This window comes from Leptidea sinapis, chromosome 4, assembly GCF_905404315.1.
Source record: "Leptidea sinapis chromosome 4, ilLepSina1.1, whole genome shotgun sequence".
Lineage (NCBI taxonomy): Eukaryota > Metazoa > Arthropoda > Insecta > Lepidoptera > Pieridae > Leptidea > Leptidea sinapis.
Window position 1 is genome coordinate 13,413,749 of NC_066268.1, and position 534,919 is coordinate 13,948,667.

At 34.3% G+C, this 534,919-nt stretch overlaps 3 protein-coding genes, 1 long non-coding RNA gene and 4 other non-coding genes across 13 annotated transcripts; 4 read left to right on the top strand and 4 right to left on the bottom strand.

Annotated features, from left to right (window-relative positions):
* Positions 1–14,479: 14,479 nt before the first annotated feature.
* On the bottom strand, positions 14,480–484,409 carry LOC126979890 (pseudouridylate synthase RPUSD2). Of its 6 annotated transcripts, XM_050829465.1 has the most exons (14): positions 198,447–198,692; positions 108,265–108,557; positions 50,057–50,143; positions 41,453–41,540; positions 39,995–40,217; positions 39,153–39,240; positions 31,099–31,207; positions 26,662–26,773; positions 23,077–23,273; positions 20,470–20,667; positions 19,523–19,621; positions 18,696–18,805; positions 17,792–17,974; positions 14,480–17,505 (listed from the first exon to the last, which is right to left on the bottom strand). In XM_050829465.1, exons 2-14 carry the CDS (start codon positions 108,445–108,447, stop codon positions 17,431–17,433), a joined length of 1,752 nt encoding a protein of 583 aa, XP_050685422.1. In that variant the 5' UTR covers positions 108,448–108,557; positions 198,447–198,692; the 3' UTR covers positions 14,480–17,430. The 6 variants fall into 6 exon arrangements, with proteins under 6 accessions (XP_050685422.1, XP_050685420.1, XP_050685421.1 ...); XM_050829463.1 differs by lacking the exons at positions 108,265–108,557; positions 198,447–198,692 and adding an exon at positions 484,183–484,409; XM_050829464.1 differs by lacking the exons at positions 39,153–39,240; positions 108,265–108,557; positions 198,447–198,692 and adding exons at positions 32,408–32,495; positions 484,183–484,405.
* Positions 143,474–143,547, top strand: Trnac-gca (transfer RNA cysteine (anticodon GCA)). Its single transcript has one exon. It is a non-coding gene; the product is annotated as a tRNA-Cys (tRNA).
* On the bottom strand, positions 153,513–153,585 carry Trnas-uga (transfer RNA serine (anticodon UGA)). The gene has a single exon. It is a non-coding gene; the product is annotated as a tRNA-Ser (tRNA).
* Trnat-ggu (transfer RNA threonine (anticodon GGU)) lies at positions 358,234–358,306 on the top strand. Its single transcript has one exon. It is a non-coding gene; the product is annotated as a tRNA-Thr (tRNA).
* Trnaq-uug (transfer RNA glutamine (anticodon UUG)) lies at positions 364,042–364,113 on the top strand. The gene has a single exon. It is a non-coding gene; the product is annotated as a tRNA-Gln (tRNA).
* Positions 404,497–406,790, top strand: LOC126979956 (uncharacterized). Its single transcript, XR_007732929.1, has 4 exons — positions 404,497–404,651; positions 405,071–405,273; positions 405,541–405,624; positions 406,566–406,790. It is a non-coding gene; the product is annotated as an uncharacterized LOC126979956 (long non-coding RNA).
* LOC126979936 (15-hydroxyprostaglandin dehydrogenase [NAD(+)]-like) lies at positions 417,666–418,585 on the bottom strand. The gene has a single exon (XM_050829532.1). It carries the CDS (start codon positions 418,546–418,548, stop codon positions 417,769–417,771), a length of 780 nt encoding a protein of 259 aa, XP_050685489.1. The 5' UTR covers positions 418,549–418,585; the 3' UTR covers positions 417,666–417,768.
* LOC126979937 (15-hydroxyprostaglandin dehydrogenase [NAD(+)]-like) lies at positions 430,813–431,882 on the bottom strand. Its single transcript, XM_050829533.1, has one exon. The coding sequence runs from the start codon at positions 431,849–431,851 to the stop codon at positions 431,090–431,092; it is 762 nt and encodes a 253-aa protein (XP_050685490.1). The 5' UTR covers positions 431,852–431,882; the 3' UTR covers positions 430,813–431,089.
* Positions 484,410–534,919: the final 50,510 nt, after the last annotated feature.

Genomic DNA, 534,919 nt, shown 5'->3' on the forward strand with positions numbered 1-534,919 from the left:
TTTTCATCAGCACTTCTCAAAAGAAAATTCATCATATTATTATAAGCCATAAAACGCTAAGCTATAAAACAGGCAGTCGGAAAATATAAATTTCATATGCAGTCAAATTATTAGGTGAAGTAACCTAACTCATATTTACAATAATTTACGTTTAGAATTGGTATTAAGTGTGTTGACCGCACAGGGCCGGACTTGGCGCAACAATTTTTATTTAAAATGTATGTTCAAATATTAATAGCTTTTAAATAGCTGTTAAATAACAAAATTGTTTTCTTCTAATGGAAAAGTTAAAATTATGTTTATTTTTATGTATTGGATAGCATATTTAAAAAAAATTAATGTAATATTGTCGGTATTCGATTATTATGATTTATAACTTGCTTTTTTATTTATAATAAGTAAAACGCTCTTAAGAATTTCAATGTTGCTATATCCATTTATAATTCACCGTGTTGTTGTAGGTAGGTATTACCACCATTAAATATGATATACAATAAATCTTAAAATATTATTCTGTATGGCTTAAAATCTCTTATTGAACGTCAAAAATTACCACCGTTCAAAATAGTGTCTCGCCTCAGACCTGAGAAGAACGGGCGCAAGAAACTCAGCGGGCTTTTTTTTCTTATTAAAAATAGACTACAATACCTATTGTACAGTAAAAAATTATAATTAAAGAGCCTGAGGGTGTTCGCTTCATTCTCAGTCTGTGGTATCATTAAGAACATCCACCACACAAAGGTTTTTTAACAATTCTTTTAAATTTCGTAACTCATTTGTTTTGTAAATATTCTGGGATCATTCAACGCATATACATCGCCCAATAAAAGACTTACTAACTCGACTTAACCATGTAGTAGGCATAACAAGTTTATGTTTTTTCCTCGTGTCAACATTGACTGTCGCAGTTTCTAGCAAATTCCATAAAAGTTCATGGACTTCCATTTACCATGCTTTTTAGTATGTCTGACTTATTCCACTGCTACTAAGCTTTACATTGTGTATAAACATTTTTGTTTTTTCTACAAGCGTAGTATTTTGTACAATTTGTGACGGATTTTTCATTAATTATTAGCATTAATTGTAACCTATGTGGTTATTTAGTTGCACACTTGACCAGTTTTAATTATATGATAAATAAATGAATAAGTAGTAGAAAATTTCGGAAAGTTATAACCCCAATTCTTTTTTGACCGAGTATAATGGAAGAAATGAAAACTGCTTTTTAATGGGTTTAGGCATTCCCGAGAAACAAGCAAACACTACAACATATGCACCAAAAAATGAACGAAATAGCATGGCAAATGATGACGCAGTATAAAAATTCACTTTTCATGTATATGTTGCAGGGATAATATGATAAAAAAAGAGATTTGGTCAATTCCCTAAGTGATTTGATCAAATCACGGAAGATGTTAAAATAACAACAGGATTTTATCATTTCTCTAAACAAATCTAGTGATTTGGTAAAATACCAGAATTGGTTCCGTGAAATGACAAAAAATCTGTTCTTTGGTATATTTTAAGAGGTTTATTTCGTAACACTTAGACATAATTTTACCTATATATACATTATATTAAAGCAACGGTAGTATCAAAAATCACAATGAACATAATTTCGAACATTATAGTTACATATGTGGCTCGTAGGTACGACAAATTACAAAGAACAATCATGATTGTAATGTTCTTAAGAAATTATGTTGAAGTTGGTTGTCCTCATATTGTACAACGTTGATTTAATTATAAAAATTATGTCTAAGTCTTACCAGATATTTTTTTAAAAATATACCAAAGAAAAGATGTTTTGTCATTTCCCGGAATCAATTCTGGTATTTGATCAAATCACTAGATTTGTTTAGAGAAATGAAAAAATCCTGTTGTTATTTTAACATCTTTCGTGATTTGATCAAATCACTTAGGGAATTGACCAAATCTCTGTTTTTATCTTCGACATATATATTTCAGATTGAAACATATTAATTTTTTGAATATATAAATTCATACAATCACTGAGAAATTATTATTTAAATTATTAAAAGAAAACTCTAATTATAACTTCGAGCCTTTTATATTAGATAATTTATACGTCTAGATAGAGTCTCTTGCTGTTAGACAACCAATAAAAACAGGCCAGGAATATTAGTTTAGTGTGAGTGACAAGCTACGTCTAACACTCGCGATTTGTATGACACTATGTGTTTGCAGGCGTGCATTGCTCAAAATAGACTTAACTCTACACTCAATTTTTTCCGACGTTTTCACAGCTGTCATAATCTATCTAGATTTATAATTCTAATCTATGATCTATCCAATTCACTTGAAAGAAGAAATAAAAGTATTTGATAAAATACGATATAAATTGGCCTTATTTTACAAACATCTCCATTGCGTGTCTGTACAGAAATGGAGTATTAGAACTAAAATTCAACGATTGCTTATATGAGTTTTATTGCTATAAAATTATAGCTTTAACGAAATTTCTAAATTAACATTTGTTTCGCGTTCAAAATATAGTTTTATATTGAGACTTCCAAAAATTACTTCAGTTAGCTGATAATGATGATGCTGATGAGTACAAAGCGATGCTTTTATTGGCATAAATTATGTAATTTGGAAAATTAAAACAAAATTCTAGTAACACTGTACAATAACGTTAATACTAGATTATACAAATAAAGGGCCAAACTAATAAATGTTCAATATTTGTGTGAAAGAAATTTACTACAATAAAATATCACGGAGATGATATATTAAACCTAGAATTAATTAAGAATTAGTGTTACCAAATACCGCCGCACCCAGATAAGACGCGACATTTTGCCTACTACATCTAGTGTATGGTATCTCCTTCAATATATAAACATAAATAATAATAATACTACTTTATTTCATTTTCTTTTACACTCACTGCAAATAACTTAAATTACTAAATGTACAATATTTATTACATAATACCAATTATTTACATCTTTTTCTCGCTAATTGTAACAATACATTGAATATTGAAAATTTGGTTTTGCAGTGATATTAAAAGACCTCTGACCCCGAAACTAGTTAAAACTGTATCTTCGGGGTCAGTGATTCCTCGACAAATGACAATGTGAATGTATGTGTGTGTGTGTGTGTGTGTGTGTGTGTAATTCTTAGTGAGTAGGTTACAGTAGACTTTCCGTTTCTGAATAGAATAACTACATAAGGTGATAAACTATGCAAATCTATTGAAATATAGCTCTGGATAACCAGTCATTCTTACACCAAGCTATGACTTATGGCTTGAAGCCATAGATTAGTACTAAGCACTAGTTTCCGCGAACAGAATATTGACTACGCTTGACTGAAGTGGAGCCTACTGCAATCCGTCCACCTCACAGTGTGGCAGCCACGCAGTTTGGGTGCGAACGGAACGGCTTCAATACGAGAATCCCAGTGTGAACTAAATTTAAAAAAAATTGTAGTCAAGTAAGTAAAATTATTCGTTGTAGAAATGAATAAGTACCTATTAATATCGTAACACAATGTAAATAAAAGTTGTCCGTTATAATGCTGCGCAATCTAAAATCATCTTTTGATCGCAAAAATACTGTAGCGTTATACTATAGCGTTCTTTTTTTATGACAATAAGGGACGAGACGAACAGGACGTTTAGGTGATGGTAATTGATACGCCTTACCCATTTCAATGCAGTGCCACTCAGGATTCTTGAAAAACCCAAAAATTCTGAGCGGCACTACAATTGCACTCCTCACCTTGAGACATAAGATGTTAAGACTCATTATTTTCACAAGCTTCGGCGCCCTTCAGACCGAAACACAGTGATGTTTACACATTACTGTTTCACAGCAGAAATAGGCGCCGTTGTGGTAGCCTCCCACTGGTTCTATCTATGGGTCTTTATACTGTCTGGTTAGACGACAAATTACAGCTGTGCAGTTTAAACTCAACCAAACGAAGTTTGACATTTTCATAGGATAGCTTCTCTATACATTAGTAAAAATAACTCTTTGCCTTGAGCTGACCCTTCTTAGCTAAGTTTTCCACAATTCAACCAGCTTGGTTCTGATTGCTTGAATATATTAATACGACTTCTAAAATGGTTCTTTGTAATTACTGTATTTGCATACAGCAAAAAGAAAATAAATAAAATCCCCGATAGAAAATATTCCTACGAGTTAAAGTTGTTTCTAAATCACTTTTTAATTAAAGAAAACGTAAGTAAAAACGACGAAGAAAGAATTTATAAAAACATTTTCCTTATCTTAAGTCGCGAAGAAATTTTACGAGTGCTTGTTGATACTTCTCTACCTGAACTCTTGTACTGAATTAATCCCCTTTTCGTTTCGCCGACTTTCGTGAAAGAGGCTTGATACATCTAAACGCAACGGGAAAAAGAATATCACCCAAGATCTATTTTTATACATATATCGTAATACATATTACACTTATTATGTATAAGTGTTATGGGCTGATACAAAACATAAGTGGTAGTTACACTGAGTACACCAGGGTCGATAATTTTTGAAACCAAAAAAATAATAGTAGGATTCAACTATAATTTTTTTTTCACTTCGTATTATTTTCAAAGCCTTCAGCTCTGGTCTAGAGAGGCAATGGAACAGGGAATTAGGTTTAACTCTTTCGAGCATTGGCTAATAATAATTAGCACTTCTTGGTGCAATATGCATTTTTGTTAAATCATAAAATACTCAACATAAAACTCAAAATGGAGCTGCTCATCAATAAAAATATTTATCAATGATTGTGAAACTGAAGTGGAAGTGGGCATGGCTCGTAGCTCGAAGGATAGACGGCCGTCGGGGCAGTAAAGTCTTTGACTGGCGATCACGTCTGGAAGACGCAGTGTAAGTAGATTGCTACATGTTGCAGCAATGATCTGGTCATGTTTGTCGGATTAAAGTAGAGGGCAGCGCAGGATATACAACCACCAGTGGGAGGCTCCTTTGCACAGTATGCCGGCTGGATTATGGGTACCACAACGGCGCCTATTTCTCCCGTGAAGCATTTTTTGTGATATGTCTGAAGGGCGCGTAGCTAGTGAAATTACTGGGCAAATAAGACTTAACATCTTATGTATCAAAGTGACGAGCGCGATTGTAAAAATTTGATTTTTTCAAGAATCCTGAACGGCACTGCATTGTAATCGGCAGGGCATATCACTTACCATCAGTTGATCGTCCTGCCCGTCTCGTCCCTTATTGTTGAATTAAAACGAAAAGTTGTGGAGATACACCTGATATACTTCAGCCAGTCATGTGTTTTTTTATGGAACAGAAGAAAACAGATGCGTACGTAACTAATGTTAATTCAATGCTCTCCATACTATCTACAGCCATCGCAGTAACGGAATCCATGCATTCGGAACACTCATTTTGTATAGACTGCGTTAGGAAGATCATCCCATAGCATGATTTTCCAGAGCTTTCGCTCCTTATAAATACTACTGAGAAAAATGCCACACTTCCAGTGAAGTTGATACTAGTTGTCTTTCCCGCGTAATATGATGTTACAATTTGACGGCAGGTATAAGGTTAGACAGCTATCCGGATAACTCCTCGTTATAGATGCAGTAGAAGATACACAATGAAGTGGCGTTTCTACGAAATGTGAATGATTCACAGAGTACTTGATCCACGACAGCAGAATTCTGTTCGCATACCATTCCATAGTTTCAGATGATACTGGGGTGCACTAGATCAGAGCCGAGAGCAATACCTCCGTACTATATTTGTGATGTCAATCAAGCTGGATCATTTAACTCGTTTATGCACATGGTATGATACGAACAATGGTAGTTAGTCCCCAGAATTCCACACTAGTATTTATTTGTTTTGAACCCTCCAAAGTTCAAGTGCCGTTTATTGTAACTTTTATTACAAATAAAGCGACCCTTCTGTAAATCTTTGTGAAATATGTAAACAAACCTTTTAAACACGGTGAGATATTGCAGTTATTTTAAACGATTCTTGCAGAAATAATAATGTAAATACGATTAGAAGCAAAATTTACCTACAAAAAAAAACATTGCGTGCGTACAAAGTGTGACATGTATATGTCAGAAGTGAAACCTGCATGGTGCATGAACCTCCAAACTAATTATTCATATGAATTCCTGGTACGTGTTGCTAGGATGACACATGATTTCAACCGCTATGAAAGACATTCCCACCACCACTAATATATTTATATATATATATATATATATATATATATTCTATATATATATGTCGGGGAATTAGAATATAAAAGTAATATGGCTTGTATGATTATATTCTACTCTGTGTATTGGGCTGAATTGATGGCGAACGTCATCTGTCAAAGTGTATTTGAAGTTGTCATTGTGTACGTCAATGTCTGTGACATGATTGAAGTTAGTTATTATAGTCCATCAGTAGAGCGCTCATTGAGAAGTCGCATTCGTCTTCAAGCTAGCGCCCGCGCCGGTTGTGCACACTGATCGACTTAAATAGCATGGTGGATACAAACACGGTGACGCCCGATTTTAAATCCAAATTAATATCTGAGAGCAGCGGTGGGATCGCCTTCGCTAACATCCTACTTGTTTTCTGGGACGTCTGCTACCCGATACCAGGGATAATTCAGGACCGGGATCACATTTACAACCATGCTGCATGATTTTGAAGTTTGATTAATATCATTTTTGAGGATATCGTGTTTTGTAGTATTCGTTCCATGTTAAATTATCCTCATTATTAAAGCTACAATCGTAATATTTTTTATATTTATTATTGATTGATTTAATATTGATTATTGATCATATAGTCTTACCGAGTTTAAAGTTCTAGTGAAATTATAACGTTCATAAGAGAGGTGTGTATCCAGTATTTGAGTTTGAGGAATTTGATTTTGATATTATTTTCCTACATCCTCATTACCTACGAGTTAGTTTGTGTAATCTCATTATTTGTGATATAATTGAGCAGACGAGAAGGTTTTCACGTGAGGCCTTGAGCAGTATTCTCATGACACAGCGATGCTTATGTCGTGGTGGACAGTGGACAGTGTCTGTGCAGTGGGAATGTGTGTTGGAGACGTAGTTTGTATTTTTTTATGTTAACCTATTGAAAATTTTATTCAAATTTGATAACGGGACAGGGATGAGACATTAAGTGATCATTGTCCAGTATGGTTCCTTATTTCAATTTGTGATTTTGTGAGTGATTAGTTTGGGTCTGTTGATTATAGACCCATAAAATTTCTTAAAAGAAAATGGAATGGAATAATCATGACGCCAGCATTTTTTTTTAAATTACTTATGTGAAACTGACTGGGGTTTAGGATGTCATTGCATTTTTTTATATGAATTTAATGATTTTTTTGTTATTTTCATGTGTAATGGATCCTGGATCCCAGTGTCACTGGCTAGTGGTGGTACTAACTGGCACCTGCATTTGTTGCTTTACCCGGCGTTACGTGCAACAGTTAGGGAAAAGTGTGCTGCGTCGCCGTGAGCTGATTTTTCCATGGCAAGTGATTTTAAATTTAAGTTCACAGTTTGTTATTTTTAAATGATATCCCTCACTTCTGGGATAGTACAAGTTGAACAAGACATATTAAAATGTCGGTCGATGCGTCGCTTGGACGGTTGGCTCAGATGGGGTGCGGCTCGGGCGGGGCCCGAGAGGCGCTAGTTTAAGTGCCGCATCGAATCATGAATTTTGGTAAAGAATTTGTAAAGTTTAGTAAATTGAAAAAAGAAGATTAAAATGTAAAAATAGACATGCCTATATTGTGCAGTAAAGATTCGTTATTTCAATCTCAGAGGTAATTAAATTATTAACACTTTCGTGAGACAGAGATAACCTTCTTTATCAGCACGGTTTTACTCACGTTTTATCGGTGTGAGTACCGACTAGTTTCAGACCATTCGGAGGTCCTTCATCAGAGTGAGTATAGTGGGCTCGCGATAACGTTCCGTCTCTTACTGCTGATTTGTGCTAGCTAACTACAATAAAGGAAGGTTGATAATTGATCATACGGTCAGGATAAGTTCGTGCTCAGATGAGAAACATTCCGTAGTTGACGTATGCTCTTCCAAGGTAGGGTTCCTAAAAATACGTAATTGATACTTTCACAGATTTCTGCTATTTAACAGCTGCTAAGGACTTAACTACGCGATCCGCTAGCTAAGCATTGCGAAATTTCGCTTACATATTCGGTACACACAAGCACATTATCTATAATCAAGGAACTTCTTTCACGGGTCAAGAGTTCCAAGGTACGGAGTGGTCCATTGAATTCCATGAAATAGCTAGTGGAGCCTGTCGGGGTACCGGACCGCACGATTCGATTGCTAACTCATGGTAGAGCTAGAGCATTTAATAGAAATGAGACGAGAAGCAAAACATAGGATGGACGAGCTAGTAAAAAGAGATAAAGTACGATACGATGCCGATAAGGCCTTAATTCATCCGTTGCTGTAGGCAACTTAGTTTTAGTACAAAGTTATCCCCGCATCAATATTAAATATGGTTTTCTTTATTGATAATTTTGTAGCATTGGAGATTGAAAGCTTCTACGCTTTGTCATATTAGGATTGAAAGCTTCTACGCTTTGTCATATTAGGATTGAAAGCTTCTACGCTTTGTCATATTAGGATTGAAAGCCTGTCGCTTTGTCCAAGTTTCTTCTTAGAGCTCCACGCTTGTGGTGGGTGGGGTGTAGGATTGAAAGCCTGTCGCTTTGTCCAAGTTTACTTCTAAGAGCGCTACACCTATGGAGGTGTGTAGGATTGAAAGCCTGCCGCTTTGTCCAGGTTTACTCCTTAGAGCTCCACGCTTGTGGTGGGGTGTAGGATTGAAAGCCTGTCGCTTTGTCTAAGTTTACTTCTAAGAGCGCTACACCTATGGTGGGGTGTAGAATTGAAAGCCTGTCGCTTTGTCCAAGTTTACTTCTAAGAGCGCTACACCTATGGTGGGGTGTAGGAATGAAAGCCTGTCGCTTTGTCCAAGTTTACTTCTAAGAGCACCACGCTTGTGGTGGGGTGTAGGTTTGAAAGCCTGTCGCTTTGTCCAAGTTTACTTCTAAGAGCGCCACGCTTGTGGTAGGGTGTGGATTGAAAGCCTTATCGCTTTGTCCTGATGTCCTGCTGAAAGCCATCATGCTTTGCAGTAAGGTTGGGCTCATCTGTCTTGACTGAAGGTTGATGCTGAAAGCTGCAACGCTTTGCAGCGTGTTTTAAGTGCTGCCTCTGAGCAATGCTGAAAGCCCCAACGCTTTGCTATACGCCAGAGCTGTGACGTGCTGAAAGCTTTTACGCTTTGCTTTTTGGGAGGTTGAATAGACATTGTCGATAATATCTTGTGTGCTCGTGATCATGGTCAAGGGTCTATCATGGTTCTCCTTGACTTTTCACGCGCCTTCGAAGCTATTAATATTTCCTTGCTTCTTTCAAAAATGAGCGCTTACGGTGTGAAACCTGACACAGTGAAATGGTTCTCAAGCTACCTCAGTGGCCGTAACCAGCGTGTTCAGCTTCGAGATGATAGTGGATACCCATTGCTGTCAGAGCCAGTACAATTAAGTAGAGGAATCCCACAGGGCTCAATTTTGGGACCTTTGCTTTTCATTCTATATACTGCCGACGTATCGAACATCATAAAGCATTGTAATTTTCACATGTATGCAGATGACATACAACTATACATCTCATTTCGACCAGAAAATACTACCGACGCAGTAAATAAATTGAATAGCGATCTGAAGCGCATTCATATGTGGTCTAAGGCTAATACTTTAGTATTAAACCCATGTAAAACAAAATACAATTTTGGGGTCTAAACTTCAAATAGATAAAATTGTTTCATCGCAGCCTAATGTAAATGTTATAGGTATACAATTAGAACGGGTAACCGAAGCACGTAATCTAGGAGTGTTAATGGACGATGGCTTAAATTTTGAGAAACATGTGCTCGAATTGAGTCGGAGAGCTTTTTACCGGCTCAAAATATTATATCGTATTCGAGACTTCTTAAGTATAGATCATCGCATTACACTATGTGACTCGATAATCCTATCTTTGTTTAATTACGGTGATACAGTATATGGTTCGCGGTTGCTTGCGCGTACTGAACGAATCGTTCAAAGGGTCCAAAACGCCTGTGCTCGATTCTGCTTTATCTTACCGCCTCGAACTCATATCACTCCACACCTAAACAACGCCGGTATACTTAAGATGACGTTACGTAGGGAGCTTCATTTGGCCACTCTTTTATTCGGTATAATACGCAAAGGTCGCCCGGAATATCTGTACGAAAAACTGAAATGGCGCCATGCCTTAGAAACAAGGTATCCTATCAGAACAGGAAGTATTCCAATTACTATTCCTCCTCACCGCACTTCTGCCTTTCGTGGTAGTTTCCGTTACGCTGCCACTAAGTGTTGGAACAATATACCACCACCAGTTAGGAATAGTTGCTCCATATTTTTTTTTTTTTTTTATTATAAATCCTTCATACATTACTTAGTTCACTTAATTCTACTTAATATTATTATACTATAATAACAATACAAGTAATGGAACATACACGATATTTTTCTGGACAAACAACACCAAATACATCAAAATAATTTTCAAATATTCACAATGCTTTTGAAAATAATCGCACCACTAATCCCGTAGGATAAGTAGTGTTTCTAATAGTTAATTAAAATATTTTATATTATTTTAGTTGTCACTAGCATTAAACTAGGCCGGGCCTGTATTTTAATACTAGTTACTTCCAGATACATTGTTTTTTACAGATAACTTCAATACATAAAAGCGTATATAAGAATTTAACTTATGGTAACTATATATAGTTTTAAATTAAAATACAAAAACTATTTAGTAAACTATCAAAAAGATTTACAAATAGGTGGCAAAATAGTCCCCACTTATCTTAGGTAAACTGAATATATATATATATAATATAATATATAATATATATATTTTCTGAACTGGCTTTATTTTATTTTATTTTAATTTTATATTGTAATCGCAGCGTTTGTATTTTTTGTTGTGTACTATATTTTTTTATCAAGTTTTGCATATTTTGTATCTTTTATATTGGTAATTTTTGTCTTTCTTTATTCTTTAATGTTGGTTTTTCTACGTATAAGGTATTTGGGTAGGTTTTCAGTTTAAAGTAAGTATGTGTTATGCTGTAAGTAATTAAAAATTTTAAAACGTTTCTAAACCACAGCGCGAGTTTGTCTCGTAATGGGCTACGCTGAAAACCAGCGCTGTAGCATTTGCTACAGCATACGCTGAGCGGTGTCCATTTTCGCATCATTATCGATTCTATTGTAAAATATATAATTATGTTCATAAATATTATTTAACTTTAAGCGATATTGTTATGTTTTACTTTAAGGTGTATAATAAAACTTTGTAAATTAAATTGTGTGATGATGATGTGGAATAAAATATGTCTATGTCTATGTCTATGTCTATGTCTGTTTGTTAACGCTTTACTTGTGTGCTATGCGCTGTGGCGTCTAGGCTGGACTTGACGTTGATAAATCAACGCGAGAGCGCGTTGGATTGCAGAATGGCCGTGTCGGAGAATTAGAATATAAAAGTAATATGGCCTGTATGATTATATTCTACTCTGTGTATTGGGCTGAATTGATGGCAAACGTCATCTGTCAAAGTGTATTTGAAGTTGTCATTGTGTACGTCAATGTCTGTGACATGATTGAAGTTAGTTTAAGTTATTATAGTCCATCAGTAGAGCGCTCATTGAGAAGTCATTCGTCTTCAAACTAGAGCCCGCGCCGGTCACGGTTGTGCGCACTGATCGACTTAAATAACATGGTGGATACCAACACGGTGACGCCCGATTTTAAATCCAAATTAATCTCCGAGATATATATATATATATATATATATATATATGTGCTCCTGGTGTCTATGTAGTAATACGTCGTGCGCTTGTAGTCAGAATATATTAAGGTATACACGCGCCATACTTAAGACATTCTCTACTTTAAATATGATCGCCTGGTACCAAAACAAAACATTGTATTATGCTTCCTATCTCATTATATCCCATGTTAAATATTATTAACTGATGTGACTGCTCTTTTTACTGTCGTTTCATCGACTTTCAAATCACAACGATGATAAAGAAATTTTCACTTCAATGCATACTGCAAAGAGACTTCAATGAGACAGAAATATTCTGTCTCATTCTTTGCCGGCTTCACAACGATTCTAAAGAAGTTTCACTTTAAAACAGTATTTGAATCTGCGAGTCTTCTAAAGATTTTATGACAGCATTTTGCGTTGCTTCTTAAGAAAAAAATTTGCCTCGAAAAGAATTGTCTAAATCGCGGAAACATGGTAGTCGGTTGGAGCCAGGTAAGGCGACTATGACGGGGGCTTAGTAAATGTAGGTCCTGTAGAATTTGACGGTTTCTCGTGTGAGGATTCGCCTTATCATGGAGTGATAATAGTGAAGATCCGTCGACGAACCTGCGGGTTTCCTTGACCAATAAACAGTATCCCTTGTTTATAAGGCATTATGGCGGTGTTTGACCTGGAGTTCAGCCATTGCGATATTTGTTGGCGGTTATTGTGTAGAGTCTATTTTTTATAAAACATCACAATTTACCCCCAAGCCCTTCATTTCTGTGACGGCCAAGACACACGTATTTGAAGATATTTATTTTACCGATTTGATGTAGGCCGCTAGTTCCTTGGTAATTTCATGCGGACCATCTTCTACCATAGCATTCAATTCATTATTATTTTTGTACCTTATTGGTTGGCTTCCTCGGGGTTCATTCTTCAAGTCGGAACTATTGCCCTGACGGTAGAGATCAATTAAAATTGATACTGCCTTACTTACACTCTTGAAATCGTAGTAAAAAAGTACAATGACCACTCTTTAGCGGTGATAAATAGAAATTTTATTGAAAACAACGCATTCAACCGACATCACAGTTTATATAGAAATATAAAATAGGATAGTTTGCAACTTCGTAAAATTTCTAATTTTCAATGCAGTAAAATCTTTACTTTTAAAGGCTTACGTTTTACGTTAAGTCTAGAACGTTCAATCTGTTATATGAATAAAATTTCTATTAAAAAATTTTGAAACAAGGTTTTTTAATCGCCTCAGGCAATTTTGCCTATACTCTAAAGCATCTAAAGCAAGCACATGTGAATAGAGAATAAAATATTATTGTTTGTTTCAGTACTCTACTTTAGCTGTTTTCTTAAAATCGATAAACTGTTATTTCGCTTTTGAACAAACTCAAGAACTGACAAGCTAAGAGCTACTCAAAATCCTACCTATTGACAAACAAGCCCTTTGAAATGGAAAATTATTTCTGCCATTTACAATGCAACAAAATGAATAAAAAAAACTAATAAATAGAATCATGATTCATTTCATTTAATAATGTTTATAGTCAGTCATTTCCAAATCTAAAACAGTTCTGCCGTCTGCATTGAATTTGCTTGCAGGTAATTTCATTAAGAAGCTTTTAAACGACCGAACGAATACAATTTCAATTCACGAAATCATGAATATAACTTAAATGACGAGCTGGTAAAAAAGGCGATGGTACATGCGGATCGTTGAACTTCTTTTTATGTTCGCCATTCAGATATTAATGCGGCCTGATGAGAACTGAATCAGCATCTCTTCATGGGCAAATCTGTTGGGCATATTAACTCTACCGATATAACGCTGCTAAATTGATCTGACAGACTGAAATAGATCGATGTAGTGGTGCCCGGTGGACATAAAGGAATTTTGTAATAAGAATATGTTTTGGATTTGCGAAATGTTTCTTGAATAATAAAAACAACTAGTGTTGTCAGCTATAGATAAGCTATACGTATTTTCATGGGAATCCCATCCCAGTCATCATATCATTCTAAGATCCGTGCTAGAATTCAGCTTGGACTTTACGCCTGTCGCCCCGACTGAAAGACAGAATATCCCATGTAACTGTTATTCATGTAATACTGGCAGTACTGCTCCCATTGAAGTATTGTACTTCAAGCAACTAGACTCTCAATCACGCTCAAAAATTGTCTGCAGAAAAACTCTGCTATCGCGCCTATTAAGCAGAGTTTTCTTTTAGTTGTGATTCGACCGCGCTTTGGACACAATGCCACGCAATAACAAAGTGATCAGTGAAAAACTGTCCAAATAACAGCATATCCAAACATAAAAAGGATGGAGTGTATTAAATTAATAAAAAAAGTTATTTGAAAGAATGTTTTGTTGTTATCTATATAATTTAATGTATACGTTTATACACCGGCGCTCGGACATTTTTTGACGACTTTTATTGTACATAAATGACTGCTCGGGACTATTCTGCACAAACAGTCAGTTCTAATTCTCTTCGAGACCTTATGGCATTTCCATTTCCATTTAAATGTTCTATAATGTCATATAATTCAGTATATCAGGGGTTACATTAAAATTAAACAAACGAATCAATGATAAACTTTATTCTAATTAAATTGTATGTGGAAACATTAATTCTTACAACATGTAACTAGGGAAGGAAACACTAATATACTCTTAATTACCAAATACCTAAACAACAAAACATATGTCTTTCATGGGTTCAAACTAAGAATGGCAAGCGACTGTTGGAAGGGTATATTTCTCATTTAGTTAGTCGAGTACATCGAATATATTACATTCCTCAACGGACCGTCTGATATGAAATTCAATTTAAACAGGACTTGATTTCTGGCTTAATACATCTTTATGCGATAAGTTGTCAATCAATCCGTAAAACTTCATAAATGATCTAACAGCAATGATAGTAACAAATCTCACATTGGTAAAGAGATTTCATTTAGAAATAGCATTTAATTTGAATTAATTTCTAGTACACTAGTCATCGCCACTTAAGAAGCCTTAGTTATGTGGCAACAAGTATTGGGGTTCTTATTTCTTCTCAGGAAGACTTTATTTATACTACAAAAGGTAAAATCTATACCAAAATTACTATAATGTATTAAACACCCTATACAAGAATAGGTTTGTCATTAACAGTTGTTCTTTGCATAAATTTGTAACCATTGTTTTTTTTGTTTTAACAACAAAACGTGCATTTATTAACAAATTAGAAGGAATTCAGATGTTTTGGTCTTTGGTTCTTGAGATTTAGGAAATTTTATTTTAGTAAAAACTAAGCAAAAATTAAATTCAATGTATGTTCAGAGCTCAAAGGATATGAAACTGTCTCAACAAGAGAAATGATTCTAAATTAAGACATACACAATATTTGGCCAATAAATGGCACTTACTTATAAAACAACGATATTAATTAGCTTATAGCAAAGTATCCGTGTGTAGAAAGCGAACTTTAATAAATAGATTACGGAGAAACTGTTAGAAAATTTGTAAGTTTCAAATCATGACAGTCCAAAAATATGTTTCCATAATACAAGAACATGATATGACTAATTTAATAAGTATCTTCCCTTCATCACTGAAACCTCGACGCCAAAATATATCACTACTCATTATTAATACAAAAAATCTTTGAAAACTGTTAATTTTATCAATATTTAATTTATTCCAGAAGGCACATGAATATTTCTTACGAATAAATAAACGGCTACTTAAAACTCAAAATGTAAATACCAAACGATTTGCCGGGAACACAAAATTAATAACCAGAAATAAACAATTACTTAAGACTCTATGAAAATACAACAATATGCATTTAGAAGCCTACTTGACTACTAACATTTAATAGGCCAGCATTATGTGATATGCCATTGTAAACCTTATACGTCAAACTTCAAGTTATGTTTTGACATGTGCATTCAAAAGATTCCTCGCAGACAACATTGTTATTGTTATACCAGATTTTATTTGATTCAATCCCAAATGTTATTTATTGTTGAGGCTATATATGACGGTTCACTTTGGGTGATGTCATATGAAAAAGTGAAAGAATTCTTAATTTCTTCCTTCAGATATAACATTCCTACAAACCGATAACGTTCACAGACTCCAGTCTTGTAACCGTCAGTAAATGTATTAATATTGTAAACACAATTCTTTGATTTAATATTAAGTTTCATATCTGAATATAATGCTGTAGGATGGCACATCAACAGCGTATATACAGTAGCAAAAACAGCACGAGTAAGCACAGGTAAGGCACAACCAACAAAAAAGTTATTTTATCATATTATCACTCAACCTAATGCTTACTCTATACTCAACACATAAATAAAACAGTACAAAGTAACTACACGACCTACAACTACGCTAGAAGTACGAAAAATATATATTTTCATAGAATTAATTTATTGAAAGCTCGTGAAAATATTTTTATCAAAGTTACAGTAAGAATTGTCTTTTATATAATAATACTTGCTAACGATGTTTACGACATCACTGATGACCAATCAAATTGCAATGATAAAACTAAATAATTTTACTTAAGTACTACAACACTCAAACTTAATAATATAAATGAATTATAGAAACTTATCCATGTCTTTAACACTGCTGCTTTCACTTATATTGTTCCAAGTACTTGGCGTAAACATAATTATATCTTTGGAGATAACTCCTCTATTACTTTGGTTGATTCATTTCATTATATGAAGAGGACAGCAAAAACAAAACACAAGGGCTGATCAAAATAAGAAACTAAAACATAATATGGCCTTAGAATGAACGATATCATAAACAATGATAAGTAACACAAAGATGAAAATTGAATATATAGTACAAAATACTTTATAACATATTTATTATTTACATTTAGTGAGACTACACCAACAATGGAAGTCAAACATGATGTCAACGTTATAATATACAAAAGTTACGATTTACATTCTAATTTTAATTTTAAATAGTGGTCATCTTTCTAAATTGATATAAGAAAAGTGGTCCAGATTTTCAGAAACAAAAACAAATCACCTGTCAATATAATACAGATTGACATAGTTGAAGTTATACCGCTACAATATCTTAACTTATACACAGTCATGTAGTACGCAAATAACGGCAAAATCTACGTAAGCTTGGCGATACATTCAAGGCCTAAAACCGAAAAATTAAAACAAAAATATACCAACACATCGAATTCGTGCAAAGATTACATGAAATGAAAATATATTCCTATCGCTAACTTAGTTAGTATTATATAACAGCCACGATCATTAAAACAGTGATTTCAGCTCTGTTTATCACTTGGGGCTTCTCGCATATCAAATAAAATAGCTACATTAACATCTTAAATAGAATTTTATTTGAAGGTGTTTCAATGGTGGACATATCATCATCTTTAGTTGGATCACAATCTATTTCTCGCAATATAGTTTTGGCTATTTCTATCCAATTACTTAAAGAAATGGGATACGTGAAGTACAGATGCGAGACGGCTCCCCAAAGGTGACATTTGCTGTAACTATGAGTTCTCCGGTTCATCCCACTCGACGCTCGCCCACTGTGGAAGTTCGGTTTCGTATTCCCATCCTGGTCCCTGTGTGAATAATATTATTTTGTAATAAACTTTTCGTATTACTATTTCTAGATATAACTTCAGGAATTGTAGTAACTAACTTAATGAAACTCTTGTTGAGAATTTTGATGACTAGAATTTCATTTCGTAAATGGTTTTCTTCGGAAGGGGACGTTTTATATAAAAAAGATTACATCATTTCTTTAATTGCAAAGATGTTTTTAAAGTCTGTAAAATAGTCTCCAGCAGTTCTGAAACTTGTTGCATCCATAATGCAGTTTACAGATAAATTAAAATGCTTAAATACCTTGTATTTCCAAGCGTGCAAGTACATTATGAGATCCCGGGGCCTGGGGTCACGGTAACGAACACGACACTCGTAGCAGTGCGGGTCTGGAGTCAATGGGTCCGCCTGAACTGCTGAGTCTGTCGCAGGCAGCACAGCTGGGGCAGTGCAGCCGGTCTGAGTAGCCACTGTCACTTTCTCAGACTATTGCATAATGAAAAAATAAGATAAAGTAACGGTTATCTTTATATCTATATATATAAAAATGAATTGCTGTTTGTTAGTCTCGCTAAAACTAGAGAACGGCTGGACCGATTTGGCCAATTCAGGTCTTGAATTTTTGTGGAAGTCCAGGGAAGGTTTAAAAGGTGAATAAATAGGAAAATGCTGGTAAATTAAATAAAAACAACAAATTTGTTTTTCCTTTGACGTGTCCATACATAATTTCTATGAGAGAATTTATTGACGCACGGTTTGACAGTTCTGCTGTGAAACAATTTCATTACGACAGCAGGGTGCATATTTTACGAAGTAATTTTTGATGTTATGATATATTATTGACAAATTCATATAAAAACATTATTTTATTTATTATATACAGAACAACGTCTGTCGGGTCAGCTAGTAGCAAATATAATTAGGACCACACGGTTTGAAGTAATATATTTTACTGTTTTATGTATGGTCTTCCAACGATTTTTGTTGTTTTAATGTTCCTAATACAATACAGTCTGTTTGCATATGCAAGTAAAAATACCCGCTTTAAAACATATGTAATAAAAATTTAATATTCATCAACCAAAAAAATTACGATTTTTTACCAAAAATGTCCAAAGTAATAAGTAGTTGCTTACTAGTAAAAGTGGTAAATTTAAAGTTATACTAGAATATTTAAGTTTCACACACGTTAATATAATTATCACACCTTAGCATCGTTGGAGTCTTCGTTCATACCATGCGAGTCGGTGAGAGAGTTTGTAAGGCAGGGTTCCTCCACTGGGGCCTCGGTCGCACTTGATGGACTTGCTAGTGTTGCTATATTCACGAGATAATAAAAATCTATGTTAGATTGTGCATATCATAGTGAATAAGACACAATAAAATTACTTAAAATAAAAGATATTCTACTTTCAAATATTTTTTTATTGCAATTCGCATTAAAATCTTAAGGTGGATAGGTGAAGGTATATTGTACTTAACTTTTTTTATTTGGGGCAAAAAAAGTATTCGTAATGACATTGTTGTGTAACAATAAGGCTTAAAATTAATGTATAAAAAACTACAATATCCATAAAAGAAAAATACAAATAGCTATAGAGTAACGTTTATTATGTATGGTAAAAATAATGTTCGGCTACGTAGATACGCAATGTTATATCTTTAAAATTCTGTTATACGTGGATGCTCATAGTGGAGATGCTAGAAGAATGATCTCGTCATTGTAATTTGTATTAGGAATAAGGTTATAACAAAAAATATTAATTATTATACCATTCCTCGGGCTTGATAATGGCAGTTATTTTGTAATAACCTACTTACCACGCTCGTGTCACTATTATTTATTTAAAATCACTAATGCGCACTGAGTTAGATAGACTTTATTGCAAAATAATTTCAATAGCAAAAAGAAAATCGTTTTTTTTTGGCTGCGATTTACCTAACTTCAATGGAAAGAGTTCTTGACAGAGCGACAAGGAAGTGATAGTTTAAGGGTTTCTAACTTTAAACCTGAGCTTTAAACCTGTAACTTACGAGTCATAACGGTTGATGGAGTAAGTCCCGGAGCTGGTGACTCCAATCTTGGCGAAGATTCTCTGGACGCTGGCCCGTTGTCACATTCATCTTCGCACACTATAATTCAATCGTTAATCTTTTAATATTTACTCTCAACTATGTGTACTTTTAATATTGGAAAGAAGACGTCATTTAATTATTTAGGACATTACATATTTCGTCGTCCTCCAAAGTTACAAATTTATAGAAATATCGCGTTCAGAGAGTTTTATTAATTTATTCCGAACGGAAAATATATTGCCAATTGCTCAATATAAAATACTTTTTATTCAATATTTGTGATAAATATAATTTTCATAATTTTTGAATATTTTGTCTAAAAGCAAATGATATGCGATGTATGTGAATCTTACGAAGAAAATCATAACAAACATATACATTCAGATTTGGCTGGATGAAGGTTGGTTAGTGCTTTTGTCGGATAACACAGTATTACCTGGGTTATCTATAATAATCAATGACTTAATATATTAAAAAGGAGCAGATAATGTTTTAAGCGCTTATTTCACGAATCATAATTAATGCTTTAATTGAGACAATTTTGAAGTATTGTTAATTATAAAATATGTGGCAGTGACAAACACGAGATTATTGTTTTAATCACGCCATTTTTACGTCTTTTCAATGTGTGAGCGTGACGCAAAGAGAACCCATTTCGGTTGTTCTGAATGTATAAATTATATTTATAAATACATTTGTACTTATAATACTTGCATAGGTAGATTTTTTTAAACAAAATGTGCAGTTTCATAGTTGACGAATATATAGTTATATATATAACTATATATTCGTCAATCAATTATATATAAATGTATTTATAAATATAATGTATATATTCAGAACAACCGAATTGGGTGGATATATATACGGGTATATAAGTTCATCATTTAGTTAATCTATCACACCTTTATCGTCAACAGGAGGTTTGGAGAACAGAAGATCATCGTCAGCCGCATCAACTCCAAGCCAGTTCTCAGCATTATGAATAGCTATCAGATCCCTCACTAGTTCTTCGTCAGTTTTGCCCCCCGTATCTCCACCCTTGCCTCGTAGGGGGCCAAACACGGGATGATTGTATAACGGATCATTTACTACGGGGTAACCTGAAAAAATCATTCATTCATTAATTCATTAAACCTGAAAAAATCAATAACATTACAAGATATTTGGCCATTCTTACAATTAGAATTCTTTCTATTTCTTATCATTCGTATCGTTGACTATGATTTTGTCAATCAAAATGTGAAACAGTTATTACTAAAATTGTACGAATAGGTACTTGAATATTTAAATGAGTGCCAAGTGGGTATCTTGTATTATATATTGTGTTGGTGGTACAATAGGTAGAACCGTATCAACGGAGAAATCCTCGCCTTCCACCATTTTGAATTCATTTGTACGTTTATTCGACGGTTTGTAAGATCTTCAACGATCTAGTTTTCCCCTGGTTGCGTATGTAGGCTAGTTTGTCCTCCTTTTCCATAAAAAATGTTCTTCCCACTGTCCCCAAATTTTCAGGATATATGAGTAGGATATATAAACAAAAGAATGATCATTCAAATCGTCACGTCTTAGTCTATTTGAGTTCTTAATCCATTTTGAATTTCAAATTGTACATTATGTCTCCTTAGCTGATGGAAGAGACCACGTGATTTTATAACGGCCTTATTAATGTAATGTGATTGGCTGAGTTTAACTCCTATTTCGAATTAAATCTAGCCAGTTGGATTTTATTTCATAATTCCAAAATTATAATAATATTCCGTGCACCAGGTTATTACAAAGAACTTCATAAACAAAAACTACGAGCACCCTCTAAAATGAGCATAAAACTTCATTTTCGCAATCGAGAAAAACAGGTATTCTTTTTTAAAAATATCTGCCGTGGCGAGTGGCCTATTGTATACTAAGGCAGCTGCGGTAAAATTAAAAAAAGAAATTTTAACAAGCACTGGAAATGAAAATTGGCAACGCGATGTTGGAGCATTCTTGCTAACGATCCCGACTTCATAATTGCATGCAGAAGAGTTTATGAATGTGAGTTTTCACTGTATTGTGGCTCGTTTGCCAGAACTTCCACACGGGCTTAATTCTGAATAATACTGATCTGATAAAAGGGATTACTTTACTTTTTCCGACGATACACTCTAAAGTGGATTAAACATGAGTTGTGCACACAATGTATGTTGCTTGCGTATTGCGAGGGCGAAGATTTGCATTATTCATCGTGTTGCAAAAATATAACACCTCTGTATGTGTTCATGTGGAGTATCTATGTTTTTTTTTATAATATTTATCATGAAGAAACTCTAAAACTTGAGGCTATTTATTTAATAAGGTTGACCGCATATTTAAAGTACCTAATCTTTGCACAGACTTTTTATATCGCTTTTCAAGAAACACAAAATATAACACTACAAGTTTTCTATCGACTCAGTTAAGATAAATAATGATATAAGTAGTTAAAAAGACACTACATTTTGAAAATGTAGTTTAGATTGCGGTAAATCCTTATTAACGCCTTTATTCAGCGATATAGTTAATAAATAACTTTCAAAACGACAATATTACATCTATATACAGCGTAACGTTCGTCATTTTGAAACACAGTGCATTGACTTTTTATTATTTTATTTTCCTACATATTACTTTAGTACTGTAATCTTAAAACAATATAACATGATTTATGCAAGGCTGGTGACACATGCTAGATCTTACCATGGGTACGAGTATAAGAGTTTTGATGCTACGCTGCATTTTATTTAAATTATTTTTAAGAAGTAGTATTTATATATATTAAAGTGATGTTAACCTTAATTTTATTGAATGCCGCAAGTTTACTTTATTACCAAAATTTGGATCTTCCATGAAGGAAAGGGATAAACTTTCTGTATACTTTGACTTATACTCTTCTGCATATATAAATCGAGAAGATATAAACTTCTGTCATTAGAAATATGTTCAAGACAAACAAATTTGATAATTATAACATGTTTAATAAGGGCGTGCGTAAATTACACATAAGATACTTGACAAAGATACGGAAAATAAAAGTGCGACAGATTGTTATATAGTTGACCCGACAGACGTTATTCTGTACAATTAATTTGTCAATAATATTTCATAGCATCAAGAATTATTTCGTAAGATATGCTGTTCTTATAACGAAATTGTTTCACAGCAGAACTGTCAAAAATTCTCTCAAAATTCAAAATTCTCTCATAGAAAATATGTCCATACAAAACAAATACTGGAATAAAAAGCTATTGTATCTCTCAAGTTGGACTAAACTGCAGTCCATGAAGTCATCCTCACTAAAATCCGTTCATTAATTTAAGGGTTGACTGGAAACAAATATTAGGACACTGGATTTATATAATATATTGTAATAAATAAAGATATAAAAATTATTGTAATTCCGGTACCTAAAACAACTCTTATGCTCAATAGCTTCGAAAAATTTGGAAACAGGATGCGAATTTGACCTAAAAACTCTTGTTAGTAAAACTCACCCAGGTACTGCAGATGTACTCTTATCTGGTGCATTCTTCCAGTCTTCGGCCGGCACAGAACCACGCTAGTTTTACTTTTCTCGTTGTATCCTAGACGTTTGAATGTCGTCGAACAGTCCTTGCCCTTGGGTGATACTTTGCAAACTCCAATCTTGTAGCTGACAACTTCGATTGGTTCGAGACATTCTATTTCATCGCTGTAACATTATTTACGTTTTGCAAAATTTAGACAGTCAACAAACTAGAAAATTATACATTTTGGCCCACGAACTACCGATCAACTAGGCTGAGATCTATAGAGCTTATTTAGACTTTGCTTAGATTTTACTTAGTACAACCTAGCTGAGTGTAAGTTGACATAATGATAGATTTCGTTATTATTGTCATTTGACAGCTGAAATTATGCTAAGCGTAAGCTAAGACAGCCCAATGCAAAAGGCAAGTTCTCGTTTTATTACACTCAGCAAAGTTTTACGTAAGTAAGGTCTGAGCAAAATCTAAGTACGCTCAATAGAGCTCAGCTTTAGTGAGGAAAATCTGAGCTCAATACTGTAGCTTTACGTTATTCATATATATTTTCATGACAGACAGCAGTTTATTTAAAGTCCATTTTATGAACACTACTGCCATATCGCTCCCAAATTTTGTCTAAATTGGGAATTATTTGACACCAATTGTTAAAGACAATAAAATAACTACTAGCACTCTCTTTAATCTATTCGTGTTTTTGTTTGACATTATTCTGTACTGTGTAACATCAGCAATAACAAACATGTTAAGTACCGTTTAAGAATATGGTTGAACCATTTGACTATTTTTAGATGACGTCATAACTTTAACTGTTAAACGTAACCATCCAATCTCCTCCGGTTTAAGCTAGCTAATGTTAAATAGCGACCTGTCGTATGTTTCAAATAAATATTCGATATTGACTTGATATTTCACTTTTTAAATTCAACTATGCCAAGGAAAACAATGATGCAACACATTCCACAGTCTATGCTATGTCAGCGTTACTGATAACTTAAAAATTTGACGTAAACCGTAACTTTAATAGCTAATATGCTGCAACCCAGCCTAAGTAATAATTCTCATGTCACACTAACATTCCATAAAAACATGAACAAAACTAATGAACGCTGTAAAATATTTTTTGCAAAGAGTATTTATTGATTTTGATTGTTTCATATGCTCTGGAGTTTTATTAACCTGAATTTTTGTTTGAAATGTTTTCGATGCTTTATTGATGTTGAAATACTGTTACAGGGACTACATAATCGAAAATTTAATACTCTCACAAAATAAAAATAATTGAATTACAATTATTGTTGTTAGCAGCAGTAAGATGTTATCATGAAGAATTTAAAATTAGATAATTTAATGAAATGCAATGATCTGTTATAGTTTTTGACTAAATATAATTTTTTTGACTTATATAACACACATTGTTATCATTCAAGTATTTTATTTGCTTTGTGAATCAATATTTCTATTAACTTATATGTGTCGCAGGTATATTGTCAAAGCCGTGTTATTACAATTTCACTAGTGATATTATAATTAAACGGTAGATGGTCAATTGACTTCTTACAATTTAACGGCCTGGTTTTAGTGATATTGTAATGTCACGGGTACACTATAGTGATATTGTAAGGCAATGATATTTTGACAATTTTTTTTGTCGTTACTTTATGAGGCCGTCTTTGATTGGTCTGTTTCTTGTGTTTATTGTATAATAATTATTTTTAATTATGTATTAGTATTATTAACTAATTGTTATCTAAGCGAATCAGCCTTTGTTCACTAGTGGGTCTAATAGACAAATTTAGACTGTTGACCTCATCGCACGAGTCGAGCGTAGCGTGCCGCGGCAGCGGCCGGCGGGTGCCAGAAACGAATCGGCCCTTGTTCACTAATATATTAACAATAATTTCAGATGATAAATTACATACACGCTCCAATGTTTACTATTATTGGTTTGCAAATTGCGTATGAAAAAAATTTACCAATCAGAACGCTCGATTTTTTATAATATCACTATAGTTTACCCGTGACATTACAATTTCACTAAAACCAGGCCGTTAAATTGTAAGAATGAAGTAGATTGACTATCTACCGGTAAATTATAATATCACTAGTGAAATTGTAATATCACGGCTTTGACAATATACCTGCGACAAATATAAATCATAAGGCAAAATTTAACATAAAATGCCATTTATTTACTATGTTTGTTGCAGATTATGAATTGTGAAATAATCACTTCACCAACATAAAAATTATCCTTTATAATAAAGATATTAAATATGCTAACCCATTTAAGTACTGGGGTGTTAAATGTCAAACCCTTTTTAAGAGAATGTTAATGTCGAATAGCAATTAACATTTTGAAGCGGCGTCGTTATGCGTACAATACGTACTCGTAATTAACTAATGGGCGGGCATTAAATCTCGCTTGACACGAAGATGCCCGACTGACAAGATTTAAGCCCTCTAATATTGTATTATGTAGAATAATACGTCATTGCATGTCTGGACTGTCATAATATGGCACGATTTGGGTCTTGGTCAATACTCATTTGTTCACTCAATTGTTTTTATACTGATTATCTCACGGTTAATACGGGTCATACAATATGAGTCACTGCCACTAAAGTTATGTATTAAACGTAACATAGCATAATGTTTCAAGTGACATCAAAAAGAATTCTAAAGGAAACAATTTTAAGAGGATAAATGCCTTTTATGTCTTTTAGCATGTGATCGTTGTATGTATGTCCCAACAGTGGGACAGGATGCCGGCTAGATTATGGGTATCACAACGGCGCCTATTTCTGCCGTGAAGCAGTAATGTGTAAGCATTATTGTGTTTTGGTCTGAAAGGCGCCGCAGCTAGTGAAATTACTGCACATACGCGACTTAACATCTTGTCTCAAGGAGACGAGCGCAATTGTAGGGCCGATCAGAATTTTTGGGATTTTGAAGAATCCTGAGCGACACTATATTGTAATGGTCAGGGCATTTCAATTAGCATCAGCTGGACGTCCTGCTCGTCTCGTCGTAGTAAAGTAGGAAAGTAGATACATCGTGTGTACAATTTTAAAAATAAAAAAATTAACAGGAAAAAGAAATATGTGGCAAATGTAAGACTGATAATTAAATCAAGATTCTCCAAAGAGGTGTGGCTGTCGTTTCTTACTTACGCCAGGTGTCGTAACATTTTATCATTCCAGGTGACATTTCGTTGAGAGACCTTCCAGAGAAGCTTCCTTTCCCCTTCTATGGAAGGTGTCTCAACGAAATGTCAAATGAACTTTCCTAGATAGCTTTGAATAAGTTGTCACAACTATAAACTACAATTACTTGAGTGTAAATTCGTGAAATAAAGAACTAGATTTTTAATTATGACAAAAATTTTACCATCGATATTTGAATATCTAAGTAATTTTACTTCATCTTAAACACAATGGCACGCAACGACTATTTTCTAAAAATCATTCCACATAAAAGAAAGACAACCAAGAAAACACCTTAAAATTATTGAAAGGAATCGTGTTAGACCGTGCCATGAGCCCTGATACTTACTCTGGAAACTCTCCGTCGACTCTACAAACATATTCTTTCTGCACTTGTCGGTTTCTGATCTGATGCTCCATTTGCCTCGCCTTCTTTGGACTTCTCCCGAACAATAAGAGACCTATAAAATATAATACTTTGAGAAACCATTTCGAAAGTATACAATATCGTCTACTACTTTTTGGGTTTCGTTGTAACTAATTAAAAAACACCAAAACAATGGTGTTAATTGTTTTAATAACGGACAAATAAAAATATGTTGCGTTTTCAGATTCTTAAAAGTTATTTTATATTTTTTCTAATAATTGCTTACAAAATGCTCGCAAAATACCTTTGTATATTTACGGTGTGTGTGGATGATGCAGCTACTGAAGTCAATAACTTTTGTTTTGTATTCATTAACATTTACTTTTTTGACTTACTACTCGTGTAAGGTATTGATTATTGGACGTTTGTTGCATAACTTTACATATTAAATTGTTATTGAAATGATTTTTAAAACGATGAAAATGTAAATCTTGATTTAAAAGAGTGGCAATCAGTTTCATGCTACTTCTTCTCATTAGCTCAACCCTTTACATTTCTTAGCGGTAGATTAAGTAAGAAAATTTTTATTTTGATAATGTCATTTCCGTGATCTAAATGAATAAAGTCATTTTGATTTGATTTGATTTATCTTAATTTCATTAGGTAACATGCCGAGATTTAAGTCAACGCTAACCGAGTAAAAACTAAAAGCACAGCTAGTAGTTAATAATACTTTGTAATGACTATGTTTAGTACAAGAATTGTCCAGAGAAGTGGGAGAAAAAATAACCATCGTGAATCTTACGTTGCGTTTTTAAAACGATTTTTTTTTTAATTATTAACACTTGTAGACGATCTATAGATACAACTTAGAAAAGAACTTATTTTAATTAATGAAGTGAATTTAAAGTAAAAGGGGACGAAAAGTAAGCATTTTGAATAGCTGTTAAAGCTTCGTAAACAAAAAGTTTAAACTAATTTAGCATAAAAAAACAAAGTACAAAGTACACATGTCAGAAGTGAAACCTCAATTGTGCATGAACCTCTAAACTGCATATGAAGTCCTGGTACATGTTGCTAGGATGACACATGATTTCAACCGCTATGAAAGACATTACTAACACCGCTACCATATTTATGTCCTCCTGGTGTCTATGCAGTTATAAGTCGTGCGTATGATATAAGAATATATTAAGGTATACCTAGTCGCGTCATTCATAAAAATAAAATAGTATCCATATTTCTGTCTTATTCTTTGCCGGCTTCATCCTACACATTTTTGAATTTGTGTCTCTTACCCGTCGTTTTTTCCGTTGCATTCGGTTTGAAATCACAACAATTCTAAAGAAGTTTCACTTCAAAAAATAACGAAAAAATTTGCATCTTCATTTTGCGACCCTTGTCCCTCGACGAACCTCGAAACAAATTAATTTACTAAAAAGCATTAGCTCAATTCGAGAGTTTAATTAGCTACAGTAGCTGCCGCTATTGAAAATATTATTATTACTTAAATACAATTTCAACGAGATATAAACTCAGATATTTCTGACGCTTCACAAGAGTTTATTTGTCTAATTAAATCAGCCGACATCTGTCATCGTTCGCCTTATAATTCCCTGCAGAGGACTGTTCAAACAAATAAAATATTAACGAAACTCACTTTGAAATTGCCAGGCACGTATCACAATTTACAAAAGGGCCATTAAAGCCTTAAAATTTATGTGTTTCCTTGCGACTCGGCTAAAATATTTACATCTTGAATACACAGTAGGTGCAAAGATTTGAATATTTTTAATTTTGAATTACAGTTTAATACATTTAAATAACAAACGAAGGTATTAGTGCCTTAATTCAAACTAGAAACTCAAAATGTATTCTTTATTATGTGTTTTACTGGGGCTCCTAGAAATAGTTCGCAATTACTGAAGGGCACGCATAGATTATACCTAATAGTTTTCCATAATTTCATATAAATGTTATATCAGATTTTTTTTTAAATCATATTAGAACAATCAGACGAAATCATATAAAAATAACAAAACCAAGGTCATTTTAGTATAAAAAGTACAGAGCTCAGTTTTACTTAATCTTTTTACTTAATTTTTATCGTTAATCGGTCGGTATTTAATATACGGCCGTTTTCAATAACCTATGTATCTTTAGTTTAACTTACGGATACATTGCTGTCATCGTTCAATGACAAGATCTTATAAAGGTATGTTCAATATAGTTATAGTCCAATGCTATCAGTCAATAGGTTATTGAAATGTAAGTAAGCGTAAAAGGATATATTTGTCTACCTCTAGTTAAGTTAAATTAAGGATAGATAGGTTATTGAAAACGGCCGTAAATGTTTCAACAACTAACGTTCCGATATTTGCTACTAAACGGACGAATTATTTATTGACATACACGATCATACAATTTCCTTTTTTTATGAGAAAAAGTGAAGAAAAGAGCAGGATGTTCAGCTGATGGTTATTGATACACTCTGTCCACCACAATAAGATACCACAGAGTCTAGAACCCAAAATTCTGTGCAGCATCGCCAATGCACTCATAACTTTAAGATGATAAGTCACAGTAGCTTCAACAAAAATAAAAAATCAGTATGTACTCGAGACCATATGGCAGAAGTAATAACATTATCAAGGCGAGGTTAATAATACGAAACAATTTGTTCAACTGCGGTTATGTCTACAATATGTGATCATAGAAACACGCTATCAAAGATAATTATAAGATTAACTAATTAGATTATTTTTAAGTTTAAATTACTTTAATTATATAAAAGTGACAGAGCCGTGGGAGGAGCCTGCCTAGTGCTAACCGCTGCGTGAGTGAGAGAAAAGGAAGCCACAAAGCCAGACAGACTGGCGCCGTAACGCGTTACGTTACGAAACGGTGGACATTCCCATTCCATATGAAGTTATCACTTCACAAACGAATTTAAAATTCTCTACTTTTTATATAAATAAAGAAATTGAATGTTTCCGTCACCAAGTCTATCCAATTATATATCAAAAACATGATAAAAACCAGAATGTTTTATTAAAATGTTTAATTAATTGTTTTTAAATATGTGGCTACAAATTTTAGACTTCTAGTTCGGCCCTGTTAGTACTTTTATAGATTTATAGGACACCGTTAACAGTTAAATCAAACATACTCAAAAGGCTTTTAAAGGATCATAACTAAAGCCTCCGCGTCAATATTAATGGATGAAGAGATTTCTGTTCGGAAGAGTATAAGCATTTTCTCGGAGAACTGTGTTCATGAATATAAAGTATACAACTCTATTATAGAGGAGACCAAAGTTTCTCGTAGAAACTAAGTTAGGAAATATTATTTCCCTACGTCAGCTTGTTTGGTGCATTATGGAATTGGAAAAGAGCTATACATATTATAGATATGCTTGTAAAAGAAGATCCCAGAAAATGTTCAAAACAAAATTATAACGTTATTCAAAAGAATTGTTAAAAAACTTTTGTGTGCTAAAGGTTACTATAACATAAATGACTTTCTTAATGATACCACAGATTGGGAATGGAGTGACCGCCCTCAAGCTATTAAATAATAAGTTTAAATGTACAATATTACTTTGTAAACATATTTATTCGATGAAAAAAAAAGCCCGCTGAGTTTGTTGCGCCCATTCTTCTCAGGTCTGAGGCATTCATTTTGGAATGGGGGGTAGTTTTTTGACTTTCAATTAGTGATGTAACATCCTATTTTGAATAAAAATATTTGAATTTGAATTTGAATACAAACATTAAGAAAAATGTAGACGCTAGGAGATTCATAAAAAAGATGAAGCGCAAAATTAATGTAACATTTTAGCTTTATAGTAACTATCAAGCAATGGGTGCGGGTTCGATCCCCACTATTATTACTACTATTACTATTACTATTCTATTTTATGTGCTAAAAAGTATAATTAATAAAATCCGCCGACTGTTCATAAAAATAAGGGTCACGAGATGAAGACTGTGTCGTTATTATCAATCTCCACATTACTAAATGTAAAAAAACTCAATCGGCGAAGCTTTATTAATTATGTAAGGATGACTACATACCATCACCAGTGGGAGGCTACTTTGCACCGAATGCCGGCTAGATTATGGGTACCACAACGGCGCCTATTTCTGCCGTGAAGCAGTAATGTGTAAGCATTACTGTGTTACGGTCTGAAAGGCGCCGTAGCTAGTGAAATTACTGGGCAAATGAGACTTAACATATGTCTCAAGGTGACGAGCGCAGTTGTAGAGCCGCTCAGAATTTTTGGGTTTTTCAAGAATTCTTAGCGGCACTACAAGGCAGGGCATATCAATTACCACCGCGTCCCTTATTTACACACATGCACATCACTATTTACGCAACGATAATCCATTACAATGAAACTGCTATAATAATCCTCACCTGACGTGAGCCTGTCAAGCCTGTGAATGGTCCTCAGGTTCTTCAAGTTGTACTCCTTGGCGAGAATAAACACGACAGTATTATGCCTGTACCGACCGCACGGATGTACCTGCACAAACAAACATGGGATAACTCTCAAGACACACTTCAATTAATTCAATACGCACTTGAAGGTTTCTTTATTGATATAGAAAATAAAAGATTAAGAGGAACTAGAAGCGATAAATTGATACAGAACAGCTAAAGAGGAAATTAGCTATTAAATTATTATAACTTTCGACCGTCATTATTAAATTATTTATTAATACGGATTTACTCGGCACAACTCGTCGGTACCGACTAGTTTCGGACCAATCGGAGGTGAGTGTGGTAGGTTCGCGATAACGTCCCACCTCTTACTACTACTTACTAGAGTAACAGATGGGACGTTATCACGAACCCACCACAGTATTAATAAATAATTTAAGGAAATTAGCTTTTAATGAATTGAATATAAAATTTTACTATAACATATCTTTAATCCCGCGGCGTGTTAACAGACTACAACGTATATGTAGCTTTTAAGGCTTTCTACCAAGAAGTAGAAAATACAAATCTAGTTCCACTCAGTGTTAATCTTATTTTTTCCTCAAAATTTATTCAAAACGTGCAGTTATTCACAAACAAGCGTGATCGCATACTACGTGGCAAAGCATAATATAATATGAAACTTCCCTTCCCATGTCAACGCATAATGATGTGCAACTTTCGTGGCTCTTGACATGCAAATTGTGCTGTTAAGAATCCATTCACATCGGATTGCTCGAAGAAATTCTCTTTTCGAAGGCAATTTTATACTCAGAGCTGATAAAGTCTCATAAAAGAAATCACTCAATCACAATTATTGCGAAGGAGAGAATCACCGCAGGCTTCTTCTGATTGTTGGTAAACTTGTTGAGATAAATCCTTTTGTAAACGCTTCTTATAAGAGGCAAAATTTATATTTAATACTACTTGTATTTAATGTCAAACATTTCGTGCAATTCAAAAACGTAAGTTACAGCGTACTTTATCTCGTAAATAAATCGATGCGAACATCTGAATGCTGTTTGTAGATACGCTGTTCGCTCAACGCTGAAACTTTTACGCTGTAGTCAGAAATTCCATTTGCACAGAGCCCGTGTAGAGATTTTTGCTGTGTTTGGAAAAAAATACTGATGGAAAATATAAATGTTCCAAGAAATGAGGAAGAGATCATGCAGTCACAATCGGGGTCGTTGTTGAAAACGATTGGCATTCATGCTTGCCTAGTCTTTTGTTGCTGACTCACCGGCAGCGAGCATGGCTTGTCTAGCACGAGGAGGTCCTCATCAGCATAAATGATGCGCAAGGGGCTAGCGAGCACTGGAGTTTCGTGCCTGACCCACCATAAAACAATTTAAAATTTTGTATTAAATTACTTATACATGGGCTTCAGCACCCTGCCATATCAATAATATTTTATTAGCATTGAATGTAACATCTGTATAAAAACGAAAAGATTGTATGATTAATTAAATTAATTAATATATTTCTATCCTGTGCATACTGATGCAAAGTAGTGACTTTTTCAATTAGAAGATATTATGTTTTAAGCATTTCTATAACTACCATGAATATAAACATAAGCATAACATATATTATATGAACTTAATTTTTCATAAGACAAAAATCGCTAAGCATCAATACAGTTATAGATTTATTTCTACAGATAAATATACATGCTACAGTGAAAAAACTATTTGTGATCATTAAGATTTAAGGCTCTGCCTAGTAAAGTTAGTTTTCAAAACATTTTATGTACCTACGCACTCAATAAGATATACTTCTTTTGCGTAACAAAACAAAAATTCTTAATTGTTTTTTATTCCTCGTCCTATGTTAAGTTTGAAGGAAGAACAATATAAAGATGGTATTAATAATAATCAGTAAAATTGTGTTAATTCAGTCCGAAGTATGACAAAAATGGTCTAGTTGACAAACTAACGTCAGGGTGTCTAATTTGCGTGACGGTGTGCGCGCGCATCGTAAAAATTCTCTCTGATTATAATTTTTCCGTACCTAATGCGCCAAGTGAAGCATGTCTCCAAAAATCTATCTTATATAACTACAAGTCAGTGCTTAGGTATTTCTAATAAAAGCAAGCAGAAAATTATATATTATATACACAGAATGTACATTGGGCCATTACCTAGGTGGTTTTAAAACCACAGTATGAAAGCGAGAAATTATTTCGCTTTGAAATATCTTTTAATGGCTGTCCTGTGGACTGGCCTTGCAATGTCTAGCAGTGTGACTTTATGACTCATTCCACTTGGTTTAATGTCTTTAGTGTCACCAGAGGTGAGTTCAAGACACAACTTTCGTTCATTCAGCACATGTATGTTTAGATAGGCGACCTCAAATAACCTTGAGTTTTAACAAATACAAGTCGTAGTTAGTTGATTCTTTGTCCGTTGAAATTGGCCACAAAAATATTTATATTTTATGATAAATATTTTTTGCAAAATCTACTTTTTAATTCATTGAAACAATTTAGCTACCTGTATATAGTTTAAATATTTAAAACACTTAACATTTTTGCATTAAAGATATTATTCTTATTTTTTAATTTAATAAACAAAGTTTTTGATTATCTGAATAGGACACCAGCGTTAGTCCTACTAACACGGCGGCTTTCACAGCGGCTGGGTTGCATTAGATAGATAAATATAGAATGTATAATGGGAAAGGAAAATAATATTATGACATAAACGGAATGTTCCCTGAAGGTTAATCAAAGTATTGGTGAATAAAATTACAAATAGATTTCATAGCTTATGGCGGACCCACATACAACGTACGATGGCGAAAGAAAACTAACTAACTAAAGTGATTTTGTATATCGATGTTGTATAATTTAACTAATTTTAAATAGTACTATATTTAATAGTACTGTATATCTTCTGCCATTTTATAGCAAATATAAATCCAAAGTAATGGAGATAAAATGAATCAGAGGTGTCGTGTGCAATCGAATAAGCCGCTAGAAGCCATACTAGTCTGGTGCAAATTGAGTCACTGCGTCACGATATCGATAGGGCTGCCACCTTAAACTTTTTTATAGACATTAATCGATCGAACACTTTAGTTACTATAAACAACAATTAAATTAAATTTATTTTAAGGTTATTTTTGTAAAACAATTATTATCTCCGTAACTGCAAACTAACTATTTGTAGTTACGTTGTCTCGCACTACTGCATCTGTTTTCTGTTTAGTTTTATGTAAGAAGATAATTTATTCATATAATTTATCTATCTAATATTTATTAGTTTCTTAAACATATATAATATCTTATATAATATATTATTCAAACAAAAGCACTATTTCAACAATACACAGCATATACATATTGAACTTTTCACTAAATCCATTAAATTTCCCTTATAGGCTATACACAGCACTAATATTGCACAATACGTCAGCTGTGTAGCTACAGATATACTGCTATAGCATTTCGGTGACGCAAACTCACGAGATTTCACCCATCCAACAAGACGCGTCTAACTAGTCATGAGCATGTCGGTGACGCAAACCCATAAGTTTTTCCCCTACGAAAAGGTGCCAAACGCGGCTAAAGAAGTTTTCATTTCAAAAATAAATTGCCATTTGACAAATTATGTCGTAATTTCCAAATAAAGGGATGAAACATAACGCAGCGGAATAAATTTCCATCTTCAAGACATCTTGTATATCTTAAACATACTCAAGAATAAGGGTGCCTCTTTGGCATTTATTAAGCTTAACATTTTAGTATTTTTATTACAGCAGTTGTAGTGTAAGTCTTGAATAATGGAAGGATACATACCCTTCTTAATACGCCTGTAATTTAAGTAGACAACCCTATCTTAAGTGGATAGTTTATTTTTCACTTTATTAAATACTCACAGAGAGATTTTCCGTCTCCGTTTGTGACTTGGCAGACCCTGCTCGTAAAAGGGGTCGACAATACACTCGAACAACTCTAGATTTTAAACTCTTTTAATTATTTATACATATTTAATTAGTGTCACAAATTATCATTTTAACTTCACGATGGAATTTATATTTATTTATTATTTAAATGAAATACGTTTTAAAGGACCAAAACGTGTATGCTTAACTTCACAATAAAAAAACTATGACAACTATCTCCACAACTGTCATCCGCAGTCCCCCTGAAAATGTGATCCTGTAAAGGCCACGAATCGTCGGGTTTATTTAAAATTTTACGGGAAATATTAAATAACAGCATGACGTAGAGCTGTGATAGAAAACGCATTTTAATCCTTTTAAAATTTTAGCTGTCGTAATAAAAATATTGATTTTCTAAATGCCGCTAAACTTGCCGTGAAAATTCAGACGGTTTAAGTAGCGACACGAGTAATGTCGACATTAGAGAAAGGGAATATATATATATTATGTACATATAGAAATAGAACACTCACGACGTTTATCCAAAACACTGACAGCATACATGGTTATACCTTCTAGCTTCATGGTAGGTATTATTTTCATTAAAGGCATAAAAGGCATTTCTTTATCAAAATTAATTCCTTAGTAATTATTTTTGTCATCATATTATGTCATTTCTAACACTATCGCCAGTTCGGAAACAAATGGCGCTCTGAGAGAGAAGAATCGGCGCAAGAAACTCTCCCAGCATTCTTTTTTGGGCTCTTTTGAATAAAATATACAATATTGTACTGTCATTGTTATTGCAATGAAATAATCATAATCTAGTACCAGGCACCCAGGCTGCCTGATCACTTAGATATTCAGCTGTGGAGTAGTAGGATTTACAACAGAGCCATTTTTTTAAAAAACATTTATTATACAATTTTAGTATATTATGTATCTTATGAAGCCTACTACAATTAGTTTCAAATAATCCCTTATTTCTTGTGTTATAAAAATCAGATTCTCTATTTAGAGCAAAAAGATTCCCTTTAAATTAAGTTACGCTTTACTTTATTGCCACCACATGTGAAATACTTATCTCTAAAAAGTTCTGACGGCTATTTGAGATCTTCACCATCATTTTCACTTCATCAAATGATACTTTCTGTATAGAAATGTTGTTGGAAAAACTAAAAACGCTATATATATATATGCCTAGATATAAAAACTGTGGAGTTCCCTTAATTATCTTATTTTTTTACAATGGGAACAATCTGGGAGTATACCCTGCCAAAAGAAAAAAATGGTTAATTAACGGCGGAGATTTGTGTTCTTTAAGACGTTTTTACAGATACCATCAATGCATTATATTGTACTATTTAAACACATTTTTTTAATTAGTATCAATGATTCATCGGGAGTATCATCATTATTTTCCTTAGATAAACAAGATTGGTTTTATTTTAATTGACTTTTCTTTGCTTTACTTTTTTTTATATAAAATACATAAATTTTTTCTCCTTTTATTTGGAAAACGTGTTTTAAATATAATTTTATTTATGCTTGATGGGATTATATTTATATATATAAAAAAAAAAACAATTTTTAATATTATTTCTAATTAATAGTAATAAGTAGGACATCCTCTCATTTTTCGACCATTATTGTATGTTCGGTGGTTTAAACACGCTATGTACAATAACTAGGCATTTAATACAATGGCCGACCAATGAAGTTAACCGTAACGTAAGGCCAGACCACAACCGGTTCCCTGTGAACAATATAACACAAATTCATCGCCCTCCGTATAGAGATGGTTGATCAATCAAAATAATCGCCATGGTAACTCATTTGATTCTTAATCACAATAATATTAACATCTTTCTACTACAACGAAACTTTAGGCGTAAGACACATTGTGCGTTTATATAAACGCAATGGCGTTTTAATACCGCTTTTCAATCTTTGCCATCTTTGAAACTGATTTATTACCTACGTAAGAACGTAAGTCGCTATTTAGTTATAATTAAAAAAATAATTGAATGTGAGTTGAAATTTTGAATACTTTTGTAAAAAAAAAATGGTTTTTAATGAGCCTGTCATAATTTAAGCCCGCTGACAAACAAAGGAACATGAAGGACTCTTCGAGTATGAAAAACTATCGTTAAATTCAATGGAAAAAATTGGAGATGATATTTTGATAAATAATCATATGGAATCAAATGCTTCTCTAGTTTATGAATACTATCAACATATGAGGATAAAAAAAATATTTGCATGCGGACTCCGAGATTTAAAGTTAGAAGTTCTAGAACGGAACGCATACGAAATCGATTTGAAAGTACTTCCGAAAAATGCTTAACACTGTTCGCTTAATTCATTCCGGTATTATTATGTGCATGACTGCTAAGGATATCATGATACAGTTAACAACCGCATCGTATGTTCGTTACCTAACATCACCAATAGCTGTAGAAATGCGAAATAAATAACAAAAAATACAAAGTATTCTTTGCTTTTTATATCATTACTTGTTCTTTGATTACATTAATATATTAAAGGACCCTTGGGGCAGATAAGCGCGACGAACGGAACCCACAATACGTCGCTCAATTTATTTATCTTATTATTCTCGCCTCAGGGATAAGGGATGATGTGTTTTATTTTACTAATCCATCTCTGTAAAGGTATTGTATTGTCATCAGCTTCAGCGATTGCTTTCGCAACATTTTTTGCAAAAATAAAGACATCAAAGTTTAAAATAGATACTAATCAACTACTTTGTATCAGATTTAAGGCTTCTGTATTGAATACGCTCATTTATACAAACAAAAAGTTAATAAGCATTAGGTACTTGATGTCGTCTTATATAACTTATTAATAATTGATCCCATTGCTAATAAGATCCAATTACTATTACATTACATTATCCTCTAAATGCATATGAATTCCTGGTACGTGTTGCTAGGATGACACATGATTTCAACCGCTATGAAAGACATTCCTACCACCACAAATATTTATAATAATATGTTCTCCTGGTGTCTATGTAGTAATACGTCGTGCGCTTGGAGTCAGAATATATTAAGGTATACACGCGCCATACTTAAGACAATCTCTTCTTTAAATATGATCGCCTGGTACCAAAACATTGTATTATGCTTCCTATCTCATTATTATTACTATTACAATTTTACTCTTGATTTTTTCTCTTGATTGATTCATTTTAAGAAAATTATTAATTTCAGTTTTTATACGTCTATTTTCAGATCGTTAATTCTATATAATTGTTTGAGTTTCATTAAGCATAAAAAGTTGATACTAATTACCGACTATCTTTGGGCCATCAACGAACAAAAATCTTTCCTAAATTAAAAAGTGATAAAAAATAAATCTATAATATTCCTTTGCTCCTTTACCTCAAATTAATTCACAAAGTCTCAAAAGGTTTTTTTCATAAATGAAATAAGTCTTGTACCTAAGTGCTTGTACTTAGAGTTGTTAGAGGTGCTCCATCATTGTCGACCGGAATATTTCTTGCAAAAGGGACCTCTTTGCGACGACGCTAAAGGGCTTTGAAGGCTTTCAATGGCAGAAAAGCGGATTTTAACCGCGTCTTATGTGCTTTAAACGAGACCCGTGAAACGTGAACGATAAACCGTTCAAAATGAAACACGGAGACGACTCTAACAACAAAACACTAATAATAATTTTTCATTAACTTATAAATAAACACTTACCTTAAGCTCCAAGCTTTGCATGAATGGTGTCTACAAGCGAATGTATCTAATGTTCTACAAAACAAAATATATATTCATGCAGAAATAGCGCACATTGACTAGCACTATAGTCTATTTAATAGCAAAATGCCTAGATTAAGTATCGCCCTTAAGATATGTGTCCAAAACGTAATTAAAACATAAGTTGATACCTTAGATTGTATAGTCTTGATTGGCACGTGATTTAAAAATGTTGTTTATGAGGCTTTACTTATTCTTGACATTGACAAAGCATCTAGCGTACAAACCTTTACAATAGAAAAACATGAACATGCGGACGTAGGAGAAGAATCAATGATAAGCATACACAGAATGGCTGTCTCAATTGCCACTTACGGGGATAGAGGCTGGTTTGTTGACAACCACTATGTCCTCGTCGATATGGACGAGGGTGATCGGTTGGCTGGTCACCGGTACTTCGTGCCTGTAACGATACACACGTCAGCCTTTCTGGACAATGAGCAAACTGACCCGCTGGTCCACATACCAATCGCTAAGTAGTCACAGAGATATCTAAATCTAATCGTTAAATGATTCTAAGCTAATCATATTCATATTTATCTACTAACATTAAAAGATTTAAGTAATGTGTAGAATAATACATCCAAAGAGATCGTGCGGACAAATCGATTTGAATTCAAGTAGGAAATTGTTGCTCAGAGTCCTCTTAAACAGGAAAGGATAATTAGAAAAGACATGATAGACTTAAGGTGACACTTAGAGCGTAATTTGTGTTTAGTATATCGAAAAGGCCGTAATAAATTTAGCTTCAGTGTCTCTCTCAAAAAGCTCAGTGCACTCACATGCTAAACCGGTGCTCAAAATTCTGGTACCAAATGAGTATAATCATACAATTATATTTACAGATACGGTTGAATTTAAGCAAACTGATAATGGTATTAATAGAGATACTTTCAACAGGCAGTTAGTAATTGAAACATTTGTAAGTTCCAATATCACCGGCATGTATAGTATACAAGATTCCATGACAATAATTAAAAATAGAGAAGGCGTTTTAATTGATGTTAAATAGGAGTTGGATCTTAAAGTTCACAAACATTGCAACCTAGACAATCATATATGTGTCGATGTATTTTGTAAATTTTTGTTTGTCTACTAGGTATCGTTATCTACACAATAATGTACTAATTACAGAGAAGTTAATACAGATAATGTACCTATGGACGACGTTAGCAAGCAGATCGTTGTGTTTGAGTCTATAGTCAGGGTCAACTCTTTCATAGTTGACTGTGAGGGTGCCAGCTCTGATGCACCTTTCGTACTCAGCAGCAGGGTGAGCTCTGAATTCCCTTGCGAAGACGTCAAGGATCTTCTCGCCAACCCATCTCCCTTTCGTGAAAGTGGTGAATGTGAAGTAGTAGGGGTACACTTTCCTGAGTCCTGCAATATTTTGATTTTAGACTCAAATTTTGGGTTATTTGTACAATACACGTTATCACAGTTGGTAAATAATAAATCATTATTATTTTCTTTACTCGTGTCATTATGAAAATGTTCACGATCATCTATTCTATCTTGTAATATGCAATACCTATAACTGTAAAATACTTAGCAAAGTACTTAATCATAAAGAAATTTATAAAATCGATTGCTCGTTAACCTAAAAAGTTCCAAGGTAACATTTAACTAGGCCTGAAAACTACAGCAATGCAGCAAGATTTGACTTCACAAGATTGATTGGGCTTTTTCTTGCGAGGGCTGAAATTACATTAAAATTGTTAGCGCCATTACATGACGTGGCGATTTACCGCAATAAGTATAATTCTCTCTAATAAAAAAGGTGGAACAGGCTATCGAGAAGAATAAAGAATTGTTGCTTCAGTATACACTTAAAGTTTTATTTTAAGAATAAAAGTTTTAAAGGAATATTAATAAGGAAGGGAAGTAAATGGTCATAAATACAAATAAGTCATTAAAATAAATAAATATGATAGGCTTGAATAAGCAACTGTTTGTTTTTTATTATAAAAAATAGGTAAATTAAATTAAGCATATTACGTATAGTTTTATCACAAGCTTGTACGGATTTTACAAAAAAAAAATCTGTATAATAGAAGACAGAAAGTACAACCAGAGACGGACATTTTGGACAATATATTCTAATATAGAATAATCTCCTAGCAACATAAACAAAAAGGAAGAATTTGATTATCTGGAAATTGGGAAAATGTTATATATTTGAAAGATATTATTTATTTAAATGCATATACCGATAGTGAAATTTTTATAAATTGTGGGTTTGAATGAATCTTAAAGACTACATAGTAAACTGATCCTTATGCCGTAAGGCTTACTTTTAATAATTATTGCTTCTAATGATCTATAGAATAAACGGATTTATCTGAAAAATATAGAAACACGAGTTTTATTGAATTTTAACTGAGATTTCAATAACTAGCTTTCCGATTCAATGAGCCAATTGGAACTTTCAGCTATTCAAAACATTTTAAAAGCGTGCCTTGTCTCATAGACGAGAAGAAATGATGTACGGTTATAAAAATATATGCATAATATAAATACAGGAAAGAAATAAGGAACGCATTAAGACTTGTTCGTATTGGAGTCCGGGGATAAATCTACACCTATAACATGATATAATTTGTTAAAACACTCACCATTTTCGATGTAATAAGATGTTTCGTTGTATCTGTCATCGGTGAAACCTGGCCTCTTCGCTTTTAATGCCTTAGTCTCCAATTTTGCCTATAACAAACATAAGAACATATTTTTTTGAACACTTGTTTTAAAAAAGTTCTATTACAAATCTGTGTTTTTCTATTGTTTAGCGTTACACAGTTAGACATTGCTTATATTTAAACACAAGTCGAAGCTTGTCTAAGGTGTGCCTAACGGATAGATTATAGTCAAGCTAGATTTAGAATATATTATGATGACAGATGGATGGCAGCTGACAAATATTGCGTTTCGTTCCTTTTGTTCCTGAACACTTCAGTTTAGGTCGTGCTCAACGACGTTTTAGTTAAACACAAGCTAAACGCTGTTTTGTAATAGAAAAAGATAGACTCCATTTTAGACGTGGTTATTGTTAGGTCACTGACCTTGTATTGTTAGACATTAATTCAAATGGTGTTGTTCGTTTTAGTCTTCTTACTATACCAGTGTTGTCAAGGAGCTGGTTTGTCTCGACATTCACGTGATGATGATGTATGTTGATGAGCTTCAGCATGTTTTTGGATAACTGTCGATGTTATGGTCCCGATGGAGTTCGCTGTTTCGAATGTACCAAGGTGCGTTCACAATTTCCCTTTACACTTTATTCTGGAAGCGTTGTAAATAAAAAGCAATAAATAAGTATGCCGTAAGTATGAATTAATCATATGAGCCGGAAAACGTCCGTGGCCACAATCACCACGCTTGGCAGGCGGGTTAGTGATCGCAGTAGATGGTGATGCTCTCTCGAAAAGATGCTGCTGCCCGTCCTTCGTTCTTTGTATCCCTTACTCTCCTCTTACGACACCCACAGGTGGAGATGGTTCCCCCACCACAACAAAGATCTTGCACCTTTCACATCCGGCCATGTTGCCAGCCATTAAGGTTATATATAGGTTTAGGAACACGTAAAGGAATTAAACATGGGCAGTTGACACCGCTTAGAATAGAGCAGGTCAGAACACAGCACTTCAGATCGGTAACACTGCGGTGCACCAGACTAGAGATGAGGGCAATGCTCTATGTACGACCGAAGCTATGCCTATCCGATGAGCTCTCAAATAATAAATAAGCTTAATTATGCAGCAAGAAGAACATACTACGCAACCGTGAGTGGAATTGAAAATTCAGCAAAATTTTATTGAAATTCCAAAATTGAATATATTTGATGATAAGGTTATGTACATGATTAACTATCTAAGATAGAAGTCACGTGAGTATAATATAAATTATCATTTTTATGTAAAATGAGCCTGGGGCTCGCCTGGTGGTACCGTCCTGGGTGTGGTTTCGCACTTTTCTAGCAATAATTCTTAATAATGTTCAGTTGTTCTTTTCGATTCCTTGTGGCGTGTATTAGTAGGTGATGTAATGGTATATGTATTAAAAATGTATTAAATCATTAATCCATTGTAATAACAGAATAACATTAAAGTCAAAACACAAATCGAAATCGGTCCCTCCGATGTTTCAATTTCCATAATCCCGACTCGAAAACCTGGCAAGTATTCTCGAGTTATGTAAAAAGTGTATAATATTCAATCGAACAAGCTTCGGCTCCATTGTTCGCGAGAAACGCTTATAAAAAACTTGGTTCAAACTCGGAGGCGCGCGGACGAGATGAGAAAAGTTTTTAAAACACAACAATCTGGTATATTATGAGAGTTTTATTTATTCTAATGCATGTTCAGAGTTCAGAGATTTATGGTTTCACAACAGGGTTGAACAACAGTTTGGATTCTTCTTCATAATTATCATTAGGGACTTTTGGTGATACAGTATTGGATGTGAGCCTCTTCCTTTTACTTCCATATCCGGTGATCTTGTGTCTGCCTCATCCAATATCCTCATCTGTCGAATCGAATTCATTTGTCATGAGATGCTGTTGAACAGCAACTTGAATTCTTCTTCATCATTATGATAAGCGCTTTTCGGTGATCCGTTGCACTGCTCGCTCGATCTTGGTTTCCAATTTATTTTTTAAATTTCCTCATTCAAGGTCTTTTCTTTGTCCAGCACTTCTTGTAGATTGTCGCAATATGACCACATTCTCTTTTTCTTCGCTACGATCTCCATAACATCTTTTATCTATTCTTCATATGTTTTTCGAGCGGACTTGTTTACTCGGCTTTCTCTAAATCGGATTTCGCTTACAATTTAATGGATTTTTACTTGCGTGGAGCATTATATTCTGTCCTTCGGACATGAGCTATCTGCCTTGTCACGAAGACTGTTTACGACTTGTCATTCAATATCGGTTACAGCATGAACAGATTCGCTTTCCTTTTTTTATCTTGCTGTACCTTCAATAGAGATGTTCGTCTCTACGCTACTATTGTAACTCTATGGTTGTTATTGACTAAATAATGGAGGAAATTTCATGCTAGTACAACAAAGAAAAACATGTGCTTACCGTATTTTTTAATATTTATATTATTTATCTCATATTTCAAACCTATTAATACGAAATTTATAAAACAATTATTTGAAGCTATTGTTTATTTAATGATGAGATTTTAGCGGTAAATGAAATTTCATTGTTTCGATAAAGGTCGGCTTTGTGTGTTGGATTTCGTGAATGCTTTCATGTTTAATTATGTTTGCTTTTATTTAAAATTGTTCTAGATCAACGTGTGGTTACTAAAAGTGTCATTAGAAGCCAGTTTTGTATATCTGTCATATATTATATGTTAACCGATCCCTATAAAATTATTTATCATTGTATATTCATAGCTGCCAGGGCGACGTCTGCCGGGTTCGCTACTCTTTTCCTACCTATTTTTTTTATAGAAAAGGAGGACAAAAGAGCGAACGGGTCACCTAGTGTTACGTGATCACCGCCGCCCACAATCTCTTACAACAATGGCCAGTCTTCAGCTCTTATGGAACGTTGATTTCCAGCTCAGCTTGGGAAGCCTTGTCCATGGTAGAATTAAAGCGTGTTATAAGAGGTTTCATAAAACGATTCTCGCTGAAATATTCACTATTTTTTCACAAAAGCTTTTTGACTTTTTATGAAAATAAGGGACAAGTCGATCAGGACGTTCAGCTGATGGTAATTGATACGCCCTGCCCGTTACAATGCAGGGCCGCTCAAGATTATTGAAAAACACAACAATTCTGAGCAACACTACAACTGCGCTCGTCACCTTGAGACCTTAAGATCTCAAGTAATTTCACGGCGCACTTCAGACCGAAAGACAGTAAAGCTTACATATTACTGCTTAACGGCAGAAATAGGCGCCGTGACTGCTTGATCAGACGTACCTACTAAATGAAGCTTCAAACATGATGAACATGTTGCATTATACCGACCACTTGTAACTATGAATTGTCGCAATCATTTTACTGGTGGACTACTCTTCAATTTTGTAAAATTTTTCATCACTGAAATGGATATTTCTGTACTTTTCACTCGAGTATCAGTACAATAAGAATTTTAATCAAGCCATTCAATTTACAGAACCAGATAAACATTCATAGGTACAACAATATATCATATTTTTTTAAGTGGAAACACTAATTATGTGGGTATTTAATGATAGATGTCACTAAGATGGCGGGTTATCCCCATTTCAACACGCGGCGATTACACAACCTTATAATTGAATTTCAATCACTTGTAATTACCTTATTTACTTATAATTAAATCTTAATTGCGCCCGCATCCAAACGTTTAGCATTTCTACTCACAGAATAACTTAGAACACTAAATTGGAACACCAGACGGATTTCAGCCATAATGTAAGTGTTATAAGAGTCATTATACTGTGACTAAAGTTAGTAGCGTGATCGAAGCTATTTAAAACCTTTAATGTGAATGTTGGTTACAAATATAAAATCTTCATTACATTGGTTAACATAAACAGAGAAACATCGCGTTATCTGCATCCCACACGGCCTAAATACTCGCATAATGAACACCGCCGCCCCACTTGTTAAACTACCTTCAAGTAATGGACTTAAGGCGAAGAGTAAGCAGAAAACACGCAAACATGGTGTTTTTAGACAAGTTTTGTGGTGAAAATATAGCATTTCGAGCAATGAACATTACTTAATCATGTTACACATATCCTTAAGTCTTGTTTGTAGGTTGCTAATGCTTGCTGTTGGTTATAGTTAACACTCTCGAGCCTTTTTGAACTACCACTTTGGCATGGCAGGACGCATTTTTTTAGGAATACTCTCAGAAAAGTTATTCTTATAGCTTGCACTTTTTTGTGTAGGTTCATTTATTCAGATTAGTAGTGAATAACGAGGATTGTAAACAAATAAACTGTTTTCCACGCAAGAATTTTGAAAATATTGGCTTTGTTACATAGATGGCAAGCCAGCAGCCGTGAACTCATATCGCTCAAGGTCGCAAGCATTTCGTGTCGCCTTAAGGTTGCGCTAGTCGGTCATTCTTTCATACAAACGTATAATTGCAATTAGTACGTTTAAAATTAAAAGTTATATTCATTTTTCACAATAAATAATGTCTCGAAAGTTATAGGTATAATTTTACCACATCTTTGGGGCAATATTTTGAGTTTTCTTAAGTGTTAATTCCGCCAATATTTGTCTTCATACAATTCGACACGTGTTTCGCCTCTACACGAGGCATCCTTAGGACATGTTGACTCGCCAAACTCTGACACGAGAAATGTTTGGGTGTAAATAAACAACTTATGGAGTTTGAAAATGGCAAAACTGTAACCATACAGAGATAGATTAGTTGCTTAAAAAATCAATTCACTTTATTTTAAACATTTGCATTCGGCAGTAGTAGTAGTAAAATTTTACGCGCTAGTTTTCGTTATAAATCATTATTTATTATAGCGGAGTGTTTTTTTTTATATGAAAATAAGGGACGAGACGAGCAGGACGCTCAGCTGTTGGTAATTGATACGCCCTTCCCAATACAATCCAATGTCGCTCAGGATTATTGAAAAACTCAAAAATTCTTAGTGGCACTACAACTGCGCTCGTCACCTTGAGACATAAGTTGTCAAGTCTCATTTGCAAAGTAATTTCACTAGCTACGGCGCCCTTCAGATCGAAACACAACAATGCTTACACATTACTGCTTCACGGCAGAAATAGACGCCGTTGTGGTACTAACTAAGTATAATCTAGCCAGCATCCTGTGCAAAGGAGCCTCCCTCAGTAAAATATTAGTTGCTTAAAAAATAAATTCAATTTATATTAAACAAGTGCATTCAGTAGATTTTTTAGACTGTTTATAAAATTTTACGCGCTAGTTTTCGTTTTAAATCTTTATTTATTAAACCGGAGTGTGTGCTTTCTTCTTACTGCTCTTCACAGCGTGTATCCCGTTTCACCCATGATGCTCGATGAGATGAGTGCGAATCGTCGACTAGTGTACGATTGATGTTAGTTTAAATTGGAGCCGCCCAGTATTTATTTCTATTTTTATTTTTGTATTTATTTATTCATAATTAAATATTAATTATAATTAAATGCATTGTTCTTCATGCCTAATATAAATTTACCGTCTCAGTCTCAAAAACAGAAACAAAGAGGCACCTTTAAATTAATGGCTCACTAGGAAACCCTGTGCAGAGCCAACCAGTGAGTATTGTATAGAAGAGCTGATTATTTTAATAAACCATAAATCAATTGTATTATTAAACATGTAGAGAACACAATATACAAATAGCAAATAACTATTTCAAAATTATGTAATTTTTTTATCAAATTTATTAATTGATCATTTATAAGTCTGGAAACTTATCATTGTTTTTTATGAACCCATTTAAGTGATCTCCCGCACTTTTGTGATTAAATAGAGGCGCGGGTTCGATTCCCGTATCATCTCTAAATTTTAGTGAATAAAGAATAAGAAATAATTGAGTAAGTGAAACATTTTTTGTTCACGTTTTTTGATGTAAGGTAATGAGGTAAGTACATCACAATGACAGGCTAGTTGGGTGTTTACGCAAATATTGTGAATTCGCTTACATACTCTGTATAGAGCGTCGTTTTAGTACTTTTTAACCGACTTCAAAAAAGGAGGAGGTTCTCGATCCGTCGGTATGTTTTTTTATGTTTGTTACCTCAAAACTTTTGACTGGGTGCACCGATTTTGATAATTCCTTTTTTATTTGAAACCTGGTGCTTCCCGTTCGGTCCCATTTTTTTTATATAATATTATTGCTTTCTTATTATTTTGATTTTCAAAGAATTCGAGTTTAAAATTCGCATCACATCAAATTTCACATAACCATAACTCAGAAATATTTTTAGTTCCTGATGACTATAATTACCAAAAACTATCTTTAGTATTTTTCACGGGCAAACTTAACAATACCTTTTAAAAAAAATATCTCGAGTCTGACTTTGTATGTTGTAAAAACAATAATACCATATAAATTGTTATACAGAATTTAGCGTTATACACCGTGATAGATAGTCAAATACGCAATATTACCCTATTTCACAAATTTCACGGAAATCTAGCAGAGTGGAAAGGTCGATCTCAGTAGTTTTGCATATTATGGACTTTTGTCATTGTTTGGTTACAAGTTGCCATAGCAACATGCAAAGGGTAAGCGATTGGGCTTATCTATCTTTCTACTCTACATAATCCATGTTTATAAAATCGTTTGAATCAGTTGAACTAATTAATTGTACGTGTTGTGTTTGACTTTTTTTTATGGAATAGGAGGACAAACGAGCGTACGGGTCACCTGATGTTAAGTGATCACCAAAGGAATCACAAGAGCGTTGCCGGCCTTTAACGAAGGTGTACGCGCTTATTTTGAAGGTACCCATGTCGTATCGTCCCGGAAACACCGCACAAGGAAGCTCATTCCTCAGCTTAGTAATACGAGGAAGAAAGCTCCTTGAAAACCGCACCGTGGAGGACCGCCACACATACAGATGGTGGGGATGATATACTAATTTGTCGCGTGTCGTGCGAAGGTGGAATTCGGCGGCAGGAATCAGGTTAAACAGCGCTTCGAAACACTCCCCGTGATAAATGCGGTAGAGGACACACAATGGAGCGACGTCTCTACACAATGCCAAGTGATCCAGAGCATTCGAGCTGCTCTGCATCGCACGCGGTCAAATGGATCGAGCAGATACTGGGGTACGCCAGACCCGAGATGACAGATGAGATACAATACTCCATGTGTGGCCGGACCTGCGCTTTGTAGAGTGCTAGAATGTGGGCCGGCTTTAAGTATTGCCGTGCTCTATTAATAACGCCCAGCTTCTTCGAAGACAATTTGGCTTTGCCCTCCTTGACTGGGGCTGTACTGCATCCATACTTATTTCTACCGTGAAAAAATGTACTTGTCATTGTTTTCTAGTATTGACAAACTTTTGTACAAATTATCTTGCCCCAAATTAGGCATATAGCCTGTCTAATGGGTTGCAAGACAATTAATACAATATACTTACTTAAACATACATAAATACATTTAAACATCCATGACTCGGAAACAAACATCCCTTATTCATCATATAAATGCTTGCACCTACCGGGATTCGAACCCGGGACCTCTATCTTAGTAGATAGGATCGCTAACCACTCGGCTATACAGGTCGTCAAGGTTAGTATATAGAGTTGTTGCCGATAGGTGAGGAATAGAAGACATTTCATCATAATTTTGAGGATGATTGGAGCAAATTGGATGGATCGTTTGCGACGTGTTACCCTTAACATCAGGTGAACAACCAGCTCACATAGTTACTTAATCCCATAAACGATGGTATTGAAATTTTATATCTTATATGTTCTTACCAAAACAGTTTTTATTCGGGTGAAGTTAGGGTGGCTAATAAAAAATATTATTTATGCATCAATATTAATAAGAAATCATAACGTTATTCTTCTTAGCAATTCTTATTTAAGCACTGTCATATCAATTCTAGAAATTAAATAATTTTTGGTTGATTTGGTCAATTCTATAAATTTAATGGTTAAATTTATGTTGCTTACATGTCTTCATCATTGTAGGCTTACACTAGTCTTAAATTATAGAAAGTGCTTTCAGCGATTATGTAAAATACGCTTCTTAAACAAAATTAATTGTGAATTGTAAGGAATTTCCACAGATTAAATTACAATCGTGTTATATGTGCTCTCACACACATAGCTAAGATGGAAATTTAAAAATTCCTTGTTACGAAAATAAGCAAAAATCTACAAAGCTTATTGTGATACCTAGAACTCCAGTCACGAGCGAGATATTAATATAAATGACGTGTTAAAACAATAAGTCAATACAAATAAAATTTGAAAAACAAATTTTTATGAACGATGCGGGAGTCGAACCTACGACTTCTGGCGTTGACACAACCTGAGAGTTGAACAAAGCATACAAGATTTTATGACGATACGCCACTCGAACAGTTAGCTCAGTTGGTTAGAGCACTGGCACGGAACGTTCGAGCCCCGCATCGTTCAAAACATTTCGTTTTTCAAATTTTATTTGTGTTTTAATCCTAGAAGTGAGGGTTATCACTTTAAAAACATAACATATTGTTCACAAGTCAACAGGTTAATTTGTCTATATTCTTCGTTATGTGAATCTCACCTTCTTCAAGTCTTTGTTAGTATCCGTGTCATCGGCCTTCCTCTTCTCGCACGAGAGAATGCAGTTCTTGCCATTGTCCTTTTCGCCCTGGAACAAGAGAAATTACATTGAATTTCTTTCTAATATTACATTATTGACACCACTAAACTTAATATACCCAATAGATTTTTTATGTTACTTAGTAATTAACATCAATTTTATTCATGATTCACAGGTGTTGGTACCGACTAGTTTCAGACCATTTGAATTTCATCAGGGTGAATATAGTTAAAATCGTGCGCAATATGAGAGAAAATTCGTAGTGCTAGACGGGACGTAGCCGCGGACTCAATACACTCACCTTGATGAAGGACCTTTCTAATGGTATAGGATGGATTGTGATTTAAATTAACAATGTCTCACGAAAATTTTAAGTTTTTAACGTATTGTGTGCCATACTTATCATATAATTTAATTCATCATTTCACATGTAGTCCATAGGTATATTTGATTCCGATAAAACATATATGGATTCTGTTTTGTACTTACTATACTATAATTATTACAGTAGTTACTTATACTTAGAAAACTGAGCACCAAAGCAAGAGTTTCTAACTACAATTCATTTTATTAATACACATAAAATAGCTGCCAATCAAAGTTTCTATATGCATCTATTTCATAACATTTTACGTATTTATAATACTCCTGCATGTTATGATTAAGTACAGTATTCCACCACTGAAAGAGAGATTAAAAAGTAAATTCAATGTTATTGGGCTTTTCGTGGAATGTTCCGGATATTACCGCTGGGAGCCTAGCGCTATCTGCGGAACAAATTTCGCAGAAAATGTGCAAATATAATAAAATATAGAAAAAGCCGACACTACACATCTCAAACTCGAATAGGATTACTTTTAGATATTTTTCCTATTTATGATTATGTTATTTACTTATATATTGGCATATTATTTTTGCTTGCTCTATCTTACATGAAATTCGAGAATGCGGATCGATTATGGTAAGCGTAGGTTACAGGTGCGATATCAGCCTTTCATAAAAAGTCATTAGTCGTTAAGAATCGCGAAATTTATTCCTTTAGAAAACTCTTTGACGTCAACTAAATCTAAGAGAGAGGAAAAGACACAAGAATCCCTTCCGGTATTAATTTTTGCACTTAGCTATTGTGACACCATCATATAGAACGCTGTAAATAAGTTATTGTCTAGTCTCAGGCCAGTTAGATGCTTAAAAGTATAAAAAGGCATTTATTTACTTAAAATTGATTCCTCAAGAATTCTTTTTGATGTCATTTCTATAATACTAGATACTACTACCGCTTCGGAAACAAATGGCACTCTGAGAGAAACTCGCAAGAAACTCGTTATATTTACAGTGATTTAAATGTATCAGATGATAAATGTAGACGATATAGAATCAATAAATGAAATATAATAATTTGTTGGAACATAAAATTTCTTGTCGAATATTGAAATGTACAGATTACGGACTATTTGCCTCAGTGACGTAGTACTTCCACTCGTTTAAACGATTTCATTCTGGCTCTCTAATGATAAATATTCCTAGTAGGGTCTATTTTCATTACTAAACAGATTGTTAAATGTACTGTAATAATGTGATCTAGGTTAACATGTTGTCCTAGATTGATGAGGTTCGTTATCACTATTACAAGTTTGTGCGTTCTCCGATAAAAATACTCCTTTTGTCATATCCCCTCGATTTGAGATCTCTAGGCTGACTGCCACAGCTTGTATCGGCACACTTGGCGTTGAAATATCACGTTCATCTCCATAGTTACTTGGAAGAGAAGGCCATGTTGGCCTCTAAAAAGCTTGGTGTACTAAGTAAGCCGAAACAGTACTTCACTTCAAGCCACCTATTTAAGTCGCTAATTTAGCCATATCTCTGAGTATGCGTTCCCCAGTCCCAGCTTCTTCCATTTGACCGCATACAGGAGCGGCGCGAAGCATCGACAATTTAGTCATTTCCGATCGTCTTGATTCTTTGGCGTTGCGAAGAGTTGTATGTTCTCCTTGCATCCTCTACCGTATATATCACAAGACGTGGTCAGTGGGGTGTTTCAAGATGATACCAGTAGCCATAATCCACCACTGCATTTTACGTCGAAAAGCGAAATTTCACCCGCATCATGTTGACGTCTGGCATTCTAAAACCGCTGTTTTTGCGAGGAACTTATGCTTCGCACAGACCCTTCGTAGAATGAATTTCAATTTCAAGATTAGATCAAACTCCCACCTTTAAGCCGGCAACACATTACTTGACCCCTGTTGTTGGATATTCCCCCTCTTTTATAAAAAAAATCTTCATGTATGAACTATTAGTATTATGTAGGACTACATTTCAATAAGAAATCTCATATCTTGTATAATTTATTGAATCAAAGATATAAATTCCAGATATTTCATTAGGTTACCTCACCAGAGATAGGCGGGATTAATATAGAATTTCATTTATTCCAACTGGGGTGGGGTGAAATAGCCTTGGAACATTCCATCTTGGTTTTTCATTCCAGCATGGTCTGCAGGGGCCGTGAAAATATTTGATTTTATGGATTATCTTTTTCGTTAATATTATTTCCCAGCATTTAAAAAAGGGTCTTATAAATGTGGGATGTTTGAATATTATTACAAATATCGGATATTAAGAGATGATACTTATTTTCAAGTCAAGTAGAATTAGTAAGTTTAGCTCGGCCAGTTCTTTTTCGAGAGGAAACATAAAAATATGCATAGTCAAAAATCTGCATCTTAGCTTATTGGGTGTTACATCTGAGCTTAGAACCAGACCGGTGGTAGAGACTAGATGATTAATTAAATGCTGAAGTTATTAAAATAAGTTGTGTTTATTTCAATTCCATTCAATTCCACTTTATAGTAATTATATTGTATTTCTTCATATTAGTTCTTATGTTGCACACTTTAAATTTAAAAATTATGTATAATGTAATATTGGCATGGTGACGTTGCCTGTAAGTGCAATAACACTTAGATTTAGATTAATTTCTTATAATATTCAATGCAATTAGTTACTGATTATTGTGTTGGCGATGGTAATAAATTAATTATTAAGATATTTTTTAAAGAGTTAATTTAAGAAACCATATCGATAAGTTAACTATGTTTTGTTTTCAAATTTAATTTGTGTAATTGATCCCAGAAGTGACTTTAAAAACATGGCAATCAAATCTAAACAGATTTGAAAAAGCGACATCTCAAGACAATTTCCTAAATATTGGGGTTGAGCAGATTATCAACTGTAAAGTAAATTCTGTAAATAAAGCCACAACCTGAGGCTGAACAAGAGATATCAAGATTTATGAACGTGACGTCACTGAAACGGTTAGCTCAGTGGAAGAGCGCTCGCACGAAACGCGTGAGGTCGCGGTTCATAAATTTTGTTTGCAAATTTAATTTGTGTAAGTTAACTAAGTGTTATCCCTTAACTAAGGTCAGTTTGTAATGTCAACATAACACTTTTTAAATGCATATAGTATTATAATAACAGTAAGATGGCAGGATTAACAGTAAAAAGATACATACTTTAACTCGTTAATTTTTCCTCGTTATATTATGAGGACATTTTCATGGGGTCAGAAGACAAAGCAAACATACAGGTCACTGTAGGTAAATAACCACCGCCGCGCATACACTAAAAACACTAGAGAAGTGATAGGGGTATTGTCAGATTATTAGATTGGTGAACACCATTTTGGAAGGTTAACTAATTCCTAAAAAAAATTACACTTAATTGAAAAATATTATAAGCCATTATGCAAAGCATACCAGGTTATTAACGCTTTTGCGAATTTTTTATCCAGTAATATGGGATTACTATACTGTTAAGTCACGTCTATACGGCTTCAACCTATTACGAACCCTTAACCCTATCCTGTACTGATATTTTTATTATAATACTTGAATCGTCCCATGATTATGCACAAAAATTTCGAATAATTTTACTATATGAGGACAATTATAGTATATTTTAGTTTTTAAATTATAGAGCTTTTCTTAAATATTTTTTATTAATGTATGTTTTTAAAATTATTTTTTTTTTACTTTCTTGCGTATTAATTCCGCTAAGTGTCTTCTTTCACCCATTCGACATGTGTATTGCCAATACACGATATATCTTCAGGAGATGTTAACTCGCCGAGTTCTGAAACGAGACTAGGGAAACGAGATTTTTTTTTTCAAATCAATATCACTTTATTCATTTAGCTCAAGGTAATTACAGGTATAAACAATAATAATCATTTATTCCACTCTAATTATATATGGTACAGAATGTTTTGTGCCCTACCCTCTACGTGATGATACCCTGAGTTTCAGAGGTTGTCCTTCTGAAAGCTTATGACATAACTATTAGCAAACTGACTAAAAAAGGTGTGTGTGTGTGAAGTTTTATTTTTGGTGACAGGTGAAAGAAAAAATATTGTTGAAAGACAACACTTAGCAGAAATTAATACTCAAGGAATTCTCATAACATTCAATAAAATATCTGTGATTAGCAAATCCGTCAACGCTAATTCAAACGGAAAGCAAAACTTTTCCATTACGCTTTCTCTTGTAATTCATTCATTCATCTTTCATTTTACTTTTTCATTCCATTAACAATAATCGTTCTGTTGTTGATTGTAGCAATGTATTTCTATGAAACACCCAGGGGAATCTCATTATAAATTATTGTAACTACCTCGAAATATTAGAAACATTTTATTATTATGAATAATATTATTAACAAATAGATGATATGATGCTATGAAAAGTCACATATCGTGTTAATTTTAATATAATTATTACAAAAATATGTCTCAACTCGCTCTTCGCTTCCAAAATTGGTTTGGAATGAAAGCGAAGTAGATGGTAGCAAAACACGTCATTAACTCAAAAAGGCGAAACAAATTAAAAATCTTTTTGACTCCAACAAACGTTCGAGTTTCCCCTCCGTAAATTGAAAACACTAGAATTAAAACCATTTTGACGCCAGCATGCCTTAATTACGGCGAAACTATTCCCTGCCTTTTTATACTCGCGGGGAATATATAAAGCATTATGTTATACAAGCGAACGGTTTCACTCGACATATTCAATTCAATTTGCTCATTAAATTTTGCAGGTTGCTCTTATAATTATTTCTACAGAATGACCCTCAATAGGGCTGTCGGCATTCCATATTTTTACTTTGATCCGGGCTTTAGAATTTCGTCCAAAATATTATTTATAAAGATAAGTAGAAGGATGACAACGTTTTTAGGAAAATTAGGATTGATCTTATCCTAGTCAAACAAAAAATAGTGTATTCGTGTGGAAATGTCATTGTTTTTCTTATATATTTCGAGTTAATCCCAGGCTTTTATGTCAACAATGTAATCAGATTTTTAACACACAATTTCGAACAATTGTTTTCGCTTAGGGATTTACAATTCTCTAATATAAAATGGGAGTTTATTATATATAAGTATACATTGTCACAAGATTAAGTTTTTTTTTATGGAATAGGAGGACAAACGAGCGTACGGGTCTGTTGTTAAGTGATCACCGCCGCCCACAATCTCTTGCAACACCAGAGGAATCACAGGAGCGTTGCCGGCGTTTAAGGAAGGTGTACGAGCTTTTTTTGAAGGTACCCATGTCGTATCGTCCCGGAAACACCGCACAAGGAAGCTCATTCCACAGCTTTGTAGTACGTGGAAGAAAGCTCCTTGAAAACCGCACTGTGGAGGATCGCCACACATCCAGATGGTGAGAATGATATCCTAACTTGTGGCGTGTCGTGCGAAGGTGGAATTCGGCGGCAGGAATCAGGTTAAACAGCTCTTCGGAACACTCCCCGTGATAAATGCGAAGACACACAATGAAGCGACGTCTCTACGCAACGCCAAGTGATCCAGCCGTTCACAGAGCACTGGGTCCCCGACAATTCGAGCTGCTCTGCGTTGCACGCGGTCAATTGAATCGAGCTGATACTGGGGTGCGCCAGACAAGAGATGACAGCAATACTCCATGTGTGGCCGAAGTGGCTTGAAGTATTGCCGTGCTGTATTAATATTTTGTCTGGGTTTAATTTTTTTCTGTCGCCCCCTTTACGCAGGTGTTAATATTTTCGTGCACATATTACAAACAGATTTTCGTATACTATATAAAGTGATGTAACAGTTAGAATTCCAGTTTATTTGATTCAGAGTCGGGGTCCGAGTATGTATATATCTCTTACAGGTACATTATACATAATATGTACAGGCATGTACATAAATAATAGTAATACGTTACATTTATTAAGTTTTGCTTTATTTTATGTAATAGTAATAATATATTTCTGGGAGGCTTCTTTCATAGTTTGCTGGCTAGACGAGTTACGAACTTCACCAACACGATACATTGTCCATTCTTAACATCCTATGACTTAAAATGATAAGCGTACCTCCGATGACACTCAAAATTTTGAGATTTTCAATAATCCTAAGTGACACCTCATTTTAATTAGCAGGGCGTATCTCTTACTATCAGGTTATCGTTTTGCTCGCCTAATCGCCATTTTAAATTGCTTTTTTATGAGTTTTATCACTAAGCAACACAATTACTAAAGTTATAATTAAGTTAGGTACAATTGTTTTTCATCAGAACTTGACACAATGAGATTCTCACTTATTTGTGTAAAATCCCAAACTAAAAAGAATTAACCTACTTAAGCGTTGTATTATTACAATGCTCAAGTAGGTTAATTCTTGACGCTTTTGCTTTATTGGGGGAAAATAGCATTACCACGCCGCTAATTCACGTCTACATCACTCCAATATTTTCTAATTAACTGCCTTAATGGAACGAGCGTTGTATTTCCTATATTAGAGTTAATAACAAAGATATGCTGTTAACATGCTTTAGTTATGCTGATAAAATAAATATTTTGTATTTTAGTAACGTAGGTACAAGATTATGGATCTATTTACCGTAATGGGCTCTTAAAAAATTGTTTGTCGTATACGGCGAGGTCAGCCAATAAGCTCATATTTTTTTTTAAATTATGTTAACATAAAGTATAAAATAAAACAATTCAAATTATATTTTCCGCCTCTACACCCACCCTATCCACTACCCATAGCAGGCGTAGGCTCCGCGCGTAGTACTTATCGATCGTAGCATTACGTAGCTGTCTCGTAGCGTCTCATAATGAGTTACGTTATTTTTAGTAGCGGATCTAACACGGCGAGCGTTGCGTTCGTCTCGCCTCCGCTATAATATAGTCATACAAATGTGGTTTATTTTAAGCTCGTTGAAAACTTTTTGATGATAAATATAATAATGGAATTGAGAGCGTGTTTTACATTATTAGACAAAGCTCTAAATATAGACGCATAATATTATAGAGACGGAGTTGTTCAAGAAGAACTTATGAAAATGCGACAATTATGCGACACAATTTTTAAGTGAAAACTTTTTTAGTTGCGCTTAGCACGTAATGAAACTGAATTGTCATGGTCAACTATGTAGCGATGGTTCGGCTGAAGTCGGCTCATCGAAAAGAGCGTGTTCATAGAACAAAATAAACTAGAGTAATTTTCACACAATTATAATTATATACATTTTTTCCGTAAAACTACCTGACACCAAGAATAATGCTCAATTAGACAAGATATAGCCTAAACAGCCATACGTATGTCACCAAAGTGAAGGGAGTGATATGTATATCAGTCTAAATTAAAATTCATACATTTTCTATTTATGTAATATTTTATCACCTATAGTTATAAGGCTATATATATATAAGGCTATGCGTAGGTACGACATGGCCATTACATTGCAGTGCCACTCGGGATTCTTTTAAAAACCTGAAAATTCTCAGCGGCACCACAATTGCGTTCGTCACCTTGCGACATGAGATGTTGAGTCTCATTTGCCCAGTAATTTCACTAGCTACGGCGCCCTCCAGATTGAATAACAATATTACTGCTTCATGACAGAAAAAGTCGCCGTTGTGGTAACCATAATCTAGCTGGCATCCTGTGCAAAGAAGCCTTCCACTGGTAAATGGCTTTAGTCTCCTCATACGAAACCCTTGGGCTTGGGACTTTTTTGCCCCGGGGAAGCACCGGGCAAAGCTAAATGTTTTGTGTGGGTTTAAATGTTTAAATATCACATTATAAGCATGAATGGCCAAAGTAAGATGTAACATTGTACACATTGATAGATACGCAACAGATTGAATAAACAAGAACCGTATCCCTCTAATATTCCGACGTGTAGATTGATTTGACGGCGCCCTCGTTTTTCTTATTTGATTTATCGTTCGCGCGCCGCTGTCCGAGCATGACCGAGTGTTCGCGGAGGAGGTCATTAAAGTGTAATGTGCCGGGAGGAACGGGGAAATTGTTTTTAATATTAGGGTTACAACTATGTTGTCATGTTACTGAAGTGTAAACTACTTAAGGCGCGCTGAACACTTTGTTTTAAGGCTATTCATTGATTTCGGGTAAAGGAAGTCTCAAGTCACTTTAGGAAGGGCAATCACTAAGAGTAAACTTATACTAAGTTATTGAATTAAATACTTCTTTAGCATGAGCACTTTTTGGTCCAACAAAATCATGGATCTCGCGTCAACGTCACCGCACGCTTCCAATGAGCTATATGTATGTTGTGTATATGTGTGTACTTTTTGTGTAAACAAAAATCATGGAACTCGCATTATCGTCACCGTACGTTCCCCATGATCTATATGTATACTGTGTATATATGTCTACTTTGTGGGTAAACAAAAAGAGTAAAACGCGTCATCGTCATCACAATACAAGTAAAAGAACAGTAGTGTAACTCAGAGGTGTCCTTGAAATTTGTACCTATGTCTTGGCGAAGCGATTTCAGATTTATTTTTTTATAATTACGCTTGAATCGTTCTACGCGTGTGTTTATTTAATATTATAGCTCTACGTTATATGTATTGTAAATGTAATTCTTTATAAAAACAGAATAAAATTATTATATTACGCACATAGGGAGAAAAGTAGGTCATTCTCTTCCGCGGAATATTGTCACGATGACAATCGCGGGTGGCAATATCCTACTTATCCCACGTGGTGCGTATACAATTTTTTTCCCACCTGAATAAAAAGCTCGCTTTTAGTAACTGGTACGAGGGACAAAAGCCGTCTTGCCGGGAGAGAACCGGCACTCGTATCAGAGAATTAAAGCGAGCTTTTCATCAAGGTGGGGAAAAAAATGGTTTTTATATGAGAAATCTTATTTCGTATTATTTCACTTTTATTAAATTTTCACTTGTGTTGTGTCTTAAAATATCCATCATAACTACAGTAAGTTTTATTTTGAATTTTTAACGTGAAAATGTGACGCGACCTTCACGAGATTTTCACCTGATGGTTAGTGATACACCCTGCCCACTACAACGCAGTGAGCTCAGGATCCTTAATTGAACCCATCATACGTGGTGCGCCATCACAATTACGATCATCCTTGTGGCATAAGATATTAAGTTTAAGCCTTCAACTTCACTAGCTATTATGCTTGCATATTGCTCCTTCATGACACAAAAAAGCGCCGCTGTAGTCCCCACATGGATTCATATCCGGTGTAAAGAAGCCACCCACTGGTATATCTCTACCTCTAGATAGAGCCTCGAGCTGTTAGGCAACGGATGACAACAGGCCAGGTTCATTACTTTAGTGTGCATGCGTGACAAGCTATGTCTTACTCTCGCGATACGTATGTCACTTTGTTTTAGTGTGCGTGCATTGCTGAATATAGAGAATAACAGTTAGCCGCTATTTATATCGACGATAAACTGTGACATATATATATGTCACAGTTTATACTCTATAAGATTGTGGGCATAATTTTCTCCCTTAGAAATGAAAAGATCTGAGTCTGAGTGCAAACGTGAGTACACCTGTACCTTCGTTCATACTCTTATACAACAACAACGTAATTGTTGCAACCACTTATGTTTGTTTAACAAACATTCATTTTCATATTAAAATAATACTCAAGGGAGTGAAAGAGGGGTTGAAAAAGAATTGTTATTATTACTTCATAAACGCAAGAGAGTCAAATGTTGAAAGCTCTTGAAACGAGGCGGAAATCTCAGGCAAAAAGCGACAGTATACTTCACACAGGTAGGACTGTACTCTGAAAACTCGTTTAGCTAATTCCTAATTAAGAATAAAGCTTTAATGTCGTCAGACTCCGAGGTTCGCGCATTGAGACACTCATTATTACTTAACGAAATTAGTTTCAAAGACACGAATACTAGTTCAGTGAAATTATTATACTTTAAAAGTCAAATGTACGTTTGTTCGACGCTTTGTAAGGTCAGCTAAGCTGTCTGTTTTCTCAAAATATGTCGAAGGAAGGATTCTTGTTAACGGTAGTAAGCCACTCCGCCAGACTTACCCATAAACCAAAGACAAAAGTCAATTAAACTTCATTAAATTAGGCTTGAACTAAGCGCTATTGGATCATCACTATAAATATTTACTTTAAATAACTGAATCTGATGATAGTATATCATATGATATTTTCGGAAAAAGTAGATAGAGCTCGTGAGAAGAACATACAAGAAACTCAACGGCCTTAATTTTCCATCAATAGAGTATTTTATAATTGCTGTTATATACAAAACAAATTAGTTTATAAGGTTCGAATATATGAATCGTGTTCCAAGTTAAAAGCGTTTTGAACATCGAATATTTCATCAAAAGTAATAAAGAACAAATTGAAAAAATATAAATTAAAAATAAGTATAAATATAACCAATATCAGATCATGAATTCATACAAAAAATATAACATCTATTTTGTTTAAATGTGTCACGAGGACACCTGCTGCCGAATTCCAACTTCGCACAACACGCCACAACACTTGGATGTCATTCTAACCTTCCGGGGATGTGTGGTGTTCTCCGCAGTGCGCGGTTTTCAAGGAAGTTGTCACATACAATCAAATTGTGAAATGAGCTTCCTTGCGCAGTGTTTTCGGGACAATACGACATGGGTACCTTCAAAAAAGTGGGTACATTTTTCTAATAGGCCGGCAACACTCCTGCTATTCCTCTGGTGTTGCAAGAGAATGTGGGCAGCGGGCGTCGATTTTCAAAAGGTGATCTGTACACTCAAAAGTAAAAAGTCAATGTGTCAATTTTCAGTGTCACCTTTCCAGTTTTCTCTTCCACGAAAAAACTCAACTATTCTTTAAAGATATAGGAAAATTTAAATTTGGTGACAAGTGACGCTCACACGACTTGGTATTAGCTTGAACTATTAAATGATATAATATACCTATACGTTAGATTTATTTACAACCTTTGTTACAATATTTTCATAAATGTCGTTTTACCACCAGGGTTATAAAAGACGACGCAAGATATAAGAAGAAATCGATTCATTTTAAAATCTTTTGAAATTAAATAGAAGAAATTAAGTAAAAATATACCTGAACTAGGTTAGAAAATAAAAAAAACAATGAGAGTTCATTGTATAGAAATTAAAAGTTTATTGATTTTTTTTATTGTAATCAACTCATATAACTTTTTAAACATTCATATTATAAGATAGGCACATTTTAAAGATAGGTATTTAAATATAGTATAGTTTTATCTTATCACATTATTAACATTAAATTAAAAGCAGAAATCATAGCATCAGGGTTTCCTAGTGAGCCATTCAGAGGAATTTATTTACAAGCGCCTTTTTGTTTAACTAAGGTATAAGTAAACAATATATTTATTTATTTAATGGATCACCAACATAAGAAATAGTAGTTACAGTTTTAATAATTACATTGCATTAAATTATAAAATTTAACTTTTCCTACAATTAAAGGTAATCACAGCATGCTTTGTGTTACAAAAATTATTAGTAAGGAGAAATCAAAAGAAAAAAAAAATATTAATTAAAATAAGAAAATTACGAGCTATTTATATTAATTACAAATCTGTGAATGCAGTATTCCAATCAATTTATTATATAAGACTATCTAGGTATTACATTCTGAGACTGTAGATAGGTCACACTTAATAAGCTTTAATTTAAAGTTGTTAAGACTATCAAAATTAATGTCGATATTTGGACTTTTCTTTGTATAGTCATTATAGCGACGAGAAATGCGTACCACAGGTGAATCACGTCCTGGATTGGTTTTACAGAAACTTGGCTCAAACAAGTCACATAGATGTCGTGGTATTCTGGCAGGAAATTTAAATTTAAATTTAAGTAACAGAGCTAGACAATCAATGCCGCCGTTTATTAACCTATGGAGAAATAACATGTCGAGATGAGATCGTCGCGAGGATAGCTGCTGTAATTGAAAGTGCTTCAGTTTGTCTGCATATGTCCTGACTGTATTTGGAGTCTTGAATCGGTACGATAGACTACCAATTAACTTTTTCTGTACCCTTTCCAGTCTATCTATATGCACCTTATAAGTCGGGTTCCAAGCTGTACTACAATACTCAAGCTTGCTCCTATATTATATAATAGAATAAATTAAATGATAATAAATAAAAAAACGACATATTTTTTAAATCAAAAATAATTATTAAAACTCCGCACAATGAAATATACGGCAGTGTACATTGCAAGCAAGCAAGTTCAAAATTCCGTATGGATTAACATTACAAATTCTCTCAAGCTATATCGACAGCTGTTACAAAGTGCAGTATAAACATTTGCCAGGCAACATTTTAAAAAAACAAGGCCACAGTTAAAATAAACCTTCATTTAATATCAGAACATAATGTGCGTAACCTGAGTAGATTTATAATGCAGGAGCCAGGCTCGCATGATAATCCGCATTAACAGTCGGAATTTAATAAGTACAGTCCGTATAGGCTCACGGTTCATTTAAAATAGCCATTTCGCATTTTATAGTCAGTCGAAATATGAGTTTAATATATATATTACGATAGTTAAGTTATGAAAAAGCGTTTTTCAGTTTTGATTGAATTATAACGTAGGCCCTAATGAATACGTAAGAGGAAAATTTACAGCAATAAATATTTGAATTGTTGAATCTGAAAATATATAATGTGTGCTATTATATATTCTTTGATAATGTTATGTATGTTCATAAGCACATAGAGGAATTTTCTAGAAACTCTGTTAATCATATTGTTGACGTCAGTAACAAACAAACATGTTATGCTTAGTACTCGGTTAAGTCGAGTTAGTAAGTCTTTTATCGGGCGATGCGATAACATGAACCCAGAAAATGTACAAAACACATGTGTTACGAAATTCAAAATAATTGTTTAAACACGTCTATATGTGTGTGTGTTTTATGTGTTAAAGGTTACTGTAACATAAATGACTTAATTAATGTTTAATGTTATTCCACATATAACATCCAACCTTTTTTCTTATCACCCTCAATTTACTTTGTTTAAATAGTTTTATAATATAAATTTGTATTTGCTTCAAATACATCAAAAACATACTATTTAAAGCACTTTTTTCCCTTTCATTAGAAAAAACATAATATTTATTTTAATATTACGGGCTCTTGAAAAATTAAACGCTATACGACCCATAAATCAATGCATTCAATTATAAAACCTCAAGTTCTTTCAATTCTCGACAAATAAATTATTTTAATTAATAAAAAATGCTAATTGGTTTATAATATGCATTTAAGTGGTCCTTCTACTTGTCAAGTAATAAATATGCAGTTCACTTTAAAATTTTATTTTTTAAGAATAAATAGTTTTTATTGAATCTCTTGGCAGTTACTGAATTAATTTTGTACCACAAAATTGGAACATGTAAATCAAGCAAAACTTAAGATAAATAATTTTGAAAAAGTTCACAGTCTCGTATTAATAACTGAATCTAATTTTTTTATATATATTTATTTAACTATTATAGTGTAATAACAAGTGTATTCCCGAAACAAATTTATCATATAAATAGATTTTCTCTATTCGTTTTGGGACCATTAATTTTAATTTGTTTCTTTGTACTTCAGATGGATTTAGTGAGCTATATAGAAATTATTTAAAGCACTCAAATGATATAAAATACGGGTTGCCGGCAGAAGTGAAAACTTGAACATTAACGTTGTGCATTTTTGAATATTTTGGAATAGTTAGGGAAGATTTTCGCACGAATTGCTTTATTTATCTGTATAAAAGTATGTACATTTAAGTGGTTAAATACAATATTCATCAAAATCATGCCCAAACGAGTCGGTTACAAACAAATGAACACACAGGTGAAGCTAATAAGAAGAGTGTAAAAATAGAGTAATACAACATTTATAAAAAGCTCCAATGAAAGTTTCTCTACTTCAAGATGAAAAATATGTTTCATAAAACATAAATGTAAATATATTACTTCGATATCTGTGCATGTTGGAATATAGTTCTAGTTTTATTGAGGGCAATACGTTACGTATTTCGGAAAATACTTCACATCTATGAGAGAAATATAAACATTTAATGAAACAAAAGTATTTTTTTTAAATGAAAATAAGGGTTGACACGAGCAGGACGTTCAGCTAATGGCAATTGATACGCCATGCCCATTACAATGCAATGGCGCTCAGGATTCTTGAAATACCCAAAAATTCTGAGCGGCACTACAATTGCGCTCGTCACCTTGAGACATAAGGTGTTAGGTGTCATTAGCCCAGTAATTTCATTAGCTACGGCGCACTTCGGACTGAAACACTGTAATGCTTACACATTACTGCTTCACGGCAGAAATAGGCGTCGTTGTGGTACCCATGATCTAGCCGGCATCCTGTGCAAAGGAGCCTCCCACTGGTAAATATTTGAATATGAAAGGCCAATATATTAATGCCAAATTGCTTGAAAATATTATTTAAAGTATATTTAACTCAAATGAACGCCTTTAGACTGACTAGGACACATTTTCAATATTTACGAATAGGTTGATAGGTATTATCTTGGCTGCGAGTATTAATATAGAAAGTTGGTTTATTTGAATGCAGTATGGCTAAATAATCTACATCGTTAACAATTTTTTTTATCATTAGCAGACTTAAAAGAACATAAAAGTTTTAAAATTTTAAATTCAATTAAACACAAATTAAACGATTAGTGTTGCGTTATACGGATTCAACAAAATAAATAGAACGGAATTTAATATTCATATTGAACAGAAAAAACAGAAATGATGGTCGGTTAACTGCCGCATACAGTATGGAATCAAATATTCATCGGAATAACCATTCCATCAACATCGATTTCCTTTGCTGAAACAATAACATATATTCCTAAATACATACCTGTTTATTGTTCTACAAGAACAGATTAAAACAATTCGATATCACATAAAATCGCGTGACTTCATAATCTTCAGCTGAGGTTATCGACACCGTTTGATAAAATACAACGATTGACAGTAATTAGGGTGAAAGTGATGAGCTGAGAGCGATTTTATAGAACTACTTAATATTCAAAGATTGTTAAATAGATTTTTTTACATTCCTAGATATTTCAAATCTTTTCGACTATTTTTGTGTTGGTAGTCGGTAACTATGTCGGACCGAGAGAAAAAACAACTGTTACAAATGTTCTGGTGCTGCAGGATTATGTAGGCGTGATCGGTGCGCTGTTTTGTCCTCTTCTTAAATATCAACTTATTTTTTGCAAATTTTGTAAATAAATGTAAATATAAGCAATGGTTTTTGATTCATAAGCCAAGTTTTACAATGATATTAAAAAGTATCTATTTCATTAAATTCTAAATTTAAAAATAAAAGCAAACAAAATTACAATTTATATTGTTCAGACTGCTGTGAATATGAAAAATCTTAATTAAAAGCTCTTTAAAATTATACAGTTAATGCCACAAGGCTAATAATAGTCGCTCAATATTACGTTCGCTCAGGCTCATAACTTAAGCCACAGGTCAGTCGTGATGGGCGCTCGTTTTGTTCTAGAGCTAATTCTGACATCGGATAAGAACAATTTGGCAGCTCGAGACTTAGGTTCGAGATTTGAGTGTATTAAGTCGTTGATTTCGGAAAATATTCGTTCCACTAACATTGATTCTAATTGAATATATTTGTAGTGAATCTTGCAAAATGCGTTAATCAATTTATTTTGTGGGTATTCAAGTAATGTCGGCTCGAGTAGATCAACTGTTGCAAAATCAGTCAGAGGAAAATTTTCCATAGTAATTTAAACACAACTATAATTACATAACCTATATGTTACGGCAAACGGTTTGGTATATCTAACTTTGATAGAATTAACTGTATAATTTATACAGTCGTATTTACTGCGGGATTCGTTACTTCAGTTATAAGACATTTTAATATTTTGGCAGAAACAATATGGTCGTTAATTTTTATGTAACGTTAAGCTAACGAACAATATTAATATCGTCAAGAATTCGTAAGCAGTACATACTTGGATTGTTTCCATCACAATTCAAGTTAAGGCTCCAGACAAATTGAACGTACAAAATAACATTTGGTCTGAGGTAACCTTTGCTAATATTTATAGCAAGGCGTTGTTTTCCGAGAGGCCACCAACGCGAACACTGAAACGTTTTTACGACCAATAAACAATTTATTGCCGCGAGATACAATCGGAATCTTTCGGCAATTTTCGATTTCTCTATTCCATTACAAAAGGATTCCTGTGTCGTGAAATGAAATGGTTCAAGTTTAGCCAATCTATTGAACTGGGAACGCTGGGGCTAATAATAAAACCAATGGTGAAGTTCGGCTTCGATTCCCGGTTCAATCACGCAATTATAAAAAAATGGCATGTACTTTTCTAGATCTCCCTTACTCTCAATCTTTCTCATTCGCTTGCTCCCTACTCTCGCTCCGTGGCTATCTTGCTTCGTGCTACGTTCGCCCTTTCTCACTCTCTCTCTCGATCGGTCTCAATCGCTCTCTCCCTCTTCTTCGACAAAAACGCTGCACATCTTCGTGACGCTATTATTATTATTGCGTTTCGTTCGTAAAAATTTTACCCTCATGCGCCTAAAGAAGTTTCACTTCGAAAACTATGAATGCAGTTTAAATTGTTTTAAATAAAACACTTTTAAAGGATTAAAACGCGTGTAATTGTAACGATTTTACATTAGATGTTTGCGTAAAAGTTACATTTTTATTTTAGTTAACCCGACGTTTTAAGACCTTTCCAGATCTCGTTTTCAGGGGGACTGCACATGTAGTGAGTCAACGATAGTATTTGTCATAGTTGTCATTATGAAGTTAAGCGCCATTTATTTCCTCGAAGTTGGTATTTGCTGTACACAGATGGTTTTTGGCAAAATTTACTGACAGTATCCTCTTCTTTTTTGGTATGTGTAGTTATGGGTTTTAATTTAGAGATTATTGGATCCCAGGTGTTAGATAATTTTTTAAATTGTTTTAATTAAAATAAAGTTTTCTTTCAGTAAAATGGTACATCTTCAATATTTAAAGTACTTCCGCTCCATGTGGCATACCCGTGTGAGGTGTCACGTATTTTTCTCGATGTAATTTTGCTATGTGATGTAGGTATATCTGATCAGCTGTGAGGTAGCTGTCTCATACATTAACTCATCATTCGACACTCGCCTTGATTTAAACGACCACCTGATTTATAGCAGTCTGGCTTTGTTTGTATGCCATTTCTAATTCTATTACAAGTTAACAATAGTCTGATAGTCCCGTGTCGCAGGAATCTGACCTATCTGCTTGGGACGGAGCCAGGCATTCTAATTCGTAGTACGGTTATCGATACACGTGTCTTGCGTGTGTGTTTTTATTTTAGTGGCTATTGTCTCGTGATTGTACGCACCAATAGACGTATAGAGGCAAGATACTGTAATGATCATAGATATTCTATGGCTGACCCGTTACTTGAAAACCGCACTGTGGAAGAACGCCACACTTCCAATTGGTGAGGATGATTTCCTAATTTATGGCGTTTCGAGCGAATGCATACGGAAGTATCTTTGATTATATTACTTATATTTTATTTGTATGTATATTTCACAGGTATGTATATCACTAATACATACGCTAAATAGACGCCGATAATAGCCCGTGAATACATAAATCAAATCAAAATCACTTTATTCATGTAGGTCACGGAAATGACACTTATGAATGTCAAAAATATTTTTTCTTATTGAATCTACCGCTACTTCCTAAAGGGTTGAGCTAATGAGAAGAAGTAGCAAGAAGCTCATTGCCACTCTTTTATATCATGATTTACATTTTCTTTGATTTACAAATCATTTCAATTACAATATAATATAATAATATGTAAAGTGATGCAACAAACATACTCAAACGTCAAATTGTCAATGCCATACCTATACATATGCACCTACACATACAAATATTATATTTAAATCTGAACTTTTAATGCACTATAACTATTAATGGCAGTTAACGTAATATTATTAAAAATCAACGGAAAGCGTCTCAAGAATACGTGTATAATAATTCTACTTTTATTTCTGTTTGTGTTCTTCTTATAAAATAATTAAATAAATATTCCATGTTAAAACAAAATAAAATAGTAAGAAGATAGTAGCCGATGACATATTTAATAACCGATATAATCCTCGTAACATTCACTGTATCGTAAGATATTCATATTAATGATAATAAAAAGTACATTTGCATGAATACGGTACGAGTTTTCACTTCGAAGGTAACCCGATATAGAATCCCCGTGGGAACGTTCGTATGGATAATATTTTAAACAACAAAATAGACAATATAAATAAATACGACATGCAGCAGGTGCAACATACAAACTATCAGCAATAAAATGCAATGACCGGACACTTTATTTCACTTGTATCCGTTTAGATGGTTCCGTTCTATAAACGGAACTACTGTCAAAACGTTACAATGCTAATATAGAGTTTTGGAATTACATGAATCAGCGAAATAAATAATAACAAACATTTATTGCCAATCATTTTTTTTTAAAACATGCTTAATTTAGGTTTTTCAAATCTAACAAACATTGAAATTAAGTAAGAGACGATCAGGACGTTCAGCTGATGGCGGCACTACAAGATTGCGCTCGTCATCTTGAGGCATAGATGTCAAGTCTCATTTGCCCAGTAATTTCACTAGCTACGTTTACGCTGGTTTCAGGAGGTTCTGCCACTCAATCTTATGCCGCTGTAAGCATCCGCTTACTTAGACAAAAATTGGAAAGGATTTATTTTTATTTTTAAAAATTATTTTAAAATTTTAAATATAGAGATATACACATTTCAATTACCCACAGCCTAAGATAATACTCGTTACTAACTTTTTATACGGTAACAATTACATAATATGAATATTTTTGTGTCAAGAAACGAAAAAACTGACCAGTCTTTCACCTCATGGTACACTTACCATATATATATCACCATATTTCAATCCTTAAAAACTCAATATCCTTAACAGCACTGCGAATGCAAGTGTTAACTTAAAACATAGACGTATCAGTAGAAATTTAACTAGCTATGGCGGCTTATAGATCAAATCAGTGAGAAAAAATATCCCATTTAAAAAAGGTGGATCATGTATAACTAAATATAATACTATTGCACATAACTAAATGCTTGATGTTTTAAAGAAGCTTAACCAAACAGGCGCAATTGACCACGACGAAAAAACCAAAAACGCATTTCGGCTAAGCGACCGCGGCGGGAGACTTTCGACAAAACGTACAAGACGATTCCGCTAACGAAGACCGAAAAAAGGGTAACAATGCTAAACTGTGACGCCGGGAATGAAAACAAGGATTCGAAATTCCACCGTACAAAGGACCCGGGAATCGTTCCTGGAAACGGCCGCGACTTGCTTGGTCGCGAGTATCGTCGCTAATTCTACCGGTACTGGTTTCTGACAAATTACTTCCCGTTTAAAAGTGTTTGTTAGAATGCTTTATGGGCGTTATGTGGAATAAATAACTAACTACAAGAACGGATTATTTATTGATTGTTATATACGCTCACTTAGTTACACTATTTAGCAGATACAAAAATAATTAGACAAGTTTACTTTGAGATAGAGTCAATCAATTATAAGTTACTGTATTACCCGTGGGATGGAGCGGGAAAAACATTGTTATTAACTATCGACAGAGCTCAGAGAGCTATTCTTAAGGTGTCTACTTTTTTTTAATAATATTTATTTAAAATACAATATAGTTAAAGCTTACAATATAATAACACACACTTAAACTTTAGGAAGCTTATCTGAGTGTGAAGCCGCTTAAAATTAAATTACATAATATTTAAAAAGAAAAGAACAATTATTTTCAATTAATACAGTTATTACAAGATGTTATTTTAAACAAAGTAGTACAGAAATCAATAAAATGCAAAATAAAAAATAATTATCAAGTAAATGTTAGTAATTACAAATTAGTTGTCTACTTAGCTTACCGCAGATAAAATTATATTAATGAAGGATTTTGTAAAATGTACTTTTTTAACGATGACTTATATTTATTTTTATTTATATATAATTTTTGAATCTCTAAGGGAGTCTCGTTTAAGTATATAGGCTTACTTACTGCCCTTTCCCTTTTTCTACCAACATACTCTATAAATCATGCTACTAACTAACACTTCGACAGTTTTATAATGAGCATAGTACTGAAACAGCACGAAGAACTTCCCTACAGCACTGAACTTAGTAATACGAGACACAAAGACATTGTTTGTCCTCAAAAAACAAACACAAACTTTGTTTTTACAACAAAGTTTAATATATTCCTAGAACTGTTTCTTTACAATAAACTAAACGCAATAGCAAACATCTTTCCTCTAAATTATATTAATTGTAAGAAGGCTCTTAATGAAGCACTTCAAAATATGTCCTATGAAGATACAGAAAAATTACTAATAGTGTTAAAATAAACATTATCTATATTTTATTTGTATTAGTTTATGTCAATATATTGAAGACATTGATTACTTATACATATTTAAACTGTATATTAGTTTATAACTATTTTTTATGAAATTTAAAGGTACGAGACGAGCAGGACGTTCAGCTGATGGTAATTGATACGACCTGCCCATTACAATGCAGTGCCGCTCAGGATTCTTGAAAAACCCAAAAAAAATCTGAGCGACACTACAACTGCGCTCGTCACCTTGAGACATAAGATGTTAAGTCTCGTAGTTATTAGTAAGTAATGTTTACACATTACTGCTTCACGGCAGAAATTAGCGCCGTTGTGGTACCCATAATCTAGCTGGCATCGGGTGCAAAAGAGCCTCCCACTGGTAAGTTTATTTCATCATGTTTTCTTTTTTGTGATTATTTAGTTTCTATATAAGCTCTTTACGCCTCAAACACAGTTTTACCTAGCTGAGGCACAGTGTTAACTAGCTTTTAAGTAAGACTTTTGTATCATTTTTCTTATTTTGTAATTTAATAATATTTTAATAAATAAATTGAATTGAATATAGACATTAAAATGCTGTTCGCATCACAATAATATTAGTTTTTTATTGAGGTTACGATGACCTGCTATGAATTAGATAGGGCTTGAAATTACCTGATTCAAATTTACGAGTGTACAAACAAATACAATTCACTTTTAAAAGTAACAATTTGTTTATGTAGACAAAATAAAGAGATACAAGAGAGCTGCAGTTTACATATTAAAATAAAATTGATCGTCTAATTAAATGATTAACTATGTGTCCATATAATATGTTCCAGCCATTTTAATGCCAATGTATTAAATAAATATATTGGCAATAAAATATATTATATATGTATACAGGGGCGTGCATTGGTTTTCTAGTAAGATAGGCACTGAGCATCTAACTAGTCACAGTTGAGCGTTGGAATATGAAAACATTGTTTACCATAAGTATTTAGTATCTAACGTTAGAAAAATTTTTATGAGTGGGAGTTAACTAAAAGTTTGGTTATAAAATAACGGAACCAAATTATACTAAATTAACTTTAACACTAGTGCTTTATTTATTTTGGTATATAACGAGGTAGGCACTGCCTGATTGCCTATATCATATGCACGCCCCTGAATGTATATAAATATGTTCATTCAAGACCAAAGCTACACAAGTCATAACCAAAATGAGAATGTATTGATAGTAAAGTTGAAGTGCCTTTTATTAGGGTTTAGTAGTAACAGGGATAAACGATATCTTCCTGCTAAACCTTATTTATCTGACAATTCACTACAAAGCTCCATGTTCATAATAATAAAAGATGGATATCACTTTCTCGGAGTCATGTGTTATGTATTTTTATGTGAGTATTAACAGTTGAACATGGGGCTTACTACCCTTAAACGATTAAAAAAACGTTACAATTTATTCGATTTAATGCAATAAATGACGTGAACTGATGATACTTACGAATACCATCACAAGACGCTACTTACCGCAAGGCACAAGATATTTATTATGTGTCATTTATGTAACAAGAGAGAAAAAATTTTCCGTTTTCGTTGCGAGTGCCGGGTTTGAAATTAGAGATAGCGAAGGACTCTATAATTGAATCATGCGCGTAGCGATTGTTTCTAAGTTAGAATCGTGAGGCTAACTATGGATTCAAAGGCATAATAAAAACAAATTACTTTGCTCTCATGTGACATATCACATTTTCACTTAACTAGCGAAAAAATAAAAAATATTTAAATATAAGTATTGTAATTTTATATTTTTAGTTTTATAATTATATTAAGTATTTAAATTGTTAAAAATTTCTAAAAACAAAGATGATGAAGAATTTCGAACAGAAACGACTTCTTTTCACTGGTTTTATGCAACAAAGGCAGTTGAAAAAGGCACCACGATGGAAACAATATATACATGTTCCTGTGCAAAAGAGCCTTAAACCGGTATAAACAATACACATGATATTATATTAGAAATCGCAGAAAAAAAATATAGCTGTCGAATTTTTATTTTTTAAAAGTTATAATAATATAAACTAAATTTAAAGCTTATTATGTTCTTTAAAACCCGATAATATAACTCATGATAATATTAGTCGATAGATAACTAGTTTATTACGTATCTAATAAAGAAACCTAAAAATAACTTAGTTATATATGTGATGGCCGCTCCTTAAATAATACACGACACAATATTATAATAGCAAAAGAGAATATAAAGTGTTTATAACACTAAAAAATTAATTTAAGTATCATATAATATACACTAACAATACAATTTATTTACGGAAATCGCATGCAAACATTTAAAAATTAAAATTAATAAAAAACTCAACAGACACTTTTTATGCTATCAGTACCTGCACGATAACAAAGTATTAAGTTATTATATCGTGGCAGCTGTGAACATATCGATAACACATAGCGTCTATTTTGAAAAACTCGCGCACATTAAACAAATAAACCTGGCCTGTTATCATGAGTTGCCTAACAGCAAAAGGTCTCCCTCTATCAACCGGTATAAATAACTAAGGTTCTTCAGACACAACATGGTATATAGTAAATTAATATGTTTCACCATCAACAAAATATCAAGCCAAGGCGAGGACAACATCAGAAATGATTATATTGTATAATGGTCCTGTTACACCGTCGTAAATATAAACACTCATAAACATTTAACTACAGCCTCGTAATTCGCAGATCCAAATTGCCGGTTAAGCTGTCAAAATAGAGTAAAATCTCGCTGCGAACCGCACTGAATCCGCCTTGAATCTGCTTTATTTAACGCGCCGTTTTTAAGACCGGTAACTATTATGGTGTTGCAAAGACCATGGCAGTGATCAATTCAATTGAAATTATTTCGTTACTCGCTAGACTCGCTTGTAATTGTATTCTATAAAACATATTGTTTACAGTAGTTGTTAAATCCTATTTTTTTCTCCTCTTTTGTGTGTCTATCTAACAGTACAAAATGTAAGTTGCATTTATATACATATATGTATGTGTGTATACTTAGACTGGCCATAAACACTGTTACATTTAAAAATAAACAAAATATTACATTTGAATTTGGAATCTGTCATTTTTATATGAGTGTTAAATGAGTTTTCTCATTTTGGCGCCAATACATTGTACAATATTTTGCGATTTTAAAATGGAGTACATTACATTGCATTACACAAAGTATGGAGCCAAATGCTATTTTTAAAACTCTCCATTCGCTTGGTATTAGTAAAAAGTTTGTGTACCGGGCTATTAATAGGTAGGTTGAATTTAAATGATACCTCCTCTGTTTGTGACAGAAAAAGATCTGGCCGTCCATATAGTATTCGTAAGAAAAAGGTGGTCAATGCATTTCCTCTAAGTTTTTCATAGTAAGATGTGGATAGCGTATCTGACTACAATTTTATTAGACTTAATTGTTATTTCTTTATGTATCTACTTTGTAAGTTGTAGTTGTTTGCTTTTTCTAATAAAAAAAAAAAAAAAAAAAAATGCAGTAAGGGAAAGAATTCGAAGAAATCCTTTCCGAAAGCAAAAGTTCAGTTCGGGAGATGAAGATAGCACCTAGAACCATGTCGCATATTTTAAAAGATGACTTCGGACTTGCCGCCTATAAGAGACGTATTGGTCATTTCTTAACTGATAATTTAAATAAAAAAGAATAGGTTTGTAAAATCGAAACAACTACTGAAGCGGTACGCAAAGTATGGTTTTATATTTTAAATTGTTTTATATTTATGTATTAAACTAACACACTGTACCTAATAATGTTATTTATATATACACTGTAACATGTGTAATAAATTTTATTTTTTGTCTTTCTTTCAGTATTTATGGCAAGACTAGGTATATGTCCTATAATCTGATAATTTATTGACTTATGTCAAGTAATAAATAAAATCACCCTACCTTTAGGTTACCTGGAAGAGATCGCTGAAAAGCGAATAACTTTATGTATTTTTAGTTCAAAAAAGCATTATCATTCATTCATTCATTCAAAATGCGGCTTAGTTAATAAATTGAGGTTCTAGAAACTAAAAGCAGCATGTTAGTCCGATGAAGGATGCAATAAAAAAAACCATCTTGAGAACAATACAATATTATAAGCAACATATTATTTTATTAATTGGTTTATTGTCCGTCTGGGAATACACAGAAACGTTGGCGGTACAATACGCTATAAAACACCCGTTATTAATATTATACTAATTATATTAAAAAACAATGAAGAAATATATACGAACGACCTCACTTATTGATAAAGTCTCCTAATATAAGAGACATAATGAGTTGACTGAGACCCTGACCTCTAGAGTACTCAATTTTCAATTTCTATTTCACAAAATAAGATTAATAATACAAGTCTTACTTAAAAGCTAGTTAACACTGTACCTGAACTAGGTAAACCTATGTCTCAGGCGTAAAGAGCTTATATTAATACTAAATAATCACAAAATAGAGAAACTTAATAATGTAAAAAGGTATAAATTAATGTACAGGTTAAGTATATAAGTAAACAATGTCTTCAAAGTAATGACTATTAACTAATACAAATAAAATATATATAATGATTATTTTAACACTATTAGTAATTTTTCTGTATCTTCATAGGACATATTTTGAAGTGCTTCATTAAGAGCCTTCTTACAATGAATATAATTTAGAGGATAGATGTTTTCTAGTACTGTAACGGGTTCGCATCCCGGTACGTACAAAACACTTGCATAAATAAGATTTTCTAGTATTAGAGTTTAATATACATCATAAAAAAAGCGGCCAAGTGCGAGTCGGACTCGCCCATGAAGGGTTCCGTAGCAGCAAGTAATATATTATATAATATAAAAGTTCTTGTAGTTCATTGTAACTTTGATCGATGTTTTAATAATAGTGTATTTTTTTAATTTAAATTATTGATATATAAGTTATAGATAAGTAAACATTAAAATTATGTACTTACATAAATGATGGGATTTAGATCTTACTATATGCTTGATTAATGATGGCTAAATGAATGTAAGGTAAATTGTACTTTACGATTTATGACGTATTAAAATAAAACTAGATCTCGTTCAAACCAATTTTCGGTGGAAGTTTGCATGGTAAATCTAAATATTATATATATATATATATATATATATAATAAATTATAACCTTAATATCATTGTTGAAGACACATATTGTGGGGAACCCCACAAAGTTGTTTCCTATGTTTTGTGAAAATATAAATGTGGTTCACAGAATACCTTACCAAGTTTCAACAGTATAGTTCTTATAGTTTCGGAAAAAAGTGGCTGTGACATACGGACGGACAGACAGACAGACAGACTTGACGAATCCATAAGGGTTCCGTTTTTTGCCATTTAGCTACGGAACCCTAAAAATGAACGTGTGTTTAAATTCCTAGTCTGTCCTTGATAATGATGGTTCCTTTAATTTTACATATATATTACCTATGCTTAAACTTAACAACATTATTATTTATAAGTTACAAAAAAAAGGACGACATTGTCTCTTGGAAATATATGATGTGATTTGTTGACGTACACGGGTGGTACCGGAAGTACTGGCTACTTATAATGCAACACCAACACGTTTACGTTTCACTCTTACAGACTACTTAATTAATATTGATTGTGTCCCAAAACAATTAAAAGATAGAAAATGAAATATAAATATATCGGTCAATAACGTCGGGAATTTCTTATCCGAGTACGTATATGATTTTGTACTCGTCTTAGCTCGTGTGTAATCGGTGTGCGGTGCGAGTGCGGGCGCCGGGCGAGCGCCGAGTAGGCAGTCAGGGAAGAACTATCAAGCGAGGCGGTTGTGTCGCAGGCGCATGCCGGGAACACCGTTCTTGCTGCTTATAATTCCGTGTGTTTGTAAGACGTGTGTTTTACTTACTGTCGTGTTAAACGATCACAATAATGGACAACCACAAAGATCATGATGTGACCGGCCTTGCTCCGTCAAATATAATAATTAATATGCATTTATACTTTGTTATTAACGTTGCAACCATAGCTAAAAGGGCCGTTAAGTGTTTACGTGTTACACGTTTAGGCTATATTTAGTAGATATACAGGTTAAAAAGATCACCTTAGCCATCCAAATCTAAGCACGATGGTACGAATATTTAATATATTGCGTATTAGAATCACACGCATGGCTGTCTTAAGTGAAATCATGCTTTGGATATCAGTTGTCACTGTTAGGTTTAATAAAGTAGACATTATGATATGGCTACCTTACGTAAATTAAATTCGAACTAAATTTAATTAATTTAAAGTTGAAATTTTATGAACGATGCGGGACTCGAACCCACGACCTCAACTTGATTTGTGTATTAATTCTAGAAGTGATGGTTATCACTTTAAAAACATAACAAAATGGCTAGCTTAGATAAGATACGCTCAACTAGCTGCCAACGCAAGAAAATATAAAAAGAAGAATAACTTATCCGATGGCCTGTCTGCGTCCACCGATTCCATTAAAAGTTACAATACGCTTAATTCATTACTCCTAAGCGCCCGACAGACAAGCCGAACGTAGAATTCGAATTATAAATTAAACCATACAATAGTAGATCAAGTGAAGGTCGTGATCTACAATAAAACCGGTTAAGGCACGTGTGGGTCAGACTATCAGCCGGGCTCTATACCACAAGTTCATCTGTTCATAGTTAACATGTTTTTGTTACATTCTTTTTTTTATGACAATAAAGGAAAAGACGAGTAGGACGTTCAGCTGATCATAGTTGATACGCCCTGCCCATTTTTTTTTTATGGAATAGGAGGGCAAACGAGCGTACGGGTCACCTCTTGTTAAGTGATCACCGCCGTCCACAATCTCTTGCAACACCAGAGGAATCACAGGAGCGTTGCCGGCCTTTAAGGAAGGTGTACTCGTTTTTTTTAAGGTACCCATGCCCATGACGTACATCGCCGCTCAGGATTCTTGTAAAATAAAAATGAGACTGAGTGGCACTACAATTGCGCTCGTCCTTGAGACATAAGATGTTAAGTCTCGTTTGCTCATTAATTTCCGTTGTGGTACCCATAATCTAGCCGGCATCCTGTGCAAAAGAATAGGTTTGTAAAATCGAAACAACTACTGAAGCGGTAAGCAAAGTACGGTTTTATATTTTAAATTGTCTTATATTTATGTATTAAACTAAGACACTGTAATAATGTGGTCTATAACTTTCGTGTAAAAGTTTATGTTAGCAATCAAAGAATAACTGTAAACCATCTAGGTTTTTGTATTTATTTAGCATTTTATTTAATACTGCACAAACGATCGAATTAATTTAATTTGTTACCCGCCGTGAAACGTTCTGTAGAAACTTTTCGACGTTTTTGATCATATTTTTGTCTTATACAGTAAAAATGCACGTTTTCATATTAATAGTTTATTCCATTCTCTATTTCTTAAGAAACATAACGATGCAAACACGGGAATTTACTAAAGTGGTACCTCTTATTTGTTACATATAAATATACAAATGATTTGAGTTTTCTTTAGTGTTATTTCCGCCAATATTTGTCTTTAAACAATTCGACACGTGTTTCGCCTCTATACGAGGCATCCTCAGGACGTGTTGTCTCGCCAAATCTAGCACGAGACTCTTCTCTCTTTGAATATGTCGAATTGTTTAAAGACAAATATTGGCGGAATTAACACTTAAGAAAACTCAAATCATTTGTAAAATTATGGATTTCCGCAAAGTAACGCCTACTTCAATAAATACATTCGAATATGACTTTCGTGCAGATATTAGATAGCCATTGAAAAAAAAACTTCAACGTTCAAGGTTTTAGCCCTTATCTTGATTATTATATGGAGAAACGTTTGAATAAATTATAAAATCAGTTTGTGACCTGTTCCGAAACGTTCATTAGAAACTTTTCGACCTTTGCAATCAGTGATTTGTTTTGTCCTTAGATAGTTTCTAATAATATGTCTAGATAGAGCCTCTTGCTACTAGAACTAGTTCAAAATAGAGGTCCATTTTTTTCATGTTTGCACTTAGAAGTGATCCAAAGTTTTGTCATACATTGAAAATGCATGTATACCCTTGTAGTCATCCAAAAATAAACAAAATGTTTTCAACTTCTGACGTTATCGTTCAAATCCTACACTCGTTGCACAAAAGGACACTGCTGGAAAAATCATTAAATTTCAATAGCAATAGAGCCTTGTAGAAAAATACCCTACGATTACTGAAGTATAGCCTCAATATTTTAAATTAACTCATCGATATAACTACTTTTAACTTCGTCTAAAAGTCTCTCATTTAATTGAACTGAACGTTAGATCGTAGAGTGTATCACTTGACATTCAACAGCAGACTCGACAAAAAGGTAATGGACGGAAATAAGCGACGATTAATAATTGGTTGGAGACAAATTAATCGAATCGAAGCAAGTGGATGACGGTATCGTCGATATTCTAATCGATAAATTGTATGGTAATTCTTTAGTATATTAAATTGATCGCGTCTAATTTATTTTATGGTCATCTTATATAACCGTTACAATGAAGCTTGCAAGAAATTAAATAAAATAAATAATAGAACTGCATCAAGACGCCGGAACTTGTCGCTGTTATTTATACTGGTAGTGTTTGTATGTTCATTTGGATAATATTAAATTAATGGGTGCGAAACCTTTAAATAAATTTCAAAAATGATACCTCGAACAAATGCTGTGGCATAATTTACGAATGGATGTGGTAGTTTTTAACGCTGAATAAATGATCTAAAATCTTATTTTGAATAAAAAAAATGAATTTGAATTTAGCAGAATTCAACACATTCACACACTAATTCTAGGAATAGTGGCGTAACTACAGCAAAGAATAATAATATGTAACAAGTTTTCACAATAGCCACGTATTGTGCTTTTACAGTAACAATTTCATCAACATTCAGGTATCGCGTACATCAAAGCCAAATAATTCCAAACTCCGGCCAACTTCGTCGTCCGCGCCGCGCACAATAAAAACCCCAATGTGATTGAAAATTGCAACGCCCTTTTGTTTTGTCACGAAAGAAACGTTCACTCAAATGTTTAACTCTTGTCAGAACGATATTTTGACGAGTTTGAAGAATTATTGTCGGCTGTGTTAGTGGTACTAGTTACAGAGGAAAAGTCCATTTATAATAATGAGAAAGTTACCATTTTTCTTGTACCAGATTCTAGAGATAAAATAAGTTTCAGATAGTTTTTTTGCACATCTTATATAAGAATGAATGCAAGTTTTAATGTTATAGTAATGGAAACACTAAAAGCCAATCGTACAACAATTTATTGTAGAGCCACGAAGTCTTACAACTAAGCAAAAAAAAAATAGAAAGGACACGGACACTTGTACTGCTAAGTTCTAACCATATAATTATACCCAGGCAGTATTATCTCGTTACAATGTTTATTTTATAAACGTAGGTATATGTTCAGTAGTCAGCTTCGACGCACGACTGGAGTTTACTCCTCAAGAAAAATTGTCATTGGACAGGTACTAAACAAAATTGAACATGCCAATGGAGTCGGTTACAAACAGTCATACAGCAGAAGCTAATAAAAGCGTATTAATTTAAAAAAACAAATAAATCCTAAAGCCCATATACAACTCCTGTTAAAAGCGGAACTCAAAATTCCAATTTCAAAAGGTCCATCAAGGAAGTCACATTTTGGCACACCCTAATAGGTATATTATACTACATGCGTAAGCTATCATGCAGTATACTATGTATGCTGGGTACACAAGTATATATACACACACACACAACTGAAAAGTGAAAGGTGCGTGAGAAATGATGCGCACCAAAAACGTTGCTATCCCATTAGATGAGTAGGTTTTACTCTTCATATTTTTCTCATACCGAGCGCCTTATATTCAAATCGATTCTTAAGGAGTAAACTCCAAAAACACTTAAATGGGCGGCAACTCAATATCGTGAAATTTCAACGAAGAATTGATGGCAATATAAATGGTATTGAATATTTGTCGAACTGAAATCATATTATCCAATCGATATATATATATCAAATAGTCTGTAATATCTGATCCTAAAAAAAAGACAATATATATGCATGTGTGTGTCAAATTCAATGAAAAATTTACACTAAGGTTTCGTAACTCAACTGGGGCTTATATCAATATACTCTTTATAATAATAGACGGAATACAACATGGACTATATATAATATTACACACAAAAATACGAGTTTATAATTTAAACTCTCAGTTGACTTTATTTTTAACTTAGCAAATGAAAAGGGCCCAAATAATCTTTCATATCATTTTCAGATATGTGTAATATAGAACGTAAATTTAATTTGATATTTTTTTATGCGAAAAATTATCAATCTGAAATTATCTATAATAATTATTATATATTTATAATAAATTGGAACTTTATTTCTTGGGAATGAAGCGGCCGCCCTTAGGTTATTTAATTAATAAAGTTTCTCGTTTTACTCAGCTCAGAGGCATATATTTTCAAATGGGCTTTAACACTTAACGAGTCATGTAAAATCCTGCTTTGAATAAAATTATTTAAATGAAAATAAGTCGATGCCCGGCCCAAAATTCCTATATCACATTATTAATGATTTCTATATACCAATTCTTACATACAAATTACATTAGAATCAGTATGATAAAGTAAACTACCACGTTGTAACTTCTTTAAATATAGCTTGTACAAATTGTCCCCATAAAAATAAGTCTAATAAACACGTCTCAGGGCAACATTCAAAGCCTGTTTTTAAAAATCAATAAAAAATTATTAACAGAATCCAGTTGGCGACAAAAATAAATGTTGAAAGTGTCGTTCGGGAGCCGTTTGAGACGTTTTAAGGACATGTCAGCGATGCTCAATTACTTGTTTTAAACGCAACAACGTAAAGCGGTTGTGGTCTTGTTGCTATATTTATATGACCAGTCTGTGGTATACATCAAACTCAATTTTATCAAAAGTAAATTTTCTTTCTTATCACACGTGGGGTACGTCTAGATTCGTACGTATCTTGATTCCATGCATTAATAAAAGCAGCGTCAAAAGTACTTAAGATAGAATCTTTTGAATTCTAGTTAAATGGTATGTGTTATTAATACTTTTTGGCTATCCTAGTGAACCCAAATACATATTATATCAAAAAGATTATTCCACAAATCTCTTTTTTATTAGAAAATACTAGAATACTATTATTAAATTACTGCCGTTAACAAAATATACATTGCGCGCCTTTGTATTACGTACACGATTACAGTAATTCTTACTATGGGGGTTGCGAGTGTTGTTTATGAGTATTAGTAAATAGTATCAACCCCTATCAATTAGTTTGAATGGTTAGCTAATGCCATAAAACTGTATTAGTCCATACATCATTCCATCTTTCATTCTTAAGGTCAAGGTAGGCTACAGCTCAGGCCGGTTTGAAATCACTCATAAAATGTTGACACTGTTAAGGTCAGATAGGTACCATTTAACATGTAGCAAACAATCTATATCTGGCCCCGTTACTGATTGCCATCAAATTAGGGTAATATTAGGCATGAAGAATAAGAAAAAGCAATTCGCTAGTACTTTACTGAATAAATTGTAAAATTCCAACCCCTGATTTAATTCACATACAGCAGAGTTTGTCAACAGTTGGTACGCTTGAAAACATTCGAGCTTTAGTTGCACTCGACATATTGTGAGCAGACTTACAGAGAAACGGACGGAGTTTATCGCAAACGAGAGTTTTTACGTACAATATAAGAGTTCCTAATATTTCACTACGGTACGCTTTACTTGAAGATTTAATATTATTGTATTATTACAAATAATATCTTTATACATACAACCACGATGGGTACAAGATCGGCGTTGGTAGATAATTAAATGACTGCCGGTAATTATTTATTATATCAATGCTAATACCTTAAACACATGGTCGGATTTGGTACGGCCGCGCCGTCCGGAGGGCGCCTCGCACCAATTGACCCGGCGTGCTCGGTACGGTCCGGACGGTAATAATAATAATTATGTCAGATGGTCAATGAGACATATCATCAAGTATGGTCCGCTACGAGACTGCGTCGAATGATTCGGCCGTATCAATATCCAACATGTGTTTAGGCTAAAAGGATCTTAATAAACTATCGTCCGAGAAGTTCTATGAGTGCGTAAGCCTTATTGTGATTGATTATATGAACGTAGGGATAAGACTTTCACTTGAGAGTAATATTTACGTTCAGTCTGTATCCCAGAAAATTCAGTAACAGTACTTATCATTTCACTATCCCGTCTGCCACTACATTTCCTATTCAGCTGCAAAGTTTTCATTCCGTGCAGTCTATCATGTTCTAAGGCTGACAATGTAAGCAGATTGTGCCATCAAGTTGTAGATAGACCGCACCGTTCACAATGTGTTGCGATTTGCGAACGTATTAAATTGTTGTTCAACCCTGCATTGTAATTCTTTATTCTAACAAATGTATGTCTGATTGAAGCGAATCTAGGTCGAACGGGAATGTTAGTATTCCAGATTCGTTTAGTTACTATACAAGCTGATTTTTTTTTAAGTAAAACCAATTTTATTCAGATTTATATACAATAATACACTAATTTTATCTTGATAAGTAGTCTAGGACTTTACATTGCACATATTTTAGATATAATAATTGACAATGATTTAAGTTTTCTTTAGTGTTAATTCCGCCAATATTTGTTTTTTAAAACAATTCGGCACGTGTTTCGCCTCTACACGGGCATCCTTAGGACGTGTTGTCTCGCCAAAATCTGGCACGAGACTGAATCAAATGAGCCGGAAGCCGCTGTTTTATACCCTCGTCCCATGAAATGACGCCCTGTGATTGGTCGGCTGTTGTGACGTATTACCCCCGGAAGAGACACGTAACAAAGGTGATGGGACTAAATTCGTTTGTTCATACAACAATATAATAATTGAACCAGCAAGTATAACTGTCATAGTACTGTCATAATCATAATTTTAACGGCATTATAAGTTTTTAAACTTATAATGCCTACTACTCGGCTATGTCGAGTTAGTAAGTTAGTAAGTCTTTTTACAACAAGATTCCAGAAAATGTTCAAAACAAATGTATTACGAAATTCAAAAGAATTGTTAAAAAACATTTATGTGGTTAAGGTTACTATAACTTAAATGACTTTCTTAATCATACCACAGATTGGGAATGGAGCGACCAGGCCTCAGGCGAGGAGCCCTCAGGCTATTAAATAATAAGTTTAATTGTACAATATTATTTTGTAATCTTATACATTCTTCTCAAGTCTGAGGCATACATTTTGGAATGGGTGGTAGTTTTTAACTTTCAATAAGTGACATCACATCCTATTTTGAATAAAAATATTTGAATTTGGAATTTGAATTATTTAGGTTTATTACGCTGAAATTTTACACGTCTTGTATGTACGTATTCCACAATAACAGAAATAAAACTCAAGTTGTATATTTTTTTTGATACACGGTAGTATTACAAAATAATAAATTCAAAAGAGCATAATATCATGTTTAGTCTCTAATTTCAAATGTAACTGGTTAATTAAATTCCCGTTTACTCTGACTTTATTAGGTTGCATTATCTGACATCTTAGAAAGATATTATCAGAACAAGTTTAGTGAGTGTTGAGAATCATGCATAAAGACATTTCCGACCGTTTACCTCGATTCTTTATTCAAGACGATCTTATAGCCAAGTGTTTAGTAACTCTTCTAAGAAACCCGAACCTAGGACCCTTAGTCCTGGGTTCGGGTTTAAATTACATTTCAATACTAAGCAAAAATGGCTGGTAAAGTTATTTACATATTGCAGTAAGAAGAAATGAAGACTTTGATATATTTATTCTAAAAAAAAAAAATTGAAGTAGGCGTTACTTTGCGGAAATCCATAATTATCCAAATGTTTTGAGTTTTCTTTAGTGTTAATTCCGCCAATATTTGTCATTAAACAATTCGACACATGTTTCACCTCTAAACTCTACTCTTCAGTCTCATGCCATTGTGTTTGGCGAGTCCACATGTGTCCTGAGAATGCCTCGTGTAGAAGTAAACATGGTTTATCTTTTGTATTTCAGCTACAGATGCCCAAATAGAAAAAAAATTTGAGCTATATTTATGTAAAGCGTATTAAAAATCTGAGTAAACCTGTGCCGCCCCTTTAACTAGTTCGTAATCAACTAAGCTCTATAGTATATACTGTATCCTGTGAGACAGAATTATACTGACACGTTTTATCAGCAAATCCCGCGCTAAACCGCCTGTGATAAATCAATCCTTGTCTCAAATATCACGATAAATCTCTTAATGATGCTTAGATTCCACTGAACTAATTGACAATATTATTAATGTGACAGTCTGCTAGCTCAAGAAGTATTTTATTATTATATTTTCAATCATACTCAAGATATACAAAGAAAAGATGCTTAATCGCAGGGACTGTTAAAAGAATTGTAAATACCAGTGCCGAGTTTCATCGCGTCAGAATACGAAATTTCAACAACACGTCAGTGGGAGGCTAGATTATGTTCTACCGTGAAGCATTATTGTCCATTACTGTTTCACGGCAGAAATAGGCGCCGTTGTGGAACCCATAATCTAGCCGGCTTCCTGTGCAAAAGAGCCTCCCACTGGTAAAGGTATTGGTAAGAGAGCATAGATATAAAAAAAAATTGTTAAAAACTAACAAAAGTGGCATTGGACCATCCACCTATAAAAAGAAGAATTTACCTATAGCATACCTTAATGGTTATCAGACCACCTTTGAATCCTTGGTCTACTCACAAAATAAAATCGCAATATTAAAAGATTCTTGCAACGCTAGCTAATAATAAGATTTTAACTCTCTAAACTCATAAATGCTATCAGCGTCTTTAATCGAGTGTAAGATTCTAAGTTGCTCGTAATTTATACCCGCCAAGGACTAGAGATAACACTTCAATATATCTGCAATTGCGAGGGACAGCTGCCAGGACCCTTGGTGTAATCTGTCAGTACCTTCCTTATGTTCATTGCAGCTGCTGAATAAGAATTACTTAAAGCCGTAAGTATCGAGTGCCGTTGGTCTTATAAATACTTTGTAAGACCATAAAGCTTTGGATATGTTTGGAAAAAGTCATTTACGTTGTGAGTCTGAGTGAAAATTATAAAACTAACGTATCTGTGCTACTTACTATACATAAAAATCTGTTTCACCGACTGAGTGCCTTCAAAAATTTAGTCATAAAAGTCATTTCTTTTTACAAAAATGATTCGTTAAGAATTCTTTTTAATGTCAGTTAAATCACCGCCAGAAGAAACGGCACAAGATATTCTAAATACATATTACCATTATATAAGTTATAATTTTCAAAATGAAATTTAAAATTAGATGGCTTTATTTAAATAGAGAAATAAAATCGCAATATCAAAAGTTTTGAAATGCGTATATAAAAGGAAATATTTATAAAAAGAACAAATAATACTATGTATCATCAATATAAACCAAGACTTAAAATATGTATGTCAGTATAGTTACAGATATATAAAACCTATATGGGCTTTAATTTTCAAAATATATTAAATTCCACAACTTTGATGGTTTTTTTATATTTCGCCACGTTATCAATAACGCCAATACAAAATGCAAGGCAGGGGTAATAATACATTATATTAAATAAATAAGAATTATTTGAATCAACAATGATAAAAACTCAATCAATAATATTGACACACACACTTTTTACACAAATTATCTTGCCCCAAATTAAGCATATATAGCCTGTGTTATGGGTTGCAAGACAACGATATATTTAATACAATATACTTACTTAAACATACATAAATACATTTAAACATCCATGACTTGGAAACAAACATCCATATTCATCATATAAATGCTTGCACCTACCGGGATTCGAACCCGGGACCTCTAGCTTAGTAGGTAGGATCATTAACCACTCGGCTATACAGGTCGTCAATGAATGGAGTTTTTAAATGAACCATAATAAAACTATATGTCCCTTTTAACTAAATATTAATAATAATAAACGAATTACAAATAAATCAACATTATATAAAGACAGCTTATATATTCTAGCAAATATCAATAAGGTACTAGTAAGTCGCCTGCTCAATACTTTACACAGGCTACTGTCCATAACTTGTATTAATATTTAGTTGTTACTGGGCACATCGCCAACACCTCCAGCCGGCTAGTTTAAACATGTACGGCCTTACAAATAAAATTGGCATATAGTTAAAACTAATCATAAACCAAGAAAATGCAAAATGTTTACAAATAGACATTTTGCTTACAATTGGTTAATTCGGACGTATAACGTTTCCCGCGTTTATTTGCAAGGCTGCTTGACATTCGGAAAACTTCATAATTATCATTGTATTGAAAGTGTTGTCAACAATATTGTAAAAATTTTGCATATTCTTTGTATATGCTTAGTTATAACTTTATACCAAGTTTTTTGTATCTGGTGTTGTGTCGCTTTTCAGTTGCAGCCTTGGAGGTCACCATTAAGTTTTTTTATGGCGCATTCCAAAAGATAAGCTATCTTAGCTTATCTAATAAAAACAAACAAAAAAATATTTATTCATTAGGGTCAAAAAATTACATTTATGAGTGATAGATAGGTATATGTTGTACCATTTACCACCACTTCGGAAACCGTTGAGCTTTTACGAAAAGAAGTGGCAAGAAACTCAATACCATTCTTTTAAATCAATATCTTCAAACTGATACGTCAAAAATCCTCAAAAATTTCGACTTGTGTACGTTAAATATGAAAAAACAAACAGCAATAGAAACGCTTGCAGAAGATGCATCAATTCAGATACACTGTAAATAAGTAAAGGTTCTTTGCAAGCATTTTTATCAACTAAGGAAAAATACTTATAACTTAAGTGAAAGAGTAACATAAAAATAAAAATCCACGATGACTGGATTATCCAGGCACCTGAAGCGGAACCCGTTTAGAAGCATGATTCATGGACCAGCCATCGCTTGCTTCATTCGCATAAATTATAGAGAAGGTAACAACCCGCCCCAAGAAGCCGTCACGAGCATGTGTTTTTTCTAATATTTCTTGCTAACACTTTAATTATATAAAAATTTGCATTCCTACGGTAGCACGCGTTTTGTACTAATCATAAAAAGAATGCTGGGAGAGTTTCTTGCGCTGCTTCTTCTCTCTCAGAGCGCCATTTGTTTCCGAAGCGGTAGGAGTATCTAGTATATTAGATATGACATCAAAAAGAATTCTAAAGGAATCAATTTTGAGAAAATAAATGCCTTTTTATGCCTTCATACACCGATTACTTTAGCAGTTTTTGATTAGGTATCAGCAGACCTAGAAAGCGTTGAAATTTGAAATAAAAGTTAAAGCGAACAACCCTACGCAAAATCGATTTGTTGATTAGTAATTCTCACGTTGTATCGTCGAGAATCGTAATCGAATAAGGCCCAAATTTGTAATTCGCCGCACGCACTCGATCAAATCAATCGTTTGCTTTCGTCGATTCAGTGCACACAGCGTGAACTGAATGGCGTTACGAACCAAATCTATAATTGCTGAAAGCTTTAATGCCATTTAGAATATCAATACTTTGCAACACTTATTATTTTATCGCTTTATAAATGATAATAAGGACAACGAAAGACAGTGAATTATAAAAAAAAATGGCGTAGTTGCTTTATACATAGTTTTAACTTTTAATTTTTTATTTACGTTACGGCTAAAGTCAGAAGATAAATCAAACTTAGGTTTACCTGGATGTACTCGGTACCTCCCAAGCTGTGTGGGTAAGGTCAGAATATTAAATTAAAATAAATTTATATTCAGAGACTACCCGCAAATCTATGTCCATTTAGTATAGCGTCAATGCAGACCCAAACTGTGTTATTTGGGTAAAAAGGTTAAGGCGAGAGCGAAGCTAAGGGGAGTTCCCTAAAATGCCTGATCCCTGGGGAGTCCCTCTATCAGCGCAAATCCGAATTGTGTATATTTCTAAAACAAGATAGATAATAACGTACCCAATATTACAAAGCCAATTTAGAGTTAATCTAGGTGTGCTTAATTAAACAGTGATTTAAAATTAATTTTGCTTTAATATTAGGGCTTACTTTACTCAAACAGCTTGGGCAAATACAAAAATCACACGTAATCGTAACGTAACGCAACGCCTTCATCTCTAGCATTACCCGTAACATGCGTATGTAAGCATAAAAGTCAAATAAATTTTATTCATATAGGCTTGAACTCAGCCCATTTTAATTGACATTGCAGATATTTCATTTAAATTTCTGAAAACTCAACGCCCACTCTTTTAAATCTATGAGAATTTAACAAATACATAATAATTCGTTTGTAAGATACTGCATCCAACATACGTGTTCAAAGTTAAAAAGCGTTTTTAATATCAAATATTTGATAAAAATTATTAAAAAATAACCAGAATAAATAAAAATTATTATATATTGGATACATAAATATTTATAGCTTGAATTCATTGTTTGTGTGAGGATGCTTTGTGAAAAACACAATCGATGGCAAGATAATAAATATTATTTATATAATTATCTACGGTAAAAACTGTATTGATTGCAACTAAAAAAAATTTAATTGTGTAAGATACCCGATTTTATTTGCTTATTGATCAGTGTTGTGTTTCAAGCGACGCGGATTCAATCTCGAAGTATTGTGTTGTTGAAGTTATACTTCTTTTGGCGCGATGGAGAAAAACGATGAGAGTGAATTTTTACGAAGCGCGCGCACACCGACACCTGAATTCTACATCGTGAAGTTAGTTCTAGGTGGCATGTAAATCGATAACTATGTTCAAGTTGTATATTCTAGTATTTTTATATTTAGAACACGTGCTTCGTAACAGTACAATTAAACAGTGTGAATAAATAAATATTACTTTGGTGTTTTTATTAAATCAATTTCATACGACGGTGATAGTATTTACTAATAATTTATTAGTATATCTATATATATAGATTTGAGGTTAATTGTCGGTATGTATAATTTATTTACATCGTTAATTAAAAATATTACATCATTATCTAAAAAATATTTTTTTTTTCGTTTTGTTTTATTTCTGGTATATTAACAAATTTTATGAATAAATAAAAAAAAAATCTATATTTGTTTATATTAACCTTAAATGCTGAGTGTTTATACTATCTTTGATCTTAACCATTTGTTATAATTTAATTTATTTTTCGATACGCCAAATAAATATAACTTTAACACGTGTACATAAGTGTCTAGAGGACAATCTTATGGGATCGCGACACCGACATGCTCATGACTGGAGCACGCGAAAAAAAAATATACTCACACACTTTTTGGGTGGGTGAAATTGGTGGAGGTGGAGTTCGAGTCACCGAAATGCTTATAGCAGTATATCTGTAGCCATACAGCTGACGTATTTTGCAACATTAGTGATGGGTATATCTTATAAGTAAAATTAAACGGATTTAGTGAAATTTTTAATGTGTATATACTGTGCATTGTTGAAATAGTTTTTTTTTATTAATATATTATTAAAAACAAGTTTAAAAAATAATTTTAAATTAATAATTTGTTTTTTTAACATTATGAAATTTCAAATTTTAATACTAAAAGTTTTTCACTTCGATCGACAGTCTCTACTAGACCTACCATATTTTTTTTGTAATATTATCTTGGTAAAGGCATCATTGTAGAAATGCATAACGGATTAACTGTGAAGTAAACATAAATGAACCAAGAGTATATAAAATATGACGTCATTAAGTTATCCGTTTAGGAAATGCTTACAATTAGCTGTAACTGACTCGGTTAGCATGAGACTCAAAGTAAAACAACCATGAGAACGAATCAATTAGCGATGGACACGCAACGCTCAACTTAATACCTATACACCGCATCCATGTTTCTGTGTCTGTGAGCCTATTTTATTGTAATTAACGTTGTACGTATTGTATATTTTACGATGGCGTGCCCAAGAAAGGTTTTTCACGGGCTTTTGCCTGCGTGGAATTCATCACCATCTATGTCCAGTCATAATTTCATGTAAGATGATGGAACATATACTGTTTGTTACACGTATCTAGTTAAAGTAAATAATTGACAGACTTTGCTAAAAATGCTGTTTTTTAGATGCCAGACAATGATATGTTTAATAGAATATACATAATAGTTATAGATAAATATATAAAACATCCATGAGTCCAAAACGAACATTTTAACGAAATTATGAAGGGTGTAATTTGTATTGCAAAACAGAGGGCCTTAGACAACTGAGTAGGGAAATCGCATTTTAATCGCACACACGAGCGCAAATCCGTAATACGAGAAGGGGCGTTACCGGGAACTCTAACCGGAAACCTCTTAATGGTTTCAAACAAATCACTGATCAAACATCAGTACAGCCGATTTTTTTTTTTAAGTTATATATATGTACTTCTTTAGGCGCGTTGTGAAAATATGGTGAGAGTGAAATTTTAAAATGCGCGTGCATCACTGTAACACAAAAGAAACAAGGTGAAGTTGGTATCTAAAATTTACTAACGTCTGCGACATTCTTTATTTTTTTTTGGTTTCTTCGTCCATTATAAGGATAGGTAAAGGGTTCGAGCCCGTACAGCCGTATTCGTTATTTAATAATTAATTGTCAAAGCCATTGTTGCAAGATTTTTACAATATTATTCTTTCTACAAACGTAGAATAGCACAAGGAATAAATAATTTTAAGGAGTTTTGCTTTGTTAAGCCAAAGAAGTATAACTTCTTGCGTGCATGCATATATACACACACACTTTTTTAATTGAAACTGATTGAGAAACCCGTCTAAATCGAATATATTAATTATTAAAAGTGTATTTTATTATGTGCCTTATTAATCAATGCTTATCAAAAAATTTTTGTTTTCTTTGCAACATTTATATTATAATGAAAAATATTACCCGTCCCACCGTCTACTCAGTTGTGAACTAGTATTACGCCTGCACTTGTACTGATAAATTAGCAACAAGAACTGTTTATTAATAAAAGAGGAACAACTGGTTATAAGGCGGCTCCCCGACGACTCCTCATATACATAAAGTAGAGAAACTTACGACAAGCAAGATAAAAGTGCAAGTTTCAAGACAGATTGATGCTAGATAGAGTTAAACCATCCTGTTTATATGAAATGTATTAAAAGGACGACAAGCTTCGACTTCTTAGCGATGATTTGCATAAAAATCCTGTTTTTTATGGGACAGGAGTACTAGTAGCTAGGATATTACCTCACTCATGCTTTCATGCAACACCAGAGGAATCAATTAAGTATTCTTCGAAATAATTTAATTAAATAATTGTAATAATCTAATAATAGCTCAAAATAAATCTCAAGAAATATTTACTTTAATTGCAGGCCTTGGAGAAAAATATCAAAAGAAAATTGATTTAAAACATAAATTTGCAGACTTATTACGAGATGCTAATTCAAATATGAGACACGAACGTATAATTAATTGTTCGGTGTAATGGGGGATACACACTATGCGTCTAGAAGCGACTGCTACGCGGTTATATTATTCGATGGACTCACATCGACGCCCACTCGACAGATCAAAAAATTCGACAGACGTCTCAATCCTACTGGAACATAGCGTCTTGTTATTGAGATGAAGATGCTTATTATATGTCATAATGTCACATTTATATTTGCCCTGCACCGTAAATTAGAACTGGTATTATAGGTTTCATGGTTTATTTTGAGAACCCTGACTCAATGATCAGTGTGACGCTATGTCATTGAGCGTGGTACACTTCAACTTCCAAAACCGGGAAGTGCCGTTTGGCACTAGATCTTTTATATACACCAAAATCAGAAGTGCCGAACGGCACACTACGTCATGGCCAAGTTCTGACACTCATTTTGTTAAAAAGATAGTTTATTTTGCATGGTCTCAAAGCTTGTTTCACTAGCTCTCTCATATCATCCTAATTATAAGCAATCTATTAATACACGTAAAATAATACGCATTGACAGAACGCTGCGCACGCGCCAATGTCGCGAAGATCTATGGCATACTGCGGCTCGATTACGGAAGGTTAATATAATTGTTAGTATAGTTTTACCGCTCGAAGTGGCATACAGATTCATAATAGAAAGGCTTCAGCAACATAAATGCGTTCACTTTCGTTTGGCGTTTAGTTCATGTATATTTTGTCATACATCCGCAAAGTAACGCACCGTGTGAAGGCACCATTAAGGTCCATTGTTGAGGCAGGTCAATACTACACCTAGATACAATGCCTTCATAAATAATTCACGCCGTACTATTGGGCTCAGCGCGAACTTGTCGCTTTGACATCACACGTGTTATGTAATCAAGTTATACATAACAAGTTATACTTGAATTAGATTGTAAGCTTCATATTAGCTGAGAGTGAACAGAAGCGATATCGAGTTAGAGATTACTACAATGATGTGATCTGTGGCACGTGGCGAAGCCGAGGTGATCCGTAGACCTAGGTAGAAAAATAAAACAAATTATAATAATGGCGAATATAATTTCGGTGATTATATTTAATAGCTAATCAAAAATACAAATCAAGGACACATCAGAAATATATTTTCACACAATAATTGTAATGAACGAATATTATGTATTAGTATATAGTATCAGCCCTGTCATCTCATGGGAAGCGATGGTATAATTGGAAAAGTTGAAGCATAAAGATAAAGCAGAAATGAATAACACTGCAATAATAAAGGAAGAGGACTATTAACAACGGCCCGCGTCACCGAAATATGCAAATCTCATCTAATATATAAAATTCTCATGTCGCGGTGTTTGTAGTTAAACTCCTTCGAAACGTCTTGACCGATTCTCATGAAATTTTGAGTGCATATTGGGTAGGTCTGAGGGTGGTCCACGCCAATTTTTTTTTTCAATTTTTTTGATATTTTTTTTTTTAATTTGTATGATTATGAGTCAATATTAAAAAATATATACAACTTCAAATATTCACCCATCTACGATCAACAGTTACTTTTGTATCGCGATTTTAATATCGGCAATACAACGTTTGCTGGGTCAGCTAGTTATGCATATAATTTCTTACAAGACATTATGAACTTTCTAAAGACATACAATAAACTAGCGTATACACAAATATAGCGTGCGGAAGATAAGAATATGTCTAAGGCCCGGTTTCCATCAAAGTGGAGAGGAGAGGAGATTCGTTATTTCCGTATCTCCTCTCCGCTTAGCTTCGGTGGAAATAGATCAAGCGGAGTGGAGAGATGTCTCATTCGTCTATAGAATTTTGTGCCGCGTCGAGCGATCAAGCTGCCTTCTCTCCGCGCCTCGCACACCCGAAAGCGTTGCCATAAACACAGCTCACATCTCCTCTCCGTTTCGGTGGAAATAACCTAAGAGCTTCGCGGCTAATCTCCTCTCGTCTCCTCTCTGCTTTGGTGGAAACCGGGCCTAACAGAGACACATCAGGGGCTGTCAGGTAACTATGGTTCAAAAATAGTGCGAACCTTAAATATCAGCATCATTCTTCTGGATATTCTTCTGTTCGATCTTCATCCCCCTACCAATGTATTCTCGGTATTTGATATCATATTATGTACCTCATTATCATCTCATAACATGCAAAACGCATACTTTAAAAATGTATGGCGATAAGCCTAAAAATATATAAAGTAAATTATTTGGGAGTTCAAAAGTAATGACGGAATTTCTGTTGAACTGAAATTAATATATTTCGATGTTTAAAAATTCAAAAGCATGTAAATATCACAGAGTATGGTTATAAACATAATATGGATTGAAATTTAGATTAAGGATTGGTCTCCGCTGCGCTCCAACTAGATAACATTATCATGTAGTTCTTTATTAAATATGACATCGACGAGAGACATGTCCCATGTTGGCATAACTCGATAATTTACCGGTTCTGTGCTCGAATCTAGATGGCCGCGTATATTTTTAACATACCGACTTAACTAATAGTGTTCAACTATTTGAAAACGTTCAAACAGTGCCTGTATACTATTACTCTCGAAGAGAGATAAATTATCATTTAGACTCGTCTATCTCTAAATTATTTACAGAAAAAATATTGAAAGCAAAATTTATGAACGGTGCGGGACTCGAACCTGCAAACTCTCGCGTTCCGTGCGAGCGCTCTTCCAACTTTATTTCTGTAATTAATCCCAGAAGTCAGGGTTATCACTTTAAAAACATAACAAATTGTCTAAATTATTTTGTTTGTCGACTGTTACCAGATTACTACAAAGATTTAGTTAGCACACACTACGAGTTTCGAACCAACTGATATCGGGCTTGATTTAAGTGAAAAAAATCTTTAATATAGTAATTAAGTAATTGTTGAAAAAAAAATTTTAATGTAAATTACCAGTGGGAGGCTCGTTTGCCCAGGATGCCGGCTAGATCATGGGTACAACAACGGCGTCTATTTCTGCCGTGAAGCAGTAATGTGTAAGCATTATTGTGTTTCGGTCTCAAGAGCGCCGTAGCTAGTGAAATTACTGGGCAAATGAGACTTAACATCGTATGTCTCAAGGTGACGAGCGCAATAATTGTAGTGCCGCTCAGAATTTTTGTGTTTTTCAAGAATCCTGAGCAGCACTGCATTGCAATGGGCAGGGCGTTTCAATTACCATCAACTGAACGTCCTGCTCGTCTCGTCCCATATTTACATAAAAAAAAATTGAAGCGGCATGTAGAAATCATGGATGCGGCATGTAGAAATCATGATTATTTATATGGAACTCTGGACGAATTATTTAAACAAATTCAACATCTCTTCCATAAATAGCGTAGAACTGTAGACTATCCCATGAGATTAGATAATTAAATTCCATCAAATAGGTCAAAGTTCTCAGCGCGTCTAGAAGAAACACACAAATATAAAGTTATGAATAAAAACAAGGTATGTATTGAAAAATGCCAAATTATTTTGTAAGAGTTTATGATGTAATATATATAAAACTATGTATGTTCCTTTAAAGAAACGAATGGTACGTAAGGTTACTGTTATATCGGTTACTTAAGCCTTCGACTGGCTCTTAAAACATAATTAGTAATTATTGTTAATTAAGTTTTAGTCTTGGCTAAAACCTTAATTATGGAATAAGCGTATATATGTATGTATGGCTATATTATTTATTATGTGTCATATCTTTATTTTACATAAACAGTTGTAAGTTATTTATAAAAATAAATTATATGTTTACATTATATGTAAAATATATCAAAAAGCATCGGCACAAATTTGTACACAAGTCTGGTTTACATCAATCTGATATTGAGGACGAAAACACCCGAACCTTTATTATTAAATATCTGCCGCGACCAGAAGCTCCCAATTTATAAATAACATAATAATATGCTAATATATCGCTTTTACTACAAACGTAACATCTTTCGATAATTCCAACATTCTTCTATCACATAAATATCAAAAACTCTTAATATCAGATTCATGTCTTACTTGGATTATTGCAAATAGAAAAATAGCTAGCAATAAAAAAAGTAGGAATGATAATCTCTATGGAAACACGAAAAATTTTAAGCAGTAGGGTATAAATAATTGAAAATCATTTGAACATGGAACACCCAGCATTTAGGCAAAACGAGGTGGATTCTTAGGCCGGGCCGCCCATGACATTAATTGGTGAGTTAGCGAACGTTGCCCGAACCCTCCTCAACAATTAACCGGAGATTTATCGCTTTAATACCAACATTTAATGCCAGAATTGATCAGTAACATGTTAATATAAGACGAATTATTTCAATTCGATACGGGCGGTAAAACTCCAAGAGCGATTAGGGTTCGTGATGTTAAAGTTCCGTGGATAATCGAGTTATATCTTAGAACTGAATTCTACCTCAGATATATATGCAACTAGGGTAAAATTATGATGTTATATTGAATAAGGTATTCCACAAGATGAAATAAACCAACAGACAAACGAAGTGACACAATAGAGATTGCAGGAAAAGACTGGATACATAAAAGCAAAATAGAATACTTTGGAAAAAAATGTAGGAGGCCTTTACCCTAACGAGATCCACAACTCAAGGAAATATAAGCATACACAACTATTAATTTATAATTACTAATATTGCTAACCAAACAATTAGAATTGTAACATACCTACTAATAATTCGTTTTATGTAAAAAGCTTAAGCTTAAGCTTAGGCTTAACACTGTTCATATTCTTATCGAATAAGGCGTAATTTTACAGAAATCCATAATTCTTATAAATATTATCTAAAAATCTTTATTACTAATTCCGTTAATTCCTAGACTTCGGGAATAAAAACGTCCTCCGTCGAAGAATCGTTTCTCGACTGAACAACCGAGTTAATTGGTAATATGAAACTTTTCTGAAACAAACAAATCAAATAATTGGATTGAATTCATTCTGTAAGTAAACTAACAAAACATGGAGGAATGAACATAAAATATATTTATTCATAATATTTTCGCAATTCAGTTTCAAATAAAAAAGCTTTGTGTGTAGGTAATAAATCAAATAAGAAACGTTTACAGGTAGTATAGAATTAGTAGAATTATGACTCCAAATTTTTTATGTAATAATGATATGATGAATTTCTTTTAAGATGTGACCTTATCGCGAAAATATGCAGCGTAGTTTACACCTATTTTGTTAAAATCTCTGACGACATGGTACCCTGTATACCTGAAATTTTTTTATATGTTATATATTTTTTTTATGGAATAGGAGAAAAAACGAGCGTACGGGTCACCTGTTGTTAAGTGATCACCGCCGCTAACAATCTCTTGCAACACCAGAGGAGCGTTGCCGGCCTTATATAATATTAAGAGGCTGTAAAAGCCGAACTGAATGAAAATCATAAAACGCAACCGTACAGACATCAGCACTATTTCAAGTTAAACTGGCAATGCCACTGTTTACTACAATACAAGAAGAAAATATATTTTTACTATATTTTCAAAATTGGCTAGAATCAAATCCACAATTTATTGATTATCTAATCTATAATGTATCTTCTTTGTTGTTTATCGTGTGATCAATGAACCTATCTACCTACCTATTTAAAAAAAATCATCATTGAAGTCTAGATGACGAGAGATTACTTGTCAAGTCAAGCCCCTAGTAATTTAATTAGCATAAGTTAAAAACTCTGTTGTTTCTACCGATGAAAGACCAAATCATATGATTCTGCAACATGTGTGGTTCACGTAATATAAAGTTATCAATTATATATTCAAGATTAAAGGGAAATTTCACGAACTGTTCGTCAGACTTGAACAGTGTACTCAAATCCAATTCCCTAATGTTATCTAGCACATAAGTCTACAATTCTCCAAATAATGTTCAAGATTTCCTTTCTATATTTCTCCATTATTCGTACATTAATAATGAAATGGACGGAACTTTTGTTATTTTTCTCATAGCAATTTTATTAAGTAATAATATTAAATTATTGTTCTTTTAATGTTCGAAATGTCACAATACGGTAGCAAAAGTATAAAATATAGCCATTATGCAGGTCGGAACCCCAAAAATTCGCATTACTGGGCGGAGATGATAATTTCGCTTAATTAACGGTTCAGCTTTTTGCTAAATTGGATGAGTTATTAATGAAAGGTGATTTAATACTTCATCGTTCTGAATTAATGTCGGGCATGGCTACAAAACAAACGATAAATATTTATATAAGCGTACAATTATTCTTCACTTTATTATGTTAAAGGTTGTTATATGACTCTGATGTATGTATATGTAGACAGGCCAGATAAGGATGCGTTAATGTTTTTAGTAGGAACTTTACAATCTTATCGTAATCAATAACCTAATTGTAATTTTATAAAGCTGCATATTTACATGCTTTTTATATTAAATTAGCTGACCCGACAGACGTTGTTCTGTACATAATAAATAAAATACTGTTTTTTTATTAATCTGTCAATAATATTTTATACCACCAAGAATTATTTTGTTAAAAAATGCTCCCTGTCAATGACATTCTATATTATTATGTATAAAACTTCATTGCTCCCTGTTGTTTAATAAAATTGTTTCACAGCAGAACTGTCAAATCGTGCGTCAATAAATTCTCTCAAAGAAAATATGTCCATACAAAACAAATATTGGAAATAAAAATAATTTTAGGTCCCAAATCGAAATAAAAACTATCCTATCTCTCAAGTTGGACTAAACGGCACTCCATAAAGTAATCCTAATTTAAATCCGTTCATTAGTTTAGGAGTCTATCGCGGACAAACAACGTGTCACGTAATTTATATATATTAAGATTACATAATATGATTGCAAAGTATTTGGACTGTTTAACCATAATTGTAAAACTGTGCATATATTTTCGTTTCAGAAAATAAGAAATAATGGACAAACTTCACAATGAAAAACGTCTTAATTTTACTTATTTAAACACGGATTAATAAACATTAACCAGTCTTTTTTTAGTTACGTTTTAGTTAAGAGAACCTTTTTTTTTAAATAAAGGACGAGACGAGCAGGACAATGCGCGATGCCCATTACAATGCAGTGCCGCTCAGAAATCTTGAAAAACCCTTAAATTCTGAGCGGCACTACAATTGCGCTCGTCTCCTTGAGACATAAGATGTTAAGTCTCATTCGCCCAGTAATTTCACTCTCTATGGCGCCCTTCAGACCGAAACACAGTAATGTTTACACATTACTGATTCACGACAGAAATAGGCGCCGTTGTGGTTCCTATAATCTAGCCGGCTTCCTTTGCAAAGGAGCCTCTCAGTGGTAACTTTCAGTAAAATAAAATTAGCTTCTATATTAATTACTCTACAATATAACTCCTAAATTAGTCCCGAATAAGCTCATGTCTGAATTAAGTTTAACAAATTAGGTAACTATTAAACTAAACGTATCTTAACGACGGACCGTCTGCTTGGGAGAGTACAATATAGAGTTTCATTAATGTTAACTAACTTTGATAATAGTAACAAAGGTATTGTTCTGAATCGATCATTGTTTTATAAGCAACACCTGTTGAACAGATATTATAATCAATACATAATAATAATAATAGCCTTTAATAACAATCTTTAGATAGTTTTAGATTTACATTCAGATTGCAGTAGACATCGGCGCAGATTGTTTTGCTTTCGTATAGGCCTCCTCCAGTGTTTTCGGTCATGACATGATCTGCTCCACGTCATACCAGCGGCATATTTTAAACCGTCGCTCCATCTACGACTCGGTCTCCCTCTCTGTCTTTTTCCTTGTGTAGGATACTATTCTGTTACTATTTTGGCCTATTTTTCTTGTTTGCCTCATATTAGATGTCCTGCCCATTACTATTTGAGTTTACTAAAAGTTTGTGATACGTCTGCAATGTATTTCCTTTTTCTTATTTCTTTTAAGTTAATTCTATCACTTTCGCTTTATCTTTTTTTCACTTTTTTTTAAATTCTTAGTATACTTCTCTCTATGTTATGTTGTCATGTTTTTAGTTTGTTGAGATTATCGTTGGTTAGTGCTCATGTTTGACAACCATACGTCATGGCTGGGAATATGCAGGTGTTGTAAACAATACTTTTGATTTTTAGTAATAATGACGGGTTTTCCATAATCAATACATATAGAAACTATAAATCGAAGTGTATGTAATCGTACGTATTTTACTTTTCACCAACAGTTATCAATCTCTTCAAACATTTTTTTACTAGATTTTCAGAGAAAGAGAACATATGAAAAATAGCTGGAAACATTCACAATTTTACGTATTTTATTTTTTTGAAACCTTTTTAACCACATAGAAACCAAATACTATCTGTATATAGGCAAAGAGATTTTATATAAGCTTATACATTCTATATGCGAAAAGAATTTTCCCCGACCTATTTGAATCATAAGAGAAGAGAAAATTGAAGGATTAGAACGGAATTCGCTCAAACTAAGAAACCTACCAACTTAAATAATTTATACGTCTAGATAGTCTCTTGCTGTTAGACAACCGATGAAAACAGGCCAGGCTTAACATTTTGGTGTGCGTGACAAGGTATGTCTTACACTCGCGATTTGTGTTAGTCTGTGCATTGCTCAAAATAGAGGTTAACTCTAAACCCTAATTTTTTTACGTTTTCACAGCTGTCATGGTCTGTCTAGACGGATAAATGATCTAAGCTAACTATTTAAAAATCCCAATTCATTTTGGATGCTTATGATAACAAGGGTTCGGCTTAAATTATATTTCAGTTTGACTTTTGTTAGTAGATTAAAAAGTATATCATTTAATTTTCTTTCAATTCAATTAATTAATTTAATTTTAAATCAATATTTGAAAACTAGAAAATTCCAAATTATAACGATGGCGCAGGAGTAAGATTATGATTTTTTTCATAAATAGGAGCAACAAGCGAACTGGTAAGCTAATGGCAAGTGATCACCTCCAACCATTGTCTCTTACCAACAAAACATCAAGGAAATGAAATCACAGGAGATTGCCAGCAATTTTTAGTGAATAAAAGAATATTTATGGTTTTATAAAAAAAAAGATTATAAAAACGACTCAGTTTTGCTTTATTAAGATGTTAAATAAAAGAAAAGTATATAATATTGCTATCAGAATGACGTCACGCCTCAATAATCTTCACTGCGTCACTAATATGTTTGATACATTACGCCTTAAAATTGATTGCTGAGGCGTTAGTGACGTCATAATAGGCTGCCATGACACCTACGCCTGTTTTCGCGCGTAATTCAAAGTAGACTCATAAAAATAAATTAATTTACGTTACTGCATTATTTTACTGTTGAAATGCTTTTTTTATTGGATACTAAGTGGCGTGGAGTAACGTAATAAATGAGTAATGCAAGATTTGTCATCATGCCTATTAAAATCTGAGTCTTCGAATATTTATTTGTAAATGTTTTTTAAATTCTCATTTACCTAAGGTTGTTACATCTATACTTTATTAACATTTTATATGTCGGTATATATACTAAATATTGTACCAATTTAATCCAATTGAATGTCTTTTATCCAGCATACTGATTTTTTTAGGGATTTTCTGGTTATGCTGGCAAAATCTATTAATAATTAAGATAGCCATAGTTATACCAGTAGGGATTTACTACTACATTACATTACTACTAGAGTCTTTCTTATAAAATTCATTTAAATAAAGAAAAGGTAATAAGAAAAAGAAAAACGTGAATCAAGAATCATAATTAATAAATAAGTAGCTATATCAAGCACCAATTAAATAGACTTAGACATGAAAAAGAATGTCTCGAACTTGCGAACAAAAACTAATATGTTCTCAGAAGACAAACACAGATAATCCGATAACTAGATGGCATGTATATTAAACGTATAACTAGATATACGACGAGCAACGACAATTGATGCGCGGCCCAATGTACAAGCAGAGGCGACTTAACTATAAAGTTATCAAGATTGTTAATATACTATTTTATTTCAATGCCGGAGTCACACTCAAGGCTTTGAGATGGAGTAACCGATTAATATTTTAACTGTTTTGTTTTGTATCCATTCCTTGTTATGCATATATTTCAAATACCGCTAGCATCTGCACTACTACGATAAAGATAAACGAGTTGACAAATATCATGATTACAGTTAAGTCTCCCTTATAGAAACAAATTGGGATGGAATTCGCTGAAACTAAGATACAGAGAGACACAATGAAATTTTTAACACATCAAATTTACCATTGAATGTTATAGTCACAAGGATAAGGTATAAATCGTATATCAAAGTGATTTTTGTAAATTTGAATGAATTTGTGTGAAATGATTCTTATCTTCCATAATTTTAAAATGCCTTCAACTGAGTTTATTTATAATTTTGGGGAGTGAATAAAGGTCGCCAGGAGCTATTCGCTAGGTCACGGTTCTAAAAGGGATGAAACGAATTCCACTTTTGTTGGTTAATCTATGAGGCAGATTATCTTTAAACTTACCTCCATCAAACATTTCAGGGCATTCAGGACGACATAAATTGATTTAGTATTATGAAACTGATTTTTCAAATAGCAACAAATATAAAAATGCCTGTCGTGCATGAAAATGAATATTACGGAAAAAACAATTTTTGTCCAAGATATTGCAAAGGCTTTCCAAAAAATACAATGGGAGTGGCTGCATAATAGATAATTTTTAACACTTAGTTAAAAACACTACCATGTAAGATCCTGCTGATTTTACATGTGTCAAAAGATAAAAATTTGACGATGAAAACGTTTGTAACTTAACTGAAATATTTTAGCCAAACGTAGTAGAATACAGCCCAGAAGATGCAACGCTAGTCGCTAGTTACTTATACCCCAACAATAAAAACCAATTGTTCACGAGCTTACGTGGAGCTTTTTATTAAGCGCGGGTAAAATCACCGCACGTAAATGGTTCACGTATTCGCACTAAGTAATCCGCGATCTAAAATTATGCTTCGAAGCAGTAAAATGACAACTTTACAAAATTGATCACTCTCTACAAAAGCGTATTAAGATCGGCTGGTCTATTTCAGATGACTAGACATAACAACACAAATGTGATGGATGCATTCACTTTAACTTATTTATTGGATTGTGATTTGTGTGTTTTGGCAAATACCGTCAGCAAAATAACAATATGTGAATTTACATCGTGGTTGAAGTGTCATTCGCTTGTAATTTGAATAAGTCCGTAATAACTTATATTATGTAGAGGTTTTTGTAGTCGTTTGTTTATATCGTTATACTCTTGATTTGTTGACATTTGGGTGTTTTTAAACGGTCTTATTCCTTTTTTTTTCGATTTTAGAAAAACTAGTTATAAAACAATTATTCGCATAAAATTGTAAAAACATTTCTAACATTGAGCCTTCAAATAAATTGTATGTTTGTTTGGAATTTATTATAACTTAAATAATACAAAACTAGTTTAAAAATAATTTCACCTACAAAAACAATTTTCGTTCCATATCGTAACATGAGGGATCTCTAATTTAACTCAAAAAAGAAAATTAGAGAATTAGTTACTGCAATCGAATACTAATTTAAATATAGTATTTTCTTTGATTAACGCGAGTGTTACACATTTAAATAAAACACTTTAAAAAGGATTAAAAGGCGTGTAATTGTAACTGTGTTGTTAGATTAGATTTTTGCGTAAAAGTTAAATTTTTAGTTTAGTTAACCCGACGTTTCAATACCTTTCCAGATCTCGTTTTCAGGGGGACTGAATATAAAATGAGTGAAGGATAGTATTTGTCATAGTTGTCATTATGAAGTTTAGCGCCATTTATTTCCTCGAAGGTGGTATTTGCTGTACACAGATGGTTTTCGGCAAAATTTACTGACAGTGTCCTCTTCTTTTTTGGTATGAGTAGTTATGGGTTTTACTTTAGAGATTATTGGATAACTAATGTACGATAAATTTACACGCGTTTTAATCCTTTAAAAGTGTTTTATTTAAATGATTTAAATATATTTTGTTAAATGAAGCAAAGCAATTACGAGACACCATCTAAGATGATGAACTGTAGAATGCCAGAACATTCTAACTTATAGTTTACTTCTAGAGATAAAATGATCGTAGATAAGACAGATGCAGCTTCTAACTAAGATATTCGTACAATAATTCACGGATGTACACATAACTGAACAATTACTACACAATGCTATCTTGTACATCTTCTTGTGTTGTGTTCAATCAAATGATCAAAGTCAACAGTAGTAGCTCTCGACTCTATTGTGATACGATAACTATATACAATCTAACACTGATCAGTGAGTAAAGGTAATTAAATGCAATTAACATAATAGTTACTATGTACTTCACACAAACCAACTTGTTCTTCTCATTTAGATTAAATGAACAACTTGTTTTATTTATTTATTTTTAATGATACAGTACACACATATTACAATTACATAATATGGAATTACAAGAAATTAAATTACTGATGTGAGCACCAATAACAGATGTACACAACATTCATAGTTGCTGCTGTGAAAATTAACTACTTACTACTTACAAACTTATTAACTAATAACATAATATAAACTAAGATAAAATAACAATTTAAAGTTGATTATGTACTTTAAGTTATATAAGACTACAATTATTAAGATTAAAAAAGGAATAAAAGATAAAAAATAAATGCCTGTTGGTTTTTGTTAACTGCGATGTTTTCGTAGGTTACGTTTAAATTCCTGTGGACTATTGGAAAATATATCTAATTTCTCTATTTTATAACAATCTATACGTTTTTCTAACTCTATCAATACCAATAAAGATATATTTATGTATCAAATATAAGAAATTTAAAATGTAATGCATAAAATCGTAGTATGAATTTTAATATCTAGTTAGTGACTCTTTTTTGTGTAGTTAGTAGTAGTAGTTTTCCTAGTGAAACATCAAAAAAACTAGTTCAAATTCTTGCCATGAGCAGGATGAAATGCCTCTGAATCTCTTTTACGATTGCGGCCCACTAATGCATAAACGTAACCCCACTCTTGGAAAACAAACCTTACTCACAATAAAGAGATATTTGCAACATTCACGTCAAGAACGGTTTGTACATGTAACAGACCATGATGAGTGGCGAAAACAATAGTTGATAAATGGAATCTTGGCTGCGATGTTACGGGGACCGATAGAGGCTGGAGTAAAAGCCACCCTTTCAAAGTAATAATAATAATACCATAGTATTTTCATTTATTAACGCGATTGTTAAACATTAAAAAGAAACAATTTTTAAAAGGATTACAACGCGTGAACTTTTGGCGCTAAGCTTCATAATGACAAATACTATCATTTCAACCGCAGTCTCCCTGAAAACGAGCTCTGGAAAGGTCACGAAACATCCGGTTAACTAAAATAATAATAAAAATGAAACTTGTACGTAAAATCTAATCTAAAAAACACAGTTACAATCACACGCGTTATAATCCATTAAAAAGTATTATATTTTAATAATAATACCATTGAATGAGCTCGTCCCTCAGCCCATGGGAAATATAGAAATATTAACAAACAACCAACAAATCAATCGAGAAAATGACCCACAAAGGAAACCCATTTCAATATAATATGAAAGTTGAACTAATAAATTTAACACTGATGCAATAAATCCTTTACAAATCTAACATTATTTACTGAGTCCCAAAATTGTGCGTATTGTAGCCGTTCCGTCATGCGGAAAATTTCATTGAATGTTTGCCAACTGTATGTGAAAAGTGAATGAAGACCGGAATACGCAGTTATGCTTAGATCAATTTGATCTATTTTCAGTAGTGCAGAGGCCAAAAATCTCCTTACCTTGTCAGACCAGATATCTTTCGTTTAGCATGTATTTATTTTTACTCGCTATGAAACATATAACTACATTTATTAAATTTATAGTATTTTACGTATACATGTCTACAGTGTTATTTTTATATGTAATGTGTTTTTTTTTTCTTTTTAAATTTCAATGTTTTTTTTTAATGGAATAGGAGGACAAACTAGCGTACGGGTTACCTGGTGTTAAGTGATCACCACCGCCCACAATCTCTTGCAACACCAGAGGAATCACAGGAGCGTTGCCGGCCTTTAAGGAAGGAGTACGCGTTTAACACGTACGAGTACGTACGCGTACGTAACGCGTACAACATGAGTACGAGAGTTTACTGGCACTCCGACAGTTAACCAGGTAGATGCTGAAAATCAGCGCTGCAGTCAGTTTTGGTTTACAGCACAAGCTGAGCATCGGCCTTTTCTTTTGCCACACAGCATATTTAGTTAAGTTAGGATTACAAATATATTATTTATATTGTATTTTTATGTGTGTGGTATGGAATAATTTTCTTATTTTATATTGTTGGCTTGTAAATCAACGTGCAACATATATCTGAGGGATTTACGGTGTCTGCTCTCATACATAATAGTCACTGAACTAATAGAACTACAGATTATTTCTTAATTTAATTTGAATAAATTTCTAGTTATACAATTAATTATATTGATACTTTTAGAGTCTCTCCAAAATTGCTGTCTATACACTAATATATCGTAAGTATATGCTTATAACTATGTCAGTATCAATAACGACTGAGTCAAATCAACCAATTAGCTGACCAACCTCAACCTGAATGAACTTTCTCAGAGTTGAAAACTTGATTGGCATCTAGAAATTAAACTATTCTCAGCAAAAAGAGCACTGTCTGCAAAGTTAAAGCGAAGCAATTGAATAATTGAGTTAATCTTGAAGTCTTCAATCTTCTATTTCAATAGTGATTTAGTTTTTTAATTATAATTTGTACTTAATTAAATCGATGACTTACAGAGTAATTTGTCACAGGTATGAGGGTAAAGAGTAAAGAAAAAGTACAGAGGAGCAGTATTATTTATATTTTTAAAAACAGCTCTAGTATTCATGAGATAACTGTATTGGTAAATGTATAATGGCTGTTATTGGAAATAAAAATAAAAGATTTCTTTCGAGTATTTGTTATAGATTGCTAGTACAATATTTCGAATAGTGATCTAATATTGTCACTGAATGGTTGTAGATAACGTTTAATTTATATACATGTCGAAGTCAAGAACGTAGCCAAGAAGCGAGTACGAAGATGATTCGGTATTCGTCTTAGCTCGGGTAAAATCGGCGTGCGGTGCGAGTGCGGGCACGGGCGAGCGCCGAACAGTCAGACACGGAAGAACTAACGAGCGAGGTGGTTGTGTCGCACGTGCATGCCGAAAACACCGCGTTCTTATTACGTAATTTATTATAACTGTGAAGTATAGTAGAAGCTTTGTGGAGCTAAACGTTTCTTACTGATTAATAAGACGGAAGTTTTTTACTTGCGGTCGTGTTAAAGGCCCACAACAGCTATGGACATTTCCGAAGATGTTGGCTATGTGACCGAACTTGCACCGTCATGCATATAACGCATCTCTGTCTTTAATCATAAAGTCACCATCTTCTTCCCGAAATTGTTTAAAAAAATTTAAAAAGTTTTATAAAAACTGGATTTGCACTAAATAGTAGACGTTAGACTACCTAAACACAATAACTTATGAATGTAACGATAACAATAAAAAATTCCAAAAATAATTGTTTCCAAAGCGACGGTAGAGCTTAAAAAAAGAATTCAAAATATTGGAATCAAATTTGAGATGTAAATAACTTTAATAAAATACTTTGGGCTTTTGTTATTCTGGCGTAGTTTCCATTGTCAGTATGCAGTCGTTGTTTAAACAGTCGCAATAATATTGAATGGCCTACCTTTCTGCCAGACTGGGCGTGAGGCAAAGGTGGCGGTGCAATCAGCCTCAATGGCGGCTGCGCTTGGGGCAGCGTAGCAAGCAGGGGGGGCACGAATGGCACCACGCCCCCCATGGGCAGCGCCACCGCGAACTTCTGCATGCCCATGGTCCAGGGCACGAACCAGCCGCCCCCCGCCTGCATGCCCCCGCCGGCCCCGTACCACGCCAGCTCGACAGCTGTTACCTCATCCACGCTAGTCACTCGCGAGCACACGACGTGGACATTTAATTAATCACAGGATTCATATGTACCTGAAACAATGGGGAAACATTCGTTATTATTTCTGGACTCCAAGCCTTTACAACCAAATATGTATTACTATTGCTACTTCCCTTAGGAAAAGCCACGAAAATATTCAATTATTCTGAGATCGTCCTTTCAGTACATACCCTCATTACTATATCATTTTAAATTAACTAAAATATGAAACAGGAACCAATAGGATAACTTAACGTTACAAGTTAAATAACTAGTTAGATAAATTATAAACTAAAGTCCAGTAAAAAGAAATATTATGAAATTTTGGCTAGTATGAAACATTATGAATGTGTGAATACGACAAATAAACAAAATGAATGCGTGAGTAAATATTTCAAGATATATATGTAAAATATTTCAACAGCAAATGAATTCGGGTCAAAAGACCCTAACGACGAGTCATTACCCTGGATGACTGTTATTAGCAAAATGAAAATGACATGCCGTATTCAATGTTACCACCACAACGATAAGATAACTGGAACAGACACACGCGGTCCGTAGGCACACTTCAATTAAAAAAGGTACCGTAAATATGAATGGTAAAAGTGATGCTACTTTTATGTCTTATTTAAAATTTTCATTTTCACTATACACGTGCTACAATAATTGGCAATCGTGTAAAGTAGTTACTACAATATTACTGAATTATTAATAATACAAGTTTGAAATTATTTAATTATTATTATTGACGCACTTTGGCTTCAGCTTGTAAAGTATAAAATAAAATATTTTGCACTCGCTATGATTTGACATGGGACATGAGCCCACGCAAGTAAGCAAGTCAGTAAACCCCACAGTTACCACATACCCATCATTAGGTGACTAGCTAAACTTCTTACCCTCTTTGTTCCATTTACTAAATATACCTATATAACCTATAATATTTTACAGGTGTAAAATACTAGAAGAGGACAACGGCATAAATGAATGGCGCCCCAAAGTCGCATCTAGTTTCTTTATTCTATGGCATCTATAAACTTTCCCTGTAGGAAATGGTAGCTGAGTCGTCCAGTGTGGACATTTGTCTGCTTTGAATGGGAATAATGTAGTAGGGCAGAATTCATAGTGTTTTCGAGCTATTTGTCAGAAACATTGCTCCGGCATTCAGGACTTGGCACATGCTCGCTTTAATAACAACCGGAAGTTATTATGGCTCCGAAGAGAACAGAAACTAATGATTTAAACGTCTTGGTAATTCAAATTACGAATGCGCTAATCAAATAAGAAGTAATTAGTGACAAGACTATGAAAATAATACATGAAGAAATGCAAATAATAAAGAGAAGTTATTTCATTAATACCTTTATTATTTATTCGATTAAGGAGGATTACATATTACTTTAAATGAAGTAAGTCTGCCGACAAAATAAAAATAAATCATAAACATATGAGATTAATAGATTCACACAAACAAACCGAAGCCGAAGGTTTCTAGAATACGACAAAACACATCCAAAACATAACGAAAGTAGTACTCCGTGGGGCGGTTTACACGAGTCTCGACTGTGATCAATTAATATGGGTTTCAATTTTGAAATGTTTCCATCTATAGAAAGGAAAAATATAAAAAAAAATATCAGTATGCCAGTTGCCATAGTTTAAAAGCAATTATAACCTATAAAGGTTTAAAAATGGTCACGTGATCTATTTTGAAATTTTTAATAACTTTAGGGCAACAGTTTTAACCGACGTCAACAATAAAGTTTACAGGGAACTTAATTGCAATTATAATTAAAACGTAGCTTGAAACGTGCGGCATATTTCAGTCGGCGCATAATCGCATTAACATCACGGTGCATTGCAGTAATACTGCCAATGGTTTCTGAATATACTGAATAGCTGAAGTTTGTGGCAGCAATAATGTTTATGTTCTGAATTTAAAAAGAATACTATAGTTCTTTTTACTTGAAGTACACAAATATTTTTAAATTTATTCAAACAAAATAATGCTTCTAACTATATTTACAATACTATTATAATATTAAATTAATGTCTTCATTGCTAACTTTATAACAGCGTACTAAACGGTGATCTCATGCCGTTGCCATATGGCAACGTAAGCAGACAGGAAGTTAAAACTATCATTACCGGGAAGTGTACCAAGAATACTGGCAGCATTTCCGGTTAGGTGAGTCGCGTAGATAGTACTTTGTACATTCTCCGCGCCTTTGGACACCACGGGCCAAGTGTTTCACACCAAACGGCACAGCTTGACTCACTGAGACCGACATATTTGCGACGTTTGTTGTCTTCGGCAGTCGATGCAGCAGCCTCAGCACCCACTGAAGTAACTTCGACATGAGAAGGAGCCAGAGGGTCGACGACGGAAGATATCGAGTTATCAGGAGAGATGTATGACAGAATGTGAGGAACAAATTTTATTCAATATTAGAAATCAATAAATTTATTATCATCTCAGTATTCCAATTCGTCTCTATTATTATCCAATTTTCAACCACGTTGCTGAATTCATAAGATTATTTTAATATATACAATTTTAATTTACTCCAAACAAATAAAATATGAGTATGATTACATTGACAAAATTATGTCCGACACCATCCGTAGGTAGTGTCTCACGAGAGTATTCTTAAATTACTCAAATCTTTTCTTTAATTACACGCTCGCTTTGCAAAATTAATCAAAAAATATAAACACAACGTAAACTAGTTATTTAATATGTCAAACGAAATCCCAAACGAGTCGCCAATCACTAAACATGTGGAACATCGTTAGCTTCGACACATCAAAGAGATTCCATGTAAAACAAGCTGCCACGGCAAAATGAAAGAATACACTCGGCAATTTGTTTTCTTGGCGTCCTGTAACCGAACTAGACGACCGTGAACAATCCCGATTTAGAATCTAAGTCACTAGTCCATTAAAACTAGATCACATTACTGGAGCTTTTGTACGTCATTATCGGTTTTGGATCGACGAGTGAAAAGTTTTGTCCAATGTCATGAGATGACAAAGCAATATGATTTTCACATTATGGCTGTCTTTTGCAGAGGCATTCATTCCAGAATTTTTCTTGTTCATTTGGAAATAAGACGTTAGAGTTTGCCATGTTACGAAATTATAAATTTGTATTAAAATAATGCTATTTTTCATTAATTTTACTTTTAGATTTCTCTAGTATGCCATCCTGCAAGATATAACACGAGGAATTTTTAAATAGATACTCTTGTATAAGATCTTTTTTTTATTTCCATTTCAACCTGTTTAATTTAAATTTTGGCTTTAAACGGATTATTTTATTAAATTGCATTTAGCATTACGTCCGGCCGTGGAGTAAAGGTGAAATGATCTCTAATAACAACTTCAGCTATCAAGTCAAATTGGCCGAGTGGTTCAAACCCCACAGTGACAAAGGTTTTTTGTGTGATTCACTTATAATATTATGTAGTAATTTGTTTTTTGTTTCTTTCGATTATAATGCTGAGATTAATATGTTATTTTGTAAACAAAAATTTCCCTTGCATCCTGGTTTTATAAGACCATACTGTTCCTTTTTTTATTCAATCGTTGTTATACCAGCAATTATAATACAGAATCAAAGACAGAAGCTTAGATGGATGGATGGATTGACGAACAGCGACATCTTTATATCTTTGTTCCCGTTATGTACAGTATCCTCAAATAGTATTTTGTGCGAGAGTTGCATAAGAATTGTCAAAAAACGTGAGTGGCGCGGGTTGTGATATGAGCCGCGGGCGAACATCGCAATGAATGACGTCACGAGCGTTTTTTGGAGTAGTCTACGTGTCGCATACAATATTTTTTCCACGACTAGGTAATTTAATTTATTAATAAAAAAATACCACAAGTTTTTGACTTGCCACTTAAATGGGCGAGAAATGTTTTGTATACACAGGTACTTACAGCCTAGCGAAACTCTCTAAGAAAAAAACGATTCGCTCGATTGTATGAAACTTGAAGTCATTGATAGATTGACAGAAGACGGCTATAATCTTGTAAATCACCGAAATCCATTACGTTTTAAGCAACTGTTCGCTTTCAAACTTAGCCGAATTATACTTCTTCGCCAATCGGAATACTGGAATTACTACCATTTCAAACTTATATCAAATGACTGCACGTTTCATACTAAACTAAATTTCAATTTTTACTTAGGCAGTCCCGCAGTTACATCGTCTCTGGTTACATACTTATCACTGGTGAGTGATTTTATTTTTACTTCAATGAATGGCAAAGGTACACCCATACAGCCAACGCGGGAAATGTGAAAATTACAGAATATAACAAGCAGCATCATTGCAATTTATATTAATCCCTTTTTTTGTGTGTAGTATAATAATTAAAACATGGAAATATTATGTATGTAATTTAGGAGGTACTTTACCTAATATTTCTATGTACCTACCATACCTAACCTAGATTACGTTGTCTGTGGCACCATAAAACTGTGCTTTTATCGCGACAATATAATACTCAATGCTTTTTTAGTCCATAGAGCACAGACTTTTTCACAGACACAATAAAGTATGTACTAATTATATTAGTGATCGTGTCTGTTTAAATGACAGATAAAAGTACAGAGTAGAAAAAATATATAATACAAAAATTGGATCGTAATAAAATACCTATTTCTTAAATATAATAGTTATTCTGTAGAAGATCCTTCAGAGCACCTTGAGGGCCAATACCGACGAAATCTTAGCAAATAATTCCATTGTGTCAACATAATTGCGTCTGCTTCTTTTTGCGGGGGTTTATTTCGCGAAACATCTCGCTTCCATGAATACACCACGCTTCAACAATGGCGCACAATCTGGGGTATTCTTTGTCATTTTATTGAGCCAGATAATGCGACTTATGTGTCCACTTTATGAGACTAAGATTGGCATTAAATTTTTTAGTACGCGATAAGTTAAGCTGGCTTATGTTTTATCAATAACGTATGGAGGTCTTGCGAATCTATTAGTACTGCGATGTTGTTGCCTGCTTCTACTGAACCGATATTTTTTGGTATTTTAAGATAGAAATAACAAAAACAAATACTTGAAATGGAATTCCAGCGAAATTGAAAGCATTAAAGAATTTTATTATTTATTGTTAGCTAGCTGACCCGGCAGACTTAGAGCAGTAGCCACAATCGATAAATAAAAGATCTAAATTTTTGTATAAAATAAGCTTAAAAGTGTTATTAACAGTGTTTTAAGGAAGTTTATTTTTAACCTACTGAGAAAGTTAGAAAGACATAAAAATTCTAATTAGTTCTTCATTTTAAATTATTATTTTTATTTGAACGACACATCATAGGAAAATCAAAATTTACGTTTTTATTTAATTCCGAGTATTTTCATATTTTTTCCAACCTTCCACAAATAATTCAAGACCAAAATTAGCCAAATCAGTCTCTCTCACTCAGCGAGACTAACGAACAGCAATTCATTCTATTTTTATATATATAGATTTTGAACATTTTAGTTGTTGTTTCAATGTTTCTAGCAAAGCTTTTCTCATTATAATTTTTACCTAGGCAATGACGAATAAACAAGTTGGTGTTTGACTCGATTGCATTATTATTTTATTTTAAAGTAAGATAAAAATCTGCACTAAGAAAAATCAAACAAAATAATATAAAGTAACAGACATTCTAACTCTTGGAGTGAGGGTCTTCTGTCCCTGTCTCGCAATACGAACATTTGTATACTATACTAACCGTTCCGACTAGTTTCGCTGGGCGAGTTTTAAAAGGAAATAAATTAAACAATAAAAAAATAAGTAGCCATAAGCCTTCTAGGATAAATTTCGCATCGAATGGTGGCAGTTTCATGTCGATTTTATTTGTTATTAAGTTTAGTTTAAAAAAGTCAATATATTGATTTAAGTATAATACCAAATTATTTACCTAACTGGGTATTTGACTAAATTTTTCATTATTTTATTATAAAATAAGATAAAAATAATAGTATACAACGAAAATTAAATTAAAAAATACAATATTACAGGCGTCCAAACTCTTGCTGTGTTACTTATAAACGCGAAGTAAAGTTATTCCAAATTAACATTTTGTCATTATCATACCTGTGTCACAACAGAATTACATGACAGGGTTAAGTAATTTTAAGCTTGGAGTAACTTTACACTGCCTTTATTAGTAAGACATTTGGAATAAGGATTTTCTATCCCTATCTCGTAAAATTAAATTTGTATAGATCTACAATAGCATACCTAAGATATGACGTCACATTATGATATAAATATGAATACTTATCTGAACCTTAAAACTTTTTTGTTATTTGATCGATAGAACAAGTTTTTTTTTAATTATATTTGTTATTTAATCTACATACACAAGTTCAACTCACAAATACTATTATAAATTCAGCAGCAAAAAAAAAAAAAACTCAGCAGCTTTTAGCAAGAAAATCAAAAATAGAATTATATTATTATAGTGACGCAATATCATAAGCAATAAAGAGATTCACTCATCGCATGAAAAGCAAACAATTTCATTAGTTTTCTTTAAAATATGTGATTTTATTAAGCTTATATTTTTAAATGTGCTTTCATAAACAGACATCCGGTTGTCCAGTCGGCAACATCAATGGTCCGTAGTCAAGCGATTTATATTTGAACCAATAGAAAAATTCCTTATTTTATTTATGTTGGCTGTTCTACTTTTAAAACACTATATATTGGCGGTGCGTGTTTGTATGTATGTAACGGAATGTTTGAATACTTTTTCACTTCATAAAGTTGGGTTAATTTGAATGTATTTGTACACGTGTGAAGGACTGACAAAAATATAATATTTTAATAACTTTGATTATCATAAAATATCAACACCCATGCAATTAAGAAGTAATCGAGTATTATTCAAGATGTAATCGTAAAAATAAATAAAATAAATTATATGATTAAAAAATAAATTATCTTTGCTGTATGTACACCTCGAAGCGCTGTTAAACAAAGTTATTGGGAACTTCATTGAGGTTGAACGACAATACCAAGATAATGAGTATATCAGATGGTGTCTGGAAAAATTCGGGATATAAATTGCTCTTCTATAAATACATTACAACTTCCTTGCAGTAGATTGTTTAAAGAAGTCAAAAGGGTCAAGTGTGGAATCGGGCAAGAAGCATTCCGTACAAAATATAATTATAAATTTTAAAATTATTTATTAAAAAAACTATAGAGGGCGGTTAACATTAAATTTGGGAGTCGCTATATTGTTTTTTATTTTTCAAAATTTCAGGTGTCTATCAACTGCGATTAAGGAGATACACTCCTACTGAGAGTCTGATGAAATCTTATGGTGCGTACAGATTGGTGAAACGTAACATGAAATGAAAGAATTCGCCGTACGCATAACACGCGCACGCTACGGACATTTCAAGGCGAGCGCGGAGTGACCCGTGTTTTGTGAGTTTTTAAAAGGAACACAAAAAGACGCGTTCTCGACTAAATGGCGGAAACAGACGTACGTGAGAGGTTTTCAGTGAATGCGCGGTGTGGGCGCGCTATACGTCGACGCTTGCAGCGAACATGCAATGTAAGTTAGAATGACACATTTCATATTACGTTTCACCAGTCTGTACGCAACTTTAAAGAGTCTGTAATAAAAATGTTTCTACTCTCTCAGATCGCCATTTCTTTCCGAAGCTCTGGTAGTGATTTAACTGACATTCAAAGTATTCTCTTTGCAGCACGCAATACCTCAACTAGGCATATTTATATTCCAAACGTAAGTTATTGAAAACAATTAACAGATTTATCTCTGAGAGCCTATCAGCTACGTCAAGGGCAATAAATTACTGAGACTTATTATAATGTGCATATTTCAATAGAGTACCTATGCGTGAAAACGTTGGCTATGTAAAACCTGAATTTATCGAAGAGAATATGGTAGATCGCATAATCATAGTAATCGGCTAATAAATTGAAGCTATAAAATGTAAATATGACTGCCGTTGGAAAATCAATAATTATAACTATTATCAATACTAAGTGTATATTATTATCAATAAATTAAAGTTTTTAAAACTGACTTTGAATATGTTAAGACACATATATACCAACGAAGCGTTTTTAAAGCTCTTTTACCAGAAACCAATAAATAAAAATGACAATTATTGCTCAATTTTTTCATATTTAAATTGTGTTTATCTTATTTATAATGATTATATATAGGGACGATTTAGAAACATACCCAACTGTAATTTGTTACCATAGGTTGAGCTACAGACACACAAAAACACATAGATAATAAAAAAATAACCTCTTCATTGAAGTCAATTGAAAAAAAAATAACCAATGATGAATGATGGATTATTTAACGGCATGAATTGAAGTGAATAGCCGTCAGTTCATATTTACCAAAGAATATCGAAATCCAATAGGGAATGTCACATATTTCGTAGACCGTGACAGTGACAGGTGAATGTTCTGTAATAAAGTTGGAGACAGTGTGAAATATTTGCGTCAGGATATCACAAAAGGATATAATAAAACTAGTCATTCTGACATTTTCCAAGTCTAGTGTATCTGACTATCGAATTTATAGAAAGTTCTATAAAACTAAATATTTAAAAGAAAATCCAGCTGATAGTTTTATTAAATATATATTTGTGCTGCAGATAAATGCTATTTATTACTCTGTCTCCGGAGAAACGCAAGTAACAATTGTAAGAAAAAATTTAACATATTAACAGTTGCCTATTAATATATCCTTGAAAATGTAATTTACGTGGGTACATCATTGAATTCTTTTATAAATTGAGATACTCATAACGTTAACACTTGGAACAATTAAACTTGTTATGCCTACTACTAGCCTAAGTAAGTAACTTAGTTTCTTGTTCAAAATAATTCCAAGAAACAAAACTTTTGTGTATAAAAAATCATCAAATATTTATATTTGAAGATTTTTAAATGATACCAAAATAGAAAGTAAATAGACAAATATTATCAAAGGGGTGATATATTAGTTAGAAAGCTACTTTTAACAAAAAATTTAATTATTATCATTACTCACAACACTAGAACTATAAGTAAAAAGGGTTTCTTCTTCTTTGTGTGAGTATAAGTAACAAGACAAGCCAGTTCTTATGCTATGAGATTCACTCTGCTCTTTTACCGCTCAGGATACTTGAAAACCCCAAAATTCTGCGCGGCATCGTAATTTCGCTCGTCTTCCTCGCAAAGAATCCTCCCACTTGTAAAAAGTTAAATTAGGAGCAATTAATGAATATTTATTATACTACAGAACACAAATACAACACAAAACAACAAAAAAAAAATTAAAAGTGACACACACTCTTAAAGGCCCGAAGCAGTTTGAATAGATATTTCCATATCCATACCTATCAGATACATAATAGCCAATAAAAGGTTTAAATATATTTCTTACAAGAATATAAGCAAAACTCAATCTATTTTATAGAGATATAAACTCATCAATAAACATTAGTAATTGTGAGATAAATTTAAAATTAACAGTCAATAACAATGTTACTGCTGATTACATTCGAGTTGAAGGAGTACTAACTCGATTTACGAGTATGATGGTATTTGAAGATGTTTTATCTAGATTGCATTATATAAAGATAGAAATTATTATAGCTTCATAAGATTTGGAAATAAACGTCATTGTTCGAAAAGCAAGGATTTTTCACAAATGGAACAAAGGCTGCTTTAAATGCGGGATGAAGAAATGAGTTATAGTTGGGCGTCTATTGAATTTTTTAAATTGATGTGGAATTTGATCCATAATAGATTAAGTTTCTATTATGCTATAAACAGGTCTACATATCGATATTGACATGTGTTCTGTATTACTGTCAAGCTGTAGAATAAGAATATTAGAATTAAGTGGTTACCTATTCATTATGTATTTAAAGCTGTTAGCCCATATGAGAAAAGTGTATATGTATTGTATTTTCTATAATACACAGATAGAAGATATGTCCACAGATATGGTGGAAGTATACTGTAAGCTTGAACGTCTCTAAGTCATATCAGTTCGGGAATATTGCAGCCAACAGTTGATTTAACAACAATTGATCAACATGATAAGGATGAAGTGTTGCATTTTAACCGTCCAAATCAACCTGTAAAACCTCTACTCTGTACACAGTCAAGTCGAAGAAACAGATACTGGAAAAATCTCACCCAAAACTGAGAACAGTACACCATTTGCGCCTTGCGTAGCTTGAAGGAAGGCGCTTAGACAAGATTAGAGAAGATAGTGGACAGCTGTGTAATTAGACCTTTACAAAAAGTGTTTTTTATGAACTCATTTGAGAAAAAAAATGTAGATTAAAAGAAACTGAACGAGACACACAGACATGTAGAACGAAAGCTTTATAATAAAAAGAAACGACGAACCTTTAAAGCCAATAAACTTATCTCCAGGTAATTTAAGTGACTTTACTATACGAGTAAATTCGACAAAGCCTACAGGCTACTTAAATTAAACCATTAAAGATCGAAGACACACTAATACACCTCGGGCGACAGCAAAACAATCCATAAATTACATCTTTTATTGTTTATCAGATTCATTTACGATGTATGAATAACTTATTCAATATTTTTACTAGCAATTGCTTTAAAAAGCAAATGTACCAAACACTGAGTATTGAAAATCACTGATAAAAATGCAAGTAAGAAAAAGACTTACTATCCAAATGTTTGAGTTTTCTTTAGTGTTAATTCCGCCAATATTTGTCTTTTAAACAATTCGACACGTGTTCGTGTCGCTTCTACACGAGGCATCCTCAGGACATGTTGACTCGCCAAAATCTGGCACGAGACATTCTCTAAGTCTCGTCACGCGTCGAATTGTTTAAAAGACAAATATTGGCGGGATTAACACTAAAGAAAAACTCAAAACAATTGGATAATTATGGATATCCGCAAAGTAACGCCTACTTCAATAAATTTTCAAAAGACTTACTATAAATTATCATTTTAATGAAATAACGTAAATGAAACGTCACTTTCCTATAATTATTATTAAATCCAAGAATATCTCATTTAAATGTCTAATTGACGATCGATTCAAGAAGGTATAATAGCCACCTCATTAAATCGTATTTAACCATTTAAATGGGAGGTCAACACCCCGTCGATACATATCACAAGCAAAAAACCATTTCAATGATACCAAAATCTTTCGACAACTAATTTGATACCTTTTAAATTGTATCCTGGACCAAACCCGACCAAACATGTTATCGTACTATAGGTACTAATATATGGTAAATACATTCTATATTTCCGTGAAGCTGTTACCGTGCAGGCAGGTTGTACATTTAAATGGCTATGGAATACTTCGGAATCCAATCCGGTTGGTATTGTCCGAGTCATATTCAGGTCATTGTTTGTAGAACGCCGACAGCCAAGGATCTATTGTTGGTCCCATTATATAGACAGACGTTATGTAACCGTAGCGTAATGGATACTTGATTGCATAAGATGATTGTCGATTTGTAATGAATCAATTATGGTTAACAAGTCGAGATGTACCCAGGGACGGTTGGAATAATTACGGGGTTTGATTTTAATGAGGTTTCCTCAAGTATGTACAGATAAAATGCGGATTTGAGGTGTATTTGTAAAAAAAAAATTGCTAAAATATAGAAACTTATACTGCATTCCTAGAGCTATTGACTATTTAACTATTGACGACCTATATAGCCGAATGAGTACGTAAGTGACCCTGATTACTAAGGTCCCGGGTTCGAATCCCGGTAGGTACAATCATTTATATGATGAATATGGATGTTTGTTTCCGAGTCAGGGATGTTTATATATATTTATGTTTAAGTAAGTATATTGTATTGATTATATCGTTGTCTTGTCCCTACCCATAGTACAGGCTATGCCTAGTTTGGGGCAAGATAATTTGTGTAAAAGTGTGTTAATATTATATTATATCTAATATATAAAATTATCATGTCGCGGTGTTTGTAGTTAAACTTCTTCGAAACGGCTTGACCGATTCTCATGAAATTTTGAGTGCATATTGGGTAGGTCTGAGAATCGGACAACATCTATATTTCATCTCCCTAAATGTTAAGGGTGACCACCACGCTTTTTTTAAATTTGTTTTATTATGAGTCAGCATTAAAAAATACATACAACTTCAAATTTTCACCCATCTACGATCAACAGTTACTTTTGTATCGCGATTTTAATATCGGCAATACAACGTTTGCTGGGTCAGCTAGTTATTATAATAAAATGATAGCTCTAATACTATAAGCACCTTTTTATTAATTTTTTTTTGTGGTTTAGGAGGATAAACGACTGTAAGCGTCACTGTGATGGTAAGGGATCACTCCAATCACACTCTTTTGTAACACCAGAGAAATCACATTGGAAGCCTTTGAGGAAGTGTACGCATTTTTTAAAGTATCGTATGGTCCTGGAAATACCACGCAAAGAAGTTTATTTCATATTTGAGTACAAGACAACTACTCGAAAATCATACTGGTGAACGGCACTCCTTCAGGACTTTGAGGATTATATTTGAGATTAGTGTCGAGTGGTGTAAGGTATGATTGCATTGCACGGATCAGGTCTTAATTTCTACATAAAAATCCCTGTGATGAATGTGATAGAAGACACATAGTTAAGCGGCAGCGATGATGTCATTCAGATGGATTCCCGACGATTTAAGCAGCTCACAGATAATTCTATTCTACTCTTGGCATTTCATCTAATGCAACAACTTAACATTTCCTTTACCAGTGGGAGGCTCCTTTGCAGGTAAGATTATGGGTACCACAACGGCGCCTATTTCTCCGTGAAGCAGTAATGTGTAAGCATTGCTGCGTTTCGGTCTGAAGGGCGCCGTAGCTAGTGAAATTACTGGGCAAATGAGACTTAACATTTTATGTCACAAGGTTACGAGCGCAGTTGTAGTGCCGCTCAGAATTTTTGGGGTTTTTCAAGAATCCTCAGCGGCACTGCACTGTAATGGGCAGGGCCTCTCAATTACCATCAGCTAAACGTCCTTCTCGTCTTGTCCCTTATTTTCATAAGAAAGAAACACATTTTACATTAGTACAATATCAGGAGCAATTGAAATGATCAATCGAAATGCATTTCCCCCTATTACATTAGCCATTCTGACATAGAGTCACCGCAAATCGCGCCCAATCTTCCACTGTTAAAGTTATCAACAGTGTATTGAAGTTGCGAACCCGCAATGCCTATCCAACCGGAATTAACGACTTCCTAATCGACGATCCCAATAAATAACAATGAATGTTTATTGTTCGATTTTTGTGGAATAGTCAAACTTTTTATTGAATATAGTCCACACCCTTCTGTATATCTATAACCATAGATATGTTCTACATTATTGTTGTAGGTACATAATTGTACTCATGCAGTGCTCTTAGAGGCTGTGTGACTTTTTATCTTTTTGGCATTTGCATATTTTTTAAAATTCAAAAAGAGAAAAGCTAATTTACAAAAAGAGTATAGTATATGAGTTTTATCTCTTCGCCATATTTTTTTTATTTACTTCGTACGCTTGTATATAAGCTGATACATTTGTGTGTATCAGTTTACATTACTAGGGTTAAAACCAGTGGGAGGCTCCTTTGCACAGGATGCCGGCTAGATTATGGGTACCACAACGGTGCCTATTTCTGCCGTGAAGCAGTAATGTGTAAGCACTACTGTGTTATAGTTTGAAGTTCGCCGTAGGTGGCGAAATTACTGGGCAAATGATACTTGACAACTAATGTCTCAAGGTGACGAGCGCAGTTGTAGTGCCACTCCGAATTTTTGGGTTTTTCAATAATACTGAGCGGCAAAGCATTGTTATGGGCAGGGCGTATCAATTACCATCAGCTGCACGTCGTGCTCGTCTCATCCCTTATTTTCATAAAAAAAATCGAATTGATTTATCCTCGCACCATACTAATAAATATATTATTAAAAAGAGAAAAATATGCTTTAAATATATCTCTCTACTAAATAAAGCTGTAAAATCGCTAATTCACATTTTACAACAACTTGAAAAGAAACAATACGATGTAACCCCATGTAAATTAAGACGATAATTATGTTAGATGTCAAGTGTGGCCCGGACGAATTCAAGTGTCACTTAAGAGCTTGAGACTTAAGGCTTCAGCTTAAGCTGGCAACATCATAGAACGATGACGACCTGTTGAATCTTATGCAATCGTGTGTAGTGACATAAAGTTATAAAATATTTAAATACGTTTTGATATGGAATATCAAATTTGCAACCAAAATTTATAAGCGATGCGGGACTCGAACACGAGAGGTCACGGGATGCTTGTTACTTCAAGGACTGACGTTTAGGCTATGCGTTGGTGAACCAGTCAGTCGTCAGTTAGGACACGATTTTCAATCGTTTTGCTCTCAATAGGTCTTCCAAACTAATGAAAGTTTATTTACAAAAAACATTTGAAAAACAAGCTATTCATAAATTTTGCAAAATTGAATAAACAACCTATTCTTCTCTGCAAACCCTTTCACCTTTCACCCAATACATGAAGCTTCTTTGTGAAGAAGCTATCCTCCCTTTAAGAACCAACCTAAAGCGCCACCATGCCATGGTAACAAATGAAACTCACAAAGTGTGCTTACAAATTTCCTTTATGTGGAGGTAATTCTTGACCCCAATTTGGGCCATGCTTTGGAAAAAAAAACATTGTCAACGTAAGAACCAAAAAGAAAGTAATTAGAAAATCACAATAAATAATAGACTCAATGCTTTGAAATAAATTTCAGGTATTTGATGACCATTCTAGTTGGTAAAGAAAATCGGTTTTGTTAATAGTCTACCGCATCGAAACGTTCAGCAATGTCAAACTAATTGCACCAATTCCAACGTATAAGCGCTCCACACAATAAGTAAAAAATGCCAAATGCTAAAAGAGTCGAATACAAAATTTTGTTCGTAAATTGGATGCATGTTCGAGAAGAGTCCACTTCATTTTTGTTTGATTACTTTTTGATCGTCATTCTGTTTTATTTTTATATAGATTAATATACTTCTTAACCAGGGGAGACCGTTACCGATTCCTACCATGGTGACACTGAAGGCCTTAATTATATAACTTTTATTTTATTTTTTATTATTTTCCCTACAATTATTATTTAATATTTCCGAGTAGCGACACATAAGTTATCCCGTGTGATAGATAGTTCTTTGTACGAACTACTGTTCGAAAGTAAAATGCCGAAAACTAAATGAAACCCAAAGGTTGTAAAAGTTGTAACTTTTGCATATAAAGCATTTAGTACTCAAACAAAACAAATGAAGAATTGGAAATAAATGGATATTTCATACATTTTTTCAGTCCGATGAACCACGTTAGGGATTGATTTTCATGCTACGTTCTGCGCGTAAGTATGAAATAATAACTCAATTTCGGCCCGGTGGTAACACCAACTTTATACTTTTCGTGTAGTGTAAAATAATCCTTTATCAAGTTGAAGGTTCACTCTTTATCAGGTTCAAGGTTGAAAACTGTATAGTTATACAAATTGAATTAACGAATTAGTAAGGTTTACTTATATTAAGCAGGTAACTTTAGTAACAGTTTTGTAGGATAAGTTGCCCAATTAAGCATTGTCTAAACATCAACCTTATAACACACTAGCTGACCCGGCAAACGTTGTTTCGCCATATAAAGTATAATTCACGCGATAGATTTATAAGTAATAAAATAATGCCTATATTATAGCCTGTACATCATTTTGTTCTATTGTCAATAATTTTTGTACAAAATAGCAATTTTATTACGGATCCCTAATTTTGAAAAAAAAACATAGCCTATAGCCTTCCTCGATAAATGGACTACCCAACACTGAAAGAATCATTCAAAGCGGACCAGTAGTACCAGAGATTAGCGCGTTCAGACAAACAAACAAACACTGCAGCTTTATAATATGATATTAAATATTAGTATAGATTAGAGCCCTAATACCTATATTATATTTGTAATGTAAACAAAACTCAGGTGAGCGGGTGCGCACATCAACCACCATAAAGAAGAGAAAACCTAAGAAGTTAACATAACCTTCTAGAATTACCCGTAACATATATGAAATAATATCGAACTATTTGCCATAATAGTATATTGAATTCTAAATAACAAACGAGAAATTGATATATTATGTCCAAAACGAACAAAATAAAGATTATCTTCAATTTAAATTTCATGGAGTACTTATCATTGTATTGTGGACACGCGTTCGACATTGAACCGAAATTTTTCAATTTGGTTATACTCCATCTAAATTCTAAACCTTAATACATCACTGCTTCGAACACTATAAATTACAAAGAGAGAGTCTTGAGCGAGCAGGGCCGAAATAAATTTGAACGTTTGACGTTTCGTTTCGGACAACGGTGTCGGAATGACACGAGCACGCAAGCCTGGCCAGACGTACGTATTGTATCCTACATTTTAAATGGGATACAGGAATATATTGCTTTTAAAATACAGTTGATACTTCGCTGCAGACGCCAATTCTGTTTTTGAATTTGTAACGGAATATTTGTGGGAAAATTGTAGGTAGTTTGAATTCAATTTTACAAAATTTAATGTATTTATATTATTTATATTTTTTTTGAGTTTGTCATATAGTTCGCCTAAAAGACGATACGTGGACTATATAAAAAACAAATTGGGAAAGAAAAGTGGTTAAAAGAAAGGTTGGCGAACCAAAGAAGGTGGCCTGACAATTTAACTGATATACTGTTGACTATAGGATGACCGAGAGTGACCAGACAAACATGCTGACGGAGCACAAGGAGGGTTCTTGCCCACGAAGCCTTACAAACTTATCATACCACTTAAAGAAAATACTTATATAAATCTAAAGTGATGTGAAGTTTAAAAGGATTTTATTATCACAACAAATCGTTCAAAGTAAGCAAAATTGATATTCATTGATTCAACTATAGTGCTTAATATATGGGTATAAGAATAATTTGTTAACTTTCAAGTTGGAAAACTTCAATTAATTTTGATTCGATTGATCGAAATTGAAACACTCTTTAAGTCAATCATTCAATCAGCCAATGCATATTTATTGTTATTGAAACACATATTTCATCCCCTACAAATAATTATTAGGCATAATAAGTCAATAGCCTTTGTACAAGTGAAATTTCATGTTTAAAACCCACAATTTAGCTCACATTCGCGTCTCCTTTGAAGTTCGAATAGGGCATATTATAGGATTTATGGAACCGTATCTGGACAATAAGTGCTTATAGTCAGAATAGTAAAAGTAGCAAATGGGAGAAAGAAAATATTACCTTTGAAATGATGCAAAGTTGAATTACATTTTTGAATATGGACTTGCTTCACAGAGTAATTGATGTAGACAGCGTTCTAAGTGAACTTTTAAAAACCCCAGTAATAAAAATCTTTTACAAAATAAAATTGCGCGTCCAACAGAATGATAATCATCTTGAGCAACTAAATAATTATTATTCGTTTCCTTTCGTAAAATTTAATTTTAAATAAATCTTTTATTTTTAAGATTTCATTTAAGATACCATGGTTACAGATTTGTTACTAACGAACGGCCATATCAGTTCATGTTAAAAAAGAACAAGGAACAAAACATTGTATGCATTAGAGTCGGTTTGTGAGCGTTTTTGAAAATATATTTTTATCAGTTTTATTTCTTTAAATTATTTTAAATAAATTATAAATTAACAACTAAATTACAGAAGCTTTCCTTTATTAGCGTTACTAGTTCATGTACAGTTCAAAAGTTTCCTGCTGTATAGTTAAAAAATGAAAAATGTGAAATTGTTAGACGTCTTAAAGGCCGGCAACACTCCTGTGATTCCTCTGTTGTTGCAAGAGAATGTGGGTCGGTGATCACTTTACACCACAGGTGACCCGGACGCTCGTTTGTATTGTGCTTTTCCATAAAATAAAACGTTTAGTGCAACCAAAATTTTTACCCTGAACCTAAATTTTTAATCATCAAATAATAATATAAAAATATAACAGCCCCAAATATTAAATGTTGGTGGCTGACAAAAATGCCTTTTTGAGTCCTGACTCATACGAGAACAAAATTTATCCGGTCACGGTACTGAATGTAACGTAAAATCAACCCACCGCTGCAGACATTCAATAGGCAATACAACGCTACAAACATTTAAATTTTCGCATGACGAAACCACGACGCTCAAAAAACAGGATATCTGAGAACTGGTTGCTCTCGCCAATACTTTTATTTTCAATTGGTTCGTTACATGCGGCAAATAAATATTTGGAGCTCTTTACGACTGGCAAAAATATATTACAGCATGCGGACGACTTTTTGTTTTGAGGCTTAATGATGCCGCTTATCGCGTTTGGAACCTTTTTGTGGTTGCTTAGCCCAATGGGCCCTACAAATATATTAAAAAAAGGCATAAAAGGCATTTACTTTCTCAAAATTGAATCATTTAGAATTCTTTTTGATGTCATTTCTAATATATTAGATACTACTACCGCTTTTGAAACAAATGACGCTCTGAGAGATAAGAAGCGGCGCAAGAAACTCTCCCAGCATTTTTTTGCGCTCTTTTAAATCAAATATATAATATTGAGTTGTCATTGCTATTGCTATAAAATAAACATAATCTAGTCCCAGGCTGTCGGATCACTTACATATTCAGCTGTGGAGTAGTAGGATTTGCGACAGAGCCATTTTTTATTAAACATTTAAATTTATTTATAGATAATGCCTGAACAGTGGCTGGGACTTTATTATAAAAGTGTATACATTTACACTTAAAGCTATTATGTATGTTATGAAGCCTACTAGAATTAGTTACAAGCAATCCCTTATTTCTAGTGTTATAACAATGAAAATCACTATTCAGAGCAAAAAGGTGACGAATTTTGTGATCTATATTCATTGTCAGTATGAATATTTAAATTCGCAAAGGCTCTTATTTCTCTGGTGTAAGTAATCTTTCACTTCATATGAGAAACGATCGCGATAACGAAGCTAAGTGTTTAAATGAATTCTCGCGCGATAAAGGGGGTCGAGGGAAGTGGGAGGGGTGGGTACATTAATAAAAACAATCGGAAGAATGGAATGATAATAATTATGGTCTTGTATTATGAAAATTGATGCCTATTTAACATTTTAGAGAACCCAATGAGAAAAAACATAATCCATACATATTTTAATTTATCAAGCCCTAATTCAAATTCATCTTTTCTCAAAGTATGATTTAATTTGAACATCTTGTTTGTTTGTCACAGCAAGAGCTATTGCAGTTTGTAGAAAATTCGCTGATGTACATACATTATAATATTACCAAGAAGATATAGAGAAGTTTGTTTAAAAAACATAAAATTCTCATACTCAATCCGAGCTTAAATCTGATTATATTTATATCTGCTATTTCAATCTGGTTCCAATATTTGATGGTAATCATTTTCATTATGTTTCCTAAAGTATAACTTTGTCAGTGAGAATAACATTATTACTCGTAAAGTTATTATCTTTTATAATTTATTTATTATTTGCCAGTAAACAAAATATTATCTGTAAAAATTTATCACTTTTTATCTGATATTATTTATTTCGTTTCAACCGTAGAGGTGCAAAAAGATATTTTTCATGCATAAGTCAAAAATATTTTGATGAGAAAATAAAATATTTACGCCAATTAGGGCGCTGAACTCGTGTTCAATTTATTTCTTTATTTATTATCGGTCGGTGAATTTTTGCAGGATCCCAGCAACGGCTCATGAATTTTAATGATAGTTGTGATTCAATTCAATCAAATATGTGGATGCACTTTGATAGCTGTTTATTTTCTTATTTGCCTTTAGATTTTCATCATCACCAAATTTTTTCGTTCATTAACTATCTAGATCACAAACCCTTGTTAATAATGTTAAGTGTGTGTGAGACGGTTTATTACGACGGATTCCAAGTCCTCAAAATTATGTCATAAGAGATTTATTTATTAAAAAGGCTTACCAACTAGATATACAATTAATATTATGACTGCTAATAATTAAAAATTTCTTATATTTAATACTTATATATCTAACTTATTGGTATGCACAACGTAGCCTTAATGTATTAAGTTTATTTCATTTATATATCTTCTAATATATAAAATTTTCGTGTCACGGTGTGCGGGACCGAAACGGCTTGACCGATTCTCATGAAATTTTGAGAGCAAGGTCTGAGAATTGGACAACATCTATTTTTCATCCCCCTAAATCTTAAGGGTGGTCCACACGAAATCAATTTTTTTATTTTTATGACATTTTTTTTAAATTTGTTTGATTATGAGTCAGCATTAAAAAATACATACAACTTAAAATTTTCACCCATCTACGATCAACAGTTACTTTTGTATCGCGATTTTAATATCGGCAATACAGCGTTTGCTGGGTCAGCTAGTTTATTTATATATTTGTACTATTGAACGTTTACTACTACTAAAATTGTAAGTTTATAGATCCAAATTATAAGAGTACAATAGTGTATTTTTTTAAATTGCCTTATTATTTGATTATCGACAGTATAAAAAGGAATAATTGAATCTCGTTAATAATAATCATTCGTTTCAGCACACTTAACTGTGCGGAATGAGTATTTGCCTAATGGCCAACGAGGGAACAATATTTATAATCCGATTTTTTCCGCTATATATCTTATATCTTTAAACGAGCAATTCTTATATATATCTATATATATAATCTGAATCTCCGAAACGGCTCCAACGATTTTTATAAAATTTTGTATACAGGGGATTTCGGGGGCGATAACACGATCTAGCTAGGTTTCAACTTCAAAAAAATGTGCTTTTATCTGTGTTTTAATGAGAAACAGCTGCAATAACATTAGAATACAAAGGTAAATTTCGCCAATATACACAAGACTAATAGCTCAGATGGGAAATTGGGTGATAAGGAAAGCAGAAGACCCCGGTTCGAATCCAGAAGTCCTATTAGTTTTTTTTTGTTCAAGTTTTGTACATTCTTAAAAATCCGAGCAAGGCTCGGTCGTCCGGATATTTATAGCATTAATTGGCATTCTTCAAACGATTAATTGTCATTTTGGCGTCAGCGTGTGCATCATAGGAATGTGAATGGTGATCACCAACTAACAAGTGTATTTTTTTGTGAAAATAAGGGACAAGACGAGCAGGACATTCAGTTGATGGTAATTGGTACGCCCTGCCCATTACAATGCAGGGCCGCTCAGGATTTTTGAAAACCAAAAACTATAATTGCTCTCGTCACCTTCAGACGTAAGATGTTAAGTCTCGTTTGCCCATTAATTTCACTAGCTACGGCGCCCTTCAGATCGAAACACATAACTGCTTGCGGCAGAAATAGGCGCCGTTGTGGTACCCATAACCTAGCCGGCATCCTGTACAAAGGAGCCTCCCACTGGTAAATTGCAGTATGTTGCAAATAGAACCACAGATAGAAATAGAAACAGAGTTTAATAAAGCACTTCCGACAGATTTAATAAGCAACGACTTCACTTCTTCTTACCACATATAAATATAATTATATAGCTCTAAGTCAACACACAAGAAGTAAATTCTAAGAATACATTTAAAAATACCCAAGTCAAAGATACCAACTACGCCTTCCTGTTTAAATACGAGTATGAAAAACAATGAAAAAATAAAACATGTTCAGAAAAAAAATACGAAAATAACACCGTTTGACATTCAAGTAAAAGTTGTGATAATTAAATGTCGGTGCAAATTATAATATTAAGGTTAAGGTGAACCGGTACCGATCGTTATGTTTATCAAATTTCTATTAAAATTATTAATTAATTGAAAACAGGTTTATCAATGAATAAAGCAAAAACAAATTAATGACGAATGCAAATTAGGGTAAACAGACATTAAATCGGAGGTTATTAATTAATATTTGATACATTATTATATTGATGAATACCATATTTGGGACATCCCATGAAAGGACACCCTAGAAATGATAAAGGCACAGAAAAAACACGCAGAGGTGGCAGAATTCACTGATGCACAATCTGTCTAGCTACGATTGTTTCTTAAAAGTGCCGTGACAACCGTGCACAAGGTACTGGACTCTACATCCACAAGCCGTAGAAAAGCAAGCAGTTCTTGAAAACAATACTGCTCAATAGAAATATGATTTTCAAAATTTTTATCATCGTTGATAAGCATCAAACGGTATAAAAAGGTATTTATTTTCTCAAAATTGATTCCTTTAGAATTCTTATTGATATCATTTCTTATACTACTAGATACTACTACCGCTTCGGAAACAAATGGCACTCTGAGAGAGAAGAAGCGGCGCAAGAAACTCTCCCAGCATCCTTTTTTTTGCGCTCTTTTAAATAAAAATATACAATATTGTACAGTCATTTCTATCGCTATAAAATAATCACAATCTAGTCCCAGGCTGTTCGATCATTTAGATATTCAGCAGTGGAGTAATAGGATTTACGACAGAGCCATTTTTTTTATAAAACATTTAAATTTATTTATAGATAATGCCTGAACAGTGGCTGGGACTTTAATGTAGAAGTGTATACATTTACCCTTAAAGCTATTATGTATCTTATGAAGCCTACTAGAATTAGTTACAAGCAATCCCTTATTTCTAGTGTTATAATAATGAAAATCACTATTAAGAGCAAAAAGGTGACGATTTTTGTGAACATATATTAAATAAAATGAATAAAGTTATCATTGGATACTATTATTTATATGATATATTTATATTTCAATAAATTTGGGTATTTGACGGTATTATTTGAGTGTATTAGCATCAGCCATTAATACCTACAGGTTAAACAATAAATTTTCGATAGAACACTAGGTTTAAATACCAACAAACAAATAAAATATTTCCTCTTTCGTTTCGAAAGTCCGTCAAACATCAGCTATCGGTCTAATTGTGTTTACGGATGGCCGTTGAATAGCAAAGTGCTATTTGCTTAAGCCCAATGGACATATTATACAACAATACTATCTGCATACAATCGATCATCGATATGTGAAGTCCATCGGTATGATAGTTGTAATGCAATCGTTTGCGTAAGCGCACGTTGCAAGGCGGGTGATAGATTTGAATTAAAAGTAGTAGTCTTTCAACAACGAAGGTTCACAAACGAAGGCAGAAACGTGCAGTTCTCACAACGGCATTGAACGGTGGGTTGTGGCCGAGTCGAAGTTAATAATTAAATTTTATATTAAACGACTATGAGATGTAATATAGTTCTGCCTCATGTATCTATCTCTCTCTTAATACAAAAAGTATGAAATAAACGTGATAAATAAAACGAGAAACAATAATCGAAAATTTGGCCATCGTTTTTGACGTGTGTCATGAACATGTCACAAATTCAAAACTCCATACCTAACCATTTCGTCAAACACATTCGCTTTCAGTACTTGATCTCTATAGACAGATAACTATAGTTTTACCTGATATTAAACATAAAAGCTATGTTTTATGTTATTTTTCTTGCCATCTATCAATTGTCCAACATGGTATTATACATTACAATTTTAAACAAATAGTAATATTATATAAAAAAAATACAATTAATTTAATCTCTATAATAATATTCACGTTAATATCTCGTATTTATTTTTATACTATTAATAGATATCATAATGCATGCAATTTAAAACAAAAGTTGTTAGTCGTATCGGAGTTATTTTGGGAATAGAAGGAGCAAACTACTTTTCATCTCAAATCTCGGATATTTTTCTCGAGATAGGATCAATACACAAAATATAAAATATCTGTTGATTGTAATTAAAATGTCAATGTTCAAACGTCACAAACACATTCAACACTACTCTGTGAACTACAAAGGCCACAAAGTAAAATTAACGATCTCTCTCCTCTGTTTTTCATCAATAAATAGTGGCTCGCCGATAAAAGTCCTAACTCGTATTTTCCCAGAGTTTATTGCCGTTTAGAAATATGGCTGTCCCAGTGTCCAGTAAATAGTTATCAAATGTGGAAAGCAAGTAATAAAATTACCGCGGCCAAGAAATAAATATCCGAGGCTTAGCTGATTCTCGACTGAATCGTATACGATGTATTATATTATATAGTAGGTTCGTAATGAAGCAGTAGGTATTCCCAGAGTTTATCATACAATGCCAATAAGTTCTGCTTCTGTCTTTTTAATAAACGTTAATCCAAGTTTAAAATTACTTCTTCCTGTCATGTAACTCTGTAGTAAAAAAGGTATGATAAAGACAGAAAGTATCCAAATGTTTTGAGCCTTCTGTAGTGTTAATTCCGCCAATACTCGTCTTTAAACAATTCGACACGTATTTCGCCTCTACACGAGGTATACTCAGGAGATCCTGGAGGAGGCAGTCTGACTGGCAGTCTAGTGCCAGAGTTTAGCGAGTCAACATCTCCTGAGGATAGAACACTATAAAGAAGGCTCAAAACATTTGGATAATTGTGGATTTCCGCAAAGTAACGCCTACTTCAATAAAAATACAGAACATTTTAAATTTGGAATAACTTTACTTCGCGTTTATAAATAACACATTGTGTGTTCGTGTTGTCATTAAATACGATTTACTGGTGACCAATAAATCCAATTGCCAACAGGTAATATGATAAAAACTGAAAACTTATACTCGCAGATCAACTTATGAGCTACAAATTTTAATTATATATAATTATTATATAGTCTAATATAAATTTATTCAAACAGACATACTAAGCACTTTTGATTCGACATTTCGTGGAGTTCGGAAAAATTTGATCTCACGAGAAGAACTTTACTGGCCGATTTTATTAAATAATCAATCGTATCTTCGTCTTTATCCGAGATTAAGCCATAAATTATGAGATCAAACGCAAAAATTTTACAAAAATTACTCAACAAAACTTTTTCGTACAATAATTTTATTGGTACTCGATCCAACGATCTTCTTTGAGAACCGATCTTCAACAGAGGAATAAAATTAAAGTCATTCAGATGTCTCTTTTAGTCTTTCTGGTAGCTTTTTCTAAAAAATCTAGGTTTCGGTTAAAACTCAAAATCAAATCAAACATCCTTTCAATCTATAAAATCTAAGCAATGGAGTCCACATATAATTTAGTATATAGTTTATCATATAACTATTAAAAAGTATCAAACACTAACAACGTAAATGAAAGAATTTAAGATTTTTTTTAAAAAAACAGTCAACTTATATGGCAGATACTACGCGCTTGGTGCGTACGAATAATAACGTCACAGTTCATCACAAACAAACAAACGAGTAGAGAAGATTATTTGAAAATTTACATATTATGTCTCATTTATCTAATAAATATTTGAAATTCCGGAAAAATTATTACACTTAGCAAAAAAATTAGATTTCTCTATCAAAAATTTCTATAAAAAAAAATACTCAACACACAATACTATTGGCTTTCCTAGTATCCATTCAATGTACCCAAGCAATTTGGAGAAGGTAAGGCAGACTGGAATTCCTAATTGGAATGTAGGAATCTTGAGTGTATGTGGCGAGTCTAAATAACAATAAATTACTGGGCCCTTATCCAATAGTTATTTCATGTAACGTCGTAACATTTTCTGCTTAACAGATACATAAATAAGGAGCAATTCAATGCTAAATAGAGTTATTTCATTAGAAGCAACTCGGTAATGAGATCATCAGTAAGTATACGGTCACGAAACTTAGCCTATTTATCATCTCTTAACCAGGATGTGAACAATGTTGTTTTTCATATGTCTTAAGACTCAAGTGAGGTAAATTATATATTAACGGCCTTACAAGTAAACTTGGTATAAAGTTATGCCTGAGAATAAACAAATAGTATCCAAAATGTTTACCAATAGACATTTTGTTTATGATTGGTTTATTCAGACATATATCGTTTTCCGCGTTTATTTGAATGCTGCAAGAGACATTCGGAAACCTGAATTAGAATCATGTATTGAAAGTGTTAGCTGTAATGGTGTTTTTTTTACAATTATTTAACAAAGATGGCGGATTCCAAAATGAATGCTGTACAAGTTAAAGAAGTTTTGTAGTAACGTAATTTAATTTAATGTAAATATTTTATGTGCAAACATTATTATGTTTCGGTCTGAAGGGCACCGTAAATAAACAGTAAAAATAACATTCTACTCGTACTCCACCGGTTTTTGAACTCACACTTCTTTTGCCGCTTTAGGGCAAGACTATCAGAGTGAAGTTTTACGATGCGCGCGAATACCGTCACGCAAATTCGATACTCTGACTTTAGCTGGTCAACTACACCATTTGTACCATACTTCAGCTATAACCATGCCTCTTGTAATACATATGTCTACTGAACCACAACCAATGGACGAGAATTAAGGTTTTTTATAAGAGATTTACTCATCATGACAACTAAATCTAATATTATTAGACCTTGTCCATATAACGAAAAACGGAAAACGAGAGGTCTTCCGTCTCTTGCATTGCTCGCCGTATCGCGCTTGCTATATCTCTTTCGCCCTATATGTATTTTCAATGATTTTGTTTTATGTGGACCCGGCCACAGAGGAATCATGGGAGTCTCAGAGTGACGACCTTACAGAGCGATGGTTGATAATGATCTCATGATACTTTCTGAGATCATATTGCTACTATTATTGGCAGAAGATGTACTTTAGCAAATATGTATACTATAATATGGCACAACACAAACAAATATTGTAATTGTGTACTTAGCAAATTATATACTAAAACCGTTCAGGATAACCACGCTATCCATTAGTGAAAAAATCATGAATGTCGGTGCAGTAGTTTTTGTGTTTATCGCGAACAGCCAGACAGACCGGCGCCTATTTCTGCCGTGAAGCAGTATTGTGTAAACATTACTGTGTTTCGGTCTGAAGGGTGCCGTAGCTACCGAAATTACTGGGCAAATGAGACTTAACATGTTACGTCTCAAGGTGACGGGCGCAATTGTAGTGCCGCTCAGAATTTTTGGTTTTTTCAAGAATCCTGAGCGGCACTGCATTGTAATGGGTAGGGCGAATAAATTTCGATCACCTGAACGTCATGTTCGTCTGGTCCCTTATTTTCATAAAAAAATCAAACAGACGGCGAGGAGGACTTTGTTTTACACAGTGTAGTGATACAAAAAACAGATTAAGAATGATTCGCAATAGATTAAAAAGGGCATTTAACGTGAGAACGCCAGACACAGAACAGCTGTACTGGTTGTTTGTTGAACGCCCTGACATTACAGAACCGGCCCCTTCACACACACTTACATAACGCGAGATGGACAGAAAACCTTGTAACGGAATTTGCACAACCATAAGGCTCTTTAGGTCGCCCTGGACTGGCCGATATACTATTATTATTATTATATTTATTACATACTTCGACCGTGATATTTTTGACCACGGCAAAATTATACAATTTCGTGGGTATTAATTTTTTGTGTATTAATAAAATATTAAAACAATAGCCAGGGCTCCCTAAACCCTAGGGACAAACATAAAATTGTATTAATTGGTTATTAAAACCTTGTTTATAAGCATACTAACCAAATCGAAAAAGGTGATAATAAGGTTCCCTGGTAATTGTATATATACCTGTGTAGTAATTCAGAAGTTTCAATAACATAAAAATTATCAGCTCTATAATAGTTATCGTTACTATCGATTATCGATATTCGTGGTCAAACGATGTTGGTTAAAACCAAAAAGCTATAAACTCATTCCATAATTTATTTTCAGAAAGAAATTAAAATTATTCAAATGTTGTGAGCCTTCTTTAGTGTAAATTAGAGTTAGATTACGATCAATTCGAGAATAAAAGGCTCTCGTGCCAGAATTTCGCGAGTAAACATCTCCTAAGGATGCCTCGTGTAGATGCAAACACGTATCGTATTTTTTTTTTGAATTTAAAACCCCAACTGGCCGCTTAGAAGGCAGTTAGTTACGTTAAGTACTTGATCTGAAAATAAAAAAAAACAGTTCGTGCTGACGCGACGAAGTTAATAATACGAAAGAAAAGAATATTTTGTTTATAAAGTAATAAAAAATATTTTCATTTAATTATAATTGTGTAATTACTATGATTGCGAAACTGGCTGGGGGCTAGGGCACATAGTTCGACGGACAGATGCGAAGGGGCATTAAAGTTCTCGAATGGCGACCACGTACTGGAAGACGCCAGGTTGGTAGGCATAAGATGGACCGACGATCTGGTCAAGATCGCCGGAATACGTTGGATGACGGCAGCGCAGGACCGATCGTCGTGGAAATCTTCGGGGGAGGCCTTTATCCAGCCGTGGACCTCTTCCGGCTGATAATGACGATTTTTTTTTTTATGGAATAGGAGGACAAACGAGCGTACGGGTCACCTGTTGTTAAGTGATCACCGCCGCCCATACTCTATTGCAACACCAGAGGAATCACAGGAGCGTTGCCGGCCTTTAAGGAAGGTGTACGCGCTTTTTTTTGAAGGTACCCATGTCGTATCGTCCCGGAAACACCGCACAAGGAAGTTCATTCCACAGCTTTGTAGTACGTGGAAGAAAGCTCATTGAATACCGCACTGTGGAGGACCGCCACACATCCAGACATATATATATGATAATGACGATAATGAATTACTCTGGTATTTTTTATACGATGCGACTCGAGCTGACTAAGAAGAACGAGCGTTACATAGCCAAACATACCAATTCAATCTCATTTAAGAACGAACACAAACAAAATGGAATTCACAGCACGTCTCAACAAATTTTAGCTTAAAAAAAAACTTTCATGATCGCCTTATTAGATACCTACACCAAAAGTAATCTGTGTAGTTTGCCAAAAACAAAGACGTCAACAGGCGATTTTACTAATTACTGGACGTCTATTTTAACGCGACCACATCCATTGAATAAACTCATATTTCCAAATTCCAATTCAAATATTTTTATTCAAAATAGGATGTGACATCACTTATTGGAAGTCAAAAACTACCATTCCAAACGAATGCTTCAGACCTGAGATGAATGGTCGCAACAAACTCAGCGGGCTTTTTTTTCATCAAAAACTATGTCTACCAAGTAATATTGTACGATTAAACTTATTATTTAATAGCCTGATGGCGGTCGCTCCATAACCAATTTGTGGTATCATTAAGAAAGTCATTTATGTTATAGTAACCTTTACCACACAAACGTATTTTAACAATTCTTTTGAATAACGTTATAATTTTTTTTGTTATAAAAGCCTATACATTGCTCTAGAAAAGATTGACTTACTAACTCGACTTTGCCAAGTAGTAGGCATTATAAGTTTATGTCTGTTTCTGGTGTTATAATCGATAATAGTGTGAATGCTTGTGACAGATGAAAACTGATAGCCACAACAATAACTCATGTAACAGTAAAACTAACTTGTTGATTATTGATTATAACTCGCATTTACACACACGTACTTACACACAAAATGTGTGTGTGTGTACTTCTGTGTGCACGCCCGAAGCCCTTCTTTGACCTAACGAAGCAAAAATCATTAAAACGATTTATTCCTCGTGCTATTCTACGTATTTTGAAAAAACAATTTTGTAAAAATCTTGCAAAGATGGCTTTGACAATTAATAATTAAATAATGAATACGGCTGTATGGATATGGAACCCTTTGCCTGTCCTAATAATGGACTAAAAAATAAAAAAAATTAACGAATGACGCAAAAACGTCAGAAAATTTTAGGAACCAACTGCAACATGTTACTTTTGCGTTACAGTGATGCGCGCGCATCATAAAATTTCACTCTCATCATTTTTTCATAACGCGCCTATCGAAGTAACTTTTTTTTTTTATTGAAGTTCAATAAAAAAAAAAAAAGTTGCTTTCGGTTACATTGCAAGTTGAGGAGTCTATTTAAACAGAGAGATTAATAATAATTTATTTAGATAAACATACTAATAGGTATTTCACAAGAGAAGGAAATAAATATATGATGCTATAGATAAAGAAGAACTTGTCAACATAGGTCGTGAGGCAAAATTGCTCTGGAACGGAGATCTTGGGCCGAAAAGAGACCTAGACGTATCTGTGGTCTACCACAGATACGATGGAATTGGAAGGAAATACGATGCTAACATGGTTTGCGCTACTTTGAGCCATTTAGATGGGTCAATCTCCTGAAGGCCTACATCAAACCGGTTGAAAATGGCTGATGGGGAGAGGGAGAAGAAACAATTTACCGTTTATTCTCTTGAGAAACACAGATCAGTAAAGTAATCTTCGTGTGGAGTAATCTAAAGTGGTCTTCGCCGGATAGAGTATGAAAAAGAGATAAACCAGTAGTAGTGTAGTCTACTGACAATAATTAAGTACGTTTAACATAAAAACAAAAGAGACATAGTGTGGCTAACTTGATAACACGTTTTGAATACAACAACCAACAATTGAGGCACGTGGCCAATGGGTCAGTCTCAAGAAAAAAATAAAATCCCAGCGCAAGCAGACAAAAGTGTTGCTCATTGTTGGAAATTACCAACAGATCGCGACAAGTGCCATAAAGAGAGAAGAGAATAAAAAAAATAATAAGAAAAACATATAAAAAGTATATCAAGAAGTAACAACAAAAATCCCAAAGTTTATTCAATACAGAACAGCTCTTATAAAATAACAGATCGACTTGAACCTTTGACTCACCCTTACCCAACTCAGGCTTGTAACGTGAATATAGCAAATAAATTTGTCGCCATCGGAAAGCAATTACATATCACTTAGGACTAGGAGTTAGGAGGGTAGATGTTCATATTGTAGCCAATAAAATTGCAGCGACGCTTCATTCCAGTGTTCTTACAAATGCCAATAATTACAGTGGAGATAGCAACATTTATAGCTCGATATCGATGTATTTCAGATCTAGGTAAGTGCTAATAAAACTAGATAGCAGCATTAGCAGTTCATTTGTGATATAAACATCGAGTTCATGCAAGACTATGACGTGTTTAAATGGAATCCGGCTTAAGGTCGTATATTTTTTACCTTTGCACAGGAAGCCGGCTAGATTATGGGTGTCACAACGGCACCAATTTCTGCCGTAAAGCAGTAATGCGTAAACGTTACTGTATTTCAATCTGAAGGGCGCTAGTAGCTAGTGAAATTACTGGGTAAATGAGACTTAACATCTTATGTCTCAAGGTGACGAGCGCAACTGTAGTGTCGCTCAGAATTTTTGGGTTTTTCAAGAATCCTGAGCGGCACTGTATTGTAATGGGTAGGGCCTATAAATTACTATCATCTGAACGTCCTGCTCGTCTCGTCCCGTATTTTCATAAAAAAATTTAAAAACTGACACTTCAGCCAAACTCCGACACGAAGGGTCCTTGTACCATCTTACAAGATTTTTTTCAATATTCATGAAGGACAAATGGGAAATCACCATCTTGTAGACAAATCAACACAACGCTCAGATTTGATTCGAACAGTAACAGTTGATACATGACTTAAGACAGGAGAAAAGTGTGCTTACATTTTCTATAAGCACACTTTTGTCGTGCCGCTAATTGCAAATGATACGTCCTTATATGTGTATAGAACGTCATTGACGAATACTAATATACACCCTGTCAAAGATGTATAGCTTTTGTGGGATAGGTGATACAGCCCGCTGACAGACATGTGGAGGGACAGACAGACGGACAGCGGAGTCTAAGTAATAGGGCTTCCGTACACTTATTTACTTATTAATTGTGTATTGTAAGCAAATAATTAATAAGTGTTTTTGATTTGTTCAATACATTTATCTTCACTTGTTTGGTGATTTCCTAATTTCTTACATCATGGAATGGTTGTTTTATAACTTATACTTATTTTATATTACTATTTCACACATAATTAGTATGCGGTATTCACCTTAAAATGTAATGCATTTAGTAATAAGACCCTTCTAAATTAACATAATTATAAATTTAATATTGTAATTACCACTGGTGAATCTAAATAAACAAATTAAATATACACTTTGGGTACAGTAAGTACTCATTGTGTCTCGACAATTGTCTGTCCGTCATCTTCATAAATGTAGCGGTCAGTAGTATTTCGCCAGCTATCCTTCACAACGTAACAACTCAACGCTCGGCCGCAACAGCTTTGCGGTCTGAAACCTGGCACTGACAAGTTTATTGAGTCTCAGGAGCCAAGCCCCACCGCCAAACTGAGTTACATTAACGATTGTCGTCATTTAAACACAAATTATTGCATTAAACAAACGACAATAATTATTATTTCATTCTCGGACGAGTAAAAAAAGAAGGACTCCGCGCCGTGATATAGCAAGTGAAGCACCGTTATGCTAGTGTGTGTGTGTGGTTACGGGGGATGCTAGTTACACAATGTTTTCTCTCTTAAATAATTATATATCCACAAATACTTATATATTATCGTTTTTACAGTTTTTCACAACGCACGACGGCATTTTTAAAATATTTTATTGAGACACAAACTGATCTGGCGCAGACGATGACAGTTCTCATAATGGCCGCCTGTCGGCCTGTAGTAGTGTAAGTGTGTGCGTGGAGCTATGTATTTACACGTTAATCGGCTTGTTTTGGTGCAACACTGTTATGGTAGGTGACACGGAGTCCTAATTTTTTTTTCAATCCGTGATTTCATGATGCAAGTATGACACTCTAAGGGATATATTTCACCGGGAAAACTTGATGGCGGAACCAGTCGCACCGTGGTGTCCGTAAGCTGCCAAACTAAACACCAGAATCATGACGCCACCAAATTGGTCGCGCGACCAAAGAGACAACAGGTGAGTCCCTAGAGAGCTGTATACATTATGTTGGTGGTCAACTGGTTGCGCCACAGTGGTGTCCCGGTGAAACTTAGCCCTAAATATCATAAAACAAGCTTTAAAAATGTTCAAAATTGCTTCTACTTCTACCATAACACATAAAACTTCTATACACATAAGTATTAACTCATCCTGGCTGACCGAATCATCAAAGCCGAAATCTTGCACAAAGCTTCGTTAGCGAAAAGTGAACATTCAGAAGGGATTCAGGAAAATTCAGCCCCAGGGGATAAAATAAGGGTTAAACCATTTCATATTCTTGCTTGTGGTTATGTAATAAATGTATAAGAAAGATTATAGGAATTACTTTATTAAAAATAACATTATTATTATAATTAAACAATAAAAATTATATTTATTATTATTATTTAAATTGGGAATTATGGGAGGGGTATAAATCGACAGTTTGAAATTTTAAAGGGCCCAGTAAATCGCAATCCAGTTTGGGTGGTAATACAAACATTGTCTTATTAATAAACGCAATATAAAGTTACTCTAGGCTGAAAATTACTTCTCCCTGTCATTCTGTAATTCTGTAGTGACAAAGGTTAGAATAGAATCTTTTTTTAATCTTTTTTATAAAGACAAAAGTTTTGACTTTGGAATAACTTTACTTCGCGGTTATTTATAACACAGATTAATTTGAAGTAACTGCAATATCAACACAGCAACTACTCATCTAATGTATAATATGTTCTTTGTCTGTCTGTTTTTACCGGCTAATAGTATAACTGGTTTTGTCTTCTTGTGTATATGCAAATTTATATCATTATTATTATAAACGACAGTTTTATCCCTGAACATATTTTAAAAAATATATGCTGAAATGAATGAAATGCTTTTCATCATTTGATCGACATTAAATTTAAGGCGAAGGGTACGCAGAAAACACGCAAACAAGGCATTTTTAGACAAGTTTATTAGTGAAATTACACCATTTGGAGCTATGAACACTATTTTATCATATAACACATACCCTTAAGGCTTATTTGTAGGTTTTGTAATGTTTTCTGTTGGTAATAAGTGAACACTCCAGAGCTATTTTGAACTACCACTTTTCATTGCAGTTAAACAAATTTTTTCTCGGCATGACGCATTTGTTTAGTACTATTCTCGGAAAAGGTATTTATATAGCCTGTACTTTTTGTTATGTAGGTACATTTATTCAGATAAGTAATCAATAATGAGAATTGTAAGCATATAAACTGTTTGCGCCTGTTAAAATATTAAGATTTCCACGCAAGAATTTTGAAAATGTTGGCTTTGTTACATAGATCGCGGGCCGGCAGCCGTGCACTCATATCGCTCAAGGTCGCTAGCATTTAGTGTCGCCTTAATGGTCAGAATTATTCTACATTGACGCGGACCAACTCTCAGAGGTTTCTCGTATATAATAACAATACTTCACTGAAACAATAACCGACAGTATATTAATAACTATAATGAAACATTTCAAACTACTTTCAGCGAATAAAATCGCACCCTAAATTAGTTTTATAACCGCGTACTCATCTGTCGAGCGACCGTTAAAATGCACTTTCAATAAACCAAATTTATAACGCAATTATCGAGATAGTAAAGCAGATTTTAACAGGATACACTTCATCAAAGGCGAGTTATTACTTATAACATTAAACCCACCAGATACATCCCAGTTTGAAATAAAATAACTAGCACTTAACAACAATAAATATCCAATCAAACAATACATCTAAAGAAACAATTTATTTGCGATTAAAAGTACTCAAATATCGTGTAAAAATTTCCAAGACCTCACATTTGTGGGTCGCACTATAAACCACCCGTTTGATTGTGTCCCCCTTTCGGAAATGGGTAAAAACGTTGTAATGGCTTGGCCTCGCCACCTATCACGAATAAAAGGCGACAGTTTTGACATTCATGGTTTAACTGTATAAACTAGCACCGTAAAAAACTTTAATGTTATAAAAATAAACTAATATTAATTCTAGGATCTATATTTTACAATATGTTATGTTTTTTTAAAGTGATAACCCTCACTTCTAGTATTAGTAAACACACATTAGGAAACCTGAGAGTTGAACAAAGCAAACAGAATTTTATAACGAGGCGGTACTCGAACGGTTAGCTCAGTTGGTTAGCGCACCGGCACGCAACGCCGGAGGTCGTGGGTTCGAATCCCGCATCGTTCATAAAATTTTGTTTTTCAAATTTTATTTTTATATTTTACATTACAACGCATACTTTAACACAAACTGTAATCAATTTCAGCACTGACAAATTAACGATAACAGCAAACACCCAAAACTAGTATTTTCTTTAATTAACGCGAGCGTTACACATTTAAATAAAACACTTTTAAAAAGATTCAAACGCGTGTAATAGTAACGGTTTTACATTTTTGCGTAAAAGTTACATTTTCATTTTAGTTAACCCGACGTTTCAAGACCTGTCAAGATCTCGTTTTCAGGGGGATGCAAAAATCTAATGTAAAACCGTTACACGCGTTTTAATTGTTTAAATGTGTTATATTTAAACCCAAAACTAATAAACATTGCCTGTGAATAAAATTGCATTACATTCCATATCAATGATAAAAAATATTAATACTGTTATTTTTAGAATCATATCATATAGCTTTAGAATCATTAGGTACGAAGCAAAATTACAGTTTAGCTAATTTCATTAAAATACCACATTGAAATTGCTTCTGATGTCGCGCACACTAAAACAATTAGCACTAAATTATATATATATAAACTAAATACGACGCAACTATACATAAATTACAGTCCACATGGTAATTGCCTCGATTATTTCGCTCCCAGCGATGTTACATAAAACTGTTAATGAACGTGACCGAACGCTGTTCGTTCTCTTGTTAACAGTACAAATTTGATGCAATCTTGAAGAAATATTGGATAATTTATTAAAACGTATGAGTCATTATAATTACTAGATCGGAAATAGCAATAGAGTCACGACTCACGACACATTTTTGTAGGTTACGAGGTCACAGAAACATGCGGGTCACCTGAATATAAATAATGTACGATATGCACTGATTAAATATGGAACCTACCACGTCCCACCATTGATTTCAAAGAAATTTGGTATAGAAATGCGCCACATACAAAACAAGAACTACTATCTCCTAGCCACCAAAGCTTCTTTAAGTATAAAAACTAAGCTATAAAAATAAATCAAAATTTGAATACGCTTGTAATAAGTTATCAACAATACTTTATTCGGTTTAATATAACTGAAATTTATATTTTACTTGAATGATTATAAAATATAAAAGATAAAAAAGCAGAAAACGCTTCTCTTATTAAATTGTATCTATTTTTATATTATATTCCCATATTATTTATATTTACAAAAGAAACAACTATAATAAAGCCCAGTGGTTAGTGACCCTGCCAACTGGTTCAAATCCCGGTGGGTGCAAAAATTTATATATTGAAAGTCATGGAGCTTTTATATGTATTTAAGCATGTTTGAGTATGTACATCATATCAAATATATCTTTGCCTAGCACAGGCTATGTCATGTTTGGGGCAAGATAATTTGTGTAAAAGTTTGTCAGTATAATATATATATATATATATACAAAGTAACATTCATTTAACATCAAAGAAATACAGTTCATAATTCACTTCAATCCAATCCTTAATCCTCATTATCAAACGAAAGCCTCTTGAAAAGTATTTATGTTACGCAATCATTAGTGAACTATTTTGTAAGGGCGACATCACAACAGTACGCTGTGACGACGCGGTCCTAAAACATAAACGCACTGTAGAGCGGTGCGTTAAAGCGAAGGGAAAATTTCATTGCCAAATGGTCATAGTTAGAATACCCTAATTTATATTTAATTACTAAATGCTTTAGTAGGTATACCCCTAACTAAACATCCAGATGACTACGACGCTGCTGATAATATTTGCACGGTATGAAAAACAGGGTTTCGAAGTAGCAAACATATGCACGTGAACAGAGTGAACAAAATTTTTAGCGAGGGATGTCCGCGTATTGTAAAGTTTTCGCTTTAAGTATTGATGATTTTCTTATTAAATTGACTAGTTAATTTTATAACTTATAATTATTAATGATGTCATTATGAAGTTTAGCGCTATTTGTTGCCTCGGAGGTGGTATGTGCTATAGACAGTTGGTTTTTGGCAAAATTTACTAACAGCGAGGACGCTACACATACAGGAGTATGTGTAGTTTTAGTTTTTAATTTAGAGATTATTGGATCACAGGTGTTAGATAATTTTAGTCCGCGTGTGTATTGCAATTTTATTGAAATAATAATAATAATTAAACTCTTACGCAAATTCGATTGTTAAAACACAGTTACAATTGCACGGGTTTTACTCATTTCAAGTTAAAGATTATAACGCACATTTATCATGAATCGCATCATTCAATCTCACCTTACGCAATAATGTTTTGATTACTCGAACTAAAGTTCAACTGACGGCGCGACATTTATGTAATGGGTGAAGGCATGTCACTCATGGTCGCTCAGTGGGCAATGGAGAGGGCTATGTTCGAAGTTTCCCTGCGAGACCGAAACAAAAATGAGGAGATCCGTAGGAGAATCAAAGTTACCGACATAGTCCAAATGATTGCGAAACTGAAGTAGCAGTGGGCACGGCACATAGTTCGACGGACAGATTGCTGTTGGGGCAGTAAAGTCCTCGAATGGCGACCACGTACCGGAAGACGCAGTGTTGGTAGGCCCCCCACAAGACGGAGAGACCAATCTGGTCAAGAGTATACGTTAGATGAGGGCAGCGCAGGACCGATCGTCGGGGATTTTAGGGGAGGCCTTTGTCCAACAGTGGACGTCTTCCGCCTGATGATGATGAAGTTACATGACGTTACATACGTTATCACCTACATCGAGTGATCCCCATGTTTTTCCATTAACAGTAAAGCAAAAGTAAAACCAATACAACGTAAGCTATGAAAAGTTATACGGTAAACAATTATTAATATACTTAAGAACTCACACCTTATTTAATAAAATATTAACAAATAATTGATAATTTAATAATCGACGTCGCTAATGCTTTTGACAAAACAAAACGTCGACTAAGGTTGTATAAAAATAGTAAAATTCATCCCGATTGCAAAATTAGAATGGATTAAATTATACTCATAATTTGATTTTGTAATAGAAGTCTTAGCAAGGTAATAAAAACGGTTTTTAGCATTTTTTCTGGATCAAAAAGCCTCGAGTGTGTTGCCAAAGTGTTCAACGATCCTGTTTGATATTAATGAAGAGTTATCCTTACAAAAATACACAAAAACAAACCTGTTTATAATAATATAATAGAATATAATAAAAATTTTGTCACGTTATAGCACGGTGGTAACCAGAGAATTGGCATTGACCCAAAACTGACGATATCATGTACAGCATTAACGTGTACAGTGAATTATATTCGAAGGTTATATCACTTAGCGTAATACCAGAGCTTCTTAAAGATTACTTCACACGGACGAAAGAAGCGCCGCTGTAATGCATTGTTTCATAATGTTATAACAACATAAGTGAATCACATCAAATACGCTGTTAAAATGGAGTTTTCAACTTTTTAGGTAACCTATCAAGTGTAAAAAAATGATAGACCAAGGAATGGAACCTTCCAGAAAAGTTTAAATGTCATAAATCAAATATACCGTAACCACGGACGAGTAAAAAAATAAGGACTCCGTGTCACCTTACATAACAGTGAGGCACCCGAAACAAGCCGGTAATCGTGTAAATACATAGCCCTACGCATATACTTACACTAATACAAGCCGATCGGCCGCAATTATGAGATTTGCCATCGTCTGTGACAGATCAGTCTGCGTCACAATAAAATATTTTAAAAATGCCGTCGTGCGTTGTGAAAAAGTGTAAAAACAATAATACAAAAGTGTTTGCGGATATATGATTATTTAAGGGAGAAAAAATTGTGTAACTGGTATACCCCGTAACCGTACACACACTAGCATAAAGGTGCTTCACTTGCTAATATCACGGCGCGGAGTCCTTCTTTTTTTACTAGTCCGTGACCGTAACGTACATACAACCACTCCTGTCTTCCAAAGGGATGGGTAGGGATTATTGACCCATACTTGCTACGGTTCTGTCAGCCAGTACAATAACAAAATATTTTTTATCACCGTGGATCGAGTTTTGAGGACCATAACGAAGATACACGGGCATAAGCTCGTTCGTACGGCGCGCTTGATTATAAAGCGTGGCGGTACAAACGATTTATGTGAAGATACCACAGAATTGTTTACAAGACTGTTGCATGTATTTGATTAATGGAACATAAAATAAATATCTTATTGTTAAAATGATATCATTCATTACAAACCTACCTATTAATTTTACATCCGTCAATGTGGTTTATAAATATAAAGATTCATTGTTTTATTTATACACAATTTTATATATGCCACTGTTGTTTCATTTTCTCTGTCAAATTATGTAGCGTCAGCAAAACGTGACAAAATACTTATTGGATAAGCTTGGCAGAATATGCAAAACAGTATAAGGCGTATTTACACAAGTATTATAGTATACTAGCTGACCCGACAGACGTTGTTCTGTAGATAATAAAAAAATACAATTGAATAGGAATTTGCCAGTAATATTTCAATACATCAAAAAATTTTTCGTAAAAAATGCTCCCTGTTGTTATAATGAAATTGTTTCACAGTGGAACTGTCAAACCGTGCGTCACTAAATTCTCCCATAGAAAATATGTCCATAAAAAACAAATATTGAAAATAAAATTAATTATGGGTCCCAAATCGAAATAAAAACTGTCCTATCTCTCAAGTTGGACCAATCTGCACTCCATGAAGTAATCCCCATTAAAAGCCGTTCATTAGTTTAGGAGTCCATCGCGGACAAACAACGTGTCACGTAATTTATATATATTAAGATTAGAAGTGACGTTTATATATTATCAACAATACGTAATATTAGAAGCGTTATTTAAAATTTAAGTAATTTATGACATACATTCCATAATTTGAAGGTGAAAATCATTAATCATGTTCACCAGCCAATTGAGCAAAAAGTTCACGCAATATTGAATAATGGAAGTAACCATTTATAATGGTAATTATAGCTAAGAACATAGAGAAGTCGTACACGTGGTGTTAAACTGACACATTTTAATAATGGTGACACTTTTGGATAAGGTTTTTTTTTAATGAAAAAAAGGGACAAGACGAGCAGGACGTTAAGCTGGTGGTAATTGATACGCCCTGCCCATTACAATGCAGTGCCGCTCAGGATTCTTGAAACCCCCAAAAATTCTGAGCGGCACTACAACTGCGCTCGTCACCTTGAGACAAAATGTTAAGTCTGATTTGCCCAGTAATTTCACTAGCTACGGCGCCCTTCAGACCGAAACACAGTAATGCTTACACATTACTGCTTCACGGCAGAAATAGGCACCGTTGTGGTATCCATAATCTAGCCGGCATCCTGTGCAAAGGAGCCTCCCACTGGTGTTATATTGTCATAGAGTGGCAAACTATGGCTGTAGATGGGAAATGGAAAGAAAGTTAAAATAGGTTACGTGGCAAATTGGATGTATCTACTCCAAGATACATGGCGTCCGCTAAAGGCGGCCTACAGTAGAAAAAAGCCACTAACAAAAAATTCAAGTATTAATACAATATTATTAAAGCGGACAGAGGTTGTAACTCGACCAAACGGACACGTCGATTATAATTGCATATTGGATTTTAAAATAACTTAAATATTCATTGGCTACATGATCGACTCTGTGTTCACAATTTTAAAAAATTCAGAATAAAGGTAAATAATAATTTTTTTTTTCCCACCTTGATGTCAAGCTCACTTTAGTCCCTGGTACGAGGGAGAAAAGTGGCCGATTCTTTCCCGGCAAGACGAATTTTGTCCCTCGTAATTGTGGGAATAATTATCGTATATCTACGCACTAACGTGAGATAAGTAGGACATTGCCACCCGCAATTGCCAATATTCCGCGGGTGAAAATGACCTTCTTTTCTCCCTAGGTGCGTAATATACTATTAATCGGGAAATAAAAATAATTCCAACATACAAAGTGTACTCAAGAGTCCTAAAGAAAACACTTTTGTATCATTCCTTGACTTATTTACTTTTATTTACTGGTGCTAGCGAGTATTCAAAAAGCCCAACGGATCAAGTAGCACCTTAAATAAAAATCATAGGCTCTTTTCGATCATAATTGTACGCTACATGCATATACGAAAATAGAATTTCTACATTTGTTTAAAAGCAGTGAATACAATATAAAAATCGAACTCAATCTTCTAAGCTCGCCACTGTATATTTAAACTCCTCTTTGTAATCTTAGTCTCTTCTTGAGAGTGAGAAATACTCTTATTGTAAATTTTAGACTATCAGGCTCGTCAATGTATTCAAATATGAGATTATTGTATTAAGAAACTACCCTTTGTCTATTCTAATATTATAAAGGCATAAAAGCATAAAAGGCATTTATTTTTACAAAAGTGATTCCTTTAGAATTCTTTTTGATGTCATGTGTCATTCACAAATGTCACTCTGAGAGAGAAAAAGCTGAGCAAGAAACTTTCCCAACATTCTTTTATTGCACTCCTTTTAATATAAGAAACCTTTTAATCAAAGAGGAAAGATTTCATTGTTTGTTGGTTTTTGCATTCAAAGGCTCCCAAACTACTGAACCGATTTGAAAAATTTTTTCACTGTGGTGAAGTTACAGTACCACCGGGTGACACAGGGTATATTATATTTTCAAAAAAATTAGGGATACTTACTAAAAATCCAATAATGTTACCCAAGATGTAAAAAAAATACCTAAAATTTTCTTACATTGCGTGCGCTGCGAAAAGTATAGATGATAGAATAAAATAATGTACTACGCTTAGCAGAAGGCATAATTATTAATAAAAATTGTCACGACAGCATATGTTATGTTTATTTATTTTAAAAATTAAATTGAAATGTCGCTTCTACGTGATACGAACACGGACAAAGTCGCATGGTATCAGCTAGTAGAAAATAGTTTCGTTAACATCACCAATTATTCGTATTGTATTCAACAATTTGACCAAAGCCCGTATAACAATAACAATCCTCGAATACCGAATAATATCGCACTGAGAGTTACGAGCACAATAGATAGCACAAGTATAATTAATGCGAACAATTACGAGCCACTAAACTTCTCCATATGTGTACTGATGCTACAATATCCTATTACCATTCGAAAATGGCGGAGCAATTAATAACATATTGTTAGTGGCCATTGGTCACTACAGGCTTTTTTTTATGGAATAGGAGGACAAACGAGCGTACGGGTCACCTGGTGTTAAGTGATCACCGCCGCCCACATTCTCTTGTAACACCAGAGGAATCACAAGAGCGTTGCCGGCCTTTAAAGAAGGTGTTCGCGCTTTTTTTGAAGGTACCCATGTCGTATCGTCCCGGAAACACAGCACAAGGAAGCTCATTCCACAGCGTTGTAGTACGAGGAAGAAAGCTTCTTGAAAACCGCACTGTGGATGACCGCCACACATCCAGATGGTGATGATGGCTCAATGTGACATGAACAGTGGGTCACATTTTGTACTACAAGTGAGTTTTGAAGTGAAAACTTCTTTAAAAATCTTATGTGTTCCATTATTAAACACTTAAAAAAAATATTCATATATATAGTTAGACACTTGTTGGATGGGTGAAATCTCGTGAGTTCGCGTTACCGAAATACTTATAGCAGTATATCTGTAGCTATACAGCTGACGCAGGTATTGTACAACATTAGTAGGTACTGTACTATATTATAAGTGAAATTGAATGGATTTAGTGAAAAGTTCAATGTGTATATAATGTGCATTGTTAAAATTGTTTATTTGATTGATAATTATTAATATTTTTTTTGCTGAGTGGCACTGCATTGCAATGGGCAAGGCGTTTCAGTAACCATCAACTGAACGTCCTGCTAGTCTCGTCCTTTATTTTCATAAACGTAAATAAATAATATATCATTGAAAAAAAATTTTAAAATAAATTGAAATTTATAAATTTTTTAAACATGAAATTTCATGAATGTGATGGATAATGGGACAGCGAATGCCAAGAGTGAATCAGCCGTCCATGGATACCCGCGATTACTGAGATGTGTTGTCAGCATTGAAGGTATTATGTTCTAAGCTTGACGGTCCCTAAGTCCTTTCAGTTCGGTAATATTTAAGCCGATTCATAATTCCACAAAGTAGCTGCGTGAGGCATTCAACTTAATACGCGTGAAATTTCTAATTTGACGTAATGTGTGGTGGCGAAGCTCGGCTGCTGGTACTACCCTGAGCAACTCCACCAAATTCATCGTGATATAGAAGGTGCAAGGACACCTAACATATCTGCGCAACACCAAAAGGATGAAATGATCGAAGAAGTAACAATACAAGTTTTTAACGGCTGCTCCCACTTTCTCACCTAGTATGATAAATTTATATTTAACGAATATAATCTTCGTGCTAGTAAATCAAAATTTAAATCAACTTACCATTGGAACACGTCTACTTACTAAAAATGTCTATGAAATTTTTATAGTAAATTTTCCAAAACATCTGTGCCCGAAACATTTATTTAACAATCCACCATGACTAAATTTGATTGTACAAGGCAAAATGTAAACAAAAGAAAATCGAATTAGTACGTAGCTTTGTAACTCAACTGTCAATACTGAATACTGACTAAAGATGTGACTCTTTTTATTTACACAAATTATTAACTATATAATAATATTTGGTTTTCGTAAACGTGACTTGCGTTCTCTATACGTTCAAAACTCTGAAGAAATAATGCCAACGATAGAATTACGGCCGTTTTCAATAACGTATCTCTAGTTACGTATACATTGCTATCACCGTTTAATGACAAGATCTTATCCATCCATAGTTATGTCCAATCTATAGTTATATTATTAGTAATAGTCTTATGTTATCTGTCAATATGTTATTGAAATGTAAGTAAAGTCTTTCTCTAGTAAGTTAAACTAAGGATAGACAGGTTATTGAAAACGGTCGTAAGAAAATACGTAGCGCATGAGGCGTGGCCAATTAATTTGTCAATGTGTGCGTTAGTAAATGGTTTAATATTCAAATACTAAGAAGCTAATGCTGAAAATCAGCGTTGTGTTGGTATTATACCAACGTAGCATGACGCTGAGTCAGCTCCTTTTAATAACAATAACTGCTACACAGTACTTTTAAATTAAGATAATCCCTATAATATTATACATAATACTTGTTTTTTTTTGTCATTTATATTATTTTTATTTTATTAGTTCTTATTTTTCTTTTTACCTCTGTAAGTTCTTTTTTACTTTTATTATTCTGTGTGGTTTGTGTTTGTTATTAATAAAGTTTTCATTCATTCATTCATAATGCCAAGGGTGGCTGTCAGTTTACGACTTGTCAATCAAAATCAGTTACAGTATCAAGCATTGCTAGATTTGTTTTCCTTTCCTTTGCGACGTTCTATCTATGAATATTTTCATTTGCGACGTTCTTCCCTCTCGCGCGCTTTCATTTGTGCTAGTATATTCAAAGTCTATAGACTATGATGCTGAAGGCCATAACTTGCAAAGATCGTATTACGTAAGAACTAAATGAGATAATGGCGATCTAAAAAAGTATAAGTCAGAAATACAAAATAATAATCAACTGGCTGCAGTGATTATAAGCGGATATAATTATCAACATGCTACCACTTATAATTATAATTACCACAAAAACTTCTATTACTACTAATGCCATTTACCGAAGGAAAAACGGCTAATTTAAAACATATACAGTGCATATTATATCGTATTCAACCGAAATAAAACTCAGTATAGCGTGACGACATAATACACATTTAGATGTATTAACAATACTTGTGGAACGTTTTAAATGCCCTTTGATTGATGGTGCAAATTGATCTGCTAAAGTTTTATGTGTAGCCTTGACTGATGTACGGATTGCGAGTTCTTTTGGCCTTGTCTACAATATACAAGATATTTATTTGCAGGACTAAGTTTTAACATTTGTCTTAAAATCTAATAAAGTACACAAATAAAATTTGAAATAAAATTTTATGAACGATGCGGGACTCGAACCCACGACCTCTGGCGTTCAGTGCCGGTGCTCTGCCAACTGAGCTAACCGTTCGAGTGACGTATCGTGATAAAATCTTGTATGCTTTGTTCAACTCTCAGGTTGTGGCTTCATCTACAGGATCTACTTTACAGTTGATAACCTGCTCAGCCTCAATATTTACATGTTAGGAAATAGACTTGAGATGTCGCTCTTGTAAGTGTAAACAATTTGTTACGTTTTTAAAGTGATAACCCTCACTTCTAGGATTAATATACAAATAAAATTTGAAAACAAAGTTTTATGAACGATGCGGGACTCGAACCCACGACCTCTGGCGTTCCGTGCCAGTGCTCTGCCAACTGAGCTAACCGTTCGAGAGACGTATCGTCATAAAATCTTGTTTTCAAATTTTATTTGTGTACTTTATTAGATTTTAAGAAGTATTCTTGTATGCTTTGTTCAACTCTCAGTTTCAATCTTCTCAAAGTATCTTTATTTATTTAAATTATTTTAGCTTCATCGGTGTTGGTACTGACTAGTTTCGGACCAATCGAAGGACTCTGCCACCCAATTGGAAACCCGTGTTGTTAAGCGCATCTCGAAATAAACCCATAACGCTAATCATTTTTTTTTATGAAAATAAGGGACGAGACGAGCAGGACGTTCAGCTGATGGTAATTGATACGCCCTGCCCATTACAATGCAGTGCCGCTCAGGATTCTTGATAACTCCCAAAAATTCTGAGCGGCATTACAACTGCGCTCACCACCTTGAAGCACAAGATGTTAAGCCTCATTTGCCCAGTAATTGCACTAGCTACTTCAGCCCGATTTATTAAATAACTCGTATTCTTAATTAAGTTTCTATTTAAGAACCAACTAACACATACGAGTATAAATAAAACAAGGACAGTAGCATATAGTGCTAATAAAAATACTTGTTTCAACTAAGTGTCAAGATTAAAAACTTATTTCTACCGTTCAAGCCCGGTCCAGACCATATTAAGTGGTATGCACTTCATTCCAACTCGACTGCATTCAAAGTCAATACACTTATTATTGCCACTGTCAACGAATAATTATGAAAAAATACATTTCAATATATTTTACTGTTCTGTACTCACAGTTCCCACGCTATGGGATTTCAGACGACTAGCAATATGCATTCTTTAAAAATATACCTTACGTGTATGTATTTTAGCGTTGAAAATAAATAATTGTAATAATTTACCTTCATGTCTTAGTAGCGTAAGAAAAAGCACACAAGGTTTGTAAACTAAGTTGCTTGTAAGGGCTCTTCATACCCAATCGTGCGATTTTTCTATCGAGGTTTTTTTATTAATAGTAGAATTTATCACAAATCAAAATGTTTCGTATTATCATAAAAAACGTAAGAATAAAACTCGTACTAAGACTATTATTTGAAGACCTCGATAGAGGAACAATGCAGGTACTGCTATTGTTTTCATTCTTATAATAATGAAAACTATTAAAGTACTTGATCTTTTTATTACAACCTTCTGTTTATATGTTGTTCTAATGGACATCAGCAATACCAGAGGTCAAAAGATGGACTGCTGGCTTTCGAGATGGAAGTATGCTGTAGAGTTATCCAAATGTATTAAGTTTTCTTAAGTGTTAATTCCGCCTATATTTGTCTTGAAACAATTCTACACGTGTTTTGCCTATACACGAGGCATCCTCAGGACATGTTGACTCGCCAAACTCTGGCACGAGACTCAAGTCTGAGTTAACACTTAAAAAAACTGAATACATTTGGATAATTATGTATTTCCGCAAAGAAAAGCCTACTTCAATAAAAATGCTCTAGAAACGAAGAACTTGAACATTTTGTTTTTTTCCTAAATTCTGTAAGTAATACACTAAGCCCAACCGTCTATGCGATCCGCAAGGTTTGTGTGAAGCTACCTTAACAAACAGGTGCATTTTAATTAATCGCTGGGGCTATAACAAGGTTGTTCATATTATAGAGTAATTGGTGCTGGTTTTATAGCGAATAAATCATATGGAACATTTTGAAACCTTTAGTAATGCGTGAAGAGGTTTTTTCATTACGGTCATATTGTTAAATTGCTGCTTTTACGGAATAATAAGGACGTTGTATTGTTTGAAAAACGGACGCTTCGTAATTACAAGCTACTGCAAGATGGCAACGAAACGATTTATAGATAGCGGCCCCGCCCTAGCTTTGGATGGAAACTTTATTGTTAAATCTTAACAATTTAATCTATCTATATCTTCATAAATCTATTACAGCACACTTTTTGTCTACATTGATTACAGAAATCAAGTAGCAAAACAGTTTAGTTCAACCCTTTATCGTTTTATTTATTTATTTATTTATAGCTTTATTTCCTTACATCTATACATTAAGATATTTACTTATAAATTGTATTCACTATTTTAAATAAAAAATACCAATTTTGTTAGTATAATTAGTTATTATTTTCGACATAAGGATCGCCTTTAGCGGTAAAAGCCTCCTCCATTGATTTCCACTTGTTCCTGTCTCTTGCAGTTCTTGTCCACATCTTTCCTGCTGTTTCTACTATGTCATCGCTCCATCTCTTGTTAGGCCTGCCTCGATTTCGTTTCCTATTTATATTAATTGTTATTGGGTACCAGTTCATTACTACTTTGGACCGACTTTCGTCTTTTGTTCTTTGTATACGTCCAGCCCATTTCCATTTTAAACTTAGAACAGATAAGGCTACATCTTTTGTTTTGGTTTTATTTCTTATTGTGACATTTTTAATTTTGTCTCTTATTCTTAGCCCCATATAACTTCTCTCAATTCCTCTCTGACAAACCCTTTATCGTTATGCAAATTTAATTTATTAATTAATTAATTTTAATCATTACGTCGTTTTATGTATAACACATACCTACTCTAGTTACTTCGTTTTTAATAGACTAATAATGATAGTCTTACATCTTATATACACGTAATACTCTCCAATACCTTTATTGATATTAAATTTAAGAATTTGAGTAGTAATGTCTCGATTTTAATTTAATCAACGATGTTACTTGGATATTGTATAAAATTGGCTCTCTGTATTGAAACAACTATAAGTTTATAAAATATTGAATCAAATCCTTGTCAATATCATTCTCAATCCTATATTAACAACATGAATGATTCTTTTGCTTTGTAATTGTGGAAGCAAGGGTCAATATAGTATTTCGATAATTAAATCGATTACTGATACCACAGATTGGGAATGGAGCGACTGCTCTCAGGCTATTAAATAATAAGTTTAATTGTACGATATTACCTTTTAGCCATATTTTTTTTGAAAAAAAAAAGAAGCAAGAAACTCAGCGGAGTTGCTCGGGCCCGTTCTTCTGAAGCATAGTTTTTCGAATGGGTTTTTTCTTGACTTATGATAAGTGATATCATATCCAATTTTGAATAAAAATATATGAATTTGAATTGGACTGTACTTATCTGAATTGAAAAGTTATTCCAATTCATAAAATAATTTTTTTTATTACAGCTCGTTCTGATATTTTTGGTTTAAAAAAATATACCCCGATGACCGAGTTTTAACTTCAGGCTAATGTGTAAAATCAGCACTTCAAAGCCCATACGTTTTGTTAGGCAATTCGTAGGAACTGTCAAAACTACAAGAACCTAAAACAGTCAATTAACATTACAAAACGCGACGTGGAAAAATGTTCAACGCGAGGATCGAACGCTGGCACACAACCAAAAATACTCAAACAAACGGCTCCTATTTCAACCCCCGACATTAAGATCACAATCGACATCGTACACGTCGCACAAAGGGCGCAGATAGAACCAAAGGCAGCAGAATAAGATGGACTATGAATGCTTTACTTAAGCCGTGATGCATGCGAGAGATACGAGGTACACGGCCGGGTTAAAACAAAGGACATTTGAAATTATAATTCGACATTATACTATTAATACGGCGTCATCACTTTTTATGATCTCGCATAATTAATTCATGAATGCCATTTGCATAGTGATTCGCAAAAACATTGCAGACTCTTCGAAATTAAGATTAATTTATTACAACTTCATATTCAATTTTATGATGATATTCGATTTTTTATATATTATATAATGAGCTTCGGTGGTGTAATAGATAGAATCTCTGTCTCCTAATCCTCACCGGCCACGTCTCAGTTTTCGTTATTCGGCTTTCGAATTAATAATAATATTATGTACGTTATTTCAACACAATCGTACATATTCATACAATAAGGTCGCAGATTCTCTTGAAATTGCTCTGGTGTTACCAAAGAAGTATAAGCCTTGGTGATCACAAACAACCATCGGTTGACCCCTATGAATATTGAACACTAATTTAACGCTTCCGGAGTATAGCAGGTTATATATCTACAAGGTAATAGTGCATAGTTCTGATTGTTTCTGCGCAGGCCAACTAAGTATTAGAAGTATAAGAGCCTAAGCAATTTTATTATGATATGATTTCTTGATGATGACTTCTCCCCATATCAAAGCCCTAAAGGTTTGTTTCAATACTTATGTTAGTGTCATTCCTTCATTGTCTTCCGCTTCCATAATCCGAGTGGCTTTTCACTGAGTTTCATAAAATCAGCGTACCTTATCCACGTCTCGCCGTAAGCATGATGGCAAAAAAACTTACTTTTGTAAATGGAATCTATCTAATTCTTTATAATTCTTAAAATAGAAATAGTATAACATTTCAGCTACATATAAATCAATAGTATATTTAAATAGCATAAAAATGAAAAATTTAACCTTTGAAATTTATAACTTTAACAATAATCCTCAATGATATGGGTTTAAGTCATGGTAACAGAAATATTAAAACAAAATACTTGATTTTATTTTTTAAAGATACATCTTAAGTTTTCTACGGCTTCAGAACAATGCCAGAAGACCGATGCCATGATATCGGGAGCCATTTCAGAGAACAATGTGAAATTAATCCCATCGCAAATAAAACAATATTTGAACGACAATATGCAGCCGAGGATTTATCGAAATGACGTTGGAATATCACGCAGTTATATCAGAGATATGGCAAATTTGAAAACAGAAATTTAATGTCAATTGGAAATGGCATTAATTTAAAACCGCAAACGTAAAGGTTTTTCACTGATTTGTAAATATAAATCACAATACTCTGTGCGACAGTTTAAAGTCGTCAGACACAAGGCAATATAAATGTATTCATTTAAATAATAATACAATGAGATATTATGTATATATATCATGTATGTTACAGCTGGTCCTTCTTTCTAATCTTAATTTCTAATCGTTAGACTCACGCTTCAAATATCCACCTTTACCAAAGATTTTTGAAGTGAAAACCTCTTTATCGGCGTTGAGCACATTTCTTGGGATGGGTATAAAATGTTAAGCTCGTGTTAGGACACGTGACCTGATCGAAAATTCGTAAAACAATAGTTTAAATTATGGATTTTTGTGTACGACAGCGCAATAAATGAATATCGTATTTTTTTTTCTTCTCTGGTTTTTTCTGCCATCTTGGCGATCTGTGCCTAGCACAATAAGCCAATTTATTGTCTCTTTGGTGGTTAATTTTTGTCATGTACCTACTTCAATTTTTATAGTCAGCTCCATCGAACTATTCTACATGTTTTGCTGACTATCCTATGGTGAATCTATCAGCAAGGTTAGGAATACTGTGTCTTTTCAGTCTGTTGTATATGACACTACCAGTGCCCTCCAATTGGGAAGCCAAATTATTTATATGGGATGATAGTCGCAGCTGGTACTTAAGGCTGTTGCTGGTGATTTCCTCTTTCACAGTGTTCAGTTTTAGATCAACATGCATCAGCATGTTGCTAATGTACTGGGGAGTACTTTTATACTGATAAATAAAGCAATTCGTGCGAAATTATTCCTTAACCACTGCAAAATATTCAAAAATGCAAAACGTCGATGTTCAAGTTTTCACTTCTGGCGGCACTCCCGGAGTGGAACCCGTATCTTTTTAATGCTAGCATTGATTATATACATATTTGCTCCAAAAGGGGATTTCTTTGAAATCCATCCTCTATACACGACCAAACCACCTGGTTTGGTCTTAACTAAGATAAATATAGTGACCTCACTATATTTATCTTAGTTAAGTCACTATTCTCTTCACCTTCTAGAACCTCTTGTTGATTATAAAACAATAATAACACGGTTATTGTAAAACTGACATAAGTATATATACGAGCGTTTTAAATATATAACTTAATACATTATTATCTAGTGTATAAAATTCTCGTGTCATGGTGTTAAACTTTCAACTCCTCCGAAACGGCTTGACCGATTCTCATGAAATTTTGAGTGCATATTGGGTGAGAGGGTCTGAGAATCGGACAACATCTATTTTTCATCCCCCTAAATGTTAAGGCTGGTCCACATGATTTTTTTTTTAATTTTTTTTACATATTTTTTTAAATTTGTTTGATTATGAGTCAGCATTAAAAATACATACAACTTCAAATTTTCACCCATCTACGATCAACAGTTACTTTTGTATCGCGATTTTAATATCGGCAATACAACGTTTGCTGGATCAGCTAGTTTAACTATATAATTTATACGGTGATTGCTTAATTTTTCCCAATAATATAACGCAATGCCTCAAAGCATTATTATGTAAAAAACCACACGCCGAAGCGAAAAGCTGTTTCATTCAAAACACTTAATCACAAGCGCTCATTGAAATCCATTACATTGAAGTATATTCACACGTCTCCGTTTATCATTATCCTCACTTTATAAAAACTTAAACGGTTATCAACTTTTAAAGCATCAATTTTTATCGTTTTAACAGACTTTAAGTATGATTGCGGGCCATTTTGAGTTGGATTGAACGTGTGTGTGTTCTGAAGGTCTTAGAGACCCCGCAAACTGCAGACTTTTGATCGGCCGATAGTTTGGTTGGTTTCTTAATCAGTATGAAGATGTATGAGTGTGCGCACATTATAACGATTCGGTATTGGCCGAGAAAAAAGTTTGATGGGCTACACGATTGCCTTCAAACTGAACCGTCAGAAAACTATCGGCCGACTGTTAAATCAGTACAGCGCTCTTCTAGGCGCGCACACCACCGATTGTTTAGTCGGCCAGACTCATCAATAGCCGATTTAAAACTAATAGCGAGTCGTCTCTAAAACTGTCGGCCGATAGTTGTCTAGTGTGCGCACTCATCACAGACCCAACTTTTTAGTCGGGACAGTGTGAGCACTTAACAGCCGAACTCAACCAAACTATCGGCCGATCGAAAGTCTGCAGTTTGCGGGGTCTCTTAGAGCTATATTTACAACAACGAACAAACTAGTTGACTAATTTTTTTTATATTATATAGACTTTTTTTTAAAATAAACATTATAATGATTCATCGGATAAATGGCATATTGTTTGCCTTCAGAGACTGACAATAACGTTACCAAAAACAGGTTCTATTTATGTAAGTGATATGATAATTAAATACACGATATTATATATAATAAACCAGTATTTATGTATCTCAAAATTAGTTGGTTTTTCAATGACAATTGTATAGTTTTAGATAGGACGGTATGCTTTTGTGTATGTAACGCCCTAAGCTAAAATTTAAATAAATGCTTAAACCATTTATTAAGATATTATCTCTGTTTCGTTCATACGTAATTAATTTGATTCAAAATATATACAATGAATCAAATCAATCAGAATCAATTTATTAACGTCAGTCAAGGACACTTATGAATGCCAAAAGTTTTTTCTTTTTACATTTAACACGCCTCCGTTAGCTTTGATGAGAAGAAGTGGCAAGAAACTCATTGCTACTCTTATAAATGAACATTTGCAGCTTGATTGTTTTACAAATCATTTCAAATACAACATATTATGTAAAGTGATGCAATAATATTACTCAAACGTAAAATACTCAATACCTTACAAGAGTAAGACAAAAGAAGTAAATTTAAATTAATAAGTAAAAACATAAGAGTTAGTGATTACAAACAGAAGATACATCAATCCACACACCGTAAATAATTTAACGTATTATGCGAGTATTTATTAGGTAATATAAAAATAATAATAACTTTAATTTTAAAAAGATGAAACAGAGTTTCTCGTAACAGGATTATCTAGTATCACATGCAGTATGTATAGGAATAGAATAATTGTGTACAGTTTATACAATAATTGATAGAAATAAAAAAGTAACAGACATGAACTAAAAAAATAACAGATATAAAATTTAAAAAGCATTAATATGCTATCAATTTAGAAGCCATGATTACAATACAAATAAATCAAAATGACCATGTGTTACTGGCCTAACTATTGGTAATAGGCGAATGTAAAAATTATGTTACTCGAAACCTTGAAACTAATCAAAATTAAAGCATATTTCAAGTGATTTTTAATTGCGTATATCGCAAGTAAATCTAATGGATAATTCATGGGGGTCATAGATAGTTGGTTGTTAGTCTGAAAGGCAAATTATTTCGTAATCTTTACAATTTATAATGTGATGATAAAGATACATAAGCCCAAACGGCCTTACAAATAAACTTGGTATAAAGTTATACCTGAGAATAAATAAAGAATATACAAATTGTTGACAATACTGTCAATACAATGATAATTCTGAAGTTTTCCAAATGTCAAGCAGCCTAGCAAATAAACGCGAGAAACGTTATACGTCCGAATAAACCAATCATAAACATAATATCTATTTGTAAACATTTTGCATATTCTTGGTTTATTCTCAGGTATAACTTTATACCAAGTTTATCTTTTTACAACGAAAGCATTTTTAGCACAACTAATACCTGTTCGCTTAAAATTCACTTATATAATTTTTTATAACTAGTTTTTTGGATAGCGTTTTCTTCATAATGTATTATTAATTACAAACATTAATATTCGGGACTAAGTACGCATAAAATTAATATAACACATCTGGAGAACTTCGATCATATAAACAAAATATTATGGCATCTATAAGCTCGTAAACATATCAGTTTAAACTGAAGTTTATTAAGACGTCCCATACTCATAAAATTACGAGAGTGTTGATTTTATAAATACTAGAGTGAATTATCCCATTTAAATACATTTCATTGACACGAATTACATTTGAAAACAAAATTTATGAACGATGCGGGACTCGAACACGCGATCTCTCGCGTTCCGTGCGAACGCTCTTCCACTGAGCTTACCGTTCGAGTGACGTACAGTCCATAAGCCTTTCAACTCTCTGGTTGTAGCTTGATCTACAGGATCTACTTAACAGTTGATAATGTTGATTTAAAAGAGTGACAATGATTTTCATGCCAGTTCTCATTAAAGCTCAAGCTTTTCGAAAGTGGTAGAATAAAAAGAAAATAGAACTTTGGACATTCATAAGTGTCATTTCCTTGACCTACATGGATAAAGTGATTTTGATTTGATTTGAAATATATCGTTGTCTTGCAACGCACAGTACAAACTATGCCTAGTTTGGGGCAAGTAAACTTGTGTTAAAGTGTGTCACATTATTATTTTATATAAATATTGTATTATACGAGTCATAACGTTTAATGACACAATTTAATAAAAACACAACTGTATTATCTAATTTTAAAATTACACATTATAAGTAACAAAAGGTTTAAGTGTCTTAGCTCAATCGAGAAATATTTTTCTGCTTGTACTAATGAACTATATAGAAGACTAGCTGACCCAGCAAACGTTGTATTGCCATCATAGTTAACAGCTGTAGTTAATCTACTAAGTATAAGCTAGAATAAAGTTCGTTTTTTACCTCCTGAGAAACAAAAATTCTAATAAGGTATTCATTTTTAACTATTCTTTCAATTTGATTTCTGAACGGCGGGGGCACATCAAAGGAAAATCAAAATCGTTGTTTTTGTTTAATTCTGAGCATTTTCAAATTTATTATTATTCCTTGTCTGAACTTCCACAATTAATTTAAGACCAAAATTAGCCAAATCGGTCTAGCCGTTCTCGAGTTTTAGTGAGACTAACGAACAGCAATTCATTTTTATATGTATAGATGATAGGCATCTCCACGGCTTCTAGCATGACAATTCACAGCTGAGTGACTACACAAAGATAATATCGTCGAGCGAGCGACGAATCGGACGGGTGTGGCGCCAGCCTAACCGCTCCATTATATATCGAAGTGTCGAGTGTGGTGCTTTATAATTTAATAACATTATTGAAAGATATTGGACATAAATTTTCAGTGTAATTACTAACTAGCATAAAAAATAGCACAACTGCCAGAAAATTTATTGAATAAGGTGTTATTTTGGAAAAATTCAATACTATTTCAATGTTGTGAATAAATAATAATATAGTATAAGTAGTTGTTGATGATACTCCACATCTGAATATCTAAACGATCGGACAGCTTGGGACTTGATTATGATTAAAAAGAGCGCAAAGCTACCTTGGGTTACAAACCCCATAATGATTATGTTTAGGTTCGAGAATATGTATTCTAAATTGTAATTATTTTTATTGGGATCTAGCTACATTAATATTTTGAGGGTATGTACATAAAAAGTACTATAAATAATAAACAAATGAGACAGCAGGAGGAAACTTTAGGGGTCAATTTTCCATGCAAATGTTTTTGATTTTTTCTTTTTGATTTTTAGCCCTGGATCAAAATTGTTTACACATAAGAGAAGAGAGCGTTTAAGAGTTTTTATGGAAACGCCACCATGTCAGTTCGTCTCCAAGATTTCGTAATGGACATCTTTGAGGAAAGGCGCCCGTCTTTGTCCAGCAGTGGACGTTTTCCGACTTTTGCGACTTTTTTCTCCTTGATTTTCAACCAAATGTTTACAAATTTACCACTGACACACTGACTTTAAAAAAAAAATTATTCACAATTTTTAGTCACAGCTGCAGTTAATTCCTTATTCTTGCACTTATGATAGTCTCTTCCGCGTGAACGCGACGGTATGTTGTTTTAGAATACTTAAATCTGAAAAATGCCTCAAAGGCTTCCCAGACAATTGAAATTATTTCCGTAATGAAGAAATAAAAATACCTAATTAATGCGTTAACAAAAGAATATAATTAGTATGAATTAATTTATATCTAGTAACATTTTCGCGATGTGTTCAAGGCTTTCCACCTAATTACATAAATTGTTAAGAGTTGGTGTTATACCGATGCAATAAAAAATAATATATTAAATATAAAAAATAACTATATTAAAGTGGTTATAATTTTGGGCTTTGTAGTTTATAATTATGAATATATTAACGCGTTTACATTACGTGATTATTAATTTGAATTTTTCATATTTTTATATTTATACAAATGAATATTTAGTATAATAATACAAACAAGATATTACAATTGTTTTATTCATTCATTTTAAAAGTGTGAAAATATGAAATTTAAACTTGTATTAAACAAACGAAATAATAATATTTAATTTTCCGATATTGTGCTATTTAAAATGTGTCAAACTCATTACAATATTGTAGTAATATTAAAAATTTCTATGTTTATAGAACTTGACGAGTGACGAGAGTAACACTAAACGGATCCAGTTGAATCATGAGTTGTAATAATAATACTAATATTAATGAGATATAAATTTAAGAAAAGATAATAAGTAAGCCTATTCATTTTTAATTAATTAATTAGTAACGAATCAGCTGTCACAGTCATTGATTTATTTTATGAGCTAATTAATGATTTGTAACATCAAAGTAAGGCATTAAAGAATAGGATCATAGCATCATCGAGGATAAAGCCATTATTCACTATCCAAATTTTTTGATTTATCTTAAGTGTCGATTCCGCTTATATTCGTCTTCAATCAACTCCTTGAGTCTCGTGCCAGAAATTGGCCAGTCAACATCTCCTGAGAATGCCTCGTGTAGAGGCGAAATACGTGTCGAATTGATTGAAGACGAATATAAGCGTAATTTACACAGTTATCTTGATAACTCAAAAAAATTTGATAATTATGGATTTTCGCAAAATAAAGCCTAATTCAATAAATTTTCTGTTATTTACTCCCAGATAACCTTAATATATAAAATGTGTATTTAATTTTTAATATCTTTCTAGCGCTATAGAGAATTAATCCTATTCGGATGTGTGTCATTTCAAGATCAACTGTGTATCCTTATAGCTTGATATATCGTTACATGATTTAAAACTTGCATGACTGGAATTAATTACTAAACACGCCGTCAATATCGTGGCATGTTCCTCGATGGGTCATTAACTTGAACTGAGAAACCGGTATTTGATTTATTTGCACAATTATATACTCTTCAATAGGGCATGGGAGTAAATATCGTACAGAGGACAGGCTGCGTGGAGAAAGAGGAGCGGAGAAAGGTCTAGAAAAAGTATTTAATAACTTTAAATGGCAGAGTTTTCGGTTGTCAGTTAGTACAGTGGCACTTAAAACAAAAACAACATGGCGCGTAACCGAAAATTGTGACGATTTGTTATAAAATGTCTCTCATACATAAAGAAGATTCACTTTGAAAAAAAAACCAGATACAAATTGAAGGAACTAAATCAATAGCTGTGTAGCGGACTGCTCCCAAGCTTGGTATTTACATCCAAATCAAATGAAGCTAGGGAAAGTGAAATAAAAATTTTATGCCTCTTCTCTTCTCTCCGCTACAATGCTGGGATCGCTTCAGAAAACGTGGCGACCTACCAAAATCAATAAGACTTAAATTGCCGGAATCAAATCAATAGCTTGCACTTCACAACTCGACATCTAGGTATATCCATTTCACGTGAGCCAAGCGGAACGAAGAATGTATTTTATGCAATTAAGGTCATAAATTGCACAGATACCCTCTTCTCCTCTCTTCTCCGCTTCAATGGACAGTAGCCTTACGCGGTGCACAGCTAAACAAACATGACATGAATGTGTGCGTTCAATGTGGACGTACGCTGCGTGAATAGTTGAACCAGTTTGCACCGGCTCACCGTGATGTGAATCTCTGAGGAATACAGCACGTGTTCCAGGTCGCATTGCCGATTAAATTTATTCGTTGATGCTTATGATTTCGAAAATAATTAGCTCTTAAAATAATTATTTTGAGTTGAAAGTGTTTTTTTTATAACAATAAGGGACAAGACGAGCTTCTTCAGGGCAGAAATAGGCGCCATTGTGGTTCCCATAATCTAAGCCGGTATCCTGCGCAAAGGAGCCTTCCACTGGTAGTAAGTTTGAGCCTGATATAGACAGAATTTGAGTGTTGCATGCGAAATGAATATGAAACATATTGTTAATTAATCAATGAGCGATACTATAGCTATTGTCTTGAATAGTTAGAATAGATATATAAATTCTTAGAAAGAATTTGTCCATGTGGCTAGTAAAATGTAGCAAAGTAGGCGATCGTGAGGCGTACACATTTTTAAAGACCGTTAAAAAAGATAAATGTACCAAATTTTCACTCGTCAAGTAAATCATAATGGTTGAACACCCAGACAAGAACAAACTATTCGAGAAAGAATATAACGTTTGAGGGTGCGCAGATATATATATAAATTGCCTAAAGATATAAAAGAAACTAAGTCATTAAAATGTTTTAAAAAATTGCTACATATGAAAGGATTATTCTTAAACACACATAAAATTCTATTGTTTTAGTAAATAAAAAAAAGATATATATGGAGGTACTTGTAGACACATGAGCAGTAGATGCACTTTTGTTTTTATAATTAGCAAATATGTTTTTTTCTCTTTCTAGAATAGAACTATCTCAGTAGGTGGTTGTAATTATTTTTGAGTTAAGTAAAGATTGTGAACCTAAACAGAAACACGACTTTAACAATTATTTTACTCTGTCGGCTTATTTACTCTTTCATCATAAAGGATTACGGCAAGCAGGACAGGCCGGGCAACAAGTGGTAAGGCCTTCACAATTTATCATAGTCATTAGGTTGATAATTACATAAGACTGCCACTAAATTGGATTCCGGCCTAACGATTGATAGTAAATCGATTTTGTAATTAATAGTATTCGTTTGTGACCATTTAGGGATTAATTGAAATAACTCTGTATCTGGCCGTAAATTAATGTAATGGATCTTTCATGAATTCCTCGTATTATCGAAGATAGAAAACAATTTCTACGCTTAACGACGAGGCTTTGCCTTATGACTTATTTACCTCTTCTAGAATCTCACATTTTTTTAAATAAGAGACGAGACAAGCAGCTGATGGTAATTGATACGTACTGCCCATAACAATGCATTGCCTCTCAGGATTATTGAAAAAACCAAAGATTCTGAGCGGCACTACAACGACGCTCGTCACCTTAAGACATAAGTTACCAAGTCTCATTTGCCCAGTAATTTCACTAACTACGATGCCCTTCAGACCGAAACACAGTAATGTTTATAATCCTTAATGACGGTACATGAAAATTTACATAAATTAACAAAAATCTTATTTTTCAAATAAAAAATTGGAATAATTTCATCAAATTAATGTATTGTCATCATTCCTCGATAAATCTACGAAGTTCGAACGAAATCTGGCCGTTTAAAGTGGGTCAAAACGAGTCGGTTACAAACAAACACACATACAGGTGAAGCTAATAAAAAGCGTGTAATAAGTGTAGAAGATTCACTTGTTTATTAACTAACATAAGATTAATGCAGTATGTAGCTTTAACTATACAAGCAACATAAATAACGACGATGGACTGTAGTTAGCTGATGTAAAAATATACACAGTATATCAATATTAATAATTAGTATAATCCTGTTGGAGTTTGCCACAGCTATTAATATTAACGCAGGTGCAACACTGGTACTCACCTAGCCGTGGAAGGCTTCTGTGCAAAGGATGCATCTTATATCTCAAAGTGGCGAGTATAAATGGGTATTTGACTCAATTTGTTATTATTTTACTCTGAAGTAAGAGAACAATAACGATGTACACTAAAAATAAAATTGTATTCAAACAAAAAAATACAATGTAACAGGCATTAAAACTCTCAGGCTGGGTTGCGTCATAGCTGGTATAGTTAAGGTATAAGTCAAATTTAATGTTAACAGAAACGCTGACTTTAACATAGGACTGCGGAATGTGTTGCACCATCGTATTTCTTGGCATAGTTTATAATATTATTTATTTGAAACTTTTGACGGGTCGCTATTTAGCTATTTAACAATAACAATATCTTTAACCTGCGAATCTTCGCAGGTAAAAGATATGGTTAAGAAAGGTTAAGATGATGTCATCTAAACATTGTCAAATGGTGCAAGTATTTTTTTGCTTACTTTAACAACCGATCTTAGAGTAAGGGTCTTTTGAGCCTATCTAGTATAACAAAAATTTGTATAGTGCTAAAAACTAAGCAAAACTAACTTATTATGGATATCACTGTCTAATTAGAAATATTCAAATTTTTTTTTTTGAAAACTTTTTTGTTATCTGATCGATTGAATTAAGAAATCAAAATTTTGGTTTGAGTATAATCCTACTAATATTATAAATGGGAAAGTTTGTATGTCTGGATGTATGTTTGAACTTCTTTAACGCAAAACCTACTGAATAGATTTTGATGAAACTTTACAAATAATATAGCTTACACACCAGAATAACAAATAGGCTATAATTTATAAAACTATAGTGTGAATTATACAAAATATAAAAGAAGTGTGATTGTTACTAATGAATACAACTAGCGCCATCTCTTATCAACTAGCAAGGAAAAGATCAATACAATTTATATGGCAAAACAACGTTTGCCGGGTCAGCTAGTACCCAATAATTGTAATGCACAGAATTTAAGGTTCAATCATAGATCTGCTCAGCTCATGACCATTACATGCTCATTACATGGTCATGAGCTGAATGTTAAAGTTTACGTTTCATGTATATTAAAAATATGTGGTGTGGTGAATGGTGTATTTATCCTATCTTATGTTTCACGTTATTATATCAGTGTTTATCATAATATATTAGTTTGTTAAGCGGCATTGAAAATCGGAGTTTCCTAGCGGTTAATTACTCTGATACAAGCTAGTAACTGAGATTGGATAGTATTATCCTTTAAATAATTGAAGCAGTTATTAAACTTTGCCTTTGTGGAATAAATATTATAGTTCAAACGTAAAATATTTGTTTGTATTAATCTAAATTTATATAGTTAAGTGTTCTAAGACATTTTTTATAGAATAAGGCAAACGAGCGTACGGGTCACCTGGTGTTAAGTGATCACCGCCGCCCACATTCTCTTGCAACACCAGAGGAATCACAGGAGCGTTGCCGGCCTTTAAAGGCCTTCCTTAAGGAAGGTGTACGCGATTTTTTTGAAGGTACCCATGTCGTATCGTCCTGGAAACACCGCACAAGGAAGCTCATTCCACAGCTTTGTAGTACGTGGAAGAAAGCTCCTTGAAAAACGCACTGTGGAGGACCGCCACACATCCAGATGGTGAGGATGATATCCTAACTTGTGGCGTGTCGTGCGAAGGTAGAATTCGGCGGCAGGAATCAGATTAAACAGCAATAACAATATTAATAATATTAACAATAATAATATTCTTATTACATTGTATCGTAATAAGAACTAAATGTATTAATTATTGTTATTTTTTTCATAACTCACCTTCTTATTTTCATGTCATTTCATATAAAACAATTTAGAGTAGGTATATTGAAAATATCAAACAAAAAATGTTTATTTCGTTACCATAACGATGTAATTTATACATTGCAATCTCAACATTCACCCGAGAGCGCGAAATAAAATATTCCAGTAAGGGATATAAATGATTCACTTACAGCAAACCCACAATGGTGCTCAAAGAGTGAAAAGAAATAATGAAAGCCTCGTAAAATGCAGGTCTTTATAAAGTGTACTGCCCTCGTGCTTCCTTAGAGAGCACTCACTGCAACTTACCTGAAATGAAAAAAAAAATATAATTAAGTTCAATCGTTGAGAAGCTGTATAAGGCGCCGACTTATGAAGTTGTCGTCTCGCATATAGATTGAATGTACATTCATCTTGGTAACAATTTTTAAATTGCTTTAATTCCTATACAGTTCGTTTTTATATAAACAAGCTTTTTATTTATTATTAACTTTAAACGTTCTACGTCGTTGGCTTTTTTCAATCTTCAAGTTATTAGCCAACCGCGCTTTCTAAGTCCTCGCAAATGTATATAGGTGTCATCATGATGTTTAGTTTCAAGTGTATATTTTGGGATGTAATCAGCGTGCGCTGCGAGTGCGGGCGAGAGCGGGCGCCGGGCGAGCACCGAGCAGTAAGTCAGGGAAGAACTGTCGAGCGAGGCGGTGGTGTCGCACGCGTATGCCGGGAACACCATGTTCGTATTACGTAGTCGTAATTGCTGTTTTAATTGTGAATTGTTCCTACTTTTACGATAGTAACGTTTCTTGCTGATTATAATACCGTGGGTTTGTAAGTCTTGGTTTTACTCGCTGTCGAGTTAAATGCTCACAACAATGGACAACCACAAAGATCCTGATCTTGTGACCGGCCATACGGAGTATTGTATATGAATTAAAAATCAAAAATCACATGAGCACGTGGCGAGGACCGAACCGAGACCTTCGCAATGAGAATTAACGGCCATGGTCACCGACGCATCTATAACAAGCTCGTACATATAAGGTTCTATATTTGTATTTTATTTGAGTACCACGAGTATTACACATTCAGATTAAAAAAACTGGTATCTTGACTGTGATCAAACTCAGCAAACTAGGATTTTAAGATGGCCGGCAACGCTCCTATGATACCTCTGGTGTCAAAAGAGAATGTGGGCGGCGGTAATCACTTAACATCAGATGATCCGACCCGAACGCTCTTTTGTCCTGCTTTTCCATAAAAAAATCACTTATTGAACGAAACCTTACCACGCATTCGAAAAGATATGCCGATAGGAATGGATGCAAGCAAATCAGCGGGCTTCAAAATTGCGATCAAACATATTCAGAGGCAACAATTTCTATAATTTTTTCTCTTAATGATTCTTTAGATTATATATAACGGGAATAGCCCTCTCTTGTTACATAAAAATGGTATAAAATATCGGCTGCATTGCCTCAGATTATACTAAACGCCAAAATACTTTAAAACAACGAAACTAAACTTAAAGCAACGTATTTGATTACTATCTCTAATAATACAGTATCACGACGAACTAAAACTAAACTTTTAAAATAGTACAAACAATTTTGACATCCAAAAACAACAATGCGAGTGAAAAGATGAAAAATATTTTTCTTTGCTTTGTTGCGCTTTTTTCGAAGAGAAATTACAAATGAGAAATTTGATACGGTTTGTTGCAGCCATTTCTGACATACTCCAAGATATATTTTGAAATATACTAGAATTGCTCGTTACAATATTATAAAATACTTTTTAAAAGGATTTAAATTTTCAGATAACTCATAACATTAAGATAAGATTTAAGTGTAAATATGACTCAATTTAAGCAAATTTTTTTACGAAAATCAATGTTATTTAGAATACCGAAAACCGGCGCCCTTCAGATCAAAACACAATAATGCTTACACATAACTGCTTCACGGCAGAAAAAGGCGCCGTTGTGGTACCCATTATCTAGCCGGCATCCTGTGCAAAGGCACTGGATGCCGGTAATCGCTGGCAATTTATAGATAATATATAGCGAAACTACTTAATTTTAAGTGACATAAAAAAATATTTTCCTGAAAACATCCTCTCATCGCATTCCCTTACTAAATATAATATGTATGCAATCAGCTTATTAACACACAATGCACAGATAAAATTCTCACTCTTCGAGTAATAAAAAGTGTATTACATTCATTTATAATAGCGAAGAACTGGTAGCCAATGGCCTTATACGTATGGCCATACATTATCGGCACAAGATCGATGGAACTTCAGTCAAGCGGGCTCTCCCAACAAACCAACAGCAATAAGTGTTCACACAACATTACCTCAATGATAGAAAGATTTATAACGATATAATGGTTTCCCGATATCGACGTATATATGCACTCGCGATCATGAATTTTATTATACTAAAAAATATTGGACTATTTCAATGTGGTTTTTTTTCGTTGCAAAATTTAAATAAATTTTACCAAAAAAACAACCGACTTCAAAAATACTATTATTAATTAAATGCGTATTTTTATACAATCTAATAAGAAAACTGAACCAAGTTGCCACTTTTTTTAATCACCCAGTCGAAAGTTCTGAGGTAACAAACATAAGAAATACCGACGTATTGAGAACCTCCTAAAAATAGTTTATAATATGGTTGTTGCCTGTAAGTGCAATAACTAAAGAATTTAATAGAGCTTACGGTAACAAATTTGTTGGTTTAGGGTCCAAGATATAATAATATAAGAAAAGTAGTTTTCGTGAATATTTTGTTGAGAGTTGAGCAAGACGTTCAAGTGATAGTAAATGTTACTCCCTACTGATCACAGTCCAGTGCCCAAAACCCAGGTTTCTGAGCGCTAAAACGTGCTTGTTGAAAAAGTTCCTCAATAACTCAGTATTTGCAAATTTGTAAGTAAAAGCAAACCACTGTTGCACTCTCATTAACAGTCCCTCAAGTGACGACATATTATTTAAAGGTGATGAACACTTGTCAATTCATTCAAGGCTTCTTGAAACACACTCCCGTGTCTTATAAATGTTTACAGATGGAGCGTATCATTACAAATAATATATATTTAATATTATGTTTTCAATTGTTTCTACAGCATAAGATCGTACTAAATTGTATTCAGCATAAAAATTAAACGAATAGTGTGACAAATTTCTATTATACCAAAATTCATTCTTTATATTATTATATTTGTATTCTACAAAATGAAGCCAATTAAATTATTTCTATTAAATTAATTTTATCAATTGATTTAATCACTTTAAACGTTTTTTTGGCATACAACGATATATTTCAAACAATACACATGTTTAAACATACAAAAATATATTTAAACATCCATGGTTCAGAAACCAACATCCATATAAACTCTGAGCTGAGTGGCTAGGATCGCTAATCATAGGGTAATATGGGTTCATCAGTAAAGCTAAGAATTAAGACATAAAAGTACTGGTAAAATCCGAATAAAAAATCCGAGCCTTTTTAAATACAATCTACAGTTGTCACAGGTATAGCCATATATACTCTATCATATATCCAAATCATTTCATCAAAAACGCTGTTGGTACTCTGTCTAAACCTTCGTAAATCGCGACGCCGTTCACAAGTTTACAGATTCGCTTACACAACATTGAATCTTGAACCACATCGTAGAAACTGGTTTCTTCAAGGTCTCTCCGACGGCTGACAACACTTCCAACACAAATATACCACTGCCACTGAACAGCTTTCCGAATTTTTGTTCGTATTTATCTTATTATTTCATCAAGAAAATACGGTGAAAACGTAGTTTGTGAGTATTGTTGAGACTAGCTGACACGCTCGGCTACGTAACGCTCTGTGAATAATCTATGATCTAAATCTATGACGAATATTAAATAATGTTATTCAAGTAACAAATTGACGGAATATCTTAGAACTCAATGTCAAAGCTAAGTTTCTTCTTTAACTGTAAAACAAAATAATCCAGGAAACCACTCACATACAAAATTTAAATTGCTTTGGTCGGTAGCAGAAATAAATGGAGTTCAGAGACAAACATACCTCCGTAATTATATAGAAGATAGATAATAATAATTAATACAGCATATCATGTAAACAATATAAAGAATATAATAAATTATTAAACGAATTCAAATAATAACCACAAAGCAAATCAGGTTAGGCAAGTATTTTGTATACAAAACAAAAACTAAGTTGACGAATGGAGATGGCTCGGTTCCAATGAAATAAATTTAGATCTAACAATAAATCAATCGAATCAACTAAATAAGTGATACATAAACCATTCAAATGAGATTCAGATAAAACTTAATTAATTTGGATAATATCCGTTACTGACTTCATTTTGTTTATCGAATCGATGCAAGTTTTTATACCTAACATAATTTATTACAAGGAAGATTATATTTACAAGCAAATCGAGAGCTACACATATTACCAAAATGTAACGAGTAAAAAGTTTAATGCAATATAATAATTTTCAACACTTATTCCTACTAAAAGTTTATAGCTCAATAACGTAGAAAACAAAACTGAACAGTTTGTGGCAACGTAAAACAACCGCGGAATCATAAAAGTATTGAGGCGTACTAAATAAAACGCGATCTAGAATAAGTATTTCAATATGCGATCGATGGTCGAATGGAGAATGCTTATAAGATTTTCATTGGATTAAGATCTGCAGTGCTGTTTAAAATCCAACATCCAAAAAGTCTAACAGGAATATTCCTATATTGTAAAATTCCATTTCGAGTGTCTTAAAGGCAGTCCTCCAACGGTTCCTGTATTTCAAGAGTATTCTCATTCCATAAAGTTGAATGCCAATATGAATATGTCTATTTAGCAAAGGATCGCGGATTCAAACCCGATTGAAAAATGCATTTAATGTTCATGGGACACACTTAAAGTTTTGCACTTCAACTGCCGTCAACGAAAATAATGTGACTACTGTTAAGCGACTAATTGAAGAATACCCATGGATTATCTATGAGACAATTCGAGGACTACTGGTGATTGGTATGAGCCAAATTGAGAAAATTTTACACGAAGAATTGAAAGTTCGGAAACTTTGTTGTCGTTGGATCCCTCATGAACTGACAGCGGAGCAGAAGCGGGCTTGCGTGGAATGGTGCTCACAGATGAAAGGAGAAGAAAAGCAATAAACATAATATTTTGGTTATAACATGTTGTTTTTTTAAGTTACGCAAAATTTTTAGTGTGACCTACGTACAAGAGGGCGCATATATAAAGGCCGGCAACGCTCTCGTAATTCCCCTGGAGTAGCAAGAGAGTGTCGATGGCGGTGGTGATCAATAGGGATAAATTTGTAACTTGACAACATTACCACCCCATATTTATATAATATTTAAATAATGAGTAATATGATATCTGTAACGTTATTTGTCTTCATAAATATAAAAAAATACGGAAAAAACATTTCGAATAGTTCGAAAAAGCAAAGATGCGTGGAAGTAATCATTTTAAAAAACAACATAAAAAACACTCGTATTGAAGTTTTACTGCAAAATTTTATTACTGCACATTCCCACAGATAGTCTGGCATAAAATGAGTACTAAAAATATGTTACCAAAATAAGTTCACCGCCGGATGATATCATTCATTTTTATATAAAGGGTTAGCCTTTATATAAAAATCATTCAGTACAAGAAAAAAAAAGACTCTTATTTAGCAGAACAAAAATCCGATCAATATTAATACAACGGAGATAGAACAAACACCCCTCACTGCTTAATTGTTAGCCAAAAACTAACATAAATGTAACGCAGATATTATATATTACTGAAATGGCGAACTGTTATCACCTATAACAAAGAATTATCGTAAATACAGAATTCATTTCGCAAACCGACAACGAAAATACATAAAAATTCTCGCACTCAACAAAAAAAGAGAACTAGTACTAGGCGGCCAAAATAAAAATGCACCAGGTGCTACGTACATGTATTTTCGAGGACTTGTATTAAATTTGGTCGGCTAATAATATGGTTGAGTGGAAGATTACGATACATTCATTTGGGACTTTTACGACCCACGAAGACGTATCGTATAACGAATGTAACCCGATTTTAGAGGCTCGCCTTGCCGAAATTCAAAGGAAGGCTTTAAATTTTCTGAGGATACATAAAGATTTGTTTTGGTGCGAACATAAACCAAAATGAACGAATTTGTTCCATAAAACATGTCCTTTATTTTGGAACACGAATTTGCTTTTACAATATCGAGGCACAAACAAATAACTGATTCATTTATGCATATCGCAAGTTTCGTAAAATAAAAATTGGACTGGTTAAAAAGGGTTGGTGAGAAATGCTTTAATAGACTCAATATAGAGGAAGGAAGTCGTTCTAACTAAAGAGACCATCAGAAAAATACTTAAACAGGAATATGAAAAATGGGAGGCAAAAGTGGAACGAGCGAGTGGAACGAGAAGTGGAACTATACCTACTTAAAATCGGGATCTTAAATAAAACATAACATATAGTTAAACTAAAAGTAACGAAAGATAATGAGAACGTCTATTACCAGATTCGCCATTCATAAATATTATTTCTGATCAGCCATTCAATGCTACTTTTATTAAATAGCAAACGGGCCAACGCAAACAATACGGGGTTATGACGTAGAAATCTAAATTCTCCACCGCATTGCAAAGCTGAATGCAGAATAATGATAAGGCTGGACAGCTTGGGCCGCTGCCTATCAACAATTACATAATTCATATTATAGTAAATTATTTCGAATGTGCTTTAAATAATTTGGATAATGATTGGTTCGCAAATAACAATCAAAGTATGAAATTAAATTTGGGAATTAACGCAAATGAAAATGATAAAACATTCGTGATTCGACTGAGGCGTACTGATAATAATATAATTGTGATTGAATGTTTGTTTGACCTGTTTTTAACACTATACGAACAATTTTTACAATTATATTGCTAAAAAGACGCTGAGCCAGTAAAGATTTGTTCAAAATCGAGCGATAGCGATCAAATCTCTATATTATAATCATCCTCATCTTTCACTACGTATATCTTTGCGTATGACTTCAACCCAAAATATTAGAGATACTGTTTAGATGAAGACTTGAAAGAAGAATAAATAAACACAGTTTATTTTTTAAATATACTTACTATTTCACCTGAGATTTCCTCTATCATTCCCCGTTTTGGATAAAAATACTAGTGCTTTTGTGATTTCATTTAAATTTTAATTATGTCTACTGTAAACAAATAAATTAAGTTACAATTAAATCTGAATTGTCACTACAAGTGTGCCGGCTTATTTAATTCATTTTATATTCATCCATAACGTTCATTTACAAATCTGTTTACGTGCCCGCATCCATTAATTGCAATGCTGAAATGTATTTAAATTTGTATGCAAAGTGTACATAAAATTTTAATGCTCCGATATTACTCTAATAATAAAACGATAATATATAAACGTTGACAGCAATTCTATTTTCCTGTAATGTTTATGCGTGTTTTAATGAAACATACGGGGAAGTAATTAGTTCATAATTTAACACAGCTCCACAAATATCTTCATATTATGACGACGATTTGCTACAACACAATCGGCGTAATATTTGCCTGCCGTAACATTATTGCTTATAATTTAAATCAGAGTTGAATTTCGTAGTTCAATTTTATTACAAACTATATAAATACCGTTAGTTTTAATAGCTGTTATTCTGACACTGTTATAATGTATTTACTTGGTAAATAATTTATTATCCTATTTAGTACTACTTTTCATATTATATTTTTCTAACTAATTTTTATATTTTAGGTTATAACATAAACACATACCTTATTTCTTTTATTCTAGCAACGATGTGTTTCTTATACGACAAGGACTACACCGAAACATTTAGTACACCAGTAGTTATGCCAATACTAAATGATTACCAATACAATTTTAATCAACGACTTTTTATTATTTGACTCGTGTATCAGCTAGACACATATAAACAAGTCATTTTCAAGGTTATCGTTGATGTATTTTTGTTAAGTAATTCTTATAAGAAATATCTTTTTGAGTACTTACTGTATTCCTAAATTCGTACTTTTTATTGAATTAGCAACACCAAAGGAGTCACAGGAGCGTTGCCGGTCATGACGGAACATGTATGTACACGCTCTTTTTTGGATGGTACCCATGTCGTATCGTCCCGGAAACACCGCACTGGGAAGCTTTTTATCTAAAATCTAAATGTTTTCAATCAACTTAAGTGTTTATTCCGCTATGATTTGTTTGTTTTCTCGTTCCAGTATTCAGTGAGTCAATATCCTGATGATGTCTCGTGTAGTTAAAGTTTCGAATTTGTTAAAGTAGAGTTTTACGTTGCCTATTAGCCCGGTATTTTGAAAGGGTGTTCAGCGTCGGCGAATACTTAGGTGGAGCACACATAATATTATGACCTAACTCTAAGCCGTTCGATTGGGCTTTCTGCATGTAGACTAACAAATCTAAGCTGAATCAGCACCTAAGATAATTCATTATACTTATGCGTTTGTTTTTTATATTTTGTGACATTAGATGAATGGATAATCAACCTTACGGGTCACAACGCGTTGAGTGATCAACACTCTCTGACCAAAACCAGACAATTGTGTAGATGCTTATTTTTAAACTTTAAATTAACTAGATGACATGATTTTCCGTGGATATAAAATAAATTGTTGTTACAATCATAAAATAATTATATCATTATAGTGGCGTAAAATTGCTCTGAATCTTAACTTTGCTTTCAATTACAGGAGCTGAATAATCGTCTTATTAATTTATAAACAAAGATCTAGTACTATGCCACTTTCAACTTTAAAAAAAAAATCAAACATCTAACTCGTATAAAAAAACATCCATATACATCATATTGTTCGTTGTACAATGGAATACAATAAAACGATTAGGCAACTGGCTTTTGAACGTCAAACTACTCAAGAATAGCCCATAAAACATAACCGTAAAGGCATTACATTTCATATGAAGTGAAAGTTTTCAAGGTTGCCTCCGGTAGAAATGGCAGAACAGGAACGAGAACGTTCTCGCTTGCGTAACAACGTCACATAATCGATTATATTGACATTGATCATATCCAGGTTAAGTTCAAATTTGTCTCCACGTGAGAATATTTACGGCACTGCGTCACATATTGTATTAACATTTTAACGTCAGACATATTTGTATCATTCTCTATTAAGCCGCATATGAAATACACGCGTAACTCATAAAATTCGAAATGTGTAACCTTGTACAAATTTCGCAATCTAGACAAAACACTCTGTGGTAAAATTTGAGATATTATCAATAACAACGTTAATTTGGTTATCTAAATTTGTTGAACCCTTTATTACATCAAGTAATTTCACAATACACGACGTCAAATAAAAATATTTTAATATAATTTAGACGCGTGTTGGAGCCAATTCCATCTCATCTATTGTTTTGTGGAACGTCGGTCCATCGCACTGGTGATCTGCCAAATGTCTAGGGTTCTATTCTTAGCTGGAGTGTAACTATGCAGCCATAGTATCGTCAAGTCTACCACGCTTAACAAGAGCCTTTATCTAATCCAGCCTTTTGCCGAAACAGTCTTAACAGTAGCTCACCACCATTGCTTTATTCATCTTAGTAAAGCTTAAGTAAATATCAATTGTACTTCAAGCGAATAACAGCAAAATAATTTATATACTAGCAGAATAATAGTATTTATTGGATGACAAATTTTAATAAATACTGCTATTCAAATTGGAAAAATAACCCTTGTTGTGACGTTGTTAGTAGTGTTGAAAATATTATGCTAAACGTTTCAAGGTTGGCCTAAAAGTCTGGATGGAGGAAATGGAAAAAGCTTTAAAACACAAGGCGATGGGACAACGCCGGTGAAAGCAACATTTTACTACGATTCAAACAAATCGAGTGGGATATAAAACTGTTTATTACTTCATAAATAAAACAGCACAAATGATACCAATGAAGAAGATTTAGAAGCAACTGTTAAAAAGTAATGAACGATGTACACGACGTTAAATGATTACGACACGAATAATAATCATAATGTTAATATATTAGGACATAAACGAGACATTATATAGATATCACAAATATTTTGGATATCTTGCGTTCTAAAAGTATTCATGAATAAATATCACGCGACTACTCGACAAAACTCACGCGCATCTATTTGCGTGGATCATAAAACGTCGGTTTGATTTGATACGATACTTGTACTTCAAAATGCTAAATCGAGGTCGATGTACAGTGGCATTTACAAAGCGGGCTATTATAATCCCAATTAAGATGCACTTCAAGATTATTCAAATGTATTACATAACAATAACACAAGACGGGATTAAACTAATGCAACTTACAAATCAGATAAGAAAGATGAAATCAAACATAAATCTAAAAATAAATTAGATAGCGGTAAACGATTCGCAAGAAGTTAAAATTATGGTCATATTGTATATATTAAAAGGGGTTACAGGCAAAATTGGTAAGCGGCTATTTGGTCATAATAAATAAGATTAAGCCAAGCTATCCTATAATTTTCGTACATAAATCAAAATGTTTAACAATATCCCTATATGCATGTAGATTTTAGAGGTAGCTACCTAATTTGTAGTAATTTTCTAAAATGAAAATGTATGTAGTATGGAGATAAAATGGTATCTATATTTGGATGATCATAAGATTTGCCTCCGTGCTTCGGCTATTTTTTAACGGCTGACCTTTTGTATGAATTAAATGCATATAACTTTACTGTACGGGCATAATTTTCTTGAAATCAACTGAGCGTTACAATGACCATCGCGCTTATTACCTGTGACGGTCATCTTGACCTTAACAACATCCTGGTTACTAGTGTTAAATTGTACATTACTTAACTTCGAATACAAAATAGCAGCGTAGATCGTACTGATATCACATTCATTAGCATTTCAGTGCTTATTAAAGCGGTGAATAGCAGCACAACAGTAGCAAAAAGCGTTGTATTTCGTTATTGACACGTTAGTAATAGCTAGTTTGCGTGTCAGGAGTACAAAGGAAATTCGTCAATATGGGTATAGTAGTGAGGCTCTTATTAAATATTATAAAACATCACATGGAAGACTAGAATATGCTGCGTCATTTAGTTTATTGGTGTTCAATATTTCGCAATAAAAAATTAATGATTCTAATGGAGTTGTTACATTAAAATAATTAAGCTTTTTATCTTCACCAACAATTTTTTAGTTTCATTCAGTGTTACTTACCTACATAGTATGCAAAAACACCAAGAGAATTTAAATTATGAGATATGTGAATATGATATAGAAAACAATAAGGATATAATAATGCAATAATTTTGAATTGCTTTTGAAGAACAAAGCGCGAGCGTAGAAATAGTATAATATTTGGCATAATTACATTTTTATGGAGAAGATGTGCAGAAAGCTAAAACGTATTCACTAGTCTAACGTAAAATGTATTTAATTTATAAAACTAATAGTCCACAGTTGCCGTCGTAATCACAAAACATTTTAAAGAGATACCTGTTCTGTGGTCCTAACTGCCTGGTGTCCTACTACCGGAGGCAACAAATAAGATATTGTGGTCAGAGATTTCTTGAATGATTTTCAATACCCAACAGTCATATTAAAAAAGTAAAATAAAAAACAGTCGTTGCGATAGAAATCAACGTAAAAAGGAATCGAAAAGTGCACAGCAATCACTAATATTGGAAAGTGCACATGCAAAACAGTGTACATATGTATTGCGTGATAAGGGAAAAAAGTGTGCATCATTTTCCGACACCAGTGACCCAAATAGCGTCCCCATTTGCAGCGATAAAGAGCCGTAGGTACATCGGAATATCGTGGATAAACTTCTGGAAATATTAGGAGTATTTTTGCGTATTAAAAATGGAGGTGGTAACGTATTTTTTGTGATTAAAATTAGGATACATATTTATCTAATAAGTTTTTAAATACAAGTATAGCTTACGGTGTACAAATTAGCGAAATATGTGTCATTTATATTGATTACTAGCTGACCCAGCAAATGTTGTATTGCCGTATAAAATAATAAGAAAAAAATCAATAATTAAAATTTTGGGGGTATAAAAAATAGATGACGAACGATTCTCAGTCCTACGAAATATTAAATCGTACATAAAATGTATCGTGCTACAATAATTATTATATTCAATTGCCATCTTGCAACCCTATTTCTGTGGATGAAACAGAATAATATAAAAATAGGTGTTGATTGTAGACGGATGGAAATTTGAAGTTGCATGTATTTTTTAATGCTGAATCATTTTTCAATTTGCGCCCAACTGGTGCATACGCACGCCATATCACAAAAATTTAATTGAATTGAATGGTTGCGTTCAGAAATTTAATTTGTGACAAAACTTAAGATTAATCAATCTACACAAAAATAATCTGATAGATAATAAACAACTGTAGTTAATCTAACTATAGTTAACTAAAATTAAGTTATATTATTCTTTCAATTTGATTTCTGAACGAGGGAGACATATGAAAGGAAAAACAAAATTGTTGTTTTTATTTAATTCCTAGCATTTTCAAATTTATTCACCTTCTAAACCTTCCCTGGACTTCCAGAAATAATTCAAGACCAAAATTAGTCAAATCGGTCCAGTCGTTCTCGAGTTTTAGCGAGACTAACGAACAGCAATTCATTTATATATATTTATATAGATATATAGACTAGGTATATAAAGTTATCTTTAAAGTAGAAGTACTGTCAATCATAGAAAACAAAACAAAATAAATAAATATATCAAGGGCACGACTAATAAACACAATCTTCTCACTAGATAAGTTCAAATACTTGCTATTCATAGGTTTCCATTGAAGCGCTTTCATCTTCCCATTTCCCACATTTTATTGCCGAGAAAAAATAGCCCATGTCCCGTTTAGCGGCAAGATTTACACGATATGCCAGACATATGTTACCCCAGAGAGTCTGCTTTCGGGAAACGGTTCATACGCAGATACAAAGATAATGAATACGTCTATTCATCTTCGTAATCATAAAACGAAACCATATGCTAATGTTTGTTTACTCTACAGCTGTAACTGGCGAAAATGAGGCAGAATTAGCTTGTACATCGATGCATACTAATAAATAAATCATACAAAGTTGGATCCAGTTTGAAATTTTCTTTAGACGGAGCTGTTTGTTTTAATTGTATTATATTTGTGTTTGAACTCGTTGCAAGTATAGATGATAGTATTTTAAATATTTCAAGGAGTAATCTTTCGTCACGAATGTTTAAAATGATTCAGTTCCAAAACATATCAATTTGTAAACGTCGATATTAATAACAGTATTGATATAGTATTTAGACAGATTAATTAGTATATATAGTAAATAGAGATACAATTATTGTTTTCTTAAGAAGATTATGTTATCAAGCTTCAAGCTTTTTAAATTAAACTATAATACCCGGACGACCCAGCCTTGCTCGGATTTTTAAGATTTGAACCGGGGTCTTCTGCTTTCCGGATCACCCAATGTCCCATCTGAGCTATTATAGTCTTGTATATGCCTAGCGATCTAGGTAAATTTCGCCACTATACTAGATAGACTAGCTAGAACTGTTTATCATCCTCGTAATCACCTTTATACTAAATTTTATGAAAATCGTTGGAGCCGTTTCCGAGATTCAGAATATATACAAATATATATATAAGAATAGCTCGCTTAAAGATATAAGATAGACGACCTGTCATTTTCCACATCATCAATGTTAGACTTAAACGAGACGGATAATCATCTGACAACTAGTAGACAAATAAAGAATATTTCACAACTTCGACACAGTAACGCGATGGCGCTCACTATTCTTTAATAGAAATATAAAAATAACGTCTCGCAACGGGGGCACGTACGGCCCTGCTGTTTGGATTTCTATCATCGGCGGCGCTAACAGCAAAACTTGAGGTGCTGCCCTTGATAAAGTGCAATTTATGGGCGATTGAATTTCATAAGTGTTTCAGATCGGAAGATATTGTACTGTTCAGAAATAGATCAATTTAAACGTTCTAACATAAATATATGCACCACATGAAAACAAATATTTATACTTCAAGATAGACTGTGACAGCTGTGAAAACGTCGAAAAAAAATGACGTTGACAGTTGATCAATGCACGAACACTAACATAAAGTGACATACAAAACCGAGTGTGAGACGTAGCTTGTCACGCACGCTAACGTAATAAACCTGGCCTGTTTTCATCGGCTGTCTAGCAGCAAGAGGCTCTATCTAAATTATCTAAGAAATTTATTTCTATATTTTATGTAGGAGGAAGAAATATGTTTTCAACTAAATTTACTAAGAACAGAGCGCTATTCTCCATACGACTTTAAACTATTCTTAAGACAAACTGATCACAAATTGTTTCAACTTAGAATCAGATAAAATACTATATAAATGTATGAGTTTCTTATTTCTAATTATATTTTAATCAACAATCATTTTGAATATTGGATGAAAAATGACAAATATACCAAAAGTGGAATGACCGGCGAAGTGGTGAACCATATTCAAGCTTTAGTTAATAAATTTGAAATATTCAAATCTGAAGTATTATTAATAAGCTAACTAGTGTGTCTGTTTGCATTAATTATTAATAAATAAGGTATGAATACTATTACTATACTACGAATTAAAATACGGAACCAGAGTAAAACCTAACTCAATCCCAAAAATTCAAAGGACAATATTTTCCGCTCCACCAAAATATGTGGAAATAAAATAATTTCCGGCCTTATGAGCTAAAGAGAGATTGCATGGACAAATCACACATAAGGGATGTCTGCGTAAATCAAATATATCTTACATGAGTGCTTTTACATAAATAAACCTTCATAACCTAATTGAATATTATTTTTTCTAGATAATCCATAACCTTACATTTTTCTCTAGTTAGGCATTACTCAACTTATTTGATATATATTATGTAGATATGTATACCTACGTGATATTTATTTATGAATACTTATTATTCGATAAATTTAATAACATTTGCTTACGTTTTTGTGGTATTACGGTGGATAAAATAATATTAACAAATTTTTCCTTTGATAGCAAAAACCAGATGCAATAAATTTAAACTCATTAGCTGCAGTATTAGAATAAATTAAAGTTTTAATTGAAATATTTTGCCTTATCTTTAAATAGCAAATAAAGACTTACTCAAACGACTTACTAAATTATTAAGCCTTACCTCACTCTTTTAAATCAATATTTACGGGTTAATCATTTTACACATTATTTTCAATACAATCTATGCGAATAGGGGTAGGCAGAGACCACTTCTTTCCACTTGCTACAATCCTTACGTACTTGTATCGCTTCGTCCACTTTCATTATTCCCTTCATACATGCTCTTCGGTTTAGGGTACTCTTGACCTGGCCTTTTTTCAAGACGTCCCTGATTTGGTCTCGAAAGATTTTCCCCTTCCAACACTTTCATTCACACTTTTTTCGTCAATCGTTCTTCAATCATTCTCTCGACGTGGCCAAACCAACTTAGCCTACCTTTCTCAATTTTTGTCACTACACCTTCTTTCAGACCACAACGTTCCCTTATCTCACTATTTCTTATCCTGTCACTCAGTTGAACTCCTATGAAACTTCTTAACGCTCTCATCTCAACTGCATTTATTCTTTCATGTTTCTTCTGCCATACCCAACTTTCACTTCCGTACATGAGTGTCGGAACCAACACTCGCTCATGCACAGCCATGCGAGCTTTGTTAGACACCTTCCGACTGTTCATAAAATTACACACACTATATTTGACTTTCATTAAAATTTTAAAATTCTATTCTGAATTAAAATATTAGCATTCGTTAAAGAATGAAGAAAGAAGAAAGTTTCCGAAGGGTTTTGTTTGTATTGTGACTCATATTTCATACTAACATCATCCTGAAATTTTCTCACTAAAAATTCTACAAAGTTCATCAACATATACAACTTTTTCACTATTAGGTAGCAGTTCTTCCCGTCTTCCTGAGGGACGTCTTGAGGACGGCTAGTAAAACGTGTATCTCTTAGGTTATTAAGTTCAACATCAGGTCTATATAATGGATTCGTCATAAGTTGTGTTTCCTAGTGGAGGCTTTCAAAAACTCATTTGTTATCTTAGCGAAATGTGCGAAGTTTGCGAAAAACCGCCAGAGCCAATCACGTTTTAACATACCAATCTATAGTAACTTTACCAGTGGGTGGCTCCTTTGCACAGGATGCCAGCTAGATTATAGATAGGTACCACAACGGCGCCTATTTCTGCCGTGAAGCAGTAAAGTGCAAGCATTACTGTGTTTCGGACTGAAGGGCCCCGTAGCTAGTGAAATTACTGGGCAAATGAGACTTAACATTTGGGGTTTTTCAAGAGTCCTGAGTGGCACTGCATTGTAATGGGCAGGGCGTATCAATTACCATCAGCTGAATGTCGCGCTCGTCTCGTTCCTTATTTTCATTTAAAAAACTGTCCTTTGGTTTTCAAGCTTAACTGTAGTGTTAAGGCTCGATTTATTTAAAACGGCCCCACGCTACACGCAGTCGTTTCTGGTCACCCGGTGAATCATACCGATCAGTAGAGTACAAAGCTATCGTATCTATAGATAAACATTCAAAATCTATAACAATTGGCTCATACCAATATCGTAATATATAGTAAAAATTTGCTGATAAGCTTTTTTTCCTCTAATTGAAGCCTCTGGTAACTGTGTTGTTGATTTTAAGCAGTAAGCATAAATCATAAAAATTCACGGCAGAAATATTTTTACGAGTCAAATTCATTGCACTGCCGCCACAATTTTTTCGAAACGATGCCACAAGTAAAAAACCAATAACAATCACAAAAACTAAAATGTATCCTACACTCAGAATATTCCATTTTCAAATTTTAGTTTTTTTTTTAAATATAAACAACTGCCCAGAAATATTAACACTTCAGAAAATTTTAAACGATGTTTCTAATATACGATATATGACCCGGTTTTATAGCTTGATAGTAACGCAAATTAATTGGCGTTACTTTGCAACGTTGCCAGGAACACTGCCACGTAAAAGTTTTATTGCAACAATTTGACAACATGACCTTGTAGATGTTCTCGAGTGGCAAGCATGTTAAGTTTGTTAGTGCAAATTTGGTAGACATAGTTTCTCTATTAGTATGATTAATAATACTATCACACTTTTATACATATTAATTATCTTGCCCAAAACTAGGCGACTAAATTGAAGACAACGATTTATTACAATACATATAAACATCCATGAATCGGAAACGAACATATTCACCATTTGTTTGCATCTACCAGGGTTCGAACCCGAGACCACCATATATTATAACATACCTATAATTAAACAATTTGTTATGTTTTTAAAGTGATAACCCTCACTTCTAGGATTAATAACATGAGAGTTGAACAAAGCAAACAGAATTTTATAACGAGGCGGTAATCGAACGGTTAGCTCAGTGGTTTAGAGCACCGGCACGGAACGCCGGAGGTCGTGGGTTCGAATCCCGCATCGTTCATAAAATTTTGTTTTTCAAATTTTATTTGTATACCTATAATTAATATTTAATCATGAAAGTCTTTCAGCAGCATAACAGAATTAACCAAATTCTAGAACAAAATCAAATCAAAACAAAGTTCAAGAAAATAGAGGAGTGATCTAGAAAGAATAGAATAGAAATATATTTATTAACCATAGGGAGTGATAATAACACGCATATCCAACAACACTTGGAAACCGTTATCAAGCGAGATCAGATCGTAAAGGAGACACGGGGAAAAGAACTGATAAAAAACTTCCAGCCCATCTTTTAAATCATATAATAACAAACAAGTCAAGAACCATGTATTATTATGTTGTATTATATAATCTGATAAACGATAGTAAGCCTTTATTGTTGAAGAAGTTCTAACAAGTAACATGATTATCATAGTTAATGTTAAATTTAAAAATGAACCAATATTTAACAGAGATTATGGCGTAGCCTGAGTTTAAACGGCCGCTAATAAGATCACAGATGAAGTTGCACTATCTAGGCCAGCATTAATCTGTCCGTTTCTGATTGAAATCCAGATTATAGCAATGTTAGGAATAACGTTGCTATTATCTGGATTTCAATCATTGAAAACTTAACATGTTATTTTCAAGCACAAAACTTAATACTTACGTTACTTTTAGGTATCTACTGACGAGAATTTGCTGAAAAAAGGTACGTACCTAGGTAATAGTTTTGGTCAGTAATGTAACTTAAACAATTATTCAAAAACGTTGTTGACTAAATTATATATTTTGTTCATTTTTATACTTTATTTTGTTATAAATTTAGATTTACTAAAATTAACAATTGAGACGGTGCAATACAAATATTTGATCAAATAGAGTTTCAAAACGAAAATTCTAATACTTTTAGGACAACATTGAACTTGACTCATGATTGTCAAACATACACGCGTATTTCTACTCGGTATTAACATAAATTGTGTTGAACATCTATCCCAACATAAGTAATTTGAAGACATATTATTTACATCAAACCGTGGTACATAGCAAGGGAGGTGTAAATAACAGAATAATGTCAAATCTGAACACAAAGATAATAATATGACAATCAAGTATTTCACATTGAACAATAAGGGTATCATTACACTGGACAATAATATAATATAAAATATCTTGGAGGTTTTTAAGCCGTATCGTTTCGTTCGTATGAATGATGTATTTAAAGTACTAATATCTACTCGTCAGATATATGTATAGATGCCATGTAAAACCATAAGGAATACGTCATGGATCGAGGGCTATTCACGCTGTTTATAACCTAGGTCCTAAAGAATCATTGAGAGCAAAATTTAAAGAAATTAACATGTTAACACCAGGAACAGACATAAAATTATAATGCCTACTACTCGCCTAAGTCAAGTCAGTAAGTCGTTTGTCGGGCGATGTATATGCTTTTACAACAAGATCCCAGAAAATGTTCAAAACAAGAGTATTACGTTATTCAAAAGAATTGTGTAAAAAACGTTTGTGTGGTAAAGGTTACTATAACATAAATGACTTTCTTAATGATACCACCGATTGGGAATGGAGCGACCGCCCTCAGGCTATCAAATAATAAGTTTAATTGTACAATATTACTTTGTAAACATATTTTTTTAGGGTGGTAGTTTTTGACTTTCAATAAGTGATGTCACATCCTATTTTGAATAAAAATATTTAAATTTGAATAACTATTGCAGTAGTTTTATTTGTTAATGAAAAGGGCCGGTTTTTAGCAAGTTAATATTGTTGAAATTAAAAAAAAATTACATAACTACGTAGATTGTTAATATAACATAGGAGGAAACAAGTTAAGTCCATGTAACACTGCTAATATTATTTTGGTTTATGACAGCGACTATGTGGTGTAGTGTACGGTTACCCTTACGTCTCCCCATACAGGGTGTCACACCCTTAATTAAATGTAGAGCGTATCACTGTATATACGCCGCCCGTATTACGTGTTTATTATACGAACACAGCCTAATCAGAGTCAAAATATGGCACGATTACTGTGTATGAAATTAATATGATATTTAAATGTATATTTCTCATGGCCTTGATGCAGACGAAGTGATGAATTTGTGACGCTTAAAAATTGATAAACAATTTTAAATTATTATTAATCTATGAAAACAATAAAGAATATTTACAATAGTTTGAGGACTTTTGAGATTCCCGATATTCATAAATTGTTACCAGTAATTTCTTATCTAAAGTTTACACTTATTGGTTTTTACTCAAATAAAATACAACCATAGTAACTAGTAACACCATCCATATAAATGGAATATAAATAAGTCAAAGGAAATTACTAAAAATATTGTGTGTATCTGTGGCAATATAATATGTAGTATACCATCTCTCAGCAAAATATAATATTTACGACTTAAAATGATATTACACGAGGCCATTAAAAAGAAGGCGAAAGTTAAAAACTTTTAAGAAATCATAAATAATAATACTCTCAAGTTAAAAATCTCAAAATCAGTATGAATAAATCAAGTAAACCTGAAGATAGATGTTAAACAAAATACACATTTATTCAATTCACATCTATTTTTGTAATAAAAGAAAAATCCTAGCTTCAAAGTAATTTGTTCAGTCTAACCACGCATCTGCAAAGCCAGCCGTATTATATTTAACACGTCCAATCAATAATAAAAACTAATTATGGGCGTCGATAAAATAGATAGAAACCCGTATTTCTGTCCGTGCGCGCTTTAAATAATTCAAAACGGAAGCCTCTGTCAGCTAGATACCGCGTCGCAGAAGATATTTTATTGCAAATACCCTTTAAATAGCAAAAAATACTTCATCTACGTACACACTGATCATAGATTACATCGCGTTTAAAAGAAAACATACAGATCTTAATACTTGTAGCTTTTATACTTGGTTTTAATTAAAAGTATGATATGTTAACGCAAATTTGTGTGATACATTTCTAAATGATTATTGATGAAACTAGACAATGATTGACAATGTTTTGTTGTGTTGTAAAGTACTTACACATTATTGCTTTTGTTTTAAATACAAATGTAAATATTTCAGTAAGCGTATTTATGTCATTTGTTCTCCTCCCAAAAAAGAGTAGGTCGATTTTTTTTATTCATCTATAGGTACTACAATTAATTATTACGGTGGGGGGTAATGTTAGATGATCGCCACCACGCCATCCTCATTCTCTTGCAACACCAGAGATATCACAGCATCGTTGCTGGTCTTTTAGGACGGTGTCGCTCTTTTTGAAGGTACTCACGTCGGATCGTCCTGGAAACGCCGCACAAGGAAGCTTATTCCACAGTTTGGTAGGACGTGGATAGAGTTCCGTGAAAACCGCACTGTAGAGAACCATCCACATGGTGGTATTGATATCCTGATTTGTGGCGTGTCGTGTGAAGGTGGAATTTGGTTCAGGTATCAGGTGAAACAGCTGCTCTTCGGAACACACAATGTGCGACCTTTTATTTTGTTATATGCTATGTGAAAATTTATAATATATTTTCATCGCCTCACTGTTTACTTCTGGTAATTTTGTATTAAATACCCCAAAGTCTCCAGTGTGTACGCAGACTGCTACGCGCGGTATACGGGCCCAACATAAGGTTTGGTATTTCCTCAGCAAGCGAATAATGAGCCATAGAAAAACATTCTTAGCATAAAGACGCTGGTATTTCGGTGTGCTATTTTATACCATTTACTTCATGATTAACATCCCTTTTATGGAAAAACAGAGTGTAAAGCTTTGTCTAAATAATTTTATGTATATATAATATTACTTATGCTTATCGCAAGTTCATAGCGATGCGGGTTGCTGTACAGAAGGATGCCTGCATAACCAAGTGCGATGAAAAAGAAAGTCACCTAGCTGCTGCGACGTGGGGACGATTCTACAAGGACTTCTATAGGATCTATTGGACACAGCGATAACATAAAGCATACTGCTATGAAAATTATGCATGTGCCGGCTTGGTAAAATGGTAATAAGTTTTTGAGTCGAACATGTCGGTTGATATTGCGATCCTATGATGCCTTAATCTATAGTCACTCAATTACAGATTTTGTTCACCGATAAAGATTAACTGACAGCGGAGACTTATGAATTTCGTTAGTTAAAAATCTAAAAGTACAACATCCTAAAAAGCCAAGTCAGAAAATAGGTCCAACAAGAATGTGCAAGACCTAGAATATTCCGGAGAAAGATAACTCTGGTTGACCGATCACTGATAAAGAACATCGTCTATGTTGACATAACATAAGAATAAATATATTCACTTCAACGTTAAGTAGATGTTACGGGTCTATCTTAGCGGAATTAAGTCATTAACTTAACTTAAATTTGTTTGAATTAGGTTTTGGTCTGTTGTTTTACTAAACGTACAATTAATTAAAACTGTGTTTAACCCAACAGTAACAGTAATAATGTTGCGAATATAGCATATCCTCGAAAAGCGTAAAATTTTATATCTCCTTTTTCCCTTTATATATCCAACCGTCATTTGTCTAACTCAATTAAATAAAACTTACTATCATAAAATTTATTCGAAATGCTCAAGATAATAGAATTGTCGTTAACCTAGATCGTCTTTTCAATTTCCACTAAATTGAAGTTAATTCAAACCTCAATTTGTGGTGAGATATCAATATTCATTAAACTAATTTCTCTTATCAGTCACATTAAAGTGAAATATATTGTAACAGCTGAATTATGTCTTCAGATCACTTGAAAATATATTGGAATCACTCCCATAACTATACAATGATATATAACCATGGATGTTTGTATATTTGTTATCGTATTGTGTAAGCAAAGTTAACCAGTCTCCTAGAAAATTAGAATATATTTATATTTTTTCGGGAAAATTAGTTTTCGTTATCATCTTTGATGCAGCTCCTCACCAAAAATAAATAAAATTTGGTATCCTGCTAATCGAACACGCAGAATGCCGGGTGCAGCGAGTCAGTTATAAATGTATATGACTAAAAAGAAAAAGTCATCAAGTCTCGGCGCTATAACATATCCACAGCAATATATATATTACTAGCTGCCCCGACAGACGTTGTTCTGTAGATAGTAAAAAAACAACTGTTTTATATTTCAAAACATCAAAAATTATTTCGTAAATATGCTCCTTGTTGTTAGAATGAAATTGTTTCACAGCGGAACTGTCAAACCGTGCGTCACTAAATTCTCTCATAGAAAATATGTCCATACAAAACAAATATTGAAAATAAAAATAATTATGGGTCCCAAATTTAAATAAAAACTATCCTATCTCTTAAGTTGGACTAAACTGCACTCCATGAAGTAATCCCCATTGAAATCCGTTCATTAGTTTAGGAGTCCATTGAGGACAAACATTGTGACACGAGATTTATATATATTAAGAAGAAGATTACTAGCTGACCCAGCAAACGTTGTAGTGCCAATTAAGGTAATAAAAAAAAAATTGGGGTATAAAAAATAGATGACGACCGATTCTCAGACATACCAAATATATCGTACATAAAATTTATCGTACTAGAATTATTGTATTCTATTGTCATCTTGCAACCCTTTTCTGTGTCTGTGGGTGGAACAGAATAATATAAGAATCGCGATAAAAAAAACGAGTTGATCGTAGACGGGTAAAAATTTGAAGTTGTATGTATTTTTCAATACTAAATCATAATAAAATAAAAATAATAATAAAATGAAAAAAATATATTTAGGCTACATAATACACTTATCATTTACGGGTATGAAAAAGATAAGATAGAAGGATGCACTCTCTGTCTAAGGTATCGATGGATATAGAAGATTTATTAATCAACATAAAAATAATCTGATATATAGTTAATCTACCTACTATAGATAACTAAAATTAAGTTTATTTGTACTTCCACAAATAATTCAAGACCAAAATTAGCAAAATCGGTCCAGCCGTTCTCGTTTTTTGGCCAGACTAACGAACAGCAATTCATTTTTATATATATAAATATATATTATGAAACCCTTTAAAGATGAGTATTATATTATTACAGATTCTTACTATATTTACATGAAATTTTCTCATTCAAACTTTTGAAGCTGTGATACTTATTTAACTGACGCAAAAATATTTGCAAAAGAATAAATTTTAAGAAAATACTAAAATATATTTTTTTAAATTTTATGATTTCATTTATTTTAGCACTTTGTATCTTTAACCGATTAATTCTACGAAGATAACAAATTTAAGGTAATTTTATACGAAATGGATGTCCATTTGTGCTATATATTTCAGCAAGTTCTTATTTTCAGTTTTGATGTCACTGGAATTTGCTCCTCAGGAATTATTAAAAGCTGGTTTATTTACAGCATAATCCAAAAGCACACTTTTGACAGTCTCAGTCCAATTATAAAAAAAATTGTGGATGAGAATTTTTTTAACATAATATTTAATTCTGAGTTATGTGTACGTAAATAAACGCTAAGCAATGACAAGTAAATTATTATAACTTAATTATTAATGTGTTCTGAATCCTTTGTTCCCTACCAAATTTAATAATTTCTAACCGATGCTACTTTATTGACTAAAGTATTACACTTTAAAGTATCAAGCTATGTTTTAAATGTTGAAGCTGAATTGATTTTTCATTTACGACTTAATAGATAAAATTTTAACTATCTTGACCTTATTAGCCCTCTTTAAAACAAAACCTAATAAGTATATTGAGAAAACAATTTTACCAAGGTCGTCATTAACCATATAATATTCTATGAATAAAAACACTTTGAACATACTTTCAATACTATATTTAAAATATTGAAAAGATAAATATCAAGCTCTCTACTAAAATTTGACGTTGATGACACGAAATATATAATTATTTTCACTATAGTTCTACTTTACTAAACAATACTTTTAAAAAGATAGTTAAACATTTGACACTATAGGATAAACTATTTATATAGATTATATGTAGCTGTACAAAACTTGCATCAATTTTGAAATTTATAGACTTGGAATCATCTTCATCAATATGGAAGTTGTCAAATAAAAACACAATTTCAATTCAATACTTACGGATTTATGAGGTTACAAAATACAAATAAGAGAATACACATGACGATAGCCTCCTTCACTATATTAATTGGTAGCGGTCTCGGACGAGTAAAAAAAGAAGGACTCCGCGCCGTGATATTAGCAAGTGAAGCACCGTTATGCTAGTGTGTGTGCGGTTACGGGGGATGCTAGTTACACAATTTTTTCTCCCTTAATTAAATAATCATACGAGTATATGGTCACAAATACTTATATACTATCGTTTTTACACTTTATCACAACGCACGACGGCATTTTTTAAATATTTTATGGAGACGCAAACTGATCTGTCACAGACGATGACAATTCTCATAATGGCCGCCTATCGGCCTGTAGTAGTGTAAGTGTGTGCGTGGGGCTATGTATTTACACGTTAATCGGCTTGTTTTGGTGTTTACTAGTCCGTGGTAGTGGTAACATAAATAATATCGTTATATCACTTATCATCTACGTTATGAAATATTGATAATATATGACTTTTTTGCTATTATAGTTGTAACATAAAAATGGATAATACTTTCTCAATGATCATAATTTCATAACGGTCATTCTCTAATATACTTAAAATCAATTACAGAATAGACATCACAAAATTTATACGTATATCTATCAACTAACCTATCTAGCTAGACTAGTTGAACTCAATTCCCGAATCAGACGAGCAATACGTGAATTTCGAAGTTTGGCAAAGTCTCACCAAACAAAAGGGAAGAATGTATCGTAAATAAAATAGGCACAGTAACTGTCGGCGGCCAAGTTTCTGTCACGGGACATGTGGACGTCGCCAGAAATAGAGCAGTGCTGTCTTGTGCTGGACAATAAGACAATCATTGGAAGATCTATTCTGAGATATCAGCTGGAGTTATTCCATGTTACAGTCCAAATTAGACCGGACACCGGGAAATCTGCTAGAGACTACAAACCGTGTGAAGCAACGGTTACAAGAAAACATCTAGAAAACATTTATATACTGCGATTAATACTGGTTAACTCTTTATTATGATGAGCTGATAATTAAAACTAGGCATTCTGAATTCAAAACTTGTTAATAATACCTCATTTTTGATACGTGTTCACACTTGACAACAAAATAATTCATAAAATCGTCATTTTTGTTAAAAGATTAACAAAAATGACGATTTTATGAATTAAGTCTCAATGTTGGGCAATGAATTAAAGAGTATTTCAAACCCAGGTTGCAGTTTAAAGTTTTTAGAAAATCCAGCAACCAGTCATAGTACGGCAATGAGAGATACGGTAATGATTTTTTTTTGTATCTCTATGGATAAAATTTGGGAAAATGTAGTGATATGCTAGTTTTACTGCCCACTATATAAAGTACGTATAAATTAAATTAATAAAGTTAGAAATAATGCACAGGTTAATCAATAAAGTCATGGATACAATACTTTCTTGACTGATAACACGTATATACCACGATTACCAGAGAAGTATGGCGCATATTTTATTAAAAATCAAACGTAGATAAGCCATGGATTAGGCTTACACATTAAACTATGAGTTTTACTTGAGTATCAACTTTAAAATGTATAAGAAAAAGGTATTTCAAAGACCAAAAATGTTACTTGATTGTTGCAAGAAACAATTAGACAGACACTCTTCCTTACCTGTAGTTCGTATACCTCTGACATTATTGGATACCAAAAAGAGTGGAAAATAAATTGTAAATGTGTATTTGGTTTGATCATTGGGATTGTTTCAACAATTATCAATATTTAATTGAGGTAAGCATTTGGATACTGCATCAGAACACTTCATCATCTGCGGAATCAGATTGTGCAGAATAATCTGATGATAATTGTGAGGAAAAACCAATTAGTGATAAAAAACCACAAACTAAATCAATTCATGGGAGCCAAACTGTGAGACCTACGAAATTGATAATTACTTCCATATGGGTTATTCATCTACATATATAAAAATGAATTGCTGTTCGTTAGTCTCGCTAAAACTCGAGAACGGCTGGACCGATTTGGCTAATTTTGGTCTTGAATTATTTGTGGAAGTCCAGGGAAGATTTAAAAGGTGAATAAATATGAAAGTGTTCGGAATTAAATAAAAACATCAATTTTATTTTTTATCCTTCGATGTGTCCCCCGTCGTCCGATATTTGTTTTGTACGGACATAGTTTCTATGAGAGAATTTATTGACGCACGGTTTGACAGTTCTGCTGTAAAACAATTTCATTACAACAGCAGGGAGCATATTTTACGAAATAATTCTTGGTGTTATGAAATATTATTGACAAATTCATAAGAAACAGTATTTTATTTATTATATACAGAACAACGTCTGTCGGGTCAACTAGTTTTAAATAAATATAAACATAGAAGAAAAGCGAGTTTGATTGAACATAATCATAGCCTGATTAAAACGTGTACGACTAGAAAATCAAGTAAAAAATCAGGTTGCAATCCTGTCATGGATGGCTTCCTTTCAAAACCTGCAAGTTACTAAACTCATTACATACCCCTCGCTGATACAATATGACGAATGTAACATATGCTGCGTTGGCATAAGGGTCAATTTCAAATGAAACTCTGATGTAATAAAAATAAGGACTGAATAGTAACTTGTTATGGTACTCAATAATTGAATAACAATCGATACACGTACATTTCACTGAATTGTAAACTACCTCTGCCCAAATTAAATTAATGTTAATTTCACACCAACGAGTTTTATATCTAATACTTTAATTATATTATAAATAAAACACGCATCAAGAACAATATTATGATAACACCGTTGTGAATACGGAGAACTTTTGAATAATAATTAATCAATTTACTTATGATAATATTATTAAAGTACTTTTTCTCTGTACCCTTTTTTCTCTATAATAAAGACGATTTCATGCATATTTAAATATTATAATCATAAACAATTGACGCAAATGCTCATTGTTTGTTTTCCTTAACTCTATTATAATACGCAAAAAGAATTTTCCATGGTAGTATTTTCCGGTAAATTCTTCCGTATCAATTAATTGAAAAGGAAAAAGCGAACATACATACAAATCACCTGATGGTCATCGCTGCCTTTCTTGTAAAATTAGTACCTACGTGGCGGACGGGGATCGAACCGGGAGCATCACGGTGAGAGTCAACGGTTCTATCTATTGCTCTGCTGAGGTTTAATTTAATTGTTTTTTTTTTTTTAAATAAAAAATACATAATAAATTTTTAGCTCCCAAATAAAATTACAAAATATAATGTTTCAATATAAACAAACCAATTTATTGCCATTTTGTAGACGAACGCCCTTTGAATACATTTAATCAAATGATTGAATGAACGACAACAAGGAAAAGCTGCCTTCCAAACATTTCCTAGAGATCCAACAATTTAATACAAAAATATGGGCGAATGTTAGCAAAAGAAATATTGTCTTTATTCAGTTAAGGTTATCTTTTGCAGGCATATTTCCCGGACAAATAATTAATTACGTGTAATATCTAAATAGTAATTGTAATAAAAAAAAACAAATCTTAGTAAATTTTGAATATCGAAATAAATAATTATATTATAAAATAAACTCTGATCCTAAAAACTCATCAAAATACTTACATTGTTCTCGATCTGGTAAAGATATCCTTACACAAAAACAAAAATAGTTTTAAAGAAAACACAGAAATCCTTCTCAAGAGCACGTAAGCAACACGTCAATAATGTCACGTAGATATACAAAAACACAACAAAAAATAAACGTTATAACATGAGCGAGAAAACGGAAAACGCGCTCGTAATTTTTCGCGGGAAATAACTAACCATGAGACACAACCAGCCCACACAAGCGCCAAGTAACTACTGAAAGTGGAAGCACCGATTCACCTGCAATGCGTGCGCTGATCGGCAGCGCTTGAAAGAGACCACTTTACATAATATAGTATATGCGTGAGAGGGATGGGTAGCGACACACGTGCTCACCCCCTGGAGGGTAAAACTGTCCAGGAAAGGGGCGCGTTATTATAAAGCCTCAAATGAAAGGCATCTGAATAATGAAGCCACGGACAATACGCCGGTTTATCGCCGTCATTTGTTTAAAATGCGTCTTCTCTCACTTTAAAATACATTAAAAAATTATATTTAAATAATGCAAAAGTTTAGATATGCTTTTAAGGTGAAATTTATTATTAAATATTCAATATCGTACAGCATAAAAGTTTAAACTGGTAAGAATTTTTATTTAAAGATTTTCCGAAATACTAGAGTAATTAACTTTTGACATCATATCACTTGTTTTTGAAATAATTACCAATTAACCATTTGCATAGTGTCAAATATATTAGACGCCTTACTTTATTTCTATAGGAGTCGAGCAAACGGGCGTGGGAGTAGACTATGAAAGCTATAGACATCTTTATCCTTACCATACTCGTAAGCATGAGTTACTATGTAAGAACATCTTCAAAGCGTCAAAAAGAGTTCAACAGTATTCTATTTCTGAGCTTGCTATACCCGTCAATGGATTACAAATTAGTTGCAGCAATAGCTACAAAAGCATTAATATTAAAATGGAAGTAGTTACATCTCGGTTTTGATATAAATTAAGAGCTTTGTACTTAGGGAATAACGGATAAAAAGGGGTTTTCGCCATAAATTGTTGTATAAAAATTAGTGCTGGAGCTAACGCGTAAAATAATTTTACTATCTAGAACAACAATATAATAGGTCAACGTGTATGCTAAATAAAAATATAAAATCAAATGTTCCAAAAATTGTCTGATTCATCAACAGCACATTTCTGTTAAAAAAGTATATTTAAGATCGAGGAGGCATTTCAAACCGTAGCACAGTGCTACAAAATTAAAAGACTTCAGACAGACAGACTATAAAATAAGTTGCTTTATGCTGACATATTTGAGTGCTTAACTGTCATATTTTGACGTTGACATACATAGACTTGCCCTTATAATTAATAATATTGCCAGAGGAACACATCACTATATATTACAAAATACTAAATCGATTTTCATATTGTTATCATCAATGGATAGCATGGTTCTCAAGGAAGGTTTTAGTATATAATTTGTTTAAATTTTCTATATATATGTCGGGAAAAAGATAAGCCGTCTGGGAGCTTTCGAAGAAAACACTCCCTTTAAGATATAACAAAAAATAGTATGGTGGAATTGTGTACTTTATATAGAGCAGAAAATTGGGTTGATAGTAATTGACACGCCCGGCCCATTACAATGCAGTACCGCTCAGGATTATTGAAAATCCCAAAAATTCTGAGCGGCACTACAATTGTGCTTGGCAAACGTTTGAGACATAAGATGTTAAGTCTCATTTGCCCAGTAATTGCACTAGCTACGGCGCCCTTCAGACCGAAACACAATAATGCATACACATTACTGCTTCACGGCAGAAATATGCGCCGTTGTGGTACCCATAATCTAGCAAATATTTTAATACCATGCCACCATATTTAAATCGTTAAGTATGTCAACCTATCGAATAAGAAAACTTGTCGTATACTTTAGTAATGGCTGGAACTAGTAAAATTCACACACCGATGCAAAATTCTTTGTAAACAGGTGACCGAGGTTATAATCATTAAGTACAGACATTATATCTTTACACAAACAGTCTATTCAGTAGCAGCAGATGCTACAAAAACAAGTCGAAGTACACTCCGATGACGTAAGGAAACACGAACAATGCAAACAAGTTTATGAAGAGGTAAAAATCTGTTATTAGCTGATTTTATTTATGTGAATAGAACTGACGTGACGAGAAAGAAGTTCAACTGATAGTGAGTGATGATACGGCCTGCCCATTTTTGAAGTTATACTTCTTTAGGCGAGTTATGAAAAAATTATGAGAGTGAAATTTTAAGATGAGCGCGCATCATTGTAACACAAAAGTAACAGGGTGAAGTTGGTTCCTAAAATTTTCTAACGTTTGCGACATTCGTTATTTTTTTTTTAGTTAATTCGTCCATTATTAGGATAGGCAAAGGGTTCACGCCCGTACAGCCGTATTCATTATTTAATAATTAATTGTCAAAGCCATCGTTGCAAGATTTTTACAATATTGTTCTTTCTACAATCGTAGAATAGCAAGAGGAATTAATTATTTTAAAAGAATTTTTGCTTTGTTAGGTCAAGGAAGTATAACTTCTTGCGTGCATACATAAGTACACACACACACACTTTTTTATTTTAAGTCTTTCTCCCAGGATTTTAAGTCTCTTGAGCTAAGTAATTTTACTATCTATGGCCCCTTCAAACTGGATCACAATAATCCTTGCACATTACTGTTTGAAGACAAATAAAGCTATTGTACCCACTCACTAAATGATTGAAGTTATGACATTACTTTAATATCTATTTAATTTTAATTTTCGTGAAAACACAGAGATAGACCGAAATTAATTCCAATGTAAGTTTTATTAGAGCAAATAACAGTATTCAAATGTAACTCAATTCAGTATTCTAGCTTGAACGCAGTGTATACACGAGAATAGATAAAATTTAATTACAATTAAAACTTTGACGACCCATATAGCCCACTGGTTGGTGACCCTGCCTACCGAGCTAGAGGCCCCGGGTTCGAATCCCAGTAGGTGCAAAGTTTTATATGATGAATATGGATGGTTGTTTCCGAGTCATAAATGTTTATTTGCATATTTTATGTATGTGTTAGTATTTCGTATTAAATATATCGTTGTCTTGCAACCCATAGCACAGGCTATGCCTCAAATTGTAACATTATATTAAAACTATTCATAGAAATAAATACTTCAAACGCTCCTTATTTGGCATTGCAGAATCTAAACTAGTAACAATTTTATATGATACTACGTTTACGTAGATTGCACGTGCGGAGAGGCAGTTGTAGGACCATCAGCCAGATAGCCAACAAAAAACAACAGGCATGACTGATTTTGAAAAGCTATCGATGTTTCCAAAATATATCAAATTTCTGCAGAACATATTTCGCACGTGATCAGCGATTCTTCAAATCAATCACCAGGTATATTATTATACCTAAATGATTATTCATATTTATTATACATACATCTAAATGATTTGAGTTTTCTTTAGTGTTAATTCCGCCAATATTTGTCTTTAAACAATTCGACACATGTTTCGCCTCTACACGAGGCATCCTCAGCACGTGTTGTCTGGCACGAGACTCGTATAATATGGATTTCCGCAAAGTAACGCCTGCTTCAATTTTTTTTTATTATACATACAGTTAAGAGTTGTTCTTCCAAACTCATACATTTTAACTTTCAACAAACAAATAATAATGAAACTTTTTAGGAGTATAACATTGCACGAGCGAGAATTTCAGCGTAACATTGATACAAGGATAGTATAATTCCTGCTTGGGTAACATTTTTTGAAACACCGCTTCACTTCCGTTTTTATTACAACCGCGCTTTTTTACGGCTGCATTCATGTTTCATAATCTTCAAATTGACTGAAATTGTTTGGGGTACACAAAGCGAATGCTGTACCTTTTATTCTTGTAGATGCTTAAAAAATGCAATAAAAAGAACAACACTAACCGCCTTACAAATAAAATTGGCATAAAGTTATAACTAAGCATAAACCAAGAATATGTAAAATGTTTACAAATAGACATTTTGCTTACGAATGGTTTGTTCGGACGTATATTTGCAAGGCAGCTTGTCATTCGGAAAACTTCAGAATTATCATTGTATTGACAGTATTCTCAACGATAATTTAAACATTTTGCATTTTCTTTGAATTAGTTATAACTTTATACCAAGTTGATTTGTAAGGCCGTAAGTATTTAATCAAATCAAAATATTTTATTGCAAGTCACATTTTACAGTAGGTACATTAATGGGTAGAAAATATGTGACGCCCTGCAAGGGCACAGCAATGTTATACATAAAATAAATAAGTCTTATACATTTTATTCATTTAATTCTAAGTTTATTAGAAAAATATTTTTGAAGTGTAAAATTCTTTAGTGGCGTTAAGCACTCTTCTTGGGATGGGTATAAAATGTTAAACTCGCGTCAGGACACGTGATATGATCGAAAATTCGTAAGACAGTCATTGAAATTATGGATGAAAGTTCATTTTTTTGAGAGATTAACTTTTTAATGTAATTGTAATAGTTCTGAAATGTTAAATTTTTTATGTAATATAAATTATCATTTTTGTGTACGATAGCGCAATATATCAATCAATCAATATTGTATTTAACCACATAAATACTAGTAACCTAGATATTCAAAAATATTCAACATTCCAAGATATTCAAAAATTCACATCGTCAATCAACAAATCAGCTGTCAAATAGATTGATTCATTTAAATTATAATTCAAATAAATTTAAATAAATAAATATATAAATAATTTTATGAGCTAATAAATTATTTGTAACTTTTTTTAAAGTAACCGGTTTTTCTTTATAGTAAATTTTCTCTGGCTGAAAGCCTAGTGTAGATAGTATCATTGTACTTCTCCAGTAAACTACATAGTTAAATCTAGAGAAGTGTTGTTACTATACATTCAGATCAGGGTATTATAGCAAAGACCATCCACGATAAAATCAAAGGTTGTCAATTTTAAAAGCATTGGATGTGCAAAGCTATTAAAAGATTGTTAAAATCGATACCAACGTAAATAAGAGCTAGTCACTAAGGAGGATAACACCATTATCTTAAAACCTTTTTGACATATTGAATCTATATAAATCCCTGTCTAACTTATCCCTAATAGCACCTCTTTAAAATGACAAGGATTACATTCAGTTAGATTTTGCATGTATGATTAGTTGTATTAGACACTGTAGTAAGCCATTAAAAAAATCTCATTTTATAAAATTATTTTTATTCTTAACCCTTAACTGGTATCGTATGTATGTGTATAGTATGTTTGCTTCTAGCAAGTTAGTTTTAACTTCATATGTTCTTGAACAGATGGGACAAAAATAATAAATAATAGGTTTGTTTTAAGTAATGAAATAGTTTTTATTAATATAAATCTTCTGACGTCAGTACTAGAAGATTTTGATAATATTTTTTGGAAATTAATGAAAATTAGAGTTTAAAAAGTTAAAATCAAAAATAACATTATATTACTTTATCTTTGAAACGCAAACTACAAAAGAAATAATCTCTAAACAAAATTTCACAAAAATCAACATGATATAAATCATTTCTAATCTTGAGGCTCGAATCATCGACGATCATGCCATCACCTATTGATCAGACTTGTTGCATAGATATGTTCGGTGTGTGGTTAGACGGGGAGTGCTCAAAGTTGTACAGGCTAATATCAGCAGCGGCATTTTCACCACAGAAGATTACTTCAAAATGGTAAAATATCACCATATCACGTTGATGTCTAGCGTGCCAAAATGACGAGGCTCGCGTTTCAATACAAACTTTTCACCACGTCTTATCTGCCGTCTGCTGTAATCCCCAGGTATCTTCGAGTCTGCAGTATATTCCCATCTCAAATACTGGCAACTCTTTTAACCTCTGGTATTTCTGATGTAAATGTTCAGCTGTTTTTCTTACTTTCCATAAGACGAGCCTGTTTGCCCCCTATAATATGAAAAGTTATACACAAAGTATGGTATGCGAGCTGAAGGCCTCTATTTCAAATATAGACACGTACCACACTGGTATTTATATCTTGTACATGTAAGGCTTTGTCTACATACAAAGAACAAACAATGTTCGGCTAACCGTACTCACATCATTTCTCTTTCGTTTAATACATGTGAACGCAGCATAACAAGATAAAAATAGAACCAAAACAGAGCTGGCACTATGAGAAATTTTAGAAATGGTCTAATCGAAGAATGAACTGTAATGGAGGTACAATATTAGTAGACTCTGTTTTTCAGTTGCAATATTTATAAATGAAATCAATCAATCATATTTGACACATGACTGAGAATTTGTTCAAAGGTAACAATTATAAAAAAACATTTTCATAAAAAAAATGTTTTAGATTTTGCAAGGATGTGTTAATAAAATTGTCATTTTATTATATGAATGCGGATTTGTTATTAGATATGCTTGGTTAACCCGTCCACTTAATAGTCCATTGACAACCATTGCGTGGCTGAAAATAGATTGAAACTTTTTAACGGCCAAGTACTTCTTAATGTATTACGCGAAGCCAACTGAAGGGGAAAGGAAGAAAAATGCGAACACCGAAAACCACTGACGTAGATTTATTACGTAACAACGTCCGAGCATCACTTCGAACTGTTTTAAACTGATACTAATTACTATCCAAGAGCAATTTAAAGACTTATTTATTTGACGGACCATTTGGCTCTCCTGACTTCGGAATTCTTTCTACCGATGAACCAAAGCGGGGATAATTAAAATTCTTGGTGAAGTAATTTATTTGTTTGTCCAACGACACTCCAATAATGCTTTTAAACTGTGACTCGGGAGTGACTCAACATTACACAAATTAGTTGTTTAATGTGGTACAATCTGAGTGTTTGGATATGTAGTGTCCTAATTCGTGATTCGTGTAAACTTAAATTTATATGGGTCGTTCAGTTGAGAACATCAATAAAGACGTGTTTACTTCGACAGGTACTTTAAGAGTTATAAATCTAAATGCAAGTCACATTTATCTTGTTGCTGATGTATACAAGGGACAGCGAAGCAGATCGCCTATCGCCTAATCGTCACTATGTATATTTGTTATAATTTACTGAATTTACCATATGTTCGTTGACAAAAGTTGAGCTCGTGAGAAGAACAAATAAGAAACTCAACGGCCACTCTTTTCAATCAAATAGGGTATTTTACAAGGGCTGCAATATAAATAACAAATTAGTTTGTAAGGTACTACTGTATCCAATATATTAATCGTGTATAAATAATATAAATTATTTTATGACAAGTAATAAAGAATTGAATGTATAAATAGAAATTATCGTATATTGGATACATCAACCTTTAGAGCAAATTGTTTGTCGATATAGATTGTGGATAATCGGTAGAATAACGACCATGACCACTCTGTGAGAAGAAAGTATAATATGGGGTAAGAGCCACTAGATGTTTGGCGGTAATAAGCTTTTATAGTGTAGTAACAAGGAGTTCTTATTCGCATATAAGAACTCATTGTTATACGGCTAGCCCTAAAGATAAAAAATATAACATAAAAAGATTGAAATGAGGCGAAGGAGACTATAAGAAGTAGCCTTATATTTAATGAAAATTAAAAAATAAATATAAAAGCAAATGGATAAAATAAAGTAATATATAAAAGAAAAGATATTTTAGTATAATACCACGTAGAAGGGGCTCACAGGTTACAGTTTAAAGACTTATTTAATGTGGTATCATAATTTTGAATAATTTTAGGAGCTTTAACCGAGATATTTAGCGTGACTCAAAGATTTCTTTTAACTCCTTAATATTTCAACGTGATTTTTAACTTGACCGAAGTTAAAAATAAAGTAGTTGGTAATGATTGGCAGTTAATAATTACCCTACTTTCTGTCTTTTACTCAGTCGTCATTACTGGGTTTCATACTTGAACACAACTGGATTACGGCACACAAACTTAGCAGCATCTTGACGGGTATAATGTACTCGCAATGCTATTCGCTTCCTACACATACTTAAAGAAAATTTTATGGTTGCAATATGAATTTCAACAATCTTCAATTCAATACTTTTTATTGTTAGGTTGGAGGTCACTGAGGGCAATTAGATTGACTTAAATATTTTCACCAAAAACTATCTCGAAACAGTTTACGATACAATACACGTATACAGCAATATTTGATTGATTGTTGGGAGCATATCATCAGGAAGATGGCGTCCTCATCGCCATTCTAAACAAAGCGCCGCTTGATCGAAATCTGCACGCCATTGTTTACCAACCGTCCTTGAATTGCTTTTTGCCACTCATACAGTCTACTAATAAAACCATATTTATTTTGCTGCTATAAGTACCGATTTTTATGTTTATTACACTTTGTTTATCTAAGTTTTTGAAATCAAATAGTTTTACTACTTTTCCAAATTTCCTACTGTTACATAAATTTTAATACTATTTGTTTGGGTAAATTTCTGAATCTATCTTGCTTCGTAAGTGTGCTCGTAACATTATGATAAGGTCTTTTGTAACTTTTTGCCAAAACTATATACATATTTTATATACAACAGAACTCAAATTATTACATATGTAGTTTCATATCAATTTCAAACATTAATAAATATTACCATAAAGAAATGGCGTTTCAAACAAAAAAATATTTTACGCTTATAAATTACATGCAAAATTGATAAACTAAATTCAACAAAGCATAAATCTAAATTGTAATCATGGAACAGCTGCGTTATAATCCTTTCGGATACTCGAGATCTACACGTCAAAGCAAATGAGAGCATAGTTACGATGAGAGGTTCAAGTATTTCGACATAAATACGAATTTTACCCGCGCGTAACGCAAACTCTCATATGGAATAAAATTAATTAATCCCACCAGCCCTTTGTGTCTGCATAGCCTGTGTATTGTTGTGATTTATTTATGTAATGCTTTTATTAGCTTTTGACCTCGTCTGCGAAGTCTAGATTTCCCAGAAGAACTCTCGTCGCTTCTATGACGACTTCCTAATTAATCGCAAAGAATGAATTATTTCCTAAATATAAGAAATGAAATACAGAAGTAACTGGCAGACCGTAGGGGCCAAACTGCCCAATAATGTTCTGCCTTCTTAGATTGCTAAGGCACTTTTTGACTACTTACTAAGCCCACCAGAGTATCTACCGGCTCATTCTTATAGTATAGTATTAAGTAGTATATTATACTATAGAATAATATATAATAAAGTATATCTTCGTCTTCACCTGCGTAGAATAATAAGGATATAAATATACGAACTATGCCGTAATTTATTTTTGTATCATAAATAGTTTTCTCGTGATCCGATGTTTTGGTTACTTTTGGTTAAATTATTGCAATATTTGTATGGATTTCTCGATGATACTATTACTTAATCGCTATCTTGTAGCAAGCAAAATGCATGCATGGAAAGAATGCCCGTTTTTAATACCAGTTTTCATGGTGGTCTGTTCACCGATGTAAATTTTAATATGCTGTAATGCCATCTAAGAAGAGAGAAAAGGAAAAACCTACTTACATGTAAAAATTTCAAATCCATCGAATTATTACTAAGATTTGCGGCTACCATATTAAATGATGAATTTTTAAAAATAAAAAAAAGTTACATTCTAATCTTCAAGATAAGTCTTGGAAATACTTCATTTAAATTTTTAAATGAAGAATTTCAAATCAAATCACAACAAATGAAGTAACAATCCCTTTAAGGCCAAGCAGTATTTCCGTACAGTAAATAGTAGGAACATTTCTTTATGGTACGTGACAAAAGAAGATCTATTAATGGAATCCATTCTTTTATTAGTTAAAACAAATTTAAACTTTGAATTAAATACAAAACGGCAATTATCTACCGCTTATTTGGCATTGAGAACAATTGTTTGTTCCCCGATCGGAAATTGAACATTTTTAATTTCCTACCGCTTGCCATCTAATTGGATTCACATCGCAGCTAAGAAAATTACATGTACAATCTATATTGTACATGGCCACCATATTTAAATTTACAATATATTCCAAAATTGAATCGTAAATCGTGCTACAAGATTTAATAAATACTATTTTTAAATATTTACTTAATACTTTGAAAACGTTGTAACAAGGAGTTCTCACTCTTCTCGGATGATATACCAGTTGCTCTAATTAAATATGAATAAATTACTCTAACTTACACTTTTCTTATAGGAAGCTAAACAGATCAGCAATAAATCGTTCCATCCGGCCTCAAATAAATCGCAATAAGGATTGCCAACAATGCATTAAACATCGAAAGGGATTTCGAGTTAATTCGTGCAACAGTGCCAGATAAAAGGAACAAGTAGTTTGTGACTGCGATTGCGTCTGCTGTATAGAATTGTAATTGCTCATTGTGAAGATAAGGTGTACCGATGCATAATAGTATATTACGCACCTACGGAGAAAAGTAGGTTATTCTCATAACGTCCTACTTATCTCACGTGGTTGGGAAACGATTTTTTTTCCCACCTGGATGAGTCTTCTTGCCGGAGAGAATCGGCCACTTTTGTCCCTCGTACCAGGGACCAAAAGACAGCTTTTCATCAGGGCGGGAAAAAAAGCATTTTGCATGCAGTCATAATCTGATGTAGACTGAGAGCCAGAGAGTTATAACTCAGACGACCTTTAAGAAAAGCCGTGGGATAAAAAAAGAGATAGTAGTTATGGATTTCCTGACTGTCTTTGGGAGTAGTTAGTAGTTTGTTTCATGTAGGTTCCAGACTCCAATGGCAGATTGGATTTTCTTTACCCGGACAAAGTTTTAAGGCATATTCACTACACAAGTCGTGAAAATTTTCAACACAAATTCCTCAGACAAAGATGTAAAATGGTAACGGAAACTGAAGTTTCAGTTGAATGTACGTACTAAATCTTTGATATTGAAGGATTTCATTATTTGGGCAACAGTTAATTAGTTATTATAATCGACCAGCGATCACGATAAAATGCAAAATAGTCGGCTGAGATTATTTGTGGGATTTTTAATTCCCTCAGAGGATTTTTTTGCTGTGCCAAAGGATTTTTGGAAATTTTTGTTTTATGCATCGTAGCAGAAACATTTCCCCAAGGGGTATTGTTTTGCCCGTAGTATTCATGAGAGGATACAGTACTTCTTATAGCTAAGGACAAACGGGGCACAAACGTCTCGGCAAACCGCTTAACTTTTTGTAATATTAGGGACTCCTTTGCAACTTAAACGCAGTCCACCACCGTCTTGAGAAGGCGCTTTTGGCTTTCTTATTCCTGACTTTATTGTGCAGAATTGAGCATAATTTTATACATACGGGGGCATTTTTAGAAACTTCAATATTTAACTTTATAGCTATCTTATTTAACCATTATTATAATTATTTAAAAAAAATAAGTATGTTTTAGAATTCAGTAGCTTGTTCCAAAGAGCCTATGTTCGATCGTTTTATTTTAAATCTAAGATCATTTTACTTAAGAGTGATATCAAATATTATGCGCAATATTTTATTGAGATTATCATAATCCTGGCTATATTATCATAAATACTGGACTAATGATAAAAATATCACTTTATTTGTTGAAGGCGCGCCGAATTATCTTTATTGTGTCCACGATAGAGCTTGTATAGTTTTATTAGTGTTAGATAGGAAACTATTAAGGTTTACGACACAAACATTTTACTGTTCCGAAAATAACATAATAATGTAGACGAAATTTAAAAACAATTGAATAACTACAAGAATCATAGACAAATTTAAATAAGAATACTATTATTGTAACCATTGTTCTCGGGCTGGCAGAGAACGAAGTCTTTATTATTATAATAAATTTGATTTTGAAATACATAATTTGTTACGTTCGATACGTCTGAGTGAAAAAACCAGGATCACTCAAGTGTCTGTCCGTCTGTCAAGGTACATCTAATCCAAAGCCAATTAGAACTGTCCCTTACTATTTAATCCATAATTTTATTTGTTTTATTTGGTTTTTATAAATTCATTTAGTTGTTAAATATTTTGAATCAGCCAGGCATACCGCAATCGTCAAATTTTTATATATTCTATCTCACAGTAACGGAACACTGTGAAATACAAGGAATTAATTTGAACACATTTACTATTTGTATAACGCATCGTTCAAAGAATGTGTTTACCATCAGTGAACTCATATAAAACACATTCTTTGAACAATGCGTTGCGTACCAAACAAAATTGAAGCGATGATTTTAAATTGCTTTATCTTTGAAAAGAAAATAGAGAATTTACTATATAGTCTTAATGAGACCCGTCCAAAGCATAAAGACACCCAAAAAGGGTCAAAACAGCTTGTTAGGAAGCACGTAAGTGCTGCCACAAATAGATGTTTATTTGCATGAATAAGGCAGCCAATCAGCTCGTATTTGTGTTGGATAATCTAAAGGATTATTAGCTCCGTATGATTCTGGTGACTAATATGATTAGATTGTTCGTGCTTCTTTTTTAAAAATCAGTATGAACGGACGTTACTTGAAGTTGCTGGATGATTCTGTCAGCATAACTCTGCTATTGTTGTTAAAATTAAAGTTGCATTTTTGTATATCGTCTATATTTGAAATAGATCAAGAAAAAAAGTTTTTCGCATATAGTATGTATAAGCTTGTTATAAAATCCTTTTTGCTATACTATTTGTATCTGGTTTTGATGATATAAAAAAGTTGTATTTCAGAAAAAGAAACAAATTAGTATAATGTTGTTATCTGCTATTTTTCATTCACTCAAAATCAGTGGATTTATTGAAAAAATTCGATACATTTTACGTTCCATAATTTCGTGGTACATAAAAGAAGGTTTCTCAAAAACAAAAGATAATATTTAAGTTTGTGACGTGTGGTGAAATTCAGGGAGATATTGATAAAATGTAAAAAATAGCAATTTATGATTGCTTCTTCTGCTATTTGGCAACGCACAACGCACGCAACGAAACTGTAACGCAACGTAAATTGCGTTACTATTAAAGGGACAGCAAACTAAAGCGGAAGATCTCTCAGTCAGATACTAAAAGCTTTATCATCCCAGGAATTGACCGGTCACCGCCTTTATTGTCCAAGCTGTGGATTAACATACCAAACTTTCTACCCAGCGGAAAAATTAGTTTACCGCTACATCGCGCGGTTATTTATTTTAGTTTCATCAGTGTGTTTAAATCTTAAATATTGATTTTTTATGTATTGATTTAAATTTGTTCCAAAAGTCCAGCCAGACAGCTCAGGACAGACAGACACTTAAGCTAAAATTTTTATAATTTGTATTGATATAAGTTTCTTGTAAACATTAGTATAATATTATGCATGCTGTGTAAAAGCTGTTATCGTGATAATACAAGCAGAAACTTCAATTTTACTAACAATGTCACGCTAAGTAGGTATAAAGTTGTCGGTCCCCAGAACCGGTGCCTATTTCTGCCGTGAAGCAGTAATGTGTAAGTATAACTATGTATCGGTCTGAAAGGCGCTGAAGCTAGAGAAATAATTAGGCAAATGAGACTTGACATCTTATGTCACGAGGTGACAAGCGTAGTTGTAATGCCGCCCACAATTTTTGGGTTTTGTAATAATCCTGAGCGGCATTTACCATCACCTGAACGTCATGTCATCCCTTATATTCATAAAAGAACACTACTTTTATCAAAGTTTCATCATAATACTATGATCGGTGGTATCGGACTTTATGGGGAACAACATTGATTTTTTTTATAAAGAAGAACATTGGTGTACAGATTTGCCTCCGCGTTCTAGTTTATAAAATTTATTTACTGTAGAATTTTCCCAATTGAAGTGTAAGGATGGATTCAATTAAAAGTTGCGAGAAGGGTTCGAGTTGTTTTGTTTGATTTTACTCAGTGTATAGCTGGTTTGTGCATGACTTTATTAAATTCCCACTACATTGTGATCAATAAAACTTTTAACTATTTTCGCTCGTGAAAATGTCCGCATAACATTTGTTTCGCGGTGAAGGTAAAAAACCTTTCTTGTTTCGAGAGTTTTATAATTATTGATAATATTGACACACTTTTTACACAAATTATCTTGCCCCAAGTTAAGCATATATAGCCTGTGTTATGGGTTACAAGACAACGATATATTTAATACAATATACTTACTTAAACATACATAAATTCATATAAACATACATAAATACAATTAAACATCCATGACTCGGAAACAACCATCCATATTCATCATATAAATGCTTGCACATCATATAATTGATGAGTTGCAAAACACTGAAATTTTATGTTTTCCAAATTCGTGTGACTATCGTAACCGCATGTTACGTTAATGTTTAATTTCCATCTCATAATTGAAGAATCCTCATAACTGTGTAAAACTTGTTCGGTGAATACAACATGATCACAGCATTATTTTAGTTTTCTCTCCCGCTATCTCCAGTTTATTTATAATTTACATATCAATAGATTCGGTCAAGCCTAATGCCACAGTAATTATATGTACCAGTATGTATATGTACGCTGCCATTTTTAAAAAGATCGCGGAAACAAATAACAACGAGACACTCGACTTGTCTTGACCGCGAAAACCGCTTAGGGGCCTCGTCGATGCGCATGTTTGTGTGAGTGTGTCATATCGAACGTTTGTAGGTAGTTTCCGTACTGGTACATATATGTACTGTGCCAATGCCATCGTATTCAAATAAAGCGCGAAGTCATACAAGAACGTTACTAGGAAAAAGTATCACGACTTGTAAACGTAGGTATGATACATTGTGGGTCACATTTTTTTTATAAATAAAATACGGCACATGGTATCACGTTGTTAATGGTGCTTTCTATAGGTAAAATAATATTTTCTTTAATCGGTCGGATGGTTTTAGTGTTTACCACTATCAAACAAATATACTATGCTACTTATAATCTGTACCTGTTTTATGGAAGACAAATGAACATAGGGTCACCCGATGGTGATCATTCCGGGCAATGCTCACTTGTAATACCAGGCTGAGGCCTTATAAAGCTCTATTTAACGACATTCGTTTCAAAGTCAAGAGTAACAGAGATTGCGCAAAATACTTCCATGCACACATTTCAGGAAATTCGATTTCTACAAGCAATGGATGCTCCTTCACGTTCATTATAGAATGCAGTCTTTTTTATGACAATAAGGGACGAACCGAGCAGGACGTTGATCTGATGCTAATTGATACGCCCTGCCCATTACAATGTAGTACCACTCAGGATTCCTGGAAATCTCAAAAATTCTGATTAGCACTACAATGATTTGCGCTCGTCTCCTTCAGACATAAGATTTTAAGTCTTGTTTGCCCAGTAATTTCGTTAGGTACTGTGCCTTTCACCGACACAATAATGCTTACACATTACTGCTTCACGGCAGAAATAGGCGCCGTTATGGTAGCCATAATCTAACCCGAATCCTGTGCAAAGGCGCTTCCCACTAGTGTATTAGAAATGATGATCATTAAACTTCACGAAATCACTTCGACACGAGACATCTTCAGGAGCTTTTGACAAGTGACTACAGAATAGGGGTGGATACTTACGTAGTCATACTAATGGACAAACAAAGTCATATTGAATTTTAACTTATATTAAAATGCCGAGATACATTTGAAGTCCACGCTGACGAACTACCGGACACAGCTAGTATAGTAGACCCCCGTCAACTTCCGGCACGTTAAATCATGAACGATCGTACAATACCTAATGCCAATGTTCCAAACGCAATTTTGCATGTCAGTGTCGTGTAGTAATTGACGTCGCTTCAAATAACACGCCTTCAGAGAATAGCATAGCAAATAATCGTAGAAATGTCTACTGTACGGAAATTATTGAAACTTATCATAATATAACACTAACGCATACTATGAATACACTATACTTCAAGAAGCCTTATTTTATAAAACAGAGAGTAGTGCTAACTATAAAAAAGGGGTACTATTACGTGTATAGCAAATATGTCATTAGTCACGACTGAGATTATAATTATATATAAATAAACTAGCTGCTTCTAGCGACAAGGATGCAATAAAGCAGTTAAAATACTATGCTTGTGTCTAGCGTACTAATAAAATTTGAATTGAATCCATTCAGTAATTTTCCGTTTTGCCCAAACATACATGAATACAGACTTGGCTTCGCTATTGATTGTAGAAAACAGAAATTTAGTGATTTTTATACGCTTTATATTAGCTTCACCTGTATGTTTGTATGTTTGTAACCGACTTCTTTGGGCGCGATTTTGACCCACTTTAAACGGCTAGATTTGGTTCAAACTTTGTTTATCGAGGACCGATGACATTACACGAATTTGACTAAAAAATGAAAAATAAATAATAGTTAAAAAAAACTAAAAACCACGCTTTATATAAAACTCAACTAAAAAACAGAAAAAAAAATTAAATTGAAACTAGTGTAAAAAAATATATTTTATTGTAAAAAAAGCGTGGGGTGTAGAAGAATTATCATTTTGATAATATCTTAAAAAGCACCCCACTCTTTTTTTACAATAAAAAATATGTGTTATAAAGCGTGCTTTTTAGTTTTTTTTAACTATTATGTATTTAACAAATCATATTGTCACACATACAGAATAGATCAAAGTGACAAATTATCGAATCAAAGTGCAATTATCCACGATTTACAGCGCCCGAAAAAATCTACTAATTAGATCTCCTTCAGACCAATTTACATCAATTTTTTTTTAGTTTTATCATTTTCTCATTTTGGAAGCAACAGGGTGGGGCGGGACACATTTTACCACTTTGGAAGTGTCGAAAGTTTTGAGGTAACAAACATAAAAAAAACATACCGACGAATTGAGAACCTCCTCCTATTTTGAAGTCGGTTAAAAAATTATAAACCTCAATATCATTTGAAGACCTATCCAAAGATCCACACGTATTGGTTTGAAGAAAAAAAAATTTGAGTTTCAGTTCTACGTTCTACCCCCAAGATTTATTGTATTTTTTTTCTTTTTTTTGTGTGAAAATGTTAATGCGTTTTACAAAATACATCTACTTATAGTTTTCGAAAAAAGTGGCTGTTACATACGTGGAGAGACAGACAGAAATGAAGAATCTAGTACGGGACGGCAACCGGTAGCAACATAGTAAATTAAAAACAATATGATTCATCTTTATTGCCTGACAACCGCACCAAAACAACACCTTATCCATTGAAATCAATTTGTAATTCTGAAAAAGTATTTAAGGTATATAAAGAAAGTTTACAATTAATTTATAATATTTGTTAATTCTATCCTAAAGCAGCATATTAGGTATGAGACCACAACCATGGTACCTGTATTAATATTAATACTACGTTATATAATAAAATGCCTTCTATTACTGTATTTATTTCTGATAAATATTAAATTCTGCTTGAAAGATTAATTAATTTGGTGGACAATGTGTACCTTTCATCATATAAACCTATACCTTCATTTACGATTGCTCTGCTGACCCAAAATGGATTACAAAGGGTCTTATCAGCCCCAAGTTCTTATGCTGAACAGCAATACGTCCAGCGACGCATGAGTAATGCGGAAAAGGTCAAAAATTAACATATTTTGTTGGAAAGAGATTTTCATTGAGTTTTTTGCGCATATCAAATAGGCTAAGAGAGGCCTTTGTCATTAAATATTTCCATGGACAATAATGCAGAAAAGGCGTTTTATAAAAGATGTGGCCACGATTTCAATGCAAACCCTCCACGTGATCGAGTGAATAGGCACAGCTTCCAGTCGTAATACTTACAAGTGAGAGGAATGAAATAAACCTAAATGATACAGAGAGTTTGTATAATGGTGCGCCTAAACCGATTTGTATGAGGTTTTCAATGATAAAAAATTATGAGTGAAAACCTTATTGCCTTGCGGTTTTCATGATGGATTCATTTTCTTGTTCTTTACAAGCTCTTACGTCCAACAGGGGGATAAACGAGCCGTCTACATTTTCCTGCAGCACCAAAGGAATCACAGGAGCATTGCCGACCTTTTAAAAATGTGTACTCTGCTTTGCACGCGGTAAAATGATTCGAAGTTATAGGTGGAATGAACATAGATGAGAGAATACTCTATACGTAGCCGGAAGTGAGCTCTATTTGTAGAACACTAAAATGTGGATCGGCTAAAAGTTTTGCCTTGCTCTACTAATATCACACTAAGTCTCATCGAAGCCAATTTGGCTATGCATTCAGACGACCGCTGCATTGGCAATCGCATGAGATTCCGATACCCAGTATTCCGATGCTAGGTAAGGCATTAAGGGAAGTCTTATCGAAGAGCGGTGATAGGACAAATGGGGTTTTATTTATGGTTCACAAGCAATCTTGAGTCTTCTGGGGGTTAAATTAAACCAGGTTCATTTTGCTGCGACCTTCTCAAAAAAGGATCCGATAGAAGACAAAAGTTTCTACCGACACTGCTTTATGATTTCCCGAAAGAGACCTGCATGGTGTACGCAATTCCAGTACTGTCATCTGCATAATACATGTTGGAGGTGTCCACCATGTATTATGCAGATTCACGCGTTTCGGCGGACAGCAATAGCGGTCGACAACAGTTCGTTATCTGTATCTCAATGCTGCAACCAGTGAGGAAGCTGCATACACTCCCGGGAAGCCCAAATCATTGCAGCTTCAAGAAGAGCGCCTTGTGCAATACACAAATAAAAACAATCCCAGTACCAAGGGTTAGATGCAAAAAATAATCTGCTGACTTGAAGTGCACATCACTGTGTATTTTCTGCGACGTGGGCGTCGCATACACTACACATACCCCTACACTCTTAACCAAGCAATGGTCGGACATCCCAAGAGGGGGGCCGATGGACCGGCTGTAACTACCGGCTGTATATTCAGCAGATGATCTAATGAGGAAGGCATGTGATTATCTACGACTCAGCTTCGTAGGCCACTTAACCAATCGGACTGCATTATGCACTATGCCCGTTGAAGTCATCCAATTTAAGCTGAAGGCATCAGTGCAAGCAAGACGTCAATTGCAGCTCTGAGGTGACCCATGTCTAGCGTTACTACTATGGGACTTGTAGATAGACGGGTAGTTGTTTACGTTGTCCTCAAAGTCTACAAGCGATACGGTAGACGGTTCCCTACCCCCAAATATGCCGAGACGGCGACAGGTATTCTCTCTAGCGAAGACACATAACCGGGCATGATACAAGTATTAGTATAATTTTGTACCCACAAGCTATTTATGGTTGTAGCAAAAGAGGGTTCTCCAGTAAAACGCGAACGTAATGACAGGTAACGGTAATACAAAGTAAATAAATGCAACGACTTTTGACACTGTCAATACATAACAAAATGTAGGTAGGGTTTTGTATTCAAAATAATATTAACTTGTTATGCTGCGTTCACATTGTAGAGGCGATAAGGCCAAAGTTTACGTTGTCTGGACAATAATTCTGAAAAAAAATAATCATTTGTCGAACAGCATTAGGAACTTCGTTCCTAACACGAAATATTTTTTTTATATCTAGTCTGGCCATATTAAGCCTGTCACAAATAAAAATGCATTAATTTATATAGCTCATTTCAGCAACAAAAATGATTTATATTGGAAACGACCACATATTTTGGATTTTATGCAGGCTTATAAACTGTCTAGCCACGAATGTATAAATTTCTTCCTTCTCTAATCTATGCTATGTAGAATTTCTGAACATTTCATCAAAATGTGTCCAGACGTTTTTGGGAGTTTCAGGGAACATATACAGAAATACTCGTCGTAATGAATTGATAAACACAAGGGCAATAATAAATCAAGAATATTATAAATTGTAGTACGGCGTACAGAAATTCCCCAATGGATGAAGCTAAGTATGAAACGGGGTTAAAATACAGTATATTACATTATGTAGTACATCTCATTGAATAATAAAGCAGACGCCAAAACCATTATGCCTGAATGGTTCCCCCATAAATATGTCGTAAAGTATATTTTATATAATAACAAAGCTAATACTAAGCGCTTTTTAGTGAAGTTACCACGAAAACTCGAATTAGTAATTTTAATTACTTAAATCTATTTATTTAATAGTTTTAGGCCGATGAAATGGATTCAACAACGTATGGTTGCTATTCCCATGTTCTCTTAGATGTATACCAACACAGTTGCTTAAATTTAAACAAAAAAGTAATTTTGTAAATACAAAAATCATAATAAAAATACGTTGATAATATAATAATAAGTAAATAAAAATCCTACCATCAAAGTCTTTCAAAAATTCATACTATTGCATCTTAATATTACTCAAAATACAAGGACATAATTAAGAGTAGTTAATATTTTAATTTGCCAACAATCATTATGCAGCTAGAATGAGGAAAGTAAAATTAATAACTAAATATTAAAAAAAAAAACTCTTAAGAAAAAGAGATGTGAAGCACGTCTATTTTTGTATTTTTGTTTTCACGAAGCAAAAAAGCTATGTTTAAAAATTAGCCTAGATAATACGATCATTTAAAGTAACATAAAAAAACATACAACAATCAATATACAAAATATAACTTATAAAATAAATTCCGATTGATTAAATTCGAGTTTCATTATTGTAAGTTTGACCAATCGAGTTACTATCGTAGTGGCTGCAAATGCTGAATGGCATCATGACGTCATACCGCCATGATTTATAACATTTTAAAAAGACCTACATCCATGGACGGCGTCCAAAACGTAGTTTTTTCACGCGTGTTACACACGGGTAACATGTGGGATTGGCGTGACTGGCAAACTTTGTACGCCGAATACAACAAACTGAAAATATAATAATCGCTTACGACAGATTCTATTAGTATATTTGTATACAAAGTCGTATAATAAGAAAAGCTAAACAATTGTTAATGTGTTCAGTACATTTGTTACAATGAATTTAAAGGAAAGATTATTGCAAGGCTAGAGAAGTACTTTTTATTTTAGAAAGAACGAAGAAAGAAAGAAAGAAATCATTTATTCTGCAACTTAAACCTAGTATACAAGTAAACTTAATTATTAATTTACATCAACATGCAGAATTGGAGTTCACCTCAGCATAATACTGATCATACCCACAGGTGATATGATCAGCGCTGGTCTTCCGGAGAACCCCAGGTGGTCTAGCGGATAGTCAAACTACTTAAATGTTATGCATATTATACGAAGGGTTACCATTCTAAAAGAATAATATCACAATAAAAAAGTAATAACAACAAAACAAAAATTACATAAAATTTCATGACCTGACCTAATTCAATAATTAGTAATATAATTAAGAACACTAAAAGCAAAAAAAAAAAAAAATAATAATAACAAGTGAGTCTAATTGCGTGATTGAATGAGTGCTAATTCTGCTGATATTAATCTATCTAAAATTCAAAACATCTCTCTAAAATTTTAACACGTTCTTTCATATTATTTAATATTCATAGTGAATTCATCTTTTAAAAAGATCTTTTGACATTATACCTTTGGAAATGTGTAATTTGTCACTTGTTGTGAGGATTCTACTATTGCTTCTGTGGAGGACACACCACAAATTAGCTAGTATCACGTTAAAGTAGACTACCAAAGGTTCGAGTATGTGTTTCCTAAGCTTATCGGTAATGAGTTGTGAGGATTTAAAAGCGCTTAGTTAAAGCCCGATTAAACAAAGTTTATTTGAATTTGCCTTTGTTGAAATGTTACTGGACATCAGATTGACTACAGTATTATTCATGAAGGCGTTTACAGTGCAATAGTCGGTGGTCAATTATCATCAGATCTACCTCATAAAAATTAAACATACACGAAACAACAAAACTAGTAAATAATTTAAACATTTTACTAAAAAACTACAAAACATGAAAATTACAAATATCTGCTCAAGTATTTCACACGTCGGAATTAAATTGAAAAAACAATTGAACATAATATAAACATTAATCAATCAACGAAATCTAAATCAAGTAAATAAATAACCTTTCAAAGAACTTCTGTATCTGGAGAAATATTTCGTTTTAATTTCTGTACTTAGTCTTGCCTTATTGTTCCGAGATATTTTTATTAACAAAAGTTTATCATGCAAAGACGGTATATTGACTGGTCATTAAGTTTTAACACGTCACCATTAGCATAGATATTTAATGATGCTGTATTTATTTATTTACCACTGTTCGAAATACCGTGCCGTTTCCGTTAGTACTAATTTTTTGATTAAAAGAAGAGAGAACTGTGAAGATTATAACGTTTTATTCTTAAGGGATGTCTATTTTTGGTCTTCCTAGTTATGCTTATTTAAATGTTATGTTAAGTGTTATTTCCACTAAGAAATGAGAGTGCCGAGAAAGATTTGAGCCCACGCTGACAGAGTTACTAACGGGCACAGTTTGTATTTTCAATGCGAATTGTAAAATTTTTAAATTTTGGTAAATATGTGAAGGACAAATTGATATTATTATAAAATATTCGGACGAACGAGCCTTGCTCGGATTTTTAAAAATGTACAAAACTAGAACAAAAACAAAACTAATAGGACATCTGGATTCGAACCGGGGCGTTCTGCTTTCCGGATCACCCAATGTCCCATCTGAGCTACTTATAGTCTTGTATATTAATGGGGCCTTTGTATTTTAATGTGATTGTAGCTGCTCCTCATTAAAATACGTATAAAACTACATTTTTTTAAATGGAAAATAGATCGATTTATCGCCCCTGAAATCCCCTATATGTATACTAAATTTTATGAAAATCGTTGGAGCCGTTTCCAAGATTCAAATTATATATAGGTTTATTTTTATTTATTTTTTTTACTTTTATGTAGTTTACATTCTTTTAAAGTTAATTTATAGGTACTTAAAATTTTTGTACTTATTGCAAAATGATTGATTTAAATAGGTTTTCTGAAATTACGTTGACATTAACTAATGTACTCATAACATTAATATTTATAATATATTAGGTTTTTTAAACAATTTATTGTGTGTGTTCCAGCTTACATCATATGAGTCGCAATACGACGAGTCGAAGAATGGTACACAAATCGTACACGATGTCAAGAAAAATGTTCGTTTACACATTCTTAAATATTATACTAATAATTATTATTGCAGGATAGGAAATAAATAATTTAAAAATATTTCGAGTAGTGTGAACATGCGGCAATTGTGTTTCATTTACATCTATTCCAATTCCTCTATGCAACAGGCTCATACGATACTGATGAGTGCACCGCCAGTATCCCTACTATAATATTATAAATGTGTAAGCAAGTTTGTTTGTTACGCTTTTACGCCTTAACCACTGAACCGATTTTGATGAAATTTAGTACAGAGATAAACTAGAGATTGGAAAAGGGAAAATATTTCTTGGGAAAGGAACTTCGTCATAATCGAAGAAACCATGAAACTTTGTATATTTTAAGCACTTGGGAAGAAATAAATAAATTTATGTTCTAGCTTTTTTGAAATTTCGACCTGTGTGGGGATGAAAAAGAAGGATAAAAGTTATATGGTTGATAGTTCATAAAAATGTATAAACCACAGTAGTTTGTATGTATATTATTTGCAATGAAAGTACCACGCGGACGAAGTCGCAAGTAAAAGCTAGTTATATTATAATTGTAATATTAATGTCACTTCACTATGGCGTGCATTTTCCAAAAAAAAAAAATCTATTTTCCTCTTGTATTTTATGTGGATATGCTCTTCTTTAACGCATAATATTATCCAAAAACTCGTAAAATAAAATTTCGAAGTGAAACCGAGATTTCATCTATTTTCGTTAGGCCTTTGTAACTATTGAAAAAGCATCGCACATTCAGAATCAGTGGCGCAAAAAAATTTCAGCAAAGCAGAATTTCCTTGCGCGGAATATTTGATTTCAATGGAAAAAGCAAAAACTTGTGCTGTATTCGAATGAAGATTTGTCTGGTGACGCGATGACGTAGCTGTAACTCCGACAATGCTGAAGTCGTGACTTTTGTGTCGAGAACAGCTGTCGGTTTTGAAGGGCTTTAGTGTTAAATATTCGTATTTTAGCTCAAACCTAAATCGCTACGAACGCTTTATTCAAATGAATATTTTCAGAAGCCTTAATACTATGTCAGTGACGTGTTGGTAAACCGTTATATTTCGCTCGGCAATTTTAGGAGTGCTGTAGGCTTTTTTTAACGAGATGTATTCAAGATTGCATAACAGTTATAGTAATCCTATCTTCTAGCTAAAAGATGACCCTTAAAAAATGTTATTATACATTTTGCCATTCACCAAATAGTTGGCCTTCAAAAAAGAGTAGTGAACATATAAATAAAACACTTTTTAAAGTATTAAAACGCGTGTAATTGTAACTGTGTTACCGACCGAGCAAGAAAATCTAAGGTTGCTCTTGTCAAAGCAGAATGGTATTACAAGTTCTTATTTTCAGTTCAATTTAAAATCATTTTAATTACAATATATGCAAAGTGATGAACCAAAAATACTCAAATGTCAAATAATAAATGCCTTACGGAATTCCGTAAGGAAAAATGTTTATTTTATTGGGGTTGACAACAGCTTAATACAAAATAATCAGTTATAATTAAATACAAAAACATAGCCAATTATAGTCTACCACGGTTTACCTAATGGAAGGAACAGCAGTGTTTACAATAATAAAGAAAAAAAAATGAATAAAACACGATCAGAGAAATTAAAAAAAGTATTTAAAAGTGCCTGCGTTAGTTGCATAATAGATTATGTGTATAAGTATGAAAAATGAATATAAATAAGAGAAAAACACACATTTAATACTCATACATACATTTATTAGTTTAATAAATCATAATCTATTAATAAATAAATAAAGATATTTGTTACAAATGAGATTTCTCTACAATACTTTTTATGGTGTGGTTTTAAAGGTCAACTTAGAAACGTAGAATGGATCTATATCTTTGAAGGATTTATTATATACATTTGTGCAACGAGTGAGAACACTGTTCTGGCCATAATAAGTACGACGAGTAGGACTTGAAAAGTAGAAATGTAACGACGGAGCGCATAGGCATATTCCTGCCAGAAGAGAGGGACAGTTGAGACGACCGCTCAGCACATTATGTCCGAGACAGTACGCCTTTCCTGCAATGTCAGCAGATTGTATATACGACAATTGTCTTTGTAGTTGATGATGCAGCGACTGTACTCAATAAATTTTATTTTGTATTAATTTACATTTACTTTTTTGACTTTCTCGTATGTGTCATTGAGAATTTGGCGTTTAAGTATTTTTGTTGCATCACTTTACATACATAGAAATTGAAATGATTTGTGAAACGATGACGGTGTAATGCAACTGTATTTCGGATCACCGTTGGCAGTCAAAAAAGGTAAACTTAGGAGTGTTAAAATAAGACACAGAATACACAAATATCATCTTTAACAACACACATTTAAATATTATATATATTGAGACACACTGCCTAATTCAGACATTTGTTGGTAAATAAAATTGCCAAATTCTGTCTTCGATCAAAGTTCCCATTTAGAATGTATTGACATGCCCTTATCACAGGCAAATATAGGGACACATCTCACAAATTCCATTGATTTGAAAAGGGTCTGAGTTTGAGATCCTGTATCCACGCTTAATATCTTAAAAGGGACGACCTTTGAAGGTTTTGTTTAGGTAACGTCCAACTTTCATCGAAAGATCACTCTTAATCCGATCGGATGGGACTTTATTATACAGTTGCTGAAGCCTACTCGAGATATATATTGTTCATTTACTTTTATGGTGTCAGTAGGACTTGATGTTTTCATATCAACGTAGAAGTATCACTTTCAGCTACCCTCAATTTGCTTTTGCATGAGAAGTTTGAGAAATAGAGGGCTTAAATGTAGATTTGGATGAAACTCTTAAGCTCTGTCCACACTGTGCCTTTTTTATCAACAAGGGCATGCGTCATAGCTCAGCCAGCAGCGCACGTGAGGCATGCTCTTAACGCATGCGCTATGACAGTTGAAAACGAAGCAAGCGTTACGTTTTACCGCGTCGGGTGAATTGCCAGAAAGAGTTCAACAACAACGACGCAACTAAATATCTATATTGGTGTTGCGTTTGTTGACGAATTCAATTATTGAAAGCGCAGAAAGAAAGTTGAATAGAAAAAAGAAAACAAAAGTTGAAGATGAAAAGGAATAAGTGTGAACATAACTTGAGCAACACCGGTGGAATCCAGTTGTACCTACTTTAATCCAATAGAATGGTTATCTTTTTTAAGTATTTATTTACTTATGCCCGCAATTTTCGTGCTCAATCAGGAAGTCTTCAAAATTACGAGATAGCCCCCTATATCTTTTTCTACATCATGACGTGTGTGTACATTTCATAATAGTCAGCCGAGTTATTAAGGGTTGTCAGAATAATTAATTAACTCATATTCACTTTTTAACCGACTTCAAAAAAGGGGGAGAACTCTAATTCTAATAACAAATAAAACTGCTTCTCATGATTGTTAGCAAAATATTTCAAACCGATCCATAAATGTAAGTGATATGCAGCCACAAACATCCGAAAATAATAAAATCAAATTGTAAGCCTCCTCCTTTTTTAAAAAGAGAACAAGCATCATATCAATAATCACACTTATTGAATGAAACGCGCGAATTGACAATAATGAAATACTCGAGGGTTCTTCTCAAGTTAAAACTATCATCATAGACAGACTGCCCGTCCGTCCATTTAACAGACGGCTGAAACTCATAAACTGAAACAGTTAGACCAGCTAAAATTATGAAAGAGTCTGTGTCACTATATATTTTGCTATAACCACAAATAAACATAAGACAAGGTACTTCATATACAATATTGTGTACATATGTCAGGCCTCTTGCTTCTTTTGCGCAACTAAAAAAGTACACACTGCTATGGTAAGGCACTCTTCGTCTGTGCGGTTGATTCGTACTTGACCGTTTTTTTGTTATAATTACTAACACTGAAATGTACAACTTAAACGCCTTAAAGATCATGATAGCAAATTGTACATAGCGGTGTTTAGTTACTGTTCGCAGGCTCATATCGATGTATTTGAAGTCTCTTTTAAGTTGCATTGGAGTTGTCACGTTCACGTTTCAATTACCTAACAAAGTGTAACTTTTTTTTAATGAAAATTAAGGACGAGACGAGCAGGACGCTCAGCTGATGGCAATTAAAACGCCCACAATGCAGTGCCGCTCAGAATTCTTGAAAACAACCGAAAATTCTGAGCGACACTACAATTGCGCTCGTCACCATGAAACATAAGATGTTAAGTCTCATTTGCCCAGTAATTTCACTAGCTACGGCGCCTTTCAGATCGATGTTTACACATTACTGCTTCACGGCAGAAATACCGGCGCCGTTGTGGTGCCCATAATCTAGCCGGCATCCTGCGCAAGTCCCACTGGCTATATTTATGTGAAAAAGGTGACAAAACATCGGCATCTAGGTATATCAAGATGTTAAGTTTCTTGGACAGCCGTTGAGCCTCCAAAGACGGTTGGCATATTAGCAACACCATGTTCCATATCCCACAATGATCTTAAATACCATAAAGCTCGTAAATAGATGACGCAAATTAAGATCGTTGTCTTTAAATACGATTTATTATTATTTATGTTCAGTTTTAGAGAGTGTGGGGTTCTCTATAAGACGTAATCATTTGGAGTTTCTAAAACAACTATAAGACTGACAGTGAAAATTTCATTTCCCATGGAAAAAGTTCATGTTTCAATTGATAACTAGACTTAACAAATAGTATAGTATTAGGGCCAATTCAGATTAATTTTAAGGAGACTCTTTTTGAATAGTATTATTTGAATATTTAAAGTAACGGACACTAGAGTAATTAATACATGTTTTTTTGCAATACCAAAATATATCTTTTCAAGATAATTATTGTTCTTATATCAATAATTATGGCAAGTGTAATATAGGTCAATCATCATACTATAATCGAATTCAGGCGAACAAGTCTGAAACAAATTAAATTATCAAATTTTGAAACAACAGAGCAATACCCAAACACGCAAAACGTAAAGTTATTTAAAGCAACAATTATTAAGACGTCTGTTGGTTCCATTAAATTTAATAGCATCGTTTAGCAATGCTCGGCTGCCTCATATAATTTCAAAGGAAACAGCTACTTGAAATATTTTTGATCTGAATGTACGGAGTGTTGGTTAAGAGGACAAGAGCCTGTTGCGTTTGAAAAGCGATAAAGATTCTTAATATGTTCGGGAACGTCATTTGTTTGACTACTGTATACAGTGTATATAACTACCACATGTTAAAACTGGGGGGTTTCAATTGGGCGATGATTCTGAATCTAATGGCACTGAAAATTTCAAAGAAAAATGATTAAATTCAAAGATAATTTTTATTTTTTTTTGAATATAAATGCAATTATATTTACTTCAATAAAAGCTATCTAATTACCTTTATTAATAGTTCCTAAAATTATACAAAAAGTACAATAATGTTTTTCTCCGCAACTAACGTAATTTCTGTACATTGTATTTAGATGCTGGCTAAAAAGTCTACAAAAAGCTTTGATTTTTTTTTCCAGCTATTATTCAGTAATCTGGTTACACCCTGTATATAAAAGGGTTACTGCTTGATGAATACGTTTAAGGCGCATGTTATTATGAGAGAACTTTTAGTATTTCGGAAAACTAAAATAATGTATTAATCACGACAAAATAAGCGTGACCACGGTTGACTAATGGTTGTAGTCCCAAATAATTAATGTTCAAATTTCAGTTATAATTGAATGAGTTAATCCATAATGTTAACAACACGACGAACAAACATAAACTTGTTATGTCTACTACTCGGTTGGGTCGAGTTAGTAAGTCTTTTGTTGGTATATGCTTCTACAATATGATCCAAGAAAATGTACAAAACAAATGTGTTACGAATTTAAAAGAATTGTTAAAAAACGTTTGTGTGGGAAAGGTTATTATAGCATAAACGATTTTCTTAATGACACTACGGACTGGGAATAAAGCGAACACCCTCAGGCTCTTTAATTATAAATGTTTATTGTACGATATCACATTGTAATCCATATTTTATATATAAAAAAAAGCCCGCTGAGTTTCTTGCGCCCATTCTTCTCAGGTCTGAGGCAGTCTCTTTTGAATGGGTGGTAGTTTTTGACGTTCAATTAGTGATATGAAATCCTATTTTGAATAAAAATATTTGAATTTGAATTGAAAGGCATTTTAATTACAATAATATATTTCAATTTATCGCGTAGCTCTAAAATGAGGTCTCTTGTGAGTCCTCGTGAGACTTTTCCACTGTCAGTACGTCTTTCAAGATCCCTTCCCTCAGAATCGCATTTCCATCCCTCAGCATCCAGTTTAAATTAATATTAATTCCCAAAGACGAAGCGACTTTCAAAATGAAATATACGATAAACAAGTAACGCAACGTAAGAAAAATTGTTTAAAACTATCAAACGGGAAAAATAATATGATTTATCTCCACTGATATCGGTGATTTTAAGTTTAAATAAAAACATTTTTTGTTTAACATAAATTAAAAGTAGGAGAATAATTGAAAACGGAAAGGATGCCGGCTATATTATGGGTACCACAACGGCGCCTATTTCTGCCGTGAATCAGTAATGTGTGAGCATTACTGTATTTCGGTCTGAAAGGCGCCTTAGCTAGTGAAATTACTTGGCAAATGAGACTTATATATAACATCTTATGTCTCAAGGTGACGAGCGCAGTTGTAGTGCCCCTCAGAATTTTTGGGTATTTCAAGAAACCTGAGCGGCACTGCATTGTAATGGGCAGGGCGTTTAAACTACTATCAGCTGCTAGACTTGCCCCTTATGGTCATAAAAAAATAAGCAATTCAGTATTTTCTTTAAAAACAACATGATATGATTATTAAGGAATTAGGGAACGTATTTTGACTGTGTCACGTTAATGTCATACATTTTTCAATACTGCTAATAAGTTAAATAAATAAAATAAATTCGAACCGTGGAAATAGTAAATTTAAAAGTTGTTCTTCTGTGGAACTTTGAAATAAGTTAAAACCTAAGTAAACAAAACAAATAAAACCGTTAATGGGTAAGTTTGACATTGCTCTTTTCACAATGCAAATTCAAACTCAAATATTTTTATTCAAAATAGGATGTGACATCAGTTATTGAAAGTCAAAAACTACCACTAATTCCAAAATGAATGCCTCAGACCTGAGAAGAACGGGCGCAACAAACTAAGCCACTTTTTTTTCATCGAATAAAATATGTGTACAAAGTTTTTATTGTACAATTAAACTAATTATTAAATAGCCTGAGGGCGGTCACTCCTTTACCAATGTTTGGTATCATTAAGAAAGTCATTTATGTTATAGTAACCTTTACCACACAAACTTATTTTAACAATTAACACAAAATAACTCGACTTAGCCGAGTAGTAGGCATTATAACTTTATGTCTGTTCCTGGTGTTAACATTATGGTTATGACAGTTTCTAGCAAATTCACTTATATGCCAATGAGTAATATTGAGTATAATAAATGTAATAATCACTTTTACTTGCTGAAATAATAGTATTCCTTTATTTTGTGATAATTTTATATACAAAGAACTAAGCTGGAAATAACAGTAAAATAAAATAATTCGTACAATGAATATAAGGTGTTATTGTTTTAAACTCTAAAAGGCTTCAAATTCGAATCTTTCTATGCAATTTCGAAACTTTTAGTATGTAACAACAGTTCTCAACTTTTTATAAAGTTAGCCTCTTTTGTTGAAAACAAGCTATTCAGAGCAAAGTAACAAACAAGTTAAGTGAGTTAATGTATTAAATTATTTTAGTTAGCGAACATATTGTTAAGAACGTAGTTTTTGGTACTCTACTTAGTACAATTCAGTTAGGACTTCCAAGTGTAAGTGAATTATCCATGGTTGAAATTAAATATTTTTCTGTAAGTGGATTCTTGGATAAAGTTTTGAAATATCTTGACACTGTCTTTCAGTGAAGAAGGTTGATTTATCCAGTATTATTTTGTTTGTCTGTTTATCCAAAACTTTAAGACGGCTTTTAGTCGTTTCGTTATAAGATTGGCATTTTTTTTCGAGCAGGACGTTCAGCTGATTGTAATTGATACGCCCTTCCCATTACAGTGCAGTGCCGCGCAGGATTCTTGAAAAACCCAAAAATTCTGAGCAACACCGCATTTGCGCTCGTCAACTTGAGACATTAGAGGTTAAGTCTCATTTGCCCAGTAATTTCACTAGCTACGGCGCCCTTCAAACCGAAACACAGTAATGTTTACACATTACTGCTTTAAGGCAGAAATGTTCGTCGTTGTGATACCCATAATCTAGCCGGCTTCCTGTGCAAAGGAGCCTCCCACTGGTATGGCATGTCAAACGAGTTCCAATCTTAAAAACCTTGGTTAAAAAAAGTACTTTTAAGTAAATTCTATAAATTATGTGTATGTTGACGTAAATTAAGGTTACGATGCAGTTATGAGCCGGACACGGTAGAACATTTGTGTAACGGTAGTTAAGGACTAGGAGTTTAAAAGGAACCTAAACTTATTGCAACAAAACAAGGAATTATAACATTTTCAACCAATTTAAAAAAGGAGGATAACTCAATTTTTATCCATCCTTTATCCTGTTTGTTATTATATTATAACATCTTTGATATTAAAAGCGATTCATGGGTAACGCTTAGCTTTAAAATTTATTTTTATTTCAAAATAATGGAATAATGGACACACAGGATTGTGCCGATGTGCGTATTTTCTTCTAATATTAATCTCATTTGTAAGTCAAAGAAAATACGTTAATATAATAGTTACGCAGACATACGTTAAGGGTAAACATTAAACACGCAAAAAAGGTGTTTTTAGACAAATTTGATGGTTAAAATATAGCATTTGGAGCTATGAACACTTTTTAATCCTGTTATAATCCCCTTAAGTCTTATTTGTAGGTTTCTAATGCTTGCTGTTGGTTATAGTTAACACTCGAGAGTCTTTTTGAACTACCACTTTTCTTTGCAGTTAAACAAGTTTTTTCGCATGGAATGACGCATTTATTTAGTACTTCTCTCAGAAAAGTTATTCTTATAGCTTGTACTTTTTTGTGTACATAAATTTATTCAGATTTGTCATAACTAGCGAGGATTGTAGGCATATAAACTGTTAAAATGTTATGTTTAACACGCAAGAATTTCGAAAATATTGGCTTTGTTGTATAGATGGCTGGCCGACAGCCGTGTACTTATATCGCTCAAGGTCGCTGGCATTTAGTGTCACCTTAAGCTGGTAATTGTTCGGTAATTTTGCCATAGTGAGGACATTTATTGTCTCTCTCGTTTTAATTCAAATAACTCGGATAAGTAAACACATCTAAAACAAGTGCCCTGTTCGTAGTATGCACCTGTACAAAACAATAGTCGGTTTAAGGCCACCGCATATTAGGCCAGCGATAAAACAAACATGTATGTATTATCTACTCGTAAGTGGTTGTTTGCAGAATAGAACTAGTAAATACAGAGTTTCAGAGAATCGCACAAACACCGCTTTCATATCTATGTTCGTGGTGTGGCACAGTGAGTGTTTACCGACATGTAAGTACTGGCATGACAGGAGTAAGTAGGTATGTTTAGCGCTTCAAAAATAACTCAAGATATTTAGGTATAGATATAGGTTATGGTCACACTTTTGCCTACGTGTCATTTTTAGTAAGACACTGATTTCTCCGCCCCACTATTGTTATCTACAATATTCCTTCCGTGCCTTCGTAATGTAAATTTGTCTGAGATTATTATGAAACGAACTGAATTCTTAAAACGAATAATTTGGTTGTTAATTTACTATAAATTATCTATAATACTAGCTGTCCCAGCAAACGTTGTATTATCGATATTAAAATCGCGATACAAAAGTAACTGTTTAGCGTAGATGGGTGAAAATTTTAAGTTGTATGTATTTTTTAATGCTGACTCATAATCAACCAAATTAAAAAAAATTTAAAAAGAAATTCGCGTGGACCCACCACCCTTAACATGTAGGGGGATGAAAAATAGATGTTGTCCGATTCTCGGACCTACCCAATATGCACTCAAAATTTCATGAGAATCGGTCAGACCGTTTCGGAGGAGTTCAAAGTTTAACACCATGACACGAGAATTTTATATATTAGATTATAACTATGAAAACCACTAGCGCCAGTAGTTATATCGAATCAAAGCAACCGCATTGGCTTCAGTATCATGTAAGCTTGTATAAATAGTTCAAATTCATAGGCACTTCTATTCCGTGGCTTAGAGGATTCGTACAATCTCAAGTGTTTCAACTATTTACATAATCTGTTTGTATCAATGAAAATGTATGTTCAATACTTTATTTAATTCAAAGTGATTTAATATAGGCACAGTAATAAGATTGTATCGAATAAAAACTTATTATCTTTCAAATAGCGTTAGTTTTTGTATTCCTTCTGCTCGCACTCGTTAGTTATTTTACACTGCTATTGTATAAAAAATTGTTAAAATGAATAAATGCTTCAAATTAATGTATTCTTATCAACAGAACGTTGAGAATTAGTGACTTTTATTAGAAATAGGTAACACATTTTACCAGTGGGAGGCTCCTATGCACAGGATGCCGGCTAGATTATGGGTACCACAACAGCGACTATTTCTGCTGTGAAGCATTATTGTGTTTCAGTCTGAAGGGCGCAGTAGCTAAATTAGTGGGCAAATGAGACTTAACATCTTATGTCTCAAGGTGCCGCTCCGAAATATTGGGATTTTCAAGAATCCTGAGCGGGACTGCATTTTAATGGACAGGGCGTATCATTTACCATCAGCTAAACGTCCTGCTCGTCTCGTCCCTTATTATCATAAAAAAAACACACATCAGCCTAATTCATTAAGAAATCAACTGCAGTTTTTGCCTCAATTGTACAAAATGCTTGAATATATGGTAACCAATTATAAATTGTGATGACTAGAAACTATCAAAACATATTTTCTAAGCCAGAGAAGGAAAAACAAACGCACGTGTCTACTGGTGACAAGTAATGCAAGCGGCCCACACTTTCAATCAACAAACCACGAACCATGAAATAATAAAAGCAGTGATGCCCCTTGAGTACTGAGAGACATGGTTGATAATAATATATTCTATGATTATATTATATACAAAACACCAGTGGGTAATCCTAAAACAATATCAATTATTACAAAAATAATTTCAAATTTTACAAACATTAAAACGAAACTAACATTATTTCTACCGATATTTTTGTCAGCCCACATGTAACACAGTACATATTTGCAATTTTAGAATAAATTGATTACAAGCGACCTCAAAACGTATTTTATTTAAATAAGTAATGCGCTAGAAATATCAATTTATACTGATAATGTTACTGAAACTACGGTTCATTTCAATATCCAATATAATGACATATATGTAGAACAGTCTCGTCTGATCGTTAAAAAAATCACATGAAGTAAATTCTGTTAAGGTCGTGAATCACTACGCCGAGTTCGCCTCTAGGTAGCACCGCAACTGAGGAAATTACATCAGATCAAACTCACAGCCTTACAGCCTTCTGAAGCTGAAATGGACGCAATATTTTTTTATTTATAGACTTTTAACTAATCCGATCAGAGTCTAATGAAGAAAAATTTTTGAAGCTTTCCGTATGGATCAGTTGTTCATGTTCGACTCTCTGATATTCAATATGCTTTTGCATAGAAACCTTGGTAATATACAAATTAAATATGATAACATAAATATATAACATAAAAATAAAACTATATCAAACCGTACTTACCCACAATTAAATCCGCAAACAGGGATCGAATGGATTGGGCTGACTTCCATGGGTGACTTCGTATTTTGAGTGTGATTGCTGGTATAATCGCATTATCACAAGAGTCGGCTCAGGCATATATGGTTTGAGAAATGTGGGAGACATGCACAGAGAACCGTTGTACTTTTTAATGTCCAATGAAAACACAGGTGGCCGATCAGCTTTCTGTCTGTCTTCAGTGATAAAGCTCTGACAGTGATAGATGGTCAGCGGTGTCATCTTCTGTAGTCAAGACAAAGGTCCAAGGTAAGGGCAAACAGAGTGTCCAGAAGATTAACTTCTCCCTTACTAACCAGGGTGTAATTGGCCATTCAAAGCGACGGTAGAATTGGATGGCTGAACTTCCACGCCCGAATTCTAAATAACATACCGTGGGTACTGGAGAACATAAAATTTTGTTAAAGTATACTATTCAAAGAAAAAAGAGAAATGGATCTGATTTAAAGGTTACGTTTGCTAAGAATATTACTATTACACAGGAATACCTACGTTCAAATAAAGCTATTTGAAACTGATATTAATATCAAACTACCTACACTTGGAACAATATTGAACCTTTAATACAAATTCAGAGAAACTAAGTGCAGACTGAGCGATATTAATTTCCTATTCCAAACGAGAGACTCGCTGCCAGTCCGCGAAAATCGAAATTTCCAGTTTTAAGGATATTGCAATTAGTCAGTTTTAGCTTGAGGACTTTGAGAGGGGAATTTTCGAAGTGTTTATTAGTTAATTAGAAATCTATATTTAAAAAGTCTTCTTTCAGGGGAAAATCTTTTTATAGTCATAAGATAAGTTTACCAATTTTAAGAATCAAGAATGTTTTTACTTTTCTTTATCCATACTAACTCGTGCTATCAAGTGTAACAAAAGGTGTATTTTTTCACTTTATTCGTTATTTTTTTTATAATCACCTCCATTGAACTTATCTACATGACTATCGATGACTTGATGAGAATCTCTAGGCAAGTTCAGTACTTTCTAGTTGGGAATTTAAATTATTTATGTGGCTACAACTGTGACTAACAAGGAGTTGTAACTTTATGCTGTAGTTGGTAATATCCTTTCCAAGTTTTCACTAAGGAATTAAATTTGGAAACGTTGCAGTATCTGTACATTACTGGACTTTGTTACACCCCATAGTTGAAGTAGGTCTTTTTTAAGGAGAAGAAGGACAAACGAATACATATATGGGTCACATAGTGTATCATATATGTTAACCGCAGCCTATAGTTGTAAGACCAGATGAATTGCAAGAGTGTTTCCGTCCAAATAAAGTTTGGGTTACACGTACATACGAATTCGGATACGAATGTCTCATTCATATTGGTACGTGACGGGCAAGGATCGAACCCGATTTGAGATGCGTCCGATTATCTTGAACATTACTCGCACGCATGTGTCACATGAATGTGTTAAAGTTTGCCCCATATGTTTTTTCGGCAAATATAATATTTAACAACTAATACCAGTGGGACGCTCCGTTGCACAGGATGCCGGCTAGATTATGGGTACCACAACGGCGCCTATTTCTGCCGTGAAGCAGTAATGTTTAAGCATTACTGTGTTTCGGTCTGAAGGGCACCGTAAAATTACTGGGAAAATGACATATTTTAACGTCTTATGTCTCCAGGTGACGAGCGCAATTGTAGTGCCGCTCAAAATTTTTGGATTTTTCAAGAATCCTGAGTGGCACTGCATTGTTAGGAGTAGGGCTTATCAATTACCATCAGCGGAACGTCCTGCTCGTCTTGTACTTTACTGTCATAAAAAAATAATAGATTAAAATATAATTGACTTTTAGATAGTTTATTCGGGTAATATTATTACATAAAGTTGATAGGATGAAGAAAGTTATTCAAACATCTAGCAAATGCATAATTTGATTCAAAGTAATGTTTGCCTCGACTCCTCGTCTTAACTTATCATTGTAATTTGGGGAATTCGGAACTTTTCGCTGAAATTTCCAGACTTGAAGATTAAAGCCCACGAGTTGTTGGAATTCTAAATAATATCTTGTTCATATGGTGCCTCTGGATTCGACATCCATTATATTATATTATATAACGATATAGTTGTGCCCGCAGTTTTGTCTCCGTATAAATTTTGCAATATACTTATTCACAAGAGAAGTTAAAATTGGCATTTCAAAAGCTTTATGTACTCAGTAGGGCCGACAGTAGTTCACTTCAAGCAGCAACTATTTAAGGCGCTAATTCGGCCTCCCATGGAATAATGTTCCAACCCCGGAGCGGGCGCTGAGGCAGTGTGGGTTCTCTCTATAGCACGGGGAGTGCTCAGAGCAGTTTTTATTTTTATTTGCAGAGGGTGGGTATTTCGCTAGTCCTGATTGGTAGTCCTAGTAACACCGCGTCCAGAATTGAGCTAATGTGTTCGCTACTCATACTTATAGCTTGTCTTCAAGCCATGCCGTACTTACGAACCGCAGTATCTTCTTGACCCGAGTATTACAAACAGCATCTGGGAGTAGGGTATAATCGCCAAGGATGGTGTTAAGCTTATGCATTAGTGGGCCGCAATTGCAGAGGAGATGAAGACGCAGAGATCTGAACGGGACAATACCAGCATCCAAATTCCACCACCGGCCACATCGTCAAAATGCAAACCTCCTCGAGCATCTTCTGGCATTCTACAACAAGGCGATTTGCGAGGGACGTTATGCGTCGCGCAGCCACTTTGTAGGATCCTTTTAACGGCTGCAGTTTTCCCGATACGACTTAGGACCTTCTAACTTAGAGAATACTACCAACTTAAAGGCCAGCAACACGTCTCTAGACCCTTAGTGTTGCGGATGCCTATGGGCAGTAGCTGTAACATTTCTCATCACGTGAGGTTTTTGCTTATACATTAATTTCATAATCTAATAATTCATTTCTAATTTTTAAGCGCCGTTAAACAGTTTATTTATTGTGAAATTTGTAAAATTTTTGTTGTTATATCAAATATAAACAACAAAAATGTATAGAAATGCGTGAATAACGTCTAAAAGGCATTTTTATTGCATACAGATATATTGAAGAATCCATAAAACATTAACATTTTAAGAACTCCGCGCAAAGACACAGCTACATAAGTTTTAATTTAAATATGAGAGAGAATATTTAATCTTATTTGATTGACGCCTGTTTAATTACTCTCCATTAAAAAATCACAATTCATTCCAGGCATTAAGACTAATTTGGAATGCCCAAGAAACGTCAGGTTAAATTGAATTTTAGAAACCGCCTCACCGTTACCAGCCTTTTTATGAAGTAATTAAATGTTTTCTTTGATGTGGGAACTGTTGGCTTACCTGGAACAAAATATAATATGATTAATTCGAATATCGCGTTATTGTGGTCCGTAATTATAGCTCGTATTAGCACATTAATTATAGGTTGGCATATATTTGCTGAGGCTATTCTGGGAAAAGGGTTAGATGTAGTACCTTAAGTAATCATATCAGATAATTTTTACCTGAAATATACGTGTATATACATAAAAGCCTACTTTCAAAGGGTAGGTATGGCTCTGACACACTTGCCGTCTTCCACTCGCAACACATCTTTAACAAAACTCACCTATTCTAAATACTATTATTCTATTGAAATTTTTATATATACAATTTACACCAAGGCCGCTTTTCTCAACACTTTTGTCTACATCAACTTCACCACAATTTTGTGTGGTCAATTGGTTTTAATACATTCTCTCTACATTACTTCGTATCTAATATTAAGATATAAACACCAAACTGATCGTGAAATTTCACCTCTTACCACTTTTGCCCACATTGGCCTTTTAAATTTATGTGGTCAATTTAATTTCATATATCCTTAACAATTTGTTATTTTTTAGGCGATATTTCTTACTTTTGGGATTAATTAAATTAAATTTGTAACCAAAATTTATGAACGATACGGGACTCGCCCGCGACCTCTCAGGTTCCGTCCGAGCGCTCTTCCAACTGAGCCAACTGTTCGAGTTGAACAACTATATAAATTTTGGTTACAAATTTAATTTCAGACATCCTATCTAGATCTCTACACATCTCATCTTAAGAAAATATACGACGTCATCGTAGAATGTACGCCTAGATCTCTTTTTCAGCACTTTCATTCACATTTCCCATAAAAAATTGGGTAAAAATTGGGTAACAATTTACTTTTGTCAATCCTCTGTACACGACTACACTATTATTTATCAATTTGAGATAAACAATCCGAACTTCTCATCGTATATTTTTAAATACGGCATTTTCTATAGCTTTAAAGCACTACATATGTTCGTATTTGATGTGAAATCTTGATACATCCACGCCATCATCAGCAGAAAATAATTTTGACTGAAAATAGTTAGTTGATGTTAGATGGACTACGACGATGACGTCATCCTAGGGTCCTTTTTACTGGTAGAGAACTATTACAACTTCAGAACAATAGACTACATAGATAATACATATAAGCGAATAGCCATTGCAAAGTTCGTAAAATATTATATAGTAAAGAAATAAACGAAAACAGTAATGATATTTTTCAGCATCTATATCGAGTCGGTATAACAGCTAAATCAAAGACGCCGTCCGGAAGCTCGATAAGATTCCGACTTAAAATTGACGATAAATCACTGCGTAATTATTATTGCGCAAGCAGCTGAACATCTCCGACTTTGTACCTGTTTAGACAGCCAATTATATTCCTGAGAATGAAAAAGTTTTACAATGTAGCATGAGAATCTGACGACCTTTTTTAACAAATTTAAAATTATGTAATTGTTCACACGAGCGAGCGAAAATTTCTGTTGAAATATAAGACGAAATCAATATTGCGATGTTCCACAATCAAATCAATCTATTTCTATGTTTTCTTTTTCTATGTTCTGATTATAAATACCGAAAGCTCTGGTGATTCTTTGATAGGTTCCGTTTAAGACAATTTGAACAATTCAAGTAGCTTCTCTAGCCCCAGCATCTTCTCCGTAAGATATGCGCTTCATTTCTTGCTCTGCTTGTTATATTAACTTCACCTATATAGCAAAAGTATAATGGCTATATGAAGTACGCTTTCTTGTGATTTTAAAAAAATCAAAAGAATTGAAATCACAAACTAACGATCTCTCCCATGAGTAATATATATTAGTTTCATTTTAACACAGAAAAAAAATCGTAGTAAAAAGTGACAAAGTATTTGAGTCTCTTTCTTGAATTATTAATATAATTTACGAATGTACGCATATAAAACCACTCCATCTAAAGTTCCTAAGTCAAATAGAGCAATTTGGTGTATTTGCTCCTGGGTTACCGCTCCAGACTTATTAAGTCGTTTACAAAATTATGTGCTATTTTAAGCATTCAATGTCTATTAAATGGAAACGATTACAAGCAATTGATCAATGTGCCAATGAAACAGAATAGTACAGGATAATATACTTAGATTGTTGTTCCTTTTTGCACTGTGCAATTATTTGGGCATGATGATATTTGGGTATGGCAAAATGTTAAAATGATATAAGACATGACTGTAAATTTTGGTAAATAATTAATAATAGTATAAAAAAGAAGACAGTAATCAGAAAAATAGAAGAAAAAACTTGGTATGATACTTCGATTAGTTGAAAATAGACATTGTCGATGATAACAGGAATAGGGATAACGATCTAGCTAATACCTAAAATAGAGAAAAAAAAGGCTGAGTGCGATTAAATTTTCATTTCAAACATTCGACGTCAAACCCGATCATAGCACCAAATTTGAAATCAAATAATATTAAGAAAACAGCCAAGAATACATCAACCAAAAATAACAATATCAACTAAAAATAAATAGTAGCAACAAATTTTATCTGCCAGGCATTATAATAGGATAAAGTAAATAAATATTATATGTTTATTTATTTTCTTTTGTTATACTCGCTCTGATAGCTTTCATTACTTGAAAATAATAGTGGAGATAATCCATATCTAGAATTTAATATCAAAGAGATGGAGCCAACACAATCAGGCAGAAACGAGCCCATAAATCTGCAGGTCAACAACGTTTACGTGCTGTAAATCATAAGCAACGCAGAGATTGCTAGTTATTGAACTATACATCACAATGTTTACTCTGAGCTATATTAGCCACAAAAAGTTACTACTATTTATATTTTGTAGCAAATACGATAGTTTCGAGTTAGTGTTAGCCACTGGGAAGATTCTCAGCACAGGAAGCCAGCAAGATATCTAGCAGCTTTGCCGGGAATCAATAGTTTATACGATGCCTATTTGTGTTTTGTTTGGATTTTACCTAAGAATATCTTAACATATCTCAAGCTGAGCGTAATCGAGGGGTCACTCAGAATTTTAGAATTTTCGAGAATCCTGATCGGCACTGCATTGAAATGTCAGGCTTGACTCGTCACTTCTTTTTATAAAAAGGATGGTTTTTACCAGTTGGAAATTCCATTACTTAGTGTCAGCTGAATGGTTACCATATCTGCATGGGCGCTGTAGAACTTACTGGCCATAAATCCCAATGTGATTGGTGGCACTATAATATTATTATATAGCTCTACCTGGTATGTTAAGAGGATTTTCCATTTTTGGATTATACAAAGTCAAAAGTAGCGAAGTAAGCCCAATCGTTAATAGAACGCAGTTTTTCACTGTATCGTCTACATCTACTTTGGTTTTGTCTTTAAAGAACGCCATAACTGCAACTTCAAAAAGCCTATAAATGACTATTCCTTCTATTCCTAGGCCTCCTGTTGCAAATCCACGGAAGGAAATCAATAAAGTTCCATATTTTGCGGGGAATATCCCAAAGCATTTAGTTACGGTTGGGATGTTATCCATATTTCTTCAGAATAATTGATTGGTAATTTAGTAATTTTTAATTTTAGAAAAACACGTTTTCGATAATACTCCGCTTATTGCCTCACCCAGTATCTGAAATTCAAAATGTCAAAATTTGCATTAAAGTATAGGCAGTTGTGATCACTTACGATCCTGGAGACCCGTTTGCTGTTCTTGTTATTCCACAAGAAAATGTAAAAACAACGGATAGTAAAAGTTGTAATACGAGTTAAAATTTATTTCATTTTAAACAACCACACTCCTTGTCGACTTCGTTTAAAAGGAAGAAAAAGCGAAACAACTTGTGAAAGAATCGCCGCATACAAAGCAAGGATACCCAAAAGCGTTTTCCATAAAACATAGTCGTAATCAGTTTTAAAATGCAACACTAAACAATGAATAACGAACGCATTGTGTCGAGGCCACAGAGTGATAAAACGAGCCTTAACTCGTAATAAATCTGAATACATCCAACTTTCAAGAACACCATTATTTTTAATATTGTTTCGACTTTTAAAACCTTTTGTTCTTCGGATTCTAGGCGGAGGATTCACTTTGAGTTTGCTAAAGGAATTATTGACGACTTAGATACGTAAGTAAAACAGAATGGTGGACTTTAGCTCAATTGATGTAGACGAGAATGGATTCGGTTTGATCACGATATATCTTTATATGTATGTATATATATATATCATGAAAATGGTCTTAGTTTGATATTATATATAATATATTTTTTATTATTTATAAATATTTGGCTCTATCACGCCTTAACTACCACCATTCGATGCGAAATTTATCCTAGATAGTTTACAATTCTTAACAGTTTTATTTCAAAGCCTTTGAGTTCATTTTCTTATAATAATATTGCAATGAAAACTATTGAATAAAAAAAATAGCAAAAAAGCGACCAACTTCAAAAACACTATTCCAAAACAATTAATGTATGATTATTGATGATGTATATGCACTAAAAGGTATAAAATTAATTTCGTATTTTTATACAATCTAATTAATTAATCTTATTCTAGTTACGGTTATTGTTATTTTTGGAATCGCGGCCCCGCTCTCGCCTCCTCACGCCGCGTGTGCGACTCAAACACATCTCACCTATAACTATGTATGTACATAGTTACAAACCTACATTGGCTGACACCAGTGTTTTTTAAATTCGGTTGGTATTTTGTTAATTTTTGATTTTTAGTGAATTTGAAGGACACTTTGTAACAATTTGTTTAAATATATGTAGATATACTAAATTTTACAATACAGCAATGAACGTAAGCGTTTTGCAATTTGATTACAGACAGTTGGAAATTCTGCCACAGATCGTTCCCTTACTGTAATCTCATTATCACAAACTAATCAAAACTCTCACCAAACTACCTTTGAAGTATATCCTTTACAATAAAAAAGAATCATCGAAATCGGCCAGTCGAAAGTTTTGAGGTAACAAACATGAAAACAACATACCGACGAATTGAGAACCTCCTCCTTTTTTGAAGTCGGTTAAAAATTATGTATCATTTCATATAATTGGTTCCGTAAGATCGTACAAGATATAAAACATAGCTTAGAGCGTACTCTCAACTGAAAGGCTGACAGCTCGATTCATGACTTCTGGTGTTGAGAATATCCATCCTCATCACATCCCATTACGTGAGCCCCTTGTCCGTTAGCCTCCTCTTATGCAAGAAGTGCAAGACATCTTGTTGAAGACATCTCAAGTTCATCATCACCTTATCCATTACAATAAAGTCAGGCTCAGGAAACTTGATAAGCCCAAAATTTTGAGCGTCAATGGGATTCAGCTACTCTCAGTACCTCAGTCATTTCACCAGCTAAGGCAACGTTCAACGCATGCTGTATTCGCTTACTACTGACAGTAGACATTTTGGGGTTGGCAATCGTTGAACTTATTACTCTGTAAATTTTTTTGTCATCGAACTATTTCGGTTTATGAGATACGGCCTGCTGACAGGCAAACTGAAGTTCGGCGAGCGAAATTTTAGTACTAAGGTCACTGTTGCTTAATGGTTAGTTCGGGTACGGAACTCTATAGATTGATAAGTTTTATTCATATCGTATGAAAACTCACGATGGTGACAACAAATCATATATTTTGATTTGTTGAAACCATAGGAGAGATTATAGGCGGCAGCTCGCGGTGGTGTATTCATAAGTTCAACAGAAATTGGTACGTTTTAATACAAAGGCCATAAAGTTGCAAGGTATAATAATGGCAATAAAACTAAGATTATGTTATAATAATTAACGCGAAGTAAAGTTATTCCAAGTTTAAAACGTTTTGTCTTTATCTTACCTTTGTCACTACAGAATTATATGACAGGGAGAAGTAATTTTAAACTTGGAGTAACTTTACACTGGCTTTATTAATAAGACAGAGAGTGTGTAAATTTTGCTATACTTATGAGGGCTCGAATTTCGATATATTTTATTAAAAATATAATCCTTTTTATATGTTTTTAGATCGAATCGTCACATATATAACTAATAGCTGTGCTAACAGTGAGAATAAACGTCATAATCCTAAACGAAACAATTTTTGGCGACCACGTTGGCTCGCGTGATATTCAGAAAAAATATGAAGGTCCTAAGCTAACAGATGATGATGGCTATCCGTCTTCATTTGAACAGGCCTTCGAGGGTGGAATTCATAACCCGGATAACGTTTATTTTATAGGCAGATCGATCCAGGACTGTTAGCCATACTGTAAACGAAAAATAATCGTGCTAAACAATATGGATTTCAATATGAGCCGTCGCAACGATTTTGTTAGTAAAGTTGTATTTACACATGAAAATTACTATTCTCAGCGTACAAATGAGAAAATAAGGACAGAGTACCATTGTTTATTTGGAATATTTATTCGACTTTAAGATTTTTTTTAAAAGAATAACTATTTATGAACGAGGAGAACAAACTAGCGTAAGATCTTATTGGTAAAGTGATTAGTGTCGTCCATACTGTATTTCAACAACAGAGAAAACACAAGAGTATTGTTGGCTTTGAATGTATGCGCGTTTCTAGAAGGTGACCAAATCGATCTCGTAATACCACGAAACGAAACTCATTTCACAGTATGGTGGTATACAGTGGAAGATAGAAGAACCTTTATGAAACGCTGAACATCAAGACGGAAAGGATCATACCGGAGTTTGTGGCATGTGGTGCGTACATTTCTATAATGTTTATAAACTTTGTAGAGTTTAATGATAAAATATGGTGACTCAGCGGAAATCGATTCAAAAATATAGGATTAAAAACAATTCTTAAAATTTGCAAATGAACTCAGAACTTAGAACACACACACCCGCACATTGGAGAGGCGGCCATCTTGTTTCTAGAGAGGCGTGAGGGGAGGCCATTCAATTCAATCGTCAATCGGCACTGAGAGCGCAACCACGTTCGGCGGACGCTTTATTTTAAAATCAATCTTAATGTAAGATCAAATACTCTGATAAGGGTGAAGTCCCTTTAAATATTTATTTATTACTCACCAGAAAACACGTTGGAACATTACCAAATATTAAAGCCTCTAAATTTTTTCCAACTAAATAAGAATAATTTATTTCACATAAAAACCCTTCTGCACGAGGCTTAAAGTAGGCCGGGCAAACCTTATTGTACATAAAAATTGTGATATTATATATTATGTTATATAATATATATAATTATGATATTATTATGACTAAGATGTGTATAGGAATATTCTAAAACTAAACAAATATAGAACACTTTTATTTTAACAGACTTCAAATATCAAAGTTACATTGAAAATTGAACTGAGAGTTTCATAAAATCCTTTTATTGTAAAGGATAAATAAAATCACAAGCAGAGGAAGTAAGGAGTATTAAATTAAGGCCTGTATGTTATTGCGAAAATCGTTTGTCGTACACCAAAGAAACTAACTCTTTAATACTATACACGACCTCAACGTAGTGAAAGAGATTTCATCCAATTTTCCATCTCACGAACTTTATACACTTTGTAAAAATTGCGCCAAGCTTTGCTGTAAACGTTTGTGTAAAAACAATAAAAATATAAGTACTTTTCATTAAAATTACATTTTCCATAAAAAAAATAACATTTAAATTACAAATTCAAATTCAATTTATTTATTGCATGCAAATGACGCCAGGAAAAAAGATTTTTTTTTCTGGATATATAATCTGTGGCATGGCAATCTGCCTGGGAACAATAACCCACAATGTGGACGAATTTCTAGTCTGTTTCACTCTGTGTAAATCATATTTAAGTGGTTAAATGATAATGTAATAATCTTTTGTGACTTTACACAAATTATCTAGCACCAAACCAGGCATAATGTGTAGTATTATGTGAGCAAGACAACAATTTATTTCATACAATAAATGTTTATTATTTAAATAAATGTATGTACATAAATGAAAACTCATCCATATTCGTCATATAAATGTTAGCATGTACCGAAGTGCGAACCCAGGACATCTGGTATCTGAGCTAGGGGAGTAAGAGGCTCCTTTGCACCGGATGTCGGCTAGATTTTGGGTACCAACGGCGCCTATTTCTGCCGTGAAGCAGTATGTGTAAGCATTACTGTGGTTCGGTTTGAAGGGCGCCGTAGCTAGTGAAATTACTAGGCAAATGAGACTTGACTTTTTCAATAATCATTTCAATAATCTTGAGTGGCACTACATTGTAATGGGTAGGGCGTATTAATTACCATCAGCTGAACGTCCTGCTCGCCTCGTCCCTTATTTTCATAAAAAAAGCTAGGCCGCACGGAACCGAACGTCGTATAACGTTTTATCGTAACGTGACGATTTCTTTAGTAAATTCTTACCCCAACGGTGAACTGCCAAAATTATGTTTCACCTTATCAGGTATTTATTCTTATGTTATGTGACGAGCGTATAGACGAAAAAAGTGTGCAAGAGAGAAGAACTATTTTAACGTAGACACTGAAAGACAGAAAAGGTAAGCGAATCTAATGTTACTGTAACTAATTTTATTTGACAAGTTATAAGCAGTCAACCATGCTTGGCATTAGATACTTAGTATTTTGAATATTTAATGACTAGCTATCGCACTCATTAAAAAATTGGTCACTCATTATCGAGCTGCCGGGTCGTGTATACGCTAGTATATTCAAAAACAATAATACACACACTTGTACGAACGTGGTATCTTAGTAGTAAAGTTTCCAAAAATAACCCTCCGGGCACGAAACTCTAATATAATACTTCTACAAGGATAAAAGAAAGTGTAATTAAACTGAAACAAGAACGTTCTAGAAAGACAACCTTGAGGGAAAAGATGCCAGATACCAGTGGGAGGCTCCTTTGCACAGGATGCCGGCTAGATTATGGGTACCACAACGGCGCCTATTTGCCGTGAAGCAGTTATGTGTAAGCATTACTGTGTTTCGGTCTGAAGGGCGCCGTAGCTAGTGAAATTACTGGGCAAATGAGACTTAACATCTTAAAATGTCTCAAGGTGACGAGCACAGTTGTAGTGCTGCTCAGAATTTTTGGGGGTTTTCAGGAATCCTGAGCGGCTGACTGCAATGTAATGAGCAGGGCGCATCAATTACCATCAGCTGACTGTACTGCTCGTCTCGTCCTTTATTTTCATAAGAAAAATGCCCAAGAGGAAGACCACCAATACGCCTACAGGATTACAAGTAAGTAATACATTAACATAGAAAAAGTCTTAAGCTAAGTTTACATATAATAACATTGATATAATAATTATAATAAAAGGTCTAATAATAATAATATAGCCTTTATTTTTTTTTTATTATAGATCTTAACTAACATAGATAACTAACAATACTCTGAAACAAACATAAAACATTAAATCAAAATAACTTATTCTAGTATTTGTATTTTTTTTTGTGGATCTGTTTGCTTCGATCGAATCGATAAAGGCCTTCTCTAACCGTTTCCATTCATGTCTTTCTTGAGCCACTCTGTTCCACGTTGCTCCTTCCTTGGGGTCTACCTCTTGTCCTTTTCCCCTCCCTGGGATACCATAAAAGGATATAATAAAAGGTCTAATAGATGAATAATAAAATAAAAAGGGTTACGAGACAAAAAAAATCTATGTGGCCAAGATATGGCCACAGATCGCATCAGCAAAGGCACCACTGTGGTAGAAAACACTTAACACACAAAAGAAAAAATTAAATTTGTTAATATTGTTGAATAAAATGAAATGTTGGGACGGATAAATTAGTTGACCAGATGATTAATAAATACGCGTCATACAAAAGTATCTGTGAAAATATTGTAAAATGACTTTAAAAAGTACATTGGCCTGTGAAATATAAAATTACGAGGAAATAAATCTGTCTGAAAACGCTTTACGTCGTTACGTTGAAAGGAATATTATTCTTTAACGCTCGAATACGCTTTTGATGTGTGACGTGCCGTATTTTAGACCATCACTGTAAGGTTTTATTTCCAACTTCAATGTTAAAAGGCCTGATAAAAATACGTTTCTCTTTAGATAATAAGAGGAGATAATACAACAGTATGACCTTATATAGTGTTAAAGTAAGCCTGAGACTAAATATATTTTGGTGTTCGCTCATTTTGGTGTTCATGCGCATGTCCACTGATCGCCCGTGGTATTGTCCAAACTTATATCTCCACCACGATAGTTTCAAATTCAAGATGTGACATCACTTATTGAAAGTCAAAAAAAACTACCACCCATTCCGAAATGAATGCCTCAGGCCTGAGAAGACTGAGCGCAACAACCTAAGCGGTCTTTTTTTTTTCATTAAAAAATCTGTTTACAAAGTAATATTGTAAAATTAAACATATTATTTAATAGCCTGAGAGCGGTCGCTCCATTTACAATCTGTGGTATCATTAAGAAAGTAATTGTTGTTATAGGAACCTTTACCACACAAACGTATTTTAACAATTCTTTTGAATAACGTAATATTTTGTTTTAAACATTTTCTGGGATATTGTTGGAAAAGCACATACATCGCAAAAGACTTACTAACTCGACTTAGCCGAGTAGTAGGCATTATAAGCTCATGTCTGTTCCTGGTGTTAACTTTGTGGTTATGACAGTTTCTAGCAAATTCACTTATGTGCCTATGAACATACATTACATTATCAAGAATATATTGAGAAGCAACAGTCAAGATGTTAAATTGAGCTGCATACCATTGCTCAATATTTGAAAGAGCTACCACGCCGCTTGTTGGATAAGAAGCACCTCTAACACCTATGTGAGGGAGGCATGAGAGTTTGCACCAAATTGCTTCGACACGTATTGCAAGAGAATGTGGGCGGCGGTGATCAATAACACCAGGTCAACATCAGACCCGTACGCCCGTTCAAATAATAAATAAATAAATAAAATGAGCTATAACCTGACCGTAACAGTATTTCTTACCCGCGTTTGTGAAATATTTTGCATTCGAAGTTCAAAACTGAAGTGACACGGACTTTTTCAAAAGGATCTTCCTTGTGCGGTGTTTCCGGGATGATACGACCGGCAACAATTAAAGGCCGGCAACGCTCCTGTGATTCCTTTGGTGTTGCAAGAGGTTGTGGGCGGCGGTGATCACTTAACACCAGGTGACCCGAACGCTCGTTTGCTATTCCATAAAAAAAATCTGATCCCATAAAAATTTTGCAAGGTTTTGAGGATCAAAAATGCTCTAAAATTTATATATTTCTTATATCTTCCATTTTTAATATTTCTAAAGCATGGATGCAATGCAGCTTAAGTAATAAAATCAAAAGGCGAAAGATGTATCGCACCATTCATCATATAACGTGGATTCATAAGCTTATTCAGCCATGAAAGTGGAAAATGTTTACATATGCTCAATATGAAAATAGTTTGGAATAGAAACTGTTCAATATTAACTTTGGATTTTGTGTTGCTAGAGGTTTTGAATTACTTGCGAGTCCAAATGGCAATATTATTTTTTATGGAAAAGCAGGACAAACGAGCGTACGGGTTACCTCACAACTGGTGTTAAGTGATCACCGCGGCACACTTTCTTTTGCAACACCAAAGGAATTGCAGAAGCGTTGCCGGCCTTTAAGGAAAGTGTACGGGCTTTTTTTGAAGGTACCCATGTGATATCGTCCCGGAAACAATATTAGAAGTAACAATAGGTTCTGTGTGATGAAATAATACAAACTTTTTTCATATAAATTATTGTCAATCAAGTATCCTCATCGGAACTGTATTATATAATGCTCAGGGCGTATCACTAACCAGAGTTACCGTATCGTCAATTGTTCATTAAAAAAATCATCAGAGTATATCTAGTATCGTCATTGTGTGTGTATTTTCTAAACATTACTTAAGAAACCGCATTATAATATTCAAGTTCTGATGCCGTATGCAACCATTTGTGAATCAAGCAATATGTATGCATATCATAATATTTAGATAATTCTCTTGAATAAACCCAAAAACCTCGAAGGAGTGTCGTTGTTAGGCACATGTCATATAAACTAATTTGCTTACATGCGCGGTACTGCGTTCAATTTGGCGCTCTCCACTGAATATCAAGTAGGCACTTACCTTGTTTGTAAGTGTCCATGTTTACTAATTATTTGAAATGCAGCTCATCTGATACCAGACTATCTTATCGTTAAATAGTGAAAGTAAGTAAAAAATTATAAGTAGAACATCTTCGCGATTAATAGGCGGGGAAGTGGGAATTCAAATGGGTAGACACGGTGCGGTGGATGCAGAGGACGTCGCACTTATAAATAAAAAAAACCTTTAATTCCCATACTAAATTACATAATTAAGTTAAACTAAATTTAAAAATGAAATAACTTGTAATCATTGTTAGTAAACTTAACTTACGCCTAATATTATATGAACTTAAAAAGGGCAAAGTTTTATGTTAGTAAGTTTTTTATCTATTTCTTAATAATTAATGTTTTAATTAGTAGTATGGGCCCCTCTCTGGGTGAAGGCCTCCTACATTTTCTTCCATACTATTCGGTCTTTGCCCAATATTAGCCAGTCTTTTACAGCGTATTCGATCACATCATCAGCCCACCTCTTACACGGTCTTTCAACTTTTCTAATGCCCATCGGCCCTTTCCATTTCGTTGTGTGTATCGTTCATCTCGTCTGTGAGTCGTGATATATGACCAGCCCATTGCCATTTTAGTTTCAATGCGTGGGTCAGTGCATCTTTTATTTTTGTTCTTTGTCTGATTAGAACATTTCTTATCTTTTGAATTTTTCTTATTTTCAATATGCTTCTTTCTTTTGCTCTCTGTATCGTTCTAATTTTTTGTTTTACTATATTCGTGAAGGTCCATGTTTGACATCCATATAGACGACAAGGTAATAAGTATGTGTCAACTACAGTTTTCTTCAGCTTCAGTTTGAAATCCCTTTAGAATTTCTTTTAAAGATCAATTTTTTTTCCAGGTTAGATTACTTCTTATTTCGACTTCTTCTTTGTTGGATTTTTTTTTCAAATGATATGTTTGCTCACTCGCACGGACGTCGCATATATTATATCATAAATTTTTTTTAAATAAATATTTTATTTTAAAATTTATTTATTAATATGCCTATAAAGTAAAAATCAATTATTTTCAAATACGTAGATCAAATATAAAATTATTTATCTTTAAATTTAACAGATTAGTAACTTTTTAATAAAAACTATTAAAAAGTCACAAAAGCTTACACTATTCTTAGAGATTTGATGTTAGCGAAGCTGGGACCAAAACAAATCGATCGAACATTTGTCGTAAAAGGAAACGTTTTCGTAATACATGATTTTGACTTTGTAATGAACGGTTCTATGATGTTAAAGTATTGTTTATGTATTATGTAATATCCCCTACACTTACCCAGCACGTTTACACTAGATACAATGTATTATATGACAGTTTAGTTCAATCATAAAACGCAACATAAATCACACTACATGAACAGCGAATCATACGTAATGTTCTTAGAGATTTACAAGCCTTAAGGACTCGCCTTCACTTAAAGCGGATGCTTTACTATACTATAAATATTATATTTAACAATAGCAGTTCACCCCAACTTCACCCTAGCACAATCTAACTGATAAAAAAACGATACATTAAGCATACCTTACATTATATTATGTGTTAGTAATAGTTTTCTCAATGCACAACCAGTAACGACTTGAAAGGCAACTTTTAATATATTTGTTTACAATAATGTCATTTTCATAGGATGTCTCATTTCAATATTTTTAGTTATCTATTTTTAAATACAACAAAATATAACTACAAAGTGCGTATCGTTTCGTTATTTTATTAAGTTCCCGTGGTCGGATTTCTCATGCTCGCTAGTATGATATCGCTCTTGGCGGTGTCGTGGGGCATGTTATTAAGATATTTGAAAGGGAATCGATGGCTGGTCCATGCCATGGGTATGAACTCGTGAACGAACGCCGCTTTTGTTGCTATTCCTGTCATCTGGGAGTTTTAGTTTTTATTTTTTTTATAAAACTTTAAAATAATTTATAATCTATTTAACCTTATACTTCTTGACATTGTTTCTTTTGTCGGATTTTTACTAAATTATTTTTAAATACTTATTTTTTTAATTGCAAAAGTTATTATATTTCAAATGTTTAATAATAATAACAACATAATATGCATCGAATAACTCTTCGAAACACCCACCAAAGCTATAGTACCGCTTTCACTTAAGTGTGTACAATCCTACTTAACAATAAACTTACATTGTACGATTGACATCGTTACAGATCCGCATGTGTTAGTGAAAAATATAAGTAATTTACGATCGAGTCTGCTGCGGACATTTAATACAACCATTTTATGACTTCTCAGTGGTAGATAACAAATATATTTACAATAGGATTATTGTATTACTCGGTATATATCAGTTGGTAGATTGACATGCCAATTTTAAGAATACGATAAACGATTTTCATGACATACAGTACTAACTATACTGTGCGCGATTAACTGAAAAAGGACCGTTGACTCTCACCACAGATTCGATCGATTCACGCCAGCCACATACATATGTGTTTTCGAATTTGTATGTACCAGTGGGAGGCCTCTTTGCACACGATGCCGGTTAGATTATGGGTACCACAATGGCGCCTATTTCTGCCATGAAGTAGTTATGTGTAAACATTATTGTCTCAAGGTGACGAGCGCAATTGTAATACCGCTACATAAGATGTTAAATCTCAATTGCCCAGTAATATTACTAGCAATGGCGCCCTTCAGACCGAAACACAGTAATGTTAGTAACTCCTTCACGGCAGAAATAGGCGCCATTGTGGTACCCATAATCTAGCCGTCATCCTGTGCAAAGGAGCCTCCCACTGGTACACAACAAACTGGTACATACAAATTCGAAAACACATATGAATGTGGCGTATTGGTAGGCGGCGCACTCTTTCTTTCGTTCAATATCTTTCCTTCGTTTCAAGAAGGACATGTCAGTGAATGATAAACATAAAATTGAACATAGCCATAGCGCATTATTGTTTGAACAACGTAATCTCTGTAACTCCAAGTCGGATTTGAATACTTTTTGTATATGAGGGTCAGATTCGCGAGGGATATCGGCTATTTATCAGTAGGCTACACCTCTGACCTAGCCTCCAAAATTGATTTCTGGAAAATCGCGAGAAGAGACGCACGTTATTTTATCCGCGTACTCTGACGTAATGGTATCGATATGTATATATCTTAATATATATATAAATTACGTGACACGTTGTTTGTCCGCGATGGACTCCTAAACTAATGAACGGATTTTACTAGGGATTACTTCATGGAGTGCAGTTTGGTCCAACTTGAGAGATAGGATAGTTTTTATTTCGATTTGGGACCCATAATTATTTTTATTTTCAATATTTGTTTTGTATAGACATATTTTCTATGAGAGAATTTAGTGATGCACGGTTTGTCAGTTCCACTGTAAAACAATTTCATTATAACAACAGGGAGCATTATTTACGAAATAATTATTGATGTTTTGAAATATTATTGGCAAATTCCTATAAAACAGTATTTTTTTTATAATCTACAGAACAACGTCTGTCGGGTCAGCTAGTATATATATATACGATATCCAATGTTAGTCAAAGTCAAATAAATCTTATTCATTATGCTAAAACTAAGCGCTTTTGAATTATTGCTATCTAGATATTTCTTTTAAATTAGTGAATCTACCATATTTTCGGAAAAAGTAGAGCTCGCGAGAAGAACATACAAGATACTCGCCAGCTACTCTTTTATCAATTAGAGTATTTCACAATTGCCGTTACATGACAAGTTTGTGTGCATCCAATATGTGAATCAAGTTTAAAGTCAAAAATATCAAAAATTTTCATAAACAGTAATAAATAATTAACTGTATAAATAAATATTACCCTAAGTTTATTCGATGCTCTAGAATAAGAATCAAATATGCGGTATTATTATTACTAAGCATATTCGATGCATCAGTCTGTAGATGTTCTACAAAGATCCAAAGTAATTTTAAGAAAAGTACCATACCATTTGCGTAATACCTACTTACACACAAAAAAATTCTATATGCGAATAAAATAGCCGGACACACGGCACAACGAATAAATAGAAAGTAATAAAAGTTGTAAGAACTAATACGAGATGGAGCGATGACATTGTAGAAAGCAGGAAAGATGTGGACAAGAATTGCAAAAGACAGGAACAAGTGGAATTCAATGGAGGAGGCTTTTATCGCTAAAGACGGTCATTATGTCGAAATTAATAACTAATTATACTAACAAAATTGGTATTTTTTATTTAAAACAGTGAAATACTAACACATACTAACAAATACAATTTATAAGTTAATATCTTAATGTATAGATGTAAGAAAATAAAGCTATAAATAAATAAATAAATAAAATAAATAAATAAAAGTTGTATTGCTAATGAGAAATGCCACCCCGCACTCGATTATTATTTACTCCTTGTCATTTTGTGGCAAACACAACATGAACAGAGTCGCAAAATATAAATTTAAAGCAGAAATTCAAAGCTAGTTGATACAGAAACTACGCGTAGCAGTTCCTATGTTGATGCCGCCACTGTTTAAATACGCGGTGAAGTTGTAAACTAAAATATCTGCGCAATAATTTGTTGTTTATTCCAAACTGCTCTGTCCTACATGGAGTTATGAGCGTCATTTTGTCGTTATTAACTCCGTGATTCAAAATTTTGCATCGAGTTATATTTCTGTGAGAATATATCACTTCTTTTATTAATTACTAATGGAAGGTGAAAACCTTCGAAAACCATAAACATATGCAATAGTAGTAAGATGGAAGAACAGACCGGTTAATTGTAGGTAATCTAACCGCTCGAATTGCCGGGGACCCAGTACTCTGTGGACTACTATATCGCTTGGTATTGCGTAGAGACGTTCATTGTGTGTTTTCTACCGCATTTATTATGGAGAGTATTCCGAAGAGCTGTTTGACCTTATTTCTGTCGCCCAATTCCACCTTCGACACGACACGACACAAATTAGGATATCATCCCCACTATCTGGATGTCTCTGTGCTTGACATTGCGGCTTTGAACTTCCTTCCACGTATACCTAAACTTCGTGTGTGCGGTGTTTCTGGGACGAATCTATCTTTGCTTTATATAATATATATATACAAGGTGTCCCAAAGTCATGGGACATGAAGGGAAAGTACCATAAATATCGAAGATAGGGTATTTTACTGAAAGAAGACTTTTTGTTATTTTTAAAAGTTAGTAATTCCGCATTCAAAAATTTTCTTAATTACTTGCCTCGTCTGGGACTCGAAACGACTAAAATGTAAAAAAATACCCCTAAAAATACTTCAGCATACATCAGACATAAGATGGTTCGTGAAGCCCAATTTAAAAATTAATCCTACACATGACATTTGATGTATTTATTAGAGCTCTGGGTTGTCTACAATTGCAATCACCACTTTATAACCGATAACTAGATAATACAAATATATAAAAGTTTTCGTTTAAAGAAGTCTGACACCTGACATTTTGACAGTCTGATAGTGTAACAGCCACATGATCACCGAAGGAAGTCAGATAAGCTTAATCTATTCACCGTTGTCTTAGTTGATAGCCATTGATCAGCATTAGGTAATTTGTTTTGCTTTGAGATTTGCGGTCCTAACACGTATCGTAGGGAGGTCTGATAGGTATTTGTCTCTGGGGGAAATCGGCAAATAATACGGAACAAATAATTTAACTTACGAATCCATTTATGGCCGACGTACAAATTCAAACTTACATACCAATTTGCACATTAAGTTTAGGTTTTGATTGGATAGAAACAATATTGGTCGCGTTGGGTAATCTTAAAGATAATTTGAATCGACTGTTTGGAAAAAAGGTCGCAGGGTTCGTCTCCTTGTAACACCAATCAGCACAATGCAGTAAAATTCCAGGGACTAACCTTGATATCTTCTGCAGACCTCGCCAGGACGTCCTTCACATTATTATACCACAGACACAGCCTCTTTTCAAATCAGTATGAATTATGAAGAGCTCAAAATTTGAAATAAAAAGATCTTAATAATATGAAGTAGAGGCGCGCGCGCATCGAATGAAAATGAAAAAAATTAAAATGAAAATGAATTTATTTCGGAAGAAAAACTGACACATTCACACAAAAAAGTTAAAGAGAACAAAATATATGCTTAATCTAATACTTAACTTACTTAACTTAATACAAAAGAGACAAAAGCAAAACTTGATGTGGCAGTGGTCTTCCAAAACTGGAGTCCACTCAGTTATAGTTGTGTCCATACACTATGAGCACAACACTGATTTTCAGTGACCCCAGTGTGTGAAGTTTGGAGCTGAACTGACATATTTTTAAAAGTAAAATATAATTAGTATGAGAAAAAAGAAAAATATGATTAACAAAAAAAAATGTAACTAAAAATAAATAATGACAATAACAAAAATAATAAAAAACGTATGTGTAAATATATAAGGAAGAAAAAATAATAATAAATACGAGAAGCTATTTTATATAATACAATGAAATTTAAACAGTGTTCACCAAGGCAGGAGATGTAGGGAGGTATTGGTCATTAACAAGTATTTTTTTCTAAAATTCGACACTGTATATAAACCCCACGCACGCACGCATGCACGGTTTGATATGCGAGGGTCTACATATACTCTTCACGCGATCCAGGTTACCCTTTCATGAAGCTAACTAAGCTAAGCCTACGCAACGAAGCTAATTGGCACAACCAATTATACTTATGATAAGTTTTAGCGCATCATCATTGTAATTTACATCACCGGGCCGTTCACTCTGAGATTATGAACAATCAAAACAAAATGTATGTATCGATCTATCTAAATTATCATTATACTGAAACCATCTCACGGTACCCGAGGTATTCCTATCCCAGTATGACGCGTGCCTCACATCCAACGAAGACAATTTATTCTGCCCGCGGCTCGGCGTTCAATTTTCATAGACACGTACCATTCATAGGTCACCCTTTCATTTCGGTCATTTACTAGGCCAATGAATTTTTTAGTGGAAAGTTCAACGCTGGATAGTTAGCACATGTCTGTGAAAAAATTGATTTGGAATCTAATACTTTGGTGAATATGAGGTTTACAAGTATTTAATTATGAAATTTTATAAGATTATTTTCAAATGTATGTTCATGTATGTTTTTTGCGGATTAAAATACGTTTATTAATGTGTTCTAAAATGCATACTATGGGTGAAAAAAATGTTTTTAAATGTACATTCTGTATTCTTGATTGTTACACTTACAAAGTTAATCAAACATAAAGAAAGTAAGATAGTGACAAATTTTCATTCATAAGTAGGTAAGTACAATCATTCATTTGAAGCTCTTAGTATGCAGCGATGCCAATGTTCTCGTAAAGGTGTGTCTGACAATGATATTTAATAATTACTGCATGAAATATAAGATATATAATCTTACACCATTTCATTCCAACATAATTAATAATATATATAATAATCTTTTGACTCTGTGTGTGTTTTGTGTGTGTGTGTGTGTGTGTGTGTGTAGGTGTGCGTGAGAGTGAGTGTGCATGTGGGTTTGAGTTCGGACCATTAATTAGCCTTAGACTGCGTGTGTTTGTCATGTCAGTCTGATCAGAAGACTTTCCACTTTATCATAAGTAAGATAAGTAAGCAAAACATTTAAAGCTTTTTTTTTAAATAACGGATACTGTTTATTAAATTGTTTAACTGTTTTGAATATAATTTATGTATGTAATTCTCAAAAATCGTTAAATCGTTGTAATTACACCCTATTAATATTAATAATATAAAAAAAATGAAATAATATATATATTAATTTATTATCCAATTGGTAAATCGGCTGCAAATACGCAAAATTAAACATACGTCGTTATTCCGGAGCATCGAAATTTTCCTCGTTTAGTGTTCAACAACGTTTATGATACATTAACCGACATAACGAGCGTAGCAAACTCCTGACGGGGTCATTCCATCCATAGTTGCGGTTCCATATACAACAAAGTGTTACGATGTAAATAAGAATGGCGGCCATTTTTTACTAGCCCTCAACTTAACCCAAAAACGAGTAAAGGCCGTTCAACACAAATTTGTATGTTCGAAAACGAATTCGAGGATGTTATACTTCTGGTCGAAAAAGAACTGAACACTTTATTATCAGATGACTCGGAAGCATATATATAAAATATTAGTGGGTTCCATTCAGACAGGGGTTTTTATTTTTAATCCATTTACCGAATGAGTTTAACAAATTGGTTTTTGAAACATAAAAAATAGAAACAAAATATTAAAATTTATCGAAAACTTGGGAAATTGATTTACTTTGGTGAGAATCTTTTTAAAAAATTTTATGCATGTAATGTTATGTTTTATTAAATTTAAATGTTCATAAATGTGTAGGTAGGTATCTCATAGAAAATTTTCCGGTTATAGTTAGTGACTAACAATTGTCCGTCCTACCTTTTATTATCTATTACATCTAGTAACTCGTTAATGATGAATCTTTGTAATCTTGTGGAGTGAGTTGTGAGTAACTGAGTAGCGAGTAGTGACTCAACCGTGGCTCGCGTCGACTGTTGACGTCGACCGTCCTGCGTCCGTATGATTTTGATGCGATCGTGTTTTACAACTACCCACTAGTATTATAAAATATTTGTATTAGAAATTAGAAATGTATATAAGTTATACCTACCTACTTAACCTATTTTAATTACTATATAATATTTACTGTACGCTTTAAGATGCAATTTTGTAACCCACAATAAAACTCAAGAAAGAACAATAAATGTCTTAAAGCACATCTACGTTAATATTCTTAATTATTATTTTAAATATTGATTCAATAACTAATAGTACATCTAAACCGGATGGCCCTAGCTTCTTCTCCAATCATTATTAGTTCCTGATTATTTTCTATTACGTTATTGAATTGTTTAAAATTGTTTTTTAAAGCTTTTAGGCCACTGTATTGTCAGTGATTGTGACAACGAGATTTTATATATGAATATTATCTATATGCTACTTTTCAATACGTTAAAATTCTTTTCTAAAGCTTAAATTTAAACTGATCTGTCTGGAATAACCTTTATATGAATATTCTTTGGGTCCTCGTATAGCGTTAGGTGAAGTAATGAACTCATTTGTCGCGTGAAATGGCGTCATCAAATCTGTACAACCAAATGATTCCGTCGTTATAACAAGGAAAGGGTGGTTATATTGTTCGAATATGTTTATTATATCTTTAATGTAGTGAACCACGAATAGATTTGTTTTCGTTTCGGCAAAAAAAAAATCCGCTCCAAAACTTTTAATACTCGAAACAAATTGAGCACAACAGGAAAAGTATATTCTAAACGCCCAATTTATACTTTTTTTCTGTTTAAAAACCTATTGTCTAAAACATATAACCATATGTGAAAGATAATTGGACGTAATTCCAGAAAAACGTTCCAAAACACAATCATGTAGAAATTGAGTTAAGAACACAAAACTGGACACGTGATTCATATTAACGGACTGACAAAAAGTGGCAGCCCTACTGTCACTCTTTTATTGACATCATGACATAGTAGCCCAACCCACATGTATGGAATACACTAATATTTAATAAACTTTAAATACGATTTCCTTAAAATATGATGTTTGTGGCTTGGAACGTTTTTCAGGAACAAGGTCCAATTATAAGCATTTAATAACATCAATATTTGTTTGCCGTTACCAATTTTTATTCGGATACCGGGAGAATCACAAACAAAATCAAATGGGTTTTATGTAGGACTAGAAAAACTGTTATTGCATCATGAGTGCTCAATACCTATATTTTTTTTGTGGAAATGGAGGATAAACCTCATGGTATGAGATCACAGTGGCCAATACACTCTTGAGGAGTCACAGTGCGAGGCCGACCTTACAAAGCGCCGAATAAACACATAAATACAATTCAAGAAATACGGCAATTCTATATTACATAAAAATTTTAAAACTTCAGAACCATTACAACTTTTACATTACAAAGTTTATCTCTCAGAAAAACCAACTGTCATCCATGATTACAACGACTGTCTTACGAATTTTCGATCACGTCACTTGTCCTAACGCGAGTTTAACATTTTACCCATCCCAAGAAAAGTGCTCAACGCCGCTAAGGGAGTTTTCACTTCAAAAATTTCTATATGGAGAGTTTATAAATTGCAAGAGTTTATTATAATTAAAAAAATTCTCAGCTTTTAATTAATACTTATAAAACACTGAAAATTTGCTATTTTGAAACCTCTGATTCGGGTTTTATACAAAAATTACTCCATTCACGTAGATGAGGCTAATAGCATTCAACTGTAAAATAATTTCACTTCTTTGTTTTTAATGTGCGATGAAATAAAAGTACGAACGCAATTAAATACAGATTTGAAGTATTGTTTGCAAACAGAAATGCTCATTACCTTACTGCAAGAGTGAACCCTTGAATCTCGGAGTAGCAAAAATGCAACCTTTTGTTACAATTTCAACTAATTTTCTCTTGTTCTGTCTGTGAAAAGTTAAGTCGTTATATTAATTATTTATGCAATGTTTTGGCCGAATATAAATACGGATGTATTAAGGGAAATTATGTGTAATTAATGAGATTTGGCTTTATACAAATTATTAAGTGTCTTAGATAAGCATGACAAATATTAGATGTAGCTGCTGCCCGGTATTTGGTCTATGAAATTCTATATACTCTAATCTAATATTCTATTATAACGCTGAAGAGATTTTGTGTTTGTTAATTTGGACTAGCAAATATCTGGAACTACCAGTCAGATTTAGTTAGTTTTATAAGTTGATTATCATTCAGCTATAAGTCTTGATGTTCATATGAGAGAGTACGAGCAAGAGGATGTGTGATGGAAAGTCGTGAACTGTCCATGGATATCTCAGCATTAAAGATCATTTATTCTTTGCCGGCCTTTAAGGTGAGGTAATCTCGGAAGGTAAGTCGTATTGGTTCGGGTAAACTACTGCTGGTCAAAAAAATTCTCGTAAAATTCGCGGTTGTCGTCAACGTGATGCGAGTGGGTTTTCGCATATTGCCGATGTATCTAGTGGTGGAATTCGGCTGCTAGTATGAACCCGAACATCATCTCGGAGTACTCCCCGTGATATATATAGTAGAAGATGCACAGATACCCCAGATCGGAGACGACTTGATCGGCTGTGATTCGAGCCATTATTTGTTGTATGCTGCCAAAATGTAAGAAGCTGGCACTGGAGAGCCTTTTTTTTATGGAATAGGAGGACAAACGAGCGTACGGGTAACCTGGTGTTAAGTGATCACCGCCGCCCACATTCTCTTGCAACACCAGAGGAATCACAAGAGCGTTGCCGGCCTTTAAGGAAGGTGTACGCGCTTTTTTTGAAGGTACCCATGTCGTATCGTCCCCGAAACACCGCACAAGGAAGCTCATTCCACAGCTTTGTAGTACGAGGGAGAAAGCTTCTTGAAAACCGCACTGTGGAGGACCGCCACACATCCAGATGGTGGGGATGATATCCTAACTTGTGGCGTGTCGTGCGATGGTGAAATTCGGCGGCAGGAATCAGGTTAAACAGCTCTTCGGAACACTCCCCGTGATAAATGCGGTAGAAGACACACAATGAAGCGACGTCTCTACGCAACGCCAAGTGATCCAGCCGTTCACAGAGCACTGAGTCCCCGACAATTCGAGCTGCTCTACGTTGCACGCGGTCAAATGGATCGAGCAGATACTGGGGTGCACCAGACCAGAGATGACAGCAATACTCCATGTGTGGCCGGACCTGCGCCTTGTAGAGCGCTAGAATGTGGGCCGGCTTGAAGTATTGCCGTGCTCTATTGATGACGCCCAGCTTCTTCGAAGCCAATTTGGCTTTGCCCTCCAGATGGCCACGGAATTGGCAATCGCTCGAGATTTCGAGACCCAGTATTCCGATACTAGGAGCGGCTTTAAGAGAAGTGTTCTCGAAGAGCGGTGATACGACAAATGGGGTTTTTTTAGTGGTAAACGCGCAAACTTGAGTCTTCTGGGGGTTAAATTGGACAAGGTTCAATTTACCCCATTCCGCGACCTTCACGAGAGAGGACTCGATAGAAGACACAAGTTTCTCCCGGCACTGGTCGACGATTTCCCGAGAGAGACCTGCATGGCCCGTGTATACGGCATCACCAGTGCTGTCATCTGCATAGCAATGCATGTTGGAGGTGTCCAACATATCATTGATATGCAGAAGAAACAGCGTAGGAGATAGCACACAGCCTTGGGGCACTCCAGCATTCACGGGCTTCGGGTTCGAGCAATATCCGTCGACAACGACCTGTATGCTACGCCCAGTGAGGAAGCTGGAGGTCCACTTGCACAAGCTCTCGGGAAGCCCAAATGATGGAAGTTTTGAGAGGAGCGCCTTGTGCCATACACGATCAAAGGCCTTCGCTATATCCAGGCTAACTGCCAGGCCTTCCCCTTGTTTTCAATAGCCGCCGCCCATCTATGTGTTAGGTATACCAGAAGATCACCTGCCGACCGTCCATGGCGAAACCCGTACTGTCGGTCGTTGATCAACTGGTGACCCTCTAGGTATACTAAAAGCTGGTGGCTAATTATGCTCTCCATGATTTTGGAGAGCAGGGAGGTGATAGCAATAGGCCTGTAGTTCGCCGGATCCGAACTGTCTCCTTTTTTTTGGATCGGATGGACAAGGGCTGACTTCCATGAGTCAGGGACTACGCCTTTGGAATAAGAGTGCCGGAATAAACGCGTTAGCACCGGCGTCAACTCAGGGGCACACGTTCTAAGCACGATTGGAGAAATGCCATCCGGCCCGCTCGACTTCCTGACGTCCAACGAAAACAGAGCTCGCCTAACAGTTTTCTGTCTGAACTGTACTTCAGGCACAGAGCTCTGACACCGCGGGATGGTCGGCGGTGTTTTTCCGTTGTCGTCAAGAGTCAAGTTGGAGGCGAAAAGAGCGCACAGGAGCTCGGCTTTCTCTTTTGCCGTATGGGCCAGGGTGTCATTCCTCATGTGCAACGGCGGCATGGACGGCTGGTTGAAGTTACCAAGAGCAGCTTTCGACAACGACCAGAACTTGCGTGTTCCGGTCGGGTAACTGGAAAGCTGCTCGCCGATTTTGACGACGTGCTTAGACTTCGCACGGGCGATTTGCCGCTTAAAAAATCTGGAGGCACGGTTATATTTCCTCTTAAGAACTTTGCAGTTCGGATCCTTTGTGCCCAGCGCCGCAACCCAAGTTCGATACGCCTGTTTTTTGCAGTCAGATGCTGCTTTAACTGACGCATCGAACCAGGGCTGTGATCTGCCACCGATCGGTACTACAGAGCTTGGTATAAAAATATCCATGCCCTGCAGTATCACATCGCCTACTGCAATGGCGCAGGCACTAGGATCATCCGAAGAGAAACAAACCTTGCCCCAAGGGTAGGATGCAAAAAAGGAACGCATCCTATCCCAATCTGCTGACTTGTAGTGCCAAACGCGGCGGGTCGCTGGTGGTCTGCGACGTTGGCGTCGGATAGGCACTACACTCCTGACCAGGTAATGGTCGGACGTTCCAAGAGGGGCGTCGACAACGACCTGGTAACCATCGGGATGTGTAGTCAGCAGAAGATCTAATAAGGACGGCATGTGGCTATCCACATCCGGGAGCCGCGTTGGCGACTCAACCAATTGGGACAGACCATACGCCAATGCAAAATTATGCAAAGATCGCCCTGCGTAGTCTGTGGTACGTGATCCAAGAAATTCGGCATTGTGCCTGTTGAAATCACCCAAGACGACGATTTCAGCGGAGGGGATCTGTGCAAGCACGACGTCAAACGAGACGCCTCCTTTCAGAGTTAAGAATAGTACTTCATGATTTGCAGCGTATCATTGATGTGAAGAAGAAACAATATAGGCCACAATGCGAGACTATGCCTGGTGAGTAGGAGAACCAGAAAATATGGATAAGGACCGCTGCCAATTCAGAAACAGAGATGATGAATGCCCAATACAATGAGTACCTTAACGACACTACGCCGATAATTTGCTTCCGGCATGTGTGAATCGCACTACGGACTAAACGGTGGTGTATCATCATGATCATCCATAGTCGAGTTCAGAGATCAGCTTTCTCTTTCGCGTAATGTCCCATCGAATCATAATTTCTGTGCAATAGCAGAGTGGCAGGGTGAATTTCCATCCACCGCCTTGGCGAGTGAGCAGAACGCATAAGTTCTTGAGGGACGGTGCGGAAAACTCTAGCCAACTCTACTTAAGTGCTTTAACTTCATCTTAGCAAGAATTTTTTTAAGGGCCTGGAGCCTTGATTGTAGTTTTTTTAAGTTCGCTGATCGCATTCCCCAACTCTGATAGCACTGTTTTCGGAAATTTTGCAGGAGCGGTTAAACCATGGTTGAGATCTGCCACTGATAGGCACTGAAGAATGATAAGTGCTCTAGATCGTCCAGTGAAAAAAAAAACAATTGGCAGGATGCAAAAAAATAACGCATCTCATTCCAGTCTGCCGAGCTATATTACCACACGCAGCGGCAACCCAAAAAGTGGGGCCGTGTTAAGCACGAGATCGGAACAATTCTCCGGATCAGGCAGTGATCCGACGACCCTAAAGGAGGGTCCAGAAATACCTAGCAGCCGTCCTGATGTGAGGTCAGTAAAAATCCAACTGTGAAAGTGTATAGTGGTAGTAAGGTGACGATTTAAATTCTCGAAATAATTCTACGAAAACTGGCCTTTATAAAATTTTTGATTTAAAAATTCAGTTTATTTATTTTCTTGTCTAAATGGAGTTTAAACTTGTTGAAGTCAAACAACCTTGTTATTTTCAAGCTTTGAGACGTACACCGTTGAGTTGTGCTTTAAGTTGTTGCACCTTCTAACTTATATGAACTTCGAATGCTTAATGTTATATTGAGTAACTTTTTATATTTACCACTAAGTTGTATGTGACCTAGTTACTTTGGTTAGCCATATACGCTTACTATTAAATATCTACCAAGTCAACAAAGTGTGAACATGAAAGATAGAAATATTAACACTATCACTATGCGTATAGTTGGTTTGATTCAAAATATAATTAAAATTGAAAACGAGTTAAAATTTTATAAAAATAAAACTTTATTTAACACAAATTCATATGTTGTAATGATTCGATAAAAAATCCAAACTGACAATTGCACAATGTACAACTTCCGTAAAACTAAAAATTATGCATTATTACTATTAGTACGATTGTTTATTTATTGTTTGTTTTTGAAAATTACTCGAAAATGCTCAAGCGAAAGAAGTACTTTAAACAATAAACGTTCTATTAAATTCTAGACAGCGATATTTGTAATAACCTGTAGACTGTATAGTTTCTACAAAGAGGAAATGTATAAAAAAAATAGCTAAAATACGAACTAAACTATATTTTCATCAATATCCAATACGGAAAATGGATTCACCAGCTGAGGGAATTTTAAGTTTATGTAGAATAGTAAGTAAACATAATATCTCAGCTGGCAAGTTTCAGCTAGGTTACTTGCAACTTGTACCGCCGGGGTTCTACGAACGTAAGACTTGTCGTCCAATTTCCATTAACTACTTCAATTGAGGAATGAGCTTCCTTATGTATACTTCTTAACATACAATTTCGAAGACTACTAAAACTGAATTTAAACCTCAGGTAAAATAGTAAATGCATATATTTTATAACGAATGAGATTAGAATTATTTTTCACAGGGGAGAGATCGTCCTCCACTACGCTAACGTCAAGCTGCGAAATGTGACCATTAATAAAAATCGGTAATTCCAAAATATTTAATGTTAAATAATCCAAATTGTATAAATTCTAGAAAAGAGCACCCTAATGTAAGTAAAATGTTTCTATAATTGTCGGAGGGCCAATCCTTAATACTTACTAGATTTACTAGATTATGATTATTTTATAGCAATAGCAATGACAGTCCAATATTGTATATTTATTTCATTAAAAAGAGCGCTAAAAAGAATGCTGGGAGAGTTTGTTGCGCCGCTTCTTCTCTCTCAGAGCGCCATTTGTGGCTTTTTGAATCATATCTATGTCTCATCTTATGTCTCAAGGTGACGAGCGCAATTGTAGTGCCACTCAGAATTTTTGGGCATTTCAAGAATCCTGAGCGGCACTGCATTGTAATGGGCAGGGCGAATCAATTACTATTAGCTGAACGTCCTGCTCGTCTCGTCTCGTATTTTCATAAAAAAAAAACCTTGTTACTGAAGCAAGTAGTAGTATCTAGTATATTAGAAATGACATCAAAAAGAATTCTAAAGCAATCAATTTTGAGAAAATAAAATGCCTGTTATGCCTTTTACTTCCCGCTCTTTTATTTGTCGACATCCCATAATTCATTAGGGGTAGCTCCAATATTTATGAGCTGTTCGATTGGAATATTGCCATCAGCTTTCAACGTTTAGTAGGCTGCAAGCTAATTTACATATAATAATAATATTAGCCATGAGACCAGGATTACATTCATCTCATGGTAAGTGATACGGTCTGTGCGGTGCCGTACACAGTTCTCGTAAATCCAAAGTTCTGTCCAGAACCGCTTTTGCGTTCGGCACTTTCGCACATAAGAGTTTAAGTCACTAGATTCTTTATTTAAATAACTATTGTGCCCATAAAAAATAAACATAATTATTGCACTACTACGACAGAAAAAGTTGCTGCGGTAATATGTGCAAAATACAACCTTATAAATAGCGAGAGAATCATAAAAATGCATTATGTATTTCAATGTTTAAGTCAAAGAAAAATTAATACACATATTTCCCATGGTGAAGTTGTCACCATTTTATTATTACCACAAATTTATACCTAAAGAGCTCTCGCAGAACCTGTATACATAGCTTACGTTTACGTAAAGATAAAAATATCGCTTTATCAATATAAACAATTTTCACAAAATATTTTTCTAGACAGCTTAGAAAGACCGCAAGCTCGATTGCGAGAGCCACACTCATCGTCTGCAATTTTAATCAAATAATTACTCAGTGCGTAAGTTTGGTCACTAAATCAACCTTTCCGCTAAAAATTTAACTAAAAATATAGGTTACCCCTAACTTCCTTCGATGCTATTGCCCTTTATGGATCTTGACCTTCCTAAGAATTCTTTTTCATATAGCTCTGTTTCATGTCTCCTTCTCCAACATGACCATTTACCAGTCTTTCCAACGCATCCTGGGTCTGGCTCTAACATTATCATCTTATCCCACACATACATTCAACCCGCTCATTAGCTTTTGAGACTTTACGTTTCTAATTAAACTATACCAACAACATACTTGTCTATATAAAACTATACCAACAAGTAATATTATATTACAGTAGTTTGAAAAAAGTCCACAATGTCAGTCCCCTCGCTTTAGCTGTTGTCAATTAAGAAACACGACGTCAATTAAAGCAGAAACTCCGAAGGACCTCAAGCTTTTAAAAACAATCAATCAATGTCATCCACAAATAGGAAAAACTTTCAGAAGCGATTTAACAGTAAAGTGATTATTATAAAGACAGGCTATTAAAAGATTAAAAATAAAAAGAGTTTTATTGAAAGATCTCTAGATTACTTAAAAATTATTTATGCTAGTGTTTCGCATAGAGTTGCACACAGAGAGATGTAAGAGACCTTAATATAAAAATTACTGTAATACAAGCGCTATAAATTAACACCATAACCAGTGTCCTTGTACTTTGATATCACAACGCACTCCAATCTACTGAAAACACGAAAATAGTAAACCTTCATTGAATCAAAGTTAAAAAAAAACATGGCTACACGAAATCTACGCAAGATTATAGGTATTATTGTTAATGAACGGACGCTACTTCAAGTCGAATTTATATTAACAAAAACCATAAATCATTACTATTATAATTATTATTATGTCTTGGAAATATAGTCATGTATTATAAAAATTGCAACTTACCAAAAATATAGGTTAAAACTTCAAAAAAACAATAATTGTGCGCACTTAACTATCACCGCACCCTTATGTATGCCAAAATCCCATTGTCTATGTTTTATTTGTACAGAATTTAACGGACTTCTATTCTATTAAGAATTCATAGTAAAAAAGCAATTCCTGATAACTTAATAAGGCGCGAAATCGGATGAGGTCGTGTAGTTTCGTCGATGTTCTTGTTCTTGATATGTAACGGTGGTGTCATATTACGTTCCTCGAATTGTTACACATGGAGCTGCGGTACGGTAAGAGATAATCAAACAATATTTCTGAAACAAGGACCTAATTACCATAGGTGTAAAAATTGCACAGCCCTTTATGCTACAGTAGTAGTAGTAGCTTTGCATGGAGACAGAATAAACGCCAGAGCATCTGCTTACGGAGTGCATTGTTAAAGTTAAAGCTGCTCTGTGCGCGCAAATATGAGTTAATAACAAACGGTTTGTATCAATTATTACTTGAATTGCTTGGACACCAGAAGCGGATCAATAGAAGTCGCCATCGTATGTTGTTAGATCTAGAAATAATCACGAAACTGGAACGGATAATTTAAATGTAAATGATGTGAATACTTTTTCCTTTGTAAGAGGATATTTATAGCAGCTTGGGAAGATAAGCTTCAATATTTATTTACTCGAGAATATCTGAACATATTTAAAAATAAATTTCAGAACGCAAGCAAAAGCTCTAAGTATTATAATATTTTAGAAAATCCTTACTAAAATACATTTTCTTAGCAAAATTTTGATTTTTGTTAATTGGGAACCTTGTACATGAGGAGACAAAGGAGGTTTTTCACAAAATATTAAATTTCGAATCATTATTGACGTATAGAAATCACACGATCTAATGAAGTGGAAAAATGAACTCTCAAATAACTGAAATGAAAACACAAAACAGTTTTGTAAAAATATTTGCATATTAAAACATTTTCGGAAACCAACAGTTCATTACATCATTTAACATTTTAAAAGACTTGCGCCAATATGAATAATAATTACTAAGTAGTGATATAAATAGCATTGAGTATTTGATGTTTCGAGTGTTTTTAAACTATCACTTTCATAAATTTGTAACTAAAATAATTTTTAAAACGATGAAGATGTAAATGTTGATTTTTTTAAGAGGAGAACAAACGACTGTGTCGGTTGATCGAATCGATCAGTGATCACATTTGGGATCGTCATTATAAATATTTAATTTAAATTACTGAATCTACCATATATGTTGGGGAAAAGTAGAGTATTTGAGAAGACCATACAAGAAACTCAACGGCCACTCCTTTTAGTAGAAGTAGTGCCGTGCTCTATTTATGACGCCCAGCTTCTTCGCAGCCAATTTGGTTTTCGAGCACCCAGTATTCCGATACTAAGCGAGGCATTAAGGGAAGTGTTATCGAAGACAGGTGATACGACAAATAGTGTTTTTAAAGAGAAAACTTCTTTAGCAGCGTTTAGCACTTTTCTTGGAATGAGTATAAAATGTTAAACTCGCGTCAGGGCACGTGACCTGATCGAAAATTCGTAAGACAGTCGTTGAAATTATGGATGAAAGTTCATTTTCTGAGAGATAAACTTTTTAATGTAAAATAATTGAAATAGTTCTGAAGTGTAATTTTTTTTATGTAATATAAATTGTCGTTTTTGTATACGATACGCAATAAACAATATATTAGGTCTTAACCTATGAAATTGCCGTTTTGTATGAAAAAATTTAAACGAATTTTTTTCATGTATTTTTTATTTGTATAAATCGAAGTAAGCCCATGCAATCAATGTATCTTTGCCAACGCAGTGGCTGTTTATTGATGCCCTTCTTAAAGAAATCATCTGGACGGGAGGCAATAAATACTTCAAAGGCATTTTGTACTGCCACTCGGGTATTGAATTTTTTTCCCGCCAAGAAGTTATCCGAATTCTGGAAAAAGTAGTAGTCTGTAGGGGCAAGGTCTGGGCAGGGCGGATGACGGAGAGCTTCCAACCCCAGTTCTTGCAACTTGGAGACCATCTGCTGTGCAGTATGAGGTGTTGCGTTGCGCGTTGTCGTGCAGGAGCAGCGGAGACAAGCGATTGACCAATGCTGGTTAGAGATGTGCCACCATTGTGTTCAGTTCTTCACAGTATATATCTGCAGTAATGCTCACCCCGTTTGGTAAGAAGCTGTGATGAATCACACCGGCGCTAGGCCACCAAACAGTGAACATCACTTTTCTAGGGGTAAGTTTTCGTTTAGGACATTGTTTAGGTGCTGAACCAGGATCCAACCAACTTGCTGAGCGCTTGCGGTCCATCCATCCAGAATCCATATTTCATCGCAGGTAACAATGCGGTTCAAAATACCTTCATTTGTGTGTCTGTTGAGCAGTGCAAGGTATGTCTCGACGCGTACTTCGCGCTGGCGATCATCGAGTTCGTGGGGCACCCATTTGTCAAGCTTTTTTACCTTGCCAATTTGAAGCAAATGGACAAATATTGTTTTGACGCTAACGTCGAAAGCTGCTGCTAATTCAGCCGTAGATTGTGTATCATCAGCTTGCACAATCGCTTTTAATTCGTCATTGTCGACCAAAGTCTTCGGACGACCGCGAGTTCATTTTTCAGGTCGAAATTTCCAGAACGGAAGCGAGCAAACCAATAACAGGTGGTGTGTTGATTTGTAGTGTTAGCTCCGTAAACGTCGGTGATGTTGCGTGCCGCTTGTGCCGCGTTGCTGCCACGACGGTACTCATATTCCATAATTACTCGAATTTTTAACGTATACATGATGACGAAAAATATTGAAATGCGATGAAAATGTATGATTATCAATAAACAAATGACTACTTTTGGAAACAGAATTCCATGTTTTTAAAATTAAATTAATTTGAAATTAGAATTCTTAGCCAAACAAAAATTTGTTTGATTTGAAATGGCCAGTACTGCAGAACGGCAATTTCATAGGTAAAGACCTATTATTAATCTAGTACTTTTATATTGTAAAATAAAGTAATTCGAGCGAAATTATTCCCTAACCATTCCAAAATATTCAAAATGGCACAACGTTAATGTCCAACTTTTCACTTCTGTCGGCATTCCCGGAATGTAACTCGTTAGTTTTTTTAGTGGTTAACGCGCAAACTTGAGTCGTCTGGCGGTTACATTGACATGGTTAATTTTACTCCATTCCCAAGAGAGGACTCGATAGAAGACACAAGCTTCTTCCAGCACTGGTCGATGATTTAAAAGAGTAGCAATGAGTTTCTTGCCACTTCTTTCCATTGAAGCTAAGCCTTTTTTTTGCAAGTGCTGGTAAATGGTAAAAAGCATACCTTTTGATATTCATAAGTGCCATTTTATGGACCTAAATGAACAGTGATTTCGCTTCGATTTGATAGTAAGTAGAAATTTTTAGAGAAAATAAATCCTATTTAACAAATTCTATTCCTTTACGAGTAAACAGCTGTTTTATGAATGTATCCGTAAATAAACTAAATTATATTCATATGCTCTGCTTCACAATATTTTTCATCAAAGCCAGCTAGGCTCGGAAAAGTTATATGCTGAAGAGTTCCTAGGGCTGTCGAGCTCTGTCGTCAGTTTAGGTCAACATCCTCACTGAGGAAAAAAAGACATATTCCACTAACATTTAAACTGAAGCCGGGCTTTACTTGTGCATACGAGATTTGAAAATCAGTTTACCATATAATATGTGGACGTAGTGTTATCCTAAAAAGCTGAAGTTGTTTCATGTTTCAAATTGTTAAATATAGTACACAAGGAACAAAATTTGTTTAAACTAATCATGGATTAAAACAGATTGAATTTTATAATATTTACATAATATATATTTTTACAGAATCAACTTTATTTTTAAGACTTCTATGCATAAAAAAAACAAATACAAAATACTACAATGCAACTAAATGCAGAACAATAACAATATTTATATTTATACGAATTATATTTTAATACTAGCTGACCCGGCAAACTTTGTTTTGCCATATAAATTATTTTTTGAGTTAGACCGTTTCTTGGACATTGAAACATAACTTAATTTTTCTAAAATAAACGTAACCTAGGTTACTCCTTATTATATCAGCTACCTGCCAATAAAAGTCCCGTCAAAATCGGTCCAGCCATTTCAGAGCTTAGCCGGAACAAACAGACAGACAAGAATTCTGAAAAATGTTATTTTGGTGTATGTACCTGTATATACATTCATATACATGTAGTAAAAAACGTTTAGTTCAATATTACAAACAGACACTCCAATTTTATTTACATGTATAGATTAAATTAGCTATGCTTTAAACGAGACACAATGTCAATCACGTTAAAACCATAGACATACAATATACTAGAGTATAGACAAACAAATTGTGTGAGACAGAAGAAAAGGTAAGCAAATCTCGTGTTACTGTAACCGATTTTGATTGGCAAGTCGTAACCAGTCAGCCACGCTTGGAATTAGCTCTTAAATATTTTAAATATTAAACCACTAGCTAACGCAGACATTGACAAAGAAAAATTGGTCACTAATTATCTTCTATAGAATTCTTGATATAAAAGTTCGTACGTTTCAGTATGCAATGAAACAATAAAGCTTATATTTTATAAATTTTCACATTCTATAAAACATATTTAAAAAAAATCAAAATATGAGGATGAATATAAAAAAGAGAGTTAGTTAAAAAAGAGAGAGTGTAAAGGCATAAAGGCATAAAAGGCATTTATTTTGTCAAAATTGATTCCTTTAGAATTCTTTTTGATGTCATTTCTAATAACTACTAGTTACTACTACCGCTTCAGAAACAAATGGCGCTCTGAGAGAGTAGAAGCGGCGCAAGAAACTCTCCCAGCATTCTTTTCAATAAAAATATACAATATTGTACAGTCATTTGTATCGTTATAAAATAATCACAATCTATTCCCAGGCTGTCCGATAATTTAGATATTTAGCAGTGGATAATAGGATTTACGACAGAGCCTTTTTTTTATTAAACATTTAAATTTATTTATAGATAATGCCTGAACATTTACCCTTAAAGCTATTATGTATCTTATGAAGCTTTCTAGAATAAGATACAAGCAGTCCCTTATTTCTAGTGTTATAATAATGAAAATCACTATATATATATATATATAGGTTGCCAGCCCTAGTTGTATCGATACTTGAACATAAATAAAATCGATATTTAGCGTCGGTTTCGCCTTTATACCGCCATAAAATTCCGATATAACACCTATCCGTAGTATTGAAATATAAAGGGCCCGCTCTAACACTGTATTACGAAAAATTCTATTACGTTTCTGCTTCTACAGTTCTTTACGAGCTCCCTTATTTAACTTCAGGGCCCTTTCCTTAAAGTTCTTTGAACATAATAACTACCTACGCCAGTAAACATTCCCTGTTTCCTAGCGTTTAAATTAGATTTTCATCCTATCTTCCTGTACTCGTCAAGATTGATTTCGACACAGTACTTATTTATAGCTTTTGTTATCTGTAAAGAGATTAAATTTGGAATTAAAGCTAAGTTTAAGGAATATTGATGTTAGTAGATTTAATAATAATAATAATAACGGAATTGTCGCGAATATCCGCCGGCGGAACGCTATTATTTATATTCATTCTCATAATTTGATTTTTTCAATATACAAGACATATATACCTAGTCTTGCCATAAATACTGAAACAAAGAAAAGAAAAAATTTCTATTGCAAATAACAATTATTACATTTACAGTGTCATAGTTTAATACATAAACATAAAATATAAAAAGCTTATTCGAAGTCGTATCCTTTCGATGCAATACAGTCCTAAAAACGTTATCCAGTTATCAATAGAAGCACGCACTCTTTCCATGGGAAAATTCTTCACTGCCAATCGTACGGAATGTTTTAGAGACTCAAATTAACAAGGTGTTTAGCAAGCCGTGCTCTCTACAACTGACCATAAATCATAATCCGGGGGATTAAGATCGGTACTAGATGACGGCCAGTCTTCAGCTCTGATAAAGTCCGAAACGTTCGCTTCCGACAAACACTGCGTAGACCGAGCTTCATGACCCGAGGCCAAGTCTTGCTGAAAGGACCATTCTTGGTTATTGAACATGTTGTTGTTAAGGGGCTCCACTACCTTCTCAAGAATGGTATCGTGATACACTTGTGCCGATGTTTTGATACCTTTTTCACAAAATTATGGTTCAGTCACTCCTTCATAGCTAATACCCCACCAAATCATCACTGAAGTCGGATAGTGCCCACGTTCACAGAGTGTCAACTAATTGGGAAGGTTTCTTCAAACTTTGAGTATAAATTCATTTTGTTTGTTAAAATGTTGCTCGATTATAAGAAAAACTCATCCGTAAACCAAATTTTTCTGTGACCTCCCTTTGCGTACCGTTTCAGTATTTGTTTTGATTTAACCACCCTATTCTTTTTTAAATTATCAATTAAGAAATGATCAGTGCGTCTCTTATAGGCGGCAAGTCCTAAGTCATCTTTTAAAATATGCGACATAGTTCTAGGTGCTATCTTTGCTTTCGGACAGGATTTTTTCGAATTCTTTGCCTTACTTCTTTGACAACCTTTTTCGTACGAACACTACGTGTACGCCCAGATCTTTGTCTGTCACAAACAGAGGAGGTTTCATTGTGCCTATTAATAAGCCCGGTACATACACATTTTACTAATACCAAGCGCATGGAGAGTTTTAAAAATTACATTTCTCCATATTTTTACATACTTTGGCCCAGTAGTTTTCATTTTATGAACATTTTTTATGAAAATTTTTGGTTTACCTTGATAATAAAACTGTTTTATGTATACAGCTTTTTTAGTAGTTTTTATTCAGGTTGATTATATATTATAATTATTAACTGACACTAAGAAGTAAAGAATAAAAGAAAACAACGTTAAAAAACCCAACTACAAAAACTGAAAATTATCAAATAACTAAAAATTTAATTTAATACACTTTTATCTTTAATATTAATAAAATACTATTTTTGTAAGTGCTACCGACTTAAAACCTATCAATAGGTAGCACAAATAAAAAATAGCATTTTATTAATATTAAAGGTAAAGGTGTATTAAATAAAATTTTTAGTTATTTGATACCGTTCAGTTTTTGAAGTCGGTTTTTTTAAACGTAGTTTTTTTAAATTTTGTGTTAGTATATATAAGGCTCTAAAATTGCTGCTAATAAATAAGTTAGCATAATTAATTCTTATTGTTTTAATATGAACAACTTCTGGGTAAAGGCCTCATCGATATTGTGCCATCTTTCTCTGTCCCTGCCTTCTCTCAGCAATTCCATTCCCGCTATCGTTAATATACCATCGACTCGATTCGAATATTACTCCTCTGACAAAACCTATCTTCGATTTCACAGGAACACTTACTGAAGAGCAATCTATTCAAAACAAAATATATGAAAATAAATTTCTTCTAGCATAATAAAAATTCTAACGTTAAATAAAATCGCAAGCCATTTTTATTCCAGTGTTCTATTCAATTTGTCAAGATGTGGGAAACAAATAGCTATTTAATATATTGTCCTTAGAGGAGTAAAGACACACCTCATCTATATATATAATAAAATCTTGACATAATACTGACTGTACAGTGTACATTCAATATTTTTTAAAGATACATGTATATTTACTAGAGAATGGCACAAAATAATAATAATACCCAATATATACAGGCATAGTGTATTTGCTACTTTATAGCACCCACGCGGAAGAAGTCGTGGGCAACAGCTAGTTCATAATAAAATCCTTAGCGAAGATATAGAGCTATATTAGTTAAAACGTAATTAATCCTTACATAATCCTAACAAACGATCGCTACAATTTTTTATTCATAATACGCTTCTATTGAGTATATATAATAATAATTAATAAATACTAATAAAATAAAAATAAAATAACTGAAGGCGCATGTTCCAATCCCGCATCGTTTATAGATTTAGGCAAAAATCAAAAAGTGTATATATATTATTACTAAATTTCCCGAAATTTATGAAGTTATACTTCTTTTAATTACGTTAGGGCCAAATTATCAGACAGATTCGACACGCTGACGGTATCTGTCTATAGCAAATACCACCTCCAATAAATGGCGCTAAACTTCATAATGACAAACTATGACAAATACTATCTTTGACTTATTTCATCCGCAGTCCCCCTGATAACTAGATCTGTAAAGGTCTGGAAACATCGGGTTAACTAAAATTAAAATAAAAAGGTAACTTTTACGCAAAAATCTCATGTAAAAACACAGTTAAATTACACGCGTTTTAACCCTTTAAAAGTGTTTTATTTAACCCTCACGTTAGTTGGTCAACTAGACCATTTGTATTATTAAATAAATTATGTAGCATAATATTATTTTCATTGGTTATATTTAATACCTTCTTTATTACAATATTGTCCTTTCTACAAACGTAAAACATCACGAGGCATAATTCTTTATTTAAGAATTTTCGTTTTGTAACGTCAAATAAGTCCGTGAATCTTCTTGCGTGCGTACATAAAGACACACACACTTTTGTTTAAGCAGGCAATCGATTTTCTGTAATAAAAAATAACAGCAATTCTTAATATCACTAAACTTTTGGAGCTGACAGTCAGCCTAATATAATATCAACAACTAATGAAGAACTCCAAAGTGTGTCTGAACAATATAGTGGAGCCACTGAAGCGGCGCGGGTCTAAAGTTATTAATTTTGTAGCACGACAGAGCATGTATGCCAAACAAACTTCATGTTGACGTAAACTTATTTAACTTATTGAAGACTTGAAGCATGAAACGTTGATAACAGCTAATATGACTGTTTTGTGTTACTTTTAATAAAAATATTATTCATATATTTAAATATTACTAAAAATACGATAACACCTTAGTTAATTTTGAAAAACCTTTTCAGAAATTATGGAAACTATTTAAAGGTAGCCAATTCAAGACAAGCGTAAATTATTAGTTGTTTTGTACCGTAACTATTATAGCCAGAAATTCCACCTTCGCACGACACGCCACAAGTTAGGATATCATCCCCACCATCTGGATGTGTGGCGGTCCTCCACAGTGCGGTTTTCAAGGAGCTTTCTTCCTCGTATTACTAAGCTGTGGAATGAGCTTGCTTGTGCGGTATTTCCGGGACGATACGACATGGCTACCTTCAAAATAAGTGCGTACATCTTCCTTAAAGGCCGGCAACACTCTTGTGATTCCTCTGGTGTTGCAAGAGAATGTGGGCGGCGGTGATCACTTAACACCAGGTGACCCGTACGCTCGTTTGTCCTATTCCATAAAAAAAAAATGTCAAAAGCCAATAATTGGCTTCTAAAAAGCTCGATACAACGAATCAAATTATTTAAATAAAACACTTTTTAAAGGGTTAAAACGCGTGTAACTTTGTTTTACATTAGATTTTTAAAAACTAAGTTACAAATTACACGCGTTTAATCTTATAAAAAGTGTTTTATTTAAATCAGTGGCAATCGCGTTAAAGAAAATATCGTCAAATTATTATTAAGGACAAAAACATAAATATTTGTTTTTGTAACGTTACATAATTACCGAACCGAAAGTCAATATAAGCATTCATTTGCATATTCACAGAACGCGGAGTGTGTCATCGGTGAAGGCGTATAGAATACATGAAGTTTCTTAGAAACACAAACAAGAAACTCTTGACAATCTTCGCCCCAAGTTAATCAAACTACGAGGAGCGGGAGAGTGCGGCGAAGATGTGACAAACAAACACTTTTACACACAACTGAGTTAAATAAAACAATTAAATCAACAAAGGAGACATTTTTTTTTGGGCTCACTGGATATGGTGATGTTTATTAATCGTATTATGCTTGTAAAATTGTAACTAAATTATTATTGTCAACAGGCCATATTTTGTTTGTGATGAACATTTTTGGTCGGTGCATCATTCTCTCCTGTCTGTTTATTTTGATATCAGATAGCCCCCACTAAATTAAGGGCTTTTAGATTTATTCAATACTAGCTGACACGTCAGACTTCGTACTGTCTCAATCGATAAATAAAAGACCAAAACTTTTGTATAACATAAATTTAAAACAAACAAAAGGAATCCTTTTTTATTAAAACAAATAAAAAACATACTCGGTATGAATAAAATTATTTTATTATTTTCGATTTTTCCTGAAATACTGGCTATTTATAAGGTTTCAATTTGATATGGACAGACACACACTGTTATGATCTAATTAGTTATGCATTATAAATTATTATTGTAATTTGATTTTTGAACGACGGGGGACACATCAAAGAAAAATCAAAATCGTTGTTTTTATTTACTTCCGAACATTTCCATATTTATTCACAAATAATTCAAGACCAAAATTAGCCAAATCGGTCCAGCCGTTCTCGAGTTTTAGCGAGATTAACGAACAGCAATTCATTTATATATATATATATATATATATATATATATATATATATATATATATATATAGAAGATATTACATAATATCTTATTAATTACATATCTTTATGATTTTTAGGTTATTTTGACGTTCACATTTTCGTCGTATTTCTCAGTATTGCAATTTAACTTAAATTTAGTAACTCAATTTTTTAGACGTTTTCACAGCTGTCATAGTCTATCTAGTCGTATAAATGATCTAAGATTGTAACGTAGCTATATATTTTTACGTAAATAAATAAGAGTCTGTGTATTATTATTATGATTCTCTGATGGATTTTATGCAATAAATTTTAGAAAAGTGTTTTAAAATGACATTATCAAGTAAAATGAGCCGACGAAATGTGCAGTACAATGCATCAAGGATTACGGCATTCATTACCGGCGAGGCGGTTCTAGTTAAATCTCAATTTAACTTCGTCTCCCTAGCGACTGTTAATATTGTAGCACACTTGTAAACGGTTAGCAGGAACGCTTTTTAGTGGTTGAATCGTTTTATTTTTATGTTATTTACGTGAGCTATGTGGTTGATGTATTAGTATCCAGAGGGTCGTGTCTGTTGCGAAACGTTGACGAATTACAACACTATTTCAAGAATTAACGGGATGTTGGCTTACAGCTTCATTTTATTATTCAATTCGATTCGATTCGATTAGTACGTTTATTCGTATGGACGGGCAAGTATTCTAGACTACTTCGATGGGCCAATGTTTGAGAAGTGACTAGCATGAATAAATAATAACTATGACCATTCTATGTGATGTAATATACCATTGTTTCGGCCGTTTTGTTTTCCTTACACAGCCCTCCGCCAACGTTTAAAAGAACGTCGACTTGAAGTTGGCGCGCACGCGTACGTCATTTGACATGACGTTTGTGTGCAAATTTCACACTTTTAAAATCTTTGAAGAACGTTTAAGACGCAATCACGTGTGCTGTGATAGAATTTGAGTAATTTTGTTGTATTAATGTGGGTTTGGTGCTATTTTTACTCGTACTGCAGTGCTACAGTCCCAAATGCAACATATTTTGTACAATTCACCTACCTGGAGTCGTAACCGGGGCCGCGGAATCTAAAGAAGCCTGTAGAGAATCAACTTCAAGCATCTTCATTGGTGAAGGGTCGATTTCGGGTGTGCAATGCAGACGAGCAGAAATAATTCTGAATTAAAATGCAGTAATAAACGAAGCCCAAGCGCTGGGAGGTTGCGCGTCTGGAACCGAATATTGTCAGGGACGGAACCTAATTATTCAGAGGAGTAAAGTTTTAATGTAGTTTTAGTTTCAACTGTATTGTATGGAAATTTTTTATGTACTAAAGGGAGAAAGAAACAACAGGCGCCCATGGAGATCCAGAGCTTTGCCGGCCCACACGAGAGACAACTCTAAGTTTGGTCGCTAAGTCATATAAGGACTAATGCAGCATATGCACAAAGTTGGCTGTGCGAAGCAAAATAGTTGCTTTGAAATCTGTTATCCACACTAATATTATAATTTCCCGTTAAATAGATGACTTAATGATTCTACCTGATACTTCAACGAGAAAATATTGAATTAAATTATTAATTTATTTGTTGCTGAACTCAATCTACAAACGTTCTTGTTAACGTCAATAGCATTAACCGTCACTAATTAATCCTACTGCTGTGAGACTTATTTTCAAAAATCCATAATAGTTTAATAAATGAAGCCTCTTCCGATTACTATTCTAGTAGGAATATGCACTCATTACTTCAACTCCATAAAATCACCCAACGCCTCGTTCGCAAGAATACGCGCAGCGAATGTACACTTGTTTTTACCTTTAACTTTACAACCACTCATAAAATGTTTCATTACGCTAGATACTAGATACCTACCGTAAGCAATATTTGCATGTTCCAAACCTTACCTACGACTAGTTAGATGCACAGTGCCTACCTTGCTAGAAAACCCATGCAAGCCCCTGGCTACACAGTAGTAACTTCCCATCGCAACTTCTCTCCGCGAGGTTTTTAAGATCATAGACACTCGCTTTTAAGAGAGGTGTGGTCTTGTAATAACCATCAGATAACGTAAACCGTTTGTCCTTTCCTAAATTACTTAACTTTTATAACCGTGTACTTTCGTAAAAAATAAGAAATCAACTTAAGTGAAGATTACTTAAATTACTGTACAGAAGGAACAGAATCGCTCACATGAAATACCAGATATTACATTTAAGCTAAATTAAGATGAGATGTTCTGCTCAAATACAATTTCGCGGGTACGCAAACAATATATTCATAACTCCTTTTGTTGATCTTTTATGGAACCCCATTAAATTTTTTATTGTTTTTATCTTTTCATTTTATCAGGTAATGCGTAAGTATTTAAATGGCGTCATCATATTTTGAATAACTGAAAATATTTTTGTGGATTTATATCTACTTACATTGGGTCCATTATATTATACACTAAGTTGAAGTTGATCGCGAAATTGTAAGTGTATGTTAATTGGTGTACCAAATACATTTTTGAATTTTGTTAAGGTTATAAAGATTTTTTATTAATGAAGATAAGGGACGAGGTGTTTCACTAGCTACGGCGCACTTCAGACCGAAGCACAGTAAAGCTTCCATATTATTAATATTAAGGCAGAAATAGGCGCCATTGTGGTACCCATAATCTAGCCGGCATCCGGTGCAAAGAAGCCACCCACTGCTGAAGTATGTATGTATGTAAGAATATATATTGAATTAGGCGCAATTTTGCTCGAATCTATAATTATCTTAATATTCCAAGTGTTAATTCCACTAAATTCACCACCTTTCCTCTCGCCAGCCTGCACGGCCTAGACTTAGGGGCTATACGCGTCCTCACCGAAGAATCAGTGCTTTCTGAAGCCCCGACCGAACGCCCGGATTATTCGGTAACTTAGAACACTTCTGAAACCATTCAACACTTGTTCCCCTTCAACACGAGGCATCCGCAAGAGCTGTTGACGCATTAAACTCTAACGAGAACAAGACCAGTTATGTCAACTAAGAGCTCCTTATAGGTCGGCAACGGTTTTATGGATTACTATTGTCGTTGATAGAAGTCGCGAAGGGAGTATAGGCGTAGATTTCTTAATTAACGTAATCTTTCAACTTCAAACCTCAAGCACAGCAAGTTTCAGCACGATTATGACAAACATGATCACAAATAATCCCAAAATAGCCAAGCCATTCTTTGCCATCATAACAAACATATTTTACGTCCAAAAAACAATAAGCAATCTAAAACATCTCTCCTTTGTCGTCACAGCCGGTATTTTCTGAAATATTCCTGTATTCTCGTAAGCCGACAATCACTATTTAGCCGGCTACAGCTTTTGTGTAAGGGACTCATTGTAAGGCTCTTATCTTCTCGATATTACGTCATTTCTTTATGCATTGGACATTTTTTGTGTTCTTTATTTGCAATACTTCTCATAAGGAATGATGATGAATTATGTTTTTAATATTTGTCTGTGAGACACGAATAATACCATAACTTAGTATTAGGCCGGTCTCAAAATAGTGTAAAATGATATAAATGTTTATTTAATGTCTTGCAACTGTATCTCAAATAAGGTCTCAGTTTCTTACGGCCGTTCATTTCAGGTCTGAGGCATACATTTTGGAATGGGCGACAGATTTTGAGGTACAATAAGTGATTAAATATCCTATTTTGAATAAAAAACATTTGTATTTGAATCTGCCGGCCGCAATATGACAGGTAATTTTTAATTAAACTGTTCCCGCGACCTACGATTATATCGCAGACACAGGCTAGTAGTACCCAATAAAATATGTTTCGGTCGTGCTCCGTACAATTCGATTACGTCACAAGTCCTAATCAAAATGAGCGTTTTGGATACAATATCAGATGTAACATCTTAGTACTTGAGTATATTTTTGAATGAATAATATTAGTGTAGCCATCCCTCTCGGCTTTATATTACACCAAGCATGGCAGTGAGCCAAGTGGGTGAATTTTTTCATATAACATCGACCTACAATCGATTTTGTTTAATTTAATATTTTTGTAAGCCGTGCCAAACGGAGATAAAACAGGTGATATATTATTCTTTGTGAAAGTGCTGTCAGGGGAAAGCTGCCAGATCTTCGGTCAAAAAGTTTAGTAGGAGGATGAGTTGAATATTAATTATGACTGATACTCATACATCTTTATTCAAATGATGTGTATTAATAGATTTTATATACTTGTAATTCATGGAAAAACGGTGAAAAATTATACTGCGAATTTATTATACTGAGATCATATTGTAATAAATAAAAATATATTATTTTTGGCAATAGATGTGTGTGAGTGTATATAATGTGAAATAACAGCGTATTTTTTACGAAATATAAATGATTAATACTTGAAGCACAAAAATAACTTCTAAAGTTTTTGTGTGACTGTTTATTCCAGCTACTTAAGCTTTATTTATGAGAGAAACTGACGAGACGGGCAAAAGGTTTAACTGGTGGTAAGTACGGCCTGCCTCAGGATTCTTGATTGGACTCAACATTTTTGAGCAGCTTCGTAATTGTGTTGGTCACTTCGAGACATGAGATGTTGTCTTATTAGCAGTAATTTTACCAGGTGATGCTACCAAATTTTGGGACGATGTATATGCTCTTACAACACAATACCAGAAAATGTTAAAATAATGTTTTTACGATATTCCAAACAATTGTCAAAAGACGTTTTTGTGGATAAGGTTACACTAAAAACTTTTAAATTTTAAATTTGATTGAAAAAAAAGAAAAGACCACTGAGTCTCTTGCGCCCGTTCTTATCTGGTCTGAGGCATAAATTTACACATGGGTGGTTGTTTTAACGTTCAGTCAGTAATTTCATATCCATACTAAAATTATGTTAGCGGCGCTGCATTGTAATGGGCAGGTCGTATCAATTACCATCAGCTGAACGTCCTGCTCGCCTCGTCCCTTATTTTCATAAAAAAAATGTTGAGTAAAAATATTTGAATTTTATTTGAATATGGCGCTCTACAAATAAAAAAAAGGCTTGCACATTACTTCTCCGCGACAGCAAAAGGCGCCGCTATGGTGCTCACCTAGCTGGCATCGTGTCCAAAGAAGTCTTCCACTGGCCTATTTTGACTAGGATTTCCTCTGACGGTTAGATTTATTATGAAGAGCAACTTGTGCTACTTTTATGTTAGTAAAATGAATGTTTAAAATCTTAGATATTTTATACGTCTAGGTGAGTCTCTTGCTGTTAGACAACCAGTAAAAACAGGCCAGGAATATTATTTTAGTATGCGTGGCAAGCTACGTCTTACACTTGCGATTTGTATGACACGTTGTGCGTGAATTGCTCAAAATAGAGGTGAGTTCTAAGGTGTAATTTTTTTTCGACGTTTTCACAGGTGTCATAGTCTATCTAGACGTATATGATCTTTTGTCAGTTTGCCATGTTAAATATAAATTAACACAGAGGATATGGGCGGCGCCCACCACTAGATGTTCAAATAAAATACTTTTTAATGGATTGAAACTGCACTTTACATTAGGTATTGTCGTAGAAGTTACATTTTTAACCGACTTCGAAAAGGAGGAGGTACCGATTACTCTCTTATTTATGATCCGATTTTCATGATTCCTCTTTAGGTTGATGCAGAATGTATATATATGATGCATAAAAATTTGACATAGTTTGGCTCAGTAATTTAATTTTATGAAAATTTTTAATGAATATTTTTGTTTACGTGGATGATGTAATTATAGTTGATGTACTGCTTTTTAGGAGTTTTCATTTAGTTTGATTATATATATTTATTATAAACCCGTGTCCAATTAAGTGGGTCTTAGTCTACCTGTCATTCATAGCTAACAAACGTTTTTCACGATATTTCAGTGTCTCACAACAACGTGAAATAAGGAATCTATATTGTTTAAGGCACGCGGAACCTTTCGTAGTATACTACTTAAAAGCCAAGCCAAATGTAATCGCACTTAGGTACTTACACTCGCCACGCGTGACTTTGAGCGGTATAGCTTCGCCTAGAACCAAACAACCCAAGCGGGCAAGCACCGGCTTAAACCCTACCAATAAGTAGCACATACAAATAATAATATTTTATTAATGTTTTGGAATATTCATTACTAACGTGGTTTAGCAGACAGGAAAGTCTTGTAATTATCATTACTTACGTGGTTTAGCGGGCAGAAAAGTTTTGTGAAAATCCATTACAATTATGAAATATTGTATAAAAATCCATCACTTAGGTATGTTATATGCGTTGATTTTTCTGTTTAATTATTAAATAGTAGTTGACCCGACAGACGTTGTTCTGTATATAATAAATAAAATATTTTTTTTATGAATTTGTCAGCAATATATCATTACATCAAGAATTATTTCGTAATATATGCTCCTTGTTGTTGTAATGAAATTGTTTTACAGCAGAACTGTCAAACCGTGCGTCAATAAATTCTCTCATAGAAATTATGTATAGACACATCAAAGGAAAAACAAATTTGTTGTTTTTATTTAATTTAGCAGCATTTTCCTATTTATTCACCTTTTAAACCTTCTCTGGACTTCCACAAATAATTCAAAACAAATATTAGCCAAATCGGTCCTGCCGTTCTCGAGTTTTAGCGAGACTAACGAACAGCAATTCATTTTTATATATATACTAGTGGACCCGACAGACGTTGTCCTGTACACACGTCTTAAATTTGAAAAATCGGTCCAGCCGTTAGGAGGAGTTCACTAACATACACATCAGCAGGAGAATTATATAACATGGACGGAATTGAGAATCTAAACCATTCTCGAATCCACCTGAAGACACACACCAATCTCAAATTCACTGGAACACACAAAAATATCATCAAAATCGGTCCAGCCGTTTAGGAGGTAGTTCAATTGTGAATCTAAACCATCCTCGAATCCACCTGAAGACACACAGAAAGTTTCATCAAAATCGGTCCAGCCGTCTAAGAGGAGTTCAGTGACATACACACGCACACAAGAAATATATATATTAAGATATAGATAATGACGAGTTATGACACTGGCTATGTGTCAGTCTTTTAAAAGGCTGTCAAAAACACTCTAATAGTAGTATAAGCCATTATGTATCCATCATTCGGGATATAGTGCGATTCCACTTTTCGAGTGTCTTTAGGCCCACTACTTGGAGTCGTGCCTAGTTAATAAAGTCAAAGTCAAAGTCAAAAAATCTTTATTCACTGTAAAACCTTATAAGTTATTTAGTGCAAGTCAGTACAAAAGTTACAATAGCATTCAAATGAGTATAACAATATTCATTAACAAAATTTAGAACATTAATTCCAACTATCTTTATCATTCTAATAATCTTTCACATTATAATAGGCCTTAGATGTTAATTTATTTTTTACGATATATTTAAATTTTTAATAGGTAATATTTTAATTTCATTTGGGAGTTTATTATAAAATATAACACAATCCACTTTAAAGGATTTTGCAATTTTACAGAGCCTAGTAGATGGAATTGCGAGTTTATGTTTGTTTCGAGTATTGACACTGTGTACATCACAATTCTTTTTAAATTGGCTAATATGTTTATGAGCGTATAGGAGGTTCTCGTATATGAACTAGAAGTTTACTGTCATAATATTTATTTCACCAAACTTTTCTCAAGTAGGAGAGGGCACCCTCGTAGGAATCGTTAACTTTATACTATTACGTCTGCATATAGAAATGTGACAACAGTAAGTACAAATATGAATCAGGTGCAATATATATTTTATACCTTCCGTACAAAAATTCAGATATTCGAAATCATAAGCACACAGTTAATGTGTTTCTCTTCGAGTGAACTCCGAAACGGAAGCGCGGTGACGTATCTCGTAATAATCTAAATATACCGACATAGCTCACCATTGTCATCTATTATTGACTGATTTCCGAGAATGCTCGTTCTGATGTTGTTTATTTCTCGGTCTCGATTTAATCTTGTCTTGATTTTAATATATGGTATTTTCTTAAATACTTCATCGAAGCGAGGTTATTTTTTTTTATGACAGTAAGGAGGAGACGAACAGGACGTTTAGCTGATGGTAATTGTTACGCCCTGCCCATTGCAATGCAGTGCCAAAACCCAAAAATTCGGAGCGGCACTACAATTGCGCTAGTCACCTTGAGACGTAAGATGTGAAGCCTCATTTGCCCAGTAATTTCATCAGCTACGGCGCCAATCAGACAGAAACACAATAATGTTTACACATTACTGCTTCACGGCACAAATAGGCGCCGTTGTGGTACCCATAATCTAGCCGGCATCCTGTGCAAAGGAGCCTCCCTCACTAGTAAGTGACATGGTCACGTACAAAAGAATTTTATACATATATTATTGAATACAAGATTATGTAGTATCTTTATTATAATCGGATATTTTTAACAAAATCAATTAAAATTAACGGTTAATTAATAAAAATACACTAACGATAAGCATTTTAAACATGAATCATTCATACATACATAATTATTTCTATCAACATCTAGTGTCTAAATACTATGTACATCATCTAATTAAGAACACATTAGACGATTCTTTATTACTTAACTGAGTGTTTATATTTCACTGTTTGACACATGAGATACGGTTTATTTCCATTTCTGAATGCACTGTTGGCGCTTTGCCAAATTATCGATAGTTTTTGGCGGTGCGCCAGTACGTATGTCAGAAAATCTTTTTGTTCTACCTGTTACCATACACGGCCGAGGCTTTAAAAACCAACCACGTGTCACATCCGCTCGACATTCGGTAAGCCATATGTACGATGCTCACAATCCCTTGGTATTTTTGAATGTGGCATATTTATTTTGAATATAACTATACACTCGAACGGCTATCCCTCTTGAAGTGATAACTACTAATGGGAGGGTAAACCGCTTCGTAACGTAACGCGTTACGGCACCACTCTGTTTGTCTTCCCTTTCTCTCACGCGTACGGCAGCGAAAGGCAGGCTCCTCCTCTCTCACTCTAACCAATTCTTACTTTTATAGGATTAAATAATGATACTAATAATGTACACATACAAAACTCTAATATACACATTCAAGAATAAAATATATTTTATAATCAATAAAAGATTTTATTTATAAATAACCTTTCCTTACATTGTCAAGTTAATAATATACATAAAATTTAAGTAATAATACAAAGTCAAGGTCAAAAACTTTATTCAATTAGGCTTAAACTAAGCGCTTTTGAATGGTCACTACAAATATTTATTTTAAATTACTGAGTTTACCATATGTGAGCTAATTAAGCTAAGCATTTCTAAAGTTAAACCATTTTAATAAATAGTTACAGTATAAATAGTTCAGTTTAAGTTATCTCTTCTCTCAGGCGACCCGAAACGCACACTTTTATGTATTTTGTATAAGCGGGGTCAAACGGACAAGAGGCTTACGTGTTGGAACTTGGTAAGGCAACGTCACGTGGACGTCCGCAACACTATTGGTCAAGAGATGCGTTGCCGGCCTTTAAGTTGGGAGTATGCTCTGTGCTTGAACGTTGCTAAGTCATATCGGTAAGTTTATTACATCCTAATTTACACCATCGGACTGCTATTAAGCAATTTGTAATGTTCTTAAAGTGATAATACTCACTTCTGGGATTAATTACACAAATAAAACTGAAAAGAAATTTTAATGAACGATGCGGGGCTCGAACCCGCGACCTCGCGCGTTCCGGGCGGGCGCTCTTTCCACTGACCCAACCATTCGAGTGACGTATCGTTTATAAAATCTTGTACGCTTTGTTCAATTCTCAGGTAGTGGCTTCAGTTTTATTTGTATAATTAATCCCAGAAGTGTGTTACCACTTTAAAAGCATGAAAAATTGTTTAGATTTGCAAGAGCGACATCTCAAGTAAATTTTCTTATATGCAAATATTGGGTTGAGCATTTATCAACTGAAAAGTTGTTGAAGATGTAACCACATCCTGCGAGTTGAACAAAGCATACAAGATTTTATAAATGATAAGTCACTCAAACGGTTGGCTCAGTTGGAAAGAGCGCTCGTACGGAACACGAGAGGTTGCGGGTTCGAGTCCCGCATCGTTCATAAAATTTTGATTTCAGTATTATATGTGTGACTGCAATTTAATTTTATTGCAGTTATATAACTGTTAGTGCAATATTTGCCTCTAGCAGCACTACCACCAAACTCTTGAAGGGATTGTGTGCTGCTGATGATATTACAAATAAAAAAGCTATTCCATCTTAAGTCTAAGGGTGACGGGCTCAGTACAATGGAGGTCATAACGCTCAGTGTTAGGTCATTTTGTGATGGCAAATAATTCAGCTTGGCATAAACAGGATCATGTATTAGCATGTGCATAGGAAGACATATGATATTATTAAAATTGCAAATCAGTTATGACTAAATAATAGGCCAACGTACCTGAGATTCCGTGGGACAATTGTCTGCAGCTCGAGGCCCCCGCTAAACCTCTAGGAACTCCTGGTGCTAAGGTGTGTGTTACTTCTACTCGGCGAGTTTAGAAAAAGGATTTATGCGTTGCGTTATAACGAGAACTTAATGCAAGCCGAATACTATTACGGTCGTTGATCACTGATGAAGTATCAATTTACTATTATAATATTCGAACATTGCTTTCAAACTGTTGCTCGGTGACAATTTTGGTTATATGCCACGCAAGAGACAACTGTAATTAGTTTAGCCTCTCAGATGACAATGAGTCTGTTGTCTATAGTATCTCTCTATGTATTTTCTTTCTTGAGGAAACCATCTGCACTATAATTTGCCATAACAAAATTACAAGAAAAGAAAATAGACAATTTTTTTTTTTATGGAATAGGAGGACAAACGAGCGTACGGGTCACCTGTTGCTGAGTAATCACCGCGGCCCACAATCTCTTGCAACACCAGAGGAATCACAGGAGCGTTGCCGGCCTTTAAGGAAGGTGTACGCGAAGATACCCATGTCGTATCGTCCCTGAAACACCGCACAAGGAAGCTCATTCCACAGCTTTGTAGTACGTGGAAGAAAGCTCCTTGAAAACCGCACTGTGGAGGACCGCCACACATCCAGATGGTGAGGATGATATCCTAACTTGTGGCGTGTCGTGCGAAGGTGGAATTCGGCGGCAGGAATCAGGTTAAACAGCTCTTCGGAACACTCCCCGTGATAAATGCGGTAGAAGACACACAATGAAGCGACGTCTCTACGCAAAGCCAAGTGATCCAGCCGTTCACAGAGCACTGGGTCCCCGACAATTCGAGCTGCTCTGCGTTGCACGCGGTCAAATGGATCGAGCTGATACTGGGGTGCGCCAGATCAGAGATGACAGCAATACTCCATGTGTGGCCGGACCTGAGCTTTGTAGAGCGCTAGTATGTGGGCCGGCTTGAAGTATTGCCGTGTTCTATTAATGACGCCCAGTTTTTTTGAAGTCAATTTGGCTTTGCCTTCCAGATGACCACGAAATTGGCAATCGCTCGAGATTTCGAGACCCAGTATTCCGATACTAGGCGAGGCTTTGAGGGAAGTGTTGTCGAAGAGCGGTGATACGACAAATGGGGTTTTTTTAGTGGTAAACGCGCAAACTTGAGTCTTCTGGGGGTTAAATTGGACAAGGTTCAATTTTCCCCATTCCGCGACCTTCTCAAGAGAGGACTCGATAGACGACACAAGTTTCTCCCGGCACTGGTCGACGATTTCCCGAGAGAGACCTGCATGGCCCGTGTACACGGCATCACCAGTGCTGTCGTCTGCATAGCAATGAATGTTGGAGGTGTCCAACATATCATTGATATGCAGAAGAAACAGCGTGGGAGACAGCACGCAGCCTTGGGGCACTCCAGCATTCACGGGCTTCGGGTTCGAGCAATATCCGTCGACAACAACCTGTATGCTGCGCCCAGTGAGGAAGCTGGAGGTCCACTTGCACAAGCTCTCGGGAAGCCCAAATGATGGAAGTTTGGAGAGGAGCGCCTTGTTCCATACACGATCAAAGGCCTTCGCTATATCCAGGCTAACGGCCAGGCCTTTCCCCTTGCTTTCAATAGCCGCAGCCCATCTATGTGTTAGGTTAGCGAAACCCGTACTGTCGGTCGTTGATCAACTGGTGACCCTCTAGGTAAACCAAGAGCTGACGGCTAATTATGCTCTCCATGATTTTGGAGTAGGCCTGTAGTTTGCCGGATCCGAACTGTCTCCTTTTTTTTGGATCGGATGGACAAGGGCTGACTTCCATGAGTCAGGGACTACGCCTTTAGAATAAGAGTGCCGGAATAAACGCGTTAGCACCGCCAACTCAGGGGCACACGTTCTAAGCATGATTGGAGAAATGCCATCCGGCCCGCTCGACTTCCTGACGTCCAACGAAAACAGAGCTCGCCTTACAGTTTTCTGTCTGAACTGTACTTCAGGCATAGAACTCTGACACCGCGGGGTGGTCGGCGGTGTTTTCCGTTGTCATCAAGAGTCGAGTTGGAGGCGAAAAGAGTGCACAAGAGATCTTTCCTGCTGTTTCTACTATGTCATCGCTCCATCTCTTATTAGGCCTGCCTCGATTTTGTTTCCTATTTATAGGATACCAATTCGTTACTACTTTGGACATTCCGTCCATTACTGCACTTTAAACATATCTCGTTTGGTATAAGTAAAATAGTTGTTATTTTTCAGTTAAGCAGAACCTATTCACAAAAAAGAAATCTTAAAAAGATACTAGACAAACTAACAAGGTGCAACTTGAAAGAGCTCTTTATATTGTTTATAATATATCACTAGAAGAACAACCAAAGTATACAGAAAACCTCTAATTTAATGGGCAAGCCTGAAAAAGGTCAACTTAAGAGTTAGGCTAATTGGGGTAAGCTTTACATAGTAGGCTTACATTTCATATTTCAGTTGTCTGTTTCATATTTTAGTGGTCGGCAGAAGCCATTTTCCTGAGCCAACTAATTGAACAATGCAAACATGGAAACCCGAGATAATGAAAACCGTGAAGAAGAATATTATCGGACGCAGAGAGACAATAATATATATCTAATGCTTTTATTGAAGTAGGCGTTACTTTGCGGAAATGCATAATTATACAAATGATTTAAGTTATCTTTAGTGTTAATTCCGCCAATTTTTTTTGTTTTTAAACAATTCGACACGTATTTCGCCTCTACACGAGGCATCCTCAGGACGTGTTGTCTCACCAAAATCTGGCACGATACTGAGTCTCGTTTTCGACGAACGATTTTGGCGAACATTGTTTAAAAACAAAAATTGGCGGAATTAACACTAAAGAATACTTAAATCATTTGTATATATCTAATGCGTCAAATACATATAGCTTTTTTTTTCTTTCAAGACATATTCTTCAACATTCTTACGGCTGTTTCCAATATTCAGTCTATCTCTTACTTGAGATAAAAATCGTAACTATCATTGACTTCTGTCCCAATAAACTTATCGACGGTAACTCACCTTATCCGTACACGCAGTCTGTCAATGGGACGACGTTTAGCTTACCAGCGATAGAAGTTTGTATGGAAATTGCAATTCACGCGTCCCAATATAAGGCGATAAGAATGACTTATCGTGTATATTGGGACAGCTTCAGATTATTGACAGCTAATTACGGACTCTACTACTACTACTTTATCTCTATCTGTAGATAGTATATTGGGAACGGCCTTTAGACGTTATACTCTTATAATAATTTCATTTTTATATTTAGACAGTATTTTTATTTTATTTCATTTTGAGAATTTGATTTGACTATGTAATTATGTCTGGTATCGAGGTGAAGTCACTGACAGTTTTTAACTAAACTAGTATGAACTGTTCAGCTGTATTTGTAAATAAAATATTAATAATCATACAATAAATATATATGTAAATAATATAATTTAGAAACATATTTTAAACCTGTAATACTATTATTTATTGTAATATTTGTGAAATAAAGTGATAATTATTATTGAAAAAGGCTTTGATCAAAAGTGCTCTCTTTACAGAAGGGAGTCCAGATACAGAAAGAAAAACATTACATCCCACAGGGCTCCCCGAGTCCCTTAGATGCATAGGATTATGGATTTCATTATAGTCTCAGACAATATTAGCTGTAGCATGGGCAAAGGTTGCGATATATTCGAAAAAAGTCTCATTATCTCTATCCTGTTTGCCCACAAAATGCCCACAAAATGCCCTTTCAGTAGATATGTAGATACGTACATGTTAAATTAATGTTTTACATTTCAGTTTACACAAAAAAACTATTGGCCACCATTTCACACCATTCAGTGGTTATATTATTTATGTGCTTTTTTATGGACGAAAATTGAAAATTATCGAAAAGCATTATTAAAAAACAAAAGTAGGCAATCAGTCGTTTATCTGGTACAGTCTATCTTACGAATAAGGCCTCAACACAATAATTAATTGCTATTTTCATGATTTCATCGTCAAACTTAAAACTTATTTATTCACGTAAGTATTTAAAAAATGACCACCTTAGGAGAAGTGGGTCCTCAAAGGCCGGCAACGCTCCTGTGATTCCTCTGGTGTTGCAAGAGATTGTGGGCGGCGGTGATCACTTAACACCAGGTGACCCGTACGCGCGTTTGTCCTCCTATTCCATAAATAAAAGTAGAGCGTAAATGAGCAAAAGCGGTAACAATTGTATTACCACTGTGTTAAATGAATGTTTAATAATTACAGTATTTTTCATGTAGTTTTATACAATATATGCAAGTGGCGTAATAAAATAATCAAAGGTTGTCAAGTTACTTAAGTTCCTAAGTGACAAAATAAAAAAAAAGCAGACCTATTGAGTACAGAGGATGCACCAATACAAAAATACTGTAAATAAATAAAGGTATTTATTATACGAGAATTCACAGCTTTTTAAGTATTTAAAGAAATACTGCTTTAAATTTAAATAAAAATAAAAGCAGGCTTTTCTTTGACAGGGTCATCTAGCGCACATAAGTAACGGCCGTACAAGATCCACCATAGTTTAAAGAAGGTAACGACTCACCCCACGATGCCGCCACTAGAAATATAAGCGAGCAAGACGAAGCCTGCGACGAGAACTAAACTAAAAAGAAAAAAATTACGTCTGTACAAAGAACACATGTCAGAAGTGAAACCTGTATTGTGCTTGAACATCTAAACTGCATATGAAATCCTGGTAAATGTTGCTAAGTTGACACATGATTTCAACCGCTATGAAAGACATTACTATCATCGCTACCATATTTATGTTCTCTTGGTGTCTATGTAGTTATACATCGTGCGCAATATATTAAGGTATACTCTTTTCATACATAAGACAATCTCTTTTTCAACCATGATTGCCTGGCACTAAAACACTGTACAATGAATTTATGTCTCTCTCTCTTTTTACTGTCACACCTTTTCGTTTCATCGACCTTCAAATCACAGCAATGCTAAAGAAGTTTACACTTCAAAAAAGTCTAATTGTCAAAACAAAGAGTCTACAACAGCTGATAAATTGGATTAGTTTGTGTTTTATAAAACCCAATAAATATAGAAGTAATATAATAACATGTCAGTGGCGACTACATAAATCACAACAACGCAAATGAAAGAGACAAAAATAAGTTATTTTAATGTAACATTTATTCTTCAAGGCAATTCATTGAAACTGTCGTAACAATTATTATACAAGATATTGTCTAGGTATTGGATTCTGTCCAATTCCTTTGTGTACAAACATACAGAAAATGATATGAAAATATGAATGGCTATTCAATGGCAGGTGTAACGGGCTTACAGTTATGCTTCTTCTCTCGATTATAACCCTGGCCTAAGTTATAATTTTGTAATACTAGAATCATTAAGAGAAAATTTAAAAAAATAAACTTTTTAACTGTTGCCACTCCATGCATTTTACCGACAACTTTTTCTACAAACTGTGATAATCGTAATAATATAATCATGTTATTAAGGCCAGGAACAAATACAAACTTTTTATGCCTACTACTCGGTTAAGTTTAATTATTAAGTCTTTGGTGGGAAATGTTATATCTGCTTTTATAGCATGATTCCAGATATGAGCAAAATAAATTGGTTTACGAAATTCAACAGAATTGTTTAAAGACATTTATGTGGTTAATGGTTAAAATACCATAAATGACTTTCTTAATGATACCAAAGATTGGGCATGGAGCGACGACCCAAGCTTTTTAAATAATAAGTATTATTTCAAGGAAATTTTATAAAAAAGGAAGAAGCCTGCTGAGTTTCTTGCGGCTATTATTCTCAGGTCTAAGTCATAAAATTTTGAATGTGTGGTTGTTATTGAAGTTCAAAAAGTGATTTTAAATCCTATTAAGAATAATAATAATTGAATTTTAATATTAAGAAGAATCTTAAAATATATAAATCCAGTGTCCTGATGTTTGACCCCAGTGAATTCCTAAACTAATGAACGGGTTTTAATGGGGATTACTTCATAGAGTGCATTTTTGTGCAACTTGAGAGATAGGATAGTTTTTATTTCGATTATCGAAAAAAAAAAACTTTTCTTTAACATTCATAAGTGTCATTTCCGTGACCTACATGAATAAAGTAAGTATCCGGAGGCCTACAAGTAGTAGGGATTCGCCGGTTCTGGCTCACAGTAGTAGGGATTCGCCGGTTCTGGCTCCTCGATTCTGGCTCACTTGCTCGTGATGCCTACTAAAAAAAAAAAAAAAGAAGTTTGGTGTCAAACTGGGGGTTTTGATGTATTTCCGAGCGATTGCGCTGATCCGTTTTTCGATATCTCTTATAGTTTCAAAGTTAGCTTTTTAAATTAAACAGATCCATAATCATTAATAATCACTGGTCATTTAGCTAATGATTGGTGAGCGACTCAATGTCTAAATTTCCATGAACGTGATACAGGTAATTTACTAATTACCTCTATCACATTCGTTACTACGATTAAAAAGACAGTTTCTGTATTTATTATTTATTTTTAAAACATGATTTAAATAAAGTATATAATAAAACATCATTGCAGATTGTATCATTTTCAAAATATTTGATGAAATCATTCAAACTCTTCTTATTAAACTTAAAGTATAGATACATTATGCAGTACTCGCCACACACTGCGGTATATTCATTCTGTACTCTTGCAGTATTGTAGTTATACATTCTGCAATTCCTTTGTAAAAACATCAGCTGGAATCCCTGAGGTGGACGACCATATGAATCGAAGTATTGTCCAATACCCTTCTCATCAATGTGTATTGCAACCCAGTGAGTGCCTGGCTTATTATCACTATCTAAATTGCTGACAATATAACAGGGCGTTACAACATATATCGGCAATCGGTTTGCCGCGTAAACATTATTTTTAATACTGGGATCGATTTTGTTCAAATAATTCTGTATCTCGATTGTATTCATATTAGTTGAGAACAGGGTCTTGTCAGTTGCGATGATTGAATAGTTATGTGGATCATAATAACATAAGCACTCAATAAATAAGGCTTTAATGTATCTTATTCATGTATTTAAAACTTATATGGTTACAATAAAACAAAATATCATTACAAGCGATTCAAATATAAATCTATGAACATTTGATGAAATTATATTTTCATCAATTTTATTATAATATAAAAGCTGATTGAAAACGAACTTTGTACCTACATACTTACGTAGTCATTAGTACAATCTGGAAATGTTGACTCCATTAAACTATCAATAATTGAACTTATCATTTAAGTGCCATTATGTTTCACCATAATAAAACAAAATATCATTTTATATACATATTTTTATTATATAAATTTATAAGGTAATCTAGTATTTAATCAACATAAAAAATACACAAGGATACAAACGATTCAAACATTAATTATTATATTCTAACTGCTGTAATCTACAGAAATATTACGATTTTTATCAATTTCAATAACATTATCGAATTCCGCATAAACAATACAGTTAATTGTTTGTGTAAGAGCTGATTCAAAACGAACTTCTAATCTTACACTACCATGTTTTATAAGATTCCAATGACTTGAAGAATTTGCTGATAAATCGGGTGTTAAGTCGAAGGCTAGCAAGCAAAACCCTTTGGCATATTGCTCTCTTGATACTCCATTGCCTTCATTTAGGAAATGTATACCTGTTCCTGAGAATAACGTATGATAGACCGTAGTAAAAATATTATTGTCAAACGATGGCTGTAAGGCTTTTGAAGGTATCTGTTGTCCATCTATGTATAAACAAAATGTATTAATATCATAATTTTCGAAATTGAATGGGTTTTTTGTGAGACTACCATTAAAGGATGCATTATTCACAAAACCGACTATACACCTTTTGGGTATTTGACCAAGGAATATGTTATCAAGGGTTTTCCCCTGAATGCCTGATGGTATAGTTAAAACTTTGACTTCTGCTCGCGTGATTGGATATTTTGCTGTAGTAGATGATAAAACTTTTTGATGTGCAAGTAGCACAGTTGGGTTGATTCGTGCTCTTCGAATAATAAGAGTTGCATCTGTAATAGACACTTTAAATTTATGGTCAGTTGATGAAGCCATGAGATTGAAATTTTCTCTAGAACGAACTAACTTTACGCACATGTCAACGCCATTAATCAAAAATTTTTCTTGATTGAATAAATCTCCATGTAAATGTCCTATCATTTCTATTTCTTTGCTTTCACTAGCCAATTCTTGTCTTTTAATAAATCCTTTATTTTGTTCATCAGTTGCATCCATTTTTCCAGCTGAATCTTCATACCATAGACCACAAGTGAGATGAGATTCTTTTGCAGCAGGTGCATAATTCAATAGAGTTTCAATATAAGCTCGATATGCATATGTATTATTCGGTGGCGATACAAGTTTTTGATTTAAATATACATCAAGTTGACTGAAAAGTGTATGTAACCAATTATTAACTGGGGCCACAACTGTCGGTACTGCCAGTTTTGTATAATCTTGATTCAAAACTTTAGCTTTTATATGGAGTAAAGTATGGGATAAATCCACATAGTCATCACCTGCCCCAGGTACTTGAAATTCTATTGGTCCATCATCAGCAAGTGATGAAATGGGCTTATAATGAATCCATAGTCCACTTTCAATGCTAGTTTGAGTTGATGGTAATGCAAATAAATCCAATTCGGACTTAATGCATTCACAAGACTGACTATGTAAAAATGACATATTTAATCAGTAAATATATCTTTGATTTGTTTTTGATTCAATTTTAATTTCTTAATAGCTTTCGCTTTCGCAGTCAATGATGGAATGATCGCAGAACGACGTTTTCGTTTTGTTATATACCCAGATCCAAACATGTTGATATTATCTATTTTAGCATCGGCTTTTCGTTTCAAATTTGAGCTGACTTCTTTTAGACGAGTTTTTATTGAATCTTCCATGGGGCGTGCATTAACCATATCTGATAATATACCTACACCGGTACTTAATGCTTCTTTACCAATAGTTCGAACACCACTAGACAGTAGTGGTAAAATAGATCTAAACAGCCCCCCAAGAAAACTTCCGATTCCATGACCTCTTTGATACGGTGCTCCTTTATAAATAACTCCGATACCCGATCCGGCCTGGTGAGTATAATAGTGTTCATATGGACATGAAATATTATCACGTTTGCCGTACATTATAATTTTTGAAAGTGGAGTTTAATGCACACTGTTCCAAATTGGAATGGTATCTTTTGACCGGTGCTTGTTCTTATATCTATTTCGATTGTATCAAATTCTCTACGCATCACAGGTAGGTAATGGGGAGGAGAGAAAACGTGCATTTTGTACGCTCCATATATGTATTTTGAGGGATCCAATGGTATTATTCGTAAAAGGGGTGTCATAACATCTCCAACGATTTGAGGCTCCACTATGTCACAATAAACAAATAATTGAGACGGTAAACCCAAATGCAAATTAGCTGGACACTTTCCAAAATTTTTTTCAACGAGGTTCCTGTTTGGTTCGAACCCTAGTTGAAGACATAATTTAGGTGATAGAGTTACAGATTTTATGGATTCATCAGTTATTGTAGCAACTACAATCCTTGAAACCTCATCGCACTTAAATTTAATTTTTTCTCGAGTGTTATTCAGTGCCATCAAAATATGATTTATGTTATCGTAATTTGTGGCTGGAATATGTGTCTTGTAATAAACATATGACGGTTTACTTTCATTGGGTACTTGCATCAACTTTGTTATATAAATAATGTTTTCATGTTCTTGAACGGTGAACATAGTGCATGGGTACTGAAATTCTACTACTCCAACCCTCCATTCACCTTCTAGTATTGTTGGTTTTGGCAGTTTCGTAGAAAATAATGTTGTTGTATTATCAGGAAAATAATCCATAGAACTATTGCTTAGTAAAGTTAAATAAAAACTATCTTTATTCATATTTTTTTCAAAGTAGAAGCTAATATCCAGCTATTAAATTTATTTGGATAACCTCTCCACTTCACCAACAATTCTTTTCTGTTACCGGTATATCGAGAGCGTATTATTTTATCTATTTTGTATTTAGTAGTGGGGTCGAATATGATTTTTTGTAACTCTTTTTCATAAAAAGTACCAACTATCTCTTCGCCTTCTAAATCCTTTAAAGTAAATACTACAAACGGAGATCGGTGTATTATAGTAGATACGATGAATATTTCGTCACTCCAATTTGATTCATATCCTTTTTGGAAAATATGTTTATGTTTTGTTATTCTAACATAATCTCCAACGTGAATTCTTGGATTCACCATACTAATTGATGTTTTTATCTTACTTTCTCTATCATATAAATTTCGCCATACACTCATTATATTTGTATTATTAACATCACATGGACACATTTTTATACTAGAATGAAAACTATGATTATATGAATGCACTAGATCTTGTAAAACATCAATGTATTTATGAGTATTTTTGTGTGTAAAATAGCGCCACATTTTCATTTTAAGAGTTCTCTGAAATCTTTCGACAATACTTGCTTTAATATCTGGATTATTGGTTGTATAATAATTTATGTTTTTTAATTTAAAATATTTTTGTACATATTTGGAAACAAATTCAGTTCCTTTGTCAGACTGTATATGTGTAGGTGTAGTATTAGCTTCAGCAAAAATACTTTCAAAGCATTCCTTAACTGTTTCAGAGTTTTTCTTTTTCATTGCTCGAACATACGCATATTTACTAAAGACATCAATAACACAAAGTATGTATTTGAAACCATCATTATATTCAGAATAAGATCTCATATCACTTAAATCGGCCTGCCATAACTCATTAATATTAGACAAAATATATCTGTTACGAGGAAATTTTCTTTGAACAGGTTTATGTAATGTATATGTTTCTTGTGATTGTAACCACTTTAAGACACTATTTCTGTCCATTTTACCCTTCATTGCTTTTGACAATTTATCAATAGTGCTGTAGCCAGCAGGATGTGATGCATCATAATAAATTTTATTTATTTCTAATATGGGGTCCATTTTTCCCAGTCCGATCTTTTTTTTAGTTTCCCTGTGTACTTATTACTTGTTGGTGTAGAAAATTCTTCGTCAGGTACTGATTTAGCTTCAACCTCTTTTAATTGCAAATGGTTTATAAAATCCAATCGCTTTGGGTTCCCGATATAAGTGAGTGGTACTTTTATTTCCTTTAAAGTTGTTGCGAATTTTTCCCAACCTATAGGTTCACTTTTCTGAAGAGCTCTCAAGGAATCACTCACCAAGTCCACAATATTACTCCCAGGTATTTTTTCATTATCTATAATCACGGTACCAGATTCATCCCAGCTTATTTTATTTTTATTCAAGGAAATCAAATTTAGTAAAAGTTCACCTTTTTTAGCATATGTTTTCGGTATTAGTTTCAGTATTTCAGAGCTCGTGTATATTTCTCCAATATTTTTGTTAACCTCCACTGATGTTTGAGAAGGAACTACATTTATTTTATTCACATCATGATTTATATAATCAGTATCGATTTCATTATGACTTTGATTAAAACCAATATATGAATCATTATCATTTATAAGTGGTATGTGGTATGGTTGTCGATCCTCTTTGACGAAGTTTAGATATCTTTGAAGGGTTTGCAAATATAAAATACATTTCTTTCGATCTTCTATGTCACTGCTTAAGATATTTTGCATATCAGTATCTAATCGAGATCTTGGCGTATCATTTTCTTTGGGTTGTTTTAACTTCTCCAATAATGATGGTTCAATAAGTAACATTTTTTTAGCATTATCCATTTTCTTAAATAAATGAATTAATCAACCCACTTAGAATAGAACCCAATATTATCGGTAGAAATGAACCTCCTTTTTGTACAATTATATTTTTTCTAATTTTATTCGTACCTTTTCTTACCAATTTTCGAAGAATATTTTTATATTTCTTTAATTTAGATTTTTCTTTCTCGGCCAATTCAACGTTACCCCGCAGTACGTTATGAATACATTCACAAATGTAATTTATTTCTGTTTTGTTACATGATTTTAATAAAGCTTTTTGATATTTTGGCTTCAGTTTATGTAGAGCAATTAACAAATCTTTATGCGTCTTTAAACGTCTATGCATCATTTATAAATGATCGAAATTTCTTGATTCTTACCATATTTAAACCCTTTTGTGGGTACATAAACAGTGCAATATCCATCGGATGGAAATATCTTTGTCTTAACGCGACACAATTCATTTGTTTCTTGTTTCAAATCAATCATTAAATAACCATGAGCTTCATTGGTAGCATCTCTGTAAGAATCTTCCAAATATTTCGGATTTTCAGGGAATACTTGACGAGATAAGTATCGAATTTGGGTTTTATCTCGAGGATTTTTGAAATATATTATATAACTTGAGTTGAGTGATATATCTCTTTGTCCTTTACCTTGATGAAACAAATTTTGAGATAAATAAAACACACTTAAGTTTCTATGATGACTTCCTTTCGTGAATATATCAACAATACGACCATCTGATTCCCTCATCAGGTCATCAATTATTACAAGTTGAGGATTTTTTCCGTCAAACATAGATAAATCAGGTAAACCTTGAAGATAATTAATGTGGTTGAGATTATATAAAGGCTGCATTTCATCAAAGCACCAGGTGATTTGGGTAAAATTTGTATCACAGATATCATTCAAAAATTTTATAAAATTATTTACGAAAACTGATTTTCCACATCCACTTGGACCAGCAACTATTGCAGTGAATGGATGATTGAAATGATGCATTATCTACTACGTCTATGTGTGTTAAGGTTTAGTATAGTAATGAAACAATCTGTTATTAAACAACCATTTATTTAAACAGAAAAATCGATAATTGAAACAATATACAGTACATCATGTTTTACTCCGCAACTTATACATCTAAATACAATAATCTCTCATTTGGTTTTTTAAAACTATAATAATTTATTCTTAAAATTTAATATAATATTTATTCTATTTTATGATGACCCCAAGCTAATGTATCAATATTATTCGGTAAAATGTACCGTTTGGTATCATTAAATGACAGACTAGATTTATTTATTCTTTGAGTAAAAATATTATGCTTTATTGACTTAAATCTAAGCATTGAACAATATTCGTTCTTATTTTCAAATAAGCAAGTCTTATAATTTTCCATTTTCATATTCTTAGTAACACTTTTATTAACCCCCTTAGCTTTAGCTGTGAATTTTCCCTCAACATCTAATGCATACATTTTAGATCTAAGTCCTACAAATTCATTAAATATATTACCATTGTTTTCATCTTTAAAGTAGCCTAACTTCTTTTTATTGAGTTTTGGATAGCCAAATATATTTTTTTCTGTATAGTCAGAGGTATCGAAACGCAAATGTAAATCAGGTTTTATATCTCTGTAAAAATCATCTGTAAAAATTTGATATATTAAACTATCAGTATCTGTGTACAATAATTTTAATTTGTTTTGAAACTTTTTAAACATATAGTTATAGTGAAAGTCGTACATTAGAGTTTTAGAAATATCCAATATACAAAATCCCAAATAAATAGGTTTATTATGGAACAATTTCGTCTTTCGTAATTGAACTGCAACCAAATTTTCATTAAAAATAGATAAACTATGGAATTCTGGCTTAGCAATTAAATCTTGTGCGCCTAGAATTTTACCCTGATTTTCCCAATGACTCAATAATTTTACATTTACTCTTTTTTCGATATTTTCCATTGTTTTTCCAAACACTGAGTTATTCATTAATTTATAAAAATCTTTTTCGAAATCAGATGTGGCTAGTTTACGCATGTTTGTATTTAAATCTATATAATATTGTAACCATGCGCATTGTTTGAATTTTAAAATTCTATGAATTTTTTGTAATTTTAAACCCATTGTCAGACATTGCTTTAAATTTCTGTAGTGAATCACATATTTAATTTTATTACGAAGGTTTGGAACTAATTTTATGTCTTTTGTATTACCAATACATATATTCTCGGGACATAAGGGTAGGTCAGAATGTAAATCATGCAGTTCAATAGGATATTTTAGATCTACTTCCAAAATAAAACCATATTCATAATCATCAGGGACATCAAAATTAGTTGTGACATCTACCCACTCAAAACCTCCTGTAGGAAGGAATTGAGACATGGCCCATCCGTAAAGGTTATTAGCATCAAGATAAGTTAAAAATGAGTTTGGTGTGTCTTTATCATATTCTCGCATATATTTGTTATTAGCTTTGGCATAACGATTGCTACATTGAGATACACCTCCTCGAATGCCCGATCTAATAAAAGCTATTTGTTCAAAGTCTTGAAGTAATTCTAATTTAATTTTTGTGCATTTTAACATAGCATCCCAACTTAACCCAGGTGCTGTATAATAATGAGCTGGATCTAGACCATATGTTTGCAAACATAAGGCTCGGAAATTTTCAAACACATCTGTTAAAAGTAAAACATCGGTTTTAAGATATAAATCAGAATAATCTGACATATTTTGACAATGAAAGTGTTGCCAAACATCCTTGGCATGTTCATAATCTTCATCGGAAATATGTGTGTCGGTTAATGTATTGTAAAATTTATCGCGACTAGGGAGTGCTGAAAGTTTTAAGGAATCATGTGATGACATAAATTCATATGGATAAATTCCTTTTTTTCTAAGACGTAAAAAATCATTATTATTTGGAAAATTATATTTTAATGTTTGAAATTGTTCCTCCATCAAATTTTGAACAAGTTTGTCTAAACTACAAGGCAAAAATTTAAACGAATCAACGAATCTCAATTGAATTTTATGATTATTAAATTTTATCGTTTTTGTGAAAGAAATGTACTTTTCTTTCGTTTGTGGAATAATATCAATTTCCCCTTCAATAGAATTTAATGCATGAACAATAAAATGAGAGTCATATTGACTAAGATTGTGTAAAAAAACTGGGATGTGATAGGGGATTCTAAACTTTGTCTTACATACTTCGTGTGCAACTCCTCTAAAATGTCCTGTATGCGAGTCAAAGTATAATGCACATTCACCATTTAAATTAAATTGACATATAAAGCAGTCTTTACATTGCGAAATAATTTCATTATCATTGGAAGTCAAAGGCTTTGGACTTATGACAAAAGAATTCTTTGTGCAAATCACTTCTAAATCTTTATACAACTGATTCATAAAGACATGAGTACAATGAGGACCACTATATGTTTCATATTTTGATAAACTATCATCATATGAACATTTAATATAGTACCCAAAACTATAAACTTCGTGTTTGTGAACATTAGTTGTATAAGGTTTTGATGGATCGTTAAAGCATGTCTGAATTGGATTAAGGAAAGCTTCAAAATCCGCGTATATAACAAATGGTATTTGTAACATCTTATTAAATTTATCAAATTTTAAGACATTGTTTGAAATTGGTTGTCCAAACCAATCTTTTAAAGTTTTTTCTGTACTAGGCAATTCCACTTTAATATGACAACAATCATTCAATTGATGGGCTGATAACTTATCATTTGTTGAGAAGTGTAAAAGACAACCGTCACAGATGTAGATTGCATGTTCATGGTTTGAAATTTGACCACTTACTAAACGCGATAGGTTTTTAATGTAGCAAAAATGATTAATTGTTCCGTGCGAAATAAATAATAAATTGATATGAACAATTTTCCGTGATTTTGTTAAATACAATGGACCAACTAATTCATGTACTTTCTTTTTACAATTGTATTCAAGACCAAAAACATTTACACTTAAATTATTTAACCTTTCTACTTTTTGTATATCTGTCATTTTAACAGGAAACGTAACTCCGTCAAAATTTAATTTATTTGAATATTTACTGTAAGATGAAACTCTCTGAGAGTTCTTAGTAACTGGATATAATGCAGAAAGCAAAGCCCATTTAAAGCATAAATCATCCGAGTTTTGTACATTTATAACACTTTTTTTTAATTTGATTTCTTTAGGTAATTCAATGTATGATTTTCCACGTAATGGATTGAATTTGTTTATATTCATGTCTAATGCATTTATTTTCTTAAGACTCCAACCACTATCTTTTTTCTCAAATGTGCTAATTTTAGTCATCAACATATCACATAAGGACGAAAAGAAAAAATTTAAATCCTCACCCTGCATTATAGTATAACTACATGTTTGAAATTCAAATTCATTAGAAATATTTTTTGTTTCTTGAACAAAATTAGCGTGCAGAATAAAATTAACTTTAAAAATTGTAAGCAATCGAACAGATTCCTCAAATAGTGAAATAATTTCATTTTTAATAGAATTCAAAAACATTTCTGGTGTTTCGAATGTTTGTAATTGGTTGGATTTACTCTTTATTTTATATGAGATTATTCTATTACCAAAAGCCGATTCGTGTACTGTGACATTTTTTAAAGTACTATGTAATTGCATTACGTTATTCTTATGGAGGTTACTTCTAAGATGATTTGCATAATATCTTTTCCGTATTAAGATTTGACATAAAGAACAGTTCACCATTTCATCGTTCACACTGGTGAGCCCCGATGATGTGGATGGTTCCCCTTGTCTTCCTCTCTTTGTACTTGTATCATTGTCTTCACTGTCTTGTAATACTGCACTTCTTCTCTTAAAACCTCCTCCACTTTGTAGAACAGGTTGACTACAACATAAGTGAATGATATTAGCCACATTTCATCAATAATATAATACTAAATAATTTACAAAGAAAATAACTCACTTGATCATTTTTTCAACCTCATTACATACAAAGCAGAGTTCCATATCGTTATGTTTAATTTTCCAAATGATGAGAATATAATAATATTATTTGTATAAGAGAATAAATAAACTAATAACTAAACTGAACTAATATTTATGTATTTCTTCATAGCTACCTACTTATTGTTAAAATTATATTTCTTATAATTATCTGTTTCTAAAATTTTCTTCGTAACATTGTATAAAATCTTTTTAATGTCCTTATAACTTTCATTATTGTCGATTGTATAATATTTTAATCTATAATCAGCGTATTTCCATTGTTCTTGTGTAGGCGTGTTTTTTATTTTATTGAGATCATAGATTTCTATTTTAACCAAATGTGATGCATTTCTTCCGTCATCTGCATTAGTTGTAATGTAAATACTTCCATTATCCTGTGCTCTGGATATTGATGATGATATTTTCTTTTGTTTTGTTTTTTTCACTTCGAATAATGCATCTATATTTTCATTTGAGCTGGCCCTCTTCAAGGATTTAAGTTGAGGAACTTTTAATGAATCCTGACTATCTTCAGACAAGGGATAGTAAAATGTTTTATATGTATTTTCTTCCATTGTTGGGTTGAATGCATTCTACAACAACAATAAGACTGCTTTAGAATAGTATTATACATACATATCTTAATATAACAAATGATATAACTTTTTAATTTCAAAGTGAATAATAGATAAAACTTACCTCCATTGCAGCAAATCACTCAACAATTACACAAGACACAAAATATATAATAATTTGACTGAATACGCCACTTCAATGATTATTTTTCTGAACAGTTCTAGCATTTTATACTAAAATATCGTAAAAGTAAATTTGTTTATGATTAGTACTGGTTTTTAAATATTGTGATGAAACATAATGGCACTTAAATGATAAGTTCAATTATTGATAGTTTAATGGAGTCAACATTTCCAGATTGTACTAATGACTACGTAAGTATGTAGGTACAAAGTTCGTTTTCAATCAGCTTTTATATTATAATAAAATTGATGAAAATATAATTTCATCAAATGTTCATAGATTTATATTTGAATCGCTTGTAATGATATTTTGTTTTATTGTAACCATATAAGTTTTAAATACATGAATAAGATACATTAAAGCCTTATTTATTGAGTGCTTATGTTATTATGATCCACATAACTATTCAATCATCGCAACTGACAAGACCCTGTTCTCAACTAATATGAATACAATCGAGATACAGAATTATTTGAACAAAATCGATCCCAGTATTAAAAATAATGTTTACGCGGCAAACCGATTGCCGATATATGTTGTAACGCCCTGTTATATTGTCAGCAATTTAGATAGTGATAATAAGCCAGGCACTCACTGGGTTGCAATACACATTGATGAGCAGGGTATTGGACAATACTTCGATTCATATGGTCGTCCACCTCAGGGATTCCAGCTGATGTTTTTACAAAGGAATTGCAGAATGTATAACTACAATACTGCAAGAGTACAGAATGAATATACCGCAGTGTGTGGCGAGTACTGCATAATGTATCTATACTTTAAGTTTAATAAGAAGAGTTTGAATGATTTCATCAAATATTTTGAAAATGATACAATCTGCAATGATGTTTTATTATATACTTTATTTAAATCATGTTTTAAAAATAAATAATAAATACAGAAACTGTCTTTTTAATCGTAGTAACGAATGTGATAGAGGTAATTAGTAAATTACCTGTATCACGTTCATGGAAATTTAGACATTGAGTCGCTCACCAATCATTAGCTAAATGACCAGTGATTATTAATGATTATGGATCTGTTTAATTTAAAAAGCTAACTTTGAAACTATAAGAGATATCGAAAAACGGATCAGCGCAATCGCTCGGAAATACATCAAAACCCCCAGTTTGACACCAAACTTCTTTTTTTTTTTTTTTAGTAGGCATCACGAGCAAGTGAGCCAGAATCGAGGAGCCAGAACCGGCGAATCCCTACTACTGTGAGCCAGAACCGGCGAATCCCTACTACTCCTACACCCCCCCCCCCAAATACAAATGGCAGCACAGACTAAAAAAAGACTACTCCAGGACAGTACCAGGCTATGCAGCTCTGGAGAATCCGTCCCTGGGTGTCCACAATTAGGGCCTGTACCTAACAGTGGTTGCCCAGGCTGCTCCGCGTATTCTGGAGGGGGCAAATCTGCGCTGACTGGGGGCAAACAGAGCAGGAGGCTCAAACCACCCTCCACACTCGCTGTGGACTTTTGCAACATCAGGGGGCTTCGCTCAAATTTAAATCCCGTCCACTTTCATCTGGAGGCGGCGAAGCAAGCCTTGCTCTTTTTAACCGAGACACAGATATCCTCCCTGGCTGATTCATCTTACCTTTCCTACCCAGGGTATAATTTGGAACACTCCTTTATACCACGGGCTGGCGTGTGCGTTTACGTCAGGGAGGATGTCTGTTCTCGACGCCTGAGTTTTCTCGAAGGACAGGACCTATCCATCATCTGGCTGCGTATAGACTGCGATGACCATCCGCGAATCTACGCATGCCTGTATAGGTCCCATAGCGGTAACGCAGAGACTGACCGTCTCCTCGAACACATCCAAACGGCTACAGATTCCGTGTTGGAGCAGATTCCCACTGCAGAGATCGTGTTTCTTGGCGATTGTTCACGACTTCGCCTTAGCAATGGTCTGACGCAACTGGTTATTGCGTCAACGTGAATCCCAGATGTTCAAGATCATACACCTTCACTGTTGGACCTTCTGTTGACCTCACATCCGGATGGCTACCTAGTTTCCGTTGACCCTCCTCTGGGATCGTCGGACCACTGCCTGATCCGGAGCACTGTGCCCATCACGCGCCTAACACGGCCCCGCTTCTTAGGCTGTCGCCGCGTGTGGCACTGTAGGTCAGCAGAGTGGGACGAGATGCGCTGCTTTTTTGCATCCTACCCGTGGAGGCAGATCTGTTTTTCGCTAGGAGATCCAGATGCCGCTGCTGATGCTGTTGCTGATGTGGTACTGCAAGTTATGGAACTCTTCATTATCCTCCTCTGTGCCTATCGGTGGCAGGTCCCAGCCATGGTTTGACCGCTCCTGCAAAATGGCCTCCCGCCGAAGCAGGAGTGCTATCAGGCTTGGGTCAATGCGGTGGTACCTAAGGATTTGAATTCCAGCGAACTTAAAAAAACACTTCAATCATGCCTCCAGGTCCTTCAAAAGAGTTATTGCTGACGCGAAGTCGAAGCACATTGGCAGAATTGGCGAGAGACTTCCACGCCTTCCCTCGGGAACTCGTGCGTTCTGGTCGCTCGCCAAGGCGGTCCAAGGAAACTTCTGCCAGCCAGCCATTCCGCCACTGCACAGGGATGATGACTCACTGGCCCATGACGCGAAAGAGAATGCTGATGTCTTGGGCTCCCTTTTCGCGTCCAACTCGACTCTGGATGACCGAGGTGCACGACCACTGCATATTTCGCGGTGAGGTAAAAATCCGGCATGGTGCTGTGCTTAAGGCGCTTCTCACCATGGATATTCACAAATCGAGCGGGCCCGATGGCATTCCCCCAATAGTGCTGCGGACATGTGCTTCGGAACTGGCGCCGGTCCTTACCCGTCTTTTCCGGCTCTCCTACTCATCAGGCGTAGTCCCGAAATTATGGAAGGCGGCTTTAGTGCACCCGATCCCTAAGAAAGGTGTACGCTCAGATCCGTCCAACTACCGCCCCATTGCCATTACCTCCATATTCTCCAAAGTTATGGAGTCGATCATCAACCGCCAGCTTTTGGGATACCTAGAGGGGCACCAGCTGATCAGCGACTGCCAGTAGGGTTTCCGTCAGGGTCGCTCAGCTGGTGATCTTCTTGCATACCTCACACATAAATGGGCGCAAGCGGTTGAGTCGAAGGGAGAGGCGTTGGCGGTGAGTTTGGACGTAGCGAAGGCCTTCGATCGGGTGTGGCATAAAGCGCTTATAGCGAAACTGCCATCCTATGGGCTTCCCGAGAAGTTGTGCAAATGGGTCACTAGCTTTTTGGCTGATCGGAGCATCAAGGTTGTTATCAACGGTGCATGCTCCGACCTAAAACCCATAAACGCTGGTGTCCCGCAAGGCTGCGTGCTATCCCCTACGCTGTTTCTTCTGCATATCAATGATATGCTGCAAATCAGCAATATTCATTGCTATGCAGACGACAGCACAGGGTATGCTTCCTACACCGGCCGTGCCAACATGTCCTGGGAAAGCGTCGACGAGAACCGGAACAAACTTGTGTCTGAAATCAAGACAATGCTTTGCAAAGTCTCGGAATGGGGCCGACAAAATTTAGTCCAATTCAACCCCAAGAAGACACAAGTTTGTGCGTTCACCACTAAAAAGTCTCCCTTTGCCGTATCCCCTCGATTCGAGATCACTCCTCTAACTGCCAAATCCTGTATTGGCTTACTTGGCGTCGATATATCGAGCGACGTTCAGTTCCGTGGTCACTTGGAAGAGAAGGCCAAACTGGCCTCTAAAAAGCTTGGTGTACTCTGTAAGGAGAGACAGTACTTCACTAAAAGCCACCGCCTGCAACTTTATAAGGCGCAAATTCGGCCTCACATGGAGTACTGTTCTCACCTCTGGGCGGGTGCTCCCCAGTACCAGCTTCTTCCATTTGACCGCATACAACGAAGAGCGGCTCGAATCATCGACGATCAAGTCATCTCCGATCGGCTTGATTCTCTAGCATTGCGTAGAGATGTGGGTTCTCTCTGCATCTTCTAACGCATTTATCACGGGGAGTGCTCAGAGGAGCTGTTCGGATTGATTCCACCACCGGACATTACGTGCAATGTACCATCTGCATCACGTAGACGTCTGGCATTCCACAACCGCGCGTTTTGTTCGAAATTTCTTGCCTCACACAGCCACTTTGTGGAATCAACTACCGGCAGCGGTCTTCTCGAACAGATACGACTTAGGGACCTTCAAGAAAAAATCATTCTCCCACCTTAAAGGCCGGCAACGCATTTCTTGACACACCTGTTGTTGCGGATGTCCATGGGCGGTTACCTCACCTCTCCCCATCCCGTGAGCCTCTTACCCATTTGCCCCCTCTCATATAAAAAAAAATCTATAAGAGAATAATATTCACGCACGGTTTGAGGTTCTGATGTGAAACTATATACTATAACGTAAATAACTTTCTTATTAATACCACAGAATTGGAATGGAGCGACCGTCCACAGGCTATAAATTATAAATTTTATTGTACGATTTTACATTGTAACTATATTTTTATAAAAAAAATAAGCCCGCTGAGTTTGTTGCGCCCGTTCTTCTCAGGTCTGAGGCAAACCTTTTGGAATGGGTTTTTGACTTTCAATAAGTAATATTATATCCTATTTTGAATAAAAATATTTGAAATTGAATTTAGCACAATTTTACTATAACAACAGGGAGCATATTTTACGAAATAATTCCTATTGTTATGAAATATTATTGGCAAATTCATAAACAAACAGTATTTTATATATTAGGTACCGAACAAGGTCTGTTGGGTCAGCTAGTTTTTAATAATTTCATCAGCGTGTCAACTTTTCGTTGCTGTGTTTCAAGACTTAGTAGTTTCATGTAAATATAATTTTGCTACCAGTCGGAAGCTCATTTGCACAGGATGCCGGCTAGATTATGGGTACCACAACGGCGCCTATTTCTGCCGTGAAGCAGTAATGTGTAAACACTACTGTTTTTTGACCTGAAAGGCGCCGTAGCTAGTGAAATTACTGGCCTACTTATCAATTGCCATCAGCTGAACGGCCTGCTGGTCTGGTCCCTTATTTTCATAAAAAAAAAACTACCCTCTACTACAGTGGCGAGTCTTTGTTCATAGTTTCAATGTACTAACTCATACATAAAACAGAACCCAGGTCTCCATTATTCAAAGGTGTTTAATTTATAAGCGGCAAGGTTAACGAGGCGTATTCCTCGTTCGGCTTGCAGATAATCCGAGCTTTGCCAAAACAATTTAATAAATAATAATAACGTGCGGGCTACGGTTCGTTTACGTTAATCGTAACAGAAATGAGATGTTTTAATATTACGGATCGGTGTGGTATCCATAGATATTTTCTTGGTTACACAGTTGTTAACAAAACTTACTTATAGTATCCATGTCTAAACATTAACAATTGTTTCATTAAAACTGCTAACAATTAATTTAATTAAATAAATTAGGACCACCTTCGCACGACACGCCACAAGTTAGGATATCATCCTCACCATCTGGATGTGTGGCGGTCCTCCACAGTGTGGTTTTCAAGGAGCTTTCTTCCTCGTACTACTAAGCTGTGGAATAAACTTCCTTGTGCGGTGTTTCCGGGACGATACGACGCCTTTAAAAAAAAGCACGTACACCTTCCTAGGCCGGCAACGCTCCTGTGATTCCTCTGGTGTTGCAAGAGATTGTGGGCGGCGGTGATCACTTAACAACAGGTGACACGTACGCTCGTTTGTCATCCTATTCCAAAAAAAAATATTATAAAATAAAAACACTTACGAACCACTTGAATAGAATATATACTCAATTACTTTACTATAATCAAAACTATGTACAAGTAACACTAAATGATTTATAACAATAGGGCAGTCGGGTGACCAGCAGCCAGTTCGTCCGATACTTTCGACTGCTCCAACAAGAAGTGCCCAACAGACGAGAGCAATTCGTAACAGTTACCCTACTACCAATCTTAATAATACGAAACTAAAAACAATATCAAACTTTGGAGTAAAAATGAAGCAATACGTAATGGCGGGTCAGATTGGCCAGCTCTGGTTGCTCAAAAAATAATGGGCATTAACAGTACTAGGTTGGACATTTTTTTTTTTATATAATATTATGTTGGGATAAATATTTATAACTGCCTAATAATTTATTACTCAGCACCGCAACGTCAAGCGTCAAACGGGGGCTACTGAAAATCAGTGCTGTGACCAATAGTCACGGGTTACCTGAGTAGCATCCCGTTTGACACACACTGCCACACAGCTGCTATAATATAATATCTGGGGAAAGTTATTTATTTAAGCTTTGTAAAATATGTTCTAGGTTAGTTTTAGTTATAATTTTTCATTTTTTGTTCCTATTTTTGTAGCTATGTAATGTTTTATGCGTGTGTCAAATAAAAGATATTATTATTATTAAACTACCAAATTCATAATAAAGTGACATCACTAAGATTTTGGATGTGATTAAATAATATTACAATTACTAAAAATATACTAATTATAATAACCAAAACAATATAATATTAACAGGTGGTTGAGGCAGTGTAAGATACGAACTCAATCAAGGTGTAAGAATACAAGAGACAAACAAATAAAATGCCAAGGAAACATACTTCACTTCATTAAAAAAACGTCCACTGCTGGACAAAGGCCTCATCCAAAGATCTCCACGACGATCGGTCCTGCGCTGCCTTCATCCGCTGTCAGCCGCTTCAGCTATGTGCCCTGCCTTCTGCCACTTTAAGCTTCGCATTTATACGAACTATGTCGGTAACTTTGGTTCTCCTAAGCATCTCCTTATTTGTGATTCAATTGCACAGAGAAACTCTTGAGCATAGCCCTCTATTGCCCCTGACAGACGATGAGCTTTCTCATAAGGTTCATAGTTAGCAACCACGTCCGCGTTCCGTATGTCATCACTGGCACACAAAGAAAAAACCAAAGTAATGTCAAAATAAAAAATAAATAGTACAGCATAAGATGTTTCACGGACATTCATCAGATTGTAAATACAATACTTTTTCAACACACTTGCTCGTAAAGTGCACTTTATCACATCGTTTTTAGAGCCATAAACCGGACTAGCACACACATAATAATAATATTACACACAAGTACATACTATAATTAACCCTACAAATTTAAGTAAGTATCTATAACTGCAATTATATGAGAATAAACAAAGCATTTTCAATTTAACCGGGTAATATAGTTGTTTTTGTAACAAAAGATTTATTATTATCAAATTATATATAATTCATAATTATTTGTTATAAAATATATGCATTTTATCACTAAAATTATATTTTGAAGTACTGTATGGCGGTATGTAATCAATCACCATACATTTGGCGCAAACAAAAACAAACAAATAAAATTGTACACCATTTCCCAAATTCGTACTCACTATATATTTCCAATGTGTGGTAGAATTTGACGTTCAATAAGTGATTAAAGATCCTACGCTGAATAAAAAAAATTAAATCTGAAAAATTTTTACATATGTTTTAGCGTTACGTCTATCTTAAGTAGGGTTACCGTTTAGTAATCTAAAAAGTCCTGATAAAAAGCCTGACATTTCGATAAAAGCTAGACTTTTAAGTTTATCCCGTTTCTCGTAAAGATTAACGACTTATTTGATATTTGTTAATGTGTAGTTTCATTGCTATATTCTATCGGACTAGAGTCTTAAAGTTTCGGATATGTCCGGAATAATCCGGACGGATTGTAACCCTAATCCTAATCAGTGCGGCCACGTTTCGACTTCCGCCTTCATCCTGCTTTCGCTAGAAACTCGTACGTAAAACGAGACGTAATAACGGGAAAGTAATGCATGCAGTCATAAAGTTTCGTAATTCTATAAGCTTTGAAATAATCTGAGAGCATGAGCAAGGCATGTGCAAGTTCCGTGGATAGTTTAAGTCTTAAGAATAGCACCAATCGTCTCCAATTTAAAACACAATGGTATACTGTGTCAAAGGGACATCCGACCTCGAGATGCGATGTGATACAATGCACGTGTATACTCTCGATAAGCAGTTTATTTTTATTGCAACTAAAAGCGACGGTGCTTTTAGTTTCAACATTCTTTTTTGGGTTCCTTAATCGAAAGATAGTTAGAAATAGTTGTCAGAATGTGTATCTACCAGGCTCCTTTGCACAGGATGCCGGCTAGATTATGGGTACCACAACAGCGCCAATTCTGCTGTGAAGCAGTAATGATTACTGTGTTTCGGTCTAAAGAGCGCCGTAGCTAGTCAAATTACTGGGCAAATGAGACTTAACATTTTATGTCTCAAGGTGACGAGCACAGTAGTGCCGCTCAGAATTTTTGGTATTTTCCAAGAATCCTGAGCGGCAATGCATCCATCAGCTGAACGTCCTGCCCGTCTCGTTCCTTATTTTCATAAAAAAAATATTTGAATATTGAAAACGGCCGTAAGAATATACTACCGTATTAGACAACCTGTCAGCCCGATAACGCGTGACATTAATTGTTAATGTGTGCTAGTGCTAACTACTGGTAGTTTATTCAAAACACTATGGAGCTAATGTCAAGTGTGGCTGACTGTTTAAGAATTTAATTTTTAAGTTTAATATTATATATTAATGAACGGGGCATACTATAAAAGTACGAGAAAATGATGTAAAACTATAATGAACCAACATACCAGATGTGGAGACAGAAAAAGAAGCCGAGGTTTAGGACAGTTAGGAGATGGGTGGACGAGATTAAAGCCGTTTTGTCGGTCGTTGATCAACTGGTGACCCTCTAGGTATACCAAGAGCTGACGGCTAATTATGCTCTCCATGATTTAGGAGAGCAGGGAGGTAATAGCAATAGGCCTGTAGTTTGCCGGATCCGAACTGTCTCCTTTTTTTTTTGGATCGGATGGACAAGGGCTGACCATGAGTCAGGGATTACGCCTTTAGAATATGAGTGCCGGAATAAACGCGTTAGCACCGGCGTCAACTCAGGGGCACACGTTCTAAGCACGATTGGAGAAATGCTATCCGGCCCGGTCGACTTCCTGACGTCCAACGAAAACAGAGCTCGCCTAACAGTTTTCTGTCTGAACTGTACTTCAGGCATAGAGCTCTGACACCGCGGGATGGTCGGCGGTGTTTTTCCGTTGTCGTCAAGAGTCGAGTTGGAGGCGAAAAGAGTGCACAAGAGATCGGCTTTCTCTTTTGCCGTATGGGCCAGGGTGTCATTCCTCATGTGCAACGGCGGCATGGACGGCTGGCTGAAGTTACCAAGAGCAGCTTTCGACAACGACCAGAACTTGCGTGTTCCGGTCGGGTAACTGGAAAGCTGCTCGCCGATTTTGACGACGTGTTTTGATTTTGCACGGGCGATTTGCCGCTTAAAAAATCTGGAAGCACGGTTATATTTCCTCTTCAGAACTATGCAGTTCGGATCTTTTGTGCCCAGCGCTGCAACCCAAGCTCGATACGCCTGTTTTTTGGAGTCAGATGCTGCTTTAACTGACGCATCGAACCAGGGCTGTGATCTGCCACCGATGGGTACTACAGAGTTTGGTATAAAAATATCCATACCCTGTAGTATCACATCGGCTACTGCAACGGCGCAGTCACTAGGATCATCCGAAGGGAAACAAACCCTGCTCCAAGGGTAGGATGCAAAAAAGGAACGCATCCTATCCCAATCTGCTGACTTGTAGTGCCAAACGCGGCGGGTCGCTGGTGGTCTGCGACGTTGGCGTCGGATAGGCACTACACTCCTGACCAGGCAATGGTCGGACGTTCCGAGAGGGGCGTCGACAAAGACCTGGTAACCATCGGGATGTGTAGTCAGCAGAAGATCCAATAAGGACGGCATGTGGCTATCCACATCCGGGAGCCGCGTTGGCGACTCAACCAATTGGGACAGACCATACGCCAATGCAAAATTATGCACAGATCGCCCTGCGTAGTCTGTGGTACGTGATCCAAGCCATTCGGCATTGTGCCCGTTGAAATCAGTACGTCGTCAATGGCCACCGGTCCTCGACACTAACCTATGCGAAACATAGCGGCACTAGGCCGCTACTTCACGCCGGTATTCTGTGCGAGTGTGGTAATTAACCCGGACGAGTCTGGCCCGATTGTGCTGACGTCAAAAGACGGCAGCGTGACTCTCCCACTTCTAAAAAAATTGTCTGAATAAAGGCTTATTTTATTTTATTTTTTTTATATAAACTTAAACGTATTGCGTAAACTTTAAGCGTGTTTAAGATAGCGCAGATAAAAATCCCTTGATATCCGTCCTGTGGTAGATCGCAAAGAACGTGTCATGTATTTTTGGAGTTCAAGAAATTGAAATAATAATATGATCTTGTAGTACGGTTGAATCGAGTTTTATATTGTATAAACAACTGTATAGGGCCTGTTTCGTTTTTGGATTTCGTTTGGTTTTATAGTGGTGCGTATCATGGGTCTTTTGGATATACGAGGTTATTATTACGGATAGAATAATATGTTGCCTGAAATACATATGACCACAACTATCATTTCATGAATTAAAATTGCGTGAATGTATTAGCAATTCTTTTCCTCTCCTAAAGAGGATGTCTTGAATAATTCGTAAGCATATTTGGACGCGGTAGGTTGTATTACAGAGCGAATTGAAAAATAAATACAAAATCAGCCACTAATTACAGACCGAATTGTTGTGGAATTGGTCAATATTAATTATTGCAAAAATATCATACACACAATTAATAGCATGTGATTATTAAAGATTTTTTTTCTTTATTTATTAAGGGGCTTTTATATGTATGTAAATGTCAGCCCCATTACAATCTAAGTACATTAACACCAAAACAAAATAAAAATAAAATCTTAACTTAACAAACTAAAAAAAAATAATAAAACGAAAAGCAAGTTATACAGTCTTCAACAAATAAGACTTATGAATTCCTATTAAAGCTTAGTAGGTTGTTAATATATAAATCTAAAACTGTAAATTAAAAAAACTACCTAATTACTTAAATTATAATTATTTGTGACATCATAAAAAAGGACACTTAGAACTAATTTGAGGAGGTTAGCATTAAAACTATTTGATTGGACGGTAGTTTTCGACGATGTTTAAAACGACATTGCGAGTTATTACAGTCAGCTGCGCGCGACACATTTATGAAACAATAGATGCTTCAAAGGCTGTTCAATTTGAACAACATTAGTATCTCTAGGCACCGAATATATTAGATTATCTATAACTTTAATGAATTGTTCGGCAAGACCTACAGATGCAACAGACTGATTTCTTGTCTAGCTATCAACTATTTCAACTGCTCTATTTGCAATTTATGATTAACTATTATACTTCAGATAGTCTGTGCTATAATAACACACATTATAAAATAAAATAGCTGTCGACTCATATATCATATCGTCGGCTGTATTAAATTTAATTACATTATTATATCGAGCTGTACACGTCAACCAATCAAATAACTCACATATTACTTCGTTACCTACTCTGACAATCATACTTCATCTTTCATCTAACTGTCAAATACAAACTTCATTCATACCCTCTATTCTACTTCAACTAATTGCACACGACACCCACGACAAGAAAGTATTTGTAATCCTGTTAAGAAAGGCGAAAGATACATCTTTGAGAAGATATCTAATCTTTCTTTTGTTCATCGCGAACAATAGCTTAAAAAAAGAAAGTAATAATTTCAGCAAAATTTTAAATATATGTATATAAATACAATAGAAAATCACGCCTTTGTCCCGTTAAAGTTAGACTTCCGACCAGAGCGACTCCGGCGTCACTATCGCCTTGACAGTGACGCTGCGTCAGTGACGCCATGAACTCTTATTGCGATTCAATTGACAACCTAAAATGAACTGCTTTGCTATTTCGTACCACGACGTAATTAGAGCTATCTAATTTAGGTTGACGTCAAATCAACTGATTAAATCGCAACGGAGGTGCGTTCATAACTCGTTATTTTTACGAAAACACCTAAAGCAAACATTTAATTTGTAATTTAAAGAACTATATTTATTTATATTACTATTATTTAATAAGTACGCAATTTTAAAATGTATATTTAGTATTTTCTACGCAAAAAAAAATCTTATAATATTTTTAATTTATCGGTTTGTTCTTTAAATCATTACAAAAGCACCACGGTTAGGTACGGAAGGTGGGGAGTGTACGGTAGGCTACTTTAACTCTCCTTCATATCTATTAGGTAATTGTCAATGAAAAGATTGAACATCGCGATTTAACACAAATAAACCTACCAGCATGCGTTTATACTAAAGCAACCGAATCCCTATATAGTGACCGCAGAGTTTGAATCAGCGTGGTATTCAATAATCACCCATTCATAGCCAACAACAATTAATTTCTTACCACTTTGTCAAAGCCCTTCTCCAAGTCTATGAAAGCGCAATTGACATTCTGGTTTGAAGCAAGGATTTTTATGCAATGCAACTAAAGAATACCTGATCCACGAGTTGTTTTTGTTACAACATTTTAAGTTGGTTGCATTTTAAATATAAATACGACAATATAGTACAACGTATAATACTTATAAATAATAACAAATATCTGGATTTAACCTAACCCATTACATCATAGTTAAAAAAATAAAAAAATTGTGCAAATTATAAAACAAATCACACACGGATGAGTTGAGAATCTCCTTTTTTCAATTCGATTGAACGGTATGGTTAGCAACGATTAATTTATAACGTATAATCGGAAATTATGATTATAGTCCATATAAGATCTGTCGGTTTGCTGCATTGTGCACATTTTTGGTTATATACAATACAAAATATTTGTACCATACTGAAACAGTAAATATTTGCATTTATCATTTGATGGTAAATTGTTTGCTTCACTATAATTATCAATTAAAAGCATAGTCTAAACTACGAATAGAAAACCACCTTCGATATGTGTAATGAATGAAAAGTATTTTATATTAAACTATATTTAGGTTAACTATTATATAGGAAAAATTTATAGAGAGAGGGTAGTCTGAATTTTTTTTGACAGAGTTAATTTAAAAAAAGTACAATGCATCAAAGAAATGCAAAACAATTTATTTATTAGACAGATGAGGTCAAATTACTAGTACTGGCTTACCTGCTTGAGTCCTGTCAATTGGTTATAAAAGAAAACAAATTACAAAGGCGATTAGAAACGACTATTTTAGTATGGAGGGTATAAGCAGAACAATGCTTTTGTACGAACAGTCTAAATCGCCGATAATAATAGATGGCATGACCTAAATAGCACTCAGGAAGCGCTACTGCGGAGTAAATATTGTTATTACTGAGCGTTTCGATTATCAATGTTTATATCTCTTAAGCCGATATAAGAAATAAATTAAAAATTAAAATTGTTTCTTCATACAAAACTTTAACATTTATCTTTGTTAATATTCTTCGCATCCCATCCCATCGTCACCTTTCTGCTCTAGATAGTGATTTTAATCGTTATAACACTAGATAAGGGATTGCTTGAAACTAATTCTAGTAGGATTCATAAGATACATAAAAGCTTTAAAGGTATACTTTTTCAAATATTAAAATAAAAAATAGTTCTGTCATAAATTATGAGATTATGCGATAAGACTAGATTATAATTATTTTAATAATATAATAGCAATAAAAATGACAGTACAATATAAATATACATATTAAAAAAGAGCGATTATTGGTATTTACAATACAGCCTCTAAATTTCCAGGACCCCTAATATAAACAATAACAATTTAAACAAAATTTTTGTCGCAATGTGTTGACAAAAATGTCGGACCTTAATGATATTCTATTCTAATAGGTCTATAAAAATACCCGGAAACGTAAAAAGATCGAAAATATTTATTTGGAAATGAATCCATTCGAGACTTCAGGTGTCCAAAGGCAAAAAAAAATAATCATTGTAGATTACGGGAGCTGTAAGTCAAAAGAACATGAACTAATAGACGAAACGGCGAAAATGAGAGCGCCTTTGATTTTTGTGACATCACTCGAGTTATTAGTCGATATTGGGGCTCTAAAAGGAATTCTTATTGAAGTTTCCAATATCGAACAAAAAATTGCAGCTTTTTCCAGGAACCTTTTAGCAAAGTGAAACATTTAATATTTAAAATCACAGGAAACTTCAACGAACAAGCATTGTACAAGGGCACGTGAATTATAATTTCATCTCAATGAAACGTCGCACGTGTAGATGACATGGGAACAATCAACGGTACAAAAATAAAACTACTTAAACGGAGCAGCTGTCAACGATATATATTCGACGAACAATAAAAACTGAAACCGCGAAACGTTGAGAGCCAATTAATGACCATTAATCTGTTAAATGAATTTGTGATGTAATGGAAGCAAAATACTTGAGATGATTCCAGCTGCTCCATGAGCAATTATCAACGAGTAACAGATATATAAATAAAGATCTAGGTATAATTGTATTAACTACCTAATGTTTAATTTACCTACCAGCTTATCAATTTGATTAAAAATAAAACATGCATGGTGTTGATAGATTTTGTCATTATTTCATTAGACATTTGACTCTTCGACATCCAGCTATATTCGGCTTATAAGAAAAGATGGATACAAACAAAATCAAAAAGTTTTTGACTTCAGCAGATGGTCGTAATGCCAACTCAATGTTAGAAAAGATAGGGCGAACAGTTTTGGTTTAAACGTTTTTTTAAATATGTATTCTTGAAATATCGTCAGGAAAAATAATTCACGAGTGAAAGGGGGGACGGTTATATATCGATGATTTCAAAGTAATGTGAACCCGATGCATAACTTCCAATGAATAAGTGTTACCTATAGTTTGATGGGAGCCTTTACAATGCTGACCCATTGAAATTTGAATCGCATCGTTAAAATAAAAAATAAGATGGAAAAGTGAGTAATTTCTGAATCGGCTGATTACAATGGAGATTCCGCTTCCTTCACTATAACAACAAATAAACATGATGTGAGTCAAAGACGAGAACAATGCTCTAAAGCTCCCATTTCCCGTAGAAAACTATGCACCTAAAGAATTGACCATTTTAATAAACCATGTTATTCGGAAAAACGCTATCGCATATGTTTAAAGAATCACAATAGTTTGTTACACAATGCCATAAAGAACGTTACAACGTTCCAAGTTTTAGGACTAACTAACTAACGGGAACAGTTAGATAATGAGATATAGGATAGTTTTATCATATTTACTTACCCGATGTAACGATTTGCTCGTAGATATATGATCGGATGTTTACCTGGAAAGGAAAATATTTCAATTAGCGGATGTTTTATTTTATTCTCTCTCAACATACATAGTAGATTATTAATGTTATAGTAACGCATAAAGTAATCTCCCAATTCGACATTTGAACACATTTTCAATACGCTTCATAAATATTAACTCTTGAAAAATTCCTGCTGAATTCATTCGAAATAGTGATCTTGTAACTTATTTCGCTGCATACGACTACGCATCTATAGCTGTTCATCTCTAGCGGTAACAATCCACTGGAATTTTTTTAACAGGATAAAAATGATATCATAGCTCGAGCTCGTAGTACAATTCGCACCTGGATAAAAGCTAAAAGATTGAAGTCATTGCCTTTGTTTGCGTATACAATAAATTATGCCAGATATTTTAAACGATGGAGTATACATTTGTAATGTGCCAGACAAGAGTGTGATGAACTACGCCCACCACAGCGACCCTGTTTGATTGGTCAGCATCACAATACAACCGCCCACCGTTAACATGTCACCTTACACTCATCGAGTTGTAGACAATGGCAAGGTGCCAAGCATTTGAACGTACGATGACGTTTGCCAAAAAGACGACCATTCCTTACTGATAATTACAATACGAAGCTGTTAATTTACTGATTTATCTCAGGCACAATTTTTTATAACAGATGAATCTAAGGGAATGTTATAGGAGACTTTGATTTACGAAGATAAAAAAACATGCAGTCTTTAAATTCATGGCAAATATAAGGTAGGCCTGCACAGTGATCTTCCATTACTTCGTTCTATTTAAGCATGAAAAGTAATGCTGAACCGAAGTGGCTTATTGTATCACTAAGACATTCGGAAGCGTATATTTTGCAGTCCAATTTTTAAGAGTACATTAAAGTGAAGGATTAAACTTGAGTTTGTATTAAGCTCGTCCAGAAGTAGGTACATTAACTACCGTACTATACGGTTCAAAGGTATTAATTAAAAAATTGATTCAGATATTTTTTTAATGAAAATAAGGGACGAGACGAGCAGGACGTTCAGCTGATGGTAATTGATAGGCCATGCCCATTACAATGCAGTGCCACTCAGGATTCTTGAAAAACCCAAAGATGAGCGGCACTACAATTGCGCTCGTCACCTTGACACATAAGATATTAAGTCTCATTTGCCCAATAATTTCACTAGCTGCGGCGCCCTTTAGACCGAAACAAAATAATGTTTACACATTACTGCTTCACGGCAGAAATAGGTGCCGATGTGATACCCATAATCTAGCCGGCATCCTGTGCAAAGGAGCCGCCCACTGGTAACAAGAGTTTTTAATTGAATTTGATAATAAGCAATAACTGCTGTTAAATTATTTGGCCAATTTAATCAATCAAAGTCCCAGCTGCCCAAAGTACAAATCCATCAGCATCGGCAACAATAGTGACGTCACAAGAACAGAATGCGTCTGCGCGCGCAAGTCAGACGACAGACTATGCAAGCGCTCGTACGCCTCACCTCGTGTTCGTCGCTGGATACTTGCCAGTCCATCACCTGTTGCTACATTTGGTTTGCCGATGACATATACATTGGAATAACCGTGCATGTTTAAAATGAATTAGCTGGATAATATGTAATGCTTTGTTCTTTGCGTTGTGCATCGGACAGCCAGGTTTTAGGTTGATACCCGCAGACAGGGTACAAATTCATAGCAACGTAGTCGAAATCTATTTTTGCTGTATGAAATACAAACCAAACGAACGAAATCAATCACGTAAAACTAATGTTTTATGATTGTTATTTTAAAAGAGAAAAAAAATAGCGATAGTACGATTTGTATAATGAACCGACTTCAAAAACTGAAAACTATAATATGACTAAATAATTTAATTTATAACACCTTTTATGCAAACCTTATTTGCCTCTTTTACCTCAAACCTATCAATAGTTTAGTATTTCATTAAAATTAAAAGTATCAGTTTTGCATACGAGGCGTAAAGTTAAATATTTATTAAGTTATTTTATACTTTCAGTTTTTGAAGTCGGTTTTTTTAAACGTACCTAAGTTTTTTATATACATTTTAGTGTCTGCAACAGGTTGTTCTGTTAACTAAAGTAGAATATTTCTAGATTACATCAGATTTCGTTGCTTTTTATTGTCATATATTTAATAGATTTTATTTAAGTAGCTGGGTAGGCCTACGAAAGGTGCCGCGTGCCTGAAACGGGAAAGGAAAAAAGGAATCGACTTCGAAAAATGCTGCTGTTCGAAACTCTTATTTCATGTTCTTGTGAGACACAGAAATAAAAACTCCTAAAAAAACCGTATACAAACTATAATTATATCATCCAAGTAAACAAAAATATTCATAAAATGTACTGGGCCAAACTATGTCAAATTTTTATGATACCAAATGAAAATAATTTCGCATCAAATTAAAACGGATCAGAAATCTCAGCGTAATCAATACCGATCGAATTGAGAACCTCCTCCTTTGTCAGTTCAACAAAAGAAGTAACATTTGGCATGGTTTTAAGTTTTGCGGTGTACAAACACCGGTGCTTGTCACCCCTACAATGCATCAATCACAGCTGTCCAAAACTTCCATCATCTCATACTTATTCTGCAAAACACATACGATATATATCTCAAAGCAAGAAATCTGCGTATTCGGTAACCTTTTATTCTTAGAGTTGCTACCATGTAAAACTGTTAGGATAGATTTTTCATAAATGCCATTATGAAAAGTAGGGACTTTCTCGAATTTTGAGAAGTCTCACTGTAGGCAACCCTAGTTCCTCTTTTAGCGTAAATGAGTGTAACAAAATGGGGTCACAGTTTCGATGGAATCGCGGAACCATTACCCGAGATCGACGTATACTTGCGGCATGTCGGAACACCTTACAATTTGTCCTCCCGTCCAACGTCTATTTTGTTCAGCTTTGAAGTTTGCGACGTGCAAATTGACAAAATTCTTGAGCAAATGTTTGACAGAGTACAGTTTCGAAGAATTTAAAACACGAAATAACTTAGTGAAAACAAAAATTTATATAATATTAAGGATATAATTAAGAAAATTTGTTTATTTACGCGTTATTTTGCGGAAATCAATAATTATCCAAATGTTTTATGTGTTTTAATTCTGCTGAAGATTTGTTCTTAACCAATTCGACACGTGTTTCGCCTCTCATCTCCCGAGGATGACATGTGTACCGAAAGACGTGTCGAATGGGTTAATGGCTTATTTAATAAAATAGAGATATTAACTTATTATAATTATTATTACTCCGTTTTAGTTTCTTTTTAGAGTACGATTAGATTTAGTTACGATACATTTTGTATTATTTAAGTTACTTTCACATTGTTTTGTCATAGTAAAGTTAAAGTCTGTGAATAATAATTTAGCATCAAAAGTATTTCAGAATTCATTTGATTCAGTATATTTATAAAATTTCAATTGAAAAATAAAAAGAAAAAACAAAATTGTCTTTTGAATTAATTATAGAAGCTTATCAAAACTTCGTTGCAATTCACAGTTTTTGAATTCAAAACGTAGTTTTATCCATTCCTTTCACTGAATCATTTTTATAGTTGTATATCTCATATTACTACAATATTAACATAAAATAGGGAGGAACGACGGGATAAAAACTAATAACTTACAAATTTATGTCTATATATAAATCTGAACAAATACTTGTTAATGTTTTCCTTTTACGAAAATACAAAAGGTTATTTACTTGATTCCCCACTGGGTAGTATCATCCAATAATAACTTATGGAAGTTTATTTACGTGGGAAGGAGGCAAGAATATTTGTTACAGAGATACTGTTAGTAATAAATATAGATACACATTGCTTAGCTACAGTTGTATTATAATGTGAAATGATTTTATTAATGCGAGCAAACTACGGATAATCATAGGGCTCATCTGATGGTAGAAATCCCATTCGTTATAGATGTGATTTTATTTTTAGCGGAAAAAGGAGGACAAACGAGCGTACGGGTCTCCTAGTGTTAAATAATCACCGCCGCCCACATTCTCTTGCAATAACAGAGGAATCACAGGAGCGTTGCCGGCCTTAAAGGAAGGTGTTCGCGCTTTGTTTTGAAGGTACCCATGTCGTGCGAAGGCGGAATTAGATTTCTAGATTGTTTCATTTATATATTGAGCCGCGCTAAGTATTCAAACACAAAGGAATTATAGTTTCCATAGGATTTGTGAACGGTTCCTACAGCCCAACAGAAATATTACATCGATGATAAACTATTGATCATATTTAAAATTAAACGTGGTCGGTAGCTCTTGTATTTATCATGATATAACATCATCACTGTGTGCTATCTCCTACGCTATTTTTTCTGCATATCAATGATATATTTGACACCTCCAACATACATTGCTATGCAGACGACAGCACTGGTGATGCCGTATACACGGGCCATGCAGGTCTGTCTCGGGAAATCGTCGACCAGTGCCGGGAGAAACTTGTGTCTTCTATCGAGTAATGTCTCGAGAAGGTCGCGGAATGGGGTAAATTGAACCTTGTCCAATTTAACCCCCAGAAGATTCATGTTTGCGCGTTTACCACTAAAAAAATCCCATTTGTCGTATCACCGCTCTTCGAGGACACTTCTCTTAAAGCCGCGCCTAGTATCGGAATACTGGGTCTCGAAATCTCGAGCGATTGCCAATTCCGTGGCCATCTGGAGGGCAAAGCCAAATTGGCTTCGAAGAAGCTGGGCGTCATCAATAGAGCACGGTAATACTTCAAACCAGCCCACATTCTAGCGCTCTACAAAGCGCAGGTCTGGCCACACATGGAGTATTGCTGTCATCTCTGGTCTGGCGCACCCCAGTATCTGCTCGATCCATTTGACCGCGTGCAACGTAGAGCAGCTCGTATTGTCGGGGACTCAGTGCTCTGTGAACGGCTGGATCTCTTGGCGTTGCGTAGAGACGTCGCTTCATTGTGTGTCTTCTACCGCATTTATCACGGGGAGTGTTCCGAAGAGCTGTTAGACCTGATTCCTGCCGCCGAATTCCACCTTCGCACGACACGTCACAAGTTAGGATATCATCCTCACCATCTGGATGTGTGGCGGTCCTCCACAGTGCGGTTTTCAAGGAGCTTTCTCCCTCGTACTACAAAGCTGTGGAATGAGCTTCCTTGTGCGGTGTTTCCGGGACGATACGACATGGGTACCTTCAAAAAAAGCGCGTACACCTTACTTAAAGGCAGGCAACGCTCTTGTGATTCCTCTGGTGTTGCAAGAGAATGTGGGCGGCGGTGATCACTTAACACCAGGTGACCCGTACGCTCGTTTGTCCTCCTATACCATTAAAAAAAAATCACATCCAACCTATTGGTTGGGGTAGTTGTAGAAAACTTCTTGCGAGATACATACTGACACTTGGCCACTGTTTTGCTACAATACTTTTAAAATTTGTAGACAGGTAAAGAGTTAAGAAAATATATCAATATCTACCAGGGAACGTTATTTTATATGTAAATTTGTCAATTGTATTGTAAGTCATGAAACTTGGCACGCACTAATGTTCTGAAACAACCTTTATCGCGCTGTTCATTAGAATACCCTTTATGAAGAAATGGACATTATTTTATAAGCCATTTGGATAAAAAAATATCAAGACCAAGACCCATGTTAAATAATGAAAATTTTATTGCCTAATTTCGGGTTACTAAAATTGCTACCTTAGAAACAAGGATAGGAAAATTTATTGAATTAGGCGTTACTTTGCGGAAATCCATAATTATACAAATGATTTAAGTTTTCTTTAGTGTTAATTTCGCCAATATTTGTTTTTAAAATACAACACATCAAAGCACGATAGCCTCGTGCCAGATTTTGGCGAGACAGCACGTCCTGAGTGTAGAGGCGAAACACGTGTCGAATTGTTTTAAAAACAAATATTGGCGAAATTAACACTAAAGAAAACTTAAATCATTTGTATAACAAAGTATAAGCTAAGTAGCAGGATAAATAAATTCCTGGAAAAAATATTCTATATTATTTACATTTACAATAATTGTATTCAAACTTTTTACTATCATTTCTTTCAGATTCCTCACTTTTACAGCCGACAATATTGTACAATTGATTCAGATTAGTTAAGAGAAGCGATACTATCTGTTTATTTTATTACCACCATTTTGAGAGTTGCATGTTCATAATGAGATTAAGCCATCTATGAATGTGTAAAGGTCAAGACTTTAAGGGTTACATTACACGAAATACATCCACAAAGTAGCAAACACTTCAAACACTGGGCCAGTCAAAATTATCATCGCTATGCAACAGAATTGGGCATCTACCACGGTTTGTGTATGTAATATAAATATATGTACTACATACTAATGTATGCAGTACACGTTGATAGCTGATGTGACCCACAAATATATGTTGCAAATTCTTTAAAGTATTTAACTGGTTATAACGTTTATCAGTTGACGATCGCGGGGTTAAGTAGCCCCTCGCTGCAGATTACATCTCCGTTCATTATATTATCTCATAAGCGAGTCACGTCCACGTCGAGAAAGATGACGTCACAGCTTCCCATTATCAAAGATAGTGTGCTTCCTGAATTTAAAAGATGTGGGAAATATGATATTGTTTCGCTAATGGAACTCTAGGGTTCGACATTAATATTACAAAAGACTCATTTTAATCACAATACAAGGCATCACACTTTTTTTGCTCCTTATTTATTTTGATCATTAATTACCCCTAATTATACATTTACACATACAATAGATTAAGCGGTTGTAAAGACAGTTGAACACTTGAAGTGAAGACGTTGAAAAATTAATAGAGCAGAAATGGGAAAATGAAACAGATTCACAGATATCTAAATAAATATTTTAATCAACACTAAATATAAATAAGAATGAACAAATATACAAATATTTGTTAATTATTCACGCTAAAACGGCTGAATAGATCTCAATGAAATTGTGGAAATGAAAGTTGGATTAACACATAGCAAGTTTTTTTAGTGTACTGTTTACGCAGACTAAGTTTAGCCTTAGTGCTTTCTTAGGCTTTACTAACGTAAAACTTAGCTGAGTGTGATAAAACCCGAACTTGATTCTTGCATTGGGCTGTCTTAGCTTGAAAGCGCAGCATAATTTCAGCTGTCAAATGACTATAAAAACGAAATAAAAGATTATGCTTAGCTCACACTAAGCTAGGTTTTACCTAATTTATCTAAGTAAAGTCTAAGCAAAGTTTAAGTACGCTCTATAGATCTCAGCCTAAGTCTTGGGTAGCTATAAGGACCATGAAAATCAGATACTGTATATTGGTCTCAGTTGATGAAACTCAATAATATTCAGTAAGTGTTGGTTGAAGTTATTTTAATTTTGAGTTGGAGGCCCAGTGGGAGGCTCCTTTGCAAAGGATACCGGCTAGATTATGGGTACCACAACGGCGCCTATGTCTGCCGTGAAACAGTAATGTGTAAACATTATTGTGTTTCGGTCTGAAGGGCGCCGTAGCTAGTGAAATTACTGGACAAATGAGACTTAACATCTTATAACTCAAGGTGACGAGCGCAATTGTAGTGCCGCTCAGAATTTTTGGGGTTTATCAAGAATCCTGAGCGGCATTGCATTGTAATGTGCAGGACGTATCATTTACCACCAGCTGAACGTACTGCTCGTTTCGTCCCTTATTTTCATAAAAAAAAAAGTTAATATTCACCGCTATTTTGACGGATCAAACATCATAAGACGCTTGGACAAACAATGCTGACAACATATTACCCCAACGTTATTTTTGTTTATAGACACAAACACACCTACAGCTCCTAACCTAACATACACATCTGTATCGAATCCCATAAAGTCAATATGACGTGACGATTTTCCGGCGGTATTGCGTCATGTCTGATTGCCAACAAAATTGGCGTCCTTATTCTTATTGATTTCTGTATGAGCATAAACAGTTACTGCCCACATAACGCAAACTTTCATATATATAAGTATGGCTTCCAATTTATCACATTTACTTAATATTTAACGGATGTGTATGAAAGTTTACAAGCCTTACTAGTTTAGTTTTCGAACAGTCTTACGTTTAATTAACCAATATTAAGTTGTTCTAATATTATAAGTATCTAAATTTTTATGCTGTAAATAAATTGTTTATAAAGGTCCTAATAATATGAGCGAGTATTTCATTGATATTTCTAAAAATATTAATATTAAATACATATATATTAAAGAGAAGGAATTATCCAATAAAATGTTCCGCCGATTCCCGGAACTATAGTACCTCAATTATTTATATTTTTAATTCAACGCCGAAACTAGGTCATTCCGAATCGAAAGAGTGATCGCTCATATTTAAAGGACATTTTTGAATTGAATCAATACGTTTTTGAACCTACTTTTATTGTTTCTCATAAGTATAAAAGACTAAAAGACGTTTATAGTCATATTGACTATAAAGGTCGAATTGTTCAATTGGATTCCATTAAACATCGTAATAAATAATATCGTGTAGTGTGTGTATTACCTTTATACACATATGCACACACTCATTTCTCCAACTAGTATATAACCTATTGTACCGTACAATAAAGGGGGGCTTATAATCGCAATTACACTTATCGTTCAATAACCGAACCTCCAACATCGAAATCGGTATAGAAGCTTAGCTTAAGTAGGTACCGTATTTTTACTTTACTTTTAAGCCTTTTATTCAGATAAATTACATAATATACATAAATTAAGATTGACTATGAACTATAGCACATTGATACCGACATCTTCGTTTGTTTGCTCTTTTCTGTGGTTTTCGGTGGCGGTCCTCCACAGTGCGGTTTTCAAGGAGATTCCTTCCACGTACTACAAAGCTGTGGAATGAGCTTCCTTGTGCGGTGTTTCCGGGACGATACGACATGGGTACGTTCAAAAAAAGTGCGTACACCTTTCTTAAAGGCCGGCAACGCTCTTGTGATTCCTCTGGTGTTGCAAGAGAATGTGGGCGGCGGTGATCACTTAACACCAGGTGACCCGTACACTCGTTTGTCCTCCTATTCCATAAAAAAAAGGCCTGCTCTATATATTTCCATTATTTTCGGTCACTGACCAATCTAGTACAGGTGGATCCCGCTGTTGATTTATCTCGTCCTCCTATCTTTTAAACTGATAGTATATAATTTTGGACAGAAGAAGAATAAAGCACAAAGAGAACAAACAAAAATTCGACGTTTAATGAGTACCTTAGTACAGTAGAGTAATTAGCTGTCGAGATATCGGTGCAGCAATAACACAGATACTACCGACAGTATCTAACAATACATAGCTATGGCCAAGTTACCACGTAGGCGCTGTAAGCAAAGCTTTCTAAAGAGGCTATCCGGTGAGCTTTACATTAGCATACTAAAACGTACCGAGATTTATGAGCTCGAGGGAAGATATCTTCTATTATATTATGTGAAGCTAGACTAAACAAATTTAGCTATGCTAAAACTATTACACTGGCATTTACAATGATTTACTTTATATTTGCATATTTCAACTCTACGGTTTTCCTTCTCGAATTTGTAACATTTTAGATATTGTTCCATTTTAATATATATATATATAAATAAAGTGTCCTGATGTTTGTTTCTCATGAAGTAATCTGGGATTACTTCATGGAGTTTAGTCTAACTTGAGAGATAGGATAGTTTTTATTTTGGTTTGAGTCCCATAATTATTTTTATTTCCAATATTTGTTTTGTATGGAATTTTTTCTATAAGAGACTTTATTGACGCACGGTTTGACAGTTCTGCTGTGAAACAATTTTACTAAAACAACAGGGAGCATATTTTACGAAATAATCCTCGATGTTATGAAATATTGTAGACAAATTCATAAAAACGGTATTTTATTTATTATGTACAGTCTATGATGTATAGACAACGTCTATCGGTTCAGCTAGTTAATTATAATATAATCACTTCTGTCATGTAGTCTTCGCACACATCGTTTTTGACGTCAACAACGTATTTTCAGTTTATTTATTAAGATATTATTAAATTATAAAATAAGAATAAAAAAGTCTTACTTAAAAGCTAGTTAACACTGTACCTGAACTAGGTAAACCTATGTCTCAGGCGTAGAGAGCTTATATTAAAACTAAATAATCACAAAAAACGAGAAACTTAAAAATGTAAAAAGGTATAAATTAATGTACAGGTTAATCATATAAGTAAACAATGTCTTAAAAGTAATGACTATTAACTAATACATATAAAATATAGATAATGTTTATTTTAACACTATTAGTAATTTTTCTGTATCTTCATAGGACATATTTTGAAGTGCTTCATTAAGAGCCTTCTAACAATTAATATAAATATCTGGACGACCGAGCCATGCTCGGATTTTTAAGATTGTATAAAACTTGAATAAAATAAACTAAAAGGATATCTGGATTCGAACCGGGGTCTTCTGCTTTCCGGATCACCCAATGTCCCATCTGAGCTATAATAGTCTTGTATATAGTGGCGAAATTTACCTTTGTATTCTAATGTTATTGTAGCTGTTTCTCATTCAAACATGGATAAAACCATTTTTTTTTAAATTGAAACCTAGCTAGATCGATTTATCACCCCCGAAATCCCCTGCATACGTAATTTTATGAAAAGCCGTTTCCGAGATTCAGATTATATATATATATATACAAGAATTGCTCGTTTAAAGATATAAGATTTAGGGGATAGATGTTTGCTATTGCGTTTAGTTAAACATAGATATAGTATCAATAGCGGGAGACAATCCAGAAAAGTTTAAGATGAAAAAATATAGGTTTATATTTTATTTTTATAGTTTATTTATATGTTTATATAAATGGTTACAAAATTCAGATTTATTCATCTATGATTTATTTATATAAGTCTCGAAATGACAGTATAAACCATGGTTTGGTACGTGAACAAAAACCGAAATAGTAAGAAAATCAGTTTCACTTCAAGCACACTGTTACCATACCGTTAAACCGTTTTTCCTTTTCATATATAATTTACACAAACATGTTGCACCATTTTATTATTATTGTCCATAATGTCAGTGAATCCATAATTGTACCTATGTCGTAAGTTTACCAACAATAATGCGGCGTCTAACTTAAATGAAATAACTTTCGTGTGTCCAACTTCCGAAGCTCTAACTATGCAAACATTGGTTACATTCACTGGCTTTTGCTCGATGTGTTTAACCAAAGCTATTAGTGAAGGCCAATTTACATCACACCGTGATCAAGTACAAATATAGACGAACTTTGTCATATTTTAAATTTGTATTATTTTATAACAATAGATTTATATTATGATTCCGAGCCTAATCAAAGTACAAATATTTTGAAAACGATCAACGCAGCTAAATGATCATCATGTAAGAAAATCTGTGAGCAAGTAATAATAAAAGTATTTAAAAAAAACTAAAAAACACGCTTTGGTTGAAAAGATAATGGTTGATTTAAAATAAACATCAATTCCTGCCTTATCTACTATAGATGAAAAAATAATATAAATTAAGAAAAATCTTATTTTGCAAATTGAAAAATGGAATAACTTTATCAAATTAATGAATTGTCATAGGTTCTGGATAAATCTACGAAGTTTGAACGAAATCTAACCGTTTAAAGTGGGTCATAATCGCACCCAAATGAGTCGGATATAAACAAACATACATACAGGTGAAGCTACTATAAAGCGTGTAAAAAGTATATTACTACAACAAACATTAGAAGATATTTTTAAGGAAACTATAAAACAGGACGGATGGGTTGCTAATGCTGGTCAATCACTGTATCAAATACTTGACAAACAGCAGTGTAATTACCACACCAGAGGTCCATATATTAATTACTTCACATATTACTGTTGCATAATTTGAAACAGATTAAACCTTGTTTTCGTGTGTAGAAAATATAAACATTTGTTTTGTAAAAGCAGAGGCTTGCAATCAAAAGCCTTTGACGTTAATAACTCTTCCGGGTGCGTTATGTCAACGAACATTTCCATCTGAACACGAGAAAAGCTTTGTTATCAGAGAGTAAAATACAACGAATATTTTTAAAGTAAGAAAGTTACGAATTATTTTAGTTTTTGCTTTTTTAATAGACTCGATGACACATCACAGAGGACACGTATTGTGTCCTCTAACGCATTTATCACGGGGAGTGTTCCGAAGAGCTATTTCAACTGATTCCTGCCGCCGAATTCCAAGGTAGGATATCATCCCCACCATCTGGATGTGGGGCGGTCCTCCACAGTGCGGTTTTCAATGTGCTTTCTTCTACGTACTACAAAGCTGTGGAATGAACTTCCTTGTGCGGTGTTTCCGGGACGATACGACATGGGCACCTTCAAAAAAAGCGCGTACACCTTCCTTCAAAGCCGGTAACGCTCGTGTGATTCCTCTGGTGTTGCAAGAGAATGTGGGCGGCGGTGATCACTTATCACCAGGTGACCCGTATTCCTCTTCTATAATGTGGCACATGCTAACTATTTTCAATAAAATCTTTATTTTAACAATATAACATTTTAACAAACAAAATGTGCGTATTTATGCTCAAAGCTCTAAGGCTCTACGCAGTCTTGGTTGGAAACAAACGTTTCGGAATTCATCAGAGCTGAAGACTGGCCGTCGTCAAGTACCGATCTTAATCCGCGTGATTATGATTTATGGTCAGTTTCAGAGAGTACGGCTGGCTCTAAACGACATGATAATTTGGAGTCCCTAAAACAATCCGTACGATTGGCAGTGAAGAATTTCCCATGGAAAGAGTGTGTGCTTCTATTAATAACTGTTCTCAACGTTTAAAGGGCTGTATTGTAGCCAATGGAGACCACTTCGAATATGCTTTTCATATTTTAAATTCTTATATATTTATGTATTAAACTAACACACAGTCAAAGTAATAATTGTTATTTGCAATTGAATTTTTTTCTTTTTTTTATTTGTATTTATGGCAAAACTAGGTATATTAAAATTTCAGCTATCTAATTAATTTGGTTTCTGAGAGATTAGGTCCTTCGGAATAAAACCTCAAATCAAAGACAGGTCAAGGCATTTATGTGGCTTCTGAGAGACGAGACCCTTTGAAATAAAACCTCAAATCAAGGACAGGTCAAGGCCGTATTTTAGGTCCTCAAGGAATAAGAGAGTTTGTATAGATACGAGGCTTAGATTACAGACTTGATACGAAGATACCAGAGAAATATGTACGAATGAAGGTCCGTAACAGCTGCCTTCCTCTCTACGAGACATTAATACGATTGTTGTTAATCTCATAGATAGGCTTATGCCCTTACTACAATATTTGAAGATTACTAAGGAGTTAAAAGGAGTACTCGTTATCTGGGAGAAGAAAGTATCTTACCTACTACTAAGTAGTCTTACCTACGCTACATATGACAAGTGTAACAATAAAAAGTTAATCGTTAATTAATATTTTAGTAAGAACCGTGAAATTTCTACGTATGTATAAATAACATAACATTTTTATTGATGAATTAGCTTCTCCAACTTCGCACCTGTTTAATGGTTCACAAATGAGCTCATTAAAAACACATTAAAATACGATCTTGGTTGGACGTAACTTATAAAACGTGAAATATTTATTTACAAGGCTCGTACAATGATAATGTCTGACCGACGGGCTCTGAGCCTCAGGCTCTCTCATTGATTTTTAGTAGTTACTAAGTGAACAATTTTTCAAGTCATACTTTTTATCATATGTATATATATTTTTTTAGTAATTGGAGCGTGTTTCTGAAGAGCTGTTTCACTTGATTGTTACCACCAAATTGCAACATGGAAACATCCAACAACTAAAATATCATTCTTAAAGCTGGAGGAGGGATGTTTCTCGTACTTGCGGTTTTCGTAAAACTTTCTTCCAATATGACCAAACTGTAGATAGTTTGTGTTTTGATGACGATTGGGTAAATTTAAAAAGTCAGTACTTCTACTCTCCTATGATGCCTCTGTTTTTTCAATAGATCATGGGCAATGGTGTTCCATAAGCTCATTTATCCTCCTAACTCCATAGCCATCTAGCGATACTCCCATGTTACTACAGTTCAACTGAAGATATAAGAGTCTGGGAGGAGTATGGCTGCTAAGTTGAAATTCAAAGAAATTGACAGAAGGGCACCATACTAGGAGTAGAACCTGCAGCTTAATTAATTCAGGAAACCTCAGCAGGCCCAGACAGCGGAAGGATTGACAGATTTTCAGCTCCTTCTTGATTCGGTGGGTGGTGGTTTCCGGCTGTTCTTAGTTGGTGCAGCGACTTGTCTGGTTAATTCCGGTAACGAACGAGAATCTAGCCTGCTCAATAGGCGTCCTCATTTAGGTGTACGCGGCTTCAGGGTTGTGACACCTTTTTCTGCCGCATTTATTGCACTTTAAATTGCACCATAGCTAGTCAAATCATTGGGCTAATAAGAGTTAACATTATGTGTCTCAAAGTGACGAAGGCAATTGTGATGCCGCTCAGAATTAAGGGTCTAATAAAGAAGTCATTCTGTTCGCTGCTCATTATCTCATATAAAAATATAAAATAAACCATATCCATAATTGTTATCAGCCATCTCTATAGTAGGTCGTACGTGTATTGTAGTGTTAAGGTAAGGTAGTATACCTTACCTTTTATGACGAAGTATATTCACGACTATAGAAAAGCTTTAATGCTTAAAACAGTTGTTATTTATTCTAGTTAGATTAACCTTTATAAAGGAACGAAAACAGTTCCACAACGCTGATCGCCAACAAACCCTCGTTCCGTCGACCGAAACACAAGTTTCCTTATAGGGTATAAAGAATATCAGAATAATACAGCATCTTCCCAAAATACGACCACAACGTGACGTTCGTCGGTTTGAAAAATGTCGCCTTGACGACCAAATTATTCACGGTGTATCAAAGGAAAATATGCTTTAATCACTTAAACGTAGTAGCTAGAGTCGTGAGATATGGTGGATTTTTGAGAAATGTACCGTCAGAGAGTCGTAACAGATTCAAGGTAGTACATAATCAACTTAATGAGATGTCTCGGCATTGGGTACTTGGGCCACATTGTAAACACAGGGAATATAAAAATTCATCCTCATTCGCGAACTGTCTTCCTTAGCTCTAGCGGCATATTTCATTTGTAAGAAACCGAATGAATCTATTCTCCGCAATTGCCCTTGAGACTTGTTGTGCTAAGAACTTTATAACAATTTCAACAATTGTTAAATTGCTGTTTAAATGGTTATAATGCGTGAAATTGTAACTTTCCAACGTCGATATAAATAATGTATATTTACCAAGATAATGTTAAACAATAATTTGTTTAATTGTATGAAACTCAAACAACGCATCGTAGTAATTCAAAGACTTTGCAAGAAAGTATTCTAAAATAGTAAATGTAGTATATAACTATAAAAATTTAATTTGACCATAATTTATGGACGATGCAGCACTCAGTGCTCTTACCACCATGCCAAACGTCGAAATGCCGCATAATACATAAATCTTGGTATGTTTGTTCAACTCTCGAGTTGTAGTAATCTTAAATAATATTTGACAGGCTAACAATTTTTGAACCATCATTATTTGTTATATATAAAGTAAAGTTTATATTTAGTAATATTACAGCATATTGATCAGATAAGAGTGGAGTCATCTCTTTAACACAAATAAAACATGAATCTATCAATAAATCGAATGATATAAATTACAAAACAATGGGAACCAACAATTTTGCAGCTAAATTTCAATCAAATTAAAATTAATTAATTCGTTGTAACGCACAAGATAGTTGTTAATGTATCCAATGTAATAGGATTATTGCTTTACGAAATTTAATTGAAATTTTAAGTGAATGATGCGATTCAGATACACGTGTATGTGTTAGCGATCGAGAACTTATTATTTATGTTAGCCATCGAGAGCTATAACCCGAGGCCCATTTACTAATGGGGTCGTACCAAGCCCATGATGAATAGAATCACCATACATATTCTTTAAGGAGACTTTAAATTTGAAAAGAACTAGTAGGCCATGGGTAGCGATCGTATCGAAACAAAAGTTCAAGAAGTAAAGTGAACCGCAAAGTTCAGAGCTGTCAAGATGGAGGATGGATGGATGGATGAATTATCTATTGGTGGCAAACCTATTGGTGGATTGGATAATCGACATTATCAATTGTTTTTATACAATACAATATACGTGTTTGTATATATTTAAATATTATATTACACAATTCGGTAGTTTCTTTATTATTTTAATATTACGAAATTACAAGTACTGATGAATCGAATGTTTCAATTTTCATTGTCCTTGTTAGAGCATATTTTAACACGATTGTATTGAAGATGAATTTTGATTAATAAACAAAATGTTTTGATTTTTTAAATAATATAATAAATCACAAGTATGAAGCAAGTATGGAGTAATAAAACAATGACCCCCTTATTCATAATGGTCCGCTAACTTTAAACAGCCGCTATGGAGTGTTTTTTCTCATTCTGACTAAGGTCAATAGAAGAATTAGCAATGCTTTAAGTTAGCAGACTATTATGAATAAGGGGGTCAGTATCATATTTTTATAAATCAAATTTGAGTGAAAAGCTAGATATATGAAGTGGTGATGAGGAACCTAGGGGTACCCCCCTCAGTAAGATTGGAATTGAGCTGAAAACAGACCAGGTCGAAGAAGATATGGAGAACTTGGATGTAATAAGTTAGCAAAGTAAATAATATGTGAGCACTTTGGCAAGCAAATCTCTGAGAAGCAGCTGCATTTAATTACATGTATTTAAGTATATTTTGTAATATTTTTTGGGGTTGTCACAATTTACGCCTTTTTTCCGCAGAAAGTTGTAAAGGTCTGTAGTATACTTATATAAATATTTATGCTATGTTTATATTACTTAACATCTTATTCGTTTTCAAATTAAGTATTTTTATACGTAAATTTGTTTTGAAATGAGGCAACAATTCAATTGACAATCTAATTTGACAGCAGTGAACATTTAAGTTTCCATATTGTCAGCATACGCTGTAATTGACGAGCTCGCGAATAATAACCGTAAAAAGTTCTCTTTGAACTTGTCAAGGAAAATATTTTTGCGTACAAAATTCAGTAAGCGTCTGAGGTGAGTGGAACGGGGCACGGCGGAACTGACGACGACAAATAACTTCCTCCCGTTACTGTGGATATGAAGTATTTTCATTTGGAATGTTTACGGTGGATTACTGAGCTTACGAAACTTGGTTTCAGCGAGTTTTTACACAAATCACACGAAATATAAATAGTCCAGCTTAATGAGAATTTTAAAGATATTTGGTATTATTTTTATTTAACTAAAATAAGGGACGAGACGAGCAGGACGTTCAGCTGATGGTAATTGATACGCCTTACCATTACAATGCAGTGCTGCTCAGGATTCTTGATAAAACCAAAAATTCAGAGCGGCACTACAATTGCGTTCGTCACCTTGAGACATACGATGATAAGTCTCATTTGCCCAGTAATTTCGCTAGCTACGACGCCCATCAGACCGAAACACAGTAATGTTTACAATACTGCTTCACGGCAAAAATAGACGCCGTTGTGGTACCTATAATCTAGCCGGCTTCCTGTGCAAAGGAGCCTCCCACTTGAAAAAAATTCATTTAGAAGAACGGGAGAACCAGTGTTTCATTAGTAGTAAAACATTAAAATAGTATTATACTATGTAAGATATATCCAAATTTATATTTGCACCAAAATATGTGGAGTATGCGGGATTAGAACCCGCTCTAACCCAACTGGTTTTGCCGCTAAGCTAACCATCCGTATGTCGCATTACATGCATTTATCCTAGTATGTTTATTCAATTATTCGGTTGTGGCATTGGCATTGGCTAGAGGATCTACTTTACAGATGATAGTCTACCCAACCCCGAAAATTGAATAATTTATTAGTAAGTTGGCTTAAGATATTTCTATATCAAATCTCAACAATTTTTACTTATTTACACTTCTGGGAGTACAATGTCTAAATTTATACTTATTGCAAAATGTATGGACACTGCGAGATTTGGACATTGTTACCGCTAAGCTAACCTTACCTAATGATCTAATAGATATATATATATATATATCTGCAAAAGAAAATTTTCAAAGTAAAGCTAAAAAATACTATCTACAAGCTAATAACCAGAAATACCTATGATGTATATTTTTAATAATACTACTATATGTTATATATAGTCTTAAGTAATTATTAAAACAATTATTGTAATGCGAACTTACCGCTCGCACATAAACCTTAGAGGTTTTGCAAGTATGTCTTTATTATTATATATATTAAGATAATTTTGATCATTGAATAAATAACAATAATAAAAACAATAAGCATCTGTAAACAAAGGGATGGATACTACCATATGAGAAAAATGTATAGATAGTCATCCTCTGTACAACAGGTCATGTACATTTTCACAAATTAGAGTTTATTGTATATTATATTTAAGTTTTTTTTTTAATTATTTTTAATAATAATAAAGTGATCTTAATCACTTTTACAAGTATAATTTTTATATATGTCGTAGGTATATTGTCAAAGTCGTGATATTACAATAATTTCACTAGTGATATTATAATTAAACGGTAGATTTTCAATCGCCTTCATTTATTACAATTTAACGGCTTGGTTTTAGTGATATTGTAATGTCACGGTTACACTATAGTGATATTATAATAAATCACGGCATATTACAAATGAAGTTCGCAGTTCGACGTCGAGTGTTTGAAATTAACAATTCAGTAAATTTTTCTTCATACACAATTTGCAAAATAATGGAGCGTGTTAATGCGTTAGTAAACATTAGAGCGGGTGTGCAATTTTCTATCTGAAATTATTATTGAAATAGTAGTGAACAAGGACCGATTCGGTTCTAGTACTCGCCAGCCGCTACCGCGGCACGCTACGCTCGGCTCGTGCGTTCTGATTAACAGTGTTGGTTTGGGACCTACTAGTGCACAAGGGCCGATTCGCTTAGATAACTATTAGTTGATTAAACTGCATACCTAAAAAATTATGACTATACAATAAATACCAGAAACAAACCAATCAGAGCCGGCCTCATAAACTTACGACTAGTACAATTGTCAAAATATTATTGCCTCACATATCACTATAGTGCACCCGTGACATTACAATATCACTAACACCAGGCCGTTAAATTGTAAGAAATGAAGTCGATTGACAATCTACCGTATAATTATAACATCACTAGTAAAATTGTAATATCACGGCTTTGACAATATATTTAATAACCAATTTCCTTAAGACAAACTCATATCTTACAAAGGAGAGTAAAGAAATACTTTCCAATAAGTAACTCTATGTTCGAGAACAAAAGTTGCACACTATAATTTATAGCAAAAATCTCACTCCATAAGTTACTGTCTTCTTCGAAGTTATTCTTCCTTATAACTATTTCCTACTAAGAAATGTTTCGCTTATACACCCCAAGCGCTATCCCTAGTAAACAATGATTGTCTGCAGACTTGAACATTCATAGAATATTTTAGTGTTTATAAACGAGTTAACTACTGGGAGAATTATTGTTATGATAAGATAGAGAATTAGCATTACAATATAGGCACATTTTAATAGATTTTGATTATGAAAGACGGCATGGAGGTCAAATCGAATCTAATCAGCAAGTAAGATTTTGTTACGTAGGTACAACAAGCATAATTATTTTAACAAAAAAACAACACTATTCCAAAACAATAGATAATATAATATGCTCTAAAAAGTATTAAAATAATTGCGTATTTGTATACATTCTTATTAATTAATCTTATTCTAGTTAGTTGATTGTTATTTTTGGAATCGGTGTCCTCCCGCCGCTCTCGCCTCTCGCTTCCTCACGACTCAAGCACATGTCACCTATAACTATGTATGTAGTTGCAAACCTATCTTGGATGACACCGACCCCAAAAATTAAAATAATAGTAACTAGAATTACATTAATTAATTAGATTGTATAAAAATACGCAATTATTTTTATACGTTTTAGTGCATATTAAATCTATTGTTTTGGATTAGTGTTTTTGAAGTAGGTTGTTTATTTGTTAAAAAAAAAAGGTTTTGTGAAATCTATTGTTACTGCAACAGATTTTGATTGAGAAGTCGTTGGCAGTCAGCTACGCATGGAACTAGCTGCTTAGTATTTTAAATATTATTTAACAAAGGTAAGGTAAAGGTAACAAACTCCCACAAGCACACAGCCGGTCTGAGGTTCGAATCTCCTTAGGAGACGCCCTGCGACTGTTGTTGCGTAGTCTTTGCGGCCTCCACGGCCCACGTCCTACTTCGCTGTGAAAGCCAGAGCTGCTAACAGCACAGAGGAGGTTTTAGTCGGTATGGGGTGTCCGCTTACGCGGACACTCGAGTCCGACATATTACGCCCCGTTCCGGGGCGTAAATACGTAACAGTATTTCCTCCTCTCAAAAAAAAAAAAAAAACAAATTGTTAACACCAGGAACAAAGTCGAGTCAGTAAGTCTTTTATTAGGCGATGTACATACTTTTATCTACACCCATGCTTTAAATCCTCTATTTAAGATTCTAAAACAGCTTAGCTAGCTTATTGCCAACATTAAAACACCAACAAACAACACAGTGTCCTAATAACCATTACATCATCGAAACGAGTGTTGTAATGAAATTCAGTACAACATTATATCATCCGATATTATGGTTACTACGACTGGCTTTTTTAAAGTTAGCAGTAAGTTAACTGCTTCAGATTCTATTATAGAGGATTCATATTATGAGTGTAGATAAAATCTTGTATGCAACTGTTGATAATTAAGTATTAAAACACTCATGTATTTGTCAACTTACTTGTCACTCATGTAATTATATAAACCCACACTCGTGTTTTAATACCCCTTATTACACAACAGTTGCATAAATAACTATTACAACATGATCCCCTAAATATGCGATGGCCAAAACGACCTAGAAAATATAGTTAAAATCAATATCTTTTCTAGATAAAATTGTCCCCATTATTACACATATAGCCTTAAATATCTTTGATTTTTTTTCTAGTACAAGAATTTAGGCGAATTATTCAACAAAGAACAAAATTAATATAATTCTGTTACAAATTCCTCCTTCTACACGTATCACAGTACCTCACTCCCTCTAATTGTTACCGTGAATTCATTTTGCGACAAAATTACGTAGCCCGGGCATAGCATGGCGTTATTAAATTATATTATGTAAGATAATGTTTTAATCTTAATTTTAATCTCCGCAACGGTGTACAACTTTGACTATAAGATTTAAACTTCACTGTTTTGTAAGCTTAGGCTTTTAGAGTTATCTCTACTTTGTTTTTTCTTGGGGTAACGTAGATTCTCAGTTTCAATTTATAATAGATTTAGTGTTTCAGGTAAAAACTTTTACTTTTGAACAAATCAAAACTTAATTCGAAACATAAACATGTTATAAGTGAGTTTAATAAAACTGAGTTTAATAAAACTCAGTTTTATTCAACCGCGATGAATTCGGTCGAGCCGTTCAAAAGTTATAATTGGTTTACATATATCCATACACACACTCATACATACTGGACGTACGGACACCATCTCGGGAATAGTCAGGGAAGCTTCCTTAGTCCAGGAAGGACCTTAAAACGTCGAGATCTGATAAAGGCTCGATTTTCGAAAATTTTCAATTTTTTAGGAAGTTAAAAACATAAACAAAATCAACACTTCCACATACACAAAAAAGGAACTCACACGATGGTTGGATCCAAACCAAGATAATTTAGGTTCGTAAATAGTTATTAAAGGAGTTCAATCGACTCTGCGGCCAATCATAATCATTCCAATGTCTCCAACAGGAACTCCGAAAAACTTCAGGATTGAATACACTAATCAAAGTAATAAGTATGGCAGTAGCAGATTTAAGCTATTCAATTATAGATGATAAGATTCATCATTTAGTTATCTATATAGTCGATGTAATAACAATATGCATGGATTTAGTGACCGAGTGATCTCATAAACGATTATTACGTCGCGTTGCACATTAGATCTAAGGTGTTCAGATTATGTCTGCCTGCAGGTGATAAGCTGAAGCGATTAATTTTGATTTTAATAACTATAAGCGCAGTCAATCGACGATTTGAGGTATCTGCTGATAGTATTTAAGCAGGTACTTATCGTAATATATGGAATGAATACTATCAATGGAGCGGCCCGTACGTTTTATGCGTTCGTTCGTTTTCGCAATAACCGATAACGATATGATATTTGAATTAGAATATGAATATGGATTATATTGAATTGTCACAGAGAATACAATCTTTTATATGATTATAATGTGAGAGACAGAATAAATAGATTGTTTCAAAGTTGCCAACTGAATGTAGACGATGTTTCGTATATTGTACGAGAGGTATGTGTACAAAGATATCTGGTATCGTTGAATGAATTTATTTAGTCAGTCAGCGACTTTATCCAATTTTGTGGTCACAAATTGTTTTACTAGCTACTGCCCAAGACGTTGTCCGTTTGCAGCAACAATACTATGCCTGCATCGAGCGTTACTATTCTTGGAAAATTGGCGGCGATGATCACTCAGCATCGTGGTGACCCGTATGCTCGTTTGTTCTTCTCTTCCATAAAAAAGGATGCTTCATCTTCATCAAGTTCTCCTTGTAACTTTTGAACAGTTATAGCACATCCTGACATTAATGCAGATTCAGTATTTGTTTAACAACACTCAATTGTTTCATCGTTTAGTCACCACAAATTGTGTAATTACTTAATTCATTTTGCAATTTATTTAATATATCATTTATTTTTATTATACTACTTATTTTAAGATTACTGAAGTTGAGTAGCTTTGATCTAAAGGATGTTTGTAATCGAAATAATCAGATATTTTATAATAGCCCTTTTTACAAAGATATTTTCCCTTTGATATTTTGCAAATTTATATATAGATAGGTCCTGGATATTATTAAAAATTGTGTGTTGTGAAAGCGGATATACTGGCCCATAAACGTTTATGAAGTTATTAGTACTCTAGTGATCTTAACGACATGAACATTTTATTGAAAAAAAGAAGCCCGTTGAGTTTCTTACCTCCGTTATTCTCCGGTCTAAGGCATAAATTTTCGTATCGTTTGCAGTTTTTAACGTTCAATAAGTGACTTCATAATCTTTTTTGAATAAAAAATGTTTGAATTTGAATTGTACTGAAAACAAAGAGCAGGGAAGTCCATTCTAGTTTGGTTATAAAGTCCACGTGGAAGAACGCCGTGGTCAATATCTCTTTCACCATCCCAGTCAGTAAATTTTAATTTTTATTCAGTTATATTCATAATTATAAGTTGAAAATTACTATTAGCTGCTACTCCAGGTGTCAATAATGATGAGGCTACTGAAAACCAGTGTTACATTGGCGCCAGTACAGTGCAGCTTATTACTGTATTAGTTCCATTTAGTGACATTCATTCCTGCACAGTACTTTTTTCCTATTTAGTAATGATTTGCATTAGTTAATTTTTGTTATAAAAAAAATAATATTCTATTCTAAATCGCAACAGTTTGTGCCTCATTACCAACGATACCTTGAGAAGCATCACCTAAATCCGTTGGAAGTGAGAATTTGTGGCTGAAAAACTTTGGCCATTAATAGTCGACCGGACATTTGTTTAGTTGCGGACCTTGTGTAGGTACTCGCAAAGATATGTGAGCTCTCTGTGCAGAGCTTACGTTCCACTAATGGATATTAGATAGTTTTTGTATCTGTAACGACTAAGACCTAATACGATCTTGTAATTACTTGTAATTGTAGTGTTTAATTGCATTTAGAACTAACTTCACTTAACTTGTTTCGAATAATATTATTTTCAACATTACTTTTATTAGGTTGTTAAAGTAATTAGAATAATATATTTTTTTAGAAGGACTGGTAAAATTCGGTTACGAACAAGCAAAACAGAGTAGGCATTATAATGAAGAAAATGTTTTTGTTTTAGCTGATCAGTGTATTTTTTGGACTCATTACTTTATATAACTCTTATATATAACTTGTAACAGTCATATGTGTTGTGATGTTTCTGTCTTAGAACTCAATATCAATACTGTAGAGGCGATAGTGTCTACGCCATAGTATGTACGGAAGTTGTACGCTTTTACTTCAGTATCATTCTACACAATTCAATACATTCGTCATATTTTTTTTATCAAAATTATAATATTAAATGTATTAATAATTTTGCACATATAAAAACGCAAATGGCTGAATACATTATTTTAACTGAATTTGCAACGAAATACCAAACAATTAAATAGAGATAATGTTTCCCAATAATATTGCATTGTATAAGGTAAGAGACTTTATCAAAGACATTTTTTGTGGACGAATTTCACAAGAATTAACACCCACAGGACCCAAATTTTCGATTACAGTTAATTAGGTAAAACTGACCACGCCTCACTGTCGGTTTTTCCTTCAAAATATACGAAATGTCTATTCAAATTCGTGTACATGTATTGTACAGAAAGCAGGTATTGGAAATTAAGTTTACCTTTCATTGAATGTGACCGATTCCATACAACGGTTCATTCTTTACATTAAAAAGTCAAGTCAAAAATCAAGAATGCCTTCTTAGAGAGTATATAAGATTTCTTTAGAGTAATTCTTATAGAGTATATAAGTAAAAGTTAGATTAATTTTAGAAGTTAGTTAGAAGTTATTTTAATAAAAAAATTGTTAGCTGTTAGTTAGTCTACATAGTTTATGATGGTTATTGTGCGCTAAATAGAAAAGAAATCTTCAAGTTAGCTTGTCCCGACTGAGAATAGAAAACGTACATCAAAATACCTTAAAATAAATTTGAACATAAATTTCTATTGAAATTTTAGAAATACTAATTGAAATATCTATCGCTACCGTCAAGTATACTTCAGCAACGGAAAGCTTCATTCGATTTACTAATTTATTTAACAATGTTACCGAAGGGATATCTAAGAACCTCAATTTTAGGAACCTTTCAAGGGACAACTTCACAAATTAAGACCTCTCTGAGAGTGTATTCCCGGCTCAGATTTTCGACTGAATAGTTAAGGAGATCTACATCTATTAGTATTACTGTGAATATAATGTTCATTCTCTAATACCTTGTTTGAACGGAACCGATCAGTAACACGATGCAGTGATGGGAAGAGTTTGTACATTGATGAATTGTTTTACAAATTCGTACCATCGTCATAATTCGGTGCCATCGAAGTTCAAAGCTTGTAATTATCAACGATAGTTCTAAAGTTCCATAAAGTGTTTCACTTAAAACTCCTTCACTATAGTTTTGTAAAGCTATCTTTTGAAGTCATGCATTCCCGACATACCTATATAAATTAAAATTAAACACTGCCTTGTATAGAATTTTATAAAAGTTTTAAAAATAAAAGGGGTTTGTGCTAGAATAAGTAAATTTATCAAGCATTTCAAACAGTCGAAATCTAGATACTTTTGTAATAAATATCAAATCACATATTTAACATACTTGTATGTATGTGGTAATAAAGTATTTAATAATGAATGGTGTATCAATTAAATTTTTCTTTAATTATGGTTTATAGTGGCCGAAACGTGTCGGCTTTATTAGCTATCTTTTGGCCCCATCCATCATAGGTTCAGGGAAGCTTATTAAATTTTGTTTTTAATAGAGAGTGTAGAAATACAAGAGTAGTTTTTATCAATGAATATAAGGGACGAGACAAGCAGGGCATTCAGCTGATGGTAATTGATTGTAATGGGCACTGCATTGCCCATTACAATGCAGTGCCGGTCAAGATTATTGGAAAACCCAATAATTCTGAGCGGTACTACAACTGCGCTCGTCACATTGAGACATAAGAAGTCAAGTCTCATTTGCCCAGTAATTTCACTAGCTACGACGCCCTTCAGATCGAAACACAGTAATGCTTACACATTACTGCTTCACGGCAAAAATAGATGTCGTTGTGGTATCCATAATCTAGCCGGCTTCCTGTGCAAGGGAGACTCCCACCGGCAAACACTTTTAAAAATTTCATCAGAAAAATGACAGAACTAAATTAAGTTCAATTTCTTTTGTGAACTCAAATTAAATAGGAACGGATATATTTTAAAGAGTGCAAATAACTAAATCAAACATGAAAGAAATACTTGATTTTCTGAAATGACAAAAAGGGACCAATTAAGAAACCTTTTCCTTTCCGAGGCAGGAGTTTGCTTTAGAAATTTCGGGGTCACTATCGATTGAATACGCTGGAAAAGACAGGCTAATATTGGGCAAAGACCAAATAGTGTGGAAAAAAATGGAGGAGGCCTTCACCCAAAGAGGGGCCATACTACTAATTAAACATTTATTATTAAGAAATAAAAAAATACTAACATAAAACTATTCTCTTTTTAAGTTCTTATAATATTAGGCTTAAATTAAGTTTACTAACAATAATTATATGTTTGTTTTAATTTTTAAATTTAGCTTAACTTAATTATGTAACTTAGTATGGGAATAAAAGGCTTTTTTATTTTTATATTCATTACAACCATATTTTAAATAATACTTCCTTTTCTATTTACTCGTTAATATTTCTAATAATTGTAGCTATATTCCTAGACTGACCATTCTGGACTGTAACAAATTAAAATTCACTTTAATTTTTATGATGTAATGTAATTTTAATAAAACTTACTTATATAAGGATTGGTCTCCGCTGCGCTCCAACTACACTGGACAGCAAATAAACCGGGCCACCAACTAATTCGGACCTCTGACTCGATTTTCTCAAAAAGTACAAGACTTACAACTGTCCTAATTATACTTACAGGAAGTACGTTTCATGATGATTAAAATGATTATAAATTTATTATAAAGGACCGACAACTCACGTTGCAATCGAGCAACTAACACGATGGAAACGATTTTCTCTGTTTTGACTAGAGATCGCGATTAGCGTTCGTTTGACTACAATTAGGGATATAGTTCAAATTCAAATTCAAATATTTTTATTCAAAATAGGATTTATAATCACTTATTGAACGCCAAAATCTACCACCCATTCAAAAGAGACTGCCTCAGACCTGAGAAGAATGGGCGCAAGAAACTCAGCGGGCTTTTTTTTTTATATAAAATATGGATTACAATGTAATATCGTACAATAAACATTTATAATTAAAGAGCCTGAGGGTGTTCGCTTTAATCCCAGTCGGATATTTCCTATGATTTCCTTACTTTTTGTCAACCGTTCGATCTAACGCATGTAATTTTGCTACTTTTTTTCGGCCAATAATGGATACGACACCTCAGGCAGCAGCTCAATCTGTAGCACTACTTCAAGCAGGCCTCACACAACGTGAGGAGGCTAGAAGACTTCGATTCAGCAGCTCTTCAGTGCAATGAGTTTAGAGACGAAATCTAGAGACTGGAGCATTCGATTGCCATCCACGTACGGATAGACCTAAGGCTACATCAACAGGAGATGATCGTTATTTCCTATTTACTGTTCTGCGAAATCGCCGCCTCAACGCAGTTCAGTCCAACAAAGTCAGCGTAAAGAATGCCAAGTGCTCATAAGTTCAGATACCGTCAGAAGAAGACCTGTTGAACGGAAACTGACTCGAAAGAGAGTTGCAACAGGTCCAGCGTTAACGGCAGCCCGTCGAGCTCGGCTTGAATTTTCTCGGGAGCATAGGGATTGGACGTTACAGCAGTGGGGTAATGTTCTCTTCACTGATGAAAACAGGGTGAGTCTACATGAAAGTGACAGACGACAGACAGTATATTGTCGCCCTGGAGAACGTTATTCTCAGTGTTGCATAGAGGAAACTGTTGTTTATGGAGGTGGATCTGTAATGGTCTGGGGCGGCATTTCGTTAACCGCGTATACAGCGTAAGTTTTCATCGAACCGACGGCCCGTGGCTATGCACGTGGTTTAACTTCTCATCGCTACATTACTGAAATCCTCGCAGACCACGTGGTACCTTGCGCAGGAAATATCGGACAGAATATGGAGTTGATGCATGATAATTTTCATGTGGCTCACGTGGTGACCCAGTATCTACGCGATGTCGGCATTCATACAATGGATTGACCAGCTCGAAGCCCGGACTTGAATCCGATAGAACACTTATGGGATAAGCTGAAGCGTCGGGTTCGAGCCCGGGTACCTGCTCCAAAAAGTCTTCCAGAGCTGGGAATAGCAATTGAAGAGGAGTGGAATACATTTCCTCAAGATAACATCGTTAGACTCGTGAGGTCGATGAATACAAGGATGCTGGCAGTTATCGGCGCAAGGGGAGAGAATACTGAATGCTGAAAAATAACTTTTTAATTTTTTGTTTTATTTCAGGCCTTAATTTTTCATTTTATTTTATGATTACTAGTGATTAATACTATTGAAAAACTGCTCTATTTTGTAAAACCCTTAATTAACACTTAAAAAATTGATTCCAATCTCAATGAATTTCCCATGAAACACACTTTCAGTGGGTATAACTTTGATAGTTGTAAGTTTTATACTTTTCGAGAAAATCAAATCGGAGTCTAAAGTAGCGGGTGGCCCGGTTTATTTGCTGTCCAGTGTAGAAACCGCACGACCTCAGAACAATAGCTTTTTTATTACGGCAACTATTAGATGATTGTGTGCGTGGCATATTGACACTCAATGGCATCTTTCAAAAAATTAATAAAATACAAATTACTTACTCATAATATTTGTGATCCCAGTGTCTTTCATATCTAATAGTATTATTTTTACAAAGACTTACAACGCAACCCGGACTTTAAGTTTCAATTATTAGCACTCGAGTACGTCCACTTGGGCATAGTATTAGTTGCCGCACTTTGAGACTACGCCAGCGGAGAAAAATCCTTAATCTAAGTAAACTTATATTTATACTTAAATTTATATGTATATTTAAAATAAATAGATATAAAATAATTCCGAGATAGTCGAGTAAACCCGCATTGTGTAGAATGATATTGAAGCAATTGTTATGGTACGAGTAGGTACAATTACTGTACAGACTACGGCGTAGTCAATATCGGCTCTACAATATTGATATTGAGTTCTAGGAAATAAACCTGCACTATACATATGAATGGTACAAGTTGTATCTGAAACCATGAGAATATAAATTAATGGGGGCTAAATCAACATATAAGTAATTGTAAAAGTTTGATTTTTATTAAAAGTATGTTAAACCAAACAGAGACCAACAAATGCTTCCTCTTCATATTGAAATTTTTTATGTGTTTGGTTCATAAGAAAAACATATAAAAATTTGTGTAAATTTTACATTTTACAGCAAGTACTGGCTTTAACCTGTGTGTTCCGTTTTCTTTAACACCCCATTCCACTATCGTGATTTGATAACTATTATTATTTGATTCTGTTCTATGATTCTAACATAACAAACGCGTTCCAAATTCGAATTCAAAAATAAAACTTAGAAGTTTAATTTGTAGCATAAATGCTACAAAGGCCAGACATATTATGTTAATTGCATGGTATTTCGTTTACAATATCATGAGTTTTATTTTTTTAATAGTGTTACCCTTTATACAGGAACTATCGAGCAGTGGATGCCATAACAAACAGACTGAAAATAATGGAAATCACCTTAAAGGGAGATCAAAACAATTTTTTATTTACTGACGAGATTTTTCTTGCTATCAATCGATATTTTAAAAAACAGAAGAACAGTGTTTATGCTCAAACTCCTCTAGAAGCTTCTCAATTAGCCATCACAGTAAAACATGGGCCGACAACATTATCCGACTTCAGTAATGGTATAGTAACATTGATAGCTATATAGGATTGGCTTTATTAATTAGTGATTTCTGTTTAAAAAGTGTCAGAAAATAGGTGCAGATGTATCAAGATCAGCTCTTTACGATGGTGGCTAAGCAATTCTAATTTTCTATAACCAAGAATGTTCCTTTCAGAACCTTATTAGACACAGCAACCGATGAGTTAGATCCACACAAGCATGGTTTTAAACAGACGTTGTTGTCTTTATATGAGCTTATAGACTGGCCATCATATTATAAAGTACTGTGTCGATTTAAGACGTACCTACATCTTTTCTAATGCTCACTCAATCATTTAAGGAACCTTCGTTGAAAAAATCAAGCATACGTGTATTGCAGCTTAAGTTGTTAAGACTTTGCGTTGATGAATGAATTAATGAATCATTCAGTCAGATCCAGCAATTATTTACATATAGATTCATTTATTAATGTCTCTTAACCGCAGTGTGATCGATATTCAAATCCAAATGGAGATATTCAAAACAATTCTTAAAAACAAAAGTCAATCTGCGGGTAGAATTAAATTCAATTATTCGGTAGCTGCAAGCCCTCAGAGCTCAGATAGGGAATAGCCACTTTGATCTGCGAGTATGAGTGGAGAATAACAAATAATTTTCATTTTAATTGGATATCGAAATCCGTTGAACTGGCGGTAATTGATTTTAATTGGAAAACTCCGCAAATGTGGATTTATCGTAATAATAAGAACAATGAATAAATGTTGTTAATATGTATTTTAGCCTTCACAGTTTAAAATCGGAGCGATTAACAAACATATAAAATCATAAGTTGATTAACTCATGATTTTAAGTTTAATTCGTCATTTCGTAATGATTTCCTTGAGGATTGCATTGTTTAAGAATCATTATCTTGTAATTTTGTGTGTTCCTTCCAGGACCAGACAGATATTAATAGTCTCTATTATCCACAGTCTCCGACTACTTCCGTCTGCGTCAAGCTTTTCATTACAGGATCTAAATTTAACTCTATCGATCTTTGAGTGAACGCCTAGGTCAGTTTCACTTATATCTAAATTCAATCTTTCATTTTTTGCAGCCAATCAACTATCATTACTTGTGATTTGGTTATATATGGTGTGATTTGGTGTTACCTAATGGTTATATATTTAACAAGAAAATATAGCTTATAAAAGAGTTTTAAGAATTAATTAAATATAGGTAATCTAGATCACGTATTCTAAGGATTATTAATATAGTTCCGATATCTTTGTAAAAAAGAAGTAGAAAATACCGGTAGAATTATAATAGATTTTAAAATCATAGGATTTTCATTTCTAAGGATTATTAATATAGTTCCGATATCTTTGTAAAAAAGAAGTAGAAAATACCGGTAGAATTATAATAGATTTTAAAATCATGACTATAGAGTCAAGTTTTCGTGCTATGCTTCAATACTAAATACTTCCACATATACAACAAACAATAAGCAATGAATCTTCCAAAACCGATAACCTGACAGGCCTATAGAGTCACCATTATAATAATAATATATTCACACACATTTACACAAATTATGTAGGCCCAAAACTGTGCCCAATGTAAGCATAGCATTAAAATGGGTACAAGATAACCATTTATTTAAGCTTGTATGCTTTGTTTAACTCTCAGGTTGTGGCTTCATCTACAGGATCTACTTTATAGTTGACTAGCTGACCCGGCAAACGTTGTTTTGCCATATAAATTGTATTGATCTTGTGCTTGCTAGTTGATAAGAGATGGCGCTAGATGTATTCATTAGTAATAATCACACTTCTTTTATATTTTGTAAAATTCACACTATAGTTTTATAAATTATAGCCTATTTGTTATTCTGGTGTGTAAGCTATATTATTGTAAAGTTTCATCAAAATCTATTCAGTAGATTTTGCGTTAAAGAAGTTAAAACTTTCACATTTATAATATTAGTAGGATAACCTGCTCAACACCAATATTTGCATATTAGGAAATTGACTTGAGATATCGCTCTTGCTAATCTAAACAATTTGTTATGTATTTACCCGCTCAGTGGAGAGAGCACTCGCACGGAGTGTGAAAGGTCTTGGGTTCGAGTCCCTCATCGTTCATAAAATTTTGTTTTCAAATTTTATTTGTGTATTAATCCCAGTTATTAATGTTATCACTTTAAAAACATAACAAATTGTTCATATATTTAATACAAAAGACATACTTAAATATAAATAAATACTGTCTATAATATAAGTACCCAGGTATATCAATGTCAAACCATAATATTATATTTAACATATACCTTCCCCTCTATAAGAGTTCCAAATAAATTTGAAATTCGTCTGGGAGTCGTATCTACGAGTCGTATCTCGTAGTTGTATAAAATATATGTTAGTTTCAAAAGTTATCAATCATTCCGAGGGCGCGGCGGCAGCAGGAATCAGTAGGGCTGGTGCTTCTTTAAATTTATACAATATAATATAGCAATGGTTGAAATTTTAGTTTTTTTTATAAAGTGTATAAAATAAGTAAGTTAATTTATAATTTAATTCAGATGAGATATTTTAAGTATATAAAATACATAAATATGTCGTCAGTATCTTTTCTATTAATATTGTTAAAATTTCGTTGATAAATTATTTTATTTCTAAGACTTTGCCGAAGACTACGGTGTTCGTACGTCTGTCCGCCCATCTGTCATTTAGCGGGCGTACCTCATTCGCCGCTGCAACAGTCAGACAGTTTAACTTTTGCCAAAGTAAACTATTGTCGGTATAACAAAGAATAATAAACAACCGAGATGGTGAGTGAATGTCAAAATGGCTGCTATGCGAATATAATAGTACGGTTAATTCTTCATGTGCGCCCGACTCGCACTTGACCGGATTTTTTATATTGTTTAAGGTTTCGTATGATGAACATAACAAAGTCAGAATTTTTATCTTCCTTCTTAAGTTTTTAAAAAGTTCTAATCACTTTTGAAAAAATCATAAAAAGGTAAAACAAAGTCTGTTGGGTTACTCAAAATATGAAAAATATAATAAGGTCAAATTGTATAATCAATTGTTTTATGAAACAATTATTAATTACCAATAAATGCATTGGTTCAAGTATGGATATTATATTAAATTATAAATCGTAATAAATACTTTTGTAATGGTCAAAGCAGGCTTTTTGTAATTAATAATAGTTTATTTTTAATTGTTATTTACAGAGTTAGTGCCAACCCTAAAGTTTTACTCTCTTTTTCATGTAAGATGTCAGCCCTAGCAGTCAAAAAGCGATGTCAACGAAACATGACCGGAGCCGAAATAGTTTCCGACAATATTGAAATTTGCTCCGCGATACAAACTGATTTTGAGTGAAATCCTAGTTCGACGTATACTGACATTTGTATTGGCAGTACCCGTAACTGCTTTTTGCAGTAGTTGTTAAAACTTTCGCGTAATTTTACCATTTCAATTAATGAGGAAGAAATATAATATCCCTACTAATATTATAAATGTTAATGTAAGTTTGTTTGTTATGCTTATACGCCGGAGCTACAGAACCGATTTTGATGAAATCTGATACAGCGATAGACACATTTTATCCCGGAAAAACCCACGGTTCCCGCGGGATGTGTGAACAATTGAAATTCACGTCGTTGAGCTATAATTATACCAATAGTAGGTTAGTTTTCCATAACGATCTTCCTCGAAATAAGGTTCATATAATATGTTGGGAACGGGAGCGAAAACGCTTTCTTCTTTCTTCGTCTTTCCGGAACAGGAAAACGACATGAGATAATCTTCAATTGCAAAATTGCTTATTATTTTTAAAAACCCTTTATGTACGAAGACGAAGGGGGCATCAGCAAGTGTTTTTATAAGTTTAAAAATCCTTTAAAATAATACATAACGAGAAAGCGGCTAGTGAGATGCTAATAACAAAAATGAATATGAAAAAATATTAATTTCAATGACAAAAATGGTACAAACATAATATTGGATGAGACCTTCTATTAAGTGAGAAACACCTGTGACAGAAGGCCACGCTCTTACATATCAATTAATATTAACATTACAAAAACTAGGGATCACAAATTAAAGTCTATAAAAATATAACAAAAGAAAAATATTATACGAACAGGATGTCTGTGTGTGTTCGTGTATGTGTGTGTGCTTGAATAACTGCAATATTGGACGGTTAAAGCATACCTCAGGTATATGAGAGTACAGGTGAGACATTGCAGAACGAAAGTAAACAGTATAAACTATGTACTTATGATACTTCCAACAATATTAGTCTCAAATGCTTTATATTTTCGAAGTAAAATGTTTGTTTAGGCGCACTCATATTTATTACGTGGGTCAATTAGACCGAGCTGTCTCGTAACGCTTGTTGGCTTCGGATCGAGTAGACGTTTACACTTATGGCGTGTAAGGACACCGTTACTTTTCAATACGAGGTGTATGTGTTGTAATTGTTGTAGGAATATTATTTAATTCCTACGAAGGAACGTTCGCGAATGTAAGCATCGTGATTCGCCTACGTCTGGGAATCTGAACTTTAGTTGACTTACTTAAGGTTCCATCAATCAGTGTCAAAGTTATGTCGTCCCCTGTCACCACATATAACCGACTTTCATCGGACTGCTGATATAATATTGCAAAGTCTAGCAATGCAAGCTAGTCTTAATTGATAAATTTTCGTAATAACTATGTCTTCTGCTCATATTATTGGGGTTAAAGTATGAGACTAGTGGGACGCTCCTTTGTACAGGCTACTTTATGGGTACCACAACGGCGCCTATTTCTGCCGTGAAGCAGTAATGTGTAAGCATTACTGTGTTTCGGTCTGAGGGCGCCGTAGCTAGTGCAATTATTGGGCAATTGAGACTTAACTTCTCATGTCTCAAGGTGACGAGCGCAATTGTAGTGCCACTCAGAATTTAATGGTTTTTCAAGAATCCTGAGCGGCACTGCATTGTAATGGGCAAGGCGTATCAATTACCATCAGCTGAATGTCCTGCTCGTCTAGTCCCTTATTTAAAACAAATTGAAATTGCCGTTATGTACTGAACTTTTTTTTGGAATAAGCCAAAGTAGCTTGGAGGAAAAGTTAAAAGGAACAATCCTCATAAAAAATATTATAACAAAATAAAATGGTTTATTTTGTGTTTTAATATAATCAGACAGAACATAGAATAAGGTTTAAGCTCAATATTTTATTTGTACATAATGTACGTATATAAAATATGTGATATTGATGTACACAACTTCTTTTCAATAAATTTTCTAGACTAATAAATTTTCTTGATTGAAACGCAATTCAGCAGAACTGTAGAAGTGTGAACGAAATTGCATTTGTTACTGTTAAATACTTACCAAATACTTGGGATATAAAGTGTTCAACAGATAACACGAAAGGGCAACACGTTATCGTAACAGCGAGATCGGGAAGCACAAGCGCTCACCCCGGCGTCTCAAGACAAACTGGTGGGCGGGCGGCGCCAAGTAAGGGTTGTTGCCGTGTTTACAAGAGAAAACATTATGTTACATTATTGTTTGTTTTGAATCCAACTTTTTGTGAACACAGATTAATTTGATGCCCCGGAGGACGTCTCAAATAGACGGAGATAAACCTTCAAGGAATTCTTTGAAGAACAAAGATTGTAGGTACAATCAAATAAACCCACATTAACTTGATGGAATACTTTTTGATAGCCATCGCTGTAATGGCAGTTGTCCTTATTTAGGTGACGTTTAAGTAATCTATATCATGTTTTGTATTATATATTTATGAGAACTCCTAAGAACAAGTTTCGTTTTAACCGACTTCAAAAAAAAATTAAGAAAAAAAAACAACCGACTTCAAAAACACTATAAAATTAATTGCGTATTTTTATACTATCTAATTAATTAATCTAATTCTAGTTACGATTATTGTCATTTTTGGAATCGATGTCCTTCTGCCGCGACTCGCTCTCGCCTCTCGCCTCCTCACGACTCAAGCACATCTCACCTATAACTATGTATGTACTTGCAAACCTATCTTGGATGACACCGACTCCAAAAATTACGAATTAATTAATTATTAATTATTTAATTAAATTATTAAATTACTCCAAAATGAATTAATGTTATTTAATTAGTCTATACTTAGAAATAATGTAATAGATTATAAAAATAGCGTAAATCTTTAGTAATTTTTTTAAAACTAATTAGAATCATATTAAACTAGTAAATGGCTTTTTGTTATAGAAATAGATGTCAACATAGTTATAAATAGCTGTAAGTTTTCTTAATAAAAAAATAAAAAAAATAACATGCCTAAATAGAACATTTGTTTCAAACACCTTTTTAAATTATACCAAAACGTGGCCAACGTCACCATCTGGATGTGTGGCGTTCCTCCACAGTGCGGTATTCAAGGAGCTTTCTTCCACGTACTACAAAGCTGTGGAATGAACTTCGTTGTGCGGTGTTTCCGGGCCGATACGACATGGTTACCTTCAAAAAAGCGCGTACACCTTCCTTAAAGGCCGGCAACGCTCCTGTGATTCCTCTGGTGTTGCAAGAGATTGTGGGCAGCGGTGATCACTTAACAACCGTACGCTCGTTTGTCCTCCTATTCCATAAAAAAAAAACTTACAAAACTGTCACACACTCCCATTATTAATACAAAAGTATATAATAATTGAAGGACTGCTACTAAGTAACATGTTGAAATATTACCTACTAGTAATGAAGATGTTTAATTTCTAAAATTGAAAGTCCAAGCTTAATCCGAGTCCGACAGTTTTGCTTATGAGGATTCTTGTGTTTTCTTTCATAGAGAAGAGGAAAGCTTTAACCAGCGTACTGTTATTAAGTGTTCATCACAGCCAACGTTATATTGCAATAACATAGGAAACGCAGGATCATTCACAGAGTACTGCATTTCCGACAAATTTTCAAGCAGCTTTGGCTCAACCAGACCAGAGATGACAGCAATACAGTCAATGAAACCAACACCTTTAACCACAGATTCTTTACATAAAATAAAAAGCTAAATATATTTATCATCATGTTACAATTTTATTAAGGGTAAATGTATACACTTCTATAATAAAGTCCCAGCCACTGTTCAGGCATTATCTATAAATAAATTTAAATGGTTTATAAAAAAAATGGCTCTGTCGCAAATCCTATTACTTCACTGCTGAATATTTAAATGATCGGACAGCCTGGGACTAGATTGTGATTATTTTATAGCGATAGAAATGATTGTACAATATTGTATATTTTTATTGAAAAGAGCGCAAAAGCGAATGCTGGGATAGCTTTTTGCGCCGCTTCTTCTCTCTCTGAGCGCCATTTGTTTCCGAAGCGGTAGTAGTATCTAGTAGTTATTAGAAATGACATCAAAAAGAATTCGAAAGGAATCAATTTTGAGAAAATAAATGCCTTTTATTTGGATTTATTAAATTATAATTTAAAAGATGCAAGAAAATAGAATGAAAAAAGTGCAACATACTATATAGAATTTTATGTTAAATTTTAAACTATTTAAAAGTTATAAGTTATTATTTCAATGCTTACACTATTTGATGTTAAAATATTTCAACTGACGTGCACATTATATCGGTATGATTAAAATTTACATAAGCTTGACCAAATCGATATAACGGAAAGCGTTTGCCTATTGTCTGTACGACATTATGTGGTGGAAAAAAGTTGTACTTAACGCACAAATAAAATTTGAAAACAAAATTTTATGAACGATGCGAGACTCGATCCCACGACCTCTCGCGTTCCGTGCGAGTGCTCTTCCAACTGCGCTAACTTAACAGTTGAAAACTATGATTATTATTACAACTTATGATTAGGAAATTTGTAGGTTAAAACTGTAAAGTAGATCCTGTAGATGAACCCACAACCTGAGAGTTGAACAAAGCATACAAGATTTTACGACGATACGTCACTCGAACGATTAGCTCAGTTGGAAGAGCACTCGCACGGTACGCGAGAGGTCGTGGGTTCGAGTCCCACATCGTTCATAAAATTTTGTGTATTAATCCCAGAAGTGAGGGTTATCACTTTAAAAACGTAACAAATTGTTAAGAACTTAACGCTTTACTAATCGAATAATCTATAGTTCTTTAGCAGAACGGCATTCGAACCCAATTAATAACAATTACAATGTCTAGACGATAATATTAAACACATTTTAAAACCAAACTCTTACTCGAATGACTGATTAAATATTAATTAAGCTTAAGGAGTTCAACAGTCCTCAGCGAATTATTAGAGCAAATTAATCAACTGTTTACTGAGAGATTGCGCTAAGAGTTATCAATTTCGCTGATAAGACACTCGAGGTGAAGTGCTTGTATTACTAAGAAAATTATAATAAAATATATCTCTGGATCTATATAGCTCCTATTTTATTGAACTATCGATATATTCGTAATTTTGTGATATATCTTTGCGTATCTGTACAGTAGGTGTGTACAAAGCTTTATGGTAGTATACTTTGTACACACCTACTGTATAGATACGCAAAGATATATTACTTATGGTAGTATACTGTATAACCTTATGGTGGTACGTCACTCCTACTGACAATTAAGCCAATTAATTAAATAAAAATACTCCATAATTTTTCAATATATTTATTATATTAATCTCCTTATTTACTTTAAACCAGTGTACTTTATGGTTAGAGTTTAGAAACTGTTTAATCTGAGGATTCTGAGGAGGCCGGGTGTTCATATTATGTAGCACCACTTACTTTGTAGTATTGTAGGGTTATAAAAAGAAATTGGAAAGAGTAATTTGAACTCGTTTTTCACCTCCAACTCTACGATAACAAGATGCTAGACCACCGCATATTACGCGGTGCAACTCATACATATTTTTTTTATCTACGAGGTATATAATAACATTAAAATAGAGTAATTTTATTGCTAAATTCTTTCTTTCTAAAAATACTGGATATTTTAAATGTCCGTAAACCAATTTTTTTTTTTATGAAAATATGGGACGAGACGAGCAGGACGTTCAGCTGATGGTAATTGATACGCCTTGCCCATTACAATGCAGTGCCGCTCAGGATTCTTGAAAAGACCAAAAATTCTGAGGGACACTACAATTGCGCTCGTCACCTTGAGACATAAGATGTTAAGTCTCATTTGCCCAGTAATTTCTCTAGCTACGGCGGCCTTCAGACCGAAACACAGTAATGCTTACACATTACTGCTTCAAGGCAGAAATAGGCGCCGTTGTGGTACCCATAATTTAGCTTCCTGTGCAAAGGAGCCTCCCACTGGTAAAAGCCACTAACTAACTAATGTAACTAGTCGATTGCAAAAGAACGAACTCTACATCGCTTTGTTTTTAGACAATTTAATAAAGTAAATACACAATTCGGATTATTGGTGGTTAAAGTATTTGTTTTAATATATAAAGAAATTCAGAAGAACATCGAAGACCACTACATTAGATAGTTAATAATTTATATTACTAAGCCAACCTATACCAATCCAACAAAGTTTTCTATAAACCATTACTCGATATTCACGGCCGATGGCTACGTTTCGATTATATCAGCACACGCGAGCAAACTATGAAACTGACGGGGAGACAATTATACAATACTATTTCACTAGCAGTGAAGGACGGATCGTTTTACTTACAATTACGCCTTCTGATAACTAAATAAGTATCAGCAATTGTATTTATTACTCGGAAAATGCCGTCTCGTTGATGCAATTACAGAAAGTGCGTCATTTTTTAGTAGACGGAAAGTTATCTTCTCCTTTATCCTCGCACTATCCCATTTTAGTTGGGGTCGGCTCTCATAATCAGTCTTTCGACGTTCTGTCCTGGGTCGTTTGCGGATCTATTTGGGCTTTTTGTGGATCTTTGTCTATTACTGATTTCCATTTTAATCAGGGTCTTCCGCGTCCTCTTAGTCCGGTGTTAATATCAAGCACTCTCTTAGTCATATGATCTTTTGGACGACTCATGACATGCCCATACCACCTATCACACAATCTAGTCTCCATCAGCTTTTCTGGGATTGGTCTAACTCTAAAAGTGCCGCGGATTTGCTCATTCCTCACTTTGTCCCAGCGAGTGACGCCACCAAACTATCTGAGCATTTTCATCTCGGCGACATGCATCCTGTGTTCCTGCTGCTTTTTGACGAAAAGCTATATGAAAATTCATTTCTAGCGCATTGTTCATGTCATTTTTGTGTATTGAATATTAAGATGGCTTAAGGTACTGGTTAGTCACAATTTCGGTACCTACATACAAACTATGTGTAATTCACTATAAGCCTTAAACTTCTTTAAAGTCTTTTTTTATAAGAAAAGCTGTCAAGACGAGACCTTGTTATAATAATTTTAAGATGTGCGTTGTGCAAGAATCTCTTAACTGCATATGAGGTCTTGGTACATGTTGCTAGGATGACACATGATTTCAACCGCTATTAAAGAAGTTACTGTCACCGCTACCATGTATAAATATATACCATAAAATGTTCTCCTGGTATCTATGTAGTAATACGTCGTGCCCATGACGCCAGAATATATTAAGGTATACTCGCGTCACACATAAGACAATCTCTTTAAAGGCATAAAGGCATTTATTTTCTCAAAATTGATTCCTTTAGAATTATTTTTGATGTCATTTCCAATAACTACTAGATACTACTACCGCTTCGGAAACAAATGGCGCTCTGAGAGAGAAGAAACTCTCCCAGCGTTCTTTTTTTTGCGCTCTTTTCTATAAAAATATACAATATTGTACAGTCATTTCTATCGCTACAAAATAATCACAATCTAGTCCCAGGCTGTCCGATCATTTAGATATTCAGCAGTGGAGTAATAGGATTTACGACAGAGCCTTTTTTTATAAAACATTTAAATTTATTTATAGATAATGCCTGAACAGTGGCTGGGACTTTATTGTAGAAGTATATACATTTACTCTTAAAGCTATTATGTATCTTATGAAGCCTACTAGGATTAGTTACAAGCAATCCCTTATTTCTAGTGTTATTTTGTGAACATATATTAAATTTTCATAAATGTACTGACAATGAACAGTCATAATATTTATTTCTTTAAATTTTTCTTTGAGAGACTGTCTATAACCAAGCTGATATATAGCACGAACAGCTCTCTTTTGCAGTGCAAACACTATATCAATGATAATCTTAATCTATAACTTATAGCTATAACTTTTCAATTATAATCGCCTGATATCAAAACACTCTATATGGCTACTTATTTTTTTATTGTATTTGTAATAATATAAATAAAATTTAATTTATTTTCTTTTAAAATTTGTCATGCCTAGTAATTTTATATACAAAAAATAACACATTTTGGATAAATAATAACTTTCCGGGTGAAATTTCCGTTGAATCTTTAATATTAAAATACACACAAATTAAATTTATAAACACAATTTATGAACGATGCGGGACTCGAAGCCGTGACCTGTCACGTTGAGTTGAACAAAACACATACAAGATTTATCAACGATACGTCACTCGAACGTTGAGTAAAATACTCGCACGGAAAGCGAGAGGTCGCGGGTTTGACTCCCGCATCGTTCATAAATTATGTTTATAAATTTAATTTGTGTAATTAATCCCAGAAGTGAGTGTTCCACTTAAAAAAAATATTTTTTTTAATTCACGTCCGTGCGCTAACTAATATGGTAAAAACTGATTAAAAAGTTTTTCAACCACATATGGAATTTAACAAAAAGTTAACTTTTTAAAAGACTACATTTTATAACAGGAATGAACCTATTGATCAACATAAATAAAATTCTTTAAACCGATCATGGCATACTCGTAAGATACAAGTTTATTCATTAGCATTGTACTGGACTTTACTTCTGTAGTGTTAGAAGGCTTCAGAAGCATGGCGTCAAAGTAAATAACGGATTACTTGAAATTATTTATTTCCCTTGTAATATTAACAAAATTTATTAGATTACTAGCTTTTTTTTAAATTAAAATAAGAGACGAGACAAGCTGGACGTTCAGCTGATGGTAATTGATACGCCCTACACATTACAATGCAGTGCCGCTCAGGATTTTTGTAAAACCCAAAAACTACTGACTCTAACACTAACTACTTCTCAGCGGCACTACAATTGCGCACGTCACCTTGAGATGTAAGATGTTAAGTCTCATTTGCCCAGTAATTTCACTAGCCACGGTGCCAAAGCTGACCCGGCAAACGTTGTATTGCCATATAAATCATTTTTAGAGTTAGACCGTTTTTTGGACATTGTTTTTAATGTTTTTTTCTAAAATAAAAGATTTTTTCTTAAATAAACGTGGCCTAAGTAACTCCTTATTACATCAGCTATCTGCCAATAAAAGTCCCGTCAAAATCGGTCCATCCATTTCAAAGATTAGCCGGAACAAACAGATAGACAAAAATTGTAAAAAATGTTCTTTTGGTGTATGTACTATATATATATTCATATACATGTTGTAAAAAACGATTATTAACATATTACAAACAGACACTCCAATTTTATTTATATGTATAGATGTATAGATTATTTACCAAATAAACTCTTTTAACCCAGAGGTAAACGAAGCTGACACACACTTTTCCAGATTCTCTCGATAATATGACATACCTAAGCATTTCAATAGAACATATTTTGCATACAAGAAAATTGAGAGAACCTATTACTTTATTGCTGACTGAAAATTTTAAGTGGGTTATTCAGTAAGGCCACGACATCTTCGACACACGAAATACATCTTCAAGCTCATGTCAGTATCAGAGAAAGAACTAATAAAAAACTGCGCAATTCTTTCCGACATCGCAACGGGTCTTCGAAAACAAAAAAAAAATCGCCTGAAAGTTGTCGAAGTTTCCCTCAGCCGGGATTTAAATTGCATGTTCAACGATCTCCGCTTTCGTCTTGCGCGATTTCTTTTGTTTCGGAAACTCTGTCGATGGCAAGACTTATTGGTGATGTTTCGATACTATTCTTGCTGGTTTTCGCACTCCCCGGATAGAATCTCAAGCATTGATCGATATAGCTAGTTAAAAACGTCATTCAATTACCTCTTGTACGCAGAACAGTTATTTAATATTATTTATCTTGATTAGTTATATGTATCTATTACATTCATACAATGTTTGAACCTTTATTTCAATAATATCGACTTTGCTAATTTCTAATCAGGAAGTAATAATGAGGCTTCATTAATATGGTAATATAGAAGTTTCCATTAGGTTTTCGTAAAAAAAACCTACTTTTTATGGTAAAATCCGTTTGGGGTACACACATACCCCCTTATTCATAATGGTCCGCTAACTTTAAACAGCCGCTTAGGAGTGTTTTTTCTCATTCTGACTTAGGTCAATAGAAGAAGACAGAGTGAGAATTAGCAATGCTTTAAGTTAGCAGACTATTATGAATAAGGGGGTAAATCTTTTATTTAACTGATACGCTTGCCAATCTAAATAAAGGCTCTAATGTAACCTTGATAATATATTCGATACGTAATAAATGGCATTTATAAATTGTATCACATTGCGAATCAACATATTACTATCACTTACATCATATAAGTGATATGTAGGAAACTTAATAAAACGAGATCGTCACAACCGCGTCAATAATAAAATTATTCAAAACAGATCATAAATTTCCATGGCATTTATGTTACGATATAAGGCAATCGATCTATTAAACAAATCTGAAACAGAGAGCATCAAACTATTTAGTCTTAGCTGTCATCGGTTCCATGGTGTAATGGTTAGCACTCTGGACTTTGAATCCAGCGATCCGAGTTCAAATCTCGGTGGAACCTGATTTTTTTTTGTAATTTTTATTTTATCATAATGTAAGACTAATTTAATAATACGAATATAATTTATAATTGTCGCTTGTTTCAGACTTTGATGCCTTTTGTTTGAATAATTAGTCCCGTGAAAATTTTTTGTTATCGAATATTAAATGTAATATTATATTTATTTTTTATATTTATAAATAAACGATAATATCATTTGACATAATGGTTTAAGTTCCGTTTTCCAAAATGTGTATGGGTTACGGACCCAAAATTAAATAGATTTTTTATTATATTATTGTGGTATGAAATCTTTTTTAAATATAATTTGTAAGATAAGTCTTGATATAGCCTCATTCTGTTAAGCAACGTATGACAACATGTCAGGTTTATTACTTTAGTGTGCTTACACTCGCGATACGTATGTCACTTTGTTAATGTGTGTGTGTTGCTGAAAATAGAGTTTAAGTGTTCGCCGCTACTTTTCGAAGTGTTCACAACTATCACGGTCTATATATATATATGGTATAATTAATTATCTAAGCGAGAGAAATTTCTCTATATATTAAGAATTGTTATATGTTATATTGCTATGTGTTTTAAAAATTGTTATACGTAAACGAATTGCTATATACTATAAGAATTGCTGAATGCTATACGAATTTCTATATGGTATAAGAATTTCTTTATGTTATAGGAATTTGCTATATTTACCAGTGGGAGGCTAGATGTGAAACATAGCCACCCCTTACTATGTCGTGAAGCAGGAATGTGCAATCATTATGGTTTTCGGTTTGAAGGAGTTTTACCAGTGGGAGGCTCGTTTGCATAGGATGCCGGCTAGATTATGGGTACCACAACGGCGCCTATTTCTGCCGTGAAGTAGTAAAGTGTAAACAGTACGTGTTTCGGTCTGAAGAGCGCCGCAGCTAGTGAAATTAATGGGCAAATGAGACTTAACATCTAACGTCTCAAGGGGACGAGCGCAATTGTAGTGCCGCTCAGAATTTTTGGGTTTTTCAAGAATCCTAAGCGGCACTGCATTGTAATGAGCACGGTGTATCAATTACCATCAGCTGCGTCCTGATCGTCTCGTCCCTTATTTTTATAAAAAAAAAGAAGCACGCCGTAGCTGGTGAAGTTACTAGCCTAAAGCTGTTTCATCGTGACGAGCATAATTTTATGCCACTCCAATCTTTGGGTTTAATCAAAAATCTTGAGTCTCACTGCGTTGAAATGGGCAGGGCGTATCACTTTCCTTCGTCACAATCTCATAAGAAATAAATATGTTCGGCGGAATGTTGCCTACAATATATAACGTTGGCACATAATATAAACTTTTATACCGGCTATAGATTTTGATTGCGTGAACCGTAGCACCATTAGGTTACGTATGCAAACCCCCGAACACCCCATCTGTACAAGAACCCTGAAGGCGACATTCATTGAAATTATGTGCTCGTATCTCTAAACGAATCTCAAGTGATCCCTTTGAGTTTAACAACGGGGGATGTTTTAGTTTTATATTGTTTGCGGATGCCTTAGCCGTACAGGCAACTACAACCTAATTTATTAATTATAGTTAATTTAAGTTATTTAATACAAATACGTAATTGATTTAATATATAGATAATTTGACGACCTGTATAGCCGAGTGGTTAGCGATCCTACCTACTAGGCTAGAGGTCCCGGGTTCGAATCCCGGTAGGTGCAAGCATTTATGTGATGAATATGGATGTTTGTTTCCGAGTCGTGGATGTTTAAAGGTATGTATGTATGTTTATATAAATTTATGTATGTTTATGTAAGTATATTGTATTAAATATATCATTGTCTTGTAACCCATAACACAGGCTATATTATGCTTAACTTGGGGCAAGATAATTTGTGTAAAAAGTGTGTTAATATTAAAAAAAAAAAAAAATATCTAAGTAAATTTTATGTAATTTTTGTAAAAAAAATGGAAAGTAGTAGAAATAAAGGCTTTTTTATTTTTTTTATTTTATATTATGTTTGCGAGTATTCGTCTAGCCTTAGGTTTGTTTTATAAGGTCTCTACTTTGTGCCCGCGACTTCTCCGCAATTAAATATTGATGAATTATTATTATAACCGTACATTATACTAACTTAAAAACTAATGAAAACTCTATTAGAAGTTCCGGATATAAATGATAATAATATTTCCGCTACCAAAAAAAAACCGAAAACCAATTTTATTTAATGGACGAGACGAACAGGATGTGCAACTGATGGTAATTGATACGCCCTGCCCATTACAATGCAGTGCCGCTCAGGATTCTTGAAAAATGCTGAAATTCTGAGCGGCACTACAATTGCGCTCGTGTTCTTGAGATATAAGATGTTGAGTCTCATTTGCCCAGTAACTTCACTAGCTACGGCGCCCTTCAGACCGAAACACAGTAATGTTTGCACATTGCTGTTTCACGTCAGAAACAGGATGCCGTCCTGCGCAAAGGAGCCTCCCACTGGTAAAGTCACTTCACACTCACTTTAAAACAAACAGTAAATACTAAAAAAATCGCTTTTTTGTGTTCTATTGGTCTTCATAAGCCACTTATTTATTACATTTTTACTATACAGGTTGTCCCAAAGTAATGGGACATGAAGGGAAAGTACCTTAAATATCGTAGATAGGGTATTTTACTGAAATAAGACTTTATGTTATTTTTAAAAGTTAGTAATTCTGCATTCAAAGATTTTCTAAAAATTACTCGCCTCGTCTGGGACTCGAACCGACTTAAATGTAAAAAAAAACACCCCTACTTTTATGATGCCTATCGAAAGAATGGCCAAAAACTAATAAGTCTTCTTAAGTAACTTAGTATTTTAAAACAAAGGAGCAACGAAAAATATTTGAGTCAAATTTCAAGAAAGTTATTTATTGCCGACGACGACTTTCGAAAAGTAGAGATATTATCATTCCATAGATAGCATTGATTATACCTAAATAAGTACCCATTTCATTATTAAAATACTTTATAGTATATTTTTTTTCGTTTAAAAGCGATACGAGAACGTGGGCGAGTTACAAACAGAATTGTGCCATATCATAAAGAGTATTCACCATAAAACGATAAGAAAATCAAAAGGCAGCGAATTCATTAAAAGACTGGCGATTTGCCTAAGACAGGAGGGATCACATTTTGAGCATTTAATTAATTAATTTACAAAAAAGTACCCACTTAATTGACTACTTCTTCATATCTACATATCATAAAAGTAGGGGTGTTTTATTACATCTAAGTCGGTTCGATTCCCAGAAGAGGCAAGTAATTTTAAAAAAATCTTTGAATGCAGAATTACTAACTTTAAAAAATGACATAAAGTCTTCTTTCAGTAAAATACCCTATCTACGATATTTAAGGTACTTTCCCTTCATGTCCCATAACTTTGGGACAGCCTGTATAGCACTTCATTTTTATTATTATACTACCTATATAACAAAAAAAGGGTCGCAAACAAAATACGCGCACAGTTGCTAGACGTCGAGTTGCGGAAATAACCCTAAAAACCTTTTAAAGGTCAACAATTCATATTAAATTAAAATTTCTCATTAGATAAAGTGATTCATTGTGTAATCAAGACGCTTCGGCAAATATATGTAATAAAACATTGCTAAAAAAAATTCCGTAGGCATAAAATATAACCATTTTTATTCATGTCTGATTGTAATGGTAATGTTCGTAACTCTATTCAGGTACATAATAACGCCATAAAAGAATATTGATGTTTGCAGTGGCTGAATATTCGTAGAAATCCACAAAAAAATAACCGACACTAGCGCCACCTGTCGTGTGTACTATATACCTATTTGTAATTAGCGCTGGTATTTTTTGGTTCTAATTATAATTATATCCGTTCATTTGTTATGGAGAACAGGATAACTTTATATAACATCAGAAAAAAAAATAGCTAATTAATTTGATGCCGTACTCAAATTACGCCGTTATTACGCACAATACGTAATTCGTTGCTATGTGTATTGTTGTCACTGTCTTTATAATAGCGCATAATAGAGACAAAAAGAACTTTATCATTAATTAAGGCATAAAAGGAATGTGTTTTCTCGAAATTGATTCCTTTAGAATTCTTTTTGATGTCATTTCTAATATACCAGATACTACTACCGCTTCGGAAACAAATGGTGTTCTGAGAGAAACCCAGCATTCTTTTTTTGAGCTCTTTTTAATGAAATATACTATATTGTACTGTCATTGCTATAAAATAAACATAATCTATTCCCAGGCTGTCCGATCACTTATATATTAAGCTGTGGAGTAGTATCATTTACGAAGGAGCCATTTTTTAAATAAAACATTTAAATTTATTTAAAGATAATGCCTGAACAGTGGCTGGGACTTTATTATGTTATGTTTGAGGGCTGCAGCGGGAAAAGGACCCCTTGAAAGCTGCAGACCCGTATTTAAAAAATGTAACTTCAGAATTCAGTAAACATTGAAACACTTCTCCTTTCCCTTCTCAAGTACTTTGCTGTAGAACTACATTATTTCAGAGAAACTGTTTTTGTTTGTGCATAAAAATCTATAATCAATCACATCCCAAAAATAATAACAGAGGTATCGTCAAATAGGAATTTCTCATCTAAATTGAAAATATACCTTAGTAAAAACTGCTTATATTCACTAGACGAATATTTTCAACTAAAAACTTGACTATATACTATATAATACTGCTAATAATCTTTTGTTAAATTGATATTATTGTAACTAATGATTTAGAAATGTTTTTTGTAAAATTTGCACGTCATAAATGTGGCAAACATGTACTTTATAATATATATGTAACATCAATCTAACATGTTTATGCAAATAAAAACTTTGACTTTGACTTATAAAAGAGTATACATTTACACTTAAGGCTATTATGTATCTTATGCATTTATATACTTATCATTATAAGCACTGAGATGCCTTTATAAACACGGCCAGTAGTATGCGAGTCTCCGAAATACTTAAGGGTTAGAACATTTTTCGATACAGAGGTGGTGAACTCAAATCCAGGTATATATGGTAAGTATAGGAAACCAGGCATGAAGTAACATGATATTGATAGCGCTTCGTCCGATAATGATGGGCGTAGCTGATAATAACCTAGCAAAAGTTATTTACGCTTGAATGAAACATTGCTCAGCAGAAACATAACACCTACAAGAACACAAATAACTTGTAAGTAAGAGCAAAAACATGTAATATTTTCAACTTAATTTCTATCAAAAATTAATTTTTTTATATTAAAATAATCAATTTTTATGTTTAGCTAATTTTATTCAAGTTAATTTGTGTATCTTTGATGAACTTTTGACATGGATAAATTATGTAATAAACAAAGATTGACTTTTTTTATGGAAAAGGAGGACCAAAGAGCGTACCTGGTGTTAAATGATCACCGCCGCCCACTTTCTCTTGCAACACCAGAGGAATCACAGGAGCGTTGCCGGCCTTTAAGGTAGGTGTACGGGCTTTTTTGAAGGTACCCATGTCCCGGAAACATCGCACAAGGAAGTTTAGCTATAAAGACTTAGTTGATTAGTTCAAGGAAATATTTTTAAATCTTTCACGGAGTGCATTTCGCTAATCTTAGATAATTTATGTGTCTAGATAGATTGTCGCAGCTGTGAACACATCGAAAAAAATAGCAGTGAAATGCTAGCCTCTATTTTCAGCAACGCACGCGCACTAAAACAAACTAACTGACTGACATATCGCGAGTGTAAGACGTAGCTGTCATGCACACTAAGAAACCCGGCCTACGTCATGCATTGCCTATAACCAAGAAGCTCTATCTAGACGAATATATTATTTAAGCCGTCAACAGTTTACTAAAATATTTGTTGCTCTTCAAAAGCGGTAAACAATAGCGAGCATATTTTAGTCAATCCTAAAAGTTTTTTTTATATGAGAAGGTGCAAACGGGCAAGAGGCTCACGGGATAGGGAGATGTGAGGCAACCACCCATGGACATGCGCAACATCAGGTGTTAAGAAATGCGTAACCGGCCTTTAAGGAGTATGCGCTTTTCTTTTAGGTCCCTAAGTCGTATCGGTTCGGGAAAATTGCAGCTGGTAATTGATTCCAGACAGTGGCTGTGCGAGGCAAGAAGTTTCTTGCCGGCACCCCAACAGGGCATATACCACTAAATAAGCACATCTTCACAGTCGACATAACGTTAAGTCCCAAGTGCACAGGCTCTCTGATCGAGGATTAAATGGACACACATGCAATTTTGCATAGTACAGGGGTGGGCGGCCAACAGGAAGTTTTCCTCGAAACTGTGAGGTCGCTACAAGAAGCGATCGAACAGAAAAGTTTTGAACTTCTGTAAGGTAATGCCGGGCCGGTTGAGTGACTAGCCAGACCCAAACCTGCACGCAAAATCGACCCAATTGACGAGACTAATAATTGTGAAAATAAAAGAAGAGTCCTCCACAGCATATCCCTCTATATACTTAATCTTAAATATAAATAGAGGAGGCTCCTTTGCACAGGATGCCGTCTAGATTATGGGTACCACAACGGCGCCTATTTCTGCCGTGAAGCAGTTATGTGTAAACATTACTGTGTTTCGGTCTGTTGGGTGCCGTAGCTAGTAAAATTACTGGGCAAATGAGGCTTAACATCTTATGTCTCAAGGTGACGAGCGCAACTGTAGTACGGCTCAGAATTTTGGGTTTTTCAAGAATCCTGAACTGCACTGCATTGTAAAGGGCAAGGCCTATCAGTTACCATCAGCTGAACGTCTTGATCGTCTCGTCCCTTATTTTCATAAAAAAAATATAATTAATAATACGAACGCATACATGCCGCTGTTCTGTTGTAGAAATGGTTGTGAAAGCAGTAGAACGCTTGCAGTAGTAAACAATTACTGTATTAAATACTCACATTATCGCGAAACAATTTAAAAGTATCAAGTGACAAATATCATTGGGCAATAATTATTTCATCAAGAAACCTCAATAACTATCAATCTTATAAAGGGGTGACCACTTGCAAAGATGATAAAAGTGTTTTACCAAGTGTCTCAGATCGTGAACGAAAATCTGTGCGTCCGATAAATGATTAATACTATTGGTTTTGCCCTTTCCTTGGATCACGAAGATTCAAGCCCAGGAGAGACCGTCATTTATAATGCATATCCCAATATGTGATTAGATTCACGGTAGGCATTTCGTAAGCATTTGCTATTGGTATATTCATGAAGTACAATTGTGGGATTTTTATGAAATTAGATTATGTGCCGAGCTTTTTTTTAACCCTATTCTTGGCAATGTATCTCTGCAGATACATCAAAGTTTGAAAAATTCTCAGTCTATCATTTTTTCGCTAAAACAAAAAAATATCTATGAAAATATTTAGATGTTTTCATGCTTTTCGAACGTAACTTATTTTTTTTAAAGTAGGCAACACGAGTGAAGTGTGAATCCCCTTTAATTTTCAACGGACAACATGCTCCCGCGCAAACAGGTAAGAAAAATTTAAAAACTGTATTTTATGGTTTTTATTATTTTTGTGAATTTAAATAATCATCTGGTTGGTGGTTTTATTCACATTTTAAATGGGTGTTTCTCGTCGTGTACATTATGTTTGTCCAACAGTTTTGTGTTTTTTTGGGATGTATCTCGTTGTACACACTGCCAAATCCATAACCGATTCATTATGCTTACAGAAGCTTAGCTTATTTTCTGTTTTTTAGGTAAATAAGTTGCATCAGCATGTGCTTTCAACGGGTAGAAAAATACTTTGCTTTGGTCCCAGAACCCAATCAATCATCAAATTATAAGGAAGATTCGGAATATGACTGTCTGACTTCAGTAATGGATCTTCACCGAATCCTTCGCTTCAAAATCTTCACATACTTTCTGACGGTGAATGTGACCTTACAAAAGTAAAGTTTAAAAAAAATATTAATTGCATAAAAGACCTTAACAGATGTATACATAAAAGTGGTAGTGTTTTCTTTGAATTATTTTACACCAGGTATCGAATAATCTATAAATTAAAACCCACAACTACGCATACCAAAAAAGAAGAGGACACTGTCAGTAAATTTTGCTAAGTCTACAGCAAATACCACCTCCGAGGCAATAAATGGCGCTAAACTTCATAATGACAACTATGACAAATACTATCTTTGACTCATTTCATCTGCAGTCCCCCTGAAATCTGGAAAGGTCTTGAAACGTCGGGTTAACTAAAATAAAAGTATAACTTTTACATCTAAAAGTGTTTTATTTAAATACATAAATGTGTATCGAGAAAGATAAGTTGGTAGATGAAATTATAAGATTGGTATGCAATTTTAATCAAAATAATTAAAGCCTTTATAAATGTTTTGTATAGAACAGTTACCAGCAACGCCATTCTTAATTATACAAGAATATTTATATTTACAGACGTTTATAACATTTTTTAGTATTCAGGATCTTTTTGGGTTGTCTGGAAGACATCGCTTGAAGCGATAATACCACGCATTGTGAAACTGTGCCTTATTATTAATTAGTTTAAGATCTTGTTATTATTATGACGGATATTCACGATATATATTGTATTAATCAGATGCCGATATTTCGATCCAATTTCAGTACAAATGCAACAAAAAAAAAACCGGAAGTATGGACGTCGTCAGAAGTGTGTGTTGTGAATTAGGGAATCACAGACCAAAACGAATTAGGCGCCACGTGGATAGATATTGATAGTACTATTAGTGTCAAGTGTCAATGTGTCGAGAGTTTCTTGCCGCCTCCGCAGTTCCGCCGCGACCACGATTCATGCAATTGGATCGAAATATCGGCATCAAATATATATCGCTAATACCCGTCATAATAATAACAGGATCTAAAGTTAAAGTTCCGCGACGATCAAAAGTTTAAAAACATAGCTTAATATATTCTTAAATTTTTTTTATTTTTAAGTCTATGCAATAAAGTTCCTATGTATTATTTTGAAAAGATTTCGTTTTAATAGTAGTTTACGTGACTGTGCATAACGAAGGGCATTAACACGAGTGTTTTAATGCCTAATTATGCACAGTTATAAGGCTCTCTGATGCATTCAGGAGCCGCATATTATGACCACCATAAATGAAGGGTTTATGATATTTGAGTATATAAAAGATTTAATAAATACTATGGAGGTAAATAGGTATTACAAAAATCTGTCACATTGTGAGTATTGGATACATAAGACTATTATTCAATGAACATGCGTTTGGTCTCAAGAGAAAAAATATTATTATTAGCAGCCTAACTATATTCAAAAAGTAATAATGACCCTATTTGAAAACTTACATTCGATCAAGGTTTAGGGTTTGCAATATCCGTTTTGTATACCGCATTAAATCGCCATACGGTCTGCGGACCACATAATATAGGTCACCAAATGGAAACGGATTTAGATAGACCATTGCATTAGTAGACATGTTCATGACTAGTGATTCTGTCATAAGGATTAGAAGTGCTCAGGTTTTTTTGTTTTAAGTATAGTATATTATAGTATTTAATATATTTATACAGTACAAAATATTTCAGTACAATTTCAAACTTTCGAGTAAAAATAAAGAAATACGTAATGGCGAGTCAGATTGGCCAGCTCTGGTCGCTCAAAAAATAATAGGCATTAACAGTACTAGGTTGGAAGTTCTGTTTGTTTTTTTTTTATATAAAATTGTGTTGGGATAAATATTCATAATGCCTAATAATTTATTACTCAGCACCGCAACGTCAAACGGGAGCTACCGAAAATCAGTGCTGTGAACAATTATTGTCACGGGTAACCTGAGTAGCATCCCTTTTGACACAGATTATCTCAATATCTTGGGAAAGTTATTTATTTAATTTTTCTCACACTTATTTCTAACTTATTATGTATCTACAGATTTCGATTTCGCCATTTGCAATGATAAAATGAAATGAAATGTTCAAAACAAAAGTATTACATTATTCAAAAGAATTGTTAAAAAACGTTTCTGTGGTAAAGGTTATTATAACATAAATGACTTTCTTAATGATATCACAGAGTGGGAATGGAGCAACCGCCCTCAGGCTTTTAAATAATAAGTTTAATTGTACAATATTACTTTGTAAACATATTTTTTCGATAAAAAATAAAAGACCGCTGAGTTTTTTGCGCCATTCTTCTCAGGTCTGAGGTATTCGTTTTGTAATAGGTGGTAGTTTTTGACTTTAATAATAATAATTTAATAAACGTCACATCCTATTTTGAATAAAAAATATTTGAATTTGAATCCCAAAGCTACGCCTGTGTGAATAATAAAAAAAATCCTGCGTCGTTTAAGTAAATGGATCTAGCTGATAACGATATTATTACAATAGAGGAACTTACGCCAAATGGCAGTTTAACCACTGCGTAACTGCATGCCTGAGACATCACGTCTGAGTTATAAAATGGGGAACTGTAGTCAATGACGTGACCCAACCCCCTATCCAGTAAAAATAACGACTTGATGGCATACTTAGGTCATACTGTAAGTGCCTAGATTCTCATTTGTGTGACCACATATTGTTTTTTTTTTAGTTTGTTCTCTTCAATATAATTATTATCTAATATATAAAATTCTCGTGTCATGATGTGCGGGACCGAACTCCTCCGAAACGGCTTGACCGATTCTCATGAAATTTCGAGTGCATATTAGGTAGCTCTGAGAATCGGACAACATCTATTTTTCATCCCCCTACATGTTAAGGGTGGTCTTTAATTTTATTGATTATGAGTCAGCATTAAAAAATACATACAACTTCAAATTTTCACCCATCTACGATCAACAGTTACTTTTGTATCGCGATTTTAATATCGGCAATACAACGTTTGCTGGGTCAGCTAGTATTATATATATATTCAATAATGCACACTTGCTTTTGACATATTGACTGGCCTCTAGAAACTGATTAAGCTGAGATCTAAAGAGAGTACTTAGACTTTACCAACGTTTAACTAAGCTGTGTGTAAGCTAAGCATGATCTTTTATTTCGTTTTAATAGTCATTTTACAACTGAGTTTAAGCTAATACAGCCCCATACAAAAGTCAAGCTCGCGTTGTATCACACTCGGCCAAGTTTTACGTAGGGTAACGGCTGAACGTCTTTTGCGGGACTATGTTTTGAATAAATATTAGAAAAATAATGGCATTACCGTAAAGCAAGTGCGCAAAGGCATCAAAGGCGCAATGTTTTTACGCATGTCCCTTCCAGATTTATACAAATCAGTAGGTACAAGTGTACTAAACTAAATTTTAACATGATATTTTCTTTGGTTTGTATTAAAGTGTTTAGAAAACTGTAAAGATCTTTGTGCTGAGTAAATCATTTTATGGATATTGAATGGAACTGAGCTGACGAAGTCGCTGTTAAAGTCGGCTCGAGTCGACTAAAGTGCGATAAGTGCATTAACTAGAGCAATTCAGGCCAATCACAATTATGTGACCTTGATACTTTTTTTAATTTTTCATAACATGTTATAACTATAGCATAGATTATTGTGTACAAAACTTTTAAATAATCTTGCCCAAATTAATAAACTTAATAATAATACAATACTCATTAATTCTTCATAAGTACTCATTAATAACATAATTTATTACGTATCGGTTTTAAATTAAATTGTGGGCGGGGCCGGGAATGCAAGGTCAAGTTGGCCTAGGGATTTATGAATAGCATTGTGTATTGTGAATACTTTATCTTTCCATATTTGTACATACACACATCCTAACGCACACAAACGTTTTCGAAATTAAGTCCTCAATATTACTGTCGACAAAACTCTCCAGCAAGACCTTGTTTAATCACCAGATGGAACTCGTAAGCAAGTTACAATGTTTGCATGCTCTCATAAAAAATCCCCGTTTTTCTACCACCCGTACTTGTTTGTCGCTGCTGCAAATAACACGGCAAATAACGAACTCAAATACAGCGAGAACAAATACAGCCTTCGGGGAGCACACTTTTTAAAACTGTCCACTTTGAAGCACACTGCTGAGGTTTGTATGTGAATCACATGTATAAATATAAGATGTGTACATCCGTGCTCTCCAGAATACTCTCCAGGCGGAACAATAGAAAGGTAATTTTAATTTAAGAATAAACACATATGCTGAGGATTCAAAGTAAAGGCAATAAAATTATTTTCAATCTAAACTCATCAGTTAATCAGTTTGGCTAAAATACCAGTGGGAAGCCTCCCACTGGTATTACTGTACGGTACTGTACTGTAATACCAGTGGTACGGTACTGGTAAGGAGCCCCTTTGCACAGGATGCGGGCTATATTATGGCTACCACAACGGCGCCTATTTCTGCTGTAAAGCAGTAATGTTTCGGTCTGCAGGGCGTCAAAGCTAGTGAAATTACTGGGCAATAATTTGCCCTATAAGTCTAATGACTTTACACCTTATGCCACTCAGAATTTTTGGGTTTTTCCAAGAATCCTGAGAGGCACTGCATTGTAAAGGGGTATTAATAACCATCAGCTGAGCATCCTGCTCGTCTCTTCCCTTAATTTTATAGACAAAAAAGTAAGGCGATAGAGAATGCATTTACTATAATAAAACGTGAGTAAAGCACTGTAAGGAGTACGTTTCTCTAATAGCGCTTGCATAAACTGTTTGTGTGAACGCCAGATATCTTTGTAGTTTGATAATAAATCGGCAGCAGTCAGTACGTCTGCCAAGATCTAATAATAACCCTTTGTCGTACGGCCGGGAGCCGGTGTACAAGTTGATAGCGGTCGAATGCACCCACCGCAACAAATGGTGTCTATCGGCCAGTTACTGACTAGTGTTTTCACTTGTATTTCAATAAAAAAGTGTGTATGTACGCAGGCAAGAAGTAATGCCAGAAGTAATAACCAATTATGCAAATTAGTTAAATAACGTTTAACGTTTGATTATTGTTATACAATAAAAATAGTTAAAAAAATAAATTTCTGAAAATAGATGAAAATAATTTATATAAATTAACAAAAATTTTATTTTTCAATTAGAAAAATGGGAATAATTTTATCAAATTAATGTATTGTTTACGTACCAAATTTGAATAAAATCTGGTCGTTTAAAGTGGGTCAAAGTCGCGCCCAAATGAGTCGGTTGCAAACAAATATACATACAGGTGATGCTAATAAAATGTGTAATAATTATACTGAAACAATTTTTTTTATTTTACAACTTATAAATATTGAAATTTATTTAATTTTTGTCCATTGGTTGTGGTTCCATACACCTATGCGTTACAAGAGGCTTATGGTAGCTGGAGTATGATACAAATTGGTCTAGGTTAGGTTAGGTTACCATCAGGGTGTCTAATTTGGAAATTATAATTCACTCTCTCTCAAGAAGTAATACTTAAAAAATAGCTTATTGCTAAGGTATGTTATTTAAGTTGGTCAATAATTTAAAGCGCTTCTATTCATAAATTTATTCTATTCTTTCCAATGAGGCTTCTTTGGAAGAATCACCTCAATTCAGCCAATGTCACGTTTAAGTAAACTCCAAGCTTAGAGTATTTATTTTATGATTTCAACGGTAATGATTGGTGTTCATAAACCTATAACAATTGGCTAAATTAAAGTTTAGCGATAAAAGTAAAAAAATTGGAATTGAGAAAAATACATATAAATTGCCCAAGTATAATTTTGCTATGGGATAAAATGACCGCGTGAGCAAGATTTTTTACCATTTTTACTGTCATTTAAACAAATAAATAATAGTATTCATAGAAGTTACAGAAAAATATTGGCACCATTACCGATTTATTTACCATCACATTTTAGAGACTCATTATTTCAGTGTTATTTCAAACATCATGTTAACAGTTATTTTTAATAGTTATTTCTATAATATCTATTAATAAAATTATACGCAAATTACACAAAAAGTATTGGCTCGATTTATAAGTCTTAATAAATTAAATGTACTTATAAATTGTTATTACGTTTTAGCCTCAAGACTATGCACATCCTGATCTAGAGAGAGCTTTGTGGTACAAGTGTCCGCATTTAGTTTAAATCGAAGCGTCCGATGCGGGCGGCGACTATTTGTTTGGCGAGTAATTAATCTTCGGAATAGGTACACGTGCACTGTAAAGGTCGCGTGTTGAATTGCAGCTTCAATTTGTGTTGGGTCTGCAAACAATGCGACGTCTGTAGTGTATACCAATGTGTCTTGATATATATTAGGGATATCAACGTATCAGCAAAATTCAAGTGTCTGTAATATTAAAATAACTATATTTTAATTAAATTCAAATGACAACTACATGGAACATATAACAGAAAACAATTTTTGTTTTCAAGTGAAAACTTCTTTTCTCAATTGTGTGGGTCACGTTCTATGTAACACTCGTTCGATACTTGTTCTGTTACAATATGTAATAGTACAAGTACCTTTGGTTCGTATAAAGTCAGCTCGAATCTACCAAGAGAGAACGATCAGTCAAATCGAAATTTACTGTAGTAGTTTATATGCTATTACAAATATTATGAAAATCTGTGGTATTTTGTCACCTGTTTTTTTTATGGAATAGGAGGACAAACAAGCGTACGGGTCACCTGTTGTTAAGAGCCAGAGGTTACAAGAGCGTTGCCGGCCTTTAAGTAGGCCGTATTGTCCCGGAAACACCAAACAAGGAAGTTCATTCCACAGCTTTGTAGTACGTGGAAGAAAGCTCCTTGAAAACCGCACTGTGGAGGACCGCCACACATTCAGATGCGGGGATGATATCCTAACTTGTGGCGTGTCGAGCGAAGGTGGAATTCGGCGGCAGGAATCAGGTTAAGCAGCTCTTCGGAACACTCTCCGTGATAAATGCGGTAGAAGACACACAATGAAGCGACGTCTCTACGCAACGCCAAGTGATCCAGCCGATTTGGAAAATATATAAAAGATAATTATGATGAATAAATATATCTTTTAATTTTATGCAAACACGTTTTTTTTCTTTTGTGCAAAATCTTTACCCATCATTAGGGCCCCCGAGCAAATTTTATACGGGGCCCCGCCAAAGCACGACGCTACGCCATTGACCTCGATTGTTGCTATATGATATAGCAAGTATTTTCCGCATTTTTTATTTAGAATACGATTAATGGTTTCCGCGCTTACATGAAAATCCATGCAATTATAAATAAAATTCGTTTCAATGGTTGGATTGCTTCATTTATGTGAAATTCACGCGGGCGAACTTAAATATAATTTGCCCGCCAGAGTGGCGGTATCATTATATTTATATCTTCCTCATAATTCCTTATGCGTGTATTTTGGTAAGCAAGAATGTTACATATTGTGTTTATTGCATTGAACTGAAAAATGTTTCAATATTTTACTATATATACCACAGAATAGCTTATCTCAGTGAAAATTACATTAAAATCTATAAACGTTCCTTAACATCATTTAATTAACAAACCCATTGCCGCAGCTTAATCTTTGCTTGATTTCAACACCACCGCCAATTTTCCTGGAATTAACACTCCATCTGCTACGGAATTATCAACCTTACTGCAACGTTATTTAAAGCATTCTACATCCATCTCGTCTTGATTAGATCCCACGTCTCGCAAATTAATTGCCACTAATGAGACACACGAAGCTCCAAAATAAATGAATATTTGCGTCAGGTAAATCCGATGTAGTTCGTATCTCAAAGAGATAGAGCTTAATGTGGCTTAGCAGTGTCTAAATGATATGATAAACGTGTGTAAATGTATCCCTAAGAGGATGACTATAGCATCTGTTAATATGAACATACACAGCTAAGATTTGATCGATGCCGATATTCTGTAATGCCATAATGCATTTCTAGTAAGTATAACCAATACTTAGGAATAACAATAATTTCAGCTCTTCGAACATTATAAAACACCTGTGCTCTTGGAAAAAACTTTGGTTCTCCTTACAAATTTTAACATCATAAATGAAAATTTATTGATATAGGCGTTACTTTGCGGAAATCCATAATTATCCAAATGATTTGAGTAATCGTTAGTGTTAATTCCGCCAGTATTTATATTATCCTGAGGATGCCTCGTGTAGGGGCGAAACAATTGCTTAAAGTCAAATATTGGCGGAATTAACACTAAAGAAAACTCAAATCATTTGGAAAATCATAAATGAAATTCGCATATCTCAAATATGCGAATATTTTGAATATTTTAACCAGTGAGAGGCTCCGTTGCACAGGATGCCGTCTAGATTATGGGTACCACAACGACGCCTATTTTTGCTGTGAAGCAGTAATGTGTTAGCATTACTGTGTTTCGATCTGAAGGGCGCCGTAGCTAGTGAAATAACTGGGCAAATGAGACATGACATCTTATGTCTGTAGGTGACGAGCGCAGTTATAGTGCCGCTCACAATTTTTAGATTTTTCAATAATACTGAGCGGCACTGCACCATCAGATTAACGTCCTGCTCGTCTCTTACCTTATTTTCAAAAAAAAAATGCGAAATTCATTCATATCTTAGAATTTTGACTGTAACCGTAAATCGTAACCAAAGGTAAATAGAAATCTCAGCAGAATGGAATCGCTTTATAAAAGCTTCATAAGTGAAAGAGTTGAATTAACAACACGCAAATATACTACGTAAAAGGATGATTCATTTTGAGGGACAAAAGATTGAAAGCGTAAAATCTCGTATAAGTCTGTTCCATTCATTTACAGATTGCTAGGCTTAGTGAGTCGGAGGCAGCTTAATAAAGACACGAGTCTGCTATCTATTGGTACGTTACGTCTGCACAAGGAACACGTGATGAAGTAATTACTTCCACCCTCTACGCGCAACAACTTGTTTACAGCGTTGTCGACGTACATAGCTGTATTCTTCTATTCTGTTTCACTTAATTATGCGATATACGTATTCAGAAATGGCACTAGGTATCTTGCAGGATTTTTCTCTTTCATTATTATATTTGTGACTGTTAATACAGCTTTATAGTTTATTCCTGGGTTAACAGGTTCTGGATTATGAATAGTCTGACGTTTATGTAGCTACTATCATTGTGGATCATCTCATAGAGCTCGTAGGTGATCTGTATAGTAAAGTTAATGAAAAAAATATCTGCCTTCGTTGTAAAAAAGGACATAATAGAACAACCATTGCACAGGAGGCCGGCTAGATTTTGGCTACCACAACGGCGCCTCTTTCTGCCGTGATGTGTTAGCATTATTGTGTTTCGATCTGAAGGGCACCGTAGCTAGTAAAATTACTGGGCAAATGAGACTTTTAATCTTATGACTCAAGGTGAAGAGCACAATTGTAGTGCCTCTCAGACTTTTTGGGTTTCTCAAGAATTCTGAGCGGAACTGCGTTGTAATGGGCCCGGCGTAGCAATTACCATCAGCTGAATATCCTGCCCGTCTTATTGTCATATAAAAAAAAGCAATTTCAGAAGCGATTAGAAAGAACGACTGCGTTGAATTACTGATGTAACTATTTTTACAACGGTTTGAATTAATTTTATGAAACAACACGTGTAACGAAAAAGTGACAACTATAATGTATTTATAGGATTTAAAGCTGTGGGAGAATTAGATAATGTGAAAATTAACATTAAAATAAAATCTACTATTCCGATACTCAGCTGTACAATGTAAATTTATGATCACCGACCAAGTTTTCACATAGTTTTCTTTAAACAAACAAAGCACAGCCCTATATTTGTACTTCTAAAAATTTCGCACAACCTAAACTACGTTAATTGTAAAGTACTAAAAACACTAATGCTAAAACATTGCCGAGATTTTTTCAAACTGTGTCCTAAGCATTTTTTAAGGAATAGGCGGACAAGCTACAGCATGCGTCACTTAACAGAAAGTTAATTTAGAGTAGTGTTGTTCAGGCTTAAATTGTACAATATTTTATATATACAGTGTGTTTTAACTGGGCCAGAGGATAGTTATTTTGTTTGGTCCAGCGCGAGTTGCCACATTTTTAATACAAATTTTCATGTGATGATAATGTGTATGAGGATTATTTCATTGCATCGTAAGAGAAAAATCTAAGAAGCAGAAGTTATTGAAAAATTAAATGTAAAGTTAAAACCCACTTTATGTCGATTTTTGTATCTTAAACAGTTAATAGTTAATTGCTCGTCCGTGCAGTAACTAAATAATATAAACCTATAACAAAAAACAGGAAAATTATTTCAGAACATGCTGCAAGAAGCTTCACACCCGTTCACCGTCTCAATTTTACATCAGAATGAAACAGGGGAGGGCAACACACCACATGCAGCCCAGACGCGAGCTCTTAATTAAGACACACGTAGAGACATTACAAATGCAATATATGCGGTGACGGGATCGCATTCTCTCGCTTTGAATAATTCAGTCGCTATTGCTGATGTAAATTGCTCTATTTTTCTGTACCATATCTCATTTGCCCTGTTGCATAATGCACGAGGCACTTCAAAGTGTAGCGTTTTCCTATAATTAGCTTTGTTGTTTTTTAATGTAAAATTAATTAATTGTACTTTTTGAAAGATCAAAATGCGTGTTATTATTTAAATATATTACAGTGTTATAGTGTTATTAAATATATCATTTATATTTTATTTAAATAAAACATTTTTAAGGGATTAAAATTCGTGTAATTGTAACTGTGTTTTGAGTTTTCTTTAGTGTTAATTCCGTTAATTCTCTAGTGTTAAATCTGGCACGAGACGTGCCAGATTTTGGCGAGACAACACGTCCTGAGGATGCCTCGTGAAGAGGCGAAACACGTGTCGAATTGTTTAAAGACAAATATTGGCGGAATTAACACTAAAGAAAACTCAAATCATTTGTATGCCATTTAGTATGTTAAGTAAATTTAGAAGTTGAAAGTTAACATATTTCTATGCTATCTATACATATATTGAAAATGGTCTTTGTTTGCGGCTCTTTCACGCCTAAACCACTGATCATATCATGAAACTACCACTATTTATCCGAATTTTTACTTATTTTTTTAATTCCAACGTTCCTTCCTTTTAAAATACGCCCAGCAAAGCGGGCGGGAACGGCTAGTTTAATACAACTTAGAAAACTTTGCCATATCTCACGCATTACGCGCAGATGCTGAGGACTATACTGTTTTACTATTTGTCTTACCTTAGATAATTATCAGGGTTCATCAATATATATACTATGTGTTACATTCAACCATCATGTATCTGAACGCCGAAGCCAGAACAAAAAACAGAACATTATAAGGTAACAGGAAACTGCCAATTAACATCATGTATTGGATGTCTCTATTATTGTCGCCTCGAGAGCTAAATGTTGCAACGGTGAGTTGACGCTGTGTTTGTATGTATAGGACAATTTAGATGGAAAGGCTACGGTCCTGTTTGCACGGCCTTTGTGTCAGTCAGCCGTTGATTACACACTAATTAATTGAATACCTACCGTGGCCGACTTTGATGTTCACATCAAAACAGTTCCTAAAATAGATAATTATACGGAGAATTTCAATATTTTTATAATTGAAGATAAAAGTAGTAGATATTTTGTTTCATATAGCAGTTTTTACTGTTTCTTTATAAAAATATGGTTCGATTTACTCACTTATTTATTTATTCATATATATATAGCAATAACAGTATTACAAACATAAACAAAAACAAAAATTTAAACTTAAAAAAAAACACTCGGTTTTAAAAGTATCGATATACACCACACATCATGGTAATATTAATGATAATATTTTTATTCACGTTTTTGTTAGAGATTGATTAGATAAGCTTTTGAATCCTTTACGTTTTCTGTTGTAGTAGTACTAGGGACTTACTACCTAAAATAAAATATATACCCTATAACAAAGGGATTTTGCGACGTCGTCGATACAAAATGGGTACGGTAAGAAAGCCACTGCTTCTATGATTTCTCTTGAGTTGCAAGAAGCATATCACGAACCATCATATGACTTGTAATCTTCTTCAGCTTTCAGGTACAGAACCTGGGAATAGATTGCATGCACTCTTCAGTATATCATTTCAGCTCAATTCTAAGACTATTTAATGTTTTTCGTAGTACCTATATGTCTTGTGTGTGTTTTCCATGTTCATGTTTTTACTGAGTGGCTACGGACATTCGCAAAATCAATGGTCAAGACATGCGTTGCTACCGTTTAAGGTGGGAGTTTGCTATATCCTTGAGACTCCCTAAGTCGTATCTGTTCGGGAAAACTACACCCGGTAATTGAGTTCACAAAGTGACTGCGAGAAGTTAGACTTTCCTCTCAAGACGCGCTGTTTTAGAATGGCAGATTTTTTCATGTAAATAAGAGACGAGTAATTGATCTGCCCTGCCCATTACAATGCAGTGCCGCTCAGGATTATTGAAACACCCAAAATTTCTAAGCGGCACTAAAGCTGCGCTCGTTAACTTGAGACATAATATGTTAAATCTCATTTGCCCAGTAATTTCACTAGCTACGGCGCCCTTACGACTGAAACACAGTAATGCTTACACATTACTGCTTTACGGCAGAAATAGGCGCCGTTGTGGTACCTATAATCTAGCTGGCATCCGGTGCAAAGGAGCCTCCCCCTGGTTTCTTTCTGAGTTGATCTTTAGGACATTTATCTATGCACGAAAAGTTTGAAACTATGACAATTTTCAGGGTTTCAAAATTCTGACAACAAATTTGTCAATTACAAGTTGAACTCATACAAGAAGGGTTCTGTTCCATCTGTACCCAGGCTACAGCCCGCATACTCTCTAAAGTCTCAAAGACTCTGACATATTCTGCTACTACAGTTGAACTAACACATTAATAATATTAACAATAAGTACATAAATAAAAAATTTTTAAATAAATATTCTGGTAAGTTTTGCTCTGATTGATAGACTGCGCTCTCTTGTTCAACTCGGCCGACTTTACCCGAGTACCCGAACGAGTGTTAGGTACATAGACGAACGTAATAGCTCAACAAAATAATTTGCTCAGTGCGTCCAAATAAATTTCCACTCAAAAAATTATTAAGTTTTATACTTAACATGTCTTACCAACCTTCAAGTTTAATTTCGTTTGAAAAGGTGTCTCGAGGGCGAACATCACCTTCGAACTTCGATGTAATAACTTTCTTAAGCTAAAATAAGTGAATGAACACTGTGTTAACGCCTGAAGCCACAAAGTAGGGCGTGGTGATTTAGTTTTGGGTATTACTTACCCAAACAAGACAATACCAGTTTTCTTTTATTCGAATTCGAAAAATTATTACTTGGAATGAAGTCCAAACAAACTAAATAATCAAAGTCTTTGATTGTAAGAATCTTTTTTTCATATAAGAGAAGTTGCTTTCTCTTATATGAAAACGGGCAAAAGACTCACGTCATAGGGAGTGGTAGTACAGATCATCAATCTACCAGTGGGAGGCTCCTTTGCACAGTTTGCTGGCTTGATTATAGGTACCACAACGGCGCCTATTTCTGCCGTGAAGCAGTAATGTGTAAGCGTTACTGTGTTTCGGTCTGAAGAGCGCCGTAGCTAGTGAAATTACTGGGAAAATGAGAACATCTTACGTCTCAAGGTGATGAGCGCAATTGTAGTACCGCTCAGAATTTTTGGGTTTTTCAAGAATCCTTATCGGCATTGCATTCTAATGGGCAGGACGTATCAATTACCATCAGCTGAAGTCCTGCTCGTCTCGTCGCTTACTTCCATTTAAAAAAATTTACATCCTCAACACCAAGGATCAAAAAATTGGTTGCTGGCCTTTGCTGTATTATGTTAGAAATATATAAAAGTAAAAGTCAGATCAGTAATAATATATAGTATTAACTATAATATAACAATGGAAATATTCATACTCAAGGGTTAGTTATTTAATTCACAGGATCAACGCATTGACGACGAGTTTTTTATCTGTACTTCTTTATCCCCATATCAAAGTTCCTTTATGAACTTATGTCGCTTCATGATGTTTACCAAGTGAAATATGCTATGATATGATCACTCCCTGTGATGAATAAATATATTTCTAGTAACAAAGTGTTTATATTTTTATAATGTTTAAAATGTTTATATATCGGTGTCTGATAGGCATAGAACATCTGTATCTAGATAATTTGTATGAAAGAGCGTTAGTTATTTATCAATCATTGATACCGTGCGATTGATTACTTCAAAGTGTACTTGATTTTATTTTACGTAAATTATCAAATATTTTAAAAGCTATAAAATACATCGAAGTCTTATTATCTAAGGCTCTTAGAAAATTAAAGAGAAGTTATAATATGTCTACTTGCGAAATGCTCCTAAAGCCTAACCGCACGGCTAAGAGTTAAGGTGATTCGCGTCCTCCGCCGAAGTATCTGCCAACCCTGAACCCTAGACTGAAGGACCGGGTAAAGCATCAACGTAAAACTCTTCTTCAACTTATTTGACACGAGGCATCCCCAGGAGATGTTTACACGCCGAACTCTGAAACGAGAGTCCACTCTCGTAATAACTCATATCATTTAAATAATTATGGATTTCCACAAAATAATGTCCATTTCTATTAATTCGCAAGCACTTTATTTTATTTATATCTAAAAAGAATAAGACTATAAATGTCATTTTCTTTATGAAAATAACGGCGAGACGAGCAGGACTTCAGCTGATGGTAATTGATACGTCCTGCCCATTAGAATGCAGTGCCGATAAGTATTCTTGAAAAACCCAAAAATTCTGAGCGGCACTAAAATTGCGCTCATCACCTCGAGACGTAAGATGTTAAGTCTCATTTGCCCAGTAATTTCACTAGCTACGGCGCATTTCAGACCGAAACACAGTAATGTTTACACATTACTGCTTCACGGCAGAAATAGGCGCCGTTGTGATACCCATAAACTACCTTGCTAGAAAACCAATGCACGCCCCTGTTTGACACGTCTGTACACGAGGCATCCTCTCGAGAGTCCACTCTCATAAAAACTAATAACATTTAGATTTTAGATAATTATGGATTTCCGCAAAATAATGTCCATTTCAATAAATTCCTAAGCACTTTATTTTATTCATATCTAAAAAATAATAACGATATAAATGTATTTGATTTCTTACCGAAATACTTACGTAATTTCGTTCGAATTACATTGAACTAAACCACAATATATTTAAAGTGCTGCTTAACATAACTTGAAGGTACCCGGAGACATCCGCTTTTCCTTCAATAAATCTTATTTACTTGTACGTATTATGAATACAACGTCAAGAGGGTTTCAAGTATAAAGTTAACTAGCAGTAGGCAAGTGTAGAGTGACCAATAATTTTGATAATACGAGACGAGGGTCGGGGACGCAGCAATAAGTTTCAGCAATAAGTAGGGAGGATGTATTTTGCATTGAACTCTTGAGAGTTTTCTTCTCTTAAAAATTTCCAAATTGAGTTAAGGAATATTTTGTTAAATAAATTTTGGTCATATTTTTGTCAGCAGTATGTAAAATTGGTACCTCGTGGGGTGTTTTGTGCACTTGCAATCTTTTTCACCTGCTAATAAGTTACGTTACAATTTATTTTGAATGAACGCCCTTAAAACAATTATTTACATATTTTTTCAATAGTCTAGTATAAAAGTTGTTATCGTCATAATATGTACACGTTTCCACGCCACCTATGAGGTAGTGTACTTAGCGCTATAACTTTTTGAATCGTTATATCTGAGAAACGGTGGCTCGTAAGAAAAAAGTATTGATACATTTTTTATAGATAATTTTATGATCTACAATTTTTGTCTGAGGTACTTTTATGATAAAACTTACCGTTATGCAGAAAATCGCGAAAAACTCATTTTTTCGACCTTTGACCTTGAATAAAAAAAAAATCCATACACGGGAATGATGGGGAACTTTTAAACGTTATTTATAATTATGTTTTGAACAATTTCACTGATTTTCAGCTTGTTGGGACTTTATGTAACTTCACTCTCATTTTTTGGTCTTAATTGACCGGACTACAAACAGCGTGGTGTCTCTACAATACACAAGTTAAGGCCGGCCTGCACGTCATATTTTGAAAAGTTTTTTGATTTATCTGTGGAGTGTGGAGATAGGCTTCGTACGGAAGCGGTAATGCGACTTCACAACATTGATATATCGTGTCTTGAGTAGTTTTGGAGTAGTTTCTATTGTTTCATCTTATTCATTTTGAGTATCATTTATCATAGTATACTTCAGGTATTTTAAACATTTTGTTTCAATTGTCGAATGGTAATAAAAGTAAAGTTTTTGTCAAAAGTATTCTAAACTTTATGAAGGTATTGTGATTTAGTTATGATTCAAACTTAGCCTATATTACATTAAGATCATAAAAATATAAACCAAATTGAAAATATCGGAATTTTATAAGGATTTAAATATGTATCAACATTTTTATTTTTTGTATTTTATCAGAGGGTCCCTGAAACGGATAGTAGATAGTGAAAAGAGGCGTGATATATTTGATTGCAATAGCAGCCTTTAAGGCTGACTATTTAAAGGAAAGCGATTTTAAGGGACTCCGTATACTCCCTGTCTCAGTACTACACATGACATTTTAAGTACATCTGATCTGTTTATGGTCAACAATGATTGCAAGATAACTTGCACCAATTGTACTCCAAACTTCAGACAGATTGGCGAACCCTGATGTAGTGCAACCCAGAACACAGTTACTAAAATTGTGCCTGTAATCTACGCATAATTGAAGTAAAAGGAACTTCTTTGTCGTTTACGACACTTATCACTATTTAACTTAATTTAAAATAAATATAATGTTATATTGATATAAGATTACAATACGAAACGTAACTCTCTATCTCTTAATATCGTCACTAACATAAATCTCCCTCTCAACTTCAATTCGCCTCGCCCGATCTCAATTTTCGTAACGTTCTCGTCACGCAATCACCAGCTTACTCCAGAAGTCAAGCGTTGCGTAAAAAAAGATGTTTTACTTCAAAATCGAAGAGTGATAAATTAATAGGCGTGGTTAAAAATACGAAATAAAGCTATTTGTCAACTCAATACGACTATGTAAACGATATTTAGTCACAACTCAGCAATAATAGCACTATATTATATTCATTTGCATCTCGTATTTAAATTATATACACAGACCTTTTTTCACAACTATTCTCAAGCACCCTTAAACCTTTTCCTAAATCAAATAAAATGAAAAAAAATGCAGTAAATTTAGCATTCAATTAAATTTTCTCTCGTTGTTATGGTTGCAAATATTGTTATCTAGCAGAACATAATATAGTACGGACAAAGAAGAGAGAAAATTCTAGTTTCCAATATTTATGTCTACAGCCAACGCGAGCGGATATCAGAGCTTGCATTTCAATCAGAAATACTCCTACGTCTTGTGTAAACTTCATATCAGATATCAAAAGTAATATCTTTTGCAGGCGAGTTGCACTTACCTTATCGTACGGGAACGCAAATATCCAATATCGGTTGAAATAAGGCGAGTTCTCATTATAACAGAAGCGAAGTCAAATACATGTGAAGTGTAAATTCAAATAATAATCTCATCCTAGTATTTTCTCTGCGGATTGCAAACACAGACGTCACTCTAAGTATTTGAACACATAAAGAAGGTACAAACCACTACATCCGCTTCGACCAACCAAAAGTATGGGTAAAAGAGAAAAGATTTCTCCCCAATAAAAAAAAATCCCCCACACTCGGGATCCAATAATTTTTAAACGAAAACCCACAACTACACACACCTAAAAGGAAGAGGCAAAACCCATCTGTTTGCAACAAATTTATTGCCTCGGAGATGGCGCTAAACTTTATATCGACAACTAACTATGACAAATACTATCTTCGACTCATTTCATCTGCAGTCCCCCTGAAAACAAGATCTAGAAAGGTTTTGAAATTTCGTGTTTACTAAAATTAAAATTTAACGTTTACGCAAAAATCTAAGGTAAAAACACACTTACAATTACACGCGTTTTAATCCTTTAAAAGTGTTTTATTTATATCTCATCCTACTAAGAAGTATCTAGAATTATAATCGACACAAAGCCTTTATTACATCCAAGTCTATTCAACACAGAATAGTTTGCAGTTAGTTAGTTAGTTAGGTGATTCAAGTACTAAAACAACCACTATCCAATTTAGTAGTACATCACTTTTACATAACATAATATTATATAACTCACATTAGGGCCCTAAACCTTCACTTTGATGTGTTCCACAGATGTTCCCTGAATTAGTTTTGAAGCTTTTAATTGAGTTTGAGAACGATTTGGTAAGTACTGAGAGAGTATTAATAACATATATTATTACTAGCTGATCCGACAGACGTAGCACATAATAGATAAAAACTGTTTTTTTATGATTAAGTCAATAATATTTCATAACATCAAGAATTATTTCGTAACATATGCTTCCTGTTGCTTTAATGAAATTGTTTCACAGCAGAACTGTCAAATCGTGCGTCACGAAATTCTCTCATAGAAAATATGTCCATACAAACAAATATTGAAAATAAAAATAATTATGGGTCCAAAATCGAAATAAAAACTATCTCTCAAGTTGGACCAAACTGCACTCCATGGAGTAATCCCCATTAAAATCCGTTCATTAGTTTAGGAGTCCATCGCGGACAAACGTGTCACGTAATTTATATATATTAAGATATATTAAGATTGTTGTTTCATTTGATGTGGTCTTGCTCGAGTGAAGTCATATGAGACTTTATATGACTACTGACTTAAGCAATTAAATAATTTGTCAATAATTGATTGTAATTCAGCTTTACATATGAAGCGATGGCTGGTTCATGCGTCTTGCCCGTGAACAAGAGCTTCTTGTGGGATAACTGAAAGATCCTGACATAAAGAAACCTGCTGTTTTTGTTACATTTCTTTAAATAATCGTTGATATGTTTAAAATGTTCGCATAATAACTATATTTATGTTTAACTTCCTATACTTCACACACACTGTAAATATTTATTTAAAGTATGTATGTCTGTAGTAATGCAATCACTGTACACAATAAGCCCTTGAGGTTTTTTTATGATTAACTAAGATTTTTATTTTTTTTTGGAAACTGTTAATAGCATTGATTGTATTAATAACAGTATTATATATTATATTATATTGATTTAAAAGAGTAACAATGAATTTTTACTTTTTCCTTACATTAAAGCTGTTTTCCGAAGTGGTAATAAATGAAAAAAGTTATAACTTAAGACATTCTTAAGTGTTTTTTTAACAGCATGAATAAATAACTTGATTTCGAAATTCTTAAATATCAAATAAGAATCTGATTGAATAGTAAATCGCGTAAATAAAAATTTATACAAATACCAATTAGTATTACTTAGTACATTACTTTGGCCTGGCATACTAACCAGGGCCTCCAGGGATAGTAAAAAAAATTGATATTAGAAAAAACCCAGCCCTTAAGCCTTTTAATTATAAGAACATAAGATAATAGTTAACGGATAGTTTATAATTCCTCGTGACTATTATTTGCCATCAAAAACATAAATTGTAAAAAAAAACAAGTTTCGCCACTCTAATGCTCTTCTACCGCACAAAGTTGTGAGATCCATGTTATATCAAGTCGGTCAATTTATTCAGTCCCTACTTATGAGCCCCTCTGTATTTAGTTATTACGTAATAAGCTCACCTGACAACATCTTATAGGGACCATATTAAAAATATTTTATATTTAAATAAATAGATTGGCTTGGCCATCGCAAGAAAACACAGAGCATCTTTTTTTTATGGAAATAAGTGACGGGACGAGCAGGACGTTCAGCTGATGGTAACTGATACGCCCTACCCATTATAATGCAGTGCCGTTTAGGATTCTTGAAAAACCCAAAAATTCTGAGTAGCACTACAATAATTGAGCTCGTCACCTTGAGACATAAGATGTTAAGTCTCATTTGCCTAGTAATTTCACTAGCTACAGCGCTTTCAGACCGAAACACAGTTATGTTTACACATTACTGCTTCACGACAGAAATAGGCGACGATGTGGTACCCATAATCTAGCCGGCTTCCTGTGCAAAGGAGCCTCCCGCTGGTCTTAAAAATTAAAAATTCAGGCTTGTAGTTTTACAACACAACGAAGTAAGGTCGATAATGATATCGTCAAAAACGGTAGGGGTAGAAAATGGCCTGAACTGCTTCGAGGAAAATATGGTACGGCCGTGCCGCTTGTTATTGCTCGACTTGGTAATCTTATATATATATTTCTTGTGTGCGTGTGTATGTCACTGAACTAGACCTAGACGGCTGGACCGATTTTGATGATATTTTTTGTGTGAGTTCAAGGGGATTCGAGAATGGTTTAGTTTCACAATTGAACTACCTCCTAAACGGCTGGACCGATTTTGATGATTTTTTTGTTTGTTTCAGTGAATTTGAGATTGGTTTAGATTCTCAATTCCGTCCATATAATATAATTCTCCTGCTCATGTGTATGTTAGTGAACTCCTCCTAACGGCTGGACCGATTTTTCAAATTTAAGGCGTGTGTACAGGACAACGTTTGTTGGGTCCACTAGTATTCATATATATTTATTATACAATATGTTTTACAAAAGTTCATGTACAGAAGCACATAGAAATAATGCAGATACACACAACTTAAAAAATATAATTCGATAATTCGTATACTTATATTGTATAAACTTCGTTGAGAAAAGAGAAAAACATTGCAGGCTTTTCTTTTGTTTTTAAATCCGAGTTTTATACAAAAATCGGAATTGATACAAGCACGTACGAGGCATTTGTATGTATTAACGTTTCAGTGAATGATTTAAACATCTGCACAACGGCGGACTCCAAAATATAGTAAATTTTTTGTGACTTTTCGTTGCCGTTCGCGTGTGTTTAATTCATATTTATTCCGGTCGAGTGCGATAACATAATCCACTTTTAACAGTTGGATTTCAACAATATTCGGCCACATTTAACTGTCGAAAATTGAATATATTAAAAGTGATAAGTTGGAAACACAACCTTTATTTCTTTTACTACAATTTAAATTTATTTCGATTTCCTGTTTAACTGCAAAGGGATTGTGTTAATGCCGCAATTATGATTGTTATTTTTATGAGATAGCTAAGTAATATAAACAATGATTTCTCATGACGTAATAAATAGTAGTCATAAGAAAACTAAAAAAACACAATTTTTATAGAAAACCGTTAGACAACGGAAGAACTAAAAAATTTAAAATTTATTTTGAAATTTAAAATAAACATCAATTCCTGCCTTATAGACGATTGATGAATGTTATGTAAATTAACACAAAAGTCTTATTTTGCAAATTGAAGAATGGAATAATTATATTAAATTAATGTACCTATTGTCATCGGTCCTCGATAAAGCTACGAAGTTTGAACTTAATCTGACCCTTTAAAGTGGGTCAAAATCGCGCCAAAATGAGTCGGTTACAAACAAACGTACATACTGGTGAAGCTAATAAAAAGCGTGTAAAAAGTATAGGGGCATGGTCAGCTTTGAAGATACTCATGTCATATCATAGAAACTGCTCTAATTAAAGGTTTCCACAGATTGGCTGATTTGGAAGCAATTTATATGAAAACCGCACTGCGGAGTGACGCACATTGAGGTGATGAGGATTATATATCACTACCACCGCTTCCGTAAAAATGGTACGCTGAGAGACAAGAAACTATTTCATTCTTGTTTTTGTGCGCTCTTTAAAAAAGAAACAATTTGTACGACATTGCAAAGTTGGGATTTAACGGCAGGAATCAAGTCAATCAACGGCCAATCTGAACACTCGATGTGATAATAGTACTATTTTAGATTTGTTTTAAATTTTAATAGAATATCATTTTGATTATGTCAATACTAAGCTAACTTATAACATATTACAGCATGAACTTATCTAATATATAAAATTCTCATGTCGCGCTGTTTGTAGTTAAACTCCTTCGAAATGGCTTGATCGATTCCCATGAAATTTTGAGTGCATATTGGGTAGGTCTGAGAATCGGACAACATCTATTTTTCATCCCCCTAAGTGTTAAGAGTGGTCCACGCCAATTTTTATTTTTATTTTTTTGACATTTTTTTTAAATTTGTTTGATTATGAGTCAGCATTAAAAAATACATACAACTTCAAATTTTCACTCATCTACGATCAACAGTTACTTTTGTATCGCGATTTTAATATCGGCAATACAACGTTTGCTGGCTCAGCTAGTTTACTTATAATAAGTACTTTTTTTTTGTAAAATATCGAACTCTGTTCATTTTATCATTAGATACAAAAATAATAAATACTACTTAAATATTGAAACAGTAAATATTAACTTCTTCTCATCTATTGTCTAACAACTTTTTTCAGTATTTAAAACATTTTTAATATCCCGAGGCTTATTAGCATGGCACAATATTGTTCTCAGATAAGAAACAATAAATAGCTACAAAATACGAACAATATTTTAAGAAACCATTATCTTTAAAGTTTTTATAGAGGCAAAATGAGACGGGGAAATGCAAAATATTTTCTTGCACAATATCAGAACATTACTTGTTAGAATGAAAAATGTTAGTTCTTATTTCATATTTATTATTTTGGCCAGGATATACTATACAGATACCTTACCGTACTACTTAAATAAGTATTGCTTAAAAGTCCCATTATCATAATTTTCTGTGCTACAAGATTCAGAATAAATAAAAAAAACTGAATGATTACCTGCATATTACATATATTAAAAAGGAGAAGAAAAATTTGTGTTTTTATATAATAGGTGTGTATATTTCTGCGTTAAGCCGATAGAAAACATAACCTTTATTTATTTACGGCCGTTTTCAATAACCTATCTATCCTTAGTTTAACTTACTAGTGGTAGACAAATCTATCTTTTTACGCTTACTTACATTACAATAACCTATTGACAGATAGCATTGGACTATGACTTATAATATAACTATAATGGACATAACTATGGAAAGATATGATCTTGTCAATAAACGGTAATGGCAATATATCCATATGTAGAGATACGTCCACATTCGCACGACACGCCACAAGTTAGGATATCATCCCCACCATCCGGATGTGTGGCGGTCCTCCACAGTGCGGTTTTCAAGGAGCTTTCTTCCACGTACTACAAAGCTGTGGAATGAACTTCCTTGTGCAGTGTTTCCGGGACTATACGACATGGGTACCTTCAAAAAAAGCGTGTATCTTGTGATTCCTCTGGTGTTGCAAGAGAATGTGGGCGGCGGTGATCACTTAACACCAGGTGACCCGTACGCTCGTTTGTCCTCCTATTCCATAAAAAAAAATACCTACCCATTCAATTTTCAAGAATTTCATTTCAAGAATTGCAGGGCTTACCATTATACAGTATTAATAATAGTCTGGTCTGAGTCGTAATATAACATGTTATATCTATGTTGTAAGACGGTGCAGAACCTTTCGTGTGGGAGTTGGACAAAGAGTGGCCTGTTTCTCGTATGTTCTTCTCACTGCTAATTTACAAATTACGATTGGATATAACAGAAATAACGACCGACGATCAGCGCTGATCGTCGGTCGAGCTTAGCTAATTAAAACATATGAACGCATTTAGTCCAGCGCTATGCTACGCGCGTAGAGCTGGACAGATAAATTAGTCCGTAATCCGTTCAGTGCGTCGCTGATCGAGCGACTCACCACCATTGACCAATTCGTGTTCTTGCTTTTTCGAATAAACTGTATAACTTTCTCCTCCAATTTGACGCTCTGTAATAATTGGGTAAAAGGTGGAGAAGATATCATATCTTCTCCACCTTTTATTCCGTCATCGTTTGCGTAAGTAGTACGCACATGTTAAAGAGGTTTAAAATGGATTCATTTCTCATCGCAACTACACACGCGCAATCGCTTATTAAGTTAGCTGTCAGCTGAACACTGTATGGTCAGCGCATAATATGGTACGCGCTACGCTCGACCGACGTTAGCACTAACCATCGGTCGAGCACTAAATGCAGCCTAAGCCCTACACAAGGCCGGTCTGGGCTCTGTACAATCACGGTACTGTCGTATCTTTACGTTCCGAATATTTTGTAGGTGTGATCTTGAAAAATCTGACACAGGTCCTGATTAAATAATAACTATGATATACTTTTTTTTTTTGCATAATAGTAATGATGGTAACAGGTGAACTATTATGACAAAGAAACTATTTTTTATCTAAATTTCAGAAACTTTTCCTTGTGAGGTTGCTCATTGACTTTTTTTTTTAAATGCTCCGGCATCTTAAAAATTATCTCGCCTCTCGATTTCTGTTGGCTATTTATATGCATATACAAAATGAATCGCGGCTGTACGAACCTCCATGAATTTGTATAGCGGCAGTCATTTAGAGAATAAAATAGTAGAATGGAGAATAAAATCGTAGGATATCGAAAATTTGCGTGCAATGCTTGCCCTGTACTTTCCCCGTGGCATAAAAAGAATAGGGGAGTCCCAGGCCCATGGGTGTCGTAAGAGGCGACTAAGGGCTTTTTAGAAGTGGGAGAGTCGTCAGCACATTCGGGCCAGACTCGTCCGGGTTAATTACCACCCTCGCACAGAATACCGGCGTGAAGTAGCGGCCTAGTGCCGAGGACCGGAGGCCATTTCCATTCTGGTCGTTGTCGAAAGCTGCTCTTGGTAACTTCAGCCAGCCGTCAATGCCGCCGTTGCACATGAGGAATGACACCCTGGCCCATACGGCAAAAGAGAAAGCCGATCTCCTGTGCGCTCTTTTCGCCTCCAACTCGACTCTTGACGACAACGGAAAAACACCGCCGACCATCCCGCGGTGTCAGAGCTCTATGCCTGAAGTACAGTTCAGACAGAAAACTGTTAGGCGAGCTCTGTTTTCGTTGGTCGTCAGGAAGTCGAGCGGGCCAGATGGCATTTCTCCAATCGTGCTTAGAACGTGTGCCCCTGAGTTGACGCCGGTGCTAACGCGTTTATTCCGGCACTCTTATTCCAAAGGCGTAGTCCCTGACTCATGGAAGTCAGCCCTTGTCCATCCGATCCAAAAAAAAGGAGACAGTTCGGGTCCGGCAAACTACAGGAGAGCATAATTAGCCGTCAGCTCTTGGTATACGTAGAGGGTCACCAGTTGATCAACGACCGACAATACGGGTTTCGCCATGGTCGGTCGGCAGGTGATCTTCTGGTATACCTAACACATAGATGGGCTGCGGCTATTGAAAGCAAGGGGAAAGGCCTGGCAGTTTTCCTGGATATAGCGAAGGCCTTTGATCGTGTATGGCACAAGGCGCTCCTCTCTAAACTTCCATCATTTGGGCTTCCCGAGACCTTGTGCAAGTGGACCTCCAGCTTCCTCACTGGGCGCAGCATACAGGTCGTTGTCGACGGACATTGCTCGAACCCGAAGCCCGTGAATGCTGGAGTGCCCCAAGGCTGATTGCTATCTCCTACGCTGTTTCTTCTGCATATCAATGATATGTTGGACACCTCCAACATTCATTGCTATGCAGATGACAGCACTGGTGATGCCGTATACACGGGCCATGCACGTCTCTCTCGGGAAATCGTCGACCAGAGCCGGGAGAAACTTGTGTATTCTATCGAGTCCTCTCTTGAGAAGGTCGCGGAATGGGGTAAATTGAACCTTGTCCAATTTAACCCCCAGAAGACTCAAGTTTGCGCGTTTACCACTAAAAAAACCCCATTTGTCGCATCACCGCTCTTCGACAACACTTCCCTAAAAGCCTCGCCTACTATCGGAATACTGGGTCTCGAAATCTCGAGCGATTGCCAATTCCGTGGCCATCTGGAGGGCAAAGCCAAATTGGCTTCAAAGAAACTGGGCGTCATTAATAGAGCACGGCAATACTTCAAGCCGGCCCACATTCTAGCGCTGTACAAAACGCAGGTCCGGCCACACATGGAGTATTGCTGTCATCTCTGGTCTGGCGCACCCCAGTATCAGCTCGATCCATTTGACCGCGTGCAACGCAGAGCAGCTCGAATTGTCAGGGACCCAGTACTCTGTGAACGGCTGGATCACTTGGCATTGCGTACAGACGTCGCTTCATTGTGTGTCTTCTACCGCATTTATCACGGGGAGTGTTCTGAAGAGCTGTTTTACCTAATTCCTGCCGCCGAATTCCACCTTCGCACGACACGCCACAAGTTAGGATATCATCCTCACCATCTGGATGTGTGGCGGTCCTCCACAGTGCGGTTTACAAGGAGCTTTCTTCCACGTACTACAAAGCTGAGGAATGAACTCCCTTGTGCGGTGTTTCCGGGACGATACGACATTGGTACCTTCAAAAAAAGCGCGTACACCTTCCTTAAAGGCCGGCAACGCTCCTGTGACTCCTCTGGTGTTGCAAGAGAGTGTGGCCGGCGGTAATCACTTAACAACAGGTGACCCGTACGCTCGTTTGTCCTCCTATTCCATAAAAAAGGCCTTATTTTACGAGGGAATCTGGTCATTCAATCGGCATTTGTTCATAACTTTATAAGTTTTAATTTTTTCGCTTAATTATTATCTCGACAAAGAAAAGGGCGCTGAATACCAATAAGTAGGACATATTCATACATATTCTTACTATACTGCAGTTTTAGTCGATCTTTTTTGCTTATAGCATCGCTAGCATCTAATCTGACATACGTAAGCTTCTGTGACTTCCTAACACCTTTTTACTAACAAATCGCTTGTCTATTCACCTACCTAACTCCACAACAGATAACAATGACAGTTAAAAATAAATGTAACATAAAACTTTAAATTTTTATATTTATTTCTACAATATACACTCAAAATTATGCGTTGGCTCCTGGACTATCGATATTTTAATATCAATCCGCGGAATCCCAGCTGAGTAAAACAAATATGATCGGATCGCTTCAATAATAGATCAACAACTGGACAATTGAATTTCTCAAACCATTCTAACTGAAGTAAATAAACAGATCTATAATTGGCACGAACACTCGGAAAAGAATAAAACCTATGTTCATGACTTTTATAATTATTAATATTGTTGGTACATGTAGGCACTGCACACTGAGTCTGCATGTCCGATAAAGTATTAACTACTAATAAATAACAGTACAAAGTCGGCAGGCAAAGTAGTGTTTATGCGGGGCCGGGAGGAGCTTAGCTGGTTGGAGTTGCATCTACCACCATCGCTCGAAAAATAGACGTATATTATGACGAAAAAGAAAGTGGTACGGAGGGCGTGTGAGTGAGTGACGTGCTAACCCTGAGCTCTACCGGGCTCACGTAGGGATCACCGGTAAGCACTCTCTGCCCCTACCGCACCGCACAACTAAACTATGGGAAGAGCTTCCCTGTGTGGTGTTTCGAGGACGATACAACATGGGTACCTTCATAAAGGTACCCTGTAGGCGGAGGTGCTCACTTAACACCAGGTGACCCGAACCCTCGATTTGTCCTAAAAATCCTTTTCCATAAAAAAGCCGCAACTTTGCACTTTATCTTTACTTAATAGATTTTGTACTCATTTGGCAGATAAGTTTGATTTACATTGGTATTTATTCCGTGACTACCAGTGGTACCAGAATCAGTATTCAAATGCACTTGCATATGCACTGAATGAAAAGTGTTATAGATTAAAGATATATCATAAGCAATATCTTACTGGCACTTTCATACGATGAAAATTTAGATTCCACAATCCAATATTATTTAAAATTTCACAAACTTCGGCCATCAATTCTTGTAATGTATGAATGCAAAACAACAGTATTGAACTTTTATTCGTCAGGCCATTTATCAGTCTAATTTATAGCTTATATAGTAGCAATATAGCCTAGTATCGCACGCAATTTTGAGATATTGCGTGTTACTTGTAATGTATGTGGTAGATGGGCAGATACAGTGCAATAAATTTGTATTATGTAGCAATAAGTTGTGTCGACGAGGTTAGTGCAATAAACAGGCTCTGTGAATAGATGACGTCATAATGTAGGATATATTCTGTGTATGGCTTAATACAGTTTTACTTTAGAATTGTTGTATGAAATAAAAGATGACAATTAAATACTTCATTATTTCATTAACAACCGATTTTTTACCGGAGTATAAGTATTTATCTAAGTTTAGTACCATTTATTACCTTGATTATTATTGTTATTGTTGTTATTCCAGAACATCTACAGAACTGACTAACTGTATTTAAAAAAAACTTAAAGAGTCTTAGACCATCTTCTGTTATGAATTTAAATGCAATGGTGAAGCCATTGCATTTAAATTCATAACGTTCAAACGTGTAAATTATAATTCATGGAAAAAAGTGTTGATTACAACTAGACTCACTATCACACTCATGTCTCTCAATTGTCTGAAGCACAACTCTGCCAACGCGTCTATTAGGCAGAGTTTTATGTGACGAAATAAGGTATTAATTTAAATTAATGTTATATGTAAAAGGTAATGTGTTAATGTATCTATACATTAACACATTAACAACCCGTAAAATACGTAGAATGTACCTTCATTTCTATCTACCTTGCGGAACGACAAAATTTTTAATAGAATTAACCTACTGAAACAACCTAAACGAACACTTACTTTTTCATAATGAACGTCAAATTTACAGATACGGCTCAAAGTGGTGGAATTGCTCAATACACAACCTCGCTCGTATGGTTGTGGCTTGAGCAAGGCGGATGGCTTGGCTTGGCGTATGGCCTTTGTGGCATTTCGCACCATCGTCGGTGTTATTGATGCGAAAACTGATCCAACACGCTGTTCCATCTCGGCAACCGTTGAGCAATTGGAGAAATACAGTCTGTCTTTCACATAACCCTTTTTTCCAACTTGACATTTTTTGAAGCCAGTACTTGAGTATAATGACACCCTTGTATTGAGCAAGCAAACATTTATGAATGAAAAATAGAGAAACAATTAATGTAGACAAATTATTAGGTAAAAAAGGTACTTAACCTTTCTCATTAATAATCTGGTTCCCTGACATGACAGCTGACTAGGCTTGACAAAGTTTTGGGCTTTGATATTTAATTATATTTTTTACAGGGTATTTTGCAACACGTTGTCTACCACGCCACTCGGAAATTTTGACGACTTTAAGGCGATTGGGAATCTAGTTGGTTTTAGTACATCAATGGTCAAAGCAGATTAAGTTTGGACTGTCTTGTGTACTTGATACCCACAAGCGTTGAAATTGGCAACGTGTCATGGCAACTGGATGAACGTTATGGCAAAGAATTAAATGCGAAGAAACAACACTCATATTTTTATAGTGTTAGATTGGCGTTCCCTGAGTTAACAAGAACTCCATTCATCAAATAAATTATTATTATATTTCATGAGCTATGAATAATTTGGCGAATTCAGCTCCTTTCATGGACTGAAACGCCACGACATATTACTTTATAAAAGCAATCTCAGGCGATTAAAAAGTTTCAGTATCATATCAGGCTCCTTAGCAACGCTTCTTAAGATCGCCCCTAAGCGAGATTGAATATCGATGTGCAAATTAAACAGGAAAACAAATGGACTTGCTTAACTTTGTAACAACAAAATTCATAATTTTTGCGGCTAAGAAAACCATAGTATACCTGACGTGGTCCTTTAACGCCCAGGCGGACTTTATTAGGTCAATTTGACTAGGCTATTTATACAATTAGCCTCTTGATTGAGCCATTGTATGTGTCAGTAATTTTTTCAACCAGGCCAGGGCGTCCAGATATGTAGTAGCATTTAAAGACATGCTTCTGGAAGTAATGGTGGAAATCGAAGGGAAAAAGCTTTCTGAACTTCTTGACTGAACTGAGCGGCATCGCAATAGCGCTCGTTACTTTGAGACATAAGATATTTTCTCATTAGGCCAATTATTTCACTAGCTTCGACGCGCTTCAAATCGAAACACAGTAATGCTAACACAATACTCCTTGATTGCAGGAAAAGGCGCCGCTGTCATACCCATTTAGCCGGCATCATGTGACATATTGTCTGTCACACCTGGTAATTAGGTACTTGTTTAAGGGGTAGTTGCCTTTACTTAATATTTTGCATATTTTACACCTGTTTCGTGTATAAGTTTACGGGCAAGATTATTTGGTCCCACCGTATCTCTCTTTATCGTATCTCTATTCTGTAATGCACACTTCTTCCGTTTTAATTTTGCTGTGAAGAATGGGTAGACATGCGTTATGTATACAATTGCCTTAAATCCTCTTTTGGTGAGTCATCTGTTGTACCATCACCCAGCAGCTTGATTGGTCCCCTGCAGGCATACTCAGTTCGTTTTTGTAATGTATAGAAAGACTTTTCCAACATTTTCATACAACGATCTACAAATTTTGATGTTTTATTATATGATGCATAAAAGGTAAATTATTAATGAAAATTTTAAATCTTAATCTAAATTTCAACAACAGGTTTAACTTAAATATATCAACGGTAGGCTTCAAGAAATGCTCACTACATCTAATTGCTTTAGTGGTAAGTGTTAGAATGCTTCTTCGAAATCCGAGAGCTTTTGTTTATTCATGAAAGCGGTGCTCCACTTTAAATCTAGTCACCGACGCGACGTAGGAAAAAGTAAATCTTTTATTTGGAAAATTTATTTATTCAGGACAAGAAGTTTTGGTATTTTATTTTATGTGAGTTCTTAGAAAAACACCAATAACGAATTACTTGATTAATATGCTGAAAGTTATTATCAGTGCGTGAGTTGATAAAATTTATACTTAAATATATGAATTTTCCAAGATTGTTTCCATGTATTAACAATTCTCATTTAAACCTACTTTTTTGCATACATTCTTCATTAGATATTAGCTGACCTAACTACATAAAAATTACTTCGTATCGTGTTTTCTCGTTATTTACCTACAGTTTTTAATTATGTTTCTAAACAATCTGTCATTTATTCAAATTCCCCTTCCTTCTATTGCTTACCCTATTGGTAGATAATGATATTAAGGCATCGACAAAACGTAGGAGATTCAGATTATCAGTTGTTAAACCTGGAAACTATTCTGGTAACTTTATGTATTATGTAATACCTATGGAAAAAGAAGCAAATTACTCAATTCGTGTAAGTTCTTTTTGTCATTTTTACTATATGGGTGTTAAAAATGAGTATTGGCAGACCATCTAGTAAATCAAATATACTTTTATTTGTGAGAATGGAATACGGAGGAATTAAGGATTGCAATAAATAAATAGGATTTAAAGGACAGGATAAAGAAAAAAACAAAACAAATAAGAATCTATAAACACATACAAACAGTTAAAGTGCAGATGGGTGAATGGGCAAGACTAATAACATTATAGCAAACACGAGACAGCAAAAGAAAACAAGGTGCGACGGGAACATAACATTGTGAAAATAGCAGGTATTTTATAGATTCATTCGGGAAAGGATAGGACAGAATGTAAATCTATAGAGTAACTTTGACGAAATGCAGCACGTTCTGCATGAAATTCATGACCATTTGTATATTAATTTTTTATAAGTACATTTAAGTAGATAAATTAACAATTAAGTTTTTTAATGTTTTTATTAATTTTTGAAATTAAACATATTTGTAATTACAGCCACATCTACACATTCATATCAAAGGGACATCATGAATCAATAAACGTAGATAGTGTCTACGGTACAGTCTATGCAAATTGCTTTGCGTGTAGCACGCTACATCGTAAACCCTCGTAAAATCAGCATTTGAAAGAATTTGGACTTTGAGTACATTAGGTTTAAGGTTCCCTTTTAGCCACATGTGATCAATGATTAGAACTCTTCTTTATCTTTTTATGAGAGCAAAGGTTCTAAGAATGAATATCCATAATATGTATTTTACATTATCTATATAATTATTATACATAACGATCATTTACTTCGTTTATTTGACCTGCATGACAGATTCATATCTTTACCACTTCAAATTGAATTTTATAATCGAAAAAGCGAATAAAATTATATCTCATTGTAAGATTTCCACTTAAATTAAAAAAATCTTGATTGTAGAGAGAGAGAGAGAGCGCGCGTATTTATACGTTATCTTAAAATTTTTAATTTAAATAAAGTAGGACTCGATCTACTATTTTTTAAAGTGAATTAAAGAATTAGATCGAGTCATACTTTATTTATTTACTCTTTAGTAACAATAATATTGATATATATGTCGTAGATATCCCTATTGTCAAAGCCAGGGGTGGGACAGTCGCCTTATAGAGACGTTTTCAGAAAACTGTAGTGCCATATAATACTGATAGTTGGCCCCAAAATTAAAGCTTTGTCAGCTGTCACTCGCTTTGAAACCTGCCCACTGGTCATAAAATGGCGGCTACTTCTAGCGTTTGCACTTTGCGCATGTATGTAGCTCTCGTGTTCCATTTTGCATATTTTTGGTATTGAAATCGAAGTGTAAGTGCGTCGAGTCGAGCCTTGTTCCTCCGCCTTGCTGTTGCGAATTCACTCCAAAAATCTCCTTATTCTGTGTATTTCTACTTTTTGTGATAGAGACACTTTTGTTTGTGGAATTTATGAACTTTGGTGTAATGCCGAGACGTTGTGCTTTCGGTTGTGCGCTCCTTGGTAAGTAAATTATTCTCTTAAATCTTAATAGTGTAGTTTATTAACTAATCTTGTGATAAATAAAGTATCATATAAGGTTTGTTCTACTCTCAGGTTCTTCTACCGGTCCGTAGATTGAATTTGCAATCATGGTTAAAACTATTATAAACATACCGGTTTTCTGTATCTTGCCCCAAAGATTAAACTCCAATCCCTCAAATCACCTTCAATGTCAGACTTCTGACTCCCCCTGACTTATATGGTTTAATAATAATTGACAGCTGTGCTGGCTTCTGACACCATCTTTATCAAGAGAAAAGTCAATATATGAGTCCAAAATCTAATACTAGTCCAATGGTCATAACACTAGGTTATCACAATTTGTCTGATGGCTTTAATAGTCACTCAATTTATTTAATAATGTTACTTATTATTTTCAGAGATTCCAATGCATAGTTTCCCAGATGCTGTCAAATTCCTGAGCAGTTTAAAACTTGGGTCAGTCTTGTTGGTGGAAACCCTTAAACATCTGATCTTGAATGTTATAAGAAGAAGAGAATTTGTGATATACACTTTTCTGACAGACACAGAAATCATAATCAATGGCTAAGCACATTGGCAGTTCCGATGCTTCATCTGCTTGGTAGGTCCCCTAATTTAACACATATTGAGTTGATTGAATATTCGATTCTATTCCTTACTCTGTCAGATTTAATCACACCACTAAGAATCTTTGTTGAGTTGATGGTTTTTTTGAAGGTATATTGTATCATTCTGGAAACACCTGATTTTCTTGCACAGTTGTGATTACAAAATGCAATGGTTGCATTTCTGGCTGAAACTGGTTCAATATCTATGATAATCATTAAATAATGAAAGATAATCTTTACATATTCACATTAATTTTCAGGACAACTACAGAGTAAAGTAATCTTAGGACAAGCTTCATCCACACAACATTTACTGCCTACAATAATACAGCAAGACTGTTCAGGTAAATAATTTTAAAAACTTATTTGCAATGTCATAAAGGTTACTATAACATAAGTGACATTCTTAATGATACCACAGAAATGGCATGGAGCGGCCACCTTCAGGGTATTAAATAATAAATTTTATTGTATGATTTAACATTGTCACCATATTTTTATGTAAAAAAAAGAAGCCCGCTGAGTATCTTATTCCCTTACTTCTCAGGTCTGAGGTATACTTTTTCCAATAGGTAGTATTGACTTTCTGTAAGTGATATTATATCCTATTTCAAATAAAATATTCAGAAAGAATATAAAGTCAAACTCAGTCAAAGGGCATTGACAATTTTAAAATCTTGGGCCCATAAAATGTTATTCATTGAAAATCCCACATTTGATCTTGATCTTTATGTCATGTTTTCATATAATATAGTCTTCATAATTTCATTTCAGTTACATAAGATTTTACAAATCACACATAATATTACAACACTCATAAGAAATTCGAAAAGTCTTTATTTAACAAACATTAACCATAAATGTGACAGTAATTTTATAACAGTAGATTTATGCATGACATGACATAAGACTATTGAGCCAAATGTCTTTTTTGATGAAGGCTGCATTGGTACCTGATAGGATTGAGAACAGCTAATGTCCGTGTGGGAATGAAATTTTGAATATATTTTTATTCATTACTAGCTGATCCGACAGACGTCGTGCTGTACATATTAAATTCTTCATCTTATCAAAACCTTTACTGGACTTCCACAAAAAATTTAAGACCGAAATTAGCCAAATCGATCCAGCCATTCTCAAGTTTTAGCAAGACTAACGAACAGCAATTAATTTTTAATATATATAGACTTTAAGACTGAATCCCTTTTCATATTGTCCATTTATTTAATACCATATAATACATATATTATACTATACAATTTGTAAATTAAACATTCTTTCACAGATCTAATGGCTCCACAGCGCACAAAGATCAAACATCTTCAAGCAGAAATATCGCTATTGCGAAAAAAAGGACAATCTTTCAAAGCAAGGTTAAAAGGTGGTGCAGATCGATCAATCGAATTTTGTCAGGAAAATTAACATATGTGGGTGAAGACGAAACAAAAACAGCTGCCAAACAATATTATGATAAACATAAACATTATAAAAATAAAAAATAATATGCAAACATTGCTTTTTATTTCTCCCACCCAATTACTTCAATTACTCATACCAACACTACTAAATCCTATCCTTCATGTTCTATGTTGTGGCAAAATTAAATAACTAACTAAACGCGCAATTTCAACATGGTAAAAAATTGCAATACCTACATTAAAAAGTAGAGTTAGTTATTTAATTACGTCACAACATTAAAAATGAATTTCATAATTTCGAGTTAATATATAGTTATTTTCGGGGCCAATATTCAGATGGCGCTAGTTTTCAAATAGACAGCTCATAATGCGTAGAGAGGGCTTTCTTTTCCCTATATATTATTATACTCTTTGGTCAAAGCCATGATATTATAATTTCACTAGTGATGTTATAGTTAAATCAAAGTCGTTCTATACATAAGAACGTCACTATAGTATACCCGTGAAATTCCAATGTCACTAAAACCAGGCCGTTAAATTGTATCAAAAGGAAGCCGATTGACAATCTACCGGTAAATTATAATATCACTAGTGAAATTTTAATATTACGGCTTTGACAATATACCTGCGACATTATATATAATTTTTATTGATTTAGGGGATTTTATACGTATGTACATGTCAGCTCCATTATAATCTAAGAACATTAAAAAAACAAAAGAAAAACAAAATTCTTAACTCAACAAACTAAAAAAAAAGTTAATAAAAGGAAAAGCAAGTTATACCTACAGTGTTCAACAAATAAGACTTATGGATTCAAACAGACTTATGGCATCCTTAGATGCAGGACGGGCAAGTATATATAAATAAGTATAATATTTTTCATATTACTAGATTGAAAAAGATAAATAAAATGGTATTCGTGATATATTTTACTACAGGATCGCTATCATTATCGTATGGTAAATGTTGCGTTGAGAGAATTATTAAAACAAATATTTAAATATTACCACAAACATTAATTGTGTATATTTTTTTTATGGAATAGGAGGACAAACGAGCGTACGGGTCACCTGGTGTTAAGTGATCACCGCCGCCCACACTCTCCTGCAACACCAGAGGAATCACAAGAGCGTTGCCGGCCTTTAAGGAAGGTGTACACGCTTTTCTTGAAGGTACCCATGTCGTATCGTCCCGGAAACACCGCACAAGGAAGCTCATTCCACAGCTTCGTGGTACGAGGAAGAAAGCTCCTTGAAAACCGCACTGTGGAGGACCGCCACACATCCAGATGGTGGGGATGGTATCGTAACTTGTGGCGTGTCGTGCGAAGGTGAAATTCGGCGGCAGGAATCAGGTGTGTATATTTGTGTATATATACATAAATAATAGTATTAAATATTAATAGACATCAAAGACCAAGACAACTATTAAATAAATGTACGATTATAACTAAATAATGATCGTGAAACATAAAGTGAACGAAATTTCCAAATAATTACCTAAATTTCCAATAATTACCTAAATTTACCTAAACAAAGGATGAAATTGAAAAATTATCTGCGTTATAATAATTATCATTTAAATTGTTTACAGCCATACAAAATGCCATGCTGGTTTATTAGTTCAGTTCTATCTTAATTTAATTTAACAGCTGTGTACTAAAAATACATTGAACGATTTTAAAAATGTTAATAAAATAAATCAAAATAATAATAAATTTCATTTAATAATATGAATAATTTTTTCGCAATGAAAATGTTACATAATAAACAACTCCTGGCAATGTGAAATGCTCCTAATATCGGCTAGGTACGAGGGAAAAATTAGTATTAATTTGGGTAATGCAGGAAATTTTATCCTTTTATGTTATTTGTACTAAGCTTCACAATAAAGTCTGATTTCGTTGCGGATCATATTAAATAGCTGTATAATATTCAGCTAAGTTTTCATTTACCATGAAGTTTAAAAATGACTGCCTTTTTAGAGTTAGAGTGCCGTAACCTAAATAGATATATAGCTCACGGCACTGTAACTACTGGGTTTATCATATATTGCATGAAAATAATTGATTTATATTTGAAATGCCCTTCCATTACGAGAAACACGATTCAAATGGTAAGATGGGATCGGATTTTGCCGATTTCCAATGATGTAATTTTTTTTAATGCTAGATAAGAAAACACTTGGATAATAAAGGTCCAGACGATATTCAGACTTATTTAAATTATTAATGTAGAAAATATTTTGGAGTTAAAAAGACCGTGACAAAGTGATCACAATTACTTTCTTTTTGTACACGATTTTACAAATCTTGTAAATTCGCTAATACAATCAAGTCAAAACGCCTACAAGCATCGGAATACTTACAAGGCTGAAATTTATCTGAGGGTAAAGGCGCAATAAAGGTGAGTTGGAATGCTTCAATAATTATAAAAGTTTAAGGTCAATGAGAGTATAATATGTTCATAAAAATCGTAAAAGTTTCGAAATTTGCAAGGCTTATTTTGTAAATTGCGTCATTGTGGATACAATTTTAGGAAGTCGGATTAGACAATCTAAGTTTTACTTGAAAGAGTGATTACTCTTTCAACTGCGTGACTATTGAGACAGTTAAGGGCCCTCTTTGGTGCCGGCCAGGTATTTATCGTAAACAGATTAATCTATTGATGATACACATACACTAAGATTAAACTAGACTATATTAGTAAATTGTAACGTGTTTACAACACCTGCATACTCCCAGCCATGAAGTATGGTTACAAACATCACCACAAACGCACCAATCAACGATAATCTCAACAAACTAAAAACATGTCAACATAAAATAGAAAGAAGTATACTTAGGATTAAGAAAAGTGATAGAATAAAGTTAAAAGAAATAAGAAAAAGGAAAAACAATGCAGACGTATCACAAACTATTACAAAACTCAAATGGCAGTGGGCAAGAATCTAATACGAGGAAAATAAGAATGGGCCAAAAAAGTAACAGAATGAGAGGGAGACCGAGTCGTAGATGGGGCGACGATTTAAAAGATGCAGCTGGTATAACGTGGAGCAGATCATGTCATGACCGAGAACACTGGAAGAACCTGGGGGGGCCTATGCGAAAGCAAAACAATCTGTGCCGATGTCTTCTGCAAACCAACTGTAAAAACTATATGTAGATTGTTATTAAACGCTATTATTATATTAGTAACTTGGGTCGACAAATATATTATGGTAGGGCCTACCCACCATAAGGTTACATACGAGACATAGCAGTGATGATAAATAATGCACAAGCGAATTTTGAAGTTTTACTTAAACATTAAACAAATCTAGATACGAAATCTAAACTATAATCCTGAAATTTTAACGCCCACGGCCCACAACGGACACCGGACTTTTGAAAACTTATATAACTTTACAATTGCTCGTATTCCGTGTGGTGCGGTATCGTTTTAGTGAATACATATAAAACTTTGTAAAATTGTTTACAACAGGTGTCTTTTATTATTTACCTAATATGCTTTGAAAGAATTCGATTTTCTAAAATTTGCACGTTCCTAATAATTTCTTTATTTAGTATTGACTTTACGAATAAAAATCCTTGTAACATCAAGCATTTTATTAGTGGAATAAATTTCAGTGAGAGTTGAAATAAATATCTTAGCATTCTATGGATTCACCAAGCGGTTTGCCGGGTCTATTATATGGCAAAGCGAGCAATTTTAAACAGTACGCGAGACTTGTGACTCTTACCTGTTCATGTTGTTTTTTCTGCCTAACTAAATGTGATAAGAACCTGTTTGTGGTTATTAAATATATGTTATTTCTAACAAGGAACTTAATGAAGAGCGAGTCTAATAGCATTCTCACTATTGTGCTGCGGAAATTTTGCTCCAAAAGTGGCGGTCTTACCCGTCTTTACGGGTTCTCCTATTCGTTAAGCGTAGCCTAGACCCGGGGCTTTGAAGACAGCTTAATTGCACCCGATCTATAATAAATATCTGATAAAAAGCACAGACAGAGATCGCAACAATCGCGAGCTCTTAGTATACCTGGAATAGTACCAGCTGATTATCAATTCAGTACGGTTACCGTCAGTATCACTAAGTTGGTGATCTTATTGTATATATCGCATCGACGGGCGGAGGCGGTTTAGTCAAAGTAGAAGGATGTGTATAATATATAGCGAAAGCCTCCGATCGGGTATGTCCCGAAGGGCTTATTATAAAGCATCCTTCTTATGAAATGTCACGACTTACAACTCATAAGCGCTGGTGTCCCGCAAGGCATCGTTCTATCCCCTACACTGTTAATTCAGCATACCAATTATATACAACATTCATCAACGGAATTCATACTGTGCAGATGACACTATAAGATATGCTTCTAACACAGGCGGTGATATATAATAAAAAAATATATGTAGTAACAACTCGCAATTACTTGTCGCCTAGATGGCGTTATTACGTCCATTAGCCGACTATCGACAATCTATATAGTATCTGTGTGACCACTCAGCCGAATTACTCCATTTCTGTTACAATTATTGTGTTAATTCATTTCGCCATACATTTAAATGAAACTCTTTTTATTTAGAGTATATTCACCTACAACTCATTTAAATAATGCATTTTCAAGAACACGGGTTCAATTCCCGATTGAGTTGGTTTGAATCCGTAGATTCATGCTTATCTGTACTTAAACTAAAGTTATGTACATATTTAAATATGATTAAACAACTAATTTTAGAATTTAATATCACTTCACCGACTACTTAGTAAATTATGTTAAAATTAATTTGCGTACTAGCCTAAGGCTACATTAAGATGAAAAAGCTTAGATTTTTATTATAAAAGGAACAACATCTTTAAAATACGTGATATATCATTATGTATTTCTTTTTTATAGAAGACGTAATGTAAGCCCGTGATACAAACCAATGAAAGCTTCCAAATTCAAACTTCATATTTTTTATTTAAAATAAAATATAGCAGCAACACTTAATAAGTAAAACTGTCCCAGATGAGGCAACGACTGAAAACTTTAACAGAAATCTCATAATAGCTTAGGTATACATATGTGTTCATATTTTATAGAAGGATTTAACGATGAAAATATTGATATGTAAGCGTATTCACGTAAAACAAACAGTCGTATCGACGATACAGTCTCATACCAAATTTATGAATAAAGTTCCATCGAGGTCAACTTAACCAAACCTTTGGCAGCAGGCAGTCTTACCTGTAACAATAATGATAGACAGAATTAAAAGTTATAATTCATACAACATCTCGTACATTCGTTAAGAAGCAATACCGAGCGAATTTAATTAGTGCTGAAAGTTATCTCTGTACAAAATTTTCTCGAGAAAATGAAAGCGTACGTTGAAGGGCAGTTCGATAACGTAGTTATCTTCAATTACCAGCAATTATTTACTTTATATTAATAATTTGGTACATTTTTAGTATAAAACACATATATTGTATAATTAAATAATTTCATAATGATTTGATGATCAAGATCATAATGTTTTGTATTAAACATGTTTACAGAAAAACGATAAACCTTATTGCAGTTAATTGACAATATTGAGGTTATTCGATAAGAAAGTGAAACTGGTGGTATACTTTGTCTCTTCATTTATTTGTATTTCTGCATATTTTTTGCCTTCATTTTTGGTTAGTTATTCGATGAGAATAGTTTAAATGCACACACAAGGATTCAACTATTACAACAGATTGAATCAACATGATACAATTTCACTGAAAATTTACATTTTATTTATTAATTCGAATTAAAATTAGGTACCGTAACTGGCGGACGGACCGTCAAATACATGAGTGATTTCTAGATTTGACGAGTTCTAGATATTTTCACTCGGAAGAAACCCAAAAATATTTGTTTATATATATGATGCATAAAAAATTAAGTATAATGAATTTTATATCAACTACCCCAAAAACCTTGTGAACCGATATCCACATCGTTGCAAAGATACGCAAAGGCCGTTAAAAAATAATCATAAATTTGTACTCTACTATCCCAAGAACCTTGGAAAATTCTCTTTCCTTCTTTCGCCTTTCGCAGTCATATATTACATTACTTGGCCCAACCTAAAATTCAAATTATAATCCCTCGGGAACTTTAAATAAAATATTGGATAATAACACTATGTCCTTATTGCATCCCTGACAATGTATGTTTACAAAATTTCATCATGAGCCGTTGAGTTGAAACGTGTAAAAGCGTAACAAACAAACAAACCCACATACGCGTTTATATTATTTGTGAGGATATATAATTGTAAAAAAAACTACGAAAACCGACTTCCAAACCTGAAAAGTAGAAAATAATTTAATTAAGATTTAATTTAATACACCTCTTATGCAACCTAAATAATAAAATTCTATAATTTGTATGGATGGCTGATTTCAGAAAAAAATGTATAAATGTCCACTGCTGGACAACGGTCTCCCCCAAAGATCTCCACGACGATCGATCCTGGGTAATATATAAACATAAATGTATAAGTACATATTATTGTACCAAATGAAGGAAGAAATGCATTCGATAATGAAAATATGAAATTATTTGTAATCTCACAAGAATTCTTTAGGGAGCCAAACTTTGCTGGGTCTTCGTTTTTTATCCAGTACTCACTCCGTTACCAGTGGATTACATTTCTGCATTACCATTAGTAAAAGCATAACCATTAGGTGCATCTAGGTTGAAACAGAACAAAATACAACAGTCTGAGTCATTTATCAAAATTCGCGCCTTTGTTTACGTGAACATAATGTTCTTCGTCACGGAAATAGTTCCAATATTTATTACGACGGTTTCAAGTTATTTAAACTTTAAATTACTTCCATAGTTGTTTATTTACGAGCAATGTTTACTGTTTCACTTTGTATCAACAAAATCGACACGAAAGCAGCTGCTATTCATGTCCAAGCCGGACCAACGATAATACGACTTTCTTGATGATACCTAGGTCATGAAAAATATTTTTGCTGTAACTTTTATGTCGCCAAATTTAAAAGATTTGCAAATAAAAAGTTATGTTAAGGTGACAATAGTATAAATGACTTTACAAATGAACCCACATCTTAGGAATGGAGTGATCACCATGAAAGGCTGTTTATTGATATAGATTTATCTGTACTATTAAAATTCAAATTTATTTTCAAAAAAAAATTTAATCAATATAGATTATTCTTTATTCGTAGTAACTTATTTCAGAACTTATAGGATGGGTCTACAATAAATCTCAAATAGAACCCGACTCCTAAGCGACTCACTTACTGAATAATCAGGAAGTCAATACGTCCAAGTTGCAAACCATTATAACTGGCTAGTGGAAGTTTATTTAGTTGTTATATCAAGGTGTTATACTAGGTTAACGGGTAGTTTTTACAAATTCTATCCAGGACACTTCTTGTACTGTATACCGGAAAATCTTTTTTCTGTCGTGAAACAGTAATGTTAAAGCTTTATTGTGATCCCGTTTAAAGCGCACCGAAGCTAGTGAAATTACGGGGCTAATGAGACCTAACATTTTATCAAATTATAAATAATAAATCTTGAGCGGCTCTACATCGTCAAGAGCAGAGCGTATCACTTGTTATCAGGTGAAAATCTTAAACGCCCTGAGGGAAACGTATATAAATTATTAAAAAAAACCCGCGCGTTGGAATGGTGACAGCCGCCATATTAGTGACGTCATAGTGATGATCGAAAACCGATGACTGTCTGACGTCACGCAGACGTTAGCTTGACAAGATTTCATCCCTGCAACAACGCGCGGGATTACTATTAATGGCGCTATAATAATACAATGATGGAACGTAGCAATTCGCCTCAAAATTGTGTTGGGTCTGCCGCGCATGCAGCGCATGGTAGAAGCGCACCGCTTGCGCATGATGGCCGCAAAGCCATCTGTGTGAGCTGCCGCGAACATAGAGGAGGCGCTGAAGTGGCGCGGCATTTTAAAGTTTATGAGAATCGGCTTCTACCATTGCATAATTTATCTTAGTGGCTGGTCTTTCTCGGAGTTTATTCTTTGAGTTAAGTTAAGTATTTCTCTACAAAAGCGATTAAACGAAAAACGTAGGGTGCGTTCAATAGTCGTTCCTGATGACTTTGGTTCCACACCGTGTCATCGTGGGAAAAAAGTTTCTCTGAAATCTAGTAGCCAATTTCTCACAACAGCAGTTTCCTATTTAAACTCCTATTATTTACCCTTTAATTCAATTGCATTTATCAGCACCAATCAACTATCTGATCTTAGAAATACTCATATACGTGTTATTCTCGGGATAACAAGCGTATTTTCCTAACGCTTACGTAGTAAAATAGATGTTAAACCTACGAACACAATTACGCTGATGCGTACTAAAGCGAACCCCAGATCGTTTCAAACATAAATAAAGTTATTATAATAAAAGTGTACGATATAAATGTAAATGGCACACCTTAACTTACAAGCTTGAAGTATTTGATAGTTCTCCGTCACGGCAACCAGGCCTCGACTCGCCCGCTCGATACTTTCATGAAATGTATGATTTTGTTACAGCAAGCGTATGATACAGCAATAAGATTCCATTATTTTAGTTCTAACTTATCGGTTTTCTCATCCTACATTTAATCACCAACTTTTCTCCGTTAAGCCTTGTATTGAAGTCACTTGATGAATCGTAATATTATTAAAATGGATGAAAACGGAAATGACGGGTAGCGGAGCTCTGTAGATGAAATCACCGGCATGTTTTCCCATAATATACTAGTACAATATTTCATAGAGCTATACCATTTAATGATGTACAGAAGACTAATAACGAAAAGATTTATTGTGAAATTTTAATACATCAAGTAATGCCAAGGTCAATAGACTTAGCTCTAAGAGCCAACTTTTCCTCGGAATAGCGAGGAAAAGTTAGCTCTTAGAGCGTTTTATTTCTATATTCATCTCCCTCTCCTATATCAAAGTTTCACAGGTACTCCAAGCTGTCGTGTGTTGCTAATATAAATTAGTGTGAATGGTATCGCCACAAATACATTTTTTTATGTAAAAGGAGGACAAACTAGGGTACGGGTCACCTGATGTTAAGTGATCACTGCAGGCGTACGCGTTTGAAGGTATCCCTGTCGTGTCATCCCGGAAACACCGCACAAGGAAGGTCATTAAACAGCTTCATTGTAAATTAAGATCGCCACACATCAAGATGTTGGGGATGATATCCTAATTTGTGGCGTGTCTTGCGAAGGTGGAATTCGGCGGCAGGAATCATGTGAAACAGCTCTTCGGATCACTCCCCGTGATAAATGCGGTAGAAGACAAACACCATAGCAACGTCTCTACACAATGCCAAGTGATCCAGCCGTTCACAGACCACTGGATCCCTGACAATACAAGGAGCTCTGCGATGCACGCGGTCAAATAGTTCGAGCTAATACTGAGTTGCACCAGACATGAGATGATAGCAATACTCCATATGTGGCAGGACGTGCAATTTGTAGAGCACTAGAATGTGGGCCGGCTTGAAGTATTGCCGTACTCTATATTTTATGGAAGATTTTGTTCACCCCATTCCGCGTCTTTCTCAACAGAGCACTCGACAGAATTTTCGTCCAGCACTGGTCGACGATTTCCCAGCAGAGACCTACATGGGGCGTATCTACGGCATCACTAGTATTGTCATCCGTATAGCAATGCATGTTGGAGGCGTCCAACATATCATTGATATACAAAAGAAACGGTGTAGGACATAGCATACAGCGTTGCGGAACTCCAGCGTTCACGGCTTCGGGATCGAACTATAACCGTCACTATTTCCTGTTAGCTGCTCCCAGTGTGGAAGCTGGTGTACCACTTATGGAAGTTTTGTGAGACGCGCCTTATGCATTACACGGTGAAAGGCCTGATTTCTGCCGCCGAATTCCACCTTCGCGCCTCACGCCACAATTTACGATATCATCCCCACCATCTGGATGTGTGGCGTCCCTTCATAGAGTGGTTTTCGAGGAACTTTCATCCACGTACAACCAATCTGTCGAATGAGTTTCCTTGTACGGTGTTGTCAGGACGATACGACATGGGTATATTCAAAATAAGCACGTACACCTTTCTAAAAGGCCGGCAACGCTCCTGCGATGCCACTAGTGTTGCAAGAGAATGTGGGCGGCGGTAATCACACAACACCAGGTCACGCGTACGCTCATTTGTCCTCCTCCTCCATAAAAAAGTCGTGTACATATTATAGTGATCCTACAAAGGCTCTAAAATTTTCTTGCAAATCGTATGGAAGAAATGCTACCATACAGTTTTTAGTATTTTTATCATCTAGATAGTCAATTATAGGCTTTACCTAGACATTAATTTTGCCAGTGAGTTTTTGTTTATTAATTTATTTATTTATTATCGAAATACCAACATGTGTTTACACTGATGCATTATATATTTACAATACAAACTAAATATAATCTACTTAATGTAACAAACATTTACAGGTATCTACCACAATATGCTTCAATAATTTTCACAAAGTAAATATTAGTTTAAGAGAAAGAAAAAAAAAATGGTATCAAGTATTAATGGTTAAATGATTTGGTATTAAATTATTATTATAAACGACTAAGAAATATAATTATTATGTCTACATTTTATTCGCTAAGCTTATATACAAATCATTTACTAACTGTATGGAGAGAAGACGTGAGATTAATATCTGTCTATTATTATTATTATTATTAATGAAGCGAAAAGTTGAGCCTTTAATATCTGCAAGTGGGCAATGAGAATTTATCTAGTCTATAGGTATCTAATATACTGACCTTTAAAGTGACAATATACATATTATATAAGTCTAATTGGATTTCCAAATCAAAAACCTTGCTGTCTTTCAATCGCTTCGATTGATTTCGTATATCAAAGTTTTCTTAGACCCATAAAATATAATAAATAATAAATTACAACACTCTAGCAAGCATCATTTATTAAAAAATTATTTAATATACAACTCAATAATTTACTATTGCACATATGCTGGAAACAGGTTTGGAAAGAACGACATTATTATATTATACGATACTATTTCCTGACGAGCCAAATTTGACTTCTAGATTTACTTTAAGGGGAGGCTGCGATTGTTCTACAAGCCAAAAAGTTCCACTTTCAGCATTCTTGTACACATCCAGAGTCCCCTTGCCAACATTATCAGGTTCTTGGGTAATGAGTTTTTCTAATAACATTCGAGTTAATGTGTCACTGCGTTTCTCGTTCGAATTTCTCTCTAGATTTGTGGTGGTCATACCTGGACATATAGCAACAACTCTAACACCCGTCTGATTGTAATTTACTTCGTGACCCAATGATTTTGTGAAACCAATTACAGCGTGCTTTGATGCCTGGTACGTTGGCAGAATTGGTGTATTTTCATAACCAAGTATAGAAGCTATATTTATAATGGTACCTCCTTTTCCTCCTTTATCGATTCTCATATCTTCGTAAACCTTGAAAGTCCATTCTATAAGTGAAACGGCGTTAACATTCATCGTCCTTCTGGGGTTATCAGTATCAGATATTCCAGCGTTATTTACAAATACATCTATATGTTTATATTTCTTGATGAGTTCACTATAAACTGAATCTAAGTCTCTAGTTATGTCACAACGAATAAAAACACAATCACCACTGTATTTATTTTGCAGTTCCTTAACAACTTTATTTCCCTCTTCCTCGTTATAATCTAATATAATTACATGTTTGGCACCATTGACAAGAAAATTTTCGACGATTGCGAGCCCGATTCCTTGAGCTCCACCAGTAACAACGCAAGTTATATCCTTAGTTTCGTACATCTTGGATCAAAGTCGACATGCGAATAAACAAACAAGTAACGGTTTCAACTTTCTTATACGCAAACGGTTAATAGCGAGTTTGTTAACCCACTATTTACGCAGTTACTACAATTACCGGTTTGACTGGGTTGCGAATTCGCGAATATCGTCACGTAAGATTTCCAGCGTTACAATTTTGATAATGTATACAAGTAACAGGAAACGAGTTATAAACATTATATTTGAAGAATTATTATTGTTATATAAATTTGTAGTTTCTCTGTCATTGAATTGCCATTAGTCTAACGAATAACAATAAATCTATTGATGAAGGTCAACAATAAAATAGATTCTTGATTTAAAAAAGACAGAAAGTTTGTTGTATAGCGACAAAAAGTTCACAGATTCAAAATTACTAAAAAAAGCCGTATAAATATACGGCAGATGTGAAAATGGTACGATCCTCGGCCGCCACGTTCAAATATGTTTGGGTTTTCGAATTCCTATCCATTTATTCGACGTTCTATAAGGTCGGCAACAATCTGGTGATTCTTCTGGTGTCAAGAGAGTATGAACCACGTTGAAGACAAACAATTAGTTGACCCGTTTGCTATGCTCGTTTGAACTCGCCTCCCATAAGAAATCACTTTTATTTATGTACAATGTGATTATAACATTTTAATTTCGAAGCTGTGAACAAAATAAGCCACTTTCATAGAAGTTAATTAAACTGTCGCATGAAAGCTTACAATTTCACGCCAATTAAATATTTTCAGTCGGCGTCACAGCAAGTTTGAATGAGAACTATAATACGGGGCCAAGTACTACTACCAAGTTTTAATCTCTATTGTATAATCGTAAAGGGCTACCAATGAGAATCATACGTGCATCTTTCTGCCAACATTCTGTGCCTCATGAGCTGCAGTAGTTATAGCTGCTATTGGCGCGCAGGGAAAAAATATTACAATGAAGACGGGAAATACAAAATAAGCACCCTGATATACAAAAAATAGTTTCTTTTACAATACTTAATTTAATTTAATTTAAGGTAATACAACAACACGCACTTGACCAGTTAGTGATCTCTTTTGTAATCTAGTCTTGATTAAGTTTTCATTTCTCTCATGTGGTTAAGCAAACGCCGATTTCTTCAAAAATAGAATGGAGTTAAAATTTGTTAGTTAGTCCCGGTTTTTGTCACTTTGAGACACATAGAGAGCAATAGCAAGATCATACTCCCACCTTAAAGGCCGGCAACGTATCTCTTGACACCTGTAGTTGCGAATGTCCATAGGCGGTTGCCTCACCTCTCCCCGTGAGCCTCTTGCCCTTTTGCCCCCCTTATATAAAAAAACACATGATGTTAAGTTTCATTAGCCTAGTAATTTCCCTAGCTACGGCGCCCTTCAACAATTCAACGCAATGACGCTTACACATTACTTCTCCAGGGCAGAAAAAGGCACCACGCTGGCAACCTGTACAAGATGCCACCCACTTGAGTATTGTTTATTATGACGATATACCTTTCACGTCGATACAAATGAAGCAAAAGCGGCCTAACACTGTGTTAAGCTTAAACATCCCACAAGGAAGCTCATTCCATAGTTTGGATGCATGTGGAATATGATGATGATGGCTAGCCCATGCGTCATGCTCGTTACCGGGCGCTACTTGTGGTGGAAGGATGAACCTGTATGCAGATACTCCGCTTTAGATACTTAAAATTAAAGTTATTATATTTTTTATAATCGCTAATTAAATGCTCGCAAAATACCTTTATTTATTTATGGTGTGTGTGGATGATGCAACTACTGTACTCAATAACTTTAATTTTGTGTTCATTTACTTTTTGAACTTACTCGTGTAAGGTATTGACAATTTGAAATTGAGTATTTTTGTTGCATCACTTTACATATATTGTAGTTGAAATTGATTTGTAAAACTATGAAAATATAAATGTTGATTTTAAAAAGTAGCTATGAGTGTCTTGCCACTTCTTCTCATTAGCTCAACCTTTTACGTAGTAGCGGTATATTCAATAGGAAAAGTAATTTTTTGACTTTCATAAGTGTCATGTCCGTGACTAAAATGAATAAAGTGATTTTGATTTTATTTACCTTAGGCGTCTGAAAATTAAAAATACAAAAAAACTACGTTTAAACAAACCCACTTCAAGAAGTATAAAACAGGACAGCTTAATAAAGATTTAATTTTATTTTATTTAACTTATTATATTATATATATTTATTTTTCTACCTCTTATCAAACCTGTAATATTAATAAAATACTACTATTTGTATGTGCTACGTATTGATAGACCGTCTTATATCGGTGCCAAGCATTAAACAAAATAAAACTTAATATAATAATCAGCGCATTGCCGGCTCGGGTTGTTTTGTTCTAGACGAAGCTATCCCGCATATATATATATAGATAGCACACACAAATAAGAGTATTTTATTAATTTTAAAGGTATTAGGTTTGCAGAAGAGGTGTAAATAAATTAAATCTTTATTAGGCTATTCTATACTTTATAATTTTTTAAACGTAGTTTTTTTTTATTACTTTTTAGTATCTGTAATAGGTTGTTCTGTAAAATACAGTAGGATTTTTCTAGATTACATGAGGTAAATTATAACATTTCGTTGCTTGTTTTTGTCATATATATTAAGTAGTCATTATTTTAAGTAGCTATGGGTAGGCCTACGAAAGGTGCCGCGCGCCTTAATATAGATCCCAAGAAACGAGAACGGAAAAAAACGAATCGACTCCAAAAAAATGCTGTTCGAAACTCTATTTCACGTTCTTGTGTACAGTGGACTATCATGAAAAACGTTTGTTAGTTATGAATGACAGGTAGCCTATTGGTATTGGTAAAGGGCTCCTGTTTCCGCAATTAGACCGCTTAATTGGGTCCATTTTGCGTGCAGTGTTGGCCAGTCATTCGAACCAGCCCAGCTCCTTCCAGAAGTTCAGAACACTCCTAGGGTGTTCGCAGACGTCCTGGAGCGACCTTGTATTTACTAAGGTTTGTGCCCGTTGGTTGGCCACCCCAGCACATTCCAGGATTACATTAGTGACCGTATCATCTTCGGTTAGACAGCCTGCACCTAGGACTGTCTGTAACACCGATTGTAAATAGGTGCTTGTTCAGTGATGTGTGACCCGTTAGGGTGCCGACCATAATTCGGATGTCGTGTCTGTTTAGGCTAATAAGTCGACGTGTCAGTTTCGCGAATAGTGCAGGAATCGCATCTTTCGACTGTCTACAGCCTGAGACATTTGTCCATCGGGTTCTGTGTAGGTTGTTGGTGAGAGAGCGTATCCATGACCGCATTTGGCTGAAGGGTAGCGGCAGGACTGGGCCTGGGGCAGCCACTTGCGTTTCCGACCCCCGACTTGCAAGTTCATCCGCTGCATCGTTCCAAAACGAACCGCTATGTCCTTTGATCCATTGCAGAGTTACCCAGTTGTTAGAGGCAGCTCGTTCTAAGGATCGGTGACACTCGTATATCAGAGCTGAGTTATAGGTGTTGCTCCCTAGCGCAGTCAGTACCGCCATACTATCGGATAGAATACGGATATAATATACATGTATTTTCCTTCTTAGTATCGCGTCTGCAGCTTCCTTGATGGCTATGCATTCGCATTGGAATATGGAGCTGTGTGTGCCTAAGGGTATAGAGGTGTGTATATTCAGTTCCTATGAGAAGATGCCAGCTCCAGTTCCGGCTGCCGTTTTGGAACCGTCTGTGTAAATTGTAAGTTCATTTACTCCTGACTGGTCTGCTCCCACTTCGACGACAGTTGAATGCGGTAATTCTTTTGAAAGATGTGTGTTTTGGGTATTCTATCACAGGGTGCCTCACAGAGTGGGAAATCCTTCCTTACTCTGTTCCAGAGGTTTCCTGTGAGGCAGTCATCATTCTTGCATGCACCCATCAGCCTCAGGCGGAGAACCGATATTGTCGCCTCATGTTGGATGTGTATATCAAGCGGTGTGAGCCCTAGAATGGTTTCTAGGGCAGACGTTGGCGTAGTCCGCATGCAACCAGTTATGGCTGTGCAGACCAGCCGTTGGAATCGCTGCAGCTTGGTTTGTACGGTTGTTAGCTCTGTCCTGGGCCACCAAGCTAATGCTGCGTTGGTGATAATTGGTCTAATAACTGCTGTATATAGCCATTTACATATCTTTGGAGCAAGACCCCAGGTTCTCCCCACGAGCCTTCTACACTGCCAAAATATTATACATGCTTTTTCCAGCTTGTGGTCTATGTGTTTATTCCAAAGCAGCTTACTGTCCAGTATGACCCCCACGTATTTAACTTCTTTAGTAAGGCTTATCTCGGTATTGAACAACTTTGGTAATGTAAGATTGCCAAAATTGCGTTTGTTGGTAAAAAGTATTAACTCAGTCTTTGATGGATTAGCGGTTAGCCGATGTTGTGTGCACCATTCTTCGATTATCTTAAAAGCAGTTCTCATGAGATTACAAAGGACCTTCTCGAATGGACTTGTTATTAGATTGGCGAGATCGTCCGCATAGCCTACTGTGTATAGTTTCTTTCTGTTTAGCTCCGCGATGAGCTCGTCCACCACAAGGTTCCAAAGGAGTGGTGAGAGTACCCCTCCTTGTGACAGGTAGCCTAAGAGCCACTTATATCGGGACACGGGTTAGTCTTGTTGTTAGTAACGTTGTTCGTCCGCGATGGACTACTAAAGTAATGAACGGATTTAAATGGGGATTACTTCATGGAGTGCAGTTTAGTCCATTTTGAGAGATAGGATACTCTTTATTCCGATTTAGGACCCATAATTATTTTTATTTCCAATATTTGTTTTGTATGGACACATTTTCTTTAATAGAATTTATTGACGCACGGTTTGACAGTTCTGCTGTGAAACAATATCATTATAACAACAAGGAGCATACGTTAAGAAAAAATTGTTGATGTTATAAAAAAATTTTGACAAATTCATAAAAAATTTATTTATTTTTAAACAACAATATAAAAGTATTTGTGGATATATGATTATTTAAGGGAGAAAAAATTGTGTAACTTTTATCCCCCGTAACCGCACACACACTAGCATAAACGTGCTTCAATTGCTAATATCACAGCGCGGAAACTTCTTTTTTTACTAGTCCGTGCAATCGAATTGAGAACATCCTCCTCTTTGAAGTCGGTTAAAAATGAATCTTTACAAATATTTTTAGAACCGCGAGGTAAAACTTAAATCCTTTAAAACGTTTCCTATTTATGGATATAAATGCCCTTTTAAGACTCTTATAAGAATATCCCAAAAATTACCGAAGAAAGTCGTCTCTATCAATTGCACATTAAACAAAAGTAATCCCTAGCGATTAAAAAGTAATAAATGTCTAATCACTTCAGTCTGCTTTACTTTTTAAAATGAAAGCCCATAAGCCAGACTGAATGACAATTTGCAAATGAATGGACTTTCATAGCTTTTGTATTTCAAAATTCATAAGCAAGGCCTCGCAACGGAATCATTTTTGATTTTGGTAGTTCATTGTTGTTCAAAAATATTTATAACTAGCTGACCCGGCAAACGTTGTTTTGCCATATAAAGTATAATTCACGCCATACTTTTATAAGTAATAAAATATTGTCTATATTATAGCCTGTACATCATTTTGTTCTATTGTCAATAGTTTTTGCAGCGCACGCAAAAATAGGTTTTCGATTTTACACCTTGTGTTACAAAATAGCAATTTTATTACGGATCCCTAATTTTGAAAAAAAAACATAGCCTACTGTGCCTTCCTCGATAAATGGAGTAACCAACACTGAAATAATCATTCAAATCGGACCAGTAGTACCAGAGATTAGCGCGTTCAAACAAACAAACAAACAAACACTGCAGCTTTATAATATTAGTATAGATAAAAATGGTACGTTTTATCTCTTGTATTTTGCAATTTGATATTATTGGCTTACTGACAATCTTTAATTTTTTTGTAGTATCATACGGATAAATGTGATATTACGCTCCTTGTATGAAAGGTTTATTAGAAAGAGTCTCATTCTAATAAACTTTTCATACTTTCAATAAATACGAATTTCGATTTATCTCTCAATTATTAACCATCTAATTTATCTGCACATATAATTTTCATAAAAAATAAACTAATATTTTCAATAGACATGATAAAAAAATGATTTTTATAATTAGCTTACTCAGAACATACAATTTTCTCCGATTAGTCTAATTATAGACATGATGATAAAGTTCATGAGGTATAAAGAAAATTGCACAAATGTTAAAGGAAGTAATCATACTTAGTAGGTTAAGATAGTTAAGGTAAGTCTTTTTATAGTTTCTATAGTTTAGTTCAAAGTAAATAGTAGTTAAGAAGTTACATAATCAAACGTTTTTAAGCGCAATTACTTGTCAAGAAACTGTTAAGGTTTGGCAAAATTTATATTATTACTAGCTGACCCGACAGACGTTGTTCTGTAGATAGAAAAAAATACTGTTTTGCCAATAATATTTCAAAACATCAAAAATTATTGCGTAAAATATGCTCCCTGTTGTTATAATGAAATTGTTTCACAGCAGAACTGTCAAACCGTGCGTCATTAATTTCTCTCATAGAAAATATGTCCATACAAAACAAATATTGAAAATAAAAATAATTATGGGTCCCAAATCGAAACAAAAACTATCCTATCTCTCAAGTTGGACTAAACTGCACTCAATGAAGTAATCCCCATAAAAATCCGTTCGTTCGTTTAGGAGTCCATCGCGGACAAACAACGTGTCACGTAATTTATATATATTAAGATGTAAAAAGTGTACTCATTAAATTTAAATAAAAAAAACAGCTTTCAAGCATTTGTATACAAAAAGTATCAATACCAAGTGGAGCAGATGAAGAACACTTCACATTGAGTTTTCAAAGAGACAGGTAATATTATGCATTCATTATTATAATGCAGTAAGCTATATTGTCAATTAGATAATGTTAGAAAATAACGCTGGGATGAATCCGGAGATTGGCGTCACAATTGCTACATAATACAATGAATTTCTTGCTTCCTCTACTCATTTGAGCACAACCTTTTCCGAAGTGGTGATAAATGGTAGATAAAAAGTGTACCATTTGACCTAAATTAAACATTTCTTAAAAGTATATTTCTTAGACCTAAATGAATAAAAAATATTGATTTGATTTAATATGATTTTCTTCAGACGTCTTATGTGTGTGTTGATGTATTAATGGGGATTTTGATAGATTTTTTAACATGCAATCAAAAACATTTGAAACATTCAGCGCCAAAATATAAATTAGGTGTTATTTTTAAAACAGCAGTTTATCGTCGAGTAGAACATGTTAATATCTAAGCTGGTTTCAAGAAGTGCTCACTACTAATTGTTTTAGTGGTAAGTGCTAGAATGCTTGTTCTGAATCCGAGAGTTTTTGTTTAGTCATGAAAGCGGTGCTCCACTTTAAATCTAGACGCCGACGTACTTTACAAAACGAAGAAAAGTTTTCTTTAAAAATTCCTAAGCCCCGCCAGCTTTGTACACAGTACGGTAACAATATCATTTATTTTGAATACGTGTTTTAGCAAATTTGCATCCGAATATTAAAAGGTTGTAGCTACCTATTCACTATGGAATATTCTTGATTTGAATAACTTTATATGAAATTCATTCGCATGGAACTCATCCTGAACATTAAACTGGAAACCTTTTCTAATCTTTACACCCGTGTAACTACAATCTTCTACATATTCATATCAAAGGCACATCATGAATCAATAAACGTAGATAGTGTCTACGGTGCAGTCTATGCAAGTCGCTTTGCGTGTAGCACGCCACAGCGTAAACCATCGTACAACAAGAATTTGGACGAGAATATACCTTGAATACATCACATTTAAAGTTCCTTTTTAACTTCACTTGATTATTGATGAGAACCCGTTATCTTTTTGCAAGTGCAAAGGTTTTTAAAGGTGAACATTTTTTATGTTTGATGTTTTGGTGAAGTTGACAGCACATACCTTACGTGAAGTAATGTTATAAAAGCGTTGTTATTCAACTCGCGTCGGTGCAGTAGGTATTGTATTGTCGTTATGTAAGTTCCCTATTTAAAATACCCTTTTCATTATATTTGGAGTTCTGTTCGGCTAAAATAAAAACAATTTTTTTTCTCAGGAACGCGTTTCAGTATTAATTTTAAATTACTAAATCACTTTCATCTGCTGCCTGTATACCTTGTTAGTAAATAAATAATTTATTATTTATCAAGGACGTAATAACCGCTAATAAGATATTATTAGACAGAAACTTATACTTAAACGTAAAAAAGTATCAAAAAAATAAACAAAATAAAATAAATCTCTAGCTATGTAATAAAGCACACAAAAAATGAATTATTCCGGGACCTCGTGAAAGCCTTATAATATCTGCTACAGGCGAACAATTTGTATAAATTTGAATTATTTAAGGACTGGCAGATCCGGTTCAATGATCCTCATACCTTACCTAATTTGTATCAAGTAAGGGGCAATTGTGACATGACGTAATCGAATCCAATTTAAGCGAAAAATCATCTATTATCCGAATACAATACAAATTAGGAAATATCTAGTGATTTCATATTCACGAAATCTTTGCGTCTGTGTTTTGCAGCCTGTTATAAAATATATCAAATTAAACGGCATGCAATCAGGTAAAAAATTTACATAGGTTGACAATTCTGTATGTTATCAGAACTGTAATATTTATGACTAGTTGTCCGCGACTTTGTCCCCGTAGTATTCTTCATATATTTTTATAATATGAGTACATAAGAGATTTTATGCAGTATTTAAGATATTTATTAAAAATGTGTGTGTGATACATATATTTTTGATTGCTTCTCAAGTTAAATAAACATGAGCCAATTCAAACTTATTTAAATTTAACCTAATAATAATAAATCGAATATGTTGAATATCCCAAAATCTAATTTACAAATGGAAAACCTCCTTATAAGGATTCAGTTAAAACAACAAGTTAAGTAAAACTTTCGGGCAACTAAGTAGAGATACATGAAAGGACTGTAACAGATTAAAATTTAAATACTTAACAAGGACAATTCGGAACGAATTTCAGGGAATTGAGAACTTTTTACTCAGAAATTAGGTTTTCATAAATTAGTTACGCATAACGGAGTTTCATTTTGAATTTGTCAAAGTTTCCACAGTTTCATGGCCAATTTTAGAATGCCGAATTCAACTGTTCTTTCTGACAAGTACTTGTAGGTTATATATATATGATAAATTATGCTCGCGTTTTACACATACATATTCCTTGTAATGTTTCTATATTTGTTCATATCTTATTTAAATTATTGCGAGGCTTCATTGCACAGCAACAGCTGTTCAAGCATTATTGTGCTTCAGTTCGAAGGGAGCCGTAGTGAAACTACCGGGCTAATGAGACTTAACACCTTATGTCTCAAAGTGACGAGCGCAATTACAAAGCCGCTTAGAATTTTGTGTTCAATCAAGAATTCTAAGCGGGACTGTAATAGAATGTACGGAGCGTATCAATTACCCACCTATCAGGTGAACATCTAGCTCATCTCGTCACTTTTTCTCATACAATATCTTAACTTGAATTTGACATCTATTATGCTCAACGGATTATTATATAGATATAAAAAATACGACGACAAATGATCTTTAAGCATATCGGCTAAACTTTTCAAGTTTCTCATTGATATTGCTGCATCAAATTTAGCTGTAATATTGAACAATAATTGTATGGACCATGGTGAATTTCCTGACCTAATTGAAACATAGTAAAGTAGTTCCACTGCTTAAATCAGATTGTGCCAGTGACCTCACTAAGTATAGAAAAATATCTTTACTACCCTCTATCTGTAATTTTTTCTTATTACTTTCTTACTTTCAGAAAAAATACGAATTCCAATTGATTTTTCATTCTCTATATCTATCGATCAATTTTTACCATGTCATTTATATGTACATAAAATTTTATAAATAGAATAATATTTTCAATAGACATAAAAAATCTCATTTTTTTCTCTCTTTATTAAATTCTCATTTTTAAAGGCTTACCAACTAGATATACTATTAATATTGTGACTATGTATAATGTAAGATTTCATATATTTAATACTTATTAGTGGGTAACACTGTTTAGAACTGGCCAGTTAGAAACAATTCTAATGAAAACTTTATTTGAATTTTAGAACTCTTTGGTAAACTAATGTAGTACATTGCATTCATTTGTCATTTGTTTTTGTGAATTGGCGGCAAATCTAATCTTTTGTTACACGTGAAAATGAACCTAACGCGAGAATATTTTCGGACAATGATTTATTATGACTTTCGTGGTGGGCTTACTCAACAGTAAACCTATGATAGGCTGCGATTAGCATTTCTTAATGAAGCCCCATCTCGTGCCACCTATATATTGGTTTAACTAGTTTAAGCGTGGACATAGCAATCTCAATGATGATCCGCCTGAGAGACGTCTTTTAACAGCGACTACTGAAAATAGCATCAGTGCTGTGCGACGCATGATAGTGGAAGATAAGAGAGTGACCTATCAGCAGATACGAGCAAGCCTAGGCATTGGTATGAGTCAAGATCAAAAAATATTACACAAACCTTTTGGCGTCAGGAAGCTTGGTACCAAGTGGATTTCCCATACTTTGACCGACGATCAGAAGCGTCTTCGCACGGACTGGTGTCGCCAAATGTTAGATAAGTTCAACGGCTGTGACTCAAATGCCAAACAAAAATTGACAACGTCACAGGTGATGATAGCTGGATATATTGGTACGAACCCGAAACCAAAAGACAATCAGCTCAGTAGGTGTTTCCTTTCGAGGATCGGCCAACTAAGATAAAGAAAGGAAGTAGTCAAAGAAAAAAGATGATTGCCTCATTCTTTGGTCGGAAAGGTCATATCGCGACAGTCGTGCTAGAAGATGGAAGGACAGTTACTGCAGACAGAATATTTTACAATTGTATAGACCATGGTGAATCTTCGGACCTAATGAAACATAGTAAAGTAGTTCCACTGCTTAAATCAGATTGTACCAGTGACCTTATTAAGTATAGAAAAATATCTTTACTACCCACTATTAGTAATTTTTTTATTTATTTATTTGGATCATCAACATTACATATATTACACATTCATATAAACATATGCTAGGTACAATTCTGATATATGTAACAATTAAAGATGAACACATCATTCAGTGTACTAAAATTTATATAAAGTAAGGATACAATTTATTTGGTTTTATAATGAAGAGGATATAGGTACACACTACTTGGAACAAGAACGTCAGAGTTTAAGTTTGATGTACGAGACTTTAAAAGCTATAGGTAATTTATATCATATACTGAACTTTAAATTGACAAGATACATATTTATGATATAAATATTATTGGAATCCCAAAATATAAACCTTTCAATCGTCTCGATTGAATTATATGTTAAAACTTTCTTACACCCACTACATATTAAAAATATAAATAATAAATTATAGCACTCTAGCAAACATCATTTATTAAGAAATAAATTAATATGCAACTCATAAATTTACTATTTTATTTTACTCATGCGGGAAAAGTAGAAAAGGGAAAAGGGAAAAGTACTTTTTAGTGCATATTATATCAATTGTTTTGGAATAGTTTTTTTGAAGTCGGTTGTTTTTTTGTTAATAATATACTAAAATTTTCAATGCAGCAATGAACGTAAGTGCTTTGCAATTTGATTACAGACCAAAAATTCTGCCACAGATCGCACCCTTACTGTAAGTCATGAAAGAGTCCCATTGATCATCATATTCAACTACGACAATTAATTGACCATAACTATCTTATGGTAGATGACTTAAATATCCGGAGAGCATGAAAAAGATTCGGCCGAGTATCGTTAATTTGCTCCTAAGAATTGAAGAGTTCCGTTACTTTGTCATGGATTCCGTAATCAGAACCTATCCAAACTCTCACCAAACTATCTTTGAAGTATATCCTTTCCATTAAAAAATGAATCATAGAAATCGGTTGTTCGAATCGAAGTCGCGATATTAAGTTATTCGTAAATTTATCATCCACGTTGCTATAAGAATGTATAGTAAATTTAAGACTTTTATGGTTTTCTCATGGATGCCACTGTCAGATCTGGACCACAATACAATGGGACCATACGGGAAGCACCAGCTTTCAAATAAAAAAGGATTATCAAAATCAAAATAAAAAGCCTCCTTTTTTGAAGTCGATAGTGTCGAAGTGAAGAAGATAATTTAATAAATAAAATTATTATATTATAAAATTATATATTAAGTTACAAAAGTTTACAAACAAATATGGAGCCGGAAATAATACATAAATCGTAGCATTTGTAATACAAAATAGTTCGTGCAACTCGTGCGACAAGTTGTCAATTGCCCACGAACGCGAAGTTGAACGCACAAGCGAAGCGAATGTGGTCATTCGCTTGAATATACTATTATTGGACTTATTAGACATCATTATATTATACGATACTATTTATAGTCTTACAAGCCCAATTTGACTTCAAGATTGACTTTAATCGGAGGCTGCGACTGTTCTACAAGCCAATAAGTTCCACTCTCAGCATTCTTGTATACATCCAGTGTCCCCTTGCCAACATTATCAGGTTCTTGGGTAATAAATTTTTCTGATAACAATCGCATTACTGGATCATCGCGTTTCTCGTTCGAATTTTTCTCTATATTTGTGGTTGTCAGACCTGGGCATATAGCTAAAACTCTAACACCAGTCTGATTGTAATTTACATTGTGACCCAGTGATTTTGTGAAGCCAATTACAGCGTGCTTTGATGCCTGGTACGCTGGTAAAAATGGTATATTTTCATAACCAACAACAGAAGCTATATTTATAATGGTACCTCCTTTTCCTCCCTTATCGATTCTCATATCTTCATAAACCTTGAAAGTCCATTCTATAAGCGAAACGGCATTGACATTCATCGTCCTTCTGGGGTTGTCAGTATCTAATATTCCAGCGTTATTTACAAAAACATCTATATGTTTATATGTCTTGATGAGTTCACTATAAACTGAATCTAAGTCCCTTGTTATGTCACAATTAATAAAAACACAATCACCACTGTATTTATTTTGCAGTTTCTTAACAACTTTATTTCCCTCCTCCTCGTTATAGTCTAGTATAATCACATGTTTTGCACCATTGAGAAGAAAGTTTTCGACGATTGCGAGCCCGATTCCTTGAGCTCCACCAGTAACAACGCAAGTTATATCCTTAGTTTCGTACATCTTGCATCAAATTCGACACGCGAATAACAAAACATAGACAAACTAAATAAGCTGTTACTAAGATTACTGGTTTTGCCAGTATACTGGCCTTGTATACAAGTAACAGGACACCAGCTCTAAACACGTTTCTTATATGAAATATAGCATATTTATGTTAATATGTATCATAAATGCACAAAAACTAAGTTTATCAACTTCTTATAATATTCATTTTTACTAAGCAACAACAGACGAAAATAGCAATTACGCACCACTATGCGAACTGCCAAATTGTGCAGAAAGTGAAAATACGATAAAGTCCAAAAACCGTTGCAATTCTATCTGTATCAATTCAACCGTCGTTTGGTCGGTTAAAGATCTAAATTTCTATTCACTTAATAAGTGTATTTACTTATTGGAAGGTACCCATTTAATATCGCCCTGGAATCATCGCATAAGGAAACACATTCTATAGTTTGCACGTGGAAGAAAGTTTCTTGAAAAGCGCACTGTACAGGGGATGGGATAATATCATAATATATGGCGTGTCGTGCGAAGGTGGAATTTGGCGGCGGGAATTATTGTATAGATGCCTTGGAGAACTTTCTTCACTACAAACATTAAAACGAATATGAATATGATGTAAAATTAAATTAATATTAAAAAAAATCAACGATTGCATTACACCCAATGGACAACAAGTCGTATACGTTACCTTTGCCGTCTGAAATTTAAAATGTAAAATGAATCTCTACTTATCCTTTTTAGATCCGCGGAATAAAACTTAAATCCTCTTAAAACTTTCCTATTTACAGATAAACTAGCCGTTCCCGCCTGCTTCGCTGGGCGAATTTTAAAAGGAAACAAATTAATGACGAAACGTTGGATTTCGAAACATAAGTCCCCATAAACAATAAATATATATATAAGAGATTTCCACGTATAAAGTCACTCGTCACTATACCTCTGGCCTTCTTTTTTCTTCCTCTGACTTGAAATTTGGTAGGAATATTCCTTTCTCCGAGTAGGGGTCAGCTAAGAACGGATTTTACGAAATTCCACCCGCAAGAGTTTTTTTTATCATGAACAGAACAACGTCTGTCGGGTCAGCTAGTCTAGAATAAATTTCGCATCGAATGGTGGTCATCAGTGGTTTAGGCGTAATTGAGCCTCAAACAAAGACCATTTTCATTATATATATTTAGAAGAAATGCCCGTTTAAGGCTGCTATAAGAATGTCCCAAAAATGAAGGAATTCGTCTCTCAATTGTACATTAAAGCAAAAGTAATCCCTAGCGATTAAAAAGTTATAAATGTCTCCATCTAATCACTTCAGTCTGCTTGGCTTTTTAAAATGGTAGCCATAAGGGAGATTGAATGAATATTTGCAAATGAATCAGGAAAACGAATGGATTTCAAAGCTTTTGAATTTCAAAATTCATAAGAAAGGCATCGCAAAAGAATCATTATTGATTTTGGTGGTTCATTGTTGCTGAAAGAGATTATAATAAAAATGCTACGTTTAATCTCTTGTATTTTGGAATTTGTTATCATTGGCCTACATACAATCAAGCATTTTTGTGTAATACCATACGGATTTATGTGTTATTACGCTCTAGACTGTTAGCTCTAGAATTTAGATTGTTTCTAATTACTTTTTTACTTTCAGAAAAAATACGAATTTAAATTGATTTTCCTTTCTCTATATGTATCTATCGATTCTTACCATCTATATTTTCAATAGAAATAAAAAATCTCATTATTTATATTTCGTAACTCAGAAGTTACTATTTTTTCCGATTAGTCTAATAATAGATATAATTGTTTAGTTCATGAGTTATAAAGAAAACTCGACAAATGTTATAGGAATACTCTATATAGTAATTTGGGTACTTTCATCAGCAGTTCAAGCAATTGCATAAACAAAGTATTAAAACCAAGAGGACTAGATGAAAAACCCTTAATAATGATATTAGGATAGCCACATCATAAAATTACGTAGCACTTAAGCATTCATTATTATAATCATTATATTGTAGTAGAAAATAACTTTTAGATGAATCCGAAGATTGTCATCAGAACTTGCCACTTCTACAAATAAAATGCTCAATTCTCTTCTTTAAAATAATTTAGATTTGAATTTATATGATTTTCTTCAGACGTGTTATCTGTATGTTGATGTATTAATGGGGATTTTGATAGATTTTTTAACATGCAATCAAAAACACTTGAAACATTTAGCGTCAAAATATGTGTTATTTTTAAAACAGCAGTTTATCGTCGAGTAGAACATGTTAATATCTAAGCTGGTTTCAAGAAGTGCTCACTACTAATTGTTTTAGTGGTGCAAGAATGCTTGTTCTGAATCCGAGAGCTTTTGTTTAGTCATGAAAGCGGTGCTCCATTTTAAATATAGACGCCGACGTACTTTACAAAACGAAGAAAAGTTTTCTTTAAGAATTCCTAAGCCCCGCCAGCTTTGTACACAGTCCGGTAAGAAAAACATTTATTTTGAATTAGTTGACAAATTTGCAACCAAATATTTTATGGTTGTAGCAACCTATTCCTAGGTGGTACCCATAACCTAGCGGGCACCCTGTGCAAAGGAGCATTCCACTGGTAAAGGTGTGTGTCGAATGTATATTTTTGTTGCAACTAAACATCAAATCACATCAAAATCACTTTACTACTCAACTAAGTACTCCAACTATTACCTATTTACCGCCATTTTGCAAAAGGTTGAGCTATAATTAGAAGAAGTGGCAAGAAACTAATTGCCACTCTTTTAAATCAACATTTACAGCTTCACCGTTCTAACAAAAATACTCAAACGTCAAATACTTAAAAGTAATGCCTGCCTTACACGAGTAGTAATTCAATAAAGTTAATGTAAATTCATAGGTAAAAACTAGAGTTCTTGAGTACAGTAGATGCATCAAACCACACAAACCGTAAATAAATAAAGGTATTTTGTAAGCGATTGTTAAGCTATTTATATTCTTTTCTGAGAATTAAAATGTCGTCAATTGACATTAAAATGGGAAAAATCATATCTACTTTTTAATGTACCTATTAAATAAACATTAGCCAATTCAAACTTAATTCAATTTAATATACCCAATATTAATAAATCGAAGCTATTGAATATCATATAAATCTAATTTATAAATGGAAAAAAACTCCTTAAAAGGTTTCAGTTAAAACAACAAGTTTAGTAAAACTTTCGGGCAACTAAGTAGAGATACATGAAAGGACTGTAACAGATTAAAATTTAAATACTTAACAAGGACAAGTCGGAACGAAATTAAGGGAATTGAGAACTTTTTACTCAGAAATTATGTTTTCATAAATTAGTTACGCATAACGGAGTTTCATTTTGAATTTGTCAAAGTTTCCACAGTTTCATGGCCAATTTTAGAATGCCGAATTCAACTATTCTTTCTAACAAGTACTTGTAGATGATTTATATGATAAAATATGTTCGCCTTTTACATATATATATATTACTTGTAATGACTGTATGTCTGTTTACATCTTTAGAAAGCTCAGCATAAAGAAACTGTACATTATTTCTTATTGTATTCGAATTTAACTATGGAAACCGGATTTGGCAGTGTAATGCACATCGTAATAGACATATGTCCGTAATTGTTATCATAAAAATGAGTAAACTTTAAATTTTAACAATTTATTTATTCTAGTCTACCTGGCACAAACTCTTTAAGCTTTTTTTTATGAAAATAAGGGACGAGACGAGCAGGACGTCCAGCTGATGGTAATTGATACGCCCTGCCCATTACAAAGCAGTGCCGCTCAGATTTTTGGGGTTTTTCAAGAAGCCTGCGCAACAACCTACAACTGCGCCCGTCACCTTGAGACATAAGATGTTAAGTCTCATTTGCCCAGTCATTTCACTAGCTACGGCGCCCTTCAGACCGAAACACTGTAATTCTTACACATTACTGCTTCACGGTAGAAATAGGCGCCGTTGTGGTACCCATAATCTAGCCGGCATCCTGTGCAAGAATCCTGAGCGGGCCCTACATTTTAATGGGGAGGGCGTATCACCATCAGCTGAACGTCCTGCTCGTCTCGTCCCTTACTGTCATAAAAAAAGTGAATATTAATAATAGTTAGAGACGATATGTGATTTTAAATGCTATTATGAATAGAAATATTTGAATTTGAAAATATAAATGTCATAAAATACGTTTTACCAAATGATATTCTTTGTAAGGTCAGATTCTAGGTTTAATATTTAAGTATTGTCCAAGATATAAATCAATCCCACTGTATTTTAAAGTTTTGGTAAAATTGAATAAACGTGACTTGAGAACTAAAGTCTCGTTCCGAATAATTGAAGGCCCAGGACCCACAGCGGCCATCGGACTTGTAAACTCTTAAAAAGTTTTATATCTCTACAATTGCTCGTATTCCGAATTGTATGCAGTATTGTTCTAAAGAATTTAGTTAAAACTTTGGAAAATTCGTACAACAGGTGTGTTTTATTGTTTATCTCATACACATTGAAATTATTCAATATGTATGATTTCTTTCTTTAAAATTAAAGTTAAAAATTAATATTTGACTGTTAGTTCGATTGGTAAGGTTAGGTAATGTGCTCTATTAAACAGGGGACAAAATAAGAAACGTATTTACTATATTGACTTTACCTACAGATCACTCTACCAAAATTTGCGTGTTTGCCCGTAGACTTACAATAAACCAGCGTATAGACAATCAAAACATGCAAGAGATACAGCAAGATAGAAAAGGAAAGTGAATCTATTTGTTACTGTTACCGATTTTAATTGACAAGTCTAATAACGGTAGCCACCCTTGGAATTAGCTCCTTAGTATTGATGTATGTATGAATATTAAACTCTCAAACAACTAGCTAATTCACACAAATTAACAAATCAAAATTAGTCACGCATCATCGGCAGGTCGTTGTTACCAGTGGCAGGCTCCTTTGCGCAGAATACCGGCTTGATTATGGGTACCACAACGGCGCCTATTTATGCCTCGAAGCAGCAATGTGTAAACATTACTGTGTTTCGGTCCGAAGGGCGCCGTAGCTAGTGAAATCACTGGGCAAATGAGACTTGACATCTTATGTCTCAAAGTGACGAACACAGTTGTAGTGCCGCTCAGAATTTTTGGGTATTTCAAGAATCCTGAGCGGCACTGCATTGTAATGGGCAGAGCGTATCTGCAATAACCATCAGCTGATCGTCCTGCTTGTCTCGACCCTTATTTTCATTAAAAAAGGTCCACTTTACCCTAATATATTCTATGTTTTTGCGATCAAGTATTAATTTACTTTTCAGCAGTAATTAAATTTATAAAATTTAACATGCAACTACAAAATGTTGGTGTCAATTATGAAATTAAAATTATCAAATATAATCAAGCCTTACACAGCACGACAGAAAATGGTTTAATTAAATTACATACAAAACGAACAATTACGAGCGTTGTGGTCATTAATTAACATTATCGAATTAAACAAGCTGCTTTTCCGCTCACTAACGCTGAAATATTGAATTAGTTTCACTGTGAATTTCTGATATATTTTCTCTCATTCGTTTGAGAACTATTTATATCACTTGTTCGAAATTTGATGTAACTATGGCGGCGAATATATAATTATGATTTAGTTATTAATTAAAGAAATTCGTTTATTTCATGGTTACTTATACAATTTAGTTGCTGAGTGATCCTAGGAATTTGTCTTTTGACACTTACTTTTAACTGTAACTTCCTTAACGGATACTTACTTAACAATAAAGAAAATTTATACTTTTTAAAACAAATCTGAAAACATATAAAGTATTTAAAATTTATAGTACTATTTTTCACATACTACTGTTTTTTTAATCGTATTTAAAAATAAAAGAATAAACTTTATATTATGACTTTGACTATGAGAAAACTCTAAGCTTGAAGGTCTCTAAATAGAGTAGAATAGAATATAAAATTTATAAGTCGATTCGGTTTGCGAATACTGTAGACGGTAATTGATTGCACAGACTGGATATGCGAGATAAAAACTTTCTCGCAAACACGTGGTTGTAGAATCCCAGACTTCAACATGATCCGGGTGGATTTTCGCATTTCGATGTAATGTCCAGTTGTGGAGAACTCCCCGTGATATATGCGGTAGAAGATGCAGAGTGAATCCACATTTCTACACAACGCCAAATAATAAAGCCAATCAGAGATAAACCGCCGAATTCCACCTTCGCACGACACGCCACAAGTTAGAATATCATCCCCACCATCTGGATGTGTGGCGGTCCTCCACAGTGCGGTTTTCAAGGAGCTTTCTTCCACGTACTACAAAGCTGTGGAATGAGCTTCCTTATGCGGTGTTTCCGGGACGATACGACATGGGTATCTTCAAAAAAAGCGCGTACACCTTCCTTAAAGGCCGGCAACGCTCTTGTAATCACTTAACACCAGGTCACCCGTACGCTCGTATATCCTACTATTCCATAAATAAAACCCGCTTTTCGTTGCATGTGGTCCAATGGAAGAATTTGTTACTGCGGAACGTCGCTCGATATATCAACGCCTAGGATACCGATAAAGTTGAGGCAGTTAGAGACGTGATCTCAAATCGAGGGGAAGAATATTACGCATAAGTACATTTTACTAAATAACGTGTGGTTAATTTGTTTTATTATAGATATATAGCAGTAACTAATAATAATAAGGACAAGGCTATACGTACTAATCGGATTTCTAATGTCAACCAGGTCATTTAAACACAAGTTCCAGAGATAATGTTTCCAATTTAAATAAAATCAATTGAACTTGTTTATCCTGTAGCTCAATGACTAAAATATTCGGTGGAATTGTCACAACTCGCAACTATTCGCTGTAGCCGACTCGTTGGCGTTATTACGTCCATTAGCCGACAATCGACATATAGTATTTAAGTGACCACTCAGCCGAATGACTCCATTTCTGTTTCGATTAATGTGTCAATTCGTTTAGCCGTACACTTTTAATGGGACTTAACTGTGTGTGTCCTTGCTTTTGTCCACCAAGTTGAATATCGTTTAGTAATATTTACTGGTAAGCTGATTTCTGTAAGAAACAAGTGAATCCCAAGATTTTTTTGTGTATACAGGTCAACGTCGACGTCAAAGTCGCAAGGATGACTCGATGCCATATTATTGTTAAATCAAATAAATTCACTCCAGAACTAACTCTTTTCTTCTAAGATTATTCACAGACTGAATACAGAACATGCCACTTAATTCTCATTCCATCTATTTGCTCAAAAAACATTCTTCCATCGGAGTATCCACGACAAATTGACAACGATTAACGTCTTTTTCCTCGACACTGGATTGGAGGTGAAATTCCTCTTACTCCACCGCTTACAAAGAAAAAACTGTGACGATATTGGAGATCAGTCATCAACTTCAGCCAGAAGTCGTCTCCTGCTGGACAAAGGCCTTAGAGAAGCCATTAGAGATCAGTCATGTGCCGATATTAACTCGTTCTCGATTTGAATATATTATAACATTTAAATATTTTGGCCATAGATCTGGCCAAGCTTCACTGTGGCTTATCCCATTAAAAATTGACGTACTGCATAATATATAAAACCTACATACAACCTAAAACCTCTAATTCATCTTCTTAGGTGTAAACATTATAATAATCACGTGTATATTTATTTTCCAACCTTAGATAGCAGGTACATAAATCCTTACCGATCATCCGTTATTCAAATTGACGCGATTGTTCCAACTATTTCGTCTTTATGCGCACTTAAGTAATTTTAGCAGCAAGAGAATCTTATATTGAGGGCGGCGATGATCATTTAACATCCGGTGACCCGTACTCTAATATGTCCTCCTCTTCATAAAAAATATTATTAATTGTTTATGTTAAGAATATACGGTACGTAAAAGTTCCTCTTCGTGAAATAAGGAATAAAATGGGCAGATTGCTTACCTGAAGTAAAACAAGTCATAGCAGTGACGTTGATTAACATATGCTTTCAACGCTCCGAACAGGAAGGAACTTGTATAGTAATAGTGTGTTAAAGTACAGCAATACGAATAAAATTATTATTAAAACAGCAGTTTATTTACAAAAAAAAAAACAAATGAAATAGAATATTAGTATAGTTGCAATGTCTGTTCAAAAACTGTTCTAAAAGTGTGTATATACGACGGAGACTGCTACTTTCAAAACTGAAAGCACGAGTACAAATGCCATATCCATTACATCTTAGTAAGATTTTATGCATAAAAGCAATTGGAGATCAGTGATCGGCTACAAGACATGTTAAAGGGCAGTTAAGCTGTCTAACATAAATCGTTTTTTATGTTTTTCTTGAACGAACGATGAATATTAAATTATAACTGAGGGGTTAAATTCGAGGCGCGCCATGCGACTTAATAAAACAGCTTTACGCCGCTACGAGCACTGAAAATTTTTCAACATAATTAACTTATATTATATTATATTATATTATATTATATTATATTATATTATATTATATTATATTATATTATATTATATTATATTATATTATATTATATTATATTATATTATATTATATTATATTATATTATATTATATTATATTATATTATATTATATTATATTATATTATATTATATTATATTATATTATATTATATTATATTATATTATATTATATTATATTATATTATATTATATTATATTATATTATATTATATTATATTATATTATATTATATTATATTATATTATATTATATTATATTATATTATATTATATTATATTATATTATATTATATTATATTATATTATATTATATTATATTATATTATATTATATTAAAATATTTTCTCATTTCATAATGATAATATGATCAAGTGAGAATGAATACTTTAAATTAAAACACAATGCTTTAAAAAATGTTAATCGAATGTGGCTGTGTGACATAGCCACATTCCAGCTCCACCATCAGATGATGGAAATCATTCAGCACCAAATAATTCGTCAATCCAACGAACCCAAACATGGTGGGTATACTTTTTCTGTTTTGGAGTTCCAACTCCATCATCAGTCCAGCTCTAGGGTATCATATTATTACATTATCTACACCAAATTTGAGGATAATTGACTGTCAGAGAGGATTTTCTAATTCAGCATCAAATATTTGACCCAAAATAACTGAAGACACCTAGAATGAAATAAAACTTATAACGACACAGTTCGGCCTGGAATGAAGCTATATTACCAGCCATCTCTGGTAAAATAACATGTTCTAGATTGTACTACAAAAATTTTTACCAAAAAAAACAAACCGACTTCAAAAACACTATTCGAAAACAATAGATATATTATGCCCTAAAAAGTATAAAAATAATTGCGTATTTTTATCAATTACAATTTAATTAATTAATCTAATTCTTGTTACGATAATTGTTAATTTTGGAATCGGTGTCCTACCTCTCGCCTCCTCACGACTCAAGCACATCTCACCTATAACTATTTATGTAGTTACAAACCTATCATGGATGACACCGACTCCTAAAATTACAAGAAAAAGGTAACAAACATAACAAAAAACCCGACGAATTGGAAACCTCCTCCTTTTTTGAAGTCGGTTAATAATGGCCAAAACATTCGTCGCTTCTTCCAAAAATTTTTGCATATACCAACATGTGTCGGTAAATCCTAAGATCTGCTGGTAAAAAACTTAGAATAACCAATATAGGGTCTTTATAAAGAGACATTGTACTAGCTAGTCTTTCTCGAACGTTATAAGAAATGGAAAAACAATCGAAATTATAAATGAAATATTCAATATGTAATAGTCCTAACATCAAAAGATTAGGAAACGTGATCTCTAGCAAATTTTTCCGCCAAATCAAACCTAGCAATGGAACGAGGAATGTCGAATATCATTGGATATCAAAAGTTTCTTGATATTAAATTTCTCAATTGATGAAGTATGAACAGTTTTAGTAATCAATATTCAAGTAGCAAAGTTAAGATCTCTTGGATGGTTTTATGGAAAAGGAAGACAAAAGAGCTAACGGGTCACTTAATGTAAAGTGACCACCGCCGCCCAGATTCCCGTATAACACCCAGATAATAACAGGAGCGTTGCCTTGTTATGGTATTGTTATTATGTTCTACTTGAACAAGATTTATTGTTTATGAAATCTATTTTTACACGCTTTTTATATCTTTACCTGTATGTATGTTTGTGTGTAACCGACTCACTTGGGCGCGATTTTGACCCACTTTAAACCGCCAGATTTCGTTCAAACATCGTAGATTTATCGAGGACGAATGACAATACATTAATTTGATAAAATTATTTTCAATTCACAAAATAAGATTTTTGTTAATTTACTTAATTTTCGTCTATAAGCCAGGAATTTATGTTCATTTTAAATTTATTTTATATATTTTCTTAGTTCGGTTTTCAATAAAAATCATATTTTTTTATTTTTTTTAACTACCATTTATTACTGTCACTGTTAATATTTCAGTTAGCCCTCGGGCTTCGTCTTTTTGTAGAGTTGAAAATATAATTACTAATAACCACATCTTACAGAAGCAAACTTGGATATCATCCTCATCAACTGGATGTGTGGCGTTCCTCTAAAGCGCGATTTCATGGAACTTTCTGCCACGTATTATCAAACTGGGATCAGCTTAGCATGGTGATTCCAGGACATGTGCACCTTCTAAAAAACGTACACCTTCCTAAAAGGCTATCAACCCTCCTGTTATACCTCTGGTGCTGCAGGAGAATGTGGGCGGCAGTGATAATTTTGGTAATGATATGATATATAATATCATCCCCACCATCTGGATGTGTGGTGGTCCTCCACACTACGCTTTTCAAGAAGCTTTCTTCCACGTACTACAAAGCTGTGGAATGAGCTTCCTAGTGCAGTGTTTCCGAGACGATACGACATGGTTACCTTCAAAAAAAGCGCGTACACCTTCCTTAAAGGCCTTCAACGCTCCTGCGATTTCTGTGGTGTTGCAAGAGAATTTGGGCGGCGGTGATCACTTAACACCAGGTAACCCGTACCATCCTTTTCCATAAAAATTCAGCATATGCCGTAAAATTTAAAATTTCATTCGAGCATAACCGCTAACGAAGTATCAAGGCACATTTTTTATCCGTTACAATTTACGATCATAGTGCGGCGAGCAAGTTAACAGGCGCCTCCCATAAATAAGAGAATATTCTTCTGGACCGAGAATGTGTAAAAATATCTCTTACGTGACTCGGGTATTTATTTATGCTGCATTTCTACTAAGTTGATAAATTAGTGACTATTATACTATATATACTTCTTCAGTTAATTTGTAAAAATAATCATTCGTATAAGTATCACTAACTCAACAAAAAAACACTTCACGGAAAACCAGACTTCCTTTATGGTCTGGTTATTTTACTTCAAACCATATTTGTTTTATAGAAAAGGGTCCCCCCTGGGCAAGTTGCTTACCTGACGGAATGTTTAAAAAACTTATATACTTAAAATTCCTTAGAGAGAGAGCATATCACATCCAAAGAAAAACATTCTGCAGAAATAGCAAATTCATAAGAAGCTGCTTGATTGATAAGGTAACGGGATATTTGTGCGAATAGTTCTAGCATCAAGACAATCTCTTCCGGAATGTAGTCTAATAAATAGTGAAAGTAATCCCACTGGATTCAGAATCACTATTCTAAGAGAGATATACTTCAATTCAATAAAATTTTAAATAAAATAGACTATTATCTACGTCTATGTTGCACAGTATGTAAGCACGGGTACGAACAAAGAGAAACTTTGTTCTTGAATTCCGACAGTTTCGATCAAGCAAAATTATTAACTTCCAAGGATCAGGCTTCACGTTGTGCCAATTAAAATTTATTAAATTTCAAACTTTCACTAAGTAAAAAGGCTACTTGAAAATATACTGAGTTTTGTAGAACTAAATTTTCATTTGGAGTGGTTAGAAAAACATTTTTCTTGATTTAACTTTTAACTAACTAATTACATCTTCTTCGTTTAATTTTAGTCTTGATTTTATACTAAGTTAATTTCTTATTATGATTACTAAGAATATGTGTTTATTTTGAAAATATAATTGTTTGTAATTGCACTGGTAGGGTCACCATGCGATTTTGGAGGTTCGAGTATTAAATAGTTATAAGTCTTACTGCGATTGTATGCCTGTGTATATAGTAATAATAACGCAACTCCTTATATACTAGTTGGAGAGATGAGTGTGTGTGTGTAAATAAAGGTGATACACATACTACAAAGTAATGGTGCGAATCTCTTTTTCATTTTTATTATCTACGTCACTATCAACAAGATATCACACAGTATTTCGTTCAAGTAACGCAAGTATATATTATATGATAAAATTAAATATCTTTAAATTATTTAGACGGCTGTTGTTATAACCATAGATTTAGAATATATTAGCGTACAGACGACCTAACGTAAAAGTTTTACATCTGAATATTCAGAAGTAACTATACAAATTAGCTAATAAATATAGGTTTAATAATTCCGACGAAGCCTCAAACCATCAGATTACACGTATTGGTTTCAAATTGTAAATCACAATAGTTATGAAGTAAGCATAATAACTTCTCATGAGCGGGTGCAATCACTGAGCAATTAGTACAACATACTTTTTTTTGCTTACAAATAAATAAAAAAACATTGCGTGCGTACAAAGTACATATGTCAGAAGTGAAACCTGCATGATGCATGAACCTCTAAACTGCATATGAATTCCTGGTACGTGTTGCTAGGATGACACATGATTTCAACCGCTATGAAAGACATTCCTACCACGCTTTGATCGCCTGGTACCAAAACATTGTATTATGCTTCCTATCTCATTATCTCCCATGTTAAATATTATAAATTGATGTGACTGCTCTTTTTACTGTCGTTTCATCGACTTTTTTTTCGTTTCATCGACTTTCAAATCACAACGATTCTAAAGAAGTTTCACTTCAAAATGCAACATCTGGATGTTGCTCTGGTAGCTGCTCTGTATCTACTGCTATTACAGGTTAAACAACAAGTTCAGAAACGTCTAAATTCTTGATAAAGCTCCTTAAATATAAGAGATGATTGATTCAATTCGCAATGACGTGTATAAGTAAGTATCGAATGTATGTATTGAGCTCATGAAAAATTGCAATTAAACAAATTCAGATGAAAAAGGATAGATTTAAGTTTACCGTTGATAAGTCAAAAAATAAGTATAAGTAAGTAAAGTATAATTAAGGAATTTTTAAGATCCATAAAGCTCCAACTTACGGATTTCTATCTCTATCTTTTATAATTTAATTCATCATTCATCCGAAAATATGGTACCGCGCGGCCGTTCCTCTATCGGGACACTTAGCTAAAAGACGGAATTTATAACCCAGGCACTTGTGAAAGTAAATGAAAGTTGGAAAAAAAATTGACGTCACTTTTTCGAAAAGTTATTCTGAATCGAATGAGCCATCGTTCATATTTTGTAGGAGATTTAACAAGAATTAACACGTTTCTAGCTTGTTGAGTAGCCTATTCTATAAAAATAGATATAGCACGCTTAGATTAAGGATTGGTCTCCGCTGTGCTCCAGCTAGATCTCGCAGGCGTAGTCGCAAAGTGCGGCAACTAATACCACGCCCAAGTGGACGTACTCGACCCAGTCTTGAACATAGTGTGACGTTGACGTGCCACATGTTCTTTTTAACTTTGCTGATAATGATAATGACCAATCCTTAATCTAAGATAGTACGTTAGTAAAAACGCGACAACCAATGAAGCGAAAAATTGATATTTAAAGAGAAATTCTTGAGTGCAAAGAAGTTATTTGTACATGAGCGGCAAATCCCGTTAGTATTTATGTTTATTATTTCCACTCAGCCATTTCACACAATACAGCGGCTTAAGCGCTTCAAACAGCAGATCTCATTAAAAGACGCGGCTTGGAATCGAAATCCAGTAATTGTTCAGCGGCTTATAAAGCGGAGCTTATTTGCTGATAAGCCAGACTTTAGTATTACGAGTTTGCGTGTTTTAAATTTAAGTATAAGATTCTAATTGAATTTAAGAACATGGATACAATTACATTATAATGTGCTCAGCTTTCAGGTTTAACATACAGGTGGTTTTTTGAGAAGGGCGGTGATGGCAAAGTCGGAAACTACGAGACTCAGAGGAAAGTCGTAAAAGGAGTCATGCCCTCGATTTATTAGAAACCAATAACTGCATATTTAGTTTTTTTTTAATTTCTTAAAGTTTTGACAGTAATCAACCCGAATGATGTTTCAAAAAAATTACATCTTGTATTATTGAACCAATGGACCTCTGTTCCTGATAAAGAACAATCTTTGTGAAGAAATGTATTACTTATAAATTGAAGGCATCGTCCTTTCACAACGTTTCTCTAAGTCTCGTAGTTTCCAACTTGGCCATCACCGCCCTTCTCAAAAATCCTCCCTGTATAACATGTATAATAAAAACATATTTATGTATAGAATTCCCGTGTTATGGAGTTCGGGCACGTTAGAGCCATCAGCTACAACTATGAACCAGGGTACCTATAGGGCTTTACTCAAAATAATTACTGTAATTAAAAAAAAAACATTCTGAATTGAAAACTTCTTTAGGCGCTCTTTCCGCTTTACTTTAGGCGTGTTCCTAAATCCAAAAAAGGACGATTTGCGTGTGGTAACGAAAGTGAAAACTACATTAAGGGGGGGTAAAAGTATGAAGTAGAACTATAATTTTTGTTGTAATTTTATGAAGCTAAAGTTAATTTATATCTAATAAAAAAATCAACTGATATACATACACATTAATAGCAAGCCAGACCGCTATAATCTTTCATTTCTTAAAAATACGTGAGGCAACTAAAATAACAATTAATCATTTTATCGCAGAGGATCTGTGGCAATATATGAAACAATCTGTATTCTGTGCACAGCGCCCGAGAAGTCGACGAACTTTGAGACTTTGTGTAAACCTATCGTGTACGTGATAAAATGATATTGTATGGCAACGGGGTGAATCTTTTATGGAAGATGGGGAAAAATAGCGTACGGGACATCTGATGTTAAAAGATCACCACCGCCCACATCCTCCTGCAACAACTGAGGCATCGCAGGTCCGTTGCCGGCAATTTAGGAAAGTACACTCGCCTTTTTTAAATAAACCCATGTAGTATCGTCGGAAGCATCCACAGTTTGGTTGTACTAGCAGAAAGTTTGATGAAAACCGCACTGTGAAGGAACGCCAAAGATGGTGGCGCTGATATTTTAGCTTGTGGCGTGTCGTGCGAAGGTGGAAAACGGCGTCAGAAATCGGGTCAAACAGCCTTTCTGAAGACTCCCCTTTATTGATGTAGCAAAATACACATTGATGCGATGTCTCTACGAAACGCCAAGTGATGCGCAATGCACTGAATCCCCGTAAATTTGAGCAGCTCTGCGTTGCTCACAGTCAAATGATTTGGTTCAATGGGATACACCAGACCAGAGCGGAGAGCAATACTCAAACATAATGAGAGCGCTAGAATGTGGACCGGCTTGAAGTATTACCGTGCTATATTTAAGCACCCCGTGTCTTATTTGTACTATTAACGGGAGGATTGGCAAAAAGCGGCAAATTGTTTAACTCCATTCCGCGAGCTTCTCAACTGGTGAATCAAAACACAGGTTACAAGAAAGTATACCATGCTATTATAAATTATTTATCATATGAAATGAGGAGATCCTTAGGTACGATTGCGAAGTGGCAGTGGGAAGGGCACATAGTTCGACGGGCAGATGGCCGTTGGGGCATTTCCCTTCCCATGGACTTATCAACTTTTCGGTTATAAAGATCTACACCCCTTTTACGCCAAGCCACTACGACTCCGCCACCAATGGAGGGGCACTGATAACCAGTGAGCTCCCTCCCCCTCTCCCGAATGGCGACCCCGTACCGGAAGACGCAGTGTTGGTAGGCCCCGAAAAGATGGACCGACGATCTGGTTAAGATCGCCGGAATACGTTGGATGATGGCAGCGCAGGACCGATCGTCGTGTAAATCTTTGGGGGAGGCCTTTGCCCAGCAGTGGACATCTTCCGGCTGATTATGAAAAGATAATCTTCTAAAAAACAACAGCATTGCGCAGTAGTTCTGCAGTAGAAATCAAGTGAATCTGCTTCCGGAGCATTTTATGTCAACTATTGTATCCGTGGCAATTCAGGTGGCTTTACATATGACTTGGACTAGATATGTGTGGCCCCGTTCCAACAAGGTCAACTAAGACAAGCATAGGAAATATATACAGATTGGACAGTCGTTGCTATTATTGAAGATGTCATTTTTGGGATATCTTCTGGACGTGTCACAAAATAAGGCAAAGATTCTCCGGCGTAATCATGAGATAATATATTCAAAGACATCTCGCTCACTAACTGTCCAGCAGGGATATTGTAAGTCCTAATATCGAAATTATCAAGTTTGTAAACTTTAACGATTTAACGACCTTACAAATTAACTTTGCATTAAATTTTACATGAGAATGAACCAAGAATATGCAAAATGATGACTATATCGCTGACCTTTTCCGAATGTCAAATACAGCCTTGCAAATAAAAGCGGGAAACGTAAGCACCGGTATCCACTAAAGCGGAGAGGAGATATATTTTGATAACCAATCAGATTTAATAATTTCCACATCTCCTGTCCGTTTAGCTTCTGTGGATATGAATGAAGGAGAGGAGATGTCTCATTTTTCTATAGAATTTTTGCCGCGTCGAGCGATCAAGCGGCCCGGCAGAGCGGATATGCCTGTAGGTGGGCGTGACGACGTCTTACTTTCGTAGACATCACTTGACTGATTACGAACTCTCACAGCTCACATCTCCTCTCCGCTTTGGTGGAAATATCTAAACAGTCTATCTATCTCTCGTATCCTCTCCTCTCCGCTATGGTGGATACCGGTCCTTACACCTCGGAATAAACCAATTGTAAGCAAAATGTCTATTTGTAAACATTATATTCTTGGCTTATTCTCAGGTATAACTTTATGCCAATTTTATTTGTAAGGATGATAGAATGTAACTATATCCTTAGCTATAACGCTATGTAGAGAAGTACGATAAGAAATAATATTTCCCATTATGATAATTTATTTAGATACCTTAATTATGTACATGTTTCATTTTGCATAAAGCCATAACACATAAATGCACACAGAACGATCTCGAGGGAATGTAATATGTAAATTTGGCATCATTACACATTATTATTGATAATAAGGTTTCACTCGTTGCAAATAAGTGCGAGTTAGTTTTTTTTCTTTTCATTTTATTTTAATTTTTTCGAAGTATTAAAATGTATATTGTACGTTGTCCTTAAGACATAGACAAATGCCGCCTGGAACTTTTCTGGAGACCTATATAAGATACACAAGTTCACCGTAAATTATTGTGTTATATCTCAAAGGGCTTAAGACAGCATTTTCGTTGAATGCTCCTGGACGGCGTATTTATTTCCGACAAAACAAAGATCGTTAATGTATTCAAATATGTATACAAAAACTCAACATATTATGTACTTAGGCCTTAAACGATAACTACGCTATTTATTGGTGAAAACAGAATGAAAATCGGTGCAGTAGTTTTTGAGTTGATCGCCAACAGACAGACACGGCGTAGGGCTTATTTTATAATATTTAATAATGTATTAAGGACATGAATGTAATTCTAATTAATTAGACTAGTTTCCTCCGTCACACAACTTTGCAGGGTTTTCTTAACATGTGAATGTTTAGTGAAAAAGGATTTTATGATTTTATGAAACCACGGACATTTAACTAAAAATAGAGTGGAGCACTGGCACAAAAGAGTAATAGTCTATACACTACACGGTCAGCAGCTGCGAACTATAGGCGCCGTCCGAACGTCACGCGACATGCAACACACAGACGAAAAATATTGAGACGATTCACTTTAAAAATAAATAAATGACACAGGGAATCATACCTTATTTCCACACAGTCAAAACATAATATAATGTAGCGCAGATACATAGACACTACACGACACAATGAAAACTACAATGCAAACCAGAATTGCAGTTATTATTTCTAGATTTTTAAACCTTGAGAGCAAAAACTAAAGCTAAAATGAACACAATCAGCATAAAGCCGATGAAAGAATATTGAAATACAAATCTCTACTCTCGCTTGAAATACAATTCCAATTATTTTGCATGAAAAATAAAGATAGTACTTGAAACTAGGAAACGCAACATTTATTTTAATTTTTTTTAATGCTAACTGTAGTTACTCATCGCTCATATTATTAAAAAAGCGGCCAAGTGCGAGTCGAACTCGTCCATGAAAGATTCCGTAGCAGCATAATATAAAAAAAAAATCTTGTAGTTCGTTGTAACGATTTATTACGTATTAAAAAATCTAATTACTAGATCACGTTCAAACCAATTTTCGGTAGAAGTTTGCATTTAATGTACATCATATATATAATTTTAGTTTTATCATTCTCTTATTTTAGAAGTTTCAGGGTGGGGAGGGACTATTTTACCAATTTGGAAGTGTCTCTCGCGCAAACTATTCAGTTTAGAAAAAAATATATTAGAAACCTCAATATCATATTTGAAGACCTATCCATAGATACTAAATGGGTTTGATGAAATAAAACTTCTGAGTTTCAGTTCTAAGTATGGGGGACGCTCAAAAAAAATTTTTTTTTCAATTTTTGTGTGAAAATCTTAATGCGGTTCACAGAATACATCTACCTACAAAGTTTCAACAGTATAGTTCTTATTGTTTCGGAAAAAGTAGCTGTGACATTCGGATGGACAGACAGACATAGCGAATTACAGGTTCATTAAATCATATTTATATTAACAAAATAGCTTTTTAATAGACCTCGTAATAATAGATCTAGGCCGCTCACAACTATGTCCGAATATACACTGGCCTGCAAAAGTAAGTATCACACTTTTCAAATTAATTTTTTTTCTTAATTATAGAAGGTAGAGATTTAAGATTAAAAACGTTTTGTTGCAAATTCTATAGGCTTTAATTCTAAGAAACTAAAATTATACATTAGTAACATTTTTAACTTAAAAAAGATAAGACAATGAAAATAGACATTTTTAGTTAAGTGTAAAAAAATTCAAATAAAATGTATTACATGTTATTTAATTTTTAATAACTGGTATTGCCTCCTCGAGCTCTGATTACAGCTTCGAGCCGGTTTGCCATACTGAACACTAGGTTTCGGAGCCGATGTTGGGGAATATTCTCCCATACTTCTACCAGGGCCTGCTTTAGTGCCCTGAGGTGGTGGTCTGCTATTTCTGACTAGCCTCCCAAGCTCATCCCAGGCGTGTTCAATCGGGTTGAGATCAGGACTTCTTGATGGCCAAGCCATCACGCTGATACCGACCTCCTGAATATACTCTTGTACGATATGAGCCGTGTGTGGCCGGGCATTATCATGCATCAGCATCGATCCATCACCCATATTTGCTAAATACGGCCCTGCATACTCATTGAGAATCTCTTGAGCATATCTTTGCCCAGTAAGGGTGCCATTTCCTATGGCTACTAGCTCTGTGCGACCTTCTGAAGATATGCCAGCCTATACATGTACACTGCCTCCACCGTATTGTACTCTTTCTGAGATACAGGCTTGAAGGTATCGCTCACCAGGTCACCTATAAACACTTCGCCTTCCATAAGAAGTGTAAAGGGAGAATCGAGACTCATCTGCAAACAAAATTCTTGACCATTCTTCTTCATCCCACTGCATGTGCACTCGCTGGTCTTCGGGGTTTCAAATTTGCTTCAGCAAGTCTTCTTCTCACTGTACTGTCACTAATGTAGTCCCTCCGGGTCTGAAGTAGCTGTTGCTGGACTTCAACTGCATTTTGGTGGCGATTTCTTAACACAGTGGAAATAATATAACGATCTTCTCGGGCACTGGTACACCTGGGTCTGCCATTACAAGGTCTCCTCAGATGGTGTCCAGTCTCTTCGTACCTTCGCTTTACCTTCTGGACCGTTCGTACCGTCACACCCACCATTCTTGCAGTGCGACGCATACTGATGCGTAGTTCCAGAAAAGCCATGATCCTAGCAATTCTTCAACTGAAAGAGGCATGATAAATAAATGTTATGTGCTTTTTAGCATAAATTTTTAAAACAAGACCCATCGATGTTGAAAAAAATTTAAAACAGAAAGAAAAATGTGAATGATAAATTGTAATTCGGAAACGTCCACTTTGAAAAAGGAATGGTTTTGTTTTTGAAGTTTTCTTTCAGCCAATTCTTAAAAGAAGGTTACCGACTATAAAGTTTTTATGTACAAAATTAAATTCTCTTTGGAGTCCTTTTTATTTCGAAAGTATATCTTATGAACTTAAAACGTTATCCCAATTTTAAAAGTGTGATACTTACTTTTAAAGGCCAGTGTATTTCGTGATATTCTGCAAAAATAGCCTGAGTTACGTCCTGTTGTTACATTTTAGTTTTCTGTGAGTCCCGTAAAAATAGCCCCGCCGGTTCGGAAATAAAAAAAAAGCGCGTACACTTTTCTAAAATGCCCACAACGCTCCTGTGATTCCTCTACAACAGCGAGAAAATGTAGGCGGCAGTGGTCACTTAATATGAAAGGTACGGGTTAGGGTGCGTACACATTTCGCGCGGCTGCCGCGCGAGTTTATGTTCAACTCGAATTGACGTTCATTTGCCACGCGAGCCAATATGACTTCATAAATTAAGTAGTGCTCCACGATCCAGCTTGAACAGCCCGCGGCGGCTAAATAGATCAGTTATTTCTTGTAAGCCTTGCGACTTGCGAGTATAGACACACATGATCAGGCGGCTGTCGCTTTCATTATGATCCATCATCTCATTTGTATAAAAAATAAACGGAAAAGGCGATGGTGGATGAAAAGAATATATCTAAATTGATTGTAATATTACGTGAAACTAGAAGACATCAGATCGCCATTCTTAGGATTGAATTTGTTTATTCATCAACCAAAAGAAATACAAACATAGCTAGCAATACATCTAGCTGAATAACTTTAGAAGTGACAACATATCTTATGGTAATGAATGACTGAGCCGTCATGCTCGACTATGTAGCACTCGTTCGGCTAAAGACAGCTCGAGTCGACAAAGAAAACTCGCTCGGTGAACATAATTTTATTTTGTGTTATTAAGGTTCATGAAGTTTTCGCTTTTAACGTGACGTCTTTAGCACACTTTTTGTTTTTTTAATCGTGTATTGTAACAGTAATATTGATAACACTCATGCCTACGTTAAACTACACAGTATCTTCTACTTTATGGTGACGTCTTAAGCACACTTTTCGTTTTTTTAATAGTGTTTTGTAACAGTAATATTGATAACACTCATGCCTACGTTAAACCACACAGTATCTTCTACTTTAAGGTGACGTCTTAAGCACACTTTTCGTTTTTTTAATAGTGTTTTGTAACAGTAATATTGATAACACTCATGCCTACGTTAAACCACACAGTATCTTCTACTTTAAGGTGACGTCTTAAGCACACTTTTCGTTTTTTTAATAGTGTTTTGTAACAGTAATATTGATAACACTCATGCCTACGTTAAACCACACAGTATCTTCTACTCTAACGTGACGTCTGAAGCATACTTTACGTTTTTTATTCGTGTATCGTAACAGCAATATTGATAACACCTAATCATATCTACGTAAAACCGCGGAGTATTTTCTACTTTAACGAGACGTCTAATGCCTACTTTACTTTTTTTGAGTCATTTATCGTAACAGTAATATTGTACGTAAAGCCACAGAATATCTAAAGATAGATACTAACGTGTGAAACTATCAAAGCAGTTACGTAAATGACCCAAGCGGTGCAAATTCGCAATCTACCTCGCGCTACGGCACCCACAGTACCTCGCATCTACTCAGAATAAATTGTTCAGCCGTGGTGGGACTCGTTCATTACTTTCACATCTCGTTTTCACGTAGAAACTGGAGCTCTCATAAAGTACCTGTCATGTAATAAATATGATTGAGTAAAGTCGAAGATATGACAGCATTGCATTGTTCAGCAATTCAAGTAAGTACTTAACATGAATGATGTTCATATCATGCGATATTGGAATTTGATTATTTTCAAATAGATGCATACAGAATAGCAATAGACCACTTATTACTTATATTACTTATTATTACTTTATTTTATTAAGTGTTTGTTTTCCTTTTTAATACCTACACGTGACAGCTTTTTTTGCAATAAACATATACCTACACACCTAAAGTAATATAATATTATATATTATAAAGCATCATTTCTCATATTGGGCGTTGAAGTGAATGATCATTTAGAAGCGAATGTGGGTATTAAGTTTGCCTGAGCTGTAATGCTCGCATGTGTAACGCTCGCTTGGGTAAGGTCAGCTCGAGTCGAGAAAGGGATATTATACACATTACAAATATATTTAAATATTTGAAAATACAATTAATAAAATGGTATCAAAGTGAAAGCTGTACATTGAATATTTATTTATGAATACTTGCTGTATGTTCTACAAACAATACTGAATCCAAAATAGGACTATATAAGATTGTTTCTGTAGGTACATATGTCCGGGCAAAACACAAAAATTACAAAATAGATTTAATTCAAATATTGCATAATATCTGGATGTGTGACGGTCATCCACAGTACGGTGTTCAAAGAACTTTCTTTCACGTACAACAAATGTTTTTCGATACGACATGGGTCCAAAAAAGCGTTTAAACCTTCCTTAAGGGCCGGAAACGCTGCTGTGATTCCCCTGGTGTTACAAGAAATGTAGGTGGCGGTGATCACTTAACATCAGGTGACGGTACCGTTTCTAATACTCCTCTTCATAAAAAATATTAACAAGAGGTCGACACAATATACGATTATCATGCTAGATGCAGGCATACGAGGGGCACACTGAAATGATCGGGAATAAGAAAAACCACATGCACGGTATAGCTAATTTGTATTTTATTGTTTTTCAAAGTATATCTCCGTTCAACTTAATGCACTTTTCCATTCGTGCAAACCAATCATTAAAATAGTAATTCCAGTCTGAAATTGATATTGACAAAATGGCTGATTTGTACGCTTCCACAGCTGCTTCGGGGTTTTCAAACCGTTGACCGCGTAATAAATCTTTCATTCTAGCAAATGTAAAGAAATCGTTTGAGCTCAGGTCAGGACTGTACGGAGAATGGCCCATCAGCTCAACGTTTTCCTGCTTCAAAAAATCATTCGTCTCCGAGCGAGAGAATTTTCGTGATGTAAGATGATGCGACGTTTCGGGTTATTTTTTCGCAGTTCAGCTATCATTTCTGGCAAACAAACCGTGATATACCACTCAGCGGTAGCCGTTCTGTGATCCTGTAAAAGAATTGTAGCAACATGCCCCTTTTTCGAGACAAAGGTAGCGAACATTTTCTTTGACACACTGCGGGAGCGAACCACTTTCGTTGGTTAGACCTCGTCTTCAAAGAACCAAACTTCTGACTGATGTTTTCTTTCAGGTTATGAATAAATCCATGCTTCGTCACATAAGACGATATTATAAACGGCATTTTACTTCCCTCCTTTGAAGCGTTGCAGAGTATTCCGGCACCAATCTACACGAGCCGCCTTTTGCTCTTTGGACAAATTGTGGGGTACCCATCGGAAAACAAGCTTTCTTAAACAAAGTTCATTATGTAATATCGACTGAATTGCACTCATTCCGATACTGATAACAGCCTGAATCTGCTCGTATGTCACACGACGGTCAACTAATATAATAGTTCGCACAGCTGCGATGTTTTCAGGCGTGACCGCTGTTCTTGGTCGACCTGCAGAAGAAACAGTGCTGAGCGACACACAACCGCGTCGGAACTCGGCATACCAGCGGTATATTGTCGTTTGACTCGGTGCTTCAACATCATAAATCGAAACAAGTTCGCTGAGACATTTGTCTTGAGATAAGCTGCGACGAAAATTGGGATAAATTATGGCACGGAAATGTTCACGCGTGAGCTCCATTTCTGTCAACGACGTGTCAACTTTAAACCAACATAGTTTTTGTTTTTGAACTTTTTTTAAAATTGTATAAATGTCATTAATGTTCTAAGAGGCCAGTATTCAAATTCTAAAAAAGGTTTTATTGAAACTCAATCGGAAATATTCTATTCCCGATCATTTCAGTGTGCCCCTCGTAGTATTTTTGCTGCTCAAATGCGTCAAAGCGGACGACGTCGCGGGCAGCAACTAGTTGGTTGTAAATGTTATTAATTTATGAAGATAGAACAAAAAATATAGCCCCCACGCCCTTTTCTCGATAAAGGTAGATATTATGTTAACGATATGCAACACGAAGGTATGCGAAGGACTATAAAACAAACAAAAGTTCATTCATCACATAAAAGACATGAAGGGCCACATCACCCTCCCGTGAAATAAAAACCGGCAAAGCGCCCTTAGTTTCATTTACCTCTGCAGGAAACGCACGTGTCCTTTCGGAAACACTTAATGAATTTTCGGGTGTGGCTAAATTCACGGGCTGCAAATGTATTGTCAATGATTTAAATCAAATCAATACCATTTTATTTTCATTTAGTTCTATCAAAAGTTAATAGTTAAAATTAAATAAATTTAACATCGGTATTTTCGAATGATGCCGTTATTTATGTCTCAACGTGCATTTTAAATCTGCAATATCTTGGAAAGTATTCGTTTAAATTACATGCTGTAAACGGCCATATTGATCTATACTAAATACACAAAGTATTTAAGGCACTTAATATTCCTGCTGTATTTGTTAAAATCACTACGTAAATAAGCCATTATTTCTCGTTAAAAGTAAAGAATAAAAAATGGTTATTGTGGGTTATCCCTAGGAGATATACATTTAATTATATCATCGCGCACTTTTTTCCAGACCTTTTTAATTTGTACAACACTGTAGCACATTATTTTGAAATATCTCGTAGCCCGTAGGATTCAGCCTGCGTTTGCAATGTAAGCACAAAAAAATGTATTCGTTTACGACATCACATTAGAAACCTCTAAATTATCAGTGTTTCTCTACTGTGGACAGTGACAGGTGGACAGGGTGAAGATGTCTATAAAAGGCGCTGTCTCCCAGGCGTAGCTAAACTTCCTCTGCAACCGTTGACTAGCTAGGGCGATACTCTGCCCGATTACTGTTTGAATATTAGACAGTGTGTAATTCGTAATTTATTCTCAGAAGCTTACTTTGTTCCTTTTAAAGTTTTGTAACGGTTTTCTATTTAATTTTAAAAATTAATTATTTGGACGTTATCTTGTTTGTGAATCTTTAGAAGGTGGTATAAAATGTGTTAATTGTTATAATAATAACCCTACTACTAACATTCCTCTTGAATCGCTCTATTTATTTAGAAAAACCGCATCAAAATCCGTTGCGTATCCGACTTTGTTTTATACTATGCAGTGATAAATTGCCACCCATCGCCTCCCTAAAGGGAACTTGCACAAAGTTGTCACAAGCAATAACATTGTCACTGGCTGAACATAATGTAAATTACCATAATGGTGAAGTTTTCTGACCAATGTTTCGTACTAAACACAATCGAAAGCCTTCGATAAATCACAAAATACGCCAATTGCCATGTAAATTATTATTATGTATTAAGTCAACACCAGCATTAGCAGTTGAATGCGTCTAAGTAAAAGAAAAGCTGTTTGATGTGTAGCAAATTATGATAGCAAAAATTATAAAGTTTACAGATGTTTAATTTAATTACTAGCAACATCATTTTTTCAGAAATTTTACTAAAAGTGAGAGTAATACAGAATACAGATATTTGTATATTAGATACATAGCAGACTCCCTGCTACAATCTGATTAAGGGAGTGGAAGTACTACAGATCCCATGTTTCATTTGGTCAGGTAATTCACCATTTTACAAATGTATAGACAATAATTGTAAAATATTACAGCTAACTCAGGTTATAGAAGAACGACCGAAAGCAATATTTGCGTGGATAAAATAAAATTGATTGATATATAGTCAGAATAATAAGCTAGTGAGGAAAACTTTAGTACTAAGCGATAAAATAATTCATAGCAATCAGAGGCAGAATAACGCCAACCTCCTGAACACACATCCTTGTGCCACGATTTCCAACGCTCAACTTAAAAATAATGTACATTTATGTTTTAATAAAAAACAATATTATAATTGGTTAGGGTTTACAGCCTTTACTTATCATAACATTTCGTATCGCCTTATCTTTTCCCTTGGGCCGCAAGATCTGTTCTTTAGCAAACATGTTTAATGTTACCCGCTCACGGGTTGGTCGCAAGCTTGCCAACAAAATGCGATAAAACATCAAAAACTGAGTAACAACTAGTACGAAATACTTTTCGCTTATTTTACTTTCCCCTTTCATGCAATCTACGAGAAGTTAAGCCATACTTAAGCATAAATAGAAGTCATCTAACTTTTGGCAAAGTTAAAGTAATAAGCTAAATTTTGGAACACATTTCAATAAGTATAAGAATTTTGAGTAAATTCATTTAAAAGGAAGAAGTTACTGATATTATGGTTTTATATACTATATAGGACACACATAATCATATGATTCTGAATCAGGCGACTTACATAAAACATATTTAAAAATTTTAAACACGTACCTAGGTACGTGGTAGGTAGGTACTCCCTATGGATTAAGTTACATTTCAGACAAAAATGCAGGCGAAGCGAACCGAAAACCGAAATGGAGGTTGTCATGCACGCCTTTTGTTATGACCTTTTTTCTCTCACCACACCTATAACGGAAAGTTCAGACATACCAAAGTTTGCATCGCTGGTTTCAACGAAACATACATTGGGCAATTAAGTAAGAAATGTCTCAGATCCCAAGTAATTCAGAGTGTGATCACGCTTTCCGGCTGGAGGATGGCGAAGTAAAGATTTTCGCGGAGGGGTGGTGATAGTTATTTATGCAACTGTTGTATAATAAGGAGTATTAAAACACGAATGTTGGTTTATCACACGATGCGAAGCCGAGTGTGATAATAGCAGCACATGAGTGTTTTAATACTTAATTATCAACAGTTGTATACAAGACTTTATCTACACCCATAATATGAATCCTCTATAAAATTCTGAAACAGTTAGCTTACTGCTATCGTTAAAAAAGCCAGTCCTAGTAACCATAATATCATCCAAAGGATTGTTATTATGAAAACGGATGGTATAATATTGTACCGAATTTTATTACAACACTCGTTTGGATGATGAAATGATTATTCGGACACTGGGTGTTTAATTGTTGGCAATAAGCTAACTGTTTTAGAATCTTTAATAGAGGATTTAAAGCATGGGTGTAGATAAATAATTATTACAACACATATAAACTCTGTGGTTGTACAATACAGTTTGTTATATCTGACTGTCTCTTGTTTACAACTGTGCCGTCATTTTTGCATGGGTACATCACCATGGAATTCAAGATTAATTTGTTTTACTCGGATGTTAACTTCTATTAGCAATGAAGCACCAAGCAAAACGACTATTTGAGAATTGCTACACGGTCGTGTCTATCTCAGTGGCTTTTATCGTGATGATCGCCTATTCAACGCTGTGAAAGAGTCCTCGACAGTTTATGATCGATAAACAACGAACAGACAACATGTAGGACACCATGAGTTTCGAACATCTTTAGCTATGGGCATGAGTCAAAAACTATAAATCCTGTAAGATTTGAGTGTGAAAAAACCTATGCTCTCGGTAGATGCCACACAATTTTAAGAGGCTCAATAAATCGAACTGGATCACTTAGTGCAATGAGGAGAAACGAGGATAGATACAGTTTCGCATCGAATGGTCACTGTCCCGTCCCAATACGTTCAGTAGTTCTTGCGTGATTGCACCTAAAATAAAGTTATGTGTATACACAAATAACTAGAGTTGAGCTGAGCTGAGAATTGAACAAAGCATACAGGATTTTATAACGATACGACACTCGAACGGTTAGCTCAGTTGGTAAGAGCACCGGCACGGAACGCCATAGGTCGTGGGCTCGAGTCCCGCATCGTTCATAATTTTTTTTTTGTTTTTCAAATTTTATTTGTGTATTAATCCTAGAAGTGAGGGTTATCACTTTAAAAATCATAACAAGTTGTTTATGTGTATAGATTAAATTATTTCTTTGATATCATTATGTTCCTATAAACAAATACTATACAGACTACTACTGCACATACTTTTACGTAGGTACCGATACAAGCTTCCTTTGAGTTTCCTCGAAGCCATTGGCTGGTAAATAAGTTCAGGAAAACATTAGACACCTCACTTATTTTCATTAAGCCCCATCCACTCGCCCTGGAGCTATTAAGATACGACAGGGTTTTGTTCATAATGTTAAGTGTATTTAGATGTATACAAACATTCTACGAACAATCTACAAGTTACCCTAACATTTATTTCGTATAATATTGGTATAGTTTCTTGGGGCTGTATTAACTACATACGTATGCTTCGTCGATGTGATAAAATGGCATATATTACGTCTTAAAATGAACCTTCGTATATTTTTAAAAGTATTCTTTAAACGTTTTCAACGTAGTCCTTTTCTTCACGTCAGTTAAGCAAATGATGCTCTGAGAGAGAAAAACTTTTTTTATTGTTTTCGCAACTATAATCATAGTCTCAGGCTCTCTAAATATTGAGAACTGCAGTTTAATAACAGGATTTACAGGCCTCTTCCAAATTTTAAGTCATTATTTAGCTGTTTAGTCCGCGTATATTTTATGTCAACAAATATTTATTTTGTCTTTATTTATAATAAATAAATATTATATATTGGCTATATATATACTATACCTTGGCCTAAAAACAAGACATCTCGACAGCTATAGTAGCAGGCTAGCAAATTATAAAATGATATCCTTGGAGGATCGTTGGCAAATCCATGAACAGATATTTTTATATAAAATCATTAATGGGATGTTGGATTGACCGCAGCTATTGAGCAAGATAAATATTCACATGCCAACTAGAGCACCTCAACTGGCAAAATATAAGCCGTTTATACCTGATCGAGCAAACTCTAATCTCGGATTTAACTCCCCACTGAATAAGCTATTGCGTCAATACAACACTATAATTTCAAACAAGCGATCTATAGATGTTTTTGGAGATACAGTAGCACAATTTAAGAGAAACCTGACACTCTGATTAATAAAATGTAATGACCTAATTTTACCTATATAGTATTTTAGTGATTATATTATAATATAAGTGACTGTATTGTGGCTTGTAATGATTTGTGGAATTAATTTATATTTTTATATTGTTTTAACATGTTAGCGTTATAGAACTTCAATTTACTTTTATATAATTAACAACTAAATTGTTGGTATGTTAATGTGTGCATGATGTGTTCACCTGTAATTGCAGGAACACGATTTTTGAAATTTATGTTACAATCTTATAAATTGTCTTGTGTATTCTGTGTTGGTGGAAATTGAATAAATAAATAAATAACAATTATGCAGATGAAATGGCTATTTTAGTTTTGTCATATACAGGTAAATACCTCGAATAGCGATCACGAAGTGAAAGACGCAGGTTACCAACACCTACCAAGGCCCCCACAAGATGGGCCGATGACGTGGTCAAGATCGCCGGAATAGGTTGGATGAGGGCAGCAACCAATTGTCGTGGAGATCTTAGCCTTCTAAGACTTCTAGTGCTGGACAAACGCCCACTTTGACCAGCATTCGAAGTGTTTCTTTTATTAATGGAAAAGGAGGACAAACGTTTGCTCTTAATAGTGATTTTCATTATTATAACACTAGAAATAAGGGATTGCTTGTAACTAATTCTAGTAGGCTTCATAAGATACATAATAGCTTTAAGGGTAAATGTATACACTTCTACAATAAAGTCCCAGCCACTGTTCAGGCATTATCTATAAATAAATTTAAATGTTTTATAAAAAAATGGCTCTGTCGTAAATCCTATTACTCCACTGCTGAATATCTAAATGATCGGACAGCCTAGGACTAGATTGTGATTATTTTATAGCGATAGAAATGACTGTACAATATTGTATATGTTTACTGAAAAGAGCGCAAAAAAAAGAATGCTGGGAGAGTTTCTTGCGCCGCTTCTTCTCTCTCAGAGCGCCATTTGTTTCCGAAGTGGTAGTAGTATAAGAAATGACATCAAAAATAATTCTAAAGGAATCAATTTTGAGAAAATAAATGCCTTTTATGCCTTTTAACGAGCGTACGGGTCACCTGGTGTTAAGTGATCACCGCCGCCCACATTCTCTTGCAACACCAGAGGAATCACAGGAGCGTTGCCGGCCTTGAATTGTGTTTGGGCTGAAGTGATGATTATGATGTTTACCTATCATTAATCAATACGCCAGTGACAGTGGATTAAATAGTTTGGCAGCCCTTTATATTTCGAATAACTTACGTAAATAAGTCCTCTTAGTTCATAAGTATCGTATTATCGCTTACGTACCTATCTATAATTAGGTATGGTATCATAATATGGTGTAACTCAACAGTAATAAATAGAGTCTTATTCCGCAAAAAAATGTTTGACGGCGGATAGTGGGAAAAGGGCTCCATGAGAACTATTAAGTACTAAAAAAATATATATAACCTATTTGCATTTGTTGAATATTACATACTTAAGTGCTGTGTCTTTGTTCGAAAAAAAATTAACGAATTTAGTAAATATGAAAACACTTCTCCTTTCCCATCCAGGGACCCCACAAAACTACAAGTACCTTGCTGTAGAACTAGTATATTGTTTCAGAGATACTGTTTTTAAGATATGTGCATAAAAATGTATAATCACATCCCAAAGATAGTAAGAGCGGTATTGTCGAATGGGAATTTCTAATCTAAATTGAAAATACATTAGTCGAAACTGCTAACATTCATTAGAGGAATATTTTCAATTTTTTTTTTAAATCTTTATATATATAATTCTTGTGTGCGTGTGTATGTCACTGAACTCCTCCTAGACGGCTGGACCGATTCTAATGAAACTTTCTATGTGTATTCAGGTGGATTCGAGAATGGTTTAGATTCACAATTGAACTACCTCCTAAACGGCTGGACCGATTTTGATGATATTTTTGTGTGTTCCAGTGAATTTGAGATTGGTGTGTGTCTTCAGGTGGATTCAAGAATGGTTTAGATTCACAATTAAAGTACCTCCTAAACGGCTGGACCAATTTTGATGATGTTTTTGTTTGTTTCAGTGAATTTGAGATTGGTTTTAGATTTTCAATTCCGTCCATATAATATAATTCTCCTGCTCATGTGTATATTAGTGAACTCCTAACGGCTGGACCGATTTTTAAAATTTAAGACGTGTGTACAGGGCAACGTCTGTTGGGTCCACTAGTAATTAAATATAATAATATATAATACTGCTACTAATCTTTTGTTAAATTGATATTATTGTAACAAATGATTTAGAAATGCATTTTGTAAAATTTGCACGTCATAAATGTGGCAAACACGTACTTTATAATATTTATGTAACATCAATCTGACATGTTTATGCAAATAAAAACTTTGACTTTGATTTTTGACGCAAATACCCAATATAGGGGGTTAATTGCAAAACCCGGCCAGTCTGAAGCTAAATTTATTTTTATCTTACCAAAATTCACCTTAATTTGTAAAACAACAGCGGTATAAATTCTATGTCCTGTATGTATCTCAATCTTGGTTGGTTATTTTGAAGGTGTAGAGTTACTAATACTATACAAAAAGCTGGCAAACTTTTGTTTTTTTGTAATTCCTGAAGGAGAAAGTTTATTTTTTAAAGTATAGGAGCACATCTGGGCGCTTTATTTTAAAATTGTGCCATAACTACATTTTTAACCCATCTTTTCATCATGAAGCTGAGTCGCTTAACTGTGCTTGCGCCAGCAAGTAAAGGGGTCTATTTGATCAACAATAACTCTTTAAACTGTTAGACCAAGAGCAGTGATTCGTAAACAATTTTTTTTAAGCAACTCATATATTATTATAAAATTTAAAAAAAATCGGGTAAATAATGTAGTTTTCTCACAATTTTAAAAAAATTAAAAAACAAATCTTTGCCAGCCTTTTTATAGTATTACTTCCTCTACACCTTTGCCCAAAAAATAAGACCAAGATTGAGCCCCTACAGGACCGTAGAACTCAAACCGCTGCTGTTTTTCTTAAATTTAGGTGAATTTTGCTAAGATAAAAATAAAAGTAGCTGTAGTCTGGTAGGGTTTTGGAATTGCCCCCTATATTTTCGTCGACGAAATAGTTTATAGTTACTACTCCTAATGTTTTATTACAATATGCCGGGACACATTGTATATCTCGTTACTACAAATGAATTACTGCAAACAAAACTTTATCAAAATTGGACTCCTAATTTATATAGAACGTATATATATAAAACATCATTTCGGAACATAATATGAGTACATTTATTCAATGAACACATAAAAATATTATTCCGCGTGTTTCATGCTCGATAAATTATCATTTCCGCGACGAAATAAATTTCAGAAGACACTCGTAAAGTCCACTAAGTGTTTCCCTAGTTTACTAGGAAATAAGTTAACATATTCGTATATGCGCAAAGGAAGTATTTAGTAGTGCTTTATGTAGTAAAAACAAATCAAATAACCGCAATATTTCAGCATTAGCCTGAGCTCAAGTTTCGTAATAGGGCCAAAACCCCACAGCACGTAAACGTCTCATAACTCAAGGCTCTCTCTTCGGGCGTGTGCATTTCCGACAAATTAATCTTTCAAGTCGTGATCTGAATGAGCCTTATTAAATCTCAGACCAATGTAGACCAATTCACTTCATATGTAATAATACCAGAACACTCTTAAAAGAATCCGCTGTAGGGACTTATGGATTTGAATGGTTTTTGTAATTATATGGTGATCCAGATGGTTCTAAGGAATTAATTAGTTAAAACTTTTATTTCTATCCAACAAGTGACTCAATTTTTTATATTACGACCAATATGATATCTGGTCTAATTTTTTATAATTTACAATAGTGTTTTTTTTATTTCAATAATTACTTTATATTAGATTGAAACAAATTAACCTGATATCTGAAAAGACACAATAACTGCAGCTAGTAAGCAGATATCAATAACGGTGGTCATAATGGCGTAATGATAAAATTGAACCTGATAAAATACCACATTAGCTTTAAACTGTTACCCTTTCGCAAAGCAAAATAGCCCAAGCAACGATAAAATGTAAATAACATAAATCTAAATTGCTTTTAAGAACAAACAACGAAGGTACTAACGCAGAACTTAGTTTCATCATAATGAAGCGTCTAAAATTTTCGTTTAGAATTAATACTCCGCCTCAGTTGTTTCGCGCACAATTTATTTTCGCGAGACCGTTTTCAAGTTTAATTACTGGGAATTTAATCTTAAATGTGCAACCTAACGCCTGTACATCCACTTTTATGATTTGTTATAAAACTTAATGCCAAATTAGATTTCATTTATCCAGACAAAGTTAGCAATTTATGTAATAAACATTCCGAATGAATAAAAAGTTTATAAAACATAAAACTTGGATATTAATAAATTTCACCAGATATATTCTAAGATTGTAAAATATTTTCGAATTGCAATGTGGTATAGAGATTATTTAATATAAAAATTTGCCAGTATAGCGTTTATAAACAGAACGCTGACTTCAAGTAACTCCAGTTAATAAATCCAACGAATTCTTTATTTAAACGAAATGTGCTGTTCTTTATAATACCTACAATGTAAATTTACATCCTTGTGTGAGTTGTAAAATTGATTTTTCGAGAATAAAATATTTAACAACCGAATTACTAATCCTATCTTCAATTTATTTGGGAAATATTGAATACAGGTACGCAGAATGATCTTTTGCCCTTAAGACCGAACGTCTGTTTTGTAAATAAAATTGTTACTTCTTTGTTCGTCGCTTCGTTGTTGTCAAAAGTTCATCGCGACTCGATCGCCGGCTCGTGAAATGTGAATCTATTTGTTAGTTATTTGAATATTTTTCTACAGTTCTCATTTAGGGATGGAAATCATCGATGTTAAAGAAAAATTATATTGTTATTGTTAGAATAGAAAATAATTAATTAAATTAAATAATTCCACCTTCGCACGACACGCCACAAGTTAGGATATCATCCCCACCATCTGGATGTGTGGCGGTCCTCCACAGTGCGGTTTTCAAGGAGCTTTCTTCCATGTGCTACAAAGCTGTGGAATGAGCTTCCATATGCGGTATTTCCGCGACGATACGACATGGGTACCTTCAAAAAAAGCGCATAGTCCTTCCTTAAAGGCCGGCAACGCTCCTGTGATTCCTCTGGTGTTGCAAGAGATTATGGGCGGCGGTGATCACTTAACACCAGGTGACCTTGTACCACCAGGTACGCTTGTTTGTCCTCCTATTCCATAAAAAAAAAAAAAAAACAAAAAAAAAATATTAAGAAAAGACTCAAATTTTTTTGATGTATCACAAACCCCGCTATCCCTTCCGCCTACGTTAAGCCAAACAAAATTAAGAATATAATCCTTAGCTACAAAATTCAATCTACACGTAGGACACGATTTATTAAAGGTCAATGCTAAAACAAACAGAATAGTCCGACAAATAGTAAAGATCAAACAAACTTGTTAGTTATGAGCACGTTTCCATTATTGTATGAAAACAATTCAATGAGAGATGGCACGCACAATAAGCAATAATAGAAACAAATAGAGAATACAATCTCATCATATCGGACGTGACCGAGGTCCATATTATCGAGGTAATCGCTAAGTAGACAGTGAATTTGAAATCGAATTTCTATCCATATCTATAAAATTGGGTGCGATACCGCGTAATTGTTTGGCTGACTTGCTAAAATATGTGGCATCGGTGGTAAATGGAAAGGTGTCCTTTTCTTCACAAATCACAACATGACATTGCATTTCAGAAACATTTATGCCAAAATGTTTTGAACATTTTATCACATGGGCGTAGTTCACTTTTCCATATAGTTTCTAAAGGCTATTATTATTTTTACTATGCACAAAGTGGATATTTCAAATAGGAAGGCTTACTTACATATAAATACATTACATTATGCAATGCTATTATAAAATATGCTACGTGAGGGGGGGTTTGTATGGACTAAGTGGATACCACAGCGGCGGCTTGTTTTGCAGTCAATCAGTAATGTGCAAGCATTACCGTGTGCCACTTTTTAGGGGGATTACCAGTGGGAGGCTCCTTTGCACCGGATGCCGGCTAGATTATGGGTTCCACAACGGCGCCTATTTCAGCCGTGAAGCAGTAATGTGTAAGCATTACTGTGTTTTGGTCTGAAGGGCGCCGTAGCTAGTGAAATTACTGGGCAAATGAGACTTAACATCTTAGTCTCAAGGTGACGAGCGCAATTGTGGTACCGCTCAGAATTTTTGAGTTTTTCAAGAATCCTGAGCGGCACTGCATTGTAATGGGCAGGGCGTATCAATTACCATCAGCTGAACGTCCTGCTCGTCTCGTCCCTTATTATCATAAAAAAAAAAAACTTTTTAGGGTTCCGTAGATAGTAAAATTGCGATGTCGGTAAGTTCTTGGGTCTTACAAGAATCCAGTTTGACACTGCATTGTACTATGGGCAAGACGTTCATCTCGCTCAACTCGTCACTTTTTTTCCCAACTCGTCACTTTTTTCCCAAAAGATTGTGAATACTACAAAAAATAGTACCTCAGTATACAGTTATTGAGGTTTATCGAAAATCAATTATCTTTGTACGATCAAAAGTTCTGGAATAGTAAGGTCATTCATATTCCAAACAAAAAGTTACCCCACAAATGTTTCAAGAATTCAAGGCAAACTTTTAAAGAATAAACAATGAATGTTTCTGGTGATCGGGAGCTACGTAGAGCCATATATTTTCGACCTCTTCTGGCACCTGAAATTCAATTCACACGTAACAAAGTAATATTTTTCGCTATTTTAAACAGCGAACGTTTTCAGTTAGCATCGAAACGAATTCAATTTGCACAATCCAATATACTCCGATCTTGGTGAATTGCTTTGAGTTGCTCCCAATAAATATGCAATGGAGTGGATAGGAGGCCATCAATCTCTGCCTTGTTTCAAACTGTTTATTATAATCGAAGGACGAAAATGTCCCAATTCGAAATTGGAATAGCTTGATCTACTTATGCGGCCACATGTTCATTCGTATTAATAATGGATGAATACATCGATAGGGCTGAATAGAATGTTATTCTTGCTTTCAGAATAATAATATAATCATTTAGGTCGGTCGCTAAGGATTTGTTTATCTAAAGATTTTTGAATTGAATGACCACGAAGAAATTGGAATGGAATAGTGGTATCATGGTGGATACGTCTTTCTCTTGTCTAAGATATGGATGGTGGTGGAAGTGATGATTGGCCTATTAATAAGCAAAAAACAAAGAAAATAACAATTTAAAACTAATTGCGTGTATAAGAGGGGGCAAAGTCAAAGGGGAGAAAGTCGTAAGGCAAACATCCATGGACATCCACAACACCAGAGGTCAAGAGATGCATTGCCACTCTTTAAAGTTTTTCAAGTTGAAGGGAAATCTGAACAATTTAAGGACTTATTTATTGTTTGCCATTGACCATTGACAAAGTAAATTTGCAACTCTCATCCTTATAAGAACTAAATCAACAAATTCGGTATTTGTTTGTTAACTTATCTTTTATAAACGAAATTTAAGCACAAAAGAATATTCACAGTTTAAGCATTTATAAAAAAAAATACCAGAAATGCTTCCACACAAGGATTTTAGAGTTAGGTTCAGTGAACAATGGATTAATAATTTCATTCCACTCATTCAGTGAGGCTTCTGAATGACCAAAATCTTATTAGATTTAAATTACTTCGCTTCCTTCCGACCGCCCAAGAATACCTATTCAATTAGGTCTACAAATGCCAATTCCGTCATCTGTATTATATTCCTTTCTGTATAGGAATGATTGTTGTATTTGACAGTTTAAAACCTTCGAAATAAGGTGCTGCTACAGACATATAACTTAATGGAGCATTGCATTTAGCAATGTAATTTGGTAAAAAAACTGGAGAATCTTGTCACAAACCTATAATGTAGCATGCCAAACTGAATTCAAAATTCAAGTCCTTTAAAAACATATCAAATTGTTAAGATTTACAAGAGCGACACCTCAAGTCAATTTCCTAATATGCAAATATTGGGATTGAGCAGGTTATCAACTGTAAAGTAGATCATGTAGATGAAGCCACAACCTGAGAGTTGAACAAAGTATGCAAGATTTTATGACGATACGTCACTCGAACGGTTGGCTCAGCTGGGAGAGCACTCGCACGGAACGCGAGAGGTCGTGGGTTCGGGTCCCACATCATTCATAAAATTTTGTTTTCAAATTTTATTTGTGTATTAATCCCAGAAGGGAGGGTTATCACTTTAAAAACAAAACAAATTGTTCAAAATTACAGTTTCTTAGACTTACGTAGGGTAGGTACGCGTAAGAAAACAGAAAATGATGTTTAAAAGTGTGAAGAAAGGAATGATAATTTATTTTCACTCGGCATTTCAGACGCAATTTGGCAGTGCGTCAGCTACAAATCCGCATTAATTTGGAAAGCTTTGTTTGCCCCTAATTAAAAGGGAGCCAAAAGAAATGTTCGCCGGATCCCTCATTAGCGTGGCCTGATCTCGGTCAGTTTAACAAAGAAAATACCACGTTATTTGACATGATAACGTCTAAGAATAATTCTAAGTTATCAATTTTCTATAGACTTCGAAGATTTTCTTAAAAAATATCCTCCGAAGAAAATTACGGCTTTGATTGTCATTGAGGAACATTTTGATGCTGCCATTACGCGATAATTAATTTATTTATTACTAGCCCGCAAAGGTACGAACATTTTAGTCAAATAAATTACTTATGGATATTAAAAGTATACGTTTTACCAATTACTAGAACTTAGGAAAAGGCTGTTGATCTTTAATGAGACGATGAGGCAAGAAAATCATCGCCAGTGAAGTGATGCAACAAAAATACTCAAACGTTAAATACTCAATGTACAGGAGTAACCTAAGAAAATAAATGTTAATTAATAAAAAACATCTCAAGAGTTACTGAGCAAAAAACCACACAAACACTGTAAATAGATAAAGGTTAGTACCAGCTAGTGCTGACCCCGCAAACGTTGTATTGCCGATATTAAAATCGCGATACAAAAGTAACTGTTGATCGTAGATGGGTGAAAATTTGAAGTTGTATGTATTTTTTAATGCTGACTCATAATCAAACAAATTTAAAAAAAAATGTCAAAAAAATTAAAGAAAAAATTCGTGTGGACCACCCTTAACATTTAGGGGGATGAAAAATAGATGATGTCCGATTCTCAGACCTACCCAATATGCACTCAAAATTTCATGAGAATCGGTCAAGCCGTTTCGGAGGAGTTCAAGGTTTGATTATGTTAGATTATGGGCGCATTATTTAAACACATACATTATTACTATAAAATATATAACCTATATTTTAGCAACATGAAGCAGATATAATGTGCTACAAACTATCTTAAGTCGTATTCAACGTAAAGGTTGTAGCAGTTCGCAATGGCGTTTTTTTTCCCACTTTCAAAATAAAATCAATTTGTAGGCTTGCTGATAGGTGCAGAGTTATAAGAAATATTTCCCATAAATCAGACTATCATATTCTATAAAAGTTACTTAGTTAAATCGAACTGGTAGACCCAGAGATAAATGCGGTCAAACAAATAAACAAGCAAGCAAAATAAACTTTCCAGCTTTTAAGTATAGATAACCGTTTACTTAATTAAAAAAAAACTTAAACCAAAAAAAAGGGCCTTTTCGCCTTATAGATATTGAATCGTTGGAAAAATTATTGCTACGATTAAAATTTGATAAATGGTCCTTTTTACTAAATATCGAGAACCTACCCATTAGCAACATGCAATGTGATGTTGATGGATTTCTTCGTTAAACATCTTCTATAATGATATTTAAAATGTGATTGATTCTGTATTCATTTCATTCAGTAAATTAAAGTATGTTCCTCAAATTAAATTTGCATTATCACAACACGTTAAGTTGCACTCAATGCCTGGTCAATCATTCATCGGACTCTTACAAAAATATTCCTTCAGTAAAATCATTTTATTTCAGGACTTTTCTTACTTCCAAGATATAAGAATGATGACAAAACCCACGAAGGTGATGAGCCGGAATACAAATATCTATTTTTGGATAAAATGTTACTGAGTCTTTTCACACAGTATCTTTTACCACCAGATTTTAATTTGGCGAGATGGTCTAAGTAGTCTCTATCTAGTAGCTTGGCTATATCAGTTTAGACATCAATTATTTAATGTAACGCATTTTGATTAAAAATACGCAAATCATTTCTAGCATTCTAGTGTTATTACTGTTATAATCTTTAAACTATATCGCAATATAAAATATAATTTTAAATTATATCGCAAAATATATGAATATACTGAACTATTTTATCTTTGGAAATAAATGTTTATTTCGTTTGCTCAGCGAAAGTGCGATCAAAATCTGTTGTGAGTTTTCTATCATACTCTTGAAAAGGAACCGTTTGAAGCATTTACAATATTGGGCACTTCATGTCCGAGCATCTGTATTACCATAATACTTGCAAGATGGATAATTGAAGATTAATTCATATAATACATTCTATACCTACATAGATGGCAGAGAAACACATGATTGATATAGCAGTCGAATTGTTCTTTCTATGAAGAAACGTTCACATTTTGAATCATGATCTTATATCGTTCAAAATCGCTTTGTTTTCAGTTTCTACAAAAAAATTATTAAATTTATACAAACTATAGTGTCTATTTTTCTATTCAAATCAATTAAGACAGCATTCAAAAAAGATTATGTACTAGTCAATCAAACTCTTGCAAAACAATATTGAAAGATTGCCTATAGTACATCTATACTTTTTAAACAAATTCTCATACAAAAAACAGCATCAAGTCTCAAAAAAATGTGACAACCAAAGTAATAAAATCCCTGGAATATCAAACTTAAGTTACTAAAATGCTATAGACCGTGCAGTCGTAAACGACCGACCAGCTTTTCCACTTCTTACAACACTCTTGGGAGACGGAATTCGGAAATGCTTTGCATCATTAATATTAATGTCGTAACTTTCTTCGCTCTATTATCGTGCCTTACAAATCCCAGATGGCATGCAACATGGCTTTCTATGATAAATGTTGTATTTTTACACGATGTTTTCACAGTGCTAATCTTTACTAGGAATATGTTTATCGATATAAACATAGATTAAAACTATTACATGTGTAACTCAGCGGTCGCTTTGAAATTTATCTCTAGACCTGGGCGGAGCGCTTGTGTTGGTACATACAAGAAGATTGACGACGCAGACGTCACGGCGCAGCTTATTTAACTCGGACAGCGACCAGTCTCGGCTACGTACGACGTGGCACTCTGTAGTTTTGTCCCCCCAAGATTGCTTAGCGGCCGTGAAAGTAGTGTGTGTGTGTGCGTGCGTCGATTCGGGCACTCTTCTACCTTCATACTAGAAGTTAAAGTACTGTTCTGTCACAGTAACAACAAAATTCTCATTCTTTTCTCATGTTTGGCATATATCTGCAGTGCAAATTTCAAAGAACTCTATGTTAGTAGAAGGCATCTTTGCACAGAATATCGGGTAGATGAATGCCGTTTTCTGCCGCCAAGGAGTTGTTTGCAATCACTAGGTAGTTGTGTTTCAGTTTTAGGGACGCCGTTTTAGTGAAATTAATGAAACGCAACATCTTATGTTATAAGGTGACGCACGTAATTGCAAAGCCGCTCAGAATTTTGCGTGCGTATCACTTACCATGAGGTCAAGGTCTTGTTCATATCTTCAGTTTTCTTATCATGAAAAAAAATTTTTTGGCAACATTTTTGATATATATACGTTTGGGGTTTTGAAGGGAACATGAGCAGCAATAATACCGATATACTATGAATTGTTTAACTCTTCTGCCAAATTTGACGGAAGTCAAGGTCACCTTAAACTAGTGAAAAATTGTGTATATTCAATATTGCGTAGTGTAAATTGATTTACGGCCGTTTTCAATAACGTATCTCTAGTTACGGAAGCATTGTTGTCGCCGTTTAATGACAATATCTTATTTATCCATAGTTATGTCCAATATAGTTATAGTTCAATGCTTTATGCCGATAGGTTATTGAAATGTAAGTAAGCGTAAAAAGGATAGATTTGTCTACCTATAGTAAGTTAAACTAAGGCCGGTAGGTAACAACAGCGCTGGAGTGTCAATGCAGTCTCTCATTTTTAGAAAATTTGCAATCTTTTGGAGTCTATTTCCCCTGGCACCCGCACCAGCGATACTGTCTTTATCTAAACGGTCAATGATTAAATTATTTCTTGTTTCATTGCTAATTGCTTTAAATGGTTACTTCGTTACATTAGTTTTTACTTAGCACAATATAGCACTTACCTATCTTAACGATCCTCAGCACATGAATTTGACAATTCAGATCTTTTTAAACACTTAGTCGATTCTTTACATGATAACGGTTATAGCTTTCAGTAATTGATATTGCACAAAGCAAAAATAAATCATCTTGGAGCAGCAATAATTTGAATGAACATCAAGCAACCTCCAGATAGCAATCAATCAACAGGGGGATATTGTTGAAACTGTGCGATCAGCATATGACGCAATCATTTGTAAAGTGCGAACCAACATGCATAAATTCACAACCTTTTTGCACGTAGATACCTAGTTTTCTGTCTGCTTTATAAATTTGGAGGACAGAATGTCATAGAGTATTTATGCAATTTTGGAAGATCTTATAGCTGACTGATAAAAAAACCTTATAATATTTTTTGGTTTAATCCTAGGGCCTGAGTAGGGCGAGATTGGGGATCATCTGATAATCCAAATGTTTTAGATTTTCTTTTGTGTGAATTCCACCAATCTTCGTCTTGAAACAATACGACACGTGATTCGCCTCTACGTGAGGCATGCTCAGGAGATGTTGACTCTCCAAACTCTAGCACGAGAACTTCTAGAATTATGGATTTCCGCAAAGTACCTAACACCTACTTCAATAAATTTTCAATCATCTGATACGCAAATTTAATTTGTACGGGGTTGGACCGAGCGCTATTACCGACAGGGCCAACCGTCCAGAGAGCCTCGAGGCTATTGATAGGTATATTTAATATATTATTCCTGTATTTCATCCAGAATTCAGGGATCACTTAAAAGTAACAAACTATTTAGATCACCTGATATAAAAATACTTCTATATACTTAATTCAAAGGCAGAAAGGTTTAAAAAACAATTATGAAATCTCATTTCTCCTGCTTGTTTCCATTCCAGTATCTAGTTTTCTGATATACATCAGAAAATTGCAACATGTTTTAAGTAGTCAAAGGTTTTTAAAATAAATTTAACCGTTCTTAGCATTTTGATGAACAAAAACTGGACACCGACTGAGAAACTTTAATTAGCGTGAAATTGTAAGCTCTCATGCAACTAGCTTAAGCTTAAAATAGCTATTTCGGCGAAAAAAAGCGACGATGGTGCAATAGATAGGACAGTTGGATGAGAGCCCGCCTCAAACCAATGTGTTTTCGGTTTTCCAATACATATTATGTACGTTTATTAGAACCTTTAAGGACTACCACGTATCATACCATGACCGTGCTATGAACGTATCAGACACGACAAGCAACACGAAACGCTCTACTATGCCCACTAGAGCGTATGAATTACGTATCAAAGTCGTATGTATCGGTTTTAATGACCGGAGCGTCAGCATATCATCTCATTATCATCCGAGTGCCATATCCGAGCGGTCCCTGTGCGCTGTTGTCGCCTTGTAAGGTCGGATACGCTTGTCAATCCTCTGGCACTGCAAAAGATTATCAGGCCTTCTCTTCTCTTTCTTCCATAATTTTTTTTTTAACTTTAAACAATTACTATTACAAACAATGGCTTGTGGTGCCTGGTCGTTCATGTCTTCGGGGATTTAATACATATCTTTTTGGGTTCGTATTTTAAATTTATAATTTCTCGAATACCTTTACTTTAAATAATGATTATGTAATAACTTCTTTTTTTGTAACTTACACAGGTAACGCTTCAAAATTACAAAAGTTTGAGCATTTTTGGTGCATCACTTTACTTACATTGTATAAAATATAATGTTAAATGATGAAACTGTAAATATAGATTCAAAAGTGCGGCAAATAGTTTCTTGCCACTTCTTCTCATTAAAACTCAACTTTCCGAAGTGGTGACATAATCTTTACTTATTACCAGTGGGAGGCTCCTTTGCACAGGATGCCGGCTAGATTATGGGTACCACAACGGCGCCCATTACTGCCGTGAAGCAGTAATGTGTAAGCATTCCTGTGTTTAGGTCTGAAGGGCGCCGTAGCTAGTAAATTACTGGGCAAATGAGATTTAACATCTTATGTCTCAAGGTGACGAGCGCAGTTGTAGTGCCGCTCAGGTTATTCAAGAATCCTGAGCCATCAATTAGCTGAACGTCCTGCTCGTCTCGTCCCTTATTTTCATAAAAAAAATACTTTGACATTCATAACTGTCATTTTGACCAAATTGAATTGATGATTTTTCTTTCATTTAATTTAATATTCGCGGTACAAATAGATGGATTAATTAAAAACGCACTGAGCCTCAGTATTGCGTTATTAGTATTAAAATATTTGACCTAATTATTTTCAGCCGCTGGAAGCTGCCTTCAAGGCAATATTAGGCACGTCAAGGGCGGAGGGTATTGGAGTGAGAAATCTGCGATAGTCATTCGTCCGTCCAATTAATTTTTCAGATGAAACCGCTCGCTTTAATTGAGACTTTAGGAATACATTCAAATGCTACAGACGTCGTTATATCTGGAGGTCTATTACCAAAATAGAAAGCCGAAGTTTCGGTCCGAAACGAAAGAACGACGAACTTCGAATTAAATCCTATTGCTTCGGATCCGAATAGTGCGGACGGATTTCGTAGTGAAACCATAGAAATAACCATATAAAGCGCAGTTGTAGTTACGATCATAATAATGTCAAGTAAATTTGGGAATTAGGTAAACGAAAGACAAAATGTCTAATTGCGAACTTCGTATCGATATTCGGATTCGAAATAATTTCGTAATAGGAAAATATACGATCCGTCAACCGAAACTTCGTATTTCGATTTTGGTAATAGGGCTCCTGTAACTAATGACAGGTATTAAGACGTAAATCTTCCGATTAAATAATTTTAATCATGCACATTTTTTATTAGTTTGTATGTTTGTTTGTAACGGACTCATTTGGGCGCGATTTTGACCCACTTTAAGCGAGGTTTCGTTCAAACTTCGTATATTTATCGAGGACCGATGACAATAAATTAATTTATTCCATTTTTCAATTTGAAAAATAAGACTTTTGTTAATTTATATAATATTCATATATCATCTGTAAGGCAGGAAATGATGTTAATTTTAAATTTCAACCATTATCTTTAACTGATTTATCTAATATTAGAAAATTTTCGAATACCAAAGAGAATTTTTAATGCAACAATGCAAATAACAGTTTAAAAATAAACTAAAAAAACATGCTCTTTTATAAACCCAAACCAAACTAAAAAGTAGGAAAAATTTTCTATTGTTTAGTTCGCTTTTCTATAAAAAACGTTTTTTTTTGTTTTTTTTGTTTTTTTTTAACTGCTATTTATTGTACTGACAATACTCATTACAAATGGTTTCCTATCTCGACTGACATTTCGATCTTGCAAAGGACTACGAGGGACTAAGATATTAAAAAAGATGGGTTATGCTAGATTTAATATGGGTTCCATAAGAAAGAGATAATTGTTGACGGTTTTTTTTTTAATTTTACTACATTTGTTGTTCTCATCACATTAACACAAGATACGAGTATTATTAAGAATATGTACCTATATGGTGAGATAATGGTTCCAGCGACGATGAAATCAAAAAAGGTGCAAAAGAAAAATCAACGTGTAATAATTTGGATGGCTCATTTCGTGGACTTCAATGAATAATTCAATAACAACAGTCGTACATTCCACAAAGCAAACATAAATCTGGAAACATCAATAATTGAATGAACATAAAGCAAACTCCAGAAAGCAATCCATCATCAGCGGGATATTATTGAAATTGTGCGGCGCAGCCATCTGGAAAGTGCGAACCGACACGCATGAATTCACGGCGGTTATTGGCTGCGGTCTTATTGCAAGTATCTAGTTTGTGTTTCCGCTTTGCTTACTTCGAGCATCATGCACTTCAGGGACTGGATGAATCTTTTGATTGTCTATGCTTTACACATGTTTGCACGATCCTTGCTTGGCTACTATTGTTAATATAAGTTTCACCAGGGAGGCTTCTTTGCACAGGATGCCGGCTAGATTATGGGTACCACGACGGCGCCTATTTCTGTTGTGAAGCAGTAATGTGTAAGCATTACTGTGTTTCGGTCTGAAGGTCGCCGTAGGTGGTGAAATTACTGGGCAGATGATACTTAACATCTTATGTCTCAAGGTGACGAGCGCAATTATTGTAGTGACGCTCAGATTTTTTTAGTTTTTCAAGAATCCTGAGCGGCACTTTATTGTAATGGGCAAGTCATCAGTTACCATCAACTGTACGTCCTGCTCGTCTCGACCCTTATTTTCATAAAATAAAAATCATAAAAAATAATGTACGTTTCGATGTCATGACAGTGACAATGATTGTTAACACATACTCTGTTCAGACTAGATGTCAATACACTACAGCTATTATACAAACTTTCTTTTATTGACATTTTCTGTCTCCGATCATGGGATGTACGCCTAGGTCCTATATAGGATTATTTTGTTGGTTGAAGTATACCAGAACCAATACAACTGAGGAACTATTAGACTTAGAGGATCAGAGGTCACCAAAATATATCTCGATCTCTAACATTCCAATTTCCATGGGCTTCTCGTTTCGATGATGAGCCACTTGTTCATATGCCCAACTTATTTATAAAATACTAAGTCAATCTAATGTTTTTCCTATCATTTCTTAATATTATGTCCAAACGCAAAACCACTTCAAAACAAAGCTTTAGAAAATCATAAAAATAAATCTTATCAGACTCTAGATTGCAATTCTGAAAAACATCAGCGTTGAAACCGAGCGGTGAGCGGAAGGGTAGGCTATTGGTAGGAACTGGAATACAGTGAAACTCAATGCTTCAGACTGAGAAGTATTCTTGATGCCTTCTGCCATGATGATCATTACTCCACATCTCATGACAGGTAAAAGATTACTGGGAATTAGCTTTATTTTTATCTGGATCAGACTTTTCGCCTCAACCCACTAGCAGTATCACCCGAATTTTTTTTGATATGTATAATTCAAACGTCGATCATTTTCTTTTGTGGGTATTGAATGAAACTAAGTCACCACGCTCGTCTATGTATTGCCTGCTTGAGTCGACTAAAGAGACTCACTCGGTGAGTGCAGCTGTATGTCTTAGTATTAACATCGTATTTGTAAGATTTTTCACTTCTCTATCATCTGACCTTCATTCAGCTCTAGCTCGTTTTTGAAGTAAAACTTCTGTAGGCGCGACTTGGGGGTAACTCATAATTTCTTTCTGACGGAAGTAACGCTCAGTACAAAAGTCAATTGAAAGAATTTTTAAGCCATTATAATTTAATGGTTGCAATAAATATTTCAAATTGTTCAGTAATATTTTTTAAAAATCTCCAGGTGTATAATTTGTTTATTTATTACTACCATTGCAATAAATAATATATATGTTTTCAGAAATTTTCTGACATTTGCGACATTCGCTAATTTGTTTTTTCGCCCATTATTAGGACAGGCAATGGGTTCGAGCCCATACAGCCATATTTGTTAATATTCAATAACAACATTATATTGATATGTGCTAATACTAATTTAAACTTCAATTTCTTATCATCAATTATTTTATTTAATGAGTGAAAATTGTATATAATAAGAATAAAAGAGAAAATCAAGAACCTGATAATATCTATATATATATATATATATATAGACTTCTAAAGTACGTGTTTATATTTTGAACAATAATAATATTAAAACATAACATTATAGCATTCTTTAAAATATATATAAAATATCACTTGATAAAAGAATATTAATATATCATATTAATAAAGCATTTTGTTATTTTAGGTAGAGAATATGCCAACTTTGCTCAAATATGTCGTCAGCGTTTCCGCAAAAAAAATCTAACAATGCTCCTAGCTCTTCAGTAATACGTGAGTGCTTTGTTGGTAACACGGCTTCATTTAACGTATATAAAGGTATAATTTAATATATGTATGTATCAGTTAATTATTCTTTAGGTTAAGTATTATTAAGTTTTACTTCGATTGCGAGTAAAGGTTACACGCACATACTTTATTTCGGACAAGGAGGACAAACGAACATACGAGTCTCCTGATGCTAAGTTATTACCGCTACCCTCACACAAACGGCCATTTAGCTGGGTATATCTGCTTGTTTTGAAGGTGCTCAACTTTAATTATCCTGGAAATACCGCAGAATAAGTCAGTGGCAATACTGGACCAATAAGTGTATCATCATCAGCCGGAAGACGTCCACTGCTGGACAAAGGCCTCCCCCAAAGATTTCCACGACGATCGGTCTTTATCCAGCGTATTTCGGCGATTCTGACCAGATCGTCGGTCCATCCTGAGGGGGCCTTCCAACACTGCGTCTTCCGGGACGTGGTCGCCATTCGAGGATTTTACTGCCCCAACGGCCATCTGTCCGTAAAACTATGTGCCCTGCCTACTACCACTTCAGTTTCTTAATCGTTTGGGCTATATCGGTGACTTAGGTGTATGATGAGCCTAAACTCGGTTATTATATATACAAATATATTCAAGAACATTATATATATAAATATATATAAACAACTTATTGATCACACTGATAACTTCGCACTAAGAGCAAGGATTAATCAGCGCGAGTTCTTACTCGCATTCAAATCAGAGTTAAAAAGAATCGAATCAGACTGGCACAAAGGACCTCGCTGAATATTATTCAGTGGAGCGCTCTGTCTGATCCGAAGCCGGTCGATCACCGTAACGAGAATCAACATCATTCCACAATCAAAGATTTTCACGACAAACGAATCGAGAATTCGCGCTCGGCGGAACATTTTATCTGCGAACTCAACTACGATAAAATAATGATCGCATATTTTTTTAGTTCCGCTTCGCGAGAGTAGTTGGTTTCGTTTTTATTGTTAGATGGTTTTTGAACAGGGAAATGGGCAAGTGGCTCGTGTGATGGAACGTAATAAGCCAGCCTCCTATGGACGTTACCGCATTACCGATCGAGAAGTGTCTTGCCGGTCTATGAGATAAAATTCAAACTACCTAAGTAAATATTTACAACCACAGGCGCTAGATAACATCTCAATGCATTACCATATGAACCGAAAGACGTCCACTGCTGGACAAAGGCGTACCTAGAGATGGCCATGACGATCGGTCCTGCGCTGCCCTCATCCAACCACCTTAGCAGTGGGAGGCTCATTTGCACCCGATGCCGGCTAGGTAAATGAGACTTGACATCTTATTATTAGTCTCAAGGCGACGAGCGCAGTTTTAGTGCTGCTCAGAATTTTTGGATTTATCAATAATCCTGAGCGATACTGCATTGTAATGGGCAGGGCGTATCAATTACCATCAGCTGAACATCTTACTCGTCTCTTACCTTATTTAAAAAGAAAACTATGCGGTCTTGACCAGATCATTGATCTATCTTGTCGGGACCTTCCAACACAGCCTTGCTGAACCCGGGTCTTCTTAGCACCGTGGCCACCACGAGCGGGGCCGCCGGGGACTGGGGGCTTTACAGTGTCTGTCATTTTTCGTTTTGGGGGGGGTTTTGCCGTTATAGCCACGCTTGGTAAGCGGGTTGGCGATCGAAGTAGATGGTGATGCTCTCTCGGAAGGATGCTGACACCCATGACGAGATGGGGTGGTGCTATTCTGGTGCGAAACCACACGTACAATCTTTTAGTATATCAGGGTTAAATGAGCTGTGATTGGTGTCACAGGGCTAAAGTACTCTACAACATAGATAGTTTTGTCGTTAGATAATACTTAGATCGAATTGTCACCTATAAGAAAACTGTTTACCCGAGACATTAAATACAAAATAAGAACACCAGCTCATAGATATAGGGCCTAGTTCAATTCCAGACTTCATTATTTCATTTCATTTCAAATTAATTTAGAAATTGAAATATGATTGTATTCGTTCATTGGATATTTCGGTCTCAGTTTATGAACATTTCTAACAGTAGGCCCTCAGGTAAAGATTCGAACGGCGGCGTACTTTATTCAGATGTTTTAATAATTGAATTTAGTTTTATAGTTATTTATGCAACTGTTGTGTAATAAGGGGTATTAAAACACGAATGTGGGTTTATCACACGAGGCGAAGCCGAGAGAGATAATAGTATGACATGAGTGTTTTAATACCTAATTATCAACAGTTGCATACAAGACTTTATCTACACCCAGAATATAATTCCTTTAAAAGATTCTGAAACAGGTTGATTACTGCTAACATTAAAACAGCCAGCCGTCCTAGTAGTAACCTAATATCATCCATTACTGATTATATACAAATAAACGCAAGAATTATTTATTTTAGTAGTAATTTACATTTTGTATAGTGCAATTATTAAAATTCACTTGAATATTTTGTTCTTTTGCAGTGTTTTAAATATCCGGCGGTGTGCTGTCAAAACTTGAATCGCTCATTTTTTCAATAAAAATGGTTTATTACGACATTGGGTGTTTTAATGTTGGTAATAAGCTAACTGTTTCAGAATCTTTAATAGAAAATTTAAAGCATGGGTGTAGAAAAAGTAACTAATATATAAAGTATGTATTATTTAATTGTAAGTATATAAGACTGTTTAGCGTTTTGTTTCTCTACGAATGATAAAAAATAAATATTATATTTATTGAGTAATCCTATTACATACAATTAATTATTTATTGCAAAAGCAACATCAGGTAGGTCTGTTGCAGACTGACATATTTAATAAAATACTTATAATTTGTAAAAAAAAACTTTAACATTGTTTTTCTATCAGCCAGTATTTGAAAAATCTATTATTAATTTTATATAATAAGCATATACTGGTACCTAATATAAATGGCTGAATGAACGACCGAGTTGTACGTTTACATTAGGGAAACAATTGGTCTGTGTCCGCTAAAGCTTTTACGAAATAATGCGTCGTGTGGAGCACAGCGGGCTTTCAACGTAGTTTTATATTAGATTATTTATATTGTAATACTAGTCGGTCATATACAAAGAACAAAAGACGAAAGATGGTCCAAAGTAGTAACGAACTGGTACCCTATAAATAGGAAACGAAATCGAGGCAGGCCTAATAGGAGATGGAGCGATGACATAGTAGAAACAACTGGAAAGATGTGGACAAGAATTGCAAGAGACAGGAACAAGTGGAAATCAATGGAGGAGGCTTTTACCGCTAAAGGCGGTCCTTATGTCGAAATTAATAACTAATTATACTAACAAAATTGGTATTTTTAATTAAAACAGTGAAATACTAACACATACTAACAAATACAATTTATAAGTAAATATCTTAATGTATAGATGTAAGGAAATAAAGCTATAAATAAATAAATAAACTTGTCGGTCATCCTGATCTTGTTCAGGCCGATTTTGATAATGTCCTGCTCTATTTAACTGCAGTTTATGGCTATGGTTGGAAAAGCGGCAAGTTCAGTATTGCCCTGTTTCACTGCGACGATTAGAATGTTTGCTCATATTTTTAGGACCTAGGTTTTAAATAGAGCGAATAGCCCGGCGGCAACACTCTTGTCGTACTCCTGTGGTTCTGCAATAACAGAAGTTTAAGAGATGTCTTGCCGGAATTCAACATTAAATGAAATCATAAAGTGACCGGGGTAAATATTTCTTGCGATTCGCGCTATTCCCCGAAACATCTTGCGTACCTTATACGAACGGTTGTGCCTTTGAATGTAATACGATTGGTAGTCTTACAGTCATTGTATGAAACGTGCAGTCAATCACAGCTTGACAGATGACGACAAGAGGCTGTTTTAGGTTATTACCTATCAATCCTTAGTTTAACTTACTAGAGGTAGACAAATCTATCGTTTTAGGCTTACTTACATTTCAATAACCTATCGACATAAAGCATTGGACTATAACTATATTAGACATAGCTATGATAAGATCTTGTCATTATACGGTGACAGCAATGTATCCGTAACTAAAGATACGTTATTGAAAACGGCCGTTAATAGAAATCAAAAGTTTCAAACTAAGTCAAATTATACTTCGTGGCCAATCGCGATTACCAGTTATTACTAATATTTCAAACTTTTGTCAAATGACTGCGTGTTTAATACTAAACTAAATTTCAATTTTTACTGAGGCAATCCCGCCTCTTCTTACGTAGTATTTACATTTTCCTTGGTTTTTTATTCAACCAATTAACTGATATTGTATATTAAATAATATTATTATTTCCGTCTTTCGTACGGCATAATTAAATAGGCACTTAAGTATGTACCTAATATTTTATAAAATCTACTTAATTGAATTTAATCAAGAATATTTCTAAAATAATTATTCTTTATAAATAGTGACTGACTGACATAAATTATTTAAGCATATAATAATAAACTCAGAATAACTAGAAAAATATTCGTGTTACCATTAAAGCGCCATCTTGTTGGTTGCCTCTAAAGTATTACCAATCTCGGATCACATACTGAGTTTCTTTTCATTTTATTCCAAGAAGGTTTATCAAAAAAACACAGATGGCGCTTATTAAGTAAAACCGAAGTATAACTCCTTTCAAAGTTATTAATTTAATAGTTGCTATGCAGCAAGAAAATGCCAACTATGGTGTAAGGATTTCCTACTTATAAAATAAGACAGCATTCATTAATTTTTAGAAATTAACTTGTCTATTGCTAGCCACATAACATTTGGTTTAAAGTATTAATTAGTTATGCTTTAATATTTTAACTTGTAATTAAGGAAACATCTTAAAATAATACTGATAATTAAAAGTATTATATATAGTATAAAAAAAGTAATTTACCTTTATTGTTACACCATCACAAAAGCTTGCTTCCCAGAAGTCCTCAATATTCTCCGGAAAGTCAGATTCCTGACCTGGGTTAGGACTCAAAGCTTCCACTCTCTCCTTAAAAACAAATATCAGTCCACCATCTACTTCATCAGGTCTCCAAGCACCACACATTGTAGCCACTGTGCGAGTAAGAGGCTCGTTCACTTCCATTTTCATTTTTTTCACAGGTAGATGTTCAACTTTCAAATCATTCATTACCTTAAGATTACTATTAGACATATTAGAAAATTTTAGAAAAGATATTTTTGTTTTCAAAATGTATGAATAAATTTTATTTAAAGCTTTAAAATATTTATTCATAAGTGAGTTATGACTTAGGCAAGAAAATCTGCTAAATGCTTGTGTAAAATTTTAATTTTATATCAGAAATATGCATAATACTATTTATTATGATATTTTAATGTATTTGCTATGATTAATACTAAGTCTAGATAAATAAACAACTTGCTATGGCCGAAAAAAAGTTTATATTATTTAAAAAAATAGTACACTACTATTTTAACCTCACACGCAACAGTTTAACACAAATTCACTAGATTTTTTACACAGAAAGTAATTAGAAACACAAATTGAAACTGAATACACAAAACCAAACAAAATTAGAGGTTAGAATATTTACCGCTCACAACTCACAATGCTTGTGTTTACCAGCTGTTTGTCAATGTCATTTAGGATGAATGTCATAATATGACAAAAGTAGTCCGACAGTCTAGCTGCCATAGATAAAGAAACCTTAAGATTTTTAGGGAGCACACAAAAAATGCACTGTTGCAAAAAATAATTATTGTACATTAAACACTATTTTTAACGGGACAACAGAACTTAAGAAATTATATGAGATGTTAGAGTATGAAATTGCTGTTTGAAATATTGTGTGCTTACACTGGTTTCTACACACATCACACGCGTAATCACTGCAACATCGGGGACATATCCCTGGTTTCACCAAGATTCTGAGATGGTAGTTCGTATTGCTTCATGAGAAGAAATAAGCTAATGACGATAGAAAGATATCAGATCTGGTAATGTAGGGTGTCTTGTAGAGTTTGAATGATTTTTCGAGCTGTGTGAGGTATCATGGAGTGGTAATGTCGATTATCGGTTTGGATTAATTGACGAGTCAGGACTGGCTCAGTACGAGTTTCGCCATCATACTTCCAAGTTCAATTGATAGTAACATGCTGTTAATGCTTGTCAGGTTATGAGAAAGCTGTAGTGAATTACACCATGACATGAATATGAAACAGCTATCATAAATTTTCGATAATTAAACTTCGTTTCTTAAATTGTTTCAGTGTTTGACCTGGAGCCTGCCATTGCGATGTTCGCGTGCAATCGACCTGTAGAATCCATCTTTTATCACAAGTCACAATTCAACTCGAAATTTCCTCATTTCTGTGCCAGTTTCGTATGGTAGTATTGTTATTATTTATGGTAAAGCGAACATCAACGCGTGCCTCTGAACCTCTGAACTTGCGTCACCTCTGAAGGCCAGCCAAATTATGGGGCAACAATTTTTCAAGCCTTTTTATTTTACCGAATCGATGCAAATTATATACTTATAATTTTTGTGGGTATGCTAACATGGAACCATATTCTGCTCATAATATCAAAGTTTTTGTTTTTCTTTAAGAAAAACTTATTGAAAAATACTTCTTACGAATTAATGGATTATAATGATAATAAAGCTTTTGTCTTATAGTATTTAAATGATTATGGATTTTTAACAAAATACTTTTCTTGTAATTAGAGGTACTTTGGCAATACTCTATAGTATATTAATATAAAACACAAAATGGCATGAGAAATTTTATTCCTCAGCAACAACAACTCATAAAGGTCTTGAAGAGGAACATACACGGGCAGGATACACGCGAAGAACGAGTGGGTCATCACTAGTACTATGTAATAACTTATACATTTATTATAATATTATGTATGTATCTAGTTGAGCAATTAATAGCAGCCTTCGTCATATCAGTTTTGTCATTGATTAAACCCCGTCACGTGATTGGCCTAAGAATACCTCATCAGTTGCTATGCTGTTCTCAAACTATTTTCGAGTGAAACAATGCTAAATAGATGTGAGCGACACGACAATAGCGTTGAAATCGCGAGCTGTCAATATGACACATGTCAATCCGATGTCTTACCACTGTGTGTGATTGAATTACCCGATCAAAATGTGTTTATTAACTTAATAAAGCAATTAAAGACTAATAATTTAATAAAAAAAATATTTATCTAAATAGATTAATCACACGAGTTACTAATTAGTTAAGCTAGGTAGTTAGTAATTTATTTTCATTAACTTACTAAGTTACTTATTTTCATTAAGTAATTTATTTTCATTAACTTACTTACTACTTAAATAAGAACGTAAGTATCTAAATTTACTGAAAAGGACAATAAATAGTAACAATTATCGCGACGAGTCTTACTAAGGCCTTCTTGGGAAAAGAATACCATTCGAGGTATATTTTTTTAATAACACGGTTAATACTGGGTGGGCTGTCGCATAAATTAAAAAATATATTATAATAATTTATTAGCCTAAAACAAAATGCTATATTAACAAGGATTCTTTATTTATGTATATTCTATAAGAAATTTATATTTTTCAATCTATTATATAATTTCACGTCATAATGTCGGAAATTGTTTAGAGTTTTTTCACACTTATCAGAGAAAAATGACAATACAAATTTTTATATGATGGCTTTTCAGCTAGCTTAGATCATATATAGAAGCGTATTAAATTTTTTATGTACATTACACACATTACATAATATTCAATATTTCACAGAAAAAACAGAAAAAATTGCTGACAGCCAGCTTTTCGAGCTTATTTACATGTTAAACGCGTTTAGAAAAATGTTTTTGGTAATCGGAAATTCCAATGATAAAAATTTGAATGATAAAGGAAGAAAAACAATTACACACACATGCTACGAATTGTGTCGTGTTTGAGAGTTACAGAGTTCAAACCTATTTTGTTTTATTTTTTTATTTAGACTGTTTCTGTTAAAAGGTAAGCTTAAGTACTTACCTACTAATTACATAGGTAAAAAAATCAGCAAATGAGTGAAAATAAAAAAATATGAATGTTTTATATATGTCCTTATTCCTTGTGGGACACCACTGCATGCTTTATATTTATTACCATGCGGGATGTGATGAACTTTGAATGAATTTATGGATAAAATATGCAATGTTGCGTATATATTTCATAAGTAATGTAAAAAAAGCGCGTACACATTCCTTAAAGGCCGGCAACGCACCTATGATTCCTCTGGTGTTGCAAGTGATTGTGGGCGGCGGTGATCACTTAACAACAAATGACCCGTACGCTCGTTTGTCCTCCTATTCCATAACAAAGTGTAGCTGTACCTACAACCAATAACATCAATTAATACAAATGTCTAATATCTATAGTGCCACAAACTTATCTGGCCCGGTGGCCAAAAGTAGAACTAACGTCGCCATTTTGTAATGTCAATCAGCCTGTTATTCCATGACATTCCCACCATTGATTGTTTGTTCCGTGTGTTTATTTTTCTTTTTGTGGTTTTAATAAGTGAAAAATGCCAAAAGCTTTAAAAAGTGATGCGAGGAACGTTATATTACAAGTTGTGAATTATATGAAGGTAGAAAAACGCCTTCAGGCACCAATTATATCCTTCGATAAGTTGTATGAACGCGTTGCTGCTGCCACAGGTTAGTGTTGTCAGCTTTTAAAAAAATACCACCACACACTTTAAATCAAAATACATATTTTTAAATATTATTTATTTACTTTTTGTTATTCCTATTGTAGGTGTCGGGGAGTGATTTGTAAGAAAACTTGTAAAAGAAAAAGAGCAAGCAGATGAAACTGGAACAAAGATTTCCACTCCAGGGAAGAAAAGGAAAAGGACTAAAGGCAAAATTGAAGTGGACAATTTTGACCTCGGTGTCATTAGAAGAAAAATTCATGACTTCTACAGCATGCGCAAAGAAATTCCCACATTAGCAAAGTTGTTAAATGTGCTCCAAGAAGACATTGATTTTAAAGGGAGTCGTGAAACACTCCGAAAAATACTCACTAAAATTGGATCTCGTTATAAGAAATCAAAATCTAATCGAAAAGTACTAATTGAACGTAATGACATATCAGCATGGAGAGCTAATTATCTACAAAAAATTTATGAAAATGAATGCGGTGAAAAAAAAACCAGTCATATTTTTGGACGAGACTTATATTCATTCGTCTCATACAGCTGGACGCTGCTGGCAAAGTGATGAAGTTGATGGTGTGCTTAATCCAGTCTCGAAAGGAAACAGATCAATAATTGTTCATGCGGGAGGACAAGCTGGCTTTGTCGAGAATGCATTATTAGTTTTTCAATCAAATACAAAAAGCGGTGATTATCACGATGAAATGAATAGTACAAATTTCAAAAAATGGGTGACTGATAGACTTCTACAAAATCTACATCGGCCAACAATCATAATGGATAATGCCCCATATCATAGTATTTCTATAAACAAATGCCCTAATTCAAATTATAAAAAGGCTGATATGCAAAAATGGCTGTCAGAAAACAATGTTGAATTTAGTGAACATTTCACAAAACCGCAACTCTACGAATTAATTAAAAGGCACAAACCAAAACCTATTTACGAAATAGATGAATTATTGAAAAGTAATGGACACAGCGTGTTAAGGTACCATACCATTGCGATTTAAATGCAATCGAAATGATTTGGAGCTCTATGAAAAGAAATGTAGCAGATCAGAATATTGGTAGATCAAATTCTGAAATGCCTACATTGATTGCAGAAGCTTTTGATAAAATAACAGTTACGGAATGGCAAAAGCATTGCAATCATGTAAAAAAAATTGAAAACGAGTATCGAAAAAGGGATGGATACTTAGACGAGGCTTTATTATTAATTTAGGTAGTGATAGTGAAAGTGAAAGTAGTGACTGATGATAATGAAATGACTTATGAATTAAACAATTCCGGTGATATACGAATACCTGGAATATCTCCGTTAGAGAACACTCGTTCATACATTTTATGTAAATGATCATAATTATTGTATAAAAATAAAAAGATTTTTAATGGCACTATTTGTTTACTTTTTAGTGAAGTAACATTTATGTTACATTAGGCGTGTTCAGGGTGTCACTATTAACGCTACTTTTGCTATTATCTGTCAGATGCGTGAATAAAAAATAGCGAAAGAAAGCGAAAGTAGTGAAAACCGTGACACCCTGAACACCTCTAATATGTGCATATTATTTTTACCCACTTTATTGCAAAAAATATTTACTAGCAACACTAAATGCGATAACAGCGACGCTGCCAGCGGGCCAGATAAGTTTGCGAGACTGTAACTTGTAACGTAATTAATACCTTCGTAGCATTATAGATCGTAGAAATATAAATCGTGCATATTAACTGTAATAAGCGTATGCCGAAAGAATCGTTCTAAAAACAACATATTATTTATTTTTATATATATATTTATAAACCGTAATATTAGCTCTTATAAGAACCATTTCGTTATGCTGTACATCAACTCATAGAATCATGCAGATCACCAGTAGTCATCTCATCGAAGTACAGGCATCGTCACGTTCTCTCGAAGACCGCAGATATACTCACGTGATCAGTCATATGCTCCGCGATACACAACCTCACAGCAAGGCCGAGCGTACTCTACTAAAGCGTCGCGGCGTCGATCACTATTCATTCAATTTTAATCAATGAGCGACAGAGTGGGTTTTCAATGCTCATTGACATCGGATGATCGAGGATCGAAGCGAGTTTACACAAGCGCTCGCTGGCCGGCTTACTACGATAGCATTAGTTTTAGAGCGAGATAGAACACATTATATTATTCTCAATTCTTATTGAATGAAACGTTTAACTATTGGTCAAAATGTAAGCTTTAGTATTGGTGTGTATTTTCTAAATATTTTTAAACTTATAATTGGTTAACTAGTTTTAAGGATTTTGTATATATATCATGTAACTGAAGTAAAATATATCTTCCACATATTCCTCGCAGTCTTTATACTACTCAAGCAGTTGTTTTATTTAATCTCCAAACGCTCAGACTCTAAAAAAGCACCAAGAGAGGGCGGCGGGGGAAGAATCTTATACAAAATGCAAATAGCCGGTTAGAGTAACGTATTACACAGGAAGGTGCGCGTTATAACACACTACACATTATATATTACTATATATTTTTACAACAGTATAGCACATTATAAAATTTGCCACTAGGCTGTTATAATTATATTATTTCCGTAGTGTTAAAATTAGTTTGAAATTTAATTACATCGCCATCTATGTACCCGAGCGGAAAGTGGTGCGTATCTTTTATTAAATTAAAATTTTGTAAATTTAATGTTTTTTAACAGATGGCCCTTTTTTTAATTAGCTTTAGTAAGTTCTTTGTAATCAAAGTAATGTGAACACTTCGCATATCATAATAAAAGCTATTTTTACTTGCGACGATTAAATATAAAATTATAACAATGTTGTTTTAGATTGAAAAGTATTGTGAACACTCTTGCTTTTTTTTTCGAGAGGAGTAAAGTACATTTACGCATTGAAGACCACGAAAAGGGGCCCATATGTCGGGCTCGGGTGTATACATCCCCTACCGACTAAAAAAACTCCTCTGTGCTGATAGCCCTGAAGGCTTTTACAGCGAAGCCGGGCGGGGGCCTTGAAAATGTAGCTCATAGGCGCGGGGCGTCTTGGAAGGAGACTCGAACCTCGGACCGCCTGCTAACTAGGCTGGATGGAGAGAAGATCACTAACGATCTAATATATCTGTTAGTCCAGTGGACTCAAGGTTTGAAGAGACTTCGCACTCGCTGGCGAGTGCGGTGATATATGTATGTAAATATGTGTAAGTGTTTGTAACTGTGTGACTATATGTGTGTAGTGTTATTGTAGGTGTGTGATTTGTGATGTGAGTGTGAGTGGTGTTAAACGATTACAGGACGAGGACTATCTCGTCGGGCATCTATCAAAGTGTGTGAATCGTATTATAGTAGGTTGCGGCCGCTGGAAATCGTCAAAGTGACGAGTGGCAGCGGTTTGATGTACATGGCCGCGCCTACGTCTTCGAGGGCGGTGTGGTTGGTTTGGTGTCGGTGTCGGTGATGGTGTTGGTGTTGGTGCCGCGTTCGCGATCGTAATATAGTCGTCCGGGTCGACTAGTACGTGTCGAGGTCACCTCTGTTTGTTCAGACTGTGGTCTAGAAGAGTGTAAGCCCACTCTTGCTATAAACATTAGACTTAGAGCAATTTCTACTTGCGATGAGACGAAGATAAATAACATTTTGGATGAAACAACACTTTCATTCATTAAATTTCCGACGAGAATCATTTACAAATTTGCGAGTTTTTATATTGACAAACTTTTATTTGTGTTTAGAAGATTATTATTATCATATTGAAGTAAAATTTTTGTAAAAACTATAGTGTGGGATAGTAAATTAGATGGCTATGTGTAATATATTGTAAAATATGTCTTGAGTTTTTTTATGTAAATAGATAGTATTAGTGTAAAAATAAAAGTTTTGTGAATAGTGTAGATATACGTTTAAAAGATTGTACTGTGTAGGTAAAAAAAGCTTTCTAAAAAGCACAACAAAAAAATACCATCTAACTGGCTAGCACCTACTTAGTGTTAAAGTAATTATTCCTCTTTAAATAACACTAAATAACTGCGAACCGCAACAACAACAAGCGTAAATAATTCCGATTAAAATTTATAACATCTAATATATATTATAACAGTTTACAACAACAGTTAGAAAAATTGAAAAATTATAACAGTTTAGCCCACCTCTTAATGTATTTTATTTACGCTGTAGATAAGTCCCGAGTTCAACACTAGATGCCGTTGCCAGTCTTACTATGTTGGTTGAAAAAAAAAGTACTGAAATGTTGAAAAAGGTTACAATATAAACTCATATAACTAATATAGTTTTAAAACACAACGATAATATCAACCAAAATAACATTATTTCACAAAAGATAACTAGTTTGAGTTAAGGACTAAGCTGTTAATGACGCTGCGTCATCTTCTAATAGTTTATTCAGCTGTTCTGTTCCCAGTCTATTCTGATTCCATCATGTCGCTGACTTGGCAATTCAGCAAACAAGTCTCTCTTTCAATGACATAATCTACCTATTAGAAATTGTACTGGATATTTATACAAATTAGCTTGGACTAGAAAATAAGGTGTAGGTACGTCATAAATAATAAATGCACATTATTTTTATTTTTGGCTCTTGTAAAAATACCATAAAAAATGTTCATTATATTATTTCACATAATATATTTATTTATTATAATCTTTATATTATTATATTAATAGCAGCCAGAATAAGTAATCAAAATAAGTATACATTTAAGGAAAGTGTGGGCAAGTCGGTCGCGGGAGACCTCGTAGTCCTTAGCACCTGGTACCGGCGAGCAGTTTGAAAAGAGTAATGAATGTAGATGAACCGCGTCAGGTTTGTAATGATAGAAGCAAGTGGCATTCTATTGTCTCTGTCTACCCCGACGGGAAATAGGCGGGAGTGTGAGTATGTCTGTGTGATAATAACAGAATGTTCAACTTTTTATAAAGTGACTTCACGCTGAGGCAGATACTTCAAAAATCACTAATGCTAATCCCGTTTGTCTACTGACGTCACGCTGACGTTACACGTAATGGTTCCATCCTCGTTTCATTGCGCGAAGGCTTAACGAGACGGTTTTTACAAAAGTTTATCTGTTCTTCTCAGGTCTGAGGTGTGCCAAAACGATTTTTGAATTACTGGTAATTTTTGACGTTCAGTGAGTGATATTAAAATCCTATTTTGAATAAAAGTATATTTTGTTTTTGAGCGTAAAATATGCTTCTACTCTACAATTTTTTTTTTAAATTTTACTAATTAAATTTTTCAAATTTAAATAAGTAAGTATTGATTCATGACACAACTATCATACCACATACGTTATAAAATTAACAAAATAATAAGAATACCTCACAAAATGCCACTAGCTCAGCATAATAGGAATTGAGATCAGGGTAACCAATTCCAATACTGATATTTGGTAGGTAAATACCAAGTCGACTTGTTGACAGTATCCGTGGACAACACAACCTTTTTTTGGAGAGGAGGAAATACGTTTATGTATTGAAAACCCCGAAACGGTCGCCCATATGTCGGGCTCGCTTGTGACACCCTCTACCGACTAAAAAGCTCCTCTATGCTGTCAGCTTTAAAGGCTTTAACAGAGACATAGGACGTAATGAATCTATAACTTAATAGTAAAAATAAAGCCATTTTCATTATTATCACAGGTGGAGTTTTTAATCATCAATTACATAATATTTTACCGCCATCTTACTGAGCAAATGTTGCGCCATTCTGAAGATTGTTCCAAGTTGATTATATCCGTCGAGTGTTGACATCTGTAAAATATCAACTATGTCATAAATGATCCAGTGGACGTAACAAATGAAACATCTTAAAACTTGCTACATTTGTATGGCTCTTAAAGCAGCGAGTTTCACTACACAAGATTCACTATACATTTGAAATTATGTATTTGATTTGGACATTTGTTAGCTTTGAGCACACTCTCAACTTAAACGACGGTAACGTATTTCTTGGCACACGGGCATATAATAATAATAATATAATAATACTGACACACTTTTACACACTATCGTTGTCTTGTCTATGGGTTCAAGACAACAATATATTTAATACAATATACTTACTTACGGCCGTTCCAAATATACTATCTACAGATAAAGATAAATTACTACATTATACTGTCAGTAATTAGCTGTCCATTATCTGAAGCTGTCCCAATATACCCGATAAGTCATTCTTATCGCCTTATATTGCGACGCGTGAATTGCAATTTCCATACAAAATTCTATCCCTGGTAAGCTATACGTCATCCCATTGACAGATAGCGCGACGGATAAGGTAAGTTACCGTCGATAAGTTTATTGTGACAGATAAGTCAACGATAGTTACGATTTTTATCTCAAGTAAGAGATAGACTGAATATTGAGAACGGCTGTTAAACTTAAATGAGCTTCCTTGTGCGGTGTTTCCGGGACGATACGACATGGGTACCTTCAAGAAAAGCGCGTACACCTTCCTTAAAGGCCGGCAACGCTCTTGTGATTCCTCTGGTGTTGCAGGAGAGTGTGGGCGGCGGTGATCACTTAACACCAGGTGACACGTACGCTCGTTTGTCCTCCTAATCCATAAAAAAAAAAACTACATAAATACATATAAATATCCATGACTCAGAACCAAATATAAATATACTTAGGCGGTTACCTCACCACTTCCCGTGAGCCTCTTGCCCGTTTGCCTCCTCATATAAAAAACAGGTAAGCAATAATATCTACCATCTGGTATAACCCAATTCTTATCTGTTATTAAGACTTTAATCATACAACTTTTTAACTTTAATGATATCTTTACATTGCTGGCTAGCTGATTTTATTATATGCAAACTAATTTTAATGATATTAGCGAGAATATACCACAATTTTAGGCAGGACTTTTTTATTTTCCTTTGTATACAATAATAATTCTGTGAGTAGTAGAAATTTTTTTTCACATAAATTTAATTACTTACATAATATTTATTATTTATATAATACATAATAATAATGTTTACAGGATGTACAAATATCGCTACTAGAAAGTGTACCAGGTATATTTCCTTTTAAATAACTAGGCTGATTCGTTGGCCGAAATAAATGCCAGTGTAGCTCTAGTGAGACGCGCACAACAGAAAGTATATACAAATATGTATATTATATATATTTTTAAATTTTTACATACACAAAAAGAATATACATGAGTCATGGATGTTTATATGTATTTGTGTATGTTTATGTAAGTATATTGTATTAAATATATCGTTGTCTTGTACTCATAGTACAGGCTAATGCCTAGTTTGGGGCAAGATAATTTGTGTAAGAGTGTCAATATTATATTATATATATATTATACATAAATTATGTAATACATTAATTGTTCATCCCTCTAGTGCAACAAATCATCATCAAACTTTACAAAGAATAAAGATACAAGACTCCCCGAGACATTCTGTCATCGGCAGTCGAATCATCTAATATATAAAATTCTCGTGTCATGGTGTTAAACTTTGAACTCCTCCGAAACGGCTTGACCGATCCTTATGAAATTTTATTTTCATCCCCCTTAATGTTAAGGGTGGTCCACACGAATTATTTTTTTAATTTTTTTGACATTTCTTTTTAAATTTGTTTGATTATGAGTACGCATTAAAAATACATACAACTTCAAATTTTCACCCATCTACGATCAACAGTTACTTTTGTATCGCGATTTAAATATCAGCAATACAACGTTTGCTGGGACAGCTAGTATAATATAAAATATCTCTACTATTCTATATTTCACGACCTTTCATTTCATACTTACAAACCAGTGTTGTAATTTCACGAATTTTCGATTACGCTAGTTTCATGGCCTTATGCACAAGAAATACTTTCTAACTAAAGACAGTGAAAAACGTTTGTATTAGTGTTACTTTTTCTCCGCTATATGTCATAGACAATCCTTGTTTTGAGAGACACTGTCCACTCTGACATCACATTGTAGATGAATGTTGAAGCTTTCACAATACCTAGACAATCATTTATCTTGTTGGTATTTGTCCATATATGTTCTTATTATAATGTAATGATCAGTTTGGTTTTAATCAAGTGACGCGCTTGGTTATAGCCAAATCAATGATATAATTATTTAAATATTGTCAATAGTTAATTATACAAATGATTTAAGTTCTTTAGTGTTAATTCCGCCAATATTTGTTTTTAAAACAATTCGACACGTGTTTCGTCCATACACGAGGCACCCTCAGGAAGTGTTGTCTCGCCAAAATCATGCACGAGACTTGTCTCACGAGAATGTCTCGTGCCAGATTTAAAATACGATGTTACTTAAGAAGAGTTTTTGGCCATTCTTTCGATTGGCATTATAAAAGTAGGGGTGTTTTTTTTTACATTTCAGTCGGTTCGATTCCCAGACGAGGCAAGTATTTTTTAAAAAAACTTTGAATGCAGAAGTACTAACTTTTAAAAATAACATAAAGTCTTCTTTCAGTAAAATAGCCTATCTTCGATATTTAAGGTATTTTCCCTTCATGTCCCATAACTTTGGGATAGCCTGTATATAATTGTCATAATGTGACGTTGTATAAAAACAAAGAATCTGGAAAAATATAATAAGCTTCGACCACAATACAAGTAATAGAATACTATACTGTGTGTCGACTGCTTTGTTATCTCAAGTTAAACTTAAATTAGTACATTACGCAATCACTCCAGTTGTTTAAAATATTCTTGATCAATAAGCAGCAATGTAGAACATTTATTCAGTAAATACGTATGCTGAATATAGAACCCGTTTCGGGCAGTGACAGTTGACGCACGACTTATGAGAAAAGTGTGCTAACATTGTCTTTAACACTTTTGCCGTTTCGCGATCAGACTGCGAATCACGGACCCGTATAAGTACCATTGGACAGGGTATTCCATATGTTTGACAGTAATTTTTTTGAAGCGCCATTCGCGAGCGTCCAGAGAACTAATTTTGACGTATAAAACAAACAGATGCGAAGGAATGTACAATACTCTGAAGAATTTTTGCATTTTGAATTAATTTAATTTGTTTTCCGTGTTATAAATAACAATATACTTCAAGAAACAACGTTATAAAATACACTTTTTTTTTGTAAATAGTTTCCCACCATCTATCGATGTTTGCTGAGGTTGTCATCACTAGTTTTAGTACCGCAGACTCTCGCTACATCGCCAACAGCGCCAAAATGGAGAATACCAAACAGGCACAAAAGCACTTTGACAGCCGCCAGTCCAATGGTATATACCTAGTAGAGGTCAGTGCTGCGAATGATATGGGCTTATTTGTGCATAGAACGTCATAAGCTATGTGAATAAAAGTCTATCATACAAATCGCATGACATTTCAATTTACACTTTGTCTGTTGAACTATGTGCCCTGCCCAATGCCACATCAGTTTCGCAATCATTTGGACTATGTCGGTAACTTTGGTTCTCCTACAGATCTCCTAATTTCTGATACGATCTCGCAGGGAAACTCCGAGCGTAGGCCTCTCCATTGTCCTCTAAGCGACCTTTCTCATAAGGCCCATAGTTAGAGACCACGTCTGCGTAACGTAAGTCATCTCTGGCAACACACACTGGTTGAAAACCTTCGTCTTCAGACACCGTGGTGTGGTATGCGGAAGATAAAAATAAATATTTGTGAAGTAGGAAATTTGTGTTTTTCAAGAATGCTGAGGGGTACTGCCTTGTAGTGGGCAGGGCGTATCAATTACCGTCAACTGAACGTCCTGCTCGTCTAATGCCTTAATTTAATAAAAAAGGCCTTCCTACATTTAAAAGCCCAGTCCAGGGCAAAGCATATTTTAAAACTTATATAATATCATTTTGGAATACGAAACTCTCTCCATATAAATAATGCTGGTTGTGCACGCCATAGATCTACAAACTATTCGCAGCTTAACATCACAATAGGCAACTTTCAACAAGCCGTTCCGAATTAGCCACCGACGTAACTATCGGTCCGGGCGCCCACCTCACTCATAAATTAGCTGCTGCTTGGACTGTACAAGGGGTTGGTCTATTTCCATTATCCTACGATACGATTAATACAATTGGACCATTTGGACTAATTCAAATGTGTCATGGTACAATTTTTTTTATAAATTCTTACTTATTAGCGAGCATATTATTCTTGTTCATATATTAAATATGTAATACCTTTATAACTATATGACATTAATTAATAAGCAGACCGTGTCTGTACATTATTTTTTTTTGTTTTTCCAATACACAAATTATCTACATTGTACCTAGTATCGGAATACTGGGTCTCGAAATCTCGAGCGATTGCCAATTGCGCATCATTTGGAGGACAAAGCCAAATTCTTCGAAGGCTTCAAAGGCTTCGTAGAAACTGGGCGTCATAAATAGACCACGGCAATACTTTAAGCCGTCCCACATTCTAACGCTCTATAATGCGCAGGTCCGGCCTCATATAGAGTATTTCTGTCATCTCTGGTCTGCCGCATTTGACCGCGTGTAACGCAAAGCAGCTCAATTGTCGGGGACGCAGTGCTCTGTGAACGACTGGATCACTTAGCGTTGCGTAGAGACGTCTCTTCATTATGTGTCTTCTACCGCATTTTTAAAGGAGGGTGTATCGAAGAGCTGTTTCCCCTGATTCCTGCCGCCGAATTTTACCTTCGCACGAAACACCACAAATTAGGATATCATCGCATATCTCCACAGTGTGGTTTTCAAGAAGCTTTCTTCCACGTAGTACAAAGCTGTGAAATCCAATCCAAAGCTTCCTTGCGGTGTTTCCGGGACAATACGACATGGGTACCTTAAAAAAAGCGTGTATACCTTCCTTAACGGCTGGCAATGCTTTTGTGATTCCTCTGGTGTTGAAAAAGAATGTGGGTGGCGGTGATAACTTAGCACCAGGTCGAAGAGGGTGATACGACAAATGGGAGTTTTAGTGGTAAACGCGCAAACTTGAGTCTTCTGCGGGCTATGTTAGAGAAGGTTCAATTTACCCCGTTCCGCGTACCTTCTCAAGAGAAGACTCGATAGAAGACACAAGTTTCTCTCGGCATTGGTCGACGATTCCCAAGAGAGACCAAAATGGCTGATGTAAATAGCACCACAAATAAACAGTGTCGGAGATAGCATACAGCCTTGAGGCACTCCAGCGTTCACGGGTTTTGGGTTCGAGCAATAACCATTGATAACGTAACCTGAATGCTCCAGCCGGTTTCGAAGCTGGAGGTCTACTTGCAGGAAGCCCAAATGATAGAAGTTTTGTGCTATACACGATTAAAGGCCTACGCTCTATACAGGCTAGCTACCAGGCCATCTCCCTTGCTTTCGATAGCTGCCGCCCATCTATGTGTTAGTTATAACAGAAGATCGCCTGCTGACTGACCATGGCGAAAGCCGGCGACGGTCTCGAGTGTTGACCCTCTAGGTATCTCTATTTTGTTTGATTAACGGAAGTACCAAATATTTTTTAAGGGATGACTATTTCATTTATTTTTATTCAATGTAAACTTATACTTTTACTCGCGTTTCAATTATTTTATATTAATATTCATTTGCAAATAATATTTTTTAAGTCGTGTCGTGTCCGATAATGGAGAAGGTATATAAAGCATGGGCCATAGACTTTTAATCAATCTGCACGAGTGGTGCGGGAGTGCAAAAATGGCGGCAGGTTACTGCTGGACGCGGCCGCTTAATTAAAACCATAAGGAAAATTGTCCGTTTGTCTATTGTTACTTTTTGTCATTTTTGCTTGTTCACGATTTTCCCGGTTTGGATAACGGCTTTTTTGCGCCAATTAATACCCTGAATATTTCATCAAAAATAATTAATGCATTCTATATTAATTCTTTTTGATTTTATATATGCCGTAGTCTTTAGTGTCATGGACGGATGGATATGCCATGGACTAATTGTACAACATGGACCACCAGCATTTCTCAAAGAGCATTCGTTGTACTTACCACAGGACAGGATATGTTCAGCGAACCCCTTTGACGTCCGTGCTTTCGTATGTAGTCAGGCTGACGTGTCGACGACGCGTGACGCTATTAATTATTATTATATTATAGGTACTAGCTGACCCAGCAAACGTTGTATTGCCATATAAAGTAATAAAAAATTCATTAATTAAAATTTTTGGGGTATAAAAAATTGAGTACGACCGATTCAAATTCAAATTCAAACTCAAATATTTTAATCACAATAGGATGTGACATCGCTTATTGAAAGTAAAAAAACTACCACCCATTTCAAAATGAATGCATCAGGCCTAAGAAGAACGGGAGCAACAAACTCAGCAGGCTTTTCTTTTTCATCAGAAAAATATGTTGTTCCTACAATTAAAGTAAAATTAACAAAGTAACAAAGTAATATTGTACAATTAAACTTATTATTTAATAGCCTGAGGGCGGTCGCTCCATTCCCAATCTGTGGTATCATTAAGAAAGTCATTTATGTTATAGTAACATTAACCACATTAACATTACCACAAAAACGTTTTTTAACTATTCTTTTGAATAACGTAATACTTTTGTTTTGAACATTTTCTGGGATCCTGTTGTAAAAGCATATATTTAGGTACGTCGCCCCACAGCAATAATTTATACTTTTTAGTGCATTATATCTATTGTTTTGGAATAGTGTTTTTGAAGTCGGTTGTTTTTTGTTAATTTTTTTTTTCTTATATGTATTAAAATTACAGACGCGCTCATCTTATGATAATAATAATAACTTTATACATAATTATAGTCTCGCACTCTCAAACGAAAAGTCGCGTTCAAATTTTTTACTTACTAGATGCACCGCTAGATGTCACCTGTTGTGCAGATTTAACAATATCACATGAGTAACTAAATGCATGTGACTGTATTGTATGTATAACAGTTAGCATCTTTTAATAAATTCAGAACTAGATGGTGCTTATTTAAAAATAAGAAGTATTACATAAAAAGTCATTGGTGAACTATTAATTTATGTTATGCGTCTCCTCTCAAAATTTATGTGTTACGAGAACGATGGCTGATCCATGCGTTAACTCATGAACGGGTGCAGTTTGTGGTACCCAGGTTGACCTGCTATAGTTAATAAGTCATTGTATTTCTTGCATGCGATTACTAATTACTATGACAGTAATCACGACTATCATGTTCACGAAGCCTCCTTACACAAACAATGAATTCAAGCTCTAAAGGTTGATGCATCCAATATACGATAATTTATATTTATAAAGATTATTCTCGATTATTTTTTATGCCATATTTGATATTTAAAACGCTCTTAACTTTGAACACGATTCATATGCAGCACCTTACAAACTTTTTTTTTAATTTGTTATCTATACTAATATTATAAAGCTGCAGTGTTTGTTTGTTTGTTTGTTTGTTTGTTTGTTTTGTTAGGGATCCGTAATAAAATTGCTATTTTGTAACACAAGGTGTAAAATCGAAAACCTATCTTTGCGTGCGCTGCAAAAACTATTGACAATAGAACAAAATGATGTACAATATATATATAGGCAATATTTTATTACTTATAAAACTATCGCGTGAATTATACTTTATATGGCAAAACAACGTTTGCCGGGTCAGCTATTACTTATAAAACTATCGCGTGAATTATACTTTATATGGCAAAACAACGTTTGCCGGGTTAGCTAGTGATGTATAAAATACTCTGATTGATATACAACCGTTAGTGGCCGTTGAGTTTCTTGTATGTTCTTCTCACGAGCTCTTCTTTTTCGTACATAATGTGGGAGGTTCAGTAAAATAAAGGAAATATTTATAGTGATGATTCAAAAGCGTTTAGTAAAAGCCTAATTGAATTAATTTTATTTGACTTTGACTTTGAAGTACTGCCGATTTAACACTTTATTGAAAGTATCTTATTGTACCTTCTATAATATTTACTTTTCCGTTTATTTTCTTTTACTTTTACGTTTCCTGCGTTGACCGCGTTGACCCATTATATATCCTTTAAGTGTATCTAGCTAATAATCTATGTGTGTGAAATTTTTTATTGATATCCATTCAGGCATTGTGGCGTTATTGAGTAAGAAACTCTTCACCAGTGGGATGCACTTTGCACAGGATGCCGGCTAGATTAAGGGTATTACAACGGCGCCTATTTCTGCCGTAAAGCAGTATGTGTTTCGGTCTATCATCATTATCATCATCATCAGCTGGACAAAGGCCTCCCCCAAAGATTTCCACGACGATCGGTGCTGCGCTGCCCTCATACAACCTATTCCGACGATCTTGACCGCGATCTAGATCGTCGGTCCATCTTGTGGGGGGCCTATATATTGGGCAAATGAGACTTAACATCTTATGTCTCAAGCTGACTAGCGCAATTGTAGTGCCGCTTAGAATTTTTGGGTTTTTCAAGAATCCTGAGCAGCACTGCATTGTAATGGGTAGGGCGCATCAATTACCATCAGCTGAACGTCCTGCTCGTCTCTAAAATAGTCGTCGAAAAAATAATCGTCGAAAAAATAGAACATACACTTCAAAGACCTCTTCGATCTCAGGAACCTATTGCAGGTGCCCATGGGCCTCACTATCATGGTTTCCACTCTCCGTCAGATGAATTTTATCGAAATTATAAATCAAACATTTTGTCTTAGATAATTAATTATACGTCGAGATAAAGCTCTTGCTGCTAGACAACCGATGAAAACAGGCCAGGTGTATTACTTTAGTGTGCGTGACAACGTCTTACACTCGTGATTTGTATGCGTGCATTGCTCAAAATAGAGGTTAACTGTCAACCTCATTTTTTTTCGACCTTTTCACAGATGTCGCATTCTATCTAGACGCATAAATGATTTAAGCATTTTACGTTACCAACCTACCTAGAACACCTCTAGAGATTGGTAGAGAATCATATCTGCATGCGAGTCTTCATAGATACATACGAAATTTAATCTTCGCTAAATCGTTCCGTGTCTTGTTGCCAGAATTTACGGGAGAATTATTCAGTAGATTACGGGCGGTGTAATCTTTTTGATTGTTTTTTTTTAAGTATTTACATGGGCGTATTTGGATAAAGAATAATTGCTTAAGGCGAAGAATAAGCAGAAAACACGCAAACATGGTGATTTTAGACAAGTTTTACTTAGAACACTACTTAATCCTGTTACACATATCCTTAAGTCTTATTTGTAGGTTGCTAATGCTTGCTGTTGGTTATAGTTAAAATTGCGAAGCCTTTTTGAACTACCACATTTATTTGAAATTAAACAAGTTTTTTGGCATGGCGTGACGCATTTTTTTGGTACTTCTCTCAGAAAAGTTATTCTTATAGCTTGTACTTTTTTGTCTAGGTTCAATTATTCAGATTAGTAGTGAATATCGAGGACTGTAAGCATATAAACTGTTTTCCACGCAAGTATTTTGAAAATATTGGCTTTGTTACATAGATGGCGGGCCGGCAGCCGTGAACTCATATCGCTCAAGGTTGCTGGCATTTAGTGTCGCCTTAAGTAAAGCTTATTTTACGCTAAAATAATGTATTTTAAATTATTTCAACAGATTTGGTTCTTAATAGAACGCTCATTTATTTTTTTGTCATCCTTAACTAGCTCTTCATCTGTGTTCAAATCAAATACTAAGTAATTTTAAGGAATATTGGATTCAACTTCTTCTCTCTCAGAGCGCCATTTGTTTCCGAAGCGATAGTAGTATCTAGTAGTTATTAGAAATGACATCAATGAATTCTAAAGGAATCAATTTTAAGAAAATAAATGCCTTTTTACTTTTTTTTAAATTATATTATATTTGAAAAATTAACGCTTGTTTCTAAACTTTGACGATACCTTATCCTAGTAACTTATCTTTAACATTAGTCACTCATAGAAAAATTTAAAGAAATAAATATTATGACTGTTCATTGTCAGTACATTTATCAATAATTAATATACGTTCACAAAAATCGTCACCTTTTTGCTCTTAGCAGTGATTTTCATTATTATAACACTAGAAATAAGGGATTGCTTGTAACTAATTCTAGTAGGCTTCATAAGATACATAATAGCTTTAAGGGTAAATGTATACACTTTTATTATAAAGTCCCAGTCACTGTTCATGCATTAATTTAAATATTTTATTAAAAATTGGCTATGTTGTAAATCCTACTAATCTACACCTAAATACCACAGCTTGGGACTAGATTAGGATTATTTTATAGCAGTAACAATGACACTACAATATTGTATATTTCATTAAAAAGAGCGCAAAAAAAATGCTGGGACAGTTTCTTACGCCGCTTCTTTTATGTCTTTAATGATTAATATGCTAATTTTAAGAACATTTTTTATATATATATATATATATATATAAGAAGGCAAACAGGTAAGAAGCTGACTTGACGGAAAGGTAAGGTAACCGCCCATGGACAACCACAACACTACTGGTCAAGAGACATGAGACGATGATTACCAACCACCAGCCTACCCATACGTCATGCTTCACAAAAAGTAGTGTAAAAAAACTAATAAACACGCTTTGGTTGAAAAGATAACGGTTGAAATTTAAAATGAACATCAATTCCTGCCTTATCGACGATAAACGAAAAAAATTATATATAAATTCACAAAAATCAAATTAATGTATTGTCATCAGTCCTCGATAAATGTACGAGGTTTGAACGAAATCTAGCCGTTTAAAGTGCGTCAAAATCGCGCCCAAATGACCATGAGTGAAGCTAATAAAAAGCGTCTTATAAAATAATAAGAAAAGCCAGTTGACACTCTCTCAACATTCAACTCAACTACCAGGTAAGTTTTATAATACTACTCATGCAAACATTCACAAATAAAACTTGTTAAAAAGAACGAAAGAGTAAACAGTGAAAGTAAAACAAAAAGACAAATAAAGGTACACGCACATTGAATACACAGTTATGGAATTGTTGAATAAAAAATGACTATCGCCAAGCTTACTGCGATTGCGTGTTTCGTAAACGCGATACAGAACAATTGCTAGTCAATATTGCTAGATGTTATTCTGCAATACGATACAACTTAATTATTTAATACAATATGTGTGATAAGAGCTTAGACAAAAACCAAAATCTTTATCTTTTCTGGTTACAAAAACACCAGATGGAACAAATAATTTCTATCAACGTTCTCAGTAGTAATTCTATTTCAGCATTTCGATAGTAATGTTTATGCAAAGGTGCTTATTTAGGATGTCCTAAAGGATAATTTTTTGAGTAAACAGTTAGACATTGGCTTAATTATGTGTCTTCTGTTATACGTGTTCCGGTAGAGTCCTTCTGCTAGAGGTGTTCCGGGTTCGAATCCCGGTAGGTGTATTTATATGATGAATATGAATATAAATTGTTTCCGAGTCATGGATGTTAATTTGTATTTATGTATATTTAAGTAAGTATATTGTATTATATATATATCGTTGTCTTGCACCCATAGTACAGGCTATGCCTAGTTTGGGGCAAGATAATTTGTGTAAGAATGTGTTATTATTATTCTCTTTATTACAATTTAATCTTATTTTCTACATTTATATATATAACATATTTATTAAAACCAATATTACAAATATAAATATAAAAAATATAGTCCCGCCGGCGTTAGTTTACGACAATTCCGCCGGTGGTTAGGGCGACAGACTGAGGAACTTCCGCACGATGCGTGCCGTTCCCAAAACAGCTGCTTTCTGTAACTGACCCTTTATCCAGTTATTAAGTGAGAACTCTTGATATGATGGTCGAAGCTCTTTGCTATAAGACCGTTAACGGAAACGACTATTGGGACAATTATTGTTGAATCAATTATTACTATTATTATAATATTTAATGAGTATTCCTATAAGTAACCAAAGAACCAAGGTCATCCACATAGCCCAAATTATTGCGAAACTGAAGTAGCAGTAGCAGGGCACATAGTTCGACGGACAGATGGCCGGTGGGGCAGTAGTCTTCGAATGGCGACCACATACCGGAAGAAGCATTGTTGGTAGGATAACATCCTAACACCTGATGATCTGATGACACAAGATGGATCTGGTCAAGTTCACCGGAATACGTTGGGGTAGGGCAGCGCAGGACCGATCGACGTGGAGATGTTTTTCTATAAGTCTCCGAAGAGTTGATTAACCTTACTTCTGCCGCTACCTCCCATCATCGCACCTCATGCCCCAAACTAAAGTATCGCCGTCACATTTGGTTGTATGGTTTGAATACAGTAGTGTATAAGTAAGTAAGTATAACTTTTGAATGTACTTATTTGCGCGGTGTTTCCTTAACGGTTCAACATGGGCACCTTCAAAAAAACCTCGTACACCTATTTTAAAGGCTGGCAACGCTCCAGTGATACATACAACACCAGAGTGTTGCAAAAGAGTGGGTGCCGGTGGTTATTTGCAGATTATTTGCAGGTGACCGGTACTCTCGTTTGTTCTTCTATTCCTTAAGATTGTGATGGGCAGGGCGTATCAATTACCATCAGCTGAACGTCCTGCTCCTCTCGACCCTTATTGTCATTATCATAACAAAAAAAAGCTATTAAAAACAGATTTTATACCATAGGGAAATATGATGCTTAAAATGTTAACATAAAACAACAGACTTCCAGAATCCTATTCCAAAAGATATAAATATGCACTAAAAAGTAAAAAAAAGTAATTGCTAGTTTTTATGGAATCTAATTAATTAATCGAATTCTAGTTACAATTATTGTTAATTTTATATATTTCGGGACCACACGGGAAGCGCCAACGTTGCAATAAAAAAAGAATTATCAAAATCGGTTCGCCCAGTCGAAAGTTCTGTGGTAACAAAACAAAAAAAATACCGACGAATGGAGAACCTCATCCTTTTTTGAAGTCGGTTAAAAATACAAAAAATTATCACGAAAAATATTTGTAGTGTTGAGTCTAAAGGTTTGGTGTCCAATTCAGCACGCCCTGAATCGTTTATTTGAGGGAACTGCTGCGTACCCTCAAATAACCGATTCACTGTCCCGCGGGTCCCATTCACAACCCGCTTTACTTTTTACATACGAAACATACGATTTCCATTACCTAAGTGTTTATTTCTATGAACTTCTACGTGCCTATTCTTTAATATTTCAAATAATTTGTGCACAATGGTCCCAGTTTGTTTCTTTTGCCATTAAATATGATAAAATATGGAACTGACTGGTCTTCTATTATATTATTATAGGAGACTATCGTCAATTGTGCAACTAAGAATACTGAAGTTCTTTGGTCACGTTTCTAGAAATGATAACTCGATGGAGAGACAGTAGTTCAGAGCCAGGTGGAAGGCAAGAACCTAATCTAACCGTCAGAAATGGAAGCACATCGCCAGGAGATCTACCCTCAGAAAAGATATTGACCCATCGAACGCCCCACCATGTACCTCGTCAGAACAACCACGACCACTCCGACAAGAGTGTCCGACTAAGCAGAAGGTCTTCTATTAAATTTGTTACACATTTTATACCCGTAAGGCTTCGCAAGAAAAAATATCTGTCTAACAATTATGCATTGTCTTAGGAACTCGTAAAATCATACTAAATACTCAGGGTTCGTTGAAGTTGTAAAATCAAGCTTATGAATGAAATCGATATAAAACGCCCATTTTAAGAATAAGATTTAGAGAATTCGAATTGACAGAAACTTTCACCAATTCGTTTCAATGATGATTAATATTTTTTATCAAAATAAATATATTCAAAAATATATTATATGGAAGAGGAGACAAGCGTAGTTTCGGGTCTTCTGATGCTGACATGACCTAGCGAGGAGCCATCACAGGAGAAGGACAACAGGTAAGTAAGCTGGTATAAACTAGTTTGTACTACTCTGTTTTATAAATAAACCTTATATTCAATTAAAGATAATTTCATTACGATCACTTTACCTTGAAAAGTTTGTTTAAAAATAAGGGGGAGGGGCACGGGGAAGGGCGCTGGTGTGGGACGCGACTTGCGTCGACACTCTGGCTCCTTCTCATGTCAAACTTACGTCAGTTGGTGCTGGGGCTGCTGCTTCGACTGCCGAAGACAGGAAGCGTCAAATGTGTCGGTCTCAAAGAGTCTTACTTGACATATTTGTGCCGTTAGATGTCGGGACACTTGGCCCGTGGGGCCCAGAGGCGCGGAGAATGTACAAAGTACTATCTTTGCGCCTCAACAAGGTTATTGGAAACCTAAACGCGCTGGCAGCTATTTCGGTCAACGGATCAGCCTAGCTATCCAACGCGGTAGTATGCCACGTATTGATAGTTTTAATTTAATGTAGTCATAGTATTGTAAATATAGTTATAAGATTTGTTTTGTTTGAATTAATACATTAGTTCAATTATATTATAAGTATAAACGAGCAGGTGGGTGATTTTTTTGAGTCGAACGCTCGAACTGAAACACGATTGCTCGATAATAATTATTTTCATGCTACAATTTGTCGTTATTTTCACAGAATACACACTAGCGCATAGACGACCGGATGCCTAGGTAACACTGAAGATGTTTCGAGAAGAAAAACGGTAGGTAGAAAGTTTCGCTTGTGAATTGATGTCACACCTATAGACCACTTCGAGTAAGTAGTGATTAAGTATTATTCAGAATTTCAGTATATCTAAGCCCTTCCACAACCTGCAACTTCAAGTCTCTACCATTTCAGTAAGCCTTTTTTTAAACTTTACCCTAACTAACTTGGCGATTATTATAACACTATAAAATTCATAATTTATTCGTTTTGCCGTGATTTTGCACATCACTGTATTCCTTTTGCACACAAGTTAATATCCGCAGCGTTGCAAGCGTGTGTAACAGTGAAATGGGTGTATTAAGCTCATAAATTTTAGCTGCAGCTGGCTAAAACTTGCTAAAGTTCATGGACGACCGATTGTGAATGTTTCATAGTAACTTCTTGTGTTATATTAGTGTATTTAGCTCTGTGTTTGAAAATTGTGCTATATTCAAACATTAAGGTGAGAGACAAAAGATTGTGTCACGTGTGAAGCGACAGTCATCTTTTATGACCTCATTTAGATTTATATGATCGATTTTTTCATAAAATAATTATAAGTATGCTTATGATAAGTGAAAGTCTTCAACATTTGATTGCAAATGAAAATAATCTGCGCCTGTTAATGCAAAACCAATGCTAACACTTTACCAAACAGCAGCTAACTTTTCCCAGCTTACGCAAGATCGAAAACCAATAAAACTTTTTTATCATTTTTGCGCGTCTGTGTAACCAAAATCGCTATCTAAAAATCAAGAATAGAATAAATTCGCTTTCCTTCTGTGATTTGAGCCAAACGTAATTCAGCATCATATTCAGCATCAATAGCCTGTAATAATACCTTCAAATTTCAATACAATCTGTATTGTCGGAAACTAAATATTTCTCACATACACGTAGTTGTCCCAACGAAATTTTAGGTTGTCGAAAATGGCCTCAACTGCTTCGAGAAAAGGATTGTACGGCAGTGCCGCTTGTTTTTTCTCGAATTGGCGGGTACACTCCCGTGCCACCAGATGCATGGGTGATATATTATTTATATTAAGTAGAAAAAGAGGCAAAGTATATAATTCCGAAACAATTTATTTAGTAACAATAAACTATTATTGCCTACAACTGCTAGTATAGGTCTTGCCATGAATACTGAAACAAAGAAAAAAAAATATATTGCAAATAACATTTATTACTTTTACAGTGTGTTACTTTAAAACATAAATATAAAACAATATAAAATATAAAAAAAAACATACCGACGAATTGAGAATCTCCTCCTTTTTGAAGTCGGTTAAAAAGCTGATTCTCAAAGTGGTCTCCATTGGCTGCAATACAATTAAAAATTGCATTTGGCTCCACTTTATGTAATACAATCACAGCACTTCGATTCTCTTTATCAACACAAAAATTACGACAAAAATGAAGAAAGCTTCATTTTACCATACAGATTTAAGGTATCGACTAAAAGTTTTCCAAAGCAAATTTAGACAAATAAGAAATGTAATGAGGAAAGAAACATAGTTGTCTTTGGGCTCTCGCTATATACAAACTCCACGTATTCAGAATTCTCCCGCTTCTATGCTAGCCATAATAGAAAGTGAACTTCTGAAAATGTATTACGAATTTACAGGAATAGCACCAGATAGTTTGGATTACTGCTGTCAAGGACCAAAAACTTTGTGGATTGATTTACGTATTTAGCGATATATGTAACAATGCTAATTTTATTTTTTTGCACGAAGTCTACGTGTGTCTTTTCTTGTTGATCAAATATTAGGGACTGCAAACCAAACGCATTAGATCATTCTTTCAGTTAGTTCACGACATTTTCATACGTCTTTTACCTATGTGGCCCTGGCATGTATAATAAATAGGGACGTTTCAGGTCCGTGGGTGTCGTATGGAAAGATTTTACTTTTTTTTTATCAATATTGCCTAAAGAGAGGGCAGAAAATTATTGGCTTATCAAGAACTGCTGGGGAACTAATTGGGGAGATAATTTGGGAGATTGATGTTATTTCAAGCTGAAAAGAGGACAAGGAGCTTGCGAAATGAGTTCGTGTGCAGCAACTTTTCGTTATTTTCTGTGTGGGTTGTTTTTAATAAATACTTCATTCAATCATTCAAACAATCGCAAAGTTACACGGCTAGTTGAACCATGCGAGCCCTTTGGCCTTATTCCAATCTAAAAACAGAATAAGCTTAACAAGATAATCACGAAGCATGTTGGACACAGAATCATAATTAGTGCAATTAATTGTGTGACGCCACACATAGCTAATGAGGAAGGAACCTCAACCGGGATGTTTTAATTATTGCGGTCATAACAAATCCCCGGGAAGCCGCATCAACTACCGACAATATCAATTGGCGATTCGCAGGAATCGATCTTGCTTTCAGGTTATTCCAAAATAATTTTCGCAATGTCTGTCCAGCATATTGGTCTAGTGGTAATTATCCGACAACATGATTCCGGTTTGGAAACATTTAAAATCGCACTGATGTTTTTAGATGTTTTCTGATAATTTACGCCGATTTTATTTTATGCCGATGATGTGATATACTTCTTCTCCGGATTATTTTAACGCATCCTTGATAGCGCTAACTGCAAGCGCGTTGAGCACACTAATATGGGAGTATTGAAAAGGACTAAACTATCACACTCGGCTATGTATTACTCATTTGGGTAAAGCCAGCTCGAGTCGACTTAGGGAGCGGGGTACTTGAGAGGCTATTTTCTGAGTGAGGGAATTTTTTATAGTATAGGGGGCAAACGGACAAGAGGCTCATGTAGTGGGAAGTGATGAAGCAGCAGTCCATGGAGATTCCCGAGACCAGAGGTCTAGAGATTTTTAAGGTCACCTCTACCTACTAAGGAACACCACTGGTAATTGAATCCACAAAATGGATGTGCAAGGTAAAAAGTTTCGCGCAAATGTTTCTAATACTGGTAGTATTTCCTCCTCTCAAAAAAAAAATCCGTATTTACGCCCCGGAACGGGGCGTAGTATGTCGGACTCGAGTGTCCGCGTAAGCGGATGCCCCATACCGACTAAAACCTCCTCTGTACTGTTAGCAGCCCTGGCTTTCACAGCGAAGTAGGACGTGGGCCGTGGAGGCCGCAAAGACTACGCAACAACAGCCGCGGGGCGTCTTCTAAGGAGACTCGAACCTTAGACCGGCTGTGTGCTTGTGGGACGCGCAAATGGTGCGGTTGTAGAAGCCAGACTTTAACATGATGTGGGTTGAATTTCGCATTTTGATGTTATGTCCGGTGGTAGGATTCGGCGATATGCAGTAGAAGATGTAGAGAGAACCCACATCTCTACGCAACGTCAAAACGTAAAGCAAATCGGAGATTGCTTGATGCTGATAGTTGTACTTCTGTGATTATTCGATTTGATTGAACTCGCTTGATTCTTATTTCATGGGATCATAACTAAATTCACTCTACAGGAACCTGGCTCATCACAACGTAAAAGTATAACGTTTTCATCTGATAGCTTAACAACCATAGAAATCACACAAGCGTTTCCAAAGGTGAAGTAGGATGGAAGGATATTTGATCCCATGTTTGGTAGAAATAAATTTCAACCAAAATCAATGAGTATAGTCACTGCACAATATACATCACTGTAGAACATAATTTGATTATTTGTCATAAAATATATTTAAATCAATTGTACAAGATTAGCTGGTCATCTAGCTAGAAGCATAAAATTGATACTACGAGAATAAAAATCTATATAACGTATAATCAACGGCTCACGCCCTCAATTATACTTAATAGCCGAGATGACTCTATCAGTCCCCCTTAATTTTGTTTACCTAATAGAATAACGACCTATCGTATAATAAATTGGTAGATTTCCATACTCGATAGCCGTCCGTTTATCATTTTAATACGGGAAAGTGCTCGTGACGTCATTAGCTAACGAAAAACAAACTTACAAATTCAGCCAGTAACAACAAATTTACATCAAATGAACCTTAACTGCATATATTTAGAGTGTGTGTAGTGTTCTGTGTGCACAAGTTAAGTTTGTTCGTTGAAAGTAAAAAAGGGAAGCCATCAGAAGATTGACAGAGTACGTGTTATTAAATTGTGATACAAATGACACACGGGCGATGATTAGCAAGTTTCGTTGGGTCGGTATTACAGCGGTTTGATAACGACATAATAACAAGGGTTAGTAAACTACCGATTTATATGTCTGTATTGTGATCATTTGCATGTAATTTCATATTTATTAAAATTGTAATGAAGAAGGTGGTTTACATGTTAGTCGACTTTCATAAATTTATAGAGCAAATATAGAAAATAACTTATCGGTATCAACATTAAAGATTCTTCTTCTTGGTCTGGCCTTTTCCCATTTTATTTGGGGTCAGCCCTTCGTATCATGTGTCTCCAGGTGGCTCGGTCCTGGGTTGTCTCTTTGTTTATGTGGACTTCTTTCAGGTTCTTATTTACTATAGACATCCATGTGATTCGGGGTCTTCCTCGTCCTCGAGGTTTAGTTACTATATTTAACACTTTTCTGCTCATGTGGTTGTATGGTCGCCTTATAACGTGTCCGTACCACCGCAGACGGCTCTCCTGCAGTTTATCTGGGATAGGTCTCACTTTAAAAGTGCCTCTTATGTGTATGTTTCTGACCTGATCCAGCCTAGTTACACCACCTGGCCACCTGAGCATCTTCATCTCTGAGCAGTGCAATTGATGTTCGTCCTGCTTTTTGAGTGGCCAGCATTCAACTCCGTATGTCATATCAACATTAAAGATTCATTACATTTAAATAGATCGAATATAGGCGATAGCAGAGTGTAGGGGAGAAGAAAATCTTTAACCGAGATACACCAAAATAGAAAGGAAATACATATATCATAGTCTTATGATGAATCATTATGATCAATGGAGAAAAACAAAATAATAACTTACTTAATTAAGCGTATTTTAGAAGCTCTTTCTTGTTATTGCTTCGCAGAAGGTAGGAGTATAGAAATGAAACGTAAACAACACTCATCTCTGCAATAAAGCCTGTTTTAGTTTTGGGCGGCTTGGTCCATTTCGCTTAGGAGTTAGTTAACTTTTGAATCTTTCTAACTTAAAACTCCATTAGATGTTTTACTCTTTAGGTGTCTACCACAACACTACTTACAAAATACTAGCCTTAGCGTATCGACGAATAAAGCATACGAGACAGATAAACACCTCGAACATAGTAACAGCAAGATAGAGAAAGCAAGAGAAACTATTGTTACTGTAACTGATTTTGATTCACAAGTCGTAAACAGCTGTCACGCTTGGAATAAGCTCCTTAGTACGAGAATATGTAACTAGAAAATTGTTCGCGCATTATCGGGCTGTCAGGTCAAATTACAATTATGTATTTTTACTAATCCAATTTAGTTAACATGGGTTATGATTTGAATATAACAAATGACTTTTTATTTTAAACTATGCTTTATGATCTAACTGACATTCGATACAAATTCCCAAGTGGCATAAATATTAGGAAAAAATTCACGAATATTCTGATTATTACAATAAATTATTACTTCGCCGGCAGTTGGATGTAAATATCAATGGACTACAACCGGTGAAAGCAGCCTCCCTTCTCGGTTAACTAGTCGAAGTTAAAATTTAAAACTTTTTTTTTTCGAAAGAAGGAAAATACATTTACGTATTTAGACCCCGAAATGAAGCCCAAATGTCGGGCGCGGGTGTAAACACCCGACTAAAAACCTCCTCTATGCTAGTAGCCTTAAAAGCTTTTCCAGCGAAACTGGACGGGGGCCTTGAACACCAATTAAAACTCTATCAGCGATCACATAGCATCAAGTTGGCCTCGCTCATACGTTGATGATTCTATCTACTAGACCAATTGTGATGAAATTTTGAGGAAATTAGAACAGCGAGTGATCCTGCAAAATTCAGTCAAAATTGGATAAACTGATATAATAATTTGGTTTTTGCCAAAGTCGCTAGTAAAATATAAAATAATTCCTTTTGCAGAGCTTCATACTCAACAGTTTAACAATAAAATTGTCTCCAAACTTAAAGATCTTACTCTGAAGTAATTTTGTGAATATACTGATACAGTTCCGGTCCCAGGTGGCGCTCGATTGAATTATTTTGTGATTTCCGATAATCAATTGGGCAAAGTGATCACTTCGAGGCAATTTCTTAACGCGGGCCCCATGTTATCAGGTGCATAATGTTCGTTTCCCTTTAACAAAATGAAACTACATGCCTTTCATGGTGAATGAGATTGTGTTGTATTGATATGGTATAAGTATTTTATATATTTATTGTGAGAAAAACTGTTTTAAAATAATTATAAAATTGTGAAATCCAATTATTTGACTTAATGTCATACTTACTAATAAAAATGTGAAAAAGGGTCGTATATACAAATCATATTTATATTATTACTGCAAGAAAACATAATATACAAATATCTGGAAAACATAATAAAAACACAAATTAGAAAGGATAGGATCCATCAAGGTAATTTGTAATTTATATTGTTTATTTTATTTAAATATTGTGTTTGTACTATTGATCAGGTTCTGAAATAAATAATCATTATTATTATCAAGTGGAAGTTATATCCCTCTCCACTCCCTTGCGTGGTTGTACGCGCCTTTTAGAAGATTCCTACGTCGTATCTTCCCGAAAACTCTAAGCAAAGTAATTCATATGTAGATTTTTTTTCAAAATGTCATTGTGGAGGACACACACCCAGACATACATCCAAATGATTAGGATGAAACTGATTTTGTGCGAAGACTCAGTGATGTTCAATTATTTATGATTTCAGCTGGAAGACGTTCACTGCTGGACAAAGGTCTCGCCCAAAGATCTCCATGAAGATCGGTTCGTGCTGCCAGCATGCAACCTATGCTGGCAAACTGGATCAGATCGTCGGTCCACCTTGGGGTGCCTACCAACTCTAAATTGCCTGGATTCTCTTAAGATCTCAGATCTCCCTCTTAAGGCTCATAGTTAGTATATGTATTAGTTAATAAAAAATACCCAACTAAAATTGACCAAATAGTACTCGTAATATAGCAAAATGTTACTAATCGTAATATTACATTGCATTCATATGTGAAAGCTGGACGTTTTCAAATAAAACTCAAACAAAATCAATAAACACGGCGAATTATTGCCAGAAAACAAATATTTAATATGTGATATATCGGCCATCGTTGCCCATAAACCGGGCGCGCGCCTTTGAACAACAAACCATTCAAATTATTTGCAAACAGTTTTACAACGGCGCTGCATTAAAAAATCTCTATTGTAACGCGTTTAGTTCCCCAACTAATGTCACATTCGACTATGTAATATTATAAAGTGCACTTTCCTAATTCCCCTTACTCGTAAGAACTTGTTATCAGATTTGAATATCAAAAACTTATGATCTAAAATTATCACTTAGGACTGTAGAGTGCAGCTGCTATACTGAATGTAATGTACGATGTGATTGTAGCACTCTGTGGTAGCACTTGTTCCTATGAGGGTGCTAATAATTATTAATTTAAACAAAATTATTTTTTTTTCTAACACTGAAACACAGAGTCACAGTCAATCCATGGCTTAGGTGATCTCGTGCGAGGTCTAATATTTTTCACTATTCCATCGTATCGTATCGTCGGCGGTGTTTTTCCGTTGTCATCAAGAATCGAGCTGGAGGCAAAAATAGCACACAGAAGATCGGCTTTCTCTTTTGCCGTATGGGTCAGGGTGTCATTCCTCATGTGCAACGGCGGCAGGGACGGCTGGTTGAAGTTACCAAGAGAAGCTTTCGACAACGACCAGAACTTGCGTGTTCCAGTCGGGTAACTGGAAAGCTGCTCGCTGATTTTGACGGTGTCCTTCGATTTCGCAAGCTCGCTATGAGGGCGATATGCCGCTTAAAGAATCTGGAGGCACGTTAACTCTTTACAACTTTAAAATTGATCTACAACTTAAGAAGATATGTGCTTAGGTAACAAGATATACTAATAACATTGATTGAATACATTTTTAACCGAAATTATAGATTTTTTTCCTATTCAGTCGTTGGTAGTGTCAAATTGTTGGGAACTTGCATATAATTAGTTTAAAATTAACCATTAACCACTCGATATAAAACAAATTCTTATAAGTCTGTATAGTATAATGTAGGATGGTAGGTATCATAAAGTATGAGTTAAAATAATTTAAGAGAGTTTAGCTTTGTCATGTCATTAAATATCTCAGAGAGTAAATAATGCCACCACATACCTCCTCACAAAATAGCGGGGGATGTATTTGTCTTGCGTTAACTGACATAACTTCACCATAGTAAATATCTAAGAATTAATATTGTATTAGTACCCGTGACTTCTCAGTCGACAGCTTTTTCCGTACGAGAACCGTTAGTAGCAACAATTCCATTTAGTAGCAAACAAGTAAACTAATAAGCGAGGCAAAGCTCCGTAATTTTCAAGTAAAGTAAACATTCACATACGATTTTTACGATGACTCGTTAGTACAGTGCCTGTTATTATAGGCAATATATCAAAATACTACAAGTTAGCCCTTATATTACCTTTGTTTACTGACCAAAGCAGTTTATGACATGCTATGTCAAACGATATTGTTCCTTCTACCTTTTCTATAAGATATGAATTTGTATGATTGCATGTTGTAGGATAATGCGTCAAAAGATAAACAGTTAAATTGTGTTTAATTTAAAACCATACCTCAACCATTATTGATAGACATTTAAAAGAACTTAGTGACGAATGTCAAAAATGTGTTCCCGAAATGTGATTTACTTAGATTTGGTAAGCTACAGTGAATCTACCAGAAGTGGAAAGAGAAGGCCAAGAGAAGTATATCTTTCTACCTTACCTTAAAGACTTCTTTATATACTTTAACTGCCGTGTGGTGCAGACGTATAATACAAATTCCAATCCAACAATTAAGTTTTAGTTTCGGAAACTTTCGAATAAGACATTTTAGTAACTGAAAGATATATTATGACAACTACTATCTGCCTTAATATCTAATATCTGGACGACCGAGCCTTGCTCGGATTTTTAAGAATGTACAAAACTTTAACAAATAAAAACAAATAGGGCATCTGGATTCAAACTAGAAGACCCCCTTCTGCTTTCCGGATCACCCAATCCCATCTGAGTTTTGACAATTTTTTCACACAAAACATCACATTTTTGACAAAAAATACAGAGCAGAGCTCGAGGAAAGGAACGACAGTGTCTTTACACATCATGAGCTCGACCTCTACACAGATGGTTCGAAGACGTATTCAGGCGCAGGTACGGGAGTCAGGCTGAATGCATGGGGATTCCGCTAGGTGCCAATGCTATCTTGGCCAGAGAGGTTCAAGATCACACCATTAGAAAACTCTCTGATAGCAAATCGGTATTACAATCCCTTCAAGGTAAGAAAATCAATTCCAGCCTATTACTTGAATGCCACTCAGCATTAAATAAGGTGGCTGGCAAAAACAACAACTTAACACTTCAGTGGATCAAAGGTCACAGTGGGGTCAGGGGCAAAGAGGCGGCAGACCAACTAGCTAGAAGGGGTTCTGATACCCAACCGGTCGGACCAGAGCCTTTGCTGCCTCTGCCACATAGTTGGTTCAGGAACCATTTAAATCAAAAGATAAAAGCACTACATCAACAATACTGGGATAGCCTTGAGGAGTGCAGGCAAGCCAAATCAGCTTTACCTTGCGCCGACTTGCGTTTTACCAAGGAAATCTTACAACTTAATCGGTGTCGACTAAGATTAATATTATGCGCGGCCACAGGTCACGGCAATTTTAACAGGCATCTTTTTAATATAGGTGTCACGGACAGCCCTCTATACAGAGGTTGCCTGGGGGCAGAGGAAACAGCCGCTCACGTTCTGCTGGAATGCAGTGAGGTGGCAAACTACAGGGCGAAACACCTGGTGTCACTAGGCGCTCTTCGGAAAGTCTTCCGAGACGTTAAGAAGTTGGGTGACTTCTTGGAGGAGCTTGGCTGGTTGGAGTAGGCTCTACCACCCTCGCACGCAAAATAGGCGCATATGACGTCGAGTTGCGGAAAGCGCCCGTGTGAAGAAGAAGTCCCATCTGAGTTACGCCTTGTCTATAGTGGCGAAATTTACCTTTGTATTCTAATGTTATTTTAGATGTTTCTTATTAAAACACAGATAAAACTACATTTTTAAAATCGAAACCTAGCTAGATCGATTTATCGGCCACGAAATCCCCTGTATATTAATTTATGAAAATCGTTGGAGCCGTTTCCGAGATTCAGATTATATATATACAAGAATTGCTCCTTTAAAGATATGAGATATATTATAGGATTAATTTACTCATTTGTATCATGCTCACTTATATGATAATACCTCGTTTTTGTCGCTGCTAAATAACAGTAATTTATTTAAAATAGCCGCTGTCACTCTGCCTATTTATTAGAAAGTCTAATGGGATTTGAAAACACGAGTTTACTAAAAAACATTACTTAATAAATGTTAAACTAAATGAGCGACAGTCTCTGGGGACACTGCAGTACCGAAACGTTTCAAATATTATTAAAAGTGAAATATGACTTACTTATCACTAATAATAAAACTTACTGATTTTTTTTTAATTTTCTTTTTGTCTTTCTCTAGCATATTGTGCAAGGTCTATTAGCAATATAGTTTTAGTAACAACAGTTGTATTACTTATTTATTATGAAAATACGGGATGGGAAGAGCAGGACGTTCAGCTGTAATTGATACGCCCTGCCCATTACAATGCAGTGCCGGCAAATTATGACCGGCACAGTAATTTCACTAGCTACGGCGCCCTTCAGACCGAAACACAGTTATGTTTATACATTACTGCTTCACGGCAGAAATAGGCGCCGTTATGGTACCCCTAAGCTATCCGGCATCCTATACAAAGGAGCCTCCCACCTTACGGTTTGAGTATAATATTATGAAAGTTTGAAAACAATATCAGGTGCAATCCAATTAAATGCATGTTCTTTGAATTCATAATACAGTAGTATATTTGTAAATTTCTGATAAAATCAATGGGATTTAGAAAATTATTCTGAAAACTATTAACATGATAGAAATAAGATGAATACCAAAGCCTAAATTAATAAAAAATAATAGTAAGTACTTAAAATTAATACCATTCTCAACTGACTCAATTGCAGAACTTTGATCGAATCCGCGAGATGAAAGAGTATGAAAAATAAAGTAAACAATATTTTATGTGAACGAACAATAATATCACTACAATGATTCATCCAATTAAGCAAAGTCTATTGGTATTAATTTTCAAAACTCGTAAAATATTAACAACCACCCGGGCCAGGAACCACAAAACACAATCTATTCGCAATAAAGAATCGTACGACAGAAATAAAACGTAACAAAACATGAAACGTTAAGCTTAATCAAGTGGCACTAAAATTAATCTAATCATAGTTTTTAGGAAAGCACCCGTATTGGTGTAAAAACAATAAAAATCGTACCCTAAATGGATTGCTGATTGAGAAGGATACTTCTGTGGGAATCGTTTGATTATGGGGGCGTTTTACACTTTACGATGTTTTTAACGGGTGCGATTTCATTTATCACGACGAACACAAAATCCCAAACAAATATAGTATCAATAAAGATTGATAAAATTCATTAATCCAAAACATAAGCATCAAATTCAAATATTTTTATTCAAAATAGGATTTAAAACCACCCATTCAAAAGAGACTGCCTCAGACCTGAGAAGAATGGGCGCAAGAAACTCAGCGGGCTTTTTTTTTTAATATAAAATATGGATTACAATGTAATATCGTACAATAAACATTTATAATTAAAGAGCCTGAGGGTGTTCGCTTTATTCCCGGTCCGTGGTGTCATTAAGAAAATCGTTTATGCCATAACAAGTTTATGTTTGTTCCTCGTGTTAACATTATGAATGTCACAGTTTCTAGAAAATTCCTCAATGTGCTTATGAACATACAGAACATTATCAAAAATATATTGAGCAGCAACAGTCAAAATGTTTATTTCTTTAAATTTTTCTCTTAATGATTCTTTAGGACCTAGGTTATAAATCATCACATTTGATTTAACAGTAGCCTTGCTTTTGGCCTGAATAAGTTAAGTTAATAGACTGTTTTTCAGTGCTTATTGTGATGTTTTATCTGAAGTTTTCGCCCCAAAAACTTCAACTTCTTTCAGTATTTTTCTTGAGAGACTATGTTACAATGTAGTAAGCGGAGATGACCACATACCATCAGTCATCACATTTGAGTCTCGTGTACATACGTTACTTGACGAAGCTAAATATTAGTGTTGAGTTGGTTAACAGAATGCGAAGCTTACTCTGTTTAACGTTAGCTGTCGCACATTCGGTATTTGAAAATTAGGTGTACCAGCTAAATTATTGGGATTTTTTAATATAATCTGTGAACGGCTGGATCACTTGGCGTTGCGTAGCGTTCCACAAGTTAGGATATCATCCTCACCATCTGGATGTGTGGCGGTCCTCCACAGTGCGGTTTTCAAGGAGCTTTCTTCCACGTACTACAAAGCTGTGGAATGAACTTCCTTGTGCGGTGTTTCCGGGACGATACGACATGGGTACCTTCAAAAAAAGCGCGTACACCTTCCTTAAAGGCCGGCATCGCTCCTGTGATTCCTCTAGTGTTGCAAGAGAGTGTGGGCGGCGGTGATCACTTAACAACAGGTGACCCGTACGCTCGTTTGTCCTCCTATTCCATAAAAAAAAATTAATTGGAATAAGGAAAAGGGATGTGTCTAAACGTCCTTACGTTAAAATATAATTCGCTTATTTCTCATTATATTTCATTGAGATAAAATGGCAAATGAGTGTACCGCTACGCCTTGCTCTCTTGCAGCACCAGTTGAATCACAGGAGCCGGTTTTACGACATATTGTAAAAGGCATAAAGAGCATTTATTTTCTCAAAATTCATTCCTTTAGAATTCTTTTTGACGTCATTTCTAATATTCTAGACAAGCCTACCGCTTCGGAAACAAATGCTCTGAGAGAGAAGAAGCATCGCAAGAAACTCTCCCAGCATCCATTTTTTTGCGCTTTTTAATGAAACAAAATGTTAACAAACTTTTGTTAGAAATAGCACTTTTTTTTCATATGAGAGGGGGAAACGGAGAAGAGGCTCACTCGATGTGGAGTGCTGAGGCAGCTGCCCACGGATCAGGGGATTCATTGCAAGCCTTGAAGGGATTATGCTCTTTTCTTGAAGATCCCCAAGTCTTATCGGTTCGGGAAAACAGCAGCTTGTAATTGATAGCCCTGTACTTTTCCCTTGTTGTAAGAGGCGACTAAGGGCTTTTTAGAAGTGGGAGAGTCACGCTGCCGTCTTTTGACGTCAGCACAATCGGGCCAGACTCGTCCGGGTTAATTACCACACTCGCACAGAATACCGGCGTGAAGTACCGGCCTAGTGCCGCTATGTTTCGCATAGGTTAGTGTCGAGGACCGGTGGCCATTCCCATTATATCAATGATATGTTGGACACCTCCAACATTCATTGCTATGCAGACGACAGCACTGGTGATGCCATATACACGGGCCATGCAGGTCTCTCTCGGGAAATCGTCGACCAGTGCCGGGAGAAACTTGTGTCTTCTATCGAGTCCTCCCTTGAGAAGGTCGCGGGAAAATTGAACCTTGTCCAATTTTACCCCCAGAAGACTCAAGTTTGCGCGTTTACCACTAAAAAAACCCCATTTGTCGTATCACCACTCTTCGACAACACTTCCCTCAAAGCCTCGCCTAGTATCGGAATACTGGGTCTCGAAATCTCGAGCGATTGCCAATTTCGTGGTCATCTGGAAGGCAAAGCCAAATTGGCTTCAAAGAAACTGGGCGTCATTAATGGAGCACGGCAATACTTCAAGCCGGCCCACATACTAGCGCTCTACAAAGCGCAGGTCCGGCCACACATGGAGTATTGCTGTCATCTCTGGTCTGGCGCACCCTAGTATCAGCTCGATCCATTTGACCGCGTGCAACGCAGAGCAGCTCGAATTGTCGGAGTCCCAATGCTCTGTGAACGGCTGGATCACTTGGCGTTGCGTAGAGACGTCGCTTCATTGTGTGTCTTCTACCGCATTTATCACGGGGAGTGTTCCGAAGAGCTGTTTTACCTAATTCCTGCCGCTGAATTCCACCTTCGCACGACACGCCACAAGTTAGGATATCATCCTCACCATCTGGATGTGTGGCGGTCCTCCACAGTGCGGTTTTCAAGGAGCTTTCTTCCACGTACTACAAAGCTGTGGAATGAGCTTCCTTGTGCGGTGTTTCAGGGACGATATGACATGGGTACCTTCAAAAAAAGCGCGTACAGCTTCCTTATAGGCCGGCAACGCTCCTGTGATTCCTCTGGTGTTGCAAGAGATTGTGGGCGGCAAAAAAAAAAAAAAACAAAAAAAAATCGACAAAATGGCTGTACGAGGCAAGAAATTTCTTGCAAACTGCGCAGTCGTAGAATACCATTTTTAGCATTTAGACGTAATGTCTGGTGGTAGAATTCGACCACTGGTATCAACCCAATCAACTCCTCTGAGCACTCCCCGTGATAAATGTATTAGAAGATGCAGAGAGAACCCACTCATTCCAACTTCATTCCAAAGTTTGGTCGTATTTTAAAGAAAACATTTTTGAAAACTGCTCAGAAATGAGAATGAAATAATACTTAAGAACGTGCGATACTAACTTTAAAAGCTGTCTTAAGTCACTTTGAACGGCTAATTTAATTTATATACAACTTCAGAAATCGTCACTACCATAAAACTTCGTAACATATAAATTTCTTTGTCATAGTGAGTCAGTAATTAGAGGCAAGCTGTGCTTTAATTAGCGGGAATAAAGTGTAATTGATCTAGAGCACGGCTGAATAAACTTTCTAGTTTCTAGTCGGTGGCTTTTATCTATTAACTTCAATGATATACTGATATTGAATAAGTGAAATACAAGGGCTGAGTTTGAACATTTTCGACTTTATAAACTGCAAAACAACTGTTTTATTTCTTTGTATTAAAACTGTTTCAACGGCGATTATTTCACAAAACAAAACATAATTTCAAGAGACATTTTGCACGTCAAAATATCCCCATTTGTCGTAGCACTGCTCTTCGATAACATTCTCTAATAAAAAATAATATGATTTAATGCCTCGTCTGGTATCGGAATACTGGGTCTCAAATATCCACCGATTGGCAAATCGGCGGTTATCTAGAAGGTAAAGTCAAAATTAGCTTCGAACAAAACTGGGCGTCAAATTCTGGTCTAGTGCATATATCATCATAGTGCATATAGCTCAAACAACGCAGAGCTGCTCAAATGGCTTGCTCACTTGGTGCTGCATTGATACGTCGATTCTACAGCATTTATCAAAGGGAGTGTTCCAAAGAGCTGTGTAACCTGATCCCTGCCGCTAAATTCCACCTGCACACCATAAGCTACAAACTTTTTTATCGTACTCACCATTTGGATGACTTACCATTCCTCGACAGTCTGGTTTCCGGGTACTCCGTACCTCGTTCTACCAACTTTGGAATGGACTTTCTTGCACACTCTAGGTAGAAATGACATGGATATCTTCATACAAAACTTTACGTACATTAACTTAAGAGGCAGGTAACGTTCCGCAGATTCATCTGTTGTTGGGAAAGAGTGTAGTTTGTGAAAACAATTAATAATTATAGCAATTAAATAACATAAATTACATTAGTTATTTATGCAACTGTTGTGTAATAAGGGGTATTAAAACACGAATGTGGCTTTATCTCACGAGGCGAAGCCGAGTGTGATAATAGTATCACATGAGTGTTTAAATAACTAATTATCAACAGTTGCATACAAGACTTTATGTACACCCATAATATGAATCCTCTAAAAGATTCTGAAACAGTTAGTTCTAGTAGTAACAATAATTAAAATTCACTTGAATATTATGTTCTTTTGCAGCGTTTAATATAAATCGCTCATTTTTTGTAAAGAAAACAATAAAAATATCGAAGAAAAATGGCGGGGATTCGAATAACCTACTTTATTTACGGCGCGCGACGTTCTGGTAGTGTGGAACGCGCGTAAACGAAAATGTTCTTTTTTTGAAAAAATAATGTGGCTGTCTGTTGAAACTCTTTGCGCATGAAGGGATCGAAAAAAAACATAGGAGTTGTTATGAAATTCAGTACAACATTACAACACTCGTTTGGATGATGTAATGGTTATTAGAACATTGGGTGTTTTAATGTTGGCAATAAGCTAACTGTTTCAGAATCTTTAATAGAGAATTTAAAGCATCGGTGTAGATAAAATTATTTATGTTTGTTTGACTGTCAGGACTTATCGTCGCCGTAAGAAGCGACGTCGCTATAGTCAAAAGCCTTGGCGCAGAACCTACGCATGAAGCAACTTGTGAAACACTAAAAGCCGCTCAGTTACAAGTATAGTGTTAAGATAATATGTATACAGTTATATTGTATACGTTGAAATAATAAATTTTAAAAATTACGTACAAGTATATCAATTGGATAAAGCACTTTTTAAAGGATTTAAACGCATGTAATTGTAACTGTGTTTTAACATTAGTTTTCGAGTAAAAGTAACACGTTTTCAGGGTGACTATCCCCCTGAAAACGTGCTCTATGCTCTAAAAAGATCACGAACTATCGGGTTAGCTAAAATAATAATAAAATGTAAGTTTTACGCAAAAATTTATGTAAAAACACAGCTACAATTACACGCGTTTTTATCCTTTAAAAAGTGATTTTTTTAAAGGTGTAACACTCGCGTTAATCAAAGAAAATACAATATTATATCAACTGATAAAAAATAAAGTATTCCGCACAGATCAACAATATTATTCCGGTGACCAATTACCGCGTTGGATAGCTAGGCTGATCCGTTGACCGAAATAGCTGCTATTAAGACGTGAAGATAGTTCTTTGTATATTCTCCGCGCCTTTCTTTCCTACGGGCCAAGTGAATCTACACCAAACGGCAGAAACATTTAAGTTGTTTATATATAGAAAGTGCTAGTTATTCCATACCCATTGTACCAATTATGACATTGATTTCCAGCAATAAAATCAAATTCAAATATTTTTATTCAAAATAGGATATGACATCACTTATTGAAAGTCAAAAAACAACCACCCATTCCAAAATGAATGCCTCAGGCCTGAGAAGAACGGGCACAACAAACTCGGCGGGTTTACAGAGTAACATTGTACAATTAAACTTATTATTTAATAGCCTGCGTAAGGTAATCCATTCCCAATTTGTGGTATAATTAAAAAAGTCATTTATGTAATAGTAACCTTTACCACACAAACGTTATGACAGTTTCTAGCAAATTCACTTATGTTTCTATGAACATACATTACATTATAAAGAATATATTGAGAAGCAACAGTCAAGATGTTAATTTCTTTGAATTTTGCTCTCAATGATTCTTTAGGACCTAGGTTATAAATAGCGCGAATAGCCCTCTTCTGCAGCACAATTAATATTGTATTAATACCAGCAGCGCTGCCCCATAGCAATATACCATAGGACAGAATACTATGAAAATAACTAAAGTATACTAGCCGCGCCGTATCTATGTCAGTTAATTGTCTAAAACTAATTAAATACAACGAATTCTCTTCTCTCTCTTCTCGAATAGATAAATAGTTCAATTACTTATGATTTTCAACATCACATATTCATAACGACATCAAACAAAAACTATCTCGGCCACATACAAAAATAGACTCATCCATCAAATATCCGTCATAAAGACAAAGGGTTAATGCTCGTAGAACAAAAAACACACAAACCCGCATGTCATTATAATCACTGAGTACATTAATTAACATAGGATTGCTATGGGCTTGGGTAATCAGGGAGCTGTTTCATTAAGATAATTACAACTTCTTATTAAGCCGTAGATTTGTGGGTTTTCGTAGAGCTATGGCTTTTCAAAGAGGAATTTATATAGTTTATATATTTTGTTTTAAGTAGATCAAGCCCATTCGGTGCGGTACTTAAACAGATGATGTTCTAAGGGTCACGTTTGAGCAACGCGACAGCTGATCAGTATCGCCTCGCTGTCTGGAGTCAACTTGTTATCGACAGGAGGTCTACGGCAGGACGCCGCGTTATCACCAGTAAATGTCACTCAGGACCCGTGCGTTGGCAAAGCATGCGTGCAGCAGGCTTTTACCAAGTGGTCCACTACTACCTTGGATGGACAGCTTACGAGCGAAGCGCTGTGGTGAAATGATGTGGTGCAAAATCATTGAAAGGTGGTGAAGTTCAGGTGATAAGTTGGTCTAACGAGTAATGTTATGATAATACTTATTATCTTACTAACTTATCACTTATCTAAGCAGGCATTAAATATAATCATTCTTCAACTAAAAACAAGACCTTTTTATGCAGTGTTTCCAGCATGATATGACATGAATGACCTTAATATCATTAATAATTAATAAATAACCTTAATATGATCAGGAATGTCTATCTATGTATCTATCTATATAATCTATGAATGCTCTGGTAACGCAAGAGTGTCTTCGTCTTCTATCAAAAAATATTATTCCACAAGCGTGTATTAAATGATTGGTGAAAACTTTAAGGATCATCGTAGCGATTGGCTTAGCATATGACCTCTATTTTAGTCCGGCTGTGAATATAACTAGTCTGGTACATTGACGTACAATCACAGACCTCTACTATACTCTTGTATAATGTTTGATATATACCATTTAATATATACGCTGTTGGCCATGTAGCGCGAGTCTGCGGAACTTAAACTAGTGATGACAACATCAGCAAATATCGATAGATGGTGGGAATCTAATTAGAAAAAAAATATGTTTTTTATTACGTTGATTCTTGAAGTATAAATAGCACGTGAAACGAACGAAATTAATTCAAAATGCAAAAACACTTCAGAGTACTATACGCTTCTGTCGCAGCCATTTGTAATTTGTTCTCTGGACGCTCGCGAGTGGCGCTTCAAATAGGCACAAAAAAATTGCTGTCAAACATATGGAGCAGCCTGTCCAATGGTATACATACAGGTCAGTGCGTACAATAAACAACTAGGCATACATACACGCTCAAAATTGTATGAAGCAAAACTCTGCCGACGCGTCTATTAGGCAGAGTTTTCGTTCGGTTGCATTTCGAGCGCTTTGAATACACTGCCACGCAATGACAAACTGTCAGTGAAAAACTGCCCAAAAACAGCATATCAAAACATAAAAAGGATGAAGTATTGTATTTCAGGTAAGGCCCCTTTAAATTAAAGTGTGGAATTAACTTGTTGTTTTTGAGTATTTTGCCAAGTATAATTGCATTTTGCAAAACAAAATGTTCTTGCCTCGTGTTCGCGTCTGAGCTTCTAATGAGCGTATACAATAAATAGACCTTGAACATTACTGCCACGAATTAAGGTGTTGATTTGAATGAATATTTTTATGTTATCTGTATATGTTAATATGTGGGTATATACAACGCCACTCGGATATTTTTTGACTATCTTTTATTATGCTATTGGGAGTCTAGTTGTTTATTGTAATCGTCAATGATAATGGTGAAAAATATTTTATGAATTACAACTTAGATTTTTTTTTTTTCAATCTTGGAACGCTTTTATCAACTTTGATAATTTCCCAACATATCAGATATATTACATGGTTATTAATAAATCACAATTATGGAACGGAATGTTAAAATGAAAACAGAATTGCAGTTGCTGCCTTGCACAAAGTGACTATGGAGCCGTTTTTAACTTTTATTTTTTTTTTAGTCGAGTTTTTTCGGTCAGCATTAATTTTTCTTCTTCAGTGTTCTCATCATTGTATGCTTGTTTAAACACTTTACTACCATCAAGCTCCCTGTTTGCCCAATTAAATATTAAAAAATAAATAACAAACAAAATTTACCTTAAGTCATGTCAAAAATAGAAGGAAAAGCAGTTTTTATATTTACAAAAATATTAATGTAATGAAGTTTTAATCAATGGTGTAGATACATTGATTAGTTCATTTGATGTATGTCAACATTGCGTGTGCGCATGCGGGCACTGTATCTCTCGATCTCCTGTCGACGAGACAATTGGTCAGAACGACCCCGAATTCACCGTAAATTGCTAAAACTGTTAACTTTATTTTATTTAAAGATTTCCTACGAAGATTGCTCATTTCGAAATGCGGGTTTAGTTTTTTAGTCTGTTGTAGTTATAACTGTGGTAACAGTGTGGGTATTTAGATGTTTTTCTTTTTCACACTTCACACTAATAAATAATTTTATATATGGCAGATATTTGTTGACAATTTTTTGAGCCAAGTTTAAGAGTTTGTAGATCACGCCGTGTAAAGCCTTAAAACGCGAAAACCTAATGTGGTCAATATTAATAATTCTAGTTTTAAATGTGATCTTTAATTCGTGTTTTATTATTAGGATATTATTTTGTTGAATTTTTTAATTATTTTATTTATTAATTTAATATATACAATAACTAATATTAATTATTAAATATTAATATAGAATTAGCCCAATTTATTATTTATTATATTTTTCTTTAGATTCAATTGAAGGAAATCTAAATAAGGTATCTTTTTACCTTAAAAAAGTAATTACATATTTATTGCTTTCTTTTTATTATCCTATAAAAGCCTCATTCCACGTTATTGTTTTTTAAGATTACTTTTTTCATATACAGTCTGTAGCTGCTAGTAACATTGTGCTAAATTTCCATGATGTGTCCAAGCATTTCGTGTGGTAGGTATTTGGCGAATAACGAGAGTAATATTAGTTTTCAGATCCTCAATTGTTCGTAGTTTATCCATATATAATTCACCCAAGGAACAATCTGGGTATGTGATATAACAGAATTAGGTGGCTAATCTTTAATAAATAAATGTAAACAATGGTATTTTTATGTAGTCGCGTTTTTTTTACTTTAATCATTTTTTCAACACAGTATTTAATTTAATTTATAGATTCATTATCAAAAATGAAATGTGTAACATAAGCAAAACAGGAAATAAGTACAATCTAAGCAAAGAAATTGGTAAAATAATAGGAAACGAGTAAAAGAAAATACCGGGCACTCAACATAAAAAGTAAATATAATTAATTATTCAGACTTAGTCGCCTCCCACGCAAGCAGGAGTAAACTCAACATTAATAAAACAGATAGAATAAGAAACATAATTATAAAGGGAAATAAAATAACAAATGTCACTTCCGTTGTACGAAACCAAAAAAAGCGCTCAACGAGGCACACCCTTCACTGTGAAAATAAATGGCGAATATTACCGACTGGTACACAGAGACCTGAAACGAGAAACGAGGAGGAAAATACCGATGAAGGTCAAATCTTATTAAATCTATCTGTTTACCAGTGGGAGGCTCCTTAGCAAAGGATGCCGGCTAGATGGTTTCCACAACGGCGCCTTTTTTAGTGTCGCTCAGAATTTTTGTTTTTTTTTAAGAACTCTGAACGGCACTGCATTGTAATAGGCAGGGCGTATCATTTACTATCAGCTGGACGTCCTGCTCATCCCGTCCCTTATTCTAAAAAAAAATAACTAATGGCAATATCAGGCAAGACATGCTCTAGGTTATCAAATGTAGAAAAGAGAGGAAGAAAATTTAAAAGGCCCTTGTAGGTTTTTCACTTCTACTATCTGAATAAAGGCTAATATTATTATTTTCTTTATAAAGATGATACATTTCGATAAAATTCATTTATCTTTATCCAATAAAATGTTTTTTATTCCAATTATAATATCTAGAGTATTTCGATCAGTTTTTAAACATTTTATTTAAAAGTTAAGATCAGCTCAAATGTAATCGATAAGTATATTTAAAAGTTGGATGTAATGATTAAATATCACCAATAATATAATATAAATATTAATATTGAATAAAAAAGTCATCAATATGCAATGATACGATCTCAACCCGTCCCTCGCCACATGGACCGTACAAATTAGAGAAAAAAACCGATAACCCTCCAACGGCTCACATCGGCAATATCAATGACGTTTAACCCTAAACATAATCAAGTCCAAACTACCTCAGGGACAGTGGGACCGTGAAATTGTCGAATATTTTTTTATTCAACCCCAACTTTAAAGTACGGGGTCTTGGATGAGAGGGTTTGCGTTAAAAGTGTGTATAAATCAACTGGTTGTCTTATTGAAAAGTATAAAATAGTTTTATATTAGTTGTGCAAAAGCAATATGAATAATGTTTTAAAAACTGTTCACAAATATAGAACTAGATAAATATTCATGAAAAAATTTTCTACCATATTTTATTGTTAATACTACTAACACTCAAATATGCCACATCTTTAGTGATAGTTAAGAGAAACAAATATTCGTGAAGACAATAAAAACCAATGATTTTTTTCAAATCTTAATAGTGCTAGGTCAAATCCAGTAAGGCTTAATCCTCTTTACACAGCTGAAAATAATGTGTAAAACTAGAGACTGCGCATATAGACACATATGTTTCAACAGTTGATATTAATATCAACTCGATACCATCATGAACGACCACGGAACAACGATACACGGTGATAGGTTTTATATTGACAAGAATAGAGCCCTAAAACGTAATACGATTAAAGCAAATCTTCCATACTATACATAGAAGAGTATCCATTTCAATGCACCTTTCCAAAAATAGCCTGATCAGGATGTGCCGAGGCACATATGACTCTAAAAAGGCTAGAACTATTATTAAAGTTTAGAAACATAAAGAAACGGTATTTGATATCGCTTAAATATATAAATAGTGATTCAAAAGTACCAAAATTGGTTAAGAGTCGGCTTAACCCTTGCGATGCGGTGGCATATTTCCCAACCTCCGCTCGGGGCTAAACGACCCTGTAATTGATAAGTAAGGAAAAGAAAAGTGCCGCCTTATACATATTTATGAGATAGCCGAAATTGCTACGGGACCATGCGAACAGCAGCACTTGTTCGCACAACCGTCTCATTATGTTTTTAGGGTTACTTTGTTATTACCTCTTTGATGTAACGAAATCGGCAAAAGGATTTTCGTTTGACAGATCCATCGTTGTATAAGCGATCTTCAATGGAATTTTAAATTAGTTTCTAGATATGATAACAAGAAGTTTACGTATATTTGTGTTTAAGTTGTCACAGGTGTAATATATTTTAGAATTTTGTTTTCAATTCATGAAGACAGCCACATTATATTTAAAAATAATTAATTAGATAAACTTTCAGTTTTTCAGCAAATGATCTATTGCAATATATATAACACAACATCGCTCTCGCTAACTTTCAACTCTTAATTATTATGACATTTAAATTTGACGTTATATTTATATATATCATTTATGATATATATTAATATAACGTTAAATTAAAGATTGATGCTGATGCTGATGATATGCTTGATGCACATAAAATAATATCTGACAGACAATTCGGGTTTCAAATCGTTCACAGTTGCGAATAAAGTAAACTTATATCTAATAAGACAAGAAGCAAGGAAGTGAATAGCTGTATTTAAAGACTTGAGCAAGGCTTTCGATACGATCTGTGTTCCTATACATTTCCGATAACTTGAGCTAATAGGTATGCGAGGTAATTGCTGGACCTAGTTCAAAAGCTATTTAATGTGCCACAATTATAGTTGATCAAAAAAAATCAAATGACAATAGGTGTCGGCGTCCCCCAAGGAAGTATAAGGTGATAATAGGTTCCATCTTATTATTTTTGTATAAAAATTACATCAGACAGTAAGTATTTCAGACACGATTTGTTACACCAATGATACAGCTATTCTATTTAACATACAAATATCTGTCGGTAAATTCACTAAGGAGTGAGGTTGGAGCAACCGATGCTGGAATTCGAATCAAAATAAAGTTGATGTAGACTGTAGAGATTTCCAACTTACGTTCCAACTTAAGGAAACCACTTAAATCGTTTTAAAGATGATGAAGAGGGATACTATTGAATTTAGTTCAATAAAAAGGATTTTAGTCTTTTTCTAAATGTTTTTTTATTACCATTTATCATTGCGTCCGTTTAAAAACGCCTGACAAGCACATTGGTGAAGCAAGTGGACTATTAGGTATACTCCTGCTTTCTGAGTCAAGTATAAATAGCCTAAATCATATTAACGAATTTTTATTAAAATAGTTTCATTGTATAATCCCACTACTACTACCCACAATTAATTAAAAATGTATTTATTTTCATTCAATATTATTGACATATCACATATAAAATATTTTCCATTTTCTATAAATTATCAATTATTATTTATTTATTTATTAGCATCGCTAACACAATAATCACTAACTAATAAATTAAATATTATTCGAATTATAGGATAAACTCTTGTTATTATGAATTTAAAACTCAAATCTATTATACTAATATATAATTAAAGATAAATTGTGTGACGTAAGTGATAAATATTCAATTAAATATTTCAAAATATTTGTTTTTAATATTTCTTTTTCATAATATTAGAATAGACTAGTATGGGTTATAATTAAATCTAATTTATCAATTAATTAGTAAATCTATATATTTTCCGATGTAGATCGCCCCTTGGTAACATTTAAGATTGGTCACATAAGTCAAATTAGTGCTTCGTATGAACCCATGCATGAACCCCATTTACAGGGTTTACTGTTGAGGCGCTCGACACACGACCCGCGAGTCTCACCTCGATTATCTACACTCATATAGGTTGGTTTATGTTATCTCGTAATCCACGGGAAACAATGAAACACTTCATATAAATTTATTAAAAGAGTATCTACTTTTTCAGTATGTCGCAGATAATATTCAGTGGACTAAAAGTAATACGGAAAGCAATGGAGTTGTATTTAGGTTTTTCTGTACTCATTTATTTACGATTTTTTTAAATTTCATTTTCGTTTCAAGGCGTGTTTCTCATATCATTGTTCTCAGATTGTTTTAGACATTAGCCCGATAATGCCTGACCAATTTTCATTTTCCAATGAGTGCGTTAGGTAGTGTATTATTCAAAATACTAAAATGTTAATGACAGCACGGCTGACTGTCTACGACCTGTCAGTCAAAATCAGTTGCAGTAACAATAGAATCGGATTCCTTTTCTATCTTGCTGACTTGCTGACGGAGATACCGTTAGAGATATTTTTCTCTGTCATACGGATTGTCTCTACGCTATTAAATTGTTAATCTATTTTTTTTTAAATATTGACACACTTTTTACACAAATTATCTTGCCCCAAATTAAGCATATATTGCCTGTGTGCAAGACAACGATATTTTTAATACAATATACTTACTTAAACATACATAAATACATTTAAACATCCATGACTCGGAAACAAACATCCATATTCATCATATAAATGCTTGCACCTACTGGGATTCGAACCCGGGACCTCTAGCTTAGTAGGTAGGATCGCTAACCACTCGGCTATACAGGTCGTCATCTATAGTTTTAGATTATTAATCAAGCTTCAGTATTAATGATCGTCGGCAAATCTAATTATGAATTTAACTAAAGGACGGTTGATAAACTGAAACTGACACATGATAGATTAAGGCTTAAAGGAAAGATTCAATATATTGTACCTACTTCTGGCAATCAGATGGAAGTAATCGCCAAATACATTATCATAGGCATAAAGACAAGTAATACAAGAAAAAAACTGAAAGTCCATGAAGTAGCAGTATCTAGCATTTCGTGACTAATCTGCAACAAGTAATTGTATAAAGAGTGAGTAATAATAGTATTTATTAACATCGTTAAGCACATCTGCGGTGGGTAAAGTCTAGAACAGGGCTCAACAACACATGTACCACATATGACACTACGCAGACTTCCTGCAATACTTCTAACAATTCCAATGACTTCTTAAGTAATTATTTACTTAAACTTTGAGCTATTTTCTATAATTAAAAGAATTTTCATCTTATATAAGGTGTTATTAAAATAATATAAGGAATGTTTGACGATTGTTTTATTTGGGATCTTCTAATGGTAAATGCATTTTGTCTTTGTATCTCAATTGGTTTGTAGTTCAAACTTTGTACCCCAGATGGCGTTGGAATACGTAATCCGTGATGAAGTATGTTTTGTCTCTTTTATTTACAGTTTTGAACACACGTTATGGAGTGCATAACATAAATCGCACACATTGACGAGTCATCTCAGATCGGCTTGCTCCTTTGGTATTGCATACAGGTATTGGTCTCTGTGCATATATCACGAGGAGTAGGTACTCAGAAGAGTAAATTGTTCTGTTTAATACAAGTAGCCGAATTCCACCACCAGGCATGAATGTAAAATTCCGCGAATCTTTCTGTTTTTTCGAACCGATACGACTAACAAGCCTTTAAGCTTACAGCATACTTCCACATTAAATGCCGGCAA

Coding starts and splice junctions, on each gene's coding strand:
- LOC126979936 (XM_050829532.1), bottom strand. CDS start 418,548: ATGTACGAAACTAAGGATATAACTTGCGTTGTTACTGGTGGAGCTCAA.
- LOC126979937 (XM_050829533.1), bottom strand. CDS start 431,851: ATGTACGAAACTAAGGATATAACTTGCGTTGTTACTGGTGGAGCTCAA.
- LOC126979890 (XM_050829463.1), bottom strand. CDS start 484,389: ATGAAAATGGAAGTGAACGAGCCTCTTACTCGCACAGTGGCTACAATG. Junction 39,241..39,994: donor CTTGCTAACGTCGTCCATAG/GTACATTATCTG, acceptor GTATCGTTACAG/GCACGAAGTACCGGTGACCA. Junction 26,774..31,098: donor GCTTGACAGGCTCACGTCAG/GTGAGGATTATT, acceptor TATATTTTATAG/GTCTCTTATTGTTCGGGAGA.